Source organism: Phyllostomus discolor, chromosome 6 (assembly GCF_004126475.2).
Source record: "Phyllostomus discolor isolate MPI-MPIP mPhyDis1 chromosome 6, mPhyDis1.pri.v3, whole genome shotgun sequence".
Lineage (NCBI taxonomy): Eukaryota > Metazoa > Chordata > Mammalia > Chiroptera > Phyllostomidae > Phyllostomus > Phyllostomus discolor.
Genome location: NC_040908.2, coordinates 117,272,503 through 117,849,218, shown reverse-complemented (window position 1 = coordinate 117,849,218; position 576,716 = coordinate 117,272,503). Strand labels below are relative to the sequence as shown.

The 576,716-nt window shown below is 40.0% G+C and overlaps 7 protein-coding genes and 3 pseudogenes across 11 annotated transcripts; 4 read left to right on the top strand and 6 right to left on the bottom strand.

The window, feature by feature from the left end:
• Window positions 1-50,262: 50,262 nt before the first annotated feature.
• PAK1 (p21 (RAC1) activated kinase 1) lies at window positions 50,263-193,158 on the bottom strand. 4 transcript variants are annotated; one of them, XM_028514744.2, is made up of 15 exons: window positions 192,602-193,158; window positions 108,619-108,829; window positions 95,107-95,207; window positions 94,472-94,619; window positions 90,682-90,719; window positions 81,107-81,223; window positions 78,191-78,365; window positions 76,004-76,067; window positions 72,070-72,118; window positions 66,725-66,837; window positions 63,356-63,473; window positions 59,539-59,638; window positions 58,334-58,530; window positions 54,844-54,981; window positions 50,263-51,610 (listed from the first exon to the last, which is right to left on the bottom strand). In XM_028514744.2, the coding sequence occupies exons 2-15, from the start codon at window positions 108,806-108,808 to the stop codon at window positions 51,524-51,526; spliced, it is 1,635 nt and encodes a 544-aa protein (XP_028370545.1). In that variant the 5' UTR covers window positions 108,809-108,829; window positions 192,602-193,158; the 3' UTR covers window positions 50,263-51,523. The 4 variants fall into 4 exon arrangements, with proteins under 4 accessions (XP_028370545.1, XP_035884658.1, XP_028370544.1 ...); XM_036028765.1 differs by lacking the exon at window positions 192,602-193,158 and adding an exon at window positions 159,518-159,895; XM_028514743.2 differs by lacking the exon at window positions 192,602-193,158 and adding an exon at window positions 126,854-127,063.
• Window positions 193,159-193,284: 126 nt separating this feature from the next.
• LOC118501445 lies at window positions 193,285-205,425 on the bottom strand (annotated as a pseudogene).
• Window positions 205,426-209,696: 4,271 nt separating this feature from the next.
• On the bottom strand, window positions 209,697-211,304 carry LOC114500611 (eukaryotic initiation factor 4A-I-like). Its single transcript, XM_036028767.1, is given in 2 exon segments — window positions 209,697-210,242; window positions 210,244-211,304. Coding segments are annotated over 2 exon segments (1,185 nt in total). The 3' UTR covers window positions 209,697-210,118.
• Window positions 211,305-254,305: 43,001 nt separating this feature from the next.
• On the top strand, window positions 254,306-266,191 carry AQP11 (aquaporin 11). The gene is made up of 3 exons (XM_028516397.2): window positions 254,306-255,027; window positions 260,873-260,989; window positions 264,446-266,191. The coding sequence occupies exons 1-3, from the start codon at window positions 254,409-254,411 to the stop codon at window positions 264,523-264,525; spliced, it is 816 nt and encodes a 271-aa protein (XP_028372198.1). The 5' UTR covers window positions 254,306-254,408; the 3' UTR covers window positions 264,526-266,191.
• Window positions 266,192-274,295: 8,104 nt separating this feature from the next.
• CLNS1A (chloride nucleotide-sensitive channel 1A) lies at window positions 274,296-292,129 on the bottom strand. The gene is made up of 7 exons (XM_028515691.2): window positions 291,926-292,129; window positions 289,855-289,991; window positions 284,769-284,873; window positions 283,719-283,826; window positions 282,289-282,462; window positions 277,402-277,492; window positions 274,296-275,067 (listed from the first exon to the last, which is right to left on the bottom strand). The coding sequence occupies exons 1-6, from the start codon at window positions 292,048-292,050 to the stop codon at window positions 277,425-277,427; spliced, it is 717 nt and encodes a 238-aa protein (XP_028371492.1). The 5' UTR covers window positions 292,051-292,129; the 3' UTR covers window positions 274,296-275,067; window positions 277,402-277,424.
• Window positions 292,130-299,159: 7,030 nt separating this feature from the next.
• On the bottom strand, window positions 299,160-419,102 carry RSF1 (remodeling and spacing factor 1). The gene is given in 19 exon segments (XM_036028764.1): window positions 299,160-306,110; window positions 306,112-306,162; window positions 306,164-306,608; window positions 309,083-309,269; window positions 311,436-311,563; window positions 311,565-311,654; window positions 313,128-313,335; window positions 314,675-314,742; window positions 320,714-320,823; window positions 322,303-322,357; window positions 328,254-328,333; window positions 329,123-329,227; window positions 333,968-334,174; window positions 335,841-337,603; window positions 350,860-351,014; window positions 359,821-360,026; window positions 361,400-361,492; window positions 379,779-379,870; window positions 418,698-419,102. Coding segments are annotated over 19 exon segments (4,305 nt in total). The 5' UTR covers window positions 418,885-419,102; the 3' UTR covers window positions 299,160-306,035.
• Window positions 320,911-321,670, top strand: LOC114500370 (annotated as a pseudogene).
• Window positions 338,141-341,879, top strand: LOC118501020 (annotated as a pseudogene).
• Window positions 419,103-419,319: 217 nt separating the features above from the next.
• Window positions 419,320-458,700, top strand: AAMDC (adipogenesis associated Mth938 domain containing). Of its 2 annotated transcripts, none has more exons than XM_028516264.2 (4): window positions 419,320-419,431; window positions 430,575-430,724; window positions 456,949-457,044; window positions 458,529-458,700. In XM_028516264.2, exons 2-4 carry the CDS (start codon window positions 430,593-430,595, stop codon window positions 458,667-458,669), a joined length of 369 nt encoding a protein of 122 aa, XP_028372065.1. In that variant the 5' UTR covers window positions 419,320-419,431; window positions 430,575-430,592; the 3' UTR covers window positions 458,670-458,700. The 2 variants fall into 2 exon arrangements, with proteins under 2 accessions (XP_028372065.1, XP_035884661.1); XM_036028768.1 differs by lacking the exon at window positions 419,320-419,431 and adding an exon at window positions 421,659-421,842.
• Window positions 458,701-467,936: 9,236 nt separating this feature from the next.
• On the bottom strand, window positions 467,937-572,780 carry INTS4 (integrator complex subunit 4). The gene is made up of 23 exons (XM_028515359.2): window positions 572,394-572,780; window positions 569,662-569,856; window positions 558,757-558,874; window positions 553,002-553,108; window positions 537,064-537,249; window positions 536,400-536,450; window positions 532,527-532,615; window positions 531,469-531,589; window positions 520,670-520,741; window positions 518,711-518,885; window positions 513,925-514,130; window positions 509,570-509,712; window positions 506,910-507,025; window positions 505,200-505,333; window positions 503,213-503,370; window positions 494,954-495,047; window positions 492,444-492,524; window positions 488,556-488,686; window positions 482,255-482,314; window positions 479,858-480,017; window positions 479,495-479,638; window positions 473,846-473,966; window positions 467,937-468,351 (listed from the first exon to the last, which is right to left on the bottom strand). The coding sequence occupies exons 1-23, from the start codon at window positions 572,445-572,447 to the stop codon at window positions 468,173-468,175; spliced, it is 2,895 nt and encodes a 964-aa protein (XP_028371160.1). The 5' UTR covers window positions 572,448-572,780; the 3' UTR covers window positions 467,937-468,172.
• Between the last annotated feature and the right edge of the window lie 3,936 nt (window positions 572,781-576,716).

Below are 576,716 nucleotides of genomic sequence, written 5' to 3'. Positions count from 1 at the left end.
CTATCTCCAATGTATGTTTTGCTTCCTTTATCAAATATTGACTGACTATAAAGGTGTGGGTTTATTTCTGGGCTCTCTATTCTGTTCTGTTTATCTATGTTTCTGTTTTTATGCCAGTACCATGCTGTTTTGATCACTATGGACTTATAGTAAAGTTTGATACCAGGTAGTGTGATTCCTCCAACTCTGTTCTTTTCCAAGATTGCTGTGGCTATTCAGGGTCTTTGCAGTCCATATAAATATTTGGAATATTTTTCTAGTTCTGTGAAATATGTCATTGGTATCTTGATAGGAATTACACTGAATCTATAGACTGACATTTAAAAATTTTTTTCTTAGATTTCTTTAAAAAATTTTTGTGTTATTGTTCAATTACAATTGTCACCATTTTCCCCCATTACTCTCCCCTGACCTATGCACCCCCCACATCCCACCATATTGTCCTTGTCCATGGGTCCTTTATATATATTCCTTGATTACCCTTTCCCTTCTCCACACCTTTATACCCCTCCCCCATCCTCTCTGGTTACTGTCAGTTTGTTCTTTATTTCAGTGTCTCTGATTCTATTTTGCTTGCTTGTTTTTGTGTTGATTAGGTTCTACTCATATGGTATTTGTGTCACCACCTGGCTTATTTAACTTAGCATAATACTCTCCAGTTCCAATGCTGTTGTGAAGGGTAGGAATTCCTTCTTTCTTTCTTTTGTGTAGAATTCCATTGTGTAAATATGCTATCATTTTTTGATCCAATGATTTACTGATGGGCACTTAGGCTGTTTCCAGCACTTCGCTGTTGTAAATAATGCCGCTATGAACATTGGGGTGCATAGGTTCTTTTTATTGTTTTTTTGGGATTCTTAGGCTATAATCCCAGCAGTGGAATTGCCAGGTCAAAAGTCAGTTCCATTTTTAGTTTTCTGAGGAAACTCCATACTGTTTTCCACAGTGGCTGCACTAGTATGCATTCCCACCAAGAGTGCACTAGGGTTCCCTTTTCTCCACAACTTCATTGGCATTTGTTGTTTGTTGATTTGTTTACGATAGCCATTCTGACTGGTATGAAGTGGTATCTCATTGTGGTTTTAATTTGCATCTCCCTGATGGCTAATGATGCTGAGTATCCTTTCATATGTCTATGGGTCCTATGTATGTCCTCCTTGGAGATATAGATTGACATTTTAATGATGTTAATTTTTCCTAGTAGTGAACATGGTATATGCATCCACTTATTTACATCTTCTTCAATTTCCTTCTTCAATGTCATGTGATTTTCCAAAAAACAAGTCTTATATATCACTGGTTAAATTTATTCTGAGGTATCTTTTGAAGCAATTGTGAATGGAATTTGTTTCTTAGTTTCCCCTTCTGATAGTTAATTATTGGTGTATAAAAATGGAACTGATTTCTGGATGTTTATTTCATATCCTGCTACTTTCTTGAATTTATCAGTTCTAGTAATTCTTCAGGGTTATCTCTATATAGTATCATGTCATCTACAAATAATAATAGTTTTTATTCTTCCTTTGCAATCTGGATACCTTTTTTAAAAAGATTTTATTTATTTTATTTTTAGAGAGGGAAGGGGGAGGGGGAGAGAGAGAGAGAGAGAGAGAGAGAGAGAGAGAGAGAGAGAGAGGGAGGGAGGGAGAGAAACATCAATGTGTGGTTGCTGGGAGTTATGGCCTGCAACCCAGGCATGTACCCTGGCTGGGAATCGAACCTGGGACACTTGGATACCTTTTAATTCTTCTTCTTGTCTGATTACTGTGGCTAGGACTTCCAGTATGATATTGAATGAGAGTGGTGAAAGCAGACATCCCTGTCTTGTTCTTGATGTTAAGGAAAACAGTTGTAGCTTTTGCCCATTGAGTATGATGTTGGCTGTGGGTTTGTCACATATGGTCTTTATTGTGTTTAGGTATGTTCCCTCTATTCCCATTTTTATAAGACTCTTTTTTATCATAAATGGATGCTGGATTTTATTGAATGTTTTTTTCTGTGTCTGATGATATGATCCTATGGTTTTATCCTCCATTTTGTTTATATGGTGTATTATGTTTAGTGATTTGTGGATATTGTACTAACATTGCATCTCTGCAATAAATCCTACTTGAACATAGTAGATGATCTTTTTAACACATTGCTGGATCCAGTTTGCTAATGTTTTGTTGAAGATTTTTGCATTTATGTTCATCAGGTATATTTGCCTATAATTTATGTTTGTAGTGTCTTTATCTGTCTTTGGACTTAGGACAATGCTGGCCATAAAATAAGCTTGGGAGTCTTTCTTCCTCTTGAATTTTTTTGTGATAGTTTAAGAAGGAAAGGTATTAGTTCTTTTTTGGATGTTTAGTAAAATTCACTTGTGAAGCCATCTAGTCAAGAATTCCTGTTTGTTAAGATTTTTTTTTTAAATATTGTTTTGATTTCACTAGCTGTAATCTGTCTATTCAGATTCTATGGCTCTTTCTGATTCAGTTTTGGGAGGTTGTATGTTTCTAGGAATCTATCTATTTCTTTCAGATTGCCCAATTTGTTGGCATGTAGAAGTTCATAATATTTCCTTACAATCCTTTTTATTTCTTTGGTGTCAGTTATTACTTCTCTTTCATTTCCGATTTTATTTATTTGGGTCCTCTTTCTTTTTTTCTTGAGGAATCTTGTTAAAGGCTTGTCAATCTTGTTTATCTTTTCAGAGAAATAGCTCCGGTTTCATAGATCTTTTGTATTGTTTCTTTTAGACTCTATTCTGTTTATTTCTACTCTAATCTTTTTTTTGTCCCATTAACTCTATTTTTTTTTATTGTTGTTCAAGTATAGTTGTCTCCATTTTCCCCTCACCACTCCCCCCTGCCGTACCCATCCCTGCCTCCCACACTCAATCCAACTTGTCTTTGGCTTTGTCTGTGGGTTCTTTATACACATTCCATAATGACTCTTCCCTTTGTTCCCCTGTCATTCCCCTTCCCCATCCCTCTGGTTACTGTCACTTTGTTCTTTATTTCACTGTCTCTGGTTATATTATGCTTGCTTGTTTGTTTCATTGATAGGTTCCACTTATAGGTGAGATCATATGGTATTTGTCTTTCACCACCTGGCTTATTTCACTTAGCATAATGTTCTCCAGTTTCATCTATGCTGTTGCAAAGGTAGGAGCTCCTTCTTTCCTTCTTTTGTGTAGTATTCCATTGTGTAAATGTACCACAGTTTTTTGATCCACTCATTTACTGATGGACACTTAGGTTGCTTCCAGCACTTGGCTATTGTAAATAATGATGCCATGAACATTGGGGTGCATAGGTTCTTTTGAATTGGTGTTATTTCCTTCCTTCAACTCACTTTGGGCTTGTTGTTCTTTTTCAGTTCCTTTAAGTGTAATTTCAGATTGTTTATTTGAGTTTTTCCTTTTTTCCTAGGGTAGGCCTGTAATGCTATAAATTTCCCTTTTAGCAGTGCTTTTGCTGTGTCCCATAGACTTGGGGTTGTTGTGTTTTCATTTTCATTTGTTTCAAGGTATCCTTTGATTTATTCCTTGATCTCTGTTAAGCCATTCATTGTTTAGTACCATGTTATCTAGCTTCCCTCTCTTTGTGTGTTTTTCAGTTCTTTTTTGTGACTGATTTCTAATTTCATATCATTATGATCAGAGAAGATGCTTGATGTGATTTCAATCTTCTTAAATTTACTGAGACTTGGTTTGTGTCCTAACATTGGTATATCCCAGAAAATGTTCCATGTGCACTTGAAAAGAATGTATATTCTGCTGTTTAGGGTGAAATGCTCTGAACATACCTATTAAATCCATCTGATCTAGTGTCATTTAAGGCCACCATTTCCCTGTCGATTTTCTGTCTGGAAAATATATCCATTGACGTTAATGGGATGTTAAAAGGCTATGCTATGATTCTATTACTGTCAATCTCTACTTTACGTCCATCAAAACTTGCTTTACATATTTAGGTGCTCCTATGTTTGGTGCATAAATGTTTACAAGGTCCATATTCTCTTGACTGATTATTCCTTTTACCATTTAAAAAATCTATTTTGTCAGATATAAGTATTGCTACCCCAGCTTTTTTCTTTTTTCATTTCAACCTGCATAAAATGTTTTTCTTCATCCCTTTATTTTTAGATTGTGATAATTTTCAGTCTAAGGCAGGTCTTTTGTAGAGAGCATATACCTGGGTTTCATTTTCTTATCCATTCAGCTACCTATGTATTTTGATTGGAGCATTTAAGCCAAGCATTAAAGTATTATTGACAGATACATATTTATTGCTATTTTATTTTGTAAACTATGTTCCTCTGGTTTTTTTCCTTCTTAAATCAAGGCCTTTTAACATTTCTTACAATGCTGATTTGGTGGTAACAAACTCCTTTAGCTTTTTATTCTCTGGGAAACTATGCCTCCTTCAAGCTCAAATGATAGCCTTGTTGGGTAAGTAGTCTTAGTTGTAGGTCCTTCGTTTTCATCACTTTGAATATTTCCTGACAATCCCTTCTGGCCTAAAATGTTTCTGTTGAGAAATAAGCTGACAGTCTTATGAGAGCTCCCTTGTAGTTAACTAATTATCTTTCTCTTGTGGTTTACAATTCTCTTTGTCTTCAACCTTTGCCATTTTAATTATGATGTTACTGCCTCTGCTGGGCATGGGTGCACACAGAAAGGGCCACACTGGATACCATGGCCAGCTTTTATCACCACCAGGTCCAGGTGCAGGTGAGCAAAAGTCCCAAGACTCTCCAAGATCTGCTTCTGCCTGCCTCTGCCTGCCAGCTGTCTGTTAGGCTCAGTCACTGAAAGACCCTCTGGTGGTACTTGAGTTGCATGAGGTAGGTTCACAGTGAATCACCAAGAATGTTTGAGTGATTGTCCCATGATGGAGAGATACTGGTCATTCTTCAGGGAAGGTGGGGCATGTGGCCCTTGCACCAGACCCACACAATTCAATCTGTCCCGGAGTTTGTTCTGACCTCAGGAAGACAGAGTCACTAGGAGTCAGGTGTGTGGGGCCTCTGGAGTTCAGAGGTTGAATCTACTAGAAGCCCAAAGGGTGGTTCTAGAGGATCTCCCATGAGGAGAAAGCACCAGTGAGGTTCACGGGAAAGTAGGAAAAATGGGCCCTGACCCAAAGTCACCCAACTCAGTCACAGACACCCCAAGTCTGCCCAGACTTCTACATCTTGGCCAAGGCAGCTGACTCCTCAGCAGGTCATACAGGATTGGGCAAAAGGTAATTGTTCCATGTAAGATATCTGGGCCATTAAAACAGTCCTGATGTGTTCTTTTCCAAAAGTTTATGAGAGAAAAATACCGATTATTTGCTAAAAGAAACAGTGTCATATTTTGTCTAGGTATCATATGTCAAAAAATCTAGACTCTTCCATGTGGTGGTTGCGGAGGAAGGGAGTCAGTGAAGTTGGATGAGGGGATAGAGGGCATAAATGATCATGGAAAAATTAATTTAAAATAATTTTAAAAATAAAAATTAAAAATATTTCAACTCCATTTCAAGATAACAGAAAGTTGCTTCTCTCCATATAAAACCTGGAGAAATTAAATTTTGATGATATAATATATAAATTAGTGAACATATAACCACATTAAAAATAAAACAGGAAATTCTTTTTGGTCAGGGGCCATAAGACACACCAAGAAGAAAGAAACAGGCAAGAAGCCACCCTGGTGAGAGCCACCTCAGATCAAGCCACTGGTAAGAGTATTGTGTAGAAGATGAAGTTACAACTAGAAATCAGAAAACATGAGGAATGTCAAAAAATGAATGCAATGAATCCAACTAATAGGGTAACATGCACCCCAAAAAACATAATTCAGAAATTAACCACAAAATAAATATATTTAAGATCTTCAGAACTCTAACAAGATGGCAGAATAGGAAAATGTGTTTGCTTCCTCCCACAACCATATCAAAATTGTAACTAAATTATAGAACCACATGAAGACCAGCTGAACAAAACTCCTATAGCTAAGAACATAAAGAAGTTATGTCAAAACTGGTAAGAGGGGCCAAGAGGAAAAACAGGCTGATTCCAAAACAATGTGTAGTAATGAAAAATCAGGAATGATATCTTGGTTATAAAGGCCCAACTGAGGAGCCAGAGGTCCCAGCCACACACCAGCCCCCCCAGTCTCAAGCACCAATGCCAGGAAAGAGTTCCCAAATAGCTGGCTATGAAAATCAGCAGGGATTGCACACAGTGAAATGGAGGGCTTCTGTAGACCCACGCATCTTCTTAAAGAGCTCAAGAACAGACTCACTGACTCATAAACGCTCACCCTAAGCTCAAGTGAATGGAAAGCAGCTCAAAAAGTGCCAAGGACACAGGTGGAGCAACAGAAGAATCTGGATTCAGGGGGAGGCCAGGAAAGATAGCACTCTCTGGGACTAACATTCTAACTGGTACCACTGTTCCTTTGTTGAGCACCCCTACACCCTCCACACACACATGCAGCCTTCTGGTGCACACACACCAAATCTGAGTCTCCGTCAACCTGATTAACACTGCTCTCACACCACCCTGGTGATTTTCTGAGACCCTATCCTACCCAATTCACGCAGGGGGCCTGAAACACTTTCAGAGGCTAATCCACACAAGCAGTGGACTGGGTCCAAGCTACATACTTTCCTAAAATCTCTAAAAGGTCCACAAACTCAAAACTAGCAGTGGCTGGCCTCAGCATGCCCTGTAACTCTTGCTAAATAGCACAAAACCCAGTACTAGTGACAGCTAGCTTCAGTTCCCAGGTGTCTCATAACCACTCCCAGGTGTCTCAAAGTCCAGCACAGATGCTAGCAACTGGATCATTTTGTACCTCCTTACAGGGGGCCTGGGTTGGACACAGACAGTGGCTAACCTTGGCCTTCAAACCAAACCCTCCCCAAAGACCACAGAACCAACACCTGATGGCTGGCTTCACCACACCAGAGCACCACCATATTAGTGACACAAACAACACACAAAAAGGGTAGACCTACTAGGCACCAGAGCCCCACTAAAGCAAATCCCATTCCATGGAGTCAGCTCCCACACAACAACTCATCCACTGTAGTCATAGCTCATGCTCACAGCCAGTCAGACTGGGGTTCAATACCACTCACTGACATACAATAGCAATTAAGGCTCAACTGCAATAGCAGGGCACACACAACCCAAATAAGGGACACACTCAAAGCAACCAATTCAGGTAACCAGGGAGATTGCACCATTAGACACACAATACACCTACTACAAAAAGCCACCCTGCCAAGACTGGGAGATATAGCAGATCTATCTAATACATAGGAAGTCTTCTTGGGACAACCCCCTCATTTCAATCCACACTCTCTGCACTAATACATAAAGAAATCTTCAGGACCTTTTCCCTCCTTCCCATCACTGAAAGATGCAGCTGTCTTGCATCTTCTCCCAATACATACGTACAAACCACAATGCTTTCTACCAGCACCAGTTGTTAGCTGATGGTAATGGCAGGGAAAAAGAAAACACCTAGTAGTGAGGCATTGGGAACATTCACATAGCAAGGAAGAGGGAGACAAATCTAACTCCACAACACACTGCAATGGAGAGAAAAGTAACAGCTACCCCATAAAAATTTTGCTGTACCTCTCACTAGCTAAGGGTAACAACTACAAATCTGGGCAATATATTTTTAACATCTAAATGAAGGAAACAAAAAGGCCAACAGGCAGTCAAGTGCTATGGAAATTAAACAATCTAGCCTTAGACCTAAAGGAATTAGAAACAGAACAAAAAAGCCCAAAGTGAGTTGAAAAAAAAGAAAATAATAAAGATCAGAGTAAAAATAAACAAAATATAGTCTAATAAAATAATACAAAAGATCAATAAAACCAAAACCTGGTTCTCTGAATAGATAAACAAGATTGATGAACCTTTAACCAGAGTCATCAAAAAAAAAAAAAAGAGACAGGACTCAAATAAATAAACTCTGGAGGACTTCTGGCCAAGATGGAGGCATAGGTAGATACACTTTGCACACAACCAAAATAGGGACAACAAATTGAAAAACAAAAAATAGCCAGAACTGCCAGAAAATTGAACTGTATGGAAGTCTGACAACCAAGGAGTTAAAGAAGAAACATTCATTCAGACTGGTAGGAGGGATGGAGACCGGATGGAGAGGACATACAGCAAGACAGTGGCTGGAGGACCAGGCAGTCCAACATTTGTGTGCTGATAAACTGGGAGGAACAAGTGGGGAGCAAGACAGACTGTGAAATCCAGGGTTCCAGCATGGGGAAATAAAATCTCAAAACCTATAGCTGTAAAAATCTGTGGGGCTTCAGTGGCTGGAGAAATTCCCAGCTTCACAGGAAAGTTTGTAGGAGAGACTCACAAGGTCTTAGAATGTACACAAACCCACCCACCTGGAATCAGCACCAGAAGGGCCCAATTTGCTTGTGGGTAGCAGGGAAAGTGACTAAAAGCCCACCAGGAGCTGAGCAAGTAGCATTGTTTCCTCTCAGACCCCTCCCTCACATACAGCGTCACAACACAGACACGTGAGTTGCCCCGCCCCTAGTGAATACCTAAGGTTCTGCGCCTCACAATGTAACAGCCACAGGGAGACAAAATAAATAAATAAGTAAATGGCCCAAGTGAAAGAAGAAATCAAACCTCCAAAAATAGAACTAAGCAATGAAGAGATAGCCAACCCATCAGATGCACAGTTAAAACACTGGTAATCAGCCCCGGCTGGTATTACCAGCCTATGAACCAGGGGTCGCTGGTTTGACTCCCAGTCAGGGCAAATGCCTGGGTTGCGGGCCAGGTCCCCAGTACAGGGCACGCAAGAGGCAACCACTCATCGGTATTTCTCTCCCTCTCCTTCTCTTTCCCTTCCCCTCTCTAAAAATAAAATAAAATCTTAAAAAAAAAAAAACCCTGGTAATCAGGATACTCACAGAAATTGTTGAGTATGGTCACAAAATAGAAGAAAAGGTGAAGGCTATGCAAAGTGAACTAAAGAAAAAAATATACAGGTAACAAGCAGTGAAGGGAAGGAAACTGGGACTCAAATCTATGATTTGGACCAGAAGAAAGAAATAAACATTCAACCAGCCCTGGCTGGCATAGCTCAGTGGATTGAGTGTGGACTGGGAACCAAAGTGTCCCAGGCTCGATTCCCAGCCAGGGTACATGCCTGGGTTGCAGGCCATAACCCCCAGCAACCACACATTGATGTTTCTCTCTCTCTGTCTATCTCCCTCCCTTCCCCTCTAAAAATAAATAAAATCTTAAAAAAAAAAAAAAAACATTCAACCAGAACAGAATGAAGAAACAAGAATTCAAAAAAATGAGGAGAGGCTTAGGAACAATTTTAAATGTTGTTTCTGATGAGTTGTCTACGGGACCACTTTAAATGTTCCAACACCCAAATCATAGGGGCGCCAGAAAGAGAAGAGGAGAGCAAGAAATTAAAAACTTATTTGAAAAGCTAATGGAGAACTTGCCCAATGTGGTTAAAAAAAAAAAAAAGACTTCCAGGAAGTTCAAGAAGCTCAGAGAGTCCCAAAGAAGTTGGACCCAAGGAGGAACACACCAAGGCACATCATAATTACATTAGCGAAGATTAAAATGAAGAAGAGAATCCTAGAAGCAGCAAGAGATAAAGAGACAGTTACCTACAAAGGAGTTCCCATTAAGACTGTCAGCTGATTTCTCAAAAGAGAATTTGCAGGCAAGAAGGGGCTGGAAAGAAGTATTCCAAGCCATGAAGGGCAAGGACCTCCATCCAAGGTTGGTCTATCCAGCAAAGCTATCATTTAGAATGGAAGGGCAGATAAACTGCTTCTCAGATATGGTCAAGTTCAAGGAGTCCATCATCGACAAGCCCTTATTATATGAAATATTAAAGGAATTTATCTAAGAAAAAGAAGATAAAAATATGTGCAGTAAAATCACAGCAAACTCACAATTAGTAACAACCACACCTAAAACAAAAAAAGAAGCAAACTAAGCAAACAACTAGAACAGGAACAGAACCACAGAAATGGAGATCACATGGGGGGGTAGCAACAGGGGAGTGGGAGGAGGAGAGAGGGGGAAAAGGTACAGAGAATAAGTAGCATAGATGGTAGGTAGAAAATAGACAGGGGGAGGATAAGAACAGTATGGGAAATGTAGAAGCCAAAGAACTTATACGTATGACACATGGACATGAACTAAAGTGGGGGAATGTGGGTGAGAGAGGGTCAGCTGGGCAGAGGGGAGTGAAGGGGGGAAATGGGACAACTGTAATAGCATAATCAACAAAATATATTAAAAATGAAATAAACAAGAAAGTAGACAAACAAACAAAAAAGAAATATTCAGAATGGGCAAATCCATAGATACAGGTAGCACACTGCTAGTTTTCAGGAGCTAGGGGAGAGAAAGAAATGGGAATTGACTTCTAATGGGTATAAAGTTTCCTTTTATGGTACTGAAAATGTTCCGGAACTTGATAGTGGTGATGGTTGTACAACACTGTAAATATAGGAACTGTCACTGAATTATACACTTTAAAGTGGTTAAAATCATGAACTTTATATTACATGAATTTTACCACAGGCAAAAAAAATTCTCCACCCTTTTGCACACCTTCTTAACTGCTGCTGTTTGAATGGATCACTCCTTTGCACCAACACAATACTGAGTTTGTACCTTTACTGAGCATCTTTCACATTACACTGAAAATTATTTGTCCTTGTGACTGTTCCCCTACCAGACTGCAAGCATTTTCAAGAGAAGAGCTGTGTCCTATCAGATTTGTTTCTTTGTTGCCTTACTTAGTGTCTGGCACAGAGTAAGCCCAACAAATACTTGCTGAATAAATGAATGCAAAAAAAAATATATATCAGGAACAAGGCAGGGATGTACACTTTCTCCACTCATTTCAACATAGTATTGGAAGTCTTAGCCATAGCAATCAGACAAGAAGAAGAAATAACAGACTTCAAACTGAAAAGTAAAGAAGTAAAGAAGTAAAATTGTCATTATTTGCAGATAACCTTATACTATATATAGAGGACCCTAAAGATTCCACCAAAAACCTACTAGAACTTGTAAATAAATTCAGTAAAATAGCAGAATATAAAATAATTATCAGAAAATGATTGCATTTTTATACATCAATAAGGAACTATCAGAGAGGGAAACTAAAACAAATAATCCCACTTACAATTACACAAAAAAATACCTCAGAATAAATTTAACTGAGGATATAAAAGATCTGTATTAGGAAATTATAATAAATGAAGAAGGTATTATGCTCAGTGAAATAAGTTAGAGAAAGACAATACCATATCATTTCATTTACATGTGGAATCTAAAGAACAAAACAAACAAACAAACAAAATTGAAACAGACTCAAAGACACAGAGAGCAGACTGAGGGATGCCAAAGGAAAGGGGGTTGGGGAGCTGGGTTAAAGATGTGAAGGGATTAAGAAGTACAAACTGGTTGTCATAAAACTGTCATAGGGATGTCAAGTACAACATGGGGAATATGTCAATAATATTGTGGTAACCATGTATGGTGCCAGGTGGTGCTAGAAATACTGGTGGGAACACTTTATAAAGTATATGATTGTCTAACTAGTATGCTATCCACCTGAAACCAATACAAAATAATATTGAAAATAAACTGTAATTGAACAAATTTTAATGATATTGAAGAAAGAAACTGAAGAAGATACAAATAAATGGAAGCATGTACCATGCTCATATCTAGGAAAACTTAACATCATTAAAATGTCCATAATACCCAAAGCAATATATAGATTCAACACAATTCCTATCAAAACATTAATGGCATATTTCACAAAGCTAGAATAATCCAAAAATTTATATGGAACCACAAAAGTCCCCAAATAGTCACAGACATCCTGAGAAATCAAAATAAACTTGGCGGTATCATGCTACCTAATCTCAGACTATACTGTAAGGCTAGAGTAGTCAAAACAGCATGGTGCTGGCCTAAGAACAGACACATAGATCAATGCAACAGAATTGAGAGCCCAGAAATAAACTTACCCTTACTTATATCATCAATTAATGTAGGATGAAGGAGGCAAGAACATACAAAGAGATAAAGACATTCTATCCAATGAATGGTTTTGGAAAAATTGGACAGATACATGCAAAAAAAAAAAAAGAAAGAAACTAAATTACCTTCTTACACCACATACAAAAATAAACTCAAAATTTATTATAGACTTAAATGTAAGACATGAATTCATAAAACTCCTAGTAGAAAACATAGGCAGTAAAATCCCTGACATTTCTCTTAGAAATTTTTTTTGATATATCTCCTCAGGGAAGGGAATCAAAAAAATTTAAACAAATGGGAATACATCAAAATAAAAAGTTTTTGCATAGAAAAGGAAACCATCGATAAAATGAAAAACAACCTACTGAATGGGCAAAGATATTTGCCAATGACACATCTGATAAGAGTTTAATACTCAAAATCTGTAAAGAACTCATACAAGTCAACTCCCCAAAAAACAAATGATTGAATTAAAAAATGGGCAGAGGACCTGAATAGACACTTTTCCAAAGAGGACATACAGATGGTCAATAGACATATGAAAAGATGTTCAATATCAATAATCACCAGAGAAATGAAAATTAAAATCACAATGAGATATCACCTTACACCTGTCAGAATGGCTATCATTCATAAAACAACAAATGATGTTGGGAAGGATGTGGAGAAAAGGGGACTCTCATGCACTGTTGGAAGGAATGCAAATTGGTGCAGCCACCATGGAAAACAGTATGGAGGGTCCTCAAAAAATTAAAAGTGAAACTGCCTTATGACCTAGCAATTCCCCTTGTGGATATAAATATCTGAAGAAACCCAAAGTATCAAAGCAAAAGCATATATGCACCCCCCCGGTGTTCAATGCAGCATTATTTACAATAGCCAGGGTATGGAGGCAACCCAAGTCCCCATTAACATGAGTTGATTAACAAGAGTGGTGGTAGATATATACAATGGAATATTGCTTAGCCATAAGAAAAGAATGAAGTCTTACCATTTGCAATAGCATGGATGGACCTAGAGGGTATTATGCTAAGGGAAATAAGACAGAAAAAGGTCACTACCATAAGATTTCACTTATATGTGGAATATAAAGGGCATAATAAATGAACAAACAAAATAGACTCATAGACACGGAGAAAAGACTGATGTTTGACAGGTTGACAGAGAGGAGTGAGCTTGGGGAAGCTGGGTGAAAGAGGTGAAGGAATTAAGAAATATAACTTGTTAGTTACAAAACAGTCACAGGGATGTTAAGTACAGCTTAGGGCATATAGTCAACTATATTATAATAACTATGTACAGTGCCAGGTAGGTATTTGAAAGATAAAGAAGACTATTTTGTAAAGTAGGTGATTGTCTAACCATTGTGCTATACATCTGAAACTAATACAAAATAATTTTAATGTAAACTATAATTGAAAATAAAATTTTTACATAAATAAATATCATTAATAAGAAAGGAAGACAAGCTTTGGAAGAACAAAGAACCTATATGTTAAAGAGAAGAAAAAATCTCAGATGACAGTTTTCTCTTCAGATACCTGGACAAGACAGGTACAGACAAGAAGTGACAGATGGGGTCCTGGCTGGTGTGGCTCAGTAGATTGAGTGCTGGCCTGCAAACCAGAGAGTCACTGGTTTGATTCCCGGTCAGGGCATATGCCTGGGTTGCAGGCCAGGCCCCTGGTGGAAGGGCACATGAGAGGCAATCACACCATGATATTTTTCTCCCTCTCTTTCTCCCTCCCTTCCCTTCTCTCTGAAAAATAAGTAAGTAAAATCTTTTAAAAAAAAGTGAGGGCTGGAAACAAAACAGACTGGAGTTAGCTTGTCATAGATGCGATTAGCCTTAAAATTTTTCACAAGGTAAACTTTAGCCCTTCTTTATAAAGTAAAGGAAATCTCTGTTGATGTGGGAAAACACTGAGGGATGATTTGCAAAGTACTTCCCAGGTCAAAGATGCTATGGTATAACTCACTAAGCAACCATGTTAGTAATACTGAACTCACTGTTCCAAAGAGAGAAGGGTATTCCTTAAAGATACTTTGAATGTTTAGATACTTGATCTGTGTACTTTTCCGAATGTGACAATATTTTGATTTATTACTGTGTGAAAGAACTGGAAAACATCCTGAGATACTATTTATTTCTTAACTACTTTGCAGTAAGCTGCAGTTTTAAGCTCAAAAACGACTTAATAAAAACTTTCACACAACAACAGCAACAATATAAAAGGAACCAAGATGTAAATAACAGAGGAAATCCAGTGCTATGGTTGGCATTTAGGATGATTTTTCTCTAGAAGTAGTGGGTGAAACACAGGAAGGGGGGTTTCCTGCACCTTGCAGCACTGAGGACAAATGGGAGAAGAAAAATCTGGTAAACGTAATAAATATACTTTATTTTAGGGCTGTTCAGGGAGATAGCCTAGGAGTAAGTACAAACTGGAAATAGACTGCTTTTTGGGACTGAATCCTAGCTTTGAACCATCTAGGAGTAAAACTGGATTAAAATGAACAGTGTTTGCTAATACCCTTACTTGTCTGTCAGAGTAACTCTCTGAGAAGACATAATATAAATTACCTACACAACTTTTTTAAAAAATCCTTACCCAAAGATATGTTTATTGATTTTAGAGAGAGAAGGATGGGGAGAGAAGAAAGAGGGAGGAAGGTAGGGAGGGAGGGAGGGAGGGAGGGAGGGGGAGAGAGAGAGAGAGACTGATCGCTGCCTCACACACTCAGACAGGGATCGAACCCACAACCTAGGTATGTGCCCTGTCAGGAAATCAAACCTGTAACCTTTTGGTGCACGGGACGACATTCCAACCAACTGAGCCACCCGGCCAGAATGACCTGCACAGCTTTTTATATACAATGTCTGGTGCTCAAGCAAAAGACATACCAGGAGAGGAGACCACATTAGTGAATGTGAAAAGAAACAAGGGACAACATAAAAAGATCTTCAACAAATCTAGAAAATAGAAGTATCAGGCACAGACTTCTAAATAACTATCCTTCAAATGTTTAGACTAGGAAAACATTAAAATTTCAGTAAGGTACTATTAAAGACAGGGCCAATTAAGAATTTTAGAAAGGAAAATACAGCAACAAATATTAAGAACTCAGTGAATGGAGTTAATAGCAGGTAGGACAAAGCTGAAAAGAATTTGTTAAACAAAAGGTTAAAAAATCAAGAATGAAACGGAGACACATAAAAAATATAGAAAATACAAAAGAAAGTCTGAGACACCTAGGGGATAAAGAAAAAAGGTCTAATGTGCATACAATTGAAATCTCAAAAATAGAGGCAATAGAAAAGAGGATAAAGCAATATGTGAAAGGGTAATAGCTGATAACTCTTCCAAAATAATTAAAAATATTGTATTGGTCTGGGATCACTGAGAAATGCACTTATTGTTGGGATTATACCTTATGCTATTATAGAAAAAAGGTATGTGAGACTGTTACATCTGTTGTGATAATTTGGCCTGAAGTTGCCAGAAGTCAGACAGGCCAGCAGCTGGGAAAGAGAACTGAACATGACATATGAAAGAAATCAAACCCTGAGGAGAAACCAAACCTGCAGGAATAAACTAAAACACCTGAGGACAGACTGGAACCCACGAGTGGACAGAAAACGTGAAGCCTGTGCCTGTCTATCACTGTGTCAAGAGTTGAGCTAAGCTGCTCCGGGAATTGCTGTCTCTGCAACAATTCCACTTCAGCCAGCAGCCTCAGGGACGTGCGCACCCTAGATAGCGGCTCACTGAGTCAGAAGCAAATGTAAGTTCCTGATATGACAAGATCAACAGTCTCCTGCTTGCCAGAGCCTGGATGCTCTATGCACCCTAGGTCAGACCTGCATGGGTCTTACCAAAACACTGCTCTTTCTGTTTGAATTGACTGATTTGGCCCTAGCCCAGGATGGCCCCTCAAGGCCTGCCGCGTACTTCCTCCAGTACTTATGAGTGATAAATTTCTCTATTTCAATTTTTCTTGTGGTCTGATATTTAACTTGCAATCGCCATTACTGTAGCCTGAAATCACCATCCAGCACCCTGTGCTCCAGTTAACAAATGTTAATTTAACAAAGTCATAAGACGCTGCCTCCAAACTTGATGATAAGGGTGACCGGCAGGAGAACCTGGCACCTTTCATCACTGAGCTGCAACTGATCTGACCTAGGACACGGAGAACCTGAAGACCTGGCAGCAGCAGGGAGAATGCAGGCCCACGTGCTGCTCGGTGCCCACTAATTGAAACACCAGATTCTGACAGTGCACCAGATTCTGACAGTGCACGAGGGTGCCTGCCACTGGTCTTCAGAGTGGGAAAGAAAAAAAAGGCTTCTGATTCACTCCTCACTTCCAAATTTTATGCGAATTTCTCTTGTGACTAACCCTAACCCAATCCCACAGTGAGAATGGAATCCTGGGAAATGCAGCTTCAGTTAGCTAAGCTGACCCAGCTAGTGCACTACCACATTCCACTCTTGTCAACTTGATGTCTGCACACACCTCCTGTAGTCATCTTCCTTTCTCTCTACCAGGGTGCAACTCTCTCTCACACAACCACAACCACAACCACACCAAAGCTCTTTACAAAAAAAAGAAAAAATACAGTGTACCTTTATCACCACCAGATGATGTTTTATACCTCTAATTTAAGTACTGATACATGGTTAACTATAAACACATCTTATTTTCAATGATAGAGGAATGGGAGAAGAGAAAATTTCATATATGTAATCTTATATATGATATACATATATATCATAAATCTATGTCATATATATGTCATATATGTAAACACTGGCAAAAGTCTGGCCCCGTGACCTTTGTCCTGTGATATCACACCAGTGATGATATTATGTTAGATGATAAAAAAAAAACTTTGCAGATGTAATTAAGGTTACTAAACAGCTGACTTTAAAATAGGGAGATATCCCTGAATCATCTAGGTGAATCCAATGTAATCATATGAGCTCTTAGTGTCAAAAGAGGAAGTCAAAGAGATGAGTCAAAAGGAGAAATCAGAGCAACCTGAAATGTGAGAAGGAACTGACACACCATTGCCAGCTCTGAAGACAGAGAAGGCCACAATGCACTGGCCTCTAGAAGCTGAGAACAACTCTCATCTGACAACTATTAAAAAAGGGCATGTCGTTCCTACAACTAGAAGGAGGTGGATTCAACCAACAACCTGAATGACCCTGAAGGTAGATTTTCACTCAGGGCCTATAGGTAAAAGTTCAGTCCAACCAGCACAATTTTTTCAGTCTTATGAGATCCTATGTAGATTACCCAGCCAAGAATCCCTGACTTCTAACCTACAGAACTGTGAGATTATAAATGAATAATGTTTTAGGCCACTCAATTTGTGGTAATTTGTCGTGGCAGCAATGGAAAACTACCCATTAAAGTACTTGTAGCTTCAGGACCTACTGGAGTTCACCCTTACAAATACAGCTTCTATTTGAAAATGAAATATTGCTATGGAAATTCTCTCTGCTGCTGAGTATGTTTATGCTAATTATGCATTCCAGAACTAGAGAAATAACCACAGGGTGGGTTTGGGGACCCACCAGATCCACTATAGAGATGGGCTTGAGCCAAAACTCTGTTGATTTCCCAACATCCAAAAGTCCCTACTCTGACTGGTGTATCACAGTGGTGTTTATCTCCCTAGGAATAAATGTCAGTTTGGAATCAGTGTCCACATATTTCCTCTGAAGTGTTTCTTCCCCCCATTGCACAGCCACCATGGTAAGTGGCCAGCATCTTCTGGTGGGAGGCAAGGAGGAAGACTGACAGGACACACTTTTTGCTATCTAGCTTGGTTCCTCCTCAAGGCCTTCCCTTCATTCAAGGGCCAACTTATTCAATAAATAAGTGAAACAGAGAATAGAAAAACAACAGAAAAGATTAATGGAACTAAGATAAACAAACTTAACAAACTGTTAGCAAGACTAAGCAAGAAAAAAAGAAAGGACCCAAATAAATATAATTATAAATGGAAGAGAAGCCATTACAAACATATCATAGAATAGAAAGGCTCATGGAAACAACAGTGAACAACTATATACCACGAACTAGGCAACCTAGAAGAAATGGATAAATTCCTAGAAATATACAATCTACCAAGGCCAAATAATGAAGAAATGTAATATCTGAACAGGCCAACACAGAATAAAGAGAATAAATCAGTAATCAAAAACCTCCCAACAAAAGAAAAACTCAGGACCACACTTTCACATACTGATGAATTTTACCACATACTTAAAGAATTAACACCAGTCCTTCTCAAACTCTTCCAAAAAATTGAAGAGGAGAGAACACTCCCAAATTCATATTACAAAGCTAACATTACTGATACCAAAGCTAAATAACAACATTAAAAGAAGAGCAAACTAAGGGCCAATATCCCTGGTGAATACAGATGTAAAAATTCACAATAAAATACTATCAAACTGAATTCAACAGCACATTAAAAGGGTCATGATCAATTAAGATTCATCCCTGTGATACAAGCATAGTTCAACAAATGCACAAGTCAATAAATGTGATGCACATATTAACACAATGAAAGACAAAAACCACATGAGCATCTCAATAGATACAAAAAAAAATATTTGGCAAAATCCAAGATCCAATCAAAATAAAAACTCTCAACAAATTAGATATAGGAAGAATATACCTCAACATAATAAAGGCCATATACAACAAGCCCATGGCTAACATCATAACAATAAAAAGTTGAAAGCTTTTCCTCTAAGATCAGGAACAAGACAAAGGTACACACTCTCTCTACTCCTATTCTACATAGTACTGGAAATCCTAACCAGAGCAATTACGCAAGAAAAGGAAATAAAAGGCATCAGAATTAGAAAGGAATAAGTAAAACTGTCTCTGCAGCTTACATGATTTTTTTTTTAAGATTTTACTTATTTATTTTTAGAGCAGGGAAGGGAGGGAGAAAGTGAGGGAGAGAAACATCAATGTATGGTTGCCTCTTGCGTGCCCCCTACTGGGGACCTGGACTGCAGGCTATGCATGTGCCCTGACTGGGAATTGAACCTGCAACTCTTTGTTTCACAGACTGGCACTCAATCCACTGAGCCACACCAGCCAGGGGAAAATTACATGATTTTATATAAAAAAATCCTAATGACTTAACCAAAAAACTGTACATCTAATTAATGAATTCAGTAAAATTGCAGGATACAATATCAATATACAAATATCAGTCATGTTTTATGCATTAATAATGAATTTTCTGAAAAAAAAAATTCCTACATTAGCATCAGCAACAGTAAAATGCTTGGAATAAATTTAACCAAGGTGGTGAAGGACCTGTTCACTAGAAACTATAAGGCAGCAATTTCCAACCTTTTTCATCTCATGGCACACATAAATTCATTACTAAAGCCTGTGGCGCACTAAAAAATATATTTTTGCTGATCTGACAAAAAAATGGTATAATTTTGATTCATTCACACCAGACAGCTATTGTTGCATTGGCTGCTGCCATTTTCTTATTTGACAATCTAAGGGAAAAGAGGTCAGTGCCCCTGATTAAATAGTCAAGTACTGAATGTTTTAAAAATTCTTGCACCACACTAGTGTGCCATGGAACACCTGTTGAAAATTGCTGCTATAAGACATCGATGAAATAATTGAAAGACACAAATACATGGCAAAGATATCCCATGTTCATGGATTAGTATATTAATATTGTCAAAATTTCCATACTACCCAAAGCCATTTGTAATTTCTATGCAATCCCTATCTAAATCCCATAGTGTCTGTATATATGGCATTTTTTATTTTAAAAAATCTTAAAATTCATATGGAACCATGAAAGACCATGAATAGCCAAAGCAATTTTTTTTAAACTATATTACAATGCTATAGTAATAAAAATAGTATAGTATTGGCATAAAAACAGAAACATAGACCAATACAACAGAACCTAGAGCTCAGATATAAATCCATGCAGATATGGTGAACTAATAATTGACAAGGCAGCAAAGACTACTCAATGGAAAAAAGAGTCTCTTCAATAAACAATGCAAGGAAAATTATAAATTCACAATTAAAAGAATGAAATACACCGCTATATTACACCACTCACAAAAATTAACTCAAAATAGATGTGAAACCATAGACTCCTAGAAGAAAATATAGAGGAAAAGCTCCTTGATACTGGTTTTGGCAATGACTTTTTGGACATGACACCTAATGCAAAAGTAACCAAAAAAAGTGGTACTACATCAAACTAAAAAGTGTTTGCACAACAAAAGAAATGACCAACAAAATGAAGAGGAAATCAAAGGAAGCGAAATTATTAGCAAACCACACGTCCAATGAGGGTTTAACATCTAAGATATATAAAGAACTCATACAACTCAATAATAATAAAAAAGCTGATTTAAAGCAGGCAAAGAATGACTATTTTTCCAAAGAAGATATTCAAGTGGCCAAAGGCACATGAAAAGATGTTCAACATCACTAATCATCAGGAAAACACAAATCAAAACCACAATAATGAGGTAGCTATCACCTCACACGTTAGAATGGCTATTAATAAAAATACAAGGCGTAAGCCCAGAAGTATGTGGAGAAAAGGCAACTCCTGTACAGTTGGTGGGAATGTAAATAGCTATAGCCACCATGGAAAAACAATATAATGTTTCCCTAAAAGAAATTTTTTAAAAAATTAGCATATGATCCAGCAATTTCACTTCACAGTATATAGATGAGGAAATGAAGTCATATTCCAAAGAGATATCTACAACCCCATGTTCTTGCTACTTTATTCACAATAGTCAAGACATGAAATCAATCTTAGTGTGCACTGACATATGAATGGATAAAAAATGTGATGTATATTTATATTTACATATACATAATTGAGCTATAAAAAGAAAGAAATCTTGCCATTTGCAACAACAAAGGACCCTATGCTAAGTGATATAGGTCAGACAGAGAGACAAATGCTTTATAATCTTACTTCAATGTAGAATTTTTTAAAACCATCTTCACAGATCCTTGGCTAGTGTGGCTCAGTTGGTAGGAGTGTTGCCCCATAAACAAAAAGGTTGCAGATTCAATTTCCAGGGGCACATACCTGGGTTGTGGGTTCAATCCCCAGTCCAGGCACATATGCTTTCTCGTCCAGGCACAGTCTGGGCATACAGGAGGCAACCAGTAGATGTTTCTGTCTCATATCAATGTTTGTCTCTCTCCCTTAGTCTCTCTCTAAAAGCAATGAGGAAATGTCCTGAGGTGAGGATTAAAAAAAAAAAAAACTTCATAGAAACAGAAAATAGATTGGTGGTTTGCCAAAAACCACCAATTTGCCAAGCCAGCCAATTGGTGGTAATTTGCCAAAAGCAGCGGGTAGAGAGTCAGGGAATTGGTGAAGGTAGTCAAAATATACAAATACCCAGCTATAAGACAAATAAGCTATAGGAATATAATATATAGCATCATGATTATTATAGTTAACAATACTGTATTGTATAATTGAAGCTGCTAAAAGAATATATCTTAAGAGCTCCACATGAGAAAAATTTGCAACTACATAAGGTGAGGAATGTTAACTGTTGTGGTATTCATTATGCAATATATATATATATATATATATATATATATATCAAATCATTATGTTAAATACCTAAATATATATGTTTTATGTCAATTACATCTAATTAAACTGAGACAAGCCCACAGCTAACATCATACTCAATGGCAGAAATCAAGATACTTTTTATCTAAGATCAGGAACAAGACAAGGATGCCCACTCTCATAATTTTTATTCAACATATTATTAGAGCTCCTAGCTAGAGCAGTTAGGCAAGAAAAAGAAATGAAGTGCATCCATATTGGAGAGGAAAAAGTTAACTATTACTATTTGCAGATGACAAAATATTATACAGTATATAGAAAACCCTAAAGACTGCACAAAAAAAACTGTTAGAATTAATAAGCAAACTCAGTAAAGTTGTAGAATCAGTATATAAAACTCTGGTGCATTTCTATACAGTAATAATAAGCTATGAGCAATAAAAATTAAAAAAGCAATCCTACTTACAATTGCATCAAAAACAATAAAATATCTAAGAATAAATTTAACCAAGGAGGGGAAAGACCTGTCCACTGAAAACTAAAAGACATTAATAAATAAACTGAAGAAGGACAAATAAATGGAAAGATATTCCATGCTCTTGTTTGAAAGAACTTATACTGTTAAAACATCCATAATACCCAAAGCTTACATATCGAAAGCTTACATACACCGAAGATTACATATTCGATGCAATCCCTATCAAAATTCCAATGCCATTTTCACAGAAATAAAACAAACAATTCTAAAATTTGTATGGAACCACAAAGACCCCAAATGGCCAAACAATCTTAAAAAATAAGAACACAGCTGGAGATGCCATGTTTCTTAATTTCAAACAATATTACAAAGATATAGCTATCAAAACAATACAGTGTTGGCAAAAACACAGACACATAGCTCAACAGAACAGTATAGTGATCCCTCACCTATCACAGGAGTTACATTCTAGGGACCCCCAAGACAGGTGAAAATCCGCGAAGTAGCAGCATTATATTTAATTATTTTTATGTATTTTAAGGCTTTATAAATCCTTCCCACACTCCTATAAACCTTTCCCACCCTCTTAGTAACTTTTCCCACACTCTTGTAAACACTTCATATGCTCTTAAACACTTTCTACACTCTTAAACTTATGTAATTTTAACAACATATAAAATTCTATATGGGTATTCACCAGTGAAGTATACAGTCATCCCTCACTATGTCGTGGCTCACTTATTTTAAAAAACTCGTGATACAGTGAAGCTGCAATAAGTGAACTGCGATATAGTGAGGGACAACTGTAATATAATAATAAGCATACAAAAAAGGCCAGGAATGATGCCAACAAGTAATTTTTACTATGTGTACACACACGCTCATGTGCATACACAACACACACATATACACACACAATGAAATATTATTCAGTCATAAAAAAGAAGAAAATTCTATCATTTGCAACAACATGATGAAACCTGGGGGCATTATGCTAAGTGAAATAGGTCAGACAAAGAAAGACAAATACTGTATGTTCTCACTTCTATGTAGAATCTAAGAAAACCAAAATGGTAAAAACAGAAAATAGATTGGTGGTTGCAAGAGACAGGGCCTGGGTGACAGACAGTGAGTAAAGTGGAAAACAAAGTACACACTTTCAGTTATTTATTTTATAAGTCATAGGGATGTAAGTACAGCATGGTGACTTCCATGCCATGGTGACTATAATTATTAATATATTATATATTTGAAAGTTGCTTAGAGAGTAGATCTTAAAAGTTCTCATCACAAGTGTGGTGATAATTTCACAAAATATATGCAAATGTCAAATCATTATGTTGCACACTTGAAACTAATAAAATGTTATATGTAATCATATCCTAATGGAAGTTTTTTTTTAATTGGGAAAATTTTATGTTTCATTATGTTGCACACTTGAAACTAATAAAATGTTATATGTTAATCATATCCTAATGGAAGTTTTTTTTTAATTGGGAAAATTTTAATAAAAATAAATAAATGAAAATGTTTTTATTTCAAGTGCTAGAGAATAATTTAGAACTGATCCATAAATAAAGATTACATGTTAACTGATAAGAATACTTACTAAACACTTATTGACTATAAATGAACAATGAAAGAAAATGAAAAAGAAAATAAGTAATTAAACTAGTTTTGAAACTTAATGATGACATTAAAATTTTAACAAATTCTATCTTGAAAATTAATTTAAAAATTTTCAAAATTAGATTAGTTAATACTGTTGATGGCAGTTTAAAATGGAAATTCCTCTTACCTGAAGAACATTATGCTAAGTGAAATAAGCCAGTAAGAGAAAGACAAATAACATATAATTTCACTCATTTGTGGAATCTAATGAACAAACTGAACTAACAAGCAAAATGGAGACAGATTCATAGAAAGCAGGCTGACAGCTCATGAAGGGGTAGAGGGACCAAGCAAAAAAAATAAAAGAGAAAGAACTCAATAAATGAAAACTTTCATACACCTCTCTTAGGACAAAATTTGCTATAACTTTGAGAACCTACTTGTGGGACTCTATTTTAAGAACATTAGTCAGAATATAAGGATTTGTCTGCATTCCTATTTTATAAAAACAGGAAAATTTGAAAGATTCATAATTCCTAATAATAAAAAGTGGTTAAGTTAGTGCATATAGCATCTCCATATCATGAAATATTTTGAAATGATTTTAAATACTATTCATTAAGAAATTTAATAATTCATTCCTGGACTTCTGGTCAAGATGGAGGCATAGGTAAACATGCTTCATCTCCTCATGCAACCACAGAAAAATTACAACTAGACCTCAAAACAAAAAACATCTGGATGTGTCAGAAAGCTGAGTTGTATGGAAGTCCAACAACCAAGGATTTAAAGAAGCCACATTCATCCAGACAGGTAGGAGGGGCAGAGACACGGAGATTGGTGGAGAGGTGGTAGCAGTGGTAGAATAGGCCATCCCACATTCATGGATAAAAATCAGGAGGCATACCTTGGGAGCAAGGGACCCCAGCCCCAGGCTAGACCACGCAGCACAGGGTTCTAGTGATAGGAAGATAAATTCCCATAACATCTGGCTGTAAAAACCAGTGGAAGTTGGGGCAGCAGAAGAAACTGCTAGATTTTCAGGAGACTCTGCTTAAGGGGCCCACAGGGACTTAGAACATATATAGCCACACCCTCTCTGGGATATAGCACAAGGACAACCAATGGAAGGTTACCAGTCACATACAAGGAGTGAAGGAGGTGACTGGAAATAGGGCAAGTGCTGGGCAAACCTCCAGAAGCCAGGCAGCAGCAGTGGCTCCTCTGTAAGCCCTCCCCCAGCACAGAGCCACAAAGCAGTTAAGTGGGTTGCCCTGCCTTGGCTCTGCTTCACACAATTTACAGGTACATTTTCTACAAGAGGCCATGCTACTAACACAAAGAGTCAAAGTAGCTCTACCTAATACACAGAAACAAACACAGGGAGGCTGCCAAACTAAAGAAACAAAGAAACATGGCCCAAATGAAAGAACATAACAAAACCCCAGAAAAATAATTAAACAAAATGGAGATAAACAACCTATCAGATGCAAAGTTAAAAACACCAGTGATCAGGACACTCAAGGAACTCAATGGCTACTATGACAGCATAAAAAAGGCCCACACAGAAATGGAGGTTGCATTAAGTGAAATAAAGAAAAGTCCACTGGGAACCAATAGTGAAGGGGATGATGCCAGGATTCAAATCAACAATCTGGAACATAAGGAAGAAATAAGCATTCAACCAGAACAGCAAGAAGAAAAAAGATTTTTTTAAAAAAAATGAGGATAGAGTAAAAAGCCTCTGGGACATCTCCAAATGTACCAGCATCCAAATCACAGGGATGCCAGAAGGAGAAGAGGAAAAGCAAGAAATTGAAAACTTATTTGAAAAAATAATGAAAGAAAACTTGCCCAATTTGATGAAGGAAATAGACATATAAGTCTAGGAAGCAAAGAGAGTCCCAAACAAGATGGACACAAAAAGGACCACATCAAGATACATCATAATTAAAATGCCAAAGGTTAAATATAAAGAGAGAATCTTAAAAGCAGCAAGAGAGAAGCAGACAGTTACCTACAAAGGAGTTCTCATAAGACTGTCAGCTGATTTCTCAAAAGAAATTCTGCAGGCTAGAAGGGACTGTAAGACGTATTCAAAGTGATGAAAAGCAAGGACCAACAACCTATATTACTCTATCCAGCAAAGCTACCATTTCGAAGGGCAGATAAAGTACTTCCCAGAAAAGGTAAAGCTAAAGAGGTTCATCATTACTGAGCCATTATTACATGAAATGTAAAGGGACTTATTTGAAGATCAAAAACTATGAACATTAAAATGGCAACAAATCCACAACTATCAACTGAATCTGAAAAAAAAAAAGTAAACAAGCAGAACAGGAACAGAATGACAGACATAGAGATCATTTGGAGGGTTATCAGCTGGAAGCGGTAAGGGGGAAAATGGGGGAAAGGTACACGGAATAAGAAGCATAATTTGTAGATATAAACTAGACAGGGAGATGTTAAGAATAGTATAGGAAATGGACAAACCAAAGAACTAATATACATGAGCCATGGACATGAGCTGGGGGTGGAATGCTGGAGGCAAGGGGGTGCCGTGCAGAGGGGGTCAGAGGCAGACAAACTGGGACAACTGTTTAATAGCATAATAAAATATATTTTCAAAAGAGAATTTCAGTAATTCATCAAAATGTTTATAATTATATTATATGAAAAGGAAAAGCAAAATTACATATATGGTATGAACATAATAATGTAAAATAAGCATAGAAAAAAGGCAGGGAATGAGGCCAATGAGTGACTAAGACTAAGCAAATTTTTCTATTTTCTGATTTTCTGCTTTTTAAAAAATATAATCTTTACTATATTTCTTTCCATTACCATTTAGTCCCCTTATACCTCCCTCCCCTCAGCAATCACCACACTGTTGTCCATTTTATATTTAAAATAACAAACCACATTTTACAACTGTAAAGGGGAAAAAAACTGCATTCCATTTAAAAAGCTTCATACTCAAATATACTCCTCCCCTAAATACCAAATAATGGGTAAGATTTACAACTATCTGTCAGAGAAACTGCAAGAGCTGTGAGCAGTCCAGGAATAGGAATTTGGCCATGCAAGGGTGCTGATAAGGGACACCCATTTCTGATTGACAGTCCTAGGAAGCCTCCAGAAAAAAAGAGGCAGAGGCTGGAGGTCAGACATGGGGTTCATGGATAGGCCATGAAGACCAACTGGCATAAGCATCAGTAACCCAGACAAAAAGAATGAGGAACAGTCATCAGAACAGAAGGACTGGAAACACTGGAAGAACAGAGAAACACCCCGCTGAACCAGACTTGGTCTAAGTGGGAGAGCAAGCACAAGTGGACGGGAAGCATGGCAGGTGAGGATGCGGGCATCCTTACTCTGCCCCGGGTAAGGCCTCTCACCCACCAGGTGTGAAAAACCCAGTCTGTCCACCCTCCCCCTTATGCTGCTGGATCTTTTCAACCTGGGGTAGGATCCAGGCAGCCATCAAACCACAAAGCCCTTTCACAAATGAAAATACAAAAAGTGAAACTCACCAGTCAAAGCCATTATATTCATTTTCGGTCTCTGTCCACACCAACAGCAAAACCATAGACATGCAAAATGCAATAACCAAAAATGGGTAAAATAACCGCTCTCTCTGGAAAGAGAAAAAAGGAAGTAAAATTTAATTCCATTGATCCATGTTACCTCAGCGGTACCTGTGCACACTTGCCAAAGGTCTGTGCAGTCACAGTGCCGTGCATTACTCTCCCAGGCTGCACTGAACACTGTATTCTTCTTACCCCTATGGAATTCTGTATGAGCCCACTGTAACACTTATTACACTACAATGAAATTATGAGTTTATAAGTTTGTATCTGTTGTGGCAGTTTCTACTCTGAGGAAAAGGAACTTCTGTCGCACACCTCTGTACTGCCAATATTGAACATAGTTCCTTAAAAGCAGCTGGCTCTCAGCAGTTATGTGATGAATTCATCCATCTCTCCATCTACCAAATGTTTCTTTAATAACTCACTCATTGAGTAATTCATTAACTTACTGTTCATCAGCTCATATAGTCACTTATCTACCAACATTTGGGTTGGCGGGATGTAGGTGGGTTAGGGAATAAACCTGTTTTTAAGTAGCTATTTTGTGCTAGCACAATGCTAGGACTTTATTAGCTACAGTTGTTTATTTCTCAATATTTCTTAATTCATTTATTTCTCAATATACCATATAAGCATTGTTAACCTCATTTTGCAGCACAGAGAGCTAAGGCTCAGAGAGATAAAGTAACTGACTCAAGGTCACATAGACAAGAAGTGACAGGGAGACTGCCCAGATCAGAAATGTGAGCCCAAAGCCATGACAAAGAATGTCATTGCAGAATAGATAATCAAACTGAGCCTTGAAGGCAACCCTCTACCCTTTACCTCTATAAAGTAAAAATCATGTCACACACCAGCCATGCCAGAGGTTGCCAAACCCTTCCTGAAACATTAGGTTTGGGCTGCTACCTCAGTTCTAATCCTAACACTTCTCTATCATGGTAGTAAGAAATCCATCTCTTAGGGACACTGCTTTTACTCTGTTAAAAATGAGTAGAATAACCCTGCTCTGCCTAAATCATGGGGTTATTGTGAAGAATAATAACAAAGAAATAAAACAGAAAACATAGAAAGGCTACTCTAAAAAGAGGAGAGACATTACAGGAATCAGGCACTCACTGAACTACCACTTCTGAGGGTCGGAGGATGAAGAGCACAGCATTTGACTCAGGTCTTATTCTTTACATAAAACTTGGGTGAACTTTTAAAAACATGTATCAGATAATGTCCCTCCCCTGCTCACAACCCTCCCAGAGCTTCCCATTGTCCTAGAATATCATCCAACCTGCCTGCCGTGGCCGACAAGGTCCTACATGATCAAGCCTGGCCCACCCCTGATCTCATCCCAATCTACACACTGACTCCATTTCTGAACTCCAGCCACACTGGCCTTCTTTCAGAGTCTAGAACATAATCTGATTTGCTTCCACCAAGAGCTCTGTACTTCCTGGTTCTTCTGCCTGGAATACTTTTGCCCTGAGACGTCCATGTGGCTGGCTCTACCTCGTCATTTAGGGGACAGCTCACATTCCCCTCGTTCTAAGAGGCCTCGTCTAATCATACTCCCTTCCCAGTTTCTAATATATGTTTCTTTTTATCTCCTTCAAAGCTCTTACTGCTATCTGAAATCACCTTTCTTTATTTATTGTTTATTACCTAACTCATCTCACTAGAAGATGCAGGAGGGTAAGAGACCTTAGTTATAGTAATCACTGTGGCATATTGTAAGTACTCAATAAAACTGTTTCTGTTGATTAAGTCCATCTGTGTATTTTGATTCTCATTGTTTTTATTCTTGTTCAATTTTTTAAAGGCTTCCCACTGTTTATAGAATAGAGTTTAAATATTATAGTGTGGTATATTCCTTTCCAACCCCACCACTTATCATTTATTAACTCACATGTCATGAAATTAAGCATTGAAAATTTTTTCCCCCAAACACACCACTGTGCTTCTCTATCCCTGGACTTCTGACCACATTATTCTTCCTCTTCAGAATCCCCTGAGCAATCATTTCTATATATGGAAGGTCATTTCCACAAGTCAAGGGCTCTAAAACATTAATAAAAATAGCTAATATTTATTGAGACCCAATTCTGTGCTGAACCCAATTCCAAGTGTTTTCCATATATTATCTCTTCTATCCTCACAACAAACACTATTGATGAATACTATTGTTAGCATCTCCATTATCCAGCTGAGGGATCTAAAGCACCAGAATGTTAATTAACCTGACCAAGATCCCACAGTGACAAAGCTCTAATTTGGTGATAGTCAGAGGTGAATGCACAATTGAATCCAGGCAGTCTTTCTCAGACATAAGATCTTAGCTCCTATGTTACATGCTATACTCCTTCCCCTGAGCAGAAATGGGGCCATGAGAATGATCGACTTCAATTCTCCAGCTGTAGAGAGGCTCAGAGATCATACAACCAGCCCAACAGCAGAGTTGGAATTAGGACCCAAATATACTACTGAGCTCTGGTTCAGAGATTTTTCAGCTCTACCACATTACCTTGAATGTCATCATTCCCACGAAGCCTCCCCTTATCTTTCCCTCTGTGTCCTTCTTTATAGCTCTCACGTGCCTTACAACCACATCCCTACATAATAAGCATCTGTTGAATCAATTCACTCCTCTCCATCTTTACCATCACTACTCTAATCCAGGTCACCAATGTCTCTTACCTTGAACACTGCTATGGCAATGAGGCTAGGCCACATGCCACCACTCAGCCTTACCAGAGTTCATTAGGGAAAATCAGGCATTAGTCTGACTAATAATAAAGGAGCACCTTGTTTCTCACTGGCTGCTATTTTTTTTTTCTCACAAGCATTGATCCTTTGGAAACTCACAATGAAGAGAAAATTAAATATTCAGACATTCCTGTAATCCTAGCCCAAAACATTTAATTATACCAAAATCTCGTTTTTCTTCAAGGTTCACTGAGTAAATAAAAGCAAAAGTCAATGAATGAATGAGTGATATAAAACAGGTAGTAAGAAAAAGGCAAAGTGAAGACTGCAAGTGAAAGAAGACAAGCATGTTTCAGTAAGGTTAACTTTGACTCCAGAATTGTGGCAGACCTTTCATGGGAGAACTAGAGCTCAGGCTCACCCAGTTCTGGAGACTACAGAGCCCTCTTGGAAGCAGGGACCAGCCTGTAGGTCCCCATGTCAAAGACTGTGGTGCATATCCCCCCATCTCTCTGTACCCAAGAGCAGTAGCAGGGGCCACATCTAGATTTTTTCTCCAGCTCAGTGTTCCACTGGCAGCTGTAGCAGGCAGTAAGGCAGGTGACGTAGCATTTGTGGTTGAAGATGCGTGCAATCCACGGCTTATGCTTTTTCTGCTTTTTCTTCTGGTTCTTTACCTCAATCCTGTTGACCTTCTTAAACATGATATACCCTTTGGCTGGAACGACAAATAAAACAATGAGGCCCTAAAAGCTCCTTTAAATGTTTCCTACCCCACCATTCTACAGAAAAATCCATCAAAAATAAATTATTTGTTGAAAGACAAATACCATATGATCTCACCTTTAACAGGAATCTAATCGATAAAACAAACAAACAAGCAAAATATAACCAAAGACACTGAAGTTGAGAACAGGCTGACAGTGACCAGAGGGGAGAGAGGGGGGAATTTCAGGGGAAGGGGGGGAAGCATTTGAAGGAACTAGTATAAAGGACACATGGACAAAAACAAGAGGGGCATGGAGACAGGAGGGAGGTGAAGAGGGCTGGGCAGGTGGGCTGGGCTGGGAGGTAAATGGCAGAAAACTGTACTTGAACAACAATTCAAATTTTTTAAAAATTAACTGATGTGTTAAAAAATTATAATCCAAGATAATGCACTGGATTCAGTGCAGAAGACTAGAGTTTCATCCCACCTTTCCCCCTAACTTGTTGAGTGTTTATTGTACCATTCAAGGTTTGGTTTTCTCACCTCTGAAACAGGACCATATCCTCTGTTCTAGCCAACTAATACAGGCTGAAAGCATCACATGATGTTTTCTAAGCTGCAATGTGCTCTCAAAATAACATAGGAACTCAGAGGCATGGGTGAGGTATATGAAAAACACGATCCCTGACCAGCATGTGACTCTCACACGGTGCCTGCCCCCTCCCTTTCTCTCCCCTCTCACCGAATCAGTGAGGGCAGCCTCAATGAAGAATGGATTAAGAATATTCCAAACAGCAGTGGTTGAAATAAGACAGGTTTATTTTTCTTTTGCCAATAAAACATTTCAAAGGCACAAAGAACAAGGATGTGGCATGTGGCTTCCTAATGTCATTAAGAACCCAGACCCTGTCCATCTTGCTGCTCCGCTGCAGCCCCGGGCTTCCTTCTCAGGGCCCCACCGGCTGCTCAAGCCACATCCGTATCCAAACTCCAACTAGAAGGGGGGAGGAGGGAACGGAGAAGGTGCTCCCTGTATTTTAAGGACATGCACAGAAGCTGAACATGACACGTCACTGGCAGACAGGAGTTTTCTTACTAGTAAAAAGAGGAAAAACAGATATTGAGGGACATCTGGCTGTCACTACCACGCTTTCTTACCCCACTGTGATAGGAGAATGTTTTCTCATACATAGAATCTTTCAGAGAGTGCGTGGAATTGGTATAAACTATTTAAAAACAAACATGAATAGTCTTCAAGGACCTGATCCCAGGCAATAGTCTCTGCCTCCGAAAACTGTTATACTCCACTTTGTTTTTTGTGACAGGCACTGTGGGACTGTGGTTAATGGTACATAGCCTGAATGTCCGCTTCTGGCCAAAATAGAGAATGGGGATTGAAGTAACCCTCTTACCCAAGTGACTAAAAACTGCAGAAAATACGCAAGAACACTTCCCAGACTGTGGACAATTGACGGTGATGAATAGCAATCCCTGAGAGAGGGAAACAAAGGAAACAAGTATTATAAATGTCCCATCTACAATCTGTACAGAGTTTCAGGGATGAAGCACTGAGGGTCAGAAGCAGGTGGTACTTGGCAGTGTCCCTGAACTGAGCAGATAGAATTGAAAGACTGGGGAAGGGTTTCCCCTGGGCCTCCCCTGACCCTCCAATTGAATACTAATCAGCACATACTTGTAAAGAAATTATCTGAGGCTTAGGAAATAATTACACAAAAGGAGGTGGTGAGACAATCTCCAGGTCTCATGAAAGGCTGGGGATAGTTGATGCTTCCACCGAAACAGAAAAGCCTTGTAATTCATGGGGCACTAAGTAGCATACTCAAAAGGGGATTGAGTATGCTACTCCCCACCATAGTGGTGGGGAAAAGTAGGCCTACATTAAAGTCTGTTATAGTCTGGCCTAGGAAAGCTTAAAGGCCATCTTCAAAAGAATCAAAATGTTTCCAAGTAACAAAGATCAAGAATATTTTTTAATACAAGAAGCAGCCAAAAAAGGAAAGTTCAGATGCCTAGAATCCAATAAAAATTACCCAGCAGGGAAGAATTCATCCTGGCAGTAGAGGAAGACCCTGAACTCACCTCCTCCCATGGACACAATAAATTTACAGCTGCGTGGAATAATTTCCCTCAAAAAAGGACCTGAGTACTGGATAAACAATACCTATGAACAAAAGATAGAAGAGCCACACGGAGACAGGGAAGAGAGGAAGAGACTCATCTAGGACTCCACCCCAGATATGCGATCCCACAAGTGGGATCTCAAAAATATGGTACTTACTTTGGAGGAGTGAAGGTACTATGCCCCACATCAAGCACCTCGACCCCTGAGTCCAGCAACATAAAGATATGCCCCCAATATGTTTGATCTTGAGAACCGACAGGAATTAAGTCCAGGGGAACCACAGAGCTGTAGGAAATGGAAAATCAGATCTTAAAGTGCTCACATGCAGACCCACTCATCCTCAGATGCAGAGCAAAAGCAACAGTTTGAAAAGTCTCTAGACCACCTGTGAGGGAAACCCACTTACTTATCCTAAAGTGGCTGCCAGAAACACAGGAACCTTCACATACTTCCTCCAGGGTCAGAAACACTGGCTGGAGGTATTTTTGCAATCTCATTCTAACTCACTGGTAATGGAGCTGACAGGGGCCATTCTTGGTCCCCTCCCTGTAGCCCGCTAGCACCAGTGGACATGCTTTGTGCCCGACCCACACTTCACTGAAACCAAGAACTCACTATTAAAGGGCCAGCACAGGCCTGGCTGTGTGGCCCAGTTGGTTGGAGTGTTGTCCTATACACCAAAAGGTTGCAGGTTCAATCCCCAGCCAGGGCATGCACCTAGGTTATGGATTCAATCCCTGGTCAAGGAACATAAAGGAAGCAATTGATGTTTCTCTCTCATATTGATGGAGGTTTCTCTCTCTTTCTCTCCCTCTCTCTCTCTCTCCCTCTCTCTCTCTCAAATCAATAACATAACCTCGATTGTGGATATAAAAAATAATTTTAAAAAATAAAGGGCCAGCACAGAGACCCACTCACTATGTGATCAAGTACAAAAGCAAAAGTTTGCAAAGCACACAGCTGGTAAGTGAGGGAGGCCCACTTACTAATCCTAAAATGCCTGCCAAAGAGGAAGGTTCCTGTAGAGAATTTCTCCAGGGATGGAAATGCTGTAGGTGCCATTTTTGCAGTTTCATTCTAACTTGCTGATGATGGAGTGGGTAGGTATCATTTTTGGTGTCCACCTGATAGACTGCTAAAACCAGTGGATGTGCTGTGCCACCTCCACCCCCACAGAGCAGCTATGTCACAACTGGGATGGGCAACAGCTATACCACAATCCAGTCAGGCAAGTGCCCTGCACCTAGCCCACTCAGCACAGCAACCTCAGCCCAGCCATAGCCAGCGAGAATGAGCAGTGTACATGAGGGATGCCCCTTGACATCCCTTGACAGAGATGCACATTACAGAGGTTCAACACCAGAATGCAACAAGTAGAAGCAAGAATCAGTGAGCTGGAAGACAAAGCAACAGACCTCACTCAGATAGAGAAACGAACTGAAACAAGAATTTTAAAAAGTGAGAATACCTTAAGGGACCTCTAGAACAACATTAAGAAGAATAATGTTCACATTATAAGGGTTCTAGAAGGAAAAGAGAGAGCAAAAAGGCCAGGAAAATTATTTGAAGAAATCATGGCAGAAACATTCCCTAATTGGGAAAAGGAAACAGACCTCCAGGTCACATAAACCCAGAGAGCCCCAATAAGATGTACCAAAGAGAACCATACCAAGACACATTATAGTTAAAATGTTAACATTTAAGGGCAAAGAATCTTAAGTGCAGCTATAGAAACACAATGTATTACATACAAGAGAAACTTCATAAGGCTATCAGCAGATCTTTAAGCAAAAACTGTCCAGGCTAGAAAGGAGATGCATGCTGTATTCAAAATGCTGGAAGGGAAAATTTTACAACCAAGAATACTCTACACAGCAAGGTTATTCAAAATTGAAGGAGAGATAAAGAGGGTACCACACAAGCAAAAGCTGAAGGAGTTCATCCCCACTATACCAGCCTTACAAGAAATGTTCAAAGCACCTTTTTAAGTGGAAAAGGCCATAACAATAAATAAGAAAATACACGGAAAAAATTTCACTGGTGAAGGCAAATACACAGTCAAGTTAGTGGGTTTATCACCCATAAATCTAGTATAAAGGTTAAAAACAAAAGTTATAAACTAGAACTATAATAATTAAGGGGTATAAAAATAAAAATATATAAATTATGATACCAAAAATATAAAATGTGGGTGGGGTGGGAGTAAAAACATAGTGCTTGTAGAATGCATTTGAATTTAGGCTAACATCATATTAAAATGTACTGATATTATATATATTTATATTTATTGTGAACCTCATAGTAATCACAAGCCAAAAACATATAACAGATACAAAGAAATATAAAGGTAAAGGTATCCAAACATAACACTAAAGAAAGTCATCAAACCACATGGGAAGAGAACTAGACAACAAGAAGAGAAAACAACTAACAAAATAAATACACACCTATCAATAACTACTCTAAATATAAATGGACTAAATGCTCAAAACAAAAGACATATGGTGGTGAACAGATAAAAAACAAGACCCATCTATATGCCACATGTTACAGACCCACTTCAGATCTAAAGACACACACAGACTGAAAGTAAAAGGATGTGTCTATGCAAATGGAAACAAAGAGAAAGTTGGGGTACCAGTATATATATAGGATAAATTAGACTTTAAACAAATACTGTGACAAAAGACAAAGAAAGGTATTATATAATAACAAAGGGGTCAACCCAAGAAGAGGATATAACATTGGTAAATATTTATGCACCCAACATAGGAACACCTAAATACATAAAGCAAATACTAACAGACATAAAGAGAGAAACGGACAGTAATACAATAGTAGGGGACTTTAATGCCCCACTTATATGAATGGCTAGATCAACCAGACTGAAAATAAATAAGGAAACAATAGACTTAAAAGTTTCACTACAGCAGATGGAATTAATACATATATACAGAAAATTCCATCCAAAAACAGCAGAATACACATTCTTTTCAAGTGCACATGAAACATTCCACAGGACAGATCACATGCTGAGTCACAAAACAAGCCTCAATAAATTTAGGAAGCTCAAAATCACGTCAAGCATCTTTTGTGATCACAATGGTATAAAACTAGAAATCACAAGAAAAAAATTGGAAAAAACACAAACATATGGAGTCTAAACTAGATGCTATTAAAAACCAATGGGTAAACAAAGAAAGGAAAAAGGAAGTAACAAATACCTTGAGACATAAAAATGGAAACACAACATTAAAAAATCTATGGGACACAGCCAAAGCAGCCTTGAGAGGGAAGTTCACAGGAACACAGACCTAGCTCAGGAAACAGGGAAGTCTCAAACAATCTAACTTCACATCTAAAAAAACTAGAAAAATAAAAACAAACAAAGCCTAAAGTTAATAGAAGGAAAGAAACATTAAAGATGAGAGTGGAGTTTTTTCCTTCCGGCAAGATGGAGGAATAGGTGGATGCATCATACCTCCTCGCACAACTAAGATTAGAACAACAATAATTTACAACAATAATTTACAGTCAGAATAACGCCCAGATCCGGCAGAGGATTTATCTGAATGGAAGTCGGGCAGCCAAGAAGTTGAAGTAGACGCGTTCATCCAGACTGGTAGGAGAAGACGAGCCGGGCGGGCGGGGCTGGCGCGGGTTGGTGGCGGCGCAGAGGTCGGGGAAAGTTTGGCCCAAAATCGGCACGACAGCCATCGGGGGCGCAAGAAGGCAGCGGTGATCCCTGAGTATGCAAGCTGCGGCTGGCAGACCCAGAGGGGTAGCGATTGTGGACCAGGGCAGAACTCGCATCCCGGGAGCCCAGAGAAGGGTCTGAATCCAGGAGAATGGAACTACCGCCATTGTTTTCTCCCGTCCCCGCTCCCGCTCCCACCCTGCCCCCACATATAACGTCACAATCTAGCGACTGAGGTGCCCAGCCCCAGTGAATACCTAAGGCTCCGCTCCCCACCATAACTAGAGCAACCAGACCGGAAAAAAAAAAAAGGGGAGAGACAGGGGAAAAATATGTCTTCAGCAGAGCAGATCAGTCCCCCAGGATTCATCCTTTTGAGCGACCAAGAAATAGCCAATCTATCAGATGCACAGTTCAAACCACTGGTGATCAGAAAGCTCACGGAATTGGTTGATTTTGGACGCAATTTAGATGAAAGGATGCAGATTACCATAAAACAGATGCAGGAAGATATGAGGAGGAGAGCCAATAGTGAAAGGAAGGAATCTGAGTCTCAAAACAACACAGTGGACCAGAAGGAAGATAGAATCAACCAAGCAGGAAAGCATGATGAAATAAGAATTCAAAAAATCGAGGAAAAGATTAAGAGCATCCAAGACACCTTTAAACATTCCAATATCCGAATTATAGGGGTACCAGAAGGGGAAGGGGAAAAGCAACAGATTGAGCACGTATTTGAACAAATAATAAAGGAGAACTTCCCCAACCTGGCAAAGGGAACAGTCTTCCAAGAAATCCAAGAAGCTCAGAGAGCCCCAAAGAAGTTGGACCCAAGAAGAAACACACCAAGGCACATCATAATTACATTAGCCAAGGTAAAAACGAAGGAGAGAATCCTAGAAGCAGCAAGAGATAAGGGGACAGTAACCTATAAAGGAGTTCCCATCAGACTGTCAGCTGATTTCTCCAAAGAGACCTTACAGGCAAGAAGGAGCTGGAAAGAAATATTCCAAGTCATGAAAGACAAGGACCTACATCCCAGATTGCTCTATCCAGCAAAGCTCTCATTTAGAATGGAAGGGCAGATAAAGTGCTTCTCAGATAAGGTCAAGTTAAAGGAGTTCATCATCACCAAGCCCTTATTTTATGAAATGCTAAAGGGACTTATCTAAGAAAAGAAGATAAAGAAAAGACATGTATAGTAAAAGGACAGCAAACTCACAAATATTAACAACCACACCTAAAGCAAAACCAAAATAAACTAAGTAAGCAATTAGAACAGGAACAGAACCACAGAAATGGAGGGCACATGAAGGGTTAGCAGCAGGGGGGTGGGAGGAGGAGAGAGGGGGAAAAGGTATAGAGAATAAGTAGCATAGAATGTAGGTTGAAAATAGATAGGGGGAGGGCAAGAATAGTACGGGAAATGTAGAAGCTAAAGAACTCATAAGTATGATACATGGACATGAACTAAAGGGGGAATATGTGGGTGGGAGGGGGGTACAGGGGGGAGGGGAGAGAAGGGGGAAATGGGACAACTGTAATAGCACAATCAATAAAATATATTTAAAAAAAAGATGAGAGTGGAAATAATGATACAAAGATTAAAAACATTTAGAAAAGATCAATACAAGTAAGAGCTCATTCTTTGAAAAGATAAACAAAATTGATAAATTACTAGCCAGGTTCATTAAGGAAAAAAAGAGAGAGGTCTCCAAATAAATAAAATCAGAAATGAATGAAAAGTTACAACCAATACCAAAGTAATACAAAGAATCATTAAAGATTATTATTTACAATTATAAAAGACCACCTTGGACAACCTGGAAGAAAGGGATAAATTCCTGTAAACAAACAATCTTCCAAAACTGAATCATAAAGAAATAGAAAATCTGAATAGACCAATTACTAGCAATGAAATTGAATCACTAATCAAAAAAGTCCCTAAAAACAAAAGTCCAGGACCAGAAAGCTTCACAGGTGAATCCCATAAAACATTTAAAGAAGAGTTAATATCTATCCTTCTCAAATTTTCCAAAATTTGAAGAAAAAGGTACATTTCCAAACTTATTTTTTATGGATAGCTATACTCAGATACCAAAACCATACGAATAAACTATAAAGGAAAAAGAAAATTACAAGCTAATTTCCCTGATGAACACAAATGCAGAAACCCTCAACAAAATATTAGCAAATTAAATTCAACAATACATTAAAAGGATCATACACCAGGATCAAGTGGAATTTACTTCAGGAATGCAAGGGTGCTTTAACATTCACCAAAAAATCAATGATATATACCATATTAACAAAACAAATGATAATTACAATAATCTCAATAGATGCAGAAAAGCATTTGACAAAATTCAACATCCATTTATGATAAAGCCTCTCAACAAAGTCCTCATAGGGGAATTCAGCCCAACACAATAAACGCTACATAAGACAATGATTAAAAGCTAAAAGCTTTTCTTTTGATCAAGAAGGAGGCACAGGTAAACATGGCTGACATACTCACACAACCACAGCAAAAATTATAACTAAACTACAAAACAACTATCACCCAGAACTGTCAGGAAATCAAACTATATGAAAATCTGACAACCAAGGAATTAAAGAAGTCATGTTCATTCAGATGGGCAGGAGGGGCGGAGACATGGAGACACAGAGACATGGAGATGCAGAACTGGCTGGTCCCACATGCATGTGCGGTGGATAAAGATCAGGAGGGACAGCTCGGGAGCAAGGGATACCAGCCCCACATCAGACAACCCAGCCCAGGGTTCCAATGCCAAGAAGGTAAGTCCCCATAACTTCTGTCTGTAAAAATCAGTGCAGGTTGGGGCACAGGAAGAAACCGCAGGATTCTCAGGTGTCTCCTCTTAAAGGGCCCACAATGGACTTAGAACTTTCTGAGACTCACTCCCTCTGGGCTCAAGCTTGAAGGGCACCAGTGGCATATGGGGAGAAAGAGAAGTGCCAGAGGACAACTTCCTCCTGGACAAAACTCCAGAGCCCAGGAAGCACCCATCGATCCTTTCCTAAGCACTCTCTAACACAGAGCCACAGAACAGCAGCACCATATCTGAGACTCCATCAACCTGCTTCACACGGGTTGCCCTACTTAGTGATTACTGAAGGGTCTGCCCCAACCAACTTACAGGTGTGCTTTCCTACATTAGACCATGTGACTAAGACAGGGAGTCAAAGCAGTTCTACCTAATATATAAAAGTAAACACAGGAAGGCTGCCAAAATCAGGAGACAAGGAAACATGGCCAAAAAGGAAGAACGGAGCAATACTCCAGAAAAAGAACTAAACAAAACGGAGATAAGCAATCTATCAGATGCAGAGTTCAAAACGCTGGTTATTAGGACACTCTAGGAACTCACGGGGTACTTCAACAGCATAAAAATGATACAATCAGAAATGAAGGTTACACTGAGCAAAATGATGAAAAATTTACAGGAATCCACAGTAGAGTGGATGAAGCTGAGAATCACATCAATGATTTGGAACATAGGGAAGAAAAAAACATTCAAGCAGAATAACAAGAAGAAAAAAGAATCCAAAAAAGGTGAGGATAGGGTACGGAGCCTCTGGAACAACTTTAAATGTACCAACATTTGCATTATGGGGATGCCAGAAGGAGAAGAGGAAGAGCAAGAAATTGAAAACTTATTTGAAAAAAATAATGAAAGAAAATTTCCCTAATCTGGTGAAGGAAATAGACATACAAGTCCAGGAGGCAAAGAGAGTCCCAAACAAGATAGACAACAGAACCACACCAAGACACAGAATTAAAATGCCAAAGATTAAATATAAAGACAGAATCTTAAAAACGGCAAGAGAGAAGCACATCGTTACCTACAAAGGCGTTCTCATAAGACTCACAAGACAAAGGAGTTCTCAAAAGAAACTTTGCAGGCTAAAAAGGACTGGGAAGAAGTATTATTCAAGGTGATGAAAAGCAAGGACCTACAACCTATATTACTCTATCCCACAAAGCTATCATTTAGAATCAAAGGGCAGATGAAGTGCTTCCCAGACAAAGCAAAGCTAAAGGAGTTCACCATCACCAAGCCATTATTACATAAAATATTAAAGGGACTTATCTAAGAAAAAGAAGATCAAAACAATGAACATTAAAATGTCGATAAGTTCACAACTATCAACAACTGAATCTAAAAAACAAACTAAGCAAAAAAGCTGAACAGGAACAGAATCATAGATGTGGAGATCATTTGGATAGTTACCAATTAGGAGGGGGAATGGCGGGCATGGGAAATGTGCAGAGATTAAGAAGCATAATTGGTAGGTACAGAATGTGCAGGGGGATATTAAAAACACTATAGGAAATGGAGTAGCCAAAGAACTTACATGTATGACCCACAGAGAAGAACAAAAGGGTGCGATTGCCAGAGGGAATGGGGGTTGCTGGGTAGAGGGTAGCAAAGGGGGAAAAATCGGGACAACTGTAATAGCATAATCAATAAAGAATTTATTTTAAAAAATAATTCTTGGAAAAAAGAAAAGTTAAAGCTTTTCCTTTGAGATCATGAACAAGACAAGGATGCCCACTCTCACCTCTTTTATTCAATCTTATATTTAAAGACCTAGCAGCAACAATTAGGAAAAAAAATTAAAGGTATCCAAATCTGAATGAAAGAAGTAAAGCTGCCACTGTTTTCAAATGACATGATACTATATACAGAAAACCACCAACAAATATTAGAAAAATGAATTCAGTAATGTTATAAGATACAAAATTAACATACAGGTATCTGTTGCATTGCTTTATACTAATAGTAAACTATTAGAAAAATAAACTGAGAAAACAATCCCATTTACAATCACATTGAAAAGAATAAATACTTAAACATAATTTAACCAATGAAGTAAAAGATCTGAACACTGAAAACTGTAAGACTTTGATGAAAGAAATTGAGGATGACACAAATAAATGGAAAGATATATCATGCTAGATATACCATGGACTGGAAGAATTAATCATTTTTAAATGTCCATGCTACCCAAAGCAATCTACAGATTTAGTGCAATTCCTATCAAAATTCCAAAGGCATTTTTCACAGAACAAGAACAAAGAATTCTAAATTTGTGTAGAACCACAAAAGACCCCAAATAACCAAAGCAATGAGAAAGAACAACCAATCTTGAGAAAGAAAAAGAAAGCTGAAAGTATCACATTCCTGATTTCAAAATATAATACAATGCTATAGTAATGAAAACAACATAGTACTGGCACAAAAACAGGCGCACAGATATCAAAGGAACAGAAGAGAGAACCAAGAAATAAATCCACATTACATCATCAATTAATCTATGACAAAGAAGGCAAGATTATACAATAGGGAAAAGACAGTCTCTTCAATAGATGGTGTGGGGAAAACTATAGCTACATGCAAAAAAAAGAAAAGAAAAAGGAGAAGAGAGGAAGGAGGGAAGGAGGCAGGGATGGAGGGACAAACGAACGAACTGGATCTTACACCACATACAAAAAATAAACTCAAAATGGATTAAAGACTTAAATGTAAAACCTGAAACCATAAAGTTTCCTAAAACAAAATGTAGGTAGTAAACTCTTTGACATCGATCTTAGGAATATGTTTTGGACCAGTTTCCTCAGGTAAGGACAACTAAAGCAAAAATAAATGAAGGGAACTACATCAAACCAAAAAGCTTCTGCACATCAAAAAAAAAAAAAAAGGCAATCTACTGAGTGAGAAAAGTATTTGCAAAGTATATATCTCATAGGGGGTTCATATCCAAAAAACATAAAGAATTCATTCAAACAACTCAGTATCAAAAAATAATCTGATTAAGCAATGGACAAAGGACCTGAATAGAGAAAAATGTGTTACTTTTCCAAAGAACACATACAGATGGCCAATAGGAACATGAAAAGATCCTCAATATCATTAATCATAAGTTAAATGCAAATCAAAACTGGATTGAGATACTATCTGACACCTGTCACAATGGCAATGATCAACAAGACAAGGAATTACAAGTTTGGTGAGGATGTAGAAAAAAGAGAACCTTCATCCCCTATTGCTGGGAATGTAAATTGGTTCAACCATGATGAAAAACAGTATGGAGATTCCTCAAAAACATTTAAAATGGGACAACCATATGATCCAGCAATTCCACTTCTGGGTATTTGTTTGAAGACAACAAAAACACTAATTTAAAAAGATACTGACACCCCTATATTCACTGCAGCATTATTTACAATAGCCAAGATATGGAAGCAACCTAAATTTCCATTAGTTGTTCAATGGATAAATAAAATGTGGTATATATACACAATGCAATATTATTCATCCATAAACAGAAAGTTACACATCTTTAAAGAACTGAAAAAAATATAAAACATGTTAACCTAGAATTCAACACTCAACAAATACATTTTTAAAAAATAAATGTGAAATAAAGACCTTTTCAGATATTCAAAACTGGAAGAATCAATCCCCAGGTGACTTATTCTACAAGAAATATTAAAGAAAGTCATTCAGTATGAAGGAAAAAGTTACCAGGTGGTCATGGCATATACATAAACATATGAGGTGCGGTGGAAATATTAAATATGTTAGTGGATGTAAAGTAATGATTTTCTTATTTATAAAATCACTTCAGAAGATAAAATACTGAAGCAAAAACAATAACAACAAATATCACAGCTTATGACAATTGTAAAAGTAAAATGTATGACAAAAGTTCAAAAACCAGAAGCAGGGAACTGAATGTGTGTTTTTGTATTTATGTGAACTGGTATTAAATTACTTGAAGGTAGATTCTGATAAGTTAAAGTAACCTCTGGGGAAAGGTGTATGTATATAATAAGCCAACAAAGGAGATAAAAAGAAATTATAAATATTATTCAATCCAAAAGAAAACAAGAAAAAAGTGAAAAAGGAACACATAACAGTAAACAAAAAGAAATCAAATAGCAAATACCAGATTTACACCTAAATATATCAGTCCATTTACCTTTCTAGGTAAATGAACTAAGTAAGTGGTGCAGTTTAAAAAAAAATGCCTAACTGGGTTAAAATGACCAAACCTACCACATGCTTCTCACAAGAGGCTGGTTTAAGACAGAAGATAAAAGACTGGACAAGGAGATGTACCTTGTATATGATGTTTATCAGTGTTGCATTACCAGGATAATGTCACGTACCAACCAAAGACAAAACCTCAGTCACCTATAAAAATAAGCATTTACTGTTTATATACCTGAGCTGAACGATTACCATTTTCTGCCATGTGTAATGCGCACTCATGTTTTTGGCCCAAACTTTCAGGATAAAAACTCTTTCATTTTAATTTTTTTCAGTTTTTATTTATGTTTAAATACTTGTTTTCTGTATTATAAAGGAATTTTAGCATTTTTAACATATTATGGTACAAGACATTTTATGTAATAAATTACAAAACACAAGATATAAGGCATTTCAGGTACTACTGTTGTATAATGTGCACCCAGTTTTTCCCTCAAAAATTGGGCAAAAATGTACGCATTATACACGGCAAAATATGGTATCTGTTCTGCTGATCTAGACTGGGCTCAGCCAGTATGACCGCAGTGACCTAGTGCTGCTCCAGGTGTCACTCAACCAGGTTAGCCTGAGCATATTGTCATGAGATGGGAAATATTCAAGAAAGCATGTTCCCATGTGCAAGCCCATTTACAGCCTCTACTTCAAGGGAAGTCATGAAGTCAAAGGCAAATGAAGAGCCGGTCAAGTCATGGTAGGAGAGCATTATACAGTTACATGGCAAAGGCTGTGAACACAAAGGGTGTACTGAAGCAAGGGTGAGAGTTGGGGCCGTACCTCACTATACTAACAGCAGATCAAAAACCCTTGAGGGGAAAAAGCATTAGTAGAGACAAAGAGGTGTATTCGTAGTGATGAAAGTGATTTTTTGTAAAAAGAAATTTCAGTTTATAGGCACCCAGTCCACATAGCCTTTATGGAGAAAAAGACAATTCCACAATCATAGTGGGAGATTTAGCATACCTCTCTCAATAAATGATAAACAAATAAAAAAGTCTGTAAGGATATAAAAGATTCTTTTGTTTCCCTTGTCTGAAGAGATCAGATAAAATATTGCTATAAGCAATGTCTGAGATTTTACTGCCTATGTTTTCTTCTAGGATTTTTATGGTCTTGAGACTAACATTTGTCTTTAATCCATTCTGAATTTATTCTTGTGTGTGGTGTAAGAAAGTGATCTAGTTTCATTTTTGTGCACATAACTATCCAGTTTTCCCAACACCATTTATTGAATAAACTATCTTTAGCCCATTGTATGCACTTGCTTCCTCGGTTAAATATCAATTTACTATAAAGGCATGTGTTTATTTTGCGGCTCTCTATTCTGTTCCATTGGTCTATATGTCTGTTTTTATGCCAGTACCATGCTGTTTTGGTTACTAGGCTTTATAGTATAGTTTGATATAGGTAGCATGATTCTTCCAACTTTGTTCTTCTTTCTCAAGATCACTGTTGCTATGCAGGGCCTTTTGTGATTCCCTATACATTTTTGAAATGTTTGTTCTAGTTCCATGAAATACATCATTGGTATCTTGATAGGAATTGCATTGAGTCTATAGATTGCTTTGGGTAGTATATACAATTTAACAATGTTAATGCTTCCTATCCATGAACAGAAAAAAACGGGGGTGGGGGGAACTACATCAAACTAAAAAGTTTTTGCATAGCAACAAACCATCCACAAAATAAAAAAGACAACCCACTGAATGGGAGAACACATTTGCTGATATATCTGACAAGGGATTACTATCCAAAATTTATAAAGAATTTATAAAATTCAACAACAACAAAACAAACAATCCAATTAAAATATGGGCAAAAGACCTGAATAGACACTTCTCCAAAGAGGACACGCAGATGGTCATTAGACATATGAAAAAAGATGCTCAACATCACTAATCATCAGAGAAATGCAAATTAAAACCACAGTGAGATTATCACCTCACACTGGTCAGAGTGGCCATCATCAATAAACCAACAAACAATAAGTGCTGTTGAGGATGTGGAAAAAGGGGAATCCTTTTGCACTGTTAGTGGGAATGCAGATTGGTGTAGCCACTGTGGCAAGCAATATGAAGATACCCCCCAAAAGGAAAAATGGAACTGCCTTATGACCCAGCAATTCCACTTCTGGGAATATACCTGAAGAAACCTGAAATCACTAATTTGAGAGAATATAAGCACCGTTATGTTCACTGCAGCATTACTTACAATCTCCAATATATGGAAGCAGCCCAAATGTCCATCAGTAGATGAGTGGATAAAACAACGAGGGGACAATTACACAATGGAATACTATTCAGCCATAAAAAGAAAATCTTTGTGACAATATGGATGGACCTGGAGAACATTGTGCTGAGTGAAATAAGCCAGTCAGAGAAAGACAAATACCATATGATTTCACTAATATGTGGAATCTAATGAACAAACTGAACTAACAAGCAAAATAGGGACAGACTCATAGAAAGCAGGCTGACAGCTCTGGGGAGTTAGTGGATAAAGGGATCAAGAAAAAAAAGGATTCACAGACATGGACAACAGTGTGACACTTGTGGGGTTGGCTGGAGGTATGAGGGGGAGAAATGGTAATGAAAAAAGTGCAATTAAAAATAAATTTTAAAAAGATACAGAAGATTCTAACAACTTGATTAACCAACTAATCTAATTAACAATTATAAAACATTGGACTCAATGACTGCAGAATATACATTCTTTTTAGTGGAAATGCCATATTTATCCAAAATGATGATGTATTGAGCCATACAAGTAGTTTTAATAAACTTCCAAGTATTGAAATCTTTTTTTTCTAGGATTTTTTTTAGATTTGTATGTATGTATTTTTACACAGAAGGGAAGGGAGGGAGAAAGAGAGAGAGAGAGACATCAATGTGTGGTTGCCTCTCACACACCCCATACTGGGGACCTGGCCCTGCAACCCAGGCGTGTGCCCTGACTGGGAATTGAACCAGTGACCCTTTGGTTTTCAGGCTGGAGCTCAATCCACTGAGTCACAGCAGCCAGGTCTAAGTTGAAATCTTAAGAGTATATTTTCTATTACACTGCAATTATACCAAAAATCCATAAGAAAATTACTAGAAAATTCCACATTTGGAAATTTAAAACCATCATTTTAAAAAATTTTATTTTTCTTTTACACTTTACATTCAATATTACATTAGTTTCAGGTGTACAGCCCAGTGCTTAGACATTTCTATAATTTAAGTGACCACACAGATAAGTCTAGTACCCTCTGGCAGCATACCTAGTTAATATAACACTATTGGCTATATTCCGTGTTGTACTTCACATCCCTGGGACTATTTTGTAACTGCCCATCTGGATTTCTTAATCCCTTCGCCTTTTTCACACAGCTCCCATCTCCCTCTCCCATCAGGCAACCATCAGTTTATTCTCGGTATCTATGAGTCTGTATTTTGTTTATTTATTTTTTAGATTCCACATATAAATGAGAACATATGCTGTTTGTCTTTTTCTGCCTGAGTTCTTTCACTTAGCATGATATATTCTAGCTCCATCCATTTGGCATAAATGGTAACATATTCTTCATTATGACCAAATAATATCACATCTTCTTTATCCAACTGTCTATTGATGGGCACTTGTATTGCTTCCATATCCTGGCTATTGCAAATAATGCTGCAATGAACATAGGGATGCATATACCTTTTTGAATTAGTGTTTTGTATTTCTTCTGATAAATACCCAGAAGAGGAACTGCTGACTTATATGATAGTTCTACTTTTAGTTTTTTGAGGAACCTCCACACATAAACCTATTTTTTTAAACCTGTGGGTCAAAGTAAAATGCTCACAATGAAAATGAGAAAAATGTTTGAACTAATTAATAATGAAACTACACTAACTTGGTGTTTATGTTGCAAATATCGAATTATTGAATAAAGATGTTTTGAACAAATGCTCGATGAATGAGGATGGTGAACAGCTCGAACACTGACTGAAAGGCAGCGTGTTAACCAGAATCCCCCACACCTACAGGTCCTTTGACTTGGGGTCTACCAGCCGGAGCAGCCAAGTCCACAATGAAAATTCAATAACGTTTAGGGGGAAACCAGTCAGCACTGGTTCCCTTCCAGACCTGTCCTCGGATCTGCGAGCCCATACACCCGACAGCCTACTGAGGGGCAGAAGCGGGGCGTGCCCGTCAGGGGGCAGGAACGAGAACCAGACGCGGCCTCCCGCCCGCAGCCGCCGCGCAGCCGACCCGAACGCCTCCATCACCGATTCTCAGACGTTGACCTGCCCGCGGGCTGGGCTGAGGTCAAGGAGCGGTGCCTTCGCGCCTGCGGGGACTTCAGGGGAGGCCGACCCGCAGGCCTGGCCCGGGTCTGCGGGGCTTGGTGACGTTGTCCCCGGGGCACCCGCGCAGGTGGAAGCCCCTTGGTCCCAGCTTCCTCCAACGAGTCCCGCAGCTGACGGCCACTCTAGGTTCAACGGCCCCAGCGACCTGACTGGTCCACGTGCCCTGGGTTTCGCCGCCAACTGGACAACATGACTTTGGCTCCCATTTTGGGGACATGCCTCTGTGGGAATCTCGGAGGTGGACACATTACTTACGGCGACGCCAAAGCCTGAACCCGAACCTGGATTTCTCACTGGCGCAGACCAGCGTGTCTCAAGATGGAGCTGAAGGGCGCGCCTGGGGTGGGCGTGGCCGGAGCGTGACCCTCAGGTGCTCCCTGGGGTTCCAGGAGGTTGAATTTAAAGCCCACCCCCAACCTCAGCGCGGAGCAGCAGCGCTTCTGAACTGTGGTTTTCGAGCATGCACTCTGCTTTGTTCTGCTTCGGTTCTTACTCAAGTAACAAGTGTAAACTTAGTTCTTGCTCATCATTAAGTTCAGGCATTATTTTTTGTAGCCTGGTTGTTCAGATTGCTTCTTTTTAGTATCTGTTTTTTTCCCCTAACCTACTTCAAACAATGGGTCTGTTTTAGCTTTGTTCAATCATTGATCCCTCTATTTCTCTAGCTCTGGCCTCAGTTCTGAGCTCTAAATCCTTATATCCAGCTGCCTGGGTTCTTAACAGATGGCTGAGAGAAGACAGAACCTTGTAGTTTGTGCTAGGCAGGATTCTAAGATAGCACCTTGATTTCAGCCTAATAAGAGGCATGCTATCCATCTAAGCTATGCCCAGACCTCTGATGTATAGAAACTCTAAGATAATATGTGCTATTTTAAGTCATAACATTTGTGATAATTTGTTACATAGCAATAGAAAACTAACACACAGGATATGGATATGTTCAGTACCAAAATAAAATTAGACAAGCAGCAAATTGTCTGCGAGTAGAGAGTTTCAGAGTTCTCTTGCTTCCATTACTCTCCAGACATTAAAAGGCATGGAAATTATGCTGTTAAGTTGCCTGAGCATGAAGAACATTCCATGATCTGAATGTCTAGACATCCCAGCAGTAAACAGTCATCCCTATAATGTTTTAACTGAGTGTTGGAAAGTTCACAGGTCCACCAATGCTTCTGTTGGAACATCCAACTAGTCAGACAACTCTAGTAAGATCACAGAGGGGCAATCGGCTAACCTCAGGCCTCGTCAACTAACCAGTTTACCATTGCATTCTCAAAGTGAGGAGGTACAATCTTTGGATTCTCCTCACTTCCACACCATCATCTAACATTCCTTCTCTCTCACACATAACAATCCAATTGTACTTGTTCTTTCAGTAACTGCATGGAGGATCTCTTGTGCCTTTGTATGTTTTTTCCACAAAACATTATTGGGGGATACCAATCTTAATACATTGATCCCTTGACCTAAAAGCCATAACCACATAGCATTAGAAGATCTGTCAGCTCACTTAGTTACCTGGTTCACCTGAGGGTGGGGCTGGGGAGTGTGATGGTTAAATTTATGTGTCACCTTGATTGGGCCATGGGGTGCCCAGTTTCTGGTTAAACATTATTTCTGGGTGTGTTTGTAGGGTGTTTCCAGAAGAGACTGGCATTTGAACTGATGGACTGAGTACAGTAGATAGCTCTCCCTGATGTGGATGAGCATCAGCCAATTAGTTGGGGGCCTGAAAAGATCAAAAAGGTAGAGGAAGGTTGCTTTCTGTCTGACTGTTGAGCTGCGACACTGAACTTCTGCCCTTGGTGCTCCTGATTCTCAGACATCAAACTTTAACTGCAATCTACACCACTGGCTCTCTGGCTGTCAGGATTCCAAACTACACCACGGGCTTTGCTGGGTCTCTGACTTTCAGACACAGGTCATGGGCCTGCTCAGGCTCCATAACTGTGTGAGCCAATACCTTATAATATACAAACATTTTACCCATTTCTCTTTATATCTAAAAAGTGTTTAAAAATAATATACATTGAAGGATAGAGTCATAAAGAGGCATTTTATCTGCACTTAACCTCAAATGGTTCAAGAAAAATATATTTTTTATAATTTTTTCTTAAGTTTTGTTAAGTTTGAGATTATTTCACAATGAAAAACCAGGAAATAAAGAAAGGAAAAGAGGAAAAGAAGAAAGAAAGAAAGGCATATACTCCAAGTAGAGTATTTTCATGTCCTTTTATTGAAGGAAATAAAACTTGTGCTGCAGAGGCAGAGATACCTCAGAGCATGACAAGGTCGCCAGTGGGGCTGACATGACAAGCCACAATGCTGGCCAGGGGCCCCACCACAGTGGGAGGACCAAAAAACACAAAGATAGCAGGAGGTAGCAAACATCCCAAACACCCAGTGCAAGAGTTTCCATTTGCAGAGAGCTTGGCCATGCATTGTAAAAACAGGGTCCCCTCATAGTTGGCAGGTATCATCTCAAACCACCAGATCCATCCAAAACTAACATGTAGTCTCAGATTTGGAGATCCTTCCCTTTGACCCAAAGATTCAGGCCCTCAGGAGATCTCAGTTAATCTTTGAGCTCCTTACCCCAAGAGGAAAAAGAGACTGAGTTATTAAAATATCCTATAGATATAGCTGGACAGGTGCTGATGTCCAGGCTTGTTCTAAAAGCAGCTAATTTGTTTTCCTGACTTCTCACAATGTTCTCACCCAGGATATGCCCTAGGAAACTTCTCAAAGTTCTAAACAAGGACAGAATGGGGGCAGCAGCCTAAGGGATGCAGGGAGTCAAAAGCTGCTACATAGCCAAGACCATTTCACAAGAAATAGCACGAGGAAACTACTAGGTCAAGATCCTCCCAAACAGCTGCTAGAAATACACACAAAGGAAAACATGGTAGCTCTCTCTCCCATGTCAGGATCAGCTGTGCCATAGTCACGGTCCAGGAAACGGAGCCATTTCATATCCCCGATAGATTTTCAACCACCATGTCATTCCTCAAGCTGTTCCAACTTTCAAGTACAATAAGGTGTTTGGGCAGTTCAGTCACAGAAAATCAAGCACTAAAGAAACTTCAATCAATTACAAATTGATGTTATAAAGCCAAAAATTTATATAGCCAAAAACTGATTGGCTGGGGTTTCGGGGAGGTGGTGCGTGGAGAAGATTTTGCTATGTAGAAATAGGAGTCCAAGAGTTTATTCATATAAGCCCTGATCATAAACCACCTTCACATCCACAAATTGGGAGGAAATTCCTTATTCAGAGGGCCATCATCCGATCAGTCGGTTTCAGTTGTCTTCAATGCTGGGCACATGATTTTCAAAGATCAAAGTCTTGAGAGCACTAGACCAGGAAATGGGAGGAGCAAGGCAAGGAGGAGAGAGCATCAGGGGCTGGAATTTCTGAAATGAGCATTAATTTCACAGAAGGCTTGGCACAATGAGGCTGGGGTGAGCATGGTTTTAGTGATTGTTCTTAGTTGCCTCCTTTGCTGCAGCAATGAGTGGAGTGAGGCTGGAGAGGGGCTTGGCAATCTTCAGGAACTGATGCTAGAAAAGAAAAAAAAAGCAAAATATACATTACTATTTACCACTCTTCCTCAGCAACCATTACAAGATGTTAAGAGTATCCTTGTTTGCACAAGATACTACCGGGAGAGCTTCAGATCATCCCCAAATTGAGGGACATTTGGCCTGTGTGGCTCATCTGGCTGAGTGTCATCTGTGGACAGAAGGGCCATGAGTTTAATTCCTGATCAGGGCACATGCCTAGATTGTGGGCTCAGTTCCATTCGGGACGTGTGCGAGAGGCAACTGATCAATGTTTCTCTCCCTCTCTCTAAAACCAATAAGCATGTCCTTGGGTGAGGGTTAAAAAAAAAAAGATAAACCATTTAGGAAAACTGGCAGCATCTACCTTCAACTAAACACAATCCATCCTACAACCTCGCAATTTCACTCACAGGTATATTTCCAAGAGAAAGAATTTTGTGTATCCACCAAAAGACACACACAAGAATGTTCACAGCAGCTTCACTTACAATAGTCATAACTAAAAAGAACCTAAATGTCCAAGAGAATAGAAGAGTGAATAATGGTATAGTCATAAAATACTACAGAAAATTACACAGAAATAAAAAAATAAACAATTGATACACTGACAATAAGATGAATCCGGCAAACATGTTGGGTGAAAGAAGCCAGATACAACAGAGTTCAAGTTATATTAGGTTAAGGCTGAGCTAGTGATAATTAGAATAATAATTACTTCTGGGAGAAGGTAGTGACTATCATGACTCAATGGTGCATTACAAGACTGCACTTCAGGAGCACTGATCTCATAGTTTGTTGTGCTACCCTTGAGTCCAGTTAAGCTAATGAATTCAGTGAGGTCTTGGTCGCTAGTTTGGTCCTTTCCCAAATCACTTTCACTGGCCTGTACTTTGGGCCACACCCACAACTGTCAAAGAACACCATTGTGGAGAAAACACCATATGAAAACTACATCAATATTTTCAGCAAAACTGTTATAAAAAACAATTCTGTATGTAAGTTAAAGCCTCTTCACTAAAAATGATTTTTCTTACATTTAAGTAGTGAAAAATCTTAGTGTCTTGAAGATGGGGATGTTTCCTTCATTTGGTAAGAAATGCAGGAACTGTTACATTTCCTTTCCTGCCCTGACTGCCGGGAAGCTAAGAACCAAATTTGAGGTTTAAACAAAACCATTTAACTCAAATTATTTGCATATTTGATTTTTTGCCATCCTTAGAAGTCCCTTTTAAACCACGTTGTATATGGGCATAAATACGTATTCTCTGCTAGAAGTTGCTTCAACTGCCTTCTGGACAGAGATGGGATAAAGAGGTACTTAGACCAAGAAGTGACTATTATTATGAAAGGAATAAAAGATCAGGCTCAATCATGCAGATATGAATTCCAGCATAACACCCTATGTACTTCTATCCACACATGTGTTTGCACAGAAGAAATAGATGTGAAGCTTTCATTATTTTAGATTCTGAAAGTCATGGTTTTGAATATTTCCAATGTACAGGAACAAGTTAAAGAGCCAATGTCCTCAGATCATGTGCTTCTACAACCCTCTGAGTTGAGAAAACAGCATGTCAAACACCAAGCTGGGAGGCTTCACTTTCCTTCTCTATATAGTGAACAAAGTGAACTAGATAAACCCTAAGTCTCTTCCAGTTTTAACACTGTTTGAGGCAAAAGTGCAGTGGCCAAGAACACAAACTTAAGAGCCTAAAAACATAGGCTAAAATCCCAGATTCGCTGCTTACTCGCTATATAATCATAGAAAAGTTATTAAACATTTGAATCTTTAGTTTTCTCACATGTAAAAAAGGGAATAATAGAAGCTATAACCCTCAGAGTTATTATAAAGTATGGTAAAGATTCAATATAATGTATTTATATTAGTTATTATATCAGGAAGAAAACTCTAGGGGGCACTAATCTTTCAATAACTATAATTTGGTACCTAATTAATATTTTCACCAATCACAGGCTTAACATAGTATTTGCACATTTCCCAATGCCTAGGGTTTCCAGAATAAACCTCATATGAAAGGCAAAGGAATCCTATTTGTACTGACTGTTATAAGGGGTTTTTAGTCCCAAAGGATCCCAGAGACTGTTTGATTACACTTGGCAGAACCAAGATCTCATATCTAACAGACCAGTGCTCTTCAACCAGTAACCCCAGTTACAAAGCATGAGAAACATGTTCCAGAGGGTAACATTTCAATGAAGGTAAATACTTGAAGCAATTCCAGTCAATTTAACAAAAACTTTTTTTGAATAGCTCTTCTGAGTTAGGTCCTAGGTATAAGAGGAGACCTGGAAATCAATGAAATGGAGGTTATAATCCAGCAGGAAAAACAGAGATGATCATAACTAACTTTAATGCAGGGCAGTGTGGTCAGTCCTGCCCCGCCCTGCCTGCTTCGTTGCTCTTGGTCCTCATAACACAAAGATGACTAGCTGTGCATGCCTACAGATTAATCACAGCCACAAAGTTGCAATACTTATTATTAAATCACCATAGGCAATATAGTAAAATGCCCTAGTAATAAAAAAAATTGTACCTGAAACATAAACGTTAAATCCAAATATTGTGGCCTGCTAAAGGTAGTTTTTGCAGCCATACGAAATAACGATGCTGCATATTAAGGAATGAACAGGCAGGAGTATGAAAGACTTGGTAAAACCCCGACTGTAGGCTTCCCAAGCCTGCCAGAGTATCACTGCTGCCATCTAAGAGGGTTTCCAATAACGAAACTGGGAAGACTTGAAAAGCTGCACTCTTAACTATCTCCTGAACTTATGTCCTCTGATATCCTTCACTGAAAATGCATCTTTTGAGCTTATCTTTCAGTAAAATATAACTCTGTAATATTTGCATGTCAGAGAGCTTCTTCTCCCCAAGACTCAAACTCTGCCAGACTACATCAGGCAGAACAAAACAAGTGCTCAAGAAAAATACAGGCAAAGTTCACTAGGAGCTCGGAAAGTAGGTTTTAAAGCAGAGCCTAGGAGAATGGAGAGTTGTAATAGGCTGAAGAAGAGCCTAAAGGAAGAACATGAACAAAGGCCCAGGAAGAAGGTTAGGAACCTAGGAATACAGGTTGAGTGTGGAATGCGGTAGGAGAGAAGCCTAGTTCCATAATAACCCCACAGTACCTCACAGACAGAAATGAAGCAAAAAAGGCTTGGTTTAGTGATTTCAAGAATCAGATGCTTCCCTGCACAGGGAGAATTACCTGTAGCAGCTCTTTAGCAGAACCTCTCTTCTCCACATCCATTTCAAGACAGCGGTTCAGAAAGTCTCGGAAAATAGCTGACAGCTTCTCTGGGTTCTGAAGCTCTGGGGTTCCATTGGTGGCAATGAGGTACAAAGCCTGGCAACACAAATGGAGAATCACCTTAGATTCCAACAGAGGCTTCCAGACATGCCCTCTAGAAATACGGTCAGCTGTTTTACGCCTCTAGACACAAGGAGGCAGCTTTGGTATACTGGAAAGAATATGACCTAAGGATCAGGTTTAACATTTAAAAGCCATGTGACCACATGCAAGCCAGTGAACTTCCAATTTTGTCATCTGTAAAATAGGGATGATAATAGTGCTTATCCTACATCTACAGAAATAAAATAAAATAGTATATTAGAAAGCACTTTGTAAGTGTATGAAGTGTGTTATAGACCCAAAGGTTTATTATTCTTGATCACAGATCTATAGGGTTTATTATTCACTTAGGCTGATGAGTTAAACATCTGCCAATTTGCTAGAGGAAATTATCACTGGGGCCTTCAGAAATAATTTCTCAGACATCTAAGAACTGATCTCTTTGAGCAGGAAAGGAATATGAAAAGGAAATGTTGTATAAAGCAGTGATCTGTTTCCCTGTCGTCCTTTTAGTCCCCTAACATGAAGCATCTCCTGGGAAAAATAAAACAACAAACCAAACAAAACAACAACAACAACAGAGTGATACTAAACCTTTTCAAGCACTCAACACTTCAATTCACAAAGTGCTTACAAAGCTCTATCTCATTTAATGACCATGATAACTCTGGATAATATTGGGTTGGCCAAAAAGTTTGTTTTTTTCCATAAGATACCACTTAGTTGTCTTTAACTTCATTTGAAACAATTTTGTTAGACTGCATTATGACAGGTGTCATATCAGCATGCATTTTTTAATCAAAATTGGTGAATTTTTGCATAGCCTTTTTAATATTGAAGAGGGAAGAAAATATGCAACATTTTTGGCATATGTTGCTTTATTATTTCAAGAAAGAGAAAAACGCAACTCAAATGCAAAAAAGGTTTGTGCAGTGTATGGAGAAGGTACTGTGACTGATGGAATGTGTCAAAAGTGGTTTGCAAAGCTTCATGCTGGAGATTTCTCACTGGACAATATTCCATGGGTCACCAGTTGGAGCTGATAGCAATCAAATTAAGATATTGAGAACAATCAACAATACACAATGTGGGAGACAGCTGACATACTCAAAATATCCAAATCAATTAGGTTATTGGTGAAAATGGAAAATGTGTCTTTTACTTTATGGAAAAACTAAACAGACTTTTTGGCCAACCCAATAGGTACGACAAGAATTATCATCTCCATTTCACAGATAAAGTCCAGAAACATAAAGAGATAGACCTGGGATGGTGCTGTTCGTGTGAGCTCACATCCTCTGACTTGTATCCCAGTCTTATTTCTATCACACCCTACTAATTGTCATTTTCAAGGTCATTCTGAGGTGGGAAAGATGAGTGGTATGTGGATTCAGAGGGCAAAGCTGGGTAGTTTCAATGCGGTACACTGAAGCACTTTCCAATAAGAGGTATCCAGTTAAGATTAGATGGCCACCTATCAGCAACAACACACAGAATTCCTGCACTGGTTGGGAGGTTGGAATAAATGAAAAAATGAAAGAATGACTTTCACAATGACCCATGACCCATGACCAAAATGACCACCCTACTTGCATCTGTATTCACATACTTTGCGTGCCCTCTCCTATTACAACAAATAAATTGTCTTTACACTAATCCAATGCTCTTTAATTCAGTACTTGATTCAACTCATCTCATCTACTTAAGAACAGCACCCCTACAGATGTCAACTTCTCTCTTGTAGACGACCATTTTCCTCCTTTCCATTAAGTCAGCACACAAATTGCTATATCATCCACACAAAAACAAGCCCGCCCTCAACTCCACTTCAACATATTGTTCAATTTCTCTGTCCCTTTAATAGAAAAACTCCTTAAAAAATTGCTTATACATTCCATCTCAACTTATTTTTCCACTCCTGTGAATTTACTCTAATTAAGCTTTCATTCACATCACTCTACTAATTAACTGATCATCAAGGTCATCAGTAATCTTGATGTTGGGAAATCTAACACTTACTTCTGTCTTATCATATGCAACCTATCAATCTTATGTGACACATCTTCCCTGAAACACTTCGTTCTCTTGGTCTCCAGAACACGCACTTCTCGGTCCTCCTACAAGGAGGGCAACTCCTTGGTCCCCGTTGTTAGTTTCTCCAGCCTCAAACACAAGAGCGCCCCTGGGGTCAGTACTCAAAACTCACTCCCTGGGTGAGTGATCTCATCTGTCATCTAGCTCTGATTTTTAAATAAGCCACCTATATATTGCCTACTAATAAATTTACATTTATACTCCTGACCTCTCACCCTTGAACTCTGAACTCATATGCCAACACTACTCAATATCTCCACTTGGATGTCTAATAAACACTTCAAATCAACCCATTCAAAACCAACTGCCTGCTCTTCAACCATCTCAGTAAATGGCAACCCAATTTTTTCTGCAATCAAGGCCCAAAATCTTATAGCATTGTTGATTCCTCTTTCTCTAATGTCCAATTCATCTTGCCTGCTAGATGTGCAAGATATTTCCTGAGTCCAACCACTCTTTACTTCCACTCCTACAAATACAGTTCAAGCTACCACTTTTCCCTGAACGACCACAACAGTATTTTAGTTTATTTTCCATAAAAGCAGCCAATATGATGTTTTACAACATAAATCCGATGATGTTATGCCTCAGCTCAAAATCCTCCATTGCCTTCCAATCTCTTGCACAATAAAAGCCAAGTTTACACAATGGCCAGAGGGTCTCACCTGATCTGACTCCCAGCTAGTTCTGTGACCTTGTCTACCATTCTTCACCCTGCTTACCCACTTCCAAGACACTGGCCTCCTTGGTTCCCCCTGTGTACAACAAACATGTTTTCAAATCAAGTGTTCAGTATACTGGATTCCTGGGAAATTCTTAGGTTAGATTAACCTCATGGCTTCCTCCTTTATTTCTTCAGGTTTCTGCCCAAATAACTTATAAGAGAGGACTTCCTTCTCTGCTCTAAATAAAAGCACATTTCTCCCTCTTTCCCTCATTACTCTCTTGTACTCCTTACTCTGCTTTTTTTTTCACAGCACTTACCTTCTGTTATTATATGCTGATTTGTTTTATTATCATTAGAACAGTTTCCTATACATGATAGGAACTCAGTCATTGAATGCTACAGTAAATGATGAGTGACTGCTAATATCTTTTTTCTTTGAGCATTTATACTTTAAATTCAACAGTGTCTGATTTTATCCAGAAAAGAGAGATCCAGGTTGAAAGCCACAGAGAAGAGCCTGAATCCCGTTTCCTGGGACTACAGAAAACAGCCCAAACATCTTGAAATGGGACTAGCAAAACTCACTCTCAGAGGGTTTTCATTGAGGTATGGGGGCTCCCCTTCAATCATTTCGATGGCCATGATGCCCAGGGACCAGATGTCAACCTTGGGCCCGTAGGCTTTCCGTGTCACCACCTCCGGAGCCATCCAGTATGGAGTTCCCACCATGGTGCTCCGTTTGCTCTGCTCTGGGGTGATCTGGGCACAGAACCCAAAATCAGCTAGGAAAAGAAAAGAGAAGAAGGAAAGGACTTATGTTTGGGGTACTCTTCCATGAGTACTAATTATACTTGTACCTCTAGGTGTCAAGCTCTGTCTCACTCCCACCTGCTGCAATTCCTGTCCCCCCAAAGCTGGAGTCACATAACTGCCACCTTCATGTCTAGCTCCTACCCTGTCCCCTGTTCTTGAAGAGAAATAGGAGGAATGTAACAAACATCACCTTGGTCTCTTACCTATCCTCAAGCCAGCAGGACTAGGCATTGGAATCCAAGCTGCCCATTTTGGCCTTGGTTACTTGCCCCAATTCTTCTTGAAAACCATTCTCATATCCCAAAATCCGGCAACTAGGCCCTTGCTTTATTTTCTAGGCATGAGTCCCAGACTTAAATTCTAATCACCTGCTTTTATCAGCTCCTCACCCTGTGCCCGTAACAGAGGCTGCTAACAGTCTTCCCATCAGCTGTCCATCCACCCGTGACACAGCGTGTCTGTCTGGACTGTTGGTCTGTAACAATTTTCTGCCTGCGGTTCATTTAGATTACATTGCAAATATATGTTTATTTAAATTACAAGGAGTTTGACAGGAATGACTACGTCTTCTTACTCATCTTGTTATTCCCAGAAGGCCTGGGATATCATAGACATTAAATAAAAGTTTGCTGAATGAATGACAGAATGGTAAAAATTACATTAAACCTCTTTTTGTAATTACATATTTCATGTTTCATTCATAAGACTGAGAACTACTTGAAGACAGACAAAAATGTCCTCAGTGCCCATCAGAAGCACATAGTGGGCATTCAGCAAATTTTTTTGGCTAAATTTCTAAATGAATGAAAAAAATGACACCCTATATAGTGCTGATTAAGATAAAGATCCTGTATATCCCAGGAACTAAACAGCAAAATAAATAGATTATTTGGTAAGTTCTGTAGCTACCATTATAGGAATAACATCCCACAAGACAGGGTCCCACCAGGAAAAGAAGTGGTATCACTCCTACTCACTGAGCTTGACAGAGCCATCCATTCCCAACAGGATGTTGTCACTCTTGATATCTCTGTGAATGACCTGGTTGGAATGCAGAAACTCCAAAGCCTGCAGGCACTATGGAAGTGGCGAGAGGGTGGGAGAAAGAAAGGACATATAATACAAGGACTTACAGAAAACCAGCCAATCCGCCCTCCTAATTCTATAATAAAGAAAGTGAGGCCCCCCCAACAAGAAAAGGGACCTGCTCTAAACCAGTGGCATAGACAGGTCTAGACTCTAGTCTTCTGTCTCCTGGCTAAGCATTCTTTTAATATTCCATGCTGCCTTATGAATTTCTTATAATATTCCTTATTTATTATACCTTATTATAACATACATTATAATAGTTTTCTTTCACTACATGAGTTCCTCTAACATATTTTGGAGTTTTTTTTTACAGAGCATTAGATACTTGGCAAAGAACCTGAGGCTCCAAAAAAAACTATTGAGGAAGAATGGGAAGGATTTTGTAATGATTTATAAAAAACAACACTAAAAATGGAACTGCCTTTTGATCTGGCAATTCGACTGCTGGGACTATACCCTAAGAACCCTGAAACACCAATTCAAAAGAACCTATGCACTCCAATGTTCATAGCAGCACAATTTACAATAGCCAAGTGCTGGAAGCAGCCTAAGTGCCCATCAGTAAAAGAGTGGATCAAAAAACTGTGGTACATTCACACAATGTAATATTATATGGGAGAAAGAAAGAAGGAGCTTCTACCCTTCTTGACAGCATGGATGGAAATGGAGAGCATTATGCTAAGTGAAATAAACCAGGCAGTGAAAGACAAATACCATATGTTCTCACCTATAAGTGGAACCTAATCAACAAAACAAATAAGCAAGCAAAATATAACCAGAGACAGTGAAATAAAGAACAAACTGACAGTCACCGGAGTATGGGGGGAGGAAGGGGAGTACCAGGGGAAAGCAGAATACTTCTGCTTCTAGCAGAATTATAAAATGGTACAGCTACTATGGAAAACAGTTTGGCCATTCCTCAAAATGTTAAGCCTAGAAGTTCCACTCCTAGCATATACCCGAGAGAAATTAAAATATACATTAAACCAAAAACTTGTACATGAACGTTCACAGCATTATTCACAGTAGTCAAAAAGTGGTAATGACCCAAATGTCCATCAATTGATGGACAGATAAATAAATAGAATCTAATTTGCTAATAAAAGGAATAAAATACTGCTGTATTCTTTAACACAGATGAACCTTCACACCATTACGCTAAGTGAAAGAAGCCAGTCTCAAATAAGCAAATACTGTATGACTGCATTTATATGACATGTCCAAAACAAGCAAATCTAGACAGAAAATAGATTACAGAAAATAGGTTACATAAGGCTGAGAGGGTCAGGGAGTGGGGTGAGTGAAAAATGACTGCTAATGGATATGGAGGTTCTTTTGGGGTTGACAAAATAGATGATAATGATAGTTGTTGCACAACTCAATATACCAAAAATAATAAAATTATACACTTTAATAGGATGAATCAAAATTCAAAGTATGGTCTCTACTGAATGCATATTGCTTTCATACTATTATAAAGTCAAACATTTTAAGTGGATCCATCAAAGTCAGGGACCATCTGCACATTATATGGGTGAATTATACAGGGTGTGAATTGTATCTCAATGAAGCTCTTCTTTTTTTATTTATTTCCATCACCATTTATCCCTTCATACCCTCTTCCATCTCCACCCACCTCCCTTTTTCCTGACACTGTTGTGTGTCCCTGAGTTCCTTCTCTTTTTTTTTTTTGCTCAAACCCTCCACCCACCCAAGTCCCCTCCCTCAGAGCTGTCAGCTTGCTCTCAACCTATGAGTCTGTCTCTATTTTGCTTGTTAGTTCAGTTTGCTTATTAGATTTCATATATGAGTGAAATCATATGGTATTTGTCTTTCTCTGACTGGCTATTTCATTTAGCATAATGTTCTCTAGGTCCATGCATGCTGTCGCAATGGGTAAAATTTCCCTTTTCTATGGCCAAGCAGTACTCCATTGTGTAAAAGCACCATAGCTGTTCTATCAACAAAGCTATGTTTAAAAAGAGGGATGATCTCTATTAGAACTCAAGGATAACAGTAATGCCACCTATTTATGTAACATTTCAAAATTCTTCCAAGTGCTTTTTGATCTATATGGCACCCCTAACTTATATACAGTATGAATCTCCATTTCAAAAATAAACAATTTGAGGCAAATTTACATCCTCAAATACACATGCATATATTTTTAATATAAAAATATTTTAATATTTTTAATATTTTTAAGTGAAAGAGGGTTCCTAGGGTTAATGAAAAACATCTTAGATATTACAATGGTTTGTGGTTTCCAAAGGGCCACAGTATGTAAACAGATGTTCAACATAGTATATCTATGGAATTAAGATTTCATGGGGACAATGTGATTACAGAAAAATGTCTTCAAAGGCTCTTTGGGGTTAGGGGAAGAGATATGAAAAGAAAGTTGAGTAACACTGCCTTAGTGGTACAGAAAAGAAGTCAGATCTCCTAAGAATCCCTGTGTTAATTCTATTAACCTATTATGCCTGTTCTAGATTGCAGGGTTTTCCATACCAAGGTGATCATATTTTCTAGGATAGTGCTGACTTCACATGATTTTATGTTTCCTAATACTGATTAAATACACAACTGCATAAATTCCTCTGCCCTGGCTGGTGTGGCTCAGTGGATTGAGCACCAGCCTGCAAACCAAAGGGTCGCTGGTTCAATTTCCAGTCGAGGCACATGCCTGGGTTGCAGGCCGGGTCCCTGGAGAGGGGTGCATGAGAGGCAACCACATGTTGATGTTCCTCTCCTTCTCTTTCTCCCTCCCTTCCTCTCTGTCTAAAAATAAGTAAATAAAATCTTTTAAAAAATTCATCTGTATGCTTCCAGGCGTTGCATCATCAAACCCCAATCATACTTACTAGACTAATCTGCATAAAACTCTGAACCTAATATAATATCCTATTTTCTCTTTCCCCAATTCCCAAACCCTTCTCTGGGCAATTGTAAGTTCCAGTCTCTTATCAGCAAAACATGCAATATCCTCAATTTCTCTGAATATCCTCTTCATCTTCTTGCTTTTATGAAAATGTGGCTGTCCTCCGAGTGTGGCTCCAAGCCCTTGCAGAGGACTTCCCCTTCTTCCGCCAGCATACTATAGGCCTCAGACATTTAACAGCGATAAAGAAAACGGAGAATGCCTATTCAAGCTCTGCTTTCTGTTTCTTTAGCCTGCAAATATTTTACCCTAGATTTTAGCTTGGCTTACTTTTCATATCATTCAGATCCTTTATTCAAATCTATGCAAAGCCTTCCCTGATGACTCTGTCTAAAATAGTAATTCTTCTGTCACTACCTTCTTACCCTGCTTTATAGGAATTTTCATAGCACATGAAGAAAACAAAATAAATATGATTAAAATGTATATCCATATAAAAGAGATAAGGAAAATATTACAAAGTATGTACGGCAGTTATCTTTAAGGACTGAAATTATGGGTGACTATATTTTGGTACTTTCTAATTTTCCTACAATGGGCACATCATTTTATAATCAGAATAAAGCTATCTTTAAAGAAAAAAATAATGCTGATAGAAATTTCAAAACAGGTATAATAAGAGAATGGTGGGAGAGTCTCATTTCCCATCTAATTTCTCGCACCCGCACAGTGCCCAGGCTGAGACCCTCTCTGGTGTAGAACTTTAACAGATGCGGACTTGGAGGCCACATCCCGCTCAAGGCTGGTTTGGCCGCTGGCGTTACCTCACGGCAAACAGCTGCGATCTGGCCTTCATCCATGCAGGTTTCCGTCACCACATCTGTCAAAGAGCCTCCGGCCAAGTATTCCATGACAACCCACAGCTCATCTCCCACGAGGTAACTGGAGGAGTACAGATAAAGATAAAGGGTAAGAAGCAACAGAGTATAATGAGCCACAGCAATGGATTTCAAACACTAAGCACAAAGTGAACCACATTTTCATCAGCTCCAGAAGAGTCTAGGTTTCTGATTGCTGCAAAAAAGCAGAATCCAGGGGACAGAATTACTAACTTGATCTCTCTTAAGGATTCACCCAGAGAAAACAAAGTGAACTATTCTGTGAAGTCCCAAAGGGCAGGACTAACAATCACTAGGCTGGAGATATGAAATATAAAATTATATTTCATCACAACACATAGTAATCCCTCCTAAAATTAGACATGATTCCCACACAGAAGCACCAAAGCAGAGAGCACCCAACCATTTGACAAGGACAGGATTTGGAATCCTTGTTACCAATATTAGGGAAAGTCGCACCACCTCCTTGAGAGTTCTGTTAGATCTGAGACCATGAGCCCAAGTCCTGGGTCTTGTTCAAGACTCGATCCCCAGAGTCCAGCACCAGTAGATGCCAATATTTACTGAATAAATCAATGGGTAAAATAAAAGATAACTGTAAATATTAAAAGATATAATGGCTATAAAAGCTATTTAAAAGCTGTATAGTGTTATATAAACATAGTCATTATGCTGACAACGGTCTCCATTTTGAGCATCTCCAATTCCAGGAATGGAGTGAAGCCAGCCGGGCTGCAGAGCCATCGCCTCTTCTGGGAAGCCGAGGGCTGCCAGTCAGCACCGCATCCCTAAAGACATTCTGAGTGTGACCTCAGTGAGAACCCAGTTTCACTGACAGATCAGATCACTCAGTCCTGTTATGTAATAAAAAGATCACTTAGCCTATCTGGTTAATATCTTTAGCTGTAGAATAAGACAAATGAAAACAAGGATAGTCCAGAACCCTACGGATTCTTCCGCTAGCTTCAGACAAAGAAACTATTTGGATTGGCTTGCGCAGTGTGGTATGTCTCCGATCTTCACCCTGCGAGCGGGACTGCTGCTGGGTAGGGAGGGACACTGTTGGAAAAGTACAAATGGTCTCATACAAACGCTAAGATTTGTGTCTCATTCTCTTGACTATGAATCTAGTCCTCCTTTCGTAAAATTCGGTATTCTTTCTAATTAGCAGTCTTGTAGTTTTTAAATTTCCATAAAGAACAAATATGACAAATTAAGTCTTTATTCAATAATCTCTTTTGAGACATAAGACTGTTGGGACTTGGACCAAAAGAGAATTCAGGACTGGTAAAAGCCCTCCAAACCCTCCTACTGACATGAATCTATTTCCTCCCTGACTCTGCCCCCGCCCAACAACAACAACAACAATAAAACAGTTATGGCCTCCCTCCCAGCACATCCAAAAGACATGTCCTTTGGACTGATTGGGGGGATAAATATGAGGGTCCAAGGGGCTATCTCCAAACACTTCCGAAGCAGAGCCCATCTACCCGGCACAGATCTACAGCAATGCAGTCCGGAGCCAGGCTGTGTTGAATACTTCATAGCTGCACACTGTGCCACGGGACCTTCAAAAACAGTGTCTTTAGATAAGGGCTCTGTGCATGGCTTATTTGGAGAGGAACAAATATGGGTGAGGTTCTCCTCCGGGAACTCACGAAAACCAGACTCTCAGTTGCAATAGCCTCACTGAATGCTCAGGTTAAGGCCGCCCACTTCTGTCCTCCCATACAAGCTCCTACGAACTTTTCTTTCCACAGCCGAGTAGGAGATATTTGAGGGCATAGACTGAGCTTTATTTTCTCCTGAGTTCACAGTTTAAGCCTCTAGATACACCAGCAAAAGCATAATCGATAAATATATAAATCTCCTAATCCCATTCCCAGAAGAGAAATTCCTTCAACAACATGGTCATGCATGTCACTACTGAGATACCTCCAGTGACGAGGAAGGGGCTCACTATTTTATGGGGCAGGCCATACATTTATTGGACAGTTTTCATTTTTCCTTATCCTGAGCCCCATATAGAAATAAATCTGGTATACTTATTGCCGCCAGTAGTTTTTCAAAGCTATATTCTCTGTATAATAAGTTCTTAAAAGAGATGAGAAGGTGATAACTTTCAGAGGATTCTTCAGAGTCTGTCATGACCCACATCATAGACAACCACACCCAGAGAGGAGGTGGCTTTTTTCTCTATAGTGACTGATGTCATGGTTGGGAAGGTCAAAGTCCAACTCCTTTTCTCTGTAGAGACACTGAAGCTTACCACTGTTTTCAGTGCGGAACAAGAAATCTGGCACAAATGAAATCTAATTGGTCATGTAATATAAATAGTGAAGGAATTAAAATCCAAGACTTAGATCAAAATCACCTCCACCTGTGCTCTCTGAAACCCAGGGAAGAAGTTCATTTTTTTTTTTCACAGATGGGAGAAAAGAGCATGACATGATGGAAAGGGCATGGATGCTGGGATATTCAAATCCAAAACCCTCGTTTGCTCTTTACTGATATACTGGCCTTGGACTAGTTATTAACTTCTATGAACCTGTTTCTTAGAAAATAAACCCTGTTGCACAAGTAAAGCATAACACAAATGCCAATTACAACCACTGTTACTAGGTTGAAGAACAGAATTCCGATGGGCTGGAACAACAGCCTAAAAAATGGGATTTAATGATGGAAACTAAAAAGTTCTACATTACCAGTTTAAGGCAAGCTCATGTAAAAAAAAAAAAAGAAAATGAAAAGGATCAGAGATTTTAATTGACAACAACCCTACTAATGGTCAATAATGAAGCAGGCCTCCTAAAAAAAGAAACAAAATAGTGAATGAAATCATTAGGTTGCACTGAGTTTAGAACAAAGGAGAAGTCCCACTCTCTCCATTATGGTCAAATCTTAAATAAAAATACTGAGTGTCGCATTTTACCAGGATACAGACAAACTACAAGTCATTCGGGAGGGTGAACATGATGAGAAAGATCTGGGATGCAGAATGATTTAAAGGCCTACGTGTCTGATGCAGGCAGAAGGGCTGAAGGTCCTCTCGGGGGCAGAACAAATGACCTGCTGTGAGGAGCTACAGGGTGGGAGTGTTCTGCCTGACCCAGAAAGACTGTGCAGCGACCAGAGGTGTTCAGCAGTATGCAGGGTGGGGGGCATAGGGCTATAAGCATCATAAAAGATTCTTAAATGGAGGCAGTTCCAAGTGTTGCGGTTGCCTTCTTCTTTAACAGTTCTACCACCTGTCAGTCCCAAAGGCCCTACGTCTCTGACAGGACCTGACCATACCTGTCCAAGTAGTTCACAATATTTGGGTTCTTATTTTCCCTCATGACCAGGATCTCATTAATAATCAGCTCTTTCTTCGGCTGCTGCTGAAGGTTCATCTGTTTAATGGCCACCTGAAATCAGAATGAATTGAATATGCAATTAGAGTCACTCAGCATTTACTGAGCACCTACTAAGTATCAGACCATGAACACTAAGCAGAGAGAGATGAATAAGATATGGTCCTACCCTTGAAGAGTTCATAATTTATTCACATAGACCACTGGTACTCAATACGAGGTCTCTAGACCAGCAGTACCAACGTCATCTGGAAACTTTTGGAAATAAAAATTTTCAGGACCTACCCGGACTTACTGAATCAGAAATGGTGTATTTTAATAAACCCTCTGGAAGATTCTGATGTGCACCAAAACTTGAGGGTCAAGCTTGCTATTAAATAAAATATTTATATTATAAAATACTTTAAAAATCACAATATGAAAGTGGTGTGCTATAACAAAAGTCCATACAAAGTGCTACAGAGACACACAAAAAGGGCAAGGACTCTTTAAATCTGGCAGTGTAGGCAGAGCCTTCATAAAGAGGGAGATGGCTTTTTGAACTTGGTATGAAAAGACAAATCAGTTGACCAGGTTAAGAGAGAAGAAAAAAGAGGGTAAGACCCCTATGTTTTCTATGTATATCAAAAAATAAAAGATCTTGATAGGCTTTTTGTCTATATAAATAAAATCCGTTTCCACATAATACAAACATAAAGATATACTTTAGTTTCTAAGGCACTTTTGCATCCATCTCTTCTGTGTAATATACTATCTAGGTGTTCTCAAGTTTACTTCCCTTAATCCTCAGAGGCACCGAGTTCAGCGTTACTATTGACCCTTTCTGACAGACGAGGAAATGGCGATTCAGAAAGGACATGTGACTTGCGTACACAGCTATTTAGTTAGCAGAGCCAGGATCAGAACTCTCAAAAGTGATGCCAATTTATCCTGCACGCATGACCAGATTAATCTCCCCCCACAGCACACATTTGATAACACTTCCCTTGCTGAAAAATAAAACAACAACAACAAAAACACCACAACCATAGATGGTTCCTGTTTGCGTAGTAATACCCCTCAGCCCAATATCCAAGTTCTCATGATCTGACCCTATTCTACTTCCTGCTGTATTTCTTCATATATTTTGCGACCTGAGTATCTTGCATCAATTTCACACGTTCAAAAGCTACTTATAAAAAAAAAACTACTTATACTTTGTGTCAAGACAAAAGAAACCTTATTCTCCAAACCAGATAGGCTTTTCCCTTCCTTAAAGCTCCATAAGATCATACATACACCTCTTTCACGAAACATACCACATTCTGCCTTGTATGATGATTAGTTAGGATGTGTGTATCTAGAAACTTGAGAATTCACTGAAAGCTCTGAGTCCCTGGTGCCAAGCACAGGGCCTGACACACAGTGGGTACTCAACAAATGTTTATGGAAATGAAAAGGGGAAGAGAGAACTCAGTGGGGTGATATGTACTTTATTTTTAAACCACAAAAACCATCAGTAACAGGCTACTCTGCACCATAGGAGTAGACTTTAAATTACTTGCTGAATGTTAATTCCCTAAATATAGTTTGTCTTTTTCTGCTTAATAAACATGAACATGAGCCCTGGCTGGCGTAGCTCAATGGATTGAGCGCAGGCTGCGAACCAAAGTGTCGCAGGTTCGATTCCCAGTCAGGGCACATGCCTGGGTTGCAGGCCATGGCCCCCAGCAACCTCACATTGATGTTTCTCTCTCTCTCTCTCTCCCCCTCCCTTCTGTCTCTAAAAATAAATAAATAAAAATCTTTAAAAAATAAAAATAAAAATAAATAAACATGAACATGAATACCTAATAGAACAACTAAATTAGTCTTTTCAGAAGTAGCAAAAAATGTGAAGGATGAATAATTCAAAATTTTATAGGAAAAAATTCTTATTATTAATCCTTATTAATAAAAAATTATTATTTCTTCAAGTCAGGTATAGGCAGTTTCTACAGAGATCTAGTTCATCAATAGAGTAGAAATAATTCATTTAAGCATTTTAATCACCTTCCTTCCATTTGCTTTGGAGTAGGGTGTCCTATCAGGCTGGGTTTCTGGTCTGCTGCAGCTTTCTGTTAATGCTGATGATCAGTTTTTCCTAATGTCTGAAGGGTAACACACTGATCTAAAGACATATTACTTTAAGTATAGTAAGCCCTCACATGTTAAGATTTTCAGCCAAAGGAGTGCCTTGGAGTTCCTCAGGTCATCTTGGAGGATGGAACAGTACTTATGAGCCTCACAGAAGTCACTGCTGGCAGCAGAAAGGAAGAAGAGAGGCAGGCAGAGGATAACAGAGGTAGTGGCAGGACATCGGGGATCCTTTTTAACAACTACTGACTATGGCCTAGGCTACACACCCTTCACCTACTCAGATCCCTCATATGCAGGCCACCAGATAGCACTCGCATCACAGAAAAAGAACTGAGCCTGAACTCTTGGGACCTAAGCTCTAGGGCTGAGTCTGTCGCTGACTGACCTTGACCAATCACAAGTCTCTTCAGTCTCTTCATCAATACACTAAGGATTATAATCCTAACACTGATTCCCTACATCACAGGACTGCTTTGAGAACTAAATGAAATAGTGGCCAATATGTTACTCATCTATAAAAAGAAATTTAAATAATAAAGTAAGGCAACAATGAAAACGCTAATCTCAGCAATAGCTGCACTTGATAAGTACCTGGCACAGAGCAGCAAGAATGACAACATCCACAGGAACAGCAAAAGCCAGCCACTCTCCCATGGCTACTAGTTACTGAGTGCCACTGTGTACCAGGCACTATGTTAGATGCTCTTACTTACACTATTTCATCAAAACCTAACAACAACCCTGCCAAGTGAAAATTGGTATCTGCATTTTCAGGTAAGGATTACAAGAAAATTGCCTGAAGTCATAATCAGTGTTCACACGTCCATATGACTCCAAAGCCTCTTCCAGTCTATTCTACACACATTTCCTCTAAAAAATGGGCTTGAGCAATAATTGTTGCATTTGTAACTGTAAGACATCCCAGCACTAACACAGTAACCTTCCTACATACAGGTGACGGACAATAGCTCTGCTCCTCCCAGCTGGACGGCCCCCAGTGGGCACTCACTCACAGAGCCTGAGAGTATCCTGCCCACTCCACTATAGATCTGTATTCCCTGGGGCAGGAAATGAGGCTTTCCTGACCACACTGCATTAGCCGCCCTAATGGACTCGCTTCCATTCATAGTTTTGTAACCACAAGGCAGGCGCACAGTGAAGTCAAGTTTCTGTTTCCTGTGGCCACCTTCTCACACGTGCAGCCTCCCAGCCTTCCAGGAAGTGCGCACCATGTGCCTGCCTCCCATTAAGGGCTGTGAGGCCCAAGAGGCCAGAAACGTGACAAGGGGCCCTAGTGCCTAACCTCAGCTCTGCAGTGGCCTTGCAGCCCAGAAAACAAATGTTTAGGTTTTAGAATCAAAAGTTTCTAAGCCCGTCCTTATTAACCATACAACCCTAAAAAGTTATTTTAATTCCCTGAGCCTCAAATTCCTCATTAGTAGAAAGGAAATAACATTACCTTCCTCATAGGGTTCTTGTTAGGATTGTCATAGCCTCTCTTCTATCTCTGCCTCCAATTCGCCATATTTAAAATGGGCACAATGATACCATCCTTCCTTCCTTCCCCACGATTTTAACAGGTCAGCACTATAAGCCTTTTATAGGTATACAATGGAAAGTATGGTCTCTTATATTCATATACAATTTTTGCAGAGAGGGGATCAAACCATTTTATTGAGGGCCTTTGGGGAGGGTCAAAGGGCTGCAAGGACAATGAGATCTTGGCCCGACCAGGATCTCCCTGGTTTCACAGCTTCCAAAAAGCCACTGATACATGACTGTAACGTCTCAGTGCTTACACAGTACTGAACTTTCACCAAGTTCTTATCCTTAGCACAAGTGTTCAGTAAATGCTGCACAGAATAAATATGTACAAATAAAATGGGTATGTAGTTCTTAAGGTTTACTATGTATTTTCACATGCATTGCTTTACTGAATTCTTTCAACACTCCTGTGAGGTTTATATTGTCATGCACATTTTATAAATAAATAAAATTCGGACTCAGAGAGGTCAAATTTTCCAAGGTTATGTAAGTAACTAAAAGTAAACATTTAGGTTGCTAAATTCTTACCTCAAAGAACAAGGAATAAATCCTTAATCATAATGATGATATTTTTAAAAAGTTGACCTACCCTCAATGGAGTCTCAATATTTGGCTTAGACACTTGCAAATGACTCCCAATAATGCAGTGAGATATAGCCTGTCCCTATTAACCATGACTTCTCCATGCGCCAGAGGATTCCAACCACCAAATGTACATAAGCCGGCAGAGGAGCCTGGCACTATTTTCAATGGAACAGGAGGTAACGCTCTCAATCTCTGAGCCCCAGTGCTCTGTGAACTATGAACTTGCCCAGGCAGCTCCCAACTACAGCCCACCTGCCAGCATCCTCACTCTGTATCCAATGACTGGAATGTAAGGAAACCCTAAATACTCTCTATTCCCTTCATGGCTTCCTTCTGCTGAAGATAACATCCTGAGTCAGCAGGTCTCGGCGGTAAGGTTCTCCCAACTTAATGAAATGAGAAAAACAAAGAGGTACTTCCAAATGAGGACTTCAGTGTCTACTGGAATCCTGGGCACAGAGTAATGGAAGATCAACTTGATTAGGAGTCAAGAGACATGTGTTTAAATCTCTTCTGTATCAGATTTCTCTCCCAAGCACCAAACTTGTATAAACAATTATTCACTTGGCAGGTCTACAAGATCTCTCAGGCAGCATCCAACTCCTTCAAACCTGTACTTCCACCTTTTTTCCTTCTCCCTGATTAGTATCACTAACTTGTGAGTCATCTTCACATTGAGCCAATCACCAAATTTTGCCAAATCTACCTAAGTGCCTCTCAAATCCATCCACTTCTCCCCTTTATACTGTGCTACCACCTTAGTCCAAACCATCCTCTCTCAGCTCAACTTTCATAGTAACCTCCTGACTCACCTGTCCCACTCTTACCTCCTCCACTCTGTTCACCACACTGTAGCCACAGTGACTTTTCCCGAAATCTGTCTCATCATGTTACTCCTCTGTTTGGTTCTAGTGCGCTATAGTAAGAAACTAAAAGAGTCCCTACTGAGCCAAATGGTTAAATGGAAGGGTTAAATTTAACCAAAAATAAAAAGAAACAGTAGAGCTGAAGGAGCAATCGTGGGTCTCATATACTCACCTCCTGTCCAGTGGCCACATCCATTGCAGTGTACACGGTGCCTGAAGCACTGAACGACAGGTGGGAGAGAGGGGAGGGGAGAAAACAGAGGTATTAAGTGAAGTGATATTTGTCAAATGCAGCTCTACGTACAATCTGGCAATGCAAGTGTTAATAATAACAGCAACAAAAATAATCTTCCCCACTCGCCCCCCCTTCTCATACCTGAGAAGCAGTATATGGTAGCAAAGAGAATACAGGCTCCAGCAATCAAAAGATCTGTTTCAGTCTGGAACTTCTACCTAGTATCTACCTAGATATACAATCTTGAGAAAGTTATTCTCCGAGCTTCACTTTCCTCATTGGCAAAGTGAAGATAAGCATATAAGCATGTGTAGGAGAATTAAATCAATTAGTTCATAAAGCACTAGCCAAGTGCTAAAATGAAATAGGTCTTTGATATACAGGGTGGGGCAAAAGTAGGTTTATAGTTGTTTGTACAGAAAATAACACAACAGTTAGTAAATAATACAAGAATAAACTCTGTCTCATAGGCTCACAACTGTAAACCTTCTGTTGCCCACCCTGTACACTAGTTTCCTGCCCCTGCTTCCTCATCTCCTCTCTGTGGTCACTCTTGCCAGGTTGCTTTAACCTCTTGTGGCCTCAGAATCTTCATCTGTAAACCAGGTTGTAAGATTAGATCTATCATTTTCAACTGCAGGTGAGGAGTGAGGGGAAAAGGGCCTTACGGAGATTTTCAGAATGAGTGGGGAATGGCACACATTTTTAGCAAAAAGGGATGTAGACTTCTGGGATAACAGTAATATTCTGTTTCTTAACCGGGGAACTGGTTACATGGGTGTGCTCACTTCATGAAAATTCATCAAGCTGTACAATTATGTATGTTAGATTCAACTGAAATTTACATTAAAGAACTATAAAAACTTTAAAGAACTACAATGAGTAATCTAAAACAATCTCAAGGTCCCCTTCCTGCTTTGACACTATGACCCTTTAAAACAGTGTTTTTCGATTATTTATGCTCTCAAGAGGATATATGAGTTTTATTTTGCAGTTTGTAGTTTTCATGTTTTCAAAAATATTAAATATGCTTTTTCAAATACATATGCTCCCAGAAAATCTGATACTTCTACCCCATCCCCAAGGTATCCTCACTATATATACATATGTACATATATGTGTGTGTGTATACACACACACACACACACACACACATATTCATACACAGAGAGAAAGTGTGGGAGGGATGGGGAGAAATACAAGAAACAATGCTAGGAAAGTAAAGATGTCCACTCTAAATAACTAAAAACCTAATTTTATGTCTATAATCATAAACCCTGTATATTTATAGTGATGATATGCAACAATAAGTGTAACTTTACATGTCATATGTCAGATATATAAGATGCAATTTGAAGAAATCTAATTCCCTGTATTGAAAAAAAAAAAAGCACTCTAGGCAAGCCTTGAAATTATGCTTCCCAGAGAAATCAGGTCAATTTACAGAGAATAGTCACCTGTAAGTTTGTCTTGTAGCTAGGAATTATGGTCACCAGCTTCCTCGCCACCACTCTTTAGTTGGGACCCTAGCTACATGCCAAAAAAAACGTGACCACAAGATACGGGCTGTCCAATAAGGACTGGATTCTTTGCATTGGCAGTTATTTCCCCATTGACTGATCATCCTACCTCTAGCCATCTTCTATCTTAAAACTGGTGTCTATCTTCCTACGCCCATCCTCCCCCATCCTCCCACATGTACCATTCTTCAAAGGCAAACATGCCCAGGCTTGGGGGAATGGGTCTTTTGGAACTATGTCTCTACGATTACAGAATTCTAGAAAGCTACTCAGGCTCACTGGTTAGTAAGTACTTGATTATTTCTACCTGGAATAGACATATGGTTAGACATATGAATTCTAGGTCAAAAAAAGGTCTTCAGGTCTTAAAGAGAAGAACAAGCAAAAATTATAATAGCACTAATTCATCATGTTTATGTGGCGTTTATTTTTTTTAAATCATGGAATGTGAAACATCAGCATAGGTGATTAACAAATATTTCATTCCTCCCTTACATTAATAGACCTGCCAAATAAGCAAGAAAAACACATTTTGTAGATATTGCCTATTTATGGGTCTCAGACGTCTAAATTTTTTAAAAATCAAAAGTTTTGGAAGAACCTACACTTCTTCTCCCTTAAATTTATGGACAAAGGAACTGAAGTCGAGAGATGGGACTGGACTTGCCCACACTTGCCCGTGTACCTTTCTGCCACAGTCTCAATATCTCGATGAAACTGGCTAAAGGAAATGCCTTCCCAGATCACTCTTAACTTATTCTTAACATGTCAACCACCTCAGGCCAGTTCAGACTCACAAAAGCATGTCTGGTAGAAAAAGCATTCCACCAGGACAAAATGAGATTCACTCAAGTCTAGCGTTAAGGACTGAACGACAGAGGCAAAGAACAGATGTAAGCTGGAGAATGCCATATAAATAAAACACCAGTATGTTATATAATACTCTATCTTATTTTCAGATGTTTTTGAATGCATAGGAAAAATTAAAACAGAAAACGTCAATGACTTCATTAGCAACAATGCTTTCCTTCAACTAACCACTGAGAGCTCTCTACAAGTCAGGTATTTATTCAGTTTCTTTTTAATTGTAGCTGTTTCCATAGGTCTATAAAAATATCATTATTTTTCTTTTTCATGCAGAGGTATAACTTACGTAATTTGCATAAATCATAAGTGAACAACTTGATGATTTTTCAGCATGTACACACCCACATGTTCGCCACCAGTATTGCCCCTGAAGGTGTTTTTGTAGTTTCATCGCCTTCCCAGCCAACATCCCCCTCTCAGACACAACAATTTTTCTGACTTCTATTAGCATATATTAATTTTACTTATTCTTGAACTTCATATAAATAAAATCATAGAGTATCTGCTTGTTTGTGTGTGGCTTCTTTTGCTCAAAATAATGGCCAAACACTTTTAAGACTTATCCCAGCATACAGCTGACCCCTGAACAACACAGGGGCGCTGACACCCTACAGTTGGAAATCTGTGTATAACTCAGCTCCCCTACAACTTAACTACTAATAGCCTGCTACTGACTAGAAGTCTTACCAATAACATCAAGAGTCAATTAACATGCATTTGCCTGTTACATGTGTTATATACTGTATTCTTACAATAAAGTAAGCTAGAGAAAAGAAAATGTTGTTAAAAAATTATAATGAAGAGAAAATACATTTAGATTACTTATTGAAAAAGCTGCATATAAGTGGACCCATACACAGTAAACCTGTGTTGTCCAAGAGTCAACTGTATTACAATTCTTTGTTTGACTATCTGTAGACATGAGGTCTTTGAAGACCGAGACTGTGTCTGATTCGCACCTGTATTCCCAGTGTCTACCACATAACAGGACTCAGTTAGGGTTTGCGAAAGTCGGTACACTGAGGGCAGCATACGAGATGCGGGGAAGGAACCAGACAGCAAATGCATAAACGCTGGCATCCACCTGGAAAAGCAGGTCCCATTACACTAGCAGAAAGGTCTGCAGTTCTGAGTCTTCCATTTCACATTAGTGCTGGTAGATTTCAGCACGGGTAAGCGGGGTTAATCTGGAAAAGCAGAGCTGTAACTTGGGAAGCAGGTTTTATGCTAAGAAAATAAATGTTTTTTCAATTCTCACTGCATGGGTATTTTTAGCAATGTGGTCAGCTAATGGCACATCTCTCATATTAAGCATAATTCTGCCAAACCTGAAGTCAGTCTAACATAACAGCTTCAGATGGGTGAGGGGTGAAATGGAGTAAAAAGAACAAGGTTTATGAAAAGCAAAACAAAAGTAAAATCACATACACCAGTACACACGATTTTAAGTCATTTCTCTAGGGAAAGAAAATGTCCCGACTAACCCTTGTCCAATCTTCTCAAACCGTGTATACTTCTTCTTAGGATCGCCCACACTCACTATGCTCCCTTTGAAAGAAACAGAGACCATGAATCATTTTTTTCCCAGATCAAGATACAAAACAGGCTCCATGTTTCCCCAACCCTGGAACTGGCAAAGGTACCTCCAATACCCAGACACCATACAAAGGAGGTCCCTAGCTTTCCCCTGTAAGTTCCAGCCAAAAGTTTCATCTCCTTACACTTTTATTCATAGTAATCTATTCCATGTCTAAACTCCTAAGGGCCATTTATGCATTTTAAATTCATCCATTCAATAAACATTTACTTATTTAATGTGCTCACTTACTATATGCCAAGTCCTACGTTGAGTGCTACGATAAAGAGATAGATGAGACGGTTTAGACTGTCTCTGCTTTCAAGAAGCTCAACTTCATGGAGGAGACAGACAGGCATAAAGTTCCATGAAAATATAATAACTAGTGTGCTATGCAGCAAGGGGGTACAGACTGGAAAGGCTTCACATAGGAGGTGCTATCTGGGCTGAGTTTTTAAAGGGTAAATAGGAGTTAGGGAGAGAAAGGTGAGAAGGAGTTGCAACAGGAAGTATGTCAAGTGCGAAGACGTGCAGAGTGAGAGAGTTCACTGAATTTCACAATTTGTATGCTAGAGATGGTGAAAATGAGGCCCACAGAAGGGAAGATACTTCCTCCCAAGGTCACACAGCAGACTGGTGTCAGAGCTCAGATGAGGAGTCTGGTTTTCGGTCTCCCAGTCCAAAGTGCTTTCCGCTAATACCAATTACTAAGATTTGGTATTACTAAGATTTGATAATGTAAGTTTTCACATACATTATCTCATCTGATTTACAAATGAAACAGGGATTGACATCTCTATTTAAAAGATAAGAAAAAGAAGGCCCAGAGAACAGTAGGAAATTGCCCAGGTCCCAAGTCTGTGGCAGGGCTGGGCCTTCAACCCACTGGCTGGTGTCCTTAACTACCAGGGGGGTCTGCTTTCCATAATTCTATGTTCTAAGTATTAATTTTTTAAAAAAATCTGGTTCAGAGAAAAAGACTATAGGAGTAAATAGATGACTAGGAAAGTGGCTTCTCATTTCATTATTTCACAAGAGCTCTAGTCAACTTTTAAAACAGTAAATTTTTTTTAAGTCAAACAAAAATTAGTGGGAAGAAATTGAGAGCTGCTAAGCAGCTAGAGAAGCAGAAACTTCAGCTTTTGAAAGCAATGCCACCTTGCAGATTTGGCCAAATCACTCACATCAGATCCTCTTTAGAAGTAGACAGGTACAAAGATTAAATCAAAGACCTTGTCGAATGATTTTTTTCAAGCCCACAGACCAACCTACACCTTCCTTCTCCCATAAATTCTCTTGCAGTGGACTGGAGCACAGAAACAAGCTACCCCAACAGACCTCCATTTATGGCCATTAAAGAAAGTAAAGTCTTAGCTTCCACCTGAGGGCAAAAGGAAGCGCACTCTAATCACAGGGGCACAAGCTGTGTTCTGACCCCAGCCTTGGCACCTTCTGGCTATATGATTTTGGGCGAGGTATTTAGCATCCCTGAACCTCAAATACCTTACTTGCAAAAAAAAATGAGGATTATAATGTCTGTCTTCACAAGGTTAATATGAGGGATAAAGGAAAAAATCAAGAAAATACCATGCTTGTACCATGCTAGTACAGGCCCATAAAATGTTAGTTTCCCTTCCCTCTTTTCCTACAACCCAAATGGCAGATCTGTCTTCTCCTAGGTCAATAGCAAACATACAAATTAAAAAAAAAATCAATTACAGTACATTTTCCCAGAAGGGATAGACCTCAGTCTTTCTCAATACAACATTCCAGACTATTCGTTAGATAAAAGCTATTTGTCCTCTACATAACCCACACCTTGGGAATGAGGGATGCCTAGATCTTAAAGTGAGCTACTCACACTCTCTCTCACCACACTCCCATCCTAATGTCTCCAATTGGGGCTGGTGAGACAGAGAAGGTGAGTGCAAGGGCAGAGTGAGGAGAAGCACAGCTTGTGGCTAAGATATCAAGCACAGCTAGCCAGCCACACAGAGCAAGCCTAGGACTGAGATCTTCACAGCAACAAAATTCTGCCTTTATGCTCGACTAATCATACAGCAGAGGAAGGTTCAGAAAGCTACACAGTGCTTACGTAATTTCTCCAAGATCTCTTCGTCAGACATTTTAGGCTTCTTCTTCTGCTTCTCAGTATTCCGGGCCAGAGCATCTGGAGGAGTGGTATTGCTCTCAGTAGGTGAAATGGGAGATGTGGCCACATCCCGAGTTGGAGTAACAGGAATTGGTTCAATCACAGACCGTGTGTATACCTGCATTGTTGGTACAAGAATTTGGCAAGGCCAGCCTTCGTTAGCATAGGGAAGTTCAGGAGCGTCTCTAAAATGTGTGTTAGAATATTCATAGGAAAACAAATCCCAACAAACTCATCCCTTCTCCAAAGTCAAAATCTGTGCTCGTCCTCCTCTGCACCAGGCCCACCCTCTGTGGTGGAAATGGCCTTCCCGAATCTCGGGTGTATACACCACAGGGGTTAGTGAGCATCTGAACACTGAAGACATTCAATGTAGGTGAGACAACTCTCAACAGAAATGACTTAAAGGAGATCCTATCATTGGATGAGAATGGCCTGCATCTCAAAATTCTATTCTTTCCTGAGCTGAAATGAGTATCCTGTTATTTGCACAGCACTTTGCACTACTAACACGACACATTATCTCCGTTTGAGTTACTCCCTGTTTAAATCCTGAACACTTGCAGAGAAAAACTTCAGTTGTCCTTCTTGAAGAGGCAGTACAGGGTAGTCAATTAAACCACAGACTCTAGATATTGAGATACTGCCTAGGCCTAAATCCCAACTCTTATTTTTATCATTTGTATGACCTTGGGCAGGCTACTTAGCTTCTCTGTGCTTCAGTTTCCTCATTTGTAAAATGGTGATACTAGTGACACCTATGTTATGGGGTTGTTATAGTAATAAATTAATTAATGTGTGAAATGATTAAAATTATGCCCAGTGGATATTGAGCTTTTAAAATTTTGCTGATACTATTATATTTCCTACTCATTTCCTTGACACTTTCTGAGAATCTATGCTTTGCCTCGCTGCACAAAATGCTCTCCGATTGTCTTGTGAGTAGTCCTGTGAGATGGTTATAACTACAAGGCATAAAGTGATAGATGTCATTAAAAATGAGCAAACTCGTACACATATTACTGAGGTTCAGATAAGTCATATTCCCTTTTTCCAGAAGATCTTTATAGGCATTTATCATATTTTTTCCATAAAAATATCACAACTATTTTGTCATTAGTCTATAAGCTCTATGAAGACAGTAATGTGTCACTCATCCCTGAGTTTCTGTATCTAACCAGTTGCCTAATAAAAAGCATGCATTTAGATACATGTTTGATGAATCAATGAGTAAATAAACGGGATTTTTCTTCTGGATCTTGAAGGATAGACAGCACTTTAATAGGTGGAAATGGGAGAGAACTTAAGTCAGGACATGGCGATCAGAAACTAGAGCTTCTTCCCTGACTATTCTAGCACAATGGTTTCTTAATCTTCTGATCTTGTATCTATAGGCAAACGAGGTCCCCGGCACTGAAGGCCTGCACTTTCATTCCTTGTCTTTCTTCTTCAGTTCTCCTGACATGGATGGCTCCTTGAGTCTACAAACCCTGCCTTTTCCTTCTCCAATAGTCTCCTCTGGCTGCCAGCACAGATCTGCACACACAAAAAGGCCACCGCACTTGGTGGAAAGCAACCTGGACTTAGAATAAATGCTTTCAATTCTGGCTCTTTTGCTAACTAAGAGATGTTAGGTAGATCAATTTAACTCTCCAAATCTCAACTTCTTTTTCTAAACATTAGGAATTCAAGACTCCTTTTTGGAAAGAAATGCTATAAAGATAAAACTTATTGATTCACGATCATTCATTCAATATTGACTGCTTTTCTAGTAACTGCCAAGAACTATACTAAGCACTGTAAATACATATATATATTTATTCCCTCTAGTTTTGAGTAGTTCATGATTTAGTAGCAAAAAAAAAAATTTTAATGAACACGCTTGCAAACCAAAAATGGCCATAGCAAGGTAAGGTATCTTGACAGCGCTCCAATTTTGAAGCTCATTTTTCTTAGGGTGACTTTGTGACCTACAGAAAGGGTGATTCCACAAATTCTGTTCATAAGTCCTCATCCTAAAAGGTCATATAATCCTCCTGAATTTCCCCCACAGCATCTCCCATAGTCAGTCAACCAACATCTGCTTAAACATCTCCCTCGATGCTCTAATGCAAAGGCAGCCTTTTTTGTATTATCACAGAGTTTAAGCTCTAGGTCATTCTTTCATTACAAAGCTCTTGTCGTAATAACAAGTCCAAGCAAAAATATATTAGAAGGATATTGTCGATGATAAGTCAGTGTTCACCAATACTAAATCAAGTAAAAGGCATGAGGCCTATATTGTGCAAGGGGGCGGGGCACAAGGGCTGTGGCTATTCCGAGATGGAAGAACCTCCAAGGAAGTTAATAAAAATCACTGCCAATATCAGGCATCAACATGCACTCCGGATGTCCAGCATATTAATAGCACTAATGTATTTATCAACTCTCTCGGGTCTTTCAGTATCACCAATGACTCTAAGAGGCTGAACGCTGCACATTTAACAGAGAAGAAAAGGTCTGCAGCCGGCTAGTTTGTTGCTTCCCAGGAGGCTGGGATAATTCACATTAGTCCTGCACTAAGTAATTCTGCATATCGTCCTGTCTGTGGAGAACAGACTGAGTAAACGAGGGCTGGGGTGGTATAAACACCAATTATTTAGGATACTTTTGGACTATTTGCAAACCCATAATAAATATATAGACTACTTACTGTCTTTAATCATAAAGATGCAATGAAGTTGAGTTGGTGATGGCACCAACTCCAAAATCTAATGACCACTACCAGAGTATTAAACCTCTAAGCCTCAAGCATCAGCTTCCCTCTCCCCCTCCAAACTCTAACAAATCACAAGGCTGTCCATGTCCCCGAAGACTCACAGATTTTGTGTGCTCTGGGCGTGGAGCAATCACAGGAGGGGGTGTAGCATCATCATCGTCATCTTCATCTTCTGAAACCGGAGGCACTGCAGGGGTCTCAGACACAGTCTTCACATTCTGTACAGTGGAGAAAAAGCCAGATTCATCAGGGCCAGATGACATGGAACTTAGGCTACCAGGATCAAAATCTCCCCACTTCTCCCCAGAGAAAAACTCATTCTGATACCCCTTCTGAAACTCACTTCAGCCTCTGAGCTCTCCACCTCTATGTAGCCAGTCAGGAGCTCAGTCAGCTTCTGTCTTTTAGGTACCACTGCCCACTCAGTCCCTTTCTCCCATCCAAAGCTAACTGCAGATTGGGAAGCCAGCTTATAGCTTTTCTGCTTGCCTTCCCCAATCCAAACCCTGAAACAAGCTTATAGTTCCTTCTTATTCTATAAATTTCACTCTCCACACTGACCAGGTAATAAAATATGAAATGTAGTGAAGGGATCAAAAGTTTGGAATTTTACAAAGTTTATCATTATAATTCCTTACTCTTTTTTGATACGCTTAATAGAAGTCCAGACAGGCTCCTGCCTCTCCTTTTCCTTTCTTTACCAAAATGTGCTGCTGCACACCCATTATGTCCTCAGTTGCCTTCATTCAACCTGAAGGTACAGAACATCAGGAGCCCCCGTGTCTCAAGAGAACAATGAGTTTATCCCTAGACCAGCTACGATCCATTTCACTAGGCCTCGCCATGTCCTGGAGTGAATCTTATCAGCACAACTAATTGGATCTGTTATAATCTCAGCAACTTGATTTTTACATGCAAACTGTAACAAAGCTGGGCCAAGAGTGGCAGGTTTGGGAGCAGGTCCCAGCAAAAATATAACATTACTGTTTAGAACACAGATTCAAGAGACAAGGTTGCTCCAAAACATGAGATGTTTGATGGAGATTAAAGTATTACAGCTTAGGACCAGAAAAGCAAAAGAGATATTTTACTTTATTTTATTTTTAAAAAATATTTTATGTATTTTTTTAGGAAGAAGGGAAGTGAGAGAGAAAGAGAGGAAGAGAAACATCAATGTGTGGTTGCCCCTCACATGTCCCCTACTGGGGACCTGGCCCACAACCCAGGCATGCGCCCTGACTGGGAATTGAACAGGCAAACCTTTGTTTTGCAGTCTGGCACTCAATCTACTAAGCCACACCAGCCTGGGCAAAAGAGATATTTTAAGACATATGGATAATACTTCAATGGTTTCAGATATTTTCAGAGCTCCTACTTTGTGCTCAGTACGATACCGTGATGGATACTGTTGCCATAAAAGCACAAAGATGAAAAAGGTAGTTCGTGTCCTGAAGCAGTTCATCATCTGATATAGGAGACAGAGGGCGAGTTCCCCTTCTGCCTGCCATTTGGGAGCTCTAGAGAGAGGACAGTAGAGAGTCAGAATGATAGAGGAGCCCTGACCAGTGTGACTGTCTTCCGCAAACTGAAAGATCACCAGTTCAATTCCTAGTCAGGGCACATGCCTGAGCTGTGGGTTCAATCCTCCATCAGGGCACACAGGGGAGGCAACAGATAGCTGTTTCTTTCCCTCTCTTTCTCCCTTCCTTCGCCTCTCTCTAAAAATAAATAAATTAAAAAAAAAAGAATAATAGGAGATAAATGAAAAACTTACCTAGTGGAATGCTAACTACAGCTACATTAACTGTGTGGCAGACTGACCTTTACCACATTTAACACACTAAGGTCAGGAAGCTGGCAATCTCACAGAATTTAACAGGACCTCTGATGCTGGGCATAACTTAAAAACTGACAGGGCCAGGCATATGTAAGCAAGTAGCTTTGGTGACTGCAGGCAATGAATCTATCCTTTTGGTCTCAAGTCTCATCACTTAAGGAATATGGAGTAAAAGCAGTGGTATAATTACAATAGAACACTTCCAGTTCTAAGATCCAACAGAGGTTCTTTTGCTGTCAAAACACTTATTTTGACATTTTTCTGTTCTAATGTTTTCTCTCCACTATTCCTCTAAACAAAAATTCAGTGGGAATTAAGTTAACTCAGCAACCTCTTCATCATCGGGTTGTGACCTTGGGTGTACACTCTAAACACCCACCAGGTTTGTGTGCCCCATAAACTCTGTAGAGAAGGGGATTTCATCACCTTCCTTAGCAACATGTTCTGTTTTCTAAGGTGATAGCTTTGGGTGGTAGTATTAACAACTACCAGAATCAAAAGATACAGGTTTTTGCCCCAGATTTTCATTTTCTTTTCCCTGTGTCCTTGGGCAAGGCTGTCCTACTCTAAGTCACAAGTTTCTCGTCTCTAAAGTGGAGCTGTGACAGCAGCTTGCTGCCCGCCTCAGAGGGCCACTAGGAGGATGAAATAAAGTGGCGTGGGTGTGAGAACACTTTGTAAATGGTGAGGAGCTAGAAAGATGTAAGGGATCAATTAAATTATCATTATGTCTAATAAACATAAACTTTTAAAAAATATCTTTATTGTATTTTTTTCCATTACCATTTAGTCCCCATATGTCCCTATACCTGAGTCCTTTTTCCTTTTGCTCAATCCCTCCACCCCCTAACCTTCCCACCCCAACTAGCTGTCAGCCTGCTCTCTATGTATGAGTCTGTCTCCATCTTCCTTGTAGTTCAGTTGGTTCACTATGTTCCATATATGAGTGAAATTATATGATATTTGTCTTTTTCTGACTGGCTTATTTCACTTAGCATATTTCACTCCAGGTCCATCCGTACTGTGGCAAAGGGTAACATTTTCTTCTTTTTTACAACTGAGTAGTGTTCCATTGTGTGAATGTCCACAGTTCTTTTATCTATTCATCTACTGATCCTTGGGCTGCTTCCATATCTTGGTGATTGTAAATAACACTGCAATGCACATTGGTGCTTATATTCTCTCGAATTAGTGTTTTGGGTTTCTTTGAATATACTCCCAGAAGTGGGACCGCTGGTTCAAAAGGCAGATCCATTTTTAATTTTTTGAGGTGTCTCCATACTGCTTTCCACAGTGGCTGCACCAGTCTGCATTCCCACCAGCAGTCCAAGAGTGTTGCCCTTTCTTCACATCCTCGCCAGCACTTGTTGTTTGTTGATTTATTGATGATGGCCATTCTGCCAGGTGTGAGATAGTATCTCATTGTGGTTTTAATTTGCATTTCTCTGGTTACTAGTAACAATGAGCATCTTTTCATAAGTCTATTAGCCATGTGTATGTCCTCCTTGAAGAAGTGGCTATTCAGGTCCTTTGCCCATTTTTTCTTTGGGTTGTTTGTTTTTTAGCGGTGAGTTTTGTCAGTATAAATTTTGGATATTAAACCCTTATCAGATATATTGGCAAATATGTTCTCCCATTGTGTGGGTTGTCTTTTTATTTTGTTGATGATTTCCTTTGCTGTACAAAGACTTTTTAGTTTGATATAGTCCCATTTTATTCCCATTTTTTTCTTTTGTTTCCCTTCCCTGGAGAGACATATTTGATAAAAAAATTTCTACAAGCAATGTCCAAGATTTTGCTGCCTGTGTTTTCTTCTAGGATTTTTACAGTTTCCTGCCTAACATTTAAGTCTTTGATCCATTTTGAATTCATTCTTGTGTGTGGTATAAGAGGATGGTCTAGTTTCATTTTTCTGCACATATCTGTCCAATCTTCCCAACACCACTTATTGAATAAAATGTCTTTAGCCCACTGTATGTGCTTCCTTCTTCTGTTGAATATTAATTGACTATAAAGGTGCAGGTTTATTTCTGGGCTCTCTATTCTGTTCCACTGATCTATGCGTCTGTTTTTATGCCAGTACCATGCTGTATTGATTACTATGGCCTTATTATGTAGTTTGATATCAGGTAGCATGATTCCTCTAACTTTGTTCTTCTTCCTCAGGATTGCTGTTACTATGGAGGGCCTTTTGTGGTTCCATATAAATTTTTGAAATATTTGTTTTAGTTCTGTGATGTCACTGGAATCTAATAGGAATTGCATTGAAATCTATAGACTGCTTTGGGTAGCATGGACATTTTAATGACATTAATGCTTCCTATCCATGAACACAGTATGTGCTTCCATCTATTTATATCTCCTTCCATTTCTTTCTTCAGCATCTCACAATATTATGAGTATAGGTCTTTTACATCATTGATTAGGTTTATTCCTAGGCATTTTATTCTGTTTGAAGCAGTTGTGAAGGAGATTTTCTTGATTTCTCTTTCTGTTCATTATTGGCATATAAAAAATACAACTGATTTCTGGGTATAAATTTTGTATCCTGCTACTTTGCTGAATTCATTTATCAATCCTAGTAGTTTCTTGGTGGAATCTTTGGGGTTCTCTATGTACAGTGTCATGTCATCTGAAAACAAAGTAATAACCACAAACTTCTGCTGTTAAAAAAGGCAGTGAGTTAAACTCATTGATTCATTCACTGGGTACCAGGCTCTATTCTACTGTTTGGGGCTATTTAAAGAACAAAATTAAGTACTTAAGTCTACGGCTTACATTTTAGAAGAGGAAACAGTCCAAATTAATCAATGTGTCAGGCAGTAGTAATAAGGTAAACTACGGGAATAGAGACTGCTCGGGAGTGGGGAACTACTACTTGAGACAGAACACTCATGGAAAGGCCTCTCCATGAGAAGTCACATGAGCAGTGGCCTGAGTGAACTGAGAGAGCAAGCCATGTGACTTACCAGGAAAAAGAATATTCCTGGCAGGTGAAAGAATTCATATGATTTTAATAAATTTTTAGAGCCGTGTAATCACCATTATCTCATTTTTGTTTGTTTGTTTGTTCATAACACTATAGAATAATCCAACTGGACCATTTGGAGAAACTTCCCTGTTTTGTCTTTAGAATTTAGGCTGCTCAGATCCAGGGAAGAATCTTCTAATTTCCTGCTTTAAGAATAAAGGTCTGACTACAAGTAGTGTAGGAACCGAGTAAGGGGAGCGGGTGAGCATTCAGTATGCATATACTCACTTACTTATCTGTTTTTGATATGTTACTCTTATATTTAACTGTGCCTAACATCCTATCCAGAAATCCTTGGTTTTACCTTCTCTAGAAAATAAACCTCCAGTTTTCTGCTAGGGAGGGGCAACCACTCAGTGGTATAGAATAGGGGAAGAGATTCAGGGATCTAACTGCATCTTATTTATTTAAGATAAAATTATCTTAAATAATTTTAATTGCATCTGCTGTTAGTACCCTCCCCATTCCACTCCACTTCACCTCCAGTTTCAGAAATGCTACTGATTCCTGAGCCTTTTGAGGACTCAGCCACATAGATATATGGATCAGCTTTGCCGACCATCAGCTTTGGATTCAGCCTCCTTGAGTCAGTTACCGCTTATCGATCTGTCATTGCCTCCTATTTTGTTGCTCTTGTCTCTTTTCCTGTCCTCTCTCCATCCTTCTGGGTTTGAGAGACCATTCCTTTATTATAGTTCTAGTGAGATTTCAAGAAATAGACATCTATGTTCACTCTGACGTCTTTACCAGGCATTCCCGAGGAATGTTTACTTTTAACTCCTTTTATTTCTATGTTATTCAAAATGTAGAATTGCTTTTTAAAAGCTGCATTATTGAGGTATTATTTACATACCATAAAATTTACCCATACAATTTCGATGATTTTATTAATTTTATAAATTTGTGCTACAATCGCCACAATCTGGTTTCAGAATGCTCCCATCACCCCAGGTCATCTGCATTCCCATGCCCAGCCCCGGGGAACCATGGGTCTCCTTCTGTCTGAATAGATTTACCTTTTCTAGACATTTTACATAAACGGACTCATGCAACATATAGTTTTTGTGTCTAGCTTTTTTTACTTAGCATAAAGTTTGTGAGGTTTATCCATATTGTGACATTATTAATACTTCATTGCTTTTTATGTCTGAATAATATTCCATTGTATCGCTATAACACTTATATTTAATCTATTCATCAATTGATGGGCATCTGGGTTGTTTCCACTTTTGGGCTATTATGAATAAAGCTCGTGTGAACATTCATGTACAAGTTTTCATGTGAATGTATGTTTTCATTTCTACTGCATGTATACCACATTTTGCTGCATACAACATGCACTTTTTGGCCCAGATTTTTGAGGGAAAAATAAAGATGCACATTATCCATGGGCAGTACTGGAACGTGCATGCACATTATACACAGCAAAATATGGTGCCTAGGAGAGGAATTTCTAGGTCATATGGTAACTCTACGCTTGTCCATTTGAGGAACTATCAGGCTGTTTTCCCCAGAGTCCTGCCATCAACTGCGAGGGCTACAGCTTCTTCCTTTATTATTTTTTCATACTAGTGCCTCGGTTCTCTAATTCTTTTTGAATGTCCTTGCCTAACCCCCCTGTGTCTCTTATTCTCATATGTTCCATCTGTTTTTATAATTTATATCATTAATCTACCCTTCTGTGTATTTGGCTTTTAATCCTTGTGAATTTATTTATTTAATAATATTTTTAATTTCTAAGAATTCTTTTTTATCCTCTAAGATGTTAGTTTAGACTGAAATGCACACTTGATTATATCAATCTCATATTTAAATCATTCCTTGGCCATAGGGCAAAGTCCAAGTTCTTTGGCCTGGAATGATGGATTCTTAGCTTGGCTTATTTATGTTCATGATACTTCAGGTAGGAAAGCAATGCCCTTTTTTCTGCCTGGTATCATTACCTATGTTTACCTGACACCATATTGTAAATCCTTGCTTATGTGTCCTGATTCCTCACTAATTTATGAGATCAAGAGCAAAAACCTCATCAGCACTTGAATCTTGAGCCTATCACACAGTAGATGTTCATCTCATAAATGAGAATTCAGGCACTAAAAGGCATACCATCTGAGATATCAGACCAATGCCACAAATAACAGAATTTTAGAGCCAGAAGGCCCTTAAAGATCACGTCTGTTTAATGAATAAATCACTAGGGCCCAACAGATATGATCTCCATTGTACATTATTTATACCTCTCCTGCAGTCCCTACCCTTGTAGTCTATTGTAAAATTTTCCCCTCAAGGACTGAGATAGCGCATATTCATTTCTGTATTACCAATACTTGAGCACAAACAAGGTGGTAAGTATTTATGATATGAAGGAATAAATGAATGATCTGGAAAACTGAATTTTGTGCTGGTTTCTACTATTAACTCATTCAAGGGTAGACAGCAAGTCACTTAATCTCTCTGAGTCTTAATTTTTTAACCTGTGTTACAGGGGATAACAATCCTGTCCAATTATTTCACAAATTAAGTGAAATGATCTATATGAAACCAATATAAGTAATAACACCCTACCACAACACAAACCATATCCCTCCTATAAAACTAGGAAGGAAACAGAGAGTACTGAGCCACAGGGACAAATGTTCTGAATTGGGAGAAGAAAGTGTCCTTGACAACCTGAGTGGTTTTAATTGTGGATACTAAACCAGTCCAGGTTTTTACCAAGCAGGTGTTATCCTCTCCGCCATATGGCAGGAGCCCCAGGGCTCCTCCTCCTCACTCTCGAACCACACAGCTCTGGTTCTGTTGCAGTCTCCTTTGTAAGACTCTCCGATATCTTTCTCAGTTCCCGCCGCAGTGAAAGGGATCCTGGGCTAGCACCCAGAAGACCCTCGTTCTAATCTAGTTCTGCCGCAATAACTAATTTGAATCTCCAAGAAACTCTGCTTTCCTACCTGTGAAATGGGAATGATAATACTTCCTTCACAAGGTAATTGTGAGGACTAATTATGCTAATACTTATATATATATAATAACTAATAACAATATGTTTAGTTATTAGCACACTGCCTGGCATGTATTAGCAACTCAATATATGAAAGCTTCCACTCCTCCTATAAAAGCATAAAGATATTTGAGCCACAAAGCACAGCTCAGTCTTCTTCAATGATTTACTATTCAATAGTGGTAAGAACCTCCCAAAAATCTTAACGTTTGCAAATTCTTCCCTACTTTTTAATTATACTCGCATATCCTCCAGTTGATGAAAAGAATAAATCGGAGGAAGGCAACGAAGACTGGGACTCTAATACCTATTGCCTCTAACCTGTCTCAATTTCAGCTTCATCCACCACAAAACAAAAACAATAACCCCCCCTCACTAAACTCCCTTGAGGATTAAAAAAAATACTGAATAAGAAAGGACCCAGTATGCTTTGGGGCACTGGACATGTGAACATATTTTATAACTGATAACAGTGTGCAAATGACTCAGAGTAAACAAATCCGCACTGCCGGAAGCACAGCTCAAGTATTTTAATGGTGACTCAGTATTGTGTTAGAACTTACTAACCCTCCTGCTCAAAATTCTTCAATAGCTTCTCACTACCTTTAAGACAGAGTTAAAACTCTTACGTGATCTGACCTGCTCACCACTTCTCCTTGTTACCCACTTCTAGTGCCTTCACACTTCACATTCCAGTCATAACGAAACATTTGCACAGTTTCCTGTGCAAACATACCTTGCAAACTCTCTTGTCTTGGCATGTGCTATTTATTCTGTCTCTGTCTGGAATACCCTCATCTCTTCTCAATTCTTACCCTATAGATAGATAACTAACTCATTCAGCTCAGACTCTATTATTGAGAAACATTTGCTTAGACATCCAACCTTTCATTCAGGAAGTGGTTGCCTGCCAGAGGCCACACATACAGCAGTGAACAAGGCAGACCTGGCTCTGGCCTCGCAGACCTTTAGCTCTCTGCCCTGGAACCGCTTGTTGCTACCTTCATGTCACTCACAAGGCTGGGAAATTATTAGGAATTGGGACAATATCTGATTCATCCCTATACTGCTACTTCTCCACAGGACCTGGCACAGAGCAGGGGTTTGCAAATGTTTAGTAAATTAATGTGACGGAACTCCCTTTATACAAGAGATAACACCAGGTGTAAAGAATAGCAGTATACTCTTATATATGTATCACAGCTTACTATTTAAAGACCCTTTCAAATGCATCAATACATTTTATTTGCTCTGGAAAATAGAACTGTAAGTTGAAAGAGGCAGAGGGATATTTGAGATCATCCAGTTTTACTTCCCAGCCCTTCACCTGACAAGGCATTCTCTACAACTTGAGAGCACATCTTAAATGAACAGAATATGTTCCTGTCAACGGTTAGTCCAAATCCTGGTTTTGTAGACCCAACCAACCCAAGTGAGGGAATTATCTTCGAAATTCAGATTTTCAAAGACAGGTTCAGGTAAGACAAAGTGTACCAAGCTCAGAAAGACAACTGGCTTTCCCAAGGTTCAAAGCTACAAATGAAAAACTGAGCCTAAAAGCCAGTTCTTCTGGTTCCAAGGTTAGGATTTCTAGAATATAAAAAAATTAAAGCTGGAAGGGACACCTACTGTTTACGAAGTCCAGTTCTTTTGCAGTTCCCTACATAGATAGGGATGCTGCAGCCCGGGGTGCGGGAGTAACCAAGATGCGTGCCTCCCAGCCCTGGGAGCGGCCCTGCACCCGCCCCACTGTCTGTGATTCCTGACCACCATGCCTGCCCATGTCAGAACAGAGGAAATGAAGACTTACCAAAGTGTTAGAAGAGTTATAATCCTCAGCTAATTTATCTGCAAAGAAAAAAAAGATCAGGGACTCAGTCAGTAAACAATTACAGTCAATCTGTTCCTGAGAGCTAAGGAAGCCTATCCAGTCAAGCACTTGACAGGCTCAGAAACTAACAGTGCTACTGGTACGATGGTACCATGCTAAGCACATAATACACATTACTTCCCTTAATCATCACTCCAGTTCTGAGTAATAGTATAATGTTTACTTTTATAGATTTGGAAACCAAGGTTCAGAGATGTTAAGTAATTTGCCCAGGGTACACACAGGTTAAATAGAAGTCAAGATCTGAATCCTGGCTGAACCCTAACTACTATGCTAGAACTGTATCCACATCATACGCCTGAATAGTTAAGGAAATTTCCTGCAATCGAAAAGAAAGGGAAATAATTCACAGCTGGCACCGTCATGAGCCATCCATGACAAATTATGATCAGCCTGCAGTTTCAGCTTTTAGGAAAGATCCTCTACAGGCATGTCTATTTCCCACAGGGAGAGAAAGACTAAGGCTTAGGAAAAGAGAGGCATTAATCATGTCAAGTCTAATTAAAGGCAGAATCTTGTTTCTAATAATAGATTCAAGCTCCCTCAATGAGGTAATCACCATATTTCATTGAGTCTGAGATGTACATTTTTTCACATTAACATCTTTGAAACAGAGATGTGTCCTATAATCAAAGGCATTTCATGTTTTAATTGGCAACCTCTTTTTAGTGGTATACAAAAAATGATGTATCTTATAATCAGTGATATCTTAGACTTAATGAAATATGAAACATACACTCAATGGAGATTTTAGCAAGAAAAGGAGTTTAAAGGCCAAGTGTTATGTTTTGTTTTATTCTTTAATTCCTAAAGACCCAAGAAGAAAGTGACTTTGTTGGTTCACCACCAGTGGAATTAAGGGAGGAGAAATATTTTACCAGATGCAACATATTCCCCACCAAAAACCAAGCCCAGAGAATGTCCAAGATTCCAATTCCATTATATAAGAAAGTGCCAGGTGCAGCCTCTTTGGTCCTACGACAAATAACGAACCCACAAGCTATGACACAATGTTCTTAAAACAAACCCTGAATAGCCAGCTCTATTCTGGAGAAATCAATTCAGGATATACTTTAAACATAATTCATTTGTTCCTTTTGTCCAAAGAACATCAGCTTAGGCAAAACAAAGCACAATACTACACCCTCACTGCACTACCCCGACCTTGTGAACTGGTAGTGTCTACGAACACTGAGTGTTCTGATACGAAATATATCTCATCCACACAAGAAGCAAGTAAGGTTTGCTCCTTTTAACTGTAATGTATAATTTCTATATTTCAAAATCAAATCCCACAGCACAGAGTGACAGAGCAGAAAGTACTTCCAATCCCCTCATTTTACAAATGAGGAAACTAAAGTTCAGAGAACAAAAGAAACTCATTCAAGATTACATAAATCAGTGGTTACACAGGGCTAAACTCCAGAACTTCGAATTGTCAATCTAGACTACTTTTTGCCAGCACATTAGCTACTAACTGGTGCAGAAAATACAGTGCTCAAAAAATAGGAAAACTAACAAAAAGTGGCATGAAGGATCATGCTTGGGTTGCAAACAGCAAAGGGATTAAAGGCCCAAGTTAAAACACACTTCCATCACATATCAGTTGAGTCACCCTGAATGAGTCACTTAATTTCTCTGAGTCTGTAAAATGAGGATAATAATCCTTCCCCTACCAACCCCACAAGGCCATTATGAATATCAAATGACATCATTCCTATACAAGCATATACAGATTGAGGTAGTGATAGCATAATTAATAGCATGAAAGGAGGGGAAACAGAAAAAGGATATGACATTAAAAATAAACTGTGCCAAACATAAAATTTTGCCTAGAGTTAGCTCTGGTCCTCAAGGTCTAGAAAATTAAAAATCCTACATGCATGCATGCATGTGCGCACGCAGAATACTCAATGTTATTCACATATGCGCACATAGATGAACATACACACAATTACCTGAATGTGTATATCTGTTCATTAATGAATACTTAGTGGATTTTAATTCCAAATATATGCAAACCCACAGAGCTATACTTCCACATACATATATGGCACCTGTGTACATCTATACACAGGTACACATAAGAACAGTGTGGGAATTTACTATGGGAGTGGGGGATGGGATGGGCAGAGGAGGGCAAAGGGGGAAAAATTGGGACAACTGTAATAGAATAACAATTAAAAAATGATTAAAAAAAGAAAGTGCAACTTAATGTTTTTATGTGTCCTTAGGTATGAGTTGTGCACAGTGATTTCCTTCCAAAGAGTACAGAATGGAAAGGGGAACATTTACAGTTATAATGCAAATAAATAACAAAAGAGTTAGTAAATAATAATAATACAAAAAATTTTTTAAAAATTCTTCCAAAAACTTTGCTGCTGAGGCTTTTAAAGCCAGCTCTAATCTCATGTCTCTGTGACAAACTCCCTAAAACAAAAGCTCTAACTTCCTAACTAGAAAACTTGCCCCCCAAAACCCCTGAGCCCCAATTCCTCCTTGGAATGCCCCAGTCCTTCAATGGGAGAAGTCAGGCGGACCCAGCGGGGCCAGACGTGAAGAAGGAAGCACTGCTGGGAATGTGCGATGACCCTCTCCTGGGCACTGCCATGGCAGCATGAGCGGAGCTGCAGCCTGCCATCCTCACCATCTGTGCCCTTTGATGCGAGCCAGATACTTGCTGGGGAGAGCATCCTTCCAAATCAGCTAGTGCATCCTGGCTCTCACCTTCCCCAACAACCCTGCCCTTTGAAAAAGACAGCATGAACTCTGGAAAGGGCACTGAACTCGGAGGTAGGAGACCAGCTCTGCCCCTAATTTAGCCACACGAGACTTTATTGGCTTTGTCTGCAAAACAAGTGGGAACTGGAAGTGATACATATTTAGGATATTTCTTGCTCTAACGTTCTAAGATGCTATACAAAAGGTAAGTTTCCAGAAATGTGAGCCTTCTCCTAACTTATCTAAAAAAAGGAAAATTTTCGCTGCTATAAAATTTTCTTTCATAAAAGGAGGTTCTCCAAATGAAGTTTGGAGAACCAAGTAGGAAGCTCAAAGGGCACTGGTATAGGATTCAGGGGCCTGGATTCTCATCTCAATTCTGCTATTAGAAACAACTCTGAAAAACATAGTCCCCTAGATAGAGTACATCTAAGGAACATTTATTACTAACCTGTTTTTCATTTGACTGATAAAAATTAGTGCCTTGAGGAAGAAATTGGCCTTACCAACTTAAAAGATACACATTAAATGGGTTATTAAATAACTTAATGATATTAAGGATAATGATGATAATGACAGCTACTTTTCCACGGTGCTGTTTATAACCTATAAAGAACTTCCACATCGACGAGCTCTTTTATTCCTCACTACAACCTCTAGAGATAGGAATTGTTCCCATTTTGAGGCACAAAGAAATGGAGTGAATGTTAGAACCTAGTGAACGTCAGAATTTAGATCTTCTAGCACAAAGTGTATGTTCTTTACATGTTGCTTTTTTAAAACATGCGGTTTCAGAGTAAAGACTCAAGTGTGATGCAAAAACACATCATCGTGGCTCTCAAAATTCAAAATTCTGTCTGAGTGCAAGTAGTATCTCCTCTCTTTCCAATACTTTCTTCTCTCACTCCACGCCAACGCTCAGGGGGGCTCTTTCCACCCCAAAGAAAACCCTTTTTTTCCTAGACTGCCCTGGACACAGTCCTCATACCTGTAAAGCTCATGTACTTCTGGCTGTTGGAGGTCTTCTTTGAGTTATAGAATTCCAATACATCCAGGACAGCCTGAGGGTTTTTCTTTTGCTCCGACTTAGTGATATTTGATGTCTGAAGCAAGCGGGCCCACTGTTCTGGCATCCCCTGTAAGAGAAACATGTAAGGCTGTCAAGAAGACATGGCCACAGAGAGCCCTGAAAGAAGATCAGAGCTCACCTTGACACTTGCGAGCAAAGGCAGATTTAGTCATTCCTTTCTCTCTGCACCCTCCGAGTGCTACACAGGTCTCTTTGTAATATGTATCTCATTGTATCAAACATTTGAGATTTTGCTCCTTCACCAGGCTATTCCTGCTCTGAGTAGGAGCTATGTCTGATTTGTCTCTGCATCATCAGTGTCCAGAACAGAGCCTGCGGCTGAGGGGCCACTTTCCTGAGCTCTATTTAAGGAATGAAGAGTCAAAAGTTTTTTGGTACATTTTTGGAGCTGAGTAAAGTGTCCTTCTCATAAATATAAGAAGATAGTAATGAGGGTCTCGGGCAAAGACAGAGGCATCAGGCAGACAAGGAAGGACTGACTCTAACAATGCATTGCCAGAACTCTGAAAGCCCTTCTGTGGTCCAAGACTTACGGTAAACTCCCCTGTGACAGCATCAAAACCAACGTGAATTGTGTGCTCAAAATCCGAAGGGAGTGAAATCTCTGGCCGTTCCTTCTCCTTCTTTTTATTTGCTGCAAGAGAAACAGAGAAATAGAAATTTAAAAAGAAAAAAACAAACATTATTACATTTTTAGGTTTGTTTAGTTCTTTGTTGAGCTGCAGGATCCTTTAAAAGCCAAAAACTGTCTACTTCACATATGTGTTTACAGAACACCGTGCTGGACTTAAATTGGAGTAGATAGATGCTCAATGCATGATTAAAGATTTAATTTTTTGTTGAACTAAAGTAAGGGAGACACAGAAAGAATATTCATCAGAGTTAATCATCCCGGTTCTACCACTAATGACACAGTTAATCCAGGGAAAGCCACTTCCTTTTTCTGAGCCCTGGTTTCCCCCATTTGTCAAAAGAGAAAGCTCAGGTAGATGGTCTCTAAAGACACTTCCAGTCCTCACATCCTACCTTCTACGAGCTTCCGTACCTGCGTCCTACTTGTTTGGTCTTTGATTACAGTCTGCTCTAAGGTTTTCTAAATCATAGAACTTTCTATTTGGAAGTTACTTCAATAATATGAATCACTAATATTTTATCAGGTGCTTAGCAGACAATGGTTCAAGTTCTTCATGTGTATTAATTAACTGCAGCCTCACAGAAACCCTATCAGTTAGGTACTATCATCCTTATTTTACAGATAAATAAACTGAAGCATAGAGATTCCATTACTTGCCCAAGATCACATGGTTAATAAACTGGCAGAGGCCAGACCCCAACCCAGGCAGTGTGGCTCAGAGCCTGGGCTCTAAACCACTATGCTATGCTGCCTCCCTAGTTTAGGACCTTAAAGCATCACTAAGTGCAATTACTTGTAGTCATCTCTCTCCCATTGTTACCATAGATAGTTAACTATTAATAAGAAAGGCAGCAAAGGGAATCAGACATTGTTGAGTCTAACGGACAGGTATAAGCCTGTTTGCTTCACCCAGAAGTTAAGCTTCACACTCCAGGGAAATCACAACATTGCCCCACCAAGGATTAACACCCCTCCCTTCCCACCTCTGGTAGCCAACTGTCAGTGGGAGCAGGGGGAGGTAGGCACAAGCACAATAGAAGTCACAATGGCAACCACAGAAGCCTGTCAGTCTAGCCTGGGGAAAGATGGATTGGTCAGGGGGTGGACCCATCAGGATCCTACAAAAGCTTGGGAAGTTGATTGGTTATTTTGAAAAAGCTCCTGCCCTTTCCCAGGCCCAAGATAATATAATCTTGGGAAACAAAGAAGAGCTCTCCTGAGGAACCGTGCTCACCCCCTGCACTCATACATTCTTTCTCCATACCCACGTGGCCCTAGCAGCTGCAGAGCCGGCAGCTGTGCAAACTCCAAACTCAGTCTCCAGGTAGGAGCCTGGGTACAGCAATATAGCCAGGAACAGTGCTAAGCTACTTGGATGGGGACTGAGACTGCTTAACAGCCACCTGCAAGCTCCAAAGGACTGAGCTTTGAGACAGAATGAAACAGAAACTCTGGACACTGGCATTTGTTCTGGCCTTGCTGACGACATGGCTGAACTTTTTCCATGGTAGGATGGATGGAGATCAGACAAAGGGTCCGTCTTCCAACCAAATAAATAATGCTGCACCACAATCTCCTATGCCTGGGTTGGCGAAATGCTTTTCTCTCGGTTCCGTAAAAGAGCCCCACTTTCACCAGCAACACCATCAAGGGTCTTGCATAAAGTCGATGTTCACTAAGGTCCTCCTGACCTGGCAGAAAGTTATAGTGCTGAAGTACCCTTGTTAGGGGTTGAATTGTGCTCCCACAAAAATCATACGTCCTAACTCCTAATACCTCAGAATGTGACTTTATTTGGAAATAGGGTCATTGCAGATGTAATTAGTTTTGTACTTGTATCATGCTCTAGTGTTTACAAGGCACTTTCACATGTATCATAGTTCACTAGAACCTCAAAACAACAGTGTGACAAACAGAGCAGTGATTATGGTGCCCATTTGACAGAAGAAACAGGTTCTAAGAAATTAAGTAACCTGCCCAAGGCCACAGAGCAAGTTAAAAGCAGAACTGAGGTTTTCAGACTCCCAGCTCTAAGGTCTTTCTCTCCTGTCATGCTGCCCCTCATGCACTGCTGCTGCCTATGATTATGTTCTCTCTCCTCTCTCTCCCAATGCATTCCAGTCCCCGAGTTATAAATGACTTTTTCTTCTACAGAGTTATCAAATTTATCCACTCTTATCCTTCTTCACTGCCACCAGCATACTTCGTACACTGTTATCTGTGGCCTGAACCATTCTAACGGTAACCGATCACCTGCATTCTGGTCCTCTCCAATGCAAACAACAATCGGGGTGATCTATAGACTTGCTATTCAAGCAGCATCAGCACCACTAGGGAGACTTTTAGAAATGTAGAATCTCAAGCACCATGATAGAGCTATTGAATCAGACGATAAATTTTAATAAGATCCCAAATGAATCATGTGCGTATAAAAGTTTAAGAATCAACACTCAGCCAACATCAATACTCAATGAGCAAAAACTAAAAGTATTTCTTCTAGGATCAGGAAAAAGACAGGGATGTCTGTTTTCACCACTCTTATTCAACACAGTACTGGCAGTCCTAGCCACAGCAATCAGACAAGAAGAAATAAAAGGCATCCAAACTGGAAAGGAAAAAGTAAAACTGTCATTGTTTGCAGATCACATGATACTGTACATAGAGAACCCTACAGATTTCACCAAAAAACTACTAGAACTGATAAATGATTGCAGTAAAGTAGTAGGGTACGAAATAAATATCTAGAAATCAGTTGTATTTTTTACCCCAATACTTAACTATTGGAGAGGGAAACTAAGAAAACAATCCCATTTACAATTATATAAAAAGTATATATATATACCTTGGAATAAATGTAACCAAAGATGTAAAAGGACTGTACTTGGAAAATTATGTGACACTGAAGAAAGAAACTGAAGAAGATACAAATAAGCAAAAGCATATACAGTGCTCATGGATAGGAAGAATTAAAATCATCAAAACGTCCAAACTACCCAAAGTAACCTATAGATTTCAGTGCAGTTTCTAGTGAGATATCAGTGGCATATTTCATAGAACTAGAATAAGTATTCCAAAAATTTATGTGGAACCACAAAAGACCCCAAATAGCCACAGCACTCTTGAGATAGAAGAACAAAGTTTGAAGAGTCATACTACCTGATATCAAACTATACTATAAGACCCACAGTAATCAAAACAGCCTGGTACTGACATGAAAATAGACGTATAGATCAGTAGAGCAGAATAGAGAGCCCAGAAATAAACCCACATCTTTATTATGAATTAATATTTAACAAAGGCGGTAAGACCATATAATGGGCTAAAGATGGTCTATTCAATAAATGGTGTTGGGAAAACTGGACAATGTGCAAGGAAAAAATGAAACTAGACCACCTTCTTACACCATTTAGAAGAATAAACTCAAAATGGATTAAAGAGCCCTGGCTGGTGCAGCTCAGTGGACTGAGTGTGGGCCTAAGAACCAAAGGGTTGTCAGTTTGATTCCCAGTCAGGGCACATGCCTGGGTTGCAGGCCAGACCCCCAGTAGGGGGTGCATGAGAGGCAACCACACATTGATGTTTCTCTTCTTCTCTTGCTTCTTCCCTCCCACTCACTCTAAAAATAAATAAATACTTTAAAAAAATGGATTAGACCTAAAATGTTTAAGTCACGAAACCATAAAAATCCTACAAGAAAACGTAGGCAATAAAATCTCAGACATTTCTCACAGCAATATTTTTTCTGATAATATTGAGTTGGGCAAGGGAAACAAAAGAAAAAATAAACAAATGGGACTACATCAAACTAAGCAGTTTTTGCACAGCAAAGGAAACAATCAACAAAATGAAAAGACGACCCATTGAATGGCAGAACATATTCATCAATGATACATCTGATAAGGCAATAATGCTCAAAATTGATTTTAAAAACTTACACAATTCAACACCAAAAAAAAAAAACCCCAAACAATCCAATTAAAAATGGGGAAAGGACCTAAATACCCACTTTTCCAATGAGGACATACAGATGGCCAATAGACGTATGAAAACATGCTCAATATCATTAATCATCAGAGAAATGCAAATTAAAACCACAATGAGCTATCACCTCACACCTGTAAGAATGGCTGTCACCAATAAATCAACAAACAACAAGTGTTGTGAGGATGTGGAGAAAAAGGAGACCTTGTGTATTATTGGTGGGAATGCAGATTGGTGTAGCCTCTGTGGAAAGCAGTATGGAGTTCCTCAAAAAATTAAAAATGGAACTGTCTTATGACCCAGCAATTCAACTTCTAGGAATGTATCTGAAAAAAACCTGAAACACTAATTTGAAAGAATATATGCACCCCTATATTCATTGCCAAGTTTTTGACAATAGCCAAGATTTGGAAGCAGCCCAAGTATCCATCAGTAGAGGAGTGGATAAAAATGCTGTGGTACATTTACACAATGAAATACTACTCAGCCATTAAAAAGAAGAAAATTTTATCTTTTGCAACAGCATGGATGGACGTGGAGAGTACTATGCTAAGTGAAATATGCCAGGCAGAGAAAGACAAATACCGTATAATTTCACTTATATGTGGACTCTAATAAACAAAATAAAAAGAGACTCAGATATAAATATCAATCTGACAGCTCTCTGAGAGGAGGGTATTTGGGACCTTGGTGAAAAAGGTGAAGGAATTAAGCAAAAAAAAAAAAAAAAAACCCTCATAGATACAGATAACAGCATGCAGTACGGTAATTACCAGAAGGATAGGGGCGTGGGAGGAGACAGAATAGGGTGAAGCAGGGATAAATGGTGACTTTGGGTGGTGAGCACACAATTCAATATACAGATGATGTATGTATACCTGAAACCTATATCATTTTATTAACCAATGTCACCCCAATAAATTCAATAAAAATTTTTTTAAAAAGTTTGAGAATCAAGAGAATGAGAAGACAAACCACAGGCAGGGAGAAAATATTTGCAAAAGGTATATTTAATAAAGAAATATTATCCAAACTATACAAAGAACTCCTAAAACTCAACAAGAAGAAAACAAGATAATGAGCAAAAGATATGAATATACACATTGCCAAAGAAGATCTACAGATGGAAAAGATGCTCAACATCATATGTCCTAGGGAACTGCAAATTAAAACAATAATGAAATACCTCTCCACACCTGTTAGAATGGTCAAAACTCAAAATTGGCAGGCCATATGCTGACAAGAATACAGAGCAACAAAAACTTTCATTCACTGCTGGTGGGAATGCAAAATGGTAGTCACTTTGGAAGACAGGCTGACAGTTTCTTATAAAATTAAATAGCCTCCTTCCATATAATCAAGCAAGTGCACTCCTTAGTATTTACCCAAATGAGCTGAAAACTTATTACACAGAAACTTGTACACAGACGTTTATTTCAGTTTTATTCATAATTGCTAAAACTTGGAAACAACAAAGGTGTACTTCAGTGGGTGAATGGATAAATAAACTGTGGTACATCCAGAGAATGAAATACCATTCAGCACTAAAGAGAAACCATCTATCAAGCTATGACAAGAGGAACCTTAAATATACATTACCAGGTGAAAGAAACCGCTCTGAAATGACCACAGGTTTTAGCTATTTACGCACTTGACAATTTCTCTTCCAAACAACAGCTGCTTTGAGAGATGGCAAGCTAAGGGTTTACCAGGACTGAAATTAAGCCATCATCTTTGACATAAATCCATCTGTCTTCCTCACAGCTAAGTAGAATGCATGGGACATGTTGCAAGGCTCTGGAATTGCTTTTTTTCCCTAAATTTCTTTTGATCTAGTCACTTAAAAGTCTGTTAAGAGCAATTATTTTTATGTTTTATGTTTATATGTTATTGTATTTATATTTTATTTCTATTATGTTATTAATATGCTTTATAAGATACCATCACAGGCATGGAATAATCAAATACAAAAGGAATTTTGGTAATGAAGTCACACAGAGAGAGTGGCTCAGCAGATGAGTAGTCTATTGAAAAGAGCCTCCGGGGATATGAAAGCACTTAAAACATAAACACACAGGGTAATGCTGACGGTGGCTCCGCTTCCACAGGCTGCTCTTCGCTCTGCAGCCTTTGCATATACCTCCCATATCCCCACCTCCGAGTTTCTGTTCACTTTTTCTGCTCTTCCTCTCATTCTCCCTGTTAAAACTTCAGCCATCTTTTAAAGTCTGGTTCAAGCCCCACTTCTTCCAAACTGAATTTCCTGATCTTTCCTCCGTCTGTGAATTCCCAAGACATGGAGTCAGCATTTAGTCATGTCCTGTCCTGTATGATTCCTTGAGGTTTTTAAGACTTACCTCCTAACTGAAGATGTAAGATTCTTCAGGACAAAATTATGGCCCAAATGATATTAATAGCTATGTTATTGTTCTTACTATTTTAAGGTTATTATTATATGTTATTACTCTGTTGTGAACTGTTTTTTATTATTATTGTTATTATTGTTTTGAGGATCAGGTAAGGTAAAGAAAATGCATGTGCGTTGTGAGCTAAAGTTATCCTTGTAAGCTGAGTTCCCTTTGACGTAAGAAGGTATCAGAGACATTTCTATTGCAACCTCATGAGATACCTAGGTCAGAACTGCCCAACTAAATTGCTCCTAGATTCCTGACTCCCCAAAACTGTGAGATAATAAATGTTTGTTGCTTTATGGTGCTTAAAAAGTAGAAAGGAAAGAAGAGGAATCATCCTGATTTCCTGTAACTAGAGATCACAGGCTTGAGGACTTAAGAAGTGAAAAACAAGCTTACAACCTCACACATCCTGACTTTAACTGTATCTTTGGCCTAGTCCATTCGGCCTTCTGAGAACATGGGAAATGAGGCTGACACCACAAAATCCCATATTGCTGTACAGCTATCCAAATTTCAGCACAAGTCACTGGCCTGATTTTTTTTTAAGATTTATTTTTAAGAAGCACCTCTCATTGGTTCAGCTGAGCTAATCTGAGCTCAACGCAGTAAAATGCTCCAAACTTGGAGAGAGAAACACTGACGTAGTCCAGTTTTAAAATTAACTTTGCTAAATGCTTCCCAAGCTCAGAGAATTCCACTTTGGTTGTGAAAAATGCAGCCAGAAAGATTCCAAACAAAAGGCTACAGGACTAACTAGCATAAACCAAAGGCTCCAGATCCTAACCACAGGAACCAGGCTTCCCCACGTGGAATTCTGCAGCTCAGCTCCACCTATCACAGGCCCTCGATGACAGCTTCTTCCAATCACTTATGCGTTCCCCCGGGCACACACCGAAGCCATCCGTGCTGGAGGTCAGCGTTAGGGAATGCCCACAGGCATTCTCCCCTCCGCCACCTCAAGCTCAGTCACCACCACAGCCCACAGAGAACTCTACTCCCAGGTCTCCTTAGAATCCTAAAGCTATCCCTCTGGAAATTCTGGATCCAAAAGCCTGGGTAAAACCCAGGCATTTGTATTTTTTAAAAGCACCACGAGTGAGTCAGATGTGACATCTGGGTTGAGAACAACTAACAGAGATAGTGTGCTAGGATGTAACAAATACTTTAAGAAGCTTGGTTCCACACTCATCCCTGCCACTTTCCAGCTGTGAGACCCTGAACAATTTACTTTTTTCTAACCCTCAGCCTCCGCAACTGAAAATGAGTTGTTGTCGGTATCACATAAAACAAGAAATGAGGTTTTTAATAAAAAACAACACTTTATATTTGTGCAGTGTTTCATACAGGGGTGTCCAACCTGTGGTATGTGGCCCAGGATGGCTATGAATGCCACCCAACACAAAATCGTAAACTTACTTAAAACCCTTTTTTTTTTTTGCTCATCAGTTTTGTTAGTGTTTGTGTGTTTAATGTGTGGCCCAAGACAACTCTTCTTCCAGTGTGGCCCAGAAATGCCAAAAGGTTGGACACTTGCTTTTATACACACTACATCAAATGACAAAAGCCTACCAACCATATGGGGTAGATGAAAATTAGTTTTACCATGTTATAGATATGGATACTGGGATCAAAATAAATAGGTAAGAGGGAAAAATGGCAGAGTTATTAGTAAATGTCTGAGGTAGTGTCTGTGGTGATAACAGAACCAGGTGTTAGACCAGTGGAGGTAGATCCGACCTCAGTTCAGCAACCTCAGTACTTAAGTCCTGGCTAAGAAAGAATTCACAGCCAAGACTCAAACTATAAAAGAAAGTTTATTTAGGAAGTCACAGAAGTATTAGAAGTGAGTGGTAGAAGAAATAGGCTCAGGAAACAAGTTACAGAGGCAAAAGAAGGGCCTTGGAACTTAGGAGAGAGAAAGGTAAAGGTAACGTGCATGGGGGAAAAGGAGATGGGGAAAGGAAAGCACAGGTGTGTTCCCAGGAGGGAGAGTGCCCTGAGTCCTCTTGGCCTAAGAGCTTTCAAGGGTGGAGATTTTAGGAGCCGTCCCAGGGGAGGATCTCCAGCTCAATAGAATGTTCATCAGCTTTCCAGGTGTGTCCTTTCAGGGTTCTGGTCTCCACTAACTGGTTGGTGCCAGAGCAGGGGGTCATTAGTCAGCACAGCTGGTCCTGACGTCGGCTGTGGCATTGCTTGTGTGGTTCTGCTGTTTTTCTGGGCCTGGAGCTAAAACACAACTGAAGCTGAGATGTATTTGATTCAGGTCAGAACCTCATTGTCCTGGGAGCTTAGTGCTTAAGGGCTACTCTCTGGCCCCCTAGCTCTTCCCCCTTAGAGGGGGAAGGTCAGGGGAGGATCTGAACTGCATGACCAAATATGAAAAGTCAGGGGGGTCAAAACACATGACCAGCAATATGCTAGAGAAAGAAAGGCTACCCTAGGAGCAAGGTCCTTGTTTTCCCAGTTTTCCCCACTGCTGGGCACCTGCGACTCCCCCACCACCACCCTGTGACCTTCTGTACCTGGCCCATCGTCCTTGCTCTGCTCACGTCTGTGTAACTGCCTACCACAGTAGGACTCAATCTGGGTCATCTAAGTCCCGTTCTAGACCATTGCTTTAGGCAGCAGGTACAGAATCTCAAATACTTTATAAAGGGCATAAATAACACTTTGGTGACTGCCAACACGGCTGCGTATCCTGCCAGGACTGAGTTAAACACAACGCAGCAGGTCAACAAATGCTGATTGGCTGAAAGGCAATATCAACATGCGCAAAATCAAGCTGAATAAAAGCTCCAAAAAAAGAGAAAAAAAAACTCACTTTAAAAAATTTTTCATTTTGATGTACACAAGAATCATCGCCCTCCAAGTATTTTAAACCTATGTGCTCAGGACATGTATGGAAAAACCTATACCCACAGCATGAAAGAAAGCTTACTAAATCATTTCACAAGAACTTTTGGTGACTCTATGCTTTCTACCTCTGTGCTTTGAATTTATAGAGACACAGATTCGATATTGAGGTAAGAGATTTATTTTCAGACCAGATTTGGTCTGAAAGGTTACTAAGGTTACTCAGCAAGGATTTCCAGAAGAACCTCAGGGGCTACAGCTTTATAGCGGATTCAAGTACTTTACAATGGACTGGATTCTTTTCACCTACATATATAACCTGATCCAACTTCATCTTCATAATATCTCATTTATCTTATTACAGGACTTTAAAGGTATAAGAGACTATATTTGTCCACTGCATTGATTCTAAATTTGTAGATGAAGACACTGAAATGTACAGAGAAGTAACTGACCCAAACCAGGCAGCCACTTTATGGGAGAACCAAGCTCTCCAGACCCCCACCTCCTATCTAGCACGTAAGATCATTCCTTCAGTTCCCAATGGTGTCTGAAGGTCATGCTTCATCTCCTGTTCCAGGCAGCAATCTTTTCTTTTTAAAGAGTTTTACTGACATACAATTCATATACCATACAATTCACCTATATAGTGTACAATTCAGTGGCTTTAAGTATATTGAGAGAGCCTGGCAAACATCCCCACAATCAATTTTAGAACATTTTCATTACCCCAAAAGGAAAACTCATACCACTTAGTCAGAGCTCCCTGATCCCATCTGCTTCCCCCACAGTCCTAGGCAACCATTCATCCACTTCTTGCCCTTGGATTTGCCTATTCTGAACATTTCATATAAAAGGAATCATAAAATACATGGTCCCTTGTGACTGCCTTCTTTCACTGACACTGTTGTCAAGGTTCACCCATGTCATAGCATGGATCAGGACTCCACTTCTTTTTGTTACCAAATTATATTTCTCTGTATGGATGGATGCATGATGTTTTATTTATCCGTTCATCAGTTGATGGATATTTAGGTATGTTTCTGCTTTTTGGCTATTATGAATAATGCTACTACAAACATTCACGTACAAGGTTTTGTGTGGGCATGTTTTCATTCCTGTGTTACAGGGTAACTCTATGTTTAACCTTTTGAGGAACTGCCAGACTCTTCCACAGCTGGTCACACCATTCAAAATTCCCACTGGCAGTGTATGAGGGTTCCAATTTCTCCACATCTTTGTCAACACTTGTTATCTTTTTATTATTGCCATCCTAGTGGGTGTGAAGTAGTCTCTCCTTGTGCTTCTGATTTGCATTTCCTTAATGGTTAATGATTATGAGCATCTTTTCATGGGCTTATTGGCCATTTGCATTTCTTCTTTGGAAAGGTATCTATGCAGATCCTTTGCCCATTTTTAAATTAAGTTGTCTTTTTAATGTTCAATTGTAATAGCTCCTGATATTTTTTGAGACAAGTCCCTTATCAGATATATAATTTGGGAAAATTTCCCCCCATTCTGTGGGTTATCTTTTTACTTTCTTCATGGTATCCTTTGAAGAACAAGTTTTTAAATGATGAGGCCTACGGGTCAGGAATTTTATCTTCCTAGTTTGTCAGCAAAAGCAATTCCAACCTTTTAATTTTTAATTTAAAAGTCCTTTTCATGACATGTAGAAACTTGGACAGAAGGCCTACTTATTTATAAAGATCTTATAACAATTATGGTTGATAAAAGCACAATATTAAAAATAAGCACACACCTAAATTGAGGGATGAAGTGGCCGTATATGTGGCAGAAAGTTCCAGCGCAGGGTAACAAACACCACCTACATCATAGCCCCTGTACCTAGGAAATTGGCATCTACTACTACATAAATGAATTAGTCAAAAAATACAAGTTAAGCAACTTACCATCTCTCTTTTACCTAAACTTGAAAAGAGCTCACAATGATCACAGAGTAGGGAAAGGAAAAACACACAAAGACAGAAGCCTGGCACACTCACTAAAAGAGCTCAACAGTTCCCATTTCAAGCATTCACCAATCACTTCCTATTTGTCAGATCACTGCTTATTGGACATCTCTACGTCAAGACATTTCAAATGCAAAGTGTCTGAAATTATCTTTTCACCTCAAATGCAAAGTGTTTACAGTCATCATCTTTCCTGCTCTCCAGCCACCAACCCTCTGGACTTGTTCCACTTCCTGGGTTCTCTATTTGATTAATGATGCTATCACCTACCATCTTCCCCAATCTGTAGTTAGGCAGTTACTGTATTTTTCCATGTACAATATGCACTTTTTTGCCTAAATTTTTGAGGAAAAAAAAAAGGATGCGCATCATACATAGGTAGTACTAACTCCGTATCTACATGTCTTTAAATTCTTTTATTTATACTTATCGTTAAAAGTGTTAAATCAGCCCCGGCTGGCGTAGCTCAGTGGATTGAGCGCAGGCTGCGAACCAAAGTGTCACAGGTTCGATTCCCAGTCAGGGTACATGCCTGGGTTGCAGGCCATGGCCCCCAGCAACCGCACATTGATGTTTCTCTCTCTCTCTTTCTCCCTCCCTTCCCTCTCTAAAAATAAATAAATAAAATCTTTAAAAAAATTTAAAGATTTTATTTATTTATTTATTTTAGAGAGGGAAGGGAGGGAGAAAGGGGGGGAGAGAGAGAGAGAGAGAGAGACATCAATGTGCGGTTGCTGGGGGTTCTGGCCTGCAGCCCAGGAATGTACCCTGGCTGGGAATCGAACCTGGGACACTTTGGTTCCCAGCCTGCACTCAATCCACTGAGCTATGCCAGCCAGGGCTAAAAAAAATTTTTAAAAAAAGTGTTAAATCTAGAAAGCACTAATGATCTGTATGCAAAATAATACCCTAGAATATAATTGGTTTTGTTTCTAAATATAAATAAATAAATAATTGAATTGAAAACTTAAAATGAAAGATTTTTTTTCCTGACTGGGTCAAAAACACAGGTGCACATTATATACGGCAAAATACGGTATACTTTTCTGCAATGTAAAATATTTTCTGCAATTTATCACTGTGGTTGTTACATTTGGCCTACTGTTTCAGAATCCCAATTCTGATTTTGTCTGTCATGTAATCTATTAGCCATGCATCCCACCTTCAAGAAACAAGAGAAAGGAAACTAATATTTACCTTCTGTGCAGAAGGTAATTTATTAGGAACTTTGCATGTAACCTTCACACAACAACCATGTAAGATACTGTCCCAGTTTTAAAGATAGGAATCCCAATCTTTCCTAGATACAGAAAACTAAAAGTCAAAGGAGTTAACTGACATACCTCAAGTCAGAGAGCTGGTAAGTAAAGAATCCAGGATTTGAACCAGATCCACCTAAATCAGAAGCTCATGATAACTATTTATAAGCAGAAAGCCAATTTCTTCAACACATCAGTACAACCGAGAATTTTACCTCATGGCAACAGGCACTTAAATAAATACGGGGGAGGGGCTGTCAAACAAAAGTAATTTATTCATATGGGCACCCAAACCTCTATTTCACTGTCTTGTCCATGGGCTTTTGGTGACTTTATCAAATACACTGTTAAAATCCTGATTGTTCTTCTAGAAGTTTTATCAATAAAAAGGAAATTTGCCCACCTAGTACGACTTATCCTTAGTGAACTCATGCTGAGTCCTGCTTCCTTTCCTCAGCTATTACTTTCCCTTCTTATTGATATTTAATCCCTAAATCTGGATGTGAACTCAGGACATATGAATAAAGAAGAAGTAATCAAGAATCTGGAAAAATGCATTCCAAATAAAACTACCTTGGAAAAAAGCATTTCCAAATGAAGACATGTCAATATTTATTACATTTTGAGAATTCATAAACAGTTTAAGAACTTAAAAAGTAAATAAACATACAGATTGTCCAAGGCTCGCAAGTGCATGATTATTTTCTTAGAATTTTGCTCAGAATAATTAATAGAATTTAAAAATAGGTCTATTTTCCAAGTGACTTCAGCCACTTTAGGAAAGAAACAAGAGACATATTTAATAGGGGGAAAAGGTATTAAAGGAAAATTAAGTGAAGGAAATAACAGACCTTTCATCCAGGTTACAAAAAAGAAGTGAGTATGATGAAAAAAGAAGTTCAAATGATGAGAAAGAAATGAAATACTGTACTTTTATCGCCAGGTAAGATGGATCTGTAAAATCGGTCCTTCTTTTTCTTCTCCTCTGGATTCGGAGGCAGAGGTTTGGAACCATGGTTTAGGGTTCCAGCATCTTTGCTACCAGCTCCAATCATAGTGCTGGTGTTTCTCATGGGAGGGGCTGGGGGTTTGTCTTGAACGTCCAGGCCGTTATTTGACATGGTCACCACCACCAGCAGCTACTGGAATCAGAAAAAAGAGCATAACACTTTTATTATTTTTGAGCAAAAAGAAATACATGTTGAAAAGTTTAAAAGAATCCAAATTATACGATCCGTCCTCCAGGGCCTACTTCAAGCCCTGCTGCTGCGTACCATGACCACCATCGTTGTAATCAGTCAGCGACTCTCCAAGACACAGCGCCTACTCTGTGCCCAACTCACCAGACTTTTACTTTTCTCCGCACTCCCCCATCTATGGCATTGGATGGCACAGAAAACCGTGATGATGTAGTTGAAGAAACAGAAATTTGGCCCAGCTAAACCATGCATCCCAGAGCCACTTACTAGCTTTAGAAAAATTCCTTAATCCCTGGGTGTCATTTATTCATTCACATGATGATTAAATAAAACTGCTAACAGCATTCCACATAGTGAATTCTCTGCCTATCTGTAATTCTGTAACCTAAGAAAAATCACATTCTCTCTCTGGAATGGACTGTATCACTGTATCAAGGGTCTATAAAGCTGCAGGTTTTGTAAATACTTGTACTGAAACATAGCAACACCCATTCATTTACAAATTGTCTGTGGCTTCTTTCAGATTCCAATGGCAGGGCTGAGTGTTTGCAGCAGAGACTATGTCCACAAACCTAAAATACTTGCTATCTGGTTCTTTACAGGAAAAGTTTGCTGACACCTGGCCTATATCACCTCGGTCCTATCTCCTTCCTCTAAAATTTGACCTTGTTCTAAATAGATGATGGCCGATGCAATAGCCATCCTATCCTGCACGATGCTGGTTTATTAGTAATCTCCAGTGCTTCTGGAAAATAGAAGGAATGAAATCGAATAAAAAGGAATAAAATCCCTATCACATGGTAGCAATAGTTTTAATGAAGATAGATATTATTACCTCAAATAACTGTCAATGGATAGACATGTTTCCAAAATTAATCAAGTCTCTCAACAGTCTTCCATGCTACAGTGGAAATTACGTCTTTAGCTATGACTACTTATAACGTAAGTTCCTTGGAGTCAAACACAACAGTGTTTTAGAGACTGACGTTTCTCATTAAAAAAAAAAATTCAGCATAATCACAGAGAGCTTTTTAGAAAGTATAGATGCCTGAGTTTGAGCCCCATAAATTCTGATTTAGTATGGCTGACCGAAAGCCAAATACCTGTAATTTTTTAAAAAATCAATGATCTTAATGTCATCCAGATTTGAATACCACTGCTTTAGTCTATGGTCATACCACCCTGTATGTACCCAATCTCATCTGAATACCACTGCTTTAGATATCAATTACTTAAATGCCATAGACAAAATCTATAGTATGGAGTCTTTTTAACAGTGCCTAAAAAATGCAGAACTAACTGATCTCATATTCCCCCCACAATCCTTTCTACACATGCCCTTTGGAAATGTTCTCACCGCTAAGAAGTTAGGTGTCTCTCCAGACCCAATGCAAAGGATATATTTTTGATTATTACATTTATTTTTACTGTTATAAATGTCTTCTCCAGGATCCAGAATGTTCCCCAAATGTTGGGCTCAATTTTGTCACCTCTGTGATCCAAAAGTGCCTGGACCCCAGTATCTGGCTCACAGTAGATTAAATAAATATTTTAATTAACCAAAAGTTTGCACAGGGATATATATTTGCCATTAAGGGGTTTAGTACAGATGAAATTTTAAGGTTCTTCCCCCAATTTGACACTGACTCACTTTATAAACTAAGACACCACATGTGGACACAACTTACATTCAAACCACACCTTAGAAATCTCTGTTCTCCTAAATTTGCCAAATAGTCTCTTACCCTCCTCTTGACCCCTCCAAACTTCTGGGTCAATGATTTCTCCTACCTCTGAACAGTAAAAATCTTACTCATCTTTCAAGGTCAAATTCAAAACATTTCTTTGTATAATTCATCTTGACCTCCCTCTGACAAACCAGCCACTCCTTAATTGTCTTTTTGAACGAAAGAAATCAAATAAGCAAAGACAATCTTATTCATCTAAATTAACTCCCTGGATGGTGCGCTTTTTATCCATTTCTTCCCGTTGCACTTTGCAGATTGGCTTTTGCTGTCCCCACCAGCCCCAGCTCACATCCCTCAGCTCCCCCAAACAAAACTTCCACAGGCTCAGTTCTCAAGTGTACTTCCCCATTTGTAATGCCAGTTCCAAAATTATACTCCCTGCAGCCACCTGATACCCTAAGCAGGCCTTTCCTTGCCTCTTCAGCCAACAGCCTCACTGAATGCAACTCCCTTTCAGGGCCACAGCCCAGGACTGTGCCAAAAAAGGCTTCCTCGGCCTTTCTCATACAGCTTTTCTTCATCTCTCAGTTCTTCCACCATGCTTGGAGAATTCTTGGTGGTAGATCTCCACTTTCAAAAAGATTCCAGGTGACTCAAAACATGAAATCTGCTGGTGGAATACGATGTTTGAATCCTCTACACCATATTCCAGCCTCGGTCAGTCATCCAGCCTCGGTCAGTCATCCAGCCTCGGTCAGTCATCCAGCCTACTCTTGAACACCTGCAGAGACAGGTACTCTACGGTCTCAAAAGTCAGCCTAGTCTACCTTTGGTCACCTCAGTGAGACAGTTCTTACTTGTATTAAGTCCGACCTACCTTTCACTGCATTGTAATGACTTGCTTACACATTTGCCTCCCCTGCTACTCCCCTCCCTGGCCGGACTTAGATTGTGAACTCCTCAAAAACAAAGTTCAGTCTTATTTATTTTTCCCCAACACCTGGCCTGGTAAAGAAGAGGTAATCGATAAAGATTTGTTGGACAAATGAACAAATAAAAGAACAAGTGAACAAATAAGCAAACAAAAACTACTTCTATCACTTAGTCTTAAATCTTATCTGTCAGGGCTATTCAAAAAAAGATTATTCCCCTTCCCTAGACAGAACTTTAGGTACTTGAAACCATCTTGCAAGACCCCCAGAACAAAAGGGATTAAGATGTACAAACTGCCAGTCATAAAACCAGTCATAGGGATGTAAAGTACAGCATAGGGAATATAGTCAATGATATTATAATAACTCCATAAAGTGTCAGATGGGCACTAAACTTATGAGGCTGATCACTGTGTAAGTTATATAAATGTGTAATCACTATGTCGTATACCTCAAACTAATATAATATTGTATGTCAACGGTGACCGAAATTTTTATTTTAAAAATTAAAAAAATAAAGTGAAAGGAAAAAAAGACATTCCCCCCCATCTATTTTCTCAATGGTAAACTTGCCACTACCTTCAACTACACTTGCAGAACACAATTCTGTGCCTTCCTCCTCCCCACTCTGAGCTTGCCTGGCCTCGATGTTGCTACACTGCTTCCCAGGTTTGCTGGCAGCCCCCAACCCGCCCTCTCCCATGGCTCCCCACAGGTTTCATTCCCTTCACAAGCGCTTCGTGGATCCCCTCACTGTTCATTTTGTCCACCTATACAGAGCACAACACTTAGTACATTTTAAAACTCCCACTATTTTAAACTTTGTTTATTTTACAAGGGAAAAAAGTCCAAAACATCAATCTTGAGAGGGGAAAGAAGAAACACACTCAGCTCTTGAATAAGTAGACCAAACGCATCTTAAATTGTCTAACAGCCTCTGCGGGCCAAAGCTTTGGGAGAACAACAAGCCAATGCCTTCTGACATGCTGCGGTACAAAGCTAGGCCCGAGGCCAGCATTTAGAATGATAGTTCAAATGGCATCCTTCTATCTGTCCTAGACAACAAACTAATATGACAGACAGAGAGACAAAGACAGACTGACCAGGTTGTACCAATGCCCCAAAGGTTCAGGGAGCCTAATAATGTATAAGCAACTAGTTATACTGAAATATTAATTATGAATCAACTGAGTGGCTCTATAATAAAGGCAGGGTCACCGTGAGGTTTCAAAAGGGCTCCTGGTAGGGCAATATGGCAAAAAGACGACTGGAGTGGAAATCAGGAGACCTCAGTTTAATTCCTGGCTCAGTTACCTACAAGCTCTAAAGTCCCTTCACGCATGAGCTACAATTTGTTTCCCACTATGCGGGCTCTAGACAGATACTGGTCAAAAGGCAACCAACGAAGGGAAGAATTTAAGTCTCTTTTGCTGTAAAAAGCAGAAAGGTACAGTGCTAGAGCAGGAAAAAAGGGAAAGAAAACACTTTTCAAGCAGCCACTGTGTATATGGTCCTTTACACACTGAAGTAACCGAGCCAGGGGGTCGGGGAGGGAGTGTGCTCACCAACAGCTGCTTCTTTCCGCTTTACCACGTCTGATCCCACGGCCACCAGTATAATCGCAGAGCCTTAGCAGAGCCAAGGTAATCGAAGATTTTAAGATACAGCTAACATCAAAGCCAGAAGCAACCTAAGAGGTCATCTAATCTAACCCCCTCCTATCAACGCCTTCGCACAATGGGAAGAAATACTGAGGTCCAAAAAAATAGAAAATTACCTCAGATCACATAGCAATTTAAAGGTGGGGATTACAACCCATGTCTTCAGATTCTCTGCCTTTTCCAACTATATCTGAGGTAATTCTAGCCCCTTTCTACTTTTTCTGACCTAAATTCTGCTACTTCTGATTTACATTTAGCTAGGTCAGATCCAGGCAATAGCAAATATAGAAATATATAAACATGTTTCAGCTGGACTTGACTGATATTTACTAAATTTCTGCCATGAGCTAAGCACCAGAGAAGATAAATGAATGCTTGGTCCTCAAATCAGCCATATAAAAGTTATATACACCTTTTGCTGTAGTTACACTTTCTTCATTCAAGTACAACTCAAATCAATAAATTTTTACTAAGCACTTATTACACGACAGGTGCCATGCTAGAAACCAGGGATGTGTTGATAAATAAGTGAATAAGAGATGATCCCAAGTCTGGAGGCTCTCGCAGCCTAGACAGCAGGATGACAGGACCCAGAAGACCACAACACCAGGCCACTTGTCGACAGTGCTGTAGCGCAGTACAAGCAACAAAACGTCAGAAAACACAGGAAGGCAACACAATATTGAATGAAGGCGATCGATGAGGCTTCATAAGAAGAGATGGTCTTAAGAGTAGGGGCTTAAAGAATATATAGGTCAGACAAGTGCTCTTTGACTCTTGACTGTGAGAATCCCCTATTAGCATTTTAGAACACCAGCTGGAGAGCTTGGGGGAAGTGTACTAATATCTGCAATTTACTTTGAAATGCATTTTTTAAAATAAGATTAACAGATGAATATAGGAATGTGATGTAACATTCATGTCAGTACAGAATATATAATGGCTGTAATAAAGAAAGTATATGAAAATGCGTATGGTAGAAGAATCTAGATGGTGGTTATACAGGTATTCACCACAAAATTCTTTGAACTTTGCTATACGTCTGAAATTTTCCTAATAAAAAGTTTGACTTAGGCTCTGGTTTAATTAGTCTGGGACAGGCCCAGGCATTGATATAGCACCTGGACCAAAGAGAACAAGCGAACAAACGATAATGATGCTGACGGAGAGCGAGGACGGCAAGTGCGGCCCGGCCACAGGAGTAACCTGAGTGTGAGGGTACAGTGTGCTGCACGGCAGCACGAAGACGAAAACGTGGGACGCAGGGATCACACAGGGTCTTCTATGTTCTGTACACATGTGGCACTTTTAGTTAAAAAAAAAAAGAGTCCTGGATCTGTGCAATGAATGCTTCATGTTAAAAATAAAAGATGACACTGTTGATTTTTTCAAAGGCTGTGCAGAGATGACAATGAAAAAAGAGGGGCTGCCTGAGGGAAGGGACCAGCTGTCGCCGTCCGTCCATCCCATCCGTCCGCAGACACTCCGGGTGCCTGGAGCTCACATGATGCGCCTTGGGGGTGTGGGAGACTCCTCCTCTAAACTGCCTCAGAGACTTGCTAAAATTATAAAAAAAGGTTTCCCCAGAGAACCTTCTGGAAAAACCATCTTTACAAATAGGATTTCAACCATCATTTGGGGCCGATATTTCAATAACCACTAACATTAGATCACATATTGGAATTTACAGAAAACTTGGAAATCTATTCAACTGCTATCAATTTTCTCATTCATTCGTGCAAATATTTATTTATCACCACCCACTGTTTGCTAGGCTGTGCTGGGTACTGAGGATAAAACAGTGAGCCAGGCAGAAGAAACAAAATGTCAGAGATGTTGCCAGTCACCCAGGGTCACACGGCTAGCCGGCTAGTCGGCAACAGAGGCAGGCCCCTGAAATGAAGTCTGTATCTAAGACTCCCTCTCTTTCCACCACAGCACCCCCTTCACTCTAGAGGCAAAGGAATGGACTAGATAACCTTTAATAACCCCTTGGTCCATTATTTAACATGCAGGAGAGAAAGAAACAAGAAGAAATAAAATTCCATGTATCAATCACAGTTCCACACAACCTGGAGCAGCTGAGACTGGCATGACCCACACTCCCCCAGGACTGGGGAGTACTGCATGCCCTTGACACCTAGTTATGAGAATCTGATCTTTAATTAAATTGTGCCAGGAGGTTTTCGTTGGCAGAGGCCTACAGTGCTGCAGTCTTGAATTTGCTGAGGGATGTCCCTCTGACATATCAAAGCCATTCCCACTCTGCAGCCTCCAGACGCTTGCTCCGCTTTTGCAACAAGAAAGCAACTGCTGAGGTAGCAGGAAGGAAAACTGGAGGCTGTTTCTGGGCTGTTAGGAAAGCCACTTTAATTTCTAACCCTCTGTCTCCTCTTAGGAAAATACAGATTAGGCTATCTGCCTACAGAGTTATCATGGGAATTTAAAAACCTACAGAAAAGCATCCAGTATGCTATCTGGCACAAAATAAATATCCAATAACTATGTGTTCACATCCCCCACTCATCTTTCCAGGTTTTCTCTTCTACTCTAAACTTGTCATTCCATCTCAATATGCTTTCATGCCCCTGCCTTTGCCCACACTGTTCCCTCCGCCCAAAATGTCCAAACTTGTCTGCCACGCAAAGTCCTACTCATTCCTCGATACCCAGCTTGACTCACTTCCTCTACGAAAATGTTCACGAAGCCCCCTACACAAAACTTCCCCCCAATTAATAATAGCATTTTCTAAATACTTCTGTGCAGCAATTATCATATTTCATCATATTAACCTCACCAGACCGTGAACAATTCAAGGAATAAAACTGAATCTGATTAACCTCTATGTCCCACAGTCCCACCCAGCACAGAGCTGGTAACGGTCAAGGTTCACTGACTAAGGCAACCTGTTCAGAGGGGAGAGAAAAGCTGGAGCTGGAAGAATCTTGAAAAAAAAATCAGTTCCAAAACTTTACTTTATACTTGGGAACCTGAAACCCATAGGGGCACGCAATTTATCTAAGATCACTCAACGAAAGAATGAGAAGGACTCGGCTAGCCCCTGATAGTTCTGATTCTCTGAGAAATACTCCCTCTGCACTAAGTATTTGAGACAGAATGAACAGAGCCTGTGCCTGGGATGCTTCCTGCATTTGGAGAGGTATGAGAGGCAGCAAAGTAAAATGGAAAAGGCAGAGAGGGTTTTTTTTTATTTTAATTGTGATTCAAGTACAGTTTTCTGCCTTTTACCCCCATCCCAGCCCACCCGTCCCCCAGCCCTCCTCACCTCCTTCCCGTTTCCACCCCCCCTCGTTATTGTCCATGTGTCCTTTGTACTTGTTCCTGCAAACCCTTCCCATTTCCCCCTGAAATTCCCTCCCTTCTCCCCTCTGGTCACTGTTAGCCTGTTCTCAATTTCAGTGTCTGTGGTTATATTTTGTTTGTTTGTTTGTTTGGTTGATTAGGCAGAAAGGTTTAATGTCAGACTTAATTCACCTGTTGGCCCCTTACCTTCATCCCCTCCTCCCCCCACCAATCACGCCTGCCTATCTTCCTCGTTCTTACCACCGTGCAGTCACTGGAGTTACTTGTAGGAACCAGTACCAAAGGTCTTATAATCCTGTCCTTACCATCTTGGGAAATTCCTGACCTTCAGCCACAGCTGAGCTATTCTCAACAGTAAGCTTCAGACCTCTAGACCTCCCAATGAATGGCCTGAACTAAGAAAATCAACACCTGAAAAAAAAAACCCTGAAGCTCATACAATCTGAGAACTGGAAGGAACCAATACAGCAGTCTGGATCAATCTTTCAAGATACACTGGAATTTATTCTGCTGTCTCTGCCAGAACATATCCTGTGATTTCCCACACTGCCACATGCTGCCTCAAAGGAAGTATTAAGTATTGGAAGTATTGGAAATATTAAGAACCACAGCATGAAAACAGACTGCCCTCTCCTCTAAAAGATACTGGACATTGGCTTGACTAAGCCAACATTAGTTGTCCACTTACTTCAACCCAGTGTCCACTTACTTCAGTCACCCTTGAGCACCCAAACCTTGTCCCCAACCTTGCTGAATGTCCTCTACTCTGACCAAATTTCTCATCCCTTTCCAACTCTGGAGCCCTCCAACTCTTTTCCTTTGGGACTTCCCATTTGTCATAGGCCCTTGCTTCCTTGCCTTAGAAAAAACCTAGTTATCTATCACCTGAAGAAGAGTCCTCTCTAGCAGCCCTCTCAACTGGACGCTGTGTTCACTCTCCTACCCAACCTATCAGTGTTGTCCTTAATTTTCAGTGCCATTTCTAAAAACCATTTCCTTCTGTTCCTCTTGTAAAACACCTCTATTCCTCTAGCCTCCAATGGCTGCTATCATACTTCCTCGCTGCCTGATGTCCACTTCCTGGTCGCTCTACTCAAAGGCTTTAGTTCCAAGATCAGTCTTCTTCTGAACGCCAAGCTACCATTCTCGTGACTTCCACTGCCACAGTGATGACCTTTTGACACTCTGGTCACTTCACCTGCTGATCTCCAGTCCAAATTAACCAATACTCCCATGATCACACCCTGGACCTTATGACCAAAATGTGCATCAGCTCCAATATCTGGAATGAATAAAAAATACTCCAAACATAACCTCCTATTCATGCAGCTCACGTACTCAAGAACTTCCATTACAATTCTTAGATTTCATTTTGAGCTCCAATCCACTATCCATTAGTGCCCCCTGCCTTCACTTCTCTTTTTCCCTAACCATAGTCGGTCAAAATCACTACAAATAAAAAACCAAACACCATCAATCCTCTAAAACTCAATTACAAAAACAAAAAAGAATCTTAATCAAAAAGGGGCAATGGACTTGAATAGACATTTCTCCAAAAAAGATTTACAAATAAATGGCCAATAAGCAAATAAAAAGACGTTCAACGTGACAGATCATCAGGGAAAGGCAAGTCAAAACTCTGATGAGGTACCACCTCACATCCATGAGGATGGCTGCCATCAAAAAAACAGAAAATAACAAGTGTTGGTGAGGACGTGGAGATACCAGAGCCCTTGTGCACTGCTGTCGGGAATGCAAGGTGATAGAGCCACTGTGGAAAACAGTATAGCACTTCCTTAAAAAATTAAAAGTAGAATTACCATGTGATTCCGAAATTCCACTTCTGGGTATATACCCAAAAGAACGAAAAGTAGGGTCTCAAAGAGATGTTTGTATACCCATGTTCATAGCACTATTATTCACAATAGCTAAAATGTAGATGTAATCCAAGTGTCTGTTGACAGATGAATGGATAAGCAATTTGTGGTATGTGTGTATACATACACACACACACACAATGCAATATTATTCAGAAAAGAAAGGAAATTCTGCAATATGCAATGACATGGATAAAACTTGAAGGCATTATGCTAAATGAAATAAGCCAGTCATGAAAATGGTAAACAATGTACAATTCCAACTATATGAGGTACTTAAAGTAGTCGAAACCATAGAGACAGAAATTATAATGGTGGGTGACAGGGGCTGGGGGAGGGGTGAATCGGAAGGTAATGTTTAATAGGTATAGAGTTCCGGTTTTACAAGATGAAGAGGTATGGGGATAGATGTTGGATGGTGATAGTTGTACAACAATGTGAATATATTCAATATCACTGAACTGTACACTTAAAAATACTTAAGATAATCTATTCATGTTATATGCATTTTGCCACAATAAAAAAAGAAGAGAAAAAAAAGACAATTAGAAGTCACCATATAATAAGTACACTGCAATGTGCAAAAGTTAACAGTGGTACCAACAGTTGTATCACAGTAGGAACCTATTAATGCTAGGCTAGGGACCAGCGAACTGAAAATTAAGATACTAACTATCAGCTGTGGATAACCAACTCTCAGTAAAACCTGTAGGATACTAAGATGGCTTACTTCAACAAATCTGATCAATCGACCTATACAAATCTGATTTTTTTTAAATCACCCCCCTGCCTTCTCTCCCTTTCCAAAATTCAGTTGGTAAAATCCCAGCTTTGGGATGGTTGAACTCAGCCCTCTACCAACTGTCTCTATGCTGAAGCAGCTGAACGTCCTAAAGAACATTACCTGTTTCACTGCCTCCACTTGAAAATTATGATACCTCCCTACATATGATTACCTTACCTCAAATGGGCATTCAACCAAACGTTCCACTCACCCTTTAGCTGATTAGATTACCTTCAATGAGAAAATAGAAATCTTTGCAAGAGAACTCCATCTCCGCACCCTCAAATCTGTAGGCCTCCCGGTCCCTGCACCATCCAGTTATAGTGAAGAAGGTGTCCCATCAAAAGCCATTCTTTCTACTCCTTCACTTGTACTCTCACCTGGATGACTTCCTCTTTCAGCTCCCATCAATGTTCTCTTTCTGTCTGTCTGTCTGTCTCTCTCTCATTCCACTTAATGAGGTACTTACAGTAGTCAAAATCATAAATACAGAAAATATAATGGTGGCTGACAGGGACTGAATATTTCTCTTAGATATATTCAGTCATTCAACAAACATTTAATTGAGAGAAATATTTTGAAGGTAGAGCCAAATGGCTTATTTAGAAACTGGATGTACAGAGTGAGAAAAAAGGAAAAATCAAGCTTATCCCTTAATTTTTGGCCTGACCTGAGAACACTGTGTGAATGTCAACATCCTATAGTGTCTCCTATTCAAACACACACACCTCGCTTGATACCCACATCCTCCTCCAAACACTATTTATTTTTCTTTGTTCCCTTTTATAGCAAAGCTTCTCAAAAGAATTGTCTACTTACACTATCTCCACTTCCTCCCCTTCTGTTTGCCAACTAACACCCTACTATTTCACCAAAAGTAGTCTTGTCAAGATTACCAATCATCTCTATATGGTCACTATTCTGTCCTCACCTTATTCAATCTCTCAGCAACATTCAACACAACTGATCTCCCTTCTGTTTCAAATGCCCTACTTTCTCGGCTTTTGGGGACATACATTCGCCTGGCTTTCCTTCTATTTTTCTGTCTATTCTATTTCCTTTGTAGGCTCTTCCTTCACTAGCTATCCTCCATATGTCCAAGGCTAGGAACTTCCATTTCTTATACACTTCACTCACCCCCAAATGATCACATCCATTCCCATGGCTCTATCATCCACATGCTGATGACGCCCAAGTTTCTATCTCTAGCCCAAAAGCTCTCTTTTAGACTAAAAATGATCTGTTAGACAATTCCACCTGTACTTCTCATAACTATCTTAAACCTAACATGAATAAATGGAACTCTTGCTCTTCACAGCATCTAGAATTTTAATTCTATTTACTTACAATATGCCTTCCTAAATAAACAGTAAGCTCCCTCATAAACAGTAAGTTTATAAGGGAGCAACTAAGTTTGTTGTGTTTACAAATGTACATCAAGCAACTAAGTAGGGCTTGGCAAAAGCACACACCAAGTAGACACCAAGATTTACTAGACACTGTGGTTGCTCTCAAAATATTCACATACTAATGGGAGAAGCAGATACATAAACCACAATGATAGTACAACATGGTAAGTGCCACTATGAGTGAAGAGAGGAAGAACGTGAGTGCTGCCTGAATCCAAAAGAGGGGCCCTTAGTACCCTAGGAGTGAGGAAAAACTTTCTTAAGAAGGTGACCTCAGAGTTTATTTTTATGAAATAAGAATAAATACAGCTGTTAAGTGCCTACTATGTATATCTTTCTTTTTTATAGAATTATTTTTAAGCTTTTTTGTAGCTCTCCAAGGTAGGTATAAATATCTTCCATTTGATATGTAAAGCTTAGAAAGGTTTAAAGCCAGATTTCCAATCAAGATGGCAGTGTAGGTAAGCACAGCTCCCCTCCTGGCACAACCACACCAAAATTACAACTAAACTATAGAACAACCACCATTCAGAACCATCAGAAATTGAGCTGAATGGAAGTCCTACAACTACAGAATTAAAGAAGAAACTACATTGTGACTGGTAGGAGAGGCAGAGGACAATTGGCCCCACACTGACATGTGGTGAATTAAAATCAGGAGAAATATCTAAGGAGCAAAGAGTCCCAGCCCCCAGGCCCCCCAACCCAGTGTTCTAGTGCCAGGAAGGTAAGTCACCATATCTTCTAGCTGTAAGAACCAGTGCCGGATTCCCAGGCAGTTCCTCTTAAAAGGCCTACACAGTGACTTACTCAGACTCACTCCATCTGAGCTCTAGCATCAGGCAGCGGCTCATAGGGCACCAGACATGTGGAGAGGAAATGAATTGTCCGGCATCAGGGCAAGACCAGGGGGGCAACCTTCTCCCAGACAGAAGTGTTGGCAGAGGCCACTGTTCCTTTTCTGAGCCCTCCCCACCCACGCAGCCACACAGCAAGCAGGTGGACACCATATCTGAGAATCCATCAACCTGGTTCACACTGTTTGCCTCACCCTTGTGATTCCATGAGGCCCTGCCCCACCCAATTTTCAGACCCACCCAAACTGTTTCCCGTGGCTTTTCCATACAAATGGCTTATCTTGGCCCATTCTTTAGATTTCCCTGAATTATCTCAAACAAGCAGCATCTGGCCTCAGCAAGCCCCATACCTCTTGCTAAGTTGCCCCAAGCCCAGCACTAGCAGTAGCCAGCCTTGGTTCACAGCTTGGCCTTGACTGGGTACCTCCAAGGCCAGCACAAGTAGCAACCATCTGCAAATCACTTTGTAGTTTTTGCTGTATGACCCCAGACAGAACACAGGCAGTGGCTGGCCTAGGATATGCGAACAACCATCGGGGCTCAACTACAACAGGAGGGTGAACACAGCCCACACAGTGGGTGCACCTTGAGTACCCAGCTTGGGTGATAGGCAAGGCTGTGCCACTGGACCCTATAGGACACCTGCTACATTGGGCCACACTACCAAGCCTGGGAGATATAGCAACTCTACCTAATACACAGAAACACATACACAGAGGCTGTCAAAATGAGGAGACAAAGAAACATGGCCCAAATGAAAGACCAGAACAAAATTCCAGAAAGAGAACTAAACAAAATGGAAACAAGCAAGCAACTAGATGCAGAGTTCAAAACACTGGTTATCAGGATGCTCAGTGAACTTAGTAAAAACTTCAATATTATAAAAAAGGGCATGGAAATCAAACAAAAAAAGAAATGAAGGATACACTAATTAAAATAAAGAACCATTTACAGGGAATTGACAGTATAGTAGATGAAGGTGAGAATCAAATCAGCAATTTGTAATATAAGATAGCAAAAAAACAAACAAACACCCAATCAGAATGGCAAGAAGAAAAAAAGAATAAAAAAAATAGTATTAGTGTAAGGAGCCTCTGAGACAACTTCAAACACGCCAATATTTGCATCATGGGGGTGCTGGATGGAGAAGAGAGAAAGAAATGGGGTCTATTTGAAACAATAATGATAGAAGACGCCCCTAACTCCATGAAGGAAATAGACATACAAGACCAGAAGGTTCAGAGTCCCAAACAAGATGAACATAAAGAGGCCCACTCCAAGGTACATCATAATGAAAATGCCAAAGGTTAAAGACAAAGAGAATCTTAAAAGAAGCAACAAAGAAGCAGTGAGTTACCTACAAAGGAGTTCCCATAAGACTGTCAGCTGATTTCTCAAAAGAAACTTTGCAGGCCTGAAGGGATTAGCAAGGAATATTCAAAGTAATAATAAGCAAGGACCTACAACCAAGATTACTTTACCCAGAAAAGCTATCACTTAGAATCAAAGGACAGATAAAGAGCTTCCCAGACAAGAAACGGCTAAAGGAGTTCATCATCACCAAACCAACATTATATGAAGTGTTAAAGGGTCTTCTTAAAGAAGACAAAGAAGAAGGGGGAAGGGGAGAAGAAAGAGGAGGAGAAGGTGAAGGAGAAGAAGAATAACAAGAATATGAATAATAAATGGCAACAAATACATATACATCAACAATTGAATCTAAAACACAAACAAACAGAACAGAAACAGAATAATGATGGTTGCCAGATGGGAAGGGGGTCAGGGGAATGGGCAAAAAAGGGGAAGGGATTAAGAAGTACAAATTGCTGGTTACAGAACAGTCATGGGGGCATAAAGCACAGCACAGGACATATAAGCAGGCAAAGAACACATATGCATGACCCGAGGACGGGGACAACAGCACGGGGACTGCCTGAGGGAATGGGGGAGGCTAGGGAGAGTGGGGCAGCTGGAGAAAAATCGGGACAACTGTAACAGCATAATCAAAAAAGAATAATTAAAAAAATAAATAAGTATTTACATCTTCAAAAAAAGAAAGATTAAAAACCAGGTAGCTAGTAAGTGGTAGAACCAGAATCTGAATCGAGGTCAGTCTGCTTCTAAATTCCTCCCCCTTCATTTTTTTTCCTATATCACAAGGCATCATAGAAATAATGCCTTTCATACTTGCCACCGACTATTTAACTTTAAACAAATCACTGTACCTCCTGACTTTGGTATTCAGCACGGAGCCCAATTACTGGTGTCCAAATCTTTCTCCTTCTAGACCCCTCTTTTTCCTTTATTATTAAGGATGGAGGCTCAGTTTTAGTCAGTGAGCAACCCTGGGCACTCCCTTCAGGCTGCAGCGTCTGAGCATTGTTTATAGCTAAACATGCATTCAGGGACAACTACAGTAGCATCTGTACACAGCACTTTACAGTTTACAAAGCAGTTTCACACATTTATTATTTCACTTAATCTGCACCAATCCTATGAGCTGTTAAATCCCTATATTACAGAGGCCAATGGAAGTCAAATGCCTAACCTAGCTCCATCTGGTCTCTGGACTCTACCAACTGCCCAAAATTGAATTTTAAAAAATTGGAGGGGTGCCCTGACCAGTGTGGCTCAGTTGGTTGGGTGGCATCTCACAAAACAAGGGGTTGCCGGTTCAAGTCTCAGTAAGGGCACATGCCTGGGCTGCAGGTTAGGTCCCCGTTCAGGGCCCATATGAGAGGCAACTGATCAATGTTTCTCTCTCACGTCAATGTTTCTCTCCCTCTCTTTCTCCCTTCCTCCCTTTCCCTCTCTCTAAAAATAAATAAATAAAATCTTTTTTTTTTAAGAATATTGGAGGATCAAGGCAGTGGGGGGTGAAGGAGGTAGGAGGAAAGGAAGAGAGCAAATGACTCATGCAGGGAGTCTAGCACCGAGTCACCCAAATGGCTAAGAGAGAGAAGTTAACAGAGACCACGTCTCTTTCCCTTCCAAGGTAATGAGTGTTTGGCCATGGCACAGTGACTCATATAAAACAATTCTTTTTTTCTTCTCAGCAGGACCCAGAGTCTAACCCCACAGGTAGGCAGAAAAGAGACTATAAGAAAACTCTATGCACACTATGTGTACACATAGGGCCAGAAGATAACATAACATAAAAGACTAGATATCACCTTTAAAGAAGACCTGAGCTTAGGACCCAGCTCTGTCACTGATGTGATGAATCAAAAGTCCCCTCTGTGTTATCACAGCCCCTTGGGCTGCTCTTATTTCACATATATTTATTGCTTGAGGTTACAGATACCCACACTCCTTGACCTGGACTAGAAGGCAGCAACTGAGTCCAACTTCCACTTTTGTATCCCCAGCACCTGGCACCGTAACTAGTATAGAATAGATGGTTCAGAGAATGCCTGATGATGTTTGGATGCTATATTCAAAACCTTTTGTATATATATACACATTACACATGCTCGTCTAGACAGTAAGTGCCAGGAACGCTGCAATCTTGTCTTATCTCTGCTTCCCTCTCATTCTTTTACTTTGAGGACACTGCTCAAGAAAAGTTTGCTGAGTAGAAATAAACCAGTTCAAAAGCCAGCCTTCAAAGGGAAAGAGAATTAACCTATGTTCCTCTTTCCCACCACACCCACCTTTATCCCCAAATAACCCCTATTTTGGCCAGGCCACTCTCTTCTTCAAAAGACTGCTGCTCTCCCTCAGAACTCCTCCTTCCCTCCCTCCACTTCACCCCTGCTATGCCCTGTCTTCCCTAGGCTCACACAGGTTTACCTCTTTTCCCCCAGGCCCACAGCACCTCAGAGCTGCCAAAGATCTTGTTCCTCTCCTAGTCCCTCTCACTAGAATGGGAGCTTCCGCCCAGGGCCCCTGGACACGCACTCTCCTCCACCTGTAGTCTTCAAGCTCCCCACCTCCCATCTTACTCACTCCCTACTACCTGCCGCTGCCCACTGCCCTCCAGCTGCCCACTGCCCTCCAGGACGGGATGGGAAACACATCCAGGAAGAAAGACTTATTGGCAGGACCAAAGCAAGGCAGAGAGGCAATAAGACGAGAGACTGACACGGGGAGATGACAGAATGTGTAAGTGAGAGCCAAAAGCAAGGGAGTTTGGTGGGAAACAGAGAGGGTTTGGACCTCACAGACACCAAAGCAAAAGTCCCTACAACCAGTAACCCACTGATACTGAGAAAGCTTAACAAAAATTTCAAGGAGGAAGTGAAGAAAGTCTAACCAAACAGGAGAAGGACCAAAGAGAGGGAAGAAAAAGTTAGCTATACAGGGGAAGGGATAAGAAAGGGGAAGCATGGGGGGAGCGGGAAGAAGGGAGAAAGTGAGGGTGGGAGAAAAGGTAGGTGGGGGCAGGGCAGAAAAATAGGAGTAGAAAATAGGAAAGTGGGGAGAGGAGGACAAGGAGGCGGAGTCATAAGAAAACTGGAGAGAGGAAGGAGGTGCAGAATCATCAAGGTAGGTTAGTGTATCAGGTCTGACATGTATTTCTTGGTCTCAGATAATCAAAGAAAGATTATAGTGATTAAGACATTACACAGCCCAAGGTCTGTAATTAACGTGACAGAGTAAGATGGGGGCTCCAGAGACGATAGCCTAGTTGTAAAACACCTTTATACCCAAGTATCAAAAATTGGTCAGTTTAGAGGGGGAAAAAAAACATTAACAAACCTTGACCTGCTTCTTTTCCTAATCTCACCTCCCTATCCCTCACATACCTACACTCAACACCAAAATAAGCAGCATTCTCAACCTCCCCTTTGCCCATAAAGCCACCGGATCCTGAGCAGACCAGCAAGATGCCATCCACAAGGCTGGCTAGAAGACAGGATGCCAAGGTCCGCTCCCTAAGTTCGCCTGTCTCCCAGGGCTGAGGCGGACATCTCTGCAGCCCACTAGAAGGACTTTAAACCAGCTCACCTTTTACCAAAAAAAATCTGACAGCCTGGAAAAGTCAGAGTTACCAAGAGAATGTAAAGCCCTTCCCTGAACAGAGAAGGAAACTGAGGCCCACAGAGGCTACCTGAACAGGGCCAGCCCCCAGGTTTCCTGTCCCAGTTTACTCCATCTCCTAACCGATCAGCCCACCATCCCAGCAGGCCACTACCTAAGCCAGGGCAGAGCCACCACGCACAAGGGCGCTGGTAAAGGAGTGTGGTTCCTGAGGCAGGGCAGTTCCCCAAACAGCTTCCCCTTCACACCCTTCCCTGGCCAGGGCTCTGAATTCCAGCGTTGGCCTAGACCTGTGTGGGCTCTTCAGAGGGCCCCATCCTCTGCCCTTCTCTCATTTAGGCTCTCTTAAGGGAAGAGACCCACAATCTACCCGACCCTGCATCACCACCGCCCAGGAGCCGGCAGAAACCACCCTCCTCCCCAGCATCGCCCAGCCGGGCCGCCGGCAATACCTGGTGGGGAGAGCTGGCCCCGGCATCTCGGGCCACTGTTTTTGTTGCAGAGCCGCACCTCTCTTCCGCCCGGCCTGGCCACGCAAAACCGGTGCCTCTTTACTCGGCTGGAGCAGTGCTCCCAGCAGCTGAGCCGCCCCAGCTCCCCGGTGCAGCACGCTCCCGCCCTCGCAGAGTGCAGTTCAGGCGCTGCTTCGGGGTTGGCGAAGCAGAAGGGGCGGGGGAAGAAGGGAGGCAAGGAGGCGGGAGGAAGCGGCTTCTCCTTTCTGAGAAGTACTGAGGGCGGGGAGACTACTACCTTCCTACACTCTCAGCTATTCTTCCTCACCTAGTCCTGAACAGGAGGTAATGTTTCACTTCGCCCAGGCTTTCCGGGGCCTATTAAAAGTCCTGCATGAGCCCCGGAGGCAAGGAAGAGAACCTCTGTGCCTTAGTTTGTGCAACTGGGTCAAGGCTCCAGGACAACTGAGGTCAAACCTAAGATCCGTCAGATTAGTCTTCATTAAAGAGATGCGCCCACCTTCCCCCACGCACACACAAAGCTGTGGGTTCTAATTCTAATGCCCAGGGGAAATGATGCTTGGATACTTACACTTGTTTTAAACAAAGAAAGCTCTGTGAGCAGTTACCATTTATTATTACTATTTTTTAATCTTCACCCAAGGATATGTTTATTGATTTTAGAGAGAAAGGAAGAGGGGAAGGGGAGAGAGAGAGAGAAACATCAATGTGAGAGGGAAACACCCATCATCTGCCTCTCTTAAAACCCAGATCCTCCCAGGAGGATGTTCCAACCAACCGAGCCACCCGGCCAGGGCGCAGTCACCATTTATGAAGCGTTATTGTGTTCCAGGCGCTTTATGTCTATCTCACCACAATCTTAGGAAACAGGCACTCTACCACCAACTCACATATGCGAAAACTGAGGTTCAGGAGAATGTGGTTTCATACAAGAACTATTTCTTAAGCACTATTATAAATTAGGCATTGTCACGGGTCCTGCGCTAAACAACACGTTCCAGGGCATTTGCCAACACTGGCCAGACCCCCTAAATGCCAGTAGTGCCCCTGATAAATGAAACAGTTAAAAATACTGCACATTTCCAAATGCTCCCCAGGAGGTAATATTACCTCGCCAACTCCAGCTCTGCATCCTGCTCTTAAGAGATATGGCATAAGTCAGATTATGCAGGGTCTCTTCCCGGTCATAAGTAGGAGTCTGAATTTTGTTCTGAATTTCAGCAATGCAAACGCTTTGGAAGGTTTTAAGCAGAATGACAAGATCTCATTTACATTTTTATAAGATCACTAAGTAATAAAGAATAGAAGGAAGGGTGATGGAAACAAGAAAACAAGTTAGTAGATTCTTTTAGAACCCCCTGAGAAGATGGTAATGATTTAGACTAATATACTGGGATATGAGATAAAAAGAAACAAGCATATCTAAGGATATATAGCTTGGAAGAGTCAGCAGAACTTGCTGAAAGACAGAATATGAAAGGTGAGAGAGGGCAGTGACTCCCCGGGACTACACAGCTGGTAAATGGCTAAATGGTCACAACTCTGGTCTGATTCCTAAGCCTGTGCTGTATCTCTCTCTGCCATATTAGTCAGTTTTATATCACCTGCCATACCCCTCTCCTTACAGCCTAGCAAAGAGTAGGTAACCAGCATTATGCCTGATCAATGATTTATGTGTGCTAGAGAAAAGTTTTGTGATATTTATCCATTTTCCCTGACAGATGTCTCCACCTCCATTCAGTGGTCCCGAATTAATCTAATCGCAGAAGGTACAGGAGAAGAACTCCATGAGGACTGAAGAGCTCTTCTGTTACATGTCTTTCGCCTTTCTCAGGCCCTGAGTACATGTGCTATGAGTACCTGTACATGTGGTAGTTCCAACTACCAGAAGTCCCAAATATGGTGACGGAGACGGGGAATTTCTTGAAGCAACACCCACACTGCAGACAGAACAGGTAAATAATTCAGACCAGAGGGTCTGAATGTTCTCTTGACCCCACACCCTGTCCTCCATCTCAATTTACACAGGGTGAATGAGAGACAGAAAGAGTGCTCTGCCTTGGATATAGATTTTCAAACCAATGATCAATAATCAGAACATCTGATCTTACCCAATTTCCCACCACGTGGAGCACCCTCTTATAGATGGCTTTGCAGTCCCTGCCGGAACACATCTGCTGGAACATTTGCAATGAGCACTATAAGATAGTGTGCTTCCTAATATTCAGCCGGTGCCTCTGTAAATTTCCAATTCCACCTCCTGGAGTCCTCAGGACAAGTCATAATAAAGGCCTTCAGATATGTGTGTATGGTGATCTATCAGCCCTACACTTTTTTCTCTTCTCCAGGATATATACCCTCAGTTCTTTTAAACAGTTGTTCATTCAACAAACAACTAAGCATCTCGTACAAGCGATCCTTTAAGGAGTTTATAGTCTCGTTATGGTGATCTTCAAATCACCCTGTGCATCAAAATTACCTGGAAAGGTTTAAAAATATATACTGAAGTTCTATCAGAGATTTTTATTCAACTGGTCTGGGATGTGGCCTAGATAATATATCTTTATAGATATAACTATAGCTACATAGATATATATCAGAGGACTAATGCTACTCAATTTCAATGCTTACTATAAAGCTACTGGTCAGAACAGTGCAGTACGGGTGAGAGAACAGACAGAGAGATCAATGGAACAGGAAAGACAGCCTGAAACAGACCTGTAGAAACACTGTCAACTGAACTCTGACAAAAAGCCAGGGAAATTCAATGGAGAAAGGAGAGTCTTTCCAATAAATGGTGCTAGAAACAGATCTACACATGCAAAAAATAATTAATCTAGACATAGATTTGCACTTTTCACAATATTAACTCAAAATTTATCATAGACCTAAATGTAAAATACAAAACGATAAAATATCTAGAAGATAACATAGGAGAAAATTGAGATAATCTTAGGGTTGGCGATGACTTTTTAGATAACACCAAAATCACAATCCATAAAAGAAAAAGTTGGTAAGTTGGAATTAATTAAAATTTAACATTTCTGTTCTACAAAGACACTGTTAAGAAAAAAAAAGACAAGTCACAGACTTCAGAAAATACAGGCAAATCACAGATTTTGGTAAAGGACTTATATCCAAAATATACAAAGAACTCTTAAAACCCAATAAAAAAACAAACAACTCAATCAAAAAATGCACAAAAAATCTGAATAGACATCTCCCTAAAGAAGATATAGAGATGACAAATAAGCATACGGAAAGATAATCAACATCCTATGTCATTAGGGACTTGCAAATTAAAACAACAATGAGGGACTACTATATACCTATTAGAATGGCTAAACTCCAAAACAATGAAAACACCAAATTCAGGTGAGGATGTGAAGCAACTACAATTCTTATTCACTGCTGATGAGAATGAAAAATCTTACAACTTTGGGAGATAGTTTGATAGTTTCTTACAAATATATATATATATATATATATATATATAGGCTTTCCATACACTCCAACAATTGCACTCCTAGGTACTTACTCAAATAACTTGAAAATTTATGTCCACACAAAAAATGTCCACAAATATTTATCAAATCCTTATTCACAATAGCCAAAATTCAGAAGCAACCAAGATATCCTTCAACAGAACAATGGATAAGCAAACATTCATACAATGGCGCTTTAAAACAGCAATAAAAAGATGAATTATCAAGCCATGAAAAGCCATGGAAAACCCCTAAATGTATACTGCTAAGTGAAAAAAATTAGTCTGAAAAGGCTGACTCTAGCTATATGGTAGTCCAGAAAAGGCAAAACTACAGAAAGAGTAAAAAGATCAGTGATTGCCAGGTTTTCAAAAGGGAATCAGTAGTAGGGATGAACAGTGGACACAGGGCATCTTTAAGGCAGCAAAACTATTCTGTATGATAGTATAATGGTGACTATATGATATTATGCATTTTTAAAACCCAAAGAACTGTAAAACACAAAGTGTGAACCCAAATTTAAAAATATAAACTATGGACTTCAATTAATGACAATGTATCGATATTGGTTCCTCCATTTTGCCACACTAATGCAGGATGCTGACAACAGAGGAAGTACTGGGGGGTTGCAGAGGGGGAGTACAGCAGCTATTCATACATTCTGGTCAATTTTTCTGTAAGGTTAAAACTGTTCTAAAAATAAAGTTTATTAAAATAAAATTTAAAGAATTTTAAAGTATCAAGCAAAAAAAGGACATATAAACCTCTTTTTCTTTTTCATTAGATTCATTAGACAGAAAATTACTCTGTCAAATTGCTGTAAAAGTGTCTAAACACTCTCAATTCTATGTTTACCTCATTGCAGACTGGGAACAGTTCAGTCTCTACTTTGATTAGTGGTGATTTAGGTCGCCTTCCACTGAACATAGTCCTATGACCCTCTTACTCCCTAGCACCCTATGGGGGACCTGATACTCTGTGCACCCTCTTATTGCCTAGTACCCTAAGGGAAACATATTTCCTGGTCCTGACAATCAAAAAGGGAAGATTATAGTGATTTAAGATGACCTTCTTGCTGCCTAGTATTGTAGAGGGGACATGATACTCTTAAGTGCAGTGTGTCCCCTACAGAATATAATTGGACTATCCCCTACTTTAAACTGTACTTAGTGCTTCCAATAATTCAGTCAGAAGCTGCGTTAGCTTTTCAGCCATTGCAATGTCTTTGACTGATGCTGAGCTTAGCTAACCAAAGCCATCATTTTCACAAGAATAGCATCACGGTAGATCTCCTCCAGCCTGCCCACATATTGCCATTTCTTTGAGACTTAAAATGTAGAACTTCATTCTCATCCTCCTTCAATTTCGTCTTGTTGGCTTCGACCCATCTTTTCAAGCTCTCTCCTTCTCTGCCATCTAGCACAGGAGCTCTCTCTTCCAGTCTTTGTCACCTGCAAATCTAATACATATGCTCTCTCTTCAAAAACGTGTCAAAGATCTACCACATGCCCTTGCCTATTCTAGGTTTCAGGGACTGAAGAAGACCTAGACTCCAGATCTGGATTTCTGCCCTATGTCTCCAGAAATCACCACTATAAGGGAGGCTGACATATATATATATAAACTACAAAAAGTATTACACTATCCCTGGCCAGGTGGCTCAGTTGGTGAGACCACCATTCCATATACCAAAAGGTCGTGGGTTTGATCCCTGGTCAGGGCATATACCCAGGTTATAGGATCAATCCCCAGTCTGGGTGCATATGGAAGGTAACCAGTCAATCCATGTCTCTCTCATGTTGATGTCTCTCTCTTTCTCTCCCTACTCCCCCATCCCTTTGTTCCCTTCCTCTCTCTCTAAAAAAATCAATAAGTATATCCTCAGGTAAGAATTTTAAAAAATGTTAAGCCAGTATTTTTTAAAGTACTGCACTGAAAAACTGAATGAACAAAATAAGTAAGTAGAGTAGAAGAAACAACAAAACATGTATCATACAGTATAAGGTACCACTAATGTCTTCAACAGGAAAGAGAAAATTCAGGCACCTTCTATTTTAGATTTCAGTTCTGAAAAACAGGTGCTGGTCTGGATTATAGAAGGCTGACTACTTAGCTCACACACTGACCCTTTCAATGGTGTGTGTTACTATAAGAATCTTGGCTAAGCTCGGCTCCCTATGATAAAACACAAGACTCATGAAATTGAAGCATATTGGTAACACGCCAGCAGTTTTATTTACTACTAAGAGCTAATAGCCTATAATCAAGAAAGAAATTAATAACTAAAGAAAAAAGCAGAATCAAATGAGGTAGAAAGGACTTCACAGGTGAAACGATACTTTCAAAGAAAGAAATTAAATCCTAGAGATATTAAATGACACCCAAGTCTATACGAGTTAGCAGTTATCTTGTTGTAAGTCAGTAACTCCTTCTGTTGGTGCAGTCCTTTGGTTTACAATACATAATTCACAAGGTATTCTCCCATGGACCTCGATATCAACGTTTTGTCTGCATAGTCATCTTGGGCTGGACCAGGCCCTTTAGAGTCACTCACCTGGATTCTGCAGGCATATGAGTTTGCAACTGCTGGTAACACTATATAAAGGCTAATGACCAGTAATAATTAGCAATTTTTTTAGAAAATAGAGTTTTCCACTTAATCCTTATGTATTGAACTGATGACTACCATGATTATACTGCCTGTAAGATTTGAAAACGATCCTTTTTGTTTGATTCTTTTGCAACCACAAATAATTTTAAGAACACATTTACTGATTGAGAATTACAATCTTCTGATATCATCAGTTAAATGTAAAAAAAGTCAGTCAACAATGATAATTCTGGTTATAAAATAGTCATCTAATATACCATTCTTTCTTGTAACCAGATGGCAGGACGAGTTACCTATTAAGGGCTCTCTATGGGCCAGAAATAAACCCACAACTATGTGGACAACTAATTTCCAACAAATGAGCCACAAGCATATAATTGAGAAAGGAAAGCCTCTTCAATAAGTGATGTTGGGAAAACTGGAAAACCACATGCAAAACAATGAAACTGGACTGCTACCTGACACCACACACAAAAATTATACCAAAATGACCTGAATATAAGACTGGAAACATTGCAGGAATAAGTATAAAGGACACATGGACAATAACGGGGGGTGGAAATGGGAGGGAGGTGGGGAGGACATAGGGTGCGCTGGGGAAGGGGGAAGGCAGAAAACTGTACTTGAACAACAATTTAAATAAAAATAAAATATTTTTTAAAAAGACCTGAAACAATAAAACACATAGGAAGAAAGCATAGGCATTAAATTTAGGGACCTTGGTCTCAGAGAAGTTTTTTGTGAACTTGACCCCAAAGGCAAGGGAAGTAAAAACAAAACAAAAAAAAAATGAATGTCAAACTAAAAAGCTTCTGCATAAAAAAGAAACCAACAAGCCCTGGCTGGTGTGGCTCAGTGGACTGAGTGTGGGCCTGCAAACCAAAGGGTTGCCGGTTCAATTCCCAGTCAGGGCACATGCCTGGGTTGTAGACCAGGTCCCCAATAGGGGGCAGATGAGAAGCAACCATACATAGATATTTCTCTCCTCTATCTCCTTCCCTTCCCCTCTCTCTAAAAATAAATAAATAAAATCTTAAAAAAAAAAAAACCAACAAAACAAAAAGGCAACCAGTTGAAAGGGAGAAGATATTTGCAAACAATACTTCTCATAAGGGGCTAATATCCAAAATATATGAAGTATTGAAAACAATACTTCTCATAAAGTGGCTAATATACAAAATATGAATAAAGAATTCACACAACTCAACAACAACAAAAAAATACAATTAAAAAATGGGCACAGGACCTGAATAAACACTCTTCCAAGAAGAACATACAGATGGCCAACAGACACATAAAAAGATGCTCAACATCACTAGTTACAAGGGAAATGCAAATCATAACCTCAGTGAGATACCACCTCACATGTTAGAATAGCTATTATCAATAAGACAAGAAATAAGTGTTGGAGAGGATGTGGGAAACCCTCATCCTCTCCAAAAAAAAACACCTTCATTCACTGCTGGTGGGAATGTAAACTGGTGCAGCCACTATGTTAAACAGTATGAAGGTTCCTCAAAAAATTAAGAATAGAGCTACCATATGACCCAGCAATGCCTCTTCTGGGTATCTACCTGAAAAATTTGAAAACACTTATTCATATTGATATGTGTATACCTGCACAATAACGGTCACTCAGCATTATTCACAATAGCCAGGACATGGAAATAACCAAAGTGTCCTTCAACAGATGATTGGATAAAGAAGATATGGTACATCTATATAATGGAATACCACTCAGCCATAAAAAAGCTGAAATATTGCCACTACAACTATATGAATGAATCTTCAGAATATCGTGTTAAGTAAAATAAATCAGATTAAAAAAAAAAGAAATGCATGATTTCACTTATATGTGGGATGTAAAACAAACAAACAAATGAACAAATAAAACAAACAAAAAACTCACAGGTACAGGCAACAGATGGTGGTCATCAAAAGGGGATGGGGTGGGGTGACAACAAGGAGAGTAAAGAGATCAAATATATGGCACACGAGACTAGACTTTGGATGGTGAGCACACAACGGAGTATACAGATGCTGTACTATAAGGTTGTATGCCTGAAATTTATATAATGTTATTAATCAATGTTACCCCAATAAATTTAATTTTTTAATTAATCAAAAAAGGGCTGTCTATGGAATAAATTAGAATATCAAATAAATAAGTAATGTTAGGTTATAAAAATATTGCAAGAAATGAAAAAGCAATGGAAAGCTCGATCTGTTCAGTGGCAATCAGTTACAAAGCCACCAATCATAAATCAAATTGTACTTGAAGTTCAAACAAGTCAAAAATGCAGAGAAGGGAAGCCCTGGCTGGTGTAGCTCAGTGGATTGAGCAAAGGCTGCAAACCAAAGTGTCGCAGGTTCGATTCCCAGCCAGGGTACATACCTGGGTTGCAGGCCATGACCCCCAACAACTGCACATTGATGTTTCTCTCTCTCTCTGTTTCTCTCTCTCTCTGTTCCTCTCTCTCTCTCTCTCTCTCTCTCTCTCCCCCTCTCTTTCTCCCTCCCTTCCCTCTCTAAAAATAAATAAATAAAATCTTTTAAAAAATGCAGAGAAGGGAGATATTAATTACATACATAGAGCAGGGGAAAGTTTTGTGGAAGAGACAGTATTTGGATTGGGTATGAAGGCATAGAATTTTCATAGAGGTATTGAGATTAGGGATAAGGGTAAGAGAATTCCCCTAAGGGAACCACAGAAGGACAAACGAAATAAATGCATGAGCTCTGTTTGGGAAACAGTAAATAATCTAGTCATTCAAGGAAATAGGAAATAACCTCATCATTCACTTATCATTTACTGAACACATTGTACATGCCAGACACCTGGCTAGTTGTCAGACATCAGATGAGGAAACCTAGCTTCTTTCAAGAAGAAAAGCATTTTGAAGGACAATGGAAGACAAAACTGTGTCAGTGATGGTCAGACTTAACAGCTTCACAATTATACTCTTTCAACTACCCAAGCCAAAAAACCTGAGGTGCCTCTGACTCTACTTTTTCTATCACCTCTACATTGAACCCATCAGCAAATCCTATCAACTCTACCTTCAAAATATATCTACAGTTCAATCACTTTTCTACCACCTTGGTCAAAACCGGCAAATTTTATCTAGAATAGTGCTTCCCGACATTTGGGGGAGGAGAGGAGAATTTTGCTCCCTAGAGGAAATCTGGCAAGGTCTAGAAAAATTTATGTTGAGGCAATTGGGTAGGTGCTATTGGTATCTAGCATATAGAGGTCAGAGATGCTACCAAACATCCTACAATGCATAGGACAGTCCTTTACAACAAAAAATATTCTGGTCCAAAATGTTAACAGTGCCATTGTGAAAAAACTCTGACTTAGAACACTGCAGTAGTCTCTTTACTGGTCCACGCCTACCTCTGAGAATGATTCTCTGATACTGTGAGTCTCAGGTCACATCCCTCTCTTCTGCTCAAAATTGTCCAGTGGTTTCCCAAATCATTCAACGTAAAAGCTAAAGTCCTTACAAAGACCTGCATGATATTATAAAGGCCACATGTGATTCTACCTCATTCCTCCCTTCCCCTCCATCTCACCCTGCTACATATCTGACCCGGTATCCTACTTCTCCTCCTTCCTTCACTCTGCTCCAGGAACAATAGTGTCTACCAACAGACTATGTATGTCTTTGAGCCTTCGTACTTACGGTCATTCTGCCTAAAAACACACTTCCCCCCAGCCAGCCAGATGACTTGCTCCTTCACTTCCTTAAGGTCTGTATTCAAATGTCACTTTAGCAGAGGTCTTCTCTGACCACTCTTTATAAAATGACAAACTCTCTCTCCAGTCTATCTCAACACACTTTATTTCCCCCTCCGTGCTTTATTTATCTACGTAGCATTTATCATTGATTGACATATTTATTTGCTTATTGGTTGATACCCTCCAAGAGAACACAAGCTTCACAAAAGCAAAGACTTTGTCTTTATCCCTAGGCCTCAGAACTTACTCTTTGCACAGAGTACGTGACTGATATGTAATGGCTGAATGAATGAATGGAGCTGGAAACACCAATCAGAAGAAAGTACAGAAAACCTTGAAGACCAGGAAAAATTATAGATGCAGTGCATGCAATCTTAGACTTGGCTTAAAGCAATGACTGCCCATGCAAATCACCTTGTGCCTCTGAGGGGGGCAGGGGAGGGAGAGGTATGGGGAGGTAGAAAGAGGGAGAAATAGAGGATGGGAAATTCTACACTGTACCAATACAAGAACACCACAATAATCAGAGGTGTCTAATAATGAAATGGGCAAACTTTAAAGAATTAATATCCCCAACCAACCTCTCAACAGGAAGGATCCTATAGAAACTAGTCTCTCATAATTTTCTTATTTCTCTGCTTCTCCTTTTAGACTCAGCTCAAACGTTACCACCTCTACAAAGGCTTTCTAGAACAACTCCTACTTATGGCCCTCAGACCAATCCTTCCACACTTACTTTAATTTACTAAAAGTAGTTGTTCACATATTGTTAGTGACTGAACTGTGGCCCACCCCAAATGCATGTTAAAGCCCTAAACCCCTCTCTGTGACAGTGTTGAAGAGAGGCCTCTAAGGAGGGAATTAAGGTTAAAGAGCTCATAAGGCAGGAGCACTGATCCAATGGAAGTGCTGTTCTTGTAAAAGAGAGGAGTCACCAGAATCAATCAATCTCTCCTCCTCTCCCTCCCTCTCCCTTTCTCCCCCTCTCCCTCCCTCCTCCTCCCTTTGCCATGTGAGGACACAGTGGAAAGGCCATCCACAAGCCAGGACTACAAGCGTCACTATTACAGCCCTCATCATAAGTTGAATCCTGCCTTGATGTTGGACTTCTCAGCCTCCAGATCTGTGAGAAAATAAATGTCTGTTGTTTAAGCCACCCAGTCTATGGTATTTCATTATGGCAGCCTAAGTAGACTGAAACATACATCTTTCCACCTCTGGACTCAAAAGATACTGTATTTTCTCATTTATTACCATATCCCCAGCCCAGAATAAAGCAATGTTAATAAAACACAGACACTACTACATATTTTTATGGAATAATACAGAGTACAAACACATTTTTAAAAACCATGTTAAAAAGTCTTTAATGATTTTCAAATTCCCAACTAAATCTGTTCCTCCTATCACCCTTGCTATATAAACCCTAACTTTGCCCAGAAAGGCAATGAGACAACTAAATATTAATTTTCCCAGCTTTCCTTTACACGTTTGGTGTGCCCATGTGACACAGCGCTAGCCAGTAAATCATAAAAGAAGCCTTGAGAATTCTGGGGAAATAGTTGCTTTACTTAGAAAACAGGGCAAAAAGGAGTACTGGGTCTGCCTTTCCCACTTGCCTCTTCCTCCAGCATTCTTTCTAGCACTGCAGCAGCCATCTTGTAACCATGAGGTCGTGGGCACAAGTGTTGGAAGCAAACACTCCAGCTGCAGAGTGGGAAAACAGACAGAGCCTGGGTTCCAAACAGCACTCTTGAGTCGTTGAACCCCATGCCAGCACACAGCCACCTCTCTCCGGACTACTTGTTAAGTGAACGAAACTAATCTCTACATTTTAAATCATTGTCAGGTTTTCTGTTACTACAGATGAAGACTTTCCTAATTGTTACAATCAAGAAGCATGTTAGAGAATCAAAAGGAAGAGGATTCTTACTAGTCTAAAATGTTAATTCCTTATCTGCCACTTGTCCCTAACTGTAAGTGAATTCCTGTTACTAGCATGAGATTAGAGGAGATTTAACAAATTAAGACAATGCAGAGTAGATATGAAAGGAAGACTGAATGGTCCCAGAAGCTAGCCAATCACCCCTAATAAGCCCTTATTTTTATACAGAGTAACAGTACAACCTTACCTATTTCTAAAATGTTTTCTTGTTGCTTACATGTATAAAGGTGTGTGTGTGTGTGTGTGTGTGTACCTCTTACAATAACAGTAATCACCAGTGGGATACAGGTCATAAAGTAGAAGAAAATTACACCAAGTATAGGCATACACCTTGGAGATAAATGCAGGTTCAGTTCCAGACTGAAAACATACAGCCAGTACCATTTGCTATTGTGACACCATCTGCCGACAGGCCTTGGACCTTGTTAAACATGACTGCCATTTTACTCTTCTGGGTTTATGTCCCCAGGACTGGAAATTACTAGAACAGAATAAGACTAAACAAACCCCTCCCCACCACAGCCACAGGCAAAAGATAACATTGGAGCAAACTGTAGTTTATGCAAAACCACCCAAACCTCCGGTGTTGCAACTCCCCTAACAGCCCAGGGACTACACAACAGCAACCCCCCACCTTTTATAATCTAGTCGAATCCAATAAAAGCTCAAAGCCCCCACCCCTCCATGCTGGCGCATCTCTCCACACCACACCCTTTTTCGGTCTTGGAAAGTGAAAACACATTGCCCTCTGCCTTTTCTTGTCTTTGTGAATTCTTTCACAGCCCGCATTGAGGACCACCCTAACAAAGGCCACCTCAATAAAGCAAGTGCTGCAATTAAAAAAAGTCATAATCTTTTTGCTGGTGGATGGTCTTGCCTTCAACCTGTAAAAAATACATTATCTGTGAAGCACAATAAAACAAAGTGCAATAAAATGAGGTATGTCTGTACCAAAAGCCCATGCTAGAGGTGACTATTGCAATTCATGACAAAATTTTGCTCTGAGCATCCTGGAAGCCAAATCAAAATCAAAAGGCAGAGCCCTGGCTGGGTAGCTCAGTTGATTAGAGGGCCATCCCAATATGCCAAACTCAAAAGGAAGGAAGTGAAACGTAAACTGATCGACTCTCACTGTCTGACGGGAAAAGCATTTCACTTTTGTTAAGAGACAATTATTATCAGTTAAAACGGGAGTTGGGAAACTTTTTTCCTGCAAAAGGACAGATAATTAATATTTTGCAAGGCATTTCACTGCTGTCTCCAATACTCAACTCTGCCTGTGTAACAAACACAAAAGCGGCCGTAGAAAATATGTAAACTAATAAGTATGGTTGTGTTTCAGTAAAACTTTACTTACAAAATAACAGGTGATGGGTCAGATTTGTCCCACAAGCTATAGTTTGCTGCCCCTGAGTCAAAGGGTTCTTGGATATGAGCACCAGACACTGGCTGATTAAGCACAGAATAAATTCGCTGAAAGGCATCGGGTGACTCACAGTCCTGGAAAGGCCGGGGAAACAGGTTTAAGACTGAACTTCCAGAACAAAGCACAAAGCCACACTGAAGAACTAGTCTAATGAGGAAACCATTGCAATTACTTCTTATCATCAGATGCTACTGCCACGTGGGGGCCAATAATTCATCCTCTGAGCAACAGCCACTAGCACCAAGACCATGTCACTGCCAGAGACTCAGCCTTGAGGGCGATGCTGTTAGTTCCCCATCACTTTCTCTCTCACGTCAGTAAGTCCTGAATCCAAGTGTGGTGTAGGCACGTGGTGTTAGTGAAACGCAGGTCACTGTCTGTGCCCTAGAAGCAGGGAAGTTTGAGAAGCAAGTATCTAAATTTTCATCTCTTTTGGGGGATAGCATCTTTGCTCCCATAAATTGGGGTACTCAAAATGCTGTGCAGTAAAGACAAATGATGACTATTTATTTACCTCTTACTTCTACATTTTATTCCCATACATAAATTATTTTTTTAAATATTCCATGCTAACATGTTGTCACTAACCCTAACAAAGTAAAAATGCTCTCACCTAAAAAACGGGACAACCTAACGTCTTATCGGTTACAATCGGGGTGTCCTTTTCCAGCCCGAGGGCCACATATGGCCCAGGATGGCTATGGATGCAGCCCAACTCAAAGTCAAAAATTTACTTAAAACCTTTTTTTCTGTTCATCAGTTTTTGTTAGTGTTTGTGTATTTAATGTGTGGCCCAAGACAATTCTTCTTCTGCCAGTGTGGCCCAGAGATGCCAAAAGGTTGGCACCCCTGACATCATCCCGGCACTCACTTCTGAGGAATTTATCTCCTATTTTTTGAGTGCTTTTAGTCCCAGACACTACTCTAGGCCTGCAGGCCTTTGTGCACGCTGCTACCTCTGCCGGGAACAGCCTTTTTGTCTCCACTATCCCCCTCTTCGGGCATCATCTCCTCCCACTTGCCGTCTCTGATACAGTCCTGCCCTAAGGCCCGAGTAGGTCCTCCTCTTTTAGGACCTTACAGCACCTCCCAAAAACTCATCACTTTAATATCACAGGTGTCTTATATCTCCAGCCAAACTATAGGTCCCCTTGGTTAGGGAATGTTTCAGTCATTTCTGTTCCCCTCAGGACCTAATCAAAGCCTAGGACATAGAAGGTTCCCAGCAATTAAATACACCAAATCCAAACATATCTAAAAATAAAAACATCACATATCTCTTGGCATCTAATTCAGGCACCCAATTTTCTGCCTTGCTCTGATCCCTTTTATAAGCCAGGATATATGCTTGTTTCCTAGGCTGCCTTAAATATCTCCCTTCAATATTCTAAATGCTACAGCAGCACAAGTGGCTTTTTTTTAAAAAAAGTGATTATAAGTTCTTTATAAATCCAGAAGTAGTTTGAAGGTCTACTGTGTCATCAAAGCAGCAGACCATTTTAATAAGCCTATCCCCATTTTAAGGACTCCTAGATTCAAAACACTTTACATGCAGAATTTTTTTATTAATTTCCCTATCTTTCTTGCCACTGAAATATTTCTTCTTACTTTAATTAAGCTTAAACTCTAACTGTGATGTTTCACTGAGCCAGCCAAATTTTAGAAGAAAAGTACCTTCTATAAGGTATGACGATCCCCAACATTTATGTAGTGCTTTACAATTAACAAAGCACAGTCACACCTATTCCCAATTTAATTCTTACACACAGTCCGGTGAGGTTTCTCCTCACAAAGCTCAGGCCCAAAGCCATCTCTCCTGGACCGCTGCCACACCAGTGCCACCACCTGCCCTCGGCCCAACGTGCACACAAGTGCTGTGGCTCTTCCCATCTGCATAGATCATCTACGACCCACAGCGACATGTGAGCAGCCTAAGGAAAGGGCCCAGGCCAAGCACATGTATAGCAAAGTAAATGTCCGATAGCTCTGCTGAATAAACAACGTTAGGTCAAACAGTTAGATTTTTGTTTTAATCAAGTAGAAACTGGGATGAGTTTCCCAAACTTATAGCTAATGCTATCAATCATCAGGGTATTCTTGACTTTCCCGAATGGACCCTTACTACACTGCCCTCTCCTGGGACTGGTCAGGGTACAAAGGAATCCTGACTGGAACTCAGAAGTCCTGGTGCTCAGACTTAACTTCTCCGAGCATGTTCCCTCCGAGCATCTTCCCACAGTGAAGATTACATAAGATCATGTGAGTGAAAGTGGCTGGAGAAGTGTCAAATGAGATACTAAGCTAGACACAATGCTTTGGTTGATGGTTACCACTGTCAGTGACAAAGTCAAAACCAGAGTCTTTCCTGGGAGAATCAAATTTATCCTAACAGCTCTAAAAACAAATATCAGCTTTATTATCCTCGGTTTACGGCTGAGAATAAAAATGAGGCACAGAGAGCTCGACACTTGCCAAAACCTGAAAACCTAGTAAATATCAGAGCTGGAAGCAGAATTCAGGCCCATTACATCCTACAGATCTTCCCATATTGCTTCTCCAACATAAAACAAAAGAAGGACTTCAATCACCACTAGACCGGCGGAGTGGTGCTCACCTCCCCTTGAGAACCCTCCGCGGTCTCTCCGGCCGCATCACACTACGCCCAGCCCTGTGTGAGCACCGTCTGACTGCCGTCCCTGGGACGCCACACCTCAGTGGGATGCGCCAAAAACTGCATGTAGAGATAGGAGAATGTTCTGACCTCAATTTCAAAATCATTTTAACTAGACTAAAAATTTGAGAGGAAAAGCAAAAGTGAACAATCCATTTTTTACCATTCGTTGCTATGATTACGAAAGACGGAAAAGAGCCTACACTTTGAAATGAGACAGTTCAAACTTAGGGCAGAAAAGAAAACCTGGACAAAGGCCCGGGGGAGGGGATAAGCAGGACAAGAGAGGACCAAAATGTGGCTATGGCTGGAGCAACGTTGGTAGTGAGACCAAAGAAAAGACTGTCTCCGGTCCTTTTCTTCCTTCCCAGATATCCGCACATACTGCAAGGAACCTAACCTCTGATGCTGCTTTTCTCCGTACAGCACCTGGAAGATAGATTCATAAATTACTGAGAAGGTCTAAAAACCCTCCTTTGCTGATCCTTCGGCCTAAATGCTTCTCCAGAGACAGAGTAAGTGGCAGACAGGCTGCCCGAAGTCTCACTGTCATCACACTGCCCTTCACACAGTATGAGGCAAGTTTTCTGGTAAAGGGAAGTAGCTGCCCTTATTTCCTGCTTTAAATACCCCTATATCTATAGCCAAGAATTTTTTTATTTGGGATGAGAATGTAGGGAAAATCTTTAAGGAACTATTTGGAGTGTGAATATATAATTTTCTCAGAAACAGCTCTGGCATAAGGCAGGCATCTGATTCAGCAGTGCCATGGTCCAACTCCTTTCCTATAGTCCAAGCCTCTTAAACCTGCCTCAGCAGGGCCTGTGAAAAGACTTCAAATAAGAACAACTTATTTGACTCAAAACCCAGAGCTCATTCCCTCCGCAGACAGTTCCATCAGCCTCCCCTGAGTGTGTACCAGACGCAGTGTCGTATGTTGTGGGTTGGGTGCATTGAAGGAACAGCTAATGAATGAATCAGGGGCTACAGATAAACGGTAATCATGAAAGCAGGAGGAGTAAAGTGAGCACTCCATCAGAAGTAAGAAAAAAAGGATTAATTCTAACTATGAAGGTCAGAGAGGCTTCACCAGGTGAGCTCCTCCTCTACAAGATCCCCTCCTCACAGTACTCAGACCCTGATTTGGCCAGTTGGAGCTCCGCCCACATTGGCTTCATGTGCAAAGTATGCAACTGGACCTCTATCTCATACCATATAAAAAGAAGTAACTCAAAACACACCCTAGAGCTAAGTCTACAAGACCCTTAGAAGAAAATATAGTTATCAGTACTCATGATCTTGGATGATTAGTCAGTGGTTTCTTATGTATGGCACCAAAAGCACAAAAAGCAAAAGAAAAAACTAAATACAATAAATTATCTACATCTAAATTAAATATTTTTGTGCTGTAAGCAGGAGCAACAAGAAAGTGAAAGGGCAATTCACAGAATAGGAGAAAATATCTATAAATCATATATCTGATGAGGTCACTGTATCCAGAATATATATCACACTTTTGTCTGTGTAAGTTCATTCTTTCTTGGGGGGGAGGGGGTAAAAAGACAAATAACTCCCACCACCCCCAGTCCCCAGAAAAGGAAGAACTTATAGACACAGACAAAAGCATGGTAATTGTGGAAGGGAAAGGGGCATAGGTGGAGGTGGACAAGGGTATGGGTGGCGGGGGGGAAGGGTGATGGGAAAAAAGAAGGAAAGAAAAAGTGTGGGGAAAAAATGAATGAAGGGTCTGAATAGGCATCTGTCCAAAGATATACACATAGCTAATACGCACTTACAAAGATGTTCAACATCATTATTCATTAAGGAAATTCAAATCCAAATCACAATGAAATAGATTCCATTTCATACTCACTAGGATGTCTGCAATAAAAAATACAGATAACAATTATTGATGAGGATGTGGAAAAATTAGAACCTCTGGGACAATGTAAAGTGGTACAGTCAGTCCCTCTGGGAAAAAGTCTGGCAGTTCCTCAAAAAGTTAAAATGGACTTGTCATGTAATCCAACAATTCTACCCCTACATATATACCTAACATAAATGAAAATATACATCCACACAACAACTGTACATAATTGTTCACAGCAGCATCATTCATAACGGCAAAAAAAAAAAAAAAAAAAGAAAACAGCCCTGGCTGGTATGGCTTAGTGGATTGAGTGCTGGCCTGAAAACCAAAGGGTTGCTGGTTCTATTCCTAGTCAGGGCACATGCCTGGGATGCAGGCCAGGTTCCCAGTAGGGGGTGCTCAAGAAACAACCATAGATTATTGCTTCTCTCCCTTCCTTCCCCTCTCTAAAAATAAATCAAATCTTGTTTTTAATGAAAACAACCCAAATGTCCATCAACTGATGAATGGATAAATAAAATGTTGTATATCCATACAATGGAATATTATTGGGCAATAAGTACAATTCGTGGATAGAAATAAATAGAATTTCATACAATGGATTCTTATTCAGCAAAAATATATTACCAAATATTATTCAGCAATAAAAAGAAATGACACGTTACAACATTAATGAACCTTGAAAACACACTAAGTGAAAAAAACAAAAAGCACATACTGTAAGAGTCCATTTATATGAAATGTCCAAAATAAGCAAATCAAATCTACAAAGACACGAAATAGATTAATAGTTGCCTAGGGCTAGGATGATGAGGATAGGGGAGAATGGTGAGTGACTACTAATGGGCTTCTTTTAGGAGGACAAAATGTTATAAAACTAGATTGTAGTGACGACCTGTGAATATACTACAAAACAGAGAATTATACACTTTAAGTAGGAAAACTTTATGGTATGTAAATTATTATCTCAATAAAGCCACTGAACACACACATGATACTGCAGAGTGGCAGGAGCACCCAGTGGTCTCAGGAGTTAGACTGAGGTTCAAATCCTGGTTCTCCCATTCACTACCTGCATAACCATGACTTCTCACTGAGCCTTAATTATCTGTAAAGCCAGGAAAACAACAGCAATCCCCACTTTGCAGGATGGCTGGAAAATAAGATAAAAAAGCAGATATGAAAGTGCCCTGCACACAGCTGACTTCCTGAGACACTTATTTTCTCTCGATGGACATTTCTTGTCACTAATTTTACTGACCAAAACAAAGAGAGAAGGGCATTTTTCTCACCTAACTCAAGTAGGTTTGTGCCTTTTTCTCACAAGTTAAAAGGAAAATGAGCACACCCCAAAATTTGAAGAGTAAGAAAGCTCCAAAGTGTGTGACCCCGGGCACTCAATGTGCAATCCTGAATAAAGAAGGGGTGTAAGTAGGAACCCCAGTCGCCTTCTTCCCCCAGAACCCAAACTTACTTTCTGTTTCAATCTATGTACCCTGACCACAACCACATCACCGCTAAAAGAGGAAGCTGTTTTTCAGGAGGGATAACATGACTTCTAGTTGTGGGCTGGCGAGGAGAAGGGAATGGGGCCTCCCTGGCTCTCAGTAGACACTTACCATTCTGTGTTTGGAAGCCACTCCAGGGCATCACTGGCGGGCAACCAAAGATGGAGAGGAGAAAAGAACAGCTGTTTAATACTTCTGTTTGTAGAAGGAAAAACTGAGTGATTTGCCGAAGCCCACACAGCAAGATCATATAGTAGTCCCAATCCTACCTACAGGTACACGGCAAGGAGCACCACTCTTTGTACACAAAGAACTCTGGACCTGAGGACAGGAAAAACCATATCTAGGTCCCCAAATTGCTACCAAATTGCAGTCTAATAGTGAATAAATCAATCTCTCTGACTCTCGGCCCCCTTCCCATGTCCCTACGGATTCAGAAATTTCACCAATAAAAGCTGCTGCGCGCAAGGCACTGTGCTGAGATGTTGTGGTAAACAGACAGTCTGGTTGTACATGAGTCTACAATCGTGAAGCTTACAGTATAGAATACTGTAGAAGTCGGTCATTTTTAAAATAAGCCAATTGTAGTTAACCTGTGAAACACAGCTAGAGTTGGTCAGGAAGAAAACAGGTGGGAGGGTACATATGCGGAAGAAAAACTCACTAACGAACTTTAAATAACCAACCAGGAGGAGCTCCTCTCCACTCTCCCTCCGTCACAACCAGGGGCTCAGTTTCTCTTTGCCGCACATTGTTACCTGACTGCCTGCAGATGCCCAGGTTCTGCCCCTTTCTCTCTCTGAGTCTGTTTCTTTCAGGTATGAAATGGGGATACAGGTCTCCCCTGCTAACTGGGAGTAGAGCATTCCTATGAAACCTTTCCTTTCATCAACTGAAAGGGCATACAGCAAAGAAACAATTACCTCAGGACAGGCACATCTTGCTAACAGATTCACAAAGTAAATCGAGATAAAGCACAGATGTTCACAGACCCAGTTCAAAGTCACAATTGCTTGATGCAGGATGCTGAGCGTAGTCCTAGGGAAGGAGCCTGGCGAGGCCACTCTCCCTGCTTGGAGTGAGTGCACTGCCTCTTTAACAACGCTCTGAAAAAGAAATGCTGAATGCTTTTTCACTTTTTGTCGTTTTTCATAAAAGAAAATCCTCTTCAAATTTCTACCCATTAGCAAAAACAAGTGCTAATGTAGGTCTTCCATAAAAGCAAAGTGTGTAAAGCAAACTCAAAAAAGCGGGGGTACCCTTAATGCTGCCTACTTCACAGTAAGACAAAATAGGAAAAAGGACTCTGGAAACGAGTCTGTCCCCAGGGCTCAGTACAGGGTCAGGCACACTGCAGCTTCCCCAGCAGTAATAACACCTGCACCAACCTCACAGAGTGACTGTGAGGGTTGAAAGAGAGGACATACAGGCAAGGTATTCAGCAGAGTCCCTGACACATAACAATTCATAAAAACATTAGCTGCTATTAATTCATTTAACCTTTTTCTCTCAGTTTCCTCACCAGTAAAACAGGGACAGTAACAGTACCTAACTCACAGGATTATCTTGGAGATTAAATAAGCTAATATATTTTTTTAAAAATTAAATTTATTTATTTTTAGAGAGGGAAGAGAGGGAGAGAAAGAGAGAGAAACATCAGTGTGCGGTTGCTGGGGTTTATGGCCTGCAACCTAGGCATGTACCCTGACTGGGAATCGAACCTGTGACACTTTGGTTCGCAGCCCACGCTCAATCCACTGAGCTACACCAGCCAGGGCAAGCTAATATATTTAAAGGCTTGGAACAGTGTCTGCCTCATAGTAAGAGCTATATAAGTATGAAATTATGTTACATTATGTTATTATTTTTAAATTAATTTTAGTAGTTCCTACAAATTGCATGTATATAGACCACTGATTTTCTTTTTTTATAAAAAGTTTATTCATTTACTTTTAGGGAGAGAGGAAGGGAGGGAGAAAGAGAGGGAGAGAAACATCAATGTGACAGAGAAACATCAACTGGTTGCCTCTCACACACACCCCAACCGGGGACCAAGCCACAACCCAGGCATATGCCCTGACTGGGAATCGAACCATCAACCTAAGCCACACCAGTCAGGGCTAAACAACTGATTGGCAATCGGGGTCGATGTTGCCACCCAGGGGACAAAAATGTCTAGAGGCATTTTTTATTGTTGCGCCTGCGGATAAAGGTGGGGGCAGATGCTACTGGCATCTAGTGGGTAGAGGACAACAATGATGTTGCTAAGCATCCTACAAGGCACAGAACATCCTCATACCCCCCAAACAGAATTACACAATCCAAAACAGCAATAGTCCTAAGGGTAAGAACTCTAATATGGACTAAACAAATCAAATAGACATTCTCTTCCTCTGCCTCTGAACTCCTAAGAGTATTTCATTTCGATCTCTCTTCTAGACTTTATTAAACAAGTATAAAATTTAGACCTAAAACAGGTTTTAGAGCGCCTCTTTCTTTACCAAGGCCTAAAACCGGCAGGTAGTTTACAAAGGAACAGAGATTCGGTAGGAAAGTCAGAGCCGGAGCCCAGGTCTCCTGAATCGCAGACTGGTGCTACTCCACGACTAACTCAGATACCTTGCAAGCACTCTCTCTTTCCTGTCCCAACTCCCTTTTCCCCTCTCCCTCCTCCCTCCCCAGGTTTGGACACAGAATCCACTTCCTTTCTAGCATCATCAGAAGCCAGAGACAGGGCTGACCTTTCTCCCACATTCCCAGTTGCCTACCTTCTCAAGGACCTGCCCTCTGGAGTTCCAGCCTGGGCTTTGGACCAGAGGCCAAGAACTCTTCCTATTTACCTTGTCCAGGGCCCTTCCTTCCTTTTTTTTTTAATTTCATCTTTATTGCATTTTTTGCCATTACAATTTAGTCCCCTTACCCACCCCCCACCCGCCCCCAGCAATCACCACACTGTTGTCCATGCCCGTGGGTCCTTTTTCCCTTTTTCTCCATTCCTCCACCCTCAACCTCCCCACCCCCCTTACTGTCATCCTGCCCTCCTTCCATGAGTCTGTCTCTATTTTGCTTATTAGTTCAGTTTGTTCATTAGATTCCACATACGAGTGAAATCTTGCAGGGGCCAAACTGAGCGGCTCTGCCACTGCCCTCTTGCAATGTTAAGGCAAGCATTCTGCCTGAGACGACCTGCATTAATTTCCTCTTCTCTGGCCTCTGGGAGGGGCCAAGGCAAGCTGTAACAACTCCCGTTGGACTTTCTCCCCAGGAAGTGGTTTAGAAGAGAAAAAAGACGGTGGGTATGGTGATGAGAGAAATCATGGGAAAAGGATACACAGGAGAAAAAGACACTGAGGGCTTTCCCAGAGTGCTCAGACACACACCGGGCGTCTCGAACATGCCCTACGTCCAATTCTTACCAGTACTTCAAGGACAAATGCCTGCTTCTTCCAAGGAGCCTCCCATTACCACTGCAGCCCGTGAAAACACTATGCACATACTATTTATGTGCTGGCCACTATACCAACTTTGTTTCATTGAATCTTCACAACCTGAGGTAATTAGTAGACCCACTTTAGAGATAAAGAAAATGAGGATAAGAGAGGTTAAGTTACTTGCCTTACTGCCTTAGTCAGTAAGCAGAGCTGCAATTTATCCCCCAATCTTCAGACATCAGAAAACTAAACTCTTAACTACTTTACTAAACTGTTTCTTAAGAAAATTACACCCCTTTTTTGAGCCTATATTGCATTTACTGTCTGTATCATAGATTAAGCAATTAATTTCAGGCTGACTCATCTTAGTGACACGTGCATCTGATCTGCTCCAGACCCTGTGCTAGGCCCTGTGAATAAGAGATACAAGTAGCTGGCAGTCTCTTCCCTAACGCAGGTGTTCTCAAACTGTTCTGTCTACAACCTATGGTAGGAATAAAATTTATATGGAAACCCAGTGCACATGCATGCACACAAACACACAGACCACACATCTATAAATACAAAACTGAAACACGTTTCACAAAACAGTCCTCTATGTACAATGTATTCTGGTATTTTCTCTGATGTGTTCTATTTGACATGTTTTGTTAATTTTTCATTGATTTTGAGAGAGAGAGAGAGAGAGAGGAAAGGAGATAGAGGAACACCAATTTGTTGTTCCGCTCATTCATGCACTCATTGGTTGATTCTTGTGTGTGCCCTGACTGGGGACCAAACCCACGACCTTGATGTGTAGGGATGACACTCTAACCAACTGTGCTACCCGGCCAGGGTTATTTGACTTCTTTTAAATGCTAGTCCAACTTACTCTATTAAATCTAAAACCCATGGGTTATGACTTACAGAAAAGTATATATATGTACGTGTATATATAGATAGATAGATAGATAGATATAGATATACTGCCCTTAAGAGCTCCTAGGTTAAAGGTGGAAATAAGACATAAGTAACAATAAAAAATTATTACAGTAGGTAACATTTCAGGAACTCTTACTGCGTGTCTAGCACACTGATAAGCACTTTACATGAATTATTTGAAACCAAAATCCAACTCAGGTCTGCCTGTTTGATTCCAATGCCATATTCTTTTTACCACACCATACAAGTGGAAACCCCCCAAAAAACAGAATTTAGTTTTAAAAAATTGTGTATTTATTTGTACATGTTTAAACTTTAATCACCTTTACAGTACCGTACTCTCCATTTGATGCAATATACCTATCAAGACATTTTTCCACTGCTCAAAACAGTGTCTGAACTCATTGATTTTAATGCTTTTCAGTGCTTCTGCTGTTTTTTGTTTCACTTCTTCCACATCAGCAAAACATTTCCCTTTGAGGATTTTTTTTCATCGGGGAAACAAAAAAAAAAAACGTCGCTCAGGGCGAGATCGGGTGAATAGGGAGGGTGGGGCACTGCAGTCCTGCTGTTTTGGGTCAAAAACTGCTGAGCACTCAGTGCAATGCGGTCAGGTGAGCGCGTAAATCACCCCTCCTGAAATGGGCAGACGCACTGAGTCTTCAAAAAAAAATAAAATTCACTGAAGCCAAACACAGCTTCTCACAACAATGCCAGCTGGTACACTGCTACAGATGGGTTCCTAGAACACTCACCTGGCCAGGGAAGCTGTGCTCCTTTGAAGCAGCCAGCCCTTCAGGAGATAACTCCAGGCTTTGGGGGATGGCCCCCTGTACTGCCTGTGCAGCATGAGAAGTTCTATAATGAGGAACATTTCCATGAGGGATGGGGGTGGGGAAAGGGAAGGGCCAGAAAGTTTCACAAAAGTGAAGATTTCTGAGCTATGCCCTCAAACAGAAATTCTCGAGAATTTGGTGCCTGGGTTCCCATAGGCATGCTACAAATATCTGTGGATGGAACCCTTCACCTTCTCTTGTGTTGTTGTCAAACAGCATGATATTTTTAGATAAAACAGAGTGATATTTTTAAATGGAAATCTATGTAATTTTTAACTGATGCTGTCTCTTCTAATAGAAATCTCAAGGTGCACAGGCCATGTGGCACTTAATAAAAAAAGGTTTTAAGTGTGGTGACAGCTCCTTTGGAAGAGCTGTCTATAGAAAGACATCCAGGACTGGCCCCCAGGAGACCAGGGCCCTGAACCCAGTTCTGTCACAGAATTTCTGTGTCACTTGGGGCAGATGTCTTTAACAGTTACTCATCTATAAAATGATAAAACCACACAATATAATCAGCAAGTTTCTTTCTAGTAGTAAAATAATTTCTAATAATAGTAATCTCTACTGGTTCTAATAAATTCAGCAAGTTCATAAAAAAGAATAAATCATTTTAATAAAAACCACTCACCCACAAAGACATGAGGATGGATCTGAGGCTCTAGAGCGGAAATCCCGGGTCTGGCCTGCCCGGTCCCCTTAGCTGGATGTGGAAAGGAGGATACAAACCCACCGGCCTGACACACACCATTTCATCTGCCTGAGCCTGAGCTTCCTCACGTAAGAGGCCCGTGATTAGAAGCCATACAGGAGCAGATTTTAGTTTTAAGAGGCAACGTCAAAGCATGAAAATAACTGCCTCTAGCAGTAGAGAGCACTCTGTCATGGAAGTATGCAAGCAGATACTGGAGAAATAGTTGGCAGGAACTTTGCAAAAGAAATTCAATCATTGGGCAAAGGCTGTGCTTGATGCCCTTAAAGGGAACTTTCTGTCCCAAAATTCTGCAATTCTCTGTTCACACAACAACAAAAAGAATAGCTGTTAGCCGATTCTGGAGGGAGAAAAACATACCCAAGGAATTTTCTGATCTTTTCTGTTCTCCTTTCTTCCTTCTTCCTATACTTACATCCCAGCACTCGAGGTCATTCACTTCCAGAGACATTGTGCCTGCTACACTAGCCTGCTCTTTTCAGGACTCATTTTTAATTTATGTACAGGGAGGGAGAGGTTCAGTTGTCAAGGAAAGAACCACCAAGCACATCTGCAGGGGCCCAGCTCTATACCAGGTAGTCAGTCCTTCTCAGGACAGTAAGAAGTTACCAGATTGTCTTTAGCCAGCAGTATCCAAACGCAAGATGGCCACTGGTTTCTCTGGGCACACAGATGAACGGCCCTCAAAGCATCAAGTTCGGAACCTAGTATGGCTCGCTAGCCCAGGCCCAGCCACCAGACTGGTCTCAGACATCCTGCCATTGGAGAACCAGGCATTGTAAATGGAGCGCCTGCTGCCTCCACTGGATGACCTCGGGCCATTCACTTCTTCACTCTGAGCCTGAGCAATTCCAATGATAAAATAGTCCAAGTGTAAAATAAATATACAAGAAGATCTGTATCATTTCTTCTAGTATTAACTTCATTATATTTATTTAATATGAGATTTCATAGTTTAATTAGCATCTATCCTAAATTCTCAAAGATAGAAGTACAAAAATAATAACACACAAATACTTAGAACGTAGTAAGCATGCATTATGGGGCAGGTGCAGCACCACACATGCTCACCTCCTTCAATCTTCATGGCAAACCTATTTTACATATAAAGAAAGAAGCGAAAAGATTAAGAAACTTGCCCAGGTTCACACAGGCAAGTAAGAGAACTGGAACTGCACCCAGAGCTACTGATTCTCAGTCCAGTCCTCTTTCCACTAAACCATTCATCTCCAGGCTTCTATTCCAAAAAGAATATTTACCTGGAAAGTAAGAGAATAGAAAGCAGGGGAAAGATGGCTATAGATCAGATTCAATCAGCAGGCAAAGATCTGCCTTCTACAGCCAATGAGGGAATAACAAAAAGTGTTGCAGCCACCAAAAGACAAGAGCCCACCCAAGCTATCTGAAGCAAGATTCATCTGAATTCATCCCACCTCTACCCACTCCATTAGTTTAGCTTCCAAAAGACAGATGGCCTTGGGGTCCAATAACAGGCCAGGAAAAGTATGTTGACATCTAAATAATCCACTGGAAGCAGAGGCCCAGTCGGCAGACAAGCCCTCCTCACCTGCTACTTACTGATGTACCAGCCTCCTCTCCCAGGAACCCAGCTCCACAACTTCTGCCTCTCCAAGAAAAGCCTTTACCCCTCAATGTCTGGATCCTGATTCCTGAGAAAGCTACACCACTGAGAAGTGGGGGATGCAGCCCTCAGCAATAAATGTCCATCTCTCCCAACAGTGGGAAAAATAAGTCTAAGGAGGAAAGGGTGATGTAAAAGTCTAGTTTTCTTGGGAGACAAGTAGGTCCACCGACCTGCTGCTGGTGTCTAGACATGTAGAAAAGAGGGTGCTCTAGCGCTTCTTAGGCTACTGCTCGCCCAATGGCATCTGAAAAACCAACCTCTTTCTTTACACAGAGAAGTCCTTTGAGATCATTCAATCCAGTGGTTTCCAAGTTTTTAAAACATTTCAACCTCTTTTTTTCAATCAAATCTTACAGAAACACCAGTATTTTAAACATAAAAAGCAGACAGCTGTTCTGGCTGAAAGGGAGGTAGGGAAATTCCACTCTCTCAGCCTCTTCCCACCTCCCCTTCTCACCCCAGGAGCCTGTGAGGTTGCACTTCAAAACCCTAAGACCTACTTCAACACCTCCATTTATACTTAAGGAAAGCGGGGTCAAGAAGGAGAACATGACTTTGTCAAAATCACACAGCCGATTAGTGCGAAAGATAGAACTCAAATTCAAGATGTGCTTACTTAGAGTGAAGTCAGCTTCCCATCTCATCACACTACTGTGCTACTTTGAGATGATCACATGGAAATGAATGTGAAAGAGTTTTTAAAGCAGTAAGTGCTGAAGGCAGGTACAGTTCCTTCAACCAACTTTCTCTACAAGCGAAAGAATCAAAATGCTCAGACTTGCAAGGACAATTTCACCAGACAGCATCCAAACACAAAGAAATCCTCCCATGCCCCCAAACCCTCAGTGGCATGTCTCTGACTGTAAAAACAGACAGAAAGACTGACAGTAGACAAATGAGACATGGGAGGCTTCCGAAGGACTCCTGCTCCCTGTGTCCTGAGAAACCATCCCTTAAAGGCATAGGGGAATTCTGGACCAAGGAATAGAATCGGAACTGTATATTAAGGCCAGCTCCTTCATAAATGATGTGCATAGCCTGGACCTCAAACTTTCTCTACAACTGTGGTAGCCGGCCTCCAAGACAGCAGCCAGTGACCCCCGCCTCCTGGTGTTTGCACCCTTAAAGTATCCTTTCCCAGCTGGTAGAAAGGTCAGTCTGTGTAAGCAAAAGAATACAACAGAAGTAATGGCAGGTCATTTCTTAAATTAGACTATAAAAGACACTGCAGCTTCTCTTTTGGTCTCTTCTCTCTTGGGTCAGTCACTTAGGGGAAGCCAGCTGCCCTGCTGTGAGCTGCCCTATGGAGAGGCGGTGTCGCAAGGAATGGAAGACTTCAGTCAACAGCCAGCAAGAAACTGACGCTGACCAATAACCACCAGGTGAATGAACATAAAAGAGGATCCTTTGGGCCCAGGAGAAACTCCAGATGATCGTAGCCCTGGGCCCTAGGCAACGGCTTGACTTGTAGCCTCATTAGACACACTGAGCCAGAAGCACCCAGCCTGGCCATTCTAAGATTCCTAACCCTCAGAAACTGTGTGAGGTAATAAATGTTTATTTGTTTAAGCTACTGAGCTTTGCAGGCAACTTATTTATGCAGCAACAGAAAATGAATACAACTACAAAACTAAGGTTTCCTGGGTTTACATCAGAAAGCCCATTATGAAACGAAAAGTCCAGCTGAAACAAAACCCAAAGTCTCAAAGGTTGGGGATTTCCCTCAAACAATAACTGTCTCTGTAACTTATTCATAAGGTGACTAGTTGCAAGTCACTTCATCTCTGTGAGCTGGGCTTTTCTTGTTGAATATGCAAGGGCATTTTCCTTGCAGGTTATTGTGAGGATTAAATGAGAACAGTTTGTAAAAGCGTCTTTAAAATAATACGGAACTATACAAATTAAAGTTGTTATAATAAAGACTCTGGAAGGTACCCGACCAAGCCCACTCCCAACAGCCACCAAAAGCAGATGGCTCTGCTCAGTGAGTCCAGTGCAAAGGCCTCTCCTGCACTACTGATCTACTGAAGGACCCCCCCCATCGCAGCCCCTCATAAAAACAATCAGCAACAACTGCCAGTGCTTGAAATACCAGGCATAGAGCTAAGTGCTTTCACATTATTTTCTCATTTAATACTTCACTTAACACATAGGGAAACTGAAACTTAGAGAGGCTAAAATAATTTGGTTGGTAATGGAGCCAGGATTGAACTTCATATCCATGCAATTCCAAAGATCATGCTCTTGCCACTAAACCAATATGCTGGTTCCCTGCATCAAGGAGCCTGAGAGTACCCAACACAGAAGGCACTGAGGCACAACTGAACAGGAAGAACTGAAAAAAAAATGAAAGAAAAAAGAAAAAGGAAGAAAAAAATCACCTTTCAAGTTAATGGGGATATAAAAAGATTCCGGAGATGTGGACTGTGAACCTACCTAGGACACCGAGCAGCTGTACCTTGGGCACGTTATCTGTCAGTGGGGTGATGGGGGGAGGGAGGGACCACTTTCACATGTATATAGTGCTTTGGCATCTACAAAGCATTCTGAAGCACCTGTGAATATTTGATTTTCACAGCAACCCTAGAAGGTAGATTTAATTATCTCCAATCTATAAATGAGAAAACTAAGACTCGCTGACTTGCTCATGATTATTAAACACCTGATACATGCTAGAGATAATATACCTAGATTTCTGTATTCTCAGAGATACCTGAGACTCAAAAGATTTAGGAGATGCCCAAATGTCAGAGCAAGGACAAAAATTCAGTTTCCTCCTTATTGCCCTAACCCAGTGAGCTACAACCAGGTGTTGGAGAGCTTTTAAAAGCACTGATGGCGCTGGCTGGTGTGACTAAGTTGATTAGAGCATCATCCCACAGCAGAAGGGTTGCGGGTTATATCCCTGGTCCAGGAGCGTATGGGAGGCAACTGATCAATGCTTCTCCCTTACATCAATGCTCCTCTCTCTCCCTTCCTCTCTCTCTAAAAGCAATGGAAAAGTGTCCTTGGACAAGTATAAAAAAACATAATAATAAACAACACCAATGCCTGGGTTCTATATCTGCCCCTACCCTTAAAATTTAATTTACTTGATCCAGGGTGAGACCTGGGTATCAACATATTTTTAAGCTTTCTAGGAGTGACCCAGCTTGAGAACTGCTGCCTAACCCCCAGAGCCACGGATTAAGAAATGTTATGACGTATCCTCATTTTCTAATGTGAAATTCTCCGTCATCTACATTTTGTAAACTCATCATATTTACAAAGCAAAATAGCTTCTATTATTATAAATGACTCTATAAGTTAAATAATTTAATTTCCGTTACCCAAGAATAAATTGTTAGGCACCATGCAATCAACATTTAATGGTCAAGACAGGACAGTGTGGCGTGCGGCAATAACACTGCTTACAGCAGAGGAGATGCCGTCCATGACAGCTTACTGTGAACAAAACCAACTAGGAAAAATACTGAAGTAATCTCTTTTCTCTAAGTGTCCCTGCTTGGGGAATCTCAGAGCTCCTTAGTCCCATGAATTTATCTGGAGTGCCCTCTTAAGGGTTTGAATACTTCAAAGACTTACCTCACAACACCTCCACTTTCTCTGCTAATTTAAATCTTACTTGACCAAGTTCTTTCCCTAGCCATCAAGCCCACTGTTATGGGTTTGAATTGTGTCTCCCCACCCATCCCCCACCCCTACCCCCCAAAAAGACAAAAGTCCTAACCCCTGCATCTCATGACTTTATTTGGAAATAGTTTTTCAGAGGCAATCAAGTTAAAATGAGGTCCACGTTTAATTTCATGGGTAGGGGTCATTAGGGTGAGCCCTAATCCAGTATGATGGGTGTCCTTCTAAGAAGGGGAAATTTTGACACAAGAGACAAACACAGAGCAAAGGCCGTGAAAAGACACAGGGAGGAGATGTCCATCAATAAGCCAAGGAACACCGGAAGCTACCCGAAGCTAGGGGAGCGGCCTGGAACAGATCTCTCCCTTGTGCCTTCAGAGGGAGCGTGGCGACGCTGCACCCTGCTTTCAGACTTCTGGCCTCCAGAACTGCGAGTCTGTAATATTCTGTGGTCCTAAGCCAACCTGTTTATGGTACTCCTTTATAGCAGCCCTAGGAAACTAACCATCCACCTTTCTTTTAACTCTTCAAGTTTGCACCATTTATTTGGTGGAACTGTTCTATTTTTTAGCATATACATCTTACATTCCTAATTAAATCAGAGTTTTTCAAGGACATAAATACCATCTTATACTTATTTTGTGTCATCGACTACTCTTAGGGAAAGACTGATCTCTCAGAAAAAGCATCCAGGAAACATTTGTTCACTTGATCACCTCCTGGAAAATGTTCAAAAACTACTATTGTTGTTTTAGAATTTGATAACCCAAAAATCACTTTTCCTATTTCTATAATTCTGTCACATTGGAGTTAGCTATTTAAAAATCAACACTCTTCTTCATGAGTTTTTTATACAGATAATACCACACACTCTCCAATACCCATAAAAAAAAAATTTCACAAAACCACAGATTCACGGACTGTCAGGGACTGGGAGAGAGCTTATAGACCATCCAGTGCAATCCTGAAATAATATCTTCTGTGATCCACATAATATGATTTTTCTCTCTTTTACAGTAAATGCCACATTTGCCCTTGTCATATTAGTTATTGATTTAAGGGCTCCTTCTCACCACCCCACCCCTCACTAGGCTAGAAACACATCAAAGGTTGAGGCTCTCATTCATCCCCACAGCTTATCAAAATTCATAGTACATACTCAATCAACAGTTCCACAAGTGTTATTTTCTCTGCCTTTGCCACTAGTCTATGAGCTTCTCCAAGAGAGGAACTGGTTGTTACTCATCTTTGTATATTTAGGGTCTAACATAGTATGTAGCATATAATAAATACAATAATGTTTGTTGTCCACACAATAAGTGTTTTACTCATTATCTCTGTGTCAGGCTATTCTGTCCTGTGCTTACTAAAAAGTTCAGACCCCCAACAATTAAAAAAAAAAACAAAAAACAAAAAAAAACAGAAAGAAGCAAAGTCAAAATAGAGCCAATTTTTAGTCCAAAAGGAAAAATACATTGGACAGATACTTCAGGAGAATTAAACGTTAAGGTACCTTAAATAGGTTAAAGACCCTGTGGCTGCTTGGGATGACAGAAAATGAAGATACCAAACCATTCTCTCTGAAATTCTCTCAGATAGCTCTCAAACAGGCAGACACTCTTTTCTACTTAACTGACATACACTGTGAACAGTATCCAAACCTCAAACCAAGAATGACAGTCTGGCCAAGTATCTTGCTGCTCCATGTCCCCACTAACATAAAGAGAAGTCCAAGCCAGCATCAGAAAAACACTAACTCAGACTTCAGAGAACTTTTCCATTCCCAGCGGACTCCAAAGACTTCCTAAAGAATGAGTCCTCAAGGTTGTGTTGAAGCCCAGAAAAAGGGCAGAGCAACTGTAAAACACACCAACACATATGCAAACTGGTGAACTCCTGCTCATTCTTCCACACTCACACGTCACCTCCTCTGAGAAGTCTTTATTGCCTCTTTCATTATCGCCTCTTCTCCTCCCTTCCCCATTCTTGCTTTACATAATATTTTGTGCAACCTTCTATTATATGTTCATCACTGAATATTATAATAATCCTACCGTCCCTCTCTCCTGCTGGAGCAGACAATAATCATAACTGCTAAGAGCAAAAAGCGGCCCCTTCCCATGCTAAGACCTTGGGTACCCTGGCTTCTCTTGACACAAGAGGAAAAGAAAAAAGAGTAAAATGTTTTCAAATAGCTGCCTACTTACCATGTATCACCTAAGAGCCACGGACTTCTCACTGTGATTGATTCCTCTTTCTTTTCAAGTACCAGGCTCTGGTCAGTATGGCAGGCAGCTACACACAGACTTCGGAACACCCAATCCTGTTTGTTTGCGTCCTGGGCCTTAGTCATCTCGAACAAGGGACTGGAAGTTAGCATTAAAGGACCAGTGCTCTTCCAGATTTAGAAAAATCTCAGACTCCTTAGAATGGTAAGGATAGAAGAAACTTAGAAGGCACCCAGGCCAACCTCCTTATTTTCCAGAGGGGGAAACTGAGGCCCAAAAACGGGAAAGGATTTGGTCAAGGTCTCCTAAATACAAATGTGTATTTTGATTGCTAGTTCATTACAATTTATGACATATATTTTTCCTTTAAAAAAAATTAAGGTTTCAATCTCAAAAATGAGGTTTTGGGAGGTAATTTGTCTAAGGTCATATACCTAGTAGACAATGAAGCCAAAATTTGAACCCAGGACATCTCTTGGGAAGGTCTATCCTCTCATTTACTCTCATGATGAAGTTCTTGCAACCTCAGATATAAATGCAACTTTACTTTTTGTTCCTTTAACTTCCTTTGAACTTTGCTTGTAGTTAAATTTGGCAGATTAAAAACATATTCACCTATGTTCTCGTTCAAAATCACACAAAAATGACAGTAAAGATATAAAAACGGTATAAACCTCAACGAGAATGAGGAAGGGAACATCAGATGAGAGGCTTCAATATATTTGTCGAAGCCCTGGCTGGCGTAGCTCAGTGGATTGAGCGCAGGCTGGGAACCAAAGTGTCCCAGGTTCGATTCCCAGCCAGGGTACATTCCTGGGTTGCAGGCCATAACCCCCAGCAACCTCACATTGATGTTTCTCGCTCTCTCTCTCTATCTCTATCTCCCTCCCTTCCCTCTCTAAAAATAAATAAATAAAATATTAAAAAATATATATATATATATTTGTCGACTATAGACAGTTATGGAGGATTTGTGACTTAAAAAAGGCGGGGCATAAAAGAAGCTGTAACCTAGAGCCTTGCATGGCCCCTGGGCGGCAGAGATGTGTGGTGCCTGGACAGCAGGATCACATCCCCTGGACAGAACCACTGGATTAAAACACATAAAGGAATAGGCCTAGGAAGTAGAAATCATTTGCCCAAAATGATATAGGGCCAACAAGAGCTCAGATCCTGGTCTTCTAATTTTTGTTACCTTTCTAGAACACATTCGCTGTTAGTTAACTTGAGAGAGAATACAGGATGGCACTATAACCCACGTCACAAAAAGAAGGAGGCAAAGTTGTTTCCCAAGTTCTACATTCTGGCCTCCTTTACCGACTCCCAAAAAAAGTCCTTTGTGTTTAGGCCCTCTCTGATGAGAGCTTAGGCTGTTCAAACAGCTGGGGTAAGAACCCCATTTCCAGCTATCTGTTTCTGCAGCTCTGAAAAAGTAGGTTACCAGCACCTGACAAAAATATGACAAAACTTGGAAGTGAAAAATTTCAGAAGCACTAACACTATTTCAGGTCAAAGCTGAGCTCATCCACCTTGCCCGTGATGGTGTGAGAGAAGCAGCTTTTCATTCCTTTTTAGAACAGAACATGCCTAAAGGTAGGTGTTGTTACATCTGGTAACCAGCTAACACAGATTCATTTTTAAGTGCCAAATTATAGGACTGCCTACAGTACCAATTAAGACAATAATGACTCTAGGGCCATTTCTTAATACACAACAATTATGCGAGTGCCACAATTATTCATACCCTATTACCATTGGAATTCTTGCCCATTGCTGAATTAAACACATCTTAATTTGTGTTTCCCTGAAGTGCAAAGAAAGAATAGTGAATTAAGAGTCAGAATAGTTTCAATACAGTTCAAGCTTTGGAGTCAGCAAACAGGTTTGAACCCCAGTTCCTCGAGTCACCAGCTATGAGATCATAAATATACCACTTAATCACTTTGGGTCTCAATTACTTTATATGTAAAATGGGCATAATACCTACACGGGAGACCTGTTTAAGGATTAAATGAGAGTATCTGTAAGGCAACTTACACAGAAGCATTTTGGTGAGGCATTCACCAAACATTAGTTTTCCCTTTTATTCATCACCCGGTATAAGCCAGGTACTTCCAACCTTGGAAGGGCTAATTGTTTTGATGAAGTGTTTAGGGAAGGGCAGGATAGATGAATAAATAATTACAATATAATACGGTAGAAACAAAACAAGTACAGTACAATAAATGCTTTCATAGTCATTGGAACAAAGTATCATATAAACACTGAAAAGGGATAATAATTTTGTCTGGAACTGAAGGAGGGCATCAGGGAAGGTATCAGGGACAGAGATACTCAACTGGGCCTTGAAGGTTGTTGAGTAGAAGCACAGCAAGCAAATGAAAACATCTTAAACAAACAAACAAACAAAAAAACAATGAGAAACAAGTTAAGGAGACATGAAAGAGACTGCATGGCTTATTTAGGCAACAGTGAGAAAACTGGGAAGTGAGTGGGTTACACAGCACCAGAAGATTAGCATAAAGAAGAACCCTCCCCCAGGAATTTTTTGTGCAGAGAAAAGTGATATGAGAGGCAAAGAGAGGTAATCATCTGAGAAACTTTTGAAGAAAAGATTTACTAAAGAAGAATAGAAATAAAATCACCACTGTGGTTATAAAAATTGTATATGGAGAAGAGCTTGAATTTATTTTGTATGAGCCAAGGCTCTGTCTTAGGAAGGTCAATGGCAATTAAAGAGTGACCCCAAAATGGCCCATGGATATTAATCATACACAGAACGGGGTGTTTGTAATTTAAAAGAAAATCTCCCTTCTGTAAGTAGTGAAATTAGCTCTGAGAGCTCAAGGAAGAACTTATCTACTGGCTACAGAACTCAGGCTTTCTCTTCCTCTTTGGGGACAGAACTTGACGGGCTTTTGGTACAACCAGGTTTGAGGAAGGTGCCTTTGCCACTTCCTGAGGCCTTACACAATTCAATTCAACCTCAAAGGGAGCACTCGCCACAGAGAAACAGGCCTGAAAAAGAAACCTAAACTAAAGCAGTGGACTTTAAAGGAAACCAGGCAGTGGGGCTTCTGGTTTCCTTTAAAGAAAAGGGGGAGGGAACGGACTGCTAAACATCAGAGGCATCAATTATCTGTGAGCGCATTAACAGAGGAAATAAGCAATGGAACAGTGACAAGGCCCAAATCTACCTAAATGGTGGATTTGTCAGGAACCACAAGGTCATCCAGTCCAGTACCTCACTGTACAGAGAGACCGAAGCCCAGAGAAGGGCTAAGGCAGGTAGGGCTAGGCCTAAAAACAACATAACAGTTTACACTTTAGGCATTCTCTTTTACTTGTATTATCTCAGTTTTCCTCAAAATACCACAGTGAACAAGGTGTTATTTTTCCAATGAACTTCTAGAGTAAATACATCCTTTTTGACCATATGGGTTATTAAACAATTCACCTTCAGAACAATCCCAAAATTTGTATGCAATCACAAAAGACCCCAAATAGCCAAAGCAATCTTAAGAAAAAAAGTATAGCCCTGGCTAGTGTGGCTCAGTGAACTGAGTGCCAGCCTGCGAACCAAAGCATTGCTGGTTCAATTCCCAGTCTAGGGCACATGCCTGGGTTGCAGGCCAGGTCCCCAGTAAGGGACATGCAGAGGCAACCATACACTGATGTTTCTCTCCTCTCTCCCCCTCTCTTCCCCTCTCTAAAAACAAATAAATAAAACTCTTAAAAAAAAGAACAAAGAATAAAGCTTAAGGCATCATGCTCTCTGATTTCAAACTGTTTACAAAGCTAAAACAATCCAAACAGTATGGTATTGGCATAAACCAGACACACAGATCAAAGGAACAGAATAGAGAGCCCAGAAATAAACCCGTACATATATGGTAAATTAATTTATGACAAAGGAGCCAAGAACATACAATGAGAAAAGGACAGTCTCTTCAACAAGTGGTGTTGGGAAAAACGAGACAGCCACATGCAAAAGAATGAAATTAAACTACTACCTTATACAATACACATAATTAACTCAAAATAAATTAAAGACTTGAATGTAAGACCTAAAACTATAAAACTCCTAGAAGAAAACATAGGTGGCAAGCACCCTAACATTGACCTTGGCAATAATTTTTGGGATCTGACTCCAAAAGCAAAGCCAACAAAAATTAAAGTAAACAATTAGTTTGGGACTGCAGCAAACTAACAAGCTTCTGCACAGCAAGCAAAATCATCAACAAACTGAAAAGGCAACCCACTCAATGAAAAAAAAAGTGCAAATCATATATCTTATAAAGGGTTAATATCCAAAATATATAAAGAATTCATGAAATTCAACAGCAAAGAAACAAACACTCCAATTAAACAATGAGCAGAGAATCTGAACAGACTTTAAAAAAAAAACAAAAAACAACATATATGACTAACAAGTACATGAAAAGATATTCAACATTACCAATCATCAGGGAAATGCAAATTAAAACACCCCATCAAAATGGCTAATATTGAAAATATAAGAAATAAGTGTTACAAAGATGTACAAAAGGTAACTTTTGTGCACTGTTGAGAAAAATGTAAATTTGTTCAACCACTATGGAAAACAGTATGGATGTTTCTCAAAAAATTAAAAATGGAACTGCCTTATGACCCAGCAATTTCACTTCTGAGTATTTATGTGAAGAAAATGAAAACACTAATTTGCAGCTATATATGTTCATTGGAGCATTATTTACAAAAGCCAAGATATGGAAACAACCTAAGTGTCCATCAATGAATAAATGGATAAAGAAAATGTGTGTGGGGGGTGTTTGTGTATATATATGATATATTTATGTATACATATCTTATATACATATATGTGCATAAGGTATACATTTTATATACTTTATATATAATAATAAAATACTATTCAGCCATAAAAAGAATGAAATCTTTCAACATTTGTAACCATGGGTGGACCTTGAGGGCTTTATGCTAAGCAAAGTAAGTCAGACAGAGAAAAACCAATACTACATGATCTCACTTACATGTGGACTCTGAAAAAACAAACCAACAAAAACAATCTCACAGGTACAGAGAACAGACTGGTGGTTGCAGGAGCCAGGGCAGGGTAGATAAAATATAAAATCAAAAGGTTCAAACTTTCAGTTATAAAATAAGTAATGAGGATGAAATGTGTATCATGGTGACAATAGTTACTAATATTTATAGTTAATAGTTAGCATATTTGAAAGTTGCTATGAGAGTATATCTTAAAAGCCTTCAGTACAAAAAAAAAGTATAACTATATATAGAGATGAATGTTAACTAGACTTACTGTGATCATTTTGCAATACATACAAATATCAAGTCATTATGTTATATAGCTAAAACCAATGTAATGTTATATGTCAATTATACCTCAAGCTTTTAAAAGAAAAAGCAATTCTCCTTGAGGACTAGGATTCTCCTAAACAAATAACATAAACTAGTAAACAGTTTCTCAATACCTCATCTCAACTGCCCTCCTCTCTGAGTCTATGACTATCCAACATATTAAATGTTCAATAAAAATTATTTTATTTCAGTTTCTGTGCTGAGAGTAGGAAACACAAATTTGAATCAGACAAGACCCTGGCTTCAAGGAACTCCCATTCTGGTAAAGTACACAAACATGGTAATCAGTGATTATCTTTGTCATACAGACCTGGGTTCAAATCCTGAAGTTACACTTAGCTAGCTAAGGCAAGTCATTTACTTGATCTAAACTCCTTATACCATATCTGTGAAACTGAGAGCAACATCATCATCCTAACTCATACAGTGACTTGTTACCATTTGGTGAGATAATGTATTTAAAACACCCAGAAGAATGTCTGACCCATAGTATTGATATGTATGACTAGTATGTATTTACTGAATTAATGACTTATCTGAGAGTATTCTTTTGGGCAGGAGGAAGAGGAGAGAACCTATCCAATATCATGCTTTCCCTGGAACCTCTGAGGAAATGTTGTTCGCCTAGCCATGCAGATTTCATGTTCCCCGACTATTGTGCCTAGAACCACAAACCCTGTGCCAGTGTTAAAAACCAGGAAGAGGAACCGGGCAGGTCCCACACATGACCAAGGATGAAGGAAATAGCTGTCTGGCCTGACCAAGGTTGCACAGGGAAGTCTCCAGCACAGCGAAGTTTAAAAAACCCAACACCTGAAATCCGGCAAATCCTTAAGGTTAAAAACCAGAAAAGCCTGGTTAAATATAAAATCTCTGCAAGGTGGAGCCAGAATGAGAGATGAGGGGCCACCAAAGATTTATGAACCTCTACGAGCCACAGTTCTCCACCTCAGAGAGGCATTCCTTCAGTAAAAATATGCTGCATGTCTATTGTGGGTCAAGTATTTGGGGCAACAGAAGAGTCAGACATGCTACCAAGACTCTGAGGCACTTACAGTGTCAAAAATTGGAATCATAATGAAAAAAAAAAGCTTCATCACTAAGGTCCTGACATACTGATACTCAGGGACTACAGGGTGTATTGACCAAAAGTAGCATCACTTTTCACATTTCCATCCTCCCTCCTGGGTTTCCTAACCACCAAGCTTCCTCTTCTTCAATCAGTTCACCACATTCAATGCCTCCCGTACCTAAAAGCTCTTCCCTGGGCATAAAAGCCTGCCCACGGGGACACAGACAACAGTGTGGTGACTGTGTGGGAGAAGGGGGGGAGTGGAGGTAGAAGAGGGTATAGGGGGCATAAATGATGATGGGGAAAAGTTAAATTAACTTAAATTAAAAGGAAAAAATAAAATAAAATAACAAAAAAGAGCCTGTCCATGGGCCACTACAGTTTGGAATGAAAATCTGACTAAAAGTAAAGTCCATACCTTACCCTCCCACAGCCTCCAAATCAAATTCTGCAAAAACACTTTTAAAGCCACAGAAGAACAAGTTCTGCTATTCCTATTTCAAGCCTCTAGAGGAACAGTTTTGAGAAGACAGAACTAAGTCTTCCAAGAAGATCTCACTTATTAAATACCTATTATGTGCTATGCACCATTTTGAGTACTTTACATATACGAATATCCTCAAAACAACAAGGGAACTACTGCAAGGGAGCTACTAGGTACCGATTTTACAAACAAAACTGTGTTTACAGAAATTAAATGACTTGCCCAAAAATCACACAGTTAATAAGTGATAGAGTTGAAATCCATAAGCAAACTGGCCATCTCCACTTTAAAATCTTCCTTTTCTCCACTGCATGTCACATTTTATTCTAATAATAACCCTACGAGGCAGGGAAAAGAGGTACCAGCAGTGACCCATTTTACAAACGAGGAAACTGGCACTTACGGAAGTGACATCACTCTAAGGAACAGGTCAGTGACTGGCAGAACCATGGTTGGCACTCAGATCTTCCGACCTCAAATCTGTGCTCTGCCCAGTGCCCCACACTTCCTCTCACGCTGTCTCACTGAGGGCATCAGAAGTACCGAGATGTAGTCCTGACTCTGCCACTAGCTTATGGTATAATACTGAATGATGTATTTTTTTCTCATAGCCTGTTTTCTCATTCATAAAATAATAAGGGTGTTGGATTGGATTACTCTTAGGTTCCCCGTTAGCTGGCAATCTAGGTATTAATTAATACCAACTAGTTTATGAAAAGCAGTTCTCTGGTTTCCTTGCCACCCAAGAGTAACCCTCTAAAAGAAAAAAAGATTTTTGAAAAACAACTGTTCTTTGTAGTATAGATGATATGCGAAGTGCTTAGCACCACAGAGTAACATTACCCATCCCATTTCCTTCCTTCCTCAAACACTCTAGATGTAAACACAGAAAGTGCCACAAGCCGCCTAATAACACGGCGCCGGCACAGCCAATAAGTGGCACATCTGAGCAGCATGCTGAGTACGGCCGGGGGGTGGAAAGTGTGTGTTCATGGCGGGGCCTCCTCCCCACTGCTGGACTCACGGCACCTGGTTCACCAGGTAGGCTCTACTCCTGCACCGGGACATCAGCTCCACTTCACTCACAGCCAACCAGGCTTGTGACGTCCAACTCAATCCCACCAGATGCAAACAATTTAGAAGTGATTTTTAACTGATTAAATATTATAGAACAAAATATAAAATTTAACCCCAGATGTAAGTTCTTCCACGCCAAGAAATAAGAAGAGGGCACAAAGCAGGATACTAGACTTTTGACAAAATGTAGTTTCCTTACTAAACAGGGAGGCAGTCCAAATCAATCCTGGACAACCTTCCCACTCTAATTTAATAGGAATTCATAAACAGTCTATATTTAGAAAATGTGAAGCACATAAAAAACAAAAATTAGGAGGAAGAGGGCATAGTGTTATAAATTAAAACGACCTCACGGAAGAAAATAAAAAGGAATGAGTTACGCTGCCCAGACAGAACATGAAATATGTATGGTCACATCACTCTGAATACATATTAGTTATAAGAACAAAAAGAAACCTCTACATCCCTGTGGCAGCTGAAGTAAATAATTCATGTAACGCCCCAGGATAAGACAGCAGAGGCAGAAACCATCGCTCATTCAGTAAAACCAGAGCTGATCTGAATATGATCAAGGACCCCAGACCTGAAACGATTACTGAGAACAAGGGAACTGTCTTCTGAGGAAAGGCAGCCCTGGGAAAACACATCTAGACTTGCCCTCAGAGTAGAGCTCATATTACTCCAGCCAAACGCCATCATATCAGTATGTATTTACGTATTAATATGCTAAACAATGTACTAGGCACTTCCACATACATTTGTTCATTTAGCTCTCCTAACACAGCAATAGTTATATTCCCTATTTCATAGAAAAGGAGTCTGAAGCTTAAAGAGGTAAAGAAACCAGAATGAGAACCCAATCCCTGAAACCCAGTTCAATGTACTTTCCTCCTCATCCCTGTTACAACCTATCTCCTTCATTATACAGGTCCCTCACACACACAGTACCCAGCTCTACATCTCTCAACACAGGTGTTGAGAGATGTAGAGAGTGCTTGCCCACGCTCTCTCTCTCTCTCACAAACACACACACACACACACACACTCCTGCCTCCATATATATATGTGTGTGTGTATATATATAATTGATTAACAAAGAAACGTAACTCCCCAACAGTTCCTATCAGCCAATTTACCACCATGACGGAAGCCAGCTCAGGCACAATATGATTTAAGCCAAATTTGAGACAGACATTCAAGATTCCTCATGAACTGACCCCTACCCACCTTTACAGTTTTGCAATGGATGCTGTTGGCTGCCTACCCAATATCTACCCCCCCTTCCTCCTTGCTAACGTTGCCCTGATTTGTATCAGATATGCATCCTCCAGCAGCTTTTAGTACTAAGACAGTTTACAAATTTCAACGTGTCATCACAGCCATAATCGTCTGGAAGGCTTATAGAAACATGGAGTCCTGGGGCCTACACCCAAAGTTTGTTTTGTTTTTTTAATCCTCACCCAAGGATGTATTTATTGATTTTAGAGAGAGAAAGGAAGGAAAGAAAGAGGCAGGTGGGAGAAAGAGAAAGAAACATTGACATGAGAGAAATATCAGCTGGTTGCCTCCCACATGCTCTGCAGCCAGGGACTGAACTCACAGCCTAGGTATATGCCCTGATGTGGGATTGAACAGCAAGGTTTTTGGTGTATAGGATGATGCTCCAACCAACTGAACCACACTGGCCAGGGCTCCACATCCAGAGTTTTTGATTAGCAGGTCTGAAAACTACTGCTGTCCTAAGGGAAAGTTAACCCCCAAACCTAGCTCCAAGGGCAGGTCTTTATTCTACATCCCAGCCTAACTCAGTAATCCCATTCTCCTTGCCACTGATTAGTTCAAGAAATCAGGCTTAACCAATTAGGACCTGGCATGTCCTTAAACCCTTATAGTTCAGGGATGGGCAAGTGACCTAAATTGTTCCAACTGTACTAAAGAGAAGAACTTTATCTCCATTTTGGGTGTTAAAGTCAAAGTCTGTCTCTCTGCCTCTCTTCTGCCTCTCTCCCTAGGCCTCTCCCTCCCTCCCTGTGTATGTGTGTCTATTGCGCTCACCCCCGCGCACTCTCTCTCACACACACACACATACTCCCCCCTCCATATATATATGCATGTGTGTGTGTGTATATATATAATTGATTAACAAAGAAATGTAACTCCCCAACAGTTCCTATCAGCCGATTTACCACCATGACGGAAGCCAGCTCAGGCACAAAAGTAACACAAACTTGATATAAATGTCAATATGATTTAAGCCAAATTTGAGCCAGAATTTCTGCTTACAGAGTTCCAAATGATATAGAAGTTGATACTAGAAGAGGGTACAAGCCACCTGAATAGTCTCTATGGCAGAGTCTGTAATCGGATTTGTTAAACATCTATTTCAATCCCCTTCTAGCTTTGGGTACCATACATGTTGAGAGCAAAAAGCTGTATTTCTCAGACTCCCTTCTAAATGTGACTTAGATTCTGCTAATCAGGTGCTCTCACACTAGATACTGATTTGGATCTAAACTAAATGAGGCGAGAGACGGCACAGGACATCCCTTTTGCTGGAGCAAACTGCAACAAAGGCAGCACAGAGCTAGATTTAGCCATTATAGCAACAGCTTCCTGATCCTGCAGCTTCCGAGTTCTGGCAAAGACAACAGCATCCTTGAGGGCTCAGTCCGTCACTGCAGCCTGGGGAGTCAGTTCCCGGAAGCTCAGCCTGGGTCTCTTTCTCCTACTTTCCCAAAGACCCTTTACTCTATCTGGTACTCTTCAATAAATCATTTTCCTCTGAACTTGCTAGAGTAGATTCTATTGCTTGCCCGTATCAGTAAAAACCTTGACCAATAAACTGCCCTACCTAAAAATAATAGTCACCATCGTGTTCCCATAACACCTGACCTTATCCTTCCTTATCTGTGCATCAACCCCTCCCTCAAAGTGAAATGTCCTCCCTCAAAATCATCCCAGTTGCAAAAGTCACCCACTGACTTTACCAATCAAGATATTTACATACAGAGGAGTTAACCACAGAGGAAAGGAAGAAAATCAGCTTGACAGAGGAGATCCAGTCCTGAAAAATGAGTAATATGACCTCTGGCAGAGAAGGGGTAAGGAAGAAGAAGAGTGGTATTTCAATGTAGGGAATACCATTCACAAAGGCAATAAGGTACCTCTTGCCACCAAGGACTGACCCTACAAATTTCCAACTTATTAGGGTTGGAAATAATGCTGCAGTACATAATGGTTTTTGCTCAACAAATCAATGTCAAATACAAGTGATTTTTACAGCCAGTTATCAGTAATTACTAAGCACTAAAAACTGTACCAAAAAATACTATACTAGGAGCCACAGAAAAAGTTACCATAGCAGGGACCACAATCCCCCACTCCTGATGCTTACATGCACAGGGAAACAAAGGCATCTGAAAAGATCAAGGACGCAACACAAATACTATAAAGACAAATATAAATTCATATAAACAACTGTAAAGAAAAAAAAAAGATTCAAGTCACCAGAGTATCTAGATGTAGGTGTTATTCAGAGAAAATTTCCCTAAGAGAATTCATTAATACACCAAATACTTACTAAGCATCCACTCTACACTAAAAATTATTCTAGGTGCTAAGGAAACAGGAAGCAAGCAGACAGGTCCTTGCTTCCACAAGGCTAGATTCTCACTGAAGGGGAATTAGGAACAAAGGTTTCAAGGGCAGGGCTGTAAACTAAAGCACTGATCATTAGAATCACTTTAGCTTCCTTTAGCTTTTAATAATAATAATGCTAAACAAAATTTATTGAGCACTCGTTATGTACCAGAATCTGCTAAGTGCTTTACAAGTATTATCCCATGTAATTCTAATAACAAACTGATATAGCAGGTACTATCATTAGTACCATTTTAAGAATAAGGAAACTAAAATTACACAGGTTAAGTAACTCCCCCCAGATCACACAGTCAGGATGTGCAGGGCCACAGGATTCAAAGTTAGGTCAGTGGCAGAGGTCAGTGGGTCTATTTTACTGCTATGCAATATTGAGAGAGGACAGAATTGTACTTCCATGAGACAGAGCTTTGTTAAAATAGGAGGCATGAGCCCTGGCTGATGTATCTTAGTGGATTAAGAGTGGGCCTGCACACCAAAGAGTTGCTGGTTTGATTCCCAGTCAGGGCACATGCCTGGGTTGCGGACGGGGTCCTCAGTAGGAGGCACGCAAGAGGCAACCACACATTGATGTTTCTCTCCTCTCTTTCTCCTTCCTTCCCCTCTCTCTAAAAATAAATAAATAAAATGTTTAAGAAATTTTTCTTAAAAAAAAAAGAATGCATGGAATTATCTATTTGGCATGAGTTTTATCATCTCTGGGGTTTTTTGGTTTGTTTGTTTGCATTTTTGTTTGTTTTGCTGTCTCATAAAATGAGGAGTTAGACTCCCTAAACTATGGTCACTTTTCAGTTTCCATTTCCATGGTTTCAAAAACAATGTGAAAACGTATTCAGGTGCCTAACCCAATTGTTGTTATTGAAAAGGTCCTTTGAAGGGTGACTCTGTACAGTTCTTACCCACCAGCTGGGACCATGTTCTTCCATGCCTTCATTAAGGGGCACATTAGCATTATATTAATTACTATAAACAGCTGTAGCACAAACCTCCAGCTGATAGGAGGCTGGAGGCACAGAGAACAAAGGGAGAGCCAGGAAAGCCATGATTGGCTGACCTGGATTCGTTTAGGTCAGGCATGGCATTTGGTCCCTCTGCATTTCTAAGTTCTCATGAATGTGGATGCCCAGGCAGCAGCCCAAAGCCTTCCTCATTTCCATCTCAATCTCCAGGAAGAATTACAATGAGAACAAGAGCTATTGAGACAGACAACAGACTCTGAATATTGAAGCACACACTAGGCAGGAGCTGGCAAAAGCAAGAATAAAAGAGGTTTTCCTTTTGTACCTAACAAAGTATATTGTCAAATCCTACTCACTCACCTGCCACACAAGCTCTGTACCAAACAATCCTTTCAAGGAGCTTTTCCAAATCCATTCAATTATTATTCACTTCATCCTATCTGTCTGCATTTATTAGGTATCTCCTGTGTACCAGATTCTGAACTAGGCGCCCTAGGAATATAAAGAATAGGCACACTGCGAACCTCAGGGAACTAAATCTCACGGGGGAACAGGTACGTTCAGAGGGGGTCTTGTTCTGTGAGGATAACTAATATCCGCAAATGCCATTTACCTCACTAGGGACCAACATTTCCTAGTAAAAAAAATTAAGTTGATTAGGGCTTTAATTTATCAAGATAAACATAAAACAAAATTTTTATAATTCTTAGTTTAACAAAATTTTTGTTATAATTGCCACTAAGATAATTCTTAAAACAAAGAACATCTGTCACTTCACATTTGGCTTTCAACACACAATAGGAGGGTCAATTCTGTCAGAATATTCAAGAGCTTCACCAGTTTTTCCCCAGGGTTTTTCTTAATCTTTAGTTACTCAAATCACTGTCCTCTAAATCTCCTATTATGTCATTATTCATATTAATTTGCCCTTTAATTATAAACTGGTCTAACTTTACCTAACCTTCATTTATCGATTTTGTGTGTGTTTCAAGCCATTCTCCAATACCACTGTATTTCACGTTCTTAAAGTTCTTCATGGTCTGCAGAAATATCAGTTTTCACTTTAGAATCTACTTGCATTGCATTATTAAATGTTAATTATCCCATCATCAGAAAGGCACTTACTGACAAGGAGAGTGCAGGGCAGAACCCAGTGATAAGCTGGCAGGGATGTCTGAGAGGAGACTAATTTTATAACTGATCAGTTCCTATGGATAACAAATGAACTTTTTTTTTATTTTATTTATTTTTAGAGAGGGAAGGGAGGGAGATAGAGAGAGAGAGACATCAATGTGTGGTTGCTGGGGGTTATGGCCTGCAACCCAGGCATGTACCCTGGCTGGGAATCGAACCTGCGACACTTTGGTTCACAGCCCGTGCTCAATCCACTGAGCTACGCCAGCCAGGGCACAAATGAACTTTTTATATACCTAATTTGAGTGCAGAGAATGAAGAGAGGGCAATGGAAATTCAGAAAAGCTTAATAATATTTGGTGAGTGAGTAGACAGTAAATAATTTTATTCAATCATTCAAGTATTTATTAAGCCCTAACTGGTATTGCTCAGTGGACTGAGCATCGTCCTGCAAACTGAGGGATTGCTGGTTTGGTTTAGACCAGGGCACACGCCTGGGTTGTGGGCCGAGTCCCCTGTGGGAAGCGTGGGAGAGGCAACCAATGGATGTTTCTCTCCCTTTCTTTCTCCCTCCCTTCCCCCTCTCTAAAAATAAGTAAATAAAATGGGTGTGTTTAAGTACTTGTTAAAGGTCTACTGTATGTCAGGCACTGTTAAAGATGCTGAGTACACAGCAAGGAAAGAGACTCGGTACCACCCTGTTTCAGTCCATCGGCGCTGCTGTGACAGGGCACCGTGAACTAGACGGCATACACAGCGGAAACTTGTTTCTCCCAGTTCTGGAGACTAGGAAGTTTAAGATCAAAGCACCAGAAGATTCGGCGTTTGGTAAAAACTCTTTTCCAGGTTCATAGATGGTTTTCTTCTCACTGTGTTCTCCTATGGCAGAAGGGGCAAGGAAACTCTCTGGGGTCTCTCTTTTTTTAAACTAAGAACTTTCATGTGTCAAAAAATGAAGAAAAGTATCAAAAACTACATATGATTACTTACTGATTCATTCAATAAATGTCTTAAGTGTTTTATTTTTTAAGCTTTTATTTTTTTATTTTTATGTTTTACAGTTGTTCCGATTATTGCCCTTTTGGCCCCCTCCACCCAGCCCACCCCCCACTTCCACAGTCAGTCCCCACCCCGTTGTCCATGTCCATGGCTCCTTCATACATGTTCCTTGACTAATTCTGGGGTCTCTTTTATAAGGACACATCCCATTCATCAGGGCTCCACCTTCACAACCTGATCACCTCCCAAAGGCCTCACCTCCCAATATCATTACAGGAGGCATTAGGATTTAACATATGAGTTCGGGAGAGATGCAAACACTCAATCTACAGCATACCGTCAAGGACATTATAATCACGAATTGTGGATGAGGACTGGAAGCCTACATAGAACAAATGACATCCAAGTTGGATCTTGAAGAATGAAGAATATTAATAGCACAGAGGAAGAAAGAATTCCAAGCTGAGGGGACACAGTGACATGGAAGTGAATGAAACTAAATCAGTATTTTTAGAAAGACAGAGTAGGGTCAGGAGAGATGAGGCTGAAGAGGTAAGCATGGTCAAATTGTCAAGTTCCCTGAAAAACAAATTAATTTTCATATCATCCTACAAGCAATGTGGGCACACCGATGGCTTTTGGGCAGAACAGTGACAGGATAAGAAAAATTACTCCTGGCAGAATAGTGGATGAATCAGAGGGCAGAAGGACTAGCGGCCTGGACACTAGTTAAGCGGTAATTAAATGCCTGGAGAAAAAATGATGATGATCTAAACCAGAGCAGAGGGGATAAAAAAATAAAAACAAATTTGAAAAAACTTCAGAGATAAAACTGACAAGGTTTGATAATTCATTGGGTTGATAGTGTGAGCTCATTCATTCGGCAAATATTTACAACACTCACTGTTCCAGGCACTGTACTAGGTAATGGGTGCAGTGCTGAGTAAACATTACATGATCTTTGACTCCATGGAGCTTAAAGTCTAGATATATAACAAAAAGTCAGATAAGTATATAATTACAGATCATTACAAATGTCATTACAGAAAGTAACAAATACTGTAAGAGGATAATAGAGGGAACTTCTTTAGAGCAGTCCTGGTTCACAGCACATACTCTATATTTGTTTACTAAAAGAAGAAAAAGAGGGAGGGAGGGAGGGAGGGAGGGAGAAGCCAGACTTGTGAAGACAACAGAACTGGGGAGGAGCATTCCCAGGTGAGAAGAACAGGTGGGAAGGCCCTAAGGCAAGAAAGACTTTCTCAAACCTTGTGTAACAGGGGGAGGAGAAAAAGCCAACCACTCCGAAGGACAGCCGCTGAAGCGGAGAGTGGCACAAGATGAAGTCAGAGGAACAAAAAATAAGGGCCAGGTCATTTAGAACCTTTATAAATTATATTTAAGACTTTATATGTTCTCCTAGCTTTTGGCTTAGAGGAAGCCAAGGTGCAACTTCCCTCAAATCCAGGTTCATCTGACACCTGCCGCCTCCGCTGTGCTGTGGAAGTTTGACCCCAAGGAGATCAAAGTTGTATACCTAAGATGCATCAGCGGGGAAGTCGGTGCCACCTCTGCCCTAGCTCCCACCTTCAACCCCAGGCTCTGTCTCCAAAAGACGGTGGTGATGACATCGCCAAAGCAACCGGTGAATGGAAGTGTCTGAGGATTAGATGAAACTGACCGTTCGAACAGACAGGCCCTGATCATCTGCCAGAAGACAGGAAAAAAGAAAAAAAAAACATTAAACACAGCGGAGGTATCACTTTTGATGAGATTGTCAAAATTGCCCGACACATACAGCCCTGCTCTTTAGCTAGAGACTCTCTGAAACCAGAATCTCTCACTAGAGAGAGGCCGGGATCTGCCCAGTCTGTGGGCTGCAGTGCTGACGGCTGCCACATTCATAACATCAACAGTAGTGCAGTAAGAGGCCCAGCTGGTTAAAAACTATGAAAGTGATACAGATACAGATATAATTTCAATCAAAGATCATTTGACAACAACAAAAAAAGACTGTACATTTTCTCCTAAATAAAACAAAAAGCTTTTACACATTTTAAGCACAGAGCTTAGTTAAAGGACTACTACAATAGCCCAGGGTAGGGATGGCAGAGCTTAGATTAGAGAGGGGACAGCAGAGATGGAAAGATATAAATGGACTCAAAAAAACACACAGACAGTAAAATTGACAAAATTGGGAGTGGAGCAAAAACAGAGGATAAGAGAGAAGAGGTGTCAAGGATAAATCTTAAATTTCTGCTTTGAGCAACTAGGGAAATGAAGATGCCACCTGCTAAGACAAGGATAACTGGGGCAGGACCAGATCTGTGTAACAGATCAAGAGGGCAGTTCAGATCATACAAAGTGGGAGATGTTGTGAAACCTCCAAGTGGAAATATCAAGTAAGCAATTGGGTATGTGCATCTAGAGTTAAAAAGAGAGGTTTAGGCTAGAAATACCTGGGAAAATACAAGAGTTGCCAACATATATACAGTATTTAAAGGTAGGACCACGAATGAGATCAAGTAGGAAGAGAGTATAGTGTTAGAGGAGAAGAGAAATCTCTCCCTTGAGGATTCCAACATTTAAAATCCAGGTAGAAAAAAACTGAAAAATAAACTGAGGAATGGTCGGAGGTATGAGGCAAACAAGGAAAGTGATATCACAGAAGGCAAAAGAAGAGCATGTCAAAGAGAAAGTCATCAAGAATAGCAAACACCCTGAAAGGTCCAGTAAGACCAGAATGAAAAGGAAATTCCAAGGATGCTAACTAACATCACACACAAAAGGGGACATTCATGTATTACTCACCTCTTAATGAAAGAACACACCAAAACCTAGGAAGTGGTCATGAAAACAAAACAAAAATCTGAATCTGAGCAAGCCTCTAGATACTGACTAACCAGTTATATATATATAATCAAGGAACTTTTTAAACTGTAATAGAAAGATGAAAAATCCAGACAGTGGAAAACTCTACAGGACAATGTGGTTCCTTCAACAAATAAATTGACTGGTGCAGAAGGGGAGGAGGTTAAAAGGGAATTTAGAGATTAAAAAAGACACAAAAGATGTATCAATAACCTGTGTAACCCTTATCTGAATTCTGTTTCAAAGTGTTAAAAAAAAAGTATGACATTTGAACCACAACTGAATATCATGATGACACTAAGGGATTATTGGGGCGGGGAAGGGGGGGGATGTGACTATGGGGTGGGGTAAGTTGTTTACTTATTTTTTAAGATCTGACACCGTGGGGTTGGGATCATTCCGGGCCTTAGCAAGAGCAGTCAGGATGAGGTGGTGTGGCAGAAGGAGAGAGAAGTGGCCTTCCAGGAAAACAGGAGGTAAGGAGCTGGAAGCAGGAAGTGTAAACAGCTATTTTAAAAAGACTGGCTTTGAAAGAGAGCAAAGATAGGGTTTAACTGGAGCCTGACACAGGATCTCAAGAATGCTTTTGATTGGTGGGGAGGGGGAAAATTGATTTCCTTTCAACAGAACATTTGAATGCTGCCTATAAAACTCCGTAGAAAGCAAAATGCAAAGATGGCGTGAAGTGAGGTTTCTAAGATGGGACCATGGGAAGAAATCTAAAAGCATGGGAAGGAGCAGGCCTTTCCTTGAATCACTTCCTTCATTATCAAGGAAGGGGCAAAGACAAAAATGGGTGCAAAGCTAAAATTCTTATTTTTAACAGTAGGAACATGAAGCTTCAATTTTACCTGTGATATATGAAACAAAGTCTGGGGTATGGAGCGGGGAGAGGAGAAGATCAGGGGAGAAAGTGACAAATGGGGGCTAAGGAAGATAACCCTGAAGAAAAGCAGTTATTTCCAGAGCTAGAAATCACAGGGAGAAAACCAGGTTTGTGCAAATGGGACATGAGTCAGTTAAATAGATCAACCCCTCAAGACATCATCAAAAGAAAGGCTGAGGTGGTATCTTCAGTTTGTGAATACCAAATCCTGTCAAGAGCCCATTAGGGTCTTCATACCCCTTGACCCAGGATTCGCCACCTGCTGGATTTTATTCTAAAGAAATAATTTTTGAAAGACAAAAGTTATACATGGCATTATAGATAAAATTACAGTATAATTTATAATAGAAAAAGACCTAAATGATTGTGATGTTTAAGTTTTATATGCCAACTAGGCTAGGCTATAGTATCTAGCTATTGAATTCAACACTAATCTAGGTGCTGCTGTGAATGTATTCTATAGATGTGGGGCACATCTACAATTCACTGACTTTATTTTTTTAATTTTTTTTTTTTTTAGAGAGGGGGAAGGGAGGGAGAAAAGGAGGGAGAGAAAAATTGATGTCTAAGGGAAACATTGATCAGTTGCCTCTTGCATGTGTCCTCCTGAACAGGACTGAACCCACAACCCAGGCATGTGCCCTAACTGGGAATCGAACCAAGAACCTTTTGGTTTGCGGGACAACACTCAATCCACTGAGCCACACCAGCCAGGGCTACAATCCATTCACTTTAAAATCAGGGAGGTTATCCTTCATAATCTGGGTAGCCGTCATCCATCAGTTGAAAGGCTTCAAGAGCATAACTGAGATTTCCCTGAGAAAGAATTCTACTCATTACGTTTCTCTGATAGAAAAGATACAATGGCTTTAGGCAAATAATTGGAATACTGCCTTAAATTTTATAATGAACATTAAGAAGTAACATGGGCAACTGTCATAGGTCAGGAAAAAAGGGCAGACTTAGGTCTACATTGTGACTACAACTATGTAAATAAGTACGTTTATATAAAAGGAAAAAGGACACAGGAGACCTCCAGTCAACATGGAGGCATAAGTAGACATACTTTGCCTCCCAACCCAACCACAAAAAGAGTTACAACTAAATCTCAAAACAAGTAACACCCAGAACTGTCAGAAAATCAAACTGTATGGAGGTCCGACAACCAAGGATTTAAAGAAGCCACAATCATCCACACAGGTAGGAGGGGCAGAGACATGGAGATGGGGCAGAGAGGCAGGCCATGCGGTATGGCAACGAGAGGCAGCAGCAGAACGGGCACAGGCAGTCCCACATTCACATGTGGTGGATAAAAATCAGGAGGGAGACCTGGGGAGAGAGAGAGATGGATACCTGGGGACAGACAGAGGGATACCTGGGGACAGACAGAGGGATACCTGGGGAGAGAGCAATCCCAGCCCCAGGCCAGACCACACATCTCAGTGTTCCAGTGTTGGGAAGATAAATCCCCAAAACTTCTGGCTATAAAAACCAGCGGGGGTTGGGGCAGCAGAAGAAACTGCCGCCTATTCAGGAAACTTCATTTGACGGGCCCAGATGGTCTTAAAACATAAGCAAACCCACCCACCCTAGGATCCCACACCAGGGCAACAGTTAGAAGGGCACCAGTCGCATATGAGGAGTGGGTGAAGTGACTGGAAACGGGGCAAGTGCTGGGCAAACCCCCAGAAGCCAGGCAGTGGCACAGCCCCTCTCCAAGCCCTCCCCACACACAGAGCCACAAAGATGTGCGGCAGGTGGCTCCACCCCACACAATTTACAGGTGCCTTTTACAGGGAGTCAAAGCAGCTCTACCTAATACACAGAAACAAACAGACATGCTGCCAAACTGAGGAGACAAAGAAACATGGCCCAAATAAAAGAACAGAACAAGACCACAGAAAAAGCACTCAATGAAATGGAGATAACCAACCTACCAGATGCAGAGTTCAAAACACTGGTAATCAAGATGCTCAAATAACTAACTCACTGAGTACAGCAACAGCATAAAGGAAGAAATGAAAGCTATACTAAGTGGAATAAAGAAAAATCTACAGGGAGTCAACAGTGAAGGGAAGGAAGCTGGGGTTCAAATCGATTTGGAACACAAGGAAGAAATAAACATTCAACCAGAACAGAATGAAGAAACAAGAATTTCCAAAAAAAAGGATAATATAAGAGGACTCTGGGAATTCTCCAAATTTGCCAACATCCACATCATAGGGATACCAGAAGGAGAAGAGGAAGAGCAAGAAATCTGAAACTTATTTGAAAAAATAATGAAAGAAAACTTCCCTAATTTGGCAAAGGGAATAGACATACAAGTCTATTCCCAAACAAGTTGGACCCAAAGAGGACCACACCAAGACACATCATAGTTAAAATGCCAACGGTTAAATATAAAGAGAGAATCTTAAAAGCAGCAAGAGAAAAGCAGAGAGTTACCTACAGAGGAGTTCCCATAAGACCATCAGCTGATTTCTCAAAAGAAACCTTACAGGCAAGAAGGGACTGGAAAGAAGTATTCCAAGTCATGAAAGACAAGAGTCTACAGCCTAAATTACTCTGTCCAGCAAAGCTATCATTTAGAATGGAAGGGCAGATAAAGTGTTTCCCAAATAATGTAAAGCTAAAAGAGTCCATCATCACCAAGCCACTATTACATGAAATATTAAAGGGACTTATTTAAGAAAAAGAAGATCAAAACTATGAACATTAAAAAGGCAACAAATTCACAGCTATCAACAACTGAATCTATTAAAAAAACTAAACAAAGAAGAAGAACAGGAACAGAATCATAGATACGGAGATCATTTGAAGGGATATCAGCTGGGAGTGGAATGGGGGAGAATGTGGGAAAAGGTGCAAGGATTAAAAAGCATAATTGGTAGGTACAAAATAGACAGGAGAAGCCAAAGAACTTACATGCATGACCCATGGACGTGAACTAAGAGGTGGGGGGGATATGGAGGGAAGAGGAGGTACTAGGCAGAAGGGGACAAAGGGGAGCAAAATTGAGACAATTGTAATAACATAATCAATACAATATACATTAAAAAAGGAAACAAAGCACTTATTTATTAGTGATAAATCATGGCTGAATCTTAAATGTATTAATGGTATTACAGAACAGTTTGTTAAAGAGAGCTCTGTTAAATGGAAGTTAACCTTATGTATGTTAAGCCTTATTAAAATTCACTCTAAAGAAACTCATACTAATCTAAAAGAAAACTGCCCATTTGGAAATGTTGCCTTGGATAATACTAAAAAGAATGGACACTCTGGAAGGCAAATATAACTACAAGGGCCTAAATCCCGTGCCATTTTTCAGTAACATGTAATTCTTCAACTCAGATGAAACGAAGACCAACTCAGAATGCCAAAGTAGCTGGGAATCAGCTTCAAGAATTTTTCACATCCTTAGTGGAAGGGCATACCTTCAACTTTGACTTAGATCAGAGATATTTGCACTGGACAGCTAAATATTTAGCACAGTGAGGTCTCTTCTCTCCTCCTCTCTCCCAACACCAGACACTGAAAGGGTTCTTGTATGTTGTGGAACTTGAGACAATCAAACAAATGTTCTTAGTAAGGATGTCGTAGGACCTTAGTCTGAATGCTGGCTCCACTTTCTTTCATTCAATCAAAAAATATTTGAGTGCCTACTATATGCTAGGAATTGTGAATACAACAGTGAGAAAAAAAGGTACTTTTTTTTTTTTTTTTTTTTTTTGCCCTGGCTGGTGTAGCTCAGTGGATTGAGCACAGGCTGGGAACCAAAGTGTCGCAGGTTCGATTCCCAGTCAGGGCACATGCCTGGGTTGCAGGCCACAGCCCCCAGCAACCGCACACTGACGTTTCTCTCTCTCTCCCTTCCTTCCCTCTCTAAAAATAAACAAATAAAATCTTTTTTTAAAAAAGGTACTTTTTTATTTTAAGGAAAAGGGTACAATGTTAAAACTTATTCTCTTTAGAGTGCCATCCCTTAAAGAGAAATGATTCTCTGGAGTTTAGGGTGGGTAGACATTAACCAAACAATGCCATAGCATATACAGTAAGAGTGTAGTTCTATGTAAACAAATAATGATATAAATGCTAAAGTGTTTAAGGGTGAAGGGTACTGATACCTTTGCAATATATACTAAAATATGCTTCAAAATAAGATGGAATAATGAATAAATAGATGAGGGGATGAATAGCTATGCAATAGAGCAAATACAGCAAAATATCACAGAATCTAAATAATGAGTATACAGATGCTCACTGTACATACTCCCCTCCAAACATTTTATTATAAAGAATTTTTAAACATACAAAAATGCTGAAAGAAGTGTACTGTGAAACAGTTTCAAGAGGAGTCAACCTACAGGAGGGATTTTTTTCTCTTTAGTGAAATATATAATCTTTAACCAACAGTCCCATTTAGATATTATACCCAGAGGTGATCTCAAAACCACTTGAAAATTGGGATTAATCAATTTAGCCACCAACATTTGCTTGTTTATTTCAGCTGACAATGACAGAGAACATTCCACACTCAAGACACTGCTAACAGTGCTGGTGCATCTCTTCATTCCGGCGCTACGAAGGCAGGGTGTTCGGGCCGCCACGAACTGTCTCTGTTCATCTACAAAATCAGAGTGAGTAATTAATCCCTTCTCAATCCCTCGGAATTAACTAGGGTATTGCACAGGATAGCATTTTGAAAGGTCCCTCTTACCACACCAACTTCATCTTGTACCTGTCATTCTTACTCCCTACGCACCAGATATAACCTTTGTCTCAGTTACTCTACGTTTAGCTAAACCAGCACTACGTAACAGAAATATAATGCAAGCTACTTACATGAGCTAGATATGTAAATCTTAAATTTTCTAGTAGCTATATTTTTTAAGTTAAAAAATTAATTTGAAAATATACTTTAACACAGTTTATCCAACATACTAACATTTCAATATACAAACAATACAAAAAGTTAAATTATGTTTTCAGTACTAAATCTTCAAAATTTGATGTGTAAGTATTTTATACTTATAGCATATCTGTATGTGTACCAGTCTCATTTCAAGAGCTCATGCCCTGGTTGGTGTGGCTCCATGGACTGAGCACTGTCCTGAGAACCAAAGGGCCATCGGTTCGATTCCCAGTCAGGGCACATGCCTAGCTTGCAGGCTGGGTCCCCAGTGGGGGGCAGCAAGAGGCAACCACACATTGATGTTTCTCTCCCTCTCTTTCTCCTTCCCTTCCCCTCTTTCTAAAAATAAATAAATAAAATCTTTTTTTTTAAAAAAGAGCTCAATAACCACACTGGTTAGTATACCATGTTAAACACAATAGCTCTAAACTTTTAATTTGAGGGCCATTGTACATTTAAAATGTTCCCTCTGCCTGACACGCTCTATACCTCACTCTCTGCATAACCAGTATCTCCTTATCTTACATGTCTTAGTTTAAGAACATTATCTCCTTACCTTATCACTCCAAAATTCTCTACATTAGTCCTTTATGACTTTTGCAGGACTTATCAAAACCTGCAACTAATTATTTGTACATTTAACACTTTTCTCTGTATTTCCCCTTTGGAACGTAAGCTTTATAATAGAAAGGGCAAGGTCTGTTTCTGTATTCTTTATAACTGTACCTTTAGTACTAAGCATAATGCTTGACACATAGGAAGCAATCAATAAATATCTGTAGACTAACTTAAAAATAAATAGAAGCACTGTAGAGATGTATTGATTTTGTACACTGTACATATAAGTGTGTGTGTTTTGTACCTCTACTCTACCAGCCCGGAAATAAGAATATACTCAGCAGCCATTCCCGACTGGCCTTCACAAAGCATCAATTTCAGACAATGCTCTGGCAAGTGACAATGGATAGAAACAACATGATTTTTTGAAAGAGAACAAGATGTAATTAGCTTTTACCATTCTCTAAGGAACGAGGAATTTTTTTTTAAGGAAAGGGAAAATCAAAGAAGTACCACTGGTAAAAGTGCACCCAAATGATCAGGAGCCAATACCAGATCTGGAGACAGAAGACAGGGATTTAAGATTCCAATTTGCAAACTCCCAGCCCAGTTATAATGGATAAGCCACTTAACTTCTCTGCATCTGATGCCTTAAGGATACAGAATTAAATTAAATGACATTGTATAGAAAAGTGTCTGAAAACAGTAAACCCTAATTGTCTCTAGACTGCTTGGGAAACTTGGACTTTCAAAAGTCTATCATTATGAATGTTTCCCCTTTGGTCATCTGGCTTTTTGGTTTAAGTTACTTCATAGATTATACAGATAATTTAAACTAATCAAGCAAAATCTATCCTGACACCAAATAAAAAATCTCAGATTCTGGACTGGTCAAATTCCAGATGGGAAAATGATCTTAAATGGAAAAATAGTTTATAAAATAGTAGTTCTCCAACAGGTGATAGAAGGATTAAGAATCCTTCCAAGTATCCAAGGTCCCAGTCCACCCACCCCCCAACCCGGACATTTAAATTTTGTTTCTCTAGCCCACTGAGAACTCTTTCCCTGGTGAAACACTGTGACTGGTGGACTATGTCCTAGTGAAAAACAGGTACTGATGATGTTCTAGTGCAGCGACTTCCAACCAGTGTGCCGCGGAATTTCAGTAATTAGCTTATGTGTAGCATGAAACAAAAAAGGCTGGAAATCACTGTCCAGGTGTCCTACAATAGAAGAGGGCAGGGAGGAGGAGAGAAGGGGAAAAAATTACTGTCATAAAATATCTGAGCTGGGAAGTTGGCATCGGAGTTAATGTGTCCACATGACAGCTGAGGAAAGCTGAGGTTCAGGATGGTCAAGTGCCTCGGCATGGTCACACAGTAACAATCAAGAATATCTTCACTTCCCAGCTTGATCTCTCTGCTCCTAAAATTTCTCATCTACAAAATTAATATAAATCTATAAAATGATTATTTTGAGAAGGAAGTGAAAAATCAAAAGTAAAGCGGTTGACACTGTGAAAGCCCTCAATCAAAGACCAGTTTTGCCCTGTCCCATGGGTCTCAGTTGATTGGGCGTCATCCCACAAAGCGAAAGGTCACCTGTCAGATTCCCAGTCAAGGCACATGCCTACGGTTGCAGGTTCATTGCCCAGTTGGGGCACATATGAGAGGCAATCAATTGTTGTTTCTCTCCCTCCTTTCCTCTCTCTCTAAAGGTAAATAAATAAATACATTTTTAAATAAAATAAAAGGTCAGTTATAATGAGGCTGATAATGTTGATTGGTTCCTCATCTCGCTTATCCTTAACATAGACTGAGGCTGGGGAAAGGGGGTACCTGAGAAAAAGGGAAATCACATCCCAAACTCAATTTTTAAAAAAGATTAGAAGGAAACAAGTAAAATGTCACTACCAGTCATCATTCTACAACAAAACTCTATTCTGATGGATTTGTTGGGTTTGGTTTGCTTCAGTTTTTTTAACCTTTTATTCTTCTGTATTCCCCAAATTTTCTATGAAAATTGTGCATCACTTTCATAATAAAAGAAATATAAATGTATTTTTAAAACAAGCAACAGAGGCTGCGTGAAGACACTAAAATTGGAAGGGTAACTAACTCTCTGACAATATTTTAGCTCACTGGACCCTGGTTATCAACTCCTGAAAAAAAATTTCATTTCAGTGATCAAGGAAAATCCTTGGAATTGCCCACAGAATCTTGGAGCTAAAAGCACTTTTATAAGCCACGTAGTCCAAACTCTCAACGAATAGGCAATATCAGTCAAGCACTTTACAACTTACATATTGCTGTGCGTTTATCTACGGAGCTCATCTGATGGTCCTCCCAAGACTGAAAGGTACAGGACAGCTATGGTATAATGGAAGACACATGAGTCAGAAGAAGAAGCTCAGGAGTCAGAAGGACCTGGCTTCAAGTCAAACCTTTGCTATGCAGCCTCAGGCAATTCAATTAACTTGTTTTCTCTTCTATACAACAGAGGTAAAACAATACCCTCCCTAGCTAACCCAGAGAGTTGTAGAAAGTCTAAAGTGAGATAACATCAGTGAAAGTACTTTGTACACTATATAAAAGGCTCTCCAGCACCAGGGCCTTTCTTTCCTCACAGCTCTTGCCACTCCCCACCTAGCACCAACCTCTAAATGCACTAAACCAATCAAGGTTCCCCAAACATGAGTTCAAGCCTTCTGGTCCTCATAGGGCTCACTATCTTACAGGAAGATCATTCCTTCCCTCTCTTCCTACCCCTCCTCCCCCACTGTACTTGATTAACCCCTGCTCATTTCTCAGAACCCAACTTAGGTGTCACTTCCCTTAAGGTTTGCTGGGCTACCCCCATTTCAGGGGCCTTTTCTCTGCCTTCACATTGCACCAGCATATATCTCTGGGTCTCATTTTTGTCTCAATACATACAGTATTATTGTCTATGGACATCTCTCTTTCTCAACTGAACTGAAGGGTAGGGCCAGGTATGATTCACCTCTTCCTTCGGAGCCCATGACAATGCCTGATGCTTAATGTGTTTAGCAAATAAACGTTAAATGAAAATTAAAACATTAGTTTTCATTTAATAGGTACATCAGACATTTATGCAAAATAAGGCAGTCCTTCTCAACCCTGTCTGCATATCAGAATTACCTATAAACCTTCAAAAACAGAGATCCTAAGAGATTTTGATTAACTAGACTTGAGACAGAGCCCAGGCAATATTTTAAAACATCTTCGCAGATGGTTCAAATGCATGGCCAAATTAAAAACCACTGCTATATATAATTGTAGTCATAAAAGTAAAACAATTCTACCTAACATCTATGCAGCTGAACATCTTACAATTCATTTTCACATATATTATTTCATTTTATCTAAACAACAGCTCTGTGAGTTAGGTATTATTTCTTTTCTGCAAATGAAAAGTAAAGAGATAAGTTAAATGTCCAAGTAGGTCTTTGCCTTATGCAAATTTAGTGCTCTCCCTTCCACATCTACCTCCTTCCCTAGAAAGCGACAGATATTACAGCTGCCAAGAGACAAAGTACTATGAGGACAAGCGTTCAAATGAGGGAGACATTAATCCCAGCCTTGTGGGAACCAGGGAGAGAATAAAGCAAGCTGGGCCTTGAAGAGCTATGCAGGCCAATGAGGGTGGACGCCACACATATACTGTCACTGTCACTTATTATCCCAAAAGATCCAAAAGGCAGATTCCATAAGGGAGGAAAGTGTTCTTGCCAGCCTCAGCTGGTACTCACACGGCCTGAGAAGGAATGGCGCAGGGACACTGGAAAGGCACAGGAGCAGGAATAGGACAGAAGAAAGCCCCATAAACAAGCATGAACTTCCCAGTGCTGCATGCAAAATACCTCATCCTGGCTCCATGAGGAAGAGCCAAGACATAATGGATTTTTTATAACTAAGACTTAGATCAATTTTAGAGAATTGATCAATACCAAACAAAATCAAATTAGCAAGGAGTCAATAACTGCCGGTTCCTGCTAGAGTGGGGAGAATCTGCGGGATCCTAGCACAAGGATGATTTCCCCATCTCCAAGGCTAGAAGGACAGGAGAGTGAGGGATTACTCAGGGATATAAGGCGTAACACAAGAGCAGAAAAATGTATCACATCATGTTAATAAATGTATGACGGCAAAGGGAAATTTATATTTAGGCACAAGTCACTCAGACTTGTGTCAGACTGGGTAAAGTCTGACTTTCAGCTTCAGTAGAGAAGTGTGATTTGTAAGTCTGCAATATCGTGACCATCTGACATAGAGTTTTATCGGCAGTTATTTTTTTTGCGGACTTCAGTCAGGATTTTCTTAGAGGAAAGAGGCTAAAGAGATTAGGAAACATTCTAAAGAGACATTTCCAGTGCACCATAGTTTAGTTTAATAGCATTTAAAAGGCAATATGATATAGTGGCAACAGTAAAGCACTACATTTAAATTCAAAAAAATATAGTTTTTAACCAGTATTTAGTCATTTGCTAACAACGTGCCTTTGAGCAAGCCTTCTATGATCCTCAGTCTCCAAAATCTTATAAAAGGGAAATACCTGTCTCACAGGACTGCTGTAAAGACTGAACAAAAACACCAGGGCAGATGTTAGTCTTTTCCCTGTAGGAAACATAAATGTAAATGCGTGTAAATCTGTCTTCACTGATCTTTCTGTTCACAAAAGAAGAGAGCGGGCTCAATGACGAACGATTTTATTTTAACTCTCTCAGCAATATATTTGCCAAACATCCCTATATCCTCTGTTTGGAAAAATTACAGCACCTGGGTAATGAATATAACACATAACTGCCCCAATCTAGTGGATGTTGACTGAAATTGACGTCTGCCACTTCCTTTCGGCAGAGCCTTGAACAAGTTCACTTTGCCAGTCTGAGCCTCAACTTCCCTATCCACAAAAGAGAGGTACTGGCAATCATCTTGCATGCTGATTTTAAAGACTGGAGAAAACATCTCACATACCATCTAGTACATAACAGGTGTGCAATAACCTACCGTTAATTAATATGTTTACTACCAGCTAACAACTAGCGAACCAATTACACTTTTCAAAGGTTTCTTTACATTCACTATTTTACTTAGTTGCTTCATAACCTTGTAAGCTGGTCATACAAACTTTTACTATCTCCATTTTACAGGTAGAAGAGGGACAGAGACAAAATTACTTCCATAAAGTCATGCAGTAGTACCAAAACTAAAGTTCATTCTCCTGACTTTCTCCTGGACTTGTTGTTCCCCCTCCCCAAATTACATTAGTCTTTAGGAATTAAAATGACATCTATGAAACAGTATATTCTTTTGGTAACCTTAAACTTCTCCCTTTAACATACAAAAAAAGTTTATTCCCTATTTCCTGGTTATGATTTAGGAAGATAAAAAGGGGGAAAGGAAACTTCATTAAAACCAGAAACAACCAAATTGAGAATTAACTCAGATTTGCAATTGCTGACTCTACCCTGATTTTTTTTGTTTTCCCCAACAAAGCCATCAACCTCTTAATTAAAAAATTTTAAAGTCTGCTTATCAAAATGATGCTTCTCTGATAAATTATTCCTAAACTGAGGGGGTGGGGGGAGTTCAAAAGAGAGCTTTCCCCGATCTTTATGAGTATACATCATTTTTTTACCCCTCATTTTATCCCTTCATTTCAGGACTTAATCACACCACGCTGGGGTACCTTTAACTCCTTAAGACTTGAATTATCTGAACACGCTGTCCCAGCCTGAGGCCTGGCACATGGCAGGGAGGAACTCAATAAATGTTCATAAATAAATGATGAACAAATGCACACATGCAGCCAATCTCCAAGAGGGAAGTTGGGAAAAGAGAAAACTGGATATTGTATCTCAGGGCTAATAAGAAAGTGAAAGAACAAATATATTTAAAGAGCTTCATAAGGAAGAAAAAGCTTTGTGTAGAGTCGAACAGGCCCTTGTACAGCTTTAAGCATCACTAGAGAAAGACAAAACCACAGGAGATCCGGAAGAGACAGTTTCAAGTTAAAAGGTTCAAAAGTTAGGGTGCTTATTTAGACTTGCAAAACCAAGCTGCACATTCCTAAGAAACAATCCTGGCCTAGGATATTTCGATGGCAGTTTTCAGGTCTTGACTAGAACAAAAGCCAAAAAATCCTGTAGGTTTGGTGGAAAAGACAGATATAAAAGGGGTGGGGGAAGCCCAGTCTAAAATAAATCCCAGAAAAATGTTAGAATCCACTTGGATTTTAACATTAAAACATGGTTCCTCTTCATTCTGAAAACTATTCTTGAATAAAACCCCAATACGGCAGCTGGCAATAAATGGGACTTAATCTTCTTATTCATTCAATAAATGTTTAAGTGCCTGCATATAGTCACTATTGTAGGCACTGAAATTAAAGCAGTGAACAAAACAGACAAAATTCTCTGCTCTCAGGAAGCTTTCAATTCAGTGCCAAAAAGGCAGACAATAGACAGGTGGAATGGAAGGGGATGTCGGGCAGTAGGTGCTCTGAAAAAGGAGGAAGAGAGCAAGGGGGCTGGCAAGGAGCTGATCTTAGGAAAAGCAGATCTTTTAATCCAGCGGTTTTCCAACTTTATCAAGTATCAGAATCACCTGGAGGGCTTGTTAAAGCAGAGGTTTTAGGGTCCCAACTCCAGAGTTTTTCATAGGTAGGTCTGGGATGGGAGAAATAATCTGCAATTCTAACTAATTCCCAGATTACACTGATGCTGTTGGTGGAGGGACAATACTTACTAGAGATAATTGTTAAAACGCAAAGGACTAGGTATCATCTATCTCCTGGGCTTTGACTTGTTTCTTCATTCATACACTCATTCATTTCGAACACTTATTCAGTGCAAGGAACTTTGGTAGACACTAAAACTAAATAGATCCTGCCCTCAGGAAATTCACAGGCGAATGGAAAAGACAGGCACCAACGCAAATAACTGCAATAGTGCTATAGAGAGCTATATGAGTGGTATGTAGAGGAACCAGAGAATGAGGAAGCAACTCATTCTATGAAACTAATAAAAGGGGAGACTAAGGGACTGCCGCTTCCCAGAGGGCCAACAAGCACTTCTCCACAGGCAAGTAGAAGGTGGGAGGCCAGCATTCCAGGGAGAAGGAGCAGCACAAGCAAGAGCAGGGATAAGAAAGAACGTGGCTGGGGAGCTATGCAAAGTGAGGCTGCAAAAGTAGGCAGTAGGCTGATCTCTGAAAACTTATTTGGATTCCAGTTGGAAAATTTATCTTTAGGCAATGACTAGTCTGAGGTAGGGAAAAAAGATGAAGTAGGGAAAAATGGTATCCTCCTTTCAGAAAGCACTGCTTTCCCCAAGCCCAGCACTCGGCCCCATGACATGTGCTTAGTAAACGTATATTGGATTGAACTGACCTGAACAAGCTTTTTATCAAGTGCTGTCTTAACGGATGTGTGGCAGATCACCACCTTCCCTTCAGGACTCACTTGAGCCACAAGACTTGTAAAACAGGTCCAGCAGCCTCAGCGATTGCACACTACTCCCTGTACAGCTGGAATCCCCCAGAGATTAGGGCAGGCTTCCATCCTTTACATGTCTACCTCACCCACTAGACTTTGAGCTCTTTGAAGACAGGGAATATCTTAATAGACTCTGAGTCCCCACAGCCCCAGCAGGAGGCCTGAAACACAGCAGCTCTCCAGACTCCAGTCGTACGGGGTCAATGAATGTCCAAATAAGCAAATTAGCCAGATAAACCCATGAGCTTACACAGGTAAGGATATGGATAAGCTTCAGGGAAAGTTTCAAGGTCCATAGTCCCAAAACCCTTTTTGAGAAGCAGAGGTTCTAGTTGAGGGGAGGCGGAGTTCACATGACCCTGACGAAGGATTGCCCAAGCAGAAACAACAACAACAACGATATTACAGGTGCTGCGGTAAATCCTATGAGAAGCCAGATTTGCCTGAGAGGAGTTCGGGAGTGGAGGAGGGCAAAGATTTCAAAGTGGGGAGAAGCAGGGATTCTTCAGTGGTCTTGAAAGCTGAGTAGGTGCTCATTGACACCTTCCTGTTTCTAGGGCATCAAAACAAACCCCTGGGACTTTCAGGCTGGAAGTGGCCTGCTCAAGGTCACACAGGAAGGGGGTGAGGTCACAAGGTAAGATCAATGAGGCATCTGTGTGTTGTTGACTCCTGTTTTCTCCCAATAACGTTGAGAAAGCCCAAAAGCACAGTAGGCAAAATTAAAGATTTTTCTCAGCAGCAATTCTTAAAGGCTAATGAATTTGAATTGTTATTGGTAACCACAGTAGCAACCCTTCCCTTCACCTTTCACAATTCCGGTGGAAAAAAGCACAAGACAGCTAGTTTATCCAAGGAGTTCAACAAGCAAGAGCATTTTGCTCCCTACACCCACAACTTCTTGAGTATTCTTCCAAAAACACTCCCACCGATGTTTGCGGTGAAAATATTCAAGACAGTGAATGCTACAGAACTCGTGGCTTTTGAAATGAAATTATTGAACATGAAATAATTCTCTCCCTGTTTGGTTTTAGCTCCACAAGTGACTGAGTATTCCGGGTGTGGGGGAGGGGCTGCAGAAGTCGGGCTGCATCTAGTTGAATTCTTCAAGGAGCTGAGCCCTACAGGTGATTGCCCCGGCCCGGACAGGGGTGATGTTTCCGTGCAGAACAAATCGGGCGCCGCTCTGCTGGGCTTCCCGATCGCGCGGGCCAGGGGGAGCGCTGGAGGACCGCAAAGTTCGGGAGGCAGTCGCTCCCAGAGCCGAACCTGCCGGGTGCTCGACCCCTCCCCCGCCCCTGTCCTCCCCCAGGTCCGCCGGGCCCCCCAGAGTCTGAGACCCGCGGCCGCGCGGGCGAGTGCACAGGGGGCCTTTGTTGGTCCGACAGGAACCTCCACACTCGCCGGGCGACGGCCCCGCCTCCTCTCACCTGGGGTCCCCGCACCCGCCGCGCGGAATGAATGGGCCCAGGCCCCCCACCTCGCGCCGCCCACTCCCCCGCGCCCCAGCGGGCCAGCTTGAGACGCCAGGGGCACTGGCGGGAGGCCGGCGCTCACCTTCCGCGCTCGCTCGGCTCGATTCGGCTGCTCCTGCTCCTCCTCCTCCACCACGGTGGCGGCGGCCGAGCCGGGGCGTGTGCGCGAGGGGCCGCCTCACTTTCTCCCCGCCGCCGCCGCGCGCTGGGCGCCTCCCCCACCCTGCTCGGCCGGGGCCGGAGTCCCCTCTGCACGGGGAGGGGGCGGGAAGGAGCCGGGCGACTCGGGTGGAGGGCTGCTGTGGGGGGCGGGGACGAGAGCAGGCTCGGGAGGCCTCTAGGGCAGGAGACCGAGAGCTCTTTGCGGGGATCTTGAAAGCGCGGAGCTCGGTGAAAGAGGGGATGAGAGAAAGAGGGGAAAGCGTCGGCGGGGCAGCACGGCTGAGCCGGCGAGGGCGGCGAGAGGGACGAGCTGAAGGGGAGGGAGTGTGCGGGGGAGGCCGCGAGGGGCGTCTACTCTGCTGCTGGCACCTTGGGCTCCAGCTGCAGCCGCGGCCCCGCCCGCAGTGGGGCTATTGTACGCCGCGGAGCCCGGCCCGACAGCCAGTCCCACCGGCCCCCACCTCGCTCCGGGGCGAGGCCGCGGCGCCCGCGGAGTGCCGCCTGCCCCGCCTCCCGCAGGTGGGAGGGGGCGGGGAGGCTTGAACAGACCTACGCGAGCGTGGCCAACCCAGGCTTGGGGGAAGGCGAGCGCTCTGGATGACGTCATCGGCGCATGACGCCAAAGGCTAGGGAATCACCCTGTGGCCGCATGACGTCATTGCTCTCCTGTCTCTGCTCTCCGCTGGCACTTGACCGCGGCAGACTGTTTGACTCGGCCGTAGTAGGGGAGGGTTTTAGGGCAATGTCTGGGGGCGTTAATAGTGTGGTCAGGGTGGAAGAAGACTGCTAAGCCTAAGACTCCTAAGGTCCTCTTCAGGTTACAAAGCATCAATGCATCAGCTAGATCATTGTCGAGAGCAGGATTTGAAAACCACCTCAGAGCCAGGCACTTTTAATACGATTTGGAGTTGGGATTTTGGGGGGGAGGTAAGGGAAAACAAAGAGATAATAACGGAGATTTTGAGCTATTGTGTACTGACATTGAAAAAATCGGGCTTTCCAGTTCTTCTAACACGGAGACTAAGTTCAACCTAAACCTTTCCCCTGAGGTCAGATTCCACATTTCCCAATGCCTTCTAGACAGCGTCACTTACATTCTTAACTATACCTGAAATTCCACATGTCCAACATTTCTAAGCCACAATTTCTCCATCATAAGTAGTACCCGTGTATCCTTACATTCGTCTGTATAAGCCTCAGTTTTACTATAATAATAGTAACTACAATTTACCACATATTAAGACCCTCAGAATTTTGTCTGTACCTATTACCATTTTCCTCTAAAGATGGGACTCATGTTACTTTCTGGCCTTAGTGAATGGACCTCCATCCAGCAGCCCCTATTCTTCCTCTCCCAACACCCCAATCCAACTAGTCACCAAATCTTGTACAGTCTCCTATGTATTTCTCCAACCTTGCCCTTCTCTTCACTCACTGCCATCACCTGGATAACGGGAGCAGCTTTGAGTCTCTCCAAATTCAGTGCACTCCTACTGGTGAGGGGGGCAGCCTTTTGAAAGGGTCTTAAATCTGATGATGCTCTTCCCTGTTTAAACACTTTGGAAGGCTTTTGTTGCTTTCTGGATAAGGTTCAAACTCCTTAACTTGACACTGTACAACCTTGGTGCTTACATCAGCCATTCTAGCTTCATCTCACACCTTTAATCTTTTGTTCCAGCTACGCAAAATGCTACTTAATGTTCTTTGAACATGCTTACCTTCTTGGCTCCTGAGCCCTTCTGTCTTTATCTCTTTGGCCAATACCTCTTCACTCAGTAAAGCCCAGTTCAAATGTCATGTTCATTTATTCATTCAACTAATATTTTTTTCTATTATGTTTTCTTTTATGTTTTTTATTGTTGTTGAGTTACAGCTGTCCCACCTCTTTCCCCATTGCTCACCCCACAGTCCCCACTCCCACAGTCAATCCCGCCCCATTGTCCATGTCTGTCAACTGGTATTTCTCAAGTTTTCCTGAGCCTTCACAATATTGTAATCCTATAGTATTTCCATGCCTTTTATGGCATGTAGCCCACTGTGTAGTAATTGTATTTGTGTATCTGACTCCCTGAGCTCCCTGAGATCAAGTCCTATTTCTACCCATACTATCTCTATCTCTAGTATCTGGAATAGTGCCTGACACATAGTCATAGAATCAATGTTATAAAAACATATCAAATAAAGGCTAACATAGTGCCTACTATGTGCTAGACATTGTTCTAAGCACTATCTCTTTTAAGCTTCTAACCACTTTTTGAGATGGACTGTTATCCCCCCATTTTATCAATGAGAACCGAGGCACAAAGGAGTTATGTAACTTAACCCAAGATCATAACCCAGTAAATTAATCCTAATCTAAACTGTTTTTGTATGGTCTCCATGGTGGGGAGAATAATGGCTCCCTAAAAATATTCACATTGTAATCCCCAGAACCTACAAATATGTTACCTTCCATGGCAAAAGGGAAATTGCAGATTAAATTAAATTAAGTATATATTTTTATAGGAAATAAAGAAATTTGTGTATTGAGGGCAAGAGGATGCAAGCAATATAAAAATCAAAAGCTTATCTGGCTTTAATTGGCTTTTCTTTGTTTTTGTTGAATGTGGATGGGATTTTATCTGTATATTTTCTAAGTGTCCCAATCTGCTCATGAAGTTCTTATACAAGGGGAGGCCATGGGGCAAAGATTCTTTAAGTGGCCCATTGGGACAGCTCTTATCAGGGCGGGAGAACTGCTCGGTGCTGCCTACTTCTTTCCCTTCTGCATCACGAGTTATCACAAAATAGACATTGCACACGATGGCGAGCCCAGCAATTAGCAAAAAGCAGCTCTAGAGACCCGCTCCTCCCTCTCAACACTGGTCCAGGTCCTTCATTATTTTGTCCACAGCCAGAGAATCTTTCTGATTTTTCTAAAAATCTAGAGAACTCCTTTTCCATGAGTATTCTCAGGCCCTCCTTTGGGTGTTTGTTTGTTTTAATTTTTTTTAATCCTCACCCAATGTTTGTTGATTTTAGAGAGAGAAGGGAGAGAGCGGTAGAGAGAAACATCAATGTGATTGATTGGTTGCCTCCCATGTGTGCCCTGACCAGGGATTGAACCACAGCCTAGGTACGTGCCCTGACCTGGAATCAAGCCCGCAGGTTTTTGCTGTATGGTATGACGCCCCAACCAAGTGAGCAACCTGGTCAGGTCTCAGGTCCTCCTTTGTTAAGTAGCCTTTGTCCCCAGAAAATTTGTAAAATGGGAAGATCATGGTTTCCATGGTGTGTTCCATTTGAGACAGAAATGTGGTGAGGTCCTGGCCGAAGGCACAGCAGGATTGTCAGCTGGGACACTCAGCCAGGGCCAAGTTAAGGATCTTGAGATGTGGAGGCTATTCTGGATCATCCAGGTGGATTCACTGTAGTCACAAGGATCCTTAAAAGTGAAAAGGGGAGCAGAAGAGGGAGGAAGGGGTAGGTTAGACTGCAGAAGAGGTCAGATGTGAGTTGTAATTCAATGGGAGAAACATTCCACCCACACTTTGAAGACAAAGGAAGAGAGCTACCAGCTAAGGAATAAAAAGAATTCCAGAAGCCAGAAAAGGCAAGAAAAAAGATCCTTCTTTGGAGACTTTAAAAAGAAACAGAGTTTTGTGAGCAGCTTGATTGTAGCCCAGGGACACCCACTTAAGACTTTTGAACCACAGAACTGTAAAAAATATGTGTTTGACTAAACAGGAGGGCATGACCCCTGAATACCCAGCAGGTAGGGAGGCAGTGGTGGTAAAGAATGTGATCAGAGTGTCTGGCCCTGGTGTGGGGAATGAAAGCCATCCCCACACCCATGCACATACATATCCCCACACTCTCTCAAATAAAGCACGCTGAACCATAAAAAATAAAATAATGAATTATGTTGTTTTAAGCCATTATATTTGTGACAGTTTGTTACAGCAGCAATAAGAAACTAATATGATCTCATATCAAGGGCAACAACTCTGTGCTAAGAAGTGGGAGGCAGCTACCTGCTAGAGGTATAGGTTCTCTGTTGCATCCACCCAAATTCATCCATCCCAGGCCTCGGGGTCCCACTCTCTGCCATAGATACCCTGACATTAGCGTAAAAGAACAGTCAGAGGACCTCTGCCACCCTAACAATTACATTCTCAGCCTGATTTTCAGCCTAGTGTGCTCTTCAGCTGCAGGAGAATAGGGTTTTTTAAAAAATCTTGCACAAAGTTCTTCTGGATTTTATACCATGTCCCAAATTGTTAAGTAGATAACCTGAGCCTGAAATTCTCTTTCTCCTAGGCTTTTAGGATAGTTAACGAAACCCAGCCAATCCACGGAACTATAATTAACATTACCCCCATTCCATTTGAGTGCTGCAGCGTGAATTCTCAATGGGGGTGACGTTTCCCCCAAGCAAGTGGACACTTGTCCTTGAGGGGGAAAAAACCTTAGATATTATAGTGGTTTGTGACATCCAAACCTCAGGCCTATTTGACAAAATCTCATACCTTAGTATTTAATTTCTCTGGCTAGGGATATTTTATTTGTATGTATTTTTATTGAGGTATAATTGAAATATAACACTGATTAGGTGTATAACATAATGATCTGATATATGTATATATGCAAAATGATTGCCACCATACATTTAGTTAACATCCATCACCACATAATAGCTATAAATTCTTTTTCTTGTAATGACGTCTAAAATCTACCCCCTTTGCAACTTTCAAATACACAAAACAGGATTGTTAGCCACAATCACCACGCTGTAGATCACATCCCCAAGGCCTTGTTTACCTTATAACGGGCAGTTTGTACCTTTTGCCCACCTCCATGTCTTTTGCCCACCAGTTCCTCCCACCCCCACGCCCCCAACACACATACCTGGGATACTTTAAATTTAATTTTTCTCCTTGGGACAGCAATATTTTTTTAAAAAAAACAGATTAAGAATTTGTATGTTAGGAGCTACTGCATAATCGAATGTGCTCCTTCCAGCTGTACTTTCATCTACCACAGGTGAAGACCTTGGTTGTGACAGCTCAGCCAATCAGGGGCCATCCCTGCTCAACCGGCGCCAACGACAGATTCCTTGTTGCCATCTGATCGGTGACTACTTCCATCCCAGAATCTCATCCTGAAGTGGTACCTAAGTTTAGGTTTCCCAAAAAGCAACACCTGAGATGAATACGTGGGTGCGGGTTGCTTATTTGGGAGGTAATCCTAGGAAACAGTAATGAGGCGAGGGAAAGCAAAAGCCAATGCAGACTGTGTTGTTGAGGGTCTCGCTTCTGCCAGAACTTCCCAGAATGCCTCCCAGAACAGACCTCCTGAAAGATTAGAGTTCTTATCTGCCAGCTTCCATCCCTCCTTGGGTGAGGCGTTCCCAAGGCTGCTGACTCCCTGGACTTTGTGGCTTTGCTTCCAAGTCTAGCAAGCAGCTACAGACATCAGAGAAAATCCTAGGGCAGCATAAGGAAAGACGTGAGGTGGACACTTGAGGCGACACACTAGCGGCATGAAGAGAGTCGGCACTGTCCACCACAATCGTGCTGCCGTCTGAGGTGGGCTAAGGAGGCGTGATGACGAATACCAGAAATCTCTGCTCCAGACTCAGCAGGCCTCACGTATAGTTTCACATTATAAAACCAGCTATCGTAGACAGTGCCAAACCTACTTTTCAAAATACTTGAACCAATTTATACTCCCACCAAGCGATGTATGAGAGTTCCAGTTATCTCCTATCCCCACCAGTTCTCAGTGTTATCAATCTTTACTATTGTAATCACTCCGGTGGTTAGGTAGTGATGACGCATTATTGTAATGGGCATTTATTTGATTACTAATGAAGTGGAAAACCTGTTTATAAATTTCTTGGTCATTTGAATATTTGCTTTTGTGAAGCATCTGTTCAGATCTTTAGCTCTGATTTTTAAAATCAACTTCATTGAGGTAGAATTTACAGATAATAAAATATACTTATTTTAAGTATTTCGGTTGATGAATTATGACAAATGCATCTTTTGTGGACACTATCACACCCCTTCTGACCCAGGCAGTGCCCTTGTGCCCCTTCTGCAGTCAACCCCCAGCCCCCCGCCATCAGTGGCCTGCTCACTGTCACTTTAAATTAATTTTGCCTGCTCTAGAATTTAACACAAATGGAACCATACGGTATGTCCTCTTTGTGTCTGGTTTCTTTCATTCAGCACAATGTTTTTTGAAATCATCCATATCGTGTCATGTGTCAGTCAGTACTTCTTCCTTTTTGTTGCTGAGTAGTATTCCATTGCATAGATATACTACAACTTGTTTATCTATTCAACTGTTGATGTTGATAGGACTTCAAGTCTTGGGTCGTTATGAATAAAGCTACTATGATCCCTCATGTACAAGTCTTTGTGTAGACATGTGTTTCTATACCTCATGGGTGGGAAATGAGTGGGTGGTAGGGTAAGTGTGTATTTAACTCTACAGGCATTGTCAAACTGCTTTCCAAAATAGTTGTGCCATTTGGTGTCCTCTTGACATGTCCCAGTCGTTCTTGGAGCACTCCCTTGCTTTTTGGTCCACGGTGTTCTAAGCTCTTCTTGTCCTGTCTTTAACCCAGCCCTCAAATCAGCCACTTCTCCAAAGAGTTCTGACATCTTTCATGAAGAATAGAATTCAGAACCCAAGATCTAAGCACTAGATAGGTCATTACTATGGAGTGTCACTGTTTTCCGATGCTCTCAGCCTGTATAAGGCTCCAAGACAACTCACTCTCCTTCGGGCCTTTACAAAGCATGCCACCAGGAGTTCCAGAGCTACAAGGAAATGAATTCTGCCCACAACTTGAGGGAGCTCACAAACCTCTGATGATAATGCGACCCACTGACTCCACGATTGTACCCTTGTGAGACCCTGAGCAAAGGACCAGACTCCTGACCCACAGAACCTGGGGTAGTGAGCATGTGTGGTTTTCAACCACTAAGTTTGTGGTACTTTGTCACTGAGCAATAGGAAACTGGTGTGGTGGGGTGGGAGAGAAGGCTGCAAGAATTAGAGACACTCATAAGAGTTTGCAAAGGCAGAAGTGAGACAGGGATCGTCTCCCTGCTGCTTTAGCTGTCACTGCTGGGGAGAACAGTGAAGAAGACTGGGGGTTTTCTGCAACAATATCTCAATGGGCAGTCTCTGACTTTGTGGGTGTCTAGAGTTAGTTGTAACAACAGTAGCAGCAACAGCCTGATCCCTCAGTCACACTGTGTTGTGTATTCTTGAACACCACCCGAACGCTGGTGGGCTTCTGACACCCCACCTCCCTAAGTGTGCGAGAAGTGGCAGCTCCACGGGAGAAGTCAGGTGGGCAGTGCTGTTCTGGGAGTTATTCCTGGAGGGTCAGCCCACACCGCACTCCTCCTAATTTTGCAACAACATTATAAGAACCTCATTTCTCTTTTAATATTTTTTGACTTACAACAGCTATAGTGATTTCTGTTTCCTGCACCTAAAGCTCAACTGATATACCTGCCTTTGCTTGAGCTAATTTAAAAGACTTCCTGTTCCTTGTGAAAAAATGATATTAGTCTAAGACACCAGTGGGGGCATTAAGATTTAACTGTTGTGACAAGAGGGGAGGGGGGACTCAAGGGTTCCGTGAGGCTGGGTTAGGGTTAATTCATTCAACCAACACATTTCATTTGTCCCCTGCTTTAAGTAAGGCCCTGGAAATACAGAGATAAGTCATTAACACCCCCACCTTCAAAGAGCTCAAAAGCTAGTTGGGAAGTCAAACACAGATATGAATAAATAACGGTACAACATGTTATGACCTGTCAAAGGAATTAAATAAGTGTAGTGGGAGGTCAGAGAAGACAGCAATAATTCTGCCTCCCCAGGGGTATTAGGAGATGGCATTAAGCTTGGTCTTATAGGATGAGTGAGCCTAAAATGAAGATAGATAAAAAGGACCCATTACCACCCATGAGCCCTGTTGAATTACAAGTGAGTCAGTCACTTTAAAATATCAATAGATAGATAGATAGATAGATAAATAGATAGATAGATTTTTAGAGAGAGAAAAGAAGGGAGAAAGAGGGAGGAAGGGAGAAAGTGAGAGAGAATCATCAATTTGTTGTTTCAGTTATTATTCGTTCCTTGGTTGCTTCTTGTACGTGCCCTGATGGGGACTGAACCCATAACCTTGGTACAACAGAACGCTCCAACCAACTGAGCTACCCAGCCAGAGCAGTCACTTTTGATACATCATTTCATTTAACCCTCACAACATCCCCATAAGTCAGTATTATTATCTCTTTGTTACAAATAAGGAAGGTGGACCAAAGAGGTTACTAATTTGACAATATCACACAATTGAATATAATAGGAAACAAGCTCATAGGATCCACTCTAGATACTGTAGCATAAAAATATTCACTTCAAGGTATAAAATCACTTGAAAAATCATTGCAACTGCTAAAGAAAAAGACTCCAGGTGGAGCTTTCAGGACCCCAGGTCCTGCCAGTGGGAGCCACCAAGGGAACTGTAGCCCTGCACAATCAGAGAGCTTCTCATGAGGCTGATGGCTCCAGAACCCTGCCATCTCCACTGCGGCTCACATCAGCACAAATGGTCACTGTATCCTGTCCCTGCCCCTCTTAACTCTGTTCCAAACCTAAGTTTTGCAAGACTGCACCTGATTTGTGAACACTAACTGGAAACAAGTCTAGAAATGTGGCTTGGTTTTGCAGCCTCCAGGGCAGAAAGCACACGGCAGAGGGCAGTTGGACCGGGTACTGAGTGAGCCAGTTCATCTCTTCTGCCACATTCAGTTTGATAAATTAAGAATATTCAGTCAACAAACACTAACATGATTGATAATGCCAGTCACGTGTGAACACAGACATTCTCACACACTACTGGTGGAAGAGTAAAGTGATATAAACATATGAGAAGGTACTTTGACAGCATCTAATATTAAAAGCATGCATCTGCTACGACCCAGCAATACCACTTTTAGGAGCCTATTCTACCAAGAAAAAAATAGCACAAACACATGATGTTTAAGAACGTCCGTTGCAGCATTTCAGCTACATAATCTGGTATCAGTGTGAAAATCCATTGATAGGTGACTGATTAAACAAATAAATGATACAACCATATAGCAGAATACTATGCAGGCACCGAAAGGAATGAAATGTATCTCTATGCACTGGCCTCAAAAGATGTCCTTTCATATGTCACTGAATGCAAAAAAACTAGTAGTTTGTATAACACGATCTCATTTTTTGTTTTTTAAAATGGAGGTAAAAGATATGTCAGTGTAAGTACAGGAAAAATTATTGGCAGTGTTTATTCTTGAGGATTAAAAGAATAAAGATAGGAGGACTTTTATATACTTCATTTTATATAATTTTTAAAACCAGAGATTATAGGATTGTAGGTAAAATTTGCTTTTCTTGGTTTTGATTTTCAGTCCATATATATGTATATATGTGTGTATATATATACATGTGTATAATATGCATGAATATATAACTTGGGTTTTCTAAGTATTTTTTCATTTAGAGACAGTTATTATTTTACTTGGATGCTTTTGCCAAGTGCTCCTGAAAAAGTGCTTTGTCTTCAGGGAGATTCATGGAAAAGATTCTGATCAATTTGCCTTCATGTAGGAGGAGCAAAATTGGACCTTTCAGGTGCTTTCCCACCCTAGACGGTAGCCCGAGACCTGTCCCTGCCCTCCTTCCCACATGAGCGAAATGGGCCCCTTGTGCCAACGACATAATGGTAACGTGTGAAGACTCACCTCTGCTGCAGGACACCGCACAGGCTTTGCTGGAACATCTGTGAGGGGGAGGATGACAGAGGAACTTCGAAAAAAGTCAAGGCCCAGGCACCACCATAAAGTTTTGGGGAGTCATTTGTCAGGTAAGACATGTGTTGTCCCAGAAGCTGTGATGGATACAATTCTAGTCTATCCAACCCCCTAAGTGTGCAAAAAAAGGTGCAAGCATTTGTAGGGTTTGGGGGTTCTGCAGACTTTTACTCCCCAGTTGGCATAGTGCCTCTGTCCCTTGTACCATCTGGTAAAGAAAGGGATCAGAGCAGCAAGCCACATTTGAGATGATGGAAATGCTAAGGAAGCAGATTGAAGCTCCAGGCGTCTCCCAGGCAAGGCTACCATTTCCGTTTCATGTGTCTATGACTTTGGAAGGTGTGTGTTGGGCATTGTTGCAGGACAACAGGAAAGGGCATGCCTTGGAGTTTGCTCCCAGCTCTGTAAGGAGCCAGAAACCTGACATGCATACCCCCAAAGAGCAGCAGCTCATAGTAGTGTACACAGCTGTCCTCTTAGGAAGAATGCAGATCCGGGCAAGAACTTTCCTGTCAAGGGGTGGCTTGAGAACATGTTCCATGAACCCACCCGCTCTGCCATGGCTCAAACTCCCACCGTGCCTAAGTGACATGCCTCTTTGCAGCAGAGGAGCACCCCGTCTGCCAGTCCACTGTCTCCAGAAATATGGATGCTACCAGCCCCGTAGAGCACTCAGATACTCCAGGTGCCCTGCCCCTGTTCCTGTGGCGGCTTCTGCAGCCTGTAGGGAGTGGGGGAACTCCCGATGATGCCTGGAAACCGGAACAAACCACAGTGGCCAGTGAGCTGAACTCAGCATGGTTTGGCTGGTGATCTTATGGACCCTCGCTGTTAACCCTTTGCTCTGGCGGTTGGGTTATACTAAAGAGATTAACGCTATGGCTTAGAAAATGGGGAGCTGAGGGACAGATGGTCATGAACAAGGCCTTGTAGGGGCAAAGTATATAGAAAGACATTTGAGTTTGCCTGCAAGAGCCTGAGGCGGTCCTCACTGTTTTGACATCCTGGTTCACAAGGTGCCCATACCTCCTGGCAATCAGGAAGCTGGTACTCCAGTGTGAGACCAGCAACTGATGCTTCAGTAGACACATCAGAATGATGTGTAGGAAGAATAGCTACTGTTGCACTTGGGGGGTGGGGGGCCTGGTTGACACATTGCCAAGGATGCCAGGTTGCCCTTGAAATAGAGTAACTTGGTAAATTCAATATCTGCAGATCCTGTGTGTCTCAACAACACCCAAGACAACTCCCAAAGCAGTCAGGGCCACCCACCAGAATTCCCGACTCACAAGGGATTGGCCCCCTCCTCCCAGTGAGGCTTGTGTGGACACTGCACTTAGCTTCACCCATGCTTTCCCCTCACAAACCGGGCTGCCACCATCAGGGAATTAGAGAAGCCGAGTGCCATGTAGCGATACCCTTGTCGACCAGACAATGATCAGGGGTCACATTTCAAAGGTCATGATATACAAGACTGGGCACAAGAACATGACTCTGAATGGAGGCTCCATCTCCCCTGTAACCTGCAAGCAGCAGTGTTAGGAGAAAGGAACATGAAATATTAAAGCAGCAGATTAAATTACTAACAAGTAAAACCACCTTGGCCCAGGCTCTAATACATTTGATCAACCAGTGGGGCTGTAGCACCATATGGCAGATTGGGGACCCCTGCCAAGACACCCAGCATTGTAAAGATATGGGTGCCATGGAGACAGCCACGGCCCTGACTCTCATGGTGGGGCAATGTGCTTTGCTGCTGAGAACGCCAAGCCCCATCAAACCTGGGAAATGAGTTATCTACTGGAATTTGCAATGGGACGACTCACTGGGATGGGTGAGTTACTCCACATACCTGGGCGAGGGGGAACTACTCAGCCCCCACTGGCATCCTGTCATCCTACTGTAAGCTGGACCTGTTGAAAAGCATGCGCTTGGAATGGAACATGCAGTGCACCAGGGAGAGAGGGGAGAGGACGGGGGCCTGGTCCGTCACGTCCCACCCCTAGTCCATCTCCTCACACCCGACAGTGCTGCCTCTCCCATGTGTGGTATACACAGCCAGGTCAGTCCCTAAGGCTGCCAACCTCCCTCTCCTCGAGACCAGGTGGGCACGTTCCACTCTGCACTGCTGTAATCGTGTGGCTGCCATCTTTGTTCTGTTGGCCTGGGGGGCTTATAGCACACATAGAAGCCCTTACTAAATTCACCTGGTAAACCTTAAATGATCGCCAGGAAAGCCTGTCCTTGCTGAACACTAAAATGTCTCTATGAGAAAGGCTGTCCCCCCAAATAGGCTGGCATTGGACATGACTGCTGCCTCACAAGCAGCAGCTGTGCCATTAGCCACCCAAAAATGTTGAGTGTTTGTGCTAATGTATTATCTTGATTAAATCACCTGAGGACGCCAGTGAATGCCCTGAGTGATCCAACCCTCAGGCTAGGGGACATAATAAGTCAGTGGTTCGGATCATGGGGCTCTTGGTGGGAAAGTTGTTCCTGATTTGAAGCATCGCCGTCTGAATCTCTGTTCTCTCTTGCATGTGTCTGTATTGTGGCTGTGGCATCTGCCTCCAGTGCAGCCGCACAGCCACCAGACACGCCGCCTTCGCGCTAGTGAGGCCCCTCGCCGACTGCGCCCCACCCAGGGCGCACTGCAGAAGAGGGGTGGCGTGTGAGGTCACAGGAGCCGGTCACAACGGGTGGAGTGTTGGAGGGGGCAATCAAGAGGACATGACTCCCCCGTCGACCCCAAGCTGGACCCAGGCAATTGGAGGCTCTTTGCCCCTACCCTGTCCTTGGAATGCAGGCTCTGCCTACCATTCTCACGTGGGAGCTGTTCCAAGGACGTGGCCTTGGGAGAGTAAGGTGGTGTTGAGCCCATCTTGGCGGTATATGTGACTGAACCCAGTTAAGGCCTCTACATAAACTTTTAGATTCTGGAGGGAGGGTGTGGAAATCTTGCCTTGCGGCTGCCCAAGACAAGCCTTATAAGTAAGCTCCCTTGCTTATTATATAAATCTGCCACCTACAAACTTGGAATGGTCTGACTTTTTTGGGGGTTTTTTTTTTTAGCCTTTCCCTGCCCTCTGTGCATGGGACCAGTTCACAAACTAATAACTCCTCTTCTCTCCAATTCCATATCTTGAGGAAATCCAAAGCCCTCATCAAGATTTCAGTTCTTTCCCAGTGGTCTTCTGATACTACAGCCGATTGGCCTCTGGGCTCCTGGTTCCATACCTCATCCTCAGTTCTGTGATCTGTTATAGGTTCAGAGTCAAACCTCTTCTGTTCCAGCCCCAGCTGCTCTGACGTCAGCTGGTGCACTGCAATTCAGGCCTGAACAGTAAGCACCCCGATGAGTGAAGTCAGACTCCACAGGTCTCAGAGCACAGTCCCCAGCAAGACTGCCCTGACTTCAGATACCAGTAGCAAGCAGGGTCCCAGACAACCCATACTTCTGACCAATGAGAGGGTTCCTACAACCCCCCTCAGGTTCTAGAATTCACTAGAATGATTCCCAGAACTGAGGATAGCACTAACAATTAACAGTTTTATTTTAAAGCATACAAATAGACCAGCCAAGTGAGAAAAAAACGTAGGGGGAGGTCTGGGAGGGTTCTGAACACAGATGAGGGGGGCTCTTCCCGACGGAATGAGGGCGCCTCATCTTCCCAACAGTGTGTTCCCCAGCCGGGAGCCCCCACCAAGCTTCGGTGTGCAGGGTTTCCTTAGAGTTTCATTGTATGGGCGTGACTGGTTAAACCGTGGGCCACGTGACTGAGCTCAATATCCAACCTCTCCTCCCTCCCCGGGGCTGGACTGGCTCAAAAACCCAACCTTCTCAGTCTTGCTGGTGACCAGTCTCCATCCTGAAGCTGTATGGGGTCCCACTATGAGTCACTACATCAGCAGGAACTCAGAAGTGATACATGGCACTATGATTAATAAAGACACTTTTATCACTCAGGAAATTCCGAGAGTTTTAGAAACTCCACACCAGGAACCCAGGAACCCCACCCTATGCCAGTGATCCAAACAAGTGACCACACCCAGGTAATGACCCTGGCCAGACTGCTATTCAGGCTTATGAGAACTCTTAGTAAGTGAAGAACTCTTCTTGCCCCTGGAGTCTCAGAAGTAGAAACATCAGCCTAGCATTGCTAGTCCCCCTCTTTGCTATCACATATGAAGAGCCTGCTTAAGAATGGATCAGACAAAAGAAAACAAAACCAAAGGATGGAAATGGAACTCAAATATGGGTGATCAAGTTTGAGTCCCTGAACTTAACCACGTCTAACAAGGTACCTGGGTTTTCTCCTAGTGCCAGACTGAGTTAAAGTCTATTTGCAATTCCAAGTGCTGACCGGCACCTTCTTGCTTCCCCCTCCCTTCCACAAGCAGTAAACCAATTCCTCTCCTGGGGAGGAAGCTTGCTTATGCAAAGCAGCTTCCCCTTGTCTGGGCTGGGTGTCTGCAGACATCTGTGCCTGCTGGGCATTTCTAAGTGCTTTCACAAAGACAGTTTCCTCCCAATGAGATATATTAGTGCCAACTATTAGGATAACCTTTTTTAACTCAGTTACAAAAATATTTATATAATCGAGACAGAACTGTTTGTACAGTTTCTTATTCAATTTTCAATCAACGAATATTTATTTTAAAACTATATGCTAGTCATATTCTAGGCAACTAATAACCTATGTTGAGAATTTTTCCATGTCAATAAAAGGACTTTATAAATGTCATTTTTTATTTTAACCAGCACAGTATTCACAAACAGAGAGCATTCTTTTTTAAGACTTTATTTTTTTAGAACAGTTTTAGGTTCACGGCAAAATTGGGGGGAAAGTACAGAGATTTCTCATGTACCCTTACAGTCCCTTCCACATAGTTTTTAAACTAAACCTTTCTTCTAGAACATTTAGTTTGTTTCCAAATTTTATGAATAATGATAGACTCATAATGTCGTCTAAATCATCATTTCCGTAGGATAGATTCTAAGAAGTAGAACTTGTGGAAGAACTTCGTATTTTACACACATACAAAAACATGCCAAAAAAATTTGACTAGTCGCTGCTGTAGCAGTCTCTGTCCCCTCTGACCTCACATAACCTGAAGAGACCTGACCTAGAGTGCCTCAGAGAGAAGAATCAGGGTCCTTCTCCAGAGCTTCCCGTTCCCTCTGAGCACCCTCCTCAACCATCCTGAAGGGGCGTCCGAATGAGGACCCGCAGCTGCCCCTGCACCGCGCAGCAGGCGGCCTCTGGAGGCAGAGCGTGCGAGCCTGGTATCTGCTCGGAGGGATTCTTTGAAAATTACAACGGGTGAGCCTGAAAGGGAAATGCCAGGGCAAGAAAGTCCAGGGTAATTGTCACTCAATTTTCCTTTCTAAGGCTCTTTCTTCCCTACCTCTCTTTTTTTCCTTAATAAGCATGTGTGATTTATAATGGAAAAATTAATTTATTGAGTACAGTAACAACAAAATGAGTTTCTTGAATTCAGTGTGGGACTGGAGACGATCTCCGGGTTCCTGGAAGCGCAGCCCCGAGTGCTCTGGCTTGACGATGCTCCCTGCAAACACTGGCCGCCGCTGGAAAGATGTGTGCGCATTCGTCACCGGAGGACGGTCCGATTCCCACTGGAGCCACCACGAAGGGCGATTAATTGCTGACCGCCTTCCAGACCTGAAGACGCTTCCGAACGACAACCTGGGGCGGGTGGAACGCCACTCAGAGGGAGCCTCCGAGGCAGCACGTCCTAGGTGGCAGAGTCCTCCAAAGATAAAACCAGCGCCCCCAGGAGGCCGTGACCTCCCTCCCGCCGGCCAAGTGTTAAAAGCACTTGATGGCTGCCAATTCCCTGGGGTGGGGTGGCAGGGACCCAAGCGCAAGGCAAGACATGAGTTCTCAGCGTTTTTGGTATCAGAACTCCCTTGTACTCTTAACAGTTACTGAGGGGTCCGAAAAACATTGTTTACCTGGGTTCTAACTATCAACATTTACCATGTTAGAAGTTAAAACAATTTTTTTCATTACTTATCGATCTTAAAATAACCCTAGTAGTTCCTTTGTACTTTAACATAAAAAATATATTTTTATGAAAAATAACTATTTTCTCAAACAAAAGAAAAGAGTGAGAAGAGTAGCGTTGCTTGTATTTTTGTTATCTCTTTACTATCTAGATTAACAGAACACAGCAGATTCTCATATCTGCTCCTGTGTTTAATCTGTTGCAATATGCTCTTTGGGCTCAAGGATAATGAAGAAAACCCATCCTTCTACATATAGCTGGAAAAAGGAGGAGTATTTTCATTGCTTTTTCAGGTAAGTGTGGACATGATTCTTTGATACCTCACCAAAACTTGACTCATGGGAGTTTCCTTTTTTTTCTTTTTAAAAATTTTATTTATTGACTCTTTAGAGGGGGAGGCGCAGAAAAAGAGGGAGAGAGAAACATGGATTTGTTCCACTCATCCCTGGATTCCCCTGTTTATGCTTATGATGCCCTAATGGGGGACTGAGCACAGGAGGACAATGCACCCACCAACTGAGCTCCTCAGCCAGGGCTTGTGGGAGTTTCTTAAAGGTTGCCTACAATGCGGAATCTGAAACCATATCAATGAACTTGTAATTCTCTGTGCACTTATGTGAGAATGAAACTAATAGACACAAATAACATCTTAGTATTACTACAAAAGTAGTTTTGACTTCACAGATAACCTGAAGGGGTCTTGGCAACCTCCATGGGTTGGTTCCCAGATTGCACTTGAGAACTGCTAGGGCAGGGGCTTGAAAGAGCTGTTCATTCACTCCCTTCACCTGCGCTGAGCACCTGCTGTGCTAAAGCCCTGGGATTCAGCCTGGCAGAGACACAGACCCACACCCACAGAGGTCACAGTTTAATGATAACAAGAGAAAACGCTTACTGAGTGCTTACCGTTACCCAAGTTCTGTAGGAATTACTCTACATACATTCCTTCAAACAACTTCATAAAGGAAGATTACCTATTTTTATGGATGAAGAACCTGAAGGTTAGAGAAGTTATAATACCTTTTTTTTTCAGTTTCCAAGTAATTTTATTCAGAATTTTGTGTTTGTTTCCTGAATCAATAAATACTATACAAAACAATGTAAAAATGGTTACTGTCTTTCCCCCTGGTCCCCCCCCACACACTTGGGGACAAACCCCTGGGCCACCTAACGTGGGTTCTCCCTCCAGATTTGGTCCAGTAAATGAGGTTGAGTGACATCACAGCCTCCGGGAATCATTCTCAGAGAAATTTGGCTGGAGTGGGTAGAGCCTCAGGTTTGGAGGTTGACTAGGTGAGGGAAGTGGATTAGTGTTTTTGGGAGAAGAGACGGCGCCTGGGGCAAGAGCCTACCCCAAAGAAAAGGGTCTAAAATGTTCACGGTTCCTTCTTTGCCTCAAAAAGTGACACTTATTCAAAGGAAAAAAAGAAAAAAAATGACAAGCTGTCCACCCCTTGGCTCCCTTCCTGCCCCCCCCCCCCAGCTCCTCCTCAGCCCCACAAGGGCTGAATCCTGGCTGGGGTGAGGTGGCGGGCCAGCCCCTCTCAGATGAGGTCAGCAACATTGAGGGGCATCTCCTCAATGGAAGTGTTGTGGAAAGTTTCGATGTCTCGCAGAGTCCTCTTGTCTTCTTCTGTCACCATGTTAATAGCCACACCCTTACGGCCTTTCCTTGTTGGTGGGAAGGTCATAGTTGATGACTAAAGAAACCTGCTGCACATCAATGCCTCTGGCCAGCAAGTCAGTGGTAATCAATACTCTGCTAGAGCCAGAGCAGAACTCCCTCATGATTACATCTTGTTCCTTTTGGTCCATATCTCCATGCATGGCAGAAACGGTGAAGTCTTGGGTGTGCATCTTCTCAGTGAGCCAATCAACCTTCCTTCGAGTGTTGATGAAGATGACTGCCTGGGTGATGGTGAGGGTTTCATACAAGTCACACAGTGTGTCCAGCTTCCGCTCCTCTCGTTCCACATTGATGTAGAATTGGCGAATACCCTCCAGAGTCAGCTCTTCCTTCTTGACAAGAATCCGAATAGGGTCTCTCATGAACTTCTTGGTCACCTCAAGCACATCGGAAGGCATTGTAGCTAACAGGAAAACCACCTGGGTGTTGCTATTGAGCTTTTGGAATATGTCATAGATCTGGTCCTTGAATCCACAATTTAACATTTCATCACCTTCATCCAGTACAAACATCTTGATGTATTTGGGAAACAGGTATCTGCAGTTAAGCATATCAAACACATGGCCTGGGGTGCCCACAATGATATGAGGAGCTTCCATCTGCAGCTTCTGTACCTCAGCACGCACGTTGGTACCCCCAATGCAGGCATGACAGGAAGCACCCATATAATCTCCTAAAGCCATGACTACCTTCTGTATCTGCTGTGCCAATTCTCTAGTGGGTGCCAGGACCAAGGCCTGGGTGGCCTTTAGGTCCAATTCAATTTGTTGCAAAACTGATATGGCGAAAGTGGCTGTTTTTCCTGTCCCAAATTGGGCTTGAGCGATCACATCATAACCCTTGATACAAGGAAGAATGGCTCGCTGCTGGATGGCAGAGGGCTTCTCAAAACCATAGACACAGATGCCACAGAGGAGGGACTCTGAGAGGTTCATGTCATCAAAGCTGTCAACAATCTCATTCCAGTTAATCTCGATGACGCCTTCGGGCTCCATTCCATCAGGGCCGTTGTCTCTGGATCAGGAATCCTGACTCGTAGACATGATCCTTAGAAGCTAGAGAGAAGTTATAATACCTTATACCAGGTCACAGAGTGGTGAAGCCAGGATTTTTAAAATTGTATTTCTCAATTACAGTTTACATTCAGTATTAGTTTGTTTCAGGTGTACAGCTTAGCGGTGTGACAATCGTATGCTTTACAGACTGTTCCCCCCAATATTTGAAGCACTCACCTTGTCCTGAGCGTAGTTAGCCTGATATCATTGACCGTATTTCCTATGCTGCATCTACATCCCTGTGACTCTCTTGTGACTATCCATTTGTGCTTCTTAACTGCTTTACCTTTTTCATGCATCTCCCCAATCCCCCTTCCCTCTGGCAACCATCAACCTGTTCTTTGTATTTATGAATCTGTTGAATCCAAGATTTTGAGCCAAGATTTGAACAACTGGGTTAAATTGCTTCTCTGTATATTAATTTTTTTTCATTTGAATGGTCTTTATTTTTACAAATGAGAAAATAAAATTGTGACATCTACACCCAAGAGGTAGGCAATGGTTAGGTCTGCTTCTATAAAGACATTGGACATGTTGATATCAATTATTCAGATGTCTCCAGATCATCTCAAGGAATATCCAGATCTCTAGGGTAGGGCTTCTGAACCTGGTAGTATTAATATATTTTTTAAAAATTATCATGGTTAAATATACATAACATAGATTCTATCATTTTAGCCATATTTAAGTGTACAAGTCAGTGGCATTAAGTAGATTCACAACATTCTGCAACCATCACACTATCTATCTCCAGAACTTTTTTTATCACTCCAAACTGGAATTTTATACCCATTCCTTCTTTCCCTTAGCCACCGGTAACCTGTCTTTATAATTTAGCCTGTTCTAGGTGCCTCACATAAGTAGCATCACATAATATTTGTCCTTTTGTGTCTGGCTTATCTCACTTAGCCTAATTTTTTTTTAAGTTCATCCACAATGTAGCATGTGTCCATACTTCATTCCTTCTTAAGGCTGAATAACATTTCCTTGTACGTGTACACCACATTTTGTTTATCCCTTCCTCTGTTGATGGCTGCTGCTCAGGACATTTTAGATGAACAATGGCAGTGTGCTGTGATAGAAGGGGGCAGTTTCTCAGAAGGAGAGCCAGGGAGGAGCAGCCAATCCAGCCTGGGGTGGGACAGCGAGGGACTGATACCTGAGCAGACTGGGAGGACTGGTGGGAAACCAACCAGGAAAAGATGGGAAGGGAGAAACCCCAGTACCAAAGCCTGGAGGTGTAGGAGAGAGAACCACAGCCTATTCCACAGGTTTGTGTGGAGGAAGGGCAAGCGGTGGGGCTGGAGAGGTAACATTGTTGACATAACAGAGCATTTAAGATGGGCGAGGTGCTGTGTGAAGCTTCTTAGGTGTTTTAACCTATTTAAACATTACGTCAACCCTATGAGAGAAACCAGGCCTTGAGCACACACTGGGGGTGAGACACGGCCCTTAGTGCTCCATGTGCAGTAACAAATTGAATCTCCACAGCAGCTCCGTGAGGTCAGTTCTATTAGCGTTCCCATTATATAACAAAGCATGGAGAGAGTTAAAGACTTGCCCAAGGTCACGTGAGTAAATTGGGATTTGAACCCCAGTTTCAGCAGTTGTGCTTATCACCTGATGGCCACAGGCATGAGGACAAGGTAAGAAATTTAGACTTCCATCTGGCAGGGCCACTGGATAGGTTTAGGCAGAAAGCAACCATTTCCGATTTGCATTTTATCCTCATTCTAGCTGCTATGTGGAGAAGTATAGTCAGGAACAGGCCTGGGGGCAGAGACACCAGCTAGTAAGTAAGCCAGATGAGAAGGGATGAGAATGAGGCAGGAAATACAGACAGTGGAGGGTTTTGAGAGACTCAGGTCCCAGCATGGTCAGCCTGTGGTGACATAGTGGAGAGAGGTCAGGGATGCCTTCCAGGTTTCTGAGAGAGTGGCAGTGTTCTCACAGAGATGGGGGACATGTGGGAGGAATCAAGGGAGCAGGGAGGGCAGGGAGTGGGGGGCAGGGAGAATCAAGGGTACAGATAGTGAGATCATTTGAGACTGGCTGAGCCTTAGGTACATCCAGGGAGTGAGATCTAGGCTCCGTGTGAGCTCCATGAAGGCACGGATCTTTGTTTCACTCACTGACGTGTCCCAGGTCCAAAAATGTACCTGGTGTAAGAAGACACCAGCTCTTTCCAGTTGGTGCCAACCCAGGGGCTTCCCTTAGGACAACTGGCATGAGAGCTGCAAGGCTGAGGGTGACAGAAAGCCCCACCACAAAGAGTGACTATATGAGCTAGGACTCCCTGCTGCCAAAGTGGGATGGACCCCCACCACAGACACACCGTCCAAGTGCAGGGAGGCAACAAGAAGCACCGTGCCCTGAGGCCGGACATGGGCAATTGCTCCTGGGGCTCGGAGTTTTGTACGTGCAGAATGCAGTCACTGCTGTTGTCTGCAGTGCATCCAACATCAGCCTTGTCCGTACCTCGACCCTAGTAAAGAACTGCGTCATGACCACCGACCCCTCACCGTAGGGGCTGTGGCTGCAATAACGGGCCAGGTTGACTCCTAAAGAGGAAGAGATTTTAAATAAAACACGATCAAAGAAAGTTCAGAAGAAATATGATGAAAGGAAAAAAATGCCAAAATCAGCAGTCTTCTAGAGGGGCAGTCCAGCAGGGCAAGGTTCTCGTATCATCGCTCCAAGACCAGGCCCATGTGGCCATGCAGATGGCCGTGTGCTTGAGGGCAAGGAGCTGGGGGCAAATAAATTCTCTCCTCCCTGTCTTAGCCCATGCAATAAAAAAAGACACCCAGTAAACAGTTGTTGAATGGATGAGTGTGGGTCTCGAGGAGGGAGCTGGAGCCACAGAGATGGTCAACAGCATGTAGCCACAGTTATGGGCCGGGACTCTGTGGACACTAACACTTGAAAGGCAGGCAGAGAAAGGCAACTGGATTCCCAGAGAGACTGAGGAGTGGCCAGAGAGGGGGAGGAACTAAGAGAAGGGGACCTGTGAAGGCCGTCTCAGAGTTCTAAGGTGCAGGAGGCTTGGCAGCTCCATGTCTTCAGGCTTGATGAATAATAAAAGCAGCTGGGGTTTGAACAGCGCTTTCCAGCTTACAACACGCACCTTCTCAGATTCTTCTTTTTCTCTTTAACTTCAATGCCATATATCTTTCACTAATTTTTTTATTGAGGTAAAAAGTAATTCGACCTGGCTGGCATAGCTCAGTGGATTGAGCGCGGGCTGCAAACCAAAGTATCGCAGGTTCGATTCCCAGTCAGGGCACATGCCTGGGTTGCAGGCCACGGCCCCCAGCAACTGCACATTGATGTTTCTCTCTCTCTCTCTTTCTCCCTCCCTTCCCTCTCTAAAAATAAAGAAATAAAATCTAAAAAAAAAAAGTAATTCGAGGTGCAACCACCTTAAGGGTATTGTGTGATGACTTTCTGCATGTGTACCTGTCAGTGAACTCCCACCCAAACACAATGAAGAATCATCCCAGCAGCTGACAGGATGCTGTACACAAAGAACCCCAAGGAGTCCTCCCAAATCCCACTAGGACTGATCAATGAATTCAGTAAAGTACCGGGATACAAAATAATATCTAGAAATCAGTTGTATTTTTATACACTAATAGTGAACTATCAGAAAGGGAAACTAAGAAAACAATTCCATTCACAATTGCTTAAAAAATTACCACAGAATACACTTAACCACGATGTAAAAGACCTGTACTTAGAAAACAATAAGACACTGAAGAAGATACAAATAAGTGGAAGTATATATCATGTTCATGGGGAGGAAGAATTAACATAATCAAAATGTCCATACTATCCAAAACAATCTATAGATGCAATGTAATTCCTATCAAGATATCAAAGGCATACTTCATGGAACTAGAACAAGTATTCCAAAAATTTCTATGGAACAGAAAAAGACCCCAAATAACTACAGCAGGCTTAAGAAAAAAAGAACAAAATGGGAAGAATCACACTACCTGACACCAAACTGTCCTACAAGGCCGTAATAACCAAAACAGCATGGTACTGGCATACAAACAGACACATAGATCAATGGAGCAGAATAGAGAGCCCTGAAAGAAATCCATGACTTTATAGTCAATTAATATTTGACAAAGGAGGCAGAACATACAGTGGGGTATGGCTAGCCTAGTCAATAAATTTTGTTGGGAAAATTGCACAGATATATGCAAAGAAAAAAGAAGGCTAAATAAAAGTGTACACAGGCAGCTGTCAGAGGGGAAGGGGGTTGGGGCTGGGTGGAAAAGTGAAAGGATTAAGCAAAGAAAAAGTCAGACACAGGACAGTGTGGTGATAATGAGAGGGTAGGCGGGGTGGGGGAGGTAGAAGAGAGTGCAGGGGAGACGGGGGACAGATGGCGACGGAAGGAGACTTGACTCTGGTGGACACACAACACAGTGTACGGATGATGTGTTGTAGAATCGTGCACCTGAAACCTGTATAACTTTATTAACCAATGTCAGCCCAACAAATTCAATAAAAAATTTTTAAATTAAAAACAAAAATAAAAAGCTGATGGCCAGGGAAATGCAAAGTTTTATTAATTAACTGCTTAACACACTTTTATACACTTTTTCCCCCTATAAACTTTAGCTGTTCACTTTTAGATAGCCTCTGCATAGGAGAATGATTTTGTAATACCATTCTCAGTAGAGAGCATAGAAAGGTAACTTGTCTCCATGGCTGGTCAAAATTCATTCTAGTTGATGGTGTAGAAAAGTTTCCTTCTGCTCCCCACATCATTATGGCAATGTCATAAATTGTTAGGGCTGCTGTCGACTTTGGGAAGGCCTCTCTTTGGTACTCTGAGTTTGCATTTAGCATTGCAACCAATTCTTATTTTGCGACTGCACCATCTTCTAAGAGGATACTAATTAGATCATTCTTTTGAATTCATCTATTTAGTGTTTTGGTTTGTTCCCCCGAGTTATCTCTGGCTCCTCCAGTATCATTATTTTTTCCTGTTAGTTTACACTTCTGGCCATCTTTGCGCACTCGTGCCCGAGAACGAGGGGGGCGGAGCTGCGCGGGGCCCCTGGGTGAGAGCCTGTTTGGGAGCCTGAACACTCTGCTGTGGAATGAGCAGGCGCCGGAGCAGCCGTTGTATTTGGAAATCAAAAAAACCGGACTCAGATGACAGTCCTAACTCATTCCAGTTATTGTGAATGATGATTATTTTTATTATTATGGCCTTGTAGTACAGTTTGATGTTCTGTTAATAAACCACCAGTTTTCTTGCGGGGCTGTGGGGAAGGTCCTGCACGGAGGCAGAAGGAGAGAATCGGTTAAGGTTTTGTTCTATTGCTCACTGTCGTCGTGAGGGGGGTGGTGGCAAAAATGCCGAGAGAGCACCAGCACAAGCAACCCACAGAATTATTTGCCTCTCGTGTCTGTCGCTTTCTAAGGCTGCCCTCCAAAGAGGTCTATTTTGCCATCTTCCTTTCGGCATGTCAGGCTAAATCTCAGCGAGAGCTTCGCCTCTGGAATTTTGTTCGAGGGCTGGTCAATGCCCTCAGCCACAAGGCCCTTCCCCTTGCACAGGCTCACAGCTCAGAAAACACTTCTTAAAGCTCATCTTACAAGAGTGTGAATGAGGCCCAAAGTCGTGACAAATGACCAGTGCCACATTTCCAATTTTTGAAAACTGGGTCAGTCACAGAATAGCACTGGAACAGCTGCTTTCAAGTGTTTTTGTCCCCCTGACAACAAGGTCTAATTATAAGCTGCGAGAACAACTAAACCAGACATGTGCATTTGACTGCAATATTGGTGACTGTAATTAGTAATTTGGCCGATGAAATTTGCCCTGACTCTATGGTCCCAGTCCAGAGTGGGGGTAGTCTCCAGTTGGACTTAGAAACACAGGGCCCTGGGTGCAGAGTGCGCCATTTGCAGTATGTCTAACAAGGTGGGGTGTTTCACCTTTATCCCACTGGGAAGGCAGGGTCGAGCTGTTCTGTCTAATCTCACTTTGACAACAGGGTAAGGATTTCCCTTCAGGGCACCATAACCTCTCCAGGAGACCACATCCCTTTGCCCTTTGCTCTGGGCCTTATGAGAATCGATGCTGCTTACACATAAAGGGTCCAATGGAGAAGGAAAGCTCATCCGGGCCCCCAGGGCAAAAGAGCTCCTTCCAAATCAGATGCTCGGGGGCAGCCCCGTTCCGCAGGCAGTGGATGGTCCACTCCAGACAGCAGCATGAGGGACAGCTGGTCACCAAAGCAGTTCCTACTTCACAGTTCCCTCTCCTTTCAAACCCCATCTCAGATGTGCCACATCTTCCTCTTCTGTGGTCCGTGGTGAGTGCCGCCCCCACTCTCTTCCTCTACCAAGGCCTGTGGTCATTTATCTGTTCTCTGCAAGCAGGAAAACCTGCAAAGCTGCAGACCAAACCTTATGTCCGGAGCGGTATTTCTAGCCTCTGGAGGTGGATGACTCATGCCCACCCTGGAGACTGCGAGTGGGGATGGGGGCAGCTGTTAGGGGTGAAATGAACAGGTTTGATGACCTCAGTGGTGCTGATAGGGCGTGGCGAGGGAGGAACAGTTTTTGGTTTTTGTTTTTTAGAAACAAATCTTTTATTTTAAGATAGTGGCATATAGAGTATTACAAATTCTATGGTACATACAATAGAGAATTAATGATATTTTTATATGTGTGGTTTTAAAAATGCCATCACCCTGCTGAGGGATAGAATTTGATAAGTAGTTGGAGACTCTTCTCTGTCCTTCCCTCAAGATATCTCTAAGTTGGAGGCGGGAGGAACAGTTTGATCTCTTTTTCATAAAGATTCCCCGCTTTAATCAACATTGTCAATCAATCAACCAGCTTCTAGTAGATACAGGTCATTGAACACCTATGAGTGTCAGCACTGTCTTCGATGCTTCTCGTTATTTCTCTTCCTTTTGCTATTTTTGCAAGGTGGACACTTGTGTCTGCGTGTTATAATCAAGGAAACTGAGGCTCCCAGAGGCTAATTACCTCACTCAAGACAACCCTCCACATTACCTAGTGAAGTAAGAACTTCCTCATGAGTCACTTCTCCGGGAAGACTGAGAAGAGCCTGTGTGCAGGGTGAAGCAGACGAGAGGAGCTGCGATGATGGATGGTGCAGAGAAAGGAGCCGGCTTGCTTCCTTGGCTCCTAGGGAGGTGTGAGCCCTCCACATGCCTACCGGCTTAGACGCACCCACTAGGAGACTTACACTTACTAGGTATTGACTGTATGTCAAGTACAGTGCTGGATACCTGACACTTCACCTCATCTGTCTGTTACTCTCCTATGAAATGAACATTATTACCTCCACTTTTCTGATGAGGAGGTTGATACTCAGTGTCACTATGTGCCTTTCCTGAGGTCGAACAGCCAGTGAATGGCAGAGCCATAATTCTGAACCCTGAGAGTCTGCTCCATGTGGCCTCCGTGAATCGAAAACCTCTTCCTCGTGAAGCAATTCTTATGGTGTCTTTGGGCCTCAGAACAAACCATCTTGTGACTCAGTGTAAGAACGCTGTATCTGGAACGACTCAGTGCTGACACACTCCAGGCCTTCAGAATGAGCTATTCAAGTGCTGAGAACTCGATGACTTAACAGTCGGTATCTAAAAACATCTAGAAAAGTTCTCATTTAGGTTGGTGAACATCTGCTTCAGCTCCCTACAGGGCAAGCAGAAGAGCCTCAGGCAGGCAGGCAGTCACACACCAGTCTGAGTCCCTTGAGGCCGTGACTATCGCCTCTCACCCCTCTGTTGCCACAGCTCCTCGCATACACATACGTAATTACCGAGCGCACGGTAATTACTGCCATTTGCTGAATGCGCACTATGGGCCCCAGAGCCTTACAAACACCGTCTCAATCTCTGCAGCAATCCTGCAGGGCAGACACTATTTCCCTTTCACAGATGCAGACCCGAAGGGTCCGAGAGGTGAAGCAACTTTCCGCTAAAGAGTAGCGGCACTGGTAAAGCCCAGGCTACCGGAGAAGACTTCTCAGAGGAGGTATTTCTGGAGGAAGCATTTGAAAGAGGAGAAATAGGAGAAAAGCCCGTCTACTCGGCGGCTACAGGTGCTGTGGCAGCATCAGGAAGGAGCATGCTGTTGCTCATACCTAATTCAGTACAATTTCTGTTGTACTAATTCACCTTTCTCGAGTCTTTTCAAAACATTCAACTTAGTTTTCATAGAAATAGAAGCTCAGCTTTTGACACTCATATTTCACAGATTTATTGTGCCCTCTAATTAAATCGCACCCTGTGTGCCTGGCAAAAATTGGTGTGTTAGCAAACATCACTGACTCCTTGTAAGCATCTAATTTAATTGGTGCTGAGTTAACTTCCTCATGCCACATTTTTCTCACTTGTACAATGGTGCTGTTCTAAGGATTTAATGAATTAATCTATATAAAAAGCTTTGTCAGCATTCAGTAAATGTTGGGGTGCAGAAGCACACAGGTGTGCCTTAGCTGATCAATTTTCCAGAAGGAATGGAGAGCACCAGTTAGTCCCGTGAGTGGGTTACCTGGAGCAACATTAAGAGCTTCTCCTGTGTTGGGAGTGGCTTCACTAGACAAGGATGCCAATTATGGATAAGAGAAAATCTTCCAACCCCAGTACTGCTTTCTACTGCCTGGTTTTCTGATTAAATCTGCAGTGTGTCCCCAACATACCCGACATATACCTTACCGGAGAGACTTCTTATTCACAGGTCTGGCCCAAAGGTGGGATGCAGAACAAAAGCACATTTCTCCTCCTTCAACATTTGAGTGGCTGCCACAAAAGTAAATAAATAACATCCTTTCATCCTCCCAAAGGAACACTTACAGTGAGTTTCTTAATCCCCCCCACACTACTACAGATACATTCTCAGGCGTGTCAGATTGCAGAGCATACACAAATTCCAAGAGCACTGCCATGAGCCAAATACGCCATCCCCTCTGGTGTCAGAGGGCTCCCAGAGTTGACTCCAGTCCCCAGTCTCTGCCAGCCAGACCTAAGCATCCTGGACGTGCTACACCTCTAGTGGAAAGCTGGCAGGTGAGGTCCTAGAGAGACATATGACAGAAAGAGCAAAGGCCTTGGAGGTACATATAACTGGGTCCAAATTCATGCTCTGTCCCTTGTTACCTGTGTGATCTGGGCAAGTCATTTAGCCTCTCTGAGCCCCGGTTCCCTTGACTATACAATAAATAAGCTTTGCTGCATTAAATCCTTGAAGAGATTTAATGTGTTAAGGCAGAAATTCACCTAGCACAGGGCTGGGCACAGAGTAAGCTTTCAGTCGACAGTAGCTGTTATTATTGATTATCCTCAGGATACCTCCGACGCTGACCCTTGGGTATAACGAAGTCCTAGAATGGGATGGTCAAAGCCCAGCTACCTGGGTCTGAATCCCAATCTTCTACTTCTGAACCGGGTAAACTTAGGAAATCACCCTAACTCCTCTGTGCCTCCTTTTCCTTATCTCTAAAATGGAAAAAGAAACAGAAACTATCTCAAAGGGTTGTTGAAAGAATTAAACAGCTTAGTATTTGTAAAACGTTTAGAATAGTGCTTGCAACATAGTAAGCATAACACGTGTCATCTATCCTCTGACCTGCGTTGTAACGTCTCTTTACCGTGAACACCCTGAAACAAGGACTATTCCTTTTCTGTATCCCCTCAGTGTCTGAGTGACTGCCACAGCTTAATAAATGGTAATGGAATAAATGGTGCCACACTGATCAACACCTTCCCTGCAAATGGCACTAACCCACTTCAAACTAAGGGGGAAAAAAGAAAGGCGGTTTATTGTTGCTCACATTTAAATGATCTAACCTTGCTTCGGCCGCAGTTAGAACCAGAGGCTCAAATAATTTAAGGAGGGCTTAGTTTTCATTGTCTCCAGTGCTTGTTTTGTTGGCTCCCTGCACTTGAAGGCAGAGAGATAGCCACCAGCAACCCAAGCCTCATAGCCAGACACTTCATCAACTCAGATCAATAAAGAGCTTTTTCTCCGAAAGATCTGGCTGAGAAATTCTGGCTAGAATTTCATGTGCCAAGCAAGAGCCAATGTGCCCATCTATGTGTTAGCTTCTGTGGTCAAGGAAATGGGGTAATCTTTCTGGTTAGGTCTGCCCACCCCGCATGGAAGGGAAGGGGCAGCCCTATGCAAACATACGGATTTCCCCAGAGGAAAGAATATCCTATTGTAAGGAGGAGGAGAAAGGGACACTGGGCAGGCTAAACTGCTAGATGCCCTGACATAGGCCAAAGATAGTTGTTAACCTCATTATTCCTAGACAATTCCAGACTATAAGAATCTAGGGCTTAGCCTCAGATTTTAATAGGTTTTTAAGAAAAATATCTTAATCTAAGTAATTATTCCAGATTTTGACCATTTTATGGTGGCCCTTCCTCAAACCCAACATAATCTAAACTCACACAGAGCAAGCAGGGAGGAAGTGCCAGGAGAGGTGGGATTGAGATGCAGTGTATGGCAGAACAGCTGCAACCAATAAAAGCTACAGAAGCTGTCAAGAAGGAAAACCACCACCCGCACCCCACTGGATTTATGGTTTAAAACTGGAAGAGACCAGCCCTGGCTGGTGTGGCTCAGTGGATTGAGCACAGGCCTATGAGCCAAAGGATCACTGGTTCAATTCCCAGTCAGGGCACATGCCAGGGTCGTGGGCCAGGTCCCCAGCAGGCGGGGCATGCAAGAGGTAACCATACATTGATGTTTCTTTCCCTCTTTTCTTCCCTTCCCCTCTGTAAAAAGAAATAAATCTTTTTAAAAAACTGACAGAAACCAGCTCCATCCAAGATGGTAACTAATTTCACCTAACAATAACACCTAGCCTCTTTATACACTCATCATAACATCAGCTTGCTGAATGACACAACCCATACTACCTTGACTGGAAAGAGAAAGCCCATATAAGGACATAAAATGGCCAACCAGGCTCTTCTGAGAAGTTTCCACCCTCTTTGCAGGATGATTCTGACTATTCCTCCCTCTTATTGAATTCTCTAACCACCCCATTGAATAAACTTCAGTAAAGGAAGCAAATTCTTCTAAAGGGGGATTTTTGTGTCTGCAGAGTAGCCCATTTTTCATCTACTGTTTCACTAATAAGTTCATTTTCACTTTAAACGCTATGCTGGCTTGTCTTTGAATTCTTTCCTGAACGAAGCCAAGAACTCAGAGTGGGTCATGCACCTGCAAGTCCCCAGATCTCCAAAACACCCGCATCAGGATGAGGGGTGGTCCGTATAGACCAGCATGCTTGTTAAACTCTTCCAAGTTTCATTCAATCTTGAGGTCTACTTACAGGACCAAAAATTATTCCCTGGTGAATCAGCAAAGACATGGAGAGTGATAAGCATTTTTGGGATAAAAAACATTGCAAACTGCTCTGTACCCTGCTTGGATCTGCTGAGGTGCCACCTCAGGTGTTAGCAAAAAAGACGAGTGAGAAAGAAGTGTTACCCCCACCAACCGCCCTTCCTTCCACCCCGGTCACATCTTCCCAGGTGTGATCACTGACATCAGATGTGCTTTTACCTCAGAGTGTGACCTGACAACTAAAGAACAGCAAGGTAGTCTACTTTGTAATTAGTTTTTTCATTGTTTTATTCCACTGGTATACAAGGATCAGGCTGAATTGTCCAAAAGATCTCTATTTTTCTTATCTGTACTATCTTTGTTATTAAGAAAAAACTTCAAATAAGCAAAAATTAGAAAAAAAATAACATAAAAAACACCCATCATCCATGTCCAACAACTATCAGGATTCTGCCACACTTGCTTCATCTAGTACTCTCCTTTTTTCTGTGGAAATATTTTAATGCAACTCCCAGACTTCTTACTATTTGTTCTCTAGGTACTTCATTCTGCATCTCTAAAGCATGTGAATGCAGACACACCTCCGAGACACCGTGGGTCTGGTTCCAGACCACTGCATTGGAGCCAGTGTCATGATAAAGGAAGCCGTGATGCCTTTGCCAGTGGAGGATCCTGCCCTCAGGTTATAAAAAATGCAACACCAGTGAAGCACAATATAAGCAAAGTGCAATAAGACAAGCTACACCCGTATTTTCTTACAAAACCACACTGCTAGTAACATACCTAACAAAAGTAACAATTCTAGTATACATGTTGTTTATCTTCTTTTTCTTAAATAAGTCCCTTTAACATTTCATAAAATAAGGGCTTGGTGATGATGAACTCCTTTAACTCAACCTTATCTGAGAAGCATTTTATCTGCCCTTCCATTCTGAATGAAAGTTTTGCTGGATAGAGCAACCTTGGATGTAGGTCCTTGCCTTTCATGACTTGGAATAAATGACAGAAAAATCACAATTATTAACAACCACACCTAAAACAAAAACAAAAACAAACTAAGCAAACAACTAGAACAGGAACAGAACCACAGAAATGGAGATCACATGGAGGGTTAGCAACAGGGAAGTGGGAGGGGGAAAGAGGGGGGAAAAGGTACAGAGAATCAGTAGCATAGATGGTAGGTAGAAAATAGACAGGGGGAGGGTAAGAATAGTATGGGAAATGTAGAAGCTAAAGAACTTATGACACATGGACATGAACTAAAGGAGGAGAATGTGGGTGGGAGAGGGTATACAGGGTGGAGGGGAATGAAGGGGGGGAAACGGGACAACTGTAATAGCATAATCAATAAAATATATTTTAAAAAACATAACATTCCCTAATATCATCTAATTTTTAGACTATTTTCCAAGTTCCCTAATCTCTAAAGAAATATATTTTTTTAATCGTTCATTAGAATCAGAATCCAGACAAGGTCTACGCACTGCATTTGATGATTGTTTTTTGAGTCTTTTGAGACTTGACCTATCTTGCCCCTCCTCTCTCCCCGCTCTTGCCACCTACTTTTTGACTAAACTGGCTTAGTTGTTCTGCAGAAGATCCTGTGTTCTGGATCTATCCATTTACGTCCTTGTGGAATCAAACCCGAGCCTCTACCTCCTACATTTCATGTAAACTGTAGGTTAGTTTTAAAAGCTTTATTAGATTCAGATTTTTTTCCCCCATAAGGCAGCATCTCAATAACACGTTTGTCTGGGTATTTCACTCTCAGTAATGTTAAGATTGGCCAGCAGGTCCAGTGGTGACAGCTAGAACTCTCCTTTGTAAAGTTCCCCATAAGCCTTTCATCTAATGCCTTCACCCTTCATTGATCTCTGCCTTGGTTGATTGATTATATCATTAGGATTGCAAAATGATTTTTCTAACTCTGTCATTCCTTCCACATTTGTTAGCTGGGAATTGTCTGTAAGGAACTTTTTCTCATTAATTAGGGCTATTTGGTCACACTGAAATGTAGATCGAATTGGAAAAGCAAAATAATGCTTACTTAATTCCCTTAAATTCCCAATTTTCAAAGCAAGGGTTTTGATCTGGTTACAGCCAATGGCATCCAATGAGTATGTCCATGTATGTTGGGGTCCCTCCCCCCTCATGAACTCGTTAGGCTTTTTATATATGAGTATTCCATGTATTTCAGTCAATTCAATCACTGCTTTCTTAGATAATTAACTTACCCTATTTTGAGCCAACTGGAATTTCTCTTCATGTTGGTTCTTGAGTTCTTTTGATACAACTCATCAGTTTTTGATAAATTTGTAGCTTTTGGCTCAGCAAGATATTGCAACCCAATCTTGTACATGTACTGCCCTAGACTTGGAATCAGCCATTCAGGAAGTCCTGGTTCCTTTCAATGGGAACTGTCTTTTAGGGACCCAGTCTAGACACTACAGGTTGCTCATTGCTTGTGGTTTAAATACTTCTAGGCCTTTCTGGAAATACAGAAATGGGATATATTTTTTAAAGATTTTACTTATTTATTTTTAGAGAAAGGGAAAGATGGGTAGAAAGAGAGGGAGAGAAATATCAACGTGCAAGAGAAACATCCACTGACTGGTTGTCTCTCAAACCCGCCACCCCTCCCCGAGGGACCAAACCTGCAACCCTGTCAAGTGCTCTGACTGGGAATCAAACCGGTGGCCCTTCAGTTTGCAGTGGAAGCCCAGCCCACTGAGCCATGCCAGTCTTCTTTCTTCCTCACTGGAGGACATGCCTATTGATTTTAGAGAGAGGGAAAGAGAAGGAGAGAGAGGAGAGCTACCCCGATGTGAGACAGAAATATTGATCGATTGCCCCTAGTACAAACCCCAACCGGGTACAGAACCCATAACCTAGGCATGTGCCTGAAACAGGAATAGAACCCATGACCTTTTGGCTTATGGGACAATGCTCCAATCAGCTGAGCCACCCTGGCCAGGGTTTAAATTCAAATTTAATATTAAAATTTATTTATATTAATGCCTTTGATTTTATATTTATCTTATATTGAAAATCTTGGTTCCTAATATCATTAACATAATTACTTATTACTTTATGCTATACTATATAAAGTAGTTTAAAAATACTAATATAAAATCTTCTATTAGCAATATAACTATTGAATAAAATGTTAGATCTCTTTGTAGCTTTCTTTGCCCTTAAAATGTATCCCACTGTATATATTTCATACAGCAAATATACTATATTGTAGAATCACTTGAAATAATTGTTTTCTTTGTGCAGCTACCTCACTAACTTGACATATAGTCAGGCTCATTGTTTTTAGTTTATAAATCTTGGGAATTTTAAGTTAAATTTATTTTTTTGAATGTGTAAGATACATTTATATAATCCCAATGTCAAAAATACATAACAAAAATACAATAAGAAGTAAACTATTTAAAATCTTTTTTAAAGAATACATAACACATCTATTCGGAGAAGTCTCTTTTCCATCCTTGTCTCTTCCACCCTATGCTGAATTGTATGAAATTGTCAATAATTAACCATTTTACCAGCAAAAATGACAATTTCTATGTCATTTATAAAATGACAAATTAATATATTAATTTATATATATATTTTATCCATATCCATCCATATATATATTTATATATATATTTACTATGGGAAAGATAGTTACTATATAAATCATTCTCCATTTGTTTCTTTCACTTACATCTATTCTAGAGACCATCCCCTCCCCTCCACTGTCAGGCGCACTGTCTTCCGTGGGCGTGTGACACACCACGGTTTTCAGTGAACTAAAACCTTACAACTGGCTCTGGTTGGTGTGCCTCAGTTGATCAGACCGTTGTCCCGTTTTCAGATGAGGGTTTGATTCCCATTCCAGGTGTGGGCTTGTGCCGCCCTTGGGTTGGACTTGTAGGATCCCTGATCCAGGCACCTGTACAGGAGGCAGGAGATCCATGCTTCTCTCTCCCTTCCTCTCTCTCTGAAAAAAACAATGAGAAAAATGTCCTTTGGTGACATTAAAAAAAAAAAACCCAAAACTCTATTACTGTACATTTAGATAGTTTCCAATCTTTTGCTATTGAAATAATGCCTCCATGAATAGTCCTGTGGTTACAGTATTATCATTTCCTATTTTAATCTTCAGTTATAATGCCACCCTATCTAAAAGAAACCACCCCCTGCCATACTCAGCTTCAGTGGTTCATTCTGGTGGACACTTGTCCTGGTTGGAGGGTACCCAGTGCCTTTGAATGCCCTTCTGAAGACAGAAGAACGGTCCCTTTCTGAGTCCTGCCAAGTTAACGGACAGAATACTCATTCCTAGTGCCCCCTCCCTTGCAGCTAGGACTCAAGCATGTGGCTTGCGCTCTTCCAAAAGATGCATTTGTGTGAAATTGTGGTGAAGAAGAGTGTAATGAGAAGGAAAAGATTGCATAGTGCTCTTCCTTTGCTGGTGAGGGTGGTAGCTGAGTCACGTGGTTTGGGGACTGGTGTGGTCTGTGAGGTTGAGACCCCGGTGCAGAAGTGGCCCTGGTGCCCTTGTCAGCGGTGGCTGCGACCAAACCGAGCTCCGGGCAGCACAGAGTCGCAGAGTGGTGCCGGTGCAGCAGCCCCAGTTTTCTCATTAGGCCGTTGGTGCTGCATAATTTGGAGGGATTTTCCTGGAAACTTAGCTTCAAGTTTGTTTCCTCCAGCCTTTCCAACAATTCTGAGCTACCCAACATTCTCTGAATAAATCCCTTTGCTGCCTAATCTGTTAGCATCAGCTTCTGTCACTTGCAGCCAGGAAATAATTTATGCAGCAGACCTGGGACTCAGAGTGGTTATAATTTTAGGTACCAGGGCCTGATCATCCTCCGATTTGCCCTTTCTTCCTTCTTCCTGCATCCTAAGAGTGCCTGTGAGTTCTCAGATAGAAGGGGCTGTGGTGCAATGGGAAGAACTGGGTCATTAGGGGTCCTGCAGCTCTTCTGCAGGAAACCCCTTGGAACAGAGTCAGACAGAAGAAATGGAGGGCACCCTCCCGATCATTAGAGGGGGAGGAGAGGGCCCGATGTCGGCGGTGGGGGTGAGGTCCGCACTGGCCCAACAGAGCGGAAGGACAGTGGGACCGACAGATGGAATGAAGGGACCAAATGTAAAACCCCACCCGCACCACTAATGCTTCTCAAGTGACTAATTGGGGCAGGAGGTCCTGAGGAAGAAAACACACTTCCAGATCATCAAGAAGATGGGCTCTGAAGAACTGAAACTTGGCGTCATCTTGCGAGCGGGCCCATCGGGACCCAGTGGCAGGCTGGCCCAGGCCCGGTGCCCTGAGGCTACTAACCCATGAGCACTCACCGGTGGCAACTATTTCCCTCCCCGGTTTATCGTTTGTCCTTTCATTCTGTGTGCACTGACCACAGAGTTTTAATTTAGCTTATATTCTGATCTACTGACATTTTCCTCTGTAATATCTTCCATTGCTTTTCTTCTCATATATTTGGGAAGATGTTTAAATAACATCTTTTATTCAAACATCTTCCCAAATATATGTTCAATAGCTATTCTTTTAGTTTTTATGGTTTTATTTATTTTCACTTAACCCTTTCCTTCATCTGGAATTCATTTTGGTGTGTGGTATGATCACTATGTATCCCGATGCCTGGCTAACACATGGCTGGAAATAAGCAGGATGCATTAGACATGCTCCACGCACTAAAAGAGTCTTTTGCAATAATGAGATACAACTCTTCACCTTAAAAATTATCAGAGGTTTAAAAAAAAAACAAACCTGTGAAGGTGGTCATGAAGGAAAATGGCACCCTTAAGGTGCTGTTTTCAACTTCTCCATTCTGTTAAAAGCCCAGTTAAATAAACAGCAAGCCAAGCAAGAAATAAAAGAAAAGAAAAAGAAAAAGAAAAAGGGGGAACGAATTGACTAAAGGAGACATTAAAGGAAACATCAGCCCAGCATGAATGTGGGCCCTGTTTAGATCATGATTCCAATAAGCCAAAAATTATTTTAAAAGATTTTACTTATTTATTTTTAGAGAGGGAAGGGAGGGAGATAGAGAGAGAGAAACATCAATGTGCGGTTGCTGGGGGTCATGGCCTGCAACCCAGGCATGTACCCTGGCTGGGAATTGAACCTGGGACACTCTGGTTCCCAGCCCGCGCTCAATCCACTGAGCTATGCCAGCCAGGGCTAAGCCAAAATTTTTTAAAAAATGAGACAATTGGAATTTGAATACTGACATTTGAGGAGAGTAAAGAATAATTCTTTATGTTACTAGGGGCAATAATTATGGGTATGTGTTTAAACAAGTTCTTATCTTTGAGAGATACACACAAAAAGGTAATATGTCTGGGTTTCCCTGGAAATAATGCAGTGTGGGGGGAGAAGGCAGGGTGCAGACGAGACGTGACCGGCTCTGAGTTGTCACTGCAGTTGTTGGAGTTGGGGCATGGCTACATGAGGGTTTATCATACCATCCTTTCTACTTTTACATACATTACTACTTTAATGTTTCCATCATAAAGAGTAAAAAAGTAGAGACTAAACAATTGTAGTGGTGATAGCATGGCAGTGGGAACTGTTAAATATTCCCGGGTGGGCAGTGAACTCCCATTTCTCAGAGCGGCACATTTGGGCCAGGTCACGGCCTCGCCTAAGCTGGCTGCACCTCACCCATGTCCACGGAATTTCAACAACAGCGAGTCTTTACTGAGAGCCTTGTGTGTGTCCGGTACAAGAGAGGAAGGTTCTTCTACTGCGATGCAGAGATGAGGAATGTACCAGTTACAGAAATAGCATAATGAAATCACTGCTCCTACAAAAAGGAACTTAAGAGTCATCTAAAATAAATATATATCATTTCTGTAATTTTACAAATACACTTTTATTCAGAAAAGAATAAGACATAATCAGGCCGTGTCATATCGCTGTTTAAAGTGATCCACAAGTTTTCTACCACCAGGACAAAGCTCCTTAGCCAGGCCTAGCTCACATCCAGGCCCTGCCTCCCTCCCAAGACAGCCCCACCTTCTGCCCCGAAGCCCACACACTCGAAACTCCAGCCACAGCAAAGGACTTGCAGTTCCCAGGACAAGGCTCATGGAACAAGGCTCACGGAGTCTGTGTTCTCCTAGGGACGTTTCATTCATTCAGTCAACAGCATTCATTGATCTCGCCTGAGCCAGACCATACACCGTGCTCTGTCTCATTACCACCTGCACTGCCTGTCTCCCTCATCAGTTCATTCGTCCACCCTCGTCTTGTCACCTTCCCTCAGGAACCTTCTCTGAACCACTCAAGCTGAACAAGACACCCCGTCCTGCGCTCTTCATATGGAGGACAGCCAGGGAGGAGACGGGATATGTCTTATTTCTTTCACTAGACTCTGAGGGCAGAAATAAAATTCCTAGGTGTAGTAAGTGGCTTAAGGCCTGAGTCATATCAGAAGATAAATAAATGCTATTGAATAAATAAGTGGATGAATGAATGAAGCATCCCCCCAACTTACACACCCACTAAAGCAGGGATTTTTGTTTTGTTCTGCTTTAGCTTCAGCACCTATAACAGTGCCTGGAACACTTTTCTGTCAAAAAAATTAAAGTTACTTATCAAATAAAAATTAACACATTATGTTTATTTATGTTTATGACCATGTGCTATGGTCAGCTTATCTGTGGATGGACAGAAGACTTTGATCCATAGCTAAAATACATACATACATACATACATACATACAAATAGTGTTTTAGAGGTCAAATACAATGAAATGTTTTCCACATATTATTGAGCTAGTAACCTGGATTTAATTAACATCTATCCCTAAGTCCAAGAGAGACCAGGATGTTTATTTATTGTTTTTACGTGCATTGTTTCAGAAATCACTAAACAAAATATTGATTTTACTGTAACAAAAAAAGAGGAAGTTAGGATTTTGAAACTTTGGTAGATTCTCATTTGACCCGGGCCATTTCCTGCGTGCCGCGCTGCCTCTGGCCCCAGAGACACAGATACAGCAATGGGACTGCACAGACTTCCCTAGATCTGGAACAGCCAGGACCCAAGGAAAGCCATACGTCACACATGACATCACCCTCATTGATCTAATTTCTGAAAGACAATGGAATAACCTCTTCTTGCCCAAACCTTACTACAGTGGTCTGGACCAGCCACTCCACTGCGGGACAACGGGAGGGCTGCGTGGACAAAGGACAATTGTCGACCTCCCCACAGCACAAGGGTGGTTTACAAAGCGATCTTTCTTAGGCATTCTGCCTGGGACTATTGTACACCCCACGACAGGTGCTCTTACGTAAGTAAGGACGAACTGGATTCCATTTGGATTTCTCTTTTTGAAACCGTCCTTCTCTGGAACTGTCCTTGTTAAAAGTCACTAGAACAGCAGGAGGGAAAAGTGAGATCTTGAACTCCCCAGGGAATGGAAGCTGAATTTCCCTTCCCTTTTTTGCCTCATGCACCTTTTCAAAGCCTCCCTCCGCTGGGACCTCTTTTGAGAGGTTTTATTCCGCCACTTTCTTTCAGGATCCTGCCTCATAATCTTCACTGGTTTTTCACAGAGAAAACTAGGACTCTCATTTAGTTCATCCAATCCACCGCTGCATTCGGCCTTGAAAACAGCATGCAGCGCATTACCGTCTAACGGGAACAGATAGCAGAATGGAGCCTGACTATTTTCCATGAGGCTGGTTTTTGCTAATCAAACACCTTTATTCTCTGAAACACATTCAGTGCCTGGTGAAGTGATAACAGAAAGGACAGTCTCTCAGCATGCAACTTAGAAATGTATAGAAAATAGATAACATTGCGTGCTTGATGTGAAAATAACTCAACAACTTGCAGAGGGGCAGTAGAATCACTTTATAGTATTATCAGGATATATGCACTACACGTACCCTTTGACCTAACATTTCTGCTGTAGGGCTCTGGCTCACAGAGAGGGTCAACCCGGGAGCAAAGCATATAAATGGCATTACTTATTGAATCACATGTATAGAGCCACAAAAAGAGAAACACTATGTATTAGAACGTAGAAAAAGTAAATTGTAGAACAATATGCAATATATGATCCCATTTTTGCTAAAAAAGAACCACAAAAAACTAAACTACACCATATATATGGAAGCATATATTCATAAATAAAATCAAGAGACAGCTCGAACTGCTCACCACACAACAGCTAGTAAGTTGAGTGACAAATAATTGGAACAAGGAAAGTGACTCATTCAGAAAGCCAGCAAGCTTGGAAGATCGCAGACTAGCATTCTAAAGAATCATGCTGAGGAAGTACAGAATTCAGGTTTCCTTTTGCCAGGAGAAGGGAGGGAAAAGGAAAGGTTTGAGGTCAGGAGGTGATTGATGACCTCTGACACCTAGGTGTCAGCAGGGGCCCAAGGGGGATGGTGAAGCCTCTTTGGTTTGGTCAACATATTTCAGTTGCTGGAGTCTCAGTCACGAGGTGCTTATAAATCTTTTGATAAACCCGCCTTCCTTATCTCCTTGGGATGTTGTTTCTAGCCAGGCGGTAGTTCCAGTAATTCCCAGGCTACAGGTTAGATTCCTTCAATGATTAACATATCTATGTGCAAGACTAAGGAAATTCGCTAACTCACAGGTTACTGGAACTGGGCAGGCTGGAGAGAGATGGGGTGAGAAAGACTGATCTGATTATTCTGTTCTATTACAACAGCAAACTGTTAACAGTGGTTCCTCCCTCTGGAGAGCGAAATCAGGGGAATTTCGTTTTTTACTTCATACACTTTGGTATTATTTAAATTTATTTATTTATTTATAGATGGGATGTCAGCTTTGTTTTTTAAAGGTTTTATTTATTTATTTTTAGAGAGAGGGGAAGGGAAAGAGAAGGAGAGGGAGAGAAACATCAATATGTGGTTGCCTCCTGCATGTCCCCCGTTGATAACTCAGGCATGTGCCCAGGCTGGGAATCAAACTGGCAACCCTTTGGTTTGCAGGCCGGCACTCAATCCACTGAGTCACCTTAGCCAGGCAATTTAAATTTATTTTTAAAAATAAAGAAAAAATGCCCTGGCTGGGGTGGCTCAGTGGCTTGAGTGCCAGCCTGTGAACCAAAGGATCGCCAGTTTAATTCCCAGTCAGGGCACAAGAGGCAACCACACATTGATGTTTCTCTTTCTCTCTTTCTCCTTCCCTTCCCCTCTGTCTAAAAATAAATGAATAAAATCTTTTTAAAAATATGCTAAAAATTAAAATAAAGAAAATAACTGGATTAGAATAAGGTAGTTAACATTTATACAGACAGTATTTATTCTTTGCTGGGCATGTGATGGATATTATCCTACTTATTCCTCCAAAATTCTGAGTAAGGTAAATATTATTCCTGTTTACAGATAAGATAACAGATTCTGAAAAGTAAGTAACTTGCCCAAAGTAACAGGGCTAGTAAGTAGCAGAGCTGGGATTCAAACCCAGGTCTTTCTGACTCCAAGGCCCAATATCTTCCCATTGTTTCAAAAATACCATCACCTATCACAGAGTCCTGGCTTATAGATGGACTTATTAACACTGGACATGACTGCCTAATGTTAGGTTTATCCTTTAAAATTTTTTACTACAGAAATTTTGAAACATATACAAAAGGGGAGGAAATAGTATAATGAATCCATGTGTCCATTATCGCCCAGAGTCAACTGTTATTAATATTCTGTGCCATTGTTTTCTCTATCCCCGACACACACCTTTTAAAAAGCATTTTAGCCCTGGCTGGGGTAGCTCAGTGGACTGAGCATGGGCTGTGAAACAAAGGGTCTCCAGTTCAATTCCCAGTCAGGGCACATGCCTGGGTTGCAGGCCAGGTCCCCAGTGGGGACCATGTGAGAGGCAACCACACGCTGATGTTTCTCTCCCTCTCTCCCTCCCAACCCCTGTCTCTAAAAATAAGTAAGTAAAATCTTAAAAAAAAATAAAGCATTTTAATGCCAGCTCAAAACATCATATCATTTCATCATAAATATTTCAATCCCTAAAAATAAGAACTTTTAAAAAACATAATGGCATGCTAAACACCATTATCACACACAACTGTCAACAATAATTCTTTAACATTATTAATATCCAATCCATGTCAATTTTCACAGATTGTCTCAAAAATATATTTTTAAGTTTATTCAAATTTTATCTCTTAAATCTTTGTCTCCTTCGGTCTATAATTTCCACCAACCTTTTTCTTTATATGACTTATTTACTTAAAAAATTTTAGTCAGCCCTGGCTGGCATAGCTCAGTGGATTGAGCGTGGGCTGTGAACCAGTGTTGCAGGTTCGATTCCCAGTCAGGGCACATGCCTGGGTTGCAGGCCACGGCCCCCAGCAACTGCACATTGATGTTTTTCTCTCTCTCTCTCTTTCTCCCTCTCTTCCCTCTCTAAAAATAAATAAATAAAATCTAAAAAAAACCTTTTGGTCATTTGTCTTATAGAATTTTCCATCTTCTTGACTTGATTTCTTCTATCCCTATGGTGCCATTTAACATGCTTCTCTATCCTTTATACTTCTTACAATCTGGTAGTTAGGGATTTGTCAAATTCAGGTTCAATTCTTTTGGATAGACTATTTCTTAAATGGTGATGTCTACTTCCTACTAAGTCTTACTAGGAGGCAATCAATGTCTGGCTGTTCCACTTTAACAACACTGAGGTTAGACAGGCAGGAGGTTCGGGGATTTCCAGCCTGGTACCTCCATTATGGAGTTCCTCCTCAACCTTTCACCTAATAGCTTTGGTAGCCATCGATGATTTTTGCATAGATTCATTATTTTATTAGGGATGTAGCTTCATTTAAAATCCTTTAGGATAGGTATTTTCAATACCATCTTAGAATACTATATTTTAGTTTGGGGACAAGGTACCAAAAATAAATCTTATTTATTACCCATCGTGATTTTTTTTTGCAAGAGTAATTGAGTTTTTAGCCTTATTTTCTTAAGACCATCAGTATTATACAAACCTCAAGCTTCAAGTGAAATTATTTTGCTACTTGAATTGACATTTTTGTTAACCTGTTTTTCAGAATTTTATTTTTGTTTCAATTCCTAAATAATGTAATTCATACAAAAAAGAAAAAAGAAAAGACTGCCCATTCCTCCATTATAAATACCACAGTAAGCCACTTAAACACGTCTGAATCATTTTCAACTTCATGCCCAGAGTAACTACCTTTTACATGAGAAAAGGTTGTTATTTTCAGTGATTCTAAGTCTGTTTTCATTCATTTCATTTTCACTATGGCTTCTGTCCTAGACCAGGCTTTGAGGCTAAAGAGAAGGAAGGCCCAAGCCCTGTTCCCTAAGGTTTCATAGTCACCCATACTGATAAAACAGAGGAATGTCCAGAAGGTTCTTGGGGTACAAGAAAGAGGTACCCCCAGACTATGGAATCGGGGAAAGCTGCTCCAAGGAGGAGATGGTTAGTGGAGTTTGAAAGGATGAGTGGAAAGTAACCAGGGGAAGGGCATTCCAGGGAAAGAGAACCCACACAAAGGCAGGGAGGCAGGAAAGAATAGGCCCTTTCAGAGCCCTGCGCATGGCTTTGTGTGGCTGCAGAGTAAGGTTTACAGAGAGGGGAGGCTGGGGGGTGGGGGGAGCAGCCGCCAGGACAGGACACGAAGGGCCTTGCCTCCAGGCTAAGCAGTTAGGATGTTCCTGAGGATTTTAAGCAGAAGAGTGACAACCTAATTTATTCGATTGTACACATTTTTTCTCAGTAGATTTGTCTTCTGTTTTTTGCTTTAAGATTTTATTTATTTTTAGAGAGGGGGAAGGAGGGAGAACCAGAGGGAGAGAAACATCAATGTGTGGTTGCCTCTTGCTCACCCCCTACTGGGGACCTGGCCCACAACCCAGGCATGTGCCCTGACTGGGAATCAAACTGGTGACCCTTTGGTTTGCAGGCCAGGGCTCAATCCACTGAGCCACACCAGCCAGGGCTGTCTTTTGTTTTTTTCTATTGAGGTGAAATTCACATAACGTGAGATAAATCATTTTAACATGAACAACTCAGTGGCATTTAGTGTATTTACAATGTTGTATAACCACTACCTCTATCTAGTCCTAAAACATTTTCTTTTTTTTTCTATTTTATTTATTTACCTTTAAATAAATTTAAGTCGGTGAGAGGTACAGCATTACATGGATTCTGTGTTCAGTGGCCTTAGCAGGAAGGTTGCTTTGTCATTTGGCAAGAACCATCCACCGTTTCCATGAGGATGAGGTACCGTTCCCCACGGGACTCTGGTTGGTTTGGTTTGCCACCCGGAGTCACTATGTTGTGCTTTGTGCTGTACACAGAAGCGCATCTCTTGCCTAAGATAGAATCCAGTTTCATCCCAAGTATTATCACTTTCAATTTTAAGAAGAGCTCTGCAGACCCCACCTTACAGCCAGCAAAATGACCTGGGACTACAGCCTTCCAGGCCCATTTGTCCTCATAGAAGTCCTGTTGCCTGCAGGACACCACAGGCTCCAGGGTGGCGCAAAGAGTTAGTTCTAAAACATTCTCATCACCCCAAAAGGAAACCCACGCCGGTAAAAGAGTCCCTCCCCAGGCCCCCATCTCCCAGCCCCTGGCAACAGGCAACAGGCAACCAGCTTCCCACCCACAGATTACCTACTCACTCAGTTCATTTTTCTTTCTGAAATAACACGAGTGATACAGATTCACTTAAGAATTAAAGCACAGATGAGCAAAAGAGGAAAAGAAATATTGCTCGTAACCTTAGTAGCACAGTAACTTTAGGATGCTGTGTATCCTTCTGAACAGTGTTTTCTGAGCTTCCTCACCCCTGTCCCTCCTGTACTTCACAGGGTCCTTCAACCTTCTGAAGTTTCCCCAGCTTCTGATATATAAAGGAATTCTTCTCAAACCTTTATTCTATAAATGGCACAAAACTCAAGCCCCTACCAGTGTCTCTGAGGTTTCTGGGGATATGTTTGGAGGTGGGGAAGGGATGGAGTGTGTTTCTTTCCCTCACGCTAGCTCTGCTTTTCTGCCTCGATCTCCACCCCCCCCAACCTCACCTCCCGGGCACCCTGTCCCTTCTACATGCCCCCCACCCCCCGTCTCTTCTCCCCACCAAATATGGCCTCAGCAAGGTGGAGTATTAGCAAAGTTTTTGGCAAGATCTGGGGGCAAGAGAAAATGGCCCATGTTGAAGAAGAAAAAAGAAAAGACACTGGAGAACAACTTGAAACTGAGGATAGAGAGAGGTTCTTTAAAGAGTCTATTAGTCATTCTCATCTTTGGAAAAGTCTCACTGGCCATTTCTTCATGTGCTCAGCCTCCCTCCCTCCCTCTCTCTCTGTCTTTTTCATTTTCCAGATTTAATCTCCTCCAGTTGTGAATTACAACACACTCATTTCCAGTCCCCACTCCCCCTGCACCAGGTAATTCAGGGCTCCCTTTGCTTTGCTCCAAACTATAAACAGATTCTAAGTTATTCTGCTAAATCAGAACCATCTCTCTCTGTCTGAACTCTAGTGCCCAGCTGTCAAACTAACAACTCCTTTCCACCTACTGGCTGTATTTATATCATTTGTTATTTTAAATATCTTTCCATAAATATTTTGTGTTCCTAAATATTGTTCCACCTCTTTTGAATCAGCTGCATGCATCCCCTATTTTTGGACACTTAGGTTGTTTCCAGCTCTGTGTTATTATAGACAGTGCCGTCTATATACTGAGGAGTATTAAGGACAGAAAGATATATGTGTATATGGACTTCCGGCAAGATGGAGGAATAGGTGGATGCACCGTACGTCCTCGCACAACCAAGATTAGAACAACAATAATTTACAGATAGAATAACACCCAGAACTGACAGAGGATTTATCTGAATGGAAGTCGGACAGCCAAGAAGTTGAAGTAGACCCGTACATCCAAACTGGTAGGAGAGGACGAGCCGGGCAGGCGCTGGGCTGGCGCAGGTCGGCGGCGTGTGGAGGTCGGGGAAAATTTGGCGCGAAATTAGTGCGACAGCCATCCGGGGCACAGGAATGTAGCAGTGGTCCCTGAGTATGCAAGCTGCGGCTGGCAGACCCAGTGAGGCAGCGATTGTGGACCAGGGCAGAGCTCACAGCCCAGGATCCCAGAGAAGGGTCTGAGCCCAGGAGGACGGAACTACCGCCATTGTTCCCTCCCGTCCCCGCTCCTGCCCCCGCCCCCGCCCCCACATATAACATCACAATCTAGCGACTGGGGTGCCCAGCACCGGTGAACACCTAAGGCTCCGCCCCCCACTGTAACAAGAGCGACCAGACTGGGGAAAAAAAAAAAAAAAAGGAGAGACAGGGAAAGATATGTTTCCAATAGAACAGATCAGTCCCCCAGGACTCATCCTTTTGAGCGACCAAGAAATAGCCAATCTATCAGATGCACAGTTCAAAACACTGGTGATCAGAAAGCTCACGGAATTGGTTGATTTGGGGAAAAATTTAGATGAAAGGATGCAGGTTACCATAAAAGAGATGCAGGAAGATATGAGGAGGAGAGCCAATAGTGAAAGGAAGGAATCTGAGTCTCAAAACAATACAGTGGACCAGAAGGAAGATAGAATCAACCAAGCAGGAAAGCATGATGAAATAAGAATTCAAAAAATTGAGGAAAAGCTTAAGAGCACCCAGGACACCTTTAAACGTTCCAACATCCGAATTATAGGGATACCAGAATGGGAAGGGGAAAAGCAACAAATTGAGCACATATTTGAACAAATAATAAAGGAGAACTTCCCCGTTCTGGCACAGGGAACAGTCTTCCAAGAAACCCAAGAAGCTCAGAGAACCCCAAAGAAGTTGGACCCAAGAAGAAACACACCAAGGCACATCATAATTACATTAGCCAAGGTAAAAACAAAGGAGAGAATCCTAGAAGCAGCAAGAGATAAGGGGACAGTAACCTACAAAGGAGTTCCCATTAGACTGTCAGCTGATTTCTCCAAAGAGACCTTACAGGCAAGAAGGGGCTGGAAAGAAATATTCCAAGTCATGAAAGACAAGGACCTACATCCCAGATTGCTCTATCCAGCAAAGCTCTCATTTAGAATGGAAGGGCAGATAAAGTGCTTTTCAGATAAGGTCAAGTTAAAGGAGTTCATCATCACCAAGCTCTTATTTTATGAAATGCTAAAGGGACTTATCTAAGAAAAGAAGATAAAGAAAAGACATGTATAGTAAAAGGACAGCAAACTAACAAATATTAACAACCTCACCTAAAGCAAAACCAAAAGAAACTAAGTAAACAATTAGAACAGGAACAGAACCACAGAAATGGAGAGCACATGGAGGGTTAGCAGCAGGGGGATGGGAGGAGGAGAGGGGGGAAAAGGTATAGAGAATAAGTAGCATAGAATGTAGGTTGAAAATAAATAGGGGGAGGACAAGAATAGTACGGGAAATGTAGAAGCTAAAGAACTCATAAGTATGACACATGGACATGAACTAAAGGGGCGAAACGTGGGTGGGAGAGGGGGTACAGGGTGGAGGGGAGAGAAGGGGGGAAATGGGACAACTGTAATAGCATAATCAATAAAATATATTAAAAAATAAAATAAAATCATCTCGAAGAGGAAAAAAAAGATATATGTGTATATAATATTAAGGATATAGGGGAGGAAGGGGGCACAGCAGGAGTGCATTTCAATCCTTTCTTAAAAAAAAGGCAGTAGAGCATTCTGAGTACCTGAGAACCTGTGCAAATTTTTTCCAAATAAACTTTAAATAAGATTTCCTTCGCATTCTAAAAACAGTTCTCAGTATTTTTAGTAGGATTTTGTTAAATTTATAGACTTAACTTGAGAAAAATTTGTATGTTTGTAATATTTAATCTTCCAGTACAGTAATGTAGAATGTCTCTCCCTTTGCTAAATGATTTAAATGGTAAAGTTTTATAGATTTGCATATTTATCATTAAGTTTATTACTAGGTGCATTGATTATTTTTGATTGCCATGATATATGGCTTCTTTTTTTATGATCTTTCTCAACTAATTATTGCCAGTACATAAGGAAGCTATTTTTTAAAAAATTCTGTCATAATTGCCAAACTTTCTGAACTCTCTTATTAGTTCTAATGGTTTTTCAAGCAACCATGTCATCTTCAAATAGTAATAATTTTGTCTCTTCTTACCTAACATGCCATACACCTCCCTCACTGACTGGCACTTCCAGAGAAATGTTAAATAATGATAATGACAGTCAAATTATTAATTTTAATGGAAATGCTTCTAATGTTTTATCACTAAGTATATATAATATCGGTTATTGATTTCAGATTAATATTCCTTGACATATTAATATGTTAATTAAGATTTTCTTAATTCCAAATCTATGTTGATTTTTACAAAAAAATTTTAGCCTATGATCTATGATTTTTCTCCTTTGACACAGTGATGTCATGAATTATATAAATAGGCACCTTTAATATTGAACTCTTCTTACATCCATGGAGTAAACCTTATTTGGTCATGGTTATTTGTCTTTTAAAATTATAACTGCAGGTTTAGTTTGGAAAAATGGATTGAAAGGAGACAAGGTCAAAGGCAGAGAGAACATTTAGGAAGCGACTACAGTTCTGAAATAAAACAGTGGCCGTGGAAACAGAGAAGAGGGCTGGCTCCAGGAGGTAACTAGAAGGAAAGATCAAGAGTGACTCATTAGACACGAAGTCTGAAGGAAAGAAAGAATTGCCGAGTTCTTGATTTGGTGACGTTTACCAAGACAGAGCTGCAGGAGGAAAAGCAGGCTTGGTGGGGGTGGGAAAGAGGACAGAAGATGAGCTCACTTTTAGGGCTGTTAAGTGTGACATCCTGAGTTGGACACCCAGCTGGAGAGAGGTAAGCCGTCATCCATGTGGGTCTGGGGCAGAGAGATTGGGCTGCAGATATTGATCTGGTAATTATCAGTGCATAGAAGACAGCCAAGTGTGGAGAGTGAGAATACAAGAGAGCTAAACATGGAACCACAGAGAATACCTAGTTTTAAGAGATGGGAGAAGGAAGAGGTGCCTAAGAAGACACTGAATTAGGAACAGAGCCTATTCCGTCAATCAGAAAAACAAGAGGAGGATAGAGTTTTGAGGAGAGAGCCATCAATAGTGTCAGATGGAGCAAAGCTCTCAGCAAGATAAAGACCAGGAAGTATCCTATGGATTTGTCAAGCTCTCCTTGAGGACCTCCACCAACAGCTTTGTAGAAAGGTGAGGGTGATATCTGACTGTGCTGTGTATGGCGCACAGCCTTACTGCCCTTGACTGCTTCCTTTTTTCCAAAGGCATCGCTCACCTCCTGGACTGCAGCTGCCTCTGCTGAGCTCCCTGCAGCCAGAACTGAAGCCCCAGACTGTATGACTTGCACACCCTCCTGCCTGCACTGCCTTGCTTTACTTTCAGTGAGGACAAAATGCCTCATCACAGGGCACAAAATCTTCCTTTTGGAGCTGCTATCAATGAACCAGTTGGGGCACCATAGAAGTTGCACAGGCCTTGGCTGATGTGGCTCAGTGGATTGAGTGTTGGCCTGTGAACTGAAAAGTCCCCAGTTTGATTCCCAGTCAGGGCACATGCCTGGGTTACAGGCTAAGTCCCCAGTAGGGGGCGCGCAAGAGGCAACCATACACTGATGTTTTTCTCCCTCTCCATCTCCTTCCCTTCACTTCTGTCTAAAAGTAAATTAATGAAAAATCTTAAGAAAAAAATCTATTGGCCCCTATCCTGTGGAGGGCAATGCCCTGAGCTTTGTAAAAGTGGGGTGGTTGCTGGGCAGGGGAGCCTTCTCAGATGAGTAAGACCCAGATGTACCCTGAAGATGATATAATTTCAGAGGCAGAAATACGATGAAGTACACACATCATTATTACATAAGGTCATATAAAATTTAACAAGTACAAATTATATTAGTACCCAGGGAAGGTACAAATAAAATTCTAAGAAGGTCAAAGCAAGGAGAAATTATGTTAGTAGCAAATGATCAGGGAAAACTATTCAGAGAGGAAATACATTTGATAAACATAATTTTAATAGTTGGTTGTAGGGGAAGGATAGGTAGATTATAAGAATAAAATAAAAGACACAGAGGCAGGAAATAAGTAACTATAGAATGATGAACCTTGACAGTTTTGAGGGATATATCCCAAAACTGTGAGAACCCTCACACACTCATATACCACCATGTCATATATTTTCCCCCCAAAATGCATACATAAGGCTGACAGCTACAAAGCCATCATGTGATGTGAATGACGGGCCATCAGCTGGGCTAACATGCTTGCTAAGTGACTTGCTTTTACCTCCCATATACTAGTGCACAGGATCCAAATTTAGGTCTCAGCAGAATGATACATGACAGCCTTTTACTCAGCCATAGTCAAAACCTTGAATGTCGAACCCATGAATACCAACAGCCTACTGAAGTCCCATTTGGCTGAAGCACTCAGCATGTATCAGCCCAGATTAGAAAGGATTCTAACATAATGTTTATTTTAACATAAAAGGAAACATTCTATCATTGTTTGAAATTTCTTTTTTTTTTTTAAATATTTTATTTATTTAGAGAGGGAAGGGAGGGAGATAGAGAGAGAGAGAGAAACATCAGTGTGTGGTTGCTGGGAGCCGTGGCCTGCAACCCAGGAATGTACCCTGGCTGGGAATCAAACCTGGGACACTTTGGTTGAAATTTCTTAATATTCTATTTGATGAAGCATATGAGGTCAGTTCAGAAAAAGTCCAGCCATTGTTAATATAACAAGAACAGCCAAGGAGTGTGGACTGAATGTGCATGCATGAACCGTGATGACTGCACTGTACTAGTCAGTGGGGGCAGTAGACACCACTGAGTTAGCATGTGTACTGTGTGGCTATTGCATTCAAAATGACTGAGTGAGTAGAACAACAAAACTACATCAAATTTTGCATTAAGTTTGAACATTCCTCCATGGAAACTATTCAGATGATTCAGAAGGCCATAGCTACAAAATTTTTTGGCAAAACATCAAATCACCCAGGTGATTCAGACCCCCTCCAGTCCAGATTTGGTGCCCTGCAACTTCTGGCTTTTTCCAAAACTAAAATCACCTTTGAAAGGAAAGAGATTTCACACCATCGATGAGATTCAGGAAAATATGATGAGGCAGCTGATGGCAATTGGGAGAACTGTGTGAGGTCCCAAGGTATCTACCTTGAAGGGGACTGAGGCATCATTGTCCTAGGTGCAATGTTTCTTGTGTCTTGTATCTTTTTCAATAAATGTCTCCATTTTTCATATTGCATGGCTGGATACCTTCTGGACAGACCTCATATTTGCATGAACATATTCAGTGTTTTATGTTCTTCTCTCCTTTCTAAACACTTGGCTAAAACCAAGATGAAATTCACCTGTAGATCAAGAAGCAGGACTAGACAGGCCCAGCCCCTCTGGTAACCATGAGAAGAGTGGCATTGCCCTGGCCAGGCAGCGCAGCTGGTTAGGACGTCTTCGCCAAGGTTGCAGATTGGATCCCCAGTCACAGCACATACAACAATCAACCAACAGCCCTGGCTGCTGTAGCTCAGTGGATTGAGCGCAAGCTGTGGACCAAAGGGTTGTGGGTTCAATTCCCAGTCAAGGCACATGCCTGGGTTGCAGGCCAGTTCCCCAGTGGGGGCCACACAAGAGGCCACCACACATTGATGGCCTTCTCTATGGCCTTCTCTCTCCTTCTCTACCTCCCTCCCTTTCTCTAAAAATGAATTAAAAATCTTTTAAAAAAAGAATCAACCAACAGATGCATAAATAAGTGGAACAACAAACTGATGTCTCTCTCTCTCTTTCATGCCCTTCCTCTCTCTCTAAAACCAATTTTTTTAAAAAAGAAAAAGAGTGGCATTATAGCTCCCCCATCCCTCCTGGGGTTGGGAATACTCCCAAGCACAAGCCTTGGAGATCAACGGGACCCTACGGCACTGGCTACGAAACACCTCTAACCTTGGTCACATCCCAGTTCCTCTTTCCTGCCGGCTCTGGCACCCGTGAGGCTGAAAAGGAGCTTGCAGGAAGAGAAGCAGTTGAGATTACACACGTGAACACACATACACACACACGAACACACAAGAATACTGCCCCCGTCAATTGACTTGCTGCCAGAAAGAACAAGAAGCGGTTACCAAGAAGAACCTGTGTCCACCAAGCGAAGCCCAGTTAGTAAGCAACTAAAGTCTCTGAATAGGTTTTTAGAGGCTTCAGCTGAGGGCATCAGCCAGCGGAAGCCTGGATCAGAACGCTGAGAAGAAATGAACATCAATTAAACTCATGGCCATTATCGTGAGATACCAATATTTGAAAACTGATTTAGACCAAAAAAAAAAAAGAAAAGAAAAAGAAAACCTCTAACAAAAAGGAAAAGCCCTGCTTATTAGAAAAACATTTCCCTGTCCTCTTGAGGCTGTAGCGCAGCGAGTGAGTGCTGAAGAAGGAGGTGAAGCCACACGTAAGCAGCATCGGTGATGAGGGAGAGAGAGGAACGTGTGTCAGCAACTCCTTAACTTGGCCTTTACAGGCCTTAACACACGATGAAAACTGATGGATTATTAAGCAGCTGTCAAAAGTAATCACTAGGAAAAATATATAGAAACATGGGTAAATGATCCTTAAATAATAGAGTAAAAAATTAAAATATAAAACATTTGAAATTATAAGAGCCCACCTTGATTAAGAATTTATAATTAAAAATATATACATATGGGTATAAATTAGAATGAAAATAGTTGTTTTAGGGTATGAGGTTTGGGATAATCTTTAGTTTCTTGAAAACTTTCTTTGATGTTATCACAGCAATTTATCAAATAAAATGAGTTCAATCTAAGAACTAATTCTAAAGAAAAACAAATGGATGAATAGCAACTGACTGCTATTGATTTCCATATGCTTTGTTGTGTGTTCAAATTTAGAATGGAAAAGTATTGGCAGGAAATTTGACGTCTGTATTCCTACAGACGTCAAATAACAAGAAAGCAATCACTTGTAAACTTAATTTTAAAAAAAGGAAATGGGGTTTAGGTTTGAAATCTTGAGAAGAAAACTTAATTGGTACTCACTTCAGACACATGACATGAAGGGACCATGATGTCCCTGCAGCCAGCTGTTCCAGGGACCCCCAGCGAGGCCCCCCACGGGGTGGGCCTGCACCCAGGAGCCCTGTGTCTGGCCTCCAGCTCCCCCACTCACCAGCTGGAGGTCGCTGGTCAAGTTATTGAAGTTCTCAACCTCAGCTCCCTGCTTTGCAGAATGGAGATGCGAGAACCCGCCTCATTAGAGGACGGCAAGGCTTTCAATACAAGGTGTGTGAAACAAGCCCCTAACACCCTGCCTGACAGGAAGTTCTCCTTGGCCCTCCATTGCCCTGTCTCAGAAACTCACCACTTAAAAGTGGACCTACCTGTGACTGAGTTAATCACCAGTAATTAATAAAACCATTTACCACTTATTGGCTTATTGGCATGTAGTGGGTTCCCAGTAAAGATATGTTCAGTGGATGGTTGGATGGATGGATGGATGATGGCTTAATCTCTGCGTCCAGATCCCTAGCAGAAGACGCACTGGGTTTCTTCTGCTCATTTCTAAAAAACACAACTGGTACCAGAAAGTACAGTGGTAATCCCTCTATATTTTCCAAGCAGAGAAAGTGAGTTTGGCTAAGCAAGGAACAGAGTAGTGGGGAGTCCTTGAGAAGAACAGCAGTGAAAAGGAGGCTTCTCTGAGCAAGACACATACACTCCAGGTCTGGTTTCTACTGGAAAGAGTCACCCTCCCGGTCCCCCAGGGTGTGAGGGTACAACCCTCTGCCAAAGGTGTGTTGCTTGTTTCTTTCCTTCCCTGATGCTCTGCGGTAGGCGATGCTGAGGCCAGAAGGGAGGACAGCCCAGAGCAGTGGGGCCCCCACTGATGTCAGCAACATCTGAGAGCAATCAACCTTGCGTGGAAGGCCTGACCCTGAGGTGACAGGCCTCCCACGTGCTTGCGCCCAGGCAGATCCTGGGCTGTTTCCACTTACTTTCCTTGTAGAATAGGTGGAAGCTACAAGGAGGCCGAGTTTCACATACAATCAAGGACAGTGTTCTAATTAAGCTGTCCAAACGTGGAAGACGCCGCCTCAGGAACTGTGGCGGCGTCTGGGCTGGGAGGAGGGTTGCTATGGTCGCCGCGCTGTTGGAGAGGTTGTTCTCGATTTAGACTGACGGCTAAAAGGAGAAAAACCCCTTCCAGCCTGAGATTTTGATTGCGAGACTCTTGGGCTCTCAAACGAGGCTTCCTACTGACCCCTACAGGCCTACTCGTAAATATCACTGCAAGTCAGCCTGAGAAAGCTCCATTCCCACCTAGCCCAAACTGTCAGCTTTCCCCGGGCTGATAGGTTTTCCCTTCTCCATGTATTCCCAGGGAAGGAGTCTCACAAAAGCCTGAGTATTAGGGTCTTCCAATAGCACCGCATCTTGACACGGCTACAGGACCAGGAGAGAAACACAGAGAGAGGAAGCTGCCCCCTCTCCCAGAGAGGAGACTCAGGGAGAAGGACAGGTCATACACATGATGAAATAAATTACCACGGGAGGTAGATCCTGCCAAATGGCTAGTCTGGGCCATGAGTGCTTTGGGTAAATAAAGATCCCTGTGGTGTGGGTGAAAGGGCTTTTGGTGAGGGAGTGAAACTAGAACTGGCTCTTGACGAAGAAATAACCCCAGAAGGTAAGGTGGGGAAGGACCAGGTGGCAGGAAGTGTAGTGTGGGCTTTGGAGTCCAGCAGAGTTGCATCTTAACTGTGGCTCCTCCGCACAAGCTGTGACTTCAGCTAGTGCCTTAAGGTCTCTGGACGTCAGCCTCCTCCTGTTCCAATGGGAATATTCATTGGAACAGGAGGCTTGAAGGCTTGCGTGGATTAAAGACAACACATGCAATTTGGCTTGCTCGGTGTTCAGCACATGCCACTCACTCCGATGGCAGCTCGCATGCAGTGCTGTGGATGTGACCCAGGGGTGGCCCTGGGGTGTTCGGGGAGTGTGACACCAGCCGGTTTGACCAGGGCAGAGTGTTTGTGCAGAAGCACAGGAAGTGAGCCCTAGGCAGTGCTGTGTGCCAGGGAGAGCCCAGGACTGGGAGTCGGGGGTCTCTGAGTTCTCTATCTCACCTTATCAGACCAGTCACTTCCACTTTGTCTGGGCCCCTCTTCCCCATCTGTACAGTGAGGATGATGGTCTAGAGAAGTGTTTCTGTAACTTGGCTGCACGTTGGAATCATCTAGAGAGCTTCCAAAAATTCTCATGAGCATGCTGCACCCTAGACCACCGAAGTCAGAACTTCTGGGGCTGCGACTCCAGACTGCACACTTAAAAACAAGACATCAAAATACCGTACTGTTAATTATAGGCACTATCCCAACAGCAGAGGTCTAGAATTCACTCATCCAGCATAACGGAAACTTTGTGCCCACTGAACATCATTCCCCTCCCCCTGGCCCCTGGCAACCACCCTGCTACTCTCTGCCCCTATGGGTTGGACTATTTTAAATTCCTCATAGAAAGGAAATCCTACGGTATTTGTCCTCCCGATACTGGCTTATTTCACATAATATAACGTCCTCTGGGTTCATCCATGTTACCACAGTCATAGGATTTCCTTCTGTTTAAGGCTGAACACTATTCCATTGTGCATGTATATACCCCACTTTCTTTGTCCGCTCATTGATGGACATTTGAGTTGTTTCTGTATCCTGGCTATTGTTACTAATGCTGCAATAAACACAGGAATGCAGATATCTTTTCAAGATCTTGTTTTCAAGTCTTTTGGGTATGTACCCAGAAGTGCGGTTGCTGGATCACATGGTAGTTCTACTTTTGATTTTTTGAGGAATCTCCCTACCATTTTCCACAGCAGCTTCATCACTATCACACTGTCGCTGATAATGCCCACGGGTTCCCATTTCTCCACAGCCTCGCCAGCACCTATCCTCTGTTTGTTTGTTTGTTTGTTTGTCTTTGCAGTAGTCACTCTAACAGGTGTGAGCTGGTACCTTTGTGGTTTTGGTTTGCATTTCTTTGGTGATCCTTTGATGTTGCATTTCATCTTTTCACATATCTGGTGGTCTAAGTAAATCTTCTCAGGAGAAATATTTTTTTCAAGTCCTTCCCCCATTTTTCATTGTTATTTGTTTTTGTTTTTATGTATTTATATTCTTTGCTATCAACTTATAGGAGTCTCTTGTGTGTTCTGAATATTAACTCCTTATCGGATAATGATTTGTAAATATTTTCTCCCATTTCATATTGCCATTTTATTCTTTTGGTTGTTTGTGATGCAAAATCTATTCAACTTGATGTATCCCACCTTATTTTTGCTTTTGTGGTCTGTGCTTTTGGAGTTATAGCCAAGAAATCATTGTCTAGACCAATGTCAAAAAGCTGTCCCCCTGTGTTTTCTTCGGGAAGTTTCATGTCTTACATTTAAGTCTTTAATCCATTTTCGGTTCACTGTTGTGCATGGTGCAAGGCATAGATCCTTCATCCTTTTGCATGTGGCTGTCCTTTTTTCCCTATGCCATTTACTGAAGAGGCTGTCCTTTCCACGCTGCACATTCTTGGCACCTTTGCTGAAGATCAATTGGGCGTACATGCACGAGTTTGCTTCGTGGCTGTCTATTTTGTTCCACTGGCCTCTGTGTCTATTTCTAATACCATACTGCTTTAATTACTATAGGTTTGTAGTATGTTTTGAAATCAGGAAATGTGATGTCTCTAGGTTACAGACAGCAATTTTTTTAAAGCTCCCCAACTGACTCCAAAGTACACCCAAGATTGAGAACCATTAGACTCAATCATTTCTAAGGTATCTTACAGTTTTCACATTAGGAAGGCAGAGGAAAACCGCAATAAATAACTAATATATGAATAATTACTCTATAATGGCTACTATTTATTGATTGGTGAGTGTCAGGCACTCTACTTGTGTACTACTTAATATCAACTATAAACCTAAGGAGTAGGAATTTTACAGATGAATAAATGAGTTTAGAAAGATCTTCATTTGCCCAATACCACGCAGCTAAGCTTCAGAGCTAGACTTTAACACAGATGTCTCTGACATGCCAAGTGGACCTTTGACCACGACTGTGCACCGTTTCACAAAACGCCCACACAGCATTGGGAATGTTTGGGGGTCTTTATCCTGCTTATTTGGAGGCAAATGTCAAGCTCCTGATGCCTGTGAATCGGTATATTTCTGTCAACTTGGGGGCTTTTACTCTTCCTCGACAAGTGTTTCTGGTTTAGATGGGTCAGTTTCTAAATATGAACTATGAAGGACACATTACTTTTTATTCAGTATTTTTGTGTGGCAGCAGTTGGCCACGGAGCACGCGTCTCCACCTCAAACAAATGGGGGAGGTGCTGCCATCTTGTGGCATTTCTTTGTAAGGCCAGGTGTGTGATCCAACAGTGAGGCCAGCCCAGCATTCAAAACTTCTAACCAGCCTGCCACTTTGCCAGCCTTCTGTCGTCTTCCTACCTGCACCATCATTTTGCCCCTCCTTATGTAGAATTATGAATAAGTCAATACAGCAACATAAAAAATAGGTAAGAACTGAAGACAAAATAATGGAACTGCCCTCTTCTACTGGTTCCTAGTAGTGTATCAGCTTTGTCAAGCTATTTTCTTACCTGTGAAATGGAGACAATAACACCCATTTCTCAGTATTACTTTGAAAACCAAATTAAAATACATATACATGTAGCTCTGGCCAGGTTTCTCAGTTGGTTGGAGCATCATCTCGGACACCAAAAGGTAGCAGGTTCCATCCCAGGTCGGGGCACCTCCAGGAGGCCACCAACTGATACTTAAATCGATGTGTGTGTGTCTCTCTCAAATCAATAAACATACCCCCAGGAGAGGATTAAAATTGTATATATATAAACATCTGGGCAAATAGTGGCCATTTGACAAACAGTTCCTCACTACCCCTTCTTTCCTGGTCCAGAGTGCACTTTGCCCTTTCTAAGATCTTCCCACCTAAGCTATCTCAGTCTTGTTTTCCATTCACTTTCCTCGGTGCTTCCCCGTTGTTATTTCAGGGTCCCAGTGGCACCCAGCCCCACCCGCTCTCTCTCTCTCACACACACACACTTGAGCACATGTGCACACACACACATTGTTATACACATGGTCACACACTTCAGCCCTATCCTGGGCCAGGTGAGGGCTGGGGAGCCTCGCCACCTTGCCCAGTTATGGCTCACCACCCCTCCACTCCAGAATTGGTGCTGTCATGGACAAACAATGCAGAATGTCTTCCCTTGGGCTTCTCTGAGCTGTTTTCCCATTTCTAACAGCATTTTATGATCCTGCCAGGGGCTGGTACCCTCGAATTCTGCTTATCCCTTATCCCTGACCCTTTCACCCTGACCCTGGGGGACCAGACACACACGCCTCTCAACTCCCTCTCCTGGCCTCACTCCCCAGCACTCCCCGCCTGACTCACTCTCTCTGCTCCGCCCTCTCGCTGCTCCCCAGCACGAAATGCTCTCCCAGGTGTCCACAGGGTTTCCTCCCCCGCTTCTGCAGATTTCCGCTCAAGTATCACCTTATCAGAGAAGGCTCCTCTGACATTCTATACCACTATATAAAATAGCACAAACACAAAACCCCTGTAACTTTCCATCCCCTTTCCCCTGTTTAGTTTTAACTTATTGCACTCTTACCACACATCACACTCCTACGGTACTAGACCAAAGGTGAATGAGCTGGTAGCTTCTTACAGTGTTCTCCTGGGGAGGGCAAAGCTCACTTGGTGGGGCACTGGGTCCTCAGCTATGAGTTATTCCTGGAAACATTAATTATTATGCAACTGAGCTTGTGATAACACATGTAAGATAAAGTTATAGAAATTTATCTTTCATTTTTGCTACGACTACTCCTCAGCACTTGGTCTACCTTCCTCATATATCTTAGAAGTTCTGCTTCTCCAGGCTTCATCTGACTTTGATGTTTACCATTTATGGTAGGAATTCTAAATCCAGAGTTCAGGGAAGGGCTTGAAATTATTGCCAAGTTTGTCGTTGTTGTTTTGGGTTGTTTTGTTTTGTTTTGTTTTCAAAATCCTCACCCAAGGGCACTGTTTTGCATGGCTTTTGTGGGGGGCGGGGGGCAGAAGCATCGACTGGTTGCCTCCCGCACTGGCCCAGACCCAGTATCACATGCAGCTGTGCCACAACAGGGGATCGAACCAGAAACCCAGGCATGGGCTCGGACCAGGAACTGAACTCACAACCTTTCGGTTACGAGACGACGCTCCAACCAACTGAGCCACACTGGCCAGGGCAATTGACAAGTTCTGGGGGGTATGTTTGTTTTCTAAGGTAAAGGTGCATGACAATCAAATTTAAGAGGTCTATGACTACCCCCCAAAACATTAAAAATCCTAGTTTCAGGGATGAAAGCACACTATTACTCCATTTTAATATGCATAATAAATAATCATTATTTAATATCATCCTGTCTTCCCTAATAGTATAAGCAACAAAAGCAAAGGGGTAGTATCTATTCATTGCTATGAACATATAATAAAGGTCATCACTAGGTGTGACCTTTAAAATTTTCTTTTTTTTTTTATGACTTTCTAGCACTACAAGATGAACCAGGCTCACCTCGTATGTTTCCTGTCCCAGTCCTTGAATCAGCCATTTTCCCAAGCAATCCTGGCTCTTTCTTTTGGAGAATGGTGTTAGAAACCAAGATCTGTCCTAGGTGTGCTCATTGCTACCAGTGTATGCTACCTCCTAAGCCCTCTCAGCCGACAGAGTAAGGAAATATGTGTATGTATACTACTAACCCACACAAGATCTGTCCGGGAAAAGTCCAGCCATGTTAATATAACGAGAACAGAGTGCATGACATCGATATAACCTGGCAGCCAAGGACAGTGGACTAAAATGCACATTGTGAACAATGACGACTTCACTGTACTAGTCAGTGGGGGCAGTAGACGCCACTGAGTGAGCATGTGTACTGTGTGGCTATTGCATTCAAAATGACTGAGTCAGTAGAGTAACGAAATCTGCATCAAATTTTAAATGAAGCTTAAACATTCCTCCATGGAAACTATTCAGATGATTCAGAAGGCCACAGCCATGGGCAACTGGTGATTGGCAGCTTCATCACAACAACCCACCCACTCATATATCATGTCTCATGCAGAGTTTTTTTGGCAAAACATCAAGTCACCCAGGTGACTCAGACCCCCTCAGCCCAGATTTGGTGTCCTGAGACTTCTGGCTTTTCCCCAAACTAAAATCACCTTTGAAGGGGAAGAGACTTCAGACTATCGATGAGATTCAGGAAAATATAACAGGGCGACTGACGGCAATTGGGAGAACTGTGTGAGGTCCCAAGGTGCCTACTTTCAAGGAGACTGAGGTGTCATTGTCCTATGTACAGTGTTTCTTGTATCTTGTATCTTCTTCAATAAAGGCCTCTATTTTCCATATTACATGGCTGGATACCTTCTGGATGGACCTCGTGCATACACACACACATACATATCTATAAATATATCTGTATGTAACTATCTGTATCACATTAAGCTAAACATGAGGTCACAGTGATATCTCCAACTCATTACCACGTGGGTCATTCCAGCCTTTTCCCCTCTGGACAACAAGTTTTCAACTAGAGTACAGTTCCTTTTGCATTTAGTTTTACAGACTCCACTCATTTCCAAGTTACTTAGGTCAGCATTTCTCCCCCACCCCTTTCCGTGAGGTGGTTTCATATGTTTATAATGTATATATATTTTGTCCCAGTCTTTATTCCATTTTGGGATTCCCCAAAATACTTTTTTTAAGTTTGTATACATTAAGATTTTATGGGTTTGGACAAATACATAGTGTCGTATGTCCACCATTAGTGTTAGGCAAAATGGTTTCACCATCACATAGTGCCCTCTGCGCTGAGTCGATTAAACACTTCTCCTCCATTGACACCATACTAAATCTTTTCTGCCTCAGTTGTTCCCTCTTCCAGATTGTCCTATAGATAGAATCATATATAGTGTGTAGTCTCTCCGCCTTGATTCTTTTAACTAATTATATATTTAAGATTTATCCATGTCTTTGCTTAGCTTGATAGCTCATCCCTTTAAAAAGCTTTTTAAATTGTAGTAAAACACACATAACATAAATGTTACTATCTTAACCATTTTTAAGGTACACTTTAGTGGTATTAAGTACATTTGTAACAGTGAAATGCGCTCTATCTTAATTCTAGCTTGTATTTCTCTCTTGGCCTTTAGGTTAGGAACGCCTGCCTCAGATATGCTAATTAACTAGAGGAATTCTGATTGGGGCTTGAGTGTTTGCCAGAGAAGCCCCTTGAGGAGGGCATCTGTCCTGAGGAGGTGGGGAAATAAGCATAACATAATGGCTGTTTATCAAAGATTGACAGGAGTCTCCAGGACCGGACTCAGGATCAAAGGGCTCTTCCTCGGATTCCTTTTCGGGGCCTGGCAGTCGAGTTGTCTGGGGTGGGCCCAGGGTGGGAAACACCCACCTCCTACCTCGACCCTCCTCCCTTCCCTTGACTGATCAGACAGCCTGAATGCGGGGCTCTCTTCAGTTGGATTTGAGGATTAGTTCTCCCATCTTCTCGGTTGGGGTCTTCTCCATCAATAAACCTTCCCCCACTCTGAACTCCGACGGCTTGAATATCGGCCTTTCTTTTGCAGCATCGGCGAATGACCCTTGCACCTGCGACACGCTCACACTGTGGCGCAAAGGTCACCCCAGTACACCTCCAGGATCTCTTCGTCTTGCAAAGCTGAAACTAGACTTGGGCACTGTCAGACCCGCTCTCTCCCCTCGAGGCTCGCACGTATCGGACACTTCCTGTGTGCTGGGCTCGGGGCCGCAAACAAATCGAGGAGGGGCGTCCTGGGACCCCGAGTCTACGACGTGGGCGAAAACTAACTAGATTATCAAGGAGATCAAGTTGCAGGCCATTTTCGCTCCGGTCAAACCCTGGCTCGCTCTCCCGAGTCTACTCCCGCTACCCCTTTACCCCGCAGCGCGGCAGCTCCGCCACCTCCCGTCCTCCCAGTAGCACCATTATTAGAAAACGAGGTTGTTGGCCAAGAACGGTTTTACAGTTTTAGGACCGGGGAGGAAAACCCTCAGTTTCTTCGCTTCAACAACTGTCCGAACGCAGTGTTCGTTCACCTTCCCACTCCGCGCAGGACGAACCTGCCGCGGCCGGGCCGCGAACCCGGGCCAAGGCGCGCGGGCCGCCAGCGCATGCGCCATGGCCTCCGGGCACGCGGCGGCGCTGGGCTGGCGGTGGGGCTCGCTGCTTCTAGTGGCGGAGAGCGGGGGTCCCGGGTGCGTGCGCCTGGGTCCCGCCTGACCATTGGCCCCTGCGCCAGTGCCCTCGCAGAGCTTCCCGCGCCTCCCTCGCAGCCCCTTCTACCCTCCCCTCCTCCCGGGTCCGGCTCGGACACCTCCGCGGAGCAGGGGTGGGGGAGGAGCCCTCCTGAGTGACCGGCTCGCCAGGAGTCCACCCTCCCCGGGCCCTGGAGAGGGGGCGGGGCTGCGGGCTTAGGACTTCGGACTCCAGCCCCAGACCGCCTGCTGCCGAACTGACCCGGCAGCTCAGCGTGCAGGGGACGAGCCATGACGGCGCCGCGGGGGCTCTGGCCCGAGGTGCAGGACACCTGCACCTCGCTGGGGTTGATGCTGTCGACCGTGCTGTTCATGGCGCTGGCTCGCGTGGTCCTCCGGCGGCATATGCACAGGCCCGTGGCCCACATCTTTGTCTTGGAGTTTCTGGCCACCTTCCAGCTCTGCTGCTGCACCCATGAGCTGCAAGTGCTGAGCGAGCAAGAACCCGCGCACCCCACCTGGCCGCTGACGCTAGTCTATTTCTTCTCCCTGGTGCATGGCCTGACCCTGGTGGGCACCTCCAGCAACCCATGCGGTGTGATGATGCAGATGATGCTGGGGGACATGTCCCCTGAGATAGGGGCGATAAGGCTATTGGCTCAGCTGACTGGTGCCCTGGGCAGCAGGTACTCTATGGGCGCCCTGTGGAGCCTGGGGCTGACCAGGTATCACGTCAGCGAGAGGAGCTTCACTTGCAGGAATCCCATCCACGTCGACTTGCCCAAAGCCATCATCATAGAGGCCACCTGCTCCTTTATCTTCCACAGCGCTTTGCTGCACTTCCAGGAGGTCCGAAACAAGCTTCGTATCCACCTGCTGGCAGCACTCATCACCTTTTTGGTCTACGCAGGTTTGTTACTCCCGCAAAACACTTGGTATCTCCGGAGCCTCTAGGTTCTTTACAAGATATGGTTGGCATCCGCGAACCTCTGTGATGCCAATATTAGTATTACCATTATTCTAAACATTGCGCATCCAGTTTTTTAAGGACAGACAGGGTCGACATAAAGATCCTCCATTCAGTGCTCTTTTGAATACCCAGAAAAAGAAGCCACTTCTGTGCGGAAACTAAGATCTTCTGAGATAATGCCAAGGGTTCAAGTAGCCTACAAAGGGGTAGTTTTAATGGTAGACAGGAAGATAACTTTTCGGCTACCTCTTTCCTCAAGCCAGCCTAGTAAAGAGCCTTTTCTGACACTCGCTGAAAAATGGTCCTGACATGACTGATTACTCGTGAGAGTGGCAAGTAGAAATTATGTAGTTCCATTTCTTAGTTGTTTTCCTGAAAAATTACTTAAAGTCCTTTTTATTTCCTTAACAATTCATCTTGAGCAATAAATGAACTTTTAAGTGACCTATCAAGAAAGAAGTGTTTTAACATTAAAACTTTCTTGAAATCAAAGATACTTTTTTACAAATGAATAACTCTTGAGAAACCTGTTGATTTCTTACAATCTGTGCACTTTGAGAAGATCTCAGATGCAAAAACAAAAGTTTAATAATGAAAAGTGTCATTATAAAAGATTACAGCAAAATATCTTCATTGGGACTATATCTGAATTATAAAACATTTTGGAGGCCAGGAAATTTGTAGTAAAAGTTTATCTTCCGCCCATTCAAAGTGAAACTATGAGTAGAAGCAACCCTTAAGATAAGGATTCCCGGGGTGAGAATGAAAGACTTTCCCATCCGTTTCCCCCACTTTGGGGCTGGAACTGCTCACTCTTTCTGTGGCCGTGAGTGGAGTAAGTGGCTTAGGCAGGAGGGCAGGACATACGCACATTTGAGGAGTTGATGAATAGTTGCTTATCCAACTTTTAGGTTTTAGGTTTTGGTGAGAGCAGGAACATTCCCTGTATATGAGCAGGATCATCCCTCGCAAAAAGTTACGCCGCAGCTGGGGGTATACATTGGAGGTACACACTGGGAAGTACTCAGAAGTCACCAACATGGGTCACATCAAAATAACTGATGATGTATTTCAAGAGTATAGAACATGACTGTCCAGCAATGTTGCCACAGGTGCTTTGGGTGACCAGTAACCAAGTTTCTGATTGTGCATTTATCGGTTTAGCATTTGCACTTTGAAGTTCACATGGAGGCCAGTGATGGCATTGCCACTTATGTATTGGCTTCCCAAATTTAAAAAAGAAAGAAAAGAAAGCTGTGATTAACATAGTAGAGCTATAAAATTACTCATGCAGATTTCCAGCAAATCTTTCTTAACTTAGGTGTGGGAGGATTTAGCTCAATGAACAGTGTAAAAGAGAACTGCATTCATTTTTAAATTAATCTGATACTGAAAAAGTATGTTATTTTACACATCTAAGTAAGTTGCCTTTGTTACAGAACCCTGTTCATTTTCTTTGTAGAATTTGATACACTTGTTTTCTTATCTAATGCCTGTCTTCTTCCACCAGACAGTAAGCTTTATGAGTAGAGAGATTAAAATTGTTTTATTCATAATGTATAACCACAACTTAGCATGGTGTTACCTGGTACAAAGTAAATACTCAGTAAGGATTTTTAGAATGAGTGAATGAATTAGCAAATAGTCTATTCACTTTTCAAAATTACACAGGAAATAATATATAATGTCTACAGACTTTCAAAATAAGCATAATACTTTTTTCTAAGAAACTGTATTATTTTTGTTTCACTTCATTACTTCATTCAGGAGTTGTTTTTGTATACCCCTCAATTATGAAGAATATAAGTAAAATTATTTGTCAAAGGAGAAGGGAATTAAATTTTTCACATGTTTTCATTTTTCATACCATAACCATATGAAATAGGTGCCAATTTAAAGATGAAAACCAGATTCAAACAAAAGTCCAAAATGTTTTTTATTATACCACTTACAATAGAATGGTTAAGAGAACAGGCTTGGAGTTGGACTGTGTCCTTAGGGGAGATGCTGAATTTGGGCTTCAGTTTCCTCACCTGTAAAATGAAGAGAACTAACTATCCTATCATGAAGAATACAGTAGTGTATTCAAGTTCTTAGCATAGTGCTTGGTACAAATATTCTGATGGCTGGAAAGGGATAGCTTCCACGGTAGATCCGTTGATTGACATTCTCGCTTTTTACATGAGTCTTCTGTGATTTTAAGAGAGTCATTCTGTCAGACAATTTGATTCCCTTTAGGAGTACTGAGAAACATTAGCGCCTCAAGTTGCCAGATTTGGGGCCTAGCCTGTCACTGTGTGATTTCTCTCAGCTCACGCTGTCCTCTAAGACCCTTTGCAGTCGCCTGGCTGGACCTCTCTGCTGATGCCTGTTCTTCAACATGTGCTACGTCTTCTCCCTTCAAATGTCAATAAATAGTAACTTATTTTCCGAAGGCATTTTCTGTTAGTCCTCTGTCTGGTGCGTGATTCTTACTTTTAAATCATGTTTAATTACACAAGTAATACATGAATGTGTTCTGTCTGTAAAAAACTGAAACCCTACCAGTGAGACTAAAAGCGACTTTTGACTGCCATCCCCCAGCCTCGTCCCTCTCCTTCCCCGCCTGCCCTCCCCTACAGGGCAGTCCTCCTGCACGTGTGTGTGTCCTTTCGAACTGTTTAACGTGCATTGATTATACGTGTGGTAAGATCCTGTAGAAACCATTATGTGTGTTTGCGTTAACTGAAGAGTTTCATACCTTACTTTCTGTGGTTTGCTTTTTTTGGTAGTGGTTGTTGAATGATCTGATCTATCTTGAAAATCTATGTTAGGGAAGAGATTTCTCTCATTATTTCAAAATATTGAATGGTATTCCAAAGTAATAATAAACTAACTTACTTAGCTATATTCTCATGAATGGGCCATAGGTTTTCCCCAGTTCTTTGCTACTATAATTAAACCTTGTGTATAGGCGTGTCTGCATATAATTAAACCTGTGTACAGGCATGTTAAACCTTGTATACAAGCAGCAGTGTTTCTATAGCACAGTGGTTTTCATAGGAAACAGTCTTGCCCCCCGGGAACATTTGGCAGTGTCTGGAGACATTTTGTTGTTACAAAGGTGGGGGCGGGCTGGGGGGGGTGGGAATGGATGTGCTACTGGCACCTAGTGGGTAATGGCCAGGCATGCTGGTAAACATCCCGCAGTACGTAGGGCAGCTCCTACAACACAGACGCAGTCTAAAACGTCAAAGTCAATGCCAAAGGCAAATGTTTTGGGCTTCATTATCACAGAAGCCACTTCTGATACAGATTTCTATGTCCGTTAACTACTGCTATGTAACAAACCACCCCCCAGTCTTAAAAGGATGACAATAATGTATTTTTTTGTGATTCTCAGGGTTAGATAGAAAATTCTTCTGAGACCAGACAGCTGGTTGGTTGGTGGGGCTGGAAAAGCCCAGGTGGCCTCACTCATGTGGCTGGTAGTTGGCACCAGCCATCATCCCAGGAGCCTCAGTTCTTCACGTGGCCTCACCCCCAGCAGCACAGACCAGCGTGCTTACCCAGTCACGGCACTGTTCTAAGAGAGCAAACACTAAGGGCCGATGGGTTTACTGAGACTTGAACCTGGAACTCACACAGCATCACTCATACTCAGAATAGCGTCACTTCTGTTGCATTGTGTCTGTGCAAGTCACAAAGCCAGTCTCCGTTCAAGAGAGGAGGAACAGAATCTACCTCTCGGTAGGAGGGGCAGCTCCCACCAAGTCACACTGAGCGGAACTGGTGATGTGAGGATTCAAGGATAAAGGGATTGAAGTAGTTCAGAGTTTAGGATGGTACAAGACCAATGGATAGTGTTCTTGGACATGTTGGAAAGTCTTTGGCTTCCGAATACCAAAAGTAAACTAATTATGAGGGCAATGGTTCAGTATATTTTTATTGATAGATGCAAAAAAAATCTCAGGTCACTAATTATATTATCATAGCACATATTACATTATATTGTAAAGGTCTGTGTGAGCCCTTATCTTTCTGCCCACAGTGTGGGAACTGAACCTGGTTCACTGCTCAACATCTTCATGTCCACACAAGTTTAGTGTTTTCAGCCTATCAGGTGTGAAATCTTATGAAACCTTCGCTTAATTGCCAGTTTTACTTTGCTGCATTTTATGAAGACAATTAACATGGTGTGATCTATGTCAATATAAAATCTGCGAAGACCTTGGGCTCTCTGTCTGTGGCTCAGTCGGGCAGATGTGTGTGCCCGAGCCTCCACATGGAAGGACCACCAGAAATGTCACCATCTCAGGGATGATCTTAGGGCGTGTTCTGAGAAGCCGAACCACAGCTCTGGTGGGCACTGCTGGACGGGTGGTCCGCCCTCCTCTGCCTTTCCTGTCTTGAGGTGTAGCCAGAACTATTAACTCCTAAGTCCCACGTCAGAGGTGCCTTGGGTGCAGAGCTGGACCATGAATACCGAAAAGGCGTCAACAGTTAGAATGTATGCTTGTCGGTCATGGCTAGTCAGTCATATCTTTGTAGAACACATTTTGAAACCACTTTACTGAGGTGTCATTTCCATAGCATTCAGTTACTTCTTCAGGGTTTTCTTGACAAGTCAAAGTGGAGCCAGGGATAATGCTTTGGTCCAGAGGAACCTGGGGTGTTGCATCCATTTTTAAATACATTTTCATTTTATTTTTATTATTCATTCACTTGAATTGATCAGTGTCAAGGGCAGCCAAATCTCTATTTCATAAAACTCTGTAGAAACAATAGAGCAGATTCACTATGAATGTGCATTTTACAATAATATACAGGAAAAGCAGCGGACTAACATTCTTAATGTTCTTTGTATTTTTTTTTTGCACTGGACATGTTATAATGTGTAATCTATTTTTCTACTCTATAATATGCCAGCTGAGTCTGCAAAGAAAGATCAAAGAATAAGAATACAGTCGACCCTGCATTTGGAACCCCACAGGTTCTGAATCCATGATTCCAAGTCCATGGGGTTGAGCAACCATGGATCAAAACTCTTCTTGTTGTTGCTGTTGCACTTTATTTATGCACTCACTGGTTGATTCTTGTATGCGCCCTGACTGGGGATCAAACACTCAACCTAGGTGTATCAGGGCAGTGCTCCAGCCAGCTGAGCTACTTGGCCAGGGCAATCAAAACATTCTTAAAAATGGTTATGTTGTTGCTGACGTGCACTGTGTAGCTAGGCCTCGTGCTGGTTTGTACTAATGTTTTATCTTGTTATTCCATAAACAATAAACAATACTTACATAGCATTTACATTGTATTAGGTATTATAAGTAATCCTGAGATGATTTAAAGCAGGGATGTCCAACCCTTGACCCATGGGCTGCATGTGGCCCAGGATGGCTATGAATGTGACCCACCATAAAATTGTAAATTTACTTAAAACCCTTTTTTTGCTCATCAGTTTGCATTAGTGTTTGTGTGTTTAATGTGTGGCCCAAGACAACTCTCCCTTTAAGTGTGGCCCAGAGACACCAAAAGGCTGGACACCCCTGACTTAAAGTATATAGAAGGATGGGACTATGGGTATGTGTGTGTGTCATGTATGTTATATATAGCATATATGTTATGTGCGATTGCTATGCCATTTTATATAAGGGGCTTGAACAATTGTGGAGTTTGGTATCTGTGGGGGTCCTGGAGCCAGCCCCGCCCAGACACCCAGGGATGACTGTAACCCCTTTATTTTCAGTTACCAGAGAATGTAAGATATATGGTTTGGTATCACTCTGCTTAAACTGTATTACAGGAGGAAGTCTAACAGGAGCTATCTTTAATCCAGCTTTGGCACTTTCACTACATTTCAAGTGTTTTGATGAAGCATTTCTTCAATTTTTTATAGTATATTGGCTGGCTCCTTCTTTAGGTAAGCATATTTTCATTTAATATGATTGAAAGATATAATTTGTCTTAAAATATGATATGGAATGTCACTGTAATACATCAGTTTCTAAGGTCAGAGGGCTCAGGAAAGAGAAAATGAGAAAGCTAGTTAACATGCCCAAAATAAGTTTATCTTGTGCAGTATCCTTTAAAGCTATTTTTTTTCTTCAAAGAAACAAAATTATCTAATTAAGGATAGTCAGTTCCAAGTATGGCAACACTTTTAAAAACTCTCAGCTATGAGGGCAAAAAAAGTGAGGAGCGATTAATTCCATTAAAAAATAATCTTTTTTTGTTAAAGGAATTAGTTTTTTTCAAATTTGTGAGGTCCATATAAACTACTTTTTAGTTCATTTGACTCCTTTTGCAAACAAGCATCTCAGAAAACAATGAGTACTGGTAATGGACATAGTTTTACAATCTGTAAGATTCATTCCTATTGCTTCTATTGGGATGGGCCAAATAACACAAAAAGTTTTAAAAAATACAGTGGTACCTCAGTGCTCATCGTGAACTCATTCTGGGACTCACACTGAAACCGATGAGTCCCCAACGATGAAGCACTTTCTCCTGCGGGGAGCGCTGCGACCCTCTTTTCTCGTGAAAACATGACTTGTGACGAGTGCAGAGGCCGCATGCCGAGGTATGACTTTGACTGTCGCCATAATTTGCATTTCTTTATATAAGTTATCAGCATTTCTTGATTCTGTTTAGTCACTTGCTTTAAGCCCGATTATAATTCAAAACTACAAATGAATAGGAGGATGCCTGGCTTTCTGTTACTTCATCCTTTTTGTCCACAGTCAGCCTTTTGTTTCTCCTTGCTCGCTCCTGGTTTTTTTAAAGCGCGCGGGCGGAAGCGAACAGTGCGGCAGCCGCAGGAACAGCGGTCACACTCCGTCCGCGGCGCCCCTCGCCTCCCGCTCCTCTGTGTCATGTCCAACACGCGCGACAGGAATGCATGCGGGTGCGGCTATGACGGCTGTCAGGGAACACGAGCATTTTAAAAGGCTACTAATGGTGCCTTTTTTTTTAGTTCATCGGGTTGCTCACGTTTTCCAATAACAACTACTTTAAAGATAAATTTTCCCTATTTTTTAATAAATTAGGAGTTAAAAATGTCACTGCAGTCAGTGAAGTTAAAAAGGCCACTAATTGGGCAGGTCTAGTGACAGTTTCCATGTGAAAAAACCATGTGAAAAAGAAGTCTGATTCAACATCAAACATATATTATTAACATTATATACATACTTGTTAGCGTTCCAACAGCAATATTAACAACAGGCCATGATAATAAGGAGTTATTTCTCTCATTACTTGAAAGAACATTAAAAAGTAGGACTTTCCAAAAGAGTTTTATAAGAAATCAGAAATAAGGACATTCTCTGTAAAAGGACTGTGACATTTTACTTTAAACATGTACTGAAGCCCCATCACTCAGTGACTTCTTCCTGAAGAGTATTCTGGAGAAAAAGTCTCATGACAGATAAAAAAAGAAGCAATCACCTCCATCCCCTTTAGAAAGTAGACAGGAGAAGGAAAACAGACTGTATTCCGTCATGTTAGTGCAGTCCAGAGCGGGAGGTGCAACCATTTATGGCCATTACCAAAACAATCCAAACAAAAAACAAATGCACTTTTATTCTTCTTTGCTTCCTATTTAGGGAATCTTTTAAAAATGGAATTGGGGAATCAACTTTTTTTGTAATTGGTATGGCCCAACTTAGCTTGTTGAAAACAAGCATCCAAAGATTCTTAGTTGGCTTAAAGACGTCCCAGCTTTTTTCTAAGTACACTCAACATAAAATTCCTGTTGTAGCTTTTGGTTTAAAGAGGCATGTTCCTGTATTTTTCCAAGACACTCATTAATGATAAACAGTACATGAATCCTTCCACGTATGTGGGAAAAAAAGACGTGAATAAATGGCAGTTCTAAGAATACTGAATTCCAGCTTACCATGAATCTGGCATACACTGAAGTTACATTCTACACTGAAATTACATTCCACACTGAACTTACATTCCCACTGGGAAAAGAAAATGGCCTCAAATGAAATAAGATCACAGTTAAACTCTAAGAAGGACGGGAAACATAAGAAGTCATATTTTCACCAAGTTACTGAGAGGGCAAGCCAGAGCAAACAGAGCCCCGTTAACACCAACACCACCTCCGGCAGCACGATGGGGGGGTGGGGGTGGGGGGGGCGGGGGGCAGGAGATGGAAACAGACGGGGTCCCTGCACAGCGATATCTTCCTTCCTCTCCTCACCAAGCAGGGGCACACTGTTCTGGGAAACCACAGACCCTGTTCTTTTTTGTTTCTCTCTGCAGCAGACATTGTAATCCCTTTAATGACCCCTGCCACCTCCCCCAAATTAATTTAAAATGTTATAAATACGACTATAACACTGTATATAAAAGTAATTCTCTACACATTTTATAGAATGAAAATTAGCAAACTATAATGCTCATGTGAAATAGAAATTCCATTTTAGGAAAACGTTTGAAATGTAGTATCTTATTTTCTAGCTCTGACTTCATAAAGAAAATGTCAAATTTGGAGGATCAGTTAACAGGGATGGTTTCTGACTTTTGTTTCATTTCAAGCCTTTGATTGCAAACAGACTCATCTTTTTAAAACGTTAAGCTACCCAAATGCTAGTTAAACCTTAAAGTTTCGTGTTGTTACCGAACAAGAGTAAATATCAAGCCTGCACGTGACAAAAAACTCATTCTTAATCCTAGTTTAAACTGATCTAGAACTTTAAACCCAAGTACGTTAAGATGAACACATGAACTACTGGAGACTTTTGGAGGCCCCCCTTTCAAGACAGCGATTTGGGCCCCGTGGCCCCCTGGACGCAGCCCTGGCTCCCACCGACCGCTCAGCCAGAACCTCCGTGCCAGACTTGTCTGCTGTGACCTCAAAATGAAGACTTACTAATATGTGGGGTTTTTTACATATATAAGTTTTAAAATTTCAGCATTAACCGAAATTCTATTTTATGTATTTTGCTTGATATAGTTTTAAAAGTCATTAATGGTTAAAATTGATAGAAAAAAATGAGACGAGATAAAGTAATCTAACATCCTGTTCTTTTTGAGCATCCCAAGTGAAAACGCAGGAGTGCCTTCAGCTGTGCCGTTCTCCCAGGGCGAGCCCAGCACCGAGGGTGCTGCCATTTTAAAGAAGAGCAGAGGGAGGCCCGAGCTGCTCACTCTGCAAGCCTGTAACAGAGCCAGAACTGGAACTCCAAATATTCCAGTTTTGTTTACCCTATAAATAAATGTTTAGATCTTACTGGTTTTACAAAGTACATACAGTTTTTAAGGATTCATGGTTGAAGAAAAATAATGTGAGAATATTAGATTTAGAAAATACCTACATTCTGTGTAGGATTGATGTCACTAATTTTATTTTATTGTATTTATCTTTCAGGTATATTGTCCATGATTTTGATGTTCAGCTTTTTCCTTCCATGGCTGCATAACAACCATACGACTGATAAAAAGGAATAACTATTCCAAAGGATTCGGACTAAATGACAGGACAGTCCAGCTGGACATGATGAAGATTTTGTCACCTCATAGTCAACACACTGGCTGCACTGCAGTGGAACTGCTGGCCTCCTTTGAGGAAGCTGCCTTAGTTCTCATCACTGGGACTTAAAAAAATTACTGTGCAAACGAGGTACCCCGTGTTTCTCAGTTAAGACTTGTTCTTTCAAGTATGTATTCAGTGCTGCTAGAAAAGGCCCACTACATTAAATATAAATCTCAAGTGATAATTGTCCATTTTGATGAGGAAAAAAGTGAGCACAGGGTGAGAAGGGAAAGCAAGGTGGTGGCAGGCCCAAAGAGAGAGTGTGTACACCAAGCGTCTGAGTGAAGAGGATTTTTAACCAAAGTGCAATGAGCTGCGTTCATAGAGCTGGAGAGACGCCACTACCCAGCCAGCACCTCACACCGCGGAACCGGTGTTGCCTTTCAATAGGAAAGTTGCTTTTGGAAGTAGATTATATATCTATTCACACTCAGGGGGTTTCCTACATTTTAAATATATTCTAATCTAAAATATTTTAAGTAGAGAGACTCCCTAGCTTTAGGCAAGCTGTTACTCTTTATTAGGATATAATCGAACAAAGCACCCACACAAAGTCAAGAGGTAAGCTTTTCACACTTATTTGATCCTAATCAAAGTAGGTGGGGCATGTATTTTTAATCTGCTCTACAGATAAGGAAACTAAATCCAGGGGGTCGCTGCCCTGCCCAAGGTCAAATGCAGCCAAATACCGTCTTTAGGACTTCTACTTCAATATAAAAAGTGTTCTCCATCTTCAGTATGACTACAGGGAAATTGAAGATTTTGAAGAAACATTAAATACTTCATAATGTTAAAATTTGTTTAGGAATTAGCTTTTTTTTTTAAGGCTTAAAGAACCTTTAAATTTCCTCTATTAGAGCTCTCCTTTATTGTACGAGGTCTACTTTATTAAACGTCCAGGCCATGAGTTAGGTGTGTTTCTCTCCAAAGACAATTCCATTATCAGGATTAGAATTGAAGTAAAAAAATAGGGGGTGAAATAAAATCTGTCTGAGCAATAATCAATTAAGCAAGTGATAAGCTGCCAGGTAATTTAAGTGCAGCTTGGCGATCAGCTTCTAGATAGTTCCTCTTCTTACACCTGCAGACAGAACTGTGTGGGAGGCTGCCCGCCAGGCAGCCCGTCAGTCCGCCGGTGCTGGACTCCCAGACGCACACCGCGGCAGCGCCTGCTCTAAACGCAGAGTTCATGAAATTGTGACTGTGGCTGAATGCAGTCTCTGACATGTTTTATTTAAAACATAAAAAGCGAGTATTTTAAGTCTTTTTCCCATAAAAATCCAGTTTTTCTTGCAAAAGATCAAAAGATCTAGCAATACTAGGCCTACATTCTGCCATGGGAACAACAGAAAGTGGTCATTCCCTTTAAAGTGGTCCCTTCGGCCCTGGCCTGCGGTTGGTTGGGTGTCATCCAGCAAAGCGAAATGTCACTGGTTCAATTCCTGGTCAGGGCACCTGCCTGGGTTGTGGGTTTGGCTCCCTGTCAGGTGTGAGCAAGAGGCAAATTATCAGTGTTTCTCTCACATTGATGTTCCTCTGCTTCTTTTTCTATCCCTTCCCCTTTCTCTAAAAAATATTTTTTTAAAATTAAAATAAAACGGTCCCTTTGCCACTCTCATTTTACCTGTTTCATGGCTGTTTTTCTTAGACTTTTTAAAAACGCACGTCTCTATCATGAGGACTCTGTGGCTTAAGAAAAATGAGTATTAATTTGTGAAAACACCCAGCCCTCTAAACTACACTTGTCAGAATTTCAGTTGGTGACTTCTGATGACACTGCTTTTCCTGAATCCCTCTCAAACGGTAGCATTTTCCTCTCCCACGCCTGACACTACTGGGCATGGAGGTGGAACAGGTTCCTTGCTCCTCGTTGCTGCTTCCCAACTATCCTCTTCTGCTCCCTAGTAAAAACTTGTTATCAGACCGTGGCATTGGCAACCTGGGTACTTCTTGCAGTTGTCGACCGTATAGTCCCCTCCATTCCCCTCGTTCTTGTAAGAACTTAGTTCCTGTCTTACTCTCAGTCTCTGCAACACTACTGCCGTTTCAGTTCTCGGTGATTTTAATACCTGTACAGATGATGCTTCCAGGGTCTTGGCTTCTCAGTATGTTGGCCACACTGAAAGACTCAATAATTTTTTCTATTGTCTTAGCTACAACTTTGGTCATAACCTTGAACTTGTCATTACTAATGACTCAGACTCTTCTATGATCTCACCCCACTCTCCAACACTAACCCCCCTTTCCAGCTCAAGGACACTCTCACCAAGAAGTCCTTGACCCCCAGGGGGACTTTTGTCTACTGACACCACCTCTTTTTCACTCCTCTCACTCCTCTCAAGTATTCTCTTCTCCTTAAGCAGCTTAAATTACACACCTGCATACAATCTGAACTTCCTTGTTCCTCTATTCATCACAGTCAGATGGCTTAGCCATATTTCTCCTTGGTTGTCCAATACTGTAAGTTGATACATCTGTACATGCAGCTCTACTTAATTCAGACTGCGCGGCTTACCCATTCCATTGATGGATACTCTAGTTACTCACTAGGAAAGCATTACACCGACAAATATTCTTGTGCATGTCTCCTTGTGTGTGTGTGTGTCTCCCTAGGGAGGTAGGCTCCCACACCTTTCATTCCGGCCTGCTCACATAGTTTGGTCCCAAACATCCACTTACTCTTGCCCAGATTTCTGCAATAACTTTGTTTCTATTGCCTGAGTGACCCTATTAAAATAATCAAGTCATGCCACAGCTTCCTATTTCAGACAGAAAGCATGTATTCTTCCAGTTAACTATTATAAAACTGGAGGTAATTGGTGGTACAAATTATTAATGTGTTGGAGAAAATTGCATGTGAACCAGTGGGACTTCTGGGTTATCAAGACACCACTGCCCTACTTAGCAATTGTTTGTGAACTAGTTCACATTATTTAAGAACATGCTGTAGCAGGCCCTGACCAGGCAGCTCAGTTGGTTAGTGCATCATCCCAATACGCTAAGGTTGTGGGTTCAATCCTCAGTCAGGGCACGAAGAAGCAACCAGTGAATACATAACTGGAACAAATCAATTAATCTCTTTCTCTCTCTACAAAATCAATTAAAAAGAAAATATGCTGTAGCAAAACTGTACTTGAATGCTAGAGCTACACTTTAATAACTACACTTTAAATCATCATATATAATGAATAACTTTCTTTCCTTCTAAAAGTGTACAAGATTCCGCAACTTACTGTGGAAATATTTTTTAGTTTAAGCACATGTTCAGATAATTATTCTGTAGCTTTACTACAACTACAATATAAGTCCTGGATTCTAGGCTTCTGTTGCTGTAGTAGCTTCTTAACTAGTCTCTTTGCCTTTAGTCTTCCTCCTTGACATTCTACATACCCAAGGTGTCCAGGCTGGTTTCCTGACCTACCACTTCAGTCCCCACACAGGAACCTGCAATGGCTCCCACAATACCACCCCCAGCCCCCACTACAGCACTTAATACTCTAAAATTGCCTGCTTCCTAGCTTGAATGCTTTGAAGCAAGGACTGCTTCTTTTTAATCTGTATACCCACCAGCAAATAACAGGCACTCAAAATGAATTAAAAGCCCCTTACAGATGCAAAATACAGTACTCCCCACTCCTTCACAATTTCCTCCCACAGTAGCTAGTCAGGCTCCTCAATGTGCCCTTGCTACCACACTCACAGTTGTCCTAAATCCGCGCTTACTCTAGCCTCTGAGACATTCTTTTACCATCAAAGGTGGCAAGTCTCAAACTGCAAAATCAACTTTAAAAGATTAAAAACAAGCAAATTTCAAATGCCCAAATGTTAGTTAAACTAGTTAACAGAAGTGTGTACATGTTAACAGTCCAAAAGTAAGTCTCTCCTCTTGAAGATGATTATGACCTTGGAGATTATGAAATGAATGATTTCTGAACAGAAAAAGCAAAGACAGATTGATACATATGATGATATTATTAAACCCCACGCTTCTACAAGACATCAAACAAAATGAAAGGACAGTTCACGGACTAGGAGGTTAGTATCCAGAATACAGTATAAAGGAAGATCAGTAAGAGAAAGAACTACTTAAAAAAGTCAAATGTACAAAGCAGGATGGTGTTCAGTCTCACTAGGAACATGGCAACTGTCATCATGATGAAATACTCTCTTCATATTCATCAGATTGGCAGAAATTAAGATATCTGGAAAAACCAAAACCTGGCGAGGATATAAAGAGGCAATGAATATTATTCCCTAATGGAGGAAGTGTAAATTGTCACAATCTTTTCAGAGACCAGTTGAGCAAAATCTAGCAAAATTAAAGGTTTACATAAGCATTTTAAATGACGTTTTGTTTGTGGTCCTGAAGGGAAACATAATTTTTTTAAAGAATTTATTTATTTAATTTTAGACAGAGGAAGGCAGGGAGAGAGGGAGAGAAACATCAATATGCGGTTGCCTCTCACGTGCCTCCTACTGGGTACCGGGCCTACAAGGCAGGCATGTGCCTTGGCTGGGAATCAAACCAGTGACCCTTTAGTTTGCAGGCTGGTGCTCAATCCAGAGCCATACCAGCCAGGATGGGAAACATACTTTTATCACAGGTGTGATGAATGTAAGCTACTACGAAAGAAATGCGCACCTGTGCATAAGACACCTGTGAGACGTTCACCGCAGCGTTGCTTTAATAACAAGTAACGGGAGCCTTGAATGCCCATCTGGAAGATGGATGAGCTGTGCTGTGGAGCAGCCTGTACCAACTTGGATAAAACTCTCAAGAAACAGGATTCCACCAATAAAAGGCTAAAAACATGGAACCCAATTCCATAGTGTTCATAGGATACATACATATGTGGCAAAAATACAAACCAAATTTATGATCAATACCAAATCTGGGCTAGCGGTGACCTCTGAAGAGGAAGAGACTGGGATGGGGCAACACGAAAAGGGAGCTTCGGTTGTATTTCTATAGTTTTATTTCCCTACTGCGTGTGAAGTATGTGGGCATGTGTTTAATACCAAAAATATTTCAGAACACATAAAAATAAGTCATGATAAACTTTTCCTTTACCTGATTTAGCTACAGTTTTGCATTTCAACAATGATAATTATAACTTTTTTAATTCTTTGAAACTCTTATGATATATATAGCCCCATTTCCTATTCTTCAGGTTAAAAAAAAAAAAGGAGAGACACACCACTGGGGAAGTACTAGTTTTCTAGTGCGGCTGTAGCAAAGTACCACAAACTGGGTGGTTTGGCGCAACAGAAGGAATATTGTCTCTCAGGTGCAGAGGCCAGAAGTCCAAGACCAAGGCGTCGGCAGGCCCAGGCTCCCTCTAAAAGTACATCTGTCCTGGGCCTCTCTCCTGGCTGCCGGTGGCATCAGGCATTCCTCGGCTTATAGACATGTTACTACAATCTTCCACCTTCACAGGACCTTTGCTTGGTTCCTTTCCGCCCACTTCCAAATTCTCCCTTCTTATAAGGACACCAGCCATCTTGCATTAGGGACCATCCCAATGATTTCATTTTAATTTGTCTGCCTCTGTAAAGACCCTATTTCCAAATAAGGTCACATTCTGAGGTGCTGACGTTAGGACTTTAACATCTTTTGGGGGAGACACAATTCAACCCACAGAAGGGAGAAAAGAACCATCTCCCTCCTTCCTATCTCCCACTTCTCCCAGAAACTTTATTTTCCTACGTTCTTCCAGAGCTGTTTTAAGTGTTCGCAAGTACACGATACAGACAATCCCCACTGTAACCTCCAGCCCCAGATCCTCTATCTTTGCATCTTGATTTTTTTCATTTACTGTATCTTGGAGTTTCTTTAGTATTGGCACCCAATTGTTTTTAAGGAGTAGCTTTCCACTGTACGCAGGTACTGTAAATTGACCCATGCCTTATTATAACACTGAGGATGTTTTCAGTCTTTTGCTTTTATAAATAAAATTGCAATTAATATCCTTACAAATATCTTTTCTTAATGTGCAAATTTATCTATAGGATAAATTCCTCCAAGTGGATTTTCTAAGTCAAAGATCATGTGCATTTTAAATTTTGACAATGTGTCCTTCAGTTTTTATTAAAACCTCTTAACTTTTATTATATACAGATCCAATTTAATCAAGTTCTTTTTTAAGATCTGGGGTTGCAGTAGACAGCTGTAAACTTTTGCAAGCCAGCATCCAAGCATCCTTCCTATTTGAGAATCTGGGCAGGGGGGCACTGCCCTCCCACTACTGGCTGATGGGGCCAGACACGGCGCCAACCAGGACTCTGGTGACTCAGAGACATGGGGACAATTAAGACATGTTTAACAGCAACAGAGGATCATAACATCTTACGTAAACCACTCCTAGTTGCTAACCTTTGTACAAGCCGGTTTATTTCAGCTTTCCAGTCCATTTGTGAGCTACCAGCTGGGCTTCTTAATAAATGTTTTCTGCTTAAATTAACCAGATTTGATTTACAACCAGAATTTGGACTGATAATTTTGGCCATACCTTTATGAACATAAATGCTCCACTAACCTCATATTTGCACCATACACTATAAAGGCCTAGACTGCTGTATTTTGGGAATGTGTATTTGCTTGTCTTCATAATTCTATCAGCTATTTACTGCTGTTACCGATATGCCTGACACAACCACTCCTTCCTCCTTTTCCAACCTGTTGCGTGCCTGGAGACTCAGATGCCCGAGTACACTGGACCTGTGTGCAGAGCAGGGAGACCTGCAGTGAAGCCCTGAAGGTCCTGTGAGAAAAATGTAGATTTCATCACACCTATTTTAATTGCTCAGTGGGCTTTTAAATTTCAGCCTTCTCAGATAGGATCTAAGAGGTGAGTTCATGTTACTGTAGCATCTTCTTTCTGTTATGAAGAGTAATTACTACTGATAATAACTAACGTTTACCGACCCTTTCCTAGTACAGGGTGGGCTGTATCAGATGTTAGGATTCCTCTGCTGCTGTCGGACTGAGTGTATCAGTGATTCCTATGATCTTCAAGATAATAAAAGAATTAGCCTGTTTATAGTTTTTTAACTGAATTTATTGGGGTGACATTGATTAATAAAATTATATAGGTTTCAGGTGCACAATTTTGTACTTCATTACCTATACATTGTACTGAGTGTTCACCACCCCAAGCCAAGTCTCTGCCCATCACCATTTACTCCCCCTTTACCACCTTCTACCTCCCCAACCCCACCTTCCCTCTCCTCATCACCATACCGTCCTCTCTGAGGGTTTTCTTCACTTAATTCCTTCACTTTTTTCACCCAGCCCCAACCCCCTTCCCCTTTGACAGCTGCCTGTGCACACTTATATTTAGCCTTCTTATCCCCAGATTATATATCTCTATTTTATCTTCCTAAAATTATATTAAAAAACAAAAAATAATTGTTAAAAAACAGTGAACAAAATCTGTTTGCTGCTCTCCTGAAAGGTTTTCTGACTTCTCATATAAAATTATGAACGCCTCTAAATTACTTATTGGTTTTATTTATGCATACGTGAGCAGACAGAGTGAAATGCTAGCAAAAATGTTTCTGTAACCTGGTCAGTGTGGCTCATTTGGTTGGACTGTTGGTCCACAAACCAAAAGATCGTGGGTTTGATTCCCAGTCAGGGCACATGCCTGGGTTGCAGGTTCAGTCCCTGGTCAGGGCACGTACGAGAGGCAACCATTCGATGTTTCTCTCCCTCCCTTTAAAATCAATAAGCATATTATTGGATGAGGATAAAAACAATAAAAAAATGTTTCCATTTCAGCTTCTTTGGCGAGAGACGACAATAATTCTATTAGAATCCTCATAGGGGATTGGCTTAGAATTCAATTACTATATATTAGCTACAGAAGACAGGTACCAGATGTAGGTTTGCCCATTCTATAAATACTTTTAAAAGTAGGATTTGCATGAGAATTAGCTATACAGTCGTGCCACTATCTGAAATCCTGCAGCTAAACCAAATGCTATCTGAACATCTCTTTGAATAATGAATAATCACACTTGCGTTTTTATAAAAGAACCATATATTATGATCACCTGTGCATAATTTCTCTTTAATACTGGCAAAGATCCTAACAAAATCTCAAAATACATAATCTACAAAGATTTAAACAAGCTTACTGGGAAAGTATCACTATCTGACAAACTGAGCTGAGCGAGGAGGAAACCCACCAGGATCCTATTTTAATGAATACACTTAAACAACAATAGAATCTAGAACAGATGACCGCTAACCCTAGCCTCTGGGGATATTTTAGATGGCTCACGTTACGCATGGGAAACATCTGTGCCTTTCTTTAAATTTTTTCTACATCAAGAAATAAAACAACTCTAGCAACTCTAAAATTAAGCTCAAATAGAATCAAGATATGTTGGCTTGCCGATCATTATGAATTTACTTTTTAAGTCTGAGCTAATCTCTTTTTCCTACCTTCTCCTGTTTTCTCAAGAGCTATGATTACAACTGACTATTATTACAGAATGTTAAAGCTGAATCTCTGAAAGCCATTTAGTCTAGGCCCCATGTTTTACAGACGAGGAAACAGGTCCTGAGAGGTTAAGCATCCTGACTGCAAGCCAGGAGACGCTCGGCCTCCTGCATCTCAGCTGAGTACATTATCCACAACACCAGGCTGACCACAGCAGTGCCTACAGGAAACACAGTGCACGGAATCTTCTTGACATTCTGTTCATATGTTACCAGAGCACTTCATGTTTCACTGACACTTAGGATTACAAGTCTGTAAGCATGACTTTAAGAAGGAACTCAAGTAGAAATTCTAAGATCAGCCCATGAGAACACTCTGCCTGCTTACTGGAATAGACAAATGTCTAGGGCACAATGAGTGCTGCTGGACTTGCAGCAGAGAAATTTAGGAACTTCCTGTGCTGTCCACTGAAATTTTAACTGTGAAAACCCAGCAGTAAAGAGATTTGCTTCCTTTCAGCTGCTGGCAGATGATAAGGCTTAACAATCCCAGATCACCATCTCTATGATGCTAAGCATTACTCTCTGCAACTACTTCCTCTTCTCTAAAGTAGGAAAATGACAGCACTTATAACTCATATATAGTTATGAATGTTATATGCATAATGTATATAAAGAACCCAGGACAGTGGCCGATACAAAGGTTACAGTAAATTTTAGTGTCCATTCCAACTGGCCCTTTTACTTGGCCTATTATAACAAATTCAGTATCTCTCAGAGGGTTAGAAAAAGGAAAACTACTTTTTTTTCAGTTTACCCTGCAGGCTGAGGGAAACCAAGGGAAAGTGTTGAAAAGAACACTGAGCTTAGTGGTGACAAAGTTTAGTCACTAATTAGCCAAGCAATTCTGAATAGCTTTTCTAATCTTATTTTTAAGGTAATATAATGGCATTGAAGTTCAAGTACAAATCTCTACAAATAAACTGAAAATCCAGAGTGGTTAAGTATGCCATAAAAAATTACTCCTAATCCAGGTGGAAGAAGCAGATATTCCTTAAAATGAGTTAAATCCTTGTCCCACTAAGTGTCTGCCAGCAACTCTAACGATACATTTTCTTACTCATTCCACATTCATGTTCTCAATAAGTCAAATAAAGATAAGACTGACAAGAGTCTCATTTTTTGCCAGCATTAATTTTTAAAAACATTGAATTGATGGTTTTAGTGAAGAGAGTACGATAATATAGAAAATCTAGATTTATTTAAGCTATTACAAAGACAAAACAATTGTCATCTGAAGTACAATACTTTGATGTCTTCATCCCAATTTCACGCGTTCTGTTACAGAAACTGAAATAAGAGTCTAGAAATGAAAGGATATAACCTAAGAGGTTATAACAGAACAGACTGGTAAAACACGGTGAAAGGAACAAAAGCTAGTCAGAAGCACTTGCGTAGCATGTGTGGCTGGGATGTGTTTCCAAAGCGGCTCCCTCAAGATGCCTGAATGAATGAATCTGGGTCCCGAATCAGTAAAAAGAGCCTTGCCCCCGTGGAGAAGGAGCACGGGCCAGGGCCCCTCTGAGATCTTTGTCTGACTTTCTCAGGGTAAGGTTATCCTCAGGCCCTAAGGGGTGTGTCTTGGGCTCAGCCCCTCTCGCAGCCAGTCTACTGGCAGCGCAAGTGCCCGCGCCTTTGCACCACGTGGCCCTGCTGGGTCACGGAGGAAGCGCACGCTGACGGCAGGGACTACAGGCCTACTCAGAGGGTGCCCGGACACAGAAAGTTTGGGGACAAATGATAAACTACAAACACCCTCTTGGTCAAGTGAATTCACCTTTGTTAATAAAGGTCATTTTTTTTTCTGCTGGTGACAACTTGTCTCGGTACCGTTTGTCTCAAGAAAGAACTGGTTCATCAGGTAAGTTTTGAAAAAGGAAAAACACTTTCATCAACACCCACTCCACAGTGGAAAAGGCACCAAGTTCTCTCCTACCGTTATGCACAGAATCTGAAAAACAAAAGGTTTACAGTATTTGTAGTAGTAGTAGTAGTAGTAATAACAATAACAATAATAATAACAATAATAATGGCTATTCTTTATTGACTCCCTAGTCAAGAGTGCCACCAGACTTAGATACTATTCTACCTCAGTTTTTGCAACAATCCTGCCAGGCAGTTATTATCATCCCCATTTTTCGGATGAGGAAACTGAGGATTTGAGGAGTTGCATGTCTTGTCCAAAGACACTGAGCTGTGACTTGGCAGAGCTGTGATTCCACCATGTGTGTGCTTTTCCCTTCCCTCGATCTCATGTGTTGAGAGGTCAGAGTTCCATTACCTTGAAATTCTTAATCGTTACATAAACACTCTAATTAATCCTCGTTCACTCCTTACAGGCAAATAAAATTTTAAGTGATTAAAAATTTACAGACATTGTTTGGAATTCAGGTCAATTATCCAGATGAAGAACTTTTACAAACTTTATGAATAAAATATCTCTCCGCTCCAGCTGTAGCATAAAATGAATAAATAGAAAACAAAGTCTGTGCCTATTTTATGGTTATTTCACCATAAAATTACATTACAAAGAACCCTAAGAATTCCCGCCAGGGAACTGCAGTAACACCCATTTGTGTAACCATCAGTGACAGATCAAAAGAGTTTCTCATGGCCCTTGTGAATAGAGTGGTTGGTGTTCTCTGAATAGTCTATTTTTTTTTAGGAAGAAATATGTGAAAGCCAGATCACAAAATATCTGTTTTCCAGTTTCAATAAAAGATACAAAATAAGTATTACTGAACTGAAAAAACAACATGCCGTAAAGAACATGGGAAATAAAATCTAAGAAATAAGGAAAGAAAACTTAAGCATAACCCAAAAGACTCCCCATGAAATAAAATACGGAAGTACTGGCACCTGGAACTACGAGATCTGAACATTAAGGTCAGGAGGGCTCCAGCAACGTGAACTTCACTTTTTAAGCCAAGTGCCGAGGAGATATTGCAAATTTTAGACTGTATGACTATCAATGACAGAAGTAAATGTTGTAGAAATAAAAATGAAGTGTTTACAGAAAGATATAAATCACAGAACTCTAAGAGATTATTTTCTGATAGTTCGACTGACAGCACCTGACATGAAAGCAGAGATCTGTTATTATAATTCACAGTTCGTATAAGAAACAATGTTATATTCATACTGGCAGTGATCTGGAAGGTAAATGGAACTTTGAATAACGGGTCTCACAACCCAATTAGATGTGGGATAGACAGTGGCAGAAGAGTGAAGCCAAAGTTTCTAAATCTTGTCATGCTACTACCATCTGCTTTAATAAAATAAAGGTCCTGGATATGAGTAGCATTTCAAAGACTGAAGCAAGCTAGTATTCAAGAAAATGCTATGAGGTCAGAAGTAGGAGGACATTACAGAGGAGAAAGAGGGATAGTAACTTAACAGTGTAAAAATCTTACGGCTCAAAAAGAAGGGCTGCTAGGATTACTAGTCTTTGCTCTGTATGGCATAAACTACTTACATAACCTTAAGTTATTATCTAACATACAGCTGAGATACTCAAGCTGGCAAAGGACAACTGGTTTCTCAGAGTAATATGCAGCAAATAAACAGTCAGGGACAAACTGCAGGCAAAGCTCAAGAAAAGGTCAGAGGAGAGAAAATTGGCAGTGGCTCTCGTGTCACTCAGAAGAGGGTATGAAGCAACTTGGGAGATGATAGCTTTTGGACAACCGTCCATGGACGTGTTCTGCTTTGGAAAATCAGCCTAGAACAGTAAGGTGCCCAGGACCTTGGCCTGCCATTATTTTCAGAAGTAAATAAACAGACACAAGATTATGATTAAAGGCTTAAACTAAGTTTGCAATTACTTCTACTTCCTCCCCAATTTGAAAAGCAGTGAGTGGCAGCAAAGCTCTGCTTTGTTTTTTCTGATGAACATGTTCAGATTTCAAACATCACAAATGGGAAAAGGTGACTCAAGAGCAGACCGGGGCACGATGTGAGGCTCTGCTGCTCCCACCTGAGCCAAAGAGCGAGAGCTGCATTTCTGAGCAAAGGGCTGTGTCTTTTATTCTTGCATGCACTCTCAGGGCCTGGCATGAGGTAAGTGCTCATAAATGTCAACTAACCTGAATATCACCAAGTATGTAGACCTCGATTTCTTAGAGAAAAAAAAAAAACAACAGTAATTTTCAATACTTTCAGAAATGGAAACTAACATTTTTCCAAATTTCTAAATTTCAACAGTTCTCCTGAATTACAAAAGTAAAAATTAATTATTTGACAGGACTTTCATGTTCAGTGACAAGGAAAAAAACAAACGACTTACCTCAAAGCAGCATGAAGTCATTCTCAGTGATCAACATCTGCATCCTCAAACTGCCCAGCAACTGTGGGCGTCGAATCTATCTCCATCCCATCTGAAGGAAAAAAGGAACCACTGAGCGCTGGTCTACAGAGCCCTTCACACACACACAGATTCAGCTTGTCTTCTGACAGGAAGGCAGCTAGTGCCCCCTATTGGTAAGAGTTGCCATTTCATTTTCTTTTGAAATTTCAAGTATCAATAAACAGAGAAAAATGCCACCTGTGGATTTAAAATGTGTCTAAATACATTTACTTAACTTCTCAACCTCAACATTAAAATATTATGAAGGAACTCTCAAATGCACTATGCATCAATTGTTCAGTTCTCACAGAACTGTGCTAGAGATTTCTGTGTGACTTTTTTTTTTAAGATTTTATTTATTTATTTTTAGACAGAGGGAAAGGGAGGGAGAAAGAGAGGGAGAGAAATAACAATGTGTGGTTGCCTCTTGCGTGCCCCCTACTGGGGACTCAGTCTGCAACTCAGGCATGTGCCCTGACTGGGAATCGAACTGGCAACCCTTTGACTCACAGGCTGACACTCAGCAGGCTGAGCCATGCCAGCCAGGCCCCCACCCCACCCTTTAAAGGTATGAAGTCCTATCCTCACAGAGCTTATGACATAATTCAGGAGTTAAGACAACACAAAATGAGGATTTTGCTTTTCCTGTTTATCTCATCTAACTTTTCTTTTTTATCCTCACCCAAGGACTTGTTTTCATTGCTTTTAGAAAGAGAAGCATCAATATGAAAGAGAAGCATTGACTAGTTGCCTCCCACACGCACCTGGGCTGGGGTTTGAACCTGCAACCTAGCTATGTGCCCCGACCTGGAATCGAGCCTGTAATCTTTCAGTTAAGGTACAATGCTCCAAACAACTGAGCCACAGTGGCCAGGGCTATCTCATCTCATTTTTAAAAGGGGAAGCGGTCAGGACAAGAAAAGAAAAGCCCTCTGGGAAGAGCTGTCTCTGCCTGCTTGTTCCACTTCCTCAGCTCCCATTTACCCCTCAACTCTCCAGCCCACCACAAACTGGCTTCGGCCTGCAGCCCCTTGGCCCCACAACACCAGGACATCCAGCAGGACACAAACATGTAACACGTGTCTAAGACTAACTCATCATCTTTCCACACAGAAAATGCTTCTCTTTCCTGTCTTGCTCAAGGATACGTCTTACCTGTCCAATCAAGAAACCCCCACCATTGCTAACTTCTGCTGCCATTAATAACTTCTGTTGCTATCTCTTAAATGTCTCCCAAATCTGTTAAGTCTTTTGACAATCACTGCCACTATCTAATTTAGTCCGCTGTTTCTCATCTAACATAAAACTTAAATTACTTGACAGAGTTTCTCTTCTTTCCCCCAGTACTTCCCTCTCCAATGAATTTCCCATTTCAAAGCCAGAGAAACACTAGCTGAACTAAAACTCTCTCATGGCTTGCCGTTGACCTAAGCGTAACACTGAAGTTCTTTAACACAACTTTAAGTGCCTTTAAGATACAGCCAAATTCACTATCCACTTTTATCTGTTGCTAATTCACACTCAGAGTTTCAGACATAATGAACTACTTTCAGTTCCCAAAGCTGAATGGTTTCTTGCACCTTTGCACACGGCTGATCCCTTTACCTGCCTCTCTCCCCAACTTGTATGCAATCCCTCTTCACCAGGGCCACTTTTACTCATTTTTCAGACCCTGGCTTAGATGTCACTGACTCCATGAAGCTTGAAGCTTGACCCTCTCCTGACTATCCCAGCTGGGTGAAGGGGCCAGCCTGATTCCACAGCCAGTCAAGCTCCCCCTGTATCTCAATGCTGTAACCACAATAAGTTATTTTTCTCTCCACTAAAACTGACACAAAGATAGTAACCTCATCTCTCTTGAGCAATGCCTTATTCTTTGTATTTGGTCCACTACCCCAGTAAGTTAATTTACTTTTCTCTCCACTAAAATTGATACAAAAATAGAACTCATTTCTCTTGAGCAGGGCCATATTCTCTGAACTTGGCTGCGTAGCTGAATAAATACCTTGTAACATAAACACACACAGGAAGCAATGAAATGCCACTAGTAGATAGTAGGTATGCTTAAATGGCAAAAAGACTGAAACTTACTAAAACAGATCTTACGTGTTCTCACCACACACACACACACACGCACACACACAACTATTAAGATGAAATTTAATCTTGGTGATGGTAGTCATTTCACTATGTATGCATATCAAAACTTCATGTTACACATCTTAAATACATATAATTTTTATTTTAAATTAAAAAAATTTAAATAAAATACACAGGTCAAACTAAATAAATGGCAAAAAGAGTATTGTGGGTACTCAGGCGTTTAGAAGGTAAGGAATGGTATAATAGGCTGAAGAAGTTTCATACACAGGCAACTCTCAATATGCTCGTGAGGCTTAGGAATAAAGTTCCAAAAAAATCTCACTTTAGCAAAATGTCTGACACCTTAAAATCGTTTGCTACAAAGCATTAAATAAGAAATAATACAACTTTTAAAAAAGCCAACCCCCCCCCCCCCCCGCCGGCGTAGCTCAGTGGATTGAGCGCGGGCTGCGAACCAAAGTGTCGCAGGTTCGATTCCCAGTCAGGGCACATGCCTGGGTTGCAGGCCATGACCCCCAGCAACCGCACATTGATGTTTCTCTCTCTCTCTATCTCCCTCCCTTCCTTCTCTAAAAATATATAAATCTTAAAAAAAAAAACCCAAAAACCAAACCCTTCAATGATGAAAGGCTTTTCAATGGTCAAGGACATTCTCCAGTCAATCACTGTAAAAAAAAAAAAAAAAAAAAAGTAGCACCGTGCGTCCTTTCAGCTAAGAGTTTGGTAGTGCACCAGAAATCACTTGTGCCATCTTACCCTGAAGTTTACAGTAGAGGCTCTCCAGCCAAGACTTAAAATGGAGAGGAGACACAAGGAATAACACTGACCCAAAGCCTTAACTTTTCTAAATTAAAATGTCCCAGCCCTGGCTGGTGTGGCTCGGTTGGAGCATCGTCCTGTACACCAAAAGGTTGCAGGTTCAATCCCCAATCAGGGTACCTGCCCAGGTTGTGGGTTCAATCCATGGTCAGGGTGTGTGTGGGATGCAACCAATCAACATCTCTCTCTCTCTCACATCAATGTTTCTCTCTCTTCCCTCCTCTTCTCTCTCTCTAAGGTCAATAAACATATATTTTTTTAAAAATCCCAGGACTTTAAGATCCCTAGGTCAATATGTTGTATGTATGGAGATGCTGATCAGAGCATTATGAGAAACTTGAATGTACCAATAAAAGAAAATGATAGTAACTCTTTTTAAGATTACTCTGCATCACTAAAAATTAAAAGCATTAAAATTCTGGAGCAACATAAAATATTAACACATATTAAATACATGTAAAGATGCAAAAAAAGCTTATAACAGTGCCTGGTACATTATCTTTCCACATTAGCTCTTTTAATCCTCTCACCATTTACCAGCTATTTGAAATGAAACAAGTTGTGTGGTTTTTCTGTGCCTGAGTTTCTTCATCTGAAATTGGAGATCAGCCCTGGCTGGTGTGGTTCAGTGGACTGAGTACTGGCCTGCAAACCAAAGGGTCACCAGTTTGATTCCCAGCCAAGGCAAATGCCTGGGTTCCGGACCAGGTTTCCAGTGAGGTGAGCATGAGAGACAACCACATATGGATGTTTCTCTCCCTCTTTGTCAGAATCACCCTCCCCTCTCTCTAAAAATAAATAAAATCTTTAAAAAAAATGAAGATCATAATAGAGTCTGCCACAGAGGATTCTTGGAAGGATTAAATGAGTAGATATTTGTCATGTACTTATTAAATCAGGGGCCAGCACATAAGAGCACCACCTAAATGTTTTAAGGGTAGTAGGAACAAGACTGGAGACAACTGGGACAAAGACAGGGTTGTCTCTTCAGGGTCAGAGTGAAGAGTTTGAACTTTATGTGGTGAGTGGCAGGCCACACAAAGAGACATCCTTATTTAAGGGTGACACAGTGTCCTCAGAGCATTAATATGGCACAGTGAGCTGGAGGATGGGATGATGAAGGCAAACATGTACTATTATAAATCTAGGATGAGAAAAAAAGGGCCTATGTTTGGAGGATAGCAGCAGTTATTTTAACAAGGAGACCTAAAAGCCACTTAAAGGAAAAGTCCACAGAAGTCAGTATTGGACTAGATATGGGACTAAATGGTAAAGACTGAATCAAAGAATACTTCAAGAATCTAATTGAATCCGGATTCTTACAAAAGGGAACCAGTCTAACAGGGAAAATATTTACAAAGAAGCTTACAAATACGAGACAACTGAAACATAAACATTTAAAACCACTTGTTCAAGGTCCAGATGTTTGTCACAAAAAGAGAACCCAAGTTTCTTGAATGCTGCCTAGCCCTTTAAATCAAATACTATCCTAGTTTTGCATATAACTACACAGGAATGCATCTTAAAAATAAAAACGACAGCATCAATGTGTGCGTGCACACATGTATATACATAAGCAAACGAAACAAAAAGACTGGAAAGATATGCAAACAGAAAATTAATAGATGTCTTTGATTAGAATTATACTCGATTTTTCATTTCTTCTTTGCCTATGCCCATTTAAAAACAAGTTAACTGTTGAACACAGACTTTTCTTGTAGTTAGGAAAAAAAGTTTAAAAAATTTACACAAGGATTCCCATTCTCTGTAATTCTCCATTTGCTTCCTATACTATAAAGAGTTAATTCTGAGATTTCTCTTAGTTTCCAAAAGAGCCTATCCACTTCCCTTGCTGCCTAAGTGAACCTCTCACTGCTCACATGGAAGAGAAAGAAGGATACTTACCTTCATAATCTCTTATTGAATCTTCTGTCCGGACCCCAGCCATGTTATACTGGCTGCTCACAGACTGAGAAAGCATTCCTTCTAATCTCTCCAATGTGGCCTGGCCTTCGGCTGTTAAATGGGATAATCCTTCTTCATAGGTGTAAAAGGTAGGGATGTCCCCCTGCCCTTGCTCTAAACAAATAAAAAAACTTTTAAGCTATTATAACATAGTGATGAAAAAAAGGACACTCATTAACGAATCTACTGAAGATAAGGTATAGTGAAAAAAAAAAAAAAAGCTTCTAGGAAAATACTTTTTAATATTCATTTAACACACATATATAGGCCATCTGTTGAAGACAGAGATTAAGAAAATGTCCCTACCCTCTAGGATGAGAAGGGATTCCAACTGATAGTGAGTTGGTAAATAGCAATTCCCAGAGAATCAAATGTCCAGGGACTAGAAGGAAAAGAGGGTGTTCCTGAGGCCAGGGAGTCTTATATTATTCTGAGGTGGAAATTTACCAATGAGTGACAATTAACTTAATATTAGTTAGTACTGAAGGTTTTATCCTCATTAAAATACATGCTCCTGCCCTGCCACGTAGTTCAGCTGGTTAGAGCGTCAACCTCCTATGCCAAGGTTGCAGGCTTGATCCCCAGTCTCTCTCAAATCAATACATAAAAAATAAAATACACGCTCATTATAAAAAATTAGAAACTCTGGAAGACATAAAGAGGATTTTTTAAAAAAAATCATCCAAAAATCTCAGCTGAAAATGTATTTAAATATATAAGGGAAAATGCCAGAAATGAGTTTGTCTCAGGCCAAGAAGTGGACACTTATGGAAGAAAGGGCTTTGGACAGCCGGGCTGGTGCAGAGGAGACACGGGGAAAAAGAACAGAACAGCAGGTACCTCAAGTTGCAACATTCCACTAAGCTAATGCCTGCATTCTGTTCTGGGGAAGCAAAGGGAAATACTCCTAGATAAACAAGGTCTGGTTCTAGAAAAAAGAAGTAACTTTCGCAGTGAGCTACCTAAAGAAATGTTAAATAAAGATGCAGATAATACAAGTTTTAAATGATAAAGGGAGAAGGCTTGTTCCCTGGTAGCAGCCACATCAACTTAAAAAGACTGTCCTGACTACCCACTTTCCTATCTACCATTTTCTTTCCTTCCATTTATCTCTCTCCGTTTTCTCCACACCACCCCAACAATCTCTGCTGTTTACCGTCAAGCTTGGAAAGTCTATAAAATTTTTCCAATTTGGCTTAGACATGAATTATGCCCCTCGCTTTTATTAATAATCATACTTATTAGATAAGTATACATAATAATAATCAGTACTTATTAGAGGTATAAACATATAATCCCAACCCCTTAGTACAAATAAATACTTAAAATTAAACACACAAAAACACTTTTAACAAATCCATTTCACTAACCATGTGCTTCTACATCATATTCTTCTCCATCGTAATCATCTGAATCCTCATCTTCAGGATCTGGATGCAAAGCCTGGCATTCACACATTGCAGTGAACATTGCCTCTACTAAACAAGGAAATTAAATTATAATTTATATTTCTTTCTGGCCAATGTGCAACAAAATTTAATCAAATAACCATCAGTGCAAACAAATGTAATGGGTAAACAAGAGTATACCCATTACTCTTCGCAATATTCACAAAACCTGCCCAATTCCAAGGAGAATCAATCTTGAAAAGTGCTTGATGGCAAGAACAAGTCACGAAATATTAAGTTCATTTCAAGATATTACTGAGATCTCTTCACGTTGGACTTTCTGAGAAAAAGATTCAGAGAGTCCTGGTCAGACTGCTAGTAGAGTGGAGCTCCCTGCAGCTAGCAGGGCTCGATCCAGCTGGCCTGACCTCCTCCACTTTGGAGCCCCCACGACTCCTCTGCCCTCTGTCTGGTGAAGTTCAGTCAATGGCATCAAGTCAATAAAAGTAACCAGATCCCTCCATTCACAAGGCACACCAAGCAACACGGTGTCTACTGTACATTTACAATCTTTGATATTAATAGGTGTCTTGTCCTCAATGAGAGTACAGATGCTAAAACAAAGAAAAAGCAGAAGAACAGAGGTAATGAGGATAAAACTAAAAGTGTGTGTGTCATGCTCTCTCTCCCGGGAGCACGCCCACACCACTCCCACCCTCCTCTTCTTCCCCCACAGGCGTGCATCTACTAAACTCTAAGGGTCCCCACCAGACTGGCAACCAGGGGAGCAGTGGGCAGTGGCAGCTCGCCCGGGGAGAACCCCGAGCCTGTCTTCAAGGCCCCTGTTTTCTAACTTCTCAGTGAGCCAAAACAGCCCCACCCAGGCTCTCTTGTTGCTTCTTCTATCCTAAGTCCTTCCTTGTTTCACTGTCCTCATTTTTAATAAATGTACTCTCAAAAAAAAGTGTCTGCATCAATAGGGGGAATACGTGGTACATAAAGGGAAAAGAATCAATTCTATAGAACACTCACATGCTGATTTATCACTAGGTACAAATCTAAATTCAGCAATAGGTTCAACATCATCATCATCACTGTCTTCCTCTTCTTCATCAGCAACAGATTCTTTTGATTCTTCTGGAATGGGAATAAAAGTAACTTTTTCATGTTATTTGTTTGGGAAAAAAGGCTAAAAGACTTTCTTAAATAATGCTTATTGATATAGCTAAATATTACAATTCAGTTTTTACTTCAAATTACAAAAACATGGTTACTTTAGAGTTAAAAGAAACTCTGGATAGCCTCTCTGGTCCGGTCCCATTGTACTTCACTGAACCCCAGGGCCTCTAAGCACCCCCAGGGTCATGGAGGGGTGAGGAAACCCGCACAGTCAGGCCTCCAGTAAGTCTAGTTCCAATGCCACCTGATTCTTTCACCTTTCACTTTAAAACTAAGGGTACCAGTGGTTTAGAAACCACTGATGTGAATCATCACCAACAACTTACAGATGAGAAACCAAGGCCCATAAAAGTTAACTGACCAAACAGATAAATTTTAAAAGTCTGTAAGCAAGAAAAATTACGAATGTTCCATAAAGAGAGCATGCACATGTCGCTGGCCAAAGTGGAAATTGCTACAACTGCTCTGGAGATGCTACTACCCAGCAATTCCTCATGTAAGGACCTATTATGCACACAAGGAGTATGTACATAAATGGTTACTGATGTACTGTATGTTCTAATGAAAGTATGAAAACTACTGATCAGCCCTGGTTGGTGTGGTTCAGTGGATTGAGCACTGCCCACAAACCAAAGGTTCACCAGGTTTGATTCCTCATCCGGGCACATGCCTGGGGTGCAGGCCAAGTCCCCGGTGGGGGCACGCAAGAGGCAACTGGACACTGATTGCCTGTCTCTCACCCTTCCCCTCTCTCTAGCAGTTAAAAATGGACAAATGTGATTTATATGTATCAAAATAGATTTAAAAATATAATCATCCAACCACTATGTGGTACATCTGAAACTAGTACAAAATAAAGCTGAATGTAAACTGTAATTGAAAAATAAAATTAAAATGATAAAAACACAACTGAATGAAAAAGGTAGTTACAGGATATATATAGTACCACTTACATTAACACTTTAAACATAAACCAAACCATCATACTGTTTGCAGGTGTACAGATACGCAGTAGAAACCTACAGGCACAGAGAGGAAGGACGTGTGCCTTCCTTACAGCAATGTTTAACTCCAGAGGCAGAGAGCAGAGAATGAAATGGGACGGGAGACAAAAAAGATTTTAACAGAATTAATGTACTTTTGTTTCTTTAAAAGACCAGAATAATCACTGCCCTGGCTGGGTGGCTCAATTGGTTAGAGCATCGTCCCAGTATGCCAAGGTTGCAGGTTCAATCTGGGGTGAGGGCATATACAAGAATCAACCAATGAATGCATAAATAAGTGGACCAACACATTAATGTTTCTCTGTCTCTCTCCCTGCCTCCCTTCCTCTCTTTAAAAATATATTAAACAGCCCTGGCTGGCATACTTCTGTGGATTAAGCGCAGGCTGCAAACCAAAATGTCACAGGTTCGATTCCCAGTCAGGGCACATGCCTGGGTTGCAGGCCACAGCCCCCAGCAATTGCACATTGATGTTTCTCTCTCTCTTTCTCCTTCCCTTCCCTCTCTAAAAATAAATAAATAAAATCTTTAAAATATATATATTAAACAAACAAAAAACAAAGGACTTGAGTGATTACAAAAAATGTTTTAATTTATGCTGGATATTAAATAGTAAAAATATTTTATTACTCTGCACTTTTCAATGTTTGAATTACTTCATTAGGAAAAAAGTCAACAAAATACTTAAATAGACCCCCAAAACATTAAAACATTTTGAAAACTAATAATCTTCTCCTTGCAAATGAAAATAAGGCAGAAAGGTATTCTTATACACTACTATTCAAAGTGTAAACTGATAGAAACTTTCTGGAATGCTAGTTTACAACATATGAGTATATTAAGAGCTTTAAAAATGTTCATTAATTTTAACGCAACAATTCTACTCACAGAAATCAATAGAACAAAGAGAGCCACTAAATTTTTTTTAACTTTTATTTTTATAAGTCATACAAGCTCACTGTAGAATGAAAAAAATGGATAGGCAAAAAGAGGACATTTTTTATTTTTTAAAAACATTTTATTTATTTCTTTTTAGAGAGAGGAGAAGGAAAGGAGAAAGAGAGGGAGAGAAACAATGATGTGTGAGAGATACATCAATTGGTTGCCTCTCACATGCCCCCCACTGGGGACCTGGCCTGCATGCAATCCAGGCATGTGCCCTGACTGGGAACTGAACCGGCAACCTCTCAGTTCGCAGGCCAGTGCTGAATCCACTGAGCCACACCAGCCAGGGGAAAAAAGTGGGAAAATTTTTAAATGGCCACTATCAACGGTTTTAAATAACTGACTTAACAGGACTTTTTCTGTCATGTTTTGTTATTATATTGTTAAATATAATATGCATGTCCTCCAAAACAAATTAAAACAATACAGAATATAGGAGATTTTACATAATTCTAAATAGTTGTATATACCAAAGTACTACCAAACAGTTTCAATGCATTTAAAAAACAAAATGATATACTGTAATTACTATTCTATAACTGAATGAACATCATTTTTAACTTATAAAAATAATACATGCTGGTATAAAAATAATTGAGTCTAGTCAAAGGAAAGAGTAAGTTCCTACCACTCTAGTTCCCTCCCTGGAAATAAGTTCCTTTTGTACATATCCTTAGGAAACTACCTTAGGGCAATAAACAGAAATGTAATACAGTATCTTTGCCATTTAAGGAAAAAATAATGACTGCAACCAACACTCATTCATCATCTCATCCTAGATCACGGTAGTGGCTGCTATCCTTGTCTTTTTAAACCTTTCTAAATTTTCAACAATGGAAATAAATTTGCAGTTATTTTTAAAATAATCTAATTTTGCCCTAGCCAGGGTAACTTAGTTGATCAGAGCACCACCCCAACATGCCCAGTTTGTGAGTTCAATTCCACGTGCAAGAAGCAACCAATGGTGCATAAATAAGTGGAACAATGAGCTGGTGTTTCTCTTTCCCTCAAATTCATATAAAAATTTAAAAATAATATAATGTTCTTAACAATAAGCTTATGATTCATTTTAAAGAGGTTTATGGAGATAAATCAAAAAGAAAGAAGTCTGGAGCTTGGAGAATCAGAATGAAACGAACAAAATTTGGGAAAGCATGATTCAAGTATGTATAACTTATGAGAAGAGTTGCAGAAAAAAACAAAACAGGAGATTCACTGAAATAAATGTAATCCAAGTAAGATAGGTAAGTCCTACTCATTTCAGTTAGAAAGGATTAATCATAATCCCACCAATTTCAAGAAAACAGTCATATTATACAGCAAATGTATAAAATACTTACCCCAAACCTACTGATTCCTTACTTCCTAGTTTGGCACTTTCAGCATTACATTTCTAACAAGTACACCAGGTGTTTCCAATGTGGTTTAAGAACTAAGGACTACAACAATCCCTTAATGTTTCTGGATGAATTGGGGTGCAGAGAGATGACAATGCCTCGCCTACCTAGTTAATGGCAGACTTCTTCTTCAGTATGCTTTTCTTTTTATCTGGTCTTACTCAACCTAGGTCCATTTGAACCCTACCCCTCTATCCTTTGTTTTTACCTCTGCCCAGTGACAGCGCTCTACGCTATTTCTGGGCATTTCACACCAGCATTTGGAACTGATTCACAAGGGTACCCACCTCTAAGGTTTTGCATTTCTATGAATGAATAAATGCTTTAAACTAAACATGATGTAGTACTCTTGGTTATAAAATTATAGTTGCATTTACTTAGATGGAAAGGAAACTTTGTGTCCCATACCTTATTTGGAAGTCTTACTACAACTCAAGGTCAAAGGCTTTTACTTTTCCTTATCCTCCATTTCAACTCAACTAGATTTTTATCTACCTTTGGGCCCTTTCCAATGGCAAGAGTCTGAAATTGTGTAACAATAATATTTTCAGATGGCTGAATCAGTCATTAGAGCTTGATGAGGCAGAACTTGCCAAAAGCCCTAAAAATTATTAAATAGTGTCCTACTGAATATAAATGGTCACCTTATATCTGAAATTATACTAAAACCACCAACTGAAGAAGCAATAGCTCAACAGGGAAACTTACAGGATTGTCTCTTATACACATTTCAAGGAAAGGAACCCATTATTTAAAAGCAAAAGTTTAAGAAGGTACAACATATGCCCTTCAACCCCAAAGTTTAGTACTACTACAAAGGAACATATTAAACTAACACAACACAGTTTATCGACTTCTTAGTTTTTTACAGTGTGCCTAACTTGTTTCTCATTTGCAATTCTTACAACTCACAGTCAACGGCTTAAAAAATGGATTTTTTACCTTTCTTACTCCATCATTCATCAACCTCACTAGATTTTTATGAATCTTGACAGTTATCTCCACAGTAAAACCTGTGAATCTTGTATTCCACGGTTTCTCAACCTCAGCACTACTGACGTTTGAACCAGGGAATTCTCTGTTGTGGAAGACTGTCCTTTGCGTCGTAGGATGTCCGGTAGCATCCCTGGCCTCAAACTACCAGATGCCAGTAGCACTCCTCCCCACTCCAGTCATGACAATCAAAATGTCATGGCCAAGTGTAGAGAAAGGGAGGGCGACATCATCTTCCATTGATAACAAGACAAAACAAATCAGGTTCTATCCTAAACTTTTGGAAGCACAAAATGTACTGACTGATCTGAGCTTGAAAAGGTGCCAAATATAAATGTCTTTACAAGGCAAAGAAAATAAACAATTAAACTCAAAGAGAAATAATTAGAAATATAAACCCGTAATAATGGAAGAGTTCTAAGTACAAATATATAGAAAACAAAAAGGAGTGTCTCGATTATTTTATTGTGCTGAAATTTTGCTCAATAAACTACTACCCAAAATAAGTCAACAGCTGAACATTACATTATGATCAAAGATTGCTTTTTAACATAATAATATGATACAAAAGGCAGCTCAAGATGAAATTACCACACATACCTCCAAATTTGGCATTCACCATAACATACAGATGTTCGCGTGGGTAGGCATGTAGGTCCCTTGACACCGCATGCAGACTAATGGTGGGGTACTCCAGCGAGAATCCCAGTCCAGAGCCATCTAACCAAGACAGGCGGCTGGAAAAAGAGTTTTAAGTAGATCAGTTCAAGCAATTAAATCCTAACTTAACTTTCTAAAGTTTATAAAGGTTCAGCATAATTATAAATTATATGAATCATCTCAAGCTTACTGCTTGGAAATATTCCTAAAATCAGAAAATTCAGCAGCAGGAACTGAATTTCTTTAAGATGAATTCGATTGTGGTCTCTTTTTTTACCAGCTAAAAATTCAAATAGATTTGAAATGTAATTTTTCTTAATTCACATGTGTGTTTCTATGCCCTTTATGCTTGCTCTTATTTGGAAAGTCTTCAGGCACCTTCTCTGCTTTTGCAAATCCTCCTCATCTGGTTAAATCCCAGCTCTTCCTTGAGCCTCCCCTCCAATTACTCGAATCCATAATGATTTTTTCTTTTTCTAAATTGCAGTTATGCTCAGTAATATACCATTTCTTTACAATGAGTCTGATATGCACCCTGACAAAAAGTGAGCTACCTGACAGGAGAAACTGTCATATTCTTTACTCAACATTCTTTAAAACCTACAGAATAGTGCTCAGCATGTAAGTATGCAATAAATACTTGGGAATCACTCATTTCTCCACTAATCCTACATAAATGACATATACATGAAATGGCTATAATCATACTTACCACAAGTTATAAAATAATTATCACACTAAAGACAGACTTTATGAAGACTTTAATTTGTTCTGAAGCTTTTTTTTAAAAAATATTTTTATTTATTTTCAGAGAGAGAGGAGGGGAGAAAGAGACAGAAAGAAGCATCCATGTGAGAGAGACAGACACTGATCCACTGCCTCTCATGGATCCCACACTGGGGACCTGGCCCACAACCCAGACATGTGCCCTGAATGGGAATTGAACCAGTGACCCTTTAGTTCACAGGCCAGCACTCAATCCACTGAGCCACACCAGCCAGGGCAGATATTGCATATTTTTAAACTTCTTACAACACAACAGTTGAAAACTGCTGCTGTAAACCAAGGGGTCTCTACCTTTTTTGTATCCTCCGTGGTAGGCAGAACTTTGCCCCCTTGACCTTCATTCCTGGGAGGCAAGACTGTGACTATGTTATGTTACCTGGCAAATGAGAGTTTGTGTATGCAATTAAGATTACAATAAATATGCAGATTATTATAGATTATCTGTGTGGGTGCAATGTAATCACATGAGCTCTTAAAAGCAGAAAATTTCCTCTGGTTGTAGCCCAAAGTGATGCAGCAGAGGAAAAAGTCAGAGAGATTTGAAGGGCAATAAGGATTCAATGTGTCATTGTTGGCCTGATGATGAATGGAGCCATACGTCAAGGAAATAGGGACCTGTTCTACAACCGCAATATTCAGGACATGTCTGCCAGACAGTGAAAGTGCTCCGGGGAGCAAATAAAAGAGCTCTTCCTTTAGGAATGGGAATAGGAGTCAGAAACGGGAGATGAAGAATCAGGTCCCTCAGTTTTATGACCATACCCCTACCTACATAAAATCACCTGCAGTGCTTATTAACCCAACTTTCAAAATCCTCCACACTCTCCTCTAAACCTGCATAACCTGTCCAGCGCAAGATCTCCCGCACCAGTTCATCGAAAAAGGCAGGTAAGGCTCATTGACGAGTCTAGCTCAAGGTCTGAAAACTCAAAAACCTTACAGACGTTGAGTTAAGGGCTACGCACGCACCAGACCTCCGGTAAACAGGCGAGTAAAAAGCATAATCAATGAGGAGAACTCCATCTAAAGAAGGGACAAAGGAACGCTCCGGAGAAGGCGGCATAGAAGGCACGAGAACAATCGAGTCCCTTTCCCAAACAGGCATTTCCCGAAGCGACACCGAGCACGCGCGCCCGCTCCCAGCAGCCCCGGAGGTCGCGGTCGTGTCCCTGCTTCTCTGCACCAGGCGGCGCGCAGAGGCAGCGCCGGGAAACGGGGATCCTACCTCTCAGCGATGTAAAGAGTGCCGGTGCCAAGGCCCTTCCCATTTAGCACAGCCTCGGTATCTGGCTGCTGCTGCCGAAGCCCCTCAGCCGACCCCGGTGGCGGGAAACTTTTGAGGAAACTCATTACAGTTGCGAAGGACTAGACAGATACCGAGAGAGGCGAAGCCCAGGAAAACCGAGCTCACCGCGCCCCGCCCCGGAAGCGATGGCAATTACCCCGGAAGAGCAATTTAGTTTGCCCCGGAATTTGAGGACCATCCACCATAGAGATGAGACGTTCTAGAGCTGGCTCTCGGAGGCTTGAGAAAGACCTGGCTGAGTTTTTCACGTGGGTCTGCTTCCCCTTCTCCTTCGTCATTTCTAAAGGTCCAGGTTTGGAATAACTGAGGAGTGTGCCCCACATCCTACGTCACAGCACCCCTGTGAAAGGAAGCACAAGGAATTATAAATTCCTTTTTCTACAAAAAGGAAAACGGAAGCCTGAGACACGGATTCACTGGTCTGAGGATACACAGGAAGTAGAGACCACACTGATCTGGAGGTCAGAGGTCTCCTAACTGGGTTCAAGGCTCTTCTCACTGGAACCCGCCTACTCTCGGCCAGTTCACCTCTCAACCGCCCAGCCCTAGACATCAGTCTGGGTCCTGACGCCGCCCTAGTGTACGAGCCATGTATCCCCATGTCTTAGGGAAACGAACCCAAAGAGGTAATGAATTCTAGGTGAGGAGCTGGATATGACTGTAAGGAGATGGGGCTTTATTTCTTCGTTCGGCACTGAAGAGCAAAGTAGTAAGAGCAATAAAAACCCTAAGTGTAAAAATAAGAAAAAAAGCCCTTAAGTGATCCTAATAGTAGCTATTTGTGATACTATTAATAGCTATTATTGGTGTTGTGCGCCAGGCACTGTTCTAGGCTTTCTATCGGTATTACTCCTTCCTCTTTATAACCATTTGAAAAAAGTTGATGTTATTGATCCATTTTTACAGAGGAGAGGCCTGAGGCATTAAATGCAAGAGCAAGAGTTCAGCCGTGATAGACCTAGAATTCAAGTCAGTCAGTCTCTCCAGGTCACTTCTTTGCCTGTAAAATCAGTATGATTATACCTATGCTCTTGCTCTTTTGTGGCTAGAGGATAGGATGCTGCAGTTTTATGTCTATGTTCTGAATAGTTGGAAGAATGTTATATTTTTATTTTTTAATCTTTAAAAAATCCTCAAGTGAGGACTTTTTTCCCCATTGCTTTAGAGAGAGTGGAAGGGAGAAAGAGAGAAACATCAACAGGGAGAGAACCATCAATTGGTTGCCTCCTGTTCATGCCTGACAGAACAATCAGAGAATGAACTTGCAACCTAGGTATGTGCCCTGACCACAATGGAACCTACAACTTTTCGGTTATGGGACAACCTCCAACCAACTGAGCCACACCAGAGAGGGCAAGAATGTAAAATTTTAAAATTAAGATTAGTTTGTTGGTAGTGAGACTGGAGAAGGGGCATTCTGATCAGGAAGAATATTAGGAAGTTGTTGCCATGGTATACAGGTGAGAGTAGCAGCAAGGATGGAAACGGACAGGTTCTAAAGTTACACAAAGGTAAAATTCTCAGAACCTGGAAAGAGGTTGGAGGACAGAGGGTGTTGAAGGGTGTTACTACTTGCTGCCTAGGAACTTTGATTTCAAGAAGATTCCCACCACTGTACCTGGGTGGCTCATTGTGCCTAAATTGGGCAGACCATGTGATTTATGCTAAACACCTGCTTTCCTTCTGGGGATCTGGAGTTTTGATATGTGCTACACAAGATGGCTCCTTCGTGGTCAGCTCCCAGTAAAATACTGGGCGCGGAGTCTCTAGTAAACTTCCAAGGTAGGTGACATTTCACAGGTGTTAACTCATTGCTGGGGGAATTAAGTACATCCTGTGTGACTCCACTGGGAAAAGACCCTTAGGTCTTGCTGCTGTGGCTCAGTGGATTGAGTGTCAGCCTGAGAACCAAAGGGTCACAGGTTCAATTCCCAATCAGGGCACAAATGCCTGGGTTTCAGGCCAGGTTCCCAGTAGGGGGCATGCGAGAGGCAACCACACATCAATGTTTCTCCCCTTATCGCCCCCCTTTCCCCTCTCTAAAAATAAAAAAAAATCTTTTTTAAAAAGATTAAAAAAAAGACCCTTGGAAGCCTGTGCCCAGTTACCTCTGGACTTTGTACATATGTCATTTCCCTTTGCTGGTTTCACTTTGTATGCTTTGACAGTAAAAAATCGTAAGTGTGAGTAGTACTATGTGCTGAGTCCTGTGAGTCCTCCTAATGAATCACTGATCTTGGTGGTGGTCTTGGGGCTCTCTAACACAATGACCAAATGGAATTTATCCCAGAAATGGAATGTTGGTTCAAAATACACCATACTAATAAAGCAAGAAAACCACATGATCTATCTCAATAGATATAAAAATTAGAAGTGGAAGTCAGCTTCCTCAACCTGATTAAAAAATCTATGAAATACTGTCAGCTAATATCATACTAAATCATAAGACTGTTTTTCTGCTAAGATCAGGAAGAAGACAAGGATGTCCACTCTGGACATTTCTATTCAATATTGCGTTAGAGGTTAGAGCCAGGCAATCAGGCAAGAAAAAGAAATAGAAGAAATCTATCTCTATTCACAGATTACATCATGTTGTATTAATAAAATCTTAAGGAATCTACCCACATTCCTTTGATATTATGCTTTCAATTATTTTGGGTATATACCCAGATTGAGGTTGCTGGACCATTTGGTAATTCAATTTCTAGAGGAAGCACCAAACTCTTCCATAGCGGCTGCACCATTTTACATCCTCGCCAACTGTGCGCAATGGGCCCCATTTTGCACATCCTCACCAGCACTTGCTCATTTTCTCATACTGTCTGTCCTAATGGGTATGAGGTGATACCTCATTTGATTTTGATTTCCCCAATGATTAGTGATGTTGAGCATTTTAAATTAGTTTTTGGCCATTTGTATATCATTGGAGAAATGTAAAATCAGATTGTTTATTGTTGAGTTGTAGTTCTTTATATATTCTGGATATTGACCTCTTATCTGATGAACATACATACATTTTCTCCCATTCCATGGGGGTTGCCTTTTCACTCTGTTGATTGTGTCTTTGCACAGAAGTTTTTCATTTTGATGTACAACAGTAAAACTTATCTTTTTCTTTTGTTGCCTGTGTTTTGGGTGTTGTATCCAAGGAATCATTGCCAAATCCAATGTCATGAAACTTTTTTTGTTTTCTTCTAAACTGTTTATAGTTGTAAGTCTTTCATTTAGGTCTTTGATCCAATTGCGTTAATTTCTTGCCCGTGATGTTACGTAAGGGTCCAGTGTCATACTTTTGCACGTGGATGTCTAGTTTTCCCAGTACCATTTGTTGAAAAGATTCTTTTCCCCATTGAATGGCCTTGGTATCCTTGTCAAAAGTCACATGACTATGTGCGTGAGGGTTTATGTCTTGGCTGTGTATTTTACCTTTTTGGTCTCTATGACGGGATTTATGCTACCTGTCTTTTTACTGCTCCACTTCGACTACTGTAGCTTTGTAGTAAGTTTTGAAATCAGGAAGGGCGAGTCCTCCAGTTTTACTCTCCTTTTCAAGTGTGTTTTGGCTATTTAGGTTCCCTTGAGTTCCATATGAATATTAGGATTAATTTTTCCATTTCTGCAGAAAACAAATTTTAGTGTTGACATTTTAACAATATTGTCTTCAGATCCATGAACATGAGATGTCTTTCCACTTATATGTGTTTTCTTTCATTACTTCCAGCAACACTTGGTAGTTTTCAGTGTACAAGTCTTTATGTCTTTGGTTAAGTTTATTCCTAAGTAAAAAAGTCAGTTGTATTTCTATACACTAGCAGTAAACAACCGAAAAATGAGATTAAGAAAAACAATTCTACTTATAATACCATTAAAATGAATAAACTATGTGAGAATATAGTTACCAAAAGAAATCTGTGTAACATTCTTGAAAAAAATTAAAGGATACCTAAAATAAAAGGAAAAACATCTCATGTTCACTGATTTAAAGACTTGTTGTTGTTAAGAATCCAGTATTTCCCCTTAAATGACTTACATATTGAATGCAATAGCTATCAAAATTCCAATAGCCTTTTCACAGAAATTGACAAACTGAACCTAAAATTCATATGAAAATTCAAGGTCCCCAGAATAGTGAAAATAATCTTTTTTATTAACAGCCAAGTTGGAGAACCCACTTTCTGATTTCAAAATTTACTTCAAAGTTACAGTAATCAAGACTGTGTAGTACTGACACAAAGACAGATGTACAGACTAGTGGAATCAAATTGAGAGTTCAGAAGTAAACCAATACATTTCTGGTCAATCGATTTTTAACAAGGATGCCAAAATAATTCAAAGGGAGGAAAGAATGGTCTTTTCAATAAATGGTGCTGGCACAACTGGGTAGCCACATGCAAAAGAATGAATTTGGGTCTCTACTTCACATCACATACAAAAATGACTTAGAATATATCAAAGACCTAAATTTAAGAGCTAAAACTATAAAACTGTTAGAAGGAAACATAAAACACAAATTTTTGTGACAATAAATTAGGTGACAGTTTCCTAGATATGACATCTAAAGCGTGAACAGACAGCCCTGGCTGGGTCCTGAGTTGGTTGGAGTCGTCCCTTATACCAAAGGGTTGTGGGTTTGATTGCCATCGGGGTGCGTACAGGAGGCATCCAACTGATGTTTCTCTCTCTGTTCTCCTCTCTCTCTCTCACTAAAGAACATGTCTTCAGGTGAGGATTAAAGAAAAAAAAGCATGAGCAAACAAAAAAAGTGGACACCTTCAAAATTAAAAACTTGTGTGTTTCAGAGAACACCATTAAGAAAATAAGAAGACAACCTGCAGAATCAGAGAAAATATTTACAAAATTATATATTTGTTAAGGGTCTAGTATCCAGAATATATAAAAGTCTTACAACTCAACAATAAAAAGACAGATAACCCAATTTAAAATGTACAAAGGATTTTAAAGATATTTCTGAGAAGAAGATACACAGGTGGCCAAGAAGCACACGAAATGATCATCAATATCATTATCAGAGAAATGCACATTGAAAGCACAATGAAAAAGCACTTCATTCCACTAGGATGGCTCTAATAAAAAGACTAATAGTAAATGGTATTGATGTGGAGAAATCGGAACTTATACATTGCTATGGGAATGTAAAAAGATTCAGATGCTGTATAAAATAGTACAGCAGTTCCTTGAAACAGTTACCATATGATCTAGCAATTCCATTCCTAGGTACATACTTCAGAGAATTGAAAACATGTCCACACAAAAACTTGTATACAAATGTTTATTATTCATAATAGCCCAGGAGTGGAAACAATTCAAATATCCATCAGCTGATGAGTGAGTAAACAAGATGCGGTACAGTATATCCAGCCCTGGCCCATGTGGCTTGACTGGAGTGTCCTCCCATAACCGAAAGGTTGCAGGTTTGATTCTTGGTCAGGGCACAGGCTTAGGCTGTGGGTTTGATCCCTGGGCTGAGTACATTTGGAAGGCAACTGATCTATGCTTCTGTCACATTGATATTTCTCTCCCTTCCTCTCTAAGGCAGTGAAAAAATGTCCTCAGTTGGGGATAAAAAAAAAAGTGGTATATCCATATAGTAGAATGATTTTATCCACAAAAAGGAATTAAGTACAGATTCATGCTAAAACATGGATGAAATTATGAAAACAAGCTAAATCAAAGAAGTCAGACATAAAAGGCCACCTATTACATGATTTCACATGTATGAAATGTCCAGAATAGACATCCTTACAGACGGAAAGTAGATTACCAGTTGCCAAGGGCTGGAGGGAGCAGAGGGATGGTGAGTGCTAGTAATTTGGGGTTTCTTTTGGAGGTGATGACAACCCTGTGATGTACTGAAAACCGCTGTACACTTTAAAATGGCGAATTTTAGGGTATGTGAATCATATTCCAATTTTTAAAAATCAAGGAGGCTTTTAAATAAAATTTACAGGTACTTTCATTTTGGAAACCACTGCCTAAACTCATCCGGATTATTGCAAAGGGGCTGTGTCGGAGGGGAGGCATCCCAAGGACCGCCCTCTAGCTTACTTCCTCCTCGCATGTGCTTTTCCCAGTTGTGCATCCTTACCTTTCATCCTTGCTCTCTGGCACCGTCCAGATTCTCTGTATGGCACCTCCCAGTAAGATTCCAGTCCTGCCTTCTGCATTACCCTGACCTGCTGCTGGTCATTTCTTGCCAGTGTAGATCAGTAAGTGAAATTCTGATTCACTAAGTTCTTTACCTGCTTAATATTTTTAATTAGAATTGCAATGAGATGAACGCCACTAGTTTGTAAAAAATGACTTTGTTGTGTGAATCTGACTGTATTCTAAGAGTCAAGAAAATCTATCAAATCAACATTTGTAGATGAGAATCATACTCAGCTTGGTAGGGCCCCTTAGTCATCTGGTCCAACTCCTCTCTGAATGCGTTGATCTCTTCTACTCCTCCCAAATGGCACTTCAGCCCAAGTCCAAAAAAATGTCCTATTGGTAAGAATTCACTCTCAAGTCATTATTGGAAAACTGTAAAAAAGTTCTTCGGTAGAATAAATAGAAAGCTTTTCCCTAAGGCATCTGCCCTCTGATCTAGTTCTGTGCTCCCACAGGGATACATTATGTTAATAAGTCCAAGGGCTCTTTAATGCGTCAGTTCTCCAGAGGCTAAAGATAGAAATCAAGAATAGCTTTTTTCAAAAAAAAAAGATTTTACTAATTTACTTTTAGAAAGAGGGGAAGGGAGTGAGAAATAGAAACATCAACGTTGGTTGCCTCTCACATACCCCTCCCTCACTGGGGACCACGCCTGCAACCCAGCATGTGCGCTGACTGGGAATCAAACCGGCGACCCTTTGCTTCACAGTCCGGCACTCAATCCACTGAGTCATACCAGCCAGGGCAAGAATAGCTTTCTAGTACCTACAATTCACCTACTTGGCAAATACTCTTAAAAATTATTTTGGGGAAATTGATGCACTTGCAAATTTGCTTTCTAGATAATAAGAGAACAATGCATTTGTCTCTGGGATGATAAAAAGTTTCCTACCTTCATTGACTGTTATTGAAAATTCTTAGTTTTCCATGGCTCACAAAATTTAAAATAAGTGTGTAAACACATCATGCTAAATACATCAAATCATTTAAAATTTTTATTATGACAATTGACATATATTAAGTGAAGGAAATGACAGAAGTAGTCAATAAAACATTTTGAAAGAAAAATTTATACTGTACAATTAGACCAACAGCTATAAAATAGCTTTAGGCCTAGCTTATAACACCAAGAGTTCTGATCAGACTGTAGCGAGACATTGAACATTTCATTAACAAAAATATTGGCACGAGCCACAACATATTTTGGTTGTCACTTACAAGGAATATTATATTTAAACAACTAAGCACTGCAATTCTAACACACTAGGTGTTCATACACTGCAGTTAGCCCCTGAAGCTTTAAGCTACCAGGAATTCCCCTATTTCCCATGCACAAACTTTACTTTGTGCACTATTGGAATCACATTTCCAGTTTTCAGATCTCTTTCCCTCCCACCCCCCCACACACATGCAGTACGATATATGTGGTAGAGAGCACTTCAGTTTCCTCTGTTTGATTAATAGCACGTAGGTCCTGATTACCTCAACAGTTTTGTTATTGGAGCTTCTGCTTTAGCTCTCATCTAGCAACAAAATAAAGCATTCTGAGAACCTATTCCAGGAATAATTTGCTTTATGCATAAGAAAATAAAGCATTTCATATAAGCATGCTTGAAAATCCAAGAGGCATTCTGATCAAACACTCCCTGAATTCCAGCTATTACTTTAAAAACAAAATGAAAATCTAACATACCATTTACAAATTCTTATCTGGAATTTGTATTCACCTGGAAATTCATGATTCCCAGACTGCACCTCTGATCAGATGATAGCCAAGAAACTGACATCCCACATTAGCTGATGATAAAGGTAGTTTGGATAGAAATTATGACACATTTAGATGAGTTTAATTCTTTAACAGAATACACTTGTGCTACAAAGGTGAGATATTAGAAAGGTCAAATTATCAGATGGCAAAAACCCCCCAAAAGCCACTGGCATTTAAACAAAGGTGTCTAATGTAACTTATGGTAAATTATGCCTAACACTGCTAGAATTGGCAGATCTACAAGACATCAAATTTTTTTCTATCAAATGAGGGAATTAGAATTTGAAACATCTTACTATCCCTTCCTGCCATACTTCCAATAAATATTCCTGTGGAATTAAGTCTACTGAATAACAAGAACCAAACTTTGCCCTACCCACTCCCAACCCCATCACTGGACACTCCTTTTCAAGGCATATATAAAACTTCTTGGTAGGTTTGAGCAAGCTACAGTTCAGATCCATTATCAAGAAGCTACTTTGATAAGAGAACAAAACACCAGACCAACATTGAGAATAACCTAGTTAGGCATCACAAAAATCACACACTAAGAATATTCTCTTAACTGCCAAAACTCGGGCTCTCATAGCTGTTCAGAAGTTGAAAAATCCATTAACATTAATTAACTAGATCTCTGTATGTTTGTGTCCATGTGTGTATAATTTTCATGAAATGATCTTAAAGCTTTGGCAACAAGGATTATTTGCCTAATTTCAAAGCTTGTCCACATAGCAGTATTGATATGCACCAACTTTGCTAAAGGGCAGGAGAATGAAAAAGACCATGGCACAATTGTTTTTTTAAAACAATCTTAGGTTTAATTACATAATGCACCTGTAGGTGTTCTAGCATAAACACAGTTGTAAAAATCTACATCCTATTTTAGGGTATTTTCCCACTTCTCATCCCTTAAAAGCTGTACAGTTATAAAAAATGTGACTCTCAAGCAAAATAAACTTTTTTTTTTGCAACATACAAAATAAGTTAAACGATTCAGAAGGTCTTGAGCCATTACGCTTCCCAATGACTGTGTTCTGGCTATCCATAAGCATGACACGAGGCTCCTGGTCTATGACCAGAACTCAATAAATACAGGTCAAACAAAACCCCAAACACTTAAATTAGATTTCTTTAGAAACTGATGAAAGTTAAGAAAACATATACTTAGGGTTAACAATTCCATTCTTAACTTACATTATCCAGTGGCAAAATGAACAAAGTGGGTCACTCAGTCCTTAGTGCATTTTCTAGCTTGTACCAGTTTGGCAAAAAAACACAAATGTAGTTTCTTTAAAAATGTTTCCTTTTTATTAAAAAATGTCTAAAGAGTGTAAGAAATCTCTACACATCTAATAATTTGTTATGCCCTCTCATATAACTTATGCATAGGATAGACATCTTAAAGTTTTTAAAATAAAAATAGCATCTTCACTAAATGAAATCACTGCAATGTACCAGAATTGGGTTTGCAGCATTTCCCAGAGCAAAATGGTATAAATATAAAATGCAAACAAACAAACTGAGCTGACATGACCAAAACAAGGGGAAAAATCCACTAACGGGGTCCTATTCTTACCAATTTCTGAGAGGGTTTATAAATAAAAAAAAGTGTTGCGTGTACAATCTACAGTGGTTATATACCAAGCACACTACAGTTTGGCTTTTAACGACTCCTTGCTTGCTTGGGAATAACCCCATCTCCAACACATTACAGTTACTTAGCAATTCATGGCATCCAAAAATGTCAAATGATGATTTAAGTTGGAGTGGAAATTCTGAAAACAAAGTACATGTAACACAATAACCCAGTTTAAATACATTGATAGAAAAATGCTTTCTTTCAGTATTGGTATAAAAACAGGGAAGAAATTAGCAGTTAGCTTGTTACTTCCAGGGTAGGCTTACAGGTACACACTGGGAATGGTGGCTGAAATAGGAATGGATGTTATTCTAAGTAAGTTTAATAATACATTAAGCAGAGAACCAGGTAGATTACAGCAGATTTACAATTTTGGCATTGTCACTTCTTAGGAGAACTAAGACTATATTTTTAGAATGTCAAACCAAGAGGACCCTTCACTATTTTTCTCTAGACTTTCTGCAATTAAATGTTTATAATTTCCTATCAGTTACAATTATTTATCTGATTCTTATGTCAATGAATGATTTTGAAGGATTCATTTTAATCCTAACATCTAAAGTATGTATACATGTTTATATATATGTGTGTGTGTGTGTGTATTTATTCCATCAAAAGACATATCTATAGCTGTGAGGCAACACCATGAATCCTGGACCTGCACTGTGTTGGTGAAGGACAGAGTTCACAACTTTTTTGTGTATGAAATTTGCAGATTCATCGGTTCCTTTTGGTCGAACGGTAGTACAAACTAGAGAATGGTGAACATCTCACCACCTCATAAAACATAAGCTAAAAAGACATTCTTCATGATAAAAGAAATTCTATCAGTCCCACCTAAAAATAGATGAACATTTTCCCATTTTATCACTAAATAACAAACATCTAAATGCACATTATGGGATGGGTTCTATCAACTGAAAAATGGTAACTAGAGTTTATAATAGCCTTTTAAAATTAGTGTGTTTTAAAACATTTTTCAACAACTTCTTCAGCATTTGAAGTCCTTGGTTCTTTGGCAGGTCACACTTATAAAACAATTTTCAGTAGACATGAATTATTCCAAATGAAACTCTTTATTTCTGAATTTGCAGCCCTGACCAACTGGAAAAAGATGTGTCAAGGAAACCCAACCTCAATATACCAGGTATCTTCTTGAAAGTATCTCTGCCATCATTCTCTAGTAATGTACCAACAACAGAAAATGTATTGCACTGAACACTATTTCATCAGCACAAGTCTGAAAAACCAAATGTGTATTTTCAGAGTTTTTTTCACATAACTTAATTCAAAGTTTCTGCTTTGTGACAATTTAGCTTGTTTTCAAACCTTTACAGAAATTGCAAACTAAATAGTGAGTACTAAACTACATCTCCCTCGACACATTTGCTATACACTGTTGAGTTTTATACCAGGAACCCAAATTGTATTTCAAAAAAAGGAGGTTTAATGCATCAAAGGGCTCTATTACACTACAGCAGCTACTGTGAACCTAAGTCCACGGGGAGCGCGCTATTAACAAGGACACAGGTGTTCTAGACTCCACATGAACTGCTGCTCCTACGCACTTCCAGTTCCTAAGGACTGAATTATATTTTTGGATATAAAATGTTTACTTTATCCTAATTTAAAAAACTTCTTCAAAGTATGTTTGGAGTTAATATTTCAGTGAACCAATTCTTTCAGGACTGAATCGAAACACCAAGTAGCAAGGTTGTTTTGAACTGTTCATTTCATCTCCCATAATTAATCTACCTGCATGAAAATAACTTATAAGTATCAGTTGCTTGATTTACATTTTTGTAAATGAAACATAATTAACTGGTATAATCAGAATGTAAGGATAGAAGGGATACACTCACTATCAACTTCACAAACACTTAATTCAAGTTTGTTAAATAACAGGCAGCAAAAGTGGTATCATCACCCATATCAATGGGACATTTGCGAAATGGAATACTCAGTCTTCACAATGACAAAAATTACCTTTTGCTCTCTGTAGCAGAAGAATAAAAAGAACTCCTTATTCACATTAGGCATCCTGTAAAAGAAATAATCTACCCATTTAATACTTTTTATCATTTTCTTAACTAAACAATAGGTAGAAGCAGGAGCTGGTGTGTCCAGAGGTAGAAACAGGGTACAAGGGAGTTTCCACGCAGTAGTGGCTTTACCAGCTTTAGGACTAAAACAGTGGAGGGAGACTGGATGCAGGATAGGCCACTGGCACACTCTAACCACTTACCTTGCACTAGTAGGAATCCTTCTATTGCCAGCCTGTTTCAGTTTTGAAATGCTAACATTCCTAAGATTTTCAAATCAATGAAACAAACCTAGCCAGAAAGGAGGCCTGTAAATGAATGTGGCTCCTCACACAGCACTGTGCTCTACTGTCTCTGAATGTAAGCCCTTCCCCTCCCTTCCAGTGGAACATTGTCTCAAAATAAAAATCACAATTTACTTGGAACCACATGCTATTTGTGCACCCTAATTTTAGGCTGCTTTCATTATTTTATTTTTATACAGATACATATACATTGCTAGGATCAAAGCAAAAATATTAATCGGCAGGTACTACAGAACTAAAGTGAAACAAAACAAACAAAAGAACCAATAAGTGAAAACAACAGCTATAAACTTTCAAGGCCAAAAAGATAAGATTTAAGGGCAACACCTGTTGAGGAAGGAAAAGAAGGAGTATAAAGTTTCTAGAGAGGTATTTATAATGCAAGTCTAATGCCAGCTTTTTAATAATAAAAAAGAGAAGTGCTTTACTATACACTGACTAGCACATACAATGCTTAATTTGGAAAGAAAAATAAATGAAGTTCCTTGGGCCAGCAGCAGATATGGTGTGTCCATTGCCGGCAACAGACAACACTGGAACAGAAAAAACCCAAATCCCAGGGCAAAAGTATTCACAGAAGTAAGTAATGGCTGAAGGTTTCAGAATTTGACAGGCAAGATTTAATCACAAGTGCTACACTTTGTACAATGTTATTTATGGCTCTGCCTGAAATTTTACAGCTGTAACAGAAACTAAGACAAAGTTCGTATTTTAGTGTCAATTATATGTTAGATATTTAGTTACAAACCCCTTTTCTTGAAACAAAGGGCTTATTTTTTTTTAAGTTTTGAGATGTTTGAAATGGATCTTAATAGTCATGCCTATTAAGTACATTGGTGGTTTTCGATCAGCTCTGTTGGTCATGTGACTGTTAATGAATTTTAATAGAAGTCTAATGGCCAAAGGCCAAAACTACATTCAAACCCTGCTAATATATCCAGGCAGATAAGAAACTTCAAAACACACACACACACACACACACACGCACGCACACGCTAAAACTCAAACTCAAACCTCCCAAAGGAACTGCTTTGTTTGTAGACTTCAATTTGAAGTAGATACTAAGGGCAAGAATAGACCAGTTAAAATTCACCTGAAAATCCTTTCCCCTTCTTCAAATGTGCTAAAATACCACTGTCAGCCTAATAGCTCTTCATGTATGTTATGTATAGATGTATTTGTTTCAAAATGATATTTCATATATTTAAGTAAGTGGCCAGAAGACATTACATTATCGGCAAGTTTACAGTCTACCTGGGCCTTAAAAAAGACCACACTCACTTCACTAATAACTCTCCATGATAGTACATTAGAGGCCACCTCATCACCACTGCATAAAGCTGTCTTAAAAAAATTTGTTGCTAGCACAATCTGGTTGTCAAAAGCTTCATTATACATTTTACTATACAAATGCTTTTCAGATGATTTTTTTTTAAAAAACAAGATACTCCACTATAACAAACTCAGGTTGGTTTTTTTAAACCGATGGTACTTTCTCAGTCTCTTCTTTATCAAGTGTGGTTATCTCCAATAGTAAACAAGTTGATTTCATGAATGCTGTTACTAAATGACTTATATATGATGTTATCTACAATTATCAAACTGCAACAATACAGACTTGAACTTTTAAAGTCTGTTAATCATCATCTATGCCACAAATGTTTAAATATAATATATATTTAATATGAAAAAGCTAAAGCACAAGTGCTTTCCTCCCACCCCTAATTCTGTTTTGGGCCCTTGCAGATCGGAATGCATTCTTATCCACCCTTTTCACAAAGTCAGGACAGCTCAGGAAATATAAAGTCAAAAATATACAAATCTTTGTTGTTGTTATTATAATAAGATTTCTTTTCCATGAATGAAATTACCAAGGGACCATGAACTTGGAAAAAGAAAGTGAAAAGGAATTTACAGCAATTATTTATCTTGAAAGTTCAAAACTGGTCACTTCACAGAAAGACTTTAGGGTTTGTTGAACTTTTTCTTCTAAAAAGTCGTTCTGTAGTGGAGTTTTCTAAGAAAAATAAAACCGCTTTTAATAACTGGCCCGCTGGTGTGAGAGCTACCGTGGAATAAATTAGCACAAAAATGGAAAAAAGTCTTATAACTGTTCACTGTTACAGACATAATCAACAAGGTCAGTCACTCTCAAAAGCTCATCTTCCTCCTCTTCTGGTTGCCCCTGCCTCCTGCCCACCAATTGTCCCATTGGGGGCCAGGCTTGCACATGGCTGTGCTGTTGTCCTTAGGGGTCTGAGGCTTCTCAGCTGATTTGCCAATCAAGTTCTCAATGGCTTTGCCAGGACTCTGTCCATTGGTGGAAGGTAAGTCCACTAAGCTATAGTCCAATGGGCTCCCCACCTTGCCTACATTTTCAAAGTCTTCTTCCTCATCACTGTCTATCCGATAGGGCTTCTTAGTGCTCTCTTGCTCTGAGGGCAGGACCCTGGGCTGGCTGTCTCGCGCAGGCTGACCCGCCTCTCCATGAACATTGTCACAACTCTCCTCTTCGTCTGTCTCAATACGGTGTAGCCGTTTCCGGGATGGTTTGCCTTCTTCTTCCTCCTCATCTGCTTCTGAATACTCATCTGTGCTTCGACCCCGTTTTCGAACTGACCGCTTTGAGTCTTTAGTTAGCTCCTCGTCTTCAGAGTTCTTGGACATATAGCTCTCTAAAATAAACAGCACATTTAACCATAAACAAATTTAAGTAATTCTCCTTTTCCTCCCCACATTCACCACATGTCTGCTTTCAGCCTTGCCTATATACAAATACTTCCCTTCAATAATTGGCTTGATTTTTCTCTCCCATAGTCTCATTAACAGTGCCCATTGTGATTCATGATGTGCCTATGATTTTAGAAAGAGCAGAATGAAATTTCTTGGAGAAATCTTGACTAATGCTGGACATCTGAAACACTGTGCTCTCATCCCATGTTATTATATATCCTTGCTAGTTCTTAAATGTTCTCTTCTTTGTCTATACTTACAACTAGGTGATCTCGCCTAGTCTCCCATGATGTGGCATAACATCTATACGCTGGAAATTCTCACATTTGTTTTAGGTAACCCCTAAATTCCAGACTCATGTATCAAACTGCTTACTCAAGATCTATGCTTGGATTGCTAAACAGACACCTCAAACCTAATGTGTTACTGGAGCTCCTAAACCCCCACCTCAAACTTGTGCTGTTCTGGTTTCCACCATCTCAATTACTGGCAACTCTATTCTTCAGATCTCTCAGTCATCCCTGACTCTTTTCTTTCTCCCATCTAACCCAACAGTAAATCGTTTGGGTCTACCTTCAAAGTACATCTACAATTTGACTTTTTCATCCCTTTACTGCTACTGTCCTGGTCTTACTTACCTGGCATCATCTCTCACCTGGCCTATTTCAATGGCCTCCCACCTGATCTAGATTCTGACCCTTGCTCCCTTCAACTTGTGCGTAACACAGCTACATACACAAAAGCATAAGTCAGATCATATCACTCCTTTGCTCAAAATCCTCCAATTATTTCTCATCTCACACTGAATAAAATCCAAAGTCTATATACAATGGCCTACTACGCTACCCAATATGGTAGCCAGTAATCACACGTGGCTATTTTGAATTTAAATTCATTAAAATTAGATAAAACTAAAAATTCAGTTCATCGGTTATACTAGCCACCTTTCAGTGCAGTAGTCATACAATACTAGTGGCTACTAGTTTGAACAACACAGATACAGAACATTTCATCACTGCAAAAAGCTCAGCTGGACAGCACCAGCACTCATTAGGGGTCAGGAAAATATTTTTGGAAAGGGCAGTCTCTATTACAACTACTCAACTTTGTGGGAAAGCAGTACAGACTATATGTAAAAACACAGACAGTGCTGTTTCCACGTAACCGATTTACAAAATCTTTATTTACACAAACAGTGGGCTGTGGTTGCTGGCTATTTCTCTATATGATCTGGCCCCTGGCGATCTCCCCACTTAATCTACACACTTTTCTTCCCTCACTCTTTCTCCTCCGATTTGGCCTCCCTTCTGTTCTCCAAACATGCCAGGTACAAACCTGCCTCAAGACCTTCGTGTTGTGGCTTTATCTGCCTGTATTACTCTTTTAGATGACTGCGTAACGTGCTGCACCACACTGCTTTCAGGTCTTTACTCAAATGTCTTCTTAGTGAGTATTCCGGCAGTATCCAATCTGAGATTCCAACTACTCTCCCAACCCAACGTTCTCCCCCTTTTTTCCTACACCATTTATCCCCACCTAATATATCATATATTCTACTTATTTGTTTATTGTCTCTTTCCCCCCAAGAGTTATATGAGGAAATTGCATGTTTGTGGCTCTTTTATCCACTTTTCTATTCCCAGTGCCTAGAAAAGTGAATAGTTCAGTAAGTATTTGTTTTTAATAGTTGAATTAATGAATTTATGTTTGTTTTTAGTGACACACAAAGATAACACACACTCAACCAGATGTTCCCCTTCCTTCTCTGGCTGTCCCTATCCAACCCCCTCCCCATGGCATAGGCTCAAATTTAATCGACAAGGATCTATGAAAGCAAATCTTCAAAACAGATAAAACAATGGAGAATTAAATATACAAAAAAAAAAAGGTGAAATCAGAATCATTTAAAATGAACTTGGGAAAGAGTTCTGGAATAACAACCAAAGACTAAACAGATACCACAAATTCATATTTTCTGAGCTTTTCCTGAACTTCTACTAAGGAATGAAGCTATAGCTATTAAGAAATGAAACACCTGCTTACTCTCAAGGTGAAAAGAAACAGTTTATAACTGTTCAGCTTTTCATGAATCAAATTGAAAGGAAATTATTTCAAAATGAGGGCTATAGGTAGTATGGGAGCAGAAAAATCTTGCTCAGGTTACAATTTTCTGAGGCTTTTCTAGTTTCAATGAAAAATTTAATTATTACAATGGAGACCTTAAAAATTTACATTTATAAAATGTCATTTACTTGAATTACAAATAGTGACCAAGCATAAAATCATGGGTTTGTCTCAGAAATATTAGTGGTTATACTGAATTTCTTAGAAATGGTATAAAATCACAATCCTCTCACTTTATTAACTTCTATTTCTGCCTTGTCCAACCTTTGGTAAATTGGAAATCTGTTCCTTACTTCACTCTCTGAGCTGGAAAGCCTGCGCTTGTGAACCCGTCGGATTTCTTTACCACGTCGTAAACTCTTCTGCGAGCCGTCACTCTCTGAATCTTCTTTGTAGTGTAATTTGTCTTTCTGGTTCCTCCTTGACCGCCTTCGCCGAGTTTCTACATAATCGTCACTCAAGTCATCACTAAAATCACGTTCTATCAGAAAAAAGGAGTGAAAAGAAGTCACGTGCAAAATTTAAGTCCATTAATAGAAATGTTAAGGAATTGAAAGCCACTAAGCAGAGTTTCATTCAACAATTTTTAAACGAATAATAACAAGTCCCTTATTTTCTTCTTAATAATCAGTAATCTTTGGGGTTTTTACGCCAAACTTCACAAATGTGTCTTATCACGTCAACCCTCAAGATGAAAAGATGTGTCATAAAAGCCCTCATCTCCCTCAGCTGCGCAGCTGCTACCACTGCTCTTCCTGCCTCATGGTAACCTGCTAACCCTGTGCACGAGGCTGCACAGCTACCATCTCCAGTCCACAATGGACCACAGAGGTTCAGCTCTCTAACCAGAGAAAAAGTGAGGAGCCCGTTTTCAAAGAAGTACAAATTGGAGTTATATTTTTGGCTTTTTCCATGAGGAATTAAAATCTGCTAAATACACAGGGCTAGTTAAAGCCTCAAGCATTGCGAAATAGCACTGTTCGGTTGGTCACCTCTGATCAATAACCAGAGTCAGACTATGGCACCGTGTCAACAGTTTTTAGGATTGCTAACAACTGCACTAAATTATCACATCCACCCTGGTTTTCTAATAAACTTCAAACATTTAAAAATGGCTGGCTAACAGTTTAAAGAGGTTCCCATTATCCAAATCTGGGACAAACTGAGCCTAAATAGTAATGGTAACATGTATATCCACTGACTAAAATAAGAATCCACAAGTACATTTTGATATAAAGAAAATAAACATATAAGGGAGAAGGAAAAACACTTCCTCAGAGATACCAAATAATAAACATAAAAGGATATGAAATTAGAAATTATCAACAAATGTTAAAATAGTGGGTGAGCCCTGGCTGGGTGGCTCAGTTGCTTGGAGGGTCGTCCTGTACCCTGAAAGGTGGTGGTGGGCTTGGTCCCCGGTCAGGGTGTGTATGGGAGGCGGCCGATGGATGTTTCTCCCTTTCCTCTGACCCCACCCCTCTCTCTCTCCCCCCTTCCTTCCTCCTTCTCTCTTTAAAATCAAACATATCCTTGGGTGAGGAATTAAAAAAAAAATACCTATTGGGTGAAACATCTGTTAAGGAACAGATTTATAGTATCTCAAATTATCTTCCTACAATTTACTTATTAATTACAAAGGAAAAAATAAGAGTCCTGGAGGATATACATTAGCTCTGTAATATTCCTGCCAAAATGTATAATCTGAACCTAAACAAAGAAACAGAAAACCCAAATTGAGAGGCATTATAAATAACTAATGTGTGTCCTTCAAAATGTCAAGGACAATAAAGACAGAGTTTGAAGAATATTCCAGATTAAAGGATACTAAGACACCTGAATAAGTAAAATATGTATTCTTGGACTGGATCCTGGACTAAGGAAAAATACTGAAATAAAGGACAGTATTGAGATACCTAATGAAACCTGAATGTATACTATTATAATAATATTACACCAATTTAAATTTTGATAACTGGAATGTGGTTATATAAGAAAATGTTCTGTTCATAGGAAATAATCACTGATAAAAGGGTATGATGTTTCCATTTACCAAAAAAGTTGGAAAAAAAGGTTAACGAATAAAAGCTCCACAAGCCTGGCAAGAGTCAAGATGTCAAACTCTTATCTGTGCCACTTCCTCAGTAAGATGAGCGCTACCTGGCTGCCAATTCCACAGAGCACTAACATCTGTTTTTTTGGCCACTGTCCCTCCACTTATCGTTAACAGGGATAAGCATAAGCCATTAATAAATGCTAATTCATAAAAATTAATCACTGGTTGTGATCTAAACATTAGATAATTGATGCTGCTTCTCTCCAATAGCTAGACATCTGAGAAAAATATTCTCCGCTTACGACAATTACTCCCAAGAAACACTCTGAAGTTGTCTAGGCATGAAAACATTTGGCACTAAAAAGACTATCACAATCCTAAGATGAATTTAGTATGAAGTTAACCTATCCATCATATGTATTTTCTTAGAATGTATTTTATGTGAAAATTTTAGTTACTGCTGATTCATAACAGAATTCAGTTTTATCAGAAGGTTTATGTTACAACTGAATGGAATTTTAAGAACTCTTAGCTCCAGAAATCACAAGAGTCTATTAAGTTGGCGTGATGTAGATACCAATTATTTTTTACCAGAGTCTCTACTATTCTCCTCAGACTCTTCCTCTTCATCATCATCAGAATACTTTTTCTTTGGGGTTTTTCTGCGCAAACGCCTGCTTTGCCTCATTGGCCGGGAGGGATGTCGCCTAGTCTTCGACTAAGAAGTCAGCGTCGCTGTCGTCATTAGATGGTGGGTCTTCTTCACTGTCATCTGGGTTTTCGTCAGATACAACAAACTCATCTTGAGAGCTGTACAAGAGAAACAGATGAATTATGATGGTACACTTAAAACTGTGAAGCCATTTTGAAAGTTCTGAGTTTAAGTTCTAACAAGTCCAGTAAATCATTAAATAATGTTTAAGGTAGTATCTGAATAATGGTATCAACTTTCCTAATATGAAGAAATTATTTGTTACCTATCCTTTTCTTAGGAAGCGTTATGAAGATGAATTGATGCTGATTCTGTATATAAATTGCTTTAACCTCTTGAGATGCCCCCCATGTATCTTAAATTCACATGTCCAAAGGCAAACTCAGTATTTCCTAACTTACATCTCACTTCTGTTCTCTGGCCTGGTATTTGATACTATCACCCATCCAGAAACTCAAACCAGCAATCTGGTATTTATCCTAATTTCCCCCTTTTCATTTCTCACATCTAATCATTTACTAATTCCTCGAGTCCACCCCTTAAAGTTAGTATCTAAAGTCATCTCCCACCTGAACTATCTGCACCTGAACTATAGCAATGCTCCAAGTAGTCTCTCATCTCTAGATCATTTCCCTTCAGTATATCCTCCAAATAAATACCAGGATGAAGCTTTCCAAAGTGTAAACCTCATTATTATTCTAGTGTTTAAAACCTTTCAATGGGTTTTCATCACCTTCAGGCTAGAGTACAAATTCCTATTAAGCATGATGAACAAAAGACCCCATCATCTCTGTCCTTTTTATGTCTCGGTCACACCTCCTGCAGGGCACTCTACACTTCTTTCCCACATTTTGCTGTATCAGGAATTTCCTAACTATTACATGGTGGTTTATGCCTTAGACATATGTGAATTCTCAGCAACTTCTTTCCTCATCCTGCTTCTAATTTCAAATTCGTTGATCCAGCCAATTATTCATTCTTCAAATTTCATCAGGCTTTATTTCCACTCTGACCTCCCTGGAGTAATCTGACTCTCTTCTGTACCCTAACTATGCCTTAACTGTATTTTAGCAGCAATCACATGAAGTGACTTTTTTGTGGTATAAAAGTTTGTTTCTTCCACTGACAATCTGAGGACAACTCTGGATTACTGTTTGAATATCTACTCCACAGGGAAGACTTTCCTGATACTCCACAATAAAGCACTTACCTCAGCCCGAACCTCTGGGGGTCACCAAAGAGTAGTATCTAATAACTTGCACTTGCCTATTTCTCGTATTTGACTGGCAACCTCTCGTGGATATTATGGCAGAAGGTGGCACAGAGGTACATAACAAATGAATACTCAATTGCAGCTAATGCATTTTGAATATTAAACAACAACCATAAACTACTTTGTTTTAACCTAAAAAGAACCAAGATAAGCATTCTGAAATCTGCTTTAAATATCCTGAAAATAAGAGACTGTCTAAGTGCATGAAAAACAAAAGCCCCATTAGAGCACAGCCAGCTTCTCTGCTGGCACTGTGGAAACCTGTATCTAGGGACTGGTCTACATGCAGACCACGTACCCATCACTGATCTTGAATTCATCCTCACTCTCTTCTTCATCCAGGTTGCTGTCACTGTCCAGGTCATTTAATCGCCGGCGTTTCTTCCGGCGAGCAGCCGCAGCCCTCTGGGGTCGTTTATTTTCTTTTCTTTCTTCATCCAGAATAGTAGAGATGTCTTTCCCACGGTGACCCGTGATGGTCGAGATATCTTTTCCTCGACCAACTCCTGAATTCAGGGGTGGAGGGTTAAGAGGAAGAGAGGGAATAAGAAAGAGACACAACTATATGTTTACTAAAACCTTCCCTTCAATGTCTGCAGACTGTCCTTTCTTTTTTAATTTTTAAAAAAGATTTTATCTCTTTTCACACAGAGGGGAAGGGAGGGAGAAAGAGAAACATTAATGTGTGGCTGCCTCTCATACGCCCCCACTGGGGACCTGGCCCACAACCCAGGCATGTGTGCCGACTGAGGATCACACCAGCGACCTGTTGGTTCGCAGGCCGGACTGAGATCCACCGAGCCACACCAGCCAGGGCCAGGCTGTTCCTATTCGTGCTTAGCAGCTCTTCATTTGATTTTCTTCCTACAAGCATGCAGTTTTCTCATGACTGCAGCTGATAGAGCTCTTATCAAGAGAGTTTTGGCATTCACTTGTCCTACTAAATAAAGTTCACCTTGTATAGAAGGGTTTATTTTTTACATTTTGATGTAATTCATATGCTATAATATTCACCCTTTTTAAGTATATTAATTCAGGGTATTTTAGTATAGTCACAAAATTCTGCAACAATCACCACTAATTCCAAAATATTTTCATCACCCCAAAAAGAAACCTCACACCTATTAGCAATCACTCAAGAAATCTCGTCTTCAAAGTTGTCTTTTGGACATGGCTTTAGAAAGAGGCCAATCCATTTTTTGAAACACAAACAACTATGTTTGCAGGACTGAAAAAGTGAGAATTCAGCAGCAAAGATATAAGAAAGGCACACATCTCTGGAAAAGCTAGTGACCTCCTCAGCTCCACTGCGAACGGCCTACTTACTATGAATGCTTCCCAGAGTTTTCATAATAACTACAAGGAAACCACAGTGCTCCACCAGAGTACTGGTAATTTGTAGAGCTCTTAACTTACCTTCAAATTATTCTCTATTAATGTCATGTATTAAAAAAATATGAAAACTAATTGTTAAAAGGTTAATTTAAAGAAATCATGTAGAGTCTATTATCCATAATTTCTTATACTTTGTAGCAGTACTGATCCAAAAATAGAAAAACAGCCAAGTTTCATTGGGTTTTCCATTTGGAAGCAGAAGTAAAATTTTCATGTGCTGAGGAACATTTCCATTTTACATCAGATCATAAAACCAAACTCTTAAAAAATAATTAGTAAGATCCAAGTCTACACACTGACACTGTCCACAGATTATTTTGAATCTCAGACCGTTAACACCAGCAGTGATCATGACAGACAAGAGGAGAAAACACCCCGTTGCTCTAATCAGGGCATTTGCATTATTTTATGGACCGAAGTTATATGAAAAAGAGAAGGATAAACACATACCTCCTCCATCAGCCTCTTTGATATCATCTTCTATAGCTTCATCAATTGCTTCATCAAACTCATCAAATCTAAAATACAGACAACAATCACATGATAGCCTATCCTGGCACATGGGTCAGGAGTGTTGCCTCCAGAGTGAAAACCACCAGCATGTGAAACTGCTCTCTTCCACTTTGGGACAGCGTGACTTGGACTACGTCCCCTCGCTCATATTAGCCTCCATTTCTTTTGTAAAATTGCACCTAATAAATAAACAGTTTTTCATTTGTAAAGATCATCTATACCAGACATCAGTAAATATTTTTGTAGAAAGCTAGAGAGTAAATCTGCCAGGCACTGCAGACTATACAGTCACTGCTCTAATTATTCGAGGCAGCCACTGCAGTGCAAAAGTAGTCACAGACAATACAAGTGAATGAACGTAGCTGTGTTCTAAGACAACTTCACTAAGGAAACAGGTTTGAATTTCATGTTATTTTCATAGACTTTTCTTCTTTTGGTTCTTTTTTCAACCTTTTACAAATCTGAAAACCACTCACAAGTCACGGGTTATACTAAAACTGGCAGTGATTGGATTTGGCCCACAGGCCATAGTCTGCCATTCCCTAGTTATACAAATCATATGGCAAAGTAAGATAACAAAACTGGTGTCCCAGAAATAATACTAAGTATGAAGGTTATGTTATTATTACTAAAATTCATACATAGATGGTAAAAATTTTAGAACTAAGTAAACATACTTTATCTCACAAGGGCTGTTCCCCTCAAAGAAAAGGATCAAAACTAGATGATTTCTCACACTTCATCATTTACAAAATTCCTTTCACTTTAGAACTGAGGCAGCCACAAAGATAAAGTGACTTGCCTAAAACTATGGTAAATACAGTAATTATTAGCCACGTGTCGCTCTTTATATTTAGTCAATTAAAATAAAAAGTTCAATACCTCACTATGCTACTTCAAGTGCTGAACATATGGCCAGTGACTACCACACTGCATAGCAAAGAAACAGAACATTTCCAAAACAGCACTACATTCTGCTGGGCAGCACTGGATTAAAGCCATACAGTGGATTAACAACAGGATTAAGACTGAGAGCCAAATATTTTGCCTTTTGAATTTAGAAACATTACACCTATGGATTTTTTCCCTAGGAAAACATATATATAGCAACACAAATATAAAATTTTATGTATAGTGTCAGAGGATTTGCAAATTTCAGGCTAAAAACTGTTTTACAATGTAACTTTTTCCGGCTGTGTAGTGTCTTATAGTGTATCATAGTTTATTTTAAATAGTTTACTTCCATTTTTTAAAAAATTATACACAATACTATAAAAACCATTCAGGTAGCTGTGCCTTAGCTTTCCCTTAAGATAAATTCTGAGAAAATAAAAATCTGTGCATTCACTCACCAGGCTAGAAAAACTGGTAACAGGCAAAACCAGATGCACAATTAATCGGAAACTTTATTTCTCTCAAGGACATGCTACAGCTGTGATGTGGCATAAAAACCTATTTCTTTGTGTGATTACTACTTTCTTACTCACTAAGAAACTTTGTTTTCTATCAGAGACCATCAGAACCTCCAGATATATGAAATATCATTAAGAATGAAACACTCCTGCCTGAAAGATATATGTCACTTTTAACACACAAAAAAGCAGCCTTTTTTGACATCTGACATCTCAGATGCAGAGCTTTGGATAAAGGATTGGACACAACACCCCACACATCTACTTTCATTGTGAGGACACAGGACCCTGTGAGCACTATCCAGTTCAGCCCTTATATGAAATGTTAAAAGGACTTATCTAAGAAAAAGAAGATAAAAAACATGTATAGTAAAATGATAGCAAACTCACAATTATTAACCACTACACCTAAAACAAAAACAAACTAAGCAAACAACTAGAACAGGAACAGGACCACAGAAATGGAGATCACATAGAGGGTTGGCAACAGGGTAACGGGACGAGGAGAGAGGGGGAAAGGTACAGAGAATAAGTACCATAGATGGTAGGTAGAAAATAGACAGGAGGAGGGCAAGAATAGTATGGGCAATGTAGAAGCTAAAGAACTTATGACACATGGATATGAACATGAACTAAAGTGGGGGGGGGGGAGGCGAAGAGGGGGAAGGTGGGGAGGGGGGAAAGGGAATGTGGGGTGGAGGGGAATGAAGGGGGGAAAAATGGGACAACTGTAATAGCATAACCAATAAAAGGCCCAAATAGAAAAACAGATCAAAGCTCCCCCCCAAAAATATAACTAAGCAATGAAGAGATAGCCAACCTATCAGATGCACAATTCAAAACACTGGTAATCAGGATGCTCACAGAATTAATTGGTTGAGTATGGTCACAAAATAGAGGAAAAAGTGAAGGCTATGAAAAGTGAAACAAAGGAAAATGTACAAGGAACCAACAGCGATGGGAAGGAAACCAGGACGCAAAGCAACGGTTTAGACCAGCAGGAAGAAATAAACATTCAACTAGAACAGAATGAAGAAACAATAATTCAAAAACAATAAGGACACACTTAGGAACCTCCAGGATAACTTCCAGGAAGTCCAGGAAATCCAGAAAGCCCAGAGTCCCAAAGTAGTTGGATGCAAGGAGGAACACACCAAGGTACATCATTAAGTACATTACCCAAGATTAAAAATAAGAAGAGAATCTTAGACGCAGCAAGAGAAAAGGAGACAGTTACCTACAAAGGAATTCCCATGAGACTATCATCTGATTTCTCAAAAGAAACCTTACAGGCAAGAAGGGGCTGGAAAGAAGCATTCAAAGTCATGAAAAGCAAGGACCCTACATCCAAGATTACTCTATCTAGCCAAGCTATCATTTAGAATGGGAGGGCAAAAAAATGCTTCTCAGATAAAGTCAAGTTAAAGGAGTTCATCATACCATACCCCCTTTTACATGAAATGTTAAAAGGACTTATCTAAGAAGAAGAAGGAGATCAAAACTATGAACAGTAAAATTACAACAGACTCACAACTATCAACAACCGAACCTAAAACAAAAACAAACTAAGTAAAAAACTACAACAGGAACAGAATCACAGAAATGGAGACCACATGGAGGGTCATCAGCAGGGGAAGGGGGAATAGGGGAGAAGGTACAGGGAATAAGTAGCATAAATGGTAGGTACAAAATAGACAGGGGGAGGTAAGAAGAGTATAGGAAATGTAGAAGCCAGAGAACGTATGCGTATGACACATGGACATGAACTAAGAGGGGGGAGGAATGTGGGTGGGAGAAGGTATGCAGGGTGGAGGGGAATAAGGGGTAAGGGGGAGGAAGGCGATAACTGTAACAGCATAATCAATAAAATATATTTAAAAGAAAATAAAAACTAAAAGGAAAGAAAGTGAAAAGACAAAAAACAAAACAAAACACATGAAAAGCCAAGTGTTGACAAGGATGTGGAGAACCTGGAAACTCTGTATACTGTTGGTGGGAATGCAGGATGGTACAGCTGCCATGGAAAACAGCATGGAAATTCCTCAAAAAACACAAAACAATAAGACCCCCCCCCAAAAAAAACCAAACCAAACAAAAAAACCCTACCATATGATCCTGTAATCCCACTTCTGGGTATATAGTCAAGAGGAAATGCTAGGGGGGAGAAAACTGTACTTGAACAATGATTAAAATAAAATTAAAAAAAAAAAAAAACTTTCTTCAAAAAAATAAAAAGTTAGACTAAAAAAATTAAATAAACTAATTACTTATAAAAAAAGAGGAAATGCTAATAAAACAAATCTGTTTCTTTAAAAAAAAAAAAGATTTTGTTTATTTATTTTTAGAGAGAGGGGAAGGGAGGGAGAAAGAGGAGAGGAACATCAATGTGTGGCTGCCTCTTGCATGTCCCCTACTGGGGTCCTGGCCTGCAACCCAGGCATGAGTCCTGACTGGGAATCAAACCAGTGACTTTAAGTTCTCAGGATGTCACTCAATCCACTGAGCCACAACAACCAAGGGCCAAATCTGTTTCTCTTAACAACCACAATTACATCAGGATTGACAAGCAATACAATTCTGATATAATGCTTGTTCTGAAAATGTAAATTTGTTCCAATGTGACTAATATATTACAAAATAATTCAAATATAACATGTAATTCATCCTTGCTTGTGAGTAATTTCATTTGTGAGATACACTAGGTTAACATAGAAATCGGTACCTCACTGCAGAGGAACACACCGAACACCCACCCTAGACATCTATCAGTTACCTCACCTCATCATGAGCCTTAAGAACTACAGCCCCCTGCATCTGGTGTTCTGGTCGATTTCAAATAACGGTTATCTACCACCAGCCATAATTTACAAACAGCAACTCTCCTCACTTCTATAAACAAACTCCAAGGCTTTTTTTCCCAACAACAAAAAAATGTCGCATATAGTGTTTATATGATTTCTTAACCATTTAACATGTGTCAAATGATATTATGATTTTTATTAGATTCCTATCATCTTCTTTTTAAATGTGTCACCAATGAAGTTTTTTAGTATGTGGTCATATTTCCCATAATCCCTATGGTTTTTATTATGTGATTTTGCACAGCATGGTTATTTTTGGGAATGTATGTATTCTTATAACAGGACCAACTTTACACTCACATGTTTTATCAGTAGGCTTTGACTTCATCAGTTATAATTATCTTATGGTGCTTCTAATTTTTCAAAATTTTTTAAAGAAAAGAACAAGATGGACCCTGCTCCAATAGATTAAGGATTTCCTTCTTACTGGTCCTACTGCATTTTATAAAGTTTTAATAATAACAATAGCAGCAAACTATACACGGAGAGCTCTTCCATGGCCACTCATGAAAGTTTATAAACAAGCAAGTTCAAAGTTCTTTATTTTAACAAATAAAGAACTAACATTTTTTTCATTGACTTTGTTATTCAAGTTAAAAGACTGTTTTGGTGTTGTCTATGTAAACCACAGTTCAAAAAATGTCTTTTTTTTTTCTTTTAAAGAGTTTATTTATTTCTAGAAAGATGGGAAGGGAGGGAGAGAGAAGGAGAGAAACATCAATGTGTGAGACAAACATTGATTAGCTGCCTCTCTCATGTCCCCATCCAAGGGCCCGGCCTGCAACCGAGGCATGTGCCCTGACCAGCAATTGAACCAGCGACCTTTCAGTTTGCAGGCCGATACTCAATCCACTGAGCCACACCAACCAGAGTCAATAAAAGGTCTTAAATAAGGGAGGTTTAGTGGAAGAATACTAGACTAGTCAACAATCAGAAGATAAGGTTTTGGTCTAGGTTTAAGCTACTAAAAGCATGACTGTGGAAAAATACCTGTCTCTCTGTTCCCAACCTCCCCGCCCCCCCCACTCTCTGGTGGAAGACTGTAAACCAGATTATAGTTTTTGATCTTCAATAGGCATTTATGGAACACTTACTATTTGTCAGTACTAAGTTCACTGTAAAAACAAGGATGTATAAGCAGATATGGTCCTTATTTTCAAGCTACAAGTCTAGTAGAAGAAGTTTTAATCAAATAATTAAAATTAAAATTATAACAATCATTACAATTATGCTAAGTGCTTTCAAGGAGAACTGGTTGCCAAGAGAGCACATAATAGAAGGAGTTGATCAAGAGAATGTCAACAGAGAGAAAATGGGATTCTAGGCAGAATAAACAGTGTGTGCAAAGGGGCTGAAAGAAGACAATGTTGCTGTGCTGAGTAAGGAAAACGTGGAAAGACGAAGCACAGAGCAGAGTATGCACTGTTTCACGTGTCTTTTTAAAGACATGATCCTTATCCCAAGCGCTACAGAAGTTTGACAAAGTATGTTATCCAGTAAAGAATGATGTGAGCAAATTTGTATTTGGAAAAGATCATTCGTGCTTGTTGCTCCCAAATTCTGGTTCTAAAGATAGGAGGTAAGAAATATATATACAACCACTAATGATCACTGTGATGGAAAAACATGTAATTCTGTATTCTATATTAATTTAAAGAACATATTATACTATTTCATTGTAACTATTTCCACATACTTCATACCTGTAACTTATACATTTCCGTGTTCTTGTTGATCTTCTTTCAAGCAAGTTTGCTTTGGATTTTTTTGAATCTTTCTTCTTTTCTTCATGATCTTCAGAAAAATCTGGCTCCTGGTTTTAAAATATGATAATTAATACATGTTATTACTCAGGACAGAAAATAGTTCCTTGGAATTAATAGTTTCTATTGTCCTTCTAGGCAGCACATGTGAAAGGTATGAAAAAGATGATCCCCCCAAACTGCATAAACATGGCAACACTATGGATAGATTAAAAAATATGATCCAAACAAACACTTCTATATTAAAATTGTTAGTTTTTATAATGACCTCTTTTAAAACAATCATGATGAAGTTTTTCCATCAATAAATCTTTTCAACAAATAATTAAATTTAGCACATAAGCTATTCAGTACAGCCCTTTCCAATCCGCCATCTGCAGTGGAGTCATCGGCAAGATGCAGATTTTCGTGAAAACCCTTACCGGGGAGACCATCCTTCTTGAGGCTGAACCCTCCGATACAAAAAAAATGTAAAGGCCAGGATCCAGGAAAAGGAAGGAATTCCTCCTAACCAGCAAAGACTGATCTTTGCTGGCAAGCCCCGGAAGACAGGTGTACTTTGTCTTCCAATAGCTACAATATTCAAAAGAGTCCACTCTTCATCTTGTGTTGAGACTCATGTGGTGCTAAGAAAAAGGAAGAACTCTTACACCACTCCCAAGAAGAATAAGCATAAGAGAATGAAGATTAAGCTGGCTGTCCTGAAATACTACTAAGTGGTGAGAATGGCAAAATCAGTTGCCTTTGTCGTGAGTGCCCTTCAGATGAATGTGGTGCTGGAGTTCTATGGCCAGCACTTTGACAGACATTACTGTGCAAATGTTGTCTGACCTATTGCTTCAACAAACCAGAAGACAAGTAACGGTATATGGGCTAATAAAAGACATGAAGTAAAAACAAAGATATTCAATAGATAAGCTAGAAGAAATGAAATAATGGATTCAGAAAGGGCATGATGCTGAAGAAAAATAACTCACCAAAGACAAGCATGTGATTTAATTACACCTGAATGAAACTGTGTATGGAACTAGAAAATTTCTTCATTTCAATAAAAACTGTATTACATGTCTTCCACTCATGAGATATTTCTTAATTATACATTAGGCTAATAACTGAAAAACAATGAAATCCCTTCAAAAGCAACAAACTGTATGAACACCAATTAAAGGTTCTGATAACCACAAAACAATAGATAAAACATCAGATCTCCCTGACCACTTACTTTGACACTTAGCATAAACAGCAGATAAAGAGCTAGAAAAAATTTATCCAATTTAGTATTAGAATTAAACCTCACCAAACTCCATAGGGGTGAGCTGTAAATTTGGTTTGGATATAGTATTACTTTTGGAGCTACCTGCATGTACATAATTTAATCATGAGGGATTATGGGTGACTTCTTTAAGGTCCTAAATTTTCAAATTTTAATAAAATAGGTATACTATTTAAAACTACTCACATTATATAAAGTAGAATAAATTTTAGAACAATTATGGCAATCTCATCTTTTACTATAAATAAGAACTTACTTGTGGAGGAATGATGTTTTCAATACTGATACCCACATACACCAAGAGTTCTTTCCTTTAAAAAATGAAAAACAAGCACACAAACAAAATGAGATTTGCTAAAAATAAACTTATGAAAGAATACAACAAAGAGAATTCTAAAATTACGATTTCATGGTAATACCAGAGGCTATGTTATCTGTAAAACTTATAGTACTGGTATCTGTGGGAGGCACAAAACTTCCTAAAGGATGAAATTCTAGCTTTTAGAAGTGACCTATATGGAGGGAACAAGGTGGGAGGCTCAGCAGAAAAGGGGAAGGGGACTCAGAAGTACAAACTTACAGTTATGGAGCAAGTCATGGGATGTGCAGCACAGGGAATAGAGTCAATATATAATAATAATTATGTATGCTGACTGATGGTTATCACATTTATTTTAGACACTGTAGTGATCACTTTGTAAGGTATATAAATGTTGAATCACTATCTTGTACGCCTGAAACTAATATTGTATGTCAACCATAGTTAAAAGCAAGTATTTTTGAAAAAGTGAAATAAAACCTGTAACTGAAATAGACAATGAAACCTCATGAAGAGTCATGCTGTAACTCACTAATAAAGTGATTAGACGAACAGCCAACTGTGACTGAATAAAGTAGATCTTTGTCATGCCGGAAGTTTTTAGTAATACTACAAGGGTGTATACACAGCTATAATCTCATGATAGTAATTTTCACTGTAGAAAATAACTCTATATAAACAGAACCACATCAAGGTCCCAGGGAATGACATCAAGACCATTCACTCCGTGCTGACAGTAAAGACAAAAAGCAATGTAGCCACATGAACCTGTGCTCTAGGATGCTATCCTAACTGGCCCAAAAATACTGATTGGCCTAAGGATATCTTCATGTGGATTTAGAAGACTAATGACAACCTCATAGTTTCATTTCAAAGGAACAAAAGTTTTGTTGATTTCGATTCAATAAATTTTACACAACAAATTTCTATATACAAACTGGTGCTTTTTTCTTCATTTCTTCCCAAGTTAATTTGATTCACCAAGGACAGCTGAGCTCTTACATACACGCCAGTGTACAGTGAACTGAATAGAAATATGTATGAAAGGCAAAAACAGTACTAGCTGAAATTCATAGGAAAGCCTTCAAGGATAAGTCAGAACTTGAGCTCTCTCTGTTATTAAATGTGTTGACATGTCTGTGCTTACACTAACCAAGTTTATTGTGATACCAGTTTCCTTCTTTACACCTCAAAATCTCTACTTCCATGTGACCATTATTTCTCTCCTTAACTCAATGGAAAGAAAGTCATATTCATATTAGGTTATATTTTTTCAGGCTTGGAAATCCAAAGGTAAGACACATTCTTGCCTTCAACAATATTAACAGCTGACTGTTGTCCATCATGAACAAGTACAATGGAAACATGAAAAAGAGATTCTGAAAAAGAGCTGAGAAATCTAAGGAGGCTTTATAAACTTGAGTGGAACCTTGGAGGCAGGTATGATTTCTCATCACAGCCTTCCCTTGCTTAGTAATCTCACGGAAAGATACATCTTCCAGCACTCCATTTCAATGCCTGCTCAATGGTCACATGGGGCTCAGACTTGAGCATTACCTATAAATTTCCTGCTAAAATTTACATTTCAGGGATCCTATTCTCTGACTTCTACTGGCTCATTTTCCAGCTCACTCTGGTACACTGATTTCAACAACTCCCTGACTCCAGGAGGCCCTCTGTCCATTAAGCCTACCCTCTTTTCACTGTCCATCACTCCCTTTGTGTCCTTGCTTTCCCCCTTACCTGGCTTAGACTCCATGGTCCATCATTATAAATACTCCTTTGTATACACTTTCAATTCCTTGTCTTTCTCTCCTTCCCTCTGTTATATTACCTGGAAAATTCCAACCCTGATTAAATCCAACTCTCTATTAGCAAAGCACTAGTAATAGTACTCTGGAAGTATAGAACTATTTGAATTCCCAAATAATTTCTGGCCCCAAGTTCTGAAAGGGACATTTACAAATCAGTTCAATGGACTTCTGAACCATCCAATTTCACAGAGCATCACAGCTCCATCTCTGTAGATAGTTGCTGCTAGTCACTAATTACTCATTGACACATCCTTTTCCACTGAACTGCATAGAGCCCTTTAGGGTAGAGACCACACCATATACTTCATGTTGATTATATTGCCTGGTACAAAGGAGGTGCTCGACAAGTGTTGGATAAATGTTGTATAAAGGCATGAATAGGGGAAAGATGCTCTTGTTCTATGATATAGAGAGTAAGCAAGACTCTCAGTTGCTAGGATGAGTGCTACAGAAATTAGTTTTTAAAAAGATAGTTTTAAAAGTATAAATAAAAATGCTCACTTTCAAAAACAGATGAAGCCACCTGGAATTTATAGTTAATTAAAGTAAATAAAGTAATTATTTACTTTAGAATCATATATATTTTGATATGTAGAGCTCCTAAGATTCATATATATACAAGCATCATAGGAGCTATAAATAATGAAAGCTTTGTTAACCAGATGACTGGGGAGAAATAACAAAGAGCAAACAATGCCAGTTAACTGGCCTTTGTGCCAGGTTGGTCTCCCTATATAACTATGACTTTGCTCTGCTTTCTGTGATCCAATTTCATAGGGTTTAGTGTGTGATCTAAAGCCACAATTACATTTGTCCTCATAAAGAATGACATTTCAGTAAAGATGATTACCAAGAGTAAAAGAGAAAGCAATGAACGGAGTGAATAAGAGACCAATAGTTCAAACAAATGCTGTGGCACATTTAACATAATTTCTAAATTAAAGTATTTCTTAATTGTAGCAGCATGGCCACATCTAAGAGGTACAGCATCATAGGCCTCCAAAGAATAAGCAGATATAATTGGAGTAGTAAACAAATTCCTAGTGGTTCATATTCTTGCCTTTTTTTTTCTATTGTTTATTTTTTCACTTTTAACTTGGTGGTTTATCCAGGTTCCACATTCTTGCTTGACCCACTTCTGTCTCCTCTTTACTTCTCAAAGGCACTGCAGGAAGCAGGCAGGATAAGGAAAAAGACAAAATATAAATTCGGACGCGCCAAGTCTTAGAATCTGACTTTGGCAGAGTCACAAGGCCACACTGAAACTGTTCGGGCACTGTCTAAATCACTTTAAGCAACATAACAGTTCCATCATCCTGTCAGTCATCTTTCCCCTCCAGCATAATTACAAGGTCTTCTCATTTGCATATCAGTTCTTAAAACAACTTATGCAACTGTGTGCAACTCCAAGTTAAATGAAAATTTTGATAAATGCAAGTAACTGATGTTAATTACATAGTCTCCAATAGTTAACTTTAAGAGAAAGAGTCTGAGGTTATTTGCTGCATCTGTTTTTAAAATTAAATTTATTAGGGTGACATTGGTTAATAAGATCAAACAGGTTTCAAGTGCTTTCAAGTGCACATTTCTATGATACATGATCTATATGTTGCATTGTACAACATCCTTGCCTTCTGGAGAGAATACATTTTCTTCCAAGCTCCTAAAGAGTAAGACTATTAGCTATCAGCATTGCTGAGTTACATCAGCTTCAGAACATGAGAGCACTGCTCATCTCTCAGGACAGGTAGATTCCTGCAAGACTAAGGCACAGGGACAATCTGATTTTCAATTATTATTTAATCTGGAGTACCTGTAGGTAGATCTTTTCCAGTGTGAAAAATAAAAAACAGGAGTGACTCTGCACATCATAACAGGTCTAATAATTTTATACAGGACTATTACACAGTTTCTAAATACAAGGGTATTTAGACAATGGATTTTTAAAAAACTAAGCACTTTCATCTCCTATTCAATTTTAGAGATTAACTTTGCCTTTAAATTAAGTACCATCCATTGTATAAAGCAAAACTGAGTAGTTAAGAAAAAAACAGGATTTGGAGGCTGAACCCATTTTTAAGATTATCCTTTGCATAAAGTGGTAAGATTGTGGAATGACCCAACAAACTAAACTTGGTGGGGGAAAACTATGTGATAGCCGGTAAAGGTCAAGTAGCAGCAAATGAAGATAATAAAGCCAATAAGGAAACATTGCTTAGATTATTTCACACTTTGTACAAATGAGCACCAAGTCCTGATTAATATCTAAAACTTTTCTTTATCACCTCCACTTTATTATCACAGTTGCCCTATTACAGGCCTCACTGGCTCTTGTAGACGCTACTGCAAAAGCCTCAACTCTGCCCTGGCTGGCGTAGCTCAGTGGATTGAGCGCGGGCTGTGAACCAAAGTGTTGCAGGTTCGATTCCCAGCCAGGGTACATTCCTGGGTTGCAGGCCATAACCCCCAGCAACCACACATTGATGTTTCTCTCTCTCTCTCTCTCATCTCCCTCCCTTCTCTCTCTAAAAATAAATAAATAAAATCTTAAAAAAAAAAAAAAGCCTCAACTCTAATTCCTTCTTCTTACTGTTACCAGGGTATTTTTCCTGAAGTAAATATCTGATTATGGCCCTGGCTAGTGTGGCTCAGTGGACTGAGCACTGGCCTGCAAACCAAAGAGTTGCTGGTTTGATTCCCAGTCAGGGCACATGACTGGGTTGCAGGCCAGGCCCCCAGCTGGGGGCGTGTGGGAGATAACCACACCTGGATATTTCTCTCCCTGTCTTCTCCCTCCCTCCCCCTATCTAAAAACAAATAAAATCTTTAATTTTTTTTTAAAAAAATCTGATTCTACTTATCCCTCCTTTGATAGCTTCCCTACCACCTATACAAAATAATCTAAATTCCATAACAAGGTATGCAAAGCTGTTCACAATTTGGCCTCAATCTGCTTTTAGAGATTCATTCTGCTACTCTTCCGCTCTCACTTTTACACTGTCTTTGCTCACATTTGTGCTCTTTGCCTAAAATGTCTTTTCTCTGCATGCCCACCTATATAACCCCAAGTTAGCTTCCAAAGACATCCCTGATAAACCCAATCTCTAGAACTCAAATTCCCTTCACAGTTCTTATAATGCTCTGAACAGACCTCAACTTGTCCACTTAATTGTATCACTGCTTCCTACATCTGTATTCTGATAGATGGTGACCTCCAAGTGGGAGCTTTGTCGTACTCATCTTTTCTCTTCGGTTTGGTACACAGTAGGTATAAATGTATGTTTCACAACAGATTAGTCAAAGAAGTACAAATAAATATAAATATAAATATAAACATGCTGCCTTGATTCTAAGCCTCCTTTCAAAGATTAGGCGCAGCTCCAATTTTATCTCCTCCAAGATGCCTTCTCAACTGCTTTAGACCACGCTGCAGTGGCATACTGAAGGAGGAGGCTTCGTTTATAGTCAGTGGGACACAGTTCAGCATTTAAATGCACTCTATCTCACTTGTGTGATTTCTGCCAACCCAAAGATATGACGTGGGCAACTAAATTGTACATCAGTTCTTACAGTTTTCTTGTACTCACTCCATACTTAGGTATATATCCCCCACAATACTTGGACCAATATTTATTCAGAGAAGGTTCTAATAAGTATTTTAGATCAGGGGTTGGCAAACCTTTCCTGTAAAAGGACAGATAGTAAATTAGGATTGTTGGCTCATAAGGTCCCTAGTGTAATTACTAAACGCTGCTGCTGTAGGACAAAAGAAGCCACAGATAGTATATAATAAGTAAGTGTGGCAGAGTTCCAATAAAACTTTAAGGACAATGAAATTTGAATATATAACTTTCATGTGTCATGAAATATGATTGTTTTGATCTTTTCCCAATCATTTAAAAACAGTAAAAACATCCTTGAGCAGCAAGCAGTATAAAAACGAGAGGCAGGCCAGATTTGGCCCAGAGGTCATAGTTTGCCGATCCCCGCTTTAGACAGACACATTAAACTATACTCTAAGTCAGCTCTGCCATCTGATTCCCAAGTAAAATATTAGCACACATATCACAATACCTGCGTTCAGCACGCTCCTTCTTCTTTAAGGCAACATCTAAATCTTGCAATTGTTCCTCTAATTTCTCACACAGTAGTTTCTGAAACAGCCAAAAGATAAATACTATTTTAACACCTTTCCACAATCGTCACTTGCATAATATTAGCACATGGATACTATGCTATGAGCTGATAAGGGGCCATGTCGTGAGTGAACACTGAAACATTCCTTGTATTTAATTAAATAAAGTGTTGCCTCAACTTCCCTTGAATTGAAAATGAGCATAGTATCTTTAAAGTAATGCACATATTAGAGAAACTTAGAACCCTGCCAGGAAACACATCCTATGCCTATCTTGTTGGCAGAAATCAATGTTTAAAATAGCATTTCATTCAACATGTATGCATGACAGTGATTACAATTTTTAAAAATCCCAAGACATTTTTAAGGGAGAGGGCTATATGTACAATGAAGTATAATAGTGTGAATCGCTAGTTTTAAAAAAGAGAAAGAAACTTAAAAAACCATGCCACATGGTTACTGGGTCAAAATAGAGCTGAAGAATTAACTGATAATGCTATGCTAAGCCACAGAAGTTCACTTCACTGAGAAATGCAATAAAGCCCATCATTTTTTAAACCAAAAAAATTTTTTTACAAAAATTAGGTCTTTTGAGAATTGCTTTGGAAAAAAATTAAGGGAAGACTTAAGTGATAATAATAAAGGGTAACCTTTTCAACAGTCTCTAATTTCACAGAAATTTAAACAAGAGGTAGACCACATTTACAGATAGTTTTAAAGATTTAAAATGGTTAGTAGCTGCCAAGAAGTATTACTAATTTGAATATAAAACCAAAGATGGGGCAGACAGAGGTGTACTGGGTCCTACATGTTGGCAAGGTGGGCAGAACCACTCTCCATCAGGGATGATCATCAGCGGGGGACGAAGGCAGGCTGTGTGGTACCCGCTGTCACAGGAGTCACACAGAAGAATCTGAAAGAAACCAGATATTAGTTATCAACCTAGCTCTGTGATTAAAATTCAGTGACTTGAGTTAAAATATTTTAAGACATTTCACTATTTCTTGGTATAATACTAAGAAATATATTATATGCTTTACTTGCATAAAGTATAATTTAAAAAGCTATGATAATTAGGGATCTAATATGCCATTTATGAAACACTAAAAAAATGTTAAACTACAAAATTAAATGAAAAATTGCAAATCCTTTCCAAAGTAATTACAATCCTTTTCTAGTGTGCCATGAGGGCTTTACCAAAATATTTTTTTATAACAGAGTTTTACAGCTCAAGTATCACAAACTATCCTACCACACATAGGATTTTAAAAATACAAATAATTTCACTTTTAATAGCAATTCAATTACCAGTCTGTAACAATCATTCATGGTTCCTTTTATCATGTAAATTCAAATATGGCAGGAACTGCGGTCAGAGGGGTAAGGAACTGCCTTGGCTGGTGTGGCTCAGTGGATTCAGTGCTGGCCTGAGAACCAAAGGATCGTTGGTTCTGTACCCAGTCAGAGTACATGCCTGGGTTGTAGGCCAGGCCAGGTCCCCAGTAGGGGGTGCTCAAGAGGCAACCACACATTGATATTTCTCTCCTTCTGTTTCTCCCACCCTTCCTCTCTGTCTAAAAATAAATGAATCTTTAAAAAAAAAAAGGGGGGGGGGGACTGTACTTAGGACCATCATGTTCAAATATAAAGTTGCTATTTCTTGTTATTTGATTTAAGATGACAAAGTCTCTAGAACTTAAAATGGTGTATTCAGGAATGTTTGACTTTAAAAAACATTTTATTTTTAAAATATTTTAGATTTACAGAACAATTGCAAAGATTTTACAGAGTTCCTATAAACTCTTTACTCATCTTCCACTAATGTTAATATCTTACATAACTATGGTACATTCACCAAAAATAAGAAATTAACATCTGTACAATATTATTAACTCAACAGGCTTTATTCAGATTTCACCAGCTTTTTCACTAATCTTTTTTTGATTTCAGGATCCAATCCATGCATTTAATGTCTCCTTATGCTCCTCTAACCTATAACATTTTCCATGACTGACTGTTTTAAAAAGTATTAGAGATTATGTAGACTGCCCCTCAACTTGGGTTCATCTGATGCCTTCTCTTAATTAGAACAAGGTCATGGATTTTAGAGGAGAATCCCATAAAGGTAAAGTGCACTGCTCACTATGCCATATCTGGGGTACATGACATCAATATGACTTATTACTGGTGAAAATGACCTTGATAACTTGGTTGCAGTAGTGTCTTTCGATTTTTACCACTTTGAAGTTACTAATTTTCATATTCCATACTCTATTTTCATTAGAGGTGGTAAATCCAGTCCACACTCAAGGGGAGGGAAATTAAGCTCCACTCTCTGGAGGGAGGAGAATCAAAGATTTATATTTGTAAATACAAAGGAAAATTGCCATAGCAACTAATATTTAGGGGAAAATACATTGAAGCTATACAAATGTCCTGTTTCTTTACTTAAAGGTTCACCCACTAGTTCTAGCACTTATTTCCCTAAATAAGTGCTAACTTTATAAATAATTTAAATTTGTTAGTTAACATTGTATCTATAAAAATAATAAGGGATCTTGTTTGTAATAATTATTACTGTGGTGTTCTAATGGTGACTCTCTATTTCCCTCATGCTTTCTACATTTGTTATTTGGAATTCTTCTGTAAAGAAAATAAGTCCCTTATCATGCATTTATTTGTTTACTCAAATTTATATCAGGATAAACAAATGAATATTTATTTTATTCTTTGGGTTATAATATAAAACTATTGTCAAATTCAAATTGTTCTAGGTATGAAAAAAATTGCTCTAGGTATGGACCACACTGGGAGCCCTTCTAGGTTGACTATGTACATAGAATTCATTTGCAGAGTTTCTTTTTTTTAAAAGCACGTCCTTACTTTCTAGCACTACAGGATACTCCAAGCATATCTTTTACTTTCCTTGCCAAAGCCTAATAAACAGTCTTTTCTCCCAGAAGCCTTGGTTCCTTCAATGGAGACTGGTATTCAGAAATCAAGGCTTGGATGCTGAATGCTCACTGCTTCTAAAATGTCGAAGAGGACAGAACTGGGAAATATATGTAGGTATAGCAATCCATTTGCACATGTCAATATTAAATAAAGTATGAGTTCATACTAATATTTCTAGCTCTAATCCAGCATCACAAGGTTCATTCTAGCCTTTAGCCTTGATTATTTGTATGTGACTTCTCTGACAGTGAGAAAGCTGGTTCATATTACCCATACTTCATTCACTTGTTCAAACCTAGTATACATAATTCTAAATTGATAATACATACCATGATGGGTGGAAGAGGGTAGAATGTGCACACACACGTGCAGTGATTTAAAAGTGAAAAAGTACCTTCCCCCTTCTTATACAACCATTTACTGCCAATACTCAGAATTCAGTACTTCAGTTACGGGACTGATTGACTGTTTGATTACATAGGCATATGTAGACAAACCCGGGCACCAGATTCCATTTATCACATTGTTTCTATGGTAAAGCACAATCTAAATTTCAAATACAAAATTAAAAGTAAACTTTTAGAAATCAATGTATCTCTAAATAATAATTATATCGATTACTAGATAAAGGTAAAATCCCATTAGAATAAATATTACTATATAAGATTTCCAATCCTTGGCCAATGATCCATTTACTTTGACTAAAACACCTGGAAAATCCCAGAGTTCTATGCTCATCTATGAATTTACTGCTTTTTTGCTGTAAGCTCAATGAAGACAGGGACCTTGTCTTTCTATTTCAGGATCATTTCCCTACCACTTATCACACAATAGTTGCTTGACATTTTGATTTAAGGATTATCCTTAAACAAAGGGCATAAGAAATCCACTATTTAGCCCTGGTTGGTGTGGCTCAGTGGATTGAGCACCAGCCTGTGAACCAAAGGTTCCCCAGTTCAATTCTCAGTATAGGGCACACGCCAGGGTTGTGGGCCAGGCTCCCAGTAGGGGGAGCGCGAGAGGCAACCACACATTGATGTTTCTCTCCCTGTCTTTCTCCCTTCCTTCCCCTCTCTAAAAATAAATAAAATCTTTAAAAACAAAAAGAAATCCACTGTTTAGGATCTTTAGCTTCCAATGATATTTCTCTTTGGCATAGTACCCAGTAGTGGGATTTTTAGAGCAGTTATTAAGATAACTAAATAAAAATTCTGCATGTGTGCCAAGAAGGTGTAACTTTATATCTTCAATGTCAGCTCTGCTCACCTTGTTTCACTTTTCATTTCCTCACACTCCTCTGTCATTGAGATCTATTGATGCCTCAGTAAAATGCACTCTCTTAGTTTAAAAAGATATCAGAAAATGGCAGGGAAAGAATACAAGTGTTGTTTTGTACTTGATTTAGAGGGTAGAAAAGACCACTGTCTATCTTTTTGTTGTCCTTTCACTTCACAAAAATCTTGACCTAACTCTTACAGCCCGATGATCATAAAAATGCTTTCAAGGGTCTTAGCATAATTTCAGCATCTACATTTCTCAGTGTTATGTCATTATCTAGTTCTAAGTTATATCTTTTGAACCCTCTGGAACTAGAGGGATATGATAAACTCCACTGACTTAGTTCCCAGATATGAGTTTAACTAAAAAAAAAAAAAAAAAAGTAAATCACAAAAAACTTTAACCCAGCACATAATAGATGTGCCAGGCAACTTTACATAACATTAAAAGCAACCCTAAGAACTATGCGGTTTAATCCCCATTTTACTACGAAGATGTCAAGATACAGAGAAGAGAGCACCTGGTAAGTGGTGGAAGCAGGATCTGCTGCCAAGTCTGTCTGGTCCATGCTTTTCCCATCACACCATACTGCTTTCTAGGAAAAAAGAGCCTTGGAGAACCACTTCATATGAATTTTCCAAACTATAAAGGATCTGAAACTTTTCTGATCCAACAATTCTACCCATGTAGAAGCATCTTTCTTTGCATTCTTTCTACTTAATAATAGTTGGAGCCTGCCTTTAAAGTCAAATGTATTCAAAAGAACAGAATAGTTAGATAAAATTGGCATAACAGGAGTGTTTCTTCAATAGGCTCTTTAGAAAGCAATTATGAACTGCGGAAATATACACACATATATCTATCTATCTATCTATCTATCTATCATGTTAAGAACTGGTTTTCCTGATTTACCTCACCCCTGAAGAAAGTACTTCTTGGGTAAGTTTTATGTCAATCTGTCACTATTCTTCTGAATGTATCTGATCTATAATTTATACTCTTAACATTTTTTTAGAACTGTCTATTTCCTAAAATATAAGGTCCTCCTAGGTTAACTACTTGACTTACATGTTGTTATAGAAAAGCAGTAAGTCCTTGAGGCCTTGCTTATTTAAAGCTGGCATTTCAGAATTATCATTGCAAGTTAACTTAAAGGGAAAGAATAAAAATTTAAAAGAACAAAACAGAAATACTTGAATAATTTCATATATTTGTGAGGAGAGATTAGGAGTCTATACTCATGAAAAGAAGTATCAATACTGAGCCAGGAAGAATGAAAGCAGGAAACTGACCTCCCCAGAATTAGGTTATTTTGTACACACAAGATCTGCACCATTTAAAATTTCAAATCATGAACAAACCCAGAAGAGCAAGGCTTCTTTGGAAACCCACAGCAACCAGTAATATGAATATCACATACTAGCTCAGGATGGTTTGGAAGGCCACATTTTTTGCATGGCTCATCATCATCTGCTAGGACGGCTTCTTCATTCTCCTTTTCTTCCTCCTCTTCTGAAGCTGCAGATGATTTTTCACTGTCAGACCCTTCACTTTCATCATTGCTGGAATATTTCCACCTGCCACGTGTTCGAGAACCAGTCCATCGAACTTTGCCTTTGGTTTTTACCTTGTATAAAATAAAAAAATTGAGATAATATAGTATAAGAATATAAACAGAAATGGGAAATTATTGTAGCTTCTTTATAAATATACCTACTGTTTAATTTTGGTATATATTTTTATTTTTTTCTATTTTGGCAGGTATTACATAATAAACATTGTCTTGTATTTTACCTAGTCATAAAATGTTCTCCCAACATCACTATAAGTGATTGTATAATATACCATCACATAGTTGCATTTACCTAACTCTGTACTAATGAGACATTTAGGTAGTTTCCCATTTTTTCACTTTAATAAACAGTTGTATTACTGTAAATACAAACTTTTACACACACATCTCAGTGCTTAGGATAAATTCCTCGAAGAGAATTCTGGGTCAAAGGCCATGCACACTTTAAAGGCTCTATATGAGAGCACTGACTATGTGCTTACATTTTGTTATACAAAATTTTAAATTCCTATATTAAATGTAAAAATGTTTAATGGGTCAGAAATGCATACAAAAATCGTGACAAACTAAAAAAAGATATTATTCAAAGAGTAATTTTATAATGATGTAAACTCCTTTTTATTGCCTGGTTGCACAATTTTTAAATTAATATTTTAATTAATTCCTACAGTGTAAATCCTCATCAAAGACCAAAATAATTCCAACAGAAGGGAAAGGTTTTTTTTTTTTTAAGAATTAAAAATTCAGTATTCCAGGGAATAAAGAATCACTTACAATAAGGAATAATCTGATCATTGAAATAAATTCAAAACCAAAGTAGCACTTTTAATTATAACAAACTCCCACAGACTAGCCAAATAATTTTACCAGATTTTTCTTAAAATAAGAAGGTCATCAGAAAAAAATTCTGGCTTCCAAGAGTACTATTTAAAATTGGGGAGTAAAGGCACTCTCATACACATAATGAGAGGGCATATAATGGGGCCATTTTTGGAAATGTGTCAGCAGCTGCCAAAAATTAAAATACACATGCCCCTTGACCCAACAATTCCAATTCTAGGAGTCTATTCTAAAGAAATACTCACTCATGTCCAAAATGATCTTCAAAGCAGCATTGCCTGTAATAGTGAAAAATTGGAAACAACCTAAATGTCAATCAATAAGGGAGTAGTCAAATAAAGTGAGGTACATCCACACTATGGAATACTATGTGGCCATTAATAACCAAAAGGTAGACTCTCTCCTACTGACATGGAAGAGTTCAGAGACACACTGTTAAGTGAAAAACTCAGAGGGAAAAAAAGAACATATTTGACTCAATTTATTTTTAAGGGAATGGATAAGTATTTACAAACATACATAAATGTATAGAAAAAAGGATTGGAAAACAAACTTAATAGTGCTTATAGGACATTTTCACTTTTCAATCCTACTGGTTGGGTATTATTTGAATACTTTACAAGGAGAATATATTCCTTTACTGTTCATAATGGGTCAGAAATGCAGTTTAAAAGATGATGGGATTATACAGTCTGAACTAAAGTGTCTGGGGATAGCTACTGAGAAAAGACATTTCAAATACAGAAAGATGTTTCTTTTTAAAGTTATCTTTGAATGACTTGTTTTGGCCAAAAGCAAAGGCAACAAATACAGCCAGTACACATACAAAACGAAATATATTTGTAATAAAAATTAAAACTCAGAGTAAGAGAAATTTTACCTTGCTTACTTTAGAATTTGTATCCTTCTCGATTTTTTTCAAGTTTTCCTTTTTGTCTGTTTTTTGCAAAGCTGCTGATTCTTCTTCCACTTCATCTTCTCCTTCCCCTCTTTTTTTATCAGCTTTCTGATCTCTGATCTCAGCCGCTTTCGCTGTGGGTCTAGATATTCTCGGAGACCTCCTTAAAGTACGAACCACATTTGTTTTCTCTTCTTCCTTTTCTGATTTCTCTTGTTTGGCTTCTGGTTCTAGAATTTTGGGAGGAGAATCTGACTTCTTCCGGCTGGATATCCTAATGGTTAATTTGATGCCCTCTTTCTGCCTTTCAGAAGTTATCTCCGTGTTTCCTGACGCAGTGGTTTCCTCTTCAGGAACCAACTTATATTTAAATTTGCTTTTTGGCATAGAGCCTCTTGTCTCTGAAGAGTCCTCTGCACTAGGGGTCTGGGCATTGTCTGGGTTAACCACTTCTACCTGCGTGGGTTCAGAATCCTCTTTTAAAATTTCTGGGTCTGTTTGTTCCATGGACTGACCTTCAGTGGAACTTGTGCTCTGACACTCTATCACTTCTTTTTCTGAGGCTGGTTTCTCACAATGGTCCATCAAGTTAGACGGCGAGGAAGTTTCAACTGCCTCAGGAGAGCCTAGCTTCTCTGATTCTAAAGTACTCTTTGGAACCTCCTCTGGTATTGGACTCAATCTTTGTGTGTCCTTATCAAAAATAGTCTTTTTGGATTTCTCTAACTTTTCAAGACATTCAAGGACTGGTGGGTGCTTATCCTTCTTACTTTTGGGAGATTTCTCTTCAACCTTCATAGTATGGGATTCAGCAGTAGATAAAGCAGTTTGTAAAGAGAGATCCTTTACCATTTCAGAAGCCTCAAAAGAGGTTTCCATTTCTGGAGGGTCAGTTTCCTCTACCTGCTCTTTTTGATTCTGGATTTCTAAATCTGCTATTGAACTTTCTCCATCTTTCCCTAAAGGGACCACTGCTTTCTCAAGATCAGCTGTTTTTATACTGGTTATGACAGAATTTAAGGACTCTGCTCCATTTCCCTCCATCATGACACTTTTATCCTTGGAGGGGCTGCAGCTATCCTCCTTGGTATCATAAAACTTTGTCTCCATTTGTTCTGTCTTAAAATTTGGAGTTAACTTTTCATCACTAATTTCTCCATTTACCAGCTGTTTCCCTTCATGACCCAAAGTGGTGATTGCAGAGATCCTTTTATAAGTCTCTTCCTCCTGTTTTATTTCATCTTTCAAAAATTCTTTTGTTGGAGTAACTGATTTACACAAAGGTCCTTTGATTGGACTGTCAAAATCATCACTCAGTTTAATTTCTCGTTTTTTTAGTGGTATCTTGGCCTGCTGGTCATTTTTAAGTTTCTCAGTTTCTTCAGAGGACTTCTCAGTAATTTCTTGAGAAGATTTCACACTGACACCGAACTCTAGCCTCTCGGGCTCTAGCTTCTCCACACTGCCTTTGACATCTTTAGGGTCTACTCTACATTCCTTCACTTCTACTTTAACGGGTTTGACATTTTCCTTGAAGGAATCACTTTCTTCTTTGATAATCTTTTTTTCCTCACTTTCCAGCAATGCCTTTTCCAGCTTTACTATTACTGGCAGTTTTACAAGTTCCTTTTCATCTTCTTTTTCTATTTTCACGGTAGTTTCTTCCAGGGAATTGGGTATAGAACGATTTTCTGAATCTACTGGCTGCTCTTCACTTTTCCGCTTTTCATTTTCCTTCTGTTCCTCTAAAAATCAGAAGAAGTTCACATGAATCTAAGCATTCAAGATATATAAAATATAAAAGGCTTAATATACATATTTCCATTTGAAGTTTCTCTCTTTAAAAAGGTGACTTTTCCTGGCTGGCGTAGCTCAGTGGATTGAGCGCAGGCTGCGAACCAAAGTGTCGCAGGTTCGATTCCCTGTCAGGGTACATGCCTGGGTTGCAGGCCATGACCCCCAGCAACTGCACATTGATGTTTCTCTCTCTCTCTTTCTCCCTCCCTTCCCTCTCTAAAAATAAATAAATAAAATCTTTAAAAAAATAATAATAATAAAAAAGGTGACTTTTGTCATTGGACATTTAGCAATTAACAAATCAAATCTGATGCCCTGGCTGGTGTGGCTTAGTGGACTGAGTGCTGCCCTTCGAGCCAAAGGGTCACTGGTTCAATTCCCAGTCAGGCACATGCCTGGGTTCTGGGTCAGGTCCTCGGTTGGGGGCATGCAGGAAGCAACCAATTATCTATATCTCTCATATACTGCTGTTTCTGTCCCTCTTTCTCCCTCCCTTCCACTCTCTTGAACAGTAAATAAATAAAATCTTAGAAAAATAAAAATCAAATCTGACAGTGAAGAAAATTACAACTCTGAGGCATTATCCCTTATTTTAAAAGTATTATTCAGAAAGACTCAGGTTTCTGCTTTATATTTTTAGCTTCAGTGTTCCTAATGGAATGCAAATATTTATACAGCTCAAATAATACAGTCAGGCTCAAAAATATGCAACTAAACATTTCCAAAAGACTATTTGTTTGAAAAACTGACAACTGCTCTTCTTTGCAAGTCACTGAGCACTTCATTTCATTGAGGCAATATGAATAGGCGGGGGGGTATTTGTGTTTTATTCAGATTATAAAAGTAACAGGATTCTTTACAGAAAATAATGTCCATAATCTTAATACCCAGAGACAATCATTATTTTTGGTCACTCTCTTCTACTCTTGTATATTTTTGACAAAGTTGTGATCATGTTGCCATTTTTTCCACTGAAACATTTGTACTTTCTTATGTACTTAAATGCTTTTCAAAAATTTCAACTTAATTATATAATATATAACACTTCCCAAAGTGGTTTTATTATAATTTACTTTATCAAATGTAGATTTTAACATTTCAGGAGTTAATATTTTACAAATAAACTATTAGGTTTATCTGTCAATTCTTTTTACCTTATTGGCTACATATGTCCAACTTTTATGGAGTACCCAACAGTACACGAATTAAACCGAAGCCCAGTGTAGTGACTGGCCTATCTGTAAAATGGGATGACAAGACTGAATATACACTTGTGCTCAGCACGGTGTTTTCAGAATTTATTTAATACTAATTTTTCTTACAGTTCCCATCACCTTACCCTATCCTGCCAACTGAAGAGCCTTAATTCCAAATGAAGTTTTACCAAAAGTTTTGAACAGTTTCTTGCCAAGATGATAAACCAAAGTTACATATTTCATGGGAGTAAAACAGAATTGATAGAAGATGAAGTAGGACGTTTTATACAGTAAGAATTCACTGTTCCTTTAAAGAGTGAATTTTTATTACAAACCATCATTTCTTTTATGTTTAAACATGTTACAAATAAAAAATTCAAGAATCACTGAGAACCATTCAGAATGTGAGATTAGAGTACAAGTATTGCTCCTCTCTCTTTACATTGTTACTGATTTATACATGCTACTAATAAAATTAAAGACATCACAGTAATTTTCTAATTTTATGTCTTCCCTTTCCCACTGATAAAGTAGGCTTAGTAAATTCCTGTTCACTGATATTGGTTTCTGTATCAGAAAATTTGATTAAATGAACATCTTGGTTCACAATTAAAATATAGATCACCTTTTTTAAAAAACAACTCCAGCCTAATACTGTGAGTTTACTGAACACGATTTCTTCCGTATATTTTGGTTCAGAAAGTAATGCACGATTTCATTAAGGCTCTGACCCAAGGTAAAATGACATAACAATATTCTATAAGTATGTAATGTGATAAATATGTCATATTGGCAACCACATTATTGTGTGTGTGTCAGAGTAACATGATGCATACCTTAAATTTACACAGTACTACATGCAAATAGATCCAATTAAAAAAATGACACCTATGTTCTTATTTGGTGGTGATAAATGAGGATGTTTCTTCAAAGTAGACTGATTTTGATTTGAGTAACAACACAGCCAAATAAAATGAGGAGTAACATTAGAATCAAAACCTCTAGGTTCACTAATCTTAATACAGCTAGTGGTCTACCTATGAGCATGTCACGAACTCTCTAATCCTCATTTCTTCATCTACAGAAAAAGCAGCTGGACTAAGTTCCTTCGCTAACTCGTATTTCTCTCAATCAAGTGAAACTTCACACATAATCATAACTGTTAAAAAAGGTCATTCTCTCATGCAAGCGTTTCCCTCAAGTTTTCTTGTTAAAAGAAACTATAAAAGAAGATGCAAATGAGTTTGAGACATGAAATTTAATGTGATAAAACTCAAGGAAAAGTAAACTTCAAAAATCACAATGCAGCAGCAACAGCACTCGATAAACTAGAGGTAATTCAAGAGGAGTGTTATCTACTACAGGTTTTTAAAGTCAATTCATTCATTCACTCAACAAATATTTATTGATCACCTACTATGTGCTTTTCCCAACCATCCCCACCAGAATCACTGTCTAGTGAGACAATGGATCTCTACATAAGCTAACAGTGAAGGACATTGTATAGCCCTTCTTTTCTCCTACTAACAGAACTTTGACTTTGTTCAGGAGAGTACTTGCCCTAAAACTTTTTATGCAAAATGATGATACTCCCATTCCATCATTTCTGTATTAGTAATTTGTTGGAATAAGTTCTATAAAAACAAACTTCATTAATCTATTGTTTTGCCATACAGTAGTACATTTCATATAGAATAGGTGGAGTGAATGCTTAATCCTTTTCATTCATATAATAGTTTTCAAAATAATAATTCAGTCCCAATGGCATACTTCAAATGTAACCAGTTTTCCTTTTAAATGCCATAATAAAATCATGGATTTAAGACATGATCAAGGTGTTTTAACCCATTACACACTTACTATCCTTGTTAATGCTTGAATTGTCCCATATTTGGCAATGGAAACCTCTTTTAGTTGGCTCTTGTGTCTTTTCAATGTGACTCTGATAGTGTCCATACTACCTGAAAGACAAATGTTTCTCGGTTCCTTATGTCCTAGTGTTGGAATCAGCCACTTTTCCAAGAAGCCTTGGTTTAGTTTAGTGAGATACTATACTTGAAGATCACAATCTGGGCACTAAGGATGCTCACTGCTATTGAGATGGCCCCTGTCTCTAAGTCTGTTTGGTAGACAGAGCTAGAAAATACATATATATGTTTTTAAATAAAAATAACTCATGAGTTCAGAATACTATTTCAGACAAAATGCCTGCTCCCATGCCAAGGAGTTGTTTTGGTCAGCTAGGGCCGTAGGATGGTGGTCTTGACAGCCAGGCTGGGTGACTCAGTTCATAGCTGTAGTTCCAGTGAGAAGCAAAAAATGCTTCACACCTACTTATGAACCCAAACACAAATCAGAAAGGAGTTCATAGAACATGCTTGGAAAGCAGGAGTGGTCATTCCTCCACAACGTTTAGAACGCCCCATACATCTGGCCTGTACAGCTGGTCTCTTTCACATCTATGTTCCTCCAGAGGGTGATGATCATGTGTTGTCTCTTTCAAAGGAAGGACTGGCACAGAAAACTAAGCAACTGCAGAACAATGTGGTATCACAATTGTCAATATGAAAGATAAGAGAATATGATGCTAATTTTAAAATAAAGGACTTCCCTGAAAAAGCTAAGGGTATTTTCACTGAAGCTCACCTTTGTCTAAACTCACACCATGACCAACTTCATACCCTGGCAACAGAAAACTATTTACCAACTTCAGCCATCTATGACAGGTTTGGCAGGCTGATTAGACTAGAAGGGGTGTCCAAATTTTTAGCATCTCTGGGCCACACTGGAAGAAGAGTTGTCTTGGGCCACACATTAAATACACAAACACTAATGAAAACTGATGAGCAAAGAAAGGGTTTTAACTAAATTTATGATTTTATGTTGGTTTGCATTCATAGAAATCCACGGGCATTCATGCGGTCTGCGGGCTACAGGTTGGACACCCCTGCTAGAAGATGTGCCCAAGGATGTCCTGGGGTGTGTTGTCTTTGAAAAGGATCTGACAAACCCATATGGGAGCTGGTGAATATACGGCAAGACCATCGCTCCAAGGACACCCCCTCAATAGCCCATCCGTAGACGGCAATGATCCCTGGCCCTGAGCTGAAACCCTGGGAAGACTATGAACAGCTACAAGGAGAGGCCCGTGAGCTTCAGCTAGCCTAATGGCAAAAGTGATTCCTGGGGTGAAGTGTGGGTGATGCAGTGGCTAGGAGCTGTGAAGTCACCCATCTCCATCATGCTGTAGAAAAAACTACCTCTGTTCTCTCTTTCCTGCTTGGGTCTTTCCAACTGTCTCATCCTCAATAATGCAGCTCACAGCAGGGCCCAGGTGCTATGCACAGCCCTGGGCCCACTTATTCTTTAAGTTTTGTATCTACCTTCTAGGTCTAGATGAAAGACTTTGTTTCAGAGGACATCTGACACCAATCTTTCCCACATAGAGACTGTCAGGAGCAAACTAGTAGAATTTTCTTACAATAATTCATTATATAATAATGAATAATTCAATGAATAATTTCATAATTCATTATTCCTTTGATCTGGATCAGAAAAACATTTTTATTTTGGGGCCACAATCACAACACGGGATCTGGTACTTAGCACTGCTGTGCGCAACACAAACAGATGGCGGTGTTTACACTGTGCACTTCATGGCAGAAAACAGCAGTTCACGATGCAGGCACTGTCAAACACTGACAGGATGGTGAAGAATGGTCTTGTACACAGGGCATCTACTCTCAGGATATTCAAACAATTTTTGTAATTGAATGGCATCATTATTTAGCTTTCAGTACTATATTAGTAAACTTTTAGTAATTTATCCTGTATCCTTCATTCCACTCTATCAGTATTACTTAAGGCAAACTAAACAATATTAATTATTTCCGTCTTAAGTTTGAAGTCACAGAACCTATTTCAGAATTAAGGCCATCATATCCCTTCCAGATATCAAGTACAGTGTAGGAATGCGGGTCAAATTATTCCTTATCTACCTCATTTCCTATTAAACCAATTTCATTAAAAAAATAAATCCACCTATAATAGTGCAATATCAAAAGTGTTTCAATTGGTTATTGCCAACCTAATAAACTGAGTCTTTGGGAAAATATTTATTGATGAAGTATGGATTTTCCCCTGAATCACATTAAAGAATCCTAATTCACCCCCTGCCCCTCCACCTCTTCCCTGCCCTGCTACTTCCTAGCACCAAACCATGACTAAGCCCCATGGACTAGGAGAAGCTTTTCTCCTGAGATCTTGGCTACTGATTATGTTTCGCTCCCCTACCCCTGTCACCTTGGAAAAAAAAAAAAAAAAAAGAATCTCAACTAGGTCACTAGGCAACAGTGCTCATGATACTAATGACCTCCACTTGATAAACTGCATCTTAACTATGAAAAAATATATAAATACATGATGGGGATGCCCTACTTTGGGCCTCTCCTGAATACAGTGACTCTCTGAGCATTGGGACCCTGGAATGTACGCCTACAGACTTTGTTATAAGAGATAATGGCTTATGTGGAACATGGGGCTTTTAAGACAAAGCAGCTTCTGTACCTGCTTAATAAGAATTCCATATACTTGCTCTTGAAGCTGTCGCCTGGGAGAAGGTACTTTTGCCATATGAGATGGTGTGGTGATATGAACTGCCGCTAAACCGCAGCAAAGACTACTCCTGCTGGCAAGCTCGGATTCCCGGTCTACACTGACCTCTCAGTAGAATGATGCCAAGTGTAGTCTCTAATAGTCGTGAGTTTGGATGCTTAGATGGACCTAAGAAGAAGCCTGACGTGAGGTATGAATTTTTCCCTGAATTACATTGAAAAGTTATAACCCATCACCCAACCTTCCTGACACCACACCATGACTAAGGGTTAAGCTTATTCAGTTCTATGACTATGAGAGGTTTAACTTTTTTTTAAAAGATTTTATTTATGTATTTTTAGAGAGAGATAAAGGAAAAAAGAGGGGGGGAAAACATCAGTGTGTGGTTGCGTTTCACGTGGCCCCCACTGGGGACCCAGCCCACAACCCAGGCATGTACCCTGGCTGGGAATCAAACTGGTGACCCTTTGGTTCACAGCCCACACTCAATCCACTAAGCTACACCAGTCTGGGACAAATTTAACTTTCTAATACAAAGAATACCTGGATAACAATGCAATGAAGTAACTTTTTTGTGGTTAGAAAAGTCATCACCTAGAATTTAAGCTTTTTGTCAGATATTATACTCACAATGGCCAAAGGAGGATCCTATTTAGGTCACTTTTCCCAAGTATGACCTGTCAACATTTACATTTAAGACTTTTTCTTCAATACACAAAGAAGTATTTCCTAAAGTTGGCTCATTAAAGATCCATAGCCAAATAAACTCTCATCACTAAAATAAAAACCTCAACCTATAAATTAAAAACTCATAGGAAATATCATTAATATCTGTGCTTTCATCAGCTACAACAGAAAATATAACAAACGACTTAACTTCTTGTCCCACTTGTTCCTAGTAACCCATGAGTATTTCCAATTATACTTCCATATGCAAATGTTCATCCTAGTTTAATAAACTTTCTTCATGGTGCTCAAACTCACCAGCTTAAAAAAAAGGTTTTAATACACATGTAATATTATTTTTCTTTTTCTTTTGTTAAGATTTTATTTATTTATTTTTAGAGAGGGAAGGGAGGCAGGGAGGGGGAGAGAGAGAGAGAGAGAAACATCAATGTGTGGTTGCTGGGGGTTATGGCCTGCAACCCAGGAATGTACCCTGGCTGGGAATCGAACCTGGGACACTTTGGTTCCCAGCCCACGCTCAATCCACTGAGCTACGCCAGCCAGGGCACTTTTTTTCTTAAGAATATGTAACTCCTCATCATAGCATTCAAAAACTAATTTCCTTGAAATTTCAGTTCTCACCCTTTCCCTCCCAATCTCTCCATCAGGTGTCTTTCCCCATTATCCATCATACTCCTTACTATGGTTTATTTCATACTATTACAAGTATGAACTCAATTATGCCCCACCCCCAAATTCGTGTTCAAGCCCCAATTTTTAATGTGACAATATTTGGAAACTGGGTCTTTATAGAGAGGTAACTGTGGTTAAATGAAGTCAGAAGGATGGGGCCTTAATTCAAATAGGGCTGGTACCCTTATAAGAAGAGGAAGAGCCCTGTGCAGTGTGGCTCAGTTGGTTGGGCACTGTCCTGCAAAGCAAAAGGTCACCAGTTAGATTCCTGGTCAGGGCCCAGGCCTGGGTAGTGGGTTCAGTCCATCGTAAGGGTGCATATGAAAGACAACCAATACATGTTTCTCTCCTTCTCCCTTAAAAGTAAAAAAAAAAAAAACATTGAAAAAATAAAAAATAAACAAACAAAGAGGAAGAAACAGCAGATTACTCTCTTTCCACACATACAAACGGAAGAGGCTGTGCCAGGACACAGAAAGAAGGTGGCCATCTACACGCCAGGAAGAAAGCCCTCACCAGAAACTGAGTCTGCAGGTGCCACCTGGAACTTCTACCCTCTAGAACTGTGAGAAAATAAATTTGTTCTTTAAGCCCCCAAATCTGGTATTTTGTTATGACATACAGAACAGACTAATACACTACATTAAATTATTCTGCCATGTTAAATTTAAGCTTTAACATCAGATAAGCTAATAATGGCCGCAAGAGGATCACCTATAGATTACTTCACTTATTATAACTATAGGAATATTCTACACTTCTGCAAAAAATCAGCCCTCCTCCAGTTTTCTTGGTCTACTATTGGTCTTTAAATATTTGATAGAAATATGAATATAATAATTTTTTTCCACTTTATATGATAAAAACAAAATTTAAGTACTAGGCCAAGCAACTGAGGACTAAGGCTGACTTTAGGGAACACAAGAGAGAACTACGGCCAACAGGTGAGCGAGGCCCACCGCAGAGGGTTAGCCATTATTCAGTACAGCCCACTAGTGACAGAGAAAGTATGGCCCATAGTCACCAACTCTTCTAATTTTTAATTTTTAATGTTGGCAGGAAATTCAAATTAAAAAAATACACATGTAAAACATATGCTCCCACAAAATTTCATACGTTAAGTGCTCACAGAAGCACCATTCCTAACAGCCAAAATGTGGAAACAAAGCAAATGCCTTTCAATTCAGGAATAGATAAACAGAATAATGGGATATGATTTGGTCATAAAAAGGAATGAGGTACTCACACATGCTACAACATGGCTAACCCTTGACAACATTACACCAAGTAAAAGGAGCCAGACACAAAAGGCCATACATTATATAATTCCATTACATGAAACATTCAGAACAGGCAAATTTACAAAGTACATGAGGGGCTTTCTGGGGCTAGGGAAATATGGCAACTGTCTGCTTAATTGTCACGGGGTTTCTCTGTGGGGTGATGAAGATGGTTTGGAATTAGACAGTGGTTATGGTTGTACAATACTGTGAATATACTAAAAGCCACTGAATGAAAATGGAGAATTTCATCTCTTTTTTTTAAACAAAGAAGCACTGTACAGACTGAAATAAATATGTTTGCAGGTTAAATTAAGTTTCAAGCTACCAGTATATATACAATTTCTATTCTCTACTAGATATTCTCAAATGGTACTCTTTTCTCATTCTTAATGAAGAAAAGTGTATGACTGTAAAAATTAACAAAAGGCAAGTCTTTTTCTAATTAGCATAATAAAACTAAAAGGTTAGGATTTTCCCCAACTTTGTTTTCCCCCATAAAAGTCCCTCTTAAGTTTAAAGTCCCTTCTAAATTAGAATACACTATCTAATGTTGGAGTGAAAACATACATTGAATTTCATGGTGTTCTATAAGCACAGTAACTTCCAGGTAGACTACCACTAGAGATGATATCCTGTATCTCAGAAAAGGCCTTAAATGATACTTAATATGCACTTCAAAATGTACTATAGTCCAATAACAATTCAACAAGTATTTGAGAGCTTCAAGCTTGGTAGTACGACTTACCCTAATATGAGTGGGATAAAAACAGTCCTTAATGAACTGCTAGTGGAACTTAGAAAAAAGGGGTCAAGATGGGATTCCATACGGCCCTAGAATTTCCACAGTGAAGGACAGGACTTCAGGGATGTAAGTGCATGATTAAGACTCGGAGGGAATGCCCAAGACAAATGAAGTAAATAAAGGCATCTAGATAATCTGGAGCCAGTGGTCATGTAAGGAAACATTAGGAGGGAAGACCAGACAAATAGACTGAAGACAGTCTATGAGATTCTGGTGCTAGTTTAAGAAATTCAGACTTTTTCAGAAGGCAAGTCTGATTATCTTCAAAATGAAAGTCAATTTAACTTTTTAGTGAACTTTTTAAGCCATATGATGCCATTGGTGGAGAGCACTGTTATAGATAATGCATTTCTCCTTGGAACCCCATACAAAAGATAATCTTTTGGTATTATGGGCTGAGTCATCCCTTTTTATCTCCTAAGGTTAGGTAAAGCATGGCCATTTAATCATTAAAGAAAAATCTATTTTAACTGTAAGAATATGAGTGGCTATTTTATTCTTTCTCCACTTTGTATTTATTTGTCCTTCTTGTCTGATTTCCAAATAGCCAATCATACTTCTGTCACGTTTTGCCTTACTATTCTAATACACTGGTTATTTTCTAACACTGTTTACAGCTTTCAAGCTCCCCACCGATAGGCAATGTTTGTTTATATATGAGAGTAATAAAAATGACAAACCAGAATCACATTTATTTGGTCTTCCTATGAAACAGAACACAATAACCACACCTGAGAGGATGGAGTCAGGGATAGGTAGGGCTTTGGGGGCTGAATAAAAATGTCCACTCCTCCAAACAATGTGTGAGCACAGCGTGAAAAGTGCACAGACTCCAGAGAAAGACAAGAGACTGCCCAGGTTTGAACACTGGGTGTGTCACTAACAGGCTGTCCCTGGAGAAGTTACTTAAACCTCTCCTTGTCTCACTTCTCTCACCTGAAAGAATGAAATAGCAATGTATTACCTAATAAAAGGCTGCAAAGATTATATGACAACAGTTTTTATGACTATTGACAATGTTAGTTTTTTTTTTCCATCCACTCTAGTGTAGGCCTCACAAAAGCAAGGATTTTAATCTGCTTTGTTTAAACTGAACTCCCATGCCTAAAATCACATTTGGCACATATTAAGTGTATAAAATATTAAGTATTTGCTAAATGAATGAATAAGAAACACTTTGCTTTTAGAGTAAAAGAAACAAAATAAACACTATTTAAAAGAGAAGAGAAAAACAAAGAAGATTAAATGTCTTGCTTCTCCTCCTATAGTTGATTTCAAGAGATGTCCTCCCCCACAGACTGTCTCTTACTTGTACTAAGTATTATAACCTCAGCATTAAGTGAGGAATATTTTCAGAAACAGCTGTATGAAAAAGCTGTGTTTGTTTCTAGGCTTAGGAGGAGACAGTCTCTATAACCGTGCTACTCAAGATGTGGTCCTCTGACCAGCACCACATCATCTAGGTCCCTGTTAAAATGGTAAATCAGCCATACTCATAACAGGAAGCCTACCAAAATTTGTAAAGTGCAGTTCCAGATCACTCTAGATAAAGCACATAGACATTACAAAGATCAGGGTTCAAAATCTAGGCTCTTACACTTTATTATTATTAAGACATAGAATTTATCAACTTCCCAATTCCTTCATCTGTAAAATTAAAATAGTTAAGAGAAGTCACCTACAAGAGCTATGAGGATTAAACAAAAATGCATGTGCAACACTCAGCAGGCTAAAGGAAAGAGAATGTGCCCACTAAATATTAGTTGCTTTTATTGTTGAAATTTGCCTTCCTCCACTGTAACACTCTACAATGAAATTTTAGAATTAAATACTCGGAAGAGCTTTACTTTACTAAGGAAATTGTTCATTTTGCTTTTCTTTGTAATTTAAGCTACACAACGAGTCTCCCTTCAAGATGAATGTGAAATTTAAGTTCACCTAATAGGAATAATTAATTGCCTCTTAAATTTCTCTATTGTCTTCCCCTCTTTTTCCAATTTATATTCTATCTGGTCTTAACTTTGTGTATGAAAATAAACAAATACAGGAATAACCAAATGAAGTGACCAAATGAACAAATATTATTGAGTCTAAACTCAAAAGTAATCCTTAAGAAGTGCTAATTTAAAAAGTCTAGAAATTCAATAGGGAGTTTAGACTACTTTAAACTAAGCTTTACTAAAATAGCCTACTAACTGAATTTTAACATGAAGAAAAGAATTTTTCAAATCAGAAATAAGGCTTACAAATAAAACCACCACAGATGCTGAATTCTATAAACATGGGCTAAAGGAGAACAACAATTAGGATTTTTGCTAAAAGCAATGCTTAGTTTTTAGAAACATTATAACCACACTACAGGGTACAATGATTTGTTTTCAAGTAATGTTTACAGCTAGTGGATGATATTATGAACAGTTTTCTCAAAGCAGCAAACAAGGCAAGAACACACTGCTTTCAGGTTCTCATCGAAACAGTAGAAAAAAACTAAAAGCAAAGGAAGAAAGCATGATAGGGAGAGCAAGGTCCTTCCTTCCCCTGCTGTTTAAGGTATGTTATCCACCAAAACGTATTAACTAAAAAGATGCTAGACAAAATTTCAATTGTTTTTTCCCTTCTGGAAAGGTTAGGACTTGGTTCTGTCTTCTAGAAGGTTAGGATTTGATCTTAGTTAAGTGAATTAGAAACTCAGTCTGAAAATCAGGTTTAATAATTATAATTATTGTAGACTTAAAGAGTTTATTAGATAAAACCAAAACAAACAAAGCAAAAAACCCCACTGGAAAAACCCCAATACCACTTCACATTCACTAGAATGGCTACTATAAAAAATTAAACAAACAAAAGCACAAACAAGGGATGGGTAAGAATGTAAAATGTGCAGAGGCTGTAAAAAAATGGCATGGTGGATTCTCAAAAAATTAAAAATAGAACTCCCATACCATCTAGCAATACCACTTCTGGGTATATACCCAAAAGAAGTGAAAGCAGTGACTTGAACAGATCTTTGTATACCCATGTGCATGGCAGTATTCATAATATTCAAGAAAGTGCCCACTGGCAGATGAATAAAAAAAATGTGGTAAATACATATATATACACACACAATGAAATATTATTCAGTCTTAAAGAGGAGGTGAATTCTAATCTGCTACAACATGAATGAACATTGAAGAGATTATGCTCAGTGAAATAAGCCAGTCACATACAGACAAATATTGTATGAATTCTCTGATAAAAGGATCCTAGACTTAGTCGAATTCATAGAGACAGAAAGTAGAACAAGTGGCTTCCAGGGGCTGGGGGCGGGAAGAATGAGTGTGTGTTCAACGGGTCGAGTTTCAGTTGAGAGCAATGACTATGGAGATGGATGGTGGTGGTGGCTGCAAAACAATGTGAGTGTTCTTACTGCCTCAGAATTGGACCCTTAAAAATGGTTAAAATAATAAATTTTTGCCCTGGCTGGCGTAGCTCAGTGGATTGAGCGTGGGCTGTGAACCAAAGCATAGCAGGTTCCATTCCCAGTCAGGGCACATGCCTGGGTTGCAGGCCACGACACTCAGCAACCACACATTGATGTCTCTCTCTCTCTCTCTCCCCCTCCCTTCACTCTCTAAAAATAAATAAAATCCTTAAAAAATAAATAAATTTTAAGTTGTATATATTTTACCACAATAAAAGAGTTTGCTGAGTCTCTTCATATTCTTAAATCAGTAAAAGATAGTTTTTATGATTTGAATATTTTCACTTAAATCTTTTAAATGTCCAATATAAAAGAACAAAGTACTCAATTTTCTTCTTGCTTTTCCCCCATTAACTGAAATAAAGATCAACTTCCTTTTACAGGAAGCCCAACAAATTTTCAAATTGAGAAAATTCTACTTTAAATACTTGGAAAGAGAAGTGAAGAAGAGAGAAGAAATTACAAAACAAAACACACAAAAAAAAACCTTGTTTAGGTGTTTCTTCCTCCTTTTTAGTCTCCTCTTCTTCTAAGCTGGGACTTTCCCGGGGAGAGTTGTCTTGTTGACTAGAGTTTTTCAACAGTACGGGATCGATCTGTGCTTTCAGGAGTGCAAGGGTCTCAGCCAACTCGTTTCGATTTCTAAACAAGGGAAAAAATAAGACATCATAAAAATCTTTCTTCTGTTCTGAAGAGCTTTCAGAATAATAATAGAAATTAAAATTTAGAAAGAAAAACACTAAGAATAACCAAATCACTGGTACAGCTAAACTGAATTAATTTTGAATTTTAAAATAAGTATAGAAATGAAAATGTACTAAAATATACTATTCTCCAAAGGGAATCTTACATTATTCTCTGTATTGATTAGAATGGCAATGCAAAGTCTGGCTGAAAAGAATAATTAGGAAGAAATTAAACAACAATCAAAATTTGATAATTTTAAAAGTAGTATGCAATCTCTAAGGAGAACAAAATCAATGTAAAACTTGCTTGAAGTACCATTTCTTTTTGACAGAATGATTCAAGTTCTTGATTAACTTGAAATAACTCTTTTCTACCTACAGAGACAATAACATTTGATATTGTTACAAAATTATGATCCATATCTTTCTGAGTAATTATGGCAGAAAGTCAGCTGTAATAACACATTTTGAAAAACCTAAGAATTTAGATTACCGATGTTGTTTTATTAACTATAGTTACAACCACAGGAAGGGAATTCATTTTTAACCAAAAATACAAGAAAATCCCAAATAAATAAGGTTCTAATCTACATATTCTCTGTATTTTTTATATTTTTACAGGATTTTATTTATTTATTTTTAGAGAAGGGAAGGAAGGGAGAAAGAGAGGAAGAGAAACATCAATGTGTGGTTTCTTCTCATCCACCCCCCAGTGGGGACCTGGCCCAAAACCCAGGCATGTACCCTGATTAGGAATTGAACAGGCAACCTTCTGGTTCGCAGGCTGGTGGCTCAATTCACTGAGCCACAACAGCCAAGGCTATATTCTCTATTTTTACTACCAAAACTGGAGATGTGATATGTTCACCTTAAATGTCAATTACAAACAAGAAATCTCAGTTGGATATTTTTCCTGTTCAAATTGGTAGTGTGTAATAGTGAAGACAAAAAAGAAACCCTGTACAAAGAGTTGGAAAACGTAGTTCTATTTCTGCCACTGAATTAATTAATTAGTACCATGAGCTTCCTATCTGTGTTCTCAAAGAACTTTGTATGCACTTCTAATTCTGTACAATCAGTACTAAGATGAAATCACTTGTTTTCGTACCTGTCATGACACACACGCCCTGTTCCCTCCCATCCCTTTCCACCTTCATTCCAGCTAAACTCGACTGCTTGAGAGCAGGGGCACTGCCCCACGAAGTAGGCTCTAAAAAATGTTTAATCAATGAATAAAATCCCTGTTCCTAACTAGATGGCTATGTGCCTCTAGACAGGTCATATATCTTCCACTAGGCCTCAGCTTCCTTATCTATAAAATAAGACTGGATTCTCTTGAGTATTATTAAATTGGTTTCCTAAGGAAAGTAATGAAATTGCACTGATGGACATGCTCCAGAAATTAAAATGGCAACCATTTTGCCATTGTGTACGGATGGGACTGAACACTCAGATTTATACATATTATAAATATGAACATACCTAATAAAATGAACAGTTTAGAATTTTAATTCTCTAATAGTAGAAGGTCAGATTACATGCTCTTTAAAGATCCTGTTTGGTAATGCCTCCACTATACAAAAAGATTAAAACCTAATGACACAAAATAAATTTATTTTTGGCAAAGTTCCTACCTTGACTTCATTATACCAACCTGCTTCTAACCTGAGGCGCTATCCACTTAATGTTATTACTTCTCATATTTCATTAAGAATCTCATATGTAGTAAGTGCCTCAACCTATTATTTTTTTCAGTCATGCTGGGAAATGCAGAATATATTGAAGTTTTTCACAATACTATTTCAAAAAGCTTCCAAACATTAGAAGATAGCCAACATTGCTAGAAAATCCAGGTCAATTATTTCCACTACTCTAAGCAACAAAGGAAGATAGCAGAAATATTTACTAAGAACTTCCTAAAAGACTTTTAAGCTGACTACTGTGTTAAAATACAAGCCTATGTAGTCATTATTATATGAAAACAAAATCCATCCATCTAGATTTTGCCTATTTTACCATAATTACATTTAGTATGCTAAGTAGTTTTTTTAAAGTCTTAAATTTGGCCCTGACCAGTGTGGCTCAGTTGGGTATTGTCCTGAAAAGCTAAGGGTTGCTGGTTTGATTCCCAGTCAGGGCACATGTGTGGGTTGTGGGTTTAGTACCCTGTCAGGGCACATACAAGAGGTAACCGATCACTGTTTCTCTCTTTCTCTCTCGCTAAAAAATACTTTTAAAAAAAATCATAAATTTGAACTAGTTAGGGAATTTTTATAAATATACATATATGCAAATTATATGCAACTCTTTACAATTATCTATAGGAACTTTTAGAGTAGACTATGGACTCTAAAAACAATTGTTTCTTTTCCCTCCCTTCCTTCACTGTACTCTTTTCTCTTAAAACATTTCTTTCACTAAGGCATATTAAATCAGTTATATCCCTCCAAAGTACCATGCTCTATTATGTCAGGCCTGTGCACTTCTGTTCTCTTAGCCTGGAACGTGTTCCCCCGGCTAACTCAAATTATTCTTTCAAAGACAAGGGTAGCATGAATAAACAAATACAGTATATCCACCCAAGGGACTATTACTTACCTACAAAAAGGAATGAAATACTGATTCTTAGTAAATACATGAACTTTGAAAACACTGTACTATCTGAAGGAAGCCAGACACAAAGACCACATGTTGTATGAATCTATACATATGAAACGCCTGGAATAGGCCAATTACAGAAACAAAAAGTAGGCTAGTGGCTGCCATGAGCCGGGAACGGGAGAATGGTGAATAACTACTAGTGTTTCTTTGTGGGGTGAGAAAAATGTCCCGGAGTTATGGTGGTGGTGGCCATACAACTTTGTGAATATCCTAAAAATTACCAAACTGAATTTTAAAAAAATAGTTACTTGGACAAGAATGTAGATATGAAGGGGATGAGGAATGATCAAACACTAGAGACATCTTGCATAGAGAGCTGACTGGATTTGTTAATAGAGTGCACATAAAATGAGAGAAGGAAAATTCAAGGATGTGCCTGTAAGACCTTGGATTCAAACACTGGAAAACTTTGGTTGCTATTAACAGAGATGGGGGAAACATGTTAAGGCGGAAAGGGTTAAGAAGCTCAATTTGAACCCTGGCTGATGTGGCTCAGTGGATTGAGCACTGGACTGCAAAGCAAATGGCTGCTGGTTCGATTCCTAGTCAGGACACATGCCTGGGTTGCAGGCCCAGGTCCCCAGTGGAGGCCACATGAGAGGCAACCACACATTGATGCTTCTCTTTCTCTCTCCTTTCCCTTCTGTTTAAAAATAAATAAATAAAATCTTAAAAAAAGAAGCAGCAGCTCAATTTGAGGCAGGCTGACTGATTCTGACTTAACAATTCTAAACTCTTGCATTTTCCTGTCTGTACTGGAAGTTAATCTAGATGTTGGTGAAATGGAGGATATCATCCTAATTATTATTTGTGGAATATAATTTTTCTCAAGAATTCCTAACAAGTCTAAGAGTTGTTCAGAATTGAAGTTAGTGGCAGGGATTAAACCTGCCAGAGGCAACTGAGCTGACAGTCCAATTCAATTTAAAAAAACAAACAAAACAAAAAGACAAAATGAAGCAAAGGCAAGTATGGGTTAAATATTAGGTTCCTCCATAGCATGCAGGGACAATCGCCATCATGGATGACATGTATAGCAGTGATTTATCATTCACTATTTCCCCGTATCTCTCTCCCACAATATGGAGAGCCTCTTAAGACATAGCATCATGTCTTTGCATCTCCAGAACAGTCTTTAGTAAATATTTGTAAGGTAAGATTCCAGGGTCCACCAATAATATTCCATCTTTTTCATATAATTCCAAATTACTAAGGAGACAAAAAATAAATATAATTGAATGTGAGAGCCATGAAGCTGAAGTAGGGTATTAATGAGTAGTATCAAAAGCAGTGGTATTAATAACAAAAGTTGACATCAGTGATTACTGTATTTCAGGAACATCAAGAGTTTTACATAAATTAGTTCATATAATTTCAGTATAACCTAGGTACTGTCATTACCCCCGTTTTATAATGAGGAAAGTAAGGAGACACAGAGAGGTACAGTATTTGCTTACCATCACAATTAGTACATATTAAAGGCAGAATCGAATTTACAGACAGTCTGACTTCAGAGACCATCTCCTTGATCACTGTGCTATATTAGCAGCACATGGTTTAGGAATGTCTTGACAGTGTTTATAATTATAAGTACATGAAAACTACACTCATTAGAATTCGGCTTTTTGAAAATGTCAATTACAAATTTTAAAAATATTTTTGAAGTATAATCTACATACTTTGAAATAAATGTATCTTAAGCACTTTCAGCTCATCAAATGCAGTTTTGACAAATGCATACACCCATGTAATCTACATCTCTATCAAGATAAGGAATATTACTACCAGAACAGAAAATTCCCTCCTGCCCTGTCCTACTCAATCCCTCACCTCCACCAAAAGGAAGCAGAAATGAGATCAGTTTAGTTTATTCCAAACTAATAATAAATGGAATCAAACAATGTGAACTTTTGGCCTTCTTTCATGAAGCATAATGCCTTTGAGACAAATACATATAGTTGCATGCATCCTAGGTCATTTCTCTTTATTGCTTAGTAGCAATACATGTATGAAAGCTGTTATAAATAAAGAAGCTACGAACATTATTATAGAACGCTTTTTGTAAACACATTTCCATTTCACTAAGGCTGGGTTATAGAGTAACAGTTTAACACTCAAAGAAACCGCCAAACTGTCACCCAAAGTGGTTATACCTTTTAACATACCTACCAGCAAGGTATGAGAGTTCAGGTTAATCCACATTCTTGCTAACATTTGGTGTTGTAAGTTATTTTTATTTTACTTATTCTAGTGGAGGTAAAGTGGTATCTTGAAAAGGAACAGAATATGCCACCAAAATGGTGGCATTATTTTACCAAAATACTGTACCAAATTCTTGTACCAAATTATTTTAAATTGAAATGACATGAGAAATAGCTGGTGCAAGAAGGACACTCTGACAGTCCTGTGTACCCCTGAAAGGAAGAAATAAATCTCCAATGTGAAGGTTCCCTGCCTGTGCAAAGAAGGGGTGCCTATCACCAGAGAGGGAATCGAAGCTGAGAAGGCTGCATGAAGAAGCCTGGTTACTTCCTCACGGATTCACCGTCCCAAGCCCAGACTTCTTTGTCTTGTCAGGTGTTCACAAGTATATTGTTTCTTTTTCTAAAACATAAAAGTTCCTTGATTTGGTTTTGAGCCTCATATCTTACTTTGGGGTCTGGTAAACAAAAAAATTAAATTTGCTTTTTTCCCCCTACTGCTAATGTCTTATGTGAACTTAATTATTAGGCCATCCAGAGAACCTAGGAGTAAAAAGGTAAAAGTTTTCCTCCTCTACAATCTCATTATGATAAAAATCAAGAATTTTCTGATGAACAATACTTTTTCATGTGAACATTGGCCATATGTTTCTGTCTATCAAGTAACCATGTAGCAGTCTGCAATGTTATCTCCCTGAGAAGACATGACATAAAAGCACTTTCAGGAGACTCTCTCTAATCTTGAGGAATCACCTAATAGAGTCTGGTCTAAGATCTGAGTCTGGTCTAAAATTCTCTCAATTAATATTAATAACCAAATACTACCACTATGTGGTATTCACAATTTTTTGCTTATCTTTTTTATTCTTAATGAAATTCTCTTGACACAGCCCTGGTGTACATTAATATCACTTTCACAAGATTATTTGATCAGATATAAAAAATAGTTTTTTATACTTTCATTTAGACCTAAAACAGAGATGAAATAGCTGTAACAAATACTACTCTACCATGGCAATTATTATTTGAACATTAATTAGAATAATTGGACACTGGCTAGAGCTTAAATATTTTTGGCTTTGAAACCTACTGGACACTTGCTTAAACTATACAAAACTACAATACCTATGTATGGTGCCACTTGGGAAATATCAAGGGGACTTCAGACGACTGCCTAACCACCAAGAAGTACACCTGAAACCAATACAAAATAAAACTAAAAGAAAAAAAAAAGTACAAAATTACCATTTTTAAAGGTTAAACATCATAAACAAATACTGTCAATTTCATATGGTTCAATGAAATTTGGCTAGTTTTACTCTTTTGCAAGTAAATCTTATTTACCCTTAAAATATCATTATTTATCATGAACACTTCCTTATCTATCTACTCATATATATGTATATTATAAATTTTATAAGAGACAGAAATAGAAATGGCTATTTAATAAATGTTTTAAGGCTGTGGTGATGATATGGTATTACAATTTTTTTGAAAGACTTTTTTTAGAGTAGTTTTATGTTCACAGCAAAATTGAGAGGAAGATACAGTTTTCCCCCATACTCCCTATTACACAAATTTATATTCACAATATAAATTTATTAATTTAATGAAATAAGGAAACATTCGTGTGACAAGCAGGTGTTTAGAATTTGGCTTTAAATAATGCTACATAGCTCGGAAAAGCTGCCCGGTGTGTTGCCTATAGGAATTCACAAGTTCATAAATGTTCTATAAAAAGGCTAAAAGTAACTTGGCACCAAGTTCTCTAAAAAAATTTGTGATTAACATGAGAAAACTGTGTCCCAATATTCTATATATGCATTTGCTTCTGAACAAATGCCACATGTACCATTTTATGTTTATCATAAACAGATTTTTTTGTACATGGAAAGATGATTTTTTAAAAAAGCAGAAGTACAGGGAATAAAACATGGAAGAATGATCAAGGATGAGAAGAGGTAAAATACACACCAACAGAATTTTGCCCTTTCCTCTTTTTGCTGATGAATATTTCTTTTATGAAGAAAGTGTTTAAATCCTTGGGTTAGAAATGTAAGAAATGCCAATAGTTACTAAGATTGGGAGAAATGATACAGAATTTTACTGAACATTAGCTATAGTGCTAGTATGATTTCTAATATATTTCTCACATGTATATTGGGAAAGTGTTATCACCCTAACTTTAAAGTGCAGGAAAAGAGTATAGAAAAATTACCAACAAGTCATCAGCCTACCAAAGGTACACCAAGAAACACAGCACAGATTCAAACACACTTGTTAATTCTAAAATCTATGCTCTTTCTCTCACATCTCACATTAGGGTACAATATACTTAAAACAGCGTACAAGATATTTTTGCATATATGACTAATCAATAATAATAATTATTTTTCTGTCTTCTTTTCATCATCTACAAAGTATGAGAAAGTATCTCTTTTTTAAAAAGATTTTATTTATTTATTTTTACAGAGAGAAGGGAGGGAGGGGAAGAAAGGGAGGGAGGGAGAGGGAGGGGGGGGGAGAGAGAGAGAGAGAGGGAGAGAGAGAGAGAGAGAGAGAGGGAGAGAGAGAGAGAGAGAGAGAGAGGGGGAGGGGGAGAGAGGGAGAGAGGCATCAATGTGTGGTTGCTGGGGGTTATGGCCTGCAACCCAGGAATGTACCCTGGCTGGGAATCGAACCTGCGACACTTTGGTTCACAACCCACGCTCAATCCACTGAGCTACGCCAGCCAGGGCGAGAAAGTATCTCTTAAACGAATATGAAAGGATATTTGTGTATTTCATGTGGGAAACAACAGAACTGGTGGTAAAACATCATGAACAGAACCTCACTCAATTTATTCACAGTGAGAGATGGTGAGCAAATTTTATTTGAGGACTATTTTGTTTATTTCCATTTAGTAAATTAACTACATGAAGGACCATATTATAATATGAAAAAAAGGTGCTTATAAACAATCACCCGCGAGCTCATTAAATTCACTTTTATTCTTAGGGAACGAAAGTTGAGCTTCCATGACCCAAACAAATATTCTAAATTTCTACAGATTATCTCTTCAAAACTTTAGTAAGTAATCATTAATAAAAATCTGCTAAATTCCAAATAAGAAAAAACAGATGAGTTAAAGACAAAAGAGTATTTCATAAGCCAATTGTTATATATCTATTAAGTCTCCCTACTTTAGTTATAAATCCTGATACTTTCTAAATTAATAAAAACCATGAGGATTAATAATGGAAGAAATTCTAAATAAGTTGTAAAACAGAGTATTAGAGACACAAAGATTCTGAGTAACAGCCTCAGTGTCACTTGATGTTTTTAAAAGTTGTATTTCAAGATTTTACATCAAATATTTCCATTCAAATATATCTGTTAATACAAACAACTTAAGATTTTAAAAAAAGATTATGACAAATAAGCATGATGTTCCTCAGATTTCTTTAGAACTCCGGGAAAAAAATGCACACACAGTAAAAATTAATAATATACTAAAGCATCAAGACAAATTGACCAAGTTAAAGTAATGAGGAATAAACAGAAAGTCCTAATAGAAAACTATTATCTAAATAAGAACCAAATGATTTTTTAAAATATTTTTGTCTAACAGTGGGTTTTTTGGTACATATTATCAATGGATTATTACTTGTTAGATTGTGACTTCCTGAAGTACAAAATATATGTTCTGATATGGACCACACTGCTGAATATCTTTATTTATCTGACAAATAAGGAATGAAGTGCCTGCTATGGGTCTTGTGCGGGGCACTAGGCTAGGTCCTGGAAATCCCCCAACCCCACAAAAATAGAACTGCATCAGCCTCAGAGATGGAATCTGAGTAGAAGAAATCACAGTAAGCAAAATACAAATAAATGTAAAAAGATTCTAATAAAAGATACCTGACAATGCATTTCCACGATGAGCCATCTTGATCATCTTGTTCTTCTATGTACATTCTGACATTGTGGTCTTGATCCAGCTGGTACCAGTACATGAGGCCATCCTTGTCTCGCCCAATTGGCTGGAGACGCATGGTATCGGCATCTTCCTCATTAATTATATTCTTGAATTTGAGATTGTCATCAAACTGACACTCACAGAGGTACTGGAAAATAGTCATAGCATCGCTTAAAATACCCCACTATAAACGTTTCTCCATTACAGTAAGTATGATATGTTCAACCATAGAACTGATTCAGGGACAGAAGCAAAAAGAACACATATGGTTTATTAATCTTTTACCATCCCCCCATTTTATAATCTGCTTAGAACAACCAATTTAAAAAGATAAATTTTAAGTTAACATTTTATTTTAGTATTACATAAATTTACAAGTTTCACACAGCCAATAACACAAAATCAAGTTATATTTCAACAGTAGTGAGTCTGCAGTAAGTCACCCATATTGTCTCATCACATAAAATTTTCAATGATTCCTTCTCTCAAAGTTTTTAAATGAACAAAATTCTCAAAATGGCTACCTGTTTTTGAAAGCCTGAGATATATGCAGTTTTCAAGAAAGGTAGTCTCATTGATAGCTGTTTCTAGAGAATTACCTTAATAAAAAGATACCCACATGACTAAATGAGGAACTGACTGGACTTTTTGTTACACATTTCTATATAGGATTAGGGGAGCAAGTCAGCTTTCTTCCCTGAGCCTCTCTGCCTAGGCAAATAATACTTGAAATTCCTATCAGTGTCTTTGTCTTCGCCTCTGTTACCTAGGCCAGTAGCCTCTCTTCTGTGAAAAGTATGTTTTTCCTTCATTATGCTGGCCACCTTGCTTATACTACAGCTAACACTCTGAAATGGGTAGGAAGAGAAAAGGAAACTCAAATTTGAAAATAAATCTACTTTGAGGAGACCTATTTTAATCTAGTTGCTTTGGCTATGTGGCATGTCCCTAAGTCATCTGAAAACTATCAAATGACTAATTTAGTAAATCAGATTAAACACAGTATGCAGTATGTGTTAGTAGTGATTGTGAAGGCTAAAAATGATGAATAAAATTAATTTGGGGAAACTGCCTGCCCAATTCTACCTCAGTCCCTATAAGCACAGATCATTAAATTTAGATATACTTGTATATTAAAACACAATCAAAAGCAGTAATTTAAAGAATGGACTGTTTTTGCCATGGCCAGGTAGCTCAGTTGGTTAGCACACCATCCCAATACACCAAGGTGTGGCTAGATCCCTGGTCAGGGCACATAAAAGAATCAACCAATGAATGCATAAATAAGTAGAATAACAAATCGATGTTTCTTTCTCCACCCCCTTCTCTCTCTCTCTAAAGTCAATAAAAAATAACAACATAATAAAGAGTAGACTGTTCTGTCACCAAAAAATAAGAAAATCTGTCCTTTTCCAATAACAATAGAAATGTCTACTTTCCAGTTATTTTCCCAACTCAACCAGGAGTCAAAAGTGAATTTTTAAATTAAAATAATTGTAACAAATGATAAACTTTTATTACCTTTAGGAGTGCTAATTTGCATTCAACACTCATTTCAAGATAGCCTTTCTTCTCCATTTCCCATGCCCAGGTGCTATTAAATTCTTGGCATATCTGTTAGAGAAAGTTAGTGTCTTAATACATAAAGTTTTATTTATATAGATAGTTTTGTTGTATAATTACATTAACTGTTCTTGATAATATATATTTATAAAGGAAAAAGTTCGTAATAATCCAATCCAATTCTGCCCTAAAATGCATAGTACTTAAATATGCCAGAAATGTTTATTATTGACTGCTGACTGAATTTAAGTACTGATCTCTGCAGATCTCTCCTCTGCTCTCCAAAATTTTATACACATTCTTGTAGTACATTCTCCTAAATGCAAGTAATTATAGATTCCTAGTCTCCACATGAACTGGAAGTTCCTAGAGGGCAAGCACAATAGTGTACTCATCTCTATGGTGACAAGAGAAGTATATTAAAAACATGCCAAATTGTAAGTATATTTTAAATCAAACCATTCTCCATCTTAATGTTCTCTTATTTATGAGTAAAGGTTTCACTCTGCAGCATTGAAGACCTTCTGTAATGCAGCATGAACTTAAATTTCTAGGCTTCTCTCCATATATAAGCATTCCAGGGAAAGCAGAGCCACCTAACAAGCTCAGGAAAGGAGACTTGGATAACCACTCTACTCAACAACAGGGAGGGAGGGACTCATCAGGAGAAATGCCATGGGTTCTCTCTCTCACCTCTGGGAGCCAGTTTCTTCAGGAATAAAAGAGGAGCCAGAATAATACTGATCTTAAAGGGTATGAAATAGGCACGTGAAAAATGACATCAAGTACCTAGCAACTTCAATAAAATCTGTCTTTGTTGCCTTAGTGCCTGGCTTTGTTTATCTTTGACAGGGAGAGTCCTTGCATATCATTAGATAGAAATTTTTATTTTACAACTGAGAAACATGAAATTCAGAGATTCATTTATCCAGTGAGTCCACAAATATTTACCAAGTGGCTACCCTATGGCAGGAACTAGTGTGCGGGAAGACAAACGACCTGCCATTATGAAGCTTACGTTCTGAGAGGTGACCAACAGGTAAACATTTAAAAACTTCAAGGAAAGACAAATACTATGTTGATGTGATAATTTGAGTGTTATTCTGCATTGGGTCCTGAGGGAAAACTTCATTTTTAAAAGTGACGCTTGACACAAAAAGCTGCAACAGAAGACAGAAATGAGCCACAAGAATATCTGGAGTAGTGATGTTACTATTCCAGGCAGAAGACACAGGCTAGCAAAAAGGTCTTTAGGTTTGGCATTATTAGAAAAACAGAAAAGATCAGTCAGTGTATATGAAGCAGACAGAATGAGGAAAGTAGCAACAGATAAGGTTAAAGAGGTAAGCAAGGGCCAAGTTACACAGGCCAGGGTAAAGAACTGAGATTTTATTTCAGTTATGATAGGAGGTTAATGAAGGATTTTAAATGCAGGAATTTATGATTTATGTTTCGAAAATGGCTGCTATGTAAAAAATGGATTGAGGAGGAGAAATAATGAAAACTAAGAAACCAATTTTAGGTAAGATATAATGACAACATGAACTACATGTTGGCAGGAGTGAGAATAGAAAGAAATAGACAGTTATTTTGGAAGCAGAATCATCAGGACTTTTGATAGAACAGAAGTTGATAGAGAGTGACTAGAAAGAAAACCCGAAGGGAACACCTAGTTTCCTTGGCTTGAACAAAAGGAAAAATAAAAGTGTTTTGACTTTAACTGAGAGAAGGGAGTTAACAAGAGGTCTCTTTTGTACCTAATGAGCTTGAGGCATTTATTAGACAACTAAGAAGTGCCTTGCTCAAAGTTACTGAGCTGAGACTCCCAATTGACAGATCCTTCCACCAAATCTTTTCAAATCTGAGCCAAGAAGAACTTTATGGTAAAGCAGTGACAGGTCAAGGGCTGTGTCTGTGGAACAGTATGAGACGTACAGCAAGTACAAAACAAATACCTGATGAATGAATCAAAGATGTGCAAAAAGAATGCTTTACCTTAATTTTAAAAATTCTTTTACGTTAACCACTAATTATCTCTAACCAGCACATCTCAAAGAATATTATAAATTCTTACAGGAATGATAATAGTTGCATTCACTGCACGTTCACTATGTGTCAAGTAGTGTTCTAACTGCTTATTTAAGTCAACTCTCACAAGTGTTAGATGAGTGTACTGTTGTCTTCAGAAAGGTATGAATGTTAGCCAAGGAATGAGAGATATAGGAATTATTATCTTTAGTTATTTAAGGTGAAATCAGTGTATATTTAAGATACCAATCAGGTCAGTTGTCACTAATGGAGGTATAGACAAAGGCCAGACTGAGAGTTATAAATCACCTAGCTTCATTATTTGTACTCAAATTACACCCTCACCAACTCTCCCTGACCTAACATTTAAATATGTCCAACTATTTTATGTATAAAATTCTTTTTGGAGTACTACACCAGATATTTACTGAGCATGTAAAGTACTGGGAAGGCAAAGTCTCAGCTCTAAGAAATTCAGGGGGGGGGGGGAGAGAGACAGAGAGACAGAGAGAGAGAGAGACTTGTAAGCAAGTAGTCAGTGAATTATCTACAAACTAAGTAACTGATATTATTATAAACTACTATAAAAATACAGAGAAAAACCATAATTCAGCCTATGGAGGAAAGGAGGTAAAAAAAAAAAAGTTTTATTAAACTGATGACATTTATGCTAGGACCTGAAGGATGAATGAGATTATACCAGAAAAGGGGGTAATGATCATTTCAGGAAAAAAAATCCCAGACCATGCAAAGCAACAGGAATGTGAGTAACAATCTGAGTGTCAATGTGAAGGTGAAGAGAGGAGCTCTTCATGGGGAGACCTAGAGCTGTAGATCTTGGGTGCTCAGGGCTGGGAGTGGGCAGAGACAAGGCTGTGAAGAAAAGAAATGAGCAAGGCTGCGAAAGTAGGTCATGCCTTGCAAATATGGGGAGTCAACATGCATTTGGAGGTATTGATGGAAAAGTTTTGTTGCACTGTGCAAGACAGACAGGAGGATAAATTCTGAGATTAAGGAGACCAACTAAAGCTGTTCTGCAACACATCATGAGAAAGGTGAAGAAGCCTGAGCTAAGCTTGGCAGAATACTCAAGAAAAGGCAGATACTGATTGTTAGTGCACTTACCTTACAAAAGCAGTAAAAAGTCCTGTGACTAATATATGGTTTTACTATTTATTAAAGAACTTTCTCATATACTATTTCATTGTAAGTGGGTATTCTGTAAAACTCAGTATTTTTGAAAGCAAAAAAAAGTTTGATTCATCTTTTCATTTCCTATAGTACCTACTAAATATAGGGCCTTGCTGGTAGTGGACACTCAATAAATATTTACTGTATCAATGTTCTTTGGTGTAACTACTGAGATAATTTACTGTAATGATGGGATATATGGGAACACTGCCTATAAGACATGCATTAATGGTTACACACAAAAGATGTTACTTTAATTCCTTCAAAACAGGAAATATTTCAATGGCAAGTTTTCTCAAGCAACATGGCTTTGAAAATCAAAAGAACACCCAAATTCCAACAACTGACAGAGCATGCATTTATTGATTAGTTCATTCCACAAACATTTTATCAGGAATTTACTATTTACCAGACGCTGTGCTTGACATCAGAATAAGTAAGATGCTATAACTCCTGCTAAGGGAGCTCAGGATTACTGGAACAGGCAAATGGAATCTCAGTTAACTTATAAATTGGGCACATCTATACATGCCAAAATTTGAGAAACTATTCTCATAAGTAGCCTGTTCTGAAGTCTTAGTCATGGAAAAGGTATCCTGAAAGTATCTGACATAAGTCTATCAAGAAAAATAAAATCTCTATCACAACTACTTTATATTTACAGGTATAATTTAACCATATACCTAAAATACACACGAGATGGAAAGAATGTACGGTAAGTACCTCCTTCTAAGTGATCTGCTTTATATCACTCTATCCAGATATAAAGGGCCATAAGGCTGTAGTATCAAATAGTTGAGAGTCAATCCTGGCTCTCCCTATGATCAGTGCTATCCCGAGTTGAGTCAGTTACCTCTCTGAATTTCAGGATCTTCATCTGTAAAATGGAGGTTTTTGTTGCTAGTAAAGAGATGAGATAAAAGAGATGCCTATCAGATAACTCACTGTGCCATAGCTGCCTTATATAAATGCAAATCTGAAAATGGTTCTAAGAAAATCACTGTAAGAACCAAGTGAGCACAAGGAGAAAGAGAAGGAATTGAGAGCTGGTAGGAAGGAGCTTAGTGTTCTTCAAACTATACATTGTTTTGTGACACTTTTGTTTCACATATAAATAAATATGTCTAATATTTCACTAAAATGATTGGTGATTAATTTAATTTCCTACTTTCATTTTCTAGGTAATTACTTCTATGTTATACTACATGCTTTCCTTATTGTGTATTATGGGGAGTATAATGAAGCTAAGATTACTGCTAGATTTAGAGAAAACTCCCTGTTGTATTTTTATAAATTTTACTGTGGAAATACGTATAACTTTTGCCATTTTAACCATTAAGAGCACAATTCAGTGGCATTATGTCCACAATGTTGTATAACCATTACTGCCTTTTATTTCCAAAACCTTTTTATCACCCAAACAGAAACTCTTTAAACATCAAGCAATAACAACTCCCCATGCTCCTCCTACCCTGCAGCACCTGGTAATCTATAATCTACTTTTATGTCTCTATGAATTTGCCTATTCCAGATAGCTCATGTAAGTAAAATAGTCCTATTATTTGTCCTTTTGTACATGGCTTCCTTCATTAAGCATAATGTTCTCAAGGTTTATTCATGTTGTAGCACATATAGGAACTTCATTAGTTTTTAGTGATGAAAAATATTCCACTATATAAACACATTTTGTTTATTTATCCATCGATGGGCACTTGGTTTGTTTCAGCCTTTTGGCAATTATAAATTTGTTGCAATAAACACTAGGATACAAATACCTGTTTTCAATTCTTTTCAATATATAGCAAAGTGTGGAATTACTGGGTCCTATGGCAATTCTATGTTTAGCTTCTTGAGAAACTGCCAAACTTCTTCATAGCAACTGCACCACTGTGCATTCCCATCAGTAACATACAAGGCATTTGGGATCTCTACAACCTTACCAACACTTAGTGTTTTCCTTTTCTTAAAAAAATAGCCATCCTATTAGGTATAAAGTGGTTATCTCCCTATAGTTTTGATTTGCATTTCCCCAATGACTAATGATTACCGATCTTTGTGTATCTTTGAAGAAATATTTACTCAAAAATTTTGCTCATTTTTAAACTCAGTTGTCATTTTGTTGTTGAGTTTTGGGAGTTCCTTATACAGTCCAGACATTAAATTTTATCAGTTATATGATTTTTCTCCCTTTGTGTAGGTTGTCCTTTCACTTTCTTCATAATGTCCTTTGATGCACAAAGTTTTTAATTTTAATAAAGTCCAATTTCTCTACTTTTTCTTGTTGCTCATGCTTTTGGTAGTCATATCCAAAAAATCTATTGCCAAATCCAAGGTTATCAAGATTTATCCCTATTTTTTAAAGCCTCACCCAAGGCTTTAAAAAAGACATATTTATTGATTTGAGAGAAAGAGAAGTGAGGGAGAAATGTCGATCAGCTGCATTCCATATGCACTCAGACCAGGGACTGAACACGAAACCTGGGCAGGTGCCCTTACCAGGAATCAAACCAGTGACCTTTTGGTTTACAGGATGATATTCCAACCAACCAAGCCACCAGGATAGAGTGATTCATCCCTAATTTTATTCTAAGAGATTTTAGCACATTTATTTGGGTTATTGATTCGTTCTGAGTGAATATTTTACATATGGTATGAGGTAGAGTACTGCATTTTACAAGTTGTTAAATTTCAACAAATATGTATTTTTATACTATTACTCAAAAGAAGTTTTAAAAATAGTGCAATAAGTACTCAATATTCTATCCTCTTTTTCAACTAAGAATCAAGACATGTACATATCATTGATCTAATTCTTTTTAATATATTCCTAAAATTTTTATACCTAAGAACTTTTAGTTAGGAGGTTCTATTTTTACTTCCCAGGCTATCTGCTTATCTCAAGCAATGCAAAGTAACTTTAAATTGCTATTTTTATGTAACTGCTTTCAAAAGACACTGGTATCAGAATTGTATGTATGTTTACTAGGTAAGTAACTGTGACTATGAATGAGCATGTAACTGAGCATGTAACTGGAAGGTCATGACCAACACAAGGGTGTGCACAGATGGAAAAAACCCGAAGGGAGAAGCAGGTTCCTGAAGTCTACCGAAGGACACTTCTGCAAAAGGTTTCCCAACTATAATTAAGGAAGTACTGCTTGTTTCTCTTTGTAAAGGCCATCAAGTATAATACTATCAAAAAACATTCATTGGCCCTGGCTGGGTGGCCCAGTTGGCTGGAGCATCCCCCTGTACACCAAAAGGTTGCGGGATCTGTACCTAGTTGGGTCGTGTGCAGGAGGCAACTGATTGATGTCTCTCTCTCTTTCTCTCTCTCCAATAAATTTATCCTCAGATGAGGATTAAAAGAAACAAAAAACAAAACCATTCACTGAACCACCTGAAGTCACATAGGAGTTCAATAGAAAACTACAGAAAATGCAACCTAACATTTCCATATCCACAAGTATGAATAATATAGCATAAGTTGCTGTCAACTTCCAAAGGAATTCCAGCCACAGAAACAAAAATATCCCTTAAAATTGCTTCTGATAATAATAAATATTTAAATAGCATTTGCTGGGTTCCAACTATTTGACAGGCACTCTACTGAGAGTACAGGAGCTAAGTAAATTAATCTTACATACCAGTAATTAGCAGATTTCAGGTTTTGCCCTATTAAAAAACCAGTGTTCTTTTTATATCACCACATGCAATTAATGTATGATGGTACATTATCACTGCACAGAGTAAATGATACTCTTTAAGAAACATTTTACAAAGTTAAATTTATGTAAAAATGCTTTCCAACATGTACAGCATTCAGTATTCATTCTGTGGCATTGCTTCAGTATCCACTATCTAGGTGACCTCAGGAATTACTTAATTCTCCATGACCTGGTGATGTTATTCATTAAATGATAATGTTTGTAAAATATCATCAGACCTAGTATGTAGTAGGCTCTCAAATATCAGCTCTTATCATTATCAAATTTTGGATCAATTAAAAGGTTCATAAATTGCTGGTGGGAACGTGAAATGTAACGGCAGCTATGAAGAAGTCTGGCAATTCCTCAAAAAATTAAACATAAAGTTATCGTATGGCCCAGCTATTACATTTCAAGGTATATACATAACAGAAAAGAAAATACATGGCCACACAAAAGCTTGTACACTAATGTTCATAGGAGCACTACTCATAATAGCCAAAAAGTGACAAAAACAAAGTGATCATCAACTGATGGATAAATAAAATGTGGTATAATCCAAACAACAGAATAGTATTTGGCAATAAAAAGGAATGAAATAAATGATAGCATGTTACAATATGGATACATCTTAAAATCATTAGGTGAAGAAGTCCAACATAAAGGTCACATATTTTATGATTCCATATATTAGAAATGTCCAAAACAGTCAAGTCCCTAGAGACAGAAAATAGATCAGTGGTTGCCAGGGGAATGGGGACAGGTGTTGTGATTAGGGCTGTTGCTACTGGGTACCGAGTTTCTTTTTGGGGTGATAGAAGTTGTTCTAAAACTAGTGGTCATAGTGGCACCACATAATGAATATATTAAAAATCAATCACAAAAATACTTTAATATGGCGGATTTTATGTTCTACCAATTACATATCAACAAAAAAGAAAAAATGACTATAACAAGGCAAATAAGTATTAAAGATAACAACCTTAGTTTACTTTTGAAAAATAAATATAGCAGTAGAGAAATATCCAATCCTTGTCAAAATATGACCAAAGGAACAAATGATAAAACAGGGGCCTTATGACTTCCTAAGGAGTAAAAGCAACGGTTCTTTTTGAAATTGAAATTTAGCTTAAGGCCATCTACTGGCAAACTTACTCACTTTCAAAGATTTCTGAACATGTTACTAGAGACCAAGGGACAAAGATTACACCCTATCTTTCCTTTACTTTTGAGGGACAAATGAATGAGGTCATTTTCTATTGAGAGGTACAGAAACACCCCGGAAGAGGTACATTATTAGATTATGTTCCACTGAAGGTCATTATCCCTTAAGTGCTAAGCCGCAGCAAATACTCCTTGCTTATTCTAAGAAGCATATTTAGTTTTATATTTTAAAGTTCTTGAAATCAGGAGCCCTTTAAAATCAACGATAACATTCAATATGATGGTATTTTTTTTCTTTGAGAAATTGTCTCTAAATAATTGTGTGGCATGCACTGAAGAAATCAAAGAAAAACAACAACCATCCGTCTCTTAGAAATTATTCTGAGGCTAAAGGAAATCAAACTTGATTTCCTTTAAGGAATAATTTATTAAAAACTGGCTTTCCCATTTCTTTCCAAGACCTTTTAATGGGCAGGAGGCAGGGCAGCAGAAAAGCAGGGGCACAGGTACTGAATCTCTTGAAGGTAGGTATTTATTAACGTGGCGGGAGTCATTATCCATGGCTAAGGTGTCTGAAATTGCTCATGTGGAATCCATTATCACTAACAACCATAGGAAACAGGAGTTTCGTGGAAATATGAGAGCTTATTGGCAGAGAAATTTCTTTGTGATTGACCAAGTAAAAGAAACATGAAGCTTGATAAGGCTAAGGCCTATCTGACTAAGCAAGGGGGTTAACAGGTCCTAGCAAAAGTGCTAATTGAAATTCCCATTCACTAGGGGTTCTTTATTTTAGGAAGTTAATTCCACCTTAGAAGTAAAAAGCTTACCAGCTAGGTTTTCAGGTCCCTTTACATTCTGGGTTGCACTGGAGTGCACTGGAGAATGTATGTTGGCAGGTACTGGATACAGCAAAACAGTAAATGCCCTTGGTTGAGCTGCTAGACACCTCTCACTTTCCACTTACCAGTTACATGGACTTACTGATTCTACCTTTGAAACAGCTCTCACATCCACTCACTCTTTCCTATGCCTACTACCAAAGCCGTAATTCAGGTGTCTTCACTGCTCAGATGGATTATGACAATAATATCCTTTCAAATGACCCTAGGCTGCCACTCACCACCACTCTCTCTAGGTACTTTATATTACAAGACAACTCAGTGACTAGTAATTTCTTACCAGATTTCTACTCATTCTATAGGTCTTGGTTCATCTGCTTTAGGGAGACACTAACAAAAGATGACAAACATATGCCAATGCTAATTTGTGGTAGAAGTGTAGTCTGCTAAATCTATGCTTAGCAGGAAAAGCATAGACCGGTAACATCTGCCATGAGCCAAGGAACAAGGCTTAACAAATGCTAGATATTTGTTCTGGATTTAAACAGAATTTCATATTAATTACCATAGTTTGCCATGTATAATGCACACATTTTTGCTCAAAATTTTGAAGGAAAAATAAGGATGCGCATTATACACGGGTAGTATGAAATTTTTATCTATATAAATGTTTTTCATTCTAAGATTTCTTGTACCTTTTATCTGTCCTTGTGTTTTGTAATTATTTGTTACATAAAATTTCTTGTACCATAATGTGTTCAAAAATAAATGCTAAAATTCCTTTATAATACAAAATATAAATATATAAATATAAATACATAAATAATTGAATTTAAAATTTTTTTTAAAAAGGTTTTTTCCTGAAAGTTTGGGCCAAAAGCATGGGTGTGTGTTACATACGGGAACACATACATGGCAAAATACAGATGTGTTTCACTGACTTCTAACAGAAAATAACAGATCTCTGCAGTACATACGTAAATAGTGCCACAAAGAGAAAGATAAAAAGATCAAGAGCCATGTAACAGGGAAGGTGAAAATTTCCATCAGAAAACCAGCTAATATAGCTAATAAGTACAACTAAGAAGTAGAGATAAGCTTATCAGCAGGCAAGTGAAAGAAAACTAACCAGGGCGTCCAAACTTTTGGCCTCTCTGGGCCATACCAGAAGAGTTGTCTTGGGCCACACATTAAATATACAAACAGTAATGAAAACTGATGAGCAAAAAAAGATTTTAAGTAAATTTAAGATTTTGTGTTGGGACACATTCATATCCATCCTGGGCTTCACGTGGCCCACCAGTTAGACACCTTTGAATGATGAATTATTTCATCTAATAACAATGTATAACAGATAAAAAAAAAAAGGCAGTCAAGATGCTTACAACCTATAATAAATGCAAATGTAAGGGGCAATATAAGTGGTATTTCAAAGCATTGGATTCACAAGTCATGGGCTTGAATGCTGGTTCTCCATTCTAGCAATGTGAGAATGGACAAGTTATTTACTTTTTCAAAATCAATTTCCTTCTGTAAAAAATGAGAATAGTAACTATTTAAAAGGTGAGCTATATAAGGGAAGAATTAAACACAGGACCTGGTACACAGTGAACATTCAATATAAAAACTGTGTTTGAGTTTCTTTAATGCACTTATACATAATCCATGAAGGAACATCTTCCTAGAAGGCCTCAAGAAGAAAATAATGGTTCATCTGAGATCTAAAGGATAAATAAGTTTTCCAGAAAAACAAGTTGGTGGGAAGGCATTCCAGGCAGAAGATTAACAGCATGTACAAAAACTCTGCAGAATGAAGTCACAGCCCGTTCTATGAGTGGCACAGAGTATCAGCAGGGTACACAGGAGAAAATGTCATTAGATGTGGCTGAAGAGAAGAGACTTAACTAGTAAGAACATTGAATGCTATCACAGAGTTTAGATTTTTCAGTGAAAGAGAACTGCCAAATAATTCTGAAAGTGATATGTTACTTTTGAAACTTTGTGTTTCAAAGAAGTCAATAGAAGACTGTACACTGAAAGCTGGGAGACCAATTAGAAGGTGAATGTTCAGAGATGATAAAGTCCTGTGGTGTGGTAGCCTCTATTAAATAAATTATCTTAATAATATCTTTTATGTGCCTTAAAAATTAGGTAATAATGTAAGCTTCAACAGTATCTTCAATAAAACTTTTACTCTTGAAGCCAATATGTCAGACACTATGTGGAGTGAATTTCATACATTTCATTGAATTCTCACAATTCTGCAACATCAATGTTAGTTTCTCCATTTGATAAGACTGCATTTTGTCAGTTTTACAGATGAATCAACTTGGGTTCAAACAAGGGAGGTAAAGTTTCCTGAGATCAACAGGGCTAAAAAGATCCAAGAATGGAGCCAAAATTTTCTAACACCAAAAGTCTCTATTTAATTCATTACATATCTCATCTAGTACCAATAAGTAAGTTTGTTTGATGATTAACATTAGGTTAGGTTTACAGTAAATAATTATGCACTGATCTTGAAAACTTCATGATTCTATTTATATTTTTTACAGAGAAACAGCACATTCTGATGAAAATGGCAAGGAATTTTTGGAAACTCAATCATTGGTGAGTTTTTCCATCAAATTATAAATCCCTCATTAACAGAATAAATCTGTATTAGTTTTCTATTGCTTTGTAATAAAATACTACAAATTTAGCATCTTAAAACAACACCCATTTACTATCTCATAGTTTCTGTAGGTCAGAAGTCCTACATATAGCCCAGCTTGGCTGGGTTCCCTGCTTACAGTCTCACAAGGGTGCTAGCAAGGATTTGGCAGGACTAAAACCTACTCTCAAATTCATTCTGAATGTTGGCGGAATTAATTTCCTTCTCATGTTTTCCATATGACCCTCCACTTTCAAGCTGGCCAATGTGGTGAATCCTTCTAACACTTTCAGTATCTGACTTCTTCTGCCTACTTCCTTCCACTTTTAAGGGCTCATGTAATTGACATTGGACTCATTTGGATAACTCAGAATAATCTCCCTATCTCAAGGTCAACTGATTTATAAATTTAATTACAACTATAAAGCCTCTTTAGCCATATAACATATTCATGAATGTAACACGAAGGAGCAAAGACCATAAAGGTCAAATTTCTGCCTACCCTATAACCCGTATCAGCTTTTCTAACTGCCTTCCATAGCACTGAGTGACACCCATTTCTCTAAGTATGTTTTCATGTCGAATACTTCCTACCATACCATTTTGGTCTACTTGTATCTTTCACATTCTTTTCCTAAGCATTATTCTTTAGAAGGAAGGAAAGAGATCAATACTTAACTTCTACCAGTCATAAGCTTTACCACAAACATTGAAAAGATGACAAAATTTTAGGTCTATTTGCATACCCCCTAAAACTGCTTTATCCTGAACTTAAAACTGCTTTATCCAAGCTGCACTTAAAGCATTGGCATTCTACTTGGCATTTTTACTTGTGCACATTCTGTGGCTTTCTTTCTTTTCTGTACTCCAGACTCGTAAACATTTATCTTGTATATTTCCTGCAGTACCTTACCAAGTCCCTTACGGAGCATCAGAAAATGTTTACTAAATAGGTGGGTGAAAATCTGCTAACTTTAGCAGCTGTGGATTCTTAGCTAACTAGACTACTATTTGTCCCCATACACAAAAATTAACTCAAAATGAACCAAACACCTAAATACAAGACCTGAAACAATAAATTAAACAGAAGAAAACACAGATACTAAACTTATTGACCATGGTATTAGAGAAGATTTTATTAATTTGACGCCAGAGGCAAGGGAAGTAAAGGCAAAATTAAATGAATGGAACTATATCACACTAAAAAACTTCTGCACAGCAAAAGAAATCGCCAACCAAATAAAAAGGTAACCCACCAAATGGTGGATGATATTTGCAACAACAGCTCTGACAAGGGGTTAAAATAAAAAATATAGGAAGAACTAGTAATAACTCAACACCAAACAATCCAATTAAAAAAAATATAGGCAGAGGACCTGAACAGACACTTCTCCCAAGAAGATATACAAATGGCCAACGGATGTACAAAAAGAGGCTCAACCCCACTATTACGGAAATACAAATCAAAACTATGATAAGAGACCACTTCACACCTGTTAGAATGGCTATTATTAACAAGACAAATAATAGCAAGAGTGGGAGAGGTTGTGGAGAAAATGGAACCGTCATTCACAACTGGTGGGAATGTAAACTAGTACAACCACTATGAAAAACAGAACAGCCGGTCCTCAAAAAATTAAGAATAGAGTTACCATATGACCCAGCAATCTCTCTTCTGTGTATCTACCCAAAAATCTTCATAACATTTATTTGTAAAGATATATGCACCCAATGTTCACTGCAGCACTATTCATAGTAGCCAAGACATGGAAACAACCAAAGTGTCCTTTGACAGATGACTGGATAAAGAAGATGTAGTACATATATAATGCAATACTACTCAGCCATAAGAAAACATTAAATACTTCCACTTGCGACAACATGGATGGATCTTGAGAATATCACGCTAAGCAAAATATGTAAGATGAAAAAGTCAAGAACAATATGATCTCACTCATATGTCAGATAGAAAACTGAAAGCAATAAATGAACAAACAAGACAGACAAACAACAACAGTATGGTGGTTACCAGAGGGGAAGGGGATGGAGAGAAGGCAGTAAAGGGTAAAAGAAGGTCAAATACATGGTGACAGAAGATTTGACTTTGGGTGGTAAATACAAAATGCAATATACAGATGATGCATTATAGAAATGAACACTTGAAATTTACATAATTTTATTAACCAATTATCACCCCAATCTAATCTAATCAAAAGGAAAAGAAAAAGAACAAGCCCAAGTCCAGATAGCTTCACTGCTAATTCTATTAAATGTTTAAAGAATTAAAGCTCCAGAAATAATACAACTAAGCAATGAAGAGATACGCAACCTATCACATGCACATTTCAAAGCACTGGTGATCAGGATGCTCAAAGGATTGGTTGAATTCGGTCGCAAATTAAATGAAAAAATGAAGGCTACGCTAAGTGAAATGAAGGAAAATGCACAGGGAACCAATAGTGATGGGAAGAAAACTGGGGCTCAAATCAACAGTGTGGACCAGAAGGAAAGAAACATCCAACCAGAAAAGAATGAAGAAACAAGAATTCAAAAAAAATGAGGAGAGGCTTAGGAACCTCCAGGACATCTTTAAACGTTCCAACATCCGAATTATAGGGGTACCAGAAGGGGAAGAGGAAGAGCAACAAGTGAAAAAGTTATTTGAACAAATAGTAAAGGAGAACTTCCCCAATCTGGCAAAGGAAACAGACTTTCAGGAAGTCCAGGAAGCCCAGAGAGTCCCAAAGAAGTTGGACCCAAGGAGGAACACACCAAGGCACATCATAATTACATTACCCAAGATAAAAATGAAGGAGGGAATCCCAGAAGCAGTAAGAAATAAGGAGACAGTTATCTACAAAGGAGTTCCCATCAGACTGTCAGCTGATTTCTCCAAAGAGACCTTACAGGCAAGAAGGGGCTGGAAAGAAGTATTTCAAGTCATGAAAGGCAAGGACCTACATCCAAGACTGCTCGACCCAGCAAAACTTTCATTTAGAATGGAAGGGCAGATAAAGCGCTTCTCAGATAAGGTTAAGTTAAAGGAGTTTATCATCACCAAGCCCTTATTTTATGAAATGTTAAAGGGACTTATCTAAGAAAAAGATCAAAAAGCATGTATAGTAAAAGGACAGCAAACTCACATTTATTAACCACCACACCTAAAACAAAAACAAAAGCAAACAACTAAAACAGGAACAGAACCACAGAAATGGAGATCACATAGAGGATTAGCAACAGGGGAGTGGGAGGAGAAGAGAGGGGGTAAAGGTACAGAGAATAAGTAGCATAGATGGTAGGTAGAAAATAGACAGGGGGAGGACAAGAGTAGTATGGAAAATGTAGAAGCTAAAGAACATATGACACGTGGACATGAACTAAAGGGAGGGAATGTGGGTGGGAGAGGGTGTGCGAGGTGGAGGGGAATGAAGGGGGGAAACGGGACAACTGTAATAGCATAATCAATAAAATATATTTTTAAAAAAGGAAGAAAACAATTCCATTTACAATAGCACCAAAACAACAAAATACTAAGGACTTCATTGAACAAAAGTATATGATAACTGGACTCAGAAAACTACAAATCCTTTTTGAAAGGAATTAAAGACCTAAATACTTTAAAAGACAACTTGTTTTCATGAGTCAGAAGACTCACTTTTGTTAGTAAGTAAATATTCCCCAACTTTATATGTAAATACACTAAATACACAATCCCTATCCCAACCTTAGCTGGAATTTTTGCAGAAATTGACACACTGATCCTCAAACGTATAAGGAAATGCAAGTGATACAGAATGACCAAAACAATCTTGAAAAAGATTAACAATTTCAACATTTACCACAAAGCTACAGTAATAACAGAGTATAGTACTGGCATAAAGAATGACATATAAGTGAACAGAATAAAGACTTAAGAAATAAACCCTCACATTTATAGTCAACTGACTTTCTATAAAAATTCAAGGCAATACAATGAATGGGAAAAAGAGTCTTACCACAAATGGTAATTAATGAATGACTGGATATCCACATGCAAAAGAATGTAGTTAGACCCTGATCTCACAGCATGTACGAAAATTAACTTAAAACACATCATAGATCTAAATATAAGAGCTAAAACTACAATACTCTTAGAACAAAATAGAGGATTAACTCTTCATGACCTTGGATTGGGCAATGGCTTCTTACATATGATGCCAAAGCACTAGCCATAAAAGAAAAAAATAAATTGGACTTCATCAAAATTAAAACTTGCATGCACCAGAGGACATTACATAGAAAGTACAAAGTCAACATACAAAATGGGAGAAATTACTTGCAAACATATATCTGGTAAGGGATATATAAAAGAGTCCAGAATGTACTAGGTAACACTTCATATCCACCTGCACAGATAAAACCAAACAATTAATAACATGTAGGAAGTGTTGGTAAGGAGGAATGTGGATAAATTGGAACTCATATATTCCTAGTGGAAACATTAAATGGTGCAGCTGCTTGGAAAAACATTTTGGCAGTTTCTCAGAAAGTTAAACAGAATTATCATATAACCCAGCAATTATACTCTAGGTACACACTCAAAAGAAATGAAACCACATGTCTACCCAAAAACCTGTACATAAATGTTCACAGCAGCACCATTCACAATAGCTAAAATATGAAAACAAGTCAAATATCATAGACCGTTAAGTGGATAAATGTGGTATTATCCATACATACAATGGAATATTATTCAGGCATAAAAACCCAAAGTTCTGGTACATAACACAACACAAATAAACCTTAAAAACATGCTAACTGAAAGAAGCCAGACAAAAAGGGCGACATATTATATGACTCTATTTATATGAAACATCCAGAATATGCAAATCCACAGACTAGTGACTGCTAAGGACTCAGGGAAGAGGGAGTAATTGTTAATGGCTACAGGGTTTCTTTCTGGAGTGATGAAAATATTTTCCTTTAGATTGTGATGATTGTGCAACCTTGTGAATATACTTTAAAAAACCCCACTGAACTGTAATACTCTCAAAGGGTGAATATATCTCAATTAAAAAAAAAAAAAGCCAGAACCTTTGGCTATGACCATGTAACTGAAGGGGTTTGTAAAATCACCTCATTCCATTTCTCACATTTTACAAAAAACTAAGATACAAGTGGTGAAGTAGATTATCCATGGCCCTAAAGTTAAGAGTAGAACTGGAATTGTTATACAGGATATTTCTGCCTCCATTCTAAGGAAATGGGAAAAACACAAATCCACTTTAATAAACAGATCTATTCACAAGGGACTGCATCCTTTAAAAATGTAAAAATCTGTGTCCTGAATTTCTACCACCTCTTTCCAAGTTCCAGGACCTTGATTCTTAATTATTAATAAGTATTTTGTCAAAGGCAAAACAGCAACTTCATTAGTATTTTAAAAAGCACTTCGAATTGCTAAAAAGTTCAACTATCATTCACAGTTTAATATATTTCAGATACTTAATTAAACATTAGTTAATCAGGGTTTTAGAAAATCCCATAGCAATGAATTTTTGAAATGCTGAGCCATCTTTGCAATGCTTCATACTTGTGCAAAAATACTGAAATATTTGAGTTTTTTCAAAGTTAAGACACAAGCAGTGTAGGAGGAGAAGGGTAGGTGGAAGTGGGAGGAAGTATAAAGAAAATAAATGCTAATGGAAAAATACAATAAAAATCAGTTGTTATATTTTAAAAAAAGGCACTACTACCACTGAGAGTTTAGGGTCTATATTTCCCCTTATTGAATCTGGGGACAATTGTGGCTGGTTCAACCAACAGATTACAGTGAAAATGACCTTTCCAAATTCCTAACCCAGAGAATCAGTGAGCTGACTAAAGTAATTATTTTTTTATGCCACTTAATTTGGAGTGGTGTGTTATACAGCAAAGATAATTGAAGAACAAATATGATTTTTATAATAAAAACAAGCAACTCGTTTCCTCTTTGCATGGTACTCTGGAATCATACACATTCCCCCCCCTCCAAAAGCAGATATGAAAATACATGTATATATAAGCATATATATTTTTTAAGTCAAGTAAATTACATGATTTTTCAATCACCTAAAAATATAACTTGATATGCTGGTATGTTACAGATTTCAAAGTACCCCCAGAGGTCATCATGAATATAAGCATACACATCGGCTTAGGCTTCCAAATACTGTGTGGCTCTCAAAATTTGGATGAAATTCCAGGTAATTTTTCCTGAATGGTCTTGCCTTTAATAGAATTTAACCTAAAGTAACATTTTTCTGATTACTTAGGTTGTTCTCATTAAGGGTAGGTTTGGCCTACTTGGTAACTTAGAAGTGCCTAATACTTCTTTGGACATTTTAACTTTTAAGTAAGTGGCAAATTCTGGCTGTCTACATAAACTGTGTGATCTCAAGGGAATGAAGACTTTCTTGGGCCTTATCTGTAACTCACTTGGTTTGATTAGGATGATTTTAAGGATTAAATGAGAGAAGATATGAAAAGTACTAAGCACAATATTAAGCACAAAAGAGACACAATACCTCTAAAGTTTAACTTTAGAACTCAAGACTGTTGCTTAGTACCTGCAAAAGAGAATCCAAACTGATAGTAATCATATGAATTTTGGAGTCATATTTTATAACTTAGTGGACTGTTTTAAAAGTTAAGATTATTATAAAGCACAACATAAACTTATGCTAGGTAGAGTAATATTTCAGTAAGAGAGAAGGCAATTTACAAATATTTACCTTGATCAAATATTTTTCCCATCTGTCTGCTGTAACAGATTTCCCAATCTTCCTCATCAACTTCAAATGGAGCTCCACCAATTCTTTTGGTACTTAAAAGGAATAAAAAAATACTGTTAGCCAGCAAAATAAAAAATCTGTAAACATGAAAATTATAGAAAAAGAACTTTTCCCCAACACTGAGTAATTTTTCAAAAAAGATGCTGATTTTAACTATCTTTTATATCTCTGAATCAGAAAAGACTAAAATAAGGCAAGGAACAACTAAAAACTACTTAAAAATAAGTAGGTATATTCCCGTTTTCTTTCAAAACACCATCAAGTAGGAAAGAACTGCAATGTAGACTATAGTCTTTTGGGTGAGCCTTGAAGTGTCAGTGTAGGTTCATTGATTGTAACAAATGTTATCACTGAGGTTCAGGGTGTAGATAGTGGGAGAAGTTGTACATGTGAGAGGAAGAGGGTATATGGGAACTCTGTACTTTGTGTTCAATTTTAAAGTTGCCCTATGCAGCCAAAACTGCTCTAAGAAATAAAGTCTATTTTAAAAAACCCATTAAGTAAAAATAGTTAACTTTATAGTTCATTTCCCGTAACACATATTTGGTTTCCTTACTAAGACTGCAGACCAACATAAATTCACAGAATTAAAAAGGAATCAAGAACAGCCCTGGCTGGTGGAATTCAGTTGCTTGGGCATCGTCCTGCAAATTGAACAGTTATGGGTTAGAAACCTGGTAAAGGCACTTGCCCGGGTTGTGGGTTCAGCACCCAGTCTGGGCACATACAAGAGGTATCCGATCAATGTTTCTTCCACATCAATGTTTTCCTCTCACTCTTTCTCCCTCCTTCCGCCCTCTCCAGAATCAATAAAAGAAAAAATAAGAATCAAGGAACATACATTTCAAGTTGATAGATAGCTCAGAAATAGTCTAACAGTTTTCAAACTTTCAGAAAACCACTCTTCCAATCCATCCCTCACGTACTGTGCTAAACTCTATGCCATCCTTACAGATGCCTGACAACCTTCAAGAATGAAAAATTTACTTACCTTCCAAAGTTCTAATTATTAGAAAGTTGCTCTTACACAAAAATCAAAATCTGCCTTTCTCCCTGGTTCTTGCTCTGTCTCATACTTTCTTCCTCTACTGGAATCTTAAAATATTTGAAGATTGCTATACTTTCCCTCAGAGTCTCTCTTCTAACTATAAACAACTGGAGTTCTACAAATATCCCTTGGGCATGATCTGATTATATTGTTTAATTGTACTAGTTAGACCTATGGGAAATGAAAGACACACACATGCCAGTCAAGTTTAGCATTTCCCAACTACCAATTATCGTTAGCAACCTAAGAGATATCATACTTATACTGTCCATAAGGTTGCACAATCAAATACTTGAGGAAAATGCTAGATTAAAAGTCATCTCAGGACTTAAGAGCTTTTATTGATTGTCTCTATGAGCATTGTGAATATTCAAGATAGGGACATAATCTGCAGCACTTCCTAATATATTTGATAATAGAACATTTTTGGGCATTAGGACTTCTGGCCAAGATGGAGATATGGGTTAACACACTGTGCCTCCTTGCATAACCAAAAGAACAACAACAACAACAACTTAAAAACATAAAACAACCAGAACTGACAGAAAACCAAACTGCATGCAAGTCTGACAACCAAAGAGTTCAAGAAGACACATTCATCCAGACCAGTAGGAGGCGTAGAGACAGGCAGCAGGGCAGAGACGATTCCCGGCAAGGCAGCAGCTGGCAGACCCACTGAGGTAATAGATAGTAGAGCGGGGCTTGCAAGGCTGCGGCAGGCAGACTGGGCCAGGCGGCGGATTATGGACTGGCCAGTCCCACATTCACATGCAGATAAATGGGGAGAAACAACTGCGGAGTGAAACAGACCACACAACCCAGGGCTCCTGAACTGGAAAATAAAGCCTCAAACCACTGACTGAAAACACCTGTGGGGTTGAGGCCGCAGTGGGAGAAACTCCCAGCCTCATGGGAAAGCTTGACGGAGAGACCCACAGGGTCCTAGAACTTACACAAACCCACCCACGTGGGAATCAGCACCAGAATGGCCCAGTTTGATTGTGGGAAGCAGAGGAAGTGACTGAAAACCAGCAGAGAGTGGAATAAGCACCACTGTTCCCTCTTGGACCCCTCCCCCACAAACAGCGTCACAAACTAGAAACTGGGTTGCCTCACCCTGGTGAACACCTAAGGCTCTGCCCCACATACATAACAGGCACATCAACACCAAAGAAAAGGGCCCAAATGGAAGAACAGATCAAGGCTCCAGAATTAATACAACTAAGCAATGAAGAGATACCCAACCCATCAGATGCACAGTTCAAAACACTGGTAATCGGGATGCTCAAAGGATTGGTTGAATTCGGTCGCAAATTAAATGAAAAAATGAAGGCTACGCTAAGTGAAATGAAGGAAAATGCACAGGGAACCAATAGTGATGGGAAGAAAACTGGGGCTCAAATCAACAGTGTGGACCAGAAGGAAGAAAGCAACATCCAACCAGAAAAGAATGAAGAAACAAGAATTCAAAAAAAATGAGGAGAGGCTTAGGAACCTCCAGGACATCTTTAAACGTTCCAACATCCGAATTATAGGGGTGCCAGAAGGGGAAGAGGAAGAGCAACAAGTGAAAAAGTTATTTGAACAAATAGTAAAGGAGAACTTATTCCCAATCTGGCAAAGGAAATAGACTTTCAGGAAGTCCAGGAAGCCCAGAGAGTCCCAAAGAAGTTGGACCCAAGGAGGAACACATCAAGGCACATCATAATTACATTACCCAAGATTAAAGATAAGGAGAGAATCTTAGAAGCAGCAAGAGACAAGGAGGCAGTAACCTACAAAGGAGTTCCCATCAGACTGTCAGCTGATTTCTCCAAAGAGACCTTACAGGCAAGAAGGGGCTGGAAAGAAGTATTTCAAGTCATGAAAGGCAAGGACCTACATCCAAGACTGCTCGATCCAGCAAAACTTTCATTTAGAATGGAAGGGCAGATAAAGCGCTTCTCAGATAAGGTTAAGTTAAAGGAGTTTATCATCACCAAGCCCTTATTTTATGAAATGTTAAAGGGACTTATCTAAGAAAAAGATCAAAAAGCATGTATAGAAAAGGACAGCAAACTCACATTTATTAACCACCACACCTAAAACAAAAACAAAAGCAAACAACTAAAACAGGAACAGAACCACAGAAATGGAGATCACATAGAGGGTTAGCAACAGGGGAGTGGGAGGAGGAGAGAGGGGGTAAAGGTACAGAGAATAAGTAGTATAGATGGTAGGTAGAAAATAGACAGGGGGAGGACAAGAGTAGTATGGAAAATGTAGAAGCTAAAGAACTTATGACACATGGACATGAACTAAAGGGAGGGAATGTGGGTGGGAGAGGGTGTGCAAGGTGGAGGGGAATGAAGGGGGGAAACGAGACAACTGTAATAGCATAATCAATAAAATATATTAAAAAAAGAACATTGTTGTTAAAACAGTATCTGGTAGAATACATGTGCTCTGAAGTACAGCTGGGGAAATGATGGACTAATTTTTTTCCAGTTATTCTTTCAGACTCTTTATTCTCCACTAAAGCTACTTTCAACTTGAAAAACACTGAGCCATTCAAAAAAATTTTGTGGGTTCACTATTAGTACTCAACAAATAGATTCTGCTCTTCATAGGCCTACATAAGTAATGAGCCTTCTTAGAGGGGTAAGACCGACCATGGGTGAGTTGGAGGTTAAGGGGAGGGAGGGTTTAGGAGGGGTAGTTATAGACCAGTACACAGACAATTATACTAAGCCAAGACTTGAAGTATGGGATTGAGGAGGGGAGTGGAGAAAAGGGGAAGGACACTGCTTACAGAGTTAACTGCAGATGCAAAAAAATGAAAAACAAAGTGATCATGAACTGGAGGCATGAACACAGAAAAAGGACATGGTCATGAAGAGCCTTAGAAGGCTAGGCTGAGTAGTTTACATTTTGTTTAAAAATGTAGGCAAGAGTGCCTTGTGACTTAGAAAGTTCTCAAAGAATGAATTTTAGGAAAACAGACTGCTTTTATTAGCCTGTCTGTTTTAGAAGGTGGGGGTACAGGACAGAGATTAGATGTAAATTCAAGAAAATATCAATCAAGAAGATGAGTCACTTCAATTAAGGTACAGGCAGTACAGACAGAAGTGGGCAGATTTGAGAAATGTTTAGGAAACAAATAATAAAACTTAGTGATAAAGAGTCAAGAAAACCTGAGGCACTCGCCTCGAAAACGAAGTAGATTCCAAAGATAATACACTAGTAAGTAAAACACTGGGCTCAATCCTCGACTCTAGCACTTAATACAAGGAGACTATGATTATGGTCAAGTTCTCTGAATACTGGATCTCAAATTCCTCATCTGTAATAAAGGACTGCACTAGCTAATTCAGTTTCAAAATTACAAAAAATTATACAAAGCTAAACAGTTTTATTTTTATTTTTGTTGTTAATCAGTTTTGATTTCTTCTTTTCACTTTTCCCCAAACACTAAAGTCTTAAAGATTCTAGCTTCCTATATCTCAAACCTGTTCCCTATTTCCCCCAATTTTTCTAGGGTAGCACGGTACCACCTGACTTTAGAAAAATAGTTATGGACAATCTCCTGTAACAAAACCAACCCTCCCAAAATACTGCTTTCATGTCTCTTCTCAGTTCACAAATATTTTTATGGCCCCTAAATACCTACATAAACTCATCCAGATTTTCCCCCCATTGCCTCAAAGTCCCAAAATTCGGTTATCAACCTAACTCTCCAATCCTCTCTCATTTCTACACTGAAACCCTTGATTCAAATCATTCTGGTCTAAACACTATCCACTAAGCATACTCAGTTCATTACCTATTACGGCTTTATTCAAGCTCTCCAGCTTACTGTTTTCCATCCTCTTGAAAGATACACACCTTTCAATTTCTGGTAAATAAAAATTGCTAGTCTGTGAGATAGCTTTCCAATGATTCTAGCAACAGTTTTGTCCTTGGAATGCCCAGAGTATTGATACTGTTATCACTCATTTAGGAATTGCCTAAAAGCTCTGCATTGTTGGTGCATGTCCTCCGTATCATAAAGATGCACAAAATCACAAAAAAGTTGAATAATTGCAACTATTTTTTTAAATCCAAGGTCAAAATACATGCAACAAGTCTTTCATCCCACTTTACAAATGTAGCCATTGTTGATTTTGGCATGTAGTGGTAGATTATACATTACTTGATTTGCATGTTAGAATACTGGCTCTTGCAGGGCACTGTCCAATAGAAAATAAGATGAGCCACATAACTTCAAATTTTCTAGTAATTCTCTCATGAAAGCAAAACAGGTCAAAATTAATTTTGATAATGTATTTTATTTAACACTATGTATTTCAATATGTGATCCATATTTAAACTTTTATATATTTTACATTTTTACTGATTTTTAAATTTTATTTTTAATTGAAATATGATTTGATATGTGTATGCACAGAGATGATCACCACAATGAGTATAATTAACATCTGTCACCTTACATAATCACAAAAATTTTTCTTGTGATGAGAGCTTTTAAAATCTATTCTCTTAGCAACTCTCAGATATGCAATACAATATACCTGTAGTCACCACACTATACATTTAGTCACCATGACTTACCTATTTCATATGTGGGAGTTTGTACCTTTGGACACCTTTCATCCATTTTACATGCTTTTTTTGTACTAAGCATTCAAAATATATTGTGCAATTTACACTTATAGCACATCTCAATTCACACCAGCCATATTTCAAGTCTGCAAGAGCCACATATGGCTAGTGGCTACAGTACTGGATCAATCATACAGAGTTAGAATATTTAAAACAAAATTTGTAATCCACAATTTACTTACATGTTTTTAAGATATAATTGATACATCACATTATATTAATTTCAAGTGTACATGATTCAGTATTTGTATATATTGTGAAATACTTATAATAAATCTAGTTAACACTCAATTTATTATACTTGTAGTTACAAATAGAACTGATAAGCTGATAACCTTTATGGATACTAGTAGCTCTCAATATTTTGTCAATTAGTAATAAATGGACAAAAATGTCAATAGAAAGATTAATCAGCATTATAAATTGAAAATACTAAAATTCCCATACTTTGTACAGCAATCCCTTAGTGACCATGGGCCATTAGATACAGGACTCCCAGGATACCAAAATCCACAGATGCTCAAATCCCTTATACAGAATGGCATTATATTTGCATATAACTTATGCATACCCTCTTCTATACTTTATATCATTTCTACATTACTTATAATGCCCAATGCAATGTAAATGCCAAGTAAATAGTTGTTACACCATATTGTTTAGGAAATAATGACAATAAAAAGCCTGTACATAAAGCTCAGCACAAACTCAACCACTGTAGGCCTAACTACATAGTACACATCAGCAACAATTAACATTAAAAAAAATATATTATTTTCCATCAGCGGTTGGCTGAATCCCAGATGCGGAACCTGCAGATACAGAAAGCTCACTGTACTTCTAAAAACAATGCTATATATTCAATAGACCATTCTATGATAATGGGAATATTTTATATATTCGCTTTCCAATGAAGTAACTATTTTAGCTACTAGTTACATGTGACTACTGAGTTCTTGACATGTAGATAATAAAACTGAGGAACTAAACATTTAATTTTATTTCTTTTTAATTAAGTTAGACTTCAGTAGTCACACAGGGCAAGTGACTATGGTTTTGGATAGTGAAGCTGAAAATTATCAATCATATTTTTAAAACACACACGATCATTTTCTAAAATATACAGAGAATCTTCAAATTCACTTTATTACCTGAGACACTTTCTAAATACGTAGTTTCATTTCCAGAACTTTAGGCCAATTGTTAACATCCTTGTAAAAAATTATCTATTGACCAACTTCATGTCACTCTGAAAAATACAGGTTTGATCCCAAATGAACCAAGATCTCTACCTTTTCACATGACAAATTTGATACATAACCTTTAACAGACCTGTTTCATAAAGCATTAGGAGGTGAAAGATTCTGAAGTAGAAGAAAAGATCAGAGGCTTTTTGACTTCATGAAGTACCTGGCAAATGATGTGGGTATGAAGCAGCAGAAAGAGGTAGAATTCCAGGCTACATTGCTAATCCAATCACCCAAAGATGTTCTGTATTTTGACATTTTTCTAAGCAACTTTACGGCACCAAAACTCGAGAATGCTGCTGCTTCTGCAATCCTAGTCTTGTTATTCAAAATTCTTTTTAAATGGTAGAAATTTACAGGTCATAACAAAATGACCTGATTCTTCTCACTTCTTAATAAAGTCTTTTACTTAAACTTCCTCTATGCTTATAAGAGGAGATACACTCACAAAAGTTGATTTTAAGTGGGCCACTGATAAAAGAGCATTGATTTTAGATACGGTGATTTGAAGATAAGTTTATAATAAGCTTCTATTTATAGCCAAGTTTTATAAATTCTGTTGTGGGAGGCAGTTTTATCAACAATGAAAATGGTTCCACAGGCCACTTGATCCTTAAAATAATTATTATGCATTTATATACCTTATCTTCAAACAGTTCATTTAATAAATCATCCAAATGTTTTCTGAAAAACTAACACATGGCTCAAGACTACTGCTCTAACAGGCAGCCAGGTCAGAAAGGACACCTGGCAAGGTAGAGGCTAGAGAACCAGGCAGGCAAGACGGTTGCTGGCAGTCCCACATTTTCATGTGTATAAACCAAGAGGAACAACTGCGGGGCAAGACAGACCACACAACTCAGGAATCCAGCGCAGGAAAGGACAGCCTCAAAAACCTCTGGCTGTAAAAACTTGTAGGGGTTGTGGCGGTGGGACAGACTCCCAGCCTCATGGGAGAGCTTGATGGAGAGACCCACAGGGGCCTAGAATGTACACAAACCCACCGACCAGGAATCAGTACCAGAAGGGTCCAGTTTGCTTATGGGTAGCAGCAGAAGTGACTGAAAACTACCTAAGAGCCAAACAAACAGCATTGTTCCCTCTCTGACCCCTCCTGCACATACGGCACCACAAGGAAGCAACTGGGGTCGCCCCGCCCTAGTAAATACCTAAGGCTCCTCCCCTTATGACGTAACAGCTGTGCTGAGACAAAGAAATATGGCCCAAAAGAAAGATCAAAGCTCCAAAAATTAAGCAATGAAGAGATAGTCAACTAGCCTGATGCAGGCTTCAAAACACTGGTAACCAGGATGCTCACAGAAATGGTTAACTATGGTCACAAAATGGAGGAAAAAGTGAAGTCTATGAAAAATGAAATGAAGAGGTATGTACAGGGAACCAAAAGAGAAGGGAAGGAATCTGGGACTCAAATCAGCAATTTGGACTAGAAGGAATAAATAAACATTCAACCAGAACAGAATGAAGAAACAATAATTAAAAAAACTGAGGAGAGGCTTAGGAACCTCTGAGTTCCAACATCCAAATCACAGGGGTGCCAGAAGGAGAAGAGGAAGAGCAACAAATTGAAAACTTATTTGAACAAATAATGAAGGAGAACTTTCCAAACCTGGCAAAGGAAATAAGACTTACGGGAAGTCCAGGAAGCCCAGAGAGTCCCAAAGAAGTTGGACCCAAGGAGGAACACACCAAGGCACATCATCATTAAGTTACCCAAGATTAAAGATAAGGAGAGAATCTTAAAAGCAGCAAGAGAAAAGGAGACAGTTACCTACAAAGGAGTTCCCACAGGGCTATCAGCTGGTTTCTCAAAAAGAAGCTTTACAGGCAGGCAAAAAGGGACTGGAAAGAAGTATTCAAAGTCATGAAAAGCAAGGACCTACCACTAGATTACTCTATCTGGCCAAGCTATCATTTAGAATAGGAACAGGAATAGAACAGGAACAGAATCACAGAAATGGAGACCACATGGAGGGTTATCAGCTGGGAGGGGGAGGGAGGAGAATGGGAGAAAAGGTACGGGGAACGAGAAGCATAAATGGTAGGCACAAAATAGACAGGAGGAGGTTAAGAATGCTATAGGGCCCTGGCTAGTGTGGCTCAGTGGATTGAGCATTGGCCTGTGAACCAAAGGATCACCAGTTCAATTCCCAGTGAGGGCACATGCCTGGGTTGTGGGCCAGGACCCCTGTTGGGGGCTAGTGAGAGGCAACCACACATTGATGGGTTTTTTTCTCCCTCTCTCCCTCCTTTCCCCTCTATCTAAAAACAAAATCTTAAAAAAAAAAAAAAAAAAAAAAAGAATAGTATAGGAAATGGAGAAGTCAAAGAATGAATATGTATGGTTCATGGACATGAGCTAAGGGGGGAGGAAAGGGGAGGTGGGGGGGGCAGGGCAGAGGGGAATAAAGGGAGAAAAAATGTAGGGCAATTATAATAGCATAATCCATGAAATATACTTTAAAAAAAGACTACTGCTCTGTAGGGGAAGGAAAACAATTTTCCCTGTACCTTTTGGGTTCTTGGCTAGAATATCCTTGTAATAAAAGACAGATTAAAAGGAGAAAAAAATATACAAAAGTTTAAAAACATGACATAATCACGTACATATGGAAAAGACCCAGGAAAATGAGAGTAACTCTCCAAATTGGATGAAGCCACCACTTAAAACACCATCTTCAGCTAAAGACAAAAGGGAAGAGGGAGTCTTAATTAAGGGAGGTTATGTTGAGGGAAGAGGGAGCCTTAATTAAGGGAGGTTACCTGGAAAAGCACAGTAAACAATGGTAAGGTTGTTAAGAAGATTTAAGTCTTGATCATCTGTACTGATAAGACTGCAGAAATAAGGCCACCCCTTCTCTCAGGTATAGTGAGGGAGACACCCCTACAAATGGACATCTCCCTTATAAACATAAATGTATTTTACAAGGGTAACTTCTGTTTGGCTTTCAGAACTTCTCTCATGCCTGTGGTCTGTTAAAATTAACCAGCCTAAAATAATCCTTATGCCAAATAGATATATTTTGGAGTAACAAATCCCTTTCCCCTATAGCTCCTAATTAACAAACATGTACAGCATGTTGCTGAACTAAATGCCACAGGCAACTATAACACAGTGATATTTGTGTATTGAGTTGCACTATATGACAGCTACATTACTAGGCGACAGGAATCTTTTAGCTTCATCACAACCTTATAGGACCATTGTCATATATGCAGTTTGTCGTTGACCAGAACTGCATTATGCAGCAAGACAGTATGTGTATTATGAAAAACACTAGACAGGAGAAAAAGGTGAAAACCTCAATATTCTCATCCATAAATGGAGTTGTAAGAGATGATTCAAGTCCTCCATCTCTAAGTGTCATACTACATATTGAATGAAGTATTCATTTGCCTTATAATAACAACAGTTAATCACAGGATATCAGAATTTTTTAGGCTAAAAGCCTGAATCTAATTCTCTGATATACTGGAAAACTCAGCAACTAAGATACAGTGTGGACAGCCCAAGATCAAATAGAGGCCATCAAGAGCCCAGACCTCTCAACCTCTACTAATCCAGGGCTCTTTCTAATGTTTCTTTAAATATCAAAATGATAGAGGAATAGTTCAGAAGACCTAACTTACGACAACCCTTTCTGTATAGGTCTATATCTGAGTTTTGATCTTGCCTATGTACTGTGAGACATTATCCATTTCTAAAATGTATCCAGCTAATAGGTGCCTCAGCAACAGAAACTCTGTTACTACTCCTCCCAATTCATTCATTCTTTCATTTCCCCAACAGCTTTATTGAAGTGTAATTCATAAAACATACAGTTCATCCATTTAAAGTAGACAAATCAATGACAGTAATGATTAATTTTAATTGTGATAAAACACAATACAAAATGTTTAAAAACCATTTTAAGTGTCATTGCATTTCAGGGGCATTAATTACATTCATGACATTGTACAACCATCAGCACTATTTTCCCATCCATTCTCATACTTAAAACTTTTGAAAAAGTTGCTCCATTTCCAAATTGCTTTTGCCTCCAAGGAGGCAAAAACTGGTCCTTGAGGAAGGCAAAAAAAAAAAAAAAAAAAAAAAATCTCAGATAACGGTTAATGGTTTTCCACAATGTAATGCTTTCTGACAAAATCTTACTCCTTAGTATTTTATTTCTCTTACCATAGAGAAAATTTTAATTTAAAATTTTAATTTAAAATTAAAATTAATTAAATTAAAATTTAAAATTTTAATTCAAAATTTTCTCTTTAGGGGTATGACAATGAAAAAAAAAGGTTGAGAAATACTGTGCTTTAGATGGCAAAAGCAAGCACTGTTACACAAAATGTGAAACACTACCTTAGAGAGCACTCAAACTGCAAAAAGAGGCTGTATCCTTTGGAAACCTAAGCCAAACCATAAATTGTCCAGCTACCCCACAAGAACCAATTTCATCCATGTTAAATTAATGGGAAAAATTATCTTGCAATTTTAATATGTAAATAAAGCAGAAAATCAAGCTCATTAGCTGAAACACTAGTTTTAAATTTATCCCAAATGCTAATAATTAGGAGGAAACAAGAACTAAGTATACACAGAAAAAAAAAGAGAAAGAAAAAGAGGCCAGCCTCTTTGACGTCATGTGGTCTTAATTGTTAGGGTGGTCAGTGACGTGGGCTATAAAAGAATTTACAATGAGAAAAAATTGCAGAAAGCAAAGTTTTAATTTTACTTTCCCAAGAGAGGGAAAGCCCTGAGGAGTGGGGGCTTTAAACTTTTACTGAATTGTAAATGGATTAAAAAGGATGGGGGGGGCGCATGCTGTCCTGTGGCCCCTGGGCTGTTGGGGGGAGGTGCAACAGGAGGTTTGGGGTGGTTTTGCATTAGCTGCAGTTTGCTCCAAAGTTATCTTTTGCCTGTGGCTGTGGGAGGCAGTTAAACCTGCTCTTGCTTTCCAGTAATTTCCAGTCCTGAGGACATTAACTCAGAAGAGTAAAATGGCAATTATGTTTAACAAGGTCACAGGCCTGCTAGGCAAAAGGTGTCGCAACAGCAAATGGCGCTGGTTTTGTCCCTTCATTAGTTATCTTTATAGTCTTCCTAAATATCTATCATCTATCTCGTCTTCCTCCTCTCTCCATGAATATTAGGGCCAGAACCACCTGCCTTTTTCATCACCTGGTTCACAGCACCTGGCACATCAAGACAAAAAGAAGAAAGACACCTGGCTGGCGTAGCTCAGTGGATTCAGCGCGGGCTGGGCACCAAAGTGTCCCAGGTTCGATTCCCAGCCAGGGTACATTCCTGGGTTGCAGGCCATAACCCCCAGCAACCGCACATTGATGTCTCTTTCTCTTTCTCTTTCTCTCTCTCTCTCTCTCTCTCTCTCTCCCTCTCTCTCCCTCTCTCTCCCTCTCTCTCTCTCTCTCTCTCTCTCTCTCCCTCCCTTCCCTCCCTAAAAAAAATAAATAAATAAAATCTTAAAAAAAAAAAAAAAAAAGGAGAAAGAGACATGGAGGGAGTGAGGGAAAAAAACCCTGCAGTTAGCTAGAAAAAAAAAAGAGTTCCTGCAAATGTGAAAGAGAAATTATATGAACTAGTAGTAGGAAGGAAAATGGTGAGGAACATGAGATGAAAAAGATGGCAATAGTGGCTTTAGGTTTCAGTTCACTGTGTGATCAGTTAATAACACTAACCCAAAACAACTTATTTGCAGGGTTATTTTCTCCTTTTCAGGGGACAGATGGAAGAGATGAATGTTCCTATGGACATCTGTATATAGGACTAATAATGAAGCTATGCGTTTAATTAAAGAAATACCTATCTATAATGATTTTCTGACACGAGACCTTTATAAAGTGCCAGGCTTTTATCTTCGTCATGTACAATCCATGTAACCCAATAGGTTCCCCCACCCCCACTTATCTCAGAAATAACTTAAAGTTTTAAATTGGAAGCCTTTCTGATAGTGTGGTGAAATCTCTCATCATCCTACTCCATCCTGCCCCAGCGTGATTCTTTGTCCAAGGTATGTACCTCACTTTTTTCATCACAAAGGCACTGCACCATCTCACATCATCGCAAGGATGAGTACAGTAAGATACTGAGAGAGACCACATTCACCTATTTTATTATAATTTTTATATAGCTTTTATAATAACTTCTGTTATAATTGTTCTATTTTAGTTTTAGTTATTATTGTTAATCTCTACGGTGCCTAACTTACAAATTAACTTTATCAGAGTATGTGTGTATAGGAAAAAATATAGTATAATATAGGGCTTGGCACTATTCCAAGAGCATTCACTGGGGCTCTTGGAACATATCCCTTGAAGATAAGGGGGCATCACTGTATTTAAAATTGTAAACAGTACACTAGAATATGCCTTTGTGGAAGAAAAAGTGCCCCATACAAACCTGACAAGCTCAGGTGCGGCCTGCATGGTGGCCTTAAAACTCAAAACCACCTAAACTATCCACATAGGATGGTCTGAAATTAAAACTAACTAAAAGCTATTCATAGCAGGTAGCCATATCTTAGGCAGACATTTTTCCCTAACAAAGGTCAATCTTAACTCAACTGAGCCTGTCTATTATCTTTTTGCTTCTACAAGTCTACATACTTTGGAATGTCATATTTCCTTTTTCTGGACCCCTCAAAGCACAGGCACCTCACCAGGAGGAGATAATAATTGTCCCCTTGTTGATACTGTTATCAAATTAATTGTTAACTACCCTATACCCACCTGTGTAAAAGTATGTATCTATCATAGCCTTTCATCCAACCCCAGAGGTTTCCCTACTTTGCCTCCTCCTGCCTCCCTATTCTATCACCAATGGATTTCTTGTAACTCCTTGGGCCTCCTCTTTCTGACTGTAATGTCTGAGTACTTCTCAATCCATTGAGATTTTGCTTCCCAGCAACTGTCATCAGTTTGGCTCAAATAGGCTCACCAAAAATTCTCTATAGATTTGAATGTTTCTTATGTTGACACCTTTATGATTCAAAACCATGATTTTAGGTGTTTTATGTTTGGTGTTAGTTTTAAAGACAAGCCTACAGAATTGTGAACTTAAATGAAAAACCTCTTGTTTCTTTGGGAAACTTATATTATCTTTATTCCTTGGTAGTAAGTGATTGGTTCAATTTCTTTCAATCAATATTTATTTGACAAGCAAAAATAACTAGATAAGTAACATCTTAACAGTTTCCTAAAATTTTGACACACATAACAAACAATTCATTATAATGCTACAGTTATTTCAACAAATGAGAAATGTATATAAAAACATTTTATAAACCATAAAGCAACACACAACCAAAGTTACTGTTATTCACCACCAGATGGTGATCATGTCTTATTTAAAGCAAAATGCTGACACCTTACTTGGGAGCCAGCTGGCTGACTTCTAAAAAAACAATCAATAAGCCAACCAGGGTGTCTAAATAAAATGTTGGTGATTTTTAAGTTTGTTCAATTGAAACATCAGCAAAACACAACCAACTTAAAATAGGTTCAACCTGAAGACTTCCAAAGGAGATCTGTTTGTGCGAACATTTAACTCTATATAGAATTTTGGTCAAAAGACATGTATTTCTGGGATTCTTATTTTGGTCATTTAACCATTCATACCACTCTGAATGTCTTTAAGTACAACAGTAAACCTTAAAAAACAACAACAACAAAAACTTTCCTGAATCCTTTATTGTGAAAATGTTGGGGGGAGCAGGAACCGAAACAGACAGATTGGTATACTCTCTACATCACCGCACTTCAACAATAATCCATATATGACCATGAGGACTTTGTCCACCCCAATGTGATTTTAAAGCAAATCCAGATATCATTATTTCACCCCTACATATTTCACAATGTTTCTCTAAGGGATAAAAACTCTTAAAAATAACAATAATAATATTACCACCTAGAAGTTAATTAATTCCTTATTGTCATAGAATTTCCAGTCAAGTAAACAATTAAGTATCTTTCATTAACTAAGAAAGGAAATCATCTTTTATTGTCATCTCGCCGTAGCAGATGCTGGCAGCAGCTCACCCTTACCCCTCAGTACTAGGAGTCCAGTGCAAGCCAGCACGCAAGTGTGTGCAAGTCTTTGGGTGAGGTTTTTTCTTCTGACTTCAGGACAGAAGAGTTAAGTGTTCCTGAAAGTAGCCTTCAACCAGTAATTGACAGTAGTCCTTTACCCCATGGCTGGGATAAATCTAAGATATGATGTACACTGTCTCTCAGATTCAACGGCCCGGCTGCCTATGAAGTAACTTGATCTTTCCCTCTTCCAGGCCTCACTTCCCCCTCCTACAACAGTGTCACAAGGTATCACTTTACAAATAAACTACTTGCACTCATATTTTTATGTCAGGATCTCTGCTTCTTGGGGATTCCTACATAAAACAACCTCTTAGTGTTTGAATGAAAGCTACAGACCTTCTAAGAAAATGTGAACTAAAGAAAAGTTTCTGGAAATATGTGCAAAGAGTTTACAGACAACCCAAAAGGCATACAAAACACCCCAGTTTAAAGAACCCTTCCTCCCTACAGGTTCTACAGATTCAGGATGGCTGAGATCTTAATTATTTGATTAAGATCATTGTTGGAAGTGTACCACCAACTGTTCACTTATGTTGAAAAACATCCCCAACCCTTTCTGCATCACTGTTGGAGAGGAAGCATCATTCCCTCAATACTTAATTCCTTTGTGCATAAAATCTAATCAAATTGAAACTAAGACAACTGTTGGCTTAAGCTTCTATATTTTAAGAAAAACAAATGTTCCTAGAAGGACTAGTTTGCTAAGACTAGGTCCTTTGAAAAGCCTCAAATGTGAAATTTACAAGTATTTTCATTTACATGTATTTCCATTTATGTATGACTTCCCTTGGAATTTTTTAAACTGCCAAGGGCCTCAAACAACAAACAGTACAAGTAAAGGTACTTGTGGCCATTTCCTTTGAAAATTAAGTTGGGACTTCATGCTAAAAGCCCAGCTAACCAATGCACACTGCTCCCCTTCCCTCCCCTCCTGAAAAAAGTTCTATGCACTCAGTCTGTTTTTTTATTGTATTCTTTACCATTACAATTTAGTCCCCTAATAACTCCCGCCCCCCAATCACCACACTATTGTCCATGTCCGTGAGTCCTTTTTCTTTTTCCTTTTTTAAGAGTATATTTTATTGATTATGCTATTACGGTTGTCCCATTTTTATCTGCCCTTTATTCCCCTCCTCCTTTTACCCCACCTCCCACCTTAGCTCATGTCCATGAACCATACATATTCATTCTTTGACTTCTCCATTTCCTATACTATTCTTTTTTTTTTTTTTTTTTTTTTTTTAAGATTTTTGTTTTTAGATAGAGGGGAAAGGAGGGAGAGAGGGAGAAAAAAACCCATCAATGTGTGGTTGCCTCTCACTAGCCCCCAACAGGGGTCCTGGCCCACAACCCAGGCATGTGCCCTCACTGGGAATTGAGCTGGTGATCCTTTGGTTCACAGGCCAATGCTCAATCCACTGAGCCACACTAGCCAGGGCCCTATAGCATTCTTAACCTCCTCCTGTCTATTTTGTGCCTACCATTTATGCTTCTCGTTCCCCGTACCTTTTCTCCCATTCTCCTCCCTCCCCCTCCCAGCTGATAACCCTCCATGTGGTCTCCATTTCTGTGATTCTGTTCCTGTTCTATTCCTGTTCCTATTCTAAATGATAGCTTGGCCAGATAGAGTAATCTAGTGGTAGGTCCTTGCTTTTCATGACTTTGAATACTTCTTTCCAGTCCCTTTTTGCCTGCCTGTAAAGCTTCTTTTTGAGAAACCAGCTGATAGCCCTGTGGGAACTCCTTTGTAGGTAACTGTCTCCTTTTCTCTTGCTGCTTTTAAGATTCTCTCCTTATCTTTAATCTTGGGTAACTTAATGATGATGTGCCTTGGTGTGTTCCTCCTTGGGTCCAACTTCTTTGGGACTCTCTGGGCTTCCTGGACTTCCCGTAAGTCTTATTTCCTTTGCCAGGTTTGGAAAGTTCTCCTTCATTATTTGTTCAAATAAGTTTTCAATTTGTTGCTCTTCCTCTTCTCCTTCTGGCACCCCTGTGATTTGGATGTTGGAACTCAGAGGTTCCTAAGCCTCTCCTCAGTTTTTTTAATTATTGTTTCTTCATTCTGTTCTGGTTGAATGTTTATTTATTCCTTCTAGTCCAAATTGCTGATTTGAGTCCCAGATTCCTTCCCTTCTCTTTTGGTTCCCTGTACATACCTCTTCATTTCATTTTTCATAGACTTCACTTTTTCCTCCATTTTGTGACCATAGTTAACCATTTCTGTGAGCATCCTGGTTACCAGTGTTTTGAAGCCTGCATCAGGCTAGTTGACTATCTCTTCATTGCTTAATTTTTGGAGCTTTGATCTTTCTTTTGGGCCATATTTCTTTGTCTCAGCACAGCTGTTACGTCATAAGGGGAGGAGCCTTAGGTATTTACTAGGGCGGGGCGACCCCAGTTGCTTCCTTGTGGTGCCGTATGTGCAGGAGGGGTCAGAGAGGGAACAATGCTGTTTGTTTGGCTCTTAGGTAGTTTTCAGTCACTTCTGCTGCTACCCATAAGCAAACTGGACCCTTCTGGTACTGATTCCTGGTCGGTGGGTTTGTGTACATTCTAGGCCCCTGTGGGTCTCTCCAACAAACTCTCCTGTGATGCTGGGTGTTGCTCCTGCCACTGCACCCCCCACAAAATTTTACAGCCAGAGGTTTTGAAGCTTTATTTCCCCACACTGCAACCCTGGGTTGTGTGGTCTATCTCGCTCCCCCATTGTTCCCCCCAGTTTTCCGCATGCAAATGTGGGACAGCCCAGTCTGCCAGCAGCCATCTCACCCGCCCAGTCCTCTAGTTGCCACCTTGCTACACGTCCTTTCCACCCAGGCTGCCGGTCTCCTCCCTCCTACCATTCTGGATGAATGTTTCATCTTTAATCTTTGGTTGTCAGACATCCATACAGTCCAATTTTCTGGCAGTTCTGGTTTTTTGTTCTTAAACTCGTCCTTCTTTTGGTTTTATGAAGAGGCAAAGTATATCTACTTATACCTCCATCTTGGCCAGAAGTCTTCTTTTCCCATTTTTACCCATTTGTTCCAGACTCACCAAACCTGACATCCATTAACTACAGTAAATGGATGAGTCTTAATTTGGCAGCGTGACACTGGTGACCACTTCTTCCATGAAACCTAACCACCCTGTGATTTTTGAGTTTTCCTCTTTCTTTTAAAATTCCTTTGTAGACCTTATACTTCTGCCTTTCCTTTTCTTCAAAAGTTTATTCTATTTTAGAACTTCATTTCTTTTGCTTTTAAATTATTTTGTCCACCTCTTTGCTGCAAGTTAAATATGCTGTCTTATTGTGTTGGTTACAGATTATGTTCAAGTAACGGAAAACCTTAGATACCAGAGTGGCTTCACAAATAAGGGGTTACTTTTTCCTCATATAACAGGAAGTCCAGAGTAATGAGTTTTTAGTTTTGGTTTAATGGCTCAACAAATTTATTACACTGAACTTCTTGAACTTCCCAAACATTACATGCTGTTTATTCACAGCCTTCACACCTTAGTTCCTGCAGTTTTCTCTATCCTCAACCCAAGTCTACTTACTCATCCTGATTTGTTTGCTTGTTGCTCCTTAGGAAAGCATTCCTTTATTCTTTTATATCATCCTTTTATCTTACCAGGATTAAGTGCCTCTGCTGGGTGTCCCAAAATGATTGTACTAATGCATTACACCAGGAGTGTCAAACTCATTTTCATGGGAAGCCACATCAGCTTCATGGTTGCCTTCAAAGGGCCGAAATGTAATTTTAAGACTATATAAATGTAAATATTCCTTAACTAGGGGTAAGGTGCCGGGCCAGATAAAATAAGGTGAAGGGCTGCATTCAGCCCACAGGCCTTGTGTCTGCCACCTGTGCATTACACTATATCATATATGCCTGTTTGATCACCTATATCCCACATTAAGTAGACCTGTATCTTCAGCACCTAGGACAGTGCCTAACACATATAAATTTGTGAAAGACTTGTTCAATGAATGGATGATTTAGACTAAAAAATAAAGAAAAAAATCACAACATTATCATAAACATGGATTTCTACTAACCTATAAACAATAATACATGTTTTTTACTCGTACTTAAGAAACCAGGTAAGAACACAACACATTTCTAAAACCACTAAAGGAAACATGTAAATGAGAACATCTGTTCTGGCAATGTACATTTATCCCTCAATCAACTATGACCCCTGTTATCAACTTACAAGTGGCCAACAGTAAACTGGCTTCCATGAGTGAGCAAGCTTCCTAACATACAGGAGAACAGACTAAGCAAAAAAAATAAGCAAAACTTAAGAGACCGTGACTTGTAACACCCTTCCCAGTTGGCTACCCCACCCCCAGCCTCAAACAACCACTGATATGCCTTTTGTCCCTATGGTTTTGTTTTTCCTAGAGTTTCATATAAATGGAATCATATAGTACATGCTCATTTTGTCTGGCTTGCTTCACTCAACATCGTCTTTTGAGATTTACCCATGTTTTGCATTTATCAGCAGTCCACTCCTTTTTAATGTGACTAGTATCCCACTGTATAAATATATTTGTCCAATTATCTGAAGGATGTTTGGGTTACTTCTAAGTTTAAGTAAAGCTGCTATTAAACATTTATGAGCAAGTTTGACATAACCATTTTTAAAGTATAATGATTAAAATCATTTATATTTAATATGATTATTGATATTACTGAATTTTAATCTATAATCACATCATTTGTTTTCAACATTTTTTTGTTCCTTTCATCCATTAGTTCCTTCCTTCCTTGGGATTAACTGAGCATACATTAGCATTCATTTAATATCCACTAATGGCTACTTAGGCACACTTCTCTTTTAAAAAATGGTTTTAGAGAGAGAGGAAGGAGGAGGGGAGGAGAGATCGATTTATTGTTCTACTTTTTAATGTACTCATTGGCTGCTTCTTGTGTGAGCTCTGACCAGATAGTGAACTCACAAGTTTGGAGTATCAGGGATCACGTTTTAACCAACTAAACCACCCAGCCAGAGCCAGGCATAGTTCTTTATTTTAACATTTAGTTGTTGCTCTAGGTTTTATAATATGCATTTTTAACTCAATACATTCTACCATCAAATGATATTTTCCCACTTCACATTACATGTGAACACTTTTTACTCTTAACAACATTGTACTCATCCTCTTCCCTGCTTTTATCCTTTATATTAAGATTGTCATACATGTTACTTTTACATGTTATAAAAACTTACAAAGTATTGGTTTTTGTTCTATACAATTAGCTTGTTGAAAGACAAAACTTGGGAAATTTTAATTACTCATATATTTATCATTGCTTGCACTCATCTCTTTGTCTATATCCAAGCTATTATTTGGTCCATTTTCCCTCCGTCTAAAGATAACTCTTATAGTATGTCAGCTAGCTGATAACAAATTCTCTGGTTTTATTTGTCTGAAAAGGTTTTTATTTCACTTGCATTTTCAAAGGACATTTTCTTGAATGCATATGGTAACAGTTCTTTTCATTCAGTACTTTTAAAATGCTTCATTATCTCCTAATTTGCACAGTTTCTGACAAGAAGTCTCCATTGTTTCTCTGTATGTAATACTCATGTGTCCTTTTCTTTGGTTGCCTTCAAAATTATCTCTTTAACCTAGTTCTTAGGAATTGTTTATGTCTTGGTATTTTATGTTTGTCCTGCTTTTCATTTGCTGAGATTAATGAATCTGCTAGTTTATCATTTTTATCAAATCTGGAAACTTTTCTGTCATGATTTCTTACAATATTTTTGGCTCTATCCTCCTTTTAGGATGTCAACTACACTTTATTACACCTGCCTGGTATTGTTCCACAGACCAGTGAATCATTTGATTGTTTTCAGTTCTCTCTCTCTGCTTCATTATAAGATAAAGGCTATTGCTGTATCTTCAAGTTCACCAGTCTGTTCTTTTGCACTGTCCAATCTGTTGTTAAATCCTTTTCACCTTTTTTTTTTTAAACTTCAGACACTTATTTTTCATCCCTAAAAGTTCTACTTGGTTCTTTTTTATAGCTTCCATTTGTCTACTCATTAGGTTCATATTTTTCTTTAAACATACTTATTAGATATAATAGCTATTTTAACAACCTTGTCTGCTAGCTGTATCACCTCTGTCATTTCTGAACCCTGATTATGAGTTATACAGGACCTACTTCTTGGCATGTCTAGAAATTTCTCCTTGGATGCTGAAAAATATCAATGTTACACTATTGTGACTGAGTGTATGAGATCATTCCGTAAAGATTTGGGCTTTGTTTTGGTAGTCAGTTATTTACACATCCATTTGATACCTCTGAGGACTTTTCTGTCTTTAATATATAACAAATCCACTGGGTTCTTCACTGAATGCCTTGAGTACTCCAAAGGACCGACCCTTCATTCACTCCATCTGGTCAGAGTTAAATATCTCCTGCATAAGCTCAGGAATATTCTGCAAATAATTCCCCAACATTCACTGCCTGGTGTTATAGAGTTTCACTTTACGCGTTCATAACCTCATGTTCAGCAGACTCAAGGGGACCTTGAAGTCTTTTGTCTACATAGGTCCTTCCTTTTCAGAACCTGGCCATTGCAACTTCTCACTGCCTAACCCTTTCCAAAACCCAGTCTTTGCCTCCTCAACAGAGTGAGGTTTCCAGGCTCTCATTAGTACCCTCTTCCTGCTCCTATGGTACCAGAGTTGCTTCCAGGAAGGAAGCCAAAGTAGTTATAGAGCTCGTCTCCTTTATTTCTCCTCTCTCTTTATGGTACAATATCTAAAAAGTGATGGTTTGTATATTTTAGTCCAGCTTATTAGCTGTTTGTAACAAGAGGGTAAAGATTCCTTATCATTCCATCATGGCCAAAGATAGAATTCTTAATTTTTAAAACAAAATTAAAGACATATGTATGTCAGCAGATCATATGAATTTAAAGAATAAATTATAAATGGATCTAGTTTTTTATACATGACTACCTAAAAAGGGGCTAGTCATGCCAGAAAGACCAATCATATAATGAGACAGTTGGGACTCTGAGCCATGTGACATCAGTCCCACATTCATGGAGGGGAAAGAGACTGGAGATTAAGTTCAATCACTGGCCAAACTCCAAAAAGCCCCTGCTATACCTAAGATCAATGGAGGCTCCAGACTGGTGAATACACTGATGTGCTGGGAGGGTGATGTGCCCTGATTCCACAGAGAAAGAGCCCAGAAGCTCTACATTGGCACCCTCCCGGATTTTGCCTTATATGTGTATCTCTTTATCTGACTGGTCCTAAATTGTTTCCTTTAAATAAAAACCGTAATTGTACATACAGCACTTTTCTGAGTTTTATGAGTCATTCCAGCAAATTATCAGACCTGAAGTGGGTCATGGGATCTTGCAGCTGGCCTCTGACTTGGTGGCTTACTGGTCACTGCACCATTAAAACCTACAGAATCTGATGCTAGCTCCAGGCTGATGGAATCAAAACTGAGATATTTATGTTGCAAATAAAAATGACAAATAATTGACATCAAAATAAAGAATTACTATAAATCAATAAAAACATAACCACAAAGAAAAATGGGGAAGGCTATTATAAAAAAAAGATGATTTACAGAAGGGAAAACAAAATAGCTGAAAAACATGAAAAAGTGTTCAACCCTATCATTGTAACAATAAGAAAACTAATTCACAACCACATTATCAAAAACGTAAAAGTCTGACAATACCAGCTGTTGATTATCTAGATAAATGGGAAAGGGAAACCTCATACACTGCTGGCAGCATATAAATTAATAAAGCTAAGAGTAAACTGGCTAAAACAAAACTTTATACACCCTTCGGTCCAGCAAATCCGCCTCTAGACAAAGCTGCAGCATTACTCTTAATAGCACAACATATAAACCTAAAAATCAATTTAAAAAAATGATAGTATTTTCATGTAACAGGATACTTATATAGCAGTTTAAGTGAATAACTAAAATAACATGCACCAACAGGGATATATTTTAAAAACAGTGTTGATGGGGAAAATAAGGAAGTTGTACAGGAATGAGCACAGTATTATACCATTTACATATAAAGTTTTAAAGAATATCAATCCATACCATGTATTGTTTATGGATTCAAAAGTATATACTCGGCATAAAACTGTTCGTGGGAATAAACTCCTAAATTTAGGACAGTGGGTGCCTGTGGGAATAGAGGAAAGAGACTCAGGACAGGAGTAACATGGGCTTTAAACAAATCTGTGGTTTTAATATTTTAAAAAGTAAACGCAAAAGCAAGGTTATTGGGGGGGGGGGGGGGGGGGAGACACATCCTAAAAAAGTCCAGAGCTACAGGGATTTAAAAGATCATAAAAATCTTTCAGGAATGAAACTTACTTATAAAGGAACAAAAATCAGACTGACAGATTTCTCATCAGCAATAGTGGATGCTAGAAGATAAAAGGGCAGAAGCATCAAAGTTCTAGAGGGAAGGTATTTGAACGCTGGAAAACTGTATTCAATCTAAACGGGCACTCAGAACAGGGGAAGATAAATCTATTTTCAGACATGCAAGAACTCAAAGTTCACCACCTACAAATTATATTTGAAAAAAATATAACACAGCAAAAGAATTCATCTAAGAGGATAAATGTGGGAATCAAAAATAGCGGTAATTAAATAAACTACTAAAATATCGTTTAATTTAATTGTTGAGAAGCGTTAAAATAAATGAAGAATAATATAAAACTAAAAGTCTCAAGTAGTTCAAACGTGGCAGGTTAGGTGTAGCACTAAGGGGAAGAGGCAGGGAAAGAGACTATTAAGATTCTTACATTAAAGCAATTAATTGTGCTCTAATATCTACCTTAGGGAAAAATGGAAAAAATCTCCCAATATGAATTTCCTTGTGGATAGATTATTTACATTATTAATAATTCTAGCTGAGGAAATATATAATTTCTTTAAGTGGTAATATTTTGTCTTTTAAGATGATGGAACTATCCTGAACTAATTAAATGTCCTGAGATCAGACTTTAATTATAGCTCAAGTACCATTACAGGTTTGAGTTACTACATAGTGTCTAGTATTATTTGTAACAGTTGGAGAAACAGTCACCCCTAATATGGAATTCAACTCAAATAAACATTTCTGCTAGAGAATCTTTCAAATTAATCAAGAATTACTTAGTAACTAGCAACCCACACAACAACACACACTTGCCTGCTCCCCATCTATATAATACTCTCAATCCAGACAACATATTTAACTGTTTCTCAATTTAGACACATATCTGTTTCTCAATTTAGAACAGCATTTCAATTGATTGGAAGTTCCATTTCTTTCTTTGTAGGGATTGGGGGGGACAGAAAGAATACCCAACAACTAGCAAATCTTCACCCAGAACAAAGTAATCTTTAAAATTCCAAAAAAATTTTTTACAAATGAAAACGACAGAATACCTCAATTTAAAAGCTTTATCTATGAAAGAATACAATTGAACACCAATGCCAAGAGTTTTAATTACCTTAAGTACATATATAACATATCGTAAAAACCACCCTTAACAAAATATAGAAATATATATTTAATATATGTATAGTAACTTAACTCACAAAACAAAAAGCTGTCAAATGAGATATATTGCCATAATCTGTTTATTCAAAGTAAGCTTTTAGTAAGTTATAAAATTAACACATCTAGGTCTTCAAATAGTGCTTGTATATGTGTACAGGAATTCTGAATTTTTAAAAATAGAGAATCACACCCTTCCTCCATAAACCCTGGGATTTTGTGAGAGTTTCTTTCCACAATAAATGTCACCATGAACTACCCACTCTCTAAGCCAGCAGCCTGGGAATCACACTAAACTCTTCTTACTCACAGACCCTTCACATCAATCCATGTTCTTGTCACTATGTTCTTGTCAATTCTACCTACAAAGCCTCAGATCTAACCTTCCTTCTCACTTCCCACAGCCACTGCCCCAATTCATGTCTCACAGCAGTATTATAACAATCTCTAGCTGATTTCCTTACCTCCAAGCTGACCCCTCTGCTTTTCCAGCAACTCAAAAAATTTTAGTTTCAGAAATAAAAATTTCAGTTCACACCTGGCGGAGATGATATAAAAACAACTCAGAGAAACTGAACTGGGATTACTTTGTTTAATTTTAAAAGGTAAATAGCAGGGAAGTAATAATGACTTTTACCTGAGATGTCTTAGAAACTATAAAAGAAAAACATTTTAAAACTGTATTTGAAGATTCCTATAAAAAGTAATAAACTTAGAAAACAGAGGTTAACACATATGGTTTGGCATGCAGTTAAGACATGATATAACCACAGAATCCAAGAAAGGAATTGAAAGATTACTATTACAATACCCAAGATGGAGAAGACCTAGGAAGAAACACCTAAAGAAGGAAGGGAGGGAGAAGAGGAGAAAGAAAAACAAGCGTAGGGAAAGAGGAGATTCAGTAGTATGTGCCATCTTTATAAGTAATATCCAATCTCTAGCAAGTAAAGGATGAAAAAATAGTAAAAAATACATCGAATATTCATTATTACTAATTTGAAATGTGACATTTATTCATTCAACTAACATTTGAACGCCTACAATGTGCTAAGTACTATGCTGGGTTCAAAGTAAAATAAAGCAAAATGCATTCTTTATGGAACTTACAGTCACTGACAATTTGCCTTCATGTAATACACTTTTTGTTTAGCTTTAAAGAAAATACTTCTAGGCATTTATAACTTACATGCCCCAATCTAATTTTCTCACATAGTCTAAAGTTCCTCAATCACAAATCTTTTTGGAAACCTAATGCCTAAAGTTAACAACTGCCTGAACAATCCAGAATGCATCACACTTCTAAGCCTTTTCCCATGCTGTTCTCTACCTGGAATGCTTTTCCATCTCCTAATCAACCATTTAAATTCCCACGATAACTACAGTGATGCTAATGTTATGCCCCAGGAGAAGTTAGGTACTTGTTCTTTTATTCTCTCAAAGCAGTTATACTTCTATGTAATTGTTAGCATAACTAGATTCACGCAAAGATGGCCATGTAAACATGATATAAATATATGCTGTCTATAAGAGACACACTTTAGAATCAACGAAACAAGGAAGTTAAAAGGATAGGGAAAGATATATATATATATATATATATATATATATATATATATATATATACACACACCATGAAAAGCAGTAACCTAAAAGACAGCTAGAGTAGCTATACTAGTACCAAGACAAAACAGACTTCAAGACGAAAACTGAAGTAAAGTACCAGGACAAATAGGTGAGAACAGACATTTCTGGCTACATATCAGAATTGCTGATGTCCCCTTCCCCTCCCTCCTTTAGCACTTGGTGCCAACTACCTGCACTCCTCTTTCCTCTACTGCCGCCCCACTTCCTGGGTCAGCCAAAGCCATGGTTTTGGAGACCTGAAAAGTACACCAGCTACTAGGTGCGCTCAACAGTTACCTGGCGGAAAAGAGCTAAATCGAGGGCTATGTGCCATGACAAGCAGATGGGGCTGCATATGAAGTAGTCTATGGCCCACCACCTGCCCACTGGTATTGTCCCCCATGTTGGCACAATCTTGATATCAAGTCTTATGAAAAGAACAGGCCAACCTACCAGGAGTGAAGAAAGCTTTGGGCAAGGATGGCCCTGCCAGTGTGGAAGACACCACTGGAAGTGGAGAAACAGGGTACAAACAGACGCTGATGTTGGTCTCTTTGTATCTGATGAGGAGGAGGAAAGCAAAGAAGTGAGGGAGCTAAGAGAAGAATGCCTTAAACTGTGTGAGTCAAAGAAGTCAAAAAACATGCACTTGCTGCCAAGTCTTCCATCTTACTGGGATGAGAGTTGGATATGCAAAATTAGATAAGTGTGTTGGGAGCGTTCAAACTTGGCCTAAGGCTCTTCTAAACTGGTTCCAGTGGAACCAGTATGGAATCAAAAAACTTCAAGTACAGTGTGTAGTTGAAGACAATAAAGCTGAAACACATATGAGCGGATCACTGCTTTGAGGACTCTGTGCAGAGTATGGATGTGGCTGGTTTCAGCAAGGTTTAAAATCTGTCATGGATAACTGTCCTTAAATAAAAGCTTGGAAAAAAAAAAAAAAAAAGAATCTCTCATGCCAGGGCCACAATCTCCAAATATTCTGATCTTATGGAATGTGGTAAGGCCCAGGCATCAGTATTTTTCAAAAGGACTCCCTAAGGTGTTTCTAATGTGTAGCCACAAATGGTTAATTAAACCACCCAATTATAATAAAGGTTGAAAACCACTGAGCAAGAAGGAAAAAACAAGACCACTTCTCTACTTAGGGTAAATGGAAGTCATAACAATAGGGGAATGAACCCTGGGGGCTTTTGATGACACACTGCACAAAACCTTACAACTACAGGAGACAGAGTCTTATTTCAAAAAGAGTCAAGAACAGAACTATTCCCAAATCAAAGCAATGATAAGCAGGTAAAGATTCACATTCAAGGCATTCAAATGTACCAATGAACTTGTTTTTCTTTACTTTTGGTATACACACATCTCAGTACCCCATTATAATAGTGTGCCTTTTAAAATAATGCTCATATTAATACAATTAGAACTTTTTAAAGTAACAAAGCATAAATGAGTAGAAAAGATTCAGGAGCCTAAGTGTTCAGACGAAGACCATGAATTAAATAATTGGAGAAAAATCTGCTAGTACAAAGACAGTTTATAGTGCTATGGGAGTTTAAAACTGGGCGAACTGTGCACATTACAATCATAAACAGCACAGCTGAGGGGACAATACAGTGGTCAAGACTAGGGTTCTTGAAACCAATTCACCCAGTTTTAAACTACCACAGCACTATAAACTATCTTTGTACTAGCAGACTTTTCGCTAATTCTTTAACACTGTGTAACTTCAGACAAATTAATTACCTCTCTCTAAGACTCAGTTTCTTTATAAAGTAAAAATAGTAACAGTAATAGAGTGGTTTTGAGAATTAAATAATCATGGTAAAAAGACTTTAGTACAGAGTCTAGGTCAGCAGTAAGCTCTAAACACTACAACATTGTTACTAAAAGTATTTAACCTATAAAATTATGGTGAAGCATCGTATACTCCAAAGTCCCTCATTTTTGCATTTTTGTAATTTATTTTTGTTTCTATCAAAGATGGGAATGGGGACTATAAAACTGACAAGATAAGGTTGATAAAGGAGGCCCAAAATATGGGAAAATAGGAAAGAAAAAGAATAAGACATAGTTTTATCATAGTGAATCAAGCCAAATAAGCATAGAAGCAGGCTATAAAAGAAAAAGGCCATGAGGATAAAAAGAATGACAAGGACAAACCAGCTGATCAGTCAAAATTTATAGAAAAAAAAAAAAACAAACAAAAAACTCCAACACCAGCTAATGTACTAGGCTCAGTTGGCTGGGCATCATCCTGCAACCAAAAGGTAGCCAGTTTGATTCCGGTCAGGTCATGTGCCTGGGTTGCAGGTTTGGTCCAGGACAGGGCACGTACAGAAGGCAGCCAATCCCTGTTTTCCTCCTTCTCCTTCTCTCCCCTCCCCCAAGATCAAAAATTAAAATTAAAACACAAATTTTTTATTCTCTAAAATGAGGAATGCTATGGAATATCTGGATTCAGATGCTGGCCCAAGTTAGCACTACTAGAGATGGTTCCTTTATGGTTCTAACAAAGTAAAGCTTGGGCCCTGGCTGGTATGGCTCAGTGGATTGAGTGCTGGCCTGCAAACCAAAAGGTAGCCGGTTCAATTCCAAGTAAAGACATGCCTGGGTTGCGGACCAGGTCCCCGGCGGGGGTGTGTGAGGAGCAACCACAATTGATGTTTCTCTCCCTCTCTTTCTCCCTCCCTTCCCTCTAAAAATAAGTAAATAAAATCCTTTTTAAAAAAGTAAAGCTTAAAGAGACTTTAGTGGGAATATAAATTAAGCTCCATTATATATTTTTAAGTTATTGATTATGCAATTACAGTTGTCCCGTTTCCCCCCTTCACTCCCCTCCACCTTGCACACCCTCTCCCACCCACATTCCCTCCCTTTAGTTCATGTTCATGTGTCATAAGTTCTTTAGCTTCCACATTTCCCATACTAGTCTTGCCCTCCCCGTCTATTTTCTACCTACCATCTATGCTACTTATTCTCTGTACCTTTTCCCCTTCTCTCTCCCTCCCACTCCCCTGTTGCTAACCCACTATGTGATCTCCATTTCTGTGGTTCTGTTCCTATTCTAGTTGTTTGCTTAGTTTGCTTTTGTTTTAGGTGTGATTATTAATAATTGTGAGTTTGCTGTCATTTTACTATACATTTTTTTATCTCCTTTTTCTTAGATAAGTCCCCTTAACATTTCAAATAATAAGGGCTTGGTGATGATGAACTCCTTGAACTTGACCTTATCTGAGAAGCACTTTATCTGCCCTTCCATTCTAAATGAAAGCTTTGCTGGGTAGAGCAATCCTGGATGTAGGTCCTTGTCTTTCATGACTTGGAATACTTCTTTCCAGCCCCTTCTTGCCTGCAAGGTCTCTTTTGAGAAATCAGCTGACAGTCTGATGAGAGCTCCTTTGTAGGTAACAGTCTCCTTATCTCTTGCTGCTTCTAGGATTCTCTCCTTCATTTTAATATTGTGTAATGTAATTATGATGTGCCTTAGTGTGTTCCTCCTTGGGTTCAACTTCTTTGGGACTCTCTGAGCTTCCTCAACTTCCTGGAAGTCTATTTATTTCCTTTGCCAGATTGGGGAAGTTCTCCTTTATTATTTGTTCAAATAACTTTTCCAGTTGTTCTCTTCCTCTTCTCCTTCTGGCACCCCTATAATTCAGATGTTGAAACGTTTAAAGATGTCCTGGAGGTTCCTCTTCTCATTTTTTTTGAATTCTCGTTTCTTCATTCTTTTCTGTTTGGTTGTTTGTTTCTTCCTTTTGGTCCACTCCACTGATTTGAGTCCCAGTTTCCTTCCCATCACTATTGGTTCCCTGTGCATTTTCCTTTATTTCACTTAGCGTAGCCTTCATTTGTTCACCTAATTTGTAGCCAGGTTCAACCAATTCTGTGAGTATCCTGATTACCAGTGCTTTGAACTGTGCATCTGATAAGCTGGTTATTTCTTCATTGCTTAGTTGTATTTTTTCTGGAGCTTTGATCTGTTCTTCCATTTGCCCTCCCCCCCTCTTTTTTGTCTTGGCGCACCCATTACATATGAGGGGCAGAGCCTTAGGTGTTCACCAGGGCAGGGCAACCCAGGTGCTGTGTTTTGACACTCTATGTGGGGGTGGGGCCCAAGAGCGAACAGTGGCACTTGCTCTGCTCTCTGTCGGATTTCAGTCTCTTCCACTGCTTCCGCCAAGCAAACTGGGCCTTTCTGGTGCTGATTCCCAGGTGGGTGGGTTTGTGTTCATTCTAGAACCCTGTGGGTCTCTCCAACAAACTCTGCTGTGAGGCTGAGAGTCTCTCCCAGTACGTCAACCCCCACAGGTGTTTTCAATTGGTGTTTTGAGGCTTTATTTCCCCTCCCTGGGACCCTGGGTTGCTGCTGTCTGTCTCACTCCCCAGTTTCACCTGGTTTATTTCCGCACAAATGTGGGACCCTAATGTCAGTCGCCTTGCATGTTGTGCCCTGCTCCACAATCGCCCCCTCGCTGGGTCTAACCAACATGTCAATTACTTCTAATCATCGATAGAAAGAATGTCATTCTCTTATGTTGGGCAAATCTTTATTTACCAGTTTATAAGATTTAATTCTTAAAAGAAGTTTTAAACAGAGCTTGGGACTATTATTATAGGACCGAATGGCGGGGAGGGAGACTACTCACCTCATAAACATTTGTGCCTGCCCTCAAGGAGTTTACAGTCTCATAGGCTAGACAGTAAGTACAAAAAGTGTTATGTGCACTGTGATATAAAATCTACATAGGGCAGAACATAAGGGGTAAGGAAGCAGAACTGGTTAATTTAACTTGAGAGACAGAAGAAGCAGGGAGAAAAAATACACAGAGCACTTGATGCTTAAAGGGCAGATTAACGATGGACAGTAATGCAATGAGTAGGCAAGGGAAGGGAGAGAGCTCAGATACGAGGATGAGGAAAAGGCATAAAGATGTGGAACAACCTTTCATTTCTTCAGAGATCTACAAGCAGTTCCGCACGACTAAAACAGCAGCAATGGCAATAGAAAAGTGAAGTTGAATAAAAAAGAGGATAATGAGACACTCAAGACTCCAAACAAAGTAGAAGGTATGTCAGAGGTTAAGGTGTAGGATGGCTTCTTAGCTACAGATTTGGATGAGTTGGTGGATGACTGTAATATTCACTGTAAAAGGTAAGTCAGGATTAAAAGTAAATAAAAGCAGCAATACAATTTTCTTTCTATAAGGCCTCTTACAAGACTACCTAAAAAACATTTTTTTATCCTCACGAGGACATTTTTTTATTGCTTGTATAGAAAGAAGAAGGGAGAGAGAAACACTGATGTGAAAGAGAAACTCCCATAGGTGGCTGGACCCAAGATCAAACCCACAACCTACCTAGGCATATGCCCTGAGCGGGAATTGAACCCACAACCTTTCTGGTGTACAGGACAATTTCCTGCCACTGAGCCACACCAGCCATGGCTAGAAGACTACTTTTCTTTTTTTCTGAGATATAATTGACACATAACATTATCTTCAAAATTTGTATACATTGCAAAATGATTACCACAATAAATCTAGTTAACATATATCACCATACATAACTACAAATTTTTTCTTGTGATGAGAACTTAAGATCTACTCTCTTAACAACTTTTTCTTCTTCCGTTTTTTTAGGAGTTTAAACTGAAAAAGTTTATTAGTGAAGCAATGATGCAGAGAGTGGATACTCCAGACACAGGAGACCTTTCAACAACTTTTCTTTTTAAAGATTTTATTTATTTACTTGTAGAGAGAGGGGAAGAGAGGGAGAAAGAGAGGGAGAGAAACATCAATGTCTGGTTGCCTCTCATGCGCCCCCTACTGGGGGACCTGGTCCACAACCCAGAATGTGCCGTGCCTGGGAATTGAACCAGTGATCCTTTGGTTTGCAGGCTGGCACTCAATCCACTGAGCCACACCAGCCAGGGCTCAACAACTTCTAAATATACAATACAGTATAATTAACTAATAGTCACCCTATTATAGGTTATATCCCCATGATTTATTTATTTTATAACAAAGTTTGTATCTTTTGATCACCTTCACCATTTCAGTTTGTGGTAGGACTACTTTTGAGTGTGTGTGTGTGTGTGTGTGTGTGTGATTACCAAAGAAATACATAATTAGCATAGAAAATAAAAAGTGGAAAGAACATTAAGAAAAACCAAAGAAAAAATAAATACCATTAAGCCAACATTCCAGAAAAGGATTAAGATGAACATGTACAAATACAGGGAGGGGAAGCATATAGATAGACTACAAAACTAAATAAATTAAAAAACAATACAAAGCTAAACAATTTATAAAACAAAGTTCACTAATGTATATACCACTACAAAGTACACGTTATACTTGCTCATATGAGAATTAAAGAAAAAAAATCTGATTGCTTCATTGTCTATCTTTGCTGCTAAATTTTGAGCTCTGTAAAGGCAAGGATCTTATCTATTTTGATCATTAATGAATACACAGAACATAAGCATGTCTGGCACATAGAAGGTAATCAATTAACATTTGTTGAAAGAACAAATCTTTTTTTTTAACGAAGGCCCAGATTACACTCTCAAGCAATAGCTAATTCTATAAAAATTCTAACATAAAAAGAAAATAGATAGCAAATACCCTAGTACCCTTTGTAATGGGATCTACTACACAGCAAAAGAGAAAAACAACAAAAACCATCCAGGCACATATTAACACTACACTCATCAGTTAGATGGCCAAAGACAATTTCTTAAATTCAAGAACACACATAAATACCTTCCCTGAATACATGCTTCAGGTTAAAATGTACTTTGGGTATTGATCTTATATGTTCACACTGCATGTGATTGTACATCTCACCAAAAAACTGCCATAGAGATCATTTTAGTTTATTAGTTAGCAGATTAGAATTCACTTAATAAAGTCCCAGAAAAAAAATATTAGTTTTTGGTATAGTAACAAGCTCTCAATTTACCTACTTCTTACTAGATTAGAAAATCCTTGAAAGGGCCTGTTTCAACCATTTTTTAAAAAACAATCCCCACAAGGTTTATGGTACTTGCATATAGCAGATACTTAACACACATATTAACTATTGAAGTAGCTAATAAATGCTCACCTTTCTTAACAGCTGAGAAATTAACATAAACTTCAAGGCAAATGTCCTATTAATTAAAAATCAAGTTAGTCAATTTGCATTAACAGGCCCAATTTAGTCAGAAAAATCCTTCTGTCCCTGTTAGCTCCAATCCTGGGACAATGCCAGCAACCTCCCTCCAAACCTCCGTTAACTTTTGATTACCTCAACTCTGTGATATACAAAAAAGGATGGAAGAAATACATTTCTTTCCATCTAACAAATGTCTAAATATTTATCAAAGGTGGAAGGGCTAAAACTGGTTTGTTTCCACCAAACCAGGTAGAGTCCAGCAATGCTTCCACCAATGGTCTACGTCTGTAGACCCACACAATCCCCAGCTCATATACCTGATAAGATCTTTTGTTCAAAGCAACAGATGGTGGTTCCTCTTATGACAAAGTCACCTTTTCACTTTAATGCTCCTAAATAACTACTGTCCCACAATTCAATTAGCAGCAGTAAGGAAGAACCTACGTTACAGCCACAAATCATGTTAAATATAAAAGATATATTCTTTTATACTTCACATTTTGGCTTTAAGAGTTAAACCCCAAATTATCAATAAATGAAAAAAGAAATCAAACCTAAAATTGTTTTTTAAAAAAGTAAAATCTTAAAAAGAAAACCAAACCAAAAAATACCTAATGACTCAAGTTCTTTAACACTATACAAATCTCAGTCAGCCACAGTATACACTATTGGAATCACAACACATTACCCATACATACTTTTTTAATACACTGTTATTAGATATAAGTAATGTCTCTAACAATACCATACAAAGACTATCTTTAAGAATGAAAATGCCTATTTTCCTCTTTAGAAGAACATCGTCTGCAGGAGAGGAAAGATGCTCAGGAGCCTTGAGAACTGGTAATTCCACAAAGTCAGTGACCTCTTTTATTTGTGTCCTGATATCCCGGTCATCCACCTCCTATCAAGAGGAAGCTGAGGAACCTGGAGAGAGTACAGAGTTTGGAGGGCAAAAGTAGATTGTGAGGGAGGGAAGGTACAACGATCCCTTCATCCCTAGCCAGGTAGCTCAGTTGGTTGGAGAGTCGTCCCATACACCAAAAGGTTGAGGGTTCAATTCCCAGTCGGGGTGTATACTGAAAGCAACCATCCCCAATCAAACTCATATCACCGTTTCTCTCTCCCTTCCTCTCAATGTCTCTCTCTTTCTTTAAAGTCAATAAAAACATATCCTCAGATAAGAATTTTAAAATAATTAATTAACCATAAAAAAACAACACTTTCAGATGGCACACCATTTTCCTAGTCCAACAAATATCAACAAGAAAACTATATTTTTTACTGATAATTTCAGCATATAGGTGGACTTTTCAAGTAACAATCTAAATGACACTAATGGCCAGCTAGCTGTATACACTTGAAATCAATCTCTGCACCTCGGTTTTTGTCCCTGAAAAATAAAGGCAAAATAGATGCACAAGTCCTTTCCTTCTAGCCCTTAAATGCAAAGGTAGTCTCTAGAGCGCTATCTAAAGCACAGAACCTCCAGAGAGGTTCTCAAGCTTTCTAGGTTCAAGGTACCCTCAGTATTTTAGTAATGTTTTCTTTCATAGCAACCCTAGGCCAAGAAATAACAACTCCTCTACTTATGAAGCTGTTAGTAGCCACTTGAAAAACAAATCTATCTCAGCTGAAAAGAACATTCATTCTTAAATAACCACAATTACTACTTATAGAATGTGTATTACAGTTGGGCACTACACAAACTTCTCAAACCCTGGAATCTGATTGGACACTGTTTATTTCCTATTCCACAGTAACTTTCATGCAGTATTTGTGTTTTATCACAGAAACCCTCAAAACTCACAAAAATGTTATCGGAAGGAACGTAGCACAATCTAATTTTGAAACTATGAACTCTCTCAAGCTAGTAGTTCACCTGGCAACCAGCAGATGTCAAATATTGCTCTATCTCCCTCGAAGATTTAAACTAACCTCTGAGAATTGGTGGCAATACCCTGTGGTGCCTTGGTGAAGTCTGGGAGACATGGTCCTATAGCATGGTATTACATAATTTTGTGGCTGGAAGTCAGATTCACCAGTAACTACATAATATGGGCATTAGCAGCTGAATCAATCTCTTGAACCTTAGCTTCTATGCCTGCCACATAAGAATAATGGAGCAACCCCAGGTAATAGTTGTAAGGAATGATGAGATGTCTGCACAGAGTAAATGCTCAATAAATGGCAGCTATTATAATATCATTAGAACCGAACAAGTAGTTTGTAAAACCAAATTTAATCGACTCTGTGGGGATGAAAGAAACATTCTAAGCTGAAACCACATCAAATTAAAACATAAACAAATATTTAGGGGAAAGACCTTGAAGTGCTTAAATAGGGGCAACACAATGAGCTACAGTCTCCTCCAAAGGATGTCGTAACAGTGACACATTTATCACAATAAATGACTAGGTAAAAAGTACTGAGCTGGCAACCCAGAAGAATATGTATGTTAAAAATCACCTTTCAAGGCACAACCACACTAGGAAGGAAAGACAACTTTTACAAACTAGGCCTCTTTAAATAGCATTAAAAACTGTCTTTTAAAAATACTTATATAGAGCAAAACTCATTTGATAATAACAAAAACTTTTCATCAAGAGCATATAGCTCAATATAGCTGCTCAAACCCTTCTCACATGCTAAAAATTTATCATTTCAATTCTAAACACACTCTTGTGTCTTCCCACAAACTTCTGTAATAAAATTTGTAACACAAGAGTATATGTAGGTACTGAGTTTATGAAAGGATTTTTGAAACACTTCATTTGATCCTGATATTATCTCAATTTACCAAAGAAACTGAGATCTGAAGTAATTAAGTAATTTGCACTACAACTTATATAATACAGAGCTCAACACTAAAACCCATATATTTCAACTCTTCCTAGCACACCACAACTCCTTCCCAAAAGAGTCAGTTCAAATCTTGTTAGTTGGACCAGTATTATTTTATCAGCTATTTCAAATAGCTTAACCATCATCAAAGGCCTGAAAGGCTTTTTGCCCTGTACAGTAACAGTATTTCACCTGCAGACTTTTCATTTGCCACGTATCCTGTACTGTGTAATATTAATAATTATTCTTGGGCCCTGGCTGGAGTAGCTCAGGGTCACCAGAGTAGCCTGAGTGTGGGCTGCAAACTAAAGGGTCACCAGTTCCATTCCCAGTGAGGGTACATGCCTGGGTTGCAGGCCAGGTTCCCCGTGGAGGCCACATGAGTGGCAACTACACAATATTTCCCTCCTGTCCCCTCTCTAAAAATAAATAAAGTCTTTAAAAATAATAATAGTTATTATTCTTAGGTTACCTTATGACAAAATCTATTATAGTTGTAGCTATAACAATGATAATGCAGTGGCTGAGCCCACTTGTATTTCAGCCCATATTATTTCCCATTTTTTACTTAGTTGGTAACACATTATTCAATTCTAGATAGAGATAGAACATGAAGTATTAAATTGACTCTGGTATCTTTTCTTCTGTTATTAATAAGAAAAATGCAGTGGTCAAAATACTTAACAGGAATGGAGGGGCAAGCAATCTTGTATACCATCCAAAATACCATAGCATCACAGAAGTCTATACTCACCATTCAATTAGGTCCAAGTAAATTCCAAAAATAACTTACTTATCAGCATTTTTCCCCAAATTCCCACATTCCTCTCTAATAAGATTATTATGATTTTCCAAAATATCCTAAAAGCAACTTACTATAAGGCATTTGACTTCACAATGACTATTTCCTTAAAAATTGAATGTAAATATAATTTGATAATAAAAATTACTATATTGGGGAACTTAATTTTTGAAGAACTTCTGCAAGAAGTCTTCATATGTCCATATAATATACTAATCATCCTTGTATTTTATACTATACAAAAAATTAGCCTTTTATGTGCCAGTTTGTTAAGGGTAGAGATTTGGGCAAGTAAGAAAAGATAAAGGCTGCACCATAACTACTAATTTGGGTCTTGGTAACCATAACATCATTTTCTCTATAGGTAATATTTTAAGAATGTGACACTTAGGCTCTTCCTAGCAATGTAAATACATAGTTAAGAGAAACTTCATTTCCATGGAGAATTGAAGAGTGAAAAGAAACAGCTGTCTTGTATAGTACCCAGTCCACTTTGGCCATCGAATTCGAACAAAAAAAAAAAAAAATGAAGAAAAAAGACCTATTTGGAAAACGTTTCTTCTCCAGCCAAGGTCTGTTCCCAGATAAAGGCAATGATCAGAGTTCAGCAAAAAACCCCTTCTCTAAGGGCAAAAATGTGCCAGAAAAAGAAAGGCACGGATCGGAAATAAATAGGGAGTGAGTGCGCTCAGTGTGAGTGCTGGAGGCAGCAGGCGCAGCGCTGAGATGCTCCAGCGAAAAGAACCAGCAGCAGCAGGAAGTTTCAATGGGGCCGGGTAGAGCATGCGCCCTGCACCCGCGCGGTGGCCTTATGTGGAAGGAGCACCACTTGCGAACACCAATAATAGACCAGCGGCACCAGAGAGAAACATGAGCAACAAGCACCTCTTCAACTGTTTCCCCCTCCGTCTGAGCCCCTCCTCCAGCCTACATACTAACCACCCCACCCCACCCCACCCTGCAAATGGGAGGGCGACTTCTTCTTCCCCCTAAGCCTTGCTGCCAAGATGAAGGGGGAAGGGACTGAAAAAGTGGGGAGATGCTTTTCTATGCGGGGGTGTGGTGGGGGAGAGGGAGAGAAAAACTATGGGGGAGGAGAAATTAACCCTCTACGCTCCAAAGTGGAGGTGAACCGACTTAGTCCCCCAAACCGAGAATGGAGAAGGACCCCTCCTCCCACGGGGGAGGAGCAAATCTCCGTAGTCGGAGGAAGGAGTATCGGGGGTTAAACTGGCCCCCCAGGAGAAACGAAGAGGGGCAAGAGCCGACACTCTCGGGGGAGTTTCCACTAGAGGGAGGGAGAGCTTAAGTGTCCGCCGGCCCCCGCCCACCCAGGTGGAGAGAAAGGGGACGCCCCAAGAAGATGAGCCCAGCCTCCCCCGAGATGGTCGAAAGGATGGTGGGAGGAGGGGAGGGATAGCAAGCGAAGGGAAAGGAGGAGAACAGCGCAAAGCTGGCCGGAACCTGCTCTCCCCTTCCCCCTCCACCGAGAGGGATACGGGGTGGAGAACCAGCCCCTGCGGCGGGGTAGCAGTCCCAGGGGCCGCAGATCCACACAATGACCCCTCCCCGCCCCCAAGCCCACACCTAGCCCGCGACGCCCCCACCTCAGCTCAGCGCCTGGCCGAGTGGCCCTAGGGGGCCTCCGCCCCGCCTCCCCAGTGCCTAAGACCCGAGGACACAGGGCAGAGTAGACTGACCGGGCGCAGATGTACCCCAAGGGGGAGAAAGAACCTCGGAGGCCCGAAGCGTCCATGAAGAGCTGAAAGAAGAAGCATGCAAGGGCCGCTTCCCGCCGGGCGTTCGGGCCCCTCGCATACCTTCTCCGTTGCCGACGTCCCGCGGCGGCGCCTGCAGCACCCGCTCCAGCTCAGGGAACGGCAACTCAGGCAGATCGAGCAGCGGCCCGTAGCGCTCTAAGAAGGAGCATACTACAGCGAAGTTGGGACACGAACCAGGGCAGCCCTGAGGAGCCATCGCCGCTGCCGCTGCCGCCGCCGCCGCCATTTTGAACTGGAGGATGGAGGAGGAGGCGATTCGGGGATGGGGGGGAGCAGGGGTGCCGAGGAATGGCAAGGTAGCTTTGCAGACGACAGGAGGCGCTAGCTATTGGACTCCCCTGCCAGATCCGAGCTTCTCGGGCACGGCGCCGCAATCCCACAATACAACGGCGGCCGGGAGCAGTCGAGAACCGAGTCAGAAGGGGGAAAGAGAGACGCTCTGTGCCTTTCACTTTCCTCCCTCTTCCCGCCCCCTTCCCTCCCAGTATTTAGCCCCTCCCACTTTGCGTTCGCCGGAGCCTCGTGTGACATAAGGAATGAAAACAAGGAAAGCCGGGCTAGGAGACAAGCTGGAAGTTGGGGGTGGGACTTTTGAGGAACGGTGACCAATAGACTCTGAGAGGGCGGGGCTTTGGGCGATGACAGTGGAAAGGCTTATTCTGGGTGGGGCGAATGCGGGGGGAGCACCTAAACCAGTGGGCCAGATCCAGCTGAGGTGAGAAGTAAAACACGGAGCGGTTTGGGATCGCAACTCCGTGTGGAGAGTGCTTTGGGTGAGTTTGGTGGGGACTCCGAGAACTGAAACAGGGCCTTGAGGTGGTGAGGGAAGATAAGGAGGGTGAATCAGAAGCAGGAAAAAAAGAGAAAAATTGGAGGGAGTTGAAAAAGCATGATTGTGGGAGCAGGTTGGAAAGGGGAAAGGTAGAGCGGTGCCCTTAATTAGGGATTGGGATGGCACCTGTCTGTGTAAGAAGTCTGCGGGAGTTTGCCTCCTGCTGGGGTGCAAAAGTCGCAGCTTTGCCTACGGGAAAATAGGGTCTGAGGGCTCGAGGGGACGAGGGCCTGAAGGAACAAGGGCTTTGCGGGGATCACCGGTCAGAGGGGTTAGGGCCCTGCCAGGAGTCCGAAGGGACCAGCCTCTGCTGAGGACCACGGTGTGAGAGGACTGGTTTCTGCTGTGGTTGCCAGGGTGGAAGGGAGAGGGGACCAGTTGAGGCACCAGGTCTGAGGGGATGGGTTCTACGGGGGACCAGGGTCGGAGGGTGGGCTATGACTCAGTCACTAAGAGGGCAGGGCTTGATAGATTTGGTGGAAGAGCAAAAAGTTTGATAGAGAACAGGGTTCCACTTCGTTGGGGGCAAAAATGAGCGTTCTCCCACAGAGAATCTCTGAAAACCATCAATAATGCAAAATGGAATGAACTGCTTGAGATGCAGTGTGCCTTACGGTTAGGAACCTAAGCTTTAGATTCAGCCAGACCTGAATCCTAACAGAACCACTTCATAACATTGTGGAGTATTCATTTCTTTGAACCGCGGTAAAGTGAGGGTGATAACAGTACCCGCATATTGGGAACATAAAAAAAGCTTACCACCATTGAACATTGAATTTTGTTCTGCATTTCTAGGTAAAAAAAATGGAAAACCATAATGGTCTATATCATTCTCATTAAGAAAGAATATTCATTTATCAAGAGAAAAATTTTATTGTAAGAGGGATTTATTACCTAGAAAACTGAGTCTTAATACACAAACCCTTTCTAAAAGGGAGGGGGGTAGTTCTTTTGAAACATCAAATGCTTTTGAAAATTTCAGTTAAATACTGATGTAAGAAATTAAAGCATATACAACAATCTAAATGTACTTCATGCCATTGAATTATACACTTTAAAATAGTTAAAATGGTAAATTTCATGTTACTTGTATATCCCAAGACCTGGGAATCTGAAGCCCAGTTTTAGAAAAAGCTGACTCAGGCCCTGGCTGGGTAGTCCAATTGGTTAGAGCATTGTCCCAATACCCAAGGTTGTGGTTTCCATCCCAGGTCAGGGCACATATAAGAATCAACCAATGAATGTATAAAGAAGTGAACAATAAGTCAATGTTTCTTTCTCTCTCTCTCTTCCTTAAATCAATATTAAAAAGCTGAACCATTTAAAAAATTTTAATTTACTGACTTTTAGGGAGAGAGAGAAGGGACAGAGAAACACCAATTTATTGTTCCACTTATTTATGCATTCATTGGTTGATTCTTTTTTTTTTAAGATTTTATTTATTTATTTTTGAGAGAGGGGGAGGGAAGGAGAAAGAGAGGGAGAGGAATATCAATGTGTGGTTGCCTCTTGCATGGTTCCTACTAGGGACCTGGCCCGCAATCCAGGAATGTGCCCTGATTGGGAATTGAACTGGTGACCCTTTGGTTGGCAAGGCCGAATTCAATCCACTGAGCTACACCAGCCAGGGCTTGGTTAATTCTTGTATGTGCCCCAAACTGTGGTGAACCCGCAACCTTGGCATATTGGGATGCCACCAACTTAGATACCCAGCCAAGGCCCAGAACACATTTTTAACAATTTTGTGGCAAGACACAAAAAAAATCCTTCAGCCCTGGCTGGCATAGCTCAGTGGATTGAGCACGCGCTGGGAACCAAAGTGTCCCAGGTTTGATTCCCAGCCAGGGTGCATGCCTGGGTTGCAGGCCATAACCCCCAGCAACCGTACATTGATGTTTCTCTCTCTCTCTCTCTATCTCCCTCCCTTCCCTCTCTAAAAATAAGTAAATAAAATCTTTAAAAAAAAAATCCTTCATAAAATTGTTACCTAATTGACCTTAAATAAAACTTAGGTACACAATATTAAGTCATATCTTTGCTAAGAAATTTTGATGGAAAAACCCTTCAAAGGAAAGACTTAATTATTTTATTATATGAACCTTCCTCTCTGTCCCCTTCCTTTCTATTTCCTTGCTTTCAGCTTCTCCAGCACCTCACCTACTCATCCATGGGGTTGCAAAATAACATTCTTTAAAAAGCAAAGAAACAGAAGCTTTATACTATAGTTTTCTCAGTGATCACAGTGTTATTCCAAGGGGACTGATAAACAAGGTTAGAGTTTCTGTCTTTGTTAATCCTGATTGGCATGGGAACAAAGTCCTTGGGCATCAAAAAGTTGTATCTACCTAAAAGGTAAGAGATGTTTTACTAAAAAGCAAGGTTTAGATCCTATCTTTACTAAGTCTTTTCTTGAAAAGAAATTAAATGACAGATGACCATAATAACACCATCTCTTCTGGCATGGAAGAAATGAAACAATTTCTATCATAAGTAGCATGATCTTAATATTTAGAAAATTCTAATGAATCCACCAAAAAAGTATTAAAACTAATAAATGAGTAGGCAAATTTGCAGGATACAAGATAAATGCTCAAAAATCAAGTGTATTTTTGTACACTAGCAATAAGTCCAAAATAAAATAATTTTATTTACAATACCATCAAAAAGAATAAAGTATTTAGGAATAATTTTTTTAAATACAAGACAATTTTACAATATTGTTAAAGGAAATTAAAGAAGTCTTAATGGGAAGATATCCCATATTCATGGTTTGGATGACTTACTTTTGGAAAAAAAAAAAGGCAATATTTCTGAAATTGATCTGCAGATTTAGTGCAATTCCCTGCAGAACTGCAGTTGGCTTTTTGTAGAAATTAACAAATTAATCCTAACATTAATATGGAAATTCAAGGGACCCGGATTATCCTAGACAGTGCTTTTAAAAAACAAACTTGCCCTGGACAGTGTGGCTTAGTTAGTTGGAGCATCATGCCATAAACTGAAAGGTCATTCATTCAATTCCCAGTAAAGACACTTGCCTGGGTTGCAGGTACGGTCCTGGTGGAAGCACGTAGGAGAGGCACCAGATCAGTGTTCTGATCAGTGTTTCTCTCTCACATGGATATTTCTCTCCCTCGCTCCCTTTCCTCGCCCCTCTCTAAAATCTATAAACATGTTCTTAGGTGAAGATAAAATTCAAAATAAAATACAAAGTTGAAGGTCTTACACTTCCTGGTTTTATTTATTTTTCTAAAGATTTTATTTATTTATTTATAGACAGAGGAGAAGGGAGAGAAAAAGAGAGGGAAACATCAAGGCAGGGTTGCCTCTCACATGCCCCTTACTGGGGACCTGGCCCACAACCCAGGCATGTGCCCTGGCTGGAAATCAAACCAGTGACCCTTTGGTTCGAAGGCTGGCACTCAGTCCACTGAGTCATACCAGCCAGGGCCACTTCCTGGTTTTGAAAGTAGTACAAAGCTACATTAATCAAGACTACACTACTGCCATAACATAGCTGTGATGGACTGAAGTGTGTCTCTCCAAAGTTCATGAGTTGAAGTGCCAAACCCAATATGTCTATATTTGAAGACAGGACCTTTAAGGAGAAATGGAGGTAGTGAGGTTAAGTGAGGCCATGAGCTCCTAATTCTGTAGGACTGGTGTCCTTTAAGAAAAGGAAAAGACACCAAGGGTGCTCATGCACATACTTTTGCACAGAGAAAAGGTTATGGAGGAGAAAGCAAAAAGAAATCCATCTGCAATCCAGGAAGGGAGGTCTCACCAGACCCAACCCTGCTGGCACTTTGATCTCGGACTTCAGCCTCCAGACTATGAGAAGATAAATTTCTGTTTAAGGCACCCAGTCTATGGTATTTTGTTATAGGAGCTCTAGGAGACTATATAGAAGTCTTTCTCAACATTCATAAGAAGTCATTATATTTTCTTTATACCACTTCTCAAAAGTTACCTTGTATTTAAAAAGTTACCTTTTAAAAATTACATTATAGTTATTTGGACATGTTTTCTCTCCTCTAGTGTGTCATCAGCTCCTCAAGAATAGGAATCGTGTCCTATAAATTTGTATCTTCCTCCCACATCACCTAAAACAGTGTGTTTATGTTCTTTGTTATATATATACTTTAAAAATGGATATTTAGGAGATGAAGCTATGGAAATGTATTAGTAATTACTAATGTTAGGCAGCAATATTACTTTGTTATTGCCTTTATTTAGAGATTAAATATGGTTTAGAGAAAGGTTTATAAGTGTCAAATTGACAAGGGGTGGACTGTGATTGTCAGTTTTATGTGTCAAGTTGGCTGAGTTACAGTACACAGCTATTCGAACGCTAATCCAGGTGTTGCTATGAAAGTGTTGTACAGATGCAGTTAACATCTACAATCCACTGACTTTTTTTTATCCTCACTCAAGGCTTATTGATTTTTAGAGAGAAGGGAAGGGAGGGAGATAGAGAAAGAAAGAGATAGATATCTACATGTGAGAGAAGTGTCAGTTGGTTGTCTCTTGTACAGGCGCCCCAACCAGGGAACAAACCCACAGCCAAGGCTTGTGCTCCGACCAGGACTCTCACCCAGACCTTTCAGTTTACAGAGCAATGCTCCACCAACTGCGCGCCGCTGGCCAGGGCCAGTTGACTTTTAAATAAAGATTATTCTTGCTATTCTTGGTAGGCCTCACCCAATCAATTAAGGCCTTAAAAGCAAAATTGAGGATTTTTTTTTGAGGAAGAAAATGTAACATCAATACTGCAATGGTGACTTCTGCCCAAGATTTAGCAGGCCTACTGGTCTGCCCTACACATTTTGGACAGGTCAGCTCACATAACTGCATGAGCCACTGCCTTGAACTAAATCTCTCTTCTTTAAATATTTTGTTGATTGTGCTATAACAGATAACCCAATTTTTCCTCCTTTGACCTTCACTCCAGCACCCCCCACTCCCTTCAGGAAATCCCCCCACCTTTGTTAATGTCCACAAGTCATAAGTATAAGTTCTTTGGCTGCTCCATTTCCTGTACTGTACTTTGCATCCCCGTGACTATTCTGTAACTACCTACTTGTACTTCTTAATCCCCTCACCTCTTCCTTCACACCCCCTCCCATCTGGCAACCATCAAAATGCTCTCCATATCCATGATTCTGTCTCTGTTATTCTTGTTTGTTAGTTTGTTTTTTAGATTCAGTTGTTGATAGGTATGTGTTTATTGCCATTTTATTATTCATAGTTTTGATCTTCTTTTTCTTAAATAAGTCCCTTTAACATTTTGTGTAATAATGGTTTGGTGATAATGCACCCCTTCAGTTTTTTCTTCTCTGGGAAGCTCTTTATCTGCCCTTCCATTCTAAATGATAGCTTTGCTGGGTAGAGCAATCTTGGCTATCGGTTCCCACTTTTCATGTCTTTGAATATTTCTTGCCAATCCCTTCTAGCCTGCAAAGTTTCTTTTGAGAAATTGGCTGACAGCCTTATGGGAGCTCCCCTGTAGGTGTAACTAACTGCTATTCTCTTGATGCTTTTTAGATTCTCTATCTTTAACCTTTGGCATCTTAATTATGACATGTCTTGGTGTGGACCTGTTTACATCCATCTAGTTTGGAGCTCTCTGTACTTCCTGAACTTTCATGTCTATTTCCTTCACCAAATTAGGGAAATTTTCTTTCATTATTTTTTCAAGTATATTTCCAATTTCTTGCTCTTTTTCTTCTCCTTCAGGTATCTCTATGTTACAAAAGTTGGAATGTTTGAAGTTGTCCCAGAGGCTTCTTAGACTATCCTCTTTTTTTGGGGGGGGGGGATTTTTTTTCTTCTTGTTGTTCTGATTAGTTTTGTTTGTTTGTTTCCTTATGTTCCATATCATTGATTTGGTTTTTGGTTTCATCCACTCTTCTGTTGATTCCCTATAAATTGTTCATTTCCATAAAAATATCCTTCATTTTTACCTAGCTCTTTCTTATGCTGTAGCAGTACTGGCTGAGTTCCTTGAGCATCTTTATGACCAGTGTTTTGAATTCTGCATCTGTAGACTGCTCTTCTCTATTTTGTTTAGTTCTTTTATTGCAGTTTTGATCTGTTCTTTCATTTGGGCCATGTTTCTCATTACGGCAGCCTCCCAATGTTTGTTTCTATGTATTAGCTAGAGCCACTATTACCAAGACTCTCTGTCTTGGTAATGTGGCCTGTAGGCTCTGGTGGCACATCTTGCCCTAACACCAAAGCTGTGTACTCACGGTTTGCCATCTGTGTGGGTTGAGTACACCCTCCTCTTGTATTTGAGCCTTGTTTGCTCTTGGCAGGTCAATAGGAAGGATTTACCCAGGACAGTCAGCTGCAAGGACTAGATGTGACCACTGATCACCAACCTCCACCCTCCATGGAGATTCAGCTGTGTGTGGCTGGGTGGTGATGCTCCAGTATGGTCTGTAGCTGTCCACTGGGTTCAAAGGCTATGGGGGTTCCCAGGCAGTACAGGTCAGGGTCAGCCACTCCCTGTGTTCTACCCGGAGCCACCCAGTGTGAGATACAAAGCAATCAGCAGATGGCTTTTACCTGTGCTCGGCTTGGAGGTTCCCAGACAGAGCCAAACTGTGATCCAAAGCTGGCTGCTGCTAGTGCCAGGGCAGGGGCCACTTAGCTAGAGGTATGAGGCTGGGGGTAGCCTGTAAGTTGGGTGGGGTGGAGCCTCAGGTAAACGCCAGGGTGGGGCAAACAGTGTAAGCCAAGTTGATGGTGTCTCAGGTGTGGCAACCCCTGCCTGTTCTGTGGCTCTGTAGCTCAAAAAAGGCACCATGGCTTCTGTCCTCATTTCTGTGTGGGAGAGAGCTGTCCCCCAACTCTTACCCTTATGTTCCTCCCCATATGCCACTGATGCCTTTCAAGCTGCTCCCCTGGTGGTCCTGGAGCTCAGAGGGAGTGTTTGTGAGTAAGTTCAGCATGGGCTGTTTTGAAGGAACTGCCAGGGAGTCCAGTAGTTTGTTTGTTGTTGTTGTTGTTTACCAACTCTAATCCTGCTGGTTTTTACAGCCAGAAGTTATGAGGTCTTATCTTCTTGGCAGTGGCACCCTGAGCTAGAGTGCCTGATGTGGGGTTGGGACCACTCACTCCTGAGATATCCCTTGCAAATTTTAATCCACAGTTTTTGTTTGTGGGACTCGCCTGCCCATTCTGCATCTCCGCGTCTCCTACCAGCCTGGACTGATGTGGTTTCTTTAGCTCCATGGTTGTCAGATTTCCATTCAACTCGATTTCTGATGGTTCTGAGTGATCTTCAGTCTGTAGTTGTATTTTGATGTGGTTGTGCAAGGAGGCAAGCCATGTTTACCTATGCCTCCACCTTGACCCTAAACCAAGCCTAAAAATAATACTCTTAATGTATATAACCTACTGATTCTATTTCTCTGAAGAATCCTGGCTGATACATGCATCTTTTAGTTATTGCTCTTATTAACACCAGAATTTCCATTTGATTCTTGTTTGAAATGCCTGCCTAATTGAGATTCTTTATTCATTGAATCATTGTATCATTATTCATTGAATGATTTTAATTCTTTATACAAGGTTTCCTTTAAAGTCTTTGCTAAGTCAGATATATGGGAACAATCAGATACAATTTCAGTTGATGAGTGTGGGTCATGTTTTTTGTTTATTAGCATGTCTTGTAATTTTTGTTGAAATCTAGACATTTTAGAAAATATATTGTAGGACGTCTGGATTCCTATCCCCCCCACCCCCAATGTTGTTGTTCTTCGTTATTTGTTTGTGGTATAGTTACTTTTTGAGACTAAATCCTTAAATTCTGTCCCCTATGCAGGATGTGACCACTGGAATCTGTATTCAGTTTCTTTTCTTGTTTTTGAGCTTGAATTTCTAGGGCTCTTTGTGTCTATATGGCTTAGTGTTCAACCAAAGATTAATTAAATATTGTGTCCAAACACCTCAAAACAGTGGGACCTGAATTCTCCACTGAGGGATCAGTGTGTGCACTGGGGAGTACATTCAAATATTGAGTCCTTTCCGTATCTTTCCTGGCTGCCTCTCAAGCCTTCTCACTTCTTCACTGTGCACATGCTCTAGGCTCCATTGGCTCAGGATGTTTGATGACTTGGGCCTGCTCCAGCCTTCGATGCAGATACAGCCTTTGGTCCCCTCTGGATATGTGGAGAGCTTATTAAGCCCTTTATGGCTGTCGCCTCCAGAAAGTTTCTTATAAATTCTTCCCTACACTAGCAACCAAGATGGAGGCATAGGTAGATACATTTTGCCTTCTTAAACAACCAAAACAAGGATAACAACAAATTTAAAGACAAAAAAAACACACACAACTTCTAGAAAATCAAACTGTGTGGAAGCCCAGGCAGTGGGAGAAACTCCCAGCCTCACAGGAGAGTTTGTTGGAGAGACCCACAGGGTCCTAGAATGTATACAAAACCACCCACCGAGGAATTAGCACCAGAAGGGCCCAATTTGCTTGTGGGTAGCAACAGAAGTGACTGAAAGCCAGCAGAGAGCCGAGCAAGCAGCATTGTTCCCTCGAACCTTTCCCCCATATGTAGCACCACAATGCAGCTATGTGGGTTGCCCTGCCCTGGCGAATACCTAAGGCTCCACCCCTTATAACATAACAGGTGCACTGAGACAAAAAATATGGCCCAAATGAAAGAACAGATCAAAGCTCCAAAAATAGAACTAAGCAATGAAGAGGTAGCCAACCTATCAGATGCAGAGTTCAAAGCACTAGTAATCGGGATGATGGAATATGGTTGCAAAACAGGAAAAAGTGAAGGCTATGTAAAGTGAAATAAATAAAAATATACAGGGAACCAACAGTGAAAGGAAGAAAACTGGGACTCAAATCAACCATTTGGAACAGAAGGAAGAAAGAAACATTCAACCAAAACAATGAAGAAACAAGAATTCAAAAAAATAAGGAGAGACTTAGGAACCTCCAGGACAAAGCAGGGAAGGGGGGAATAGGGGAAAGGGTACAGGGAATAAGAAGTATAAATGGTAGATACAAAATAGAAAGGGGAGTTTAAGAATAGTACAGGAAATAGGGAAGCCAAAGAACTTATATGTATGACTCATGGATATGAACTAAGGGGGGGGGGGTCAGATGCTGGTGGGAAGGGGGCTGCTGAGGGTGTGGGGAATAAAGAGGAGAAAAAAATGGGACAACTGTAATAGCATAATCAATAAAATCTATTTAAACAAACAAACAAATTCTTCCCTACTCTCCCAACCCACTGTTTGCCCCAAAAAGGCCCACAATATCAAGGAACCAGAGACACCTGTCACCTACACTCTTTTCCACCAAGGTCACTAGTTTACATCATAATGCTTCAGATCCAGTGACCCTCCTCTGACGGCAGCAGCAACCCTTGGTTTTCAGGCCCTGCCCCAACCAAGTCGAACCTTTGTCAAAAGAATGAATGTGGGGGCATGAGACTTGTCCCTGGCGGGAACAACAAAATATCTACTGTTCTTATCTGAAATTCAGTGGTTGCCATGAATAAACACTTCTCAGTTTATATTATGCCTTTAATACTATTTCTAGAGTGCCAAATGGTTATTTTTGATACTTTGGTCCAGCTTTATAGTTGTTTTTTAGGGGAAAGGATTGTCAGTCTCCTTTCTCAATCATGCTGAAGTAAATATCTACCTTTTAATTTCTATCTCCAAAATAATATCCTGAGAATTCCTTCCAGAGTCTGAGAAGTAATTATACTATCTAGTTTCCAAGGCTGGATGTTTCAGGATGCCAAGAATAACAGTTTTCTTTTGGGACCTCTAAAGAATAAGTGAAAAACATGTAAATGAGAAAGATGCTTTTTAACTTATAGAGAACTGGGGCAAACTATATTTTGTATATAATATTATATATACAATAAAATTTATTTAATTTAAAAACCCAAACACTGGCATTACTCAGGAAAACTTAATAGGTTTATTTATAATTGTTATAAAGTTGAGCTGATGAAACTTGTTGATGAAACATTTGGACTTGCTTTGCAGCCCTGCATTTATATTTTTAAAAAATTCACACACAGTGAAAATGGAAAAATTGCCAATACCTGATTTCTGCCCCCTGTTTTCCACCTACAATATATGCTTAGATACCTTTTGACCCCGTGGGACAAAAAAATCCAATGTTCAGAACTAGCAATTAATAGGAAGAAGAGATTTCTTTTTAAAGAATGAAGTATTGCCCATCTTAGTGGATTGTTAAACATGCTCCCCACATATGCAGTGTGCTGGCTGGATGTCTTCTGGCATAATTGTTACGTGTTCAGCCTGGGTAGCACACAAGTTGGCGTGTGCAAAAAGGCCAACCGGACGGGTCTCACGTGCCTCCTGCAGAGCAGCAGCAGCTGCTCTCTGCTAGCACAGACCTCTTTTGAAATCCTGAGCAACTTCTTGCACCAGACTCTGGAAGGGAAGTTTGCGAATCACAAGTTCACTGGACTTCTGATAATGCCTGATTTCACAGAGTGCCCTAGCACCAGGCCCCAGACGGAGGTGAGGTTTCTTCACCCCTCCAGCAGAGGGCCCACTCTCGTGAGCGGCTTTGGCAGCCAGTTGCTTCGCCTGTGCTTGAGCACCGGTCAGTCTGCTGTCTGCTTTGTAGAGAGGCGACTTTCAACCTTTTTCATGTCATGACACACATAAACAAACTACTAAAATGCGGCGACATACCAAAAACGTTTTTTTGCCGATCTGACAAAAAAATAAATATAATTTTGATTCATTCACACTGGATGGCTGTTGTTGTATTGGCTGTTGTCAATTTTTTATTTAACAGTCAAATAGAAGAGAGATCAGTGTTCCTAACTAAATAGTCAGGTATTGCATGTTTTAAAATTCTTGAAAATCACTGGTATGGTAGACCTCTTTACTTTCCCCCTTACTCCTTCAGGTAGAGCTCTGCAGGCTAGAGGTGGTGCTCTCATTGGAGAACAATGACTTATTGCATTATATTTTAAGATGTATTTTTATATAGTATATCTCCTGTATTTTGTAGCCATTTCAACTTTATAACTGATTTGGTGTATTTTTTTAAATTTCAGATTTTTGTTAAGTTCCCTATGTCTTCCCCTGAAATTGCTTCCCTTTCATGGGGGCAAATGAAAGTTCAAGGCTCTACTAAAACCTATAAGGACTGCAAAGTGTGGCCAGGGGGAAGTCGGGCTTGGGATTGGAGAGAAACTGGAACTGAGGTAAGCTATTAATGTTTGGTTGATGCTGAATAAGGCTAAGTTATTTCCAAACTCCTAAGCTATAATGACCAAGTGAAACACCTCTCTCTCTCTCTCTCCCCCTTTCCCCTCCCTCCCTCCATCTCCTTGAGCTAAAATTCAAGTATGCAATCAATGGAGTTTTTACTCTCATAAACTTGTGCAATAGTTACCATTATTAATTTGAGAATATACTATCACCCCAAAACCATTAGCAGTCACTGCCTATTCTTCCTCTTTCACAAACCCTGGCAACTATTAATCTATTTTTTGTTGCTATAGATGTATCTACTCTAGATGTGCCATGTAAACAGAATTATTCAATTCTCTTAGGTATATACCTAGGATTGGAAATGCTGGGTCATATGGTAACTCTATGTTTAACTCTTCGAAGTACTACCAGATTGTTTTCCCTAGCAGCTGCACCATTTTAAATTTTAGATTTTATAACTGCACGATGTTTTCATTTTTCTAAGTCTCTCCACATCAACATTTATTATACTTTGTTTTGTTTTTATTATACCCTTTAGTGAGTGTGAAATGTTATCTCTGTGGTTTGAACTTGCATTTCCCTTATATTGCACTTCCTCTAATATTCTCAGTGTGCAATGCCCAAGGCAGAGTATCTCTGTTTCCTAAGTAGAGGGTGGGTGAAATAAGGGAGCCCCTACCTCTCAACCACACTCACTTGGGACTTAGCCCCACAACAGACATCTGGGAGTAGGATGTGATACAATGATGTCCTGTTCCTCCCAGGAAGAAACGTTTTCAGCTGGGAGATGAGAGGAAAACCAGCCCTATGTTCTTGTCGGGGAGCTTTGTCTGCAGAGCCCCGCCCCCATCCACCACAGATGAGAATAAGTCTACCAAGACATGATCTGCTTGGGGAGGAAAGGTGGCCGATCTCTCACAGGAGAAGGACCAAGAGCCTTTTCCTCAATGGTTTTTATTGGGTTCATTCACACAGGAATTCAGGTAAAGCTCACTAATCATTACTAGGAAGTAAGGATCAAATAACAAGGAACTCTGAGGGCGTATGTTGAGTCAGGGCCTGATAGCTAAAGAGCTATAAAGAACTTTAAGGAACAAACTTACTTCTTCCTTTGACCCTTATCACTTAATTGAGAGCATTCTAAACAAAGCAGGTTTCACAGGATTTTACATATTCTTTCTTAGGACTGATTGCCCCGGGGAACCCGCCCTTTGCAGCACAGGGCTGCACCACCCTCTGTCATTGTTTCAGGCTTAGGTGGAGCAAGGGAAGTAAGGCAGCCAAAAGATTAGATTTTCCCCGCAGACAGGCTGTGTCAAAGCCGAGGGGCAAAGGTCCATCACCCCCTTTTGCTCTAGCCCCCAAAGTCCTTCCTTGGGGGCTTCACACGTGATCATGCCTGTCTTAGGTCGTTCCCCCCTTGGGGAATCTTACCCCTCATTGGCTAACCAACCAAGCATTGGGGGCCAGGCAGGGCGAAATAAAAGGAGCAGGAGCAGTGCTCCTGCTAGGGAGATAGGCTTTTGTCTCCTTGGTGGCTTATGGTCCAAGGTTGTTCCCTCAGCCTTATCCTTGGCAGGGGTTACAGCTTCTGATATCAGGCCGGGCGGTTCCCAACAAGTTCTCAGCTGTAGTACCCTGGAGTGGAGTCTCCACCTCACTGATCTGGGAGTGTGGGGAGGCATGCAGCAGCCTTTCTTTAAATACAACAATTTCTCCCCTGTCCTATGAAATATTTATAGATATTCTTTAATAAATGTTTCCTCATTTGCTGTCTGCTCTTTGGAGCATTTCCAAAGGCTGTGAATGATATTCTTTTATTTTCCTGTTTTTTTTTGTTGGTGGTGGTTGGTTGATTGTTGTTGTTTCTTTTAATAATTACCACTTAAGAGCAGAAGCTCTTCGTGTCGTAATAATGGAAGTTCCTCCTTCAGTTTTGTAAAGATAGTTTTGCTGGATGTAGAATTCTTGATAGACCATCTTTTACTTTCAGCATGTTAAATGTGTCAGCCCACTGTCTTTGGCCTCATTGGTTACTAATTAGAAATCAACTGTCACTCTTATATATTTTTAGTCCTTTTAAAAAAAATTTTAAAGTATATTTTATTGATTATGCTATTACAGTTGTCCCAATTTTTTCTCCCCTTTATCCCCCTCCTCCCTGCACTGCCCCCACTCCCACCAGCATTTCTCTCCCTTAGTTCATGTCCATGAGCCATACATGTAAGTTCTTTGGCTTCTCCATTTCCTATACTATTCTTAGTCTCCCCCTTATTATTTTGGACCCATTCTGCTTCTTATTCCCTGTACCTTTTCCCCCATTCTCCCCAGACCCTGTCCTCATTGATAACCCTCCATGTGATCTCCAATTCTGTGACTTTGTTCCTGTTCTAGCTGTTTGCTTAGTTTTTGTTTTTGTTTTTTAGGTTCAGTTGTTGATGGTTGTGGGGTTATTGTCATTTTACTGTTCATAGTTTTTGATCTCCTTTTTCTTAGATAAGTCCTTTTAACATTTCATATAATAAGGGCTTGGTGGTGGTGAACTCCTCTAACTTGACCTTATCTGGGAAGCACTTTATCTGCCCTTCTACTCTAAATGAGAACTTTGCTGGGTAGAGTAATCTTGGATGCAGGTCCTTGCCTTTCATGACTTCAAAGAATTCTTTTCAGACCCTCTTGCCTGTAAGGGTTTTTGTTGTTGTTGTTGTTGTTGTTGTTGTTGTTGTTGTTGTTTTGAGAAATCAGCTGATAGGCTTATGGGAACTCCTTTGCAGGTAACTCTCTCCTTTCCTCTTGCTGCTCTTAAGATTCTCTCTTTATCTTTAATCTTGGGTAACTTAGTTATGATGTGCATTAGTGTGTGCCTCTCCTTGGGTCCAATTTCTTTGGGACTCTCTTGGCTTCCTGGACTTTCTGGAAGTCTATTTCCTTCACCAGATTGGGGAAGTTTTTCTTAATTGTTTGTTCAAATAAGTTTTCAATTTCTTGCTCTTCCTCTTCTCCTTCCAGCACCCCTATGATTCATATGTTGGATATTTGAAGTTGTCCGAGAGACTCTGAAGCTTCCCCTCTTTTTTTGCATTCTTGTTTCTTCATTCTGTTCCAGTCGAATGCTTATTTTTTCCTTTGGTTCCAAATTATTTATCTGAGTCCCAGTTTCCTTCCCTTCATTGTTGGTTCCTTGTATATTTTCCTTTATTTCATTTTGTGTAGCTTCCATTTCTCCCTTCTTTTTGTGACTGAGCTCAACCAGTTCTGTGAGCATCCTGATTACCAGTGTTTTGAACTCTGCATCAGGTAGGTTGGCTATCTCCTTGTTGCTTAGTTCTTTTTCTGGAGTTTTGATCTGTCCTTTCATGTGGGCCATATTTCTATGTCTTAGCATGCCTGTTACATAGTAAGGGGCCTTAGGTATTCACCAGGGTGGGGCTACCCTCTTTGCTGCAGTGTTGCACTGTCATCTGGTTGAATGTTATTTCAATTTCTTGGTTGTTGGATTTCTATACAAATGTTTTTCTGGCAGTTCTGGTTGTTTTTTGTTTTTAAATTGGTTGTTTTCCTTCTTTGGTTGTGCAAGAAAGCAAAGTGTTTCTGCCTATGCTTCCATCTTGGCCCCCTTGCATGTCATAGTCAACTGTCACTCTTATAAAGATCCCTTGGACTTGACAAATTTCTTCTCTCTTGCAGCTTTCAAAATTCTGTCTTTGGCTTTGGATATTTGACTGTGATATGTCTAACTGACTTTCTTTGAGTTTATCTTACCTGGAATATATTGAGCTTCATGAATGTGAATATTGTTGTTTTATCATTAAATTTGGAAAGTTTCCAGCCACTATTTCTTCAAACATCTTTTCTGCCCTTTCTATCTCTCTCCTATCTCAATTGTTCTTCATGTTCAAATTTTTATATTAATGATAACATCTATTGTCCACTTTGCTGTTTTTTTGTTTGTTTATTTTGAGGTTTTAATACACTTTTATTTCTTTTTTGTGGGGAGTTACACATTCTATAGTAAGTTGTCACCTAATGGTGTCCACAGGTTCTGTGACTTTAAGTGAAACAATGTGTAATGAAATCAAATTTGTCATAGGATAATTGGTATAAACAAGAGTTAAGTTCCTACAGTATCTCATTTATATTATAACAAAATGACATTGAATGAAACAGTGTTATTTGAGGGCTTACTGTATGTGTATTTGAAATTGATAATTTTGTTAGTCTTTTAGGATCAATCAATCTTTTGGGATCAATTTCTGTCTTCCTTTTTTAAATTAATATCCTTTATGTTACTTTAGAGAGTATCTTTTGGTAAACTCAGTTTTTGTTTGTCTGTAAAGGTTCTGATTTATTAATTCTAATTTTTATAGGTGTTTTATGTTGACAGTAGTTTTTTTAGCACTCTATCAGTGGGAATTCTCAATGGTATGACTTTGTTCTTCTTAACATTTGTCTGGCAAAGATTTACATTTGCTTGTTCTTGGCATTGTGCATTACTCCTAATTTGGTACTATAAGTTACTTTCAAGACAGCCTGATTGTGTACATTTGAACCCAAAACTATTGTGCAAGCAGGTTTGTGATTTTGAATTCTCAGGAGACATTTTTTCCCCCCAACCAGAGCCCCGGCTGGGGCAGGTGGGTTTCCTTGTCCTTTCTCTATTTCAGTGGTTTGATTGTTTTATCAATCCTTTCACTGAATGTGGGTTTAAGAAGAGTACTCTGTGTCCTGGCAGTGTAGCTTACTTAGTTAGAGCATCAACCTGATGTGCCAAGGTTGCAGGAGTAATCCCCCACTCAAGGCACATACAAGAATCACCCAGTGAATGCATAAATAACTGGAAAAAATCCATGTATGTCTTTTTTTCTCTCTTTTCCTCCCTCCCTCCTCTCTCTCTAAAATCAATCAATAAATTTTTTTAAAAAGAAGGGTACTTTGCATAATTCAGAGGGGTGTCAACTGTTCCAATGTTCCATCTTGCTCAAGCCTTATGTCCTAGTCTCAGAATGTCACAAAAGACTATGAAAATGGCAAGTGCCCTTGTATTACTTCAATATCAGTTCACCATTCAGATTTTAAACTCTGTCTTCACTTTTGGCCTCTGGGTATTTATTCTTTTTTGTAAACTTAGCTATGCATTTCATGACATGTTTATTTTAATCCAGTATTTGTAGGCACTTTGTTTAAGGAAACTTTTCAGGTTTTGTGATCTATCACACTGGTCTGCATAGTAAACAGAAATACCTATATAATCAGGCCCACATAAAAAGGAAGTCCCAAAATACACTTGGTTTTGAACTACATGCACTTGGTTTTTGATCCAGACTCGTTTCTAGTTGCTTGTTAGCTAACAACCTGGATCTTAAATGAAGGGATATGACGAATTGGTGAAAGGAAAGTTAGGGCATTGAGATACAGAAGGAACAGAATGAGATAAGGCTAAACAATAAGAAGCCACAATACTTGTGAACCAAACAGCCCCATTGGATTTTTCATAGATTGACCCTATTGGACTATTGCAAGAGTATGGTTGACAGAGTACCTGCATAGCTAGGTTTACTTTTTTCAGTGGACAAGGCATGGAGCCACTTTAGATAATTACGTAGGAGGTTGATGTATCTGACAAAGATTATCCAGTCTATGGGTTTAAGATATACTGAAGTACCAACTTATGATGTGCCACACTGGACTACTTTTTGCCTAAAAAATGGATTTAACACTGTATATTGTATTTCCCATATGACTGTATTATTAATTTTACCATTAACATTTTTTTATTTAAGCACAGAGGTCTATTTAACTTGGGCAGACACAGAGCTAGAAAAATATGACATCAAATAGTAAACTCAGGTCAGATTCCAACTTTTTTCCCCATTCCTTTCTACTACATTACAATTCCTCTTAAAAACTGTAAGATAAAAATGTACAAAACTGTTCAGGTGCCATGGATGATAATAGGAAAATTGGAAAGGGTTGCCATAAGTTTAGTTTTTATCTTAAGTTTCATTTGTCAGCAAGGTACACAAGGTGGGTATTCTAGAACTGGGAGAGACAAGTGTGGGGAAAGATGAGAGGAAGCTGAAATGTTGGCCTAGAGCTCATCTGTGTAGAGGCAGAAGGATATAGGATCAAAGCTAGTACACTTCAGAGTTCTTATTGATAAAATAGAGAAAATAATATCCACTTCATAGAACTGATCTAGGGAGTAGTGTACTATACTAAATATGGTGTAGGCACTCAATTAATGAAGCGGTTATTGTTAAATTAGTAATAGTGTGGATGGAAATGAAACAACAAATTTGAAAACTATTAAGAAGGTGACATTGATAGGAGAAGGTAATTTATTAGATTTAGCAGGTGAGAGAGAATTCAGGCATGGATGAAGGGTAGATGGTGGTGCCACTCATTGAGAGTGGTTATAGCAGAATAAAGACAGATGTGTTCGTGTGTGGAGCAGAGGCTGAGTAGAGAAAACTATTAATTCTTTTAAAATATGTAGATCTTGAAGTTATATGAAAGCATCTAGATAGAGCTTATCTACTAGATTTTTAGACTCATAGGTCTGGGAACTGTCACACTTGAGCTGGATAACCTTAAACAACTTGTTTAGCTTCTCTTTGCATCAGTTTAATCATCTATAAAAGGAGAATAATACTATCTGTTTGTCATGGGTTGGTGTAAAAGTAATAAGTGGGTTGGGAAGAATCAATTTTAACATGACACTTTTTGGGGGGAATTTAATTATTTTATTTATTATGCTATTACAGTTGTCCCAAATTTTCCCCATCTGCCCCTTCCGCCCAGCACCTCCCACTTCCTCAGGCAATCCCACACTATGGTTCATGTCCATGACTTGTATGTGTAAGTTCTTTGGCTGCTCCATTTCCCGTACTGTACTTTGCATCCCCATGGCTATTCTGTAACTACTTACTTGTACTTCTTATTCCCCTCACCACTTCACTCATTCACCCACAACCTCCTTCCATCTGACAGCCATCAAAATGCTTTCAGTATCCATGATTCTGTCTCAGTTGTTTGCTTAGTTTGTTTTTTAGATTCAATTGTTGATAGGTATGTGTTTATTGCCATTTTATTATTCATAGTTTTGATCTTCTTTTTCTTAAATAAGTCCCTTTAACATTTCATGTAATAATGGTTTGGTGATGATGCACTCCTTTCGTTTTTTCCTGTCTGGGAAGCTGTTTATCTGTCCTTTGATTCTAAATGATAGCTTTGCTGGGTAGAGCCATCTTGGTTATGGGTTCCTGCTTTTCATGTCTTTGAATATTTCTTGCCAATCCCTTCTAGCCTGCAAAGTTTCTTTTGAGAAATTGGCTGACAGTCTTATGGGGGCTCCATTGTAGGTAACTAATTTCTCTTGCTTCTTTTAGTTTCTCTCTTTATCTTTAGCCTTTGGCATTTTAATTCTGATGTGTCTTGGAGTGGGTCTCTTTGCATCCATCTAGTTTAGAGCTCTCTGTGCTTCCTGAGGGTAGGGAAGTTTTCTTATATTATTTTTTCAAATAGATTTCCAATTTCTCTTCTCCTTCTGGTACCCCTATGATGGGAATGTTGGGACACTTGAGTTGTCCCAGAAGCTGCTAGCACTGTCCTCATTTCTTCTGATTCTTTTGTCTTCTTGTTGTTCTGATTGGTTGTTTTTTGCTTCCTTTTGTTCCAAATCATTGAGTTGATTCTTGGCTTTATCCACTCTACTGTTGTTTCTCTCACAATTGTTCTTTATTTCAATTAGTGTATCCTTTTCTAACTGGATTTTTTAAATGTTGTTGAGGTCCTCACTAAGTTCTTTGAGCATCCTTATAACCAGTGTTTTAAATTCTGCTTCTGACAGATTGCTTGTCTCCATTTTGTTTAGTTCTTTTTCTAGAGTTTTGATCTGTTCTTTCATTTGGGCTGTATTTCTGTGTCTCCTCATTTTGGTAGCCTCTCTGTGTTTGTTTCCATGTATGAAGTAGAGCTGCTATGACTCCTTGCCTTGGTAGTGAGGCCTAATGCAGTAAGTGTCCTATAGGTTTCAGTGGCACAGCCTCCCCTATCACCCAAGCTGGGTACTCAAAGTGTGCCCTCTGTGTGGGCTGAGTACACCTTCCTCTTGTAGTTGAGCCTTGATTGCTGTATGTAGGTCAATGGAGGGATTTACCCAGGCCAGTCAGCTGCAAGGACTGACTGTGACCGCTGACCACCAACCTCTGCCCTCTGTGGAGGATCAGCTGTGCAGGGACAGTGTAGTGGTGCTCTGACATAGTCTGTAGCTGTCCACTGGGTGTGAAGGCTCTGGGGTTTCCTGGGTCGTGTAGGCCAAAGTCAGCCCCCACCTGTATTCTGCCTAGGACCACCCTGGATGAGCTATAAACCAACCTGAGGTGGTGCTACTTGGAGATTCCCAGGAGAAGCCAAGCTGTGAATCTAGGCTGGCTGTCGCTACTGCCAAGCCTAAGGCCACTAACAAGAGGTATGGGTCTGGAGACTTACTGAGGCTGGCTATTGCCTGTTTGATAGGATTTAGGAAGTTGTGAATCATGAGCCAAGACCAGCCATTCATTTGGAAAAGTCATGGCTAACAGTTTCATTGGGCCTATAAGTTGGGTGTAACTGATTCTCAGTGGATCCCCAGAGTGGGGCAAACAGTGTTAGCCAGGTTGATAGAGTCTCAGATATGGCAGTCCCTGCCAGTTGTGTGGCTCTGTGGGAGGAGGACTCAGAAAAGGGACAATAGCCTCTGTCCACCTTTCTCTTTGGGAGAGAACTGTCCCCCACCTCTAGCCTTGATGCCAGTCACTTCAGTTCCTCCCTCTATGCCACTGGTGCCTTTCAAGCTGCCATCCTGGTGCTGGAGGTCAGAGGGAGTGAGCCTGAGTAAATCTGTGTGTGACTTCTTCAAGGGGAACTGCAGTTTCTTCCACCAACACCTACTGGTTTTTGCAGCCAGAAGTTATGGCTTCTTATCTTTCTGGCCCTGGAACCCTAGGATGGGGTGCCTGGTGTGCAAGTTAGACTCCTTGGTCCCAAGATGCCCCTCCTACCTGTTTGGATGGATGTGTTTCCTTTAATTCTCTAGTTATCAGACTGACTTTCTCTCAATTACTTTTTCACAGTATGATTCATGGATCTCTTGCATCAGAACCACCTAAAATGCTAGTTTAAAATGCATGTTTTGTATCTCCCTCACTTTCCCCACCTACTAAATCAGAATCTCTTGTGGGTGGGTGTTGGAAAAATGATGCACTTCATGGGGTTACTTTGAATATTAAATGTATTCATCTTTGAAAGCATCTACCACAGTGCCTGTTACATAGTAGATACTTGGTTAATTTTTTTCTCTTCCTCAGTTCCCTAGCATAATGCCTAGCACATACAATGCTCAAAACTGTTAGTTTCTGTCAATATTACTATAGAAATGAACACACTGCTTCTTTGGTTACTATAAAAAGGACTGAATTGCTTCTTTAAAAAGAGTCTTAGAGGAGCCACAGGCTTCAATGCACAAAAGCCAAGTCCAAGAACCACAGCACGCACAATCAGTCTCAAAAATGTCACAGAAGTGGCATCAAGATACAACTCTCTCAAGGGGGAAGACCCCAAGTTCCTATGGAACCCACACTTTGCCCAGAAGTACAACAAGAAGGGCCTAAAGAAGAGGCAAGCCAACAAAGCCAAGGCCATGAGCACATGTGCCAAGACCCTCATAAAACACATGAAGCTCAAGCTCAAGATCTCAAAGAGAAGCAGCCACAAGCTCAATCGACTTACCTACCCTGCTCACCCCAGCCTTGGGAAATGTGCTGGTTCCTACTTCACCAAGGGTTTCAGGCTCTGCTGGCCAAACTCCAAGGCCAAGGCTAAAACCAAGGCCAAGCTATGGTTGCAGCTCAGGCTCAGGCTCCCAAAAGTGCCCAAGACCCCCACAAAGGCTCCAGAGAAGAGATTTCTGTCTGCTGATGTGAGAACAGGAGGACCAGTGTGACCCTTAGGCTGCAGTTTGCATGGGACTGGTGTCTTCCTGTGCTATTTGTACAGCTGAGGCAGATCTGTCAGTCAAAAAAGTGTCTTAGACATGAAACGCTCTAATTTGTACATCAGTGCTGCTTAATACTCTATTCTTGAGGGAAGTAAGTGCCTGAGAGTGTTTAGGGGAAATCGTATGACTTGGGACCACCACATTTGTTTATGCCATCAACAGATGGAAAAACTCTCTGTCATTATTTTTATGTTCTAAATATATAGTAGTATTAGTTGGGGGTGTTTTTTTTTTAAGTGACAATAGTTTTTCCAGTACTCTATCAGTGGAAATTTCAATGGTGTTAGTGATTTACACTAATAAGTATTTATTATCATGCTTGGAGCTCCAGCTGGAGCAGCTCTAATTCAAGCTGCAATGGCAAGTTGGCTGGGTGGCCTCCACTCTCTATGTCTCTGACACTCCTTGGACCACCACGCTATCCAGGATCTGTTCTTCTCATAGTGGTGTCGCTGGCTACAACCATAAGACCCACTGAGCAAGTACGCGTCAAGGCTTCGCTTGCCGTAGCTACACCAACACCAGTAGGGCATAGAAGTATATTCTGCCCACAGTAAGAGAGCAAGAGGAGTCAGTATATGTGGAGCAATCACCCAGACTATCAAAACGGTCAGTTGCACGTTGGACATCTACCTACGAGTTGTCATGGGCAACTTAAACTCAACTTAGGCCAAACTGACTTCGTTTCCTTTTCCCTACTTCCCACCCCCAAACACCCAGGTACTCACCTAACCTCCACTAATGGTGTCACTGTCCACATGGTCAATCGCAAGAGAAACAGCAGACAGTGTGTACTTCTCCATTCCCCACCCCCACCACATCTAACAGAGTACATTTGTTGATTCCACCTCAGCAAAGTTTGTCAAATTTACGCCCTCCTGCTGCCTCAATTCTGTCACCCCGACTAGGGCATTGATTTCCCTCCTGGCCTTCCTGTCTCTTAGGCCACCTTTTCTCATGTTGATCTCCTGTTGTAATTTCTAAACGATAGTGTTGATCATGTCTCCATTCTGCTTAGGAAACCTCAACAGCTTTTCATAGGCTTCAAAATTAAATAGGATACCATTCAAGGCCCTTTCTTTTTTTTAAAATATATTTTATTGATTATGCTATTACAGTTGTCCCATTCCTCCCCTTCACTCCCCTCCGCCCTGTACACCCCCTCCCACCCACATTCCTCCCTTTAGTTCATGTCCATATGTCATAAGTTCTTTTCCCATACTATTCCCATACTATTCCCATACTATTCTTGTCCTCCCCCTGTCTATTTTCTACCTAACATCTATGCTACTTATTCTCTGTACCTTTTCCCACTCTCTCCTCCTCCCACTCTCCTGTTGCTAACCCTCCATGTGATCTCCATTTCTGTGGTTCTGGTCCTGTTCTAGTTGTTTGCTTAGTTTCTTTTGGTTTTGCTTTAGGTGTGGTTGTTCATATTTGTGACTTTGCTGGTTTTTTACTATACATTTTTTTTAATCTTCTTTTCTTAGATGAGTCCCTTTAACATTTCATAAAATAAGGGCTTGGTGAAGATGAACTCCTTTAACTTGACCTTATGTGAGAAGCATTTTATCTGCCCTTCAATTCTAAATGAAAGCTTTGCTGGATAGAGTAATCTGGAATATAGGTCCTTGTCTTTCATGACTTGGAATACTTATTTCCAGCCCCTTCTTGCCTGTGAGGTCTCTTTTGAGAAATCAGCTGACAGTCTGATGGGAACTCCTTTGTAGGTGACTGTCCCCTTATCTCTTGCTGCTTCTAGGATTCTCTCCTTCGTTTTTACCTTGGCTAATGTAATTATAATGTGCCTTGGTGTGTTTCCTCTTGGGTCCAACTTCTTTGGTACTCTCTGAGCTTCCTGGATTTCCTGGAAGTCTATTTCCTTTGCCAGAATGGGGAAGTTGTCCTTTATTATTTGTTCAAATACATTTTCAATCTGTTGCTCTTCCTCTTCTCCTTCTGGTACCCCTATAATTCGGATGTTGGAATGTTTAAAGATGTCCTGGAGGTTCCTAAGCTTCTCCTCTTTTTTTTGAATTCTTATTTCTCCATTCTTTCCTCTTTGGTTGTTTCTTTCTTCCTTCTGATCCACTCTATTATTTTGAGTCCCAGTTTCCTTCCCATCACTATTGGTTCCCTGTGCATTTTCCTTCATTTCTTTTATGGTAACCTGCATTTTTTCATCTAATTTGTGACCAGAAACAACCAATTCTGTGAGCTTCCTGATCACCAGTGTTTTGAACTGTGCATCTGATAGGTTAGCTATCTCTTGGTCACTCAAAAGGATGAGTTTTGGGGCACCGATTTGTTCTTCTGTTTGAGCTATCTCTCTCTCTTTTTTTGGGCGGGGGGGTCTAGTCGCTTCTGTTATGGTGAGGAGCGGAGCCTTAGGTGTTCACCAGAGCTAGGCACCCCAGTCACTGGGTTGTGAAGTTGTATGTGGGGGCAGGGCCGAGAGGGAACAATGGCGGTAGCTCTGTTCTCCGTGGGCCTTCAGTCCCTTCCCTGCAATCCTGGGTTGCGCACTCTGCCCTGCTCCACAACTGCACCCTCACTGGATCTGCTAGCTGCCCCTTGCATACCCAGGGTCCACCCGCTGCGATCTTGTGCACCCCAGATGCCTTATGCGCTCCCGGTTGCCTTAGGTGCCCAACTCTCCCTGTTCTCTGTGCTCCTACCTGCACCGCAACCTGTGCCCAGCTGCTCGTCTTCGCCCCCTCCCCCCAACCGATCCAGATGAACGGGTCTATTTCAACTTCTGGGCTGTCCAACTTCCATTCAGATAAATTTTCTATCAGTTCTGGGTGTTATTCTGCCTCTAAATTGTTGTTGTTCCAATTTTGGTTGTGTGTGGAGGTACGGTGCATCCACCTATGCCTCCATCTTGGCCAGAAGTCTCAAGGCCCTTTCTTATGATACAGTTCCAACTTATCCTTCCATCCTCATCTCCTGTATTTCAGAACATGCATCTGAAGACCTCCCTATTCCATACCAAACACTTCCTGCCTTCCACACCTACCGTGATCTTTCACTCTGTGCCTCCTGTACCTTTGCTAGCCCCATTTCCCTTTCTTGGCATGGCATGCTCTCCTTCGTACCTATTGAAATCTTCTATATCCTTCGGTTCCTAGCTTTTGTATTATCTCCTCTAAGAAGCACTTTCTCATCATCCTTGTGAGGATGAGCTGCTTACTTCCTTCTCAGTATTCCTGTAATACTTGCTACCTCTATTATAGCACTTAAAACAGACCACCTGTGTTATAATGAGCATGTATTTATCTGTTTTCCACACTAAGTGGTAAACTTCCTAAGGTGAGAACTATGCATTTAGCCTAGAGCCTATAAAGTAGAAGTTCAATACACTTTTGCTGCATGGAATTTGTCATTATAAACATCATTAAATGCACTTCAAAAACATCTTTTGTGGCATTGCCTCTGAGGTAGGTTAATGTTGTGATCCTTTTTTTATCAGTTTAAAAGGGGGAGGGGGAGGTCTCATAGTGATTACAAAATGCAAATATCAAGAAAATGTATTGTCTTCAACTCGTGTCCTTGAAATAATAATTGTTACCACCATCCAAATCTCTACCCATTGTTAAACGACTATGTAACTGCTCAAATATGGCTTTTCCAGGCTCACACAAATAATGTTTTTTGGAACCAAGTTCTGAACCTGAGTCTTACTCTAAAGTCCAGTCTTTTCTACTGTGTCATGCTGTCTTCCCTCATTTCTGTCCTAAAGCAATTACTGTCTTATTAGAGTGTAGTAGACCATCCTGCGTGGCATGGGCCCAGCCCCCAGTAGCAAACATTTACTGCAGAGTAACTTCCTAAAACCCATGCTAAACCTTCCAAGGATGAGTGTAACTGGTTCAACTACTTTTGCCTTTTCATTTGCAAATATCCCTCTTCTGTGATGTGATTAGCAGCATTGGCTCCTTTGTTTTCTGTAAAAGGTAACCACCTAAAGTGAATCTGTGCATGGTAAATGAGGACTATCATGTAATAGGCGGAGAAACCTAATAAAGGCCTGTCATGGCAGAGGCCATGGCTTTTGCTCCCCTTGAGAGAAAAGCCATGCTCGCCCTTTTCCTCCCCCAGACTCGGTAGTCCATGTGAATGTCTCATTTCATCCAGAATGACTCGGACACCGCGGGCTGGTGTCTGCATCATTGGAGAAGAGTCTTCTACTTGGAAACACACACAGGTCACTCATTTACGTACCCTTTTGTTAGGCTGCAAGGGGTCAAGATAGAAGATACCAGACAAGTGTAAAACTAAAAGAAAGCCAAACTGATTAGCAGCTATCCAAAGAGAATTAAAGGACACATGGTAACTTTATCCCAACTTTTAATTTTGGAAAATGTTAACCCTACAACACAGCTGTATGAGTGGTACAGTAACTACCCATTCTCCTTTTTTCTAAGTCCTCAAGTTGTTCACATGTTAGCACATTTGTCTGTTCTCTCTAAACACACACACACACACTCATGCTCACACTCATACATTCACACGCTTCTCCAATCATTTGAGAGTAAATGGCAGATAACATATTTCAGCAATTCTCTCCTAAGGACCTAGCCATTCTCCTACACAGCTACAATGCCATTATCAAAAATGAGGAATCATCACTGATACAATAACATTATCTAATCTACAGTCTATCTTCAAATTTCCTCAAAGTTCCAAAAATATCCTTTATAACTTGTTGGTTTTGTGGTTTTATTCTTACACATAATACAGGCAGTAGGTAGAAGGTGGAACCCAGTTCCCAGAGAACTGTACACCCGACCATCCCGGAGGCTCCTGTGCTCAGGCCAGGGCTGCCTAAGGAAAACAGATGTGCTGTTCCTTTCTGCTTTTGTGTCTGTTTGCTTTTGCTTTTGTTCCGCTTCTAAACCTGGTGGATGTGGACAGCCTATACTGAACTCTTCTGTGCTGAACCTCTCACTCTTTTTTCTTAATTCTGAAAAAATTGGAACATATCTAACAAATTGGGAAAAAATAGAAGAAACAGTCGTATACCATCAACTTAGATTCACCAGTTATTAACATCCTGACACATTTGCATATTTGTCTTTCTGTGGCACTTTCCCAATAATTACTTTTGTTGACTCATTTAAAGTAAGTTGCAGACATCATGACACTTGAACCCTAAATACTCTGACATGTATCTACTAAAACACAGGCATTCTGCTCTAGGCAATCACCATGTTACACTCAGCATCGATGTCACGTTAAATAACATTGTAAGAAACTCAACATTGAAATATTAAGTAACATCTTCTCCAAAGTCAAATTCAATTGTTCCATTAAAATGATATCTTTTATAGCTGGCTTACCTTTCCAGTCCAGGACACAGCCAAGGAACATGAACGCTGTTGTCCTGTTTCTTTAGTGCCTTAATGTAAAACAAGTTCTTTCTATTTTATCTTTAAAAAAATTGTATTTATTAATTTTAAAGAGAGAGAGGTAGAGGGGAAAGAGAGAAGCCTTGATTCATTGTTTCTCTTACTTGTGCATCATTGGCTACTTCTTGGATGTGCTCCAACCAGAGATCAAACCCACAGCCTTAGCGAACCAGGACGATGCTCTGACCAACCAGGTTGCCTTGCCAGGGCCCCACGTATTCCTCTTTTATGACATAGTTTTGAAGTGTCTGGGCCAGTTGTTTGTTCACAATTTAGATTTATCTGAGGTTTTCTGTCTTGATTAGATTCAAGTTAATCATTTTTTGGCAAGAATGCTCCATTCATTGATTGACAACACAGGTGGTTACATCTTCAGTGCATTCTATCCAGAGACACATAAAGTCATTTTGCTCAGTGCCTGATGAGGTTACATTTGATCACAGAGTTAAACTGGTATCCCCCAGATTTCTCCATTGTAAAGGTGCATTATCCCGTTTGTAACCAATGAGTAATCTGTAGAGAAATAATTTGCAACTTTGTGATTATCTTGTTCCCCAGCACCCTTTCATCCAGGGCCTTTAGCATTAACCGTTGATCCTTGCCTGAATTTATTATTACATTAGTGGTTGCAAATGTGATTTTTAAAATAATTCTATCATTTCTTCTACATTCATTAGATGGCTTCTTCTGTGAAAAAGAGCTTTCTCTCTGACACTATCACCATTTTTATTATCACAATGAGCTCATATTTTCCTTTTTTAGTTTAATGTATGCTGTATCTGAATATTTGTGTCCCGCCACCCCAAATTTATATGTTCAAATCCTAGCACCCAAAGGTGATGGTATTAGGAGGGTGAGGCCTTTGGGAGGTGCTTAAGTCGTGAGGGTGGAGTCCTCATGAATGAGATCAGCACATCAGAAAAGAGACTTCTGAAAGATCTCTTCCACCCTGTGAGGGCTCAGTTAGAAGGTGCCAGCTGTGAACCAGAAAGAGGGCCCTCATCAAACAGCCTGCTGGTAACCTTGACCTTGGACTTCCATCCTCTAGAATTGTGAAAAATAAACTTCTGTTGTTTTATAAGCTACCCAGTTTGTGGTATTTTGTTATAACACCCCAAAGAGAATAAGACAATGTTTTAATCTATTGAGGTTGAAATTGTCCCAAATTTAGCCAGTGTCCTTGTGACGTGTTCCCATCATTTTTCTTTATATCACTGTGTTGTTTTCTGTCATAACAAGATTTATTTTTCCTGGGCTCAGCCATTTATCCAAGGAGCCTGGTTCCTTTTAGTGGGAAATAGTATCTAGACAGTAAGAGCTGGGTACTGGGTACTGAGATGTCACTACTTCTAAGCCCCGTCAGTATACAGAGCCAGAAAATGGGTGTGTGTGTGATGAGTTCATAACAATACTTCTAGCTTAATCCAGCCACACCAGAACTTTTTCCTATGTGTTGTCCCACCATCTTCTGGGGCATTTGAATGGAGGAACATATTGCAGCTGTGCCAGAATTCTAACTTAATGGAAGGGAAAAAAGGAGAAAAGCTCATGCCCAATGTCTCAAGGCTCAATTCTAGATGTGGCATCATTTCTTCTGCTCATATTCTGTTGAATTTTTTTTGGGGGGGGGCATTTTCAGCATAATAAAGATAATAATTATAGTGGATCAAAACTCATGAATGTAAGCCCTCACTGGCATAGCTCAGTGGATTGAGCGTGGGCTGTGAACCAAAGCATCGCAGGTTCGATTCCCAGTCAGGGCACATGCCTGGGTTGCAGGCCACGGCCCCCAGCAACCGCACATTGATGTTTCTCTCTCTCTCTTTCTCCCTCCCTTCCCTCTCTAAAAATAAATAAATAAAATCTTTAAAATAAACCTCATGAATGTGTTCTTTTATTATTTCACTTTATTGTTCAATTACAGTTGTCTACATTTTCTCCCCACCCCTGACCCCAACCCCAGCCAAGCCAAACCCCCATATTCCATTGAATTTTCATTGGTTATAGCACAGCCACATGTGCCACACCTGGCTGCAAGGGAGAATGGAAAATGGGGTCTGGCTGGGCTGCTGGAGAAGGGGCAGAGTGGATTCTGAAAGGACTAGCAGTCTGCCACTGTGAGATGTGAGGACCAGTCTGCTAATCGACTTTCGGAAAAGATTTCCACTCTTCTAAATTAATAAGGAAGCACGTTACTAGACCACACATCTATCTGGTCCGTTTTCCATCACCACTTATTCCCCCGTACCCTCTTCCACCTCCACTCACCTTCTCTCCTACAAATCTGTTTTTAATAATTTGATAATTTTATTGTATAAAATCTTTTCCCTTTGTAATCTTCTATATTTTAAACTTGAAAACTTTCATTCTGAAAAGGGGGCTGTAAGCTTCACCAAATTGATTGCCACAGTGGTTTGTGGCCAAAAACCAGATTTCTGCACTGGTAGAGGCGGGAAGATCATTTAAGAGGCTGTTAATTCCAGCCAGCGATAAAGAGAATGTGACTTGGGCAGTGTCCACAAAGGACAGACTCCTGAGGTCCGTTAACCATCACTCACAGAATCTGCTTTTATCTGCAACACAACCAGAAAACAGCATTACTGCGAGCCCTTTATGCTCACTTTATTTTGGCAGAAGGAAATGTTTCCTTGAAAGAGTAATTTAGGAATGTTTTCTTTTCAAATTTGATATAAAATAGGGGGAAATATGCAAGTCTTATAAGATGCCACCCTATTGTTTAGGTGGCATAATGGTTATTAGCTGGGCATTTTCCTAGCAAATAGTAGCCTTCCCCCAAGAAAACACAATAAACTTTTAAAACCTTACCAGGTCGTGTGATGTCAAGCCTCTCGGAAAAAGAGGAACAGAATCAGTGAGGGAAGACAGCCTTGGTGGTTTGCCCTGAGGGAGTGGAAGAAGCAGAGGAGGAGCTGGTGGGGGGTTGCTGACGCCTCGGTAACAGGCCTCTCTCTGCACAAGGCTCTGAGTGATCCCCGCCAACGCCTGGATCCGCAGCCCGTGGGGGTTAGCATTCACTGCTCTCTTTGTGACGCCCTGGGCCTGCAGTGTAGCACACAGCAGCCACATTCGTCACTGGAGATCCATTGATCGGCAAATCTGATGGGCTAGTGCTGTCTCCAGTCTCTGAATCTCCGGGCGATTATGGTTTGAACTCTCTTACCACCTTTTACTCTTCCCCCTCCTCCCCTGTCCCCCGTTTCCAACCCCCGCGCCCAGCTGTGGCCTTGTTTCCTTATACTAGCATGTGAGCTCTGAGAGTCTGGGCATCACGGTGCTTCTCCAAGTAGGTGGTGTTCTTTGTTCAAGGAAGGAATCATTCAGTAATTGAGGTAAATGCATTTACTTAAGGAAGGTGAAGCTCTCCAACCCTAATTTGTTAAGTGCATACCTTGTTCATAGCTCCGGAAAAAAATGTTAGGTTTTTCATATCATCACTGTTTGGCACAGGGTGGTTCTATGATTGATCACAGAACTGTGGAAAGAGGGTGTTTAATCCAATCCTCTTATGTTCTTTAAGGATCAATTATTGTAATCAAGTGAAAAAAATATCCCCTTTTTTGTTATGCCTTTAAAGAATGCACAAACCTAAAAAACTTTATAGAACAAGAATCCCATCTGTCCTAATCTCCTCTGATCTTTGTGGAGAACTGGGAAAGCTGGAGGCAGAGACACCTGGGCACTGGCTCTGCAGTGTCTCAAGATAAGAATGTACTCTTGCCGCTGATGAGCTTGGTTCAGTCTTTGACACGCAGTTGTTCTAACTCAGAACACTGTGACATTCCCTAAAACATAAGCTCATACAGTCTTAGTGTAATTTCCTTAGGAAGATGCTGATGAGGTGTGTCTGAATACAAAAGAGTACTAGTGAGAGAGACTGGCTTTGTTAGCAGCTCTGGAGCACGCACTGACTAAGTGAAGGGTGTCAGCAGCAGTTGCACACCCCACAGGGAGAGAGCAGGCAAAGATGTGCTGCATCTGCTCTGCTTTGTGTAGCCACCTGCCTTCTGTTAAGATTTGTCTCCTTGCCTAAATAGATCAGGAAGTGTGTGGCTGTATGTGCTCCATTCCTGCTTTAGTTTCTTAATTTTATTTACTTTTAAATTTCCTGTTTATTTTCAAATAACCTCAGACTTACAGAAAAGTTACAAGAATAATAACAAAGAATTCTCATTTTGCCCAGATCCAAGTGTTAACACTTTATCATATCTTCTTTATCACCCTTTCCATCATTATATATATTTTTTAAAGATTACTTATTTATTTATTTTTAGAAGGTAAGAGAGAGGGAGAGAAACATCAATGTATGGTGGTCTCTCTAGTGCCCCCTACTGGGGACCTGGCCTGCAATCCAGGCATGTGCCTTGACTGGGAATTGAACTGGCAACCCTTTGGTTTGCAGGCCAGCACTCAATCCACTGAGCCACACCAGCCAGGGCAATATATATAATTTTAACTGTTGCAGATATTATACCCATATACTCCTAAATACCTGCGTGTATTTCCCCCAAACAAGGATGTTGTCTTACACAATTACAATGCAATAAGCAAAACCAGGAAATACACTGATAAAATACTATTACCTAATATGTGGATCTCATTAATATTTCGCCAAATGACCTAATGCAGCTGTCACATTTCCTTGTCATATTAATGGACTCATATAGCTTTATTCTCATTATTTGGAAGACATTAGTTTCTGTGGGATCATACAGTTTTTTCAATTTAACATAAAACATTAGAATCATTCATGTCATCCTGTGTATCAAAATAAATTGTCCTTTTCATTGCGGAGTGGTATTCCATTATTTGGATCATAACATGATGTATTTACTCATTTGCCAGTTGAGGAACATTTGAGTTGTGTTCAGTTTGGGACTGTTACAAATAAAGCTGCTATCAACATTCATGTACAGTTTTGTTGTGTGAATGTGAGTTTTCATTTCTCTGGGATACATACGTGAGAGTGTAATTTCTGAGTCCCAATGTTCAGCTTTGTGAGAAAATGCCAAACTGTTTTCCAGAAGTAGGTCTACATTTATGTTTCCGCTGGCTATGTATGGGAGATCCAGTGTATTTGTATCCTCACCAGCATCCGGTATCTCATTGTATCATTTTAGTCTGTGTTTCCATAGCGACTTACAGAGTATTGTATGAGGTTCTTCATAACCACCCATATATCTTCTTTGGGAAAGTGTTTTTCTTTTCAAATACTTGACTCATTTTTTTAAGCTGTATTGTTTTCACACTGGTGTGGCTCAATGGATTGAGTGCCAGCCTGCAAACCAAAGGGTCGCTGGTTCAATTCCTAGTCAGGGCACATGCCTGGGTTGTGGGCCAGGTCCCCAGTAGGGGGCGTGCGACAGGCAACCGATTGGTAACGTTCCTCTCCCTTTTTCTCCCTCCCTTCTCTTCTCTCTGAAAATAAATGAAAAAAATTTTAAAAATTGCATTTTCTTATTGTTGTGTTTTGAGAGTTCTTCATATATTCTAGATATGTGATGTGCAAATATTTTCTCCCAATCTGTCGATTTTCTTTTCATCCCTCTTCACAGTGGTGGAGGGAACATGCTGTGGTTGAAGAGTGGACAGAGTCCTTTTTGTCCAAAGTACAGAACATGATGAAATGCAATGAGACTGGAGAGGCAGCCAGACACTTACAGACGATGTTAAAGTGTTTGGCATTTGTTCTAAGGGCCATGAGAAGCCGTCAAGTGCTGTTAAGCAGAGGCATAAAATAAATGGTTTTGTGTTTTTAGAAATCCCTCTGCCTGCATTTGAAGAACAGATAATTGGAGTAGGCTGAAGTGATTTTATGGAGACTAGTTAGAAAGTCACTGCAATAGTCCACACACGAAGTGAAAGTAGCTTAAACCAGAGCAACAGCAGTGGCGACTGAGAGGAATGGACAGGTCTAAGAGATAAGAAGGAAATAAATGCCTAGCTGATACTATTATGTCCAGTCCTTGAGGGGAACTGTTTAATATTTCAGCATTATATTTGATACTCAGCTGTAGGGTTTTTTTAGATGTCCTTCATCTAAAGAAGTTTCCCTTCTAGTTTAGCTTGCTGGGAGCCTTTTTAAAATCATAAATACATGGTGAACTTTATTAAATGCTTGTTCTGCATCAATTGAGATGATTATATGCTTTTTCTTCTTTACTGTGGGGAACTACATTGATTTTTTCATGTTGAATTATCCTGGGATTTGCTAATGTTTTGTTAAGGATTTCCACTGAATGCCCCACAGAGAATTCACCAGTGAAGTCAAAGGTGCTGTCTGCAGCAGCTCTTTCCCTGCGCCGCCACGTCAGCTCCAGCTCTGGTCAGAATGCACCCCTCCCACAACCGCTGCCTCGAGGCACACTTCTGCTCACACTTTAGGACTCAGTTAACACACTTCATACCGCTCACCAGTTTTCTTGTGTTTGGCGCGCCTCAATCCACGAGCAAAAATGAAGTATAAACAGTTTCTGCTCTCAGAAGAGTCTCACAAACAATGGGAAGACAAAGAAACAATTCCCAAATGAAAGGAAAGGAGGAAGCCTCAGAAAGAATGCTAAATGAAATAGAGGCAACTCAACTATCAGATACTGAGTTCAAAGCAATGATTGTCAGGAAGTTCAATGAGCTCACAATGAGCTACCAGAAACTACAGGGAAGCTACAATGAGCTCACTGCAAATGATATCAACATGAAAAAGGAAATAGAAGCTATCAACAAGGGCCAAGAGGAAATGAAGAACAGTTTCTGCTGAGAGACTGGATAATGGATGACAATAATGAAGGCTCTCCAGAACCAGAGACAAATCTGTCCAGCCCTTCCCCTGGGGGTGCAAGGAGAGCACCTCGTAAAGATCCACCCAAAAGGTTGTCAGGTGATATGAAGCAGCATGAACCTACGTGTATTCCAGCAAGTGAAAAGAAAAAATTTCCTACGAGAGCCTGTAGAGTTTGTGCCACCCATGGAAAAAGGAGTGAATCTAGATACTTATGTAAATTTTGTTTGGTCCCTCTTCATAGAGGAAAATGTTTTATGTGGTACCATACGTTAAAAAAGTACTAGGAACTTTAATTGTTTAATTAGTTGTTTAATTGTTTTTGTAAAAAAAAGTTATAATTATTGAAAAACAATAAACCTAACCAAAGAGGTAAAAGACCTATATTCAGAAAACTACATAACACTGAGGAGAGAAATCAAGGAGGACACAAACAAATGGAAACATATACCGTGTTCGTGGATTGGAAGAATTAATATCATTAAAATGTCCATACTACCAAAAGCAATCTACACATTCAATGCAATACCGATTAAAGTACCAATGGCATATTTCACAGACATAGAACAAACACTTCAACAATTTATATGGAACCATAAACGACCCCGAATAGCTGCTGCAATTTTGAGAAAGAAGAGTAAAGTAGGAGGAATCACAATACCTGACATTAAACTATACTACAAGATCACTGTAATCAAAACAGCCTGGTACTGGCATAAAAACAGGCACATGGACCAATGGAACAGAACAGAGAGCCCAGAAATAAACCCAAGCCTCTACGGTCAATTAATATTCGACAAAGGAAGCAGCAACATAAAATGGAATAAAAATAGCCTCTTCAACAAATGGTGTTGGGAGAACTGGACAGCTATGTGCAAAAAAATGAAACTCGAGCACCAACTTACACCTTATACAAAAATAGATTCAAGGTGGATAAAAGACTTAAATATAAAGCGTGACACCATTAAAGTCCTAGAAGAGAACGTAGGTAGGAAAATCTCAGATATTTCACGCAGAAACTTTTTTACTGACTTGTCTCCTAGAGCAAGGGACATAAAGGAAAGAATAAACAAATGGGACCTCATCAAAATTAAAAGCTTTTGCACAGCTAAGGAAAACAGTATCAAAATAAAAAGAGAACCAACTGTATGGGAAAACATATTTGCTAATGATACCTCAGACAAGGGTTTAATTTCCAAAATATATAAAGAACTTACGTGACTCCACTCTAAGAAGACAAGTAACCCAATTAAAAAATGGGCAAAGGACTTGAACAGACAATTCTCCAAGGAGGACATACAGAAAATCCAAAGACACATGAAGCAATGTTCAATATCGCTAGCCATCAGAGAGATGCAGATTAAAACCACAATGAGATACCACTTCACACCAGTCAGAATGGCCATCATAAACAAAGCAACAAACAACAAGTGTTGGAGAGGTTGTGGAGAAACGGGGTCCCTAGTGCACTGTTGGTGGGACTGCAGACTGGTACAACCATTATGGAAAGCAGTTTGGAACTTCCTCAGAAAACTAAAAATGGATCTGCCTTTTGACCCAGCAATTCCATTGCTGGGACTCTATCCTAAGAACACTAAAACACCAATACAAAAGAACCTTTGCACCCCGATGTTCATAGCAGCACAATTTACAATAGCTAGGTGCTGGAAGCAACCTAGATGCCCATCAGTAAATGAATGGATCAAAAAACTATGGTACATTTACACAATGGAATTCTATACAGCAGAAAGAAAGAAGGAGCTCATACCCTTTGCAACAGCATGGATGGAGCTGGAAAGCATTATGCTAAGTGAAACAAGCCAGGCAGTGAAAGACAAATACCACATGATATCACCTTTAACAGGAATCTAAACAACAAAACAAAACAAAAGACTAGCAAAATATAACCAAAGACACTGAAATAGGGGATAGTCTGACAGTGGCCAGAGGGGAGAGAAGAGGGAATTTCAGGGGGGAATGGGTAGGGATTACAGGAACAAATTTGGAGGACACATGGACAAAAACCAAGGGTGGGGGGTAATGGGGGGAAGGGGGGAGGGTTGGGTGGAGGGGCTGGAACGGGAGTAGGGGGGAGAAAACTGTACTTGAACAATGATTGAAATAAAAAAAAAAGACTTAAAAAAATAATAAAAAAAAAAGAAAAGAAAAACAACACCTAAAGTGCATTATAATCTGTAGTTATGATGATTTAAATAACATGTAGTTTGTCCAAAAACTTGTGGTCCCTGGCGTATGTCTTAGAGATTTCGATGCAGTACGCAATGTGTTAAGACAGCACATCATCCACGATGGTTGCCCACTCATAGTTACTCGGTCTGGCTTCTGAGACCCTGCACTCTATTCTAATTCATCCTTTTTTTTAACTATTTTGAAACTATTTCCATGTGTTCACTAACCTTACATGACTAAAACTCCTCCAAGGACGCTTTTAGTCCACCTCAGTGCTTCTCAGTGCTTGGTATAGGGCCCGGTGTAGAGTGCTCAGTAAGTGCTTGCCGACTGAATGAAAGAAGAGAATAGTTGTGGCAGGGAAGGCAGGCTTTGTCTTTCCAAGCTTCAGTGCTGAGAGTGTCATCCTTGTGTGGACACATAATAGGTGGAGCCCAGTAGTTGGGTTGGTACTTCCCAAACAATTAACTCCCAGCTCCCCTTTGCAGAAGTGCAAGCAGTTCAGAAGCCACCATCCTTTAATGTTGGATTAATCTTCATTGAACACCTTACCTTAAATATCCCTGGGGGAATCTGGGAAGACTTTACCTAGTGATAGGTAGGTTTTAAATCAACAGAATTTTTCCTGGAGCTATGTGGAAAAGTGTCTTGGAAAAAGGAAATGGTGTGGGAGTCTTATGAAATCTTTCCATGGTCCAAATTTTGGCATGCTGTCCAAGCGCTTTCCTCTCCTACCTCATCTCTTCCTACTCCCTCACCTGTCCATTTCGCTCCCATCACACCCAAGCACCTGTAGTTCTCTAGGTTTTTCTTTCCTCTGAGCCATTGTACATGCTACTCCCTGAACTTGGAATGCCTTTTTCCCTGATTTCCTTTAACTTGGCTAATTCCTGTTTGTCCTTTAGGTATCAGCTTAAATTCCCCTCCTCTAGGAGGCCTTCCCGAGCTACCTGTCCCAACCCCCCTATTAGTACACACAGATCCAGGGAAAAGCTCTGAGACTGAAAATTTACTCCTATAAGCACAGGGCAGAGAGAGACTGAAGAAAGAGGTTGACCACTCCAGTCTGGAAATTAATAGAGTTTATTAAAGGAAACTTACACACAGGGCATGTCACGGGCAGCTGCAAGATGAAATGGATCCACGTGCCCTTGGCAGGGCCAGAGAATTATACAGAACATGGTGGGGTGGGGGCGGGAAGATAGTCATGGGTAATAGTACACAAAGGCTACCTGGTATGGGAAATTCATTTACGTGCTTGACCTGGTCAGGTAACAACTCGTGAACCAGTACATTAGCAGGAGGCAAGAGAGGGGTGCTGATTTATGTTATCAATTATGTTATATTTTGCTTTCAATTGGGATCAGACAGTCTCTAAGGGGCGCTTGCAGAAAGCAGCCTCCATGCTGGCTGGGTCCAGGCTGCGGTGCAGACAGTGGTTGTGTCATGGAACAGTCTCTCCTCCACTCACCCCAGGACTGAATTCAGTGCTCTTTCACTATGTTTCACAGCATTGTGAACTTACTTCCTTGCAGCCCTTGTAGAACCATTTTAATTTCTTTTTAGTCTTTTGTATATTTTTCACTAGATGTAGAGGGCTTCAAGGGCAGCACCATGTCATCTGTTATTCCCTGGGCCCCGAATAAAGCTTGGCACAGAGTAAACCTCTGTGCCAATAAGCATTTCTTCAGTGAATGAATGAATGAGTCCCACAAGAATGCCAATTGCAAAGAAAGATTAAAAGAGCAGGTAGCTGGTATACTTTTTCTTTCCACACCCAGCATTCTCCTGGTGTGCAGCCTGCAGATGTGGAGGAAGTTGTCAAGAAGGGTGTGCAGACCCTTGTGATTGGCCGAGGGATGAGTGAGGCCTTGAAGGTAAGGTATTGGTGAACATGAGTGTCCTGAGGACAGCCGTTGATCTCTTGGCACTTTGGAGATACGTTCTTGTTGCGTGTTCATCTCTTTGTATCATGCACCCTCATCTTGCTCATGAGTTGATGGATGGCCCAGCATAAAATAATGGCTGCATTCTATTCTCCTCGCCAGGGCTGGACTCTCCAGTCTCTACCTAGCCCTGGATTGGTATCGTTTCAAGTGTTTCTCAGAAAGCCCTCAATCTTGGAATTTCCCAGGCTCCACAAGTATCAGCCTTTGGTTCTTTAGAATTTTATAGCACTTCATATTTTTATGGTAGTTTTTATACTACTTTTTCTTTTCTTGGATGCACTGAAGTTATGTCTTCCCCTTTTATGAAAAAAAAGTTTATTTAATTTTACTTACACAAGAGTCAATGCAGAAATGTGGCGGGGCGGGGGGAGTGAAAGGTTACCCTCCCCAGTCTCCACACTTGTGTATACTGCTCCAGTTCTCTGCACATCTACAAATACACACACACTTACACATTCAGATACACGTGAATACACTCATAACCACTCTTACATAAATAGGTCACACTATACATATTGTTCTGCAACTTTTTATTCACTTACATGATTACACTGCGGATAGCTTCTCACCTAAGTGTATAGAGAGGTACCTCATTCTTTATATAGATGTTCTAAAATCCAGCTCCCTACTGATGAAGGTGCCCTTTATTTATTTATACTTTTCAGTTTAACCTAGTTTTTCCCCCATTAAAATAATTCCTATCTATAAAGCTACCATTATTATAATATTGTTCAAACATTTAGAAAAGTAAAGTTGGGCATTTAAAAAAATATTTCAGCCCTGGCTGGCGTAGCTCAGTGGATTGAGCACGGGCTGTGAACCAGTGTCGCAGGTTCGATTCCCAGCCAGGGCACATGCCTGGGTTGCAGGCCATGACCCCCAGCAACCACACATTGATGTTTCTTTCTCTCTCTCTTTCTCCCTCCCTTCCCTCTCCAAAAATAAATAAATAAATAAAATCTTTAAAATATATATATAGTTCAGTGCTTTTCTGAAGAGGCAAGTCTAATTAAAATATACAAATAATATTCGGGACAAGCCAGAGTTGAGAATATCTGATAATAGCTGCCACTATTGAGACACTTTTACACGAGGTCTGTCCAGAAAAAGTCCAGCCATTGTTAATATAACAAGAACAGTTTGCACAACATCAATGTAACCTGGTGCCAAGGAGAGTGGACTGGAATGCGCATGTGTGAACAATGGCGACTTCACTGTACCAGTCAGTGGGAGCAGTAGACACTGCTGAGTGAGCATCTGTACTGTGTGGCCATCACATTCAAAGTGACTGAGCAGGCAGAGCATCAGGTTGTCCCTGTTTAGTTCTGTAGAGTAGTATACTTGCCTTGTGACCGAAAGGAAACACTGGGGGCCTCCCCACACCACTTACTCGTCTTTTTCCTTCTTCCCAGGTGCCCCCATCAACTCTGGAGTACCTCGAGAAACAAGGCATTGACGTGCGGGTCCTCCAGACAGAGCAGGCAGTGAAGGAGTATAATGCCTTGGCTGCCCAAGGTGTCAGGGTGGGAGGGGTCTTCCACTCCACCTGCTGATGGAGCCTTCCGAAAATAAATTACTAAGCAACAATGCCTGTGATTATCACTCTTACCACTCTCCATGCCAGCCTCCCCAAGCATTTTTGAACAGCTGCTCATGCCAGGTCTGAGCTAGGTTGGCTTTGGGATGCATGAATGGCTAAGGCAAGGTCCCTGTCCTTAGTGGGGGAGGGGGGATGCTGAAAATCAGGAGAGGAGATGGACATTTATCAAAGTTTAATAAAGTGGTGTTAGATCAGTATGAGAAAATAAAGGCAAAAATAAAGAAAAAAAATTTTTGAGAAACAAAGAAAAACTTCAGTGCATTAAAATCACATTGTACTTGATGCTTTCGAATGTTTACCCCTCAGGTCAACCAGTGCTTTATATGCCAGGCACTGCTATAGACTGCAGAGAAACATTAAAAGTCTTGTCCTCATGAGGTGAATATTCTAGTGGGGAAAATAAGCAAGCAAATGAATAAATACATAATTACGTAGACTCTGTTATGATGAAGAATAAAGCAGGAAGACAAGGAGTGATTGAACTAGTTCAGTAAGTGGTCAGGGAAAGTCTGTGCAGACGACACGAGCAGAACCTTGAATTCACTCAGAGAGCGCTTCAGTAACAGCAGAAGGAGCTATCCCCAATACTGGGTTTCAGGCAGACTGTCCTGCTAACTAAACCCGAGCCTCTCCAGACAGTCCTCTCTGAGCCTCCGATTCCCTCACTATTAAATGATGGGGCTGGACCAGATGCCCTTTAACAGTCCCTACTGCCATGGATAGTCTTTGTTCTACCAACTGCCAGGTGGCCTTTGTGAAGCCTTAGAATGGAATGACAGAAGTAGAATAAGTTAGGAGCATCACCTTATTTTTCATCCTCCCTCCCACACCTCTTTAAAGAATGATGAGCATGGGCTTTGGTGTCAAATAGACTTGACTTTGAACTGTGGCTTTCTGCCTGCCACTCAGTGGTTGGGCACTTATTTAAGCCTTAGAATTTCACTGTTCTCATCTGTCAAACGGGGCTAATATTAGTACCTGGAGTTACTGTGTTAAATGGGGTAATCCATAGAAAGTCTTAGCGCACTGCCTGGCATGTGGTAAGGATTCAATACATTGAAGCCACTGTTGTCATTATCTATTAGTGGGGCTGCTGGGTAAAGCCAGTTAAGTTTCACTTTTATGGAGCCTAAAGGAACTATCTACTGTGTCTCATTTACTCAGCAATTTTTTATGCCCATTTACTGAGAGTCTCTTACCAATTTTCTTATAACCAGTTATTGCTGGGCCCTGGGGGTACAGAGATTAGTAAATTGGTTTCTACCCTCAGGAGTTAGAGGAAAAGACACACCAAACAACAAAGATAGTGTGTCAATATTATAATAGTTACAAGGATGGACTAACTTACCCTATCACGATAGAGGAAAATTAGGGAAGACATCACTAAGGACATAATACAACCTGAATCTTAAAGAAGATGATGTTCATTTACTCACCAAACAAATATTTGGCAACACTTCAACAAGACAGTTACCAGGCATGGGATCTGTCACAACCATAACCAAACAAAATTGCCCTTGTTGAGGCAGCAACCTCAGAAAAGCTGACTTTAGTTTCCCATAGTCCTATCACTTGACTGGCCCAGTTGGTCATGGACCAAAGGTAAAGGGGGCCAAAGAGCAGCAACTTAAGATGTGGTCCAGAAAGAAAAGATGAACTTAAACCATCATAATGGAAAGCAAAGGGATTTTTCCAAGCTCACCCAGCAATTGGCAGACCCAGATAGAATCCAATGCTGTGTCTTTTTTACAATTTTATTGAGGTATAATTGACATATAACATTGTATTAGTTTCAGGTGTACATCACAATGATTTGATATTGGTATATATTGCAAAATGATTACCACAATAAGCCTAGTTAACTTTGTATAGTTAACTAGTCTTGTCTTTATAGGGCTATTTGCCAACATTTAAATGAGATAATACACATAAAATCCCCAGCTCTCAGGTCTGACGCTCAGTTCCTTCTTTACATCCTTTATGTTTGGAATTAGAATTAGTAGCAGAATAACAGGAGGAAATACACAGCAAAGGATCACAGGGCGACCCACATCCACAAAGAAGGGGGATGAGGATACAAGGCAAGAATTGATATTTATTGAATTTCAAGTCTTACAGCTGGATCTTTATGTGTGTTATTTCATTTGAATGTCCTAGTGGTCCAACAAAGAAGTTGTTACTATCTGCATTAGCATTTTGAGTTTATATTTTAAATTTTAACTGTGAATGGGACGGTGCCCTAAACTTTCTTCATCCTCTGCTTGCCCTGGTTAGTTTTTCTCCATCTAACCAAATACGTGTTCTTACCTGAAATTCCAACACGGAAGTCACCCTTTTAGTTGAAGACACCATCTCTGTACAAGTCCTCTGTTGGAGTGCATGTTACCTGGGTCAGAAGAAACACCAAGACCTGATGCTGTGTCTTAGTCTCTTTGCACCACACGCCTCAGGAGGACCATGGGAGTGACATCCTTGCACACCCACCACCCAGCCTAGAGGTCTGGGGAGGTCCTGTTCAGTCCCATTTCTGCAGCCAGGCATTTGTCAGATGACAGGAACTTTAGAGATACCAGTTTCCATCAGCTCATAAAGGCAGGCACGTACGAGTACATAGCTAGGATGTTTAATAAAATTCAGGCTGCTTTTCTATTGATGCTAATTTTCTTCCTATTTTTGGTTAAATGTAAGGTGAGACAGCTCCAGTGGGCACTGAATTGGGTGTGGGTGTAATCAGTGTTCCTGAGTGAGTTGTCCCATGTTAAAGAGAACAGTACAAATTCTTCTTGGGACAGAAATATCTAGAAGTGAGGTTATTAAATCTTATATAAACCTGCTAATAAATAGTCCCTACTCCTGACCGTGCACTATATAGTCAATGCTGGAAATGTGCAGAACCTGGAGAGAAGCTAGTTTTTCCACTTGACACTATACTTAGTCCAGGTTTTAATTATTAAAGTCTCTGGTTCGATTTGTAGGTTGCACAGTCCTCACTGCCCACACCTAATTTCTTCCTGCTTCAGTGGTTCCTAAGGCAAGAATTCTGCCAAGTGCTAGGCGTGCACCTTTCTTCCCCATAATTCTGTTTGCTGAAGTCAATCATGCAAAGTCAAATATAAAATCCTTTCAGAAACTGGAATGTCAGGGCTGGCTTTTGCAGTTGTGCCATGGTACTAAGTTTGCTCTGGATTCTTACACTCATTCATTCTCTCCTTGCCTGTTGTGTGCCAGGAGCTGTGCTGGGGATGCAACATCGACGTCCTTACTGTTCAGGTGCTCACATATTAGTTCAAAGAAACAAACATATAAAATATGCAGCGATGATGCAGAACTTCCAAGCTGGCATAAACCTACCTGGAGATGTAATTTGTTTGTCTTAGAGTAATTTTAATATTTGCTTTAATAACTAAGTTTTTTAAAAATGGGTTTTTACCTGAAAATTCAGATTTCTGGCTTTCCTGGAAGAACTGGAAGCTCAACTACCACAAGGCCCGCACTTACAAACAACTCAGTGGGGCTGAGGAGAGACTGCCTTCTAACAGAGAACATCCTCTTGGATTCCTCAGTCTCTGTCATTTTCCTGTAAGCCTCTTGACTTCTTTTTTCCAGCCTCCTTTTTGAGGGGTTTGTATTTGTGAATTTGCGATAAATAGTATGCTTGAAGAAGGTCTATGTGGGGAAAAGAAGCAATGCACCAAGCCCACACCAGACACAACAGGTCTGAGAGCACAGGTGGCAAATGCAAGGCCTGTGGGCCGAATCCAGCCTGGCACCTTGTTTCTACCTGGTGGCAGCGCCAAGCTCTCACTTAACTATTAAAGAGTAGTTACATTTATACAGTCCTAAAGTTATATTGGGCCCTTTGAAGGCAACCGTGAGGCTGATGTGGCCCCTGGTGAAAATGAGTTTGACACCCCTGCTAGAATGAGGCTTGGTCCTGGAAAGTGAGAGGGAACCACAAAGGACAACCTGAAGAGCACATTCCAGGGCTCCACAGGTACGAAGGTCTGAGAGAGCACGGCGAGCACAGGAAACAGCTGCAGGTACTTCCCCACAGCTGGGGAAGTACAGAGAAGTGTCTGGGGCCAGGAGTATGCAGCTAGAGACCACACGAGGGCATGAAGATCCTTTAGGAATAACTCAGACTCCTGGGACCAGAAGTGATCCACTTAAAGTGGTTTGAGCAGAGGAATGGTGTGAGACCTGGGTTTTGGGAAGCTCACTCTGACACCTGCGTGAAGAATGGACTGACGGGGCAAAATCCGAGACAAGCTCATCAGGAAGCCAGTGCCGTGCCCGAGAGGTGCTGGTGGCTGCGTCGGGACAGTAACAATAAATATAATGAGGAGGGAACTGAGTCAGGAACACTTCAGGAGGCAGAATCTGAAGGACTTGACAGCTGTTTTTCTGTGAGGGGTGAGGCCAGCAGCAGAGATGCAGTGACACATAGGGTTCTGGCTTTGACTGCTGGGTGCACAGCAGACTGCTGACCCAGACGGAACAACGGACTCCTGTTACGGAAACCAGGGGGCCTGGGTTTCAGCCGTGGCTTCGGCACTTAACTCGGTCTCTCCAGGCTTGCACCTTCTCTTGTGAAATGAAGGCGACACACCAGGGTCATCTTTAGGCTCCCTTCCATCTTTGTCGTGTGTCATTTTTTCACTTCAGTGAGAAAGTGTGCAACCAGATGCAGAACTATCAAGATTCTCATATTTCACACAACCTGAGAATTCAGTGTAAAAGGTATTTAAAAGGTTGAGCCCAACCCTTCATATACTTGAATTCCTTTGCAACAAACTTGTCAGGAGCTTGTTCAACCTCTGCTTGAACACATCCAGCACAAATTCCTTATCTCCTAGTGCAATGAATTCTTACACAGTTTTAAAACACTTATCCTGATGCTAAGCCAAAATCTGCCCCTTAGGATACCTCAACCTTTGGTGGAAAAAGTACTGTATTTTGTGTTTTAAGACCTAAAATCAAGTCCTAGCTTTGTCTCTTAGGAGAGAGACATTACCTCAAAGCCCCAGCATTAGCCACCTGTAAAAGGATTTTATATAACCGAAGAATATTTATAAAAGGAGTACTATATCCGAAAAGGGACCCAACACACTGTTCCCTTAGAAGGCTTTCCACGGCTGTGGCTTAAGGGGCTCGGTCAGCAGCAGGGGCCTTCCTGGGGCTGCCCATGCTCCGACCCAGCAGAACCAGGAGGAGCCTGTGTCCAGGCCACGGTCTCACTCAGCCTGCTTCAGCTCCGTCTTATCTCCAAGGCAGGCACTCTATTCAGAGCATCAACTGTTGTCACACAGGACCCTACTGATGGCACGTCTGAGATGTACAAAACAGACGAGCACACTAGAAAGTAAGCTCCCTGGAGAGGATCCCTCTTCCTTATTCCCTCTATAATGGTTATAACCTCCTGGAGCCAGACTGCCTGGGTTTAAATCCCAGGTCTGATATTTACTAGTTGTGTGACCCAGGCCAAGTTATTTAATTCTCTGAAGTTCAGTTGCCTTTATCAAAGGAAGATAACAGTACTCACTTCACAGGGCAGCTGTGAGGCCTGAATGAATTAACTGGAGTAAAGCGCCGACAACAAGGCTGGGCACATGCGGAAGCGCCTTAAAACCCAAAGTCAAACATGCCTGCGTTCAAATTCCAGCTCCACCTTCGAATCATTATTTTAATAAGATTTCTAAGTACTGAATATGATCAAAATTGACTATATATTCAGATTCTACCAAGCATTATTTAATTAGATCCATTCAATAACCCTTAAGGAAGGTATAACTATCTCTATTTTACAGATTAGGAAACGGAAGCACAGAGGACTGAGGATTGGAAGGCTCTTTTCCATATACCTGCCCTGAGGTGGCGGAGCTCAGGCCTTTGGAATCAAATTAGATTTGAATGAATACAAGCTTAGTACTAGTACCTATACAGCTTTCCTACCAGTGACGTAACTCTAAGTCTCATCTGGCTGTTGTGAGGATCATATACAGGTAAAGAACCCAGCCCTCACCAGTTAGCGTCTCTGGAGGAGCTGCTGTTCCTACACTCCAACTGCACCTTTGACTCACATGTAACCCCAACACTGGACTCATCAGAGATGTAGTGGGAACTGGATCCCTCGATCCCATAATCCTGGTTCTCTTCTAAAATTCAGCCTTTCCCTTCTATTTTGGGTCTAAGGATGGTGGCAGGCAAGATCAAGAATCCCCCTCAGGGATGAAAATGATTCCTTGTTCAGCTATCATTTAGTCCTTGGCCCAGCTAATTGCCCAAGTTATGGCAGGGCCATCTCAGCAAGATAATCTATGTTAGTTCAAGGAACTATCTATGTGAAAAAGTAAAACTGGGAGAGCTGCTTTGGAGTTGGCCCCGGCAAACAGACTGCTGCTTTAAGAAAAAAGACTATGGGGGACTTCCAGTCAAGATGGTGGCATAAGTAAACATGGATCACCTTTTCCCACAACCACGTCAAAATTACAACCAAACAACAGAACCATCATTCAGAACTGTCAGAAATTGAGCTGAATGGAAGTCCTACAACTATGGAATTAAAGAAGAAACCACATGGCTTTTTTTCCCAGTGGCTTTTCCATACAAATGACTTGACTGGTAGGAGGGGCAGACATGCAGAACAGGCTGATCTCACACCCACAATAAAAATCAGCAGGGATAGGTCAACTTCACAGGACTCCCCTGAGGAGCCAGAGGGCCCAGCCTCACATCAGACCCCATAGCCCAGGGTTCCAGTGCCAGGAAGAAAAGTCCCCATAACATCCAGCTGTAAAAAGCAGCAGGGATTGAGACTGAGGGAGATGGAAACTTCTGGAGTTCCTCTTAAAGGGCCCATGAACGAACTTACTCAGACTAACTCCCTCTGAGCTCCAGCATGAGGGCAGCACCTTAAAAGGCACCAGGGACATACAGGGAAGAACTGAACTGTCTGGTATCAAGGCAAAACCTGGAGGACAGCTTTCTCCCAGACAGAAGTGTTGGCAGAGGCCACTGTTCCTTTGCTGAGCCCTCCCCCTCACAGAGCCAGCAGGTGGGCATCATATCTGAGTTCCCAACAACCTGGCTAACAGTGTTTACCCTGCTGGGTGATTCTGAGACGCTATCCCACCCAACTTTCAGGCCCACTCAAGCTCTTTCCGGTGGCTTTTCCATATAAATGGCTTGTCTTGGCTCAAGCTTCAGATTTTCCTAAATTCTTTCAAACAAGCAGCATCTGACCTCAGCATGCCCCATACTTCTCACTAAGAGTGCCAGGCCAGGCACTAGCAGCAGCCAGCCCTGGCCTTGCCTGGGCATCTACAAGCCAAGCACAGGTAACAGCCATCTGTAGACTGCTTTGTAGCTTAATGCTGGGTGGCCACAGTCAACACAGAGGGTGGCTGACCTTGGCCTGCACCTCCCAGGAAGCCCCAGAGCCAATGTATCCAGGGGACTACCTCAGACCATGTTCAAGCATCACCACCCAACCACCTACAGAAGCAACACACTCAAGGGGCAGATTCATTGGGCACCACAGCCCTGCTAAGTCAGTCTTGCTCTGTGGGGTGGGGGGACCCTGTACAACTGATCCTCCATGGTGGTCTGAGGTCAGTGGGCAGTGATCACAGCCAGTCCTTGCAGCTGACTGCCCTGGCTAAATCCCTCCCACTGATGTACCAACAGCAATCAAGGCTCAACTGCAAGAGCAGAGTACACAGCCCACACAGAGGGCACACCTTGGGTACCCAGCTTGGGTGATAGGGGTGGCTATGCCACTGGACCCTACCAGGACACCTATTATATATATAAGGCCACTTTACCAAGACAGGGAGAAGTAGCAGCTCTACCTAATACATAGAAACAAACACAGGGAGGGTGCCAAAATAAAGAGACAAACATGTCTCAAATAAAAAAACAGAACTCCAAAAAATGAAATGGAGATAAGCAATGTACTAGATGCACAGTTCAAAACACTGATATAAGGACGCTCAATGGTCTTAGTGAGAATGTCAACAGCATAAAAAAGAACCAGTCGGAAATGAAGGGAACACTAATTAAAATAAAGAAACCATTTACAGGAAATCAACAGAAGGATTGATGAAGCCAAGAATCAAATCAGTGATTTGGAATATAAGGAAGCAAAAAATACCCAATCAGAAGAGCAAAATAAATTTTTTAAAAAATGAGGATTGTGTAAGGAGCTACTGGGACAACTTCTAATACACCAACATTGCCATTATGGGAGTGCTGGAAGAAGAGAGAGCAAAAATTTGAAAACCTATTTGAAAAAATAATGACAGATAAACTTCTTGAACTTAGTCAAAGAAAAAGACACACAAATCCAGGAAGCACAGACTCCCAAAGAAGATGACCCCAAAGAGGCCCACACCAAGACACATCATACTTAAAATGCAAAAGGTTAAAGATAAAGAGAGAATCTTAAAAGCAGCAAAAAAATACCAGTTAGGTACCTACAAGGGAGCTCCCATAAAACTCAGCTGATTTCTCAACAGAAATTCTGCAGTCCAGAAGGGATTTGAAGAAATATTCAAAGTGATTAAAAGCAAGGACCTACAACCATGAAAGCTATCCTTTAGAATTTAAGGACAGATAAAGAGCTTCCCAGACAGCTAAAGTAGTTCCTCTCCACCAAACCAGCATTATATGAAATGTTAGGGTCTTCTTTAAGATCAAAACTATGAATAATAAAATGGCAATAAGTAGATACCTATCAAAAATTAAATCTAAACAAAACAAAATAAATGAACGAGCAGAACACAAACAGAATCACAGATACAGAGAATGTTTTGATGGTTGCCAGATGGGAAGGGAGTTGTGGGGACTGGTGAAAAGGTGAAAGGATTAAGACATTTAAATTAGCTGTTACAGAATAGTCACGGGACCGTAAAGTACAGCATAGGGAATATATTCTTTAATAGTTTATAATAGTTTATGTGTAGTGTCAGATGGGTGTGAGATTTATCGAGATGATCACTAAGTTGCATAATGTCTAATAACTGGGGTGTACACCTGAAACTAATACAATAATGTATGTCAACTCCAATTGAAAATAAAATATGATTAAAGATGATTCTGACTCTAATAACTGGTTCTTTGGAGATAGCTAAAATTTGGATCTCTGTTTCAAACCTGAGGAATGGAAGCATATGGAATACATGTTGATTCTATAGCCACACAAATTACTTTAAGGACCATCTTGGTGCTTTCTCGGCTTTATTATAGGGAGTGATGGCGAGGAGAGAACAGACTAGAAGGTTTTTGTTTTCTTAATGCAAAATAATTTATCTTGTGTTTGATACCAGATGAGAGTGTAAGGGTCACTTGTTCCTCCTTAGGCCTATATACCATTTCCAGGTGAAGTCCTCCAGGCTTCTGGCTCACTCGTACCCAAGAAGGGCCTTGGCGGCCACAGGAATAAAGACTGCTTGTGACTCAGCGCCTTGCGGGTTTGGGCATTATGTAAACTTTTACAGACTTGCTGAAGGGGATGGTGCCCTCGATGCTGGTTTCCACCTGGGATGGTATCTCGCCCGCCTCGATCCAGGGGGATTTTGGAATGCGTGAGTTGGAGTTGTAGGCCAGCAGCAGCCTCACTTCCACCTGACATGGTTCTGGAAAAAAAAGACAAAAGAAATCTTTGATGACTGGGCATGGCTAGGAACTGGGATAAAATGTCCTGTAAAAGCAACATGAAAGATGGAAGCAGCAGAGCTTCAAGAACATTTCTTCATCTGTCCACATCCCTTCCTCCCCTCCACCAAACAAAAACATTTTCCCAGCCTGCATCCTCTGAGGCTGATCCTAAGCCTGCTTCTCTACCACCACCTCCTCCTCAGGTGTCTGTGGGCTCCCTGCAGCTCAGAGCCATGGCTGCTGAGGATGAGAGGGCAAGCTAAAAATCTTCTATAAAGGCCTCCCAGCCTCAAGACAGAGGCCCACAAGGTATATGCATGTGGCGGATTCTCACGCCCAGATAGTCACGCTGTTCCTGCGCAGCTGATCTCAGGCCTCAGGGCCGCGTGTAGCGTGTACCACAGACTCTACCATTCCAGTAGAGAAGAAGCCTTTGATCTGAAAACTGTCCTGACAAAAAATTCTGCCCAGTGAACAGGAACATGTTTCAGGAACCTAAAATCATGTCATTAAACCTTTTGTTCTATGATGGGACATTCTGATACGGATCTGGTGTCTGCTGGTGGCAGGCCCCATAGAAAATAAGTCCTCCCTCACGATGCTGACCATTTGGTTTAGGAGGCAGAGACGCTTGCATGGAGCACAGCACAGGTTCTAATAGAGCCTGCAGACAGGATTGAGGATTGAGCCCAGGAAGGCCTTGGGATAGAACATGTGGTCTGTGCAAAGCACAAAATCCCTAGAATTCTTACCCTGCCACCCATGAAAGAAAGACTCATAATCCCAAAACAGTTCCAAGGCTTTGAGAGGTTCTGAGTGATTGCCTAAGTCCATACCAGTGACAGAATTTGGGTCCAGTTCACAAACTGAAGCAATTAATATTTCTATTAACCATGTGGCTTCAATAAAGAAGTGGGGGAGGATTTCAGAAAAACCTAAGGGTAAATGCAAAGGCTGGGAACAGCACAAGCTTGGGATGTCTTCCTTAATTTTGTGCCTGGAGCAAAAGGTGCAAGTATTAAAGATGAGCCCAAGGCTGAAAGTTCAGCTGGCAGGAACAGAGGGCTGGATAGATCAAAATGATCAAGGGCAGAGGTCCCAGGACTTCTCAATGCTCCTCCCCCAGACCTCTTCCTAACTTCTCTCTAGAGATGAAAGCAGAGACTGAGTTGCCATCCTCAGAGAAGGGAGGGGCTTGCATTGCAGACAGCCAGAGCAACCCCACCAATCCCAGAGAGCAGCCTGAGCATCGCCATATACCAGGGTTCATGTGGTGTGGACATGCTCACATCACATGGGGCCTTATACCAACCTCGGGTGTATCTAATGAAACCAGCATTGCTCTCTGGTACCAGACTCCAGTATCAGCTCTCCCACCGTTTTGCTCTTTTGTCTCAGATGGCTGCTGCCAACCCCTGACCAGAGCCCAGCCTCAGCTCACAGCACTTTGAGGAGCTAAACCCCGGTAAGGTCAGAGGACACAAGAGCACCTAGTCAGTATGCCCTCCCCCACCAGTATGTGGTGAGACCGGCAATTCAAGTCACTGCCATCAGAAGAAGGGAGAAAGGAGAGAAAAAAAGAGGGAGGAGACTGGGAGAAAGAGACAAAAGATCATCTGGGACAAATCATGCAACCTACTTATCACATTCTATAAGAATCTCTTATGAGGTATAATTCTTACTCCCATTTTATAGATAAGGAAAAGAAGACAAAGAGGGAAAATAACTTTCTCAGGATCACACAGCAAGAGAGGCAGAATTTGGAACCTGGTCTATGTGACTCAAAAGCTTTTCACTTGGTCGCATCCTGCCTCCCTGAGGAGAGGCCGCTGGCAGGGAGCTGCTGAGGGTCTGGAAGGAGAAGTTCCCTTCCAGTACCAGGCCCCACCTCCAGGACTGGGAGAAACAAGGCACAGGCACATTCAGAAGGTTTCCCTGTAGGGCCCAAGGTCCGAAGGGTGGTACACTGGAAAACTCAGGGGTGTGGGGTTTAGGGAATTGGAGTGCCAGCCTCAGCATCACCGTGGACTGGTAAGTGGGCCTCCATTTATGCACCTGTAATATGAAGACTAGAATACTTATTCCCCGCCCCCGCAGAAAGTTGGTCTAAAGATTAAATAAATTTTAATTGCACATTTAAAATCATATATTCAATTTCCATTATTGAGCATCTACTACGATATATGTCAGGTATTAGGGACACAGGGTGCAGACATATTGGGGATACAGAAGTAAAGATGAGCAAGTTCTCTGCTCTAGAAGAACCTACATTCTAATTGGAGAGAAAGGCAGTAAACAAATGAGAAAACATCCAATCTTAGGATGTGCCATGCAGGGCATTATGAGAGAGATTTACAATAGTGACTCGGAAGCAGCCTCTCAGAAGCAAGTGATCCTAGATGAACTTCTCAGGACAAGTGCCAGGCCCAGGGTCACCAGTCCCCTGGGGGGACTGGCCCGACAAGTGGCAGCGCTTCCTTGTGGAAAACTTTTATAAAGCCATCTATAACTAACACCTCCCACCCAGTGATACCCCTGGGGGAGGGAAACCATTAATAAGGACATTCAATAATTATTCATGTATTTTAAATCACAGTAAAAGAAAATTCCATTTTCTTCTGGCCAAGATGGAGGCATAGGTAGACACACTGTGCTTCCTTGCACAACCAAGATAGAGAGGACAACAATTTAGAAACAGAGTAACAACCAAAACTGACAGAAAATTGATCTGAATGGAAGTCGGACAACCAAGAAAACAGACGTGTCGATCCAGACCAGGAGGAGGGGCGGAGTCAGGCATCTGGGTGCGGGTTGAGGCTCGGAGAGCAGAGAGCCTTGGGATTGGGTGTGTGAGGCATCCGGGGCACGCAGGACCGCAGCGGGTGGACCCTAAGCATGCAAGCGGCAGATGGCAGACCCTGGCTGAGGGGTGGCAACTGGCAGACCCAGCAAGGTGATGATTGTGAAGAAAGGCAATGCGCGCAACCCAGGATCCCGGCACAGGGAAATAGAGCCTTGGGACACTGATTGAAAACGCCCGTGGGGGTTGAGGAGCAGGGAGGGACTCCCAGATTCACAGGAGAGGTCCTTGGAGGGTCCCACAGTGTGCGCAAGCCCACCCAACAGGAATTAGCACCAGAGGGGTCCAGTTTGCTCGGGAGAAGCGGGGGAGGGACTGGGTCCAACGAAGAGCGGAGCAAGCACTATTGTTCCCTCTCGGACCCTGCTCCCACATACAGCGTCACAACCCAGCGAATGGGGTGCCCCACCCTGGTGAACACCTAAGGCTCCGCCCTCCATATGTAACAGGCGCAACCAGACCAAAGGGGGGGTGGGAGATGGTTCAACCAGAATTAAAATCCCAAGAGCCAGTTTTTTTAAGCGACCAAGAGATAGCCAACCTATCAGATGCACAGTTCAAAGCACTGCTGATCAGGATGCTCACAGAATTGGTTGATTTTGGTAGCAAATTAGATGAACAAATGCAGGCTACAATAAGTGAAATGAAGAAAAATGCACAGGGAACCAATAGTGATGGAATGAAAGCTGGGTCTCACATCAGTGGAGTGGACCAGAAGGAAGAAAAAAACAAACAGAAAAGAATGAAGAAACAAGAATACAAAAAAATAAGGAGAGGCTTAGGAACCTCCAGGACGTCTTTAAACATTCCAACATCTGAATTATAGGGGTACCAGAAGGAGAAGAGGAAGAGCAACAAGTGGAAAAGTTATTTGAACAAAATATAAAGAAGAACTTCCCCAATCTGGCAAAGGAAACAGAATTCCAGGAAGTCCAGGAAGCTCAGTGAGTCCCAAAGAAGTTGGGCCCAAGGAGGAACACACCAAGGGACATCATGATTACATTACCCAAGATAAAAATAAAGGAGAGAATCCTAGAAGCAGCAAGGGACAAGGAGACAGTAACCTACAAAGGAGTTCCCATCAGACTGTCAGCTGATTTCTCAAAAGAGACCTTACAGGTAAGAAGGGGCTGAAAAGAAGTATTCCAAGTCATGAAAGGACCTACATCCCAGATTGCTCGACCCAGCAAAGCTTTCATTTAGAATGGAGGGGCAGATAAAGTGCTTCTCAGATAAGGTCAAGTTAAAGGAGTTCATCATCACCAAGCCCTTATTATATGAAATGTTAAAGAAACTTATTTAAGAAAAAGAAGATAAAAAACATGTATAGTAAAAGGATAGCACACTCACATTTATTAACAACTACACCTAAAACAGAAACAAAAAGAAACTCAGCAAACAACTAGAACAGGAACAGAACCACAGAAATGGAGCACACATGGAGGGTTAGCAACAGGGGAGTGGGAGGAGGAGAGAGGGGGTAAAGGTACAGAGAATAAGTAGCATAGATGGTAGGTAGAAAATAGACAGGGGGAGGGCAAGAATAGTATGGGAAATGTAGAAGCTAAAGAACCTTTGACACATGGACATGAACTAAAGGGAGGGAATGTGGGTGAGAGAGGGTGTGCAGGGTGGAGGGGAATGAAGGGGGGAAGGGGGAGAATGGGACAACTGTAATAGCATAATCAATAAAATATATTAAAAAAAATGAAAATTCCAGAAAGCACCTACCTGTTTCTAAAATAAACCAAGTTTGGTGGCATTAAACACTCTCTCCAGTAACAGCTGTACTTCTGAATCATCCTGAATGATTTAAGAAATACCAGCAAGGCCAATTCTCCCCCACATTTTAGGTTCTGCTGACTGAGTCTTCTTTTAAAGTTTCTAAAGCAAGCTTAGGCTTGAAATGTAATGTCTGTGCACTTGTGTTCTCCCATTTTATTCTTACAAATTAAAATAAAATACTTATGCCACTTCCCAGTGTTTCTACAAATTACTGAAGCTCCATTCAGCATCACACGGAAGGATGAAGCACAACCAGACCAGGCCATTTCGCTTTGCGTGACCCCACACACTAGCCCACATGGGAGGGGAGGACAGTAACTGCTGTCATTTTACATGATTTGGGGGAAGGAACTGAATTGTTCATATACAAAGAGAATGATTTCACATTTTTGGTAAGAAACACAAAATTGTTTAATTTTCAGACACAGCAATCCTCAGAACTGACTAGTAGGCTGAGAATTATCATCTTCATATGGAAGGCGAGGAAGCATTTTCAGAAGGGAGAGCGGCTGGTCCAAGGTCATGCAGCAAATCAAGGGCAGAGTTAGGACAGGAAGATAAGAATCCTGGCATCCAGCCCCAGAGCTCTTTCCATGAGACTTTATTCTTTTATAATCTGCATTATCTTCTGAGGAAATCTTGTGCCTCTTGCAATCAAAGCAATGCTGCAAACTAAATGTACCTAGTTTGAAATTTTAAGCTCCCTTAGCAACCAAGGACAACCCTCAGCAGCCCTGATTCAACCATGCAAAAAACCCAAATGCTTAGGGGTGGGTGTGACCCCGGGAGCATATTTTCCTGCCCACCCTGGCCCACTGACTCCTTACCTGTCCAGGCACTGTGTGAGAGATACACCTGAGTGATGAGCCGGTGCCGCCCTGGGCCAGGATTCCGGAAGTCTGCGGGCTTGGGGTGGATCATCTGAGCCTGGCCATCTGGATATAAGACCTAAGAGGTGACATAAATGAGAAGAGGCAAAAAGAACCATGAGCTTTCAACAAAATGGCTGGTGACATCTGTTGTGAACCCCTCACCAAGGGGAAAAGAAAGGTGACAAGAGCTTTCACAAAAGACTGTTCCCTGATGGGAGGGCAATGCTGCTGGCATCATTAGGCCCAGCCCCGGCACAGTCCAGTGTGTGGTACACATTTCCTGAGTTCAGCTGGTGAACCAGAGGGGTGAACAGCATGGTGATGAAGTGTCTCTAGAAAGTACAAGCATTGGTAAAAATATTAATCCTGATGTCAAAAGCCTTCCCAGGCGCCGCATCAGGATGACTCTCCCCTTCCCTGGCTCTGAGTCACGTCATGGCCCAGTACCCATGGCCGTCCACCAGTGTTAAGAGTGATTTGTAACTGTATTCGCTGTACTGGATTATTAGCAGTTAGGAAGCTCATCATCCCTCTTTCTGCAGAGACAATGCTCAATGCAGGGTCTGCTCAAATCACTGATCAGTTCTTTGAATCTCATAAACTGCCACGGACTTCTTCCCTCAGCATCTCAGGGGCCCTCACAGCTTTCTGCAGAGAGGGTCTGTTATACTGCAGTGTGCAAAAACACGGAGTGAATAAATGAAGCTCATCCTAGAACCACATAGAACCTGTATCACGTAAATATATTATAAGGGCAAAGCAGGGAAGTGAATGGGTCTTCCAATTTGAACTCTGGGAGGCATGTCTCAGAGCCCCTGCCCCATAATCTCATTTCACCTCTCAGATCTTAGCTACATCCCCCCCCCACCCCCCATTCTACCCTCTTTTGTAAAGCTGCTCTTCACCACTCTATCTCCAGGCCCCAAATCTGTATACTACAGCGGAAAGGTGCAAGTATCCCAGCTTCCTGATTCTTGTTATCTTTAAAGACAATACTTGGGCTTCATTTCTTAAGGAGGGACGGGGGGGGCTGAAACTAATGAGCCTGTCGAAGAAAATGATAAAGATAGCAGAACCTCTCAGAGTTCTCAGCAAACTGCCCTGATGAAAGGCCCTGACCCCTCTGTGAAATGGTCACTGGAAGCCTTCCTTCATTCTCCCCAAGTACAGCTTAGAAATCTGTGGCCCATGTAGGTAAAGGAAGAAAGTGGCCAGTATGAATTATATTCTGAACCTCAGAAAAACTTAAAAAAAAAAAAAAAAGTACACCTCCTCTATCACCAGGTATAATTTAGTAGGCCTGATTTGGGCTAACCAAAGTGCTATTGAATGAAATTCTTATACATTCTCCTTTAAAAAAAAAAAATCCTCATCTGAGGATATGTTTATTGATTTTAGAGAGAAAGGGAGAGAGAGAAACTTCAATGGAATGCCTCCCATATGTGCCCTGACCAAGGACTGAACCCACACCCTTTTTTTAAAAAATTACATTTTGTTGATTATGCTATAACAGTTGTCCCAATTGTTTTTCCCCTTTGCCCTCCTCTGTGTGGTACCCATCTTCCCTCCAGCAACACCCCCCCACCCTTAGTTCAAGTCCATGGGTCATGCATATAAGTTCTTTGGCTTCTCCATTTCCTATACTATTCTTAATGTCACACTATTTTGTACATACATATTATGCTTCTTAATCCTTGTATTTTCCCCCCACTCTCCCCCCCTCCCCCTACCCACTGATAACCCTGCCTGTGATCTCCATTTCTGTGATTCTGTTCCTGTTCTAGTTATTTGCTTAATTTGTTTTTGTTTTTTAAGATTCAGTTGTTGATAGTTGTTTGTTGTCATTTTACTCATCACAGTTTTGATCTTCTTTTTCTTAGATAAGTCCCTTTAACATTTCATATAATAAGGGCTTGGTGATGATGAACTCCTTTACTTGACCTTTTCTGGGAGGCACTTTATCTGCCCTTCCATTCTAAATGATAGCTTTGCTGGACAGAGTAATCTTGGTTGTAGGTCCCTGCTTTTCATTACTTTGAATACTTCTTGCCAGCAAAGCTTCTTTTGAGAAATCAGCTAACAGTCTATGGAAACTCCTTTGTGGGTAACTCTTCTTTCTCTCGCTGCTTTTAAGATTCTCTCTGTATCTTTAACCTTGGTAGTTTAATTACGATGTGTCTTGGTTGTGTCCTTTTTAGGTCAACTTGTTTGGGACTCTCTGTGCTTCCTGGACTTGTATATCTATTTCCTTTGCCAAATCAGTAAGTTTTTTGCATTATTTTGTCAAATACATTTTCAATTTCTTGCTTTTCCTCTTCTCCTTCTGGTATCTCTATGATTCCGATGTTGGCATTTTGGAAATGTTCCAGAGTCTTCATATTCTCTCATTCTTTAAAATTTTCTTCATTCTGTACTGGTTGACTTCATTTCTTGGTTTCCTATGGATTTTATTTCACTTAGTGTAGACTTCATTTCTTCCCATATGTGTTTGCCATACTCAATGAGATCGCTAAGCATCCTTGTCACCAGTGTTTTGAACTCTACATCTGATAGGTTGACTCTCCATTTTGTTTAGTTCTTTTTCTGTGGTCTTGTTCTGTTCTTTCACTTGGGCCATATTTGTCTCCTCAATTTGGCAGCCCCCCTGTGCTTGTTTCTGTGTATTGGGTAGAGCTGTCTTGGTGCACCTGTTATGTTGTAAGGGGAGGAGCCTGAGGTTTTTGCCAGGGTGGGACAACCTGGTTTGCTGCTTTGTGGTGCTGTATGTGGGGGAGGGGTCAGAGAGGGCACAATAAGTGCTTGGTTCTTGCCCCATTTCCAGTCACTTCCTGTGTGCAACTGGCACCCTTCCAGCTGCTGCCCTGGTACTGAATCCCAGAGTGGGTGGGTTTGCCTACATTCCAGGGAGCTTGTAAGTCCCTTAAATGGACTCTCCAGAGACTGGCAGTTTCTTCCACCCACCCAACTCCCACTTTCTTTTACAGCCAGAAATTATGAGGCTTTATTTTCCCGGTGCTGGAACCCTGGGCTGTGCAGTTTGGCCTGGAGCTGGGATGGCTTGCTCCCCAGGTATCCCTCCTAGTTTTTATCTGCCACAGGTAAATATGGGACTGCCTGTTCCACCGGCTGCCACTGCCTCCTTACTGCCACCACACAGTGTACCCTCCACCCCAGCTCCCTGTTTCTGCCCCTCCTACCTGTCTAGATGAATGTTTCTTCTTCAAATCCTTGGTTGTCAAACTTCCATACAGTTCAATTTTCTGGCAGTTCTGGTTGCATTTTGTTTTGAGATAAGTTGTGATCCTTCTTATGGTTCTGTGAGGTGAAGTGTGTCCACCTACACCTCCATCTTAGCTGGAAGGCAATCCCACAACCTTTGATGTACAGGACAATACTCCAACTAACCAAGCCACCCGGCCTGTACATTCTGCTTTAAAGAGCTGACACACCTTATTTTAACAGATAATATAATCTTGACGTAACCTCATGCTCACCGCTATATCCCTAACACCGAAAGCACTCTCCAGAATAGGAGCATTGTTCAGGTGCCAGCGGCTGGACTGGAAAGCATTTTCTTTCTTTTTTTTTTTTTTTTTAATTTTTTTTTTCAATCATTGTTCAAGTACAGTTTTCTCCCCCCTACTCCCGTTCCAGCCCCTCCACCCAACCCTCCCCCCTTCCCCCCATTACCCCCCACCCCTGGTTTTTGTCCATGTGTCCTCCAAATTTGTTCCTGTAATCCCTACCCATTCCCCCCTGAAATTCCCTCTTCTCTCCCCTCTGGCCACTGTGAGACTATCCCCTATTTCAGTGTCTTTGGTTATATTTTGCTAGTTTTTTGTTTTGTTTTGTTTTGTTGTTTAGATTCCTGTTAAAGGTGATATCATGTGGTATTTGTCTTTCACTGCCTGGCTTGTTTCACTTAGCATAATGGACTGGAAAGCATTTTCCAATCAACGGAGAGCTGCCTCTGACCAGGCATCAGCTTCCCATCTCCCTGACTGTAGAAGCTTCCAAACAGTTTTGGCCATGCGTGTAGTGGAGCTGTTTTGGAGGAGATTTCTGAGTAGAGTCCAGCAGATGACCCTTAAATAATCTCTCTACAATTTTATTTATGCTCAGTTGGTCAGTGAACTCTTTTTCAGGAACAGTGTAAAACAGTAGTTCTCAATCATGGCTGTACATTGGCATCACCTATGATCTCAGAAAGAAATAAACAACAAAACCTGGCCCCCATGGGGTGCCCTTCTCTTAGGATTCTGATTTACCTGGTATAGGCTGAGGCCTATACATTAGTACTTGTTAATGCTGCGTGACTAACTGTGAAGTGCAGCTAGGGTGAAAACCCACTAACATGTATGTATATTGAGCAGGGTGGGTGGTGGGGTGCAAATCCCAAAAACAAAAATCCAACAGCAGCACAACTTTACAGCCAGCTCAGAATTAGTTCTCTGTAGGTCTCATGATTTATAATTCCTGCTGGGAAGCCAGAGGTTTTTTCCCTCTACTGTCACCAGAGGCAAATAGTACCATCTTTAAGGCCTGATTCATCCTTATCTCTTCCAGGGAGCCTCCCTTGCCTGCTCCAGGCTATTTTTCTGTCCTCTGATTAGACTTACAGCCAGTGCTTGCATCCTGATTTTTATTCATATCCTTCCTGCCTGGAATGTCTCCCTTTACCCTTATTCTTTGCTCTTACTCATCCTTTTAGACCTCACTGTGCACCAGCATCTCCACAAAGCCTTTTTGCCCCTCGGTCTCCACCACACTCTCCAAATGAAGTGCCTCTGCAGAGTATTTTCAAGTACATTACAAATGTTTTATACTAGTCAAAAATTAGAAATAACCCTGTAGGGGAGGAAAAGTAATTTTATCGCTACGCTTCTAGGTTCTTGGCTAGAACCATTCGTCTGTCTCTCCTTGAAACTGAACATCCTGAAGGCAGGAATTCTGACATAATTACCTTTGAGACACAAGCACTTAGCATGCACAATGGAGTAAACATTATTACATGGATGGAAGGAAGAATGGGTGGATGGATAAATGGGTAGTGCTCTGGTGGGCTTAACTGCAGACTATATAAACTGATTGGTATCTGCACAGCTCTCGAGTCTCTAATAAACTTGTCTCTAACTTGGAAAAAAAATACTCCCTAGTGATTACATTTTCCCCATATATAAATTTTGTTCACCAGGCTGACCCCACAACAGCCTGCAAAGGACTTGTTTGTTGTAGCTTGCTGGGAGCCCTGAAAAGACCAGCTTTTAACTTCACATAATCAGAACAGAAAGGGCTTTAACTTCACATAATCATTTAGTGAACCCTTACTGGGATCCAGGGACTTTATTTACATCATCTCATTTCAATGTCAATTATTCCTGTTTGTTAGCTGTAGAATCTGAGGTTTGGAGTTTAAGGTAACTTGCTCCTGACCGCACTCAGAAGTAAAGCTGGGCTTCAAGCGTAGGTTCTTTTCTAAAGGCTCATTTCTTCTCCATTCCCACTTCCCATACCTCAGGTAGAGATCAAAGGGGTGCTAAAGTTAAATGCGAAGTTCAACACAAAGTCAGTGCAGAAGCTCTGTGGGGCCAGACCCTGACCCACCTGGACCTTCACAGTGTTCTGGGGGTCCTGCACATGTTCCAGGGTTGCATCGACATCCAGGGCCACCACCAGCCCGGACGTAAACCGCAAAGGGTTGTCTGACTCGCCCGCTGGTTCAATGATGGTGGCCGAGGCCTTGTGGATCTGTAAACAAGAAGGAAATATACTGATTCTAAAGCCAGGCCATCTCTGCATAACAAAACATGACCTTTGCCTTTCTGTCTCCTTATTCAATAGGCGGGGATGTGGGAGCCAATCAGAGGAAAGGCCCCTAGCCCAGCTGCTCCCCAGATGAAAGACTATTCAGGGGAGCAGCTCTGTCTGGCCAGATTTCACCTGAAGGGGTATGACAAAGACCCCGACCTGCTCTGGAAGGGGGAGATGCAGGAAGGTACTCTGCCGCAGCATGGTCTGTAGAATTTTGACCACTTCTGCAGGTTTGGAAGTCATGAGCCGAGGCATGAGGTCAAGAAGTTTGTCCACAAAACTATCCTGCAGGTGGGGTAAATCAGCGATGAAACACCTGGAGGAACAAACAGAAGCAAATGACTATGCATTCATTTCCCACAGGCTGAGCCTCAAACACCTGCCAAGCCCCAAGGCAGAAAAAGTAGTGAACTGGAGGAGTTCATGGTTCCCAACTGAGGCAGCCTCAGTGACATGATCATCATTAATAGCCTCACTTACTGAATACCCATTATGGCCAGGTATATTCCCAAGCATTTTATATTATCTTAATCTTCCCAGCAATCCTGTGAACTGTTAGAATTTTCTTTGATATTATAAATTCATTAATTAATTTAACAAATATGTCTTTAGGATTTACTAAGTACTATTCTAGACACTGGGGACATAACAGTAACTGAAAGATAAGCTCATTTTTTAAAAAAATAAGAGAAAATTTATTTAGAAAGTCACAGAGGTAGAAGAAGTGAGTTGTAGAAGGAATGGACTCAGGAAAAATGTTACAGAGGCAAAAGTAGGGCCCTTTGAGCTTGGGAGAGAGATGCAAGAAAAACACGCCTGGGGAAGTAGGTGAGGAAAGGTACTGGCATGCTCGAGAGAGGTAGAGGTAGACAGACAGACAGATAGAACAAGCCAGATGCCAAAACTGCCTGTCTTAATGGAGCTTATATTGAAGCAACAGGAACACTGAGACTCAGAGAGGATGATGTTTCATCAAGGCTTAAAAAAGTTAAGTAACTTACTCCCAGCTCCAACTGACTCCACTGTACTTCTGCCTTTTGGAAGGGTAGTCAAAATATATTTCACTAGGGTGGTGACATCAGTGTAGGGACTCATAGGCTAAATTAAGAAAACGTGTGCAGCTCTAAATAGATGAGGAACTTTAGCAATTCAGAGCTGTCATCTTTCCAAAAATCTCTTCAACCCACTGCAAAAACAGACTACCTTAAAGAAGTGAAAACCAAAAGGCATGAGCTTAGTGCACATTTGAAGGCAGGATCTCAGAGAAGCAAGCTAGACTCTTCATTTGCTACAGAATGGCACCTATTGGTGGTAGGCATCTACTGGAAGAGTGGCACTGCAACCTAGCCCTAGCCCTATGGGAAGCTATCATCACCCAAATGAAAGCAGAATTGAGCAGTGTAGTCATGTAAGCTCGGCTTGGTCAAGTTCATGGTGACAGGGACAAAGGGTGGCAGAATGAAGTATCAGATGTAATGGAGTACTTTATTTTTTTTATTAATTAAAAAAATTTATTTTTAGAGAGGGAAGGGAGGGAGGGGGAGAGAGAGAGAGAGAGAAAGAGAGAGAGAGAGAGAGAGGGAGAGAAACATGAATGTGCGGTTGCTGGGGGCCATGGCCTGCAACCCTGGCATGTGCCCTGGCAGGGAATCGAACCTGCAATACTTTGGTTCACAGCCCGTGCTCAATCCACTGAGCTACACCAGCCAGGGCGTAATGGAGTACTTTAAAGTCCTATAAATTTCTTCCCGGTATCACACAGCCAGGACACTGCAGGTTTGGTCACTGCCTGAACTCCCACTTTTTCGCCAAGCCCTCCCTTCATCTGCTGCATCTGTTTTAACTGATTTGTAGCATACACAACTCTGAGAAAACTATTCTACAAAATAAAGTTATTAGGAACAATTTTTTTATAGATTACAGAGAAATATACAAATTTAAAAACAGTGGTTTAAGAACAGACAAGTTGTGACTTTTCAACAAGAGTTTATGAGTTTTCCCACATATCACTTGTCTTTTTGTGGTCTGGCTGAGTGCTGAATCCAAATGATTCCTGATGGTTTTATCATTCTGTTGCTCTATGTTTAGGTTTGAAACTAAGGTTAAAGAGGTTTATATACCACTAAAGAAAACACACAAATTAGGACACACTGCCACAGATAATAGCTTAATTTCATGAGCTAACCCCAGAACTCTGGCTTGTGATCACTCTTATGGCTCTGTGAGTAACAGTCTCTGCATAACCAAGATTTTTAAGATATATTTTTATTTATTCTTTATCTCCATCTGAGAACATGCTTATTTATTTTAAAGAGAAGGGGGAGGGAGGGAGAGAGAGAGGAGGAAATATTGATATGCAACAGAAACATCCATTGGTTGCCTCTTGCATGTGCCCAAACTGGGTATCAAACCCACAACCTAGGCATATGCCCTGACCAGGAATCAAACCAAACCCTTCAGTCTATGGGATGATACTCCTACCAACTGAGCCACACCCGCCAGGGCCATGACCAAGATTTAATAAGCTAGAAAAGAGATGAATGAAATACTTACCTCTGAAAAAAATCCACTTCCTGTAAAAATTTTTCACACATCCCAAATAAGGGGTCAACTCTGTAGAAAACAAAACAGAAGTTATTTGCTTGTGAAATCTACAAACTGGAGTGAGGACCAAAGTCCCAGACTCCTGAGCCTACATGAAAGGAGAGTGAGCATATGACACTGTAAAAGTCATCTTTAAGGGAAATACAGGACTGCTAATGAACCTGGAGGAAAAATTTGCCTGGATCCCAAGATTCATTAAAATACGACAGGGCCCATTAGGCTCAACGGCATTCCAAATCAAAGACCATCACAGGCCACACTTGGCACCAGATTCACTGGAATACAGGACAGGAGCACAGCTTGCAGATAGTGCATGTCACAGTCCTCCTCTGTGGGAGTCCTTGCAGGAGTCCATTCAGCGGCCCTCCCACAGAGCTGTCTGGGAGCTTTGACTCTGCAGCTGACAGGCTGGGTGCAAGGAGATGAGATCTATATCAGGCGAGTGTGGAGATCTTTCTGGCTTAGAAGCTTCACACTCCATAGCTGTTAATATGTCTGGAAACAACCCACAGGCACACCTTCCAGGGTCCCCACAAGGGATATGCTCAGTTATAAGAATCACTGCACTCAATGAGGCCCAAAGGAATGGGGTCTGCATCAGGTAATTATAGTTCCTTCTAGTCTAGTGCAGTTTTGTCAGAGACCATTTTTATCACAGCAGTGCTACCTAACATAGTTGACACAACCAGGTTTCCAAGGAACAGATCTAGAAAGTTAACCAAAGGTCAAATTCTCATGCAATAAGAGAAAAGCTTTTGTTACTATTTTTCCCACAAATACGCACTATGTTCTTTTTTTGGTCTTGACTTCTTCAGCCTCATAGTAGTTAACAATATTTTATTACAGTAAAAACTTGTTGTATACATAAATAATCCAGGTAACATGCTAGGCCACTGTAAGTTACTAATCACAAAACAGATTTCTCCTTTTGACCTTTGTGCATTTTCTTTCATTTCTTTTAATCTCTGCATAAAACTTCCCATTTTTATATTATTATACATATCAATACATTATTTATTGTAGGAGTAAAGTTCCATTGAAGAAAAACAAATACTCTTCTTTATAAAAAACTATGTAAGAGAACAATGCCCATGTTCTCAACAACCTACTTAAGTCTTTCTACTAAAATGTAAGTCCCATGAGGGTAGGAACTTTGTATTGTTTACTATGTATTACCTGACATAAGCAGTTATTCAACAAATGTTTGTTGAACGAATAAATGAGAAATGGTAAATAAAAACTTACTTTATAAGGGACACTCATTTAAGTTAGTTTCCTAAACAGGTAACACTTGAAGCTTTCTCTGACAAACTACCAGAGTGCAACTGAAACTTAACAGTGAGGCTACCCCACCACAGACCTCCAGGATTGTGAAGGCTGGATAGAAGAATTCCAGCTAAGTGCGGACTGACAGGTAAGCAATTTGGCCAAGCCGTGTCATTTTGCAGCCTGCATACACAGAAGTGGCTTGGAGAAATTCTGAACAGTAAAATACAAAAACATTTGGGGAACTCTGCCCAAGCCCCCAAACAGAGCAGGCAGCCTCACCTACATGATACATAAAGTGGGCCTCTACCACTGAAAACTCCCACTTTTCCCCTGCATGAGGAAGGAACGCAGTGGAAGAGTGAGGCCGATTAGGAGAGATCACGCACTGACCTACAACTGTTGGGAAAGCCTACGTCAATTATCAATTTAAACTAGTCTAGGCTTTCATGTGTAAGTATGCAAAGACAAATGGAAAAGTACCAGATATCATGAGGATAATCAGGAGCTGTAAAGGAGATTAAGCAGACTTCATAGAGATGAAGTCAAGGCAAGAGAGCAGAGAAACCTTTAACAAAATTTCAAATAAGTAACCACGGTGAGATTTAAGAGATTTGAAAGGGTACTTCATTGATAAAGCAAGAGAGACTGCTACCAAAAAGGCAGGCAGAATAAAGCACACTGGAAATAACCAGCATACCAGCCCCTCTTTGTTCATGTTTTCACTTTCTGCAGTCTCAGTTACCTGTGGTCAACAGCGGTCTGAAAATATTAAATGGAATATTCCAGAAATAAACAACTCATAAGTGTCAAAATGCACACCATTCTGAAGCACAATAAATCTCATGCCACCACAGTGGGGACATGAATCAGCCCCCTGGCCAGTACCTGTTGGGAACCGCCCTGCTTGGTTTCAGAAGCTGTAACCCCCCAGGGCTAAGGCTGAGTAAGAGACCTTGGGACCAGAAGCCACTAAGGAGATAAAGCTTATCCTCCAGGCAGGGGCACCGCCTCTGCCCCCTTTATTTCACCCTGAATGGCCCCAGACAGATGACTGGTTAGTCAATGGCGAGTAAATTTCCTCAAGGGAGGGATGACCTAAGACAGGCACGGGTCTTGAAGGGGCCCTGAGGGAAAGACTTGGGAGGATATAGAAAAAGAGTAATGGACCCTCACCCTGGGCTTTGTCATAGCCTGAGTCCTCATTCTATCTGTAAAGAGTCTCCTAATCTCTTGGTTGCCCACATCCCCACCTGACTTAAGCCTGAAACAATGCCGGAGATGGGTGTGACCCTATACTGGAAAGGGCAGGTTGTGGGGGCAGGCAATCAGGACTCAGAAAGAATAAATAAAATCCTATGAAACCTGTTTTGCTAAGAATGCCCTCAATGTAAATGATAAGAGACTAAGCTTGAGTTTGTTCCCCAAAGTTTTATGGCCCTTTAGCTAACTGACCCTGACTCAGAGTAAGCCCTCATAGTTCTTTGAATATTATCTATTGTTTGATCCTTACTGCCTGACAATGACTGATGAGCTTTACCTGTATTCCTGTGTGAATTAAACCAAATAAAAGCCCACTGAGGAACAGGTTCAAGGCCCTTCTCCTTTGAGAGACTGGCCACCTTTCCTCCCCAAGCAGATCGTGTCTTGGTAGAGTTATTCTCATCCGTGGCTGCCGGGGGAGGGCTCTGTGGGCAGAGCCTCCCCCCACATGTACCTACACTGTATATGCCATGCACCCATTTGTCAACGGCCATATCAGTTAGCAGACTGACTGCTGATGTATTACATAGTGTCTGTGTTTAAGTAATTTTTATTTTATTTAATAGTGGCCCCAAAGCATAAGAGCAGTGATGCTGACAATTCGAATATGTCAAAAAGAAGAAATAAAGAGCTTCTCTTAAGTGAAGAGGAATATGTGTACAGGAAGAAACACAGCATACATAGAGTTCAATATTATCTGTGGTTTTGGGCACCCACTAGGGGTCCTGGAACTATTCCCTTCAGATAAGGGAGGAAATCAATATTCAAAGAACACTAGAATGAAAAACGATGAAAACTGAAATGGTTAATTAAAACAGCATATTGAGGAATTTACTCAGAATATAGAGTACAAAAACAAACAAGAAATTATGACAGAAAAGATAAGACATAGGGAAAACAGAGGCAGAAGATACAATATCTAGTATGAGAGGCTGCACTGGATGGAAGAACTAGTGATTAAAGAAATAATAGAGGGGAAACAAAACCCTGAGCTGAAAACCAGAGTGGAGACTTCAAAGTCCCAATAAAGTCAGTAAGAATACAAGGAAACACATACCTAAATATGTCCTGGTAAAATTTCTGAATTCTAAAGAGAAAAAGAAAAGTTCACAGCCCTGAGCCAGGAAAAATAAGCTGTATACAAAGGAAAGAGAATCAGACTGACATCAGATACCCTAACTGTAGCATTAAATACTAAAAGGCAAAAAGCAATACTTACAGAGTTCTGAAAAACACTGCTGGAGAACGTGTTCCAGTCAAATAAACAGTGAATTTCAACAAGAAATTTAAAAAGTTAAATGTGGAACAAAAGGAACAGTGGATGGCAAATTGGAGCTAAATAATGTTGATAATATATGTGTAAGAATTAATGCACATTTTAAGAAAGGATTCCTAAAATAAGAGCTGAATTATAAAAACACAATAAGCTGAAACTAAATCTAAATTAAATAGTATAAGATGATTTTAAAAAGCACGCTTAAACTTCTCATTCTGATCCAAGGTGATTGTGATAGAGGCGATCATAAATTCTTTTTAATTTTCTTATGCTGGTAAGATAAGTTCAGTATGTTAATTAAAAATATGAAGTGGCTTTGGCCTGTGTGGCTCAGTTGGTTGGAGTGTCATCCTGTTGACCAAAAGGTCTCCAGTTCAATTCCCAGTCAGGGCACATGCCTGGGTTGCAGGTTGTGTCCCACAGCAGGGTGTGCCAGAGGCAACCAATCGATATTTCTCTCTCACATCAGCGTTTCTCTCCCTTTTTCTCCCCCTTCCTTCCCCTCTCTAAGCATGTCCTCAAGTGAGGATAAAATATATATGTGTGAAAATAATATTTAAACAACAAACATGAACTAACTTTTATCAAATATTTACTCTGAATGTGCTAGGAAGTATTTTAAAGGTTTTATGTATAAAATTCAGTAATCCTTATAATAACCCCATGAGGGAGAGGCAGGTACTACTATTATCCCAGTCTAACTTATGAGGAACCAATTGAGATGCAGAAGGTTTATATAATTTATCCAAGGTCACAAAGTGTACAAATGGTGGAGCTGATATCTGAACCATTCAATGAGGCACCACAGTGCCTGTCACTCTGATCCACCTCTCACTTGCATAGGTCAGAATTAGGTACAGAACTTTTTTTTTTAAGATTTTATTTATTTATCTTTAGAGAGGGAAGGGAGGGAGAAAGAGAGAGAGAGAGTAACATCAATGTGTGGTTGCTGGGGGTCATGGCCTGCAACCCAGGCATGTGCCCTGACTGGGAATCGAACCTGAGACACTTTGGTTCGCAGCCCGTGCTCAATCCACTGAGCCACGCCAGCCAGGGCTAGGTACAGAAATTTGAAACCCCTGGGAAGAAGAAAATGATCAATGCATCCAAAAATCAAGAAAGAAAAATAGCATACAAATGGAAAATACAAAATAATATAACATGAGTAAGAACAAACATATTAGAATCTTTATACAATGATATGGAAAGATGAAATACATTGTTGGATGAAAAGAAAAGGAGGCAGAGCAGCAATGTATTTTACAATTTGTCTTATGTTAATACACACACATTTATAATCTACACGTGTTTATCTGGCTTGGGGAAGGCCTGTTGGTGGTTCTAGGAGAGGTGGATTGCCAGAGAACCTTCACTTAATCTGCAATGTTTAAGTTTTCATAGTAATCATATATAAACTGGAAAATACATCTACTTTCTTTAAATATTGATAAAAAGTACAGATGCCATCTCAAGTACCCATCATTTGCCTCAGCTGTGATTCAGTAGGGATTAAACATCCGTTAAGTGAATATGTGGATATCTCTAAGGTTAAAGTGCTACTTGAGTTAATCAGGGTGCTATCAAGATAAGTGAAGTAATAAAATAATATTCAGAAAGTTTTCTGACCTAGTATCTTCAGTGCGTACCTAATCACCTGTACTTGTTTCTCTATGCCACGTGTGGGCGGACACGCCTGCTGAACTGCGTGTCAGATATATCTTCAACCCAGCACCGAGTCCCATAAATGCTGTCCTGTAGTAAATCTGTGATGCCATCATTCATAAGATGCATCTTTATTTTATGAAACAATAACAATAAACCCACTTTCAATCAATCAAACTATGGCACAGCAATAGATTTCAGAGGAGTTAAAAAATGTGCATTTTTGAAATGATGAAATATGGTGATTCTCATTATCAGAAAGCCTAAAAGCTCCCATTACACTGAGTTCTTACTATGTACCAGGTACCATGCTAAGTGCTTTTACATGTATTATCCAATTCATTCTTCACAGCAACCCATGAGACACATGCTTTCATCACTCTCATTCTATAGACAGGGAAACGAGGCAACAGAGAGGTTTAAAACCCTGTCCGTACTCAAACAACCAGTAAGTGGAGAGGTCAGGGTTTGAAATAAGGTGGTCTCACTGTATGGTAGATTCTATTAATTTGTCTTTAATGCCTTGGAGTTTACTAGTCCCTTCAGAAGAGAAAAATTCTAAATTCTGATACTAAATTCTTAAAGAAATTTATCAAGGACCACACAGAATGCCCACGTTTCCAGATGAAGTCCCATGTCGTGCTGTCAACAAAAAGCCACTGGAGTGTTTTTCCAGGGATCTCCTATGATCTAAGAACAGAACTTGGAGTTCTGAAAAATTAATACTAACATCCCTTAGCTAATCTTTCCACGCCACCCCTTTGGGTGAGCTGCACGTCTTACCCTCGAGTCGTTCGCGCCGTTACTATAAGCTGCAAGGCTTTGGCCTGTAGCCTCATGTGATGTATAATCACGACCTGCTTATTCTCCACACCACTGTACATGAACTCCATTTTGTAGGTCTCTTCCATGATCTGCAAAGAAAAGGTAATGAATGATCAGTGAAAATATCAATGCCTCCTTGAGAGCAGCATAGAATTGTAGGTGAAACTCTGAACTGAGATTTTAAAAAAAAAATGTGTATTCATTTTAGAGAGACAGAAAGAGAAAGAGAGAGAAAAACATCACTGTGACAGAGAAACATTGATTGGTTGCCTCCCATACACACCCAGACTGGGAATCAAACCCCCAACCTGGGTGTACGGGATGACACTCCAACCCACTGACACACTGGCCAGACCCTGAACTGAGATTTGTAAGTGCCTATGTTGAGAGAAACTAATATAATTTGAGAGAAATTAATATAAGTGTTGAGAGAAATGTATAGTATTCCTTGCAAAAAAGAAAATAAGACTTCTGGCCGAGATGGAGGCATAGGTGGATGCACCGTACCTCCACACACAACCAAAATTGGAACAACAACAATTCAGAGGCAGAATAACATCCAGAACTGACAGAAAATTTATCTGAATGGAAGTCGGACAGCCAAGAAGTTGAAGTAGACCCATTCATCCAGACTGGTAGGAGGGGCAGAGACAAGCAGCCAGGTGCAGGTCGCAGCTCAGCGAGCAGAGACAGTTGGGCGCATAAGGAATCCAGGGGTGAGTAAGGCATCTGGAGCACACAGATCGCAGTGGGTGGACCCTCAGTACGCAAGTGGCAGCTGGCAGACCCAGTGAGGCAGTGTTATGGAGCAGGGCAGAGTGCGCAACCCAGGATCCCAGGGAAGGGACTGAGGTCCCTCAGAGAATGGAGCTACTGCCATCATTCCCTCTCGACCCCGCCCCCACATACAACGTCACAATCTAGCAACTGGGGTGCCCAGCCCCGGTGAACACCTAAGGCTCCGCCCCTCACCATAACAGGAGTGACCATACCAAAAAAAAAAAAGAGAGATGGCTCAAACAGAACAAATCAATGCCCCAGAACTCATCCTTTTAAGTGACTAAGAGATAGCCAACCTATCAGATGCACAGTTCAAAACACTGGTGATCAGGAAGCTCACAGAATTGGTTGTTTCTGGTCACAAATTAGATGAACAAATGCAGGTTAGGATAAAAGAAATGAAGGAAAATGCACAGGGAACCAATAGTGATGGAAAGGAAACTGGGACTCAAGACAATAGAGTGGATCAGAAGGAAGAAAGAAACAACCAAACAGAAAAGAATGGAGAAATAAGAATTCAAAAAAAAAAAAAAGAGGAGAAGCTTAAGAACCTCCAGGACATCTTTAAATGTTCCAACATATGAATTATAAGGGTACCAGAAGGGGAAGAGGAAGAGCAACCAGTGGAAAACTTATTTGAACAAATAATAAAGGAGAACTTTCCCATTCTGGCAAAGAAACAGACTTCCAGGAAGTCCAGGAAGCTCAGAGAGTACCAAAGAAGTTCGACCCAAGAAGAAACACACCAAGGCACATCATAATTACATTAGCCAAGGTAAAAATGAAAGAGAGAATCCTAGAAGCAGCATAAGGGGACAGTCACCTACAAAGGAGTTCCCATCAGACTGTCAGCTGATTTCTCAAAAGAGACCTTACAGGCAAGAAGGGGCTGGAAAGAAATATTCCAAGTCATGAAAGACAAGGACCTATATCCCAGATTACTCTATCCAGCAAAGCTTTCATTTAGAATGGAAGGGCAGATAAAGTGTTCTCAGGTAAGGTCAAGTTAAAGAAGTTCATCATCACCAAGCCCTTATTTTATGAAATGCTAAAGGGACTTATCTAAGAAAAGAAAAGAAAAAAAAAACATGTATAGTAAAGGGACAGCAAACTCACAATTATTAACAACCACACCTAAAACAAAAACAAAAACAAACTAAGCAAACAACTAGAACAGGAACAGAACCACAGAAATGGAGATCACATGGAGGGTTAGCAACAGGGGAGTAGGAGGAGGAGAGAGAGGGAAAAGGTACAGAGAATAAGTAGCATAGCTGGTAGGTTGAAAATAGATAGTGGGAGGGTAAGAATAGTATGAGAAATGTAGAAGCTAAAGAACTTATAAGTATGACACATGGACATGAACTAAAGCGGGGGATGTGGGTGGGAGGGGGTGTACAGGGTGGAGGGGAGTGAAGGGGGAAATGGGACAACTGTAATAGCATAATCAATAAAATATATTTAAAAATCTTAAAATAAAATAAAATAAATTATTTTGTCAATTGAAAAACAAAAGACCTTCTTCTGGTAATAAAATCATCTTAGTTGATGATGTGACAATATGACAATTTAATCACCGATAAATTGTGAAGCACTGCTTGTCACCCTAAACCAAACTTACTGTGCTGTGGGAACAGATGAATATATGGAAACCCAATCCCCAAGGTAAGTCCTCAAAGATTTAGCATCCAGAACCAAGAACCACCTGTTAGTCATCCAGGTGGCCTGTACTAGGGGCCTAAACTTTGGGATAAGGGCAGAAAACAAGGTCTATGATCTCAGCGCAAGCCCAGTGTATCTTAAGTTCTTGTTCTATTCTAGCCAAATCAGCTATTCTCCTCCAAATGATGCTTCTCTTCTCCTTCTGTGCCTGCCTTCCTTTGAAGAATCAAAGAAATCATTCCAGGCTTTCCTACAACTGACACTAAGACAAGATATTTAATCACATGGTACCTCAGATTCTCTATCTGTACACAGGGAAGAAGCAGTACCAACATTGTAAAATTTAAAGGATTAAATGTGAAAGAGCTTAACACAGTATCTGGCACAAAGCAGTTGTAAATTCCTTCCTCTCTTTCTTCCAGACTATAGTTCCCTAATCCTCTCCCTCCAAACATGGCCCATTTTGGGACTCCAGTGGTTAAGTTCTACTCCCCTACAATAAGCCACATAGCAGGTCTGAAAGAGAGTTGAGAGCAGATGAAAGATCAAGCAGAATAAATTCTGGGTATCAGAGGATCTGGGCTCAGATCACTGACTCTACTACCTAGAGATCTAGGAATTTAACTTTGTTGAGCTTTAACTGTTTCACCTATAAAATGGGCTTAATACTTATTCCTACCTAATGGGATTATGTGAAAGTTAATTAAAATAAACTTGAAGGTTAATTAAAATAAAGTTGAAATCATTTAGTGAACTGTAATGCAACTTTCTCGTGGGTCATAATCATGTGGTTATGTACAGACTCACTATCGAAAAGAGGTGAGCCAGAAAGTTCACTAAATCCCAATACCTAAGAATGAAGGGAAATTGCTTAAAGCTAGAAAGAAATAAACTCAAATCAAATAAAATGAAATGTTACTTAGTGAACTGTAGGGAAATATAAGAGCCTTTAACATTCATTTAGTACAGGCTAAAAAGATAAACCACCTGAAAATTAGTTCAACTACATTTTCAGATAAAAGATTCATGAGAGTATTTATTGGATTTTAGTATATCTGAAATACAAGCTGATAATATTTTAGAACACAAAAGAACCTTAGAAATCATTTAATTGAACTGCCATATTCTACAGAGGAAAAAAATCCAAGGAGGTTAAATGACCTGTTCCATATTACCCAGAAAACTAGGGGCACACCTGGGACTAGGTCCCAGGTCCCTTGACTCTAAAGCCAGGGCTGTGACCCCTAATTTTATGCTGCTTCTCATATCACTGACTTGTTACGACAGGCTGAAACTGGGGAGGTCACTGCAGACATGGAGCCACGTGAAGGCCTCTGGCTCTGACGTGAATGAGACAATTTCAGCACAGAGATCTACTGAAGAGAAGACTGCAAAACAGCTTACTTGTTTTGCGGCTGCCGAGGCCAAATCACTCTGCTTCACATACAAAGGGGCAGCCACATTCCACAGCTTTTCCTGTAAGGCCTGCACAGACAAAGCAGGAGAGGAGAGAACACAGACATCACAAAGACTGGCAATATCACTTAAGATTTACATGTTTATTTTGTTTTGAAAATCTACCATGATCAGGATTTCCCTTTAGTCTTATCCTGTTAAGCCGAGAAACCACACAAATGGTTTGTGAGAACTAAACTCCTCCCCATTCAATCCAATTCCTAGCCCAAATGCCCTCTGTCCCAGATTAGTGCTTTCAAGCAGAGTGCAGGAGCCATGAAGGTCTCACCAGAATGTCTAGGCAAACCAGCTTCTGAGGCTGGGCCCTCTGTGTTACCACAGCCACTGCACTACCCTGACTGCCTAGACCCTTCCTGCCTGACTGTGGTTCTTTTTTCTTTTCCCCATGCTCACTATTCTTTGAACAGCCCCATCATTTTACTGGCACAGCTTTCCTAGATTTCACCCTCTCTCAAGCTTCCTACATTCAAAATGATCACTTAAAGCCACAGATTTAACCTACTATTTCTCTCTACTTCTATCCATCCATATGGCCCCATCTCTCATCTCTTGTCTACACCTCTGTTATAGTTTCTAATTTCCACAGTCCTTCTTAATTACAGACATAATTCAATGACATTACAAAAAACCTAGACTAACACTGTCCAACAGAAATATAAAACAAGTCATGTATATAATTTAACATTTTCTAGTAGCCACATTTTTAAAAGTAAAAAGAAAAAGGTGAGATTAATTTCAACAATACAGTTTATTTAACCAAGTATATCCAAGACAATATCATTTCACTATGCCATTAATATTTTAAAATTACTGAGATAGTGTATATGTTTTTTTCATACAAAGTCTAAGAAATCCAGTGTGCATTTTGCATTTGTAGCACAGCCCAATTTGAACTAATATTTCAGGAGCGCAATAGTCACATGTGCCTGATGACTATCATATTAGACAGTGGCAGGTCTAGACTATAGATACAGAAATCTTTAAACACCCCAAAAACACTATCTTATAAGAGTTATTGTTTTTGAATATTTGCTTCCAGTCATTTCTCAAATGCTTATTTTTATATAGCTACAGTCAGAAGGCTGAAGTAATTTTGCATGCTTTTTTGGTATATAACATTACACTGTATTTTGTGATGTTGTTATATTAGTCTTCATAAAGATCAGTACTGGCCACAGACTCTGCTGGGCAGTAGATGCGCCACTACTGGGGTAGCTCCTCCCTGATTCCCAAACACCTGCCTGCCTGCCTCGGGTTCTAGGCCCGGGTCCCTTACCTACCCTGCCACTCCATGACACTGAGTAAACAACATTGTTCCTTTTAGGAGTAATCTCTTCTCATTTCCTACTCTAGAAAAGTAGATTCTTTTCAAAGGCCTTCTTGTGTTCTATGAATAAGACAGCAAGCCACAGAAGGGAAGAGACCAAGAGTGACACAGCACTCACCAGGCACACACCCTAGGCGAAGGGCACTCACACACACTGCTTGTTACCCAGTCCTTCCTTGGGTAGAGCTATTATTAGCCCTGTTTCACAGAAGCTTGGAAAAGCTAAACAACTTTGCAAAGGGGTATAAAGGAACTTTTTGGCGGTAATGAAAATGTGCTGTATCTTGAATGTGGTGGTGGTTATGCAAGTATATACATTTGAAAAAAATCCATCTTGCTGAACAAGGGCTGTGTAAATCCCAACTTACTTTGGTGTACGCGCGCACCTTCACATGTATACACACACTTGCAAAACCCTATGCTCGTACATTACAATGGGAAATAGTTTCTCACTTCCATTTATTCGGACTGAACAAACAGCATTATAATCATTTTGAAGACTAACAACATTTGGAACTAAAGACAAGATAAAGGCTTACCAAATAAAAAGGGCTCTTCCAAATCCTAAGCCTAAATTTATAGCTAAGCTCTGCACTGAAAGCTACTGAACTAGTTTAATTGGTTTTCAACTCAGTAAACTGAAACAGGTTCTTGGGTACCAATTTTTTGTGATTATATAAATAATCTGACTAGTGTGAAATGCCAGCAAGTTGGCCCTTTTAAGGTCAACCTTTAGTTAAATCAACCTTTAACTAATTTTACTTTGACAAAGTGAAATTAGTACTAAAAAATAAAAGTTCATATAAGTTCGTTGCTGATTAAATGAGAAAAACAATGAAAATCCTTGGTACCCTATAAAGAAAATGGCTGTGTATTTGATCTGCTCCAAGTACATGATGAAAGAATTCTACCAAATTTAAAAAATTCAAATTCCCATATGAGTTAACAACTCTTTAATTAGCGTTAAGTATCATTATACCACAGAGTACATAATTCTCCATTGCTAAGTGGCTGCAGAAGACCATATATTTTTCAAGTTATGGCCACGAACACTTCCAGGTCTGTTAAAGTACTCTCTCAGCATCACACGGCATAACGGGTGCGGACCAACCTTGATGAGAAGAAGCTGACACCGAAGATAGGTAGCAGAGAAGTCAGCGACTCCTGCCAATTCAGACTGAAGTTCTCCAAGTCTTTGCAGATCCCTGTAGTAAACAAAACCCCAAGACAAATACAGGATAAGGAGAATAACGGCAATATAAAAATCATGTCAAAGCATTTTATCATTTTACACCTAATAAACTGGTCATAAATTTTTAAAATAGCACCCAGTACTGGGGTGGTTATAATGAAAGAGGTTCGCTCACACTCTGATAGTGGTTTAAGCTAATACGATTCTTTTGGAAAGTAAAATTGTACTATGTTTTAAAAGTCACATATGGTCAAATATTTCAATCAGTAGCTTTATGCTGAGAAGTAATTCTAAGAAGCATCTTCAACAGAAATGAAATGCTCAATGCCTCCTCATATTCATTGGACTATTATGGTAAATAACTCAGTAACTGCTTAATTATTCAATGGTAGAAGAATTTTAAACAATACTGTATATCTAATCAATGAAATATCCCATACCTATTGAAATATAAAATGGTAAGAAGGTATATAATGTCAACCATTTAGAAACTATATACAGGAGAAAACCAAAGCACAGTGGTTTTCTGGATAGAGGTGTTCAGGGGCTTTTTAGTGCCTTCTCCCAACTATGCTTTATTTTCCTATTGTTTTATAAAATGGACAAGTATTTTTTGTATCATCAGAAAAAAAAATCTGCCTGTGGACAAGAAAATAGAGAGTGGCACACAGGTAAAATAGTTGTTTTGAGGGCTCGAATTACTAATTTAAAGTTTAAAGTTTTTGAATAGATAATACATGACTACAGAATTACACTGATAAGATACAGAATTCCAAAGATACTAAAGGATATATATAGATATATACATTATATATCTATATAATATATATTATATATATCTATATAATATAGATACAATTAAATTAGCCCACCTTCCTCTACCTGTGCACTGCTACCCAGTATACCCTTCCACAGGAACCACATTACCTGTTCCTTTTAAATCCTTCTAGAAATATGCTATACATGTACACAAAAGTATTGTTTTTCTTTTCTTTCGTCTCTTTTGGAGAGAGGTATGTGTGTGAAAGACAGAGACCCCTAACAATCCATCTCAGAAAAAATTCAAAAAAGGCTGCCTCATTTTTAACAGCAATATCAAAACTTCATATGGAAATGGTAGCTGTTAGAAATGAAGACTGAGTCAAGAGGAAAGTTAACTGTTTCAGGGCTAGCACAATATATCAGGTCTCATAGTAGCCTATACATAACTCTCCATCCGGCTAAGCCCCTCCCTACACTCTTAGGCAAAGTTTTGATAGCTAATGCTGCCTCCTAAGAACCTGATACCAGGAAGAAGATGCTCTGGAAAGGGGCTCGAAGTAAATCATTCCCAAAGTAACTGAAGAAATTAGGGGCTGCAGATTATATATCACAGCTTGAAAGTTTTGGTGGCTTGAGCGGGTTCTGGAAAGCGTGATCTTGTGTGGGGATCCAGTGCAACAAAAGGCAAAAAGACCCTGTACTAGCCAGCCATACCTGTAAAGTGCTATTTTTCTTTCTCTTTACCATCTCTAATGTCTCTCTTACAAAAGAGCCCTGAATCATTCTACTTCTGAACCATTTCCTTTCCACAAAGATTCTGCCTTGTGTTACAATTACACTGACCCCATGACTATACATCAGCTGACTGCCACCATTGTTAAGTTAGTTTACCACCCTTGCACCGTAGCAATTGTTCCAAATTGCACAGAACAAGATGTAACTCAACTAGCCATGGGAAATCTGACTTACTGAACAAACAAAAATGGAAACTTGCTAGCCCTGGGCAAAATGCTCTATGTTCCAGTGTTTCCTCTCTGGACCTCTTTGTGCCCACAATCCTCAAGGACCACTTTAGACATTTGTCAGGAAATTATGGACTCTTTCATGGAAAAGATTACAAACAACACTTTCTATGTGCAGTGTACTAGATGTTTTCTTCCTGGAGCTCATGGAATCCTTACAATGTGAACTGCAATTAATCTAATTTCACTGAGAAGGAAACTGAATATCAGAGTTTAAGTGGCCTGCAAAAACACAGGACATGAACTCAGGTCTAACTCTAGAAGTCTTTTTCTTTTTCAACCATATCATATGGCATTTCATTTATTCATTTGCTATGAAAAATCTTTTCATATATTTATGAACCATATCAAATACAGATGAGACCAAAGCTGATTTAAAATCAGATAAATATTAAGCCACATTTCTAGAGAAGTGATGTGGCAGGGCAAAAGAGCCCCTCCCGGGAACACACACTGTAGCAATCCTGAGTCAACATGGTGGCAATAAGTAGCATTTAAAAAAAAGTGTTCTAAAAATACAAACTTACATATATTACAATTTTTTAAAAGCTTACATAACAAACAGAATTCATCTTTAAATCATCGCATAAAATAGTTAAAAGACTCTGGATGTATAAATCAAATGTTTATGACTAAACATTTCTTTCAATCTCTTACAATCTCTAAACATCAATTTACAATTAATATCTCTTAGTAGTTTGGCAGAATAACAAGAAGTGTTAGAAAATGCAAAATGAGTACCAAATCCTGATGACTTTTTAAAAGCTATCTCCATCCTTGCACTCAGATGATTACAAATAGCAAACATTTTATTTCCACCTCTGTACTTACAAGACTAGTTTCCAAGCTACAAAATAAGCACTGCTCCTTGGAGACATGAAACAATGCACAGCAAGATGAAGATTTTTAAAAATTTAACCAAGAAATCCCATGTTCTTTAGGATCGCTGTCTTTAAAAACTCCCATAGGGAAAGAGGTGTATTTTTTAAAATAATTTTTTATTTTTCAATTCAGTTGATCTACAATATTATTAGTTTCAGGTGTACAGCTCAGTGATCAGACATTACACAGCTGAAGTGATCATCTTAATAAAATCTCATGCCCACCTGACACCATACAGGGTTCAGCACAAATATGCCCCCCCCAACCAAAGATTAATTGATTGATCGATTTTTGGAGAGAGGGGAAGGGAGGGAGAAATAGAGGGAGAGAAACATTTCTTTTTTATTACAAAATCATAAGCATGTAATTCTGTAACATAACCATTTCACACTCAAGCACAACATGTGACATTTTAGGTGAAATGTTCGAATTAAAACTATAAATTATTACACCCATATTATTACCCTTCCAGCCACACTCAGGCGTTGCTTCTGCCAGACCCTGTAGTTAACACAAAATTACTGACTACATTCCCCATGCTGCATTTAACATCTTTGTGACTCTTCTGTAACTACCAATTTATACCTCTTAATCCCTTCACCTTTTCACCCACACCCCTAACCCCCTCCCATCCGGCAACCATCAAAAAGTTTTCTGTAACTATGATTCGGTTTCTGCTATGCTTGCTCATTTATTTTGTTTTTGGGTTTTTTTAGATTCAATCACTGATATGTATTTATTACCATTTTATTATTCATATTTTTTATCTTTTTAAAATTCTTCTTTTTAAAGAAAACCTTTTAACATTTTATGTAATACTGGCTTGGTAGTAATGAACTACTTTAGCTTTTTCTTATCTGGGAAGCTCTTTGTACATCCTTGGATTCTAAATGATAGCTCTGCCGATTAGAGTAATGTTGGTTGTAGGTCCTTGCTTTTCATCACTTTGAATACTTCTTGCCAATCCCTTCTGGTCTGTAAAGTTAACATTGCTTTGAAAGAAGTGTATTCCTATCGATTCAAGATCAATAAAGCCCCACCTGTTTCAAATTCAAATAAGCTGTTTTACTACAAAAGAACAATCTCTACTATGAAACATTTCTAACATGATATGGTTTCTGAAACAATATCTATCCCCAGTAACAACTTAGTGAACTTACATAAAAAATATGAACTCTGAAAATTGGTTTAGTATTTGAAAGAACAGACAAGTGACTGTAGCATTCCTTAAAAGACAATCCCTTCTCTCCACCAATGAATGTAAACATACTTACATTCAGAAAGTTGAACTGGATTTACAAAATATCAAGATCATGTCTGAGGTGTCAAATGAGCTACAGTTAGATTTAAATTTTAAAGCAAAATTTCATAAATGCCATACTATTATCTATATAACTACTATTCTCAAAGTACTTTCCACATATCATTGTATTTTTCACAGCATTCCCAAGACCTCCACAGTACCCTCGATTTATAGATCAGGGAATTGAGGCCTGAGATTATGTTCCTAGGAAGCGATAAAAGACTTGAGCCAAGCCCTTTGGATTAGAAGTTTGGTCATACTAGATGTTTCGTGTCACATAAACTGCTGACCAGAGAGACAGCAGTGTGACCAGGGGGAAGGGCTAGGAAGACGGACGTTTTAGTCCAGGACGTGGCTACACCGACTCCCTGATACGCTCTACTCCCTCCTGCACTCAAGGAACTTCTATTGTTCTTCAGGTCATTGATTAGATTATGCAAGGAAGGATTAGGTGCCCCTTCTGGTCTCCTGGAAGTGTAAGTGCTCCTGTACTTACTGCAACGTAGGGTGGAAAGCACAATACTACAGCTCCTGTTTACCTGGCTGATTCCCCACCCAGGCTGTAAAATCTACCTGGCTGATTCCCCACCCAGGCTGTAAAATCTTTGCAGCAGACTGTCGGGTTTACCACCACGTTCCTTCCGCCCACCGCAATGCCAGGCACAGGGTGGAAAACCACAACACATGGATAAACCCCAGCTCTCTCACCCATTATAAATATAAGGTAATTTTCATGGGGTTGTTTTTAAATTAATATACATTTAAAATAATGTACATTAAACACTTAAAGGAGTGGGGACATAGTGGGCACTTGATAGACAATGGCTATTGTTATAACCAAGCCAGCTAAGCCTTATAGAACATCACATCTATACATCTGGAGGTGAGGTATATCCAGAAAAAAAAAAATCTACAAAAATCTTAAAAGGCTTCATTCCTGGTTGAGCTTTCACAGCTAGAGTTTTTAGCAAATATTTATGGGGCTCCTATAAGGCAACCAAGATACAATGGTGAAGACAAAGAACTTATGTCAAGTTCTAGAAACAAACAAGCAAACAATCCCCATCCAGAGCCCTTGCGGAACTACAGCAGACCTTCCTTTTTTAAAAAAAAAAGATTTTACTTATTTATTTTTAGAGAAAGAGAAAGGGAAGGAGAAAGAGAGGGAGAGAAACATCAATGTGTGGTTGCCTCTCGTACACCCTCTACTGGGGACCTGGCCCAAAACCCTGACCGGGAATTGAACCTGCAACCCTTTGGTTTGCAGGCTGGCACTCAATCCACTGAGCTATACCAGCCAGGGCTTACTTTCTATAGGTGAAATCTTGGTTGGGTAAAATGGCTGCCTGGATTATGACAAAGGGTGGTGTCTAAATGACGCAGTTTGTTTTAAACTAGTGCTAACAGGTAAATGACCAGAGTCCTAATCAGAGAACCTTCTACATGAAACTTGATAACATTTCACTTTTCAACAACTACAGAAAATATAGGGGTGGGCAAACATAGGTTTACAGTTGTTCAAATGGAAATGTTTAAAAATAATAATAGAAGAATAAACTCTGTTTCACACTCACAATTGTAAACCTATGCTTGCCCACCCCTGTACATTCTACTACTTCTCACCACAGTATTGAGATTTGCACAGGTACAAAGAGATGATGGATTTCTACCCCTGGTGTTGACATTGAGTTCTGAAAGATCCAGGGTGTGCTAATGCTGCTTCCCTAAATGACACACATGACTAAGATCATATGCTGTTGGCTTGTATGTTTTTACTTATTTCTGTTTTTGTTTTTTACAGGTAAGGCAAATTGTGTCCTTCAGTCCTTAGACAAATTTGTCATCTACTCTAAGTTCTGAAGACCCCTAGGGGTCATCTGGTCTATTTTCCAATTGATACGGAAATCCTCTTCACTGCTGCGTATCATAGAAAATCAATTTTAGAGTCAAACAAATCTAGATTTAAATCCTGGCTCTGCTACTTCCTAGTAAATTGCTTTAGTTCCCCAAATTTCCATTTCTTCTCTGTGAAACGGGAACAACATCTAACTGCAATAATATTTGTGAAACATCGTAGGTCATCAATAACTGCAATGCCACCTGCTTTCTTTTCTGAGTCTTTCCCCATTCTGGCCATACTCCTCAGAACACATTTCAGTCAGAAGCGTAGTTTCCAGGACTGACTGCAGTGCCTGAACAGCGATCTGACCAGCCGGGAGCCCACCAGGGCTATCACCTCACAAAACCCGGATCATGAGGATCACTAAAATCAAGGGGTGTTTACTGAACACCTAACTGACCAACTGATGACCAAATGGACTTACTTCTGTGCATTCTGCACTTGCTTTAGTGCTAAAAGGATAAAAAAAAAACTGTAAAAGACAAAACCTAAATGTTTATTTAGGTGGGCTTGAGTCAGCAAATGGAGCTTATTTTCCTGGCCTCGGAACAACACCTTCAGACAGGGGCCTTAAATCTAACACTTTGGTGAGGGAGCAGGGGGGAACACGGGACAGAGGCATGTCTTCAGAGTCAGCACACTTTTTCTGTAAAGGGTCAGATAGGAAGTATTTTAGGTATTGCAGGCCATGCAGTCTCTGTGGCAACTACTCAACTCTGCCATTACAGCATGAAAGCAGCCAAAGATAGTACCTAAAAGTGTGGTTATGTTTTAATCATTTTACAAAAGCAGATAGATATTGCTCTTGCTAAAGACAAATGGCCCTTTCAATTCTTTGCATATCATTCAGGACATTTAATAAGATCTGGCAGTCTGCCGGCTGTTCCCCAATAGCCTCCCCTCCCCCCTAAGTAACAGGGTCACCAAATGTTAACTAAGCACTGGTCACACAGAATGAACTACATTTCCTAGCTCCTTACAGCTAGATATAGCCTTGTACCTCAAGTTCTAGTCAATGGGATGCAAGTAAAATTAAAACATGCAACTTTGGGGAAGTGTCTTTATAGACGGTGGAGGTAGAAATGATGTTCTTCTACTCTTTCGTTTTTCCTGCAGAACACAAAGGAGAGAGAGTTTGGGTCTTTAGGCCTAGACCACTGGTGACCATCTCAACTGATGGCTGCTCTCAGATGCTGGCCCGGGTCTGCTCAGGGCCAGCTGTGGTGTGTGGGTTCTTGACTTCATGTAGGAAAGATTTCACAACACAAGTCCAGGTGACTATTAAGGTACATTTATTAAGGCTGGGGACAAAGAAACAAGGACAGCTTAGCCAAGAAGAAGCAACAGGAAAGCCTAGGCTGGATTGCTTTAGCTCACTGGGAACTCAGAGAAAAGGGGCTTTAGGGACAGGTTCAGGGGATTAGTCTGGGACAAGCTGCCAGAGTTTAGGAGACACCTGCCTGTAAAGGAAGAAGTGGTGGAGAGAAGAAGGGAGAGAAAATGGGGAGGCCTGCTCTCCAGAGGAAGGGTACACCCTGGGTCCTTTATCTGAGGACTGTAACTCTTTCTTGCAGGTGGGATTCTCAGGGGAGGTCTCAGGGGAAGGTGTCAGTAAAATACTCATTAGTTCTCCAGGGGTGCCCTTTCAGGGTCATATAGTCTTCTCTGATTGGACAGTGACAGGGTCTTTAGTCACTGCACTTAGTCCTGGCATCACCCACATGGTTTTGCTGCTTTTCTGGAACTGGAGCTGAAATGCAACTGAGGCCTAGATGTTATCTCCAGGGAGGAAAGGCCAAGGGAGAAGGGGTTAAGGTCCTTGTTTTCCCACGTTTGCCCCCTGCCAGGCACTGTGGTCTTCCACCCTGGTGAACATCCATACCTGGCTGAAAATTGCTCAGCCCCTCAGTTCAGCTGTCTGTCTCAGTTTCCCTATTCCACTTGCCAAGGGATTTTCCTAGGCTCTCACTATCCTGTTTCAAAACCGGTTACTTGGCATTTTTCATCATATCCTAACTCATATACAAGGAAAGAAAAGTTAAAACCAGCTTCTTTGTAACTATCTCTAGTTTTGCACTAATCATCAATCTGGTCATGTACAGAAAGAGTTTTTCTTTGTACATAATATGTTCAAACCACAATATAATCCACATATAAACAGATCATAAAACCCTGTGTGAGTGCAGGCCTATACACTCACTAGCCTAGAGCCTATCAGAAAAACTAGACTATAACCAACACTGGAAATCAAAATGGTCAAGCTGAGCACAGTAACAATGTTAACTCTGTCGAAAGGATGATCACCTTACCTGATGGTGAACTCTAGCAGCTCCTGGGTTCCCTGAGGGTCCAGGTGCTGAAGACTGTACACCCTTTCCAGGCTCTGCTGCAGGAATTGATGGGAAGGATCCTCATGAGGCATGATATTGGGGGAAACAGCTGATGACACCAGTTTTCTACCTGGTAACTAAGCAAACACAGTGGGGTTATACAGTGCCAGCAAATTCTGTGGCTCAACTTTTCATAACACAAACCAAAAAAAAAGTGAGCCAAACAAAGCAAAGAGGATAAAAGGCTAAGTGATTCTGTAATTAACTCTCTCTCCTTCCCCAGCTCCAGCGGGAGAAAGAGAGAAAATGAACATGGTCTATTCAACATAGCCACAAGCTGTAAGGAGGAAAAGAAGAGGGAATGATATACTATTATTTTCTATTACCAACTGACATAAATGGGCTAACCATAAAAATGGGGCTAAAAATTAATCTGTTATCAGATTTATTTTTAAACTTTATTTCATCTTTCACTTCATAGAAGAGTGATGATTTATTCTTAAATTAGTTTATATAATATACTATAAAATATTTTACATAATGATAATTATAATTCTTGTTCTTACTATTTAAAGTGGTATTCTTTCAAGAAAAGGATGGGGAGGGGAGAGCAAAGAGGATTTCACTTTTGATTTTATACCTTCTATACAGTTTAAATTTTAGAACATGTACATATTGGGTTGGCCAAAAAGTCCGTTTAGTTTTTTCCATAAAATACATGACACATCTTTCATTTTTACCAATGACTTTATTGATTTGGATATTTTGAGTATGTCAGCTATCTCCCATGTGTTATAACACTGATTGTTCTCTATTAATGTCTCAATTTGATTGCTATTAACTTCAACTGGTCTACCTAACCATGGAGCATCATCACCCAACAACAAATCTCCAGCTAACCACTTCTTCACAAACCACTTCCGATACATTCAATCAGTCATAGCACATTCTCCATATACTCCACAAATCTCTCTTTTTTTTGCAGTCTCAGTTGCATTTTTACCTTTCTTGAAATAATAAAGCATAATATTCTGAATATGTTGCATATTTCTTCCATCTTCAATATTAAAATGGCTCCGTAAGAATTCAATTCTGATTAAATTTTTTTGATGCATGCTGATATGACAGCTGTCACAATAGAGTCTAGCAAAATTGTTTTGTATTAAGTTAAAAACAACTAAGAACTACTAGAGCCATCTTACTGAAAAAACAGATGAACTTTTTGGCCAACCCAACATATTATTCTAAATAAAGTTTTTTATAGTAACCTAAGCTGGGATTAGGTAATACAAATAAAGAGCTTTAAAAGTGCCTGCGCACAGTTAGCATTCAGGAAGTGTTTTCTATTGTTATCATTATGGGTCATTTTTAATTTTTTTTCTTTTTGCCCTGGCTGCTGTGGCTGAGTGGATTGTCAGCCTGCAATCCGAAAGGTCGTTGGTTCAATTCCCAGTCAGAGAACATGCCTGGGTTTTGGGCCAGGTCCCCAGTTGGGGTGTGCAAGAGGCAACAACAGATCAATGTATCTCTTGCACATTGATGTTTCTCTCCCTTTCTCCTTTGCTCCCCTCTCTCTAAAAATAAAAATAATATTTCTAAAACATAAACTTTTTCTTTCTGTACCTCTAGGGTTTTAAAAATAATAGTTTTTATTATTAAAAATAAACTCTTTGAGAACCATGGCTTTATGTATTACAACTGTTAAAATACATCACAATCTAATCCTTGGTTAGATTGTTCTGGATCCCCTCCTTGTTGCCTAACATAGCATAATATCACAGGGACATTTAAAAATGAATCTTCTTAAAAGATAAGAAGCTAAAGTATGACACAATGGGAGAGAGCCCAAGAGAGAAAGACAAGAATGAGTTTTCAGAAAATAAGTCTACTTTCTGCTATTTAACAACCACAAAAGACCAAAAAGTCAAAAAAACAAAAACAAGGACAAAAGGTGTTTTCAACATACCCTCAAGGCAGGGACCAGATGAGAAAGACTGTCCCTGAGGTAGGCATAGTGCCTGAAGGTATGATCCGAGAACAATGCTGGCATTGTTGGGCAGGTTTTAGCAGCATTGAAGATAAGAACCAAAACTGCAATGTCTGATGGATGAGTGAGTTAAGGAAAACTGGAGGTATACAAAGAAGAGTTTGGCCAGAATCTGGTGTTCCCACTTCCCACCCCCAATATTCCCATGAATAATTGTAGTTCTCTAATAAAGAAATGCAAATTCAAAGGCAGCTTATACTACTTCAAACTATCCCAGTTACTATGAGTTTTTAAAAATAATGCCTGATGCTGCTGAGAATACTTATAAATGGAAACATTTGGTACAATGGCTACTAAAATGTATACTGGTACAATCCCTTTGGTAATAATTTGGTACTAGACAATAAGAGTGTTCTGAATGTTGAGTAATTCCACATCCCAAAATCTATTCTAATAAATAATCAAATAGCACAGAAAAGTTTATAATAGCAAATAGTCAGAAATAATTGTAAGATTTTCCCATCAAGGAAGAAAGTCAAATCAGCCACAAAGTGGGCAAAAGCAGGATTTTATTGGGGTAGAGCTTACGGGCAAGGTTCTCTGGTCCAGAGTAAGGGGGGACCAGAGAAATCACACCCAGGGTAGAGCAGGGGGGATTTTTTATACATCTGGGTAGGGTAGGCTTGCCGTGTCTTAGGCGGATTGGGCTCTGTAGTCTCCGTGGCACACTGAGAATGGCTGACCACTTAGGCACTTGTTGCCGGGAAGATTTTGGCGGTTGCTTAGCTTGCAGTTTTCTTTGTTTGGCACCTGCCGTGGGGGGTTAACCTTTTCATATCCTGTCCAACCCAACAATAATGTAAATAACCAGAACCAGGGGAATAACTATACAACTTGTGCTTCATCTACTTGATGGAGTATCATACAATCCTCAAAAATTACAAATAATTTATGATATTGTATCAGAAGCATTTTGTCACAAAAAAACAGGCTCTAAAATATATATAGGAATTAAGAGAGAATACAATGATCATCTGAAAATAGCCAGTTATTTGGCTGATCCCCGGTTCCCAATAAATACCCCTAAACTTCACCAAGGATCTGCCACAGAGCAAAAAAAACCATGGGAAAGTGTGGCTGCACTGACGTAAACGTATTCCCATGACTGGAAAACAATCGAATTACACAGCATGCTGTCCATGGCTATCACAAACCCACTGAACTTGTAACAGAGGCAGAGGAGCTCAGCCCCACCCACTCATTCAGGTTGCAGATTAAATTAAACATGGAATAAGACATAGGAGAAAGTCCATAGTCTTCAACACCAAAGATGTCTGGAGAGGTATTTAGCCTCTCTGAGCCTCAGTTTTCTCATCTGTAAACTGGGAATAATTCCCCTTTCCAGGGTTGCTTGGAAGACCAGTGATAAAATGTATAAAGCATTTAAACAATATGTGGAATACAGCAGGTGCTCAACAAATGGTGTAAAAAAATATTAGTATTAAATGGCAAAGGTGAATTATTGTGAAATCAAGAAAGAAAGCTGAGAATAACCACAAGGCTTCCCCAGCATATACGCTTATCTGAAAGAAATGAAAAAAATAAAACAAGACCTGCTAAGCTACACTACAGAAAAAGATGCTAGAATTCCATCAAGTCAGCAGAATCTGCCCCAGGCGCAGAGGATACACGCTGGATCGTCCATGTCTGGTTCAGCTGTATCAAAATACGGGTGGGTGCTCAGGAGCTCTGGCACCAAGGGAAGCACCAGGGTTGGATGCCGACTTCCTAGAAACTTCAGGCATCTGAAATAAACAAAGTGAGAGTCCACTTTAGTAAGTTAATACATGCTTTTAAAAAGTACTAGGATTTAGAATCAGAAAACCTGATTCAGACTTGCAAGTTCTCAACCATCTACTTTTGCTACCTCTATGAGTTCAGATAAGTCATTCAATTATTCTGAAACTGTTAATTCATCTAAAAAATTGGTCATTGGGAAGATTAAAAAGCTGGTATAGCAGATATTACTTCTGACTATTTAATCAATGGCTATTATCCCCCATCTTCCTTGCCAAGAGAACCCTGACTTTACTCAGGTATTAGGTAGGTAGTAAAGTGCTCAGTAAAGTGCTCAGAGAAGGTTGAACCAAGGGCTCAACCACAACCGGTCTAAACCCATCACGGCAACCCCATCCCCATTTTCCAGTGACTGGTTTGCAGGCAATCAAGTAATCCAGTTCTGGTCCTGGAGCAAGGGGAAGTGTGCTGAGAGATTCTTAGAGCTATCCATCATATAGTAAAACCTCAACTGGCTGTTAGTTAGCTATTAACTGGCTATCAGTTAACTATCATGACTACATTAGGTCCTTTATAAGCTATCAAGAACTACATGTGTGCTGATAATTACGCATTTTTATTATTTTGTTAAGTTCTGGTTTAGAAGGTGTGCTAAACTGAAAAGAAATATAAAGCTTAATTTCTATTCTCAATGAGTTTATAATCCAGCTTAGAAGCAAAGATTAACTATCACATGAATGATACTCTGCTTTCTGTCAAAGGTAGATTCTGTCAAAGGAGATTACTATGATCAGAGGAAGTTTCACAAAGGAGATAGGATTTCAACAGGGATTGGTAAAAGAGAGAAAGCAAATACCACAAACAAATTCATGTATGTATGGGTTATGAAAGGCATCACATTTAAAAACACTTAATATTGTTAAAAACCCTTGGGAAAAACTTTTCCCCAGTCCTGTTTTACCTTCTATGTGGAACCAATTTAATTCATGAAGTTTCTGACCTCCCTCAGCCCTTTTACTTACTGTGTCTCAGGCGACACTGAAAAGTTGGTGTTTGGCTTCCACGTGTCACTCCTCTATTTTATCTCTCCTTCTATTCAGATCTCACAGGGAGCATACAAGAGCTATTAACTGAGTTCCCTCAGAGACCCCTAAGTACCTGGGCCTCTCTAAAGACAGACTTCAGGTCTGACTTGTAATATTTTTTACTATTTCATCCACCTTGCATCTACACATTTCTTTCTACTCCCCTTCCAGCTGTTTGAAGGCTAGGTCTCCGAGTTGAATCCATTTTTAAATCTCCACAGCACCTACCACAGTGACTGGGTTATAACAAGTGTTCGATAAGCACTCATTCAATGAACTAAAGGTATATAAACAGAACAAACTATCTCCTTGAAAACTTTCATTTATGTGCCTGTCTTTAGCAAGGTCTTAAAAACATGCCATTGTGACTATTCAGTCTTTTATCTTGTATATTTTTTTATATTTCTGAATAGAGCCACCATTCATGATAAGAAATGAAAAAAATCAGGTATAATTAGGTCACTTCAACATCTTTTGGAGCACTGTGAGGTGAAAGAGTTTTTTGTCTACAATCATCCAGTAATGACAGTCTTAACAAATATTCTGGGTGAACCAAATAACCACAAATCTTATTTTAAGGCAGGAAGAATGTTCTGCTAAACACTCTGTAACAGTTCCTTCCATCAAGCAGAATTTATTCTTTCTGCATCCCCAGGAAGTACAAGTGCTGATACAGGTGATTCTCTCCCCCGCAATCCCCACACACCAAATGACTGAGTGCTCCCTGAAGACAATCAATGAATGTACATTGAATTGAGCTGAACTCACTTCACACATGAAGAAACAGCAAAACAGGTAACTCAGATATCAAAAATGTTACGTGGAGCAAGACTTCCCCGGTATTTTTAGTCTTTAATATATCTTCCAAGTAGCTCATTTGACCAACTTTTTCTACTCTTAGTAACAAATATTTTTGAAAATCAAGAAACCATAGAGTTGGAGTAATCTCATCACATAAGCTCATTTAAATATGTGGAACACACATATTCTTATATTAAATGTAAGAAAGTAGTTCTTCAAGCTGCAATTCATTAAAAGTGTTAACAGTCTGCCTCTAGTCAATAAAGTTAGAGGTAATCAGGGAAAAAAACTAATGAGATTTTCAATCTGCAGACCAAGTGCCGGCCCTGCCTCTAATAGCTACGATGACAGCAGTGATCCTGCACACGATGCAAACTAGACAAAGCAACGATTAACACCCCACAGGAGACAAAGGAAATCTAACAGCTCATCCCTGCACCCTCCACACATACCACAGAGCTTGGCACACAGAGTAGTTGGCAGGCATATATCTGCTAGGTAGACAAATGAACCAAAAAAATAATAATCTAAAATACAGTATTCCACTTAGGATTCACACCCCTGAGAGTTCAGTTAATTTGAATAAGATGATCCAATGAAAATGTCCACACCATACATTTAACACATTATTTAACTCAGTGAGCAAATCAGCAAAAAGGCCCTTACTTCCATATGGAGTCCCTGTCAGTAGGGTACTTGGTTAAATTTTTCAGCAGCTCCACCAGTGCAAGATGAATTCCTTCTTTGGTTGAAACATTAGTACAGCACAAAAGTTCATGAAGGGCCTCTCTAATATCTCTGGATGAATCCTTAAAAAAAAAAAAAAAAAGATGACAATGATAATAATAGCAGCCGCTGTGGATTAGTTGTTATGGAGGAGTGTACAAGTTACCAAGGATAAAAAGTCAATTTTGGGAGAAAAGAGGTGCTGGTAGTTAAGACAGAGGTGACATATGAACTGAGGTTTGAAGAATTCATTCATTTGTTCATTTGTTTACACATTCAACATTTATTTTTTTGCACTTAGTAAACAAACATTTATCAAGCTCCTCCTATGCACTAAGTGTTAGAGATGCAGCAGTAATTAAAATCAAATCCCTGCTCTCAGAAACTTCATTCTAGTGCAAAGACAGATTGACTAAATATATATTATACAAGGTCTGCCCAGAAGGTATCCACCCATGTAATATGAAAAATAAAGACATTTGCTGAAGAAGATACAAGATACAAGAAACACTATACCTAGGACAATGACACCTCAGTCCTCTTCAAAGTAGCACCTTGGGACCTCACACAGTTCTCCCAATTGCCATCAATGTGCCCTGTCATATTTTCCTGAATCTCACCAATGGTCTGAAATCTCTTTCCTTTCAAAGGTGATTTTAGTTTGGGGAAAAGCCAGAAGTTACAGGGTGCCAAATCTGGTCTGTAGGGGAACTGAGTCAACTGGGTGATTTGATGTTTCACCATAAAACTCTGCACAACATGATTCATGAGGTCGTGTTGTCGTGATGAAACTACCAGTCACCAGTTGCCCATAGCTTTGGCCTTCTGAATCATTTGAATAGTTTCCACAGAGGAATGTTCAAGCTTAATGCAAAATCTGATGCAGATTTGCTGCTCTTCTCACTCGGTCATTTTGAAGGCGATGGTCACACAGTACACATGCTCACTCAACAGCGTCTACCGTCCCCACTGACTAATATACTGAAGTCAACATGGTTCACACATGCACATTCCAGTCCACTCTCCGTGGCCGCCAGGTTATATCAACGTTGCTGCACACCTTTCTCATTATGTTTACAATGGCTGCACTTTTTCTAGACAGACCTCATAGGTCAGGTAGTGTTAATGATCACATAGTGTTAAGTATTATGAAGAAACTACAAAACAGGTTAAGGGAAAGAGTGCGGGGTTAGGTGGGGTATTTTACACCAGATAATCAAAGGGAACAGCACACATAATGGCCATGGGGTGGAAGTGTATTTGAAAAATAGCAAGCAAGCCCATGTAGCTAGAGCAGAGTAAACACAAGAGAGCAGTACGAGATGAGGTCCGGGAAGAGGCCTCTTCCCTCCCCAACAATTGCTAACCTCACTAAAAGGATCAGAAAAGGTCACCAAAAACTTCTTAATACTAAAGTCATGGATACATCAGTTCTACTCTTATTTAATATCTCCATAGCATTTTGCCAGTTCTTCAATTTTTTAATATAGACCATTTGAAACATAGATAAAAGCAGAGACAATAAATCCCCCTGTTTCAACAATTAACTCTAACCAACCTTGTTTCATCTATGCCTTTACTGACTCCTCTAGGTTATTTTACAGGCTGTCACAGAAATCATAACATTTCTCTGGTAAATATTTTCATAAATATGTCTTTTAAAAATAATTATTTTAAATAAAACACTAAACCAATACTATACCAAAAAAATTAATAATTCCTTAATTTTAAATATGTAGTCAGTACTCCAATTTCTCCAGTTGACTCAAACAGTTTTTGTTCTAATCAGGCTCTGACTATGGGCCACATGCTACGATTGGGTAATACGTCCCTTAAGTATTTTTTAATATGTAAAATCCCTTTACAGCCCTGGTCAGTGTGTCTCAGTTGCTTGGGCGTCATTCCAAAGAGTAAAAGGCTGCTGGTTCAATCCCAGTCAGGGCACATGCCTGGGTGCGGTTTCAGCCCCCTGGGCACATATGGAAGGCAACCAACCAATGTTCTCTCACACCGATGTTTCTCCCCCTCTCTTTCTCCCTCCTTTCCCCACTCTCTGAAAATAAAAAATAAAATATTAAAATCCCTTTACATCTCATTTTTTATTTTTCCCTTACAATTTCTCCCCTGTACCTGTGAGGGTAGTTAGATTTGGAGGCCTGCTAGATTCAGGTTCAATATTTTTTATAGGTAATACTTCGGAGGTAATACTGTTTACTTCCCTCAGGAACTATATGATGTCTATTTCTTTGTGTGATGTCAGTAACCACTGATGAATTTAAACATATTTGAAGTTATAATCCCTAATGATGTGTTTCACTTTTGGCCAATATGAAGATACTGAAGTTGCCTATTGGGTCTTTTTAATAAGACCCTAGAGGTCTTTGACAGGTAATATTTTCTTTCTGTATAATGACGTGGTACATCCTCATCTAATTATATTTCCTGTGTCAGACCTGGAATCAGCCATTTCTCTTAAAAATTTTGGTTCCTTTTAGTGGAAAATGGGACCTACAAAGTATTTTTTTAGAGTCAGATTTACTGACATATAAATTACATTCTGTAAAATTTATCCTTTAGTGTACACTTCTGTGAGTTTAACAATACATACAGTTATGTAACTACCCTCGCAATCAAAGATATAAAACACTTCCATCATCCAAACTTCCCTGGTGTCCCTCAGTAATCTACCCATCACCCCCAGGTTCTGGCAACCACTGATGTATTTTCTGCTTCAGTTTTGTCTTTTCCAAAACATCATATAAATGGAATCCTAGAGTATGCTGTTTCTTGAGTCTGGCTACTTTCACTTAGCATAATGCATCTGAGATTCATCCATAGTGTTATTGAGTATCAACAGCTCATTCCTTTCTATTATTGAATAGATATACCACAGTTTATTTACCCCTTCAACTGAAGGAGTTTGTCATGTTTCCCGTTTGGGTCTATGATAACTAAAACTGCAATAAACATTTGCATAGAGGTTTTTCAATTCTCCTTAGTAAACAGAGTGGGACTGTGGATCACATGATAAGTGTATGTTTAACTTTATAAGAAACTGTCACTGGTTTCCAAAGTGGCTCTACCATTTTGCATTCCCATTAGCAGTGTATCAGAGTGCCAGCTCCACCCTATCCTCACAGCACTCAGTACTGTCAGGGTTTCTTCTTTTGGTTTTTAATATCACACTGTGACATAATTTGCATTTCCCTGACAACTAAGGCTTATCCCCTTGAGAAGCTCACAGTCTTGTAGTACAAAGAATTAAACAAGCTGAACACACACACAGGGTATTAAGAAATACAGAGAAGTGCTATTAACCCATGTGAGATAACTCAAGAAAAATCTTAATAGAAGTGCTAAGGAACTGAGAGAACTTCACAATCAAAGCACCCAGTCTGTTTTCTGAAGTATGTAGCAGAAATCTGTAACAAGTGCTAATGACTAAACATCCAGTTGTTATCCTTTTCACAATATCTGAAAAACAAGCAACAACAACAAAAGGAAACCAGAGGCCAAATCTCACTTACTAACATTCTGAAAAACTTGAGTACTCACAAATAAAATCCAGACACTTCAGAAAAATAATTCAAAACAACAGCCTGGGAGGCAAATCTGTGTTTATAATGTAGCACAGGCACTTACTAGCTGTGTGACATCAAATAAATTACTTTTTTCTCACTGTAAAACTCCAGGGTTGAATGAATTGACCCCTCAGATCCCTTCCTGCTATAGCATCCTATGATTCACTAGAAGAAAGAAATCAAAGGCTAAGAAGAATTATTATTTAGTCCCTGTCTTATCTATAGCCACTTCCCTCCTCTCCTCCATCTCTTCAACTCTGCTACAATTACAATAAATTCCTTTTAATTCCTTGAATATAGCACACTCATTCTTACCCCTGGATCCTTACCTCTTCCATTTGGTACACTGCTGCACTCTCCCATCAGTGCCACTCCCTCCTGAGAAGATGCCTCATTAAGTCCTGCTCATCCTTTAAGTGTCCGCTACATTTCTTCTTTCTTCCCTACCTCCCCACCCGGCCTTGACAATTCAGGTTAGATACTCTCTGCAATCCCAGGGCACCTGTCCTTTCTTAGTCATCCTGTTTAACCGTCCCCACCATTTTGGTGGAGCTGTGTGATCAAAAGGCAGACAGTGCTGCCTGTATACTCCTGTGTCACCAAAACCTAGCACAATGCCTGGTTTAAAGTAAATAAACAAACAAACAAGTAAGTAAGTAAGTGGTGTCCAGCAGGTATTGATGAAGAAATGAGTAACGAACTGTGAACACTCACCTCTAACACGGCCAGGACAGTGTCCAGCTGATCCTCTCGGAGGGTGATGTTGTTAGAGATTTTCCTCATGGTATGTATGGACTGCAGGCGTACTTCCTCAATCTCATCATTAAACATGTCCACCAGAAAATCAAGGCACTTCTCAGCAAAAGAGGGTGAGGACTGGGCCAGCATGCAGAGCGCCTCCACGGCAGCAATGCGGACCTCTAGACAAAAGGAGACAAATAAAACCGCATCAAGTTAAGAGCCGTGGGAAAAAATCCAAGAAGAATTCCTTCACATTCAGGTTTGTCTCTTGCTTTCTACTCCTCTCACTGTGCGAACTCTGTCTGGAAGATTCCCCTCCATGCCCACAGGTTCAGCTTCCACCTTCACTAACTTACAAACAAGATTTTTAACGTCACAGAGGTTAAGGTTTACACCCTGACTCTGGAGACAAGTGATCGAGTCATACTTCTGTCTCCATTAATTGACTTTCTTGAAAATTAATTCTTATCTCGGTATTACAACCACAGTGAAGTACTTTCTTTTTTAAAAAAGGCAGTTTTTAAATACTATTATTAAGAGTAAAACAGGCTAGATACCATGATTTTCATTTTAGATATAAGCTTCAGCAAAGTGCATTAATTGCCTCCAAGTAAGGAAAAGCAGAGATAAGACTAGAACCCAGGTCTGCTGATTACACAGACTAGCATCACACTGCGGTTAAGGGTACATGCCCTGGAATGACAGAGGTTCCACAGTGAATTGTGAAGAGTAATCCCTCCACAAACTTGCAGGTGATTTGAATAAGTAACTTAACTTCCTAGCGCCTCCATTTTCTCACCTGTTCAAAGGAGATGATACTCATTTCCTTACAGAGCAGTAATTTAGGATGACTAAATGACATTGTAAGTAAAGCATATAGCATGCTGCTTGCCATATGCTAAAAGCTCAATAAATATTAGCTACAGCAAGGTCTTAAAAACACCTTGAACACAGAGGCATGTCTTCTACCTCTCTGCATGCTTAGTAGTGAAGTGATGAATCTAGAAAGCCCTTGGTTCACTCATCAACGATGTTTCCTGAGCGTGTACTACACGGCAGGCAGGCCCTGTGCTAAATGCTGGGGCGCAGACTAGAGGCAAGTACACTACAGACAGTGCTCACAAGACTTTTATGAATGCTCATTTTGTTCCAATGGTTCCCCCATGGTTCTGCAACACAATGTATAGTTTCAAAAAAGAAAAGAAAAACAATGAAATTGTTAAAACTCACTAATATAATTTTTGTGTGAAACATTTTTATAGATATTTTGAAAGCAGAGTTACGACATTAAAAGGAGATGACTCAGGTTTTTCTGGTAGTTATGAATGCCTCCTTTGAATCAGAAGGGAAGAATCTGCTCCACTTCACAATAATATAATTTAAATATGAAATTGCTAATTACAAATGGACCGGAAGGGAGAAATGGACCAGAATGTGTTAACTGCTGGCTTTTCTTCTTAGGGCTTTATCTATTATACCACACGGATTCATGTGTAACTCTTGTAACTCTATCAAAAGACTCACAGAGAAACTCCAGTCAGCATGAGATAATCCTTAGGACCTGAGGTGGCAACATTCCAAACAGAAACAAAGAAACTTGGTGTTTTACTTTGCCATGTACTGCCTGCCCACTGGCAGGTAAATTAACAATTTCTACTGGACTTTTTGGGATGTTGAAAGTATATTACAGTCTCCTTAAGGGTCCACAGCAGAGAAAAGGAATTTGCTATGTGTGTGGGGGGGGGGGGGGGGGGCGGACGGACAACACTGTTTCTCTGGTGTCTTAACATGTGTAATGAGATCCTGGCTTTGCTACTCACTAGCTTTGTGCTCGATACTTAAGTTACAAAGACCAACGCGAACAAGACTTCTCTCAGAGCCTACCTGCAAGAATAACTAATTGCACTACAGCACGATGAATGGGATTATGGAAAAGCACAGGGATGTAAGAAAATGCAGAGGAGGCACAAAAACCCACTCAACAGGAGTAGTTTTCCAGAAGTAGTTTTCTGGAACAAGTGATGCCTAAAATAATGCCTGAAGGAGCTGTTGGGCCAAAAGAGAGGAAAAGACCTTCGTAGGCAGAGGAACCACATGTACAAAGGCCCAGAAGTGAGAGGAAATGTAACTAGAGGATTAAAAGTATAGGTGATACTCCAGACTACAGCCAATGAAATAATCTACTTACTTTCCACAGTTCCTTTAATTACACCTTAGTGACAAACTGAAAACTGTTGAACTAAACCACATAAACATTAACAGTGACAAAATTCAACCATAGAAACTAAAGCAAGTTGGGAGCGGGGTATAAGAGGACTAAATGTTAATGGAAAAAATATGTAATAGAAATTATATACTTAAAAAGAAACTAAACAAAGCAAAATGCTAGTAGAAACAAAATAGATTCCAGTTACTTAAGATAAAACAGGTTTTAATAACTGAACTTATCTAATATTTTAATTATATTCATTTATCAAGTTCATAGGGACCAAAAAGCAGAAGTATCAATAGCTTTAACTAATTTTTACATATACAAAAAAACATTACAGCAAATTGTATAGAATAACCCAATTCTTATACCTACTAATAGAGTACTGTCTTTTAAACATAATTTTCTTGCCCTTGTAAGAAGCAATCCTATTGTGGGGTAATTTTTATAGGCATTTTAAAGGCCTAAGTTCTAATTCTCTGACACAAATTTACTATAAAATGGGGGCAATCAACAGTGACTCCCCAGGTCACTGAAAATGAGGAGACTGCAATCAGTCGTCTCACAGTGCTGACATGACATTCTGTGATCTATGTCAGGTGCACACCATCATATCAAAAGAGCTTTGTGAGACTTCTATTGCTGGCTAAGATGTTGTAACAGGGGCCAGATTTATCTTTCTGTATGAAACAACTAAAAACAGATATAAACCATATGAAACAGTATTCAAACATTAGGCACCAGGCAATAAAGGGTAGTGATCACTGAGAAAAGGGAAATAAAGGAGGTGAGTTCTACAATTATACCAGTTTATTGTCTGGAGAGAGTTTCCAGGTTGCGGTCTCCTGAGTTGAGAAGATAGAGCTGAGGGTCTGGAAAGGCCCGTGTGGCTAGAATTCATAGGGCAAAGCACCAGAAAGGAGAGAGCTGCACAGAGACAGTGAGCTTGAGAGATCTAGAGAGGGTCCTCCTCAAGCTGAAGGCTGAGTTCTGATCTGTGAAGAAACAATCCACAATCTAAGAAAGAACCACTCACCAGGATTAGAGGGAAAAATCTCCAGAGCACACACAGGGTCTACAATTGTTTTTTCAGGAGAGTCTGTTTCAGTAGTGGACAAAAATAAGCCCTAGTTGCTTGGGTCTGAACCTGAAATAACTGCATCCCAGAACAAAGCCCAAGAATATGCATAGTAATATGACTATGTTGTGCCCCCAATAAAGTAATTTTCACAATGGTTAGCATCCAATTGAAAATTAACAGGCATACACGGAAGCAGGAAAATATAATCCATAATGAAGAAAAAAATCAATCAACCAAAACCAACCCAGAAATCACACATATAATAGACCTAGTAGACAAGAACATTAGGACAGTTATTGTAAAAGCACTCCCTGTTGACAAACCTAGAGAATGCAGATAGTATGTATAAAACCATATTATGTAGATATGTGGATGGTATTACTAAACAAACCCGAGTTCTCATAGAATTTCTAGGGATGAAAAACTACAATGTCTGAGATGAAAATACACTGAATGGGATTAACAGCAGCTTAGACATTGCAGAAAAAAAGATTAGTTAACTCCAAGACAAAGCAATAAATATCCAAAATGAAACAAAGAGAAAAAAGACTGGGAGAAAAAGAGAAAACAGAGCACCAGTCAACTACAGGACAGCCTCGGTAACCTAATACACATGTAATTGGAGCATGGGGCCAGAAAACTATTCAAAGAAATACTGACCAAAGACCTTCCATAGTTCCAAGAAGCTCAACAAATTTCAAGCATACGAAACATAAAGAAAACTAAACCAAGACACATCAGAATTAAATCATTTAAAACCAGTGATACTAAGAAAACCTTAAAAGCATCTAGAAAAGACATATCATGTACACAAGAACAAAAATGCTTTTTTAAATGACAGCAGACTTCCCAACAGAATACAATAGAAAAACTGTAAGATACTTTAAAAGACTAAAAAACAAAACAAATAAACCAACCCCCCCAAAAAACAATCCTATTAATCTAGAATTCAATTGTCAGTGAAAATATCTTTCAAAAATGAAGCTGTAACAGTCTCTGTTAGTCATACAAAGGCTTTGAGGTCAGACATACCTGGGTTTAAATCTTGCTTCTATTTCATACTAGTGGGGTGACTAATAACAAGTTATTATTGTTATAATATCAATAATATCCATTTTTACTACCAATATATTAAGTGCTTACCATATGGGCCAGGCACTATGCCAAGTGTTTTATGTATATATAATCTCATTTAATTCTCACTATTCAGAAATGCTCACTGTTAGGCTTGTTTTATTAAAATGTTGCAATTTGAACCTAGATTGACTGAACTCAAAGTCCATGCTCTTAACCACTCTATTATATATCACCTGGACCTCAACCCCACCTGTTCGTAAAATTAAAATAATAGAAGGTACATCTGTGACTCTGAAGACTAAATGAGACAATGTGTGTATATCCATCAGTACAACCCCTCACAGGCAACAGTCACTCAATAAAGGGCACTGTACTTATGCAGTCATACTTACCATACATTTCATCTTCCAATCCATGAACAAAGGCTCCACAAGCTCCTGACTCGATCAAGTTCACAGCCCCCGTGTCTATTTCTTCCTTGGGAGCATCATCTCCCCACTTCCTGCCGCTGGAAAACTCCCCTGAACTGTAAAGCTCCTTGGCACGCTCATGCGCAGTGCGTTTCCTCTGCAGAGGACAACAACAATTACTGCTTGCAGGAGGTTCAGAAGGAACAACAAGATGCACCCTGAGGACAGGGGGCGGCAGGACATAAGATTGCTCTCTCAGCATTAAACTTCCAAAAAAATAATAAACTCAATAGATCAGAGCAGAGAAATGCAAATTCAACTTAAAAACCAAAGACTGTGGACAGTAACCTTATTAGGGATCATAACCTTATTAAAGATAGTGAAAGCATGTGTTGATCAGACAGGTGCTCATGTTTGCAACGACAACACAGGAAAGGAAGAACCAGAGAGGTAAATGACTGCAGTGTTCCTGCAAGGACCGTCCTGGGCAGATAATACACTGGTCCTACAGAAGAACTGTTTTCAGTCCCATTAGAACTAAGTTTCTATTTGACAACCCTGTACTCTATTTGAGCAACACTGTGCTCCCAAGTACCCTTCTAGTAAATTCATTTTCTGCACAGAATGCCTAATAGGAAATATACTGGTTAGCTAAAGTAAACATTCAGTCCACTTGAGAGTTACGATTCCTCATAAATGAGCACTTTATACATCCATTTCTTATGAACATTCTTCTTGGTGAGAATCCACATCCTTGTGGCTGTCTGAAAGGCACTGATGAATTACAGCACCTGAGCCTACAGGATGTGGGTCAGACCCAGCAGTACAATTTGTACCTTGTGACATGTCTGAGGATCACCAATCCCTCACCATTTACCATGAGAATATCCTTCTTCACACTTCAATCCAGGTATACACACAGAACACTTCATCAGTCACCTACCTCAAATGAAGGCATGCCCTTCAGGAATATCATATGGCAGTATTTCATAGCAACTTCTCAACTATTCCTTAGAATGTATCTTATCTTACCAAATAACTCAAAAGAAGAAAAGATCTAATATGCACAAAGATCATATTCTTTATGTAATTTATTCAGGTGGAAAAATTAGGAGAATCTAAGTGTATAATAAAGAGCTAAAAAATGATAGCAAATCTCCTTAACAGAATATTATGAAATCAGTAAAAATGCTAAGTATAAAGTTGGCAATACGGGAAAAAAGCATATGATATAGGGGCAAATGTAAAAAGCAGACTACAAAACCAAAACGTAGATTATAAAACTATCTGCATACAATATTTAATACATACAAAACCAAAAGAGCTGGAGGGAAATACATCAAAATGGCAAAAGTCATTGTATTAGAGGAATGGCAAAGTGGGTACATTTTTTCCCTTCTCCTTCTACTTATCAAAGTTATGTATGTTTTTATTATTGGTTTTATAATTTAAAAATTAAGATATTGACAGTAAATGTACATATCATATTCTCAGACTCATATTTGATCCTGGCAACTATATCAGAGAACTATTACAGTAAAAGGTTAAAGGCATTCCATAAGAAGCATGTTGTTGCAGGGCAAGGAAAAATTTACTCACTCCTCTATGGGAACTGCCGTTGGAAAGAAGTCCTAAGATGTAACAATCCAAAAAATAAGACCAGACCTTTGTAATTTCTAACAAACAGAAAATTAATACTGGCTCTTCTTTGTAAAACACAACTTGTGCAAAGTATTTCATTACAATAATTTAAAATTTAATGAAGTAGCTTGTAATTTGGTTCAAGTTACTAAGATTTTAAATTAAAATGTAATCTAATCACCCCACACTAATTTAACAAATGCACCGGCTGCAAAGTTAAATCAACATCAACTTGCCATATGTTGTTACATTGATGTTAGTTACAGAAACCCAGCTTAGACAACAAAGAATTCAAGTTACCCTCAGATCTGACATCAGCTTCTTGTCAAGTGTCTGCTCCAAGAAATGAGAACTGACTTGCTCCATAGACCCCTGTAAAACCAAAGAATCCAAAACAAATTGAACATCTTTTAAGACCTGAACATTATCTTAATAGTCAAAGTTCGCAGCCAACTTAAATGTGTGAAGGTAACATTATTCTCGATACTAAAGGTGCCTATGGGTTCTGAATCATCAGGAAAAAAATAAAAACATTAGCAGCAGCAGCAGCAGCAGCACCTAGCACCTAAATAGAGCTTATTGTGTCATGTATTTTTCTAAGTGCTTTACACATATATTAACTCATTTAGTCCCCTTCCAAAGTAAATACTATTATTAGTTCCACTTTAAATATGGGGGAAAAGAAGGTACACAAAAATTAAGTAACTCATTCAAGGTCACAAGAAGTGTAAATTACAGAGCTGGGCTATAAACCCAGGTCCAGAATCCTTTGCCTTAACTCTTCACTGTCTCTCCATTTCACTCTTTCCATTCATTTGCTCATTTATTCATTCTTTCAATAAAACAAATATTTATTTAGCAACCATTCAATTATATGCTTACAGATTCTACCAGGAGAGGGAATACAAAAACCAAGACATCAATTTTACACTCAATGACCTCAGACTAGTGACGGAAACTGAAAAGAGATATTGCCATTAAGGTATGAATTGCAATACACACTTATAAAGGGCACTCTGGGAACTCAGACGACAAGCAGTAAGGGGTGATGGCAGGGAGAACTGGAACCACAAGTGCAAATGCATGAAGTGAGAATGTCCTGTGGGAATCATCAGGTGGTTCTATGAAGAGAACACAAGATGGGGTCCTGAAAATGAGGCCGTGAGTACAGACAGGTAGGGCTACGACTATAAACGGCCTGTTTGCCAAAGTAAGGCATTTACCTTGTGAATAGTAACTAGATAATCTCTGTCAAATATTTAATGAGCTCGATGATGTACAAAATATTTCACTTATATTTTAAACTGTATTCTCCCCATCATCCCATGAAGAACATGCATGGTCCTCCATTTTTTAGACGAGAAATTGAGGCTGAGAGCTGAGGTAACTTGCTCTTTTCAAATAAGGGAGAAATAGAGATTCACACCTCATAAACATCGTCTTGGCAGCAATGTGGCTAATGGACCAAAAGGAATCAAAAAGAAGCAGAGACCAGTTAAGAGGCTATTAAAGTAAGCCCTAGACATCTTAAGGAATATATTGGAGACATTCTCTAATTCCCAAGTTAGAAATGTTTAAAAAGGCTCAGACGTTTTCTCCAAGCACATTTTCCATGGAAAGTTACATGCTATTGGGAATAGCCCCACCCATGTTAACACCTTTGTTGCAACTCTAGGAGAGCAGCAGTTGTACCGTTTTGACTTAAGGAGTTTCAAAACCACTTTTTCTTATCTCTACCCAGTACAGTTGGTGGCCTTGTATGTTACATAGATCTGAGTCAATATGAGATCTAACATTAATTTTTTAAATACAAAACATCAATTTTATGAGTAAGAACTATAAATTTTTTAAGAGCTCCTCACTTTCTCTCTAGTTTTAGCCCCAGTGTTAACAGTTAGCTTTTTAAGGGGCATTTTTTTTTCCTATAAAGAAAGTTTTAATGACTTCACACTATATTACTCAATCCACAGTTTCAATCAATACCCTTCAATGCCTTCAGCTAAACTCCCAACACAGTTGGCAAAGAGGGGGTACTATTAAATTCCGGCCTTATGAATTTAGATATCATTATTTGCAACAAATTTCCAGTGTTACCTAAGAATAGCCAAAGCTTTCCATTTCAAATCCACAAATACCAAGAGCCCTACACTACAGTAATCTACTTGAAAAATGGTCACACCTGAACTGGTACAGGCCTAGCAGAAATAGAGAAGGGGTAGATCTGAGTGGATTCACGGTATGTCAAGGCAAAACTGATAACAGCTGATGACTCAGGGGATATGAGACACAGAAAGATAATTCCAAATACCTCTAGGCTCATGACTTCGTAGACCATTGATCATTCATGAAAGCACAGGAAGAGCAGATTTAGACCAAAAAGATATAAAGTATACCTCAGCAATCATAAAAACATCTATAGTTCCGGCTACCGCCTCCACAGCCATGCTGCACCCAGGTTCCCAGTGCCACCTCCGCAGCCCGCACTGCAACAATGGTGGAGGACAGCAAGTCTTTGGATGACCAAAGGTGTCCTTTGGAGGACACATGTGGGATAGACAGGGACAATGAGGAGGAGATGGAACATGCCAAAGGAAGTCTCAGAGGCAATTTGGGTGCCAAAAAAAAAGAAGAAACAGAAGAGAAAAAAATGAAGAAACCAAATTCTGGAGGCACCCGGTCAGATATTGCATCTGATTCCCAGGACATTAAGCCGTAACAGCCATCAAAAAAATCCCACCATTCCAATGTGTAAGTTGCAAGACAGTCAAAAAGCGACAGAGCTGTTAATGGCATTTGAGGGCCCCGCCAGGAACATCAAGGAGGCTACCAAACACAGTTACCAGTTTGGGGACACACAGCCAGTACCCAAATTAAATCAAGTAGTAATATCTCATGGTGCAATTGAAACAGATAATGACAACGTGTGTCAAGAACCATACTCCTAAGCCCTGGCTGGCGTAGCTCAGTGGATTGAGCGTGGGCTGTGAACCAAAGCATCACAGGTTGGATTCCCAGTCAGGGCACATGCCTGGGTTGCAGGCCATGACCCCCAGCAACCGCACATTGATGTTTCTCTCTCTCTTTCTCCCTCCCTTCCCTCTCTAAAAAAAAATAAAATAAATAAAATCTTAAAAAAAAGAAACCCATACTCCTTTCCACAGGGTTTAATGTGAGACACTGTAGATTTGAGTAATGCTGAAGAGCGCAAGGGGTTGCACACCTTATTCAATGACAATTATGTAGAGGATGACGTGTTCTGGTTTGACTATCTATCCAAGTGCCTGCTTCGGGCTCTGCATCCCGCAGGCTGGTTTCTTCAGTGGCACTGTGGGGTCACAGTGTCTTCAAATAAGAAACTGGTAGGGTTCATAGGTGCCATCCCAGAAACCGTTGGGATTTACAACAGGATAAATGTGTGACATTTTTGCTCTGGGTCTCTAGTCTAGAAAATCAAAGATCCCATTGTGAAAATCAAAGATCTAATGAATAATAATATGAAGATAGTCAAAATCAACTTTCTTTGTGTTCACAAGAAATTGAGATCACAAATGAAAATTAGTAGCCCAGTGTTAATTCGATACGTAACTAGAAGAGCGGAACTGGAAGGGATGTTCCAGGCCATTTATACCACAGACTGGTTCTTCCTAAGGCAGTGCCATGTGCAGAGACTGGCGCTGATCACTAAACCCCCCAAAACTGGTAGAAGTGAAATTTTCCCACTTGAGTAGAAATAGGACTTTACAGCAAACAATGAGGCTGTACAGATTTCTGGATGTGAAAAGACTTTGGGCTTGAGATGGAGGAACCAAGAGCTATCAAAGCAGCATGAGAATTCACCAACAGTTACCTGAATAGGTTTCAGCCATCCCGTGATGGATGAAGACAAAGCAGTCTACTGGTTTCTCCCCCATGAGCACATTATTGGCACAGCTGTAGCACAGAACTCCAGGGGTAAAATGACTTCCTGAGCTTCTGCACACTTCCCTCCGCAGTCATGCACCACCCTGCTCACAAGAGTCTCAAAGCTGCCTACTCCTTCCACAACACACACACCAAGATGCTTCTGGCAGACTTTACGAATGGTGCGCTCATTATAGCTCAACTGAAAGGATTTGGTATATTTAACGCATTAGGTTTGATGGAAAATAAAACATTCTTGGAAAAACCTCAAGTCTGGTATAGAAGATGGCAATTTACAATATTATTTATACAACTAGAGGTGTCCAGGAACAGATTCTGAAAAGGCTGGACTGGTATTACAGTAGGTGGATATTTCCATTTCTAGAACTCTATACCATCATTTGTGAATATTCTATTTAATGATTCCAGGAACTGTCATTCCAAAGAAGAATAAAAGTATAACTTAAGTGAAATCGATGCAGTTGGTAACCATCAGAATAGATGAAACAACATCCATGTGACCAATACTATGCATTTCTAGGAAGAATGTAACATTCTTCCCTTTTCTCACTGTTAAGAGGATAAAAGGGTACAAAGAGCAGTCTGAATTTTCAAACCTTTGGCTGCTTCTTAATAAGGAGAAGGTATTTTCTTATAGAAAAGATTTGTGTTTAATGGATGGAACAAAAGTGACAGAATGATGCAAGAAAAATCTTTGCTATTGTGTGGAGATAAACTGCTGCTTTATTATTTATTAAGTGGTAATCTGTCCATGAAACAGAATGAAGTATCCATTTGGAATATTTTTCCTCATATCACCTTCCATGCTATCATTGGGAACATTTCTGGAATCAGCACTTCCATAACTTGGTGATGAGTGGTGGAGGGTTATGTGTACAGAAAGATAACAAACTGGTGACTAGTACATTTCTTTCTTCAAAAGCAAAGTTTTGTGCAAACAAGTGTGTTCTCTGAAAAAGTATGCATGCACCCATGACTGACTAGACTTCGCTGCTACTGCATAAACTCATTTCTTCTCAGCAACAGCAAGAATATGTGAGAAAAAGAAATTGAAAGCACTAAAGTGAAATGAAACACCCATGGAATTTATTAGTGCTATCAGGAATACTGTAGTCTGAATGTTATTACTTACACAGAATTGCACATATTCCTTTACAGTGACTTTATCAAAATAATGGAAAACATCTTATTTACAAAAAGAGTATTCATAATTTTGTTATGGATGGTGTTTTTATATAGAATTTGAAAACCCTGTGTGTGTGTATATATATTACCTATCATCCATCTATCTATCTATCTATCTATCTATCTATCTATCTATCTGTCTATCTAATCTCCAACAGTTCCAGGGGGAAAAAGGATGCTAAATGAGCTCACATAAACTGGCTTTGATTCAAATAACACAAAGTAGACATTTCTTCTTGCCTTTCTTTTTCCAGTCTCAAGGCTGTTCAGTTCAGAAAAATTTAATTATTTTAAACAACATGCTGGCTTTTCCTTCATGTTATAAGTAGTCAAATGACACCAATCATATCTTATCTCAGGCAGGAGCCAGCAAACTATGGCCTGTTGGGAACACCCCTTCCTGGTTTCAGAAGCTTTAACCATCCATGGCTAACACTGAGTAAGAGACCTTGGGACCATAAGCCACTAAGGAGACAAAGCTTATCTCCCTGGCAGGGGCTCTGCCTCTGCCTCCTTTACTTCACACTGCCTGGCCCCGAACCTGACCAGTTAGCCAATGACTGGTAAGATTCCTCAAGAAAAGGACAAACTAAAACAGGCATGGTCACAAAGGGGCCAATAGGGAAGGACTTGGGAGGCTATAGCAAAAGGGGGTGATGGACCCTCGCCCCTTGGCTTTGACATAGCTTGAGTCTGTTCTGTCTGCAAGAAGTCTCCTAATCTCTTGGCTGCCTTACATCCCCTGCCTGACTTAAGCCTGAAACAACCCCGGAGGTGGGTGCGGCCCTGTGCTGGAATAGGCAGGTTCCCCAGGGCTATCAGGCTTAAGAAAGAATACACAAAATCCTGTGAAAACTGCTTTGCTAAGAATGCCCTCAGTTTTCTGATAAGGGTCCAAACATAAAAAGAGTTTGTTCCCCAAAGTTTTACAGCTCTTTAGCTATCAGACCCTGACTCAGAATAGGCCCTCATAGTTCTTTGAATGTTGTCTGTTGTTTGATCCTTACTGTCTGACAATGATTGATGAGCTTTACCTGTATTTCTGTGCAAATTAAACCCAATAAAAGCCCACTGAGGAAAAGGCTCCTGGCCCTTCTCCTTTGAGATTGTTCACCTTTCCTCCCCAAGCAGATCGTGTCTTGGTAGACTTATTCTCCTCTGCATAGCTGGGGGGTGGGGCCTGCGGGCAGAGCTCCCCCACAATGGCCCATCAGCGAAATCCCGCCCACTGCCTGTTTCTATACAGCCCACACCAGCTAAGGATGACTTTTACATTTTTGAGTGGTTGGGGAAAAATAACAGTTTGTGATACATGAAAATTATACTAAATTCAAATTTCAACATCCATAAATAGTTTTACTGAAACAAATACACACAAAAGAAAAACATCTATATTCTTGTCTACTTTAATCAAGACAAACATATTCAGGTAAGTTCTCTCCAAATGTACTATCACCACTACTACACAACCTATAATCATAACACTAAGAAAGCCACGATATTTAAAAAACTAGTGTGTCAAGCCTTCTTTCAAGGCAAAAACTGCTCCACTAGTGTAATAACATAAGTCTTATGCACTCTTTGAAGGCTCCTAGCCTCTACTCAATTAGGTGACAAAAAGAAAAGCAAACCAAAAAAAAAAAAAAAAAAAAGAAAAAAGAAAAAGATGAACTACTATGTGTGACGTAAAACTGCCCCTGACCAGGACATCTTCATTTGCTCCAGGAAAGCACTGCCCTGAGAAGACTTAGCAGAGGTAAAAGCCACAGTCTATCTGAAAATGTTATAATTTAAGGTCAAAGACTTCTGGAGGCTTATAAATAAACCTTATTGAATAAGAGAAATGAAACATCTTAAGAAGAAATTATTGAACTAAGGGACATATTCTAGATAACACATCAATTATCATGATTATTTACAAAGTAGTGACTGTATTCTAAATAACTGAATGGAGCTGTGTATTTGGAAATCACATTTCTTTCCCTTATTAGGGCAATTACAGATAACCAAAAATCAACCTTTTACATGGTTTTGAATTTTCTTATACAGACCACATCTAAAAATATTTATTCTACTATAAGCCAAGAATGGAGACTATTTCTGGTTTGTGCACAATGGACTTAAGTTCTTAAAGAACCTTGTTTTTTATCTCTTCTTGTGCTTTACCTGCTGTGCATCCCCCACACGGAACATCATTCCCCCACACCAAGAAGTACTAAACTGTTTATGATTTAGTATGCTAGTACAGTGTAGTATTAGTATGCATACTATTATACTTCTTCTATGTCTCTGATCGTATGTTTTCCTTCCCCACTTCTTTATCCAGCTAATTCATATTCAGCCTTCAAAACTCAGCTCAGAAATTGCCTCCTCCAAAAAGCTTTCTGTGGCTGTTAGGTGCTCTTCCCTAAAGCACCAGGTATTATAAACGACTGACTGCCTATGTCAACCTACCAGACTACCAACTCTTTCGAAAATATAGACTATGGGCTTAGTGTTTGTTAACCTGATGCATATGTGGGCTGAAGGCAACATGTAGTTTGCCTGACCACAGGTTTTGTCTACTCAAGAGTCGGTGCGGGCAGTTTAGTTTGCCTCTTTGATTACACAGAGAAACCAGTAAACCAGCAGGGCCTTAACTGCACAACGACAGCCCCCGATGTGTAACTGTACCCTCATTAGGAAGGGATTCTACATGGGCTTTAGATCATGAGGTGCTATTTAATACCTATGTGGCCGCGGACAAATTACATCACTTTCCTAAACCTTAGTTTTATTATACAGGGAGGGCAAAAGCAGGTTTACAGTTATTCATATGGATAATACTACATTAATAAATAAATAATAATACAAGAATAAACTCTGCCCTGGCCAGGCGGCTCAGTTGGTTGGAATGTCATCCTGTTCACCAGAAGGCTGCAGGTTCAATAGCCAGTTGAGGCATAAACAGGAGGCAGCTAATCTATGTTTCTCTCTCACATCAATCTTCCTTCCTCCTCCTTTTCTTTCTCTGTCTCTCTCTTTCCTCACCTTTCTCTCTACAATCAATAAATATATCCTTGGCTGAAAATTAAAAAGAAGAATAAACTCTGTTTTGTGTACTTACATTCTAAACTCACTTTTGTCCCACCCTGTATACAAAATGAGTAATATAATACCTTCTCAGAGAGTTTAAATACAGAGGAGCCCAATCCACAGCCCACAGGCCACATGCAGTCCAGGATGGCTATGAATTCAGCTCAACACAAAATTGTAAATTTACTTAAAATCTTTTTTTTTTTTTTGCTGACCACTTTTCATTACTGTTTGTGTATTTAATGTGTGGTCCAAGACAGCGTGGCCAAAAGGCTGGACACGTCTGGAAGGATTAAAATTTATTTGCGAAAGTGAGTATGTACATGAGTGTGTGTGTATATAAGGAAGCGAGTGTACTGCATGTGTGTGTATAACAAAAAGTGTCTACCTTAGTAGGCTAGAAACTCAATAAAAATAAGTTATTAGTAGCAAGATTAGAATATTATTTACTTTTGAAGTACAAACATAATTACTTACATAATTGGGAACTGTTCAAATTTGAAATTACTGAAATTATAACATAAAGCACCTAACTCAAGTTAGAGTCATCTAAGTGGAAACCTTTCAATTCACCACTGTAATTCAATACTCACACAGCTTTATATAAATGAATTTCAGATCCTATGGGGTACAAACTGAAAAATCTGAATGACCCAGCTTTAAGGATTACTTTTCTGAGCTGCCTACTCAGATAAAGATGTATCAATAAATTATTTCTCTAAACAGTCCCCCGCTTCTCTCTCACACGCACTCTTTTGTGCTCTCTTACACACAAACACCACATACATGGTAAATGCTCGGTAAATGTTAAATAAAAGAATTTGATGAGTGCCAGCTGATGTGGCTCAGTGGATTGAGTGCCAACCTTCGAACCAAAGGGTCACTGGTTCAATTCCCAGTCACAGCACATGCCTAGGTTGCGAGCGAGGCCCTCAGTGGGGGGTGTGCTAAAGGCAACCACACACTGATATTTCTCTCCCTCTTTCTCCTTCCCTTCACCTCTCTCTAAAAATAAATAAATAAAATCTTATAAAAAAGAGTTTGATAAATGAATAGATTGTTCTAAATTTTTAAATATTAACAGACCAAAACAAAGTTTTAAAATGTGAATTGAAAAATAAAATCAACAACAACTGGTTTGTTTAACTCTGTATTTTATTATGAACAAGCGGTATAATTTATAAGCAGAAAATACTGAAATCATCCAGGTTCCTTATTATTCCATGAAAATACTTCACACAGGTTTTAGCAATTACCCCATAAATACTGGTCATAGAATAGGATTATCACTGGTTCTATGTCCAATACAATCAGTTACAAAGGTATTTAACCAGCAATCTTACCAATACTGGCAGAGTTAGAGGTCCTCAGAAAGAAGTGTTCGAAAAGAATCTCAGATTTTCTTGCTGTGATATTTACAAAAAAAATTATTTTTGTTTTTATTTATTTTCAGAGAGAGGGGAAGGGAGGGAGAATGAGAGGGAGAGAAACATCCATGTGCAAGAGACACATTGATAGGTTGCTTCTCACATACCCCAACTGAAAACGTGGCCCTCAACCCAGGCGTGTGCCCTGACCAGGAATCAAACCAGTGACCTGTCAGTTTGCAGGCCAGAACTCAATTCACTGAGCCACACCAGCCAGGGCCTTACAAAATTTTATAGATACTTATATATATTTATATACTATAACCACCCCCACTATCCCACACAGTAGAATACATTACAATTTGTAAACATTTTCATAGACAGTATCTCATTTGAACATCATGACAACCAGTGAGCTAAATAAGAGAGTTATTAACACCCACTGAACAGATGAGGAAACCGAAACTAAGATCAAGTGATAGCTCAAAGGTCAATAGTCCTTTTATAAGACAAATACATCTCTGAAAAGTTAAAATTTTTTAATAAATGTACTATGAGTACCCAAAGGTAAAACAGTAGCAAATACCACCCTAAAAGTCAGGCAATTAGTATCTGAATATCATTCTACAATTTTCTATTTGTGTAAGTTGGACAATTTCTTTCTCAGAGCCTCAGTTTTCTCACCTGAAAAATGGGAGTAACAACATCTACATTGCTGGGTTACTGTGAAGAGTAAATAAGATCATGTATATGGAATCATAGCAAAGTACCTAGGTCATAATGGGTGCTTAATAAATGGTAGTAACTATTTTTATTATAATTTTCATTTTTCTCTAGGCCTTGGCTATCATATGCTAACAATTTTAAACAGAATAGTCTTTAAAATTCTTTCTAGTTCTAAAAGACTACTTTTCCATTGGAAAGGTAAGCCATTTCTTTTTATTTTAAAAATAAATACTAGGATTTCACCTTGTCTGGTGTGGCTCAGAGAGCACTGGCCTGCAAACCAAAGGATCGTTGGCTCAATTCCCAGTCAGGGCACATGCCTGCGTTGCAGGCCAAGTCCCCAGTAGGGGGCGCACGAGAGGCAACCACATATTGATGTTTCTCTCTCTCTCTTTCTCCCTCCCTTCCCCTTTCTCTAAAAATAAATAACATCTTTTCTTAAAAAAACTAGAATTTCTGATAGTGGGTTACAATGGTCCCTATCCGGTAGTTTCTCAAAATGTGTAAGTGTAATAGGTAATGTGTTCATTAAGCAAAGTGTAACTTATCCTGACTGGTGTGGTTCAGTTGGCTGGGTGTTGTCCCACAAATGGAAATGTCACTGGTTCAGCTCCTAGTCAGGGCACACGCCTGGGCTGCTAGCCAGGTCCCTGGTTGTGGGTATGTGAGAGGCAACTGATCCATGTTTCTCTCTCTCTCTTTCTCCCTCCCTTCTCCTCTCTCTAAAAATAAATAAATCTTTAAAAATAGAGAGAGAGAGAGAAAAAGAGAGAGAGAGAGAGTGAGAGAGAGAGAGGTCTTTAAAAAAAAAAAGTGTTAACTTACCAATAGCTTTGCAGCTTGAACTCGAACCACCCAGGAGCCATCACTGACCATGTGACAAATTTTTCCAAATGCATCATCAACTAAGCGAATTTCTTCATTAGAAGAAGGGATTGGGACAATGCTAAATTAAAAGAAAAGAAACCACAAATGGCAAAGCATACACCTAAAGCTTCAGGTTCGATAAAATGGAAATGACAATGAAGACTGGCACAAGTAGAAATGATAATTAAATAATTAAAATCCTAGAATGATGAAGTACATTTCATAGTAAACAAATGACTCTGGGAATATAAACCAGCCCTTTAAGTTACACCGCAAATTTTCACTATCTTGAATAAAAGTGTTTACCTTATCAAAGATACAAAGATTTGTGAAGATACTAAAAACTAGCTACCACCAAGTATTTTATATCTTTATATTTATATCTTTATTCTGTATTTGCATTGCTGTCAATATAGTAAATCTCACAATAAATTTACATAAAACATACTTGCATATCTGGTCCTAAAAGAGGAAGCAGATTCTAATTAGTCTTGTTAAAAAAAAAAAAAAATATATATATATATATATATTAGTCTCTCCACTTTAAAGAATCACTGTGAGACTAAATGATTTGATTACTGCAAAAATATTTTTAACCAGGAAGACACTACATAAGGGATTGTTACTCTCAAACCACCTGGTATTTTTATCTGGCCCTTGTATTTACTGTAATGGGCCCCAAACAATTTTAAAGATTTAAAAAGGATGGGGAGGGGGGGAGGGAGCCTCTGCAAAGCACTTGAGAAAGACAGTCTCATCCCTTCATTTACTGTTCATTTATAGAAGAGGAGGTTGGGACTCAGAGAGCTGAAGTATCTTTCCCGAGATACACAGAAAGTTCATGGATGACAGAGCTAAAGAACAAGGACCAGGCATCTGGTCTGTGCTTTCCCCTAACTCATACTGCCTTCCAAAAATCCAACCGACATTCCTTTTCCGGAGGTGGGCTTTTTGCATGGTAGGAGGAGAGAAAAATGGCTTACGAGGAAGAAAAGCGGGCTCACACCCACACTGACCTTTCAGGATAGAGCTGACTGACAACCCAGATAAGCTGGACTGCAGCACTTCGCACTTGTTCATAGTCATCAGAGAGCAATTTACAGGCCTGCAAACAAGGATTTCAAAAGTCTGTTAGTATTGTTTCCCCCCAGGGGATGTTCAAACTATTTTGACAATGAAGATTGGGTGGCTAGATAAGGATGCCAATCATAATACTTGTGGATGCTTTTAACTCCTTAGGCCTTTGTCCAACAAAGAATTCTTGGCTTCTGTCAGCTGCTGGGTCTGTGTTCTGTGAACCCTCCTTCCCCATGTCTAAAAGCAGAGCCACAGACCAACAGCACAAAAGCCATCTAGAATAGCACAATTCCAGCAAAGTGGGGGTAGCCCACATTGCTGTTCTCACAGGCTCAAACAGTAGAGATAGTTTTTTTCTCTATCTGTAAAATCAAAGCACGAATTTCGGAATGACAGTCCATCTGAAATAAATGTACAATTTTAATACTAAGCTACCGAAAGAGGCCAGATTTTTCTGTTTTCCTTTGGTCTGAAATGGAATATCCCTACTCCGCTCAATCATATCAACACTCTAGACTTAGACAACACCCAGAACTCCTCCATGTCTGGGATTTTCAAATTCTATATTCCATGCTCTGAGCAGAACATGCTACTCTACCAGCTCATCCATTTTCATGACTTAATCCATCATACCTGCTCTTCAATCCCACTTAAACTACCTAACCATTTCACCAGGGTTTTCAATAATGGTACTACTGACATTTTACACCAAATAATTTTTTGTGAGGAGCTGTCATGTGCATTGTAAGATGTTTAGCAGCATCCCTGGCCTCTACCCACTAGATGATTGTAGCACCGCCCGCTCCCCTGCCACCTGGAGTTTCAACAGTCAAAAATACCTCCTATCCTAACTGACCTTTCCCCAGCATTTGACACTGTCTCATTTGACATGAGACCATGAGACCTCCCTCTTGCCTTTTCTGTAATATATTTTTTCTCTTCCTCCATCTGGCTGCTCCTCAGTGCCATTCTAGGGCTGCTTTCTTCTGTCTACCTCTTAAATACTAGACTTTGCCCATAGCTCCATCCTTGGTTTCTTTCAATCTTCTTACTCTCCCTGAGTATCCTCATGCTCCCTTGACAGTAATGGCTCTAGCTCTGATCTCTCCTGAGCTTCAGACCTTCACACCTATTTATGGCCCGCAATTTTCCTCAACCCTTCAAACGCAACAAAACAATTCATTAGGTACCTACCTAATTCTACATTCTATCTCAAATTCTATACCATCATTCCACCCTTACTTCCTTAAGGCTCTTATTGTTGCTTGCTTAGTGTTTAAAAAAACAAAAACAAAAAACAGGCCCAAACTGGAATCACTTGTGCTAACCCCCACCAAGACTTAAAACCTAACCAAGCTAGTTTCAGCTTCTTCCAAGAATGGAATTTTAAACCAATCAGTCTGGAATTTCCTGTTCAGCACTATTGAGGTAATCTGTCTGGTAAGACCCCCTGCATTCCCCTAAGGGAAAGTAACCTTGCCCAGAGTAATCCACTTTTTTAATTTCCTCGCCCCACCTTCTTTCTGCCTACAAAAACCTTCCATTTTGTAAAACTCCTCCAAACACCATCCTATTTACTATAGGGATGTTGTCTGATTCATGAATCATTCAATCAAGCCAATTAGATCTTTAAATTTACTTGGTTAAATTTACCTTCTTAATGATTTGGCTTCCCACATAGTTTTCCAATAGGGAGAGAAGGGGCTGGTCACATCAACCAACCATTCTGAAACCATTCTACCTCATTTTCTAGAAGAGTAAACTTGGTGCACACAACAGTCACAGGAGCTTAGCTAGTTGTCATCTTCCTCTGAAAGATAAAACCACTTCGATAGGCTAATAACATCTGGTCTCAGACCACAGCTTTAGATTGACTGTCTCTAGATTCCTGCAATTATTCTACAAGAGAAATGCTACTCTGTAAGGTTTTCTGGCGAGGCAATCCACTTCTCCTAGTTATACTATGAATTCATTGTGCCTTTCTTTACCAATACTACAAAGAAATACTACAATAACCACGTGGTAACATCTCATATGATCCCAGGACCTTGGTCATCCTCCTCCAGTTCATCAAGTGTGGTGCCCAGAACTGACTTCAAGTTTGGCCCAACCAACCAAAGATCAGCAAGTCTACCACTTTCTTGATTCTGAACACTACACTTCCCTTTGTATACTCTGATATTTATACTGAGCTACCTAAATCCTCCTAAAAGTTCTTTCCACATATACTAGTGTAAGAGGGTGCAGCCAGGGGGCCCCCAAAAGAAGGATTTGTAATGGGGTCCAGAACTCAGGGTGTCCAGAAAATATTAAAATTATGGGATGTCCTCACCCCCCCAAGTCTGAACTAGGAATGGAACATATGGAGCAGGGCCACTGAGAGCTGTTTTGCAGACAACCTCTAGAACGGTCATTTAATAATATCTATAACCTTTACCTGGTTTCATAGATATGCTAAATAGCTGTGGCCATGCTTTGAGCCAGGGGGATAGGGTGACTTCCACCCAGGATATAACTGGGAGCAACTCTCCCTGGTTATAGAGCCTGAGTAAGAGCTTGGAGATGACTGGCTCCACGTCACAGGGCCATGCCTGCCTGGACTTATTATGGCAGCCCAGAAAAGCTGTAAAAATACAGGAATGTTGGCAAGTGTAGCCAATTGTGGGGAGAGTCGGAAATGGGGCTACAGAGGAAGACTGATGCTGGGATTTAAACCCAGGTGCGGCAGCCATGAAGAGAAGAACCACTCGGCTTTAGCAGAGAAGAACCATGCAGCTTTAGTAGGAGACAACCACGCAGATTTGGGTCTCCCTTTGCCCATGCAGCTTAGGAAACTGGAAAGCAAGATGTAGCAGCAATGCAGAGCTCTCTCTTAGCAGCTCAGAAGAATGCAGGAGAGACACTTCGGGAGGGAAAGGGGTGAAAGGACTCTTGCTGATGGGCAATGAGAAGATGCTACGTGGTTTTGTATTAAGAACTGGAGATCCTGGTGACACAGCTGATGGTGCTGGGAACTGAGGGAGGCCTGCCAGCTGAGCACCAATTGCTGGGAAGAGCCAAGGGCTACCTGAGCCACAGACCTCTATTTCTGTTCCTGAGACATGGTACCCCAGACTGGGCAAAGGGAAGAAGAAAGGACTGTGTGTGTTTGTGGGTGTTTTAAGGGACTTTGGGATTTTAATGAAGACATTAAGTCATTACTCTTAAGTCTGTATGACTTTTGAATAAACAATTCCTTTCCTTTTCACCAACCTCTGACCTGGAGAGCTATAATTCACTGGTAGCTGGCAAGACAAAACTAGTACAGGGTGCCCCAGGAAAAAGGAGGTTTCATCTGGTAACATTGTGCGACCCTTTCTCCAGTGGCCAATCAGGGAAAATCATGGGAGACCATATGCCCAATAGCTTTACAATGATATAACTATTTGCACATGCACAGTAAAAGCCCACCAAAACTAGCCAGGAAGGATCTGCCCTGTAATAGAGTCCCTCCAGCCCATAAGGTCAATCTCTGCTTGGAGTGGGCCTGCTCCCAAGTTCTCTGCAATAAACTCTGCGTGTTCAGTTCAATTCTTTGTCCCAATCACCAAGAACCTGGTTACCTGTGCCCACCTGTGACACTAATGCTATTCAATTACATATCCCCCTTACTCTTCTTAGAATGTATATTTTGAATATAACCTCACATTCATCCCAATCAATGCTATGCTATTAGCGAGGTGAAGCTGTACGTTCTCAAACGCTGACAACCAGTGTGCCACCTTCCCAGTTCCATACCTCCCCTTTCCTAGCAGATAAGTCATTTAAGGTACCTGATTATAAATTGTTTGGTGTAACTTCAGTCCTCTTTCATGGAGCTGCAACTATAAAATAAAGATATAGTTTAAGTGATTGGGGAAAAAAACCCATACTTCTAATGTATCCCCACAATCTCATATATTTTCCCCCATTATATCAGGTTAACATGGTTCTCTTGCCGTTATTCAAAATCACAGCTATATAAATAAGAAACCTGGTCAAAGACATTTTAGTAGACATACTCAAACACTTAATAAATCTAACCAATAGATTCTCCTAAAGGAATATGAGAAAAATATGAAACGATGATAAGGCTGAGGAAAAACTGATTAACACCATCTCATCCTAAAAAGTACCCCACCAAAGTGGGTAAATTTCTCCTGTATATCTGAAACACAGAAAGTACAGTACCACCTGAACCTGATGTAATACAACATGCAGGGAGCTTCCATGTTCCAGAAACAAAGGAGAAAGCTACCAGAGAAGCCCAAAGAAAATCACATCTTTTATGCAGAAATGTGTGCCTTTAAGCTCTTTGATGCTACCAAGCCTTCCTGAAAAGTATGCATAAGGCGTATCCCAGCAGGGAGATTCAGGATGTATGCAAGGCATCATTAGCCATATACAAATGAAAAACAAACAAAACTATCCCCATTTAGTTTCCATGACCCTGTTTACCATTGCTTTTATAGCTGCTGTTCTGACACGGGGGTCTTGGTCACTGAAGTAGTCCCCTATAATCTTCTGGACATCTCTGACAGCTAGGCCTTCTGTATCTTTTGTGACACTTTTCTCCAAAGAGCCAAGGTTACCAAGTAATTGTAGGCACTTATTTCTTACACCATGGGAAGTATCTGTCAGGTGCTATAAAAAGACAGAAATAAAGGACACATTAAGATGTGTTTAAAAAAAAAACAGAAACAAAAGCATTCTATCAGCTTAAGGAATGACTTTGAACATTACATTCTCCCCACAGCCTGCCTAATATCATGTTACCTGAGTATGTATCTTCCAAAAAGAATCATAAGTCCTTAGAAAATAAAAAATAAGACTCCTATTTGTTCATCACTGTGGCCCCCCCATCAGCTGGCATTTTGCCTTGTAAAGGGACTGAATACTTTAAAAGTGGCCTCTAAATTGCATTTATTTGTTATCAAATCTAAAAACAAACCAAAAATTTATAAATTTTTAAAACTTAATATCCATACACTATTATGTAAAAATCTTAAGTGTACCGCTCAATTAAATTTCACAAAATAAATACACACATATAACAGCCCCCCAGATAAACAAACAGAACATGACCAAAAACCCAGAAATCCCCTTAGGTCCTTTCTCAGTAACTAGTCCACCACCATCAAAAACAGCCAGTATCTTAATGTCTTATTTTTTTTTTAAGATTTTATTTTTAGAGTGAGGAAAAGGAAGACAGATGGAGAGAAACATCAATGTGTGATTGGTTGCTTCTCATACACCCCTGGGTGGGGACCTGGCCTGCAACCCAGACATGTGCCCTGACTGGGGATTCAACCAACGACCCTTTGGTTCATAGGCCCGTACTCAGTCCACTAAGCCACACCAGCCAGGGGATTAACTTCTAACATACAGATTTATTTTGTGTATTTTTGTATTTATAAAATTAAATAGTGTCTGGTTCCTTTTGCTTAATATTATCTTTGTGAAATTGGAGATTACAGTATGCCATACAGACATGGTTCGATCATTCCCATTTACTGTATAGTATTCCATTTGTGGATATACCACAATCCATTAATCCTTTCTACCGCTGATAGATAATTTGAGTTATTTCCAGTTTGGGGCTACTCTGACTGCTACTATGATTATTCTTGAATATGGGTTTTGGTGTACATGTTCACATTTCTGTTGGATATATATTTAGCAATACAACTGCTGAGTCATAGGGCATGCATATGTTCAGTTTTAGAAGACACTGCCAAATAGTTTTACAAAGCCTTTGTACTAATTTACACATCCATCACTAATCCATAAATGTCCCAATTTTGCCACATCCTTGTCAACATTTAGTACTGTCAGCCTTTTTTCATTTTAGCTGTTCTCACCATTTTTTAAAATATATTTTATTGATTATGCTATTACAGTTGTCCCATTCTCCCCCTTCACTCCCCTACCCACTGCCCACCCCCTCCCACCCACATTCACCCCCTTTAGTTCATGTCCATGTGTCATAAGTTCTTTTGCTTCTACATTTCCCATAGTATTCCTGCCCTCCCCCTATTTTCTACCTATTGTCTATGCTACCTATTCTCTATATCTTTTCCCCCTCTCTCCTCCTCCCACTCCCCTGTTGCTAACCCTCCATATGATCTCCATTTCTGTGGTTCCACTCCTGTTCTCTTTGTTTGCTTAGTTGTGGTTGTTACTGTGAGTTTGATGTCTTTTTTTACTGTTCATATTTTTTATCTTCTTTTTCTTAGATAAGTCCCTTTAACGTTTCATATAATAAGGGCTTGGTGATGATGAACTCCTTGAACTTGACCTTATCTGAGAAGCACTTTATCTGCCCTTCCATTCTAAATGAAAGCTTTGCTGGGTAGAGCAATCTTGGATGTAGGTCCTTGCCTTTCATGACTTGGAATACTTCTTTCCAGCCCCTTCTTGCCTGCAAGGTCTCTTTTGAGAAATCAGCTAACATTCTGATGGGAACTCCTTTGTAGGTAACTGTCCCCTTATCTCTTGCTGCTTCTAGAATTCTCTCCTTCATTTTTACCTTGGGTAATGTAATTATGATGTGCCTTGGTGTGTTCCTCCTTGGGTCCAACCTTTTTGGGACTCTCTGAGCTTCCTGGACTTCCTGGAAGTCTATTTCCCTTGCCAGATTGGGGAAGTTCTCCTTTATTATTTGTTCAAATAACTTTCCCACTTGTTGTGTTTCCTCTTCCCCTTCTGGTACCCCTATAGTTCGGATATTGGAATGTTTAAAGGTGTCCTGAAGGTCCCTAAGCTTCTCCTCATTTTTTTGAATTCTTGTTTATTCATTCTTTTCTGTTTGGTTGTTCCTTTGCTCCTTCTGGTCCCTTCCATTGATTTGAAACCCAGTTTTCTTTCCATCACTATTGGTTCCATGTGCATTTTTCTTCATTTCACTTATTGTAATCTGCATTTTTTCATCTAATTTATGACCAAAGTCCACCAATTCTGTGAGCATCCTGATCACCAGTGCTTTGAACTGTGCATCTGATAGGTTGGCTATTTCTCAGTAGCTTAACAAAATTGGCTCTGGGGCTTTTAACTCTATTTGAGCCATCTTTTTTATTTTTTTCCTTTGGTCTGGTCATGCCTGTTACGTACGAGGGGTGGAGCCTTAGGTGTTCACCAGGGTGGGGCACCTCAGTCGCTGGGTTGTGACGTTGTATGTGGGGGCGGGGTCCGGGAGGGAACAATGGGGCCTGCTCTGCTCTCACCAGGACTCCAGTCCCCCTTGCCACTTCCCACAAGCAAATTGGTCCCCTCTGGTGCCGGCTCCTGGGCAGGTGGGCTTGTGCACTCTCTCGGACTCTGTGGGTTTCTCCGAGGAGCCTCCTGTGAGGCTGAAAGAATCTCCCAGCCTCACCTTCCACAGATGTTTTCAGTCGGTGCCTTTAGGCTTTGTTTCCCAGTGCTGGGTCCCTGGGTTGCGCCATCTGTGTCACTGCCCATTTTCACTTAGTTTGTCTGCGCTCAAACTGGCGGCTGCGGACAGCCAGCTGCCTTGCAAGCCTCACTGGGTCTGCTTGATGCCTCCTGCACCCAGGGTCTGCCACCGGTCCGTCAGCTGAGGTCTGTGCCCTGCTCACAAGTCTGCCAGCCACCGCTTTTTCCTGCCAGTACCCCTCAACCCCTCTCTGTAGGCCTCCGATTCCACCCCTCCTTACTGGACTGGATGTATGGTATTCAGACTTCCCTTCGGTTCATTTCTCTCTGTTCTGGTTGTTTTTGTTTGTAAATTCTTGTTGTCCTCAGTTTTGGTTGCACGAGGAGGTACAGTGCGACCACCTATGCCTCCATCTTGGATCCTCTCCTCTCACCACATTTTTAACAAATTATCAGTTATCTCTTTCTTATACCTAGTCCAAAGCTACTAAAATAAGCTATTTATATAATGCAGTAACAAGAACAAAAATACCTTAATAAAATGAGGTTGCACAGTAAGTCATAACATGGTGTGGAACTATGCCTTTTAAACTTTTCAGTCTGAGGCCCAAAGTAAGAAATGTCTATTACATTGCAATATAGTACTCACACACAAATATATACACAAAAAGTTTAACAAAACAATATTTACTATTATATCTTGTGATGTTCTCTGATGTCTGAATTCTATTTTTTTCTTTTTTATTGAATTTATTGGGGTGATAATGGTTAATAAAATGTATAGGTGTCAGGTGTACAATTCTATAATAAATCATCTGTATATTGTATTGTGTGTTCACCATCCCAAGTCGTATTCTCCTATCATCACCTATCGCCCCATACCCTCATCTACCACCTTTCCTCACACCTATGGGAATCACCAAACTGGCGTGTGTCTCTATGAGGTTTATTTTTCCTTTGCTTAATCCCTTCACCTCTTTCACCTATTCCCACAACCTACACCCCCTCTGACAGCTGTTAGTCTGTCCTCTATGAGTCTGTTTCTCTTTTTTTTGTTAGTTTATTTTGTTCATTAGTGAAATCATATGGTACATGTCTTTCTCCAACTGGTTTATTTTACTTAGCATAATGCTTTCCAGGTCCATCCTGGAGACCCATTGCAAAGAGTAAGAGTTCCATCTTTTTAATAGCCAAATAGTATTCCACTGTATAAATGTACCACAGTTTTAATGCACCCATGTACTGTGGGAAATTTGAGCTGTGTCCAAATTGTGGCTATTGTACATAATGCTGCAATAAATATAGGGGTGCATATATTCTTTTGCATTAGTGTTTCAGTTTCTTTGGATATATTCCCATAAGTGGAGTCACTGTGTCATAAGGCAGTTCTATTTTTAATTTTTTCAGGTAATTCCATACTGCCTTTCACAGTGGCTACACCAATCTGTATTCCCACCAATTGTGCACACTGATTCCCTTTCTCCCTTTTCTCCAATTCTCACTAACACTTGTTGTTTGTTGATTTACTGATGACACCAATTCTGACAGGTGTGAGGTGACATGTCATTGTGTCTTTAATGTGCATTTCTCTGATTAACATTTTCTATTGTATTCTTTGAGAAGTGCCTCTTCAGGTCCTTTGCCCATTGTTTAATTAGATTGTTTCTCTCTTTGGTGTTGAGTTTTATAGGTTTTTTATTAATTGTGGATATTAACCCCTTATCAGATGTGTCATTAATGAATACATTCTCCCATTCAGTGGGCTATCTTTTCATTTTGTTGGTTTTGTTTGCTGTACAAAAAATCTTTACTTTGATGTAGTCCCATTTGTTTCTTTTTTTTTTTTATTTATTGATTTCAGAGAAAAAGACAGAGAAAGAAACATCAATTTGTTATTCCACTTATTTATGCATTCATTGGTTGCTTCTTGTATGTACCCTGACTAGAGATTGAACCTACAACCTTGGAATATCAGGACGACACTCTAGCCCTGGCTGGTGTGGCTCAGTGGATTAAGTGCAAGCCTGCGAACCATAGGGTTGCCAAATTGATTCCCAGTCAGGGCACATGCCTGGATTGTGGGCCAGGTCTCCAGTGTAGGTAGTACAAGAGGCAACCACACATTCATGTTTCTCTCCCTCCCTTTCCCTCACTCTAAAAATAAATTTTAAAAAATAAATAAATAAAAGGATGACTCTAACCAACTAAGCTACCCAAACAGGGCTGTTTATTTTTTCTACTGTTTCCCTTGCCCAGGGCAATATATCAGAAAAATATATTGCTATGAGAAATGTCTGCAATTTTTTTGAAGATCTTATTTATCTATTTTAGAAAAAGAGTATGGGAGGGAGAAAGAAAAGGAGAAAAACACTGATTGGTTACCGCTCATCTGGGGACCAAACTCACAACTGAGGGATGTACCCCGACTGGGAATCGAACCTGTGACCCTTCTTCACCCTGAAGGACAATGCCCAACTGAGTTACACCGGTCAAGACAAGAAATGTCTGAGATTTCACTGCCTATGTTTTCTTCCAGGATTTTTATGGTTTTAAATGTAATCTTTAAATCTTTAATCCATTTTAAGTTTATTCTTGTACAGTGTAAGAATGTGGTCTAGTTTCTTTCTTTTTTTTTTTTTTGCATGTATCTGTCAATTTTTCTAACACCATTTATTGAACAGATTATCTTTACTCCATTGTATGTTTTTGCCTCTTTTCTCAAATGCTACTAGACTAAAAAGGCGTGAGTTTATTTCAGAATTCTCTATTGTGTTCCACTGATCTATGTCTGTTTTTATTCCAGTACCAGGCTCTCCTCATATGAATCTCATCTGCTGTGCCATCCAAAGACCAGGGTAAGTGGCTACAAACAAAATTATTGTGCCTTGGCACTTTAAGAGGGAGCCTCTGACTCTAGAAGACTCCTGTCTCTCCCTGATGAACAGAAACGCTATTGCTTTTCTTTTTTTCTTTTTTTTTAGATTTTATTTACTTATTTTCAGAGAGAAGGGAAGGAGAAAGAGAGGGAGAGAAACAACAATGCATGGCTACCTCCCATATGCCCCCCACTGGAGATCCAGCCTGCAACCCAGGCATGTACCCCAACTGAGAATTGAACCAGCAACCCCTTGGTTCACAGGCCCATGCTCAATCCACTGAGCCACACCAGCCAGGGCTGAAACTCTATTGCTTTACAAAGTCAGATCCTTGTGGGCACCTGTTTCCAGCTCTGATGATCTGGGCTGGGTATCCTTGCTTGAGATTTAGACCCTACACTTCTCAGAGGGAACCCCCGCAAGCTGAGATATCCCTTCAAAACCTCAGTGACAGGTTAAGTGTGGCCAGCCCTTTCTGAATCTCCATACTTCCTACTAGTTTTGATGTAGTTCTTCTGTAAATCCTTGGTTATTAAGACCTCTTCAGCTAGTAAGACCTCTTCAGCTAGTGTGCAATTGGTTAATCAGGATGACCACTCTATAATTCAGTTGTAGTTCCAGTCTATTCCTGAGAGGAGGTAAGTGTGGCTTCCACATACTCCATATTGAGACAGATAGGAGGCACAGCGATGTGGAATGGCTGTTCTCACACCCAAGCATGGTGGATAAAAATCAGGAAGGATATCTCAGCTTCACAGGTGCCTACCAAAGAGCAAGAGGTCCCAGCTCCACACCAGCCTCCCTAGCCTAGGGTTCCTTGCCCAGGAACAAAGTCCCCATAATTGCTGGTTGTAAAAACCAGTGGGGGTTGGGTCAGCAGAAGAAACTGAGGGATTCTCAGGCTCCCCTCTAAAGGGCCTTGCACCACACACAAACTTCCTCAGATTCATTCCGTCTGAGCTCCAGCACCAGGTCAGCACCTTGAAGGGCACTAGTGATACATGGAAGGAACTGAAGTGTCTGGCATCAGAATAAGAGCTGGGCAACAGCTTCCTCCCAGTCTGAACTGCAGACAATGGTCATGGTACCTTTTCTGAGCCCTCTCCCAGACAGAACCACTGTACAACAGCATCAGATCTAAATGTCCATCACCCTGGCTTGCATGGTGAGCCCTGCCCTGACGATTACCTAAGGGACCTCCACATCTAACTTATGGGCCCACCCAAGCTGGTAACAGTGGCTTTTCCACTGTTGGAGAAAGGACTGGGCTAGAGACCTTCCTAAATCCAATCAAACAAGCAACAGCTAAGCCCTCCCTCCCACCCCGTACCTCTTACTGAGGGGCCCCAGGCCCAGCACTAGCAGCAGCCATCTGCAGACTGCTATATAGCTCATGCCAAGGAGCCCCAGAAAGAACACAGGTGAAGGCTGACCTTGGCCTGTACCACCTGGGAAACCCCAGAGACTGAGAATCTAGTGGACAGTTAGAGACCATGTCAGAGCACCATCCAACCACCTCCACAAGCCACAGAGGGAGGTGGTGGCTCCCCAGGGTTCACAGCCAGTCCTACCAGCTGACTGGACTGGGTATATCCTGCCCATTGACCTTGCTGATAGCAAGAGAAGGGAGTTCTCATCTACAAGAGAAGGGAGTACTCAGCCTGCACAAAGGGCATACGTCAAGTATAGGGCTCAGGTGACAGGATAAGCTGGACCCTACAGGACACCTTGCCATGCTGCCAAGACAGGGAGTCAAAGCAGCTCTACCTAATACATAGAAACAAACATGGGGAGGCTGCCAAAATGAGGAGACAAAGAAACATGGCCCAAATTAAAAAAAAAAAAAGGAAAAAAAAAAGAACAAGACTCCAGAAAAAGAACTGAATAAATTAAAGTATATAGAAAGTATATTAAAAAAGAAATAACTAAACAAAATGGAAATGAGCAATCTACAGATGCAGAATTCAAAGCACCGGTTATAAGGAAGCTCAAGGAACTCAGCAGGTACTTCAACAGCATAAAAATGATCCAATCAGAAATGAAGGAGGCACTAATTGAAATGAGGAAAAATGTATAGGGAATCAACAGCAGAGAGGATAAAGCCAAGAATCAAATCAATGATTTGGAACATAAAGAAGAAAAGACATCCTATCAGTACAGCAAGAAAGAATCCAAAAAATTGAGGATAGCGTAAAGAGCCTCCGGGACAACTTCAAACATTCCAACATTTGCATCATAGGGGTGACAGAAGGAGAAGAGAAAGATCAAGAAATTGGAAACCTACTTGAAAAAATAATAAAAGAAAACTTCCCTATTTTAGTGAAGAAAATAAACATACAAGTCCAGGAAGCACAGAGAGCGCCAAACAAGACAGATGCAAAAACGTCCACTCTAAGACACATCATAATTAAAATGCCAAAGATTAAAAGTTGGGAGAGTCTTAAAAGCAGCAAGAGAAAAGCAGATAATTTCCTACAAAGGAATTCCCATAGGACTATCAGCTGATTTCTCAAAAGAAACTTTGCAGGCTAGAAGGGATTTGCAAGAAGTATTCAAAGTAATGAAAAGCAAGGACCTACAACCTAGATAACCCTATCCAGCAAAACTATATTTAGAATCAAAGGGCAGATAAAGTGTTTCCCAAACAAGGTAAAGCTAAAGGAATTCATCATCACCAAACCGTTACTATATGAAATGTTAAAGGGACTTAAGAAAAACAAGATCAAAACAATGAACATTAAAATAATAATAAATATATAACTATCTAATTGAATCTAAAAAAACAAACTAAGCAAACCAGCATAACAGAAACAGAATCATAGATATGGGGAACATCAGGATGGTGGCCTGTGGGGAGGGGGGATCTGGGGGAATGGGTAAAGCGGTGAGGGGATTAAGAAGTATGAATAGGTAGTTACAAAACAGCCATGGATATGTAAAGACCAGTATAGGAAATGGGGTCGCTAAAGAACTTACATGCATGACTGATGGAAATGAACAAAAGAGGGGGAATCACTGGAGGAAGTAGAGGGTGCCGGGTGTAGGGGGGGAAATTAGGGCAATTGTAATAGCATAATCAATTAAGAAAAAGAGAGAGAGAGAACCACGGGTCTTGCTTTACTGCCATCTTAAATTCTAATATAATGTGCTCCTTTCTAACCATTTCCTATTTCTCTGGCTTTTCCCACCCACTCCTCCTTCCATTCTCTTTGCTTAATCAACTCTTGTACACGTTAAGATCTTAAAGTCTAAGCTGAACTATCACTTTCTCTGTAAAACCTTCCCTAATTAGGTTAAGTACCAACGACCACACCATATCCCTATTTAGGAGCAATTAAAACAATACTGGTTAAGAAACTTTGCCCTTATCTTTCCTATTTGACAAATTATTTCTTTGAAAAACCAAGTAAGGTAGCATCTATTCCAGAATGATCTTAATACTCTCACCCCAAACACTTTTTCTACTTCTTCCTCCTAGCAACTTTTATACCTCACAGTTACTCCTGTTATTCCAAGAAGCATAGTATAATATTTTATATATCTGTTCCAAGCCTGACTGTTGGCTAATGACTCCTTAAAGGTTGTAATCTCATTTGTCCAAGGAAGATATCCAAATGGCCAATAAGCATACGAAAAGATGCTTATCACAGATGGAGGCATAGGCAGATACACTGCCTCCTAGAACAACCAAAAGAAGGACAACAAATTTAAAAACAAAAAACAACCAGAAATGACAGGAAATTGAACTGTATGGAAGTCCGACAACCAAGGAGTTCAAGAACACATATTCATCCAGACTGGTAGGAGGGGTGGAGATGGGCAGCCAGGCCAAAAGGACTTGCGGCAAGGTAGCAGGCCCACATTCACATGCAGACAAACCTGGAGGAACAACTGGGAAGTCAGACAGACCTCGAAACTCAGGGTTCCAGCGAGGGAAATAACACCTCAAAGCCTCTGATTGAAAACACCTTGGGGGTTGAGGCAGCAGTGGGAAAAACTCCCAGCCTAATAGGAAAGTTCGTTGGAGAGACCCACAGAGTCCTAGAATGTACACAAGTCAACCCACTTGGGAATCAGCACCAGAAGGGCCCAATCTGTAAACCGGCAGAGAGCAGAGCAAGAGGCAGTGTTCACTCTCAGACGCCTCCCCAACATACAGTGTCACAACCCAGTGATGTGGGTTGCCCCTCCCTGGTAAACACCTAAGGCTCTACCCCTTTCTGTGTAAAAGGTGTGCTGAGACCAAAAAACAAAAAAAGGCCCAGATGAAAGAACAGATCAAAGCTCCAGAAAAAATACAATTAAGCAATGAAGAGATAGCCAACCGATCAGATGCATAATTCAAAACACTGGTAATCACGATGCTCACAGAATTGGTTGAAAATGGTTGCAAATTAGAGGAAAAAATGAAGGCTAAGCTAAGTGAAATAAATGAAAATGTACAGGGAACCAACAGTGACGGGAAGGAAACCAGGATTCAAATCAACACTCTGGACCAGAATGAAGAAAGAAACATTCAACCAGAACAAAATGAAGAAACAAGACTTCAAAACAATAAGGAGAGGCTTAGGAACCTCCAGAACATCTTTAAACGTTCCAACATCTGAATTATAGGGGTCCCAGAAGGAGAAGAGGAAGAGCAAGAAATTGAAGAATTATTTGAACAAATAATAAAGGAGAACTTCTCCAATCTGACAAAGGAAATAGACTTCTAGGAAGTCCAGGAAACTCAGAGAGTCCCAAAGAAGTTGGCCCCAAGGAGGAACACACCAAGGTACATCCTAATTAAGTTACCCAAGATTAAAGATAAGGAGAGAATCTTAAAATCAGCAAGAGAAAAGAAGACAGTTACCTACAAAGGAGTGCCAATAAGACTGTCAGCTGATTTCCCAAAAGAGACCTTACAGGCAAGAAGGGGCTGGAAAGAAGTATTCAAAGTCATGAAAGGTAAGGACCTACATCCAAGATTACTCTACCCAGCAAAACTATCATTTAGAATGGGAGGGCAGATAAAGTGCTTCCCAGATAAGGTACAGTTAAAGGAGTTCATCACCACCAAGCTTTTATTATATGAAATGTTAAAGAGATTTATCTAAGAAAAAGATTTAAAAATATGAACAATAAAATGGCAAACTCACAGCCATTAACAAGCAAACCTAAAATAAAAACAAAAACAAACTAAGCAAATAACTAGAACAGGAACAGAATCACAGAAATGCAGATTATATGGAGGGTTATCAGTGAGCGGGAAGCGGGGGGGGGGGGGAAGGTACAGAGAATAAGTAGCATAAATAGTAGGTAGAAAATAGGCAGTGGGAGGTTAAGAATAGTATAGGAAATGTAGAAGCCGAAGAACTTATATGTATGACCCATGGACATGAACAAAAGGGATGGAAAGCAGGTGGAAGGGGGTGTGCAGGGCAGAGGGGAATAAAGGGGAGGAAATGGGACAACTGTAATAGTATAATCAATAAAATATATTAAAAAATAAAGAATAAATTAAAAAAAGGAAAATATGCTTATCATCACTAGTCACTTATCATTACAAATCAATCAAAACCACAAGGTACCACTTATACCCATTAGGATGGCTAGGGCCAAAAATGAAAAGAAAAAATGTTGGCTAGGATGTGGAGTAATTAGAACCCTTGTGCATTGCTGGTGATAAGGTAAAATGGATACAGTCACTGTGGAAAACGGTATGGCAGTTCCTCAAATAATTAAAAATAACATTACCACATGACCCAGCAAATTCTACTTCTTGGTATATACCTGCATTGGTCTGCACTGGCTGCCATAACAAAATACCACAGGCTGGGTGGCTTAACGAACAGGAAGTTATTTTCTCCCAGCTGTGGAGGCCAAAGGTCCAACAGGTGCCACCAAACTGGGTTCCTAAGGAGGGCCCTGTTACTGGCTTGCAGATAGCCACCTTCTTGCTGCGTCCTCACAGGGCCTTTCCTATATGCACACACAGACACAGTCTGGTCTCTCTTCCTCTTCTCATAAGGACACCCACCAGTCCTATTTAATTAGAATGGGCCTTTTGGCCTCATTTAACCTGAACTATGTCCTTAAAGGGCCCCACCTGAAAATACAATCACACTGGGTCAGAGCTTCAACATCCAAGTATGGAAGAGCGCAATTCAGTCCATAACAATACCCAAAAGAACTGAAAGCAGGGACTTGAAGAGATATTTGTATAACCTTGCTCACAGCAGCATTATTTGCTATACCCAAAAGGTGGCAGCAACCCAAGTGACCATCAATTGATGAATGGATAAACAAAATGTTTCATATACATATAATGGAATATGATTCAGCCTTAAGAAAGAATGGAATTCTGACACATTACAATGTGGACAAACTTTGAGGACATATTATAAACTAAATGTTTGTGTTTCCCGAAAATTCTTATGTTAAAATCTAATCCCCAGTGTGATGGAATTTGGAGGTGGAGATTTTGGGAGGTGATTAGGTCACGAGGATGGAGCCATCATAAACAGGATAAGTGCCCTTATAAAAAAGAGACTCCAGAGAGCTCCCTTCTCCTGCCATGCAAGGACACAGAAGACAGCCATCCATCATCCAGAAAGAAGGCCATCGCCAGACACCAAATCTGCTGGCAGCTTGATCTTGGGTTTGTCGGCCAGAAATGTGAGACATAAAGGTTTAAGTTAAGCCTCCTTGTTTTTTTAACAGTATTTACAGTATAAATATTTAACAGTATAACAGTATTTTTGTTACAGCTGCCCAAACAGTAAGGCAGTTGCTAAGTAAAATAAGCCAGACACAAAAGAGTAAATATTACATATGACAGCAGTTATATGATGTACCTAGAGTAGTCTAATTCATCAAGTCCTGACATAAAAAGGTGGTTGCTAGGAACTGGAGCAAAAGGGCAATGGGCAGTTACAGTTAATGGGTACAGTTTCAGTTTTGCAAACTGAAGAGTTCTGGGAATGGATGAAAGTGATGGTAGCACACAGTTTAATGCTACTGAAGTGTACGTTAATATGGTTATTAATGGGTACTATGGTAAATTTTATGTCATACACAGCCTTTCTCCATTCATCGGTATTAAAATCAGCTGACAGAAGACATACAGGTTTATTTTTGGACTCTCATTTACATGCCATTGATCTTCACAGCTATCTTTATGCAGCACCCCATCTTGCTTACCGGTGCTTTGTACTAAGTTTTGGCATCGGCAAGTGTAAAGCCAAAATTTTGTTGTTCTTTTTCAAGACTGTTTTAACTATTTTGGTTCCCTCTAAAATGTTATCTTTAAGTATAAGTTTCATACTTCTCTTGCTAAATTTATTAGTATTTTATTATTTTTATGCTATTGTAAATGGGTCATTCTTTATTTCATTTTCATATTGCTCACTACAAGTATATAGAAGTACAACTGATTTTTTTGTATATTAATTTTGTATCCTGCAACCTTGAACTTGTTTATTCTAACAGTTTTGGGGGGGAATTCTCTAAGATTTTTTATATACAAGATCACGTTATACGAATAAACAGGGGTAGTTTTACTTCTTCCTTTCCAGTATGGCTACCTTTTGTTTCTTTTCCTTGCACAACTGCCCTGGCTATTAGGGCCTCTAGTATAATGCTGGAAGAAATTAAGGGAGACATAAGGACATACTTATTTTATTCCTGATCTTACATGGGGAAAGAATAGTCTTTCATTATTAGTATGATGCTGTTGGTTTTTCAGAGACCCTTTACCAAGTTGAGGAAGTTCCAATCTACTCTCAGTACCTTTAGTGTTTTTGTACTGAAATGTGGCTGAATTTTGTCAAATGCTTTTTCTATGTCTATTGAGATAATCATGTGGTTTTCTATTTTTATGGTACACTACATTAATTTATTTTCAGACGTTGAACCAATCTTGCATTCCTGGGATAAATCCCACTTGGTCATGTGTATAATCCTATTTACATATTGCTGGGTTTGATCTGCTAGTATTTTGTTAAGTATTTTTGCATTTATGTTCATGAGACACATTGGTCTACATTTGCTTTTCTTGCAATATCTTTGTCTAGTTCTGGTGTTGGGGTTATACTCACTTCAGAGAATGAATCGGGAATATCTTCTCCTCTTCTAATTTTTGGTAAACTTTGTGAAGAACTGGTATTAATTCTTGTTGAAATGTTTGATTTGAAGACATCTGGGCCTGAATTTTCTTTGTGGGTAGATTTTTGTTTTGTTTTTCATTACTAATTCAATTTCTTTATTTGTCATCAGTTTATTCACATTGCATAACAATTCATTTAGTACAAGACCTTTCTTACAAGCACAACCTCACAGATATATATGAGGTATGTCCAGAAGGTATCTAGCCACATAATATGAAAAAGAGACATTTACTGAAGAAGATACAAGAAACATTGTCATAGGACAATGATACCTCAGTCCCCTTCAGAGTAGGCACCTTGGGACCTCACACAGTTCTCCCAATCATCATCAATATGCCCTGTCATATTTTCCTGAATCACATCGATGGTCTGAAATCTCTTCCCTTTCAAAGGTGATTTTAGTTTGGGGAAAAGCCAGAAGTTACAGGGCACCGAATCTGGGCTCTAGGGCACTTCAGTCACCTGGGTGATTTGATGTTTTGCCAAAAAATTCTGCAACAGAAGTGATACATGAGGGTGTGTTGTCATGATGAAGCTGTCAATCACCAGTTGCCCACAGCTGCAGCCTTCTGAATCATCTGAATCGTTTCCACGGAGGAATGTTCAAGCTTAATGAAGAATCTGATGCAGATTCATTGCTCTATCACTTAGTAATTTTGAAGGCAACGGCCAGAGAGTATACATGCTCACTCAATGGCATCCACTGCCCACAATGATTAGTACAATGGAATCATCATTGATTATACATGCGCATTCTAGTCCACTCTCATTGGCTGCCAGGTTACATCAATGTTGTGCAAACCGTTCTCTTTATATTAATGGTTAGACTTTTTCCAGACAGACCTCATAAATACATTCTGTCACACTGAGATATACTTACTCTCTCAGTACAATCCCTAGTTTTTTCCACTCTGGCTCTTAATGTTATACTTTTCAAAGTGTTTTATGTTTGTTTGTTGTTGTTCTCTATTAACAAAACTAAAACATTCTTTTCTGAGCTCAGAAATTGTGTTTTTTATTTTATTTTATTTATTTACTTTTAGAGAGGGGAAAAGAGGGAGGAGGAGTGGGAGAGAAACATCAACGTGTGGCTGCCTCTTGCAAGACCCCCATGGGGAACCTGGCCCACAACCCAGGCATGTGCCCTAGACTGGGAATAGAACCAGCAACCCATTGGTCCACCAGCCAGCACCCAATCCACTGAGCCACACCAGGCCAGGGCAGAAATAGTGTTCTAATTCTATGAATATAATACTGTTTTCAATTCAAACATACTTGTCTTGTTATAACCTCAACATCAATTTATCACAAAGATTAAAAGTAAAACCAATTCTACAAGCTTTAATAGCTATTGTTATGTACAAAAAGCAGCTAATTAAAAGCTCCAAATTAAACCAAAAGGCACAACTAATGTGTGTCCATTTCTTTTATAATCTGAAAAAAGAAACTTAAAAAACCTTTCCCAAACACTTGTTTGGGTCTAGTTGATCTGTTTATTGAGTCAACAAAGCATAACAAAAAGAGCATGGGCTTTGGAATCAGAAAAACCAGAGTTTATACACTGGTTCTGCAAGTTCCTACGTATGAAAACTTGGACAAGTTAAACTCCCAAAACCTCAGTTCCCACCTTTATAAACAGGGGTAACAGTACTTACCTAAAGGACTGTGAGGAACAAATAAAAAACTAAATATAAGGTATCATAATAAGCAGAGTGGTTATATTTGGCACAGTATACACAGTAGCTAATATAATTCTTTTCATTTTGGGGGGAAAATTTGGAAGTTAATTTTATAAGAAATTACTCAACTTCATTCCTAATCCAACATCAAGAAACATCAAAATGAGACAGATCTTAAAACCTTAAAAAATCTTTGGCAATTCTCAGTTATAAATTGACACTGTAGATCTAAGCAGTTCTTGCAGCTCTTACCAAAACTGTTTAAGAAAAAAGCAACCCTGTTTCTACCATTTTACTCTTACCTTGCAGGCTACATCAACTAATCGCATCTGGATAGATTGATTCTCTGGGAGCTTAGTGCCAATTGCAAGCAAAGTGTCCAACAGTTGAGCCAGGACTTGATGAGACTCTAGAAAGGAAGATGGAAAGTTGTGTTATAGAATTTCAAAAGGAGATCACTAAAGAAACTAAGTTTACTTGGGTAAAGAATGTAGTTTTGTCAGCTATTCAATAGTTGTTTCCCTAAACTAAGAGCTAAGTTCCTAAACAGATCATATCTAAATACATGACTCCTCCACAGGTGGGCCATATTGCTCCAAAAATGTTTAGTGCCTGATTAATTCAGGGCTTTTCAGTGCCTTCAGGATAAAGTGCAAATTCCTTAGCAGGGCCCGCATGCATATACACACATGCATACGCACATACATACATACATACATACTAGTCCCTCTACAATGTACAGCCCTGGCTACCTTTCTAGCCTCATCTCTTTCAAGCCTCCTCTCGCACCCCTTTTTCCAATTACTTTGATTTCATGTTACCACTATCTTTGCTCAGGACAACTTCCCTACCTAGAATGACTTCAGCCACACCCAACTCCATTCTCAACCCCACTCCTCATGGAGCACTTGCTAAATCTTGAAATGTCACCTCCTGTATGAAGCTTTTCCTGTTTCCCAAGAATGGACCATTTCCTTCTTAGTGTTTCCAGTACACCCTCTGCATTAGCTCTTAACACTTTACTAAACTTACTTATTTTCATATCCAATTAACCAGGAAACTGAAAGAACCTTGAGAGCAAAGAGTGTATTTTATTCACCTCTGTATTCTCAGAATCTAGCATGACTCATTATATGCCCAATGAATGTTTAATAAATGGGCAAAAAAGCCAAATCCAAATAAATCAGTATCAATCATCTTAGCCAGATTCTCTTCTTTGTTCCAGAATATAGTTCTTATAATGCTAGTGATATACAAAAGGATTTTAGGTGGCATTCAGGTAATCGTTTTTATATTAATAACCATATATACATTTTAATGTACATAATAAAAACCACTGTTACTATCTATTGATGTCACATGTAACTAATTTCCTTTTAATATAAAGAGCCTCTTTAATTTTATTTTTAAAAACTATCCACTTAAGAAAAATGTTAAGTAAACCATAGTACAGATGTGAAGCAAATATGTGAAAAGTGGTATGCCTGATATACAAATGACTAAAGCTCAGAAAACACTGGCTAAATCATCTCTTGGTAAGACTTCCAGTTAAACATAACAGATTGAACACATCTATTTATCATTATTTTTTCTAAAACATCATTCACATTAGAACAAAGAAATTAAAAGGTATAAAGTTGCGAATACAAAGAAAATAGGAGAATAAAGGTAGGCAGAGGAGAAAAGTTGATAAATCTTTCCAAGGTAGAAAGCAGGTGATTTGCAACAACATGGACGGACCTAGAGGGTATTATACTAAGTTAAATAATTCAGTCAGAGAAAGACAAAATGACAAAATTACTTACATGTGGAATCTAAAGAATAAAAACAAACAAACAAAACAGAAACAGACTTATAGATACAGAGAACAGACTGATGGTTGCCAGAGGGGAGTGGGGTTGAGGGTCTGGGTTAAAAAGTGAAGGGATTAAGAACTACAGATTGGTAGTTACAAAACAGTCATGGGATATAACAGACAGCATAGGAAATATAGTCAATAACATTGTAATAACTCTGTATGGTGCCAGGTGAATTCTGGAAATATCAGGGTGAACACTTTTAAAAGTATATTACTGTCTAACCACTACACTGTACACCTGAAACTAATACAAAATAATACTGAATGTAAGCTGTAATTGGGGAAAAAAAAGAAAGCAAATGAAAACCTCTTTGGTGCCCTGGCTGGTGTAGCTCAGTGGATGGAGCTCGGGCTGGGAACCAAAGTGCCCCAGGTTCGATTCCCAGCCAGGGTACATGCCTGGGTTGCAGGCCATAACCCCCAGCAACCGCACATTGATGTTTCTCTCTCTCTCTCCCTCTCTCTCTCTCTCTCCCCCTTCCCTCTCTAAAAATAAATAAAATCTTTGGAAAAACAAACAAACAAACAAAAAACCTCTTTGGTAAAACTGAGAAATTTAATACTAAATAGCTACTAAGAAAAATGTCACTACAAAGCACATCAATTCTAGCCATAACATCCCAGGAAGATTCAGGAACTGGAGAGTTAAAAGAAAATGTAAGACCCAAACAGGGAAGAGGCAGGGATTTGAGGCCTCTTAACAACACAGTTGGATGCTGGTCCCCTTCCTATCCTACACAGCCAAGTGACCATTAAAACAGGAAGTTTATTCTACATAGAAACTGGACCAGAAAAGATCCAGTTAGGAGGATATTATCCACTGAAGACAGAGGAGATATCAGGATGAAGAGATCAGAAGATAGTCAACTACTGATGACAATCCCTCCTTCTCCTGAGACCCCTTCAGCTGCTTTAGCACCAAATGCACAATAGCTAGGCATTTCTCTGCCTTCCTAGAAGGAGAGTCATGAACTTCTAACTGGAAAACTGATGAGTGGAAGGGTCAGGCCAGTTTCCCAGTCCGCCAGACTGCTCAAGATCCAGCCAAGCCAGTTTTCCAATCCGATGGACTGCTCATGACTCAGTTATCCCAACTTGCTTGGTAGCCCACGGATTAATTGAAACTCTCTCCCACCTCCCACAATAGACATCTGGCGCCAGCCACGATGGCCAGTGGTCAGACTGCCCCGCCTGTACCTGGGAACAGCCCGCCCTTTACCTAACTCATAGTCCTGGCTCACATCCTGGAACCCTGAGGCACCCTCATGGAAGAACAAGAGAATAACCCCTCCCCTATACCCTCACAAACCCTGCACTTTTTCTTTAAAAAAAAAACAAACCCATTCCTGCCTCCCCTTCGGGCTGCACAAAGTCTGGACTCAGCTGCTATAAACACAGCGTCAAATAAAGGCACTGGGATCAGATCATCCGGTTCCTCCCACCTCTCCTGCATTTCTAACTTCTCGTGGGTGTCTAACAATGAGCCCCAAGGAAAAACACCAAAAGACTCTACTAAACTCACAACCCTTAACTAAATCTATGGCTTAACTCTAAGCCACAATAATAAAGAATTACTTTAGCAGTCACTTTATCTCCCTGGAGTTTATCTTCCTTGGCTATGAAATAAAGGGCTTGAATTAGATGATCTCTATGGTTTCTTTCAGTTCTATCTTCTATGAATCTAGGTAGGCCAGTAACTGGAAACTAGTAAAGGCCTTGATCAAATCTCTTACAATTAAGTGAGAAACAGACTCAGAATACTTAACAAAAAGTTAAACAGTTATTTCTACATATACTATATAATTTGAGTCTCTTTTAAAGGCTAAGATGTTTGCAACAAAATTAACTCCCTCATAATGTTCTATTTTGGAGGTAAAGTGCTTCAGTTACACCATGGTCTATGAGATAGGGCACTACGCTAAATTCTCAGTTCAGCTACCACTTAGCTTAATGAACTCACTTAAACTCACTTCATCTTTCTGGGACTTAGTTTCTGTCATCTTCAAAATAAAGGATTTAGACAAGATAATTTCTGCAAGGCCATTTATAGCTCAAAAAGTCTATAGCTCTGAAATTCCCAATCTTAACATATGAAATTTTTGCATGCATATAAAGCTAGCTCCTTTAAGAACTTTCCATGGGGGAAAAAAAGATACTTCTGTACTGAGGCAATGTGATTGTTTTGGTGATTTTAAAAGAAATGGATTTTTTTGTCACTTATCTCTAAAAGCAAAAAATTAGAAGTATGCTCTTGTACCTGTTGGTGTTTAACATATTATCCACACTATACATATTATGAAGGTAATGTAGAAACATGAAAAAAGTATATGTAATGTTAAGTGAAAACAGTAAAACACACAAATAGTACATTCGCTGTAAGTAAAACCATATAAAATGTATATAAGTAAAAGTAATATGTGGCCCTGGCTGGCGTAGCTGAGTGGACTGAGTGCGGGCTATGAACCAAAGCATCGCAGGCTCAATTCCCAGTCAGGGCACATGCCTGGGTTGCAGGCCATGGCCTCCAGCAACCGCACATTGATGTTTCCCTCTCCCTCTCTTTCTCCCTCCCTTCCCTCTCTAAAAATAAATAAATTAAATTTTAAAAATACCATTCTCTGTATTTTAAAAAAATGTAATATGTAAAACAAATTGTTTTATGGAAATAGAAATTAAAAAAAATTCTTTATGTCAGTAAAGAAACTTTTCTTTATATTGTCTTTATATTTTCTTTATATTTTCTTTCTTTCTATATATTACAATAACACAGACTCCCCTCTCAAAAACAATTAAAAAAAATATTTTCACTGTTTCCTGTGAATTAAAACTTGAAATTCAACACAGGCACAGATTCACAGAGAGAAGGATGACAACTAGTGGTGAGGGGAGGGTAAGGGTGGAGGGACTGAGCAGAAAAGAAAAAGAACTCATGGACAACAGTGTGGTGATTGCTGAGAGGAGGGGAGTAGTAGGGGACTAGAAGGTAATATAAAAAAATACAGTAAAGATTTTAAAAAAGAAATTCAATACAAGTATGATTTTAATATAAAGTTGTTTCTAACAAAATTTTTAAAAAGTTCTCAACTTCAGCTAATGAGCCACATATGTAAAATATGTTAACAATAAGCAGTTGTACAATAAATAAATTTAGATTGTCTGAGTTCACTTGCCCTTTATTTCTCTCATAACCTCTTAAGTTTATAGTCTAAATGTTGTCCAATATTTAAAGTCACATTTATTTATGTATGTATACCCAAAATGAAATAAAACTATTCTCTGAAACCACAACTAATTCAAACAAATCAAAATATTTTCAGAAACAGCAATAAAAGATTTCTTTTATTTAATTTTTAAAAATTTTTTTAAAGCTGCTGTTGACTATTTTTTTAAGATTTAATTTATTTATTTTTAGAGAGGGAAGGGAAGGAGAAAAAGAGAGAGAGAAACATCAATGTGCGGTTGCTGGGGGTCATGGCCTGCAACCCAGGCATGTACCCTGACTGGGAATCGAACCTGCGACACTTTGGTTCACAGCCCACACTCAATCCACTGAGCTACGCCAGCCAGGGCACTTTTATTTAATTTTAAAATAAGCATTAAGGTAACTGAGGGACTAACTCTGTAATGGAATCTTGTACGTAAATAAAACCAGAAAAAAAAATCAAAACTATTAAAAAGATGAAGTAGTTTTCATTTTACCTTAACACTGACAAATAATGTTAGTGGGCATCAACAAGGAACAAATGTTTAGAAAAAGCAACAACATGGGAGACCTGGGAGATGTCACTTTTATAGAAATTGAACTGTGAGAGCCACATGACCAGGACAGCACCTGTCATAGTTTCTGAATTAATGTGCCCGTTCAACAATCACCTCTGTCTTATACTACTTAACCTTTAACAAGCTATTTAACTTCTCTGAACTTCAGTTTCCCCACTTATAAAATAGCAACAATAACATCTATCTTTTATCATATGTAAAATACTTTAAGCATAGGGCACTTGGTAGAATCAATAAATAATAGCTCTTAAGAGACAAAAACTACATTTTAATTCTAATGTGAATATATGTACATAGTTTTATTGAATCATCCTCAAATTCTTTTTTAACATCAACACAATAAAATTTTTATTTAAATTCTATACAAAAGGAACTAAAGACTTCTGCTCTAATTGTACAGCTTTTAAATCGCAACTTACTTTCATTCTGTAGGATATTAATGGCATCATCCATAATACAGTCTGGTGAAAATCCTGCAGTCTTCGACAATAACCCCAATAATGATGCAATTTTCAGTCTCACAGATGGGTCATTCTCCTGCAACAAAAAAAGCTATTGTTACCTTGATGCTCTACTCTCAGCTAGCCAATAAACAGAACATGGGAAACTAACATTTCAAGAGACTCAATGATCCAAGTATTCTAAGGCTTAACTATATACAGTACTTCAGAGGAGAGAGCTTTCTTAATCAGTATGTTATGCCCAAATACTGCAAAGTAAATGGGAATTTTTGTATGCCTTCCTCATATCATTAACTTCTAACAAGAAATGTGCTTTTGGGATTAACTTTCCTCTCCTGTGCAGTTAGAAATGGGTTGCGCCAACATGCAGTACCAGTACTGCTAGCCTAGCCACCCCACAATGCTGCCAGCACCACTGCCCTTGCAGCCCCTGGAAAGTGGGTGCTGCAGCTACCAATGCTATCACCTGGTTTTTGGATCACCATTTCCTCATTAGATGCTTGGGGCAAGTAAGTGTAATTAACTGGGTCTAACTCTTGCACCTAGACTGTAGGTGCAAGCAAGACTAAGAAATGAGTAGTCTGGCCCTTTCACTTTCAATATTAGGAGATGGTCTCTAACTTACACCAAGATTCCTATAGTGAGAAATTTCCCCCAGAGACAAAATGAACCATGTCCTTTTGTTCATGCCCTGTTCTCCAGTATTTCATACAACGTCCTAAATTCCTAAGGAGGTAACTAAGCAAAACAAGGAGGCCTCAGCAGGGAAAGGGCCAATAGATATAAAGTCAGAAGGCCTAGAATCCTGGCACATCTCTTATCATGTGTATATAACCTTGGAAAAGTCATTTTGAAACATGAATCCAGCATCAATATAATGGTTAAAATGGAAAGCCCAAATCTAAGTATATTGCAAAGGTCCAGCAAAAGACAATGGCAAGACTCCCATTTCTAGTAGCAGACTAGACAATTCAGACCAATTTTTTTTTTTTTTTGCAGAGGAAACTAGAAAAGTATATGGGTGTCAAAAAAGTAAAAAGTGTGCCCTGGCTGGGTGGTTCAGTTGTCTGGAGTATCGTCCTGTACACCAAAAGGTTGCAAGTTTGATCCCTAGTCAGGTCACATAACCTAGATTGCAGGTTTGATCCCCAGTCTAGACACTTATCAAAGGTGACCAATCAGTGTTTCTATCTCACACCAATGCCTTTTTCTCTCTCTGCCTCTCTCTCTCCCCCACTTTCTCTCTATATTAAATCAATTTTTAAAAAATCCTTGGGTATGGATTAAAAGAAAAAGAAAAAAGTGGGTGTGTGTGCACTTAAAGATATAAGAAAACAAAAAGATAAATGAAGAATTAAAGAATGAGAATCATGCAAGAATGATCACAGACCCAGGAAGATTCACTTAGAATTTGTGGCTACTGCTTCTCGAAGTTCTGCCAACTGCAGAAAGTGAGGAGATGGATGGATGACAGGCAAAGTAAGTAGTGCTTCTGACAGCCAGGTGAGGCCAAAGGAGCAATAACTGCAGTGTAAGGCTGAAGGTATAGGAGAGGGAGCAGGCACAACCTAATAAACTCCATTTGATTCCAAAAGGATACAACAGTATGAGTAAGAATGAAATAAAAATATGTAGACTTTGGTAGGGACTGCTGCTCAGTTTGAATCATCTCAATTCCTGAAATAAGGTTTTCCTACAGCAAAGGAAATTATCAATAAAACAAAAGACAACCTACTGACTAAAAGAGGATACTTGCCAATGATACATCGGATAAGGGGTTAATATCCAAAATTTATAAGGAACTGATATTACTCAAATCCAAAAAAACAGACAATCTGCCCTGGCTGGTGTGGCTCAGTGGATTGAGCACCAAACCAAAGGGCTGGTGCTCTTTCCCAGTCAGGGCACATGTCTGGGTTGCAGGCCAGGTCCCCAGTAGGGGGCGTGTGAGAGGCAACCACACATTGATGTTTCTGTCCCTCTTTTTCTCCCTCCCTTCCCCACTGTCTAAACATAAATAAATGAAATCTTTTTTAAAAAATACAATTAAAAAATGAGAAGAGGACTTGAACAGATACTTCTCCAAACAGGACATATAGATGACCAACAGACATATGAAAAAATGCTCAACATCACTAATCAATCATCAGAGAAATGCAAATTAAAACCACAATGAGGTATTACCTCACACCTGTCAGAATTGTTATCATCAATAAATCAACAAACAAGTGTTGGTGAGGATGTAGGGAAAAGGGAAACCTTATGCACTGTTGGTAGGATCACAAATTGGTGTAGCCACTGTTTAAAACAGTATGAAAGTTCCAAAAAAATTTAAAAGGAACTACTCTAAGGACTTAGCAATTCCACTTCTGGGTATCGATCCAAAGAAATATAAAACTAATTTGAAAAGACATATGCACCCCTATGTTCACTGCAGCATCATTTACAATAACCAAGATATGGAAGCAAACTAAGTGTCCACTGATAGACAAAGGAATAAAGAAAATGTGATGTTGATATATATATCCACATTCATTTATATATATGAATGAATAATACTCAGCCATAAATGAAATCTTGTAATTTATGACCACATGGATAGACCTAGGGAGCATGAAATAAATCAGACAAAGACAACAAATACTGTATGATCTCCCTTATATGTGGAATCTGAAAATAAATAAAGAACTCAGAAAAAGAGATCAGACTTGTGGCTATCAAAGGAGGAGGGTAGGAGGAAAAATTGGAGGACTGTGGTCAAAAGGTACAAACTTGCAGTTATCAGATCCTAAATACGAGGGATGTATTACACAGCATGATGACTACAGCTAACACAACTGTATGACACACAGGAAAGTTGTTAAGGTGGTAAACCCTTGTGAGTTCTCACCACAAGGAGAAATTTTTTCTTTTCCTTTTCTTTTTTTGTATCTCTATGAGATGATGTTAGCTAAATCTCTTCCTAGACCAAAAAATAGAGAATTAATATATACAATTATACTCACATGTAAGTCTGGAAGGTTGATAAATGGAGTTAAAGTGCTTGAATTGTCCAAAATGGTAAAAGTACCATATAACATTTAATTTTGATAAGTCAAGAATTCATGCGATAATATCTAGGTTAACCAGTAACAGAAGTGCAAAAGGATGTATAACTCCCAAGCTAATGAAGGGGGATTAAAGAGAGAATTTAAAATAGAATCAATCCAAAATATAGCAAAAAACAAGAGGAAAAAAAAAGAACATAGAGCGGGTAAGACAAACAGAAAGCATTTAATAAAAGGGTATGTTTAAACTCACGTATATCAATAGCTACATTAAATGTAATAAAGTAAATATTCCAATTAAAAAATAAAAACTGTCAGATGAGATTTTTTAGAAAAACTACATGTTGTCCACATGGCTCATATCTAAAACAAAAGGTTATCAAAAGATGAAAGTAAAAGGTAGAATTAGGCCTACCATGTAAACTTTAATCAAAAGAGAGCTGGTATCATTATAGTAATATCAGACAAGGCCATTATTGGCTCATATAATTGCTTGTAAAAAAAATCCTAAATAATCTACACATAATTTATTAAAATTGTTACATGAGCTTATTAGCAAGATTGTTAGCTATAAGACTACTAGATAAAAATCAATTGTACTTCTGAATATCAGCTATATACTGTAATGTAATAAAAATGTTTAAATATATCATTTATAATAATATTAAACATTATATATCTGGGAGTAACAGAAAGATGAAACCTCTATGCAAAAAACTATAAAACAGCCCTGGCTGGTGTGGCTCAGTGGATTGAGTGCTGGCCTGTGAACCAAACGATCACAGATTCAATTTCCAGTTAGGGCACATGCCTGGGTTGCGGGCCAGGGCCCCAGTAGGAGGTGCATGTAAGAGGCAACCACACAATGATGTTTCTCTCTCTTTCACTCTCCCTTTCACTCTCTAAAAATAAATAAAATCTTTTTAAAAAACTCTAAAATAGTATTAAAATAATAGGGATGTAAAATGTTAATGAATTGAAAACTCAAAATTATAAAATGTCAATCCCCAAACCCTCTCTGATCTACAAAGTTAATGAAATCAAAATCAAAATCCTTACAAGACTTTTTGTTTTGAGGCAGAATTTTACAAGCTGATTTCAAAATTTATAAAGAAATGAAAATATGAAGAATAACCAAAGTATTCTTAAAGAACAAGGTGGGAGGACTTATCCTACCAGATGTCTAATTTATTATAATGTTATGCTAAGACAGCATGGTATTGGCATAAGAATACACAAAGTCCTGAATCATACCTACCATACCTATGGTATGGTATGGTATGGTATGGTATGGTATGATATTAGACATCTGATTGACTTACTGCAGAGCAATAAGAACCTTCTTTTCAATAAAAGGCACTTGGATTTCTATATACCCAAGCAATGTACACACAAATCAATTCCAAAGTTTCCAGTAATATTGTAGCAAATTGTCTTAATAAGCTCAGGACAGGCAAACCCTTCTATATCAGACAAGCACAAAACATAAATGAAAGACTGCCATATTGGACTACATTAAGAACTGCTTTTCATCAAAATATAACATTAAAGGACTGGAAAAGAAGATATTTATAATACATACAACCATTAAAGAACTTGTACCACCCTGGCTCACCAGTGGCTTGGTGGATTGAGCACCAGCCTGTGAACCAAAGGGTCGCCAGTATGATTCCCAGTCAGGGCACATGCCTTGGCTGCAGCCGGTTATCCAGTTGGGGGTGTGCAAGAGGCAACCACACATCATTGTTTCTCTCCCTTTCTTTCTCTCTCCCTTCCCCTCTCTCTAAAAATAAATAAATTAAATCAAAAAAAAAAAAAAAAAGAACTTGTACCCATAATGTCTAATCACTGTGTGGTACACCTAAAAGTTATATAATATTGTATGTCAAAGAAAATTTTGTAAAATTATTATCCAAAATAAAGGAAAAAAAAAAGAACTTGTACCCTGTACGCATACAAAGAATTCCCACAAAGCAACAAGAAAAAGTAATAATGAATCCCCAAAATAGGCAAGAGATATAAAAAGGCATTACTGAAAAAGATATACAAATGGCCAACTAAACATATTAAAGTTGCTCCACTTCATCTGTAATCTAAAGAATACAAATTAAGGCCACAGTGATACACTACAGATCCAAAGGAACTTTCAAAATAAAAAAAGACAATTCTATCTTTTGACAAGTGTGTGGAGCAACTAGAATTCTCACACAGTGCCAACAGGAGTGCGAACCAGTACCACTGCTTACGGAAAAGTTGGCTCAGTAATTCCACTGCAGGGTATGTACTACGAAGAAATACAAGTCATGCATACTAAGAGACCTGTACAAAAATGTTCATGAAACTATTCCTCATAATAGTTAAAAACTGGAGATAGCCTAAATATCCATCAATAATAGAGTGGAAGAAAATTATAGTATATTCATACAATGAAATCGTATACTGTGGTAAAAATGAATGAACTACAGTCAACAATATGAATGAATCTCACAAATAGGATTTTGAACAAAAACCACACATGAAAAGATACATACTGCTCTTTAATTATATGGTGTTTTTAAAAAAAAAGACAAGTAAACTGTATTTGGGGATATAGGTTTAAACGATAAAAATAAATAGAAGGAAGTTACTACCCTAATTAGGACTTTGAGGGTGTGCCTGTCACATGCCTGTGGATTACATGCTACATTCATGTTGTGGTAAATCAATATGCTGTATGAGGTTTTTCTATGGATTCTTCTCTTTGGGTCATATTTCATAAATTTCATAAGTTTTACAAATATGATAATTACTTGGATTACTGAGGTTAACAGGAGAAACAGAGGGGTAGATGGACTCAAAATTATATAGAAAATAAAATCAACAAGACTTAGTAAGAAAGAAGATACGGGCAGAGGAAGGGGTGAAGGCAGTATAAAGCATCTTTCTCAGGTGTCTGATTTAAGAGTCTACATGAATGCTGGTCCCATTTCCTGGGAGAAGGTAGACTGGAGAATGAAGGGAAATACTGAATTCAGTTTTAAACAGAGATGAAAGCCAATTCTTTTATTGATCTCAAATCACTGAAATAACATCACAGAATCAACTAACTGTCTTTCAGAGACAATGGACTAGTCAAATACCCTAACCCTGCAGTGAGAGGGGAAAGAAGAGCCAGAGTGAAGCCCTACTCCTCTGAACACAAGGGAGCTGCAGAGCAAGCGGAGTAGTAAGTACACCCAGCAGATAAGAGGGAGACAAGAAGAGAATGACAATAAAAAGAATACAAGAGCATGTATAAGGGGGATAAATGGTAATACAAAATACAATAAAAATTTTATTGAACAAAATACAATATTTTAATTTAAAATTTTAAAAAAATACAAGAGTATTGAACCTAGTGACATTCTTTATCCATCTGGATACTTTACTCAAATTCTTCTACTTTCTCAAATAATTCCTTAGTACCCCTTCTATACACAAATCACCTCTTTCACACCTACACTTAAGCTGCCCCCAGGGAAACCCTCTCCAGTAACTGTTCTTCTCACCATTAAAACTGTCCAGCTTCAGGCTTGTGTCACCTTGCTTCGGACTTACCAGTCTGCTCTACTGTCACTCTAACTCCTGTCTTGCCCCCAGCCAATTCCACCACCCTGTGCCCAGAGTGACATGTCTAAAACAAAACCCACAAGATAGAACACAAGGCCCTTTAGGATCAGACCCCTTTCAATTTTTCTAGTCTTATCTCTTAATGAGGTCTCCACCTAACATCTACACCAGCCAACTGTTCCTTCTCTCTAAAATGCCTTTCCTCCTGTTTTCCCATTGGCCAAAATCTGTTTTTTAAGCATCACTACTACTATAAAATGCCTGTTTAGACCCAGGCTCCCAAGTAGAAGTGATAACCCTCTTCTCTGGGGTCACGTCATAACCTGTCCCAGATTTCAGAGCACCTATAACACTGTATTGTTATTATCCATTTATTGTCTCAACTACCCAACTAAACTCAAGTCAGGGATCATCTATTCATCTCTGCATCACCAATATGAAGCACAAGTCCTAGCACAGAGTTAATATTTAGAACATTTTGAGTGAATGAAAACAATGAACAAATTAGTACCTTTAGCCCTTACTATCTACAGGCTACATGTATTATTTGGTCTACCAACTATACTTTTAGCCCCTAAGGAACAAGGAACATGTTCCATAGCTCTACATCCTCCACAGCAACTAGACAGTAGTGTAGGTGAAGAACCTCTCATTCTTCAGATATTGCTGCCTGACCTCAAAAAGACCTGGAGAAGAAAAGCAGAAGCCAAAGTAATTTATCTATTAAAATACCAGATACCACATTTCTGATTGCCAAATTAAAAAATGACAACAGCCCTGGCTGGGTGACCCAGTTGGTTGGAGAATCATCCCATACACCAAAAGGTTGCAGGTTGAATCCCCCGGTCAGGGCATACACCTAGGTTGTGGGTTCAATCCTCAGTCAAGGTACAGAAGGAGGCAACCAATCGATGTCTATCTGTCTCTCTCCCTCCCCCTCTCTCCTCTTTCTCAAAAATCAATAAATACCTCCTCAGGAGAAGACTGAAAAAAAAATGACAATAGCCGATATAACAACAGCTATTCAGTGTGAATGAATCAAAATTACACCTATTTTTTTGTTACATAAGCAAAAAATATACTTTTGGTGTGCTGAAGAATTTTAGTAATTTGTTTACGTATGCCATGAGTCGAAAAAGGGTGCAAATCACTGAGCTAGACCAACGTAAGCAACATGACCTAGTTAGTCAAAGAGTGTGGGGTCTAACATCACATCACCTGAATTCAATTTTTTTGGATGTGATAATGGTTTTGTGATTGTTTTAAAAGTGTTTATAGTTCAGAGATATACACTGAAATTTATAAATAAAATTATAAAGATGCCAAGGATTTGTTTTCACAAGAATCTGATGGCGAGGGTCAGCACAGGGGAAGTGGACAGTGGACAGTGGGCATGGGAAAGGTGGGAATGAAACAAGTTTGGACACAAAATGATCATTATTAAAGCTGGGTAATGAGTACACGGGAATTAAACCATTCTCTCTACGTGTGTGTATTTTAAATGTTCCAGTACCAAAAGCTGGGTGGGGCAGGGCAGGACCAATCCACATTCAAATCTAGACTCCCCATTTACTTATCTTGGGGCCCTTGGACACTAACCCACTCAAAGCCTAGCTCTTTTGTCTGGGATACAGAGATAACAATAGAGTGGCCATCAGGATTAAGTAAAATGTTCCACGTGGAAAGAGCTTTCTAAACTCTAACAAGCTATATAAATGTTAACTGCTCTTAGAAGTATTATTAGAGATGATTATTGTTAACAGTTATATTATTACACAGTAATAATAATAGGTAGATACTGCTTTCAAAAGGGGGATGACTAAAAATAGATCACTAAGAGATTGAAAACTTTTTAAGAGCAGAACCCTGACTTCAATCATATAAAACATGAGGGAAACATTTATTGAGCCCCTACAATGTTCTTCTACCTTGCCAGGCACTGGAGCAGTAATGAACAGATTTGCAGTCTATGAATTCAGGGGCTCCGAGTCTGAAGGAGAGACACACATGACAAACAATGGCAATACCAAGAGCTGATAAATGTGCTGACAGCACACTGTCCAGTGCCCAGAACAATGCCTGATATTGATAAGCATTTTTTTCCTTAACTTTTTGTTATTGTTGTTCAAGTACAGTTGTCTCCATTCTCCCCTGACCACTCCCCGCAACCCCAGCCTTCTCCACCTCCCACCCTCGACCCCACCCCGCTTTGGCTCTGTCCATGTGTCCCCCATACATGTTCCTGACAACCCATCCCCTCTTCCCCCCATTACCCTTCCCACCTCCCCTCTGTTACTGTCAGTCTGCTCTTAATTTCAATGTCTCTGGTTATACCTCGCCTGCTTGTTTGTTTTGTTGATCAGGTTCCACTTATAGGTGAGATCATATGGTATTTGTCTTTCACTGCCTGGCTTATCTCACTTAGCACAATTAATAAACATTTTTAATTGAGTAAAAAGTGTCACAAAAGCATTTATTCAGCAAATATTTATTTTACCACACACTTTTAAAACTAACAAAAATGCTGCTCAGGAGCAGCTTACATTCTAGTATGGAGAAATAGATAAGAAGAAAATGAGAAAATTATATAGAATATTAGAAGATGGGAAGTGCTAATGGAGAAAACAAAATCAAGGAAGGGGGCTAGGAAGTGCTGAGGTGGGGCAGACAGTTTCAATTCCAAATAAAGGGAAAAGGAAGGCCATAATGAAAAAGTGGCGTTTGAGCAAAGGCCTGAATGAAGTATGGGAAGCAGACGTATGAACATCTGAGAGAAGTGTTCCAGGCTGAAGAAAAGTGTAAAGGCTCTGAGGAAAGAATGTGCTTAGCAGAGAACACGGCAGACCAGATGTGAGGGGAGTGCGGCAAGGAGAAGGGCTCTAAGCTGAGGGAACGGCATGGGAAAAGACACTGGTTACTGAAAACACACAAGGTCCTTGAAAAACTGCATGTATTTTGACTGAGCTAGAATGTTATATGTGTAAAGAAAATGACCTTTTTAGGTCAGACATAAAAGATTTAAATAAAGACAGTTTGTAGGAAGAAGAGAGACAGAAGGAGAGAAGATAAGAAGCCATTGCAAGGCAGTACTCCAAAACATTATGTGCCTCCTGACCAATGCGACATGAAGTACAAATCATCTGTAAACTATTCTCAGGATCCTCAGAGATACACTTAACCTGATTCTAACAAATAGACCTGACTTCCAGTTCATAGTTAGTAAAAGGGATAGAGGAGCAAGTTACAAGTTAACCCCAAAAAAGGAAATAAATTCACAAAACAAGACATTTTACAAAACTGACGAGTTTCTTCAACAGGTCAATGTCATCAAAATAAAATAAAATTGTTCTAGATTTTAAAAAGAGCAAATACCATGTATGGACACTGCTTGCATTTTGATTTGAACAAACCAACTATAAAAAGATATTTTGGGAAAACTAAAGAAATATGAATATGGACTAGTTAATAACATTAAATAATTATTTAATTTTATTTGATGTGATTAAGTGGTTATGGCTTTAAGTCCCTTTTTCAGAGATTTTAGTGAATTATTTAGGGAAAACTATTATAATACTTTTAAAAACTTCAGGAAAACAGCCCTGGCCAGTATGGCTCAGTTGGTTGGAGCGTCATCTCGTAGACCAAAATGTTGTGGGTTTGATCCCCAGTCAGGGCACAGAGAAAGCAACCAATTGATATTTCCCTCTCACACTAATGTTGTTCTTTCTTTTTTCTCTTTCTCCATCCCCCCACCCTTTCTCTCTCTCTAAAAAAAATGTACTTGGATGAGTATTTAAAAAACAAACAAATGCCAAAAACAGAAATAGAGTGAGCAAATTTGGCAAAATATCTATAGCTGTTTAACCCCAGAGACAGGCGTCTGGCATGCGGGCAGGTTGGAGGAGCAGTAGAGGCACGAGTACCAGTGCACAGCACTTACCCAGGGACCACCCAGGGAGCTGAGTTCCACGGTAAAGGAAGGGGAAATCTGGAGAAGCCAGCAGAAACCCCTATCTCAACCGAAAGTTCTAAATACTGTAAACTTCTGAGGACAGGACTGGATCTTTTTTATCTCTATCCACAGTGCCTAGTCCTTGGAAGACACTCAGTAAAAGATTGCTGAATGAATACCTTATTAACCAGCATTTTTGAAATATTAACCCATTCTGCAGATATGATGCAACTCTTACACATATTTCCCTCAGGAAGGTTCACAAGACCATCTTACCTTATAATAATGTTCCAAGAGAATCCTGACTACTCCCTCCACACTTTCTGCTTCGACTGGCTTCCGGGCAAACTGAAGCAGGTACTGCAAAGCATCTGCTGGAGAGGTGGCTTTACACAGATCTATGTGGAGTGCTGCAGATTTACTTGGTTTTGTTAGTCGGAGTTTCTTCGTAGCAATTTCTTCCTGTTGTTGCTGCAAAGGGGTAGGAAAGTTAAGACCTGAAAACACAAGAGTCTGCAAACTTTACCTCATTTGATGGAAATAAGTTTCCCTTATACCAAATAATTTACTTAGATAATAGACACAGCCTTAGTCCAGTGTTATGAACTGGAAAAAAAGCACTGGATTGGAGATAACACTGAGTCCCGATTTTGCTTTTCACTAGCTTCTACAACATTGGGCAGGTCATTTAATTTTTCCAAGTCTCCATTTCCTTCTCTATAAAGGAGGTTCACTAACATTTTGTTCTGCCTACCATGGCATGATAAAAAGACCAGGGGTTTCAAAATCAAGAGAAATAGAGGTTCGATTACTACTTACCCATTTCTATCCTACTCCACGCAAATTCAGCCTTCAGTGTTACCTGGGGTGCAGTTAGGTCAAAAGCTGACAAAGGTTTCTTTTCCATAGGCAGTATATAAAGGGGAGGACAAACCAGTATCTGCAATCTATCAACCATCAATAACATTTTAGTGAGCTAGGCCCCAGGGTCTCCCCAAGGGACAGAGATGAACCAGACATCATCTCTGCCTTCAAAGAACCCAGACTGGTGGGAAGATATGTACATTGGTAATTACAGTAGCACTGAGTGACATGTACAAATAGATGAGTATGACAGAATGCCATAGAAGCAGGGAAGAAAGGGACTAAACTTTTGCTAAGGTTTCAACTGGATCTTTTTTAAAACCATTTCTTTTTTTAAAGATTTTATTTATTTATTTTTAGAGAGGGAAGGGAGAGAGAAAGAGAGAGAGAGAGAAATATCAATGTGCAGTTGCTGGGGGCCATGGCCTGCAACCCAGGCATGTGCCCTGACTGGGAATGGAACCTGCGATGCCTGGTTCGCAGCCCACGCTCAACCCACTGAGCTACGCCAGCCAGGGCTCAACTGGATCTTAAAGCAAAAGTGTAAGTCCACTGGGTGGAGAAGAAAAAGAAAGGGAAGAATGACATCCACTCTGTGTAAAAGAGACAACAGGTACAAAAGCACACACATAGCACACTGCAGGAGAGCTGAGTAGTCTTGAGAAGTGGAGACAACAGAATGTTGGAACAAAAGTGGCACTGCACAACGATATGAATGTACTTAATGCCAATGAACTGGTTAAAAATGGTTAAGATGGTAAGGTTTATGTTACATATACTTTACCACAATTTTTTTAAAAAATGGGCAAGGGAAACAGAGCCAGAAAATCCCAGAAAGAAAGCCACAGAAGAGGGAGTTCTGTGAAGTTAGAAAAGCTTTCCTTAATCTTGATTCATTCTGAAAGTTCAGGAAAACTAATTTCACATAAAAAGGAGCAAAAAAAATGTCAAAGTCAAATCAAAGTTATTTTAAGAAAACACAAGAATAAGGAGCAGGCTAGCTTGCCCACAATGGGAATGTGCTACAAAGATGTGTCCACAAAACAAAAAAGAAAGTGACACACCTGGAAGGAATACTGTCCAATTATGAAGGGTTAGGAAGTTTGGCAAGGCAATTTTTATAAAAAGAAGGCATAGTGAAAGAGGAAGGCTTGATTTGTCAGGGCAATTATCTCTCTGCAGTATAACTCACATATACGCTGTTCTCTCTCTTCCTAGCTTGTGACCTTCTAAAGGACAGGGACCCTAAGGTGTACTGGACATTGTTCCTGAACAACTCTCACTATACCTGATGCATAGTGACCACTCATTCGCTCAGTCAAGTCTTGTTAAAGGAAGGAATAAAATGTTTAAGGATCAGTTTCCTGCTGGGTGGTCTGTCTTGCTACTCTACAAGTAGAAGGATCCAAGAGTGGTCTATGGTTCTACGGATGCTGCTGATTCACTGGTATCAACTGGAGGCTTGCAGAAATACAGATTATGCCTCACCTACCCTGCCGGATTTACTGAGTAGAATTCACATTTTAATAAGATCCTCAGGTGATTAGTTTACACCTAAAATGTGTGAAGCACGACATAAGGGATGGCTTGGGATCAACCTCTACTTTAGCGACATCGACAAGGAGACACATGTGAGAATCACTGACTGCCCCGTGAAGACTGTGCCCCTCGCGTGCTTTGACTGGGTCTTGAGGATTTCAACAGACTTCTCTCCCAAACCCTTAGAGTTTTGCATACAGCCAATTAGTCCCACGGAGCTTTCTTTGAAACGGGGGTGCAGGGCTCCGCCACTAACTGGTTCTATGTCCTTGTACCCCTCAAGAAGCTTCTAAGTCCACATCTGTAAAACAAGGATGCTACTGCAACCTGAATAAGATAACAGATAAGAGAGTTTCATAAATTGTAAAGCATTTTTTTGTTTCTGCTAATAAAATTTTTAAGTGCCGGACTACACATATTAGTTAATCATAATGACAACAGCAGCTGCAAACGAACACGCCCACTAAAGTGTATTCTCAAAGAGCCTATCAAAGTAGTCGGCGCTCAACTCAAGTTCGTAACGCCAGTTTTGGAAAAGTTCCGGGGGCGTGGACAACCTTCCCCTAACCACGACCGGTTCGGGCACCTTTCCTTCCCAAGCTTACCTGAACTACCTTAGTGAATTCCTCGTACACTCGCTTCTTAAGATGCGCCGCCATGGCTGCCCGCGGACCCTCTCAGCTTCCGTACTTGACGAAGGAGGCGGGGAGTGGTGCTAGGGTGAAGGAATCCGGAAAACTAGCCTGAGCCCGGAGGATCCGGCCACCGTCCCACAAGGCAGTGGGATTCCAGGAAAGAGAGGACGCTTCCGGCTGCTCGACTGCTCCACCGCAGTAAAACCGGATTTGACAGACTATTCCTCGAGCGCCTGGGGAGCAGAGTGGAGAGAGTTGCGTGAAGGAGGCGGAGCCTCTGGAGACGGGAGAACCAATGGGAGCTTTCGAGGACTTGCTTGTAGTCTTAGAATGGCCCAGGGACAGGCGCGGAACACGGCGAAATGGGGAAGGAAGCAGGAGGTAAAGGGTAGAGGCGGGGCGAACCAGAGTGAGAAGCAAAACCCGGAGCTACGTAACGATTTTGACTACGGAGATAACGGAGGCCGGGCTGACGTTCCCATCGTCTTCTGTTAATTGTGTGTGCTGCTGGTATTTCTCTGAGCTGTCCTTTTGGACGGACAGTCTGTGCGCCGCCCATCCCTAGGCGTGGGGTGCATTTTCCTGCCTCTTCCCTTCCAATTTTGAAAAGCTACCCATCCTTTAAGGGATCAACTCCTCCTCTGATAGCTATGGTAGAGTGGAAAGAATCCTCAGGCCAAGGGTGAAGCAACAAAACTTCAGACTACAGCTGGCACTTAATAAAAAGTAGTCTCAACTACAAATGGGCTGATAACACCTGACAAATGTAGTGACAATGTAATGGGGCAGTGCAAAAACAGTTTCCAGACCCTGAATCAAGTGTAGTTCACGTGTTAGTGTTAATACATCCAAGGTCAATTTTACATCTTATATTAAACTTCAGCTGTCCATTCTTTCCTCTTTGAAAAGTTAACGTGGTATGACCTTTAATCAAACTAAATAAACTAAATAACGTTTAGATTCAAGCAGCAGGCCTGAAACTAAAACAAAAAAATATGTTAAATGTAAACTGTAACTGAAAAGGAAAAGTAAAGGCAGCAAACTGTGGTTGTACAGAAGACCCACAAATGCATTGAAAGATTGTCTTTACCCTTAAGGCCCAGCCTAACTGGGAAGAGAAACAGGCAAGCTGATAATTAGTGGGCAACCAAAGTGTGCTGGATAACAGGAAGGTGGTCGAAAAGACCTGACTTCTTCAGGATGTCTCAGCGTAAGTTTTACAGAAGGAAAGATTTTTAACTTGGCTTCAGAATACAGGGATCTCTAGGAGCCAGTGGTTCCAGGCCACTGCAATAAAGCGACTATTGCAATAAAGTGAGTCACTTGAAGTTTTGGTTTCCCAGTGTGTATAAAAGTTACCTTTATATTTTGCTATAATGTATATTTATATATGTTATGTAAATAAACATATCTTTATTTAAGTGTGCAGTAGCCTCATGTCTTAAAATAATGTACTGCCTTAATTTAAAAAAAAAGTTATTACTTAAAAAATGCCATCATCTAGCCCTGGCTGGCGTAGCTCAGTGGATTGAGCATGGGCTGTGAACCAAAGTGTCTCAGGTTTGATTCCCAGTCAGGGTACATACCTGGGTTGCAGGCCATGACCCCCAGCATCTGCACATTGATGTTTCTCTCTCTCTCTCTCTTTTTCCCTCCCTTCCCTCTCTAAAAATAAATAAATAAAATCTTTAAAGAAATACCATCATCTGAGACTTTAGGCAAGTCATAATATTTTTGTTGGTAGAGAGTTTTCCATTTGTAAGAAACAATAAAGTGGAGAAGTATAAAATGAGATATGCCTATGGTAAATTTTCCAGAAAGAAAGGCATCCAGAGTAGGCCACAGAGACTACTGCATACACAAATACATTGAGTGAAATGAAAAGCACTTAGCAAACAGTGCATTTAATAAATGTTAGCAGCTATTATTATTATTATCATTGCCATAATCTATCAAATCTAAGCTGCCAGGAGTTGTAAAGAAAAATCATTATTTTATATAACACATTAAGGAAAATGATATTAAAAACAGTGGTCTCTTATTGCTTAGATTTGTTATGTATATTTACTGAGTGAAGAGCTCTTTGGATCCTTTGTCATATTGCTGTGGTACCATGCTTTGTGTGCAAATAAAACTTTTCATTTCAAAGCAATTTTTAGGGTAATCTCATGGAAGATACATTAAGTGGTAATTAAAGACAACACATGCACAGAGCTCAACTGAACTGATGAGTGATGACGGCATGAACTGTTAGGACCCAGTTTACACATGAAAACCTGGCCAACGGTGATCTTAAAATGTGTCCTAATTTCAGAGATGTCAAATGTACACCTAGGCATTAATGATACCAAGTTTATCATTGTTACTGCTAGATGTGAGATTGCAGGAGGAAGTTTGGTGCACTGAGAAAACCAAAGAAAACTCAGTTCATGTTGAGAGTAAAGCGCTACAGGAAGCAGAGAAGATCAATAGAAATAAAGTTGAGAAGCTGAGGCCAGATTGGTGTAGAAGCTACAACAGTCCACGTTCTTTAATATTTGCCGTATTTGTGATGCTAAGATGTATTTTCTCATAATTAAATCACACTCTTTAATTTTGAAATAAGAACTCTTTACTGAATTGATGATATTTGTCATTGACCTTCATTATTGCCCATGAGAATACAATGAAATGTCCCAGTGAATACCTTAGGCTTCATATAGAGTCCTCCCTCACCCTATTGTATAACAGCAACCCAATTTCCCCTTGGAAATTATGGTCAGTCCCTCACACTGGTATAGTTACTATACCATAACTGGTATAGTAACAGAGAAGTCTGCCTGTTGGCTGAGAAAGAAGAGCCCCATATGACCAGGGGCAGGCTCATTACATGTTCCAATGTAATAGAACAGTGATAGTATTCTTTAGTGAAAGTCTTCCTCCCTTGGGGACTAAGTACTCCTAACTCACTGAACCCAAGAATTCATAAATGAGTTAGCAGGTGTACAAATGACAAGAACTGCTCCAAACTCCACCCATTAGTTCCCAAACCCATGCATTCTCACTGTGGGAGAAATAGGGTAATTTAGCTGTTGGTATAAGGCAGTGATCTTCAACCCTTTTCATCTCATGTCACACATAAACTACTAAAATTCTGCAGCACACCAAAAATTATGGTTTCTGCTGGTAAAATAGGTATAATTCTGATTATTTCACACCAGATGGCTACTGTTGTGTTGGCTGTTGTTTTTTTATTTAACAATCTTAAGGAAAAACAGATCAGTGCCCCTGACTAAATAGTCAGGTATTGCATATTTTTTAATTTTTTGTGGCTCACTGGTTGAAAATCACTGCCATATATCACAAATCTCTGAGACAGTACCCCAAATCATAATATGTTGTCTTTCAGCTAGTACCATAACAGAGTCTGCAAAAGGTCATTACACTGTTTTTACAATAGCAAATACATCTGCCCTGGCCAGTGTGGCTCATTTGGTTGGAGCATCATCTCATGAACCAAAAGGTCACTGGTTCAACTCCTGATCAGGACACATTCCGAGGTTGTGGGGTAGCTCCCTAGTCAGGGCGCATGGGAGAGGCAGCTGATAACTTCGATGTGGTTCTCACATGAATGTTCCTCTCCCTCTCTCTCTCTCACTCCCTTCCCCTCTCTCTAAAATCAGTGGGCATTGCCCTGGCTGGTGTGGCTCAGTGGATTGAGCACCATCCTACAAACCAAAAGGTCACTGGTTTGATTCCCAGTCAGGGCACATGCCTGTGATGCAGGCCAGGTTCCCCAGTTGAGGGCATGCAAGAAGCAACTGATCAATGTATCTCTTGTACATTGATGTTTCTCTCCCATTCTTTCTCCCTCCCTTCCCCTCTCCCTAAAAATTAAATAAATAAAACTTTGAAAAATAAAATAAAATAAATGGGCATGTCCTCAGGAGAGGATTATATATATATACATACATACATATATATACACGTGGCAACTACATTTTGAGTAATAGGATGCCTGGAAAGACCAATGAGTTTCTTTGCCAAAATTCTTTCACTATAAAATAAGCTCCTTAATCAGAAGCAATGTTCAGAATACCATGAAAATGAATAGTTCATGGTAGGGCTGTTTACAGAAAGAGACCTGAGTCAGGAGACCCTCCTTCCCCCACCTTGATTCTTGTCACCCTCACAGATGAATTCAAGTGAGAGACAAACACATAGTGGAAATGAGATAGTAAGTTGACTTTTGAAACATACAAGCACAAAAGCAGGAATCCGGCAAGTCTGAATGCCCCACATACAGAGGAAATA

Coding starts and splice junctions, on each gene's coding strand:
- PAK1 (XM_028514744.2), bottom strand. CDS start 108,808: ATGTCAAATAACGGCCTGGACGTTCAAGACAAACCCCCAGCCCCTCCC. Junction 95,208..108,618: donor CATCTTACCTGGCGATAAAA/GTACAGTATTTC, acceptor TTTCTCTTGCAG/CAAATAAAAAGAAGGAGAAG. Junction 81,224..90,681: donor ATAACTCTTCTAACACTTTG/GTAAGTCTTCAT, acceptor TCCACTGTACAG/AATGTGAAGACTGTGTCTGA.
- AQP11 (XM_028516397.2), top strand. CDS start 254,409: ATGACGGCGCCGCGGGGGCTCTGGCCCGAGGTGCAGGACACCTGCACC. Junction 255,028..260,872: donor CACCTTTTTGGTCTACGCAG/GTTTGTTACTCC, acceptor ACTGTATTACAG/GAGGAAGTCTAACAGGAGCT. Junction 260,990..264,445: donor TTGGCTGGCTCCTTCTTTAG/GTAAGCATATTT, acceptor TTTATCTTTCAG/GTATATTGTCCATGATTTTG.
- CLNS1A (XM_028515691.2), bottom strand. CDS start 292,050: ATGAGTTTCCTCAAAAGTTTCCCGCCACCGGGGTCGGCTGAGGGGCTT. Junction 282,463..283,718: donor ATATGATGTAGAAGCACATG/GTTAGTGAAATG, acceptor TTATTTGTTTAG/AGCAAGGGCAGGGGGACATC. Junction 277,493..282,288: donor TTCAATAAGAGATTATGAAG/GTAAGTATCCTT, acceptor TTTTTCCTTCAG/ATGGGATGGAGATAGATTCG.
- AAMDC (XM_028516264.2), top strand. CDS start 430,593: ATGTCTTCCCCTGAAATTGCTTCCCTTTCATGGGGGCAAATGAAAGTT. Junction 430,725..456,948: donor GGAGAGAAACTGGAACTGAG/GTAAGCTATTAA, acceptor TTCCACACCCAG/CATTCTCCTGGTGTGCAGCC. Junction 457,045..458,528: donor GGATGAGTGAGGCCTTGAAG/GTAAGGTATTGG, acceptor CCTTCTTCCCAG/GTGCCCCCATCAACTCTGGA.
- INTS4 (XM_028515359.2), bottom strand. CDS start 572,447: ATGGCGGCGCATCTTAAGAAGCGAGTGTACGAGGAATTCACTAAGGTA. Junction 536,451..537,063: donor CAGCAGCTATAAAAGCAATG/GTAAACAGGGTC, acceptor TTTATTTTATAG/TTGCAGCTCCATGAAAGAGG. Junction 531,590..532,526: donor AGTCAGCTCTATCCTGAAAG/GTCAGTGTGGGT, acceptor CTTTTAATTTAG/CATTGTCCCAATCCCTTCTT.